The 576,716-nt window shown below is 38.3% G+C and overlaps 1 long non-coding RNA gene across 1 annotated transcript; it reads left to right on the top strand.

Annotated features, from left to right (window-relative positions):
• The first annotated feature begins 477,549 nt into the window (after nucleotides 1-477,549).
• LOC139046576 (uncharacterized) lies at nucleotides 477,550-479,523 on the top strand. The gene is made up of 3 exons (XR_011506727.1): nucleotides 477,550-477,690; nucleotides 478,617-478,702; nucleotides 479,384-479,523. It is a non-coding gene; the product is annotated as an uncharacterized lncRNA (long non-coding RNA).
• Nucleotides 479,524-576,716: the final 97,193 nt, after the last annotated feature.

Here is a 576,716-nt window from a genome sequence, read left to right as displayed (position 1 = left end):
CAACCAAGTAGCACTGCACAGCTTGATTACTCACCCTTAGTCAACAGACTTGCCTCTGTATGGCCGTTGTGTGTGTGTGTGTGTGTGTGTGTGTGTGTGTGTGTTTTTTTTCCCCTTCCAGAAATAAAACCCACAAAGTGTGAAGATTGTCCACCACTGACAATATTCCAAAGAAAGGCTTAGGAAATGATTCAAAAGAAGAATGCCAAATATGGAAATGCTTTTGAGTAATGGCAGCATCATGGGGATGACACTGTCATGAAGCCATAGTGGGAATGTGCAGGCAGCTGACAGGCCAGGTCTGCTGGGATAGGATGGGGATTTTTCTCCAAAAACTTAGGGAGACTAGAGCAGCAGAGGGGTGTGGGCCCCATTGCCTCTTAAGCCAGTACCCAGCAATCTGGCACGGCCAGACATCAGACCCCAGTGCAGGGGTGCTAGGGGAGGGACCCCAACATTGGACGGCATGATTGAGGATGCCCCAGTCCCTCTACTGGTGTGAATAGGGCACTGAAGCTCAGGACTTGTAGTGGCAGAAACTGTGGTTTGAGCTGCTAGTTCAGCCCTTGACCCTGACTGATGCCTAAAGCACTGGTCCATGCTGACTTCCAGGGGGCTCGCTAAGAGGCTATTCTGCAGGGAGTCGGTATCCAACCTTCCCCCCTCCTTAGCTCTGTCCTAAGTGATTACTTTGAAGGCGACGGCATGGGCTTATCTAGTAACTAGATTGAGCGGTAAGTCCTGGATCTAACTATGCACAGAACTCTGACCTTGGAGAAGTCACTTTACCAGCCTGAGCTGCAGTTCTATACTCTGTAATACCACCAACCCAGTCCTAGAATTCTTTCCTTTTGCAATGTCAAACTCTCTGTGACTAAGTACCTAAGGACTCTTCATACCATCGCTCATTATTTCAGAAACTCATGTGAGGGGAGAAAAAGCCTTAGCTTTAGTACAGCACCTCATATATCATTTACCTAAATGATAAATACCCAGAACATGTAAGATCAACCTAATAAAACCAGAGCACATTTTACTGTTGTGCATTGTGGTAGCAATTTTAAATTTCATAGGAGCTTGCTTTCATTTTATTTTTTTAAATAAATTCCTATCTCATAATCCCTTTAGGTTATCAAATAGTCAAAAAAAAGTATTCATAAAAGCTCCTGGTGGGCCTAAATGAGTTACAGGCACATCTTACATGTGTATACTCTGGTCAGACGAGCTTTCTTCTCAGCGTTTCAATTTTAATAAGTCTTTTATGGAGCTCGCTTTGTATGCGGCAACTTTCTCCACACGTCATGTGGATTAGGATTTCTTTTTTGAAATATGCCTGGATTGCACACCCTGACATGCTTATAAACTAAATGCAGAAATGGCACTGCAGAAATAATTATTTCACGCACAGCATCCGCAACTTATTTCCACTGTTTGACCTCGCACACATTGTTCTCATTTCCACTCTTCACAAGACATTTGTTCTTTTCACTGTTCTCTACTTTAAGTAGATGAGGTTCATCTGGTTTGTTGATGTTACGAGATCTGGAATTCCCGTGTGAATGGCTCTGAAATCATATGGGAGCACTTTACACCGTGTCTTTGCCTGATGCGGCACTACCTTGTATCGTCTAGAATGAGTTAACATGATATTAAATTACTCCTTTTTATGTCATTCACATTTTTTATTCTTTGAGGACTTTTGTCTTCCTATTTGTGAAGGATGCAACTATGACACTGAAAGAGGAAACCTTGTAGCATTTATTTGGAGCTTGACCTTTATATCAAACTATGTAGATCAGTGTATTGACTTCAGGTTTGGGAGAAGGGATGCTGAAAAGCGGAGTCAGAGGACGTTCCGTTATTTCGTTTGATCCATCTAGTCAGGTTCCTTTTAAACCTGTTGATCTACTTTACCTCTCAGAAAATGGCCTGAGCCTTGCCAAACAGTGTCAACTGACTTTTCTAGAACATTAACTCTGCCTAAGATAATGTGGGTCAGGGATTCTTTATGTGAAAACAAGCAGATTATCTTGGTTAAGCTCTTATTTTAACTAATTACAACCTAGTAAAGTTAAAGATCACCACAACTTCATCCAAGAGCCAAATTATTAAAACTGCCCTCGTTTTACTTTTCTTATTAAAAATCTCAGTGTTCAGTAAAATATGCAAAGGCTGGAGCACTGGTTCTCAGACCCAAGTGTGAGCAATCCCGTGGAGAGCTGGTGACCAGGCTGCGTGTCCTGCCCCCAGGGTCTGATTCTAGGGGGCGGGGCCGGAACTTGGCAAGTCTAAGGAGTTCCCAGGTGAGGCCATGCTGCTGGTCTGGAGCTCACGCTGGAAAACCACTGAGGTGGACTGAAGGGGAGAAAGGGAAAACTGAAGGGCAGGCTAATCCTAGCTCTATGTGAATAGAAGTAAAAATGATAATATAACTTAAAATAAGACTTAAGATTCAAAAACGCCAGAAGCTGGGTTCAAATCTAAATCAGAATGCGAGGATACAGTTCTAAAAAAACTACAAGCACTTGAGCGTAGACTCTCCCTGTTATTTCCTTTCCCATAATCACTCGTACTCACAGACCCTGGTCAGAATCCTCCAGGACCAGAGATTCTGAGAGTTGGAAATGACTGTGGAGCAAAACATTTTAGCAAGCCTAACTGGAGGGCAAATGAGTGTCTTCCGGGGAAGGAACATGGGCTAGGATCCAGCACGCAAGGCTTTGAGCCTCTACTCTGCACTTAATTTCTGAAATCTTTAAATTAGAGGACACAGTAAGACACTCCCAGCTTCCTTTGGAAAGGAAGGAAATATACTTGTCCTTTGTTCAGCTGTGATATCAACACCTAACGAAGCCAAGGCTAGATAAGCAAAATGACCATCTGATGGAAGCTACAGGGCTACTGAGCCTGCAGAACAGAGCTCTAAACCAGAATAAATTCATATCCATATCTAGAGGAAAGTGTTTCTGCTAGACAACTGGTGAGTCTGATGGACTCAGAGTCTCAAATGCTTATGTCGATAGCACCCCTCCAGAGAAGAGAGGTATACTGGCTGAGAAACTTTCAAGTGTCCTTTTCCACTGGTAAGTGTCCCAGGGGCAATGCTGATGGAAGCGGCCTTAGCCAAGAAGCCTCCAGCATTGTGATCCTAATGGAAGAGGTCATCTCTTCTTGCAAGTGCACATCTTGATGCATCTTCGCCTGATACCATTAAAATGCCCAATTCTTCTAACCCTGTGGTTCTGAGTCTGTGCTCACAGCAACATTCTAATCAGGATCTGGCTTTCCCTGGGTAGGTCTGCCAACTTCAAGTATTTTGGTTTCTGCAGCAGTAAGTTCTCATAGTTAATGAGTAAGCTGGCTTATTATAGTGAGCTGAGCACACAGCTCTACCCGGTCCGAGTGCAGTCAATCTCCTTGGTACTTCAGTGAGGAGCTCCTGACTATGACTTGATTTGTCCTATAGCTTAACCTTAGGGACCAAATGTGCTGGTCATGCTGAGTCTGTGTGGCAGTTTTATTTCTCTGAAATTATTAAATTGGCATTCTTGCTTTATACTTTAGTCTAATGAGCTTGGAAAATGTGCTTCTGCTCCTGAGTAGCTGCTTGTAAAGCCAAGGGCCAAACCTCAGACCGTGGTAAGTCCTCCGAGCCCTTAATGCCATGTGTGGGGCCCTTGGGAGCCAGACCACTGGGCTTGGTCCTCGGTGGCACTAACTAGACATGACTGCGTGGTAAGAATCAGCATTTAGTTGTCTACATATACTAGCTGTTGTTAGAGTACAAATTACTCCACTCTCTTGGAAGTCTCACATAATAGGTCTGATGTCTGTTCTGACTTGGAATTTAATAAACTTCGTAATCTAATGCAGGTTTTGGTTAAAAACCTCAAGGGAGAAAATGCCCATAATTAAGACATTACAGATTTCTGCCTCCATGTGACTTACACTTACTGACCGTTTGCACTGGAGTTTACTGCCATTGTCCCCTCATCCACAAAAGCATTTCCTTTGCCTTTAGCAGTTCCTACATCTCCATTTGTTTTGTCTCCATTTCTTCTCCCCTCCTTCATGAGGATGTGACCTGTTCAGTCACACAGGGCCCCCCTCTCAGAGAGCCCTAAGCTTCGCTTAATGCTCTGCCATCACTTTCCTGAAATGCTTAGTATTTCTTGCATGAGGGGCTGCACTGGGCCCTATAAACGGCCACCTATGTGCTGATGACTTCAAACTCTGTATCTTGACTCCAAAAGTCACCCTTAACTTCCAGATGTCATCTATATAACCTAAAGGCCATCACCATCAGGATGGTAACATTTCATAACTGAAACCACTATCTTCCTTTCTTGAGCTCAAGAAGGCATTTCCCAGCTCAAATGAAGGAGCTCTCACGTATTCAGAATTCAAACCGGAAACCTTGAGTGTTCCCTCACTCCTTCCTTTCCAGCCCGGCAGTTAGTCACTAAGTCAGATAACCCATCCTCCTAGCAAACCCTTATTTATGGCCTGTCTTCCCTTCCTGCTGTCCATGTATAACATTTCCCTGTGTCTGTGTCCTCCTCAGTAGTTGCCTGTCCCAGGTGTTCTGTTCCTCCCACCCACATCACCCTACTGACTTCTCAAAAAGGCATCTCTGGCAACATCCCTCTCCTGTTTAAAATGCATCAAGATAAAGTCCCTATGCTGTTCATGGCACACAAAAATGTCCATTTGTAATCGTTGCCTCTAATTATAGCTTAATCCTTTCACACAGTGCGCTCAGCTTGAGCTATACCAAACTGGTGGTACATTTTCTAACACTTCCAAAGTTTCCATGCTCCTGTGGTGGTTGGCCTTTGCAAGCGCTGCTCCTACGGCCTGGGATGTCTACTGCCTTTCAACTGCATAGTGTTAGACATTTTTATCAAGATGAAGCCTAGATATGGCTTTCTAACCATCTGACCTCTCCTAGGGGGTCAGAGATGTGTCTCTCAGCCTGGGCTGTCCACCTTCAAGATTTCATTAGGGCCTGATCTCATTGAACTAAATCTTGTCTTCCTCCCTAGGAGGTGACATCCTTTAAAGCAGACAGTTCGAGTCATTCAGCTTATCAAGTGCCATTATGTCATAGGTGCTTGAGAGCTATTTGTGGACTGAAGGAAGAACCTGTGGCTACAGCAGTGGTTGTCTGCCATTATACTGGGAGCAGCTTGTACAGTGGGGGAGCCAACTGCACCTTGAACACCGGCTCTTCCACTTTGTAACTGATCTTGGACTCAGTGCATTGCTCTGTGCCTAAGCATTCTCTTCTGTAAAATGGGTACAACAGCAATATCCACATCGAGGGGTTGTTGTGAGGATTAAACAAAATCAGACAGGTGAATGCTTAGAATGATATCTAGGACTTAGCTAATATTTATGGTGTGTTTACTATCATTATGACTTGTAGACATTCCCACGGAGAGATTACAGTCATTTAATTCAATAAGTATCTGTGGGAAAATGTTGTGTGTAATACTAGATACAAAGGAAGACACTGAATAAATCTTATACTCTGTTCCTGTTCTCAGGAACGTTGGGTTTTTTTCCATAATCGAATGGCACCATTTGAGAATGGCAATTCATGAATTCACTCCTTCCCTCATCTATTCCACAAATACCTGTTGAGCACACAGTATATGACAGAAACTGGTTTAGGTGCTGGGTAGAGAGCCGGGCATCAGCCCAAAAGGGTCCATGCTGTTGTGGGCAGAGGCTTATATTCTAGTGGAGAGAAAGCATGGTTTTATTAAAATGAGCAGTAACTCCAATAAGAAAAAGGGGTGAAAAAGCAAATGCTGGAGGATTCACACTCGTTCTGGTCCTGGAATGGTGAGCCTGTTGTGGGCAAGGAGCCCCTCTGAGAGGCTGCTTGCTCCCTGGGGGCAGACACAATGTCTTACATTTCTGGGTGCCCCACTGCAATGTCCAGACTGTCCTCGTACTCCAAAGAGAAGGATGAATTTAAAAGTATTGCAAATGAGGCAGGAAGAAAGGAGAGCAAGATGAGCAAAAACTCAGAAACGGTCATGGGCTTGGTGTGTGTTTCTAACTTCAGCCCTGTCATCACAGAGAATCTAGATCTCCACAAAGTGGGAGGGCACTTGGTCCCTTTTCCTGCCTGAGTCTCTAGGACCTAAAACTCTATCTGGAACCAGTAGCCATTAGAATTACAATTTGTTGACTGAATGAACGGAAGAAGGAGCTTTGAAAGTTAGTTTGAAGAATTTGGAGTGTTTCCTTAGTCAGTGCCATTAAGACGTCTTGAATAGCAGAGGGACAGAACAGATGCAGGATTTTAATTAGACCAACCCCGAGGAGGTGTAAAGAATGGATTCACAGGGAGAGACCGGGGCAGGAAGACCAATGGTGTGGAAACTGACGGTAATTCTAGTAGGAGCAGAGGGCTAGGATGGGGGTAGATGCAGGGGAATGATGGGGAAAGGTGGATAAAAGACATATTTTAAATGCAAATGCCTGTGGTCTGATTACACCAGACCAAGAAAACCAAGTTTAAAAGAGCAGCAAGGCTGGAGACAGGCAGCGTCAAGGTGTGTGCTGAGGGAAAGGCCGTGGAACTGTCGTGGTGAAAGATGGGAGGCAGGTCTCCACTACTGATGACACCCGCACTGCTTGATGGTTCTGTTGGAGGCCATGAGCTGGGGTGATGCCATGTGCCTGGCCTGGTGTGTGCGGCGGGGCTGTGCTGGTGGATTGAGATGGTGCCCTTGTCTCTTGGTCATGGTCAGTGCTCTGATTGGAGGTATGCAGGTCCTACTGGGGCGAATACTTCTACCGTTATCCCCACCTGTACCCGTGTCCTAACTTTCCCTCAGCTGTTTGCTCAAGGAGCACAGGTCACTTTCTCCACTCTTTGTTCTGAAAAGAAACTAATAACATGTCTGTACTAATACGTGCCAAATATATCTGTCTTGTCCAGTACTGACGTGTGGGGATAGTTGGAAAAGGAGAAAAGAATGGCACATTGAAGATAGACTACTATAAAGCCGTTTGGATACAGGATGGCTTGAAAGAACAAACCAACCAGCATATGAAAGGCGTGGAGTTTTGATTTTCTTCACTGGGAGAAGGATCAGGGTCTGGCTGCAGTAGAACGGCAGTGAATGGGAGTGGGTGTTTTATGTACTCATGTTGTGGGCTGAATGTTTGTCTCCCCCAGCCCTCCCAAATCTATGTCGAAGCCCTAACCACCAATGGGGTGGTATTTGGAGATGAGACCTTGGCCAGGTAATTAGGGTTAGATGAAGTCTTGAGGGTGGGGCCCTCATGATGGGATTAGTGGCCTTTCAAGAAGAGGAGGGAATAGAGGAAAGACCATGGGAGGATGTAGGGAGAAGCCGGCTGTTACAAGCCAGGAAGGGAGTCCTCACTATAACCCAACCATGCTGGTTCCCTGGTCTCAGACTTCCAGCCTCTAGAACTCGGAGAAAGAAAACTTTTGTTTAAGTTGCTCAATCTGAGTGACCGTGCTATTTTGTTAGGCGGGCTGAGTAGACTAAGACACATGTCATCAGTAAGAGTTATACAAGCTAATGATACTAATCTGCCTAAAGGAAATCATATTCTAAAAGTAGACACTGGTACAGTGCCCAGTATGTACACACATTTGACATCCTCTTGAAAGTATGTGAAAATTTTCTACTGAATTATCCCAAATGGCGGAGGAGGTTGTGTATGCATTTATCCATTCAACAACTATCTGGTGCCCTCTGAGTGAGGTAACATGCCAGGCCTTGGGGATACATCATGGGCAAAACAAACCTTGTCAAACTTATAGACAAATGAGCAGAGGTCATAGCCCAAAGGAGCGTGATGTTTCTTTGAAGTATGAGCTTCCTTTTATAAATTCACAAATATAAAGTACATCTGTGCTTGCTTTAAAACAAGCATCATGTATACTTGGAGTGACTCTCAGTCCACAAACTCAACTTACGCAAAAAAGAAAGAACACTTGATTTTCTGTAAACTAATTTTAGGGCCTCTTGTTGCGTGGCTGGCAGGATCTCTTGACCTCAGTGTCTGATTTCCCCTCCCACCTTTCTAGACCCATATCAAGGGAATTTGAGGAGGGTCGGGTGGGGGACCATGTATGAATCGATTTCTGCCATCTATCCTGAGGGTGATTGTGCCCCCATGCCAGATCCAGCTGACTTTGGGGCTCCTGTGTCATACACCTGGTGCACAGGCATCTTCCCCAGGCTGCCCTTGGTGTCCTCTCCCTGGAACCATCTCGAGTGGTTTGCCCCCTGGGCTCTCACCAGCTCCACCCTTCTGCCTCTGACAAGCATCCAGGATCCATAAAGCTCTGTCTTACCAGCCTCCTCCTAGCCACCCTGGAGAATCTCTAATCTCAAGAAAATCTTTCTTCATGCCTTGTTGCAAGGAGATTTTTGCCTCCATTGATTGTTAGGCATTTTTGGAAACAAAATGCTTGGTTTTTGCTAGACTTTGACCTTGTGTAGCCCTTGAAAAAATAGACTCAGTCCACAATACAGAGTTGGTGAGAAGAAAAGAGATCTCTAATATACAGGGAGAAAACAAAATACAAGTTAATGTCTTATTTAAAAAAATCCCAGGGCCGGCCCCGTGGCTGAGTGGTTAAGTCCATGTGCTCTGCTTCCGTGGCCCAGGGTTTCACCAGTTCGGATCCTGGGGGTGGACATGGCACCGCTCATCAGGCCACTTTGAGGTGGCGTCCCACACAGCCAGAGGCACTCACAACCAGAATATACAACTATGTACTGGGAGGCTTTGGGGAGAAGAATAAAAAAAGAGAGAGAGATTGGCAACAGCTCAGGTGCCAATCTTTAAAAAAAGAAAAAAAAAAAATCCCAACACAGGCCAGCCGGTGGCTGAGTGGTTAAAGTTCCATGTGCTCTGCTTTGGCAGCCTGGGTGGGTTTGGATCCCAGGTGTGGGCCTACTCCACTCATCAGCCATGCTGTGGAGACTTCCCACATACAAAATAGAGGAAGATTAGCACAGATGTTAGCTCAGGGCTAATCTTCTTCAAGCAAAAAAAGGAAGATTGGTAACGGATGTTAGCTTAGGGCTAATCTTCCACACCAAAAAAAAAAAAAAAAAAATCCCCAAACAAATGTTTTTCTCCTAATATCTTCCAGAAAGCTGTATCATGTTATCATGTTTAGCTTGTGACTTTGATCTCTCTCATGTACAAATAATTCAGTTTTTCACACTGAAATATTTACTGACCACCTCTTATGTGCCAGGGACTGTTCTAGTCATTCTGAATACTGTGGTAGAAAAGCCCACATCCCACAAGGTTTATAGTCTGGAGCTGAGCGATGGACTGAATGAGGACAGGCTGGTTGAGGTGATCTCAGTTCTAATGTCATCACCTGGTGACTTGAACTTTCAAGCTTCTCTGAGGTTGAGCAGAAAGCCAAGCACAGTCTACTCGGCTGATATTTTTCAGCCAGTTAATGAGATTTTGAGTAGTACAAGGATTAGTTGGTCACCCAACATTAGTAACAAAATTAAATCTGAAGAGGGGTCAGGCCATAGACCGCTTAAAAAAGAAAAACACATTTTTGGTTAGTTATTAGAAAATTTCTGTGAAATAACAGGAAAATATTTGAGTCCCAGAGAATTGTCTGTTTTCCTTTTTTCCCCCCCCACCCTGGGGGCCACCTACTTCAGTTTTCATTTTGCAGTGTTTGTTAAGCAGTTAGGTTATGCATTGCTAATGCACCAAACATAGCTTTAAATAAAACAACAAGGAATGTCTGAAAGGCACTGAATACAAAAATAAAATATTCTTCATGTGCCCTTTGCGTAGATGTGCTTGGCCACCGAGGGAAACGGACTTTAAAATTAGATCTGCTTAGAAACTCAAAGAAATAAAGTTCTTTCTCTCCTGAAATGGAGAAGTAAAAATCTAGGCCATGCTAAGCTGGCATGGAGTGGGGGGCGGGGAGGACAGGAGGTAACGAGTGTGACAGGCAGTTGGTCATGGCAACAGCAGAGGAATCCCCACCCCAGGGTGTGTGTGGTTCACAAATAAAAGTGCTGCCCTGGAGTCTTCAAGGGGGAAAGTCTGGCCTTTTATCTTCTGCGAGTTCCCCAGGCACTGGGGAGGCCAAACAAAAGACTGGCTTTTTTCTGTGCTTACCCAGTCTCGCTAGAAAGGGCACTTTCTTCAAATCTCTTTCGCTTCCTGCCTACCCCTCCCACCCCGCCCCCATGCTGTTAGTCTATGTGCCCCCCTCTCCCTGGCGCCCAGCGCATCACGCAGGGCCTCCATTAGCGCATCCCTTCGGACAGCCTCAGCTTCTGGATTACGGTTACTCGTCCATTTTACGTCAGTCTCTAAGCTTTAACGAGGAATTTGCTGGTGGGCTGGCAGGACCCTCCTCCATACCCTGCTGTGACCCCACCAGGGACGGGGTTGGGAGGTGGGGCATGTGGGACTCATTTACTCTGATGGGTTCCCATTTTTGCCTTTTCTGTGGAAGGGAACACACCGTTTAGAAAGAGAAGCACAGAGATGGGGTTAAAAAAGAACACAAAGATAAGATCCCTAAAAACTGAGGTGGAACGTCTAATCTAACTCCTGTCTAAGGATATTGAGGTCCTTGGACTTTGTCACCACTGCTGGGTGATCCTCCTTAAGTGCCCAGTTTGCTTTTGATAAGCTTCAAGTGCATTGTCCTGTTTGAAGGATATCATCAATTTTTAAAAAAAACCCTGAACTTTGGTTCCTTAATCCTAAGATGTGCCCAGCGCCCCATTTTATCTGGGGGCAGGGCTGCTGAGAGCGAGCTACCCCGGCCTCTGCCCTCCCGCCCTGCCCGCTCCTCCGCGTTCCGGCTGCCTCAGCATGCAGAGCATGTTTCCTTGTCACAGACTGCTGGAATGCAAAATGATGAAAATTAATGCTATTATTAAAGGATTTTTCAATTAAATGTGCAGTTTAGAGCCAGATGCTGCTTTCTTAAAGAAAGAGAAGTTTAAGTAAAAAAATCTGACAGATATTCGTTCCATCTAGCGTGGCAGAATTTATAGTAGATTACAGTCTTTGATTTCTGTGGGCTTCGGCTGTCAGGTCCACTTGCAAATGGGCTGTGGGAAAGAGTTGCACTTTTGTAATTTGAAAGCATATGGGACATATGGTAAATATTACACCCGTAACTGCGCCGATGTTTTGCTTCCTTTAAGGCCCTTTCTTCTTTGCCTCCGGTGGGTTATTTGCACAAACCCATCACCTTCCTACTTCTATGTTCCCTTGGAGTACAATTTGCTTTATTCTGGGGCTTTAGAGTCCCAGTGCAAAATCTGGAAATTAAGTGTTGCTTTTTCTCCACATGTGACAACGTGATATTCTACCATCTCTGCTCCTCTCTTGAGCTAAGGTTCATCCTGATTTTCATCTTTGCGTGCAAAGATATAGGCTGTTTTTTTTCTATTTTTATTTTCTGGTATTTTGTTGAATTCTGCATATAACATGCAATAAAAACACTTCAAATCCAATACCATATTTAAAAAATGGATCAAGTAAAACTATCACATAATTAACTCACTGATATTTACTTCACAGAAGGGATAGCCTGTTTCAAAAGTGAGTTTGGATGCCATGTTTTTCCTGGGGCCACCCTCTCCACTTACATCTTACTCTAGGCAAAAAAAAAAACAAAAAACAAAAGACACACGTCTGACGACTTTAGAAACTATACCTATAGTTAACATATTTTAAAGTGCACAATACTGTATTGTTAAGAGGTTAGATCTCATGTTAAGTGTTCTTACCACAAAGCATATAACAACAAAACTCACAGAAGAACGCAAGGGAACTTTGGAGGTGATAGGTATGTTTAGTACCTTGATTGTGTTGATGGTATCACAGGTGTGTGCACATGTCCAAACTCATCGAGGTATATATATTAAATGTGTGCAATTTTTTGTTTATCAACTATACCTCAATAAAACTTAAAAACTATATTATTATATGGAAAATGATAAAGGTTATTATAGAGTGCAAAGTTCTTTGGGAACACAGAGGAATGAGACATCATATCTGATTAGAATGATCAAGAAAAATTGTTGAAGACACACTTAGGATAAGCTTATTAGGAATGTTGTAAGAGGCAAAGGTGGATAATTTGATCCCTGCTGGAAAAGGCCACCAGATGAATTTGTTTGTAGGCTGCTATGTGGCATCTCCCATTGTGAGATGGCCTGCTGGATTCGAAAGCTGGAATGGTCAAGAGTGGACCAAGATGGGCTGGTGACTGCCTTGAGTATAAACTCATCAGCTTATAAGTCACCAATAAATAATGCAAGGGGCATAGCACGGTGGCTGGCCGTTTCTCCAGATCCTCTAGTTGACTCTTGATCAGCTTTGAGTACCACTGGAACTAAAGATTACCCCAGTTAGGAGAACTCTCCATGCCCCCTGACTTCAAGCCCAGGGCTGTCCACCAATATGACACTTCAGGCCATCACCACCTTTCATTGAGATTACTCTAGCAGTGGGCTAATCTTGTTGCCCATCTCATCCAGTCCTTTTTCTTCATTGAAGTCAGGATGATTTTCCTAAAACGACAAATCTACTCATGTGACTTCCTGACTTAAAATACTTCAGAGGCTCCCCATTGCCTCTAAGAAAATATCTAAGCTCTGACACGAGATGCTCATGATCAGATTCCTGCCTGTTTTCCCATCTCATCCCTTCTCCTCCCCCCTTTTACGTGGATGCAGCTACCTTGAAACTTCCCTTCTCTTTCCGCTCGTCTCAACCTCCTCTCATGGCTGAGCTTTCAGACAGACCCACTCCTTCCCCTCCATCTCTCTCCTACTCTGATTCTCCTGGGACTCCTGGAGACCACGTCCTGCAAGAGGACTTCCCTAACGTGGCAGCCTGGCCCAGAAGCCTGCCTTATGTGATCTCCTAGCAATTACTGTGCTTTTAAAATAATTGTCTTCTCCCTACTAGACAATAAACTTTGTGAAAATAGGAGTTAACTTGTCTTCCTCAACCTTGTATTCCTAGAACCAAGTATCATGTCAATACAAAGCAAAATTTCTATGAACACCTTTGAACGAATGATTAAATGAAAGAACGAATGAATAAGGGAAACTGGAAATGTCTCCCCCTTGAGGTTCTACAATCGACAAAGACTGAGGAACAAAATTTACAAACAGCAAGAGTCTAGCTGATTTTCAAGCTTTCGCTAGATAGAGTGTAATAACTAGTTTTTTAAATAGAATTTTTACTTTGTAATTTGCTGATGAGATTATAACTAAATTGTTTCAAAGAATATTTTAAAATGGTTTTTGTTACGACTCCTTTTAAGTATATCCCTCAGATTCGAAAGGCTAGCCTAAAGAAGGGCAAATGCTTTAAGTACCATTCTAATTTTTAGCTCTAAAATATTTTTTGCCTGCATTTAGAGATCATTTAATTAAGGTAAATATTAACTAATTAGAACTAATAACTAATATTAACTACTCATAAGGAGTTCATAAAATTCTTCAGAAACTGAACTAGCATACTAGTTAAAAAATGTTATGTTTTGTAATAAGATATTTAAAAGAAAATATGTTTCCTGATTTTTCTAGAATTCTGGGAGAATGGTGAGATATGCCTGTCCTGATATTTCAGGAGATCTCTAAATCGTGCTAACTGCTAATTTCTCAGTCATCTTGTCAGTTTTAAGCAGCTTTAGGAATTTTGTTTGTGTTTATAGTTGGAATAACTGTAAACGTCCCCCTAGCGCAAGGATTCTTAACTGAGATTCAGTGACCTCTTAGGTGTCCTGTCAACAGGTTTGAAAGGGAGGGGAGTGTCTGCGAACTTTCTGAAATTGTATAGAGATGTTTGTATTTACTTCTGTGCTTTGCCGGGGGGAGGGTCTTTAAGTTTCATGAGGTTTTCAAGGGACTCTGAGATGTTGCAGGTGCTGGAATGGCTGCGTTCTGAAATTTGCCCAATTTATCGTAAAACATCTGACCACAAAACAAATATGCGACCAGGAAATAGGTACTGTAAAAGTGACTAAGCCTGCAAAGAAAAGTGCAGAAAGCACAGGTTTTATTGCTTCAAATAGTTACAGGTACAATAAGGACAGGTGAATCTGGATTGGCAGAATTACAGGTTAGGATTTTTAACAGTTTCTCAATCAGATTCTTAAGGACCTTATCTCGTGAAAAACACTTTGGCGGTAGTGCGAGTGACAAAAACATAAGAAAGAAATAGACCTGCTTTAGATTCACATAGACTTCAGTTCAAAATGCCATGGGGCATTGAGTATTCATGGAGGAAAGATTGATTCCAACTAGGAGATTTGAAGGGCTTCTGGAAAAGCTGGTTTGAGCTAGTTCTCCAATAGATAAACTGAGGGAGAAGGAGGAAAGGAGAAAATCCTTGCAGACAAAGAAAATAGCTTGATAAAGGGTGAAAGGAGAAGAGCCAGGGTCTGTTTGGGGACAGGGAGTAGAGCATTATGGCAAACATAGGTGGTACTGGGGCGTGGAGGATAATGGACAACAATACTCGAAAGATAGGTAAAGGCCAAATAAATATTTGAATGCTGGGCTGGGCATTTGTACTTTACTCCCTACCTGGTGGGAAGTCGTCGGAACTTTGTGAGCATAGAGTAACACGATCACATTCTGGTTTAGGAACATGGCTTTAGAAAGCAGTGTGTCTGACAGATTGGGAAAGGAAAACCCTGAAGAAATCTATGATACAGAAGACCGTGATGAAAAAGTCCAGATGGGACAAGATGAAGAGCCCATGAGAGTGTATCAATGGAGTCGAAGGGGGAGGGGCATAATTCCATCAGGGGATTTGCCAGGATTTCATGTATGATTGGATGTGGTTGTGAAATGAAGGGATACATCAAAGATACTTCAATTTCCTGAGTAATTAATGATGCCATTAACCAAGGAGTAGAATAGAGTTAAACAATTCTTTTTTTTGGAGGAGAGGCAGCTGTGTTCTATTTTGAAGCATGTTTTTAGGATTCATTTGGAAAAGTCTAGTCCACACCTCGAAATGTGAACGTGGAAAGATGAGGACATGAGACATGAACAGAGATGTCATTTGCAAACTGGTAATAGTTGAGTCATACAACAAAAATTTTAATAAGGGAAGACTGACAAAAGAAGAGGGCCAGGACAGAGGGTGTTAAATGTCGCAGAGGTTTGCCTGGATGAGAATGGAATGGTGGCCAGCGTGTTGTGAGTTTGGGAAGGCATTGGCTTGTTTTACCAAAAGAGTTCCAGTAGTATTGAGACCAAAATACTCATTTCATAGAGTGTAGGGATAATGGGGGAGTGAGTAAAGAGAGGTAATGAGCATGGATAAGTCCTTAAAAACACTAAAACGCAAGAAAATGTTTGGTGAAAGGAAGAAGAACAATGACATAAGGACCAATGGGATTCTGTGCGTGTTTGTGCAGGGTTAAGTTAAAGGAACGGTGAACTTGTTTGCAGAGTGACGGAAGACAGCAGAAGAGAAATTGGAGACATGGGGCATGAGATGGAATAATTGATGAAGCGAAGTGCTATAGCAATATGCAAGCACTCTGAGAAGAATGGATACAAATAGATGATGAGTATAGCAGAAGAGACTGTGAGCTATGAAATGGGAATGACTTCAAAAGTCCAGGGCATAAGATTCCTTATATGGCTCTGTGCCTCCAGAGCAAGAAACTCTGGCTGAACTTGACAACAAGCATCTTCATTGTAAAATTTGAACAAGCTATTGTTTTGCAAGTGTTACCACGTCAAACTTTTCTCAGTGCAAAGAGAAATTATGTCAAGTTGGTTCTCATTGAGGTAGGTCATCTGCTTTACAAGCAAACACGCCTTTAGCATTTGTGTTTTGGTGACTGGACCCAAAGCATCCTACAGATTTAAAAAGTTATTTTAAATATGAAATATTTATTCACACTCAAGGTCAAAGTCTGTCATGGCTTTTATGAGTGAAGCATGAATCAAAGCCTATACTCAAAGACCCCCTGTTAGAAAAATGAAACTTCTGGAAACATTGTGTTGGTTCCATAAACAAATTCCATTGGATTTAATGTAACAGTCTCCCAGATTGGATTTGCGTCCCCATTGTGGACACTGATTTACTCCTAGACAAAAAAGAAGGCAGCCCCTATGCCCTGGTGGCAATATAGTCTGGCTGTCCTCCCTAAAGTCTACGCATGAAGAGATGTCTAGGAATAAAATGAAATTTTTAATTTGTACAACTTGATTTATCCTGCAAAGATATATTAAGCTCTTATTACAAAAAAAACATACAGTGCTAAGTGCTATGGGGTCTACAAAAATGGAACTAATGATACTGCAACGTGAACTACCATTTTTTGAGATCTAACCATCTATGAGGCATGGTCTTAGATATTTATCCTTTCACTAACTTAATATCGTATCACTGTATTGCAGATGAGAAAACTAAAGCTCCAGAAGTAAAGTAGTTTCTTCAAGGTCACACGGAGCTGCTAAGGTGTGGAAGAGGGATTTCTGTGCTGGAGTCTTTTGGTATTAGCTTACAAAAACAGATTTTTAAATTTCCAACAATTTTGTGGCTGATCAGTAAGCATAGCCATTATTAAAATTTAAATGATATAAACTTAAACTTACATAAGTTATATTTTGAAAACAAAAGTATTCAAAATTTACCACTTCCTAATTATTTTACTGCATTTTACTATTCTCTCTGCTTTTGAAGTTATGTCTATTTTATCTGTGTAATGAAAATACTGCATAATGGTGCACTTTTGTTTGTCTCTCTCCAACTCTACACTCAGGGATAGCCTGTTGGCTGCTTGAAATTGGTGATGATGGGAGTATTTACACCACAGAAACTGGCAAACACTACAAATCTGGGCTCTTTTCTTCCCCCGTGAAGAGCTAGTTGTTAAGCATTTACTAGCATACCGCTGGATTTGCACATGGTCTGCTGAATACCAGGTCTATACTTGTCTAGTGGGGGAGCAGTAAGATTTTGTACACTGGTAACCACACCCCTTAACTCTGTGCATAACGTGCTGCATAAAGCGTTAGGAAACTTCAGATTAGGGAGGGGTCTGAACAGCAGGACAAGCTCGGAGAAAGGTTGATGGAGGAGGTAGCAATTTCTTTTGGCCTTCAAAGAGAGGTCCAGTTGAGACACATGAAGCTGTGTGAAAGGAAGTAGTGTAGCAAGAAGAACAGGAGTGACAGAAAGAGGAGGATAAACAGGCATGTGAGGGAGGTAGCAAGTCTGGTTGGTTGGGGGAAGCATGAGGCATATGAGGGCAGAAGTGGGGGAGAAGGTGGGTTCGAGCCATATGATGGAAGGCTCCGTGATAGACTAAGGATGTTGCGTCTTTCCGTCAGGTGTTTGAAGGGATTTGATGGGGAGTGACAAATCAGAGCAGTACTGGGAGACTGAAACGTAGGGATGACGCTTAGGAGTTGATTCTGGTGTTTTAGAAGAAATCTAAGGAGGTTTTGAGATCATTGGTTGGTTGGCAACCAGGAGGCAATGGGAGCCTCATATAAGAGGATCTGGGGACTGTTGAGATGTGAAGAATCAGAGAATGAAGTTGCAGATGACTCCAAAATTGGAGTCTGGGAAACTTAAATCAGAACCTGCAAACCTCTTGTAGAAACATTTCCTCAAACAGCTCAGTGCCTGCCTTTAGGAGCTGGGAGCTGTCCCTCACAGCAGTCCCAGGAAACGCGGCCTTCTTAGGTCACAGCTGCTCCTTATTCTATCGAAGGAAAGGACAGTTTATTAGGTGCCCTCCAAATATTTGGCTCTGAATCCGATGCTTTCAAACTAGGGTGACTAGTCAGGAACTGGTGACCAATATTCCTGCTGTTTGATGTTTTTGTCTGTCTTGATTTGGTGTATTTTTCTCGTTGGGGCATCATAACTTCTTTTTATCCCCCCATCTCACAGTTTACTTCTTTGTTTTATTAATATTTGTATATATATATATACCAAAAAGCAACATTCTGAGAAAATGTCCATTTCAGTTTAGTGATGCGGTAGAAAAATAAGCCATTTTATACTGATTTTCACATACTACACATCAGATCATGTGCCTGAAGTCTACCAGCTTACGCTTAGTATAACCTAATCTCAGGTGTTAATTTTTTCCTCCTCTTGAGCTTGGATTTGGAATCATAGATCTCATTTTATCACAACTCTGCAACTTTCTTGTTCTGATATGTTGGACAAAAAACAGTTTCAGTTCTCTGAAAGAGTGCACTTACCTGAAAAATGATGATAGTCAAAATTCCTACTTCCTAGTATTTTTAGAATATCAGTAGGAATTTTATATATATACTCAAAAGTTTTCTGTGTCTTTTAATGTGCTATTTAAAAGTATTGGAAATTGTGAATGTCATTGCAGAAAAGCAATATTGTTGAAATGTATTTCTGAATTTTGATAATATGTGAAAGAATGTGAGAGATTCATTGAGGTGGGCTTTCAATATATTCATCACATAGTCTCAATCCTGCATTTTGAACTGTTCTTGTGAGGGTTCTCTGGGCTGAAAAGCACTTGCTTTACCACGGGCAATGGCATGTGTATCTGAATGCTACTTTGCATTTATTGTTTTTATAGAAAATCTGAATTAGAAAAGATCATGCTGTCCCTTCTGCCTTGACTTCTGGGGAGTCCTCTGCACACATGGTGAGGAAGCACGATGCAGGGAGGGATATCAGCTTTCCCATTCAAAGGTCAGCTGTCCTGGAAGAGCATGCGCAGCCCACCTCTGCTAGCCACTCCCTCCAGAAGCCTGCGGAGCACATGGCATTTTGACACAAGCTGGGATTAATTTAGGATCAAAGTTGTCCGCCCATCTGCCTCTTTCCAATGATTCAGTATGGTTTATAGCACTTTGTCGGTTCATTGTGAAGTTTGGTTCAAAATCTTACCCCTATTTGGGAGCATTTTGGTTCTTAGGTTAAAGTAACTCTGGAGTCAGATCTGTTTGTCCTCTTGCCTTGTAAAGCCAGAGGGGCTTTCAATCTCTGTGTCCTTTATAACAAAGACATGTTTGGGGAGATGCTGCACGCCTTTGCTGATAGCATCTGTTCTACAGACATTGACTGACGCCCCTCCTGCCTGCCAGCGTAATAGATGTTACTTTAATTACTATGGTTAAATTATTTTTCAAAATCAAGTGATTCAGCTACTTTAAGATTTGAAGTCCTCTTTTATGATGGATTTTCCCTTTCCTTTCTGAAATATGCTTTCTGAAATAGGACTGATGTCTTTGTTATTTCTCTTATTGTTAAGCTGTGTTTAAACTGCTAATATATTTTCTTGAGGCAAGCAATTGCCAAGCAACTGAAAGTATAAAGGGAAATTTGTACTATGCAAATGAGGGACTTAATGCATTAATTAGATGGATTGGAACATTGTATTTCCATGTGTTTCGTGCCTTAATTCTCCAACCGCTGGGAGGGGAAGGCTCTGTTGGAGTTCCAAGTGAATTTTGGAAACCAGAACGACAGAGTTTTGAAAAGCTGTGTGGTCATGGTAGGAGCCAAATGAAGTAGGAAAGAGTGATGAATTCTCTTGAAACTGCGTTGTTATGTTATAATGAGACGGTATTGCAGAGTTCTAAGTGCTATTTGGTAGACGTGGTCTCTAATGAATGAAAACTGTATTTTCACTTTCCACAGCGGTAGCATGAACCAGCAAACCCCTTTCCTCCTTTCTCTGTCAGAGGGAAGCCCAGAATCAAAAGAATTTAATCAGAGCTGGCATCCTGAATCTGGCACTCTTCCTTCTGGATAGCAAAGACAACAACCAGTGACAGCTCCCAAAGTGTCTCCTGTAACACAGCCAAACCTTGGTCAGGACAAGATGGAGCCAATGCTTCTTCGTCTAACACGGTGTGGGCAAGTTGGGTGGGGGAGAGTTTCCCCTCAATGGCAAGGCTGAACTCGTGTTAACGGGAGACAGATCTTCCTCCGTGCTGATTTTTTTCACTCATTCATTCACTATTTACTCAAAAGGTTTATCAAGCACCTATGTTACTTGCTGAGGGATAAATTGGACAGCTAAACAGACAGAGCCCTAATCTTCTGCGGTTTAGTCTAACGCTAAATAATATCACTGTTGAATGTATTGTCCCAAACTGTAAAAGTTGCTTCCAAGGAGAGGAATGCAATTCTATAAAGATATATTTCCAAGGAAACTGGCAGGAGGGCCAAGGAAGGGTTCTCTGAGAAAGTAATCAGAACAGAAGAGGGCTAAAGGGTGAGTTCCTGTTCACAGGTGACAAGGTTAAGCGTCTGGGGTAGATGGTGCCAGTGAGGTCATGACAAAGGCATCGGCAAAGCATTTTTGAAAAACTGACTGAAGATCAATGGTGCTGGGTTGAGAGAGCAAGGGGCAGGTGCGGGGCTGGAGGGTGCAAGGGCCAGACCATCAGTGTCCTGTAGACCATGTCAAGGACTTGGGTCCTCATCCAGAAAGCAATGGAAGATACGTGTATTCTACGTAGGGGTGATGCTGTAAGTTGTGAGACTGAGCTCTTGTCTACAGGGAAGAGCAATACTCCTTTTTGAAGGTGTGCTAACATGTTTATAGGCATGCCATCTATATATAATTTGTTTGGTTAAGCAGATTAGTTGGAATTGGGTTTCTGTCACATGAACACCTGTGGGTCTAGCTGTATATCTGGTCACCAAACTAGGAAGCTTGGAGTCCCCTTTGACTCCTCATCCTCTCATACTCACTGTGTCACTAAGTTGAACACCACCACCTGCAAAATATACTACAAATCCTCCTCCCTTTTTATTACCACTCTTCCTTCCTATTTGATTTTGTCATCTTTGGTGAACCCTTACTTCAATCTATCCTCTATTAGACAATGCTTGTTTTCTTTAAATGTTATAATAATTTCCTACAGTCATCTTGACACGGATCGCATGAAGAGACCCATTTGATGTGGTGACTGTGGTGTGGGGACAGGTTGAGAATCAAATGACAAAGCTCCTTCCATTTATTAGGATCACTTTCACCAGACACCCTGATGTCACCCTGAGATCTACCTGTCCTTGATTCTTGTGACATCCCTGACCGTCCCCATCCATCCTCTCCCACCCTGTATCTCATCCTAATCCTTAGCTCAACCCTTGCTTCATCCCGCGAAATGGATCTTATTTGCTCTCTTTTCTCCATAAAACTCATTGTCTCATAGACAGTGCCTTCTCGTAACCTAACAGGATAAATGTCAAACTTCTAAATGCAGCTTTAAGGATCTCTATCGCCTGTTGGCATCACTGATTCTCAGATCCCTCTCCTCCTCATTTATACTCTTACGTTATAACTTATCCAAGTCAGCCCATTTTGCTAGACCTCTATGCCTTTTTCTCTCCTCTTGTTTCCTTTGACTAGAAAGTTGTCTTCAGGCATCGTCGCCTGGTGAAATCCTCCTCTCCCTTTTATGACTCATCCAAATACAGTGATTCCTGATGTAATAAGATAGAATTATTTCCAGAAATCCTATCTGTTTCTACGGAAGCCCCTTCCATTGTCTGCCTGTGGCATTGTCACAGTTGTGACACTTGTCAGTTGTGTGTGCATCTCTCTCTCCTCTAGTAGACACTGAATGTCTATGGAGCAGGGACCTTGCTCCTCCATCTTTGGATGTCCCCAGTACACTGTAATTGTGAAGCGTTTCTTTGAAAGTTTTGTTTTATTTCAAGAAAAATTCAAGACCACTGCCTATAAGAATTTTAGCAAAATAACGAACATTTTACAACTAGACAAAAAGCTCTCCTGTACTATGGTCAAGTTAATTTTGTGCAGGTTACTACCATAATATGCCTCTGAGAAAATGCTATTCCTTCCCCCCAAATGAGGAAAGTGCCAAGTGGGTGTACCATACTATTCTAGGAAAACGCTCTGCCGTTTTTGTTCGTATGAAGCCTGGCAGGCTGTCTCCCTCTTAATTTGTTAATTTTTCTTTCTGTTTTTCCACTGTTTGTACAGTTTCCTCCAGGCTATGGAATATAGTAAAGAGGAAAAATATTGTATGAAAATATCAATTAAAAACCTCTTATTCTGATGTGCTATTTACATTATTTACAATGGATTTTTGTGCAGAAAAATAATATTAGCATAATTCGCGTCTGTATACATCATCTTTTGAAAAACACATGAATTAAAGGTGTTGTCCGGATGTGCTTAATTCTTTTCGGTTTAGAAAGAGACTTTGCCGAGGATGGTATTGTATGACTGTTTGTATTGTAATGTAATAAACTTTTGTGGAATCGCTAGCACAGTATTAAATCAGCACATATGGCAAGTCAATCACGTTGAGTAGCCCAATGCTATTTGTTTTCAGAGCAATGACATCATAAGTCATAAGGAGATGCTTCTGTTCTCCTAGCGTTTCCCAGGCCATCACATCCACAGCATCCTATGGTTGGCTATCACAGGGGCTGTTGACACCATGTGAGTTACATAACACAATTTCCTTGCTCTTGCTTCTCCAAACCTACACACCCCTAAGTCATACCTTGTGAGCCCAGATTGTGATTATGTTAACATATTTCATATGATTTACACTTTTAATTTTCAGTTATGATCTATCAGATTTTTTCTTTTTATGCTGAGGAAGATTCACCCTGAGCTAACATCTGTTGCCAATCTTCCTCTTTTTTTTGCCTAAGGAATATTAACCCTGAGCTAACATCTCTGCCCATCTTTCTCTACTTTGTATGTGAGCCACCACAGCATGGCTGATGAGTGGTATATGTCCGTGCCTGGGATCTGAACCCACGAACCCAGGCTGCTGAAGTGGAGTGCACTGAACTCAACTGCTGTGCCATGGAGCTGGCCCCTATCTATCAGAATTTTTAGTGTGGGAGATGAATAAGTATTTGAATGATTTATAATGTTTTCGAAGCTAGTCAATAATCATAAACAGATCAACTATTTTAGTCAACTATAACCATTTTCAGTGTAAGCATTCAAATGTTACACATCTCTTGGATTGTCTTAATTTTTTTAGGTAGTTGTGAAGTATTCTAGTAGAATGATGAAATACAACTTTGGCACTAGGATGCATGGCAGTATAATATGAATATTGAAATTATAGCCATAAGTGACATAAAATGTCCCTCAACTCATACCTTTTGTAATCATCATGATAGCCTAGTAACCTACGACATTTCAGTTGGGATGAGGGCCCACTGCCCTTTGAAATTGCTCTACCACATAGCACACACTATGTCTTTCATCTAAGTGTCCATTTGATCAAGGACATTGCTCATTCATACATAAAAGAAAAAATTCACTTGCCTCAAACAAAGTTGGAAAAAAACCTCTTATGCTCTTCTTGGAAATAGCTAGATTTATGGAATTAAAAAGCAGGATTGAGAATTAAGATGTCAGAGATTTGATATTGGGAATCTATGTCCTTTTTTTCTTGTTGCAATATCAATACATTTTATCTGACATTGGTGTATCTTGTTCTGCGTTGCAAGTTCAATAATGAACACTATGCTTTATTTCTCCAAATTTGCCATTACTGTTTTGAAACAATGCCAGAACTGATCTATTCAGTGAATGAGTGACTAGGTAAACTACTCTTTGTTTCTAGGTTAAAAAGAAAAAATATTTTCTAACATTTTTATTGGATTATGTTATGGTCATATAGACAGATTTTGAAGACCGGGTTTGTGGGTTTTTGATACAGAGAAAGGAATGAAGAGTAGAAACACATATTTACATCATCTTTGTCATGTTTCATTCTACCTGGATTAATATGCCCTTCAAAATAGGGAAGAATTTAGCTCATTATATTCCTGATTGGCTAATCTGGCTACAATTGGTTTGTTGGTTTACTGATTCCAATGGAAATGATTTGTAATATTTTGTTGATTGAATGTGTGCTGGTCCCTCCAGTGGTGTGATGTTTTTCTTTGCAAAATTTTAAACCCTTAAAGTCTGATTTAATCAAATTTAGAAAACATTATTCGGGAAGATTCTTAAGAATTGAGAAGAGCAATTGGGAAGTGTATAAATTGTTTTTTTTTTAGAATTAATATACTGACCTGATTAGATCATGTGAAGGTGAATTTCTTCATGAATAGAAGCAACTGTTATTTTGCTCAGAAGCAAAAGCAAGGGGTTACACTGTATATTTGAAATTATCTGCATTAAAAGAGTGATGATTAAAAATGCAGCTTCTTGGACCCTACCTGGCCCTTAACATGATAATCTTGGGGTTAGGGCTTTGGAATCTGTATTTTAATTAAGTTTCCCAAGAGACAATTATATTTTAATTAGGAAACCAGTAGTTTAACAGTAACTTACAAAGTCAGAGCTAGATATCAAAATAGTCCCAGAAGGGGTGTTCCTAGTTGAAGGGTAACCCAAATGTCTGCTGAATTAACAGCTTCCACCTAACTTAGTTTTCCTTTTTCAGTAACTCTTGGTTATTTCTGGAAGTCCCAAAAAGTATCTTTAGGTAGATGTCCGCAGACAGTCTGGCAGGCGCAGCAGTCCCCCTGAGGCAGCCACCCTATCGTCCTGCCTCTCCGGCTCCCTCTCCCTGGCTGGGTTTATGACCTGCCCCACCTCTGGGAGGAGACTCACTCCACCCCCAACCATGGCAATTCCAGTGTTCAAGGTAAGGAGCAGTGCTGTCCCAGACTCCTCATTCTCAGGGTGCTCATTTCCAGGACTAGGCCCAAGTGCAGTCTCTCCTCAATGTCTCTGAGCAAACTTACAGCCTTGGTCATATTACTGCTGCTGGCTCAAAGTCCTATTGTTGCCCTAGCAGCTGGGTCAGTTTGTGACCTCACCCTCCCAACCGCAGGGGGCTTGACCCTGGGCTGCAGGGCAGAGCATGGAGGAGAAATGATTCTAGTGTCTCCATTCTATCGCCCCCTTCTTAAATTCTACCTTCACCAAAACCTCATCAACACTCACAGGTTAAAAAAAGGCTCTTTTTTGCATATGACTGTGTGTGTGTATATTTTGTTACAATTAGATTTCAATCAGTGTCTTAAAAAGAGCAGCAAGCAATTTTCATACCTTGAAATTAAGGGTAAGTTTTTCAATCATGAAGGCCAGTAAGGGGTCTGGTGCCTTCTGACATAATGTATTAAAAAGTAGCATGGATTGTTTGAGAGTAATATCACTCAACAGTATCAGTCAAAAGAGTAAATGTGTGTGATACAGTGAAGGGAACTTGAATGTGTAAAACTGAGACCAAGAGGAAGTTGCCAAAGGTCCTTCATATAAAATCTGTTAAATATTTACCAACTGTGCCTCCCCCCCACAAAACGAGCCCTGAATTGTAGCATTTTCCAATTTCTGTTGTATAAATATTCTCATCATGGTCGATTTAAACTACTAACTTGACTTCAATTGGCTTGCAAAACTGCTAAATATTTAATAATCAGCCCTTGCTAGCTGGTAGGAGCACACCAGTGTGTTTGGAGAAAGGGAAATAACAGAAGTGATGGAGGTAAATGTCCACATGTAACATTCCAGCTACAGGGACCATTGGCCTCTTTCCAAAGGCAGTGTGGGGAGGAAGTGGGGGACTTCCCCGGGAAGTCTGGTTAGAGCAGCGGGCTCGATGGGGCAGCACTGCCTCCTGGAGGATTTCTCTTCTAGAGAAATTTGGGGGGTCAATTTTTGTCACAATGAACTGGGGGCCCATGATTATTGGACAGAGGCCAAGGATATTAGATATCCTGTGAAGCTCAGGGCCCTATTGCACAACAAAAAACTGTCCTGAGCTTTGTACAAATTTCTAATGTCTTACTAGATAATCTTTCAGGTTAAAAAAAAAAAAATACTGCTTAAAATTATCTGAGCCTAGAACTTAAACCTATTTTGTGTCTTTTATTTTTGATTGGCTATAATATAAATAGTGGATTTTTCTAGGAATGTGATTCTTGTGTCAATTGAGATATATTTGCATTTTTTGGTTCAAAACCTTACCAAGAGCCATTCACCATCCCAGTCAGGGCTAGCAGCAGCACTCATGGTCTAACGTTACACACCTGGATCAGTCGGGATTGGTAAGTGTTGCAGCCGCCGTGTTTCTATGTAGAGTGCAAACACTATAGGAATTTTTAAGGGTAGTACACGTGCCAGCGTGGTGTATTGTGAATTTTATTTCAGGATGGGAAAAGAGGCATTATGCAGTATAGTAGAACTTATACTAGGGATGTTACAGGCCGCTTTCAAAATGTGCCTGAGTTAGTGCTTGAGCTAGTCATCCTGAAATCAACTCAAAGGCCAAGCAGATCCAGGCAGCCCAGCAGATCTATGGGAAAACTGTGCTCTGTTCCAAGTCTAAGAGCAAAAGGTAACCAGAGCTTAGGTTATAGCCTAAGCTCTCACATTGCTTAAATGGGATGTGACATACAAACTTAGGCAAAACATATTTCATATCACTAGAAAGAGCCATGATCACTACTCATCTTAGTGATACATTAAGACAAAAGATGGGAATAAAATGAATATGTGCATGCAATTACACGAATATTACGTAAAATTACCATAACATTAGGAAAAGTAAGAAAAAATTCAATTTGTCCATGCAGGGTTATATAATTTGTGCACGTATGTATGTGTGTGTGTAAATATGAGTCTGTGAGCTCCTTCAGACTAAGGCCCAGGAGTATTTTACTTGTGTTCTTAGCAGTTAATAAGTTACCGGGCACACAGTAGGAGCTCTGTTTCACACATTCATGCATGTTTGAATCACGCTATAATTGCTGAAAATACTATTTGAATGCAGCAGAGGGTCTAAGTAGCTGATGCTCTACTGAATAACGAGCATAACTACTATAAGGTGGTATTTCTTAAGTTTTAACGTGCATATAAATCTTGTTAAAATATAAGTCTGAGATGAGGCCAGAGGTTTTGTGTTTTTACCAAGTTCCCAGGTGGTCCCATGGCCCACTCTTTGATTGGCAAGGTTCAGCATTTCCTGCTGAGCATCTCACTTGCTCTGAACCTATGGGTCAGGGCTAGTACTCCCAGGAGGAAAAAAATTATGGTAAATAAAGAATTTCTTATATTTCTGATTATATAATACTTCTTATTATGTGAATATATTCCAGTTTATCCATTGTGTGGTTGAAAAACATTTGGGTTGTTTCCACTTTTTGTTCTTTGATGTCACAACCAACCATAAAGTTTAGTGTACTTGTCTCCTAACACATATGTGCTGAGGTTTCTGTAGGTTATACATACACGTGTGAGAAAACTTGCTGGGTTGTAGGATAAACAAGTATTAAAAATTAATGTCAAATTGAGTTTCAAAGCAGTTGCACTCAATTCTACTTCCGCCAACACTGTACCAGTATTTCCATTGGTCCATACACTCCAAAATTTAATATTCTCAAATTTCATAATTTTTGCCATCTAAGGGGTGTGTAAAAAGTATTTTGTTGTTGTCTTAATTTACATTTTAATGGCTATTAAGAATCTTCACTTTTGGGCTGTTTGCGTGGCTGGCTGGCTGTTCATGACCATCGCTGTAGGACTTCCATAGGATTGTCTTTTAGAGATATTTTGGATTCTCTTATATGTTACAGAAACTAATACTTTTTTGTTATATGTATTGAAAATATCATCTCTCAGTTTATTTTATGTCTTCCATATTCTTGTGCTAATGTACAGAATTCAATTTTATTAGAGGCTTATTTTAACGGGAATGCTTCAAAATGTTTAGGAATTACATTTACTGTAGGTTTTTAGAGGTGCCTTACCTCATTCAGAGATCTCTCTTCTCGTTTGGTAACATTTTTGTAGCAAAAATCGATGTTTTCCTATCGAAAACATTTTCTACATCTATTAAGATGCATGTGGATTTTTGCTGTGATCTTTTAATGTGGTGAATTATATTTATAAATTTTCCTTATTTAAACCTCCCTCCTTTGCTTTCCTGTTATATACCCAACTTGTTTGTCTTTTTTTTTTTTTTCAATTTCATGGCTCACTTTGGTTCGCTAATACATTATTAGGAATTTTTCTTCTAAGCTCTTGAGTGAGATTGCTCTGAGCTTCTCCTGCCATACTCTGTCCTGTCTGCTTTGGGATCAAGGTTATACAAGCTTCAGCATACAAGTTGGAGAGGGAATCCTTTTTACTATCTGGAAGAATTTATCTAAAAGTGGAATAATATGGAAAGTCCTATAAAACCATTTGGGCCAGATGTTTCTCTTGTGGAAAGATTTTAAACTACTTATGAAAGCTTTTTGTAAAATAAGAACTCTTTAGGCTTTCTATCTCTCCTTAAATCCATTTTGAAAAATTATATTTTTCCAATAAACTTGTGCATTTAGTCTATTTTCTAATTTACTGATATAGATTTGTTGTTAATGTTCTCTTATTATCCAGTTAGTCTCCTCTTTGTGAGTATGCCTCCCTTTCAGACATGGTATGGAGCATTTCTACTTTCTTCATGTTACCGTTCTCACCAGAAGATTGTCTGCTTTATCAGTTTTCTTGAAAAGCCAGCTTCTTGGTTTTGTCAATTCTCTGTATTGCATATTCTTTCTATTTTATTAATTTCTGCATTATCTCCTTTTAAAAAAATCTGTTTAGGTTGGTTCTGTTATACTGTTTTTAACTTGTTAGTTAAGATATATATCCTGTAATTTCTTTTTTCTTTTTCTTTTTGTGAGCAAGACTGGCCCTGAGCTAATATCTGTTGCCAATCTTCCTCTTTTTGCTTGAGGAAGATTGTCACTGAGCTAACATCCATACCAATCTTCCCCCATTTTATGTGGGATGCCACCACAGCATAGCTTGACAAGCAGTGTTATGTCCGCCCCTGGGATCTGAACCTGCAAACCCTGGGCTGCCAAAGCAGACTACGTGATCTTAACCACTACTCCACAGGGCCAGCGCCAATGATTTCTTTTCTGTTGTAATAATTTAAGGATCTAATTTTCCTTGAAATGCTATTTTGCTGAAACTGACAAGGGTTAAAATCTATCTTCGTTGTTGGTTTTAAGCATTTTTTCATTTCCGTTGTTTCTTTTTAATCAATTATTTAGAAGTGTCTCAGATTTTTCAAACATGGGGATTTTTAAGTTACCTATTTGTTATTTTTAACTTATTTTTCTTTGGGATATAAATCCTTTGAAATTTTTGACTTTATTGTGAACTAGTGTGTGACAATTAAAAAATAATTCCATGTATGCTTGAGAAAAATGCATATCGTCTCTGTGCAAAGTTCTAGGCAAATTCATTGCAACAAGCTTTTAATTTACCTTTTACAAGTTTTGTGTGTCTTTACTAATCTTTTTGTCATCTTGACCTATCAATAATTGAGATATCCCACTATGGTGAATTTGCCAATATGTATCTCTCTATAGTTCTCAGTTTTTCCCACATATTTTTTATAAAGCTGTTTCTACGCATGATGTCTTTACTGAACTCTGAAGGCATGGGGCATAACTGTCACCTCCTTGTCCCCCAGGGTGGCAGCTGCTGAATGAACAGATGAATGAATAAATGTTCTGGGAAGGCTGAACGGATTTATTAATCTGACTTTTTGTGCAAAATGGAATACCACAGTCACAAGGGATAATCTGAAAGACTGTACAGGAATGGATTATGCTTGACAAAGCTTTCCATTAACTATCACTTCACAATAGGCCAAAGATCTTGTAACGTTAGTGAAGGACCTTCCATCAAATCATGTTTACTATCATCATGGGTTAGGGTTTCAGATGAAAGCAGTGGGAGTTCTAGAATTTGGAGTCATGCCTGTTAGTTAAGTGAAAGGCATTTCACACATTTGCTTTCATCAGTTTATTCATGCTGATAGGTGCTTTTAGAGGGAATTCACAGCTCGTGAAAGGCTCTGAATAAAAAGATCCAGTGAACAAAGTCTTCTGTTTGTCTATAGAATGTTCCTTAGGATGAATATCGGCAGCCCCACAAACTTCTCCTCTGTGTTTAAACATGTAAACGGAGGAAGAGTAACTAAGATTATTTTCTGTGTAACTTGAGTTCATTAGATTAAATCAGTATTGGGGCCCATACAGAGCTTCAAGGCACATATTGAAGACTTAGGCTCATTTTATAGGGGAAGTTAATTATTCTTAAAATCATTTGAAGTATGTTTAAAATTTTCAGAGATACAATTCTAACTCTGATCCAGTTTAAAACTCATTGTAATTCCAAACATGGCCCTGTTTGGGAGTTTCAAATCAGTAACATAACTGCTTAAGAAATGAAAACTTGACCCTACACTTATCATCCTTTTCTTAGCAAATATGTGTGAATAATCTTACATACTCGGTATAAGGAGGCTGTGTTTCAGAATTCCTCTCATTTCACACTCACTGTTCAGCAGTCACTACCCTATTGATTTGCTGTTAGACGCCTCTTTCAACACCCATGAGTCCACAGGGCTATTCTTTATTCTTGCCTTGAAGGAAGAGTTATTTAAGATAGGAACATAAAACTTACTCAATAAAGGTGTTAGATTTATGCATATTCTTTTTTGAACAAGAAGCAACAAGTAGTAAAACGGAGCTGAAAACTATTTCTCTATCGGTTGTCCTCTCTCACCCTGGAAAAGATACCTATCAGGGTCCTAGAATTTTGTTTTTTCTTTTCTGAATTTTCATACTGCGGTCTAAAAAGAGTGAAAGAATTGCTAAGGTTGTAGTTGTTGAAAATGCTGGTGTATTTGTATATTCTGATCCTCTTCCTTCAAAGAGAACTCAAGGCTTCTATGGATTCGGAGTTTCTGTTGATGGAACATAGACCAGTTTGGTTACAACTTCATGAATTATGAGAGTTTCTTGATAATAAATGATAATAACTAATCATAATAAATCACAGGTTTCTGGCTTTAACATATTTTAAATCTTTTATTGTCTGAAAAGCAGAATAGTTAGAAAGGCTACCACTTCACAGAGAAATGGAAACAATATGTTTCATGTAGCTTGGTTTTATTCTTGGATAGGTAGTAATCAAACATTTAAAAATATTTGAATATCAGAATATCTACTGTATACAAATACTTAGTTATTTAAAAAAGATATATATTCTAAAATACTATAGAATTATAAAAAAACATTTTCTTAAAAATTTTAAGTTGGAGTTAACTTCACAATAAATTTGTATTATAATACTATCCTAATTATTTATATCCCTTTTTTTCTTGGAAATATCAAGTGCTTTTTCATGTGTTACCTTATCCTTTCCAAACAAAATTTTTAGAAGATTTTGGAGGTATTTCACATAAAATTATGAAATAATTGAAACAAGCCCAGTATACATATTATTTCACTTAACCTTAACTTGCTTTAATCACTTTAAAGCCTATAGTTTTATGACCAGGACATATTCAAAATTACAACCTAGACAAAACTAAATCTATTTGAACTGATGAAGACTTTTATCAAGTTTTAATTTATCACCTTTTCCTTTCTTATGCTCTAACTTTTCTTCTACTTCTCATCTGTAGAAATGGTCATCTTTCTAATTCCATTCCTCCACTTACTTGGATTAAAATGATTGCTGTTTCCTTGGTCCTATCTTATTTCTGATGTGTTTGCTATTGCAGCTGGGCCGTGGGCCGTGAACTCCCAGGGCAGTCATTGGCTAACTTTTCATCTTTCTGTTCCTTCCTACCCCATGTTGACATGGCACTCTCTCTCCATATGTAAGACCACCTTTGCATTCATACCATCATCACACTTTTCCCTTCAGTCTTTGATCTTCCAATTTCCTCTCTTAATTGCTTTCAGAAGTCTCTTGCCACTAACCATTTTTGATGAAGTGTTTTTGAGTCTCTTCCCACACCCTGTGTTAGAAACTGTCCTGTATTTTGCTCTCAGAAGATTATAAGCAGATTTTTAAGTTCAAGAATGTTAACTTTATGCATTTATTCATGAACATCAAGCTTCACATTATGTTTTAACTTTCACCTTAATATTTTATATTCAATTTTTAAATTTCTTTCTACGTTTTAAATACACATTTCCTTTACTATCTAGGAAGTCTTCCATTTACAGTGACATATCTTGGTATAAGTTTAAACATAGTCTTGTGTATTTAAAACTCTTGCCTCAACATCATTTTTCATTTTTGTTAATATTGAGATATTAAATCATCTCTCTACAGACAGATTCATAGCGATCATTCCTAATTCTTCCTCCTTGCTTCTTCGTGGCCGCTTTGGAGGTGGATTGAGTTGGGCAACATGGAGGACTGTGAGTACCCTGAGGGCAGGGTAGCTGCCCTGATGCGGAGGTGCACATAGGTGGCACAGCGTCCAGCTCATAGTAAGTATTCAATGATTAAATTAATCGACAGAAGCATGGCGGTAATATAAAGCCAGCAGTGCCTCCACGTCTCTGCATACTGTATTTGACTTCTTACTTAATGCTGTAAAAAATATATATGGATTTGAGTAGTATGTTTTTAAACAAGAGAGCCAGAGTAAATAAAAGAGATTATATCCCAAGAGGGTATATAACCCTAATCCTAACCCTAACCATAACCCTAACCCTAACGGGCAGGAATTTTGATTCCCACTTATGACAAAGAGGAATATGGGGAAGCAGACTAGACCAATGCCTTTTAAGGGTCATACAATTGGGGGCAAGGCAGGCTGTACTGTGGGGGGTAATTTGTTGATAAATTAATTTGTCCGTCTCGTATTTTTCTCTCTGTGGCACACCTTGCACAAGCCCTTCTTCTCACACCATCCCTCAAGACTATAAGGTAACCAGGTTCCTTTTGAGGATTTAGGTTTTGTTCTTGCCTTGGATATTTATAGACCTCAAAGCAAACACTGCTTAAATACAACAGTTTCTATCTTTTGTAACAGCTTAAATTTATTAAAGTGAGGATGTTAGGGAATAATGCTTTTGAGGACCAGTAGAGGAGCAATGTTCCCCTCAGACTGCGAGGGATGAAAAAGTAGGGGGTCCTAGGTACAGTGTAGGGGGAAGCAAGGCCCTGTATATGGGGTAAGAGATGGATGCATCTAGCAAGCTAGCCCCTGGACAATCTCCCAGGCTTCCCAAAGACTTCCAATGCCTCAGCCCACGGCTTGGAGGTAGCAGAGCTGCCAGACGTAAAGGACCAGGCAGACTGAGACACTTGATGATAACAAGGACGGGTTGGTAACCTTTTTCTAAACTGGTCTCCAGGTATCTGGTCATGCATAGAACTCCGGGATCTTAGCAAATCCCTGAGAGGAATCCCAGGAGTAATGAGCGTTGAGTGTCCTGCCAGTGAGCTCAGATGGGGAGGTTAGAGTCAGGTACAAGTTTATCAAAGAAAAACAACGACAAAGAAATGGGATTTTTCTTGTAGGGGGATAATTTATTGCTAAATTATACCTTCTACATAAGCATCATACCTGCTCTATTAATGGCTGCATTTCCTGCCTCACCAAAGTTTCATTAGAATCACACAAAAAAGTCAGGATCTATTGGCATATTTATAAAAATACTCAGCCCTAAGATTTCTCTTCCTAATGAAGAATTTAGGTTGTGGCTATGCCAATGTATTGTCTTCCTCGGTGCAAACATGAGGTATAGCATATTCTGAAAGGAAAGAGCTTTGCTAAGTCGACATTCTCCGGGAGAGAACGCACTAGTTCTGTGGACCAGCATCACTTGGTTTTTGTTAGGTGAGGTGGACCTGTTCCAAGCAATCATTTTTAATATACAAAAGTCTTCTAAACTTGGGGCTTTGCTAAAACAACAAAAGGGTTAGTAGACGATGCACCCATCCTATAGGATGGGAACCCTACACATTTTAGCATCTGTGTCCTTAAGCATAACTATGTGGTCGACTTAGGGCTGCTGCTGCTGCGTGCTGCAGTTGTGTGGCTGAGCCTGATCTGTCTCTAGGGATTGCTGAGCCCTCTGGCCAGCTGTTGCTCAGAGAACTAGCTCCTCTCTTTCTCAGATTATCTCCTCTGTTTGTGATCTGCTCCGTCATTCAAGGTTGCCCACTCTTTTCTTAGCGTTAAGACTTTTAGTGATAATTTCAAGAAAGTTATCTTAGTTCACTCAAGTTCAATTCTTTGTTACAGAGTCATCATTAACTTTATTTTAAAGTAACTTGCTTTCTTCCAGGATGCTCAGACTAATACTTCTCAGGAGGCTGCCCGTGTTCCAGACACCTCATCTGTCCTTCTTGTGATGGGAGAGGCAGTAAAAATTAAGAGCTTCTTCCAGGTTGAGTTTGACAGTGTGAAGATTCCTTCCTCAGAAAGAAATCGTGTCTCTGCAACACTTTCTGTGTGTCCTTGCAACATAACCTGTCTGATATTTAGTCATATTATTTTGTTTTATTTAGTCTTACAAGTATCTCATTTGACCCTGCCTTCCGAATTCTTTAGGACTAAAAAATCACATCAAGAAATCAACCAGTTATGAAGTAGAAAAAGCAATAAAGCAAATAAATCAAATTGTATATGGGATTACCATAAGAACATAGATTTATTGATATTTGTCAATAATGTCCTACAACAAACAATTTAGGTACACTTGGTCAAGGTTTTCATATTCTGTAGTTGTCACTTTTATTACTCTCTAAAACAAGCAATACTCATTTCTCTCTCTCTCTCTCTCTGGCTTCTAACAGTTCACATCCGACTCCTGGACCAGGTAGAATGTTGCAAATCTCCTTTGCAGATGTAATCATTTGCAACTACTTATTCACGGACAAGTAAATAGGAACTTTATTCTAAGGTACAAGATTCGTAATGGTTTTCATTCCCAGGCGCAATCTAATACAGGCCAGAAAAGAACTGCTTATGTTCACTCAGAATTCCCTCCGGGAGAGAAACACTGCAACCAGTAAGAATGTTCTAATTTAGCCACACCCAGGGAATAGAACAACCAGCCAGGAGTGGTGGAGGGAAGAGGATGTATTAGGAAGCTTTTAGGCTTACTTATCTGCACGGCACCACAATTCCGGAGAACCAGAGAGCAAACAGTTTTATAAATGCTTGGTTTACGGTTCCTGTGCACCAGTGGGTCTCACTTCTGCCTTCTCAAAGATGGATCCTGACCTAGATCAGTGGGGATTCTACTAGTTTGTTTGCAACTTCTACCCTACATTGTATAAAGGGCTTAAAGGTGTAAGCCATTTCAACTGCTCTTCACTTTCTAGCAAAAGTTAAAAAGTTTGTGATTCTCACTCACCCCTCATCGCCACATGCGTTCACCTGATAGTGCTTGTTGCCTAGAAAATGTTTGCAGCCAGACGTACAATAAACACAGCACTTAAAGGATTTTTCAGGTTCATGTCTTAAGAAAGAAAATCAGATTATTTCTATTTTTTTTTCTTACAGCAGTTTCCACTGAAGTCACTGAATATTAATCAGTAATTGAAAGTTAAAAAATGTCATACATGTTTTCTCTTTGTAGCTGGGTTATGACACATTCTCCTTCTTTTTCCCACTGTGAATCATTTGTATGATGATTGAATGTGTTCATTCAAATCTTACAAAAATCTTTGCTGAGAGCTACCAAACTAGTCAACCTGTAAATATCTTCACATGATTGATACATAAAGACAGTCTCTAATCAATAAATGGCTACATTCTAAAACTTTTCCGGAAAGTCCTTTAGAAAGTGTTTTCCTTTAGACGTTATGTACATGGTGGTTGTGTTCATAGATGGTCCCTCTGATTCTGAAGACCTTCATGCTCCTGAATTGTCTTAACAGCACTATCAGGTAGTATCAGCTGTCGCAAGGCTTCCAAGGGAAGATGATCTGGCAGTCTGACGTGAGCCCCCAGCACAACTCTGCTCCAGCTGCCTCCATGCTAACGGGTCCATGGGCTCCTCCGCCTCTTACCTTCTCTGAGTGGGGATACGGAGGTGTCTCCAGTTCCAGAAATCATTCATGCTGGTTTCGAAGCAGGGACTTCAGCATGATGGGGTTGCGGATGTGGGCCGAGGCTTTCAAGAGATCTTAGGACGAAGAAATGGGAGAGGAAGAGCCTAATTTGTACTTTTATAAACCCTCAAAGCAAGCAGTGAACTTTTTGGATTTCTCAGCCAGAATTTTAATGATCCCATTTCTCACCCTGCCCACCCCACCCCAAATCCAAGGCCCATGCGCTTTATTGTTGACTATCAACAGCTGCTGATCCTGACCTATCCATGCTGATCTATGTCAGGACAGAACACTGTTCAGAGGGTCTGCTCCTCCCTTCCTGTCCCCAGTGCCAGTATGTGGTCCCTGTGAAATTTCTAAGAGTTTTTGTTTTTTCTTTATTTTCAACCCAACTCCCATGATGCACTCATATGAGGGAAAACGGGTCCTGCCCGGGTTTGCTTCCTCTCCCCATGAGTGATAACAGTGCACTGATGTGTGAGAGCCAATTCCCTTGGGTTTCTTGTTTGTCTGCGTATCTTTTGAGAAAGATACTGACTGCCTGTTGTTCTGAACTATCTTTTCAAGGATGTTCATATAAGGAACAGTTTTAGAAGATACAATTGGTGTCTCCCTCGGAGCAAAGGATCGGTGTGTTTGCTGCCCAGTATGATAAAGGTCGTGTCTCCCTGCAGCATACCTACTACCTGTTATAGAAGATCCAGGGTCCCTGAGCTCAGAGTCCTCTCCTGTTACCACATCCCACTGTCTGGGCAGGCATCACCTGGCCCTCTTTACACTTGCTGTGGGTATTGGGGTTTGGGGAGCCAGCACATGCCAATTCTCTGGTCACAGCAATTGCTGTGAATAACAGACTAACCTCCTTCTCCAACCTAGGAATCCTTAGACCTTGAAAATGTTGCAGACTAACTCGTTAGTGTAAAAGCTCAGTGTACCCTTTGTAATTTTTGACCATGTGTTTCCTAAGGGGACTGTGCTGGGTTGTTGAAATGGTAATGGATGAGGCATGGGGACAGGAGGGAGAGCAAGAGGAAGGACACGGTCTTCTGTCATCATCACTTGTCCTCTACTGCAGACCTTGCTCTGGACCAACATGGAGTAATGTGAGAAACAGGGACAAAGATGGAGAGGAGAGAGAGAAGGTCCTAGGGAGTGTGGCCGGGAAGGACAAATGTGAGAGGGAAGGAAGTCCAAAGCGGCTGCAGAAGGGCTAGGCGGGCAGTCTGCTAGGCTGACCCTAATGTGACCACCTGCCTGGGCCACTTGCTCTCTTCTAGTAAGATCTTCTATTTATAAGGAATACCTGTGTACTGTGTCAGTTGTCTTCAACTGCATATCATGTGTAGAATCTGAATAAGGGCTTCCTTTCAGAATAGGGGTGTTGGGGAAATGACTTAACTGAGCATTTTTAAAACATATTAGCCCTGGACTCCATGGCGCCTTGCTTATAACATGTAGCGTTAAATTTGGCTTTTTGTTCTTGAAACTGGTAGTTGTCTGTGTGCCCAGAGTCAGAGCAAGGCCTTGGTCAGGGCCCATGCTTAGACAACAATGAATTCTTGGGAGCTGACTCTTGCAGGTTTTCCCAAGTTCAGGAGCATAAGTTACTTTTTCCAAATATGACAATCCATTTACTGTTCCCCTTGTCTCTCTAAGCCAAGGAGAAGGATTTTCTTTTGTTTATATCCGAGGAGGAAATTCTAAACTTTTCCTTTCTTCTTCTCTCTATATAAATATATTTCTTGATTCTAATATTTGTGTAAAGAAAGCAAAGGAAGCTGATTCGGAAATAGACATAATCCAGGCATTTAAAAATATTCGGAATGTTTTTTCCCCTACTTTAAACAGGAAAATGTCACAGTTTTTACTAGGTGCCTAAACTAAGAATAAAATACTTGGAAAAGCAGTAGCAGCACCATTTTTAGATGGCTAATGTGCATAGCTTGGGGGCAAATAGTTTGCTTTTTATATTCTATTTACTTCAGGTAAAGCAACCAGCTACATTTACTCGTTTTTCTTGCTTTGTTCTTAAATTCTCTCAAGTCATGAGCTTTTGACTCCATAATAGTTTTTGAGTGTGATGATAAATAGAAGCTCTATTTACCTCTGTGGTTTTGCATGAGGGTGGCAGTTCCTGAAGAATCCTGTCACCTCTGTCAGCACGGAATTTTTGTTTCCAATTATAACTATTCTCTAAATAATTTGAAAGAACAATAATTAGATCTGGGTTTATTTTTTACTTGCTGTGTGTGGTCGTCTTATCCTGTAGTCTTCTAATTTAATCAAGCTAAGTTATTTCTAAGCTCCTAATTTGTACTTTTTCTGTACTGAAATGCTGACATTTTATTGACCTGATTCTGTAACTTTTGCCATCACAGTCTTATCTACCTTAGACTTTGTTTCTTTTTGTCCTGTCATTTTCCCTGCACAGCTGGTTCTGTCTCCAGACCACCCATCTGGATTTAAGGATTCAGATTTTCTGTTCCATGCCACAGTCTAGGAAATTGGAATGAATATTTAATTGATAGGGCACATGATATTAAGTTTGCCTCATTAATTGATCAACTCAAATATACTGAAATGAACCCTAGGATGACCTCCCATGCCCTCCAAGCATCATTTGATGTTTGATTATTTTACACCTGTCAGCAGGAGTCAACATGGGAAGAATTTCTGAGTCTGTCAGCTGATTGGGCCCAATTTGTGAAAAATGTACACCTCAAGGCAGTGTGGCATTGAAGCAATAGTGGAACCACATATGAAACTACACATTTGAGTGTGGGTGGAATTATCTGTGATCCTGCCTGGGTTGAAGTGTATCAGTTTAGACTTTCAAATGGTTCCATTTCAGACTTGCTTGCTGGTAGATATGGAAACAGTAAAGCATTATTTTTTTGTGTCTGTCAAATAGGAACTATGATATCCATTTTACTCAGTGAGTGGCTATCAAAAATACAAATAAAGAATACTGTAAACAAAGCTTCCAAATAAAGTTGGTAAATTTCAATCAAAATTCACGAAAGCAATATTTAACAGCTTTATCGATATTACAATTCACACATCATACCATTCACCATTGAAAGTATAAAATTCAGTCAGGACATTTACAAATATATGCAATCATCACCACTATCTAATTTTAGATCATTTTTATTGCACCAAAAACAAACTCCGTAGCCATCAGCAATCATTCTCTAATCCTCTGCCCCAACTCTTTGCCAACCGTGAATCTAATTTCTGTCTCTGTTCCAGACATTGCATATAAATGGAATCATTCAATATGTGATCTCTTGTAACTAGCTTCTTTCTCTTACTATAATATTTTCAAGGTTCATCCATGTTGAATATTTTTATTGCTATGTGACATAGCATTGTTAGAGATATACCACAATTTGTTTATCCAGTTGCCTACTGACGGACATTTGGATTGGTTTCAGTTTTTGGCTGTTACAAAGAAAGCCACTGCAAACATAAATGTTCACTTCTCGTATGGACAAATACATCCATTTCTCTTACGTAAATACCTAGGAGTTAAATGGCTAAATTATATGGTTGGTGCACAGTTACCTATTTAAGAAACTGTGATCCTATCGTACTTACAGATCTCACCCACACTCAAGGAGGGGGGACTCTGTGGGGCATACACGCTAGGGGACAGGAAGCTTAGCGACCATCTTGGAATTCTGTCTAACACAGTCAAGATATATCACTCTTTTAAAATATTTTGGTGGATTCTACTTGATAAAATTTTGTTTAAAATTTAGGCATCTATGCTCATGAGGTATGTTGGTCTATAGTTTGCTTGCAACATTTTTATCTTTTTGTCATCGGAATTATTTGGAAAGTATTAATTCACTCCCTTTCAATTTTTTTTAAACATTGTCTATAAAAGTAGAATTATTTTCTTCTTAAAACTTTGGTAGAATTCACTACCTGGATCTTTGTGGGAAGATTTTTTATTACATTTAGTTTTTTAAATACATACAGGATTCTTCAATTGCCTATGTGGGTGTGTGATAGAGTGTGAGTGAGAGAGTGAGCAATCAGGTGTGTTCACATGCTTTGGTAGTTTGTGTCTTTCAAGTGTTTGTTGAATTTACTGGCATAAATTTGTACATAATATTCCCTCATCAGATTAATATATGTAGAAGCTTAGTGATAGCCTTTCTCTTCCATATTGATATTGGTATTTTGTCTCTTCTTTTTTTTTTTCCTGATCAGTTTGGCTAGTGGTTTGTCAGCTTGATTGATCTTTCTCAAATAAATAGTTTGTAGTTTCATTGATTAATTCTATTGGTTTTCAGTTTTTTATTTTGCTAATTTCCACTTTGATCTTTATTTTCACTGCTTACTTTGAGTACTACTTCTTTTGCTCTTCTAGTTTTTTATTTTTTATTTATTTTTTATTGCAGTAACATTGAATAACATTATATAGCTTTCATATGTACATCATAATATATTTCGAATTCTGTGTTGATTATATCATGTTCACCAACTAAAAACTAATTATAGTCTATCACCTCACATATGAGCCTAATCACCCCTTTTGCCCTCCCCCCTCTCCCCTTCCCCTTTGGTAACCACCAATCCAATCTCCTTTGCTATGTGTGTGTTTGTCATTGTTTTTATCTTCTACTTATAAGTGAGACCATATGGTATTTGACTTTCTCCCTCTGACTTATTTCACTTAGCAGAATACCCTCAAGGTCCATCTGTGTTGTCACAAATGGCCAGATTTCATCATTTCTTATGGCTGGGTAGTATTCCACTGTGTATATACACCACATCTCTTTATCCATTCATCCCTTGATAAGCATGTAGGTTGCCTCCAAGTCTTGTGAATAATGCTGCAATGAACATACAGGTGCATGTATCATTATGCCTTTGTGTTTTCAAGTTCTTTGGATAAATACCCAGCAGTGGAATAGCTGGATCATATGGTAGATCTATTCTTAATTTTCTGAGGATACTCCATACCGCTTTCCATAGTGGCTGCACCAGTTTGCACTCCCACCAGCAGTGTATGAGGGTTCCCTTCTCTCCACATCTTCTCCAACATTTGTTATTTCCTGTCTTGTTAATTATAGCCATTCTGACCGGAGTGAGGTGATATCTCATTGTAGTTTTGATTTGCATTTCCCTGATAGTTAATGATGTTGAGCATCATTTCATATGCCTGTTGGCCATCCGTATATCTTCTTTGGAGAAATCTCTGTTCAGATCTTTTGCCCATTTTTTTAATTGGGTTGTTAGTTTTTTTGTTGTTGAGATGAATGAGTTCTTTGTATATTTTGGATATTAACCCCTTATCTGATGTCTGATTTGCAAATATCTTCCCCCAATTGCTAGGTTGTCTTTTCGTTTTGTTGATGGTTTCCTTTGTTGTGCAGAAGCTTTTTATTTATTTGTTTTTTATTTTATTTTATTTTATTTGTTGAGGAAGGTTAGCACTGAGCTAACATCTGCTGCCAATCCTCCTCTCTTTGCTGAGGAAGACTGGCCCTGAGCTAACATCTGTGCCCATCTTCCTCTACTTTATATGTGGGATGCCTGCCACAGCATGGCTTGCCAAGCGGTGCCATGTACGCACCTGGGATCCAAACCGGGGAACTCTGGACCGCTTAAGTGGAACGTGTGAACTTAACCACCGTGCCACCAGGCCGGCCCCTAGAAGCTTTTTAGTTTGATGTAGTCTGATTTGTTCATTTTTTCTTTTGTTTCCCTTTCCCGGTCAGACTTGGTACTTGAAAATATGCTGCTAAGACCAATGTCAAAGAGCGTACTGCCTATGTTTTCTTCTAGAAGTTTCATGGTTTTGGGTCTTACATTCAAGTCTTTAATCCGTTTTGAGTTGATTTTTGTGCATGGTGTAACGTAATGGTCCACTTTCATTCTTTTGCATGTGGCTGTCCAGTTTTCCCAGCACCATTTATTGAAGAGACTCTCCTTTCTCCATTGTATGCTCTTGGCTCCCTTGTCAAGTATTAGCTGTCCATAAATGTGTGGGTTTATTTCTGGGCTCTCAATTCTGTTCCATTGATCTGCGTGTCTGGTTTTGTGCCAGTATCATGCTGTTTTGGTTACTATAGCTTTGTGGTATATTTTGAAATCAGGGAATGTGATACCTCCAGCTTTGTTCTTTTTTCTCAGGAATCCTTTGGCTATTCGGGGTCTTTTGTTGTTCCATATAAATTTTAGGATTCTTTGTTCTATTTCTCTGAAAAATGTTGTTGGAACTTTGCTAGGGATTGCATTGAATCTATAGATTGCTTTAGGAAGTATGGACATTTTAATGATGTTAATTCTTCCAATCCAAGAGCATGGAATATCTTTCTATTTCTTTGTGTCGTCTTCAGTTTCTTTCAACAATGTTTTATAGTTTTCGGTGTACAGATCTTTCACCTCTTTGGTTAAGTTTATTCCTAGGTAGTTTAGTCTTTTTGTTGCATTGTAAATGGGATTGTATTCTTAATTTCTCTTTCTGCTACTTCATTGTTAGTGTATAGAAGTGCAACCAATTTTCGTATGTTGATTTTGTATCCTGCAACTTGACTGTATTCATTTATTATTTCTAAAAGTTTTTTAGTGGATTCTTTAGGGTTTTCTATATATAAAATCATCTGATCTGCAAAGAGTGACAGTTTCACTTCCTCTTTTCCAATACGGATCCCTTTTATTTCTGATTGCTCTGGCTAGGACTTCCAATACTATGTTAAATAAGAGTGGTGAAAGTGGGCACCCTTGTCTGGTTCCTGTTCTTAGAGGGAAAGTTTTCAGTTTTTCTCCATTGAGAATCGTATTTGCTGTGGGTTTGTCATAGATGGCCTTTATTATGTTGAGGTATTTTCCTTCTTTACCCATTTTATTTAGAGTTTTTATCATAAATGTATGCTATATCTTGTCAAATGCTTTCTCTGCTTCTATTGAGATGATCATGTGATTTTTATTCTTCATTTTGTTAATGTGGTGGATCACCTTGATAGATTTGCGGATGTTGAACCATCCCTACATCCCTGGAATGAAACCCACTTGATCATTATGTATGATCTTTTTAATGTATTGTTGTATTTGATTTGCTGGTATTTTGTTGAGGATTTTTGCATCAACGTTCATCAGTGATATTTGCCTGTAATTTTCTTTTTTTGTGTTGTCCTTGTCTGGTTTTGCTATCAGGATAATGTTTGCTTCGTAGAATGAGTTAGGAAGCCTCCCCTCCTCTTCAATTTTTTGGAAGAGTTTGAGAAGGATAGGTATTAAGTATTCTTTGAATGTTCGGTGAAATTCACCACGGGAGCCATCTGGCCCTGGACTTTTATTTTTTGGGAGGTTTTTGATTGCTGCTTTGATCTCCTTACTGGTGATTGGTCTATTCAAATTCTATACTCCTTCTTGGTCCAGTTTTGGAAGGTTGTATGTTTCTAAGAATTTATCCATTTCTTCTACATTATCAAATTTGTTGGCATATACCTTTTCATAGTATTCTCTTATTATCTTTTGTATTTTTGAGGTGTCCATTGTAATTTCTCCTCCTTCAGTTCTGATTTTATTTACTTGAGCCTTCTCTCTTTTTTTCTTGGGGAGTCTAGCTATGGGTTTGTCGATTTTGTTTACCTTTTCAAAGAACCAGCTCTTGGTTTCATTAAATTTTTCACTTGTTTTTTATTCTCTATTTCATTTATTTCTGCTCTGATTTTTATTATTTCCTTCCTTCTGCTGATTTTTGGCTTTATTCTTCTTTTTCCAGCACCTTTAGATGCACTGTTAGATTGTTTATTTGGGATTTTTCTTCTTTGTTGAGGTAGGCCTGAATTGCTATCAACTTCTCTCTTAGAACCACTTTTGCTGTATCCCACAGATTTTGGCATGTTGTATTTTCATTTTCATTTGTCTCCAGGAAGTTTTTGATTTCTCCTTTGATTTCTTTGGTTGACCCAATCGTTGTTCAGTAGCATTTTGTTTAATCCTCCACATTTTGGTGGCTTTTCTGGTTCTCTTCCTGTAGTTGATTTCTAGTTTCATAACTTTGTGGTCAGGAAAGATGCATGGTATTATTTCGATCTTCCTAAATTTATTGAGACTTGTTTTGTGGCCTAATATGTGATTAATCCTGGAGAACGTTCCATGTGCATTTGAAAAGAATGTGTATTCTGTGGTTTTTGGATGGAATGTTCTATATATATATCCACTAAGTCCATCTAGTCAAATGTGTCATTTAAGGCCAGTGTTTCCTTATTGATCTTCTGTTTGGATGATCTATCCATTGGTGTAAGTGGAGTCTTAAAGTCCCCTACTGTTATTGTGTTACTGTCTATTTCTCCTTTTATATCTGTTAATAATTACTTTATATATTTAGGTGCTCCTATGTTGGGTGCATAGATATTTGCAAGTGTTATGTCTTCTTGTTGGATTGTTCCCTTTATCATTATGTAGTGCCCATCTTTGTCTCTTGTTACAGTTTTTGTTTTAAAGTCTATTTTGTCTGATATAAGTATTGATACCCTGGCTTTCTTTTCTTTGCCATTTGCATGGAATATCTTTTTCCATCCTTTCACTTTCAGTTTGGAAGTGTCTTTAGGTCTGAAGTGTGTCTCTTGTATGCAGCCTATGTATGGGTCTTGTTTTTTAATCCAATTGACCACCCTATGCCTTTTGATTGGAGCATTTAGTCCATTGGCATTTAAAGTAGCTATTGATAAACATGTACTTATTGCCATTTTATTACTTTTTTTTTCTGGATCTTTTCATAGTTCTTCTCTATTCCTTTCTTTTTCTCTTGCTTTCTTCCCTTGTGGTTTGATGGCTTTCTTTAGTAATATGTTTGATTTCTTTTGTCTTACTTATTTGCTTACTTATTATAGGTTTCTGATTTGTGATTGGCATGAGGATCCTATATAATATTCTATGCATATAGCATCCATATTGAATTAGTAGACTCTTTAGCTTGACCTCTTTCTAAAAACTCTACTTTTTCACTCCCCTCCTCCCACATTTTATGTTTTTGAAATCATATCTAATCTCTTGTTTTTTGTGTGTCTATCCATTACCCTCTTATCATTGAAGTAGATAATTGTAGTACTTTTGTCTTTTAACCTTCATATTATCTTCACAGGTGGTTGATCTGCTATCTTTACTATATTTTTACCTTTACCGGTGATTTTATTGCCTGGTTTTTTTGTGGGGTTTTTTTTTTGAGGAAGATTAGCCCTGAGCTAACCACTGCCAATCCTCCTCTTTTTGCTGAGGAAGACTGGCCCTGAGCTGACATCCATGCCTATCTTCCTCTATTTTATACATGGGATGCCTACTACAGCATGGCTTTTGCCAAGCAGTGCCATGTGCACACCCGGCATCCGAACCAGCGAACCCTGGGCCGCTGAGAAGTGGAATGTGTACACTTAACCCCTGTTCCACTGGGCTGGCCCTGGGTTTTTTTCTTTTTTGATAATCTTTTTATTCCTGTTTGTGGTCTTCACTTTCCTACTTAAATAAGTCCCTTCAGCATTTCTTGTAGAACTGGTTTCTGGGTGATAAACTCCTTTTATTTTTGCTTGTCTGGGAAGCTCTTTATGTCTCCTTCCATTCTGAATGACAACCTTGATGGATAGAGTATTCTTGGCTGTAGGTTTTTTCCTTTTAGCACTTTAAATATGTCATGCCATTCTCTTCTCGCCTGTAGGGTTTTGGCTGAGAAGTCAGCCAAGAGGCTTATGGGCTTTCCTTTGTATGTCACTTTTTGCCTTTCTCTTGCTGCTTTTAGGATCCTCTCTTTCTCTTTAATTTTGGACATTTTAATTATAACGTGTCTTGGTGTGGGCTTCTTTGGGCTTATCTTGCTTGGACCTCTCTATACTTCCCGTACTTGGATGTTTGTTTCCTTACTTAAGTTAGGAAAATTTTCAGCTATTATTTCTTCAAATAAATTTTCTGCCCCTCTGTCTTCCTCTTCTCCTTCTGGGACACCTATAATATGAATGTTAGTGTGCTTGATATTGTCCCAGAGTTCCCTTAGACTGTTCTCATTCTGTCTAATTCTTTGTTCTTTTTTCTGTTCTGCTTGGGTGATTTCCTCTAGTCTTTCGTCTAGCTCGCTGATCTGTTCTTCTGCTTCCTCTACTCTGCTATTGAGTCCCTCTAGTGAATTTTTCATTTCCAGTATTGTATTCTTCATTTCTGATTTGTTCTCTTTTTTTTCCTTAAAGATTGGCACCTCAGCTAACAACTGTTGCCAGTCTTTTTTGTTTTTTTCTTCTTTTTTTCCCCATTTCCCCCCAGTACATAGTTGTATATTTCAGTTGTGGATCCTTCTAGTTGTGCTATGTGGGATGCCGCCTCAGCATGGCCTAATGAGCAGTGCCACATCTACGCATAGGATCCGAACCGGCTAAAGCCTGCGCTGCCCAAGCAGAGCGCGCGAACTTAACCACTCGGCCACGGGGCCAGCCACTGATTGGTTCTTTTTCATATTTTCCAGTTCTTTGTTGATGAGCTCACTATGATCATACAGTCTTCTCCCCACAATTTTGAGCATCCTTCTGAGTTTTTGTTTGAATACGTTGTCGGGTAGGTTGCTTATTTCTGTTTCACTTAGTCTTTTTTCTGGGGTTTTGTCCTGTTCCCTTGCTTGGAATGTATTCCTTTGTCTCCTCATTATACCTCTTTCTCGTGCTTATATCTAGGTATTAGGTGAGTCGGCTATGCCTCCTGATTTTGGAGAAGTGGCCTTATGTAAGAGATGCCTTTTGAGGCCCAGCAGTGTGCTTCCCTCTCATCACCAGTCTAATGATCTGGGAATGACCGCTTTGTGGGCTACTTGCGTCTGTCTGCTGTGTCAGGGTTGCTCTTAATGCAGGTACCCAGGGAGTCTAGTCTTTCCTTCCCTGACCAGCTGTTTGTAAATCTGATTTGGGGAGCCTCAGCATCATTGGATACAAAGTCTATCAGCACACTCCTATTGCTGTTTTCCTGTTAATTGGGTAGGTACCCAGTGTAGCTGGTTCCTAGGCTCAGGGGCTTGCAGTTGCTAGAGGCCTCAGGCCTGCAAGGCTGTTGTCACTTCTCTTAGGAGTGCAGCTGAGTGGGGCTGGCTCTAGGCATGGGAGCACTCAATTGTTTCAGGCTTTGGAAGCTGGGGCTGATCCTTTTTATGGCTATTTGTGAAGCACAGGTTTTCTACCACTGATAAGCCTCACCCCCCAAGGACCACACACACTGTCAACACAGTCTTGGTCTGTGCACACTTCCCAACCCCCTGGAGAATACCCTGGTGTCCCTCCACAGAGGCCCCCAACTCTCCACCAATGCCCCCCACAGTTCATCTGGTCCTCACACAGGCCCTGCCCCACAGAGGCAGACACGCTTGTCTGCCTGTAGAGGATCAAGGAACCCAGTCAGTGCAGACTGACAAGTGGCCTGAGGGCTTGCTGTTGGGTGTGGACGGTCCCTAGGGTAGGCTGCCTGCTCTGGCTGAACTGGATTAAATCTGTGCTCTGGGCGGTGTGGCAGACCCCTGGGCTAACAGACCAGGGGAAGAACCTCAATGGTGTCCATCTGCGGGGGTCTATATCAGCATGTTCGGATCAGGGCACAACAGTGGCCACCACCAATGTCTCAGTCTCCAGAGAGGTCCCTTCTCTCACTGACATGCACCCAAAGCCCACCAGGTGAGTCTCTTCACCAAATGACTGTTAGCCTTCTCTCTGGTGATTTTAGGTTGCTGAAACAGGTGAGTTTGTGCGTGGGCCCTTTAAGACCTGGCTCTTTTCAGCTTTCCTCTGATAGCTTTTCTTGGGGTGTCCCTGCTGCAGTTAATAGCTGGCGAAGCCAGATAGTAAGATTCCCATCTCAGTTGGGCTGAGTCCAAAGGATGCTTATAGCAGTATCGGCCCTGCTCCGGACCTCACGCCTCCAGAGAGGGCTGCGTACCTTAGGGTGGCTCCTGCCTGGCCAGCTGAGAAACTTGGCTGTTCCTGAAAGTGGCTTTTTTTCTTTCCAGCAGGAATTTCTGCCTCTTCCGCCTTGGTCAGGACTGTCCCTTGTTGTAGGGGTTCTTTTTACCCAGTTTTCAGTTTTCTATCCAGGGTAATTTTTCCAAAATAGTTGTAACCTGGTTGTGTTCATGGAAGGAGATGAGTTCAGAGTCTGCCTATGTTACCATCTTGATGAGATCTCCCGTGCTCTTCTAGTTTTTTATATTTTTAATTAATTTACTTTAATTTTTAAAAAAATTTTTTTGAGGAAGATTAGCCTTGAGCTAACTACTGCCAGTCCTCCTCTTTTCGATGAGGAAGCCTGGCCCTGAGCTAACATCCGTGCCCGTCTTCCTCTACTTTATATGTGGGACACCTCCCACAGCATGGCTTGCCAAGCGGTGCCATGTCCGCACCCAGGATCTGAACCGGCGAACTCCGGACCACTGAGAAGTGGAACGTGCGCACTTGACCGCTGCGCCACTGGGCCAGCCCCTCTTCTAGTTTTTTGAAATGAACCCTTAGATTTTTGATTGGAGACTGTCCCCCTTTTCTTATAAAGATATTTTTGTTATAAATTTTTTCCTAAGTAAATCTGTGGCATCTTACAGATTCTGATATGTTTTATTTTAATTTTCCTTCAGTTCAAAGTATTTTCTAATTTTGCTTTTTATATCTTCTTTAACTCATGGATTATTTAGGAGTGTGTTAGTTTCCAAATATTTAGAGATTCTCTAAACATCTATTAATTTTTTTAATTCCATTGTGCTCAGAGAAAATATCTGTTTATGACTTGTCTTTTTAAGTGTGTTGTGACATGTTTTATAGTCCAGAAAGTTGATCTATCTTGGGAAATGTTCTATGTGCACTTGAAAAAGAAATGTGTGTTTGACTGTTGTTGGGAGGAATGCTCTAAAAATGTCAATTAGGTCATGTTGACTGATAATATGATGTAAATCTTTGATATCCTTTATGTATACTTGTTCTATCCATTATTGAGAGAAAGGTGTTAAAATCTTTCATTGTAATTAAGGATTTATCTATTTCTCAATGCAGTTCTGGGAGTTTTGCTTTATGTATTTTGAAGTTCTATTATTGTGTGCATAGACATTTAGGATTTGATTATGATGTGCCCTGGTGGTGTTTTCTGCAAGTTTCTTTGCTTAGGGTTAGTTGGGTTTCCTAGATATGCAGATTGATAGTTTTCATCAAATTTAGAAAAATTATAGCCATTATTTGTTCAAACATTTTTGTTTTTTTGTCTTTCATCTCTCCCAATCTTCTCTCTTTGAGGGACTCCAAAAATGTGTATATTAGGCCACCTGAAATTGTTCCACAGCTCACTGATGCTCTTTTTATGTTGTTGGATTATCCTTTATCTCATTAATTTTAGATAGTTTTTATTGTATGCTTAAGCCCACAAATCTTTTCTTCTGCAATATCCAATCAGCTATTAATTCTATCCAATGTTTTGGGTAATTTTTTAAATTTCAGGCATTACCATTTTATTCTCTAGAAGTTTGGATTGGATCTTCTAAAAATATTTTCCATGTCTTCATTCACTTTTAAACATGTGTAATGTATTTACTTATAATATATGCTTTAATGCTCTTCTTTGCTAATTCTAACATCAAAGTCAATTCTGGAGCATTTTTGGCTTGATCTTATCTTCTCATTATGGGTCATTCTTCCTGTTTCTTTGCTTTTATGGTAATTTGTTTGGATGGCAGACGTGAATTTTATCTTACTGGGTGATTAAAGTTGTTTTTAAGATTTGTTAGGCAGGTCCAGAACAATGCTTAGTTTAAAGCTAATTATTCCCCGTTACTGAGCAATGCCCCTCTGTGTCTTTTACTCAGTGACTGCAAATCTTGAGGTTTACCAGTCTGCCTGGTGGGAAGAAGCACTATTCCCGGTCCTATGTCTGTGCTGAGCACTGTTATTAGTAATCATCTCTAGTGGTTCCTTCCTCACTCTCAGGTAGTTTCCTTACCTGCATGTGCTGATCAAGCCAATAAGCTAAAACAATTGTAGAACTTACCTTATTCATTTCCTGACTCTCAGGGATCATTGTTCTTTGTGAATTGATGTCCAGTGTCTTGCCAATTATTCTTTCCTATATTTTTTCTTTTTTTTTGCTTCAGATGGGAGGGTGAATCACATTTATGTTACTTCATCATAGCTGGAAGTGGGAGCACCCCCTTAAAATGCTAAATTTTATAAATTGTTTGGCTTTACCAGAGTTTATTAAGCTAATTCCCTTTTCCTAGATCTATATGTTCTGATTTTTATTTGTGTACAAATGTGACTATAGGACAGTCTAAAAGTGTGACAATTGAATCAAAGGGTAAGGGCATCCATGATTTTGATATTTTTAGATTTCCCTCCATAGATAGCTATTGTACTATTTTTGCACTCCCTTTAGCAATGTTTGAGAATGAATACCTTTTATAGGTCTGAGGATATATACAAAAAGGAAGAAAGCTTCAGTGTTTAATGAATATTTCATCAGATTTTATTCATAACTCACTCTCCTGACAGTTTTGTGGCACAGCAACAAAATATCACAAGGCTAAGTCTGTTTATAGAGTCGATGAACAGCTCTCTTCTCCTACGGCTAAGAATTAGGCTGACTACAATATTTCATTTTCCTATTTTTTATGTCAATTTTTTTAGAAGCAATTGGATGCTATATTTTATTTGAAAAAGACATAATTCTTTCTGTGAGAATCAATTTCCACTTTCTCTGTTTGAAAGTTCAGTTTATTTGATCCCTTCTGAGAATAGATAGTTCAGACATAACACCCCTTCCAAGAATCTATGGAGAATCTAAAAGTTTGCCACATAAAGTGCAAAGTCTCCTCCTGTAATCATATGCCCGTCTGTACTACATAACCTTATCTTTGGTTATTGTCTAATCCATGCTTTGTGTATGGTTCACATTGTAGGGTAGTGTGGAGGTGTGGTAGAAAAAAGCAAGTGCTTTAAAGTTGAGACTCGAGCAGTACGTGTTCTCCGGATAAACTATTTACATATCCAAATTCAAATCTTCATTTACTTTATCCTTTATATTTGAATTACCTTTCTCTCTTCTCATAATTCTATCCAGTGAACTCAAATCCTGTTAGTGGCATTGACTACTCAACAGTAGGTAATGAGAGGTGGATATTCAAGCTGGATATTTAGATGTTCATGCAAAAGAGTGGGGAAAGGTTATATTTGCTTGCTGTTTCCTGAGACCTGAGTGGCCACTCTTTTAAACTTGTACTTTCCGTAGACTGTTTAAGTTTCCTGATGGTTCTGTTGGTTGTGGCCAATCTATTCTGTATCAGAGGTCATCTGTTGGTAGGTTCCCTCTATCGCTCTCCCAAAAACATGATAAAGTTACATCATTGTGAATGGAAAAACAAGCAAGAGAGTTGATTAAGAACAGTTTTAAGATTGTTTACCCATCTCTGTGTGGGCTGGAATGGAAATACTCAGACACAAAAATAATTAACAACTCAAATCAGCAGTCATGCATCGCTAACAATGGGAATGTGTTCTGAGAAATGTGTCATTAGGCGATTTCGTTGTGCAAACATCATAGAGTGTAGCTACACAAACCTAGATGGTATAGCCTACTACACACCTAGGTTTTATGGTACTAATCTTATGGAATCACTGCTGTATATATCGTCTATCATTGGCTGAAATGTCCTTATGTGGCACATAACTCTATAGTTAAATTTTTTTCCCTTTAAATGATTCACTTCTTGGAGAAAATAATTACTTCTTCTTTGTTTCAATTGCCTTTTCAAGTTATGATTTTAACCCAAAATATAAATTTAAATAGTATACACAAGAATTCCTTTTCTGGATATTGTAAGCTTGGAAATACCTTTGGGGCAAATTACTGGGAAATCAGCAAAACTTTCCTCTTTGTGACAATAAAGATTAGAATTCTCCAAGTAGTTGAGTAAGAATAAGAATCAGGTTCAGTGATGACATAAAAATAGCAAGAACATTATAGGGAATTGCTTAGAGGTGATTATAGAATGCCTGCATCTCAAGGGAACATTGCATGATTTGTCATTGCTGGGAGGATAAAGGAACTAATCTAAAGCCACTTAAAATTGTATTTATATAACTAAGATGAATAAATATGTAGGTGAGTTGTTTTGTGTATACATATAGGTATAACTGGTCTGGTTGCCCATTATCCAATCATTATATCAGAAAAATATTTATCTTAATAAGGTCAAGGCCATTTTTCATGTCACCCATAATGATTCTATCAGGAATTAGATATCCCAATTTCTTTTTGTTGTGTTAGCCTGAAAATGTATGTGTATTTTTAATCTGACTTTTGTGTTCTAATTTAGAAGATGCCTCTCAAATATTATCATCAACAGCTACACTGAAAACAATGATTTACAATCTATTTGCTTGATCAGTGACCACAACCTGGAGACTAACGATGATTAGCTATTTGTCATACCCTGCACACTGTGTACTGACAACATCTGAGTAGAGCTTAAAATGAATCAGTCGATTTTGTTGGTCACAAACTGACGTGTAAGTCACAACACTAGGCACAGTAGTGGAGACAAAGAAATATGTCCATGATCTCCCAGAACATCTTCTTTGGTTTAAGAAGACAAAGTTACCTGAACAAGCATGACTAGATGCAAGTAACAACACAGTGGACCGCAGACCATGATGGCAGCGGTAAATCCAGGGAAATATGAGTTCAGAGACTCTGAAATCACCTTGGAGTAGTGGAAGGGGATGCAGGGAGCATCCCAACGGAGCTGTGAGCTGGGCTTTGAAGGACAGCAAACAATTAACCTGAGAAAGGCATTCCACCTACGGAAAGAGTGAGAGTCTGGCTATGCAGAGACTGACCCGTGTGTGGAGAGTAAGCCAGGAGTCAAGTTTGCCCAACATTGAGCTTTAGAAAATACATGGTGAGTAGATGGTGAGAGACAAAGTTTTGGGGTGGGGGCTGGATGTGGAGGTCCTCAGATGCAAGGATGCAGGGCTTGAACTTAAATTCCTCTGTGATGAATTAGGACAGATAAAGTGCAAATTGTCAAATTCCTAATGCTTCAGCAATCTTTATCAAGCACTCCTTTCCTTCTACTCATAAAGGCAAAGGGGCAAGAAAGGATTAGAGGAATGTTTCCAGATTGGAAGTCAAGATCTCTGGACTCTAGCATCACACCTTTAAGATGGTTATTTGCAGGGATGGCCCTGTGGCGCAGTGGTTAAGTGCACACATTCTGCTTTGGCAGCCCGGGGTTCACTGGTCTGGATCCCAGGTGTGGACATGGCATCTCTTGACAGGCCACACTGTGGCAGGTGTCCCACATACAAAGTAGAGGAAGATGGGCACAGATGTTAGCAAAAAGAGGAGGACTGGCAGCAGTTAGCTCAGGGCTAATCTTCCTCAAAAATAAAAAAATAAAAAGATAAAAAAAGAAGATGGTTATTTGACATCTGCCAGTGTCTGTGGAAGCTATGATGGGTTACTCCAGGGCCTGTTGGGTAAAGAATTTCTCTCCCTTTTCCTCACCAATTCCATGTGCACCTTGGAGGGTTCGGAATCATCTGGCAATTGGGGTTGCAGGGGGTGGGGATGGGAGAGGGTGACCCTGGCTGGGAATCAGGCCCAGCTAGGGCAGGGCAAGCGAGCCTCAGCCCAAGTGAAGTCTGAAGTCCTGATGATTCTGAGGGAGGAGAGACGTTAATGAAGGGAAGCAGAGTTCCTGTGACTGGGACGGATAGAGTTGTTACCTGCAAGTGACAGGAAATTCCGGGAGAAGGCCGGAGATTCTATCTTAAAGGAGGAGAGAGAGAAAAGGACGGACAAGTGGGGTTTCAGGGGGTGGCTGCCTGGAGTGATAAAGTTTCTCAGTCTATTTTGTGAGGCCTGGTCTTCTGGAATACTAGTTTTACCTCTTAAAAAAAATACTGATTATCCAAATCATGAGTCCACACACTCTTTCTGTAAAGGGTCAGATAGGAAGCATCTTAAGCTTTGTTGGCCCAGGGCAAAATCAAGGATTTGATGTAAATACTTATATAATGTGAAAGGAAACATATTTGCATGAACTTTTAATTGATGACATTCAAAAGACAATAATTGAATACCATATCTTGTAGTACAGATCTACTTATGAGAAGAATGGAGTTCTTTTTTTGAGGGGGATACCACTTTTCTGAATTGGACTTAGTGTTCCCTCGCATCAAATGGGCAGCAAATGCTCACCTGGATAAACTGTTCTGTTTGCGGCTGTGAGGAGAGAAGCAGGAGGAGGGCCAGAGTTTGCTGAACCTGATGTGAAAAAGTTGACTTTGCTTTATCGCATTGACAGGAATGGAGTCAATAGAATGCAGTGGTATTGCTGGCGGAAAGTGAATTAAATTTGAAGGCAGGTTGGGGTAATAGGATAATGCCTATTCTCGCGAAAAGAAGAGCAAAGGAGGGCTTTTTCCCTCTTCAGTGTGATTCCATGAAAATCACGTATCAGAAAAACTAGAAGTATCCCTTGATAGGAAAGTAAATTTTTATTTCACCCTCAGCAATTGTTTAGCAATTGATCTGCTTTTTTGGTGCACCCTTTCACGATTACTAAGGTCCAAGAAAATGCAAATATTAGTCAATTCCACTGACCTTCCTGGTGCTTGGAAGGACATGAAACTAGCTGTCTAAACGCTAGAGTTCTTAATGAGAGAACTACTACTGACTTCTAAGTCACAAATTGTGTGTGTGTTGGGGAGGGACTGAGAGCATAGAGAAGTGAAGGAAGCAGCAGTAGAAAGAAAGAGTGTGAATAACAGCCGCACGATACAGTGGGATAGGGAATGCTGGGGTAGGGGCCATTGGGAACTTCAGACCATTCTGCACCTCACATTTAGCAGCTGTATAAATGTACACAAAGCAAGAATATTAATATGGGAAGAATATTAGTGCATTTATCATGAGTAATTGCAATTGAATTGGCCAGAGTTGTGGATTAACAATCCAAATCACTGAGGCCTATAAAAGTCACCATTACAACTATTCACCTTGATACTTTTGGCTGCAGGTATCTTGCAAATTTATGTTCAGTATTCAGATCCCCTGTTATTCTTTTCTAACTTTCTTTTAAATCAGTAGTGTCAGTATACATCTCTTTAAGAATAAAAGCAATAAATGAATGAAACCTCCAAAAATGATGGTGGAAACAAACTCACTGTAGGTGACGAAACACTATTTTAAATCGAAATTTCCTACCCGTATGGTCAGGATCAGAAAGTACTACTGTTACGTGTTTTCACTTTATTTCTGTTAGTGTTTAACACTGTTGCGTCTGAAGTCACCCTGTCATCCTTAAATCTTCAGCAAATATTTATTGGGCACTTGATTAGTCTGTAATCATACCAGGCGCTGGGAGATTTCTGTAGCTTTTTGAAAAGTAATTCTTCATTCTACAATATTTCACTCTTGACAACATTTGTTATTATTTTTAGGTATAGACATACCAAATTACATTTTCATAAACATACCAACTGGAAGTAATTACATTCATCCTTCTTAAAAGATGAGAATTCCTCTATTTTCACCTGTATTGCCTTCAACTCAATGAATTGATCTTTCTAACTGTACTCATCCCTCACGCAGCACACTTAAAACGTCTCATTTCTTTCCTTTTGTCGATGTCTTTTTATTCTCTGGTTTGCCAGTTTTGACTTTTTGGTTTTAAACTTTAGGTGGCATTAAGGAAAACAATGTATATCATAGATTTTGAGAATTTTTAGGAAGCCAAAAATCATTGAATTCCTACTTCCCAGCCAATGGAGAAACTTTCTGCACCAGACCCTTAACACGTTGAGTGACAGGAGGTCCATAAGGAAACGTTTTCCATTGTTATGGATTTCACTTTGTTAGAAAGGTAGAGGGAGGGAGAGAGGGACCGGCTGACTTACAGATGAATCAGTTGATTCTTTGAAATCTAGAATAAGCTTCGAATTTTAAGTGTGTATGCTCTAGATCTAGGTATTTGAATATCACGGCAAATGCACCTATTTATATCATTACTCATTTATGTTCTTTAAATCATGAGATAAACATTCTGATCACTGGTATCCTTCTAAAGTTAAAAAGAAAAGTTTAGTAACTTAAAGCGCTAATCATCCAGCACAAGGTTCCCAAATTTTGCTGCATTATAGAATCACTTGGACCCTCTCAAAAATCCCACACCCGGGTCACAAGCAATATTAATTAAATAAGAATGTCTAGGGACGAGAGTCAGCCATCAGTGACTTTTTTTTCTAATAGACTTTTTTTTTTTTTTTAGAGCAGTTTTACATTCACAGCAAAATTGAGCAGAAAGTACAGAGTTCTCATATACTCCTGCACAGCCTCCCTACCAACCTGCCCCTCCAGAGCGGTACATTTGTTACAATAGATGAACCTACAGTGACACATTATTATCCTCCAGAGTCCCTGGGCCATTTGAATGTGCAGCAGAGTTGAGAACCACTGATCCAGCAATGGGATGTAAACAGCCAATGGTACACTGGTTTGCACCTGGGAAGTTATACTTGAATTTTGCAGGTCAAGTTTGTACTGATCAATCCAGAGTCTGTCTGAGTAGATAGTGGTCACGTCATACCACTGTCGTTCCAGAACCATGATCATCTTGTGGGAACATACTCCTTACATGGACCTTCACCTGTTTCGGATGTGAATGGACTTTGTGTGCGTTCAGGCACCCTACTTTAACCGGCAATGTTTATGTGCAGACTGCCACCAATATTTTGAGTTATTTAAATTTATTTCATCTTTCCAAAAATAATCTTTAATTTCACTGTAAAAGTGTAAAAAGTGGAAGCAGGATAATAAGACAGCAGGTGAGGATTCCATTACGTTAACCAGCCCCTGTAAGATGCCCATCATTCTTGCGAGAACTGACGACTGGAAGATGCCCTCCTCACTGAGTCTTCTGTGGACAGGTGTGCTAGTCCGTTCAGGTTGCTACAACAGAATACCATGGATTGGGTGGCTTGTAAACAGAAATTTATCTAACAGTTCTGGAGAGTGGAAGTCCGAGATCAAGGCTCTGGTAGATTCAATGTCTGGTGAGAGCTGCTTCCTGGTTCTTAGACAACCGTCTTCTCGCTGTGTCATTACATAGTAGAAGCAGAGGTGAGAGAGCCCTGGGATCCCTTTCATAAGAGCACTAATCCCATTTATGAGGTTCCAACCTCATGACCTAATAATCACCTTCCAAAGCCCCCACCTCCTAATTTGTCACCTTAGGGCTGAGCATTCCAACGTAAGAATTTTGAGGGGCCACAGATGTTCAGGTCATAACAACAGGTCTGCTTTCTCTCTAAGGGTAGGAGATAGCTTTGTATGGTTTCACCAGACTAGTGAAATTAAGCAGCTGGAATTTTATTCCGCTTTTCCCATAATTCCAGTCTTCCTGGCACAAGTTGGAACGTCCTGAACTTTTCCTGAAATGAACAGTCTGGCAATATCAATATATTAAAATTACTTCATGGAGAAGCACAATACACAGGAGTGACTGAACCATTTCTGAATTGATAACAAGAAGAGAACTTTAATTTTACTAATATCTTTTATGTGTATTGGAAGATGGATATATGAAACAATATAATGCTCTTCCATCAAGAAAATTATAGGCTTGCCTTTAGGCTGAGATTACACCTGACTTCACTGATAATAAGAGTACTTCAGCTCATTTTATCTACCTATTTATCTGTAGAAAGAAGCTTAATATTGACCCTGTTTTTCAAAACACTTGTATAGACAAGTTAATCCTTTTATTCTGTTTTATCAGACAATAGTGTATATTGTTATCTATGTACTCAAATGTTTCTGCTAATGTTATTTCTTATATATGATATTTCTGTTAATAGGATTTGAATATGAGCAATGGTTTATATTAAGTTATTTTATTACTTTGCTATCACTCATAACCCCTATTCATCCAGCCATCCAGCCAATCTTCCTTTCTCCCATTCTTCCAAGAACATACTGAACACCTTTTGTTCACCAGGCACTGTATCAGTTACTGAGGCTTTAGAGAGGAGTGGGGCACTCCACCGCCTCAAGTTGCGCACAATCTGATCCTGGGCCAGACAAGCGAGGCACTACAGCTTGCACGGGCTTTATAAAAGATGACAATCTAGCCATAGGCGACTTGGAATGATGCACACATTTTAGCCACAGGAGTGAACTCATGGATGTTCTTCACTGAGTGCTTACTTGCTCTCAGGAAGGATTCTCTGTTGACAATGTGAAGGACCACTTGTAAGCATGTGTGGTGGAAAGAGATAAAGCAGATGTCACTGTTTCAATCAAAATAAGAAAACATAAGGCTTGAAATACCCCCACGGTGAGAGGAAGGGATGCACATAGAAAAATTAAGGAGATGGAATTAAAGAACCTGTTGAATGGGTAGAGGGAAGTGGGTAAAAAGAAGGAAGGAGCAGGCAATGGCTGGTAAATTGTGGTGCCTCAGCTGACAGAGGTGACAACTATTGCCATGACAATATTTTGAGTCCTTAACTTTCTTACTTTGATTAAAGCAATGGCTTCTGCTCTGATCTATTTCTTCCACACCTGCTTACAATTGATTTAGTGCTTGCTGTATGCCAGGCACTGCTCTACATGAACCAGCTCATTTGATCATTAGCATAGCCTTTTGAGTAGGCTTTTCTTTCCATTTTCAAAAGGAGGAAACTGAGGCACAATGAGGTGAAGTAAGTTCCTCACAGTCAGGCACTGTTCAAACCCAGCAGAGCAGACCCAACAACCATGTTGCATGTTGTTCTCTGCCTAGTGCCGGGAGCGCCATCCATGAAGATGACAGCGCGAACAGTGCCCTCTGGAGCTGAGCCAAGTGCAGCTTTGTCCAGAGACTGTACATATTAAGTGAATCAATTAAAAATTGGGAAGTCAGTACAACTTTCCTAAACCTAAGAAATCTTCTATCTCTATCTTTTGAAAATAAAATAAATCTTTTTTTCCACAAGAATTAGAAATAACATCTTATTCCTCTAGAACATGCACTCCACGACATCCAGGTCTGCCTCTTTTAGTCACAGCTGTGTCCTAAGCTTAGAACCGTGCCTGGCATAAAGTATATGGTGTATAGTATATGTATACTCTATACTCAATCAATATTTGTTGGCTAAATTGACATTGCAAAGATCTACACAGTTGTTCATTCATTCATTCCACAACATTTTATTGAACACCCACTGTCTTAGTCGGCTCAGCCTGCTGTAAGAAAATGCCATCAACTGGGAGACTTAAACAACAGACATTTATCTCTCACAGTTCTGGAGGCTAAAAGTTCAAGATGAGGGTGCCAGCATGGTCAGGGTCTGGTAAGAACCCTCTTCCTGGCTTGCACATGGCTATTTTCTTACTGTGTCCACATGGCAGGGGGTGGGGAGGGTGGTAGGGAGACAGACATTCAGTTCTCTAGTCTCTTCTTAGAAGGGCGCTCATCCCATCATGAGGCCCCTACCCTTACGTCCTCTTCTAAAACTAGTTACTTGTCTAAGGCCTTAGCTCTTCATATCATCACATCGAGGGTTACAGCTTCAACATAGGAATTTCGGGGGGACACAATCATTCGGTCCATGATACCCACTGTGTGCCAAGAGCTGTGCTCCTGCTGTGAGAACAGGTGAACAAAACTAGTATGGTTCCTGTCACCATTGCGCTCACAAATAGAAGTAGGGACGCCAGAACAACATCCCTGTGGTAACTTTTCTTTGGCATATTTCTGTCTCTGCTGATCAACAAAGATTTCATTTTCCTGTTAAACATGTGTCACCAATTTAATGAAAAAGTTCTATTCATAAAATCCTTTGTATATAGTAGTATGTATTTTAGGATTAAATGGAATTTAACTCCATGTTTATGCACATATCTAATGTGAAGTGGGTATTATAACAGGGTGGATAAGATAAATGAAGACAGAAAAAATTATTCACAGTACTCTTGAAAACATCAAAATGCAATCTCTCGTTCACATTTGTTATCATGTTTTCTTTTCTCTTTTATGCCCTTTCTTTAACTCCTCAGTCTTTTCTCCAAGGAGATAAGCTTTAGTTTCTTTACATCTTTATGGTTGCTGTATAAACAAAGATTTGAGATTTCCTCCAATTATATCCCCTTCTGAATCAGATATATACAAATGTATCAATAGAAAGGTAGATTATAAATATAAATATTCATATATACACATATCCACGTGTGTTCCTCTTCATTTTGTTTGTCTGGAATTGATGGCTATATTTCAGCTGTGGTATCAACTTTTCTCCTCTACGTTCTTGTTGTTAATGAATGCCCTCCTTACCCATGCTTTCTTAGAGTAGCAATGTTGGAGAGCAGTTACATTATTTACATGATGAAAAGAAATCACATTAATGACATGGCTCATTAATATTTTCTTTTCTTTCTTGGTAATGTGTTATGACTCCAAAGGAGTTCATAGCCAAGAGTGGCCATGGACGCCTAGGGTGCGTCTCAGGGTATCTGTGGGACCTCTGAACACTTAAGCAAGATTAAGATAGGTGCTTTGTTTTCTCAAGATCGGATCATAGACTCAGTCAGAACTTTGAAGTGTTCCTGGCCCACAGAATACTAAGAATCACTGAGCTACAGTCATTTAGTTCTGGAGATGACATCTGGGAGGTGGCAAATATTTCCCTCTTCTTTATCTATTTACCATTGTTTGTGCTTTTTATCAGCCTCCCCACATCCATTTTGGAGTAAGGTAGAATATGAGTACACAGCGACCCTTGTGAATATTTTAATTAGTAGCTTGCAGTTGTTCTTCTGAACATTCAAGTTTCTTTTAACAAGGATGGTGGAAAACTCCGTTTCTGCATAGACGCTCATGGGCCTGTTAGTTTGTGCTTAACAGTTTGGTTAACCTCTTATGCCTCAGATTTGTTACCTGTAAAATAGGAATAATCATATCATCCTCATGTATTTGTCCAGAAAATTAAGGAGCATACATGAAAGCACTGTTGTCTTAATGAAGTCTCCTTTGTATTTATTTTTTCTAATTTTTTGCCTTGAGAACTGTGTGCTAGACACTCTTCCAAGTCCCTTACAGGTTTTCAGGTATTAAGTACTCATAACAACCTATGTGGAAGGTATGATTATCATCATCATCACCATTCCTAATTTTTAAGAGGGGAAATTGAAGCACAAGCAAGCTAAGTGACTTGAGGGAGGTCCCACACCTGTGTGGAAGGAGCTACGATTTGAACCTTCCTGTCTGTAGAGCTCATGGCTTTTCTTGACTACAGTGCTCTCCTATGCTACTTCCCACCAGCTGGAAAAAAAAAAAATCAGAAAGGGGACCTGTGAAAAAAGAGTGAGATTGTTTTTCTATGCTCTGTTCCCTCATTCCTAGATTGATAGGAGAATCATTATTCTAGAGCCGGTGGTCCCACAGCTGTTGGCAATTCAGCTTCCCTATAACCCTCTAGAAGTGTCAGAAAGCAGCTGTTGGAGAGGCTGAGCTTCCAGCAGCTGCCGAGTGAGCAGGGAATACCTCACTGCACGCGACAGGATGACCTGGTATCGGCAAGGTGACAAAGGCTAGTCCTGTGTAGCAGGCCGGGGCTGACAAGGGGGAGAGGGCAAGACAATCTCCCCCCATTTGTGATTTCTTTCCAGGGGAAAGTTTTGGAAGCAATAACTGATTCTAAAACATGGGAGAGTGTTAAGGCATCTTGGTGTTTATAAAAATCACACCCAGAAGCACATGTGCTCTCTTCAAATGGGGATTGAGTTCAAAGCTGGTGATTAATGAATGTCCTAGAAGCTATGTATGTATAACAGTCATGTAAACTCTATAAGGGTGAACAAAACAGTCATTAATTTGAAGATACATTTTCTTTCTCAGTCAAACTTTCCAATGTTCCTTAAACAAGTTGTTTATGTAAAACTTATTTATAGCGGATTTTTACCCTCACTCAGTAATCATTGAAGAGAGATATATATAAACAGGAAATGTCTCCCTTTAATTCCAGCTAACACCTTTGTTATTTATACCAGCATGCATAAGTCTCTTTTTATGACATAACATCTGTTGCTGGAAGAATGGTCTTGTTGGCAGAAATGAGTAATATATTTTGAACCAAGCAAAAGAAGAGATCAATCCTGGAAGAGAAAAATAATCTTGTTCCATACGTTGAATATAATTCAGACAAAACTTACATACTTGCACACAAATTGACACAGCAATTTCAAGTTCTTCCTAAATCGCTAATGGCTGGCAACATAAGCCGAGAATTTGGGCTGTGTGTACACTCCTGTAGACAATCCTATGAGCTCTTAGGGCCTCTATGGTTTATCCCATTCTTGATAAAGCCATCCCTATTTGTAAGAAGTTTGTATTTATAACATTATACTCACCCTTAACCATTCTATTTTTCAAAATTGTCAACATTAGCCATTAAATTATAATTTAATTTTTAAAATAAACATCTTCAAAATTACTTATTGAATACACACAGTTTTTGAGTAGAATTTATATATTTTGTTAGCTGTATTTTTTTCCCCAAATGAAGCAAATTGATATAAATGTGGCTGTGAGTGAAAGTCCCAGCTTATCCAAAAAAGTCTTCTTTTTTTGTATTAGGTTTACAATTTTTTTTTAAGATCAGCACCTGAGCTAACATCCGTTGCCAATCTTCCTTTTTCTTCTTCTTCTTCTTCTTCTTCTCCTCCTCCTCCCCCTCCCCAAAGACCCCCAGTACATAGTTGTATATTCTAGTTGTAGGTCCTACTGATTGTGCTATGTGGGCTGCTGCCTCAGCATGGCCTGATGAGTGGTGCTAGGTCCGCGCATAGGATCCGAACCAGCAAAACCCTGGGCGGCCGATGCAGAGTGGGTGAACTTAACTACTGAGCCACAAGGCGGCCCTAGATTTACAATGTTTTAAATACACCTAATACAGTCATGCACCACTAATGACGTTTCAGTCAATGAGAGACTGCCTATATGATGCTGGTCCCATAAGATTAGTACCATATAGCCTTAGTGTGTAAGCACAGGCTATACCATCTAGATTGTATAAGTACATTCTATGATGTTCTCACAAAGATGAAATAACCTAATGATGCATTTCTCAGAATGTATACCCATCGTTAAATGACTCATGACTGTATAGATACACTGTCAAAAATTTGGAAAATACATATAGAAGCAAAAAGAGAAAAATCAAATTTGCTTATACTCTACTTCTTGGAACTTCCTTTGACATCAGCAATCCAGAATAGAGGTGTTGTATTTGAGAGGAATGAAAGCTGCATAAATTACTTGGAGTAAATTTTTATTTTAGTTCATTCATGAGCCCAAGATTTACAGCTTCAGGTGAAAAACAAAGTATAAATATCTGAAAACAGGGAAGCAGTATGCGTCTTCTAAGTCATCATTTTATAGCTCATATTTTACTCGTCACTTCTGTAACATTTCTACTTGAGATTCATAAATCCCATGAAGATTGCAAGAACATCTATAATTCCAAATGGGAGGCTAACTCATCTGAACAATGTAGTTGTTTAGAATGATTTCAATAGTTTTGGCAAAGCATACTGGGAAGAATTACTTGTGTTAATTTTCTTACAGTAGTTCTATTTTGAAAAGAAAACAGCAAGTTTATTGCTGATGCTAGAAGAACCAGGGTTATCCCAAGGGGGTAAAGGGAAGAATGAAACATGTTTGATTTGTTTTCAGATTCTCAATATTAGAGAAATGTTAAAATAGTTTCTCAAATGATGAAAGATAATTCTACTTGATTCCACATTGATACAGAAAATGTGTCCTTCAGGCTAAAATTGCAATAATGCTTTAAATCCCCATTCTATTTGAAGATTTTTTTTTCAATCTGGAAAGCAAAGTTATGTGTTTGGGTCCATTGTGGATTAATGGGAGACACCCAGTTCCCAGCGCTGAGTACTCCCTGTGCTCCACTGATGGTGGTCCAGGTGCCAGTGCCTTCATATTGGTGGTTCTTGCATCTTGGACTCCTATTTCCTCTCCAAAGGCTCCAAGAATCCCATTCCACTTTTAGAGGTAGGTGCTCCACAAGATTCAGTCCTTAGACTTTTGCTTTTGCCATCTACGGGTCCTCCTTCACGTCTCATCCAGTCTGGGGCTGCATCGATATCAGCAGATTGATGGTTACCAAATTTGCATCTCTGGCTTTTCTCTCTTCCCTTGCCCTTCACTTCCTTATTTCCACCTGTGTGTTGAATGTCTTCTCAGAGGTGTCCTGAAATCACTACAAATGCATCATGTAGTAAGAGGATTCCTTTTTTTTTTTTTTTTGAGGGTAATTAGCCCTGAGATAACATCTGCTGCCAATCCTCCTCTTTTTGCTGAGGAAGGTTGGCCCTGAGTTAACATCTGAGCCCATCTTCCTCTACTTCATACGTGGGGCTGCCAGAGGGGAACATGTGAACTTAACCACTGTGCCACGGGGTAGGCCCCTAGGATTCTTTTTTTTCTTCACCCAAAACCTATTTTTACCTGAGGATGATACCATTTGATTTACCCAAAACTCAACATCTTGGAGGATGATTAGAATTGTTCTGCTTTATGGTGATAAATGTTTAATAACCAGTTTCCTCAACAGTAACAACAATCCCTGATATGTAGCATGTGCTGATTAGCTTGGAGTAAATATGTCACCAGCCTGGTTTAAGCCACCGATGAGAATCATTGCTGTAGAGTTGTGAAGAGATGTGCACAACTGGCTCTGGTGATCTGGTATGAGCTAGTGACAGCACACCACAGGCTATGCTGAAATTAATCCTGGTCAACTGGGAAGAACTTGTGTGGACAATCAATAAATGTTAGTTGACTAAATAAGTGACTCAATGAGAAAGTGTAGAAATAGTTAATATAAGTTTTGTTTCCCTCCAGAGAACATAATCCTGCATAGAGCATAGTCTTTTTGAATTCGATGGGAGTGAGATAGTGAGCTTTAAATTCAGCAATGCAGTTCAAAAAGAAGCTGACGAACTTGTGTAGAAGTTGGAGAAATACAGGCTGGATAACCAAACAGTTAGTGTGGATGGATAGCTCATCAAATCGAAGCTTAAAGAGTGTTGATTGATAGAGCACTGTTAGTCTGGCTGGAGGTCTCTAGAGGCATGCCACCAGGCTCAGTCTTTGATCCTCTCAAAATATATGCTATAATTATAAATTTTGTCATTACCTGAAGCACAGAGGAGCACTTATTACAGAGGATGACAAATGCAGGATTCAAAGAAATCTTGACAAAATAATAAATCACCATTAACAATGACACAAAAAAAAAACACAACAGCAGTGTCAGAGTCTGTGTTTAGGTTAAAAAAATCATTTACAAAAATGTGTGACCAAGCTTGACAATATTTGAGAAAGAAAGATGTGCATGTTTTGGCTGGTTGCAAACTCAACACAAGGCAATGGAGAATATGATTACTAAACTAGCTAAAGCGTCCTTGGGTGATTTTAATAGAAAGGCAGCATAGAGCAAGATGCAGCAGCAACCCTGTGCCTGGCCAGTCTAGGAGGTTTGGAGAGTAAATGTGCAAACTAGGGAGTCCGGCGGGTTCTACATCCTTCCATGCCCATTACCTCACAGCCCAGGGACCTTCCCCAGGGGGTCCTGAACTTCACGACATCTCCACAGTATTTGTCTACCCTGTACAGTGTAGACAGTATTTGTCTACACTGTTCTATTTACCTGTAACTTCTCCTCATTCTCCCCAAGTAAAATTCATCTGTTTTAACGATTGCTCCTTTTTTTAAATGTCAAAGTAAGAAATATTTGTCTTCTACTCTACTTCTTCAAAGATGGCTATAGTCTTATTTAGCACTTAACTTTTTCTTTCAGCCTTGCTTTTTAGTTAATTGTCTTTCCTGTCATGTAAACATTGACTGAATGCTAACTTTATGCCAGGCACCATGCTGCATCCTGTCACATACTTGATTTCTGCTCTAGAAGTCAGTACTTTGAGGACAGAGATCCTGCCTCATCATCTCTGTTGGTCTTTCAGTGACTAGTGGAGTGCTCAGGAAAGAGAAATGAGTTACCTTGAATGAACATGAAATAAATTAGATAAACTTTGAACTTAAAGTCATAATGGAATCACCACCAAGAATCGAGCTTTTGGGTTGTTTCAGTTCCAGTGACGACCACCTGGTATGGATTGTGATCTTGACCTTGGATTCTCACAGACGTGTGTATGCACATTCACACGTGGGCCAGGCACTGTGCTAGACTGTGAAAGATTCAAAAGGTTATGTTCAAAACTACTTCTTCTAGAGATCCATCTTTAAATTGTCAGACCTTGACAAAATGGTGATGATTGCCTTCAAATTGTTCTTAGTGAGACAATCCATTTTAAGTTATGTATTTGCACGGCAGTTTGTTCTCCAGGGTTCCTAAGGACTCGAAGTACCCAATAACAAACCACAACTGTATTTTTTATGACTTCTAGTGGTAAAATCAGTTGAGAATCCTCAGTCTTGCCAGGAGTCTCCCTCTACTTTTCTAGTTATGTCTAAAGAAATCCTAGCTTGGGTGAAGAGAGTATGTTCTCAAGGACCTCTTAGGGTTTAACTCCAGGCACCCCAGGAAATCGGGAAGCCCAGGGGATTGTTCCAAGATAATTTGGTCCACCAGTCTTTAAGCCCAGCATGAACAAACATGTTACCAAGAGCTGAATTCATACACATTTTCTCAGTCTGTTCTAGTGAAGTGAACATGCACAAGAAAAGAGGGAGGAAAAGAGATATCCTTAACAAAAATGTTGAATTTATTTACTTTTTGTTACTTATGAGGTCTCCATAAGGGATGTTATAAAATAATAATGTTAATAGTATTTCATTCACATAGTGCTGACCTGTTTACTTGGGAACTGATGGCTACTAATTTTAAGGTTGTGAGATTAAATATTTTAATACGACTTAGTGAACAATAAATGAGTACCTTATTAAATATAAATACTGCACAGCAGAACCTGGATTAATAGCAATGCCTAGGCTTCTTTTTGCCTGGAGAGTTAAATGCTCCTTGTTTCTTAAGTCATGTTAGATAGACTGGCATCTCTCCACAGCACGGTGGTAAGTGTATGCCAACATTGGATGGATACATCATTCTTTCGACTCTGGAATCCAACATGTCTTTACCCACATTATCTCTGTAATATTCATTGTGCTGCTGATAGGAAGACGTCAGATGGGATTTCTGCTAATTTAGCGTCTGAGAAGTTGAGTCACAAAGCTGTTCAATGACTTGTCTAAGGCTATGACCCAAATCAGTGGGAAAGCAGCGAATAGACTTTAAAGTCGGTGCTAACCCTTCTTTGCAGGAAGCTATAATTTCTATTACTTTGTAGTGTTATGTTCACTATAAAAATGACTAGGGAACATTTTCCCTCTTTGCAGCCTCCATTTCTCTTGCTGATGGCAGCTGTAACTCTTGGTGCTTATCTCGGAACAGAATTTAGCTCGGGGTATTTATAGAATTTGCCTTTGAGGGTATCTCCCATCCCCCGCCGCTTGCTCATGTACTTTGACTAATAATATTTGAAATGGGGGGAAAATTATACTGGGGAAGAATGAGGAAGATTGAGGGACTATATCATTCTTAGTGCACAAAAAGGCAAGCTGAAATGAGGAAAAAGAAGAATGGAACTTTGATTGTTAATAGACGCTTAAAGACTCTGAGATCATTGTTAAATGGAATTTCGGTTTGCACGTGCAATATCATCTTTAAGATTCATTCAAATGAAATGTGTGAGTGTGTGTGTGTGTATGTCTGTGTGTATGCACACAAGATACATGTGTGCATTGGTTTCTGTGACTATCTCCATGGCTTTTTCTCAGTTTTTGGAATATCTTAATAAATCAAGCTGCTCTGTCGCTTTATAATATAAGCCAAACCATAAAGGTAAACGTGTTCAACTTCAGTTTATTTTTTATATTGAGGTGAAACATAAAAAATAATTAACCTAAAGTTAATTTGAAGGGCATAATTACAATTTTAGACAATGAATGGGTATTTATAAAACCCATAAGCACTCTTTCATAAGAAGCACACAATTAGACATTTGAGAAATATACTTCTCTTTAACTAGAATGAAGAATTCGCAAGTTTCCACTACGAGCCAATCTTCCATGACTTAAAATGGAAAATATTCTAGCAAGTTGGTGTTCTATTCTAGCATGCTGGTAATGTTCTGGTATTCTAGCAAGCTGAAAGTATAAATTTTGAGAGAATAGTGAGAAAAATCAGTCTTTGTAAGCACACAGGCCATATGACTTCAGTTTTTAAACAATGAGGTATGTGGAAGTACTGGTAGCATTATTTATAATCTAGTTTTGTAAATTCTTGTGAAGAAACCCATTGTATCCAATATTACTAATTAGTAAATCCTACACTTTGAAGGGCGAGTGATATTCCTGACTTGCTTTTTTTGACTGTAGTTTCTCAAATTTAATTCTCCATGCTTGCTCTTTTTGGTATAGGGCATTATTTATATTGAGGGGTGCATATGGATGTGGTGTCATTATATTTGCAACTTAAATACAAAATTGCTCAGCCATCCTTTTTATTTTCCACCACCGCACTGAGGGGGTGTGCAATGCTCTATATTTTCTGACTTCTTAAGTATAAACAGTGACTGTTGGTCTTTGAGTTTGTTTGGAATTGAATGCAAGTTGGTTGTGGTAATGGCAACTCTAATTGTGTAATTTTTCATAAATAAAAATCCTTGTAGCAAGTGTAAGTAGTTTGCAGTATATTACAATCACAGGGTTCCACAATAAAGTGCTAATTGTAACTTGGCTTTAAATGTTACATTTTGCATGCAGATTGGCCTGCAGGGAGTTGTTATTTGGTGTACCCTTGGTAAGAACACTAACGTTAGTTTGTAATTTGTTTGAAGTGGCATACCATTATTACTAATGTGTTAGATGTACTTCATAGAAACTCATGGAAGAGGAAAATATTTTATTGTACTATGAAGGAAAACAAAGAGACTGATCAGATTGAGAACCCATGCATTTCATACAGATAGAAGAGAATGGGAATCTGTAGCACATTATATTATTAAAATATCCATTTACCCCAAATTATGTGTTTCATACAGTTATAGAAAAGGTTGTTTCTACTATAACTATATTCTGATGCTTTTTTTTTTATCCCTTCTTATATGTAATTAATCTGAAAAATACAAACAGGTAAAACTACCTTCTTATTGGCTCAGGTGGGCAGCAGAAATCTGAACAGCAGTAAGTTTCATTTAGAGGTGTCTTATGGGTAGATGTCTGGGTAAGTTGTTTGAAGTGTGTATTTGCATGAGGTGTTAGGTTGGAAATGTGACAACTGGATACTTCCTATTATTCGATTTATTACAAGTAATGCTGGTGCAGCAGTGTATGGAGAGTAGTGTAGACGAAGAAGTAGTGATCCACATCTGTCTCTGTGCTCCAAGCTGACCGTTATTCAGTGTTAAGTTTCTGAATTTAAGTTAAAGAGATCACATTATTCCTTGACGACTGTTACGTGCCCTGACTGTAAAAATGTAAAAAACAAGACAAAGAAAAAGTAATAATTGACCGAAGTAGTCCAGTGCATTTCCTAAAATGTGTCTGAAAGAGCAGAGGATAGAGTTTCCTCCTCCCAACCTAGTGGGTCTAGTGGGTAAAAGTGAATTGGGTCAAGGCTGTTGGGCATCAAAGCAGAATCACAATGTCTTATTTTGACTGAACTTGGAACACCACCACTGATAAGATGTCCACTTTGCTGAAATTAAATTTCTGCTGGACGTTTTGAAGTGTTCACATCGTAGGTTAATAGATCCAGATATTATGTAAATTATGAAACACCTTGCAAATACTAGTCAATGAGAAATGAGCCCATTCAAAGTGGTTTCACTGGCTTTGTTTTATTGTATTTTTATACAAAATGTAGTATTTATTCTGCTACTGTTTGAGTCGTTGATTCATAGTATTTGTGATGACTTTTTTGATATTACCATTATTTCTAAAAGTTTATTTTCAGAGAACTGGAAGAATGATAAAACAAAATCTTGTCTTCCTAAGCATGCTTATCTTTTACTTTGCTAACACATTTCTATGTTCCACAGAACCGCATGGCCAGGCAAGCATGTCCAGTCTTGTGTACGTCACAATCTCACTTGGGAGAAGCGCGGGCTGTGGGATGCTCTTAGCCAACAGTCCGGAGGCAAGGGAGTTCAAGAGGGTAATTGATTTCAAGAATAAATCAGCAAGTTCACACTGGGGCTGGAAAACAAAGCCTCCCTCAGCATTTTAATAGATAGGCAATCATTAATTTTACCCCAAATTACAAGCATGCTTATAATGTTTCAACAGCTGTTGATTAATTGTTGAACAGTAATAATGGGAGGATGAGAGAATCTTGTTGACGGAAAGTTCATGAGGGTCAGCAAATTTATGTGTAACACAGCTGTCCCTTCTAACCTCCAGTGAAACCGTCAGACCACAGCTCTGCCTTGAACTTGCTCTTATGGGTTATAGGATGCATTTCTTTCTTTCTCTCTCTCTCTCTCGTTTTTTTTTAATGAATTGGGCTGACTTATCATTATAGCTGTTCCATGTTTTTTATGTGAATGCACTTTGCAATTTTAATATTCCAAGAGGGTTCAAAGAGTAGAGAATGGTGGTGAATCTATGCTCCTTATGCAAAAAGTATGAGGTCACGGAGATCTGTCTATGGTCTTGCTCCCATATTTAAAGAGGGTACATGGGTGTGCTACTTGCCTGGATGACATTTTTTAAGCCTTTACCCTCTTTGAGCCTTGCTTTACTATCTGTAAAAATGAATGAGAATTCTTACCTTGCCATGATGCTGCAGTAATCAAAGAACAAAATGTGTATGATTTCTGAGTACAGAGACTGGTCCATTAAAGATATGCAATAAATATCCCTCTCGCCTTCCTTTTCTTGGCCTTTCCAAATGAATGTAAGATTAAAGAGATTGGTTTCAATTGCTGAAAAGAAGTTAAACAACAGGTACCTTCTATTTCTCAGTTATATTACTTCCTTATCTGCATGTCATTCTGATCTTATGGCAAATGGAACTAACTGCAAGTATTGTATGGCAGAGTCCAGAAATATGTTTCATTGATGTTTCTACAAGCATCTGTGTACATGAGTTTAGGACATAGGAATTTTTTTCATACAATAAGGCTAAACCTGCATTTAACACCTCTTGTTTATAATAAAAATAAGGACAAATCATCCTGGGAAGAATATTTTTAAAAAATTGTCATAGCTATGTCAACAACAGCACCTAGTGGAATTACCTTTTAGGACTATTTCAAACGGATAACAGAGCAGGTGAAAAGCAACATGTGACACATAGGTAAATCTGAACTTTAAGTCACCAGGACAAAAACTGATTCTTTATCATAATCACAGCTACAGCTGTGTAGACAAAGAGGCAGTGCAGGTTCTCCTCAGCCGATGTGATTCCTATGTGACATAATCACAGGGGAGTGAGTCTCTCTGCCTCTCAGGGCCGAGTTCGTAAGATGGTGTGGAAAACACCTGAGCAAGGAGGCTCGTGAGTGCTGCTGTAGCGGCTCGATCAGAAAAGAAAAACTTTCTGCTTACCTCAAGTGTTAATACACTCACTTTTTTTCATTTTGGGGGTTGAGTCAGTCGTTAGGAGATTACGCCAGTAAACAAGTAGTTGCGTTTTAAATAGGAAAGATGGAAATGGAGGTTCTCAATTTATCCAGAATATGGTAGCAATGAAGGGAACTGATGTCCAAATCTTCAAGGATACTGGACGTCAGCACTGACTAAGGCAGGCCAGCTGTTTGTAAAGCGGAGGCTGTGTCTAAGCAAACATTGCCTTGCTTGACTATCCAGAGAGAGATGACTTATGCCGCATGGTTTCAATGAAAATCTCTCTCTAACTGCAGGAATGGCCTCCTCATTAGAGTCTAACCAGAGCCTTGTGGAGTGGTTTGGACTCCTTTTATATATGTTTTTAAATTTTGTCTTTTTTTTTAAAATATAAGTCTGAGGCATTATCTCTAATTTGCTCATAGAGTGATTTGATCAGGCCTCTGGTACAGCACCGAACACATTTTACCTGGAATGAGAGCACGCATATGACAGCACTGTGTGGCTTCTACAGCACAGCACTAACCTAGCCGGCATTAACTTATATCATTACTGATGGGCCTGCATACTGCTTCCTGGATTTTAAATTAGTTAAGGGCAGGGATTGTGATTTTTGCCTTGAACTTACACTCAGTAAAGACACTGAGTGAGCATCTGACACTCATATGTATGTCTTAGGAGCATGAATGAGGGAGACCACAGGAGAGGGAACTCGTCTGACCCTTCTTGTCAGCACTTGGGATTTGCATCCTGCCTTTTCTCTTCTTTTCCTCTTCAAAGCAGTAGGGGACTCCTCCTGCCCTCAGTCCTGCTTACTTTGGACCCAGCTCTTCTCCCTTTACTACAGGCTGTACAGAATGAAATTGGGCAGGTGACGTTTCAGGCACTACCTTGGTTGAAACTAATCAACTAAGGGTTTCTACTTGCAACTTCAGTTTTGTCTCCAGAATCAATTGTTACCCAGTTGCCTTAGGGCAGGGAAAGTCTAGTATTTGCACCTGTTCCCCAAGGCGGGGTATCTTGCCTACTTGGATTGGCTTGTTGGGTTACCTCTATGCTCAACCAAATGCTGGCTATCAACTGGAAAAGCTCCGGGTCTCCATTGGTAAAGAAAACAGACACAGCCTCTATCTTCCTATTGCTAAGTGTGGAGGAGCCAAATGTTTATAAGTAACTTCACAGACAAATAGGAAAATGTAAGTTATCATAAAGTTTAGGAAAGGAGAGGATGTCAAGAAAAGAAGATAACAACACGTGGGTAAGCTAGCTTAAATTGGAGGATCAGGGAGGGCCTTGCTGAGAAATGACATTTCCATGGAGACCTGCATCTTCAGTTAGAGTTAGCTGAAGGAGCAGGAGAGGGGTATGCCCTTCCAGGCAAAGTGGACAACATTTGTGAAGGGTCTGGACCACAAGCTCTTGATTGTTAGAGCTTAACCTCTTTGATAGCTACAGACCCAAAACTGCAGTGAAGACGGCTAACATATGATTAGTTTATAGGACCAGGCTAGGGGAAAATCCTGCAGGTCCTAATTGTATGCAAGACATCTTATGTGGAAGTCTGAAAGGCAAGTCATAGATGGGGTTTGATACTGAGATTGACATGATCCACAGCATCTTTTTAAAAGATTAGTAAATTGCTGTGAAAAGAATAGGTTAGTGGCGATCAAGGGGAGTGGCTGGTATTCCAGTGCAGAGGTTATATAGTTACTGGCAAAAGTGGGATAAGAGAAGGAATGGAAACAGATGGACAAAACAGAGATATATTCTTCAGTTGAAGTGAACAGCACTGTGTGTTAGGTTGAGCGTAGGGTAGAAGGGAAAAGAAGTATCAAGTTAGCCCTTTGGGTTCCCAGTGTGAGCAGTCACATGTAAAGAAGTATATTAAAAAGAGAAAGATGAAGATTGGGAGGTTGTGGACCCAGAGAATGGTTTCAGATGTGTTAAGATTGAGATAACCATAAGTATCCTAAGCGAAATGTCAAGTAGGCCCAAAAAATGATTCTAGCCTGGATAATATTTAAAATGTTATTTTAAAAAAATCATTTGAAATTCCATTGTCCTAAAATAACCATGTTTTTAGCACTCATTATTCTAAATATGTTTAGCCATACATAATTTTACTTAAGTGGTAACATTAAGTTCCTGATTATCTTGTAACTTCATTATCTATTAACAATTTGAGAGTTTAAACAAATATTTCATATATTTTAAATAAATATATATTATATAACCTATTTTAATATACTTCTTTCTATTAAACCGTTTGCTATCAGGTAAATAAATACTATTCCATTTTACAATTTTGATTTATTGCATGTTAGAGCTAAACTTTTTTTTATCTATTGGCCATTTGCATTTCTATTTTTGTAATAGAATGGTTTCTTAAAAATGATTTCTTTTTTTTCCTATGGAATTTTTTTCTTCTTACTGGTTTATAAGAGCTCTTTGTATATTAGAAAATTGCCAATATTTTTTTCTGGGTTAATTTACTTTGAGATTGTTTTGGTACAAAATTTTCAAAAATTATATTTTCAACTCTGTCAATATTTTATTGATGGTTTGACACGTTTATTCTTGTGTGTTAGTATTTGTGCACAGCCAGCATTTAAACTGATATAGGTTGTTTCTATACTTCTTGCAGCAGTGATTTATAACTGAGCTATTACACTGTTAAGCACCAGTTCTTTAAATGGAACTGGCTCTCTGTCGTGGCATCCCAAGTGTGATGACGGTTGGGACACAAAGAATATAAGAGAGAGAAGTTGGAGGCTCACCATGATTAGCATTGGAAGACTTTCTCTACTAACTTGAGGCAGGAGCAGGGTAGGGTAGGGATTTTAGATTTTTGTTTAGAAGGGTAGTTTCACTGCAAAGTTGACTGTGCCAAATATTAATGAGGGCAGGGAGCATTATCTGCCCATTGACCAACTGCTGATAAATTAACCAGCTTTCCTGTTTTAAATACATTTATTTGGTGATGAGATTTAGTTGGGCACTGCTAAAGGTATGTGGTGTTTTAACAGAGGACCAGGAAATTCTTAGCTTGGTGACGTATCTTAAAAGTACCTCAACATTTCTTAAGGACGTAGAGCACCCGTACCAGTAAACTTGTTGGTATTGCCTCTAGTCTCAGCTTCTCTCCTGGATTATTCTATAGATGTGTGGGAGAGAAACTTGTTGGACAGCATCATTTAACTTTGCCCTACATTGCATGCTGATTGAAGTTTATGAGACATTTAGGAAAGTCACAGCTGCTGGAGAAACCTCCGTTTATGGTCGGTTGATATTAATGTCATTATTAATAAGAAACATTTAAAAGCCAGGCGTTGTTCTAGGCACTTTACATGAATTATCTCATTTAGTCACCATTTCTCAGATAAGGAAACTGAAACTGGAAAAGTGGGGCAATCTTGGTTCAAATCACCTAGCTAAGTGGCAGAATGAAGCTTCTAAATAAGCGATTTTTTCTGACACCCCAACTCTACATTCTTTGGCACTATTGAAAGCATTCTGAAATGCGCGCAATCTTTGAAACCGTAGCTATCTTTTAGAAACCTGGGAGACATGGTCAAAAGAGTGAAATATACTGCATTATCTATACTCACTAAGGATTTGTAGCAGCTGCAGTACGAAATAAAAGCTAGTCTCAGCACCAGAAAATTCACCAGAAACTTGACAATATTTTCTGACTGTTAGAATTTTTGGCTACAAAATAGGAAATATTTCTCTAAAGCATAGCACTTGAGAAAACTTGACATGCCATGAGAAAACTGGCAAAACAACAGTCACCCAGATTATCCAAAGTGAGGTGAGAATAGCTGATGTTGACGTGCAGAGCCCTTGGAAGTTTATAATAATCACAAAACTCAACTACTATGTGGTGACTCAGGGAAGTGCATCCAAAATTACAATTTTCTGGATGAATCCCTTTTTTTTGGTGAAAGTAATGTCTCTCTCTTCCCCCAGATCAGGAAGGGTAAATGGATGTCCCAAGAATATATCAAGCGACAGAGAAAGACAGGTGTCAACTTTTAGTGCTTTCTGGTTAACCCCCTTGAAAGTATGTATTGATTCTGTGTTGCTTTGAGGTCTGGCAGACTGTCAGACCAGTTGCTGTTTAATTTAGCCATCTCAGTAAAAATTATATGGGGGATGATGTCATCCTTTCTTCATCTTACCATAGAATGTTTTAAGAATTTATGTCTATGTCCATGTTTGTAGAATATACTTGTTTGTTTAATGTTTAATGCTGTCTGACCTATGTCCACTTAACTTGACATAAATAAAAGTAACAAAACTAGCAATTTATAAAATTACTCTTACCTATCTTTTCTGTTCTTCATATTTCTTAACTTTGCAATAACACATAGACATCTGTATATACTTCCAATCCAGAATCATTACATCTTATAGAAGATGGATAGCCGTGTTTCAGTAGGAATTATAAGAGATTTCCAGATCTTCTGGAATCCATTATTTTCTTAGAAGTAAATCTGACAATTGAACATTGAAGCTAAATTGAACTTGTTTTTCTTTTTTTATGGTAGAACTTAAAACTTAGATGAGTGTTAATTTTCAGATTTAGTGCTTTAAAAAAATCTCCACATAAACACTGATTGCTTTGTATCATTTTTGACCACATGTCCATGTGCATTTCCATAATAAAAACACTAGAAAAGACAAGCTATACAGGCATGAATTATAAAAATGTAAATATCTTAAAACAACTTACAGCTTCTTTTGGCAGTTCTGTTGAAGCCAAATCAAATGCTTCAGAAAATGTCAAATTGGAGAATTTGCACATACCAGTTTTCATTGGAGGTTATCATCTCAGCACTGCCGGTTTAGATAAAACCTGTGCTTGGATAGACCCAATCGCCTGCCAAAATGGGAGAAGTGGACTCAGTCCTTGAAAAGGAGTAAACAGCGTCCACAAACCACTGTATCAGTTAATATCCCAGTGGACAGTCACCGAGGAGCACAAAGACGTCTTGATGTGTTTGTCCCAGAGAGAACCTCTCAAGTCAGAATCCTATTTGCTAGAGTCAGCTAAGAAGCAACACCCCTGGCTGTTTTCTGACAGTAACGGAAGACTTGAGCATTCATAGCTGTCTGTTAATTTCTTTAACTCTGACTTCCATTCTTAACTCCACTTTAAGTCCACGTTCACGGACTACTATTATTTGAACTCTTTAGTTAAATGTCGTTTGTTGAGTCCAGAATTTTGCCCTAAACTTCAAAACCTAACATTAAAGTGAAAATTGTGATGGTACAGAAAATTTTTTTTCTTATGATATAATTCAAAATGGGATAAAGAAAAGATAGCAAAAATTCTGTTTTTATTTATTCTGGTCCCTTTCATGACTTGCTTTTCTTCCTAGTCATGACTTGCAACCGGAGAGCGAGCTAAGGTAGCTCCCACCATTACTTTTATAGATACTTAATGATTTTTAGAGCACTTTTAGGTTTACAGCAAAATCGAGAGGAATTTTGGCTATATGTCCATGTGCATTTCCATAATAAAAACACTAGAAAGAGATATCCTCCTTGTTTTCATCATTTTTCATCCTTTCCTTTGCTCATCGTTTAATCCCCAAAGTTAGACAACCCTCAGGTGAGAGGTTCATACGAGCACAGCTCTGGGGAATTCTCCCATCAACCGCAACTGGGAGTGAGATGAGGAGAGAGGCAAAGTGCTCCCTATCTCATTGTGGGGAGGGGGGCAGTGGATACAAACTTTATTGATTCTTTGATGTATCTGAGTTTGAAGTTTGAATGGAACAACGAGTGCATTTATAAATCAGTTCTGTGTGTTTTCCACAGGAAGCACAAAGCATTTCATGTCTAGCACACTAGACATACTCATCCAGGAATTTGTCTTTTTTTAATTCCTACCCATATATTTCAAACTCAAACTTCCAAGACATCAGAATGTCATATGAATAATCGATGTCAATGCTGCTTTCCAAGAAATCCTTCTTTATTTAATGTTTGATCCCTGTTTCAGACTTTTCTTCCCATCTGGCAGTTGTCACTTAGGCAGATGGCCACCAGCTGGGAGGGCAGCCTGTGCATCTCCCCCCAGGATCCATGGGGCTCGGTAGACCTGATGTGGAAGTGTCTCGCATCACTCCATTAGGCGGTAGGCAAGCTCAGATACTGCCTTGTCAACCTGTCACCACCTGAAGACTCCCAGAGGGACCTCATTTATGAATCTGGGATCTTATGTTGCGTTTTCCTGATGTCATGGTATCCCATGTTGGCTTCATATAAGAGAATGTACCTAATATACTGACATAGTCCAACTCTCCCAATTAGGATAGAACACATGAAAGCAGTAAGTTACATGAAGGAAAAACAGAGAGAGAAAAATGAGATGAGTCTTTAAAGAAATATATCCTGACTGAAGTCCAGACATAGTTTGATGTTTATTCCATCCTAATAAATATGTCCATATTATTATGGTCACTTTGTCCCAAAACTATTCAAACAAGATTTTTAAAGTAATCTTAATTCTTAATCTATGAGTGATGTTTGTAATATATATATATATATATGATGCTACTAGGCTTCTGAAAGAAATTACTGCTTTTTTCAAAGACCGTCTTGTTCTTCTGGATTCTTACTGCCCAGGTCACACTTGAAAATTACTCTTCATTAATTTCATCATTGCAGCTGCTCTTGGAGAATCCTGTTACTGTGCTCACCTCGGTCCCTGAGCCTCTGGGTCAGCCAGAAAAGATGTGGTTCTTCAGAAGAAAGTTGTTTTGTTTTGTTTCTTAATAAACACCTGCCCTTGTTTTTCTTTTCCTTTTTATTATAGATGAAGACTCAGGGACAACGCAGAAGGTAGAATAAAATTAAAGTGCAGGGTTGGTCAATGTGAGTATATTTGTGTGTTTTGTTGTATATACCTGCACACATCTACAACAGGCAGAGGCACACATAAACACACACAGCTATTGTGCTGGTATTTTTCTAAATTCAGATCAAATCATGTGTATGCTTTTTCCCATTTAAAATGCAGTGAGCATATTATGTCTTAAAAACCCTTATGTTTTTTAAGAGCTGCATACTTTCAAATTTATGGCTAGACCATACTTATTTAAATATTCTTTCACTGTTAGACATCTAAGTTGTTTCTGATTTTTAAAATTATAAATAGCATTTCAAAATAAAACATATTGAACCATTATATTTTGAGCATATGTTCGAAATTTTAATTCCTAGAAGTGGAATTTCTGGGCCTAAGGATGTATATAATTGTGAGACTTTACAAATTTTATCCTGTCGAATTTCGCAGGAAGGGAAAATCTACCAACAATGAAGGAGAGTGCTTGAGAACATTCTATTTTTGGTTGCCCTCTGTGATGCTGGCCTGTCTGCCCTTTGTTTATCTCTAGACCTTGGCCCTGCCACAGCTTTGAAGCTCTGTCTCAGGCTATCCTTGGGATTTTTCTTTGTTTTGGGACTCATAGATTGCAGCAATTCAAGGTCAGCTCATCACATGTGAGCCTTCTGGGAACATTACTGCTCTCTGTTGTCTGCACACATAGAGGCCAGAATTTGATAAGAACAGTCTCACAGATGGTAGAATGCTCATCTTAAAACCAATCCAGTTTTTCACTATTTTTGTTCACAGTCAATGAGGCTGATTTAAGATGTACTTTGACCTTTCTCAACCACGATTTCCTTGCCAATGCAACCAAGATGAATATTTCACAGTAATATGTGTGTCTCCTCCCTAACATGTGGCACAATGTAACTTTAGATTTATTGAGTTAATATTTGAGTAAGGTCTGTCATGCAAATCATATGTTCCATAACTGAGGAATGTCTCGTTTTATTTCCCATTCTACTGCCCAGCACCCAACACAATGCCCGGCACTCAGTCACTGCCAGTTTAATAAATGAATGAACGGATCGATGATTCCCTGCCGTGTAAGAATCAGATGTATGAATGTGTTTGAAGGCACTTTAAAAAATATAAAGTACATATGACTGCCCTTGCCCAAGGCGGTGGTCCTCAAATGTTTGGTTTGTGTGCATCAAGTTAACTTAGAGTTTGATGACAATGCCAATTCCTGATGCACTCCCAGAGATTCTGGTTCTGATGTGAATGAGCCCTTACAAGAAGGTTTGAAATCTCCTGTTTTAAGGGCTCCCAATCTGAAATCTATGTTCTTGTTCCATTGCTGTGTATTGTATTTAGTGTGGCAATCCCCAGGCACACCTCTGAAATTTTCTGAGATGAAATCAGGACGTGCAAGATGAAAATAATTAAACCCACTTACAGATGAAGAAACTGAGGCTCAGGACAATAAGCAGCTTGCCTGAAGTCTTACAGAAATTAGGGTCACAACTAGGACATACGTCCAAGTCTTACAGATTCCAAAGCCCATACTCTTCTGACTTTGATAGGCTATTTCACCCTTTTTTTGTTGATTAGAAATAACTAGTTAAGAAATATCAAATATCAGAAAGTCTTAATGTTAGTCATTCAATTATTGGGTTAAAGTATAAAACAGAGCTTTTCGACAAATGAGTTAATTCATGAAATCATTAGACAAATGCTCATTGAGTATTTATTGCTACAGGTCTCAGAGACATTCCCTACAAGCTTAATATTACACAGGCACAGTTTTTGTCTTCCAGTTTCTAAAAAAGCAGAAAGGCTTTTTTAAGTCCGAATGTTCCACATTTTTGTTTCTTGTTCTATTTTGGGATAGTGTCTATGCTTCAAAGCCTTTCATTATAAAATTCACTTATTGTTTCTCATTCATTTGTTGTTAGTGCTGTTCGAGTTGATTCCAACTCCTAGTGACCCTGTGTACAGCAGAGCAGAACCCTGCCATTTTTGCTCCATCCTCTCATCTTCTGGTGCTGTATCAGACAATGCTCCACTGGTATACATAGGGTTTTCATGGACAAGTTTTTCAGAAGTGAGTGGGCAGGTCCTTCTTCCTCATGTCTTAGTCTGGAAACTCTGCTGAAACCTTTCTACCATGGGTGACCCTGTTGGTATCTGAAGTACTGGTGAGTATAGCTCTCAGCATCACAGCAACACATAGCCACCCACAGCCACCACAGTATGACAACTGACAGACAGAGGGTGTGGTTCTGTGAGCGGAAAATCAACCTGGGCCATGGTGGTGAGAGTGCTGGATCTTAACCACTAGACTACATGTGGCATTCAAGAAGCATTTATTGATCATCCACTCTCTGTCATGTCATGCTGGGGATTCAAATATGAATAAAAAATGTCTCCTATTTTCCATGACCTCAAGCTTTTCGATCACTGAGTATGCATCCTTGGTCAAGAAAATGTTCCCATTAGTCAGGATGAGAAACACAGGACTGTAAATAGATGTGGAGGGGTAGTGGAAGGGAAGATGTTGATGATGTTGGTTTTAGAACTGTTGAGGTTGAAGTTCTTAGGGGACTCCAGGGGGATATTCCCAGCATCAATTGGACACACAGGGTCTGAGACTAGAAAGAGAACTTGGCTGGAGATAAAGAGTTAGGAGTCACTGTGTTTGGGGCAGTGTAGATGAGATTCCTCCGTGGAGCCTGTATAGGTGCCCTAAGAAAAGAGTTGAACCAAAGACAAAGCCCTAGGGAATCATTCACCTGTAAAGACGAAGCTGAGGAAAGGACACAAAGGACCGAGGCGAAGTGGTCTGAAAGACTTTACAGAGTGGTATCTGAAGGGTTCCAAGAAAGCAGATGTTGAGAGATGAATGGAGGTCAGAATGGGGAGAGGGCGAGCACAGACTTTTCTTTAAGAATCCTTGGCTGTGAAAGCAATTAATGAGATAGGCTGACACGTGGACAGCGACCTTGTGCAGGCTTGCATAGGGTAGGGTGATATGTGAGCTCAGTCCGGAGCTCATAAATGTATGACTCATTCTGAAAAATGATCGTTTGTTATTTGTATATGTTATTGTTTTAGAAGCAAAGTCACCAGAAAGCAATAATTTTGGATTTCTCCTTCCAGATCTTTTGATAATGTTTTTAGGTACAAAACTGGGAGAGTTTTCCAGATGTCTAAAAAGCATATTTCCTAGTCTGCTTGCATCCTGTGGTACATCTGCCTAAACACTTGATGCGATCTTCTCTTGTTTTATTGTGAAGGTGAATTGTTCGACATTGTATAGTATATAAACCAATTTCAACCACAATGGAGATGGTATCTTAGCATCAAGGTAAACTTGACAGAACAACCTTGTTTACCAGCTTTTTAGATGCAATTGGCATAGAAATCTTGAAGTTCTCTTTATGTCTCTTACACGTGGGTAGGCAGCATATCTCCTGCATCATACTATCAGTGAAAACTGTATTTCAAACATTCATATACAACATTTAGAGAATCTAAGAGGATTTTGGCCAGTGTCTCTCCAGTGATCCAAAGCTTAAGTCCTGTGACTTTCACACTAGTAATAACTTACTTGAAAGTTGGAATGAACATCGTATACTGCAGGTCTTTGTTATTTGTATATATAGTTTTGTAATTTGAATAGGGATGCATAAGTGAAGTGTTGAAGATTTATTTGATTAAAAAACAAAAGTGATTCACATATTTTGTGTAATAAAGAAGGAATAAATAAATAAATGACATTCACATACTCTGGAAAGGAAAAACAATCTGTAGATATTTTTGAATCTCTTGGTAGATCAAGAAGTGACAATCTACCTAGATATGTTGACTCTTAGGTTCTTGGATACTAAAAATGTGTAGGAAAGGATTATTGTATTGTTTGTTAGAAAAAAACTCTTCCTTTGATAAATGTTGTTTGATTAGCTACATTAGGTTAAATGTAGATGCCACCAAGATGTCAAGCCTGAGTCCCACTTGGCCACTATCTACGTATGTTCCTTGGGACCTCAACACCTGGTTCTCCACTCCATTCATGCTTAAGAAGCTTTGATTGAAGTTTAATTAAAAATGGAGACATTTTTACTTGATTTAATTTGTGCTTTCACAAAGCTTAGAACTGTTGCCATTTTAAGAGTTTTTCTAGGGCTTATTTTTTACTGTATTTGGGAACTTACCAATCTTTATTTTTACTTACCTATTTTGCTTAGGTTTTAATTTTCTTAGCTGGCTTATAGTTGTATCAGTAAGTGTTTGATATGCAGATTTGTTTGTTGTTGCCATCTGTTTCTGTGAAAGCTATGTGAGTGCTAAGTAGTTGCCTGAATGATGTTCAGGTCTGCATGGGGGGTAATTTTGGAAATCAGAATCCTACAAAGACAAAGTCTCTATTACTTGAGACGAAGATCATATACAAATTGGCTTATTTAGCATTTTATTATGATCCCACCACAAGAGTGCCATCTGTATCCGTAAGACTTCTGAGGATATTGTATCTTTTCAAGATTAATTGTTAATAAGCATTTCTTCTGTTACTAAATTATCTTTTCAACATATCTAGAATATTACCGAATTAAGATTATAGCTCAGCAAAATTTATTTAGAAATGCTAATTAATATCTTTGTTTTCTCCTTTAGATTATTTTAACACTCTTAGGCTACATGTACAAAATTACAGCAAAATTAGACATAACCAAATATTTCAATGGGCTCAATTTCCAAGACTTCAAGTTGGGTGGGAACTAGTGTCATCTTGACTTCATCAGATCTGGTCACTTGGAGAGAGCAAAGGAAATAAATGAATCTTTCAATCCAGTCTCATTTTGCCTCATTCAGATATCCCCAGCCCTGCTTCTGGCTTCATTTGTTCTAGAATGTTCTTGGAAGAGTATGACAAAATCCAATCCAATGCCAAATCCTTTCCAGCTCAGTTTTAACCACCCCTCGGTCTCCAGGACATTTTCACGTGTTTTGGAAATCTTGAGAGAGTGCCTCCTACTGAGTGCTTTTTCTCTTTAACTTGTCTTAGAGTTCATTGTTTAAAGGCCTCTCATCTATTTATTTTAAGCTGCTTGAATGCAAACTCTAAGTAATTTCAATGTCTTCTTTGTTGTGTTTTTCAAAATTCTGTATTTTTATCCCATGAAAAAACTAAAACAAGCAGCTATTGCTTATATAAAGTTTTATGAAGCAAGCTTCCTAATCAGAAGCTCAAACAGAACTCCTCAGATCTCTCCACTTCCTTTTTTCACTTAGCAATATATCATAGACTTCCTTCTAGGTCAGTATATATAGAGCCAACTCATTATTTTTAACGTTCAAGCTTTTTATCTATTTGCTTGATGAATATCAGATATTTTTCTAGATTTGTTGTAGTTCTTACTGTTATCATTTTTCTACCAGAAAAAAATACTTCAATAAATATACATATATCTTATGTTTATTTCCGTAGGCTAGCTCACAAAAGGGCAACCACCAAGTCAAAGGCTATATTTATTTTTAATTTAAAAAGATATTTCCAGAATATTTTTCAAAAAAGATGTAGCCATTCATTTATCTATCAGAAAAATGTGAGATAGCCATTTCCCTTTGTCAGAACTAGATGTTATTTTTTATTTAAATTTTGATCCACGTGTGCTTAGAACAGAGTTGTGCATAGTGAGTGCTCAAATCTTTGTTGACTAAGTACTTAAGTATTTTGAAGGTACATTTTCCTTTTAGTCTTTTAATTCACACTAATTTTCCTTTATTCATATATAGATTCATAGTTTTTGTTCATAATATAAATTCATAACTATGAGCTTGAATCAAATTTAGATCAAATTATGTTAGTATTTATTTGCATATTTGAATATGAACATCTTCGTTTTTCTGTTTCTTAGCCCTACCTCATGAATGCCACCATTACTACTGATTTTACTACCATAATTACTAATAACAATGCTTTGTGTTCATAGGACATCTTTGCTATTGTTACTTTTATTGACAAAATGCTACATCAGAAGGGTTGTCTGCTTATGGTGATTCTGGATTCTTAACGGTGGGTACTTTCTGACTTTTTCTCCTGTGATGCACTGTATGGTTCTGCATTTCCCCGACACTGCATAGCCTGTAGCTCCTTTGCAAGCCTCCTTGCTGGGAAAAAAATGCACGAGTCCCTTTCACCATTACTTTTGGAGGATCCAATAATTTATGGTCTGTATACATGACAGAAATATTAATCAAAGTACTGAAACTTTTAATACTGATGTGTGTCTTGTGTTTATATATGTTGTCAAACACATTCTTTTTTTAAAAATTTCAATCCTTACAATAGCCCTATGATATTGGCATGATGATATCCTTTCTTTAACTTCGCTGATGTAGAGACTGATGTTCCTGAAGAGGGCTGAAGTGGTTTTTTTAAGGACTCACAGGCAGTAAATATAAGAACTAAGATTTATAGCAGGATTTCTTGATTCTTAGTCAAATGGTCTGTGACACTGGCTCTCAGGATCCTAAGTGCACACAAGATCCTTTAAGTATTTCAGTGTAAACAAGACTTAATTAAACAAGCCATTTGTGTCTGTATTGACCATGTGCTGTGTTTACTGTCGTTTTAGTGAAATTTGTCTTTGATTAATATAATGGAAAATGAATTAATTCTAAATACAATTTTTCTTGGGAGGAAAATTAAAAACCTTTTAAACCATGAAGTTCCTGGAATAATAAAGGAACTCCTTAATTGTTAAAATGTTAGGGATTGTTCCTCTAAGGTTGATCAAACTTTAGTTTGGAAATAAACATCACTTTAAGATCAACCCTGGGGGACTTTATGCTAAATGGAATAAGCCAGACACAGAAGGACGAATACTACATTATACCAGTTAGATGAGGAATCTAAAATAATCTACTCCAGGACCCGCCTGGTTGGGTAGCGGTTAAATTCACATGCCTTGCTTCAGCGGCCCAGGGTTTGCTGGCGCGGACCTAGCACCACTTATCAAACCATGCTGTGGCAGGCGTCCTACATATAAGGTGGAGGAAGATGGTCATGGATGTTAGCTCAGGGCCAATCTTCCTCAGCAAAAAGAGGAGGATTGGCGGTGGATGTTAGCTCAGGGCTAATCTTCCTCAAAAAATAAATAAATAAATCCATAGAAGCAGAGCTTGGAATGGCGTTTGCCAGGGGCCAGGGGAGAGAGAAATGGAGAGGTGTTAGTCAAAGGGTGTAAAGTTTCAGTCCTGCAGGATGAAAATCTTCGAGATCTGTTGTGTGGACTCGTTCCTATTTTTGACAATACTGTACTGTGTACTTAAACATTTGCTATGGGGATATATCTTAAATGTTCTTATCATCATCATCACCATAAAATAGAGCACAAGGAGGATTCTGAAGGAGCTATGTTTATGATGTAGATTGTGGTGATGGTTTCACAGGTGTATACTTGTCTCCAAACTCACCAAGTTGTGCACTTTAAATATGCACAGCTTTTTGTCAGTCATACCTTGAACTGGTTAAAAAAAAAGGAAAAGAAAAAAACCAACCATAGAAAATATTGCTGAGGCTGGCCTCATGGCCGAGTGGTTAAGTTTGTATGCTCTGCTTCGGCTTCGGCGGCCCAGGGTTTCACTGGTTCGGATCCTGGGTGTGGACATGGCACCGCTCATCAGCCCACACTGAGGCAGCGTCCCACATAGCACAACCAGAGGCACTCACAACTAGGATACACAACTACGTACTGGGGGGCTTTGGGGAGAAGGAGAAAAAAGAAGATTGGCAACAGATGTTAGCTCAGGTGCCAATCTTTAAAAAAAAAATATATTGCTGACTAAAGAAAAAAAATCTTGAGGCTGGCCTGATGGCCAAGTGGTTAGGTCGGCATGCTCTGCTTCAGTGGCCTGGGGTTCTCTGGTTCCAATCCTGGGCGTGAACCTACACATTGCTCATCAAGCCATGCTGTGGTGGCATTTCACGTAAAAGAACTAGAATGACTTACAGCTAAGATATACAACTATGTACTTGCGCCTTGGGGAGAAGAAAGAAAAACAAGAGGAAGATTGGCAACAGATGTTAGCTCAGGGCCACTTCCTCACAATAAAACCCCCAAAACTTACTTGTAAGATTTTCAGTTCTATTCCTAGTCCCTGCTAGTTTTCTTGGTAGCATTTGTATATACTATCTGCATTTTTAGAGAGGTATGCATCTAGGTTCAAATATCACTGATTATACATGTTTGTGGTGGGTAAGGCACAATACAGATGTATTCTTGTGTTTCCTAAATTCTTTGAGACCAACCATAGTGTTGATTCCTTCTTCAATACGTTATCAATTTCCCGTATCAGGTGGTTGGCAAACTCTCTGTTCTGCTTGGGAGTAGATCTTAAATACAGGAGACATTGTGCAATCTTGAGGTTTGTTTGTTAGAGCTCTGTGTGCTGTTTCCTTGAACCCATTTAATGAGATGAAAGAACAGGGAAACATCTATCATTTTATTATTTACCTCAGTTATATCTACCCCAATAATACTTCTCCATGTGCAATTTTACAGGTCCTGAAATTGATGCTTAACTGTCTTTCCTCTTTCAACACTGACGACAGCAAATCCTGTGTCTTTTTTGCATCGCTCTGAGTCTATTTTGTCTAGTCTCTAGTTGGCTTTGGTTTTGAATAAGCATTTGCTCCATTTTTTTTGCTGTTGATGCTAACACCAATTTATTAAAGGGTGAGATAACATATGTTCATTTTGGAAATACCAGTTCCATTTTGTTAATTTTAAATTCTAGTATTTTGCGAAGCGGTTTATTTACTCCTAACAGGCAGTAATTTGTTTCCTTCCCATTTTTTTCCTCGTCTTATTGTTTTCATTTTCAAAGAACTTCATCACCTTTAAGTTTATTTTGTTGAAAGAATATATTTTTATTATATTCATTGCAAAGAAAAAGTGGAAAAGATAGGTAGCAGAATTTTCTGTATTTACGCATAGCTGAAGAAACGATTTTTGAAACCTAACGTACCTAAGGGTCAAGAATTGCAATTTAATAAAAGGAGACTGAAAATACGCAACAAACAGAATCATAAACCAAGATACACCTGCATAGGCACTAAAAAGAAGATACACAAAATGTCCCAATTTGGAAACCAGATCAAAATTATGAAAGAGTCATTCTTGGTATTTAGTATATATGATATAAATATCTGAATAAATCAATTAAAATTATGGATTTCCAATGGGTCTGCAGAACTGAAATAACACTTAAAATTGGCTTTTTCAAGAATGCTCCCTTAAGATGATAGCTACATCATTTTCAAGATAACCCTTGAAGGTGAATGCTAAGAGTAAATATCAATTAATGGCCCTTGGTTAGTGTAACTGTTTCTCTTTTACAGTTTGACTTTTAGTGACTTACAAATCAGACGTAGGAGAGGGACAAATCAATAATAAAACACTAATAATTATGGACTAAGGAAGTCAATGTTAACACAGAATTCTGAATACTTATGTATTCCGCTAAGATTGTTGATGGATGTAGTGATGTTGCATCTTCCAAAATCCTTAATTTTTTTAGAAATATCCAAATGTTAGGCAGAAATGAGGAATGTGGCTCTAAATTAATAAGTATGGATGCAGTTCTAAACTGATAAACATAGGTGTTGAAAAGGAGAAACTACAAAATTTTCAGGTCAAACTACTCAGTGATTAGAAACTAACTTAAAAGCCATTCTACATTAGTCACTACAACTTACAGTCTATGGTTTTATTAAGGCAAACCAGAATAAATGTTTCTATCTCACATAGCATTTCATATTTCTAGAACTTGCATGACCTACACTAAATTGCCTTTTTTTGAGATTCATTTTTACTTTTGCAAGTGATGTTACTTGGTCAATGTTGGGCACTGACTTTCATAATAAAAGTACCTATCACAAGATTTTATTTTTTGAAAGCACATTTGTGAACACTTTTTCCTCACTCCTAGTCATTGCCTGATCTTGCACAACAGTTATTTTTCATTTTTATTCTTTCTAGAAAAATAGTAAAATAGTTCTTACATTAAAGCCTTTTACTTTGAGCATCTGAAACAGAGCATCGATCAGCTGAGCCCAGATAAATTCATAGTGCCAGAAGCAACAATAGAACTTAGAAGGGAAAGTCTAGGGACTGGCCTGGTAGTGTAGTGGTTAAGTTCGCACGTTCCATTTCAGTGGCCCAGGGTTCACTAGTTTGGATCCCAGGGGCAGATCTACACACCGCTTGTCAAGCCATGCTGTGGCACACATCCCACATATAAAGTAGAGGAAGATGGGCTGGATGTTAGCTCAGGGCCAATCTTCCTCAGCAAAAAAAAAAAAAAAAAAAAGGATTGGTGGCAGATGTTAGCTTAGGGCTAATCTTCCTTGAAAAGAAAAGAAAAAAAAGAAAAGAAAGTCTGCTAAGCCCAGTTAATCAGCTACATACAGTGACTGAGGATGCTGGAGCACTTGAAGAACGGAAGGACTCCTATAGAATGGTGTTCCACTCCTCAGTCCTGATCCAGCATTACTGAATTGTTATCAGAAGTCACAAAAATATTAAATTGTGTCAATTGTGTGCTCTGGTGTGACAGTAGCAAAAGAATTCCAAGGTAAGAGATTACATTATGATACAGACTCCATTTCCTACTTTTAGAGGGAGTATTTCTGATAATTTGCTGAAAAAGGAAGATGTGTCTATCTTATCTTAGGTGTATGGTGAGTTGACATTTGTTAATGTGTCAATAAAAACAAATATGTATGTAGACACACACTCTCACATATTCCCTTTTTCCACTTAGAAAAGTTGAGAAGGAAAACAAAAGTAGTGACCAGCGTGTGCATGTGTGCACACACATACACGCAGAGTGATCATGTTACCAAAGGGAAACAATTGCACGAGTCTAGTTTCTCTCTCTGATGCATGATCTTTTGCTTGGTAACAAGCCAGTTAAAGGATCGGCCTGAGTGTGCGAGTGTCAGTGGACGCCTTCTGATAGGGAGGATGGGGGCTATTGCAGGAATATGTGCCTATTGACTCTTACAGAGACAACCCACGATTTATTTTTTCCCAATTGAATCCAACCAATATTACATGATATGCCAGTCTCTGCACAAGACAACACAGAGTATGCAAAAATGAAAACCTTTATGTTCACAATTCACTGTAACACAGAATTTTAAGTTTTGTAATAGAGAACCAAACACACATACATATGGTCTTATGAAGCAGGGAGATGCACATCCCTATTTGAGAGACTAGGTTATAAAAGCCATCACATAGGCAATGGCATGTGAGTTGGGTCTATCTGGTGGAGATGGAAGAAAGGGCAGTTCAGGCCAGGGACAGTGTGGGGTAGAGGTGAGAAAGTAGAGGGCTCTATGGGGAAGGGCAGAGAGACTCCAGTATTAAGGAAAGGGTCCAAGGCAGCGCAGTAGGTGACATAGCTGGAGAGCTGGTGTTGGTTCTGGGAGGCCCATGCTCAGGGTTTTGACTGTTGTGAATGTAAGCAATAATCTTCAAGGATTTTGATCAAGAGAATAACAATAGGAGTCAAAGCTGTGCAACAGGAAGACTAATCTCATTTCAACACAAAGGATGAAGAGGACGTAAATGGGACCAGAGCCTTGAAGCCACCAATGATTAGTCGTTGTAAGCCAAGCAGTTACTGAGCACCAGTTGGATCTGAGGACTAAACAGGATCAATAATGTTGGGAAGTGTGTCAGTTTCCTAGGGCTTTCATAGCACAGTGCAAACTGGATGGCTTCAAATAGCAGAGGGTTATTCTCTCAGAATTTTGCAGTGTCGGCAGGACCGTGTTCCCTACAAAGCCTCTAGGGGAGGATCCTTCCTACGTCTTCCAGCTCTGAGAGTCCCAGGTGTTCCTTGACCTGAGGCAACATAACTCCAGTTTCCGCCTTTGTTGTCAAATGGTTATCTTCTCCGCTGTGTCTGTCTTCTGTCTCTCCTCCTCCTCTTATAAAAGCACGAGTCATATTGCATTAGAGCCCACTCTAATGGCCTCCTCTTAACTTGGTTACACGTGCAATGTCCTGTTTGCAAATAAGTCATATTCACAGGTATAAGAGATTAGAACTTCAACATATCGCTGTGGGGGACACAATGCAACCCATCACAGGAATGGATGGTGGAACCTAATGGGAACGGCAGGACCAATGCGGAACTGATCTAAGATGCAGAGTGGAGGAGAGAGAAGGCATATGATCCTTCCAGACGGGGAGGGGAAGGAAATATGAAACCCGAAGTGTCGGGCATTTGGGAGGGATAGAGAAGGAAAACTGGGTGACCTCAGCCACGTGACTTCAATATCAGTGAAGTTTTGATCGCATTTGTGAGCTGACCTAAGCCAATTCAGTCCTTCAACAATGGTCAGGGACCCCTAGCAACTGACTGATAGGTAGGGGCTATGCGTATTCTCAACTTACAACCTGACTGACTGTACCACAACCTCATTAAGTGTTTATATCTTTTTATAGCACAGATAGTTGCGATTAAAGCAACTATCAGACTGAAATCCTCCCAAAGGGAAAACCTCACTAGCAAGCAGGAAGAAACCATGTCACAGAGATGTTTATAAGCATGAGGCATCACCACTCTATCTTACGCATTCTGATGGGCACTTTATGTGAAAGGTTAACTCAGAGATGGATGCAATGGCAATCTGACAGAGGAGTGGCCACATTTCTAGTCAGGTCAGGAAACAGAGTCCTCCTTTGTAGTTGGGATGGGGGTTGGGGGAGGAGAGAGGATAGATGAGGTGAGTGGGGGCAGGGAACAGAAGATGGGAGAGGGGTTGGGAGGTAGAAATAAGGCAAAACAGAGCTCTAGCATGAGCCTACATAAAGCTGTCATGTTGCTGCATTGCTGGCTTCCTATATCTTACACCTCATCATGCAAGGACAGTGGGCTCTAGGAAATCTTTCATGGATATTATTTATTTCACCAGTAAAAAATTATTTCTGGCATAATTCATACAGATAAGCCTATGCAATTTAGATAATGGTATTTAAAGTATTTGCTGTAGTTACTATATAGATTATGGATTGCTGATTAATGTTTCAAATACTTGCAAAGCAACCCAAATAGAGCAAAATTAACTTATATACATATTGACACAACACTGTTTATACTGAAATATTTTAAAGTTATTGCCAAATAGACAATATACATCCTTTTGAAAATAATCTCACAAGCAGTTTGGTCTGTGGCTTTTCAAGTAAAGATAGAGATCAAGACTACAGAAGAGCAGAGAGTCTCTGAGGCACTGAGTGTAAGAAGAGGGCTGACGACAGGCACTGGCGGGAACTTACCTTCAGAGAATAAGTTGTAGGAAGAGAAGCAGTGAGGAGGCTGGGAGAGGACAGTTAGGGCAGTAGATGGAAACACTGCGAGTGAAGGAGGAGTAGGTTTTAGGAACCTCAAGCATCGCGGAGAAGTGAGATGCCTGAGGACTGGGAAGTGGACTTCAGAGCTGATGAGGAGAACGATGCTCATGACCTTCAAGAGAGAATGTGCTATAAAGATGAGAGAGTCGCACAGTCTGAGGAACGTATGTGGGTGGATGGCAGTGAAGGGGGGGGTCTGTGGTGGGCAGACAGCATGCAGAGGGCAGGGTTTGTAGGGCAAGGAAAGGCTTTCATTTGTCATTTTTGTCCTGTTTAGTAAGTGGGCTTTTGCTAGACAAGAGAGTTAGCTGGACTGACATAACAATGTGGGCTCATAGTAAAAGAAGCATGGTTTTTGAGGGGAGGTCTGAGGCTGAGGTCAGGTAAGAAAGCCTGTTTGGACGTTATGAATATCATTCACTTCTTTGGGTTTCAAAACAATCTGAATTCAAGAGGCAATTGACTACGATGTTGACTGTAATGAAAACTAACAAACATTTATATGTAGCCATATATTCTTCTTTCCTTTTTGTGAACCACACAATTGTTTTAAAATATTACATATTTCTCAATAAGTACTAATTAAATTCAATTTTCTCCTGAGAGATCTTATTTTAATTGAATTATTGCCATGCAATACTATGTTAGTTTCAGGTGTACAACATAGTAACTCGATATTTTTATACATTACAAAATAATCATCACAATAAGTCGAGCCACTATCTGTCACCACACCAAATTGTTGCAATATTATCAACTGTATTCTCCATGCTACACACCACATCCCCGTGACCCATTTATTTTATAACCAGAAGGTTGTACCTCTTAACCTCCTTGACCTATTTTTGCCTGTACCCAACCCCTTCCCCTCTGGTGACTACCAGTTTTTTCTCTGAATCTATGAGTCTGTTTCTGGTTTGTTTTGTCGGTTCATTTGTTTGTTTTTTAGATTCCATGTATAAGTGAAACCATATGATATTTGTTTCTATTTCACTTAGCATAGTACTCTCTAGTCACAAATGGCAAGATTTCATTCTTTTTTATGGCTATGTAATATTCCATTGTGTATGCATATCATGCCTTCTTTATCCATTCATCTATGGATGCACATTTAGGTTGTTTCCATGTCTTGGCTATTGTAAATAATGCAATGACCATGGGAGCACATATGTCCTTTCAAAGTGTTATCATTTTCTTCAGATACATGTCCAGAAGTGGAATTGTTGGATCATATGGTAGTTCTATTTTTAATTTTTTGAGGAACCTCCCTACTGTTTTCCATAGTGACTGCACAAATTTATGTTCCTACCAACAGTGCATAAAGGTTCCCTTTTCTCCACATCCTTTGCAAGACATTATTTGTTGTCTTTTTGATGATAACCATTCTGATAGGTGTGAAGTGATATCTCATTATGGTTTTGATTTGCATTTCCCTGATGATTTGTGATATTGAATGTCTTTTCATGTGTCTGGCCATTTGTATGTCATCTTTGGAAAAATGTCTATTCGTGTCCTCTGTCCATTTTTTTTTTTTTTTTTGAGGAAGTCTGCCACCAATCCTCCTCTTTTTGTTGAGAAAGAGTGGCTCTGAGCTAATATCTGTGCTGATCTTCCTCTATTTTATATGTGGGATGCCTTCCACAGCATGGCTTGGTAAGTGGTGTGTAGGTCCCTGCCTGGGATCTGAACCAGCCAACCCCAAGCTACTGAAGCACAGGGTGCAAACTTAACCACTATGCCACCGGGCCGGCCCCTCTGTCCGTTTTTTAATTGAATTGTTTGGTTTTTTTGATATTGAGTTGTATGAGTTCTTTACATATTTTGAATATCGACCCCTCATTAAATATATCATTTGTATGTATCTTCTCCCATTCAGCAGATTGCCTTTTCATTTTGTTGTTGCTTTCCTTTGCTATGCAAAAGCTTTTTAGTTTGATGTAGTACCATTTGTTCATTTTTGTTTTTGTTCCTTTGCCTGACAAGACAGATCCAAAAAAATATTGCTAAGACTGATGTCAAAGAGCTGACTGCCCATGTTTTCTTCCTGGAGTTTTACGGTTTCAGGTCTTATACTTAAGTCTTTAATTCATTTTTTATTTATTTTTGTATGATACAAGAAAATGATCCAGTTTCATTCTTTTGCATTTGGCTTCTAGTTTCCCCACCACCATTTATTGAAGAGACTGTCTCTTCCCCATGGTATGTTCTTGCCTCCTTTATTGCAGCATAATTGACCAAATAAGCATGGGTTTATTTCTGGGCTCTCTACTCTGTTCCATTGACCTGTGCATCTGTTTTTGTACCAGGGCCGTACTGTTTTGATTACTGTAGCTTCGCGGTGCAGTTTGACATCAGGGAGCATGATGTCTCCAGCTCTGTTCTTCTTTCTCAAGATTTCTTTGGCTATTCAGAGTCTTCTGTGATTCCACACAAGTTTTAGGATTATTTGTTCTAGTTCTGTGAAAAATTCCATTGGTATTTTGATAGGGATTGCATTGAATCTGTAGATTGCTTTGAGTAATATGAACATTTTAACAATATTAATTTTTCCAGTCCATGAACATGTTATAGTTTTCCGTTTATTTGTGTTGTCTTCAGTTTCTTTCATCACTGTCTTACAGTTTTCAGAGTATAGGTCTTTCACCTCCTTGGCTAAATTTATTCCTAGATATTTTATTCTTTTGATTCAATTGTAATTTGGATTGTTTTCTTCATTTTTCTTTGTAAAACTTTGTTATTGTACAGAAATGCAACATGTTTCTGTATATTAATTTTGTACCCTGCAACTTTACTGAATTCATTTATTAGTTCTAATAGTTTTTTGATGGAGTTTTTAGGGTTTTCTATATAGAATCACGTCATCTGCAAATCCTCTTGAGAAATCTTGAGTCTGTTTCCTCTTTCAATCTGGTTCTTAAAATTTTTGAAGAAGTGGAAAACTGATTTAACACGGTAATAAGCAAGATATACGAGTAGTCTTCAGGAAATGTATTCTTTGTTTCCTTGGGAGTAGGAGTGGTGTGTATTATTCTGGAATACCAAAGCCCAGTTCTTAACCATACTTATAAATGTAGTCAAAAATATTTATTAGGCAGCTAAAATGTATGAAATAAGGTGATGAGTGTCGTTGATGGGCAAAAGAATGTGTATGGCATTTTACCCGAGATATGAGATGATGTATTATATTTTCTTTACCAGGATTGTTGAGATCAATGGTATTTCATGGTTTTTTAGAGACTACCTCAGGAAAAAACATATATACTATACTCAATAATTCTATAATACATGAGTAATAGCATTTTTGTGTAATTATATCTGTTTGCATATTCTTTGTATTTATATACAATTCTAACACATAATTCCCTATGCCTAATCTTATAGTGTCATGTGTTTGCTCCATGATGTAGATTTTTTATTTGTGAAACATATTGTTGCTTGTAGAGGTAAATTGACTTTTAATTGTAAATGTTTTCTCTTTTTTGATTGCTAATATCCATTTGTACATACTTTGCACATTTATTAGGTCTTAGATCTGGGCTGAACAAACAATAACAGGTTAAAGAGCTATCAGTTCCAAACAACTTCCCTGGAATTATTCTTTCAAATTTCAATGCTATTAAAGAACAAAACCAACCTTATGATTGTTAATAATAATGATTTATGTCTGCAAAGAACTTCACAGTTTACTGGCCATTTCCTCAAGACATTTGACCTTTAGAATATCTATGTGAAAAGGAAATCTACATCAAATAAACACAACAAGGATTTTGTTGACCTTATTTTAGCAATAAGGAGACATGGTCCCCAGGGGTTCAGTGCTACTAAGATCAGTGTTCTACCTGAGTCCTTGCTGCTTATGCTGTGTACTTGGGAAATCTGTTTTTTGTCTCCCACCAAAATATGTGTCATCCATTTTGTGGGGTAGTCTTCTTTTTGTCTAAATGGTAAGGTACTTTTCTTTGATATGTGATTGATTTAAACTATCACCATAATGGTAATTATTATTCTATTAGTGCTTCCATAGTATATTTGTTCACATCTTGATTTTGGTACTTTTTCATGGTTAATTCTCTTAGTTTCTTAGGTCTGCCCTAACAAAGTACCACAAACTGGATGGCTTCATGCCAGAGAAACATATTTTCTCACTGTTCTGGAGGCCAGGAGTCGGAAATCAAGGAGTCAGCAGGGCCCTGCTCTCATTGAAGGGTTAGTGGAGCATCCTTCTTTGCCTCTTCCCAGCTCCTGGTGGTTGCTATCAATCTCGGTGTTCTTTGGCTTGTAGACACATTACTCCAATGACATGACGTTCTCCCTGTGTCTCTTCACACCGTCTTCCCTCTTTTTGAGTCTCTGTGTCAAATTTTCCTTTTTTTGTAAGAATACCAGTTGTGGGATTAGAGTCCACCCTACTGCAGTGTGAGCTCATCTTAATTTGATTATATCTGCAAAGACCTTATTTTCCAAATAAAGTCACATTCTGAGGTTCAGGGTGCATTTTTGAGAGACATTATTTAAATTTCATTAGCATTAACATTAAAATTCTTTTGGTATTTCAGTAATTGAATTTTCATCAAAGGGACTGTTGGTAGATAGTCTTATGGGGTCCAGTAGTGACCAGGAGCACATTAAAGCTACAGGGATTATGAGAATTATTATTACTAACTCAATCACAGTCCTCTAAAGGTGATGTCCTTCTTCCACTAGATCTCCTTTAATCAAAGTCTGCAGTATATTTGGAAATTGTGAGTTTGTCATATGTCTGGTCCTAAATTATCTGCTCAGTAGGTGCTGCTTCTTGCCTCCTGCTCCTCCCAGCTACTCTTAATTCTGCCATGGGCCACCTCTCGCTTTATTTCCAGTCGTAACTGGTCCCTGCCCAATACAACTGGACTAGTCAACCTCAGGGACATTCTGCTTTCTCTGGCCTGGGTCAGCAGAGGAGTGAACCTGGGTTAGATTATATTCTCTTAATCACATTTCCTAGACTTTTTTACTTGTCCACAATGTTCAGACCCTCTGGAACGATTGTCCCAACATGAGATCCTCTTCTCTCTTTAGGGAAAATTGAATTCTTCTCACAGGGATTGGTCTTTTTTAAGAAACCAAGGACCTAAGGACCCATTTCTTATAGTCCACTTCTCAGACTTTGACGGGATTAACACCACAAAGCAGGAGGGTGAGTTACCTTAGGATTTCAGCAGGCTACTCTACAGGGAGCCAGCTACTCCAACCTCTTAATTCTCCCTGAGGAGGCAATTTAGCCTAGATGCATATTTAGAATAAAATTATTTTTTGAAGAGAATATTATCAGCACCAACCCTTTGTCCAAAGAGAATAGAGTTTATAATATCATGGAGACCTGAGTCCCTATCTTTATTTTTCCTCTGTTTTCCAGAATGTTCCTCTGGACCAATGTAGAAAGAAATGGGTCCAGTTACTAAGCTGTTCACTCTATGATGGCAATAAATAGACCTCATAAAAGGTTTAAAATTATGTAATTTTCAATTATAGTGGTCTGCTTTGTCCGGATTGCACTCCTTGGCAAGTTGTTCTCACTCTACTCTCTCTCAACGAAGGAAAGCAACAGAAACGTTATGGTCATCCAAATATATAACCATCTATGGGTTGAGGGTGGAGCTAGTTGAGTTTTTTTCAAGTTGCATGGGTATTCGTCTTGGACTGGGATAGTCAATGACTACAACCGGAGCTGGCTGCCTTTCTGAGGTAACTAGATCTATTTGCACTGCAGTGAAAGCTCCCTCTAGTGCATGGCCGATTGATGGTAGGTCAGTGGCATCATTTTTATGAAGGCATCAATAATAGAATGTAATTGGAGAACATCAAAACAAATGGCCATCTGTAGTGGGCTCCATTCACTGAGTTCTGGAAGTTAACGATGCCTTATTGAAGGAGAATTGCATGAAGCTCTGTGGCATATGCCTGGTGGTGTTACATAATTTCATAGTCCACAAATCATAATGATTCAATTTTCTCAAAGGTGTATTCATCCATCTATGTCTGGTGCTGATTTCTCACTACTGTGTACTAATTTGGAGATTCTATAATTGTTTACCTGGGCCAGAAAATGATCAAGAGGGGAAAGATAAAACAAAGTGGAGGATTCAATCTTCCTCCTTTTTCCAGTTTTATTGAAAAATAATTGACATAACAGCACCATATAAGTTTAAGGCATGCAGCATGATGGTTTGACTTACATGTATTGTGAAATAATGATCACAATAGGTTTAGCTAACATCCATCATTTCACATAGATACAATATGAAGAAACCAAAGAAGAAGAAGAAAAAAAAAAATTCTCCTTGTGATGAGAACTCTTAGGATTTACTCTTAATGACTTTTCTATATCTCATACGGCAGTATTAACTATAGTCATCATGCTGTACATTGCATCCCTAGTACTTATTTATAACCTGAAGTTTGTACCTTTCGCCCACCTTCCCCCAATTCCCCCTCCTCCGACCCTCTGCCTTCAGCAACCACAAGCCTGATCTCTTTTTCTATGAAGTTGGTTTTTTTGGGATTCCACATATAGGTGAGATCATATGGTATTTGTCTTTCTCTGTCTGACTTATTTCATTTAGCATAATGCCTTCAGGGTCCATCTATGTTGTCACAAATGGTTAAGATTTCCTCACTTTTTATGGCTGAATAATATTTCATTGCATATATATACCACAACTTCTTTATCCATTCATCCATCGATGGACACCTAAGTTGTTTCTATGTCTTAACTACTGTAAATAATCAAGCAATCTTCTAAATAAATTTATAATGAAATTTACTCTTTGAAAATCTGGGTGCAGATTTGCTTTTTAAAATAGACTTCCTCTCTGCATCTTTAATCAGTGATTCATTCACAGACAGGTGACAGATATTGGTAAGCATCCACACTTCACCAGGCTCTGTGCTAGGTATTGTGTTGGATACAAAGCTGAATTTTTAAAAATCTTGTGATCCAGGACTTTATAGTCTAATTGAACAGATGAGTCATACAACCTCTCAAATCACATAAATCCTAGTAAGTGTCACTGTACAGATGTTGAAATTAATTGAAATTATAATTTAGTCCAGAGTACTTATGAACTGTAATAAGGACAGGGAAAAATACTATGGGTGTCCAGAGGAAAAAGAGAAACATAACTCTTGAAAGATTTGCCTATATTGTGAATTGTAGATTTCCCCTCCCCACCTCCTCTACACTCGTCTCTCCTCCACTCTTCCCCCCCCCCCCCGCATTGCTAACTATATTTATTGGTCTTTCTCTAACTCCTTCTTTATCATAATCTCTATTTATTCCATTCTTCTTGAAATGTTCACTTCTCCTTATTTTTTTTTTTGAGGAAATTTAGCCCTGAGCTAACTACTGCTAATCCTCCTCTTTTTGCTGAGGAAGACTGGCCCTGAGCTAACATCCATGCCCATCTTCCTCTACTTTATACGTGGGACGCCTACCACAGCATGGCTTTTACCAAGCAGTGCCATGTCTGCACCCGGGATCTGAACGAAAAGCCAGGCCACCGAGAAGTGGACTGTGCACGCTTAACCACTGCGCCACTGGGCCGGTCCCTCACTTCTCCTTATTTAAATGATAAAATATTCTCTGTTTGCATTCTACCTCTCTGTCCATTGCTTTAGTTTCCTTTTATTTATTTATCTTTTTGGTGAGGAAGACTGGCCATGCGCTAACATGTGTTGCCAACATTCCTCTTTTTGCTTGAGGAAGATTGTCCCTAAGCTGACATCTCTGCCAATCTTCCTCTAGTTTGTAGGTCGGATGCCGCCCACAGCATGGCTTTGTGAGTGGCGTAGGTCCATGCCCAGGATCCAAACCCTGGGCCACAGAAGCAGAGTGTGTGAACTTAACCACTAGGCCACCAGGCCAGCCCTTTTACTCTCCTTTTTGATGTCTCCTTTCTTTTGACAATTATGGTTCCCAGAGTTTTGTCAAAGGTTCTTATTTCTTCTGATATCACACATGCTTAAAAGGCTACCTGCTGTATGACTTCCTTCATATGACGTTCTGGAAAAGCAGAACTGTAGGAAGAGGAAACAAATCAGCGTTCATCAACAGCTGAGGCTGGAGAGAAGGGTGAACTAGAGAGGGATGTGAGGGAACTTTCTGGGGCGATGGAACTGTTCTGTATCTTAATGGCGGAGATGGCTACACTACTGTGTACTTGTTAAAATTCTTATGACTGTACACCTACAAAGGATGGATTTTGCTGAATCTGCACTTTACCTGAATAAACCTGAGTTTCACTCCAAGTCCCGACTTTCCTTTGAGCGGGAAGACTTAAGCAATTTTTCTTCCCTTTTCCCACCATCCTCCTTCGTTTAAGCATTTAGTAGCTTCTGACTAAAAGCGGAAAATTATTTCAAGATTATAGACCACGGAATTATAATAACCCAAGCATATGCTGTGTGCAGGGGTTTCTAACTTGCTACCCCAAATGGAAATGGCTAGAATAAGATGCACCTTTCCAATGCCTCTAGCGCGGGTATTTAGGTATCTGTCGCAGGATCAAAGTGGAGTCTACAGAATTACATTTGTACTGTCTGGCATTTTAGAATGACTAAGATAATAAAAAGTTAGCTGGCTTTTTTCAGTCATAAAAAATAAGTGAGTTCTCATGCCGGGCTAACTCACAGCTAAAGGATTAGAACAGTACTTTTTCTGAGCAGTGGTGCTAAGGGAGAAGGGCTGTCGCTCACAGGGGGAGCTGAGTGCTTATAAACAAACCCCCATGCCTTGTGCCTTTGCAGGAAGCCAGTAAAAGAGAGAGACAGTGCTTCTCAGTTCCTTTCATGTGATCTGGATATATGCTTGCAGATAGGGGGATTTTCAAAACAATTATCAATGCTCAATTCCATATTATGAACTTTGTATGTTAAGCCATGGAAATCTTGTTCTCTCTCCCAAGGAGAACTTTCTCACTTCTAAGAGGCATCATAGAGCCCTTGAATGAGCTTTGGATTAGAATTCCAAAGACACGTGTTCCCATCCTAGCTCTGCCCTGGAACTGGCTCTGTGATACGGGGAAGGAGGTGGGGAGGGAATCTCTGCCTCAGTTTGGTTTTTTGTTTGGTCTGTAAATGAGCAGGAAGTTGAACAATATGCATTCTGAGGGTGTCTCCTTAAACTGAAATACATTTTTCAGAGCCGTTCTGTATCCTATTATGTATGAATTTTCATGACCACGGCTTCCCTCCTCAAATCTCCTACTTTTGAATGTTCAGCCTTTTCTGCCAGAATGGCCTATGTTTATCCCTAATGCATTCCTGGGCACTGAATTTAGTGTCATTTCCTGACCTTCCATGGCTCTTACCACCTGGGCAACTGCCATGTGTTGCAATTAAAAGAAGTCAAATGCACTAACAAGCTCTGGGGGTTTCCAAAGCTTGCATTCAGCTCTTCTCAAACAGTGTGCTTCAGCACCTTGACACGTTCACCTTCAGAATTAATCAAGATTTCAGAATTTAGAACACTGGCTTTAAAGGGTAAAAATGCTTTCTAGTTCAACATAAAATTGTATATATTTTCTGAATCAGGGTGTCATTTACCTGTAGAAGTTTCAGCCATCAGGACACCTTTTAGGCAAGAGCAATTGGTTTCTCGGTGAATCTGTGGGGAATGCTAAAGAACCAGAAAAGAATTAGAAAACTCACATCTAGAGCTCTGAAATCATTACATCTTGAAACAATTATAATTATGGAAATAGCAAATTTGAGGAAATGTGAGGTTATTTATCTCCCATTCAATTTCTCGTCAGAAGGAATTTTTTGGGTAAGAGTGTTTGATACCTGCCTCCACAGTGAATGCTGTGGAGTAAGAATGCCTTGTACGTGGGATTCTGCTCTGGAAAGACATGAGAATGGAAATGACTTCTCAGTCTTGCTGCCCTACTGCTGTTCACCTAAATTATTCCAGATATTCCAGTTTCTTTCCCAACTCTAAATGTCCTCAGAGAGGAGATTCTATGTTCTTGCTAGTCGCAGAGACAATTTCTCCTTTGTCAGGAGGTTCCTGGTAAACTGAATATCTCCTGCTTCTGTTTCATCCTACTTCTTCTTGCTCAGTCGTGAGTGGGAGTACAGAAGCGAAGGGAAAGTTCACTGTTCTTTCAATAGTGATCCCACACACAATAAAGCAATCTTGGGAAAATGAATACTTATGCGGCAACTTGGGAAATTCGAGCTTAGAAGCAGAGTGATTAAAAGAAAAAGAGGAAACGGAAAAAAATAGAAGACAGTTTCAGAATTAATGACTGCATTATCATTTAACACTTTAGAATAGGAATATTACTAGTAGAAGTTTGTCTAAGGGATATGGGCTTAGGATATGCACCTATTAGGATGTTGGCAAGACACACGGGAAATATAAAATAGTTGGAATATGACAAATAGAGAAAATTGGCTTGGTAGTATGTTGGAAGAAATAAAGTATTGGGAGGAAACGAAGCAAGTCAGAGAACTGTATACTTATGAACCATAAATGCAATGAGATGGTTGACGTGACTTAAATACGAAGAAATCCACGGCAGGGATGGGAAAGGCCAGGACTTTGGCAGGAGTGCTGCACGTGGACTTATTAAACAAAATTCCTTCTTGTCAAGTTGGAGTACGTTTCTATCATTTTGAAGGAATTTGGATATGGCTGTGATGAATGTCACATCCTCTTTATTAAAACCATGAAATAGAAACCACACAATGCAAAAGGCTGTGGAGTAATTATTTTTTGCATCATTAACTTCTCCATAATTAGAACCTGCCCCCCTTTCACGTCTCTTAAGCCAATTATGTATTACACAGTAGGTGATGGCTAAGCAACAGTAGGAGAATTGGCAGGACTACAAGGCTTTTCTTATCTTTTCTTTTTACTATAGCCAACTATTCATTTACAAGGTGGGTCTAGATCCATGGTGCAACGCTCTTGGGATAACTCATGTTATATGAATAATCTTTTCCTTATATTTCCATTAATCCTTTCATTCATTTAACAAGTATTTACTTGATGTCAAATATGTTTTAGGCTCTGCTCTAGCCAGAGACAAATCTTAAGTGCCTTTGTCTGATATTTTCAAACTATCAATTCTTTTAAACATTTATGAAAAAGTCATAATATGAAGCCTCTTGAATTTCCATGGCATAAAACTGATTTATTCAGATGTCAATCCATTGTCAACTCATTCATTTAGTAAATATTCACTGAATTTACTGAATATGTCTTAGAAGCCAGAAACTGGTTTGGTGGTAGAAACTCAGCAGGGAGCAGAACAGAAGTTTCCTGCACTCGTGGTGGTGGTTGTGCTGGCATATATGATTGAGGTTCTAACAAGAGACAAGGTTGAAAGTGTTGGCTTAACACATGTATATGAACAAGAAAGGATTCAGTTGAGTGGCTATGGTGGTGATTTTGATTTTCTTTAGTCTGTATGCTTTGTAATTCAATGACTTGTCTCAATAAACCTGTGCCCAGGCAAACATTCTCTGTGTTCTGTGGAACAGCTCAGACTCTTAGAGTGGGATATTTGTTTAAAAAAATATGGCAGATTAGGTCTATTGACTAGAAGTAGGCTCATGTTTCTCAGTCTCCTTATGGAAAGAGATTTTAAATCATCTCATGGTCTATTCTGTGTGTCTCTTTCCAAGCTATCATTGTCTTCTGTCATTGTGAGACATTTACTATTAGACATTTATATTGTAATCTGTATTAGATATAGGAACATTCAACGTTCTTTCCTCTGGCCCAGAATTGGAAGAATATTTGGGCTCTGAGGGTAAAACTGTCCAGAGCTTATCATTCAAACATCTTAATGAACTTTCAATCATACTTAATGCCTGGCAAGATCATGGCTTTGATCATCAGATATGTTTTAAAATCTTTCCTCTTGTTAGTGGTACATTCTTAGACAAGCCTCAGTTTCTATATTGGCAATAGGAATACTTATATCTACTTTGCAAGGTTCTTGTGAGAGATAAATAGGAACAACTATGCGAAGCAACTAGTCCAGGCTGTTTACCTTTCGCCATCAAGCTATGATGAATTTACGAACACATAACGAAAGAAAACACATTTGCTTTTTTAAGGGAAAAAAATGTTTACCTTCATGCAGAATGAGCCAAACCAGTCTTTTTTTTCTTTGATGGGCATAAAGTTAAATGTTTACACTTAAATTTGGTGGAAAGTATGGTGAAAAACCAGTTTGCTGGAATGCAAGTTTTCTGGGAGTAGGTGCAGCCATAGTTTATTGACTTCCTCTGTCAAATAATACAGCGCCATGTAACTCCAAGGCTCAGAGTGAAGAGAATTATTAATTTGTGACATCCTCATAATGAAGAATATTGCTTTTATTTTATTGTTATTGAGTGTGTGAGATTAACCTCTAACCTGAGAGAATTTATACTAGCTAACTGATGCAGAGCCTGTATTTGTGTTTGAGTCAGTGCATAAAGATACATAAATCACTTTCATTTATGTCTTAAGGCAGGATGAAAACGGCCACACAGAGAGGATTAAGATGAAGGATGAAAAAAAAATCCTTTAACATCTTGGCTGCTCCTTCTCTCACCAGTTAGATCCATTTCTCTTTAAACATCTGGGGGAGGATAGAAGTTGTCAACACTCATCTATTGTTGGGAAGTAGCCTCACATTAACATCTAGGTGGGTTTCGAGAAAACAAAGAGGTCTTCCTTCAGAAATGAACCCAAAATATTGCTTCTGCCTGGGTCTATGCTGGCCCTTTAAACTTGATTAGCAAAATGAACACTTTATTGGACCAGCAGTGCCAATGTCCGGCGCGTTTTACAAGGAACACATTCAGCATCTGGTTCTCGGCTGACCACACTGTAAATCAGACAAAAGATGCAGCGCATTTAAGAGCCCAGTAAAATGTTCTTTTTTTTTTAATGGGAAAAGAAGAATGCCAAGGAGAAATTTCCACATCCTGCCATGATGCTTAATGGGTCAAAATTCCAAATTGGATGTTTTTCCTTGCCTTGCTTGAAGCAACTCAATAAATATGTATGTTTCAGTTACAAACAATGGTTTATTAGCCTTTTGGGGTCTTCCTTTCCCAGTCCCGGCAGCACAACTTTGTGGTCAAAGTATCATTAAAGAACTCTGCCCTTTTTTTTCATTTTTAATGTATGTGGGTTGCTTGTAAGATGCTATACAGTTGTGCATGACCAAGAAAATACCAGAACTACACTAGAACAGCAGGAAATTAACAATGCAGGAGATAATCATGCTTGGTTATAGATAATGCATTCCGTGCTTAAAATAGCAGTTTGCCATCCATGTGTCATTTCACACCAGATGATTGGAAGAGCACAGGACATGTTTTTTAATATTAGAAGGGTACATATAAAAATCTGTTAATAGCAATGCACCAAAAAAGGAAAAATATCTATCATTTAGGATAAGTGAGTGTTTGTCAAATTGCCTTCATCTATATCAAGCTCAAGGTTATTTTTATGTATTCAGTAAGTAAAAATATTCTGTTCAATGAAACATGAAATCAAATTGTGATATTAAACTTTTCCAAAATTTTTGGTGGAGAATTTTGAGTCCAGGGCCCAGTGTGAACACGTTAATTGAGGATTCTAGGACAAATTTCATCTTTGGTTACATTATTATTTCATTTTTAATTCAGAGAAAAGTCATTGTCACACCAGTGATAGAGTACAAGACAGCACCTGAGGGTACTTATTATAAGACTGCTCCCACGCAAAAGTTCAGATGTCCTGCCCGCTGTAGACTTAGAAGAAAATTAAGCTCCCTAACCTTCAATGTGTTAAAATAGCATCTGAGTGAAAACAAAAGGTTGTGAAAACCCAGCATTACTCTTTGGGCTCTCTACATCAAACTGTGGATAATGCAGAAGTGTTTGTGGGGTGACACATTAAATTCAAGTTCTTTACCTCATGGTCTAGAAAAGTGGTGCTTGCATGACTTTTGACAACACCTGGAAGTATTTTTATCACAACTGGAGGTTGCGGGGGTGGGGGGGGGGTGCTGCTGCTGACTGGTATCTAACAAGTAGCAATCAGGAATGCTGCTAAACATCCTACAATGCACAACGAAGAATTACCTCAACAAAAAACTACCAGTTGGTCCCTGGGATGACTAGTTGTGTCAACTTGGCCAGACCGTAGAACACAATTATTTAATCAAATACTACTTGACGTGTTGCTATGAAGGTATTTCGTAGATGTGGTTAACGTTTACAATCAGTTGACTTTAAGAAAAGCAGACTACCCTCCATCATGTGGGTGGGCCTCATCAAGTCAGCTGAACACCTTCTGAGCAAGAACTGAGGTTCCCCAGAGTAGGAAACTTAGGGGGATTACTGAGATACATATATATATATATATATATATATATACTTAGCTCCTATTTGTTCTCCGGAGGACCCTGTTGTGGACTGAATGTGTCCCCCTAAATTCCTATGTTGAAGCCTATATCCCCAATGTAATGGTATTAAGAGGTAGGGCCTTTGGGAGGTAATTAGGTCATGAGGATGGCGCTCTCCTGAATGAGATGAAAGCCTTTCTAAGAAGAGACATGAAAGAAGAGGTCTTTCTCTGCTAAGTTGAGGACACAGCAAGAAGACAAGCCTCTGCAAACCAGGAAGCAGGCCCTCAGCGAGAACAAAGCTGCTGGCACCTTGATCTTGGACTTCCAGCCTCGAGAGCTGTGAGAAACAAAGATTTGTTGCTGAAGCCCCCCAGTCTATGGTACTTGGTTATAGCAGCCCGGCTGACGAAGGCAGTCCCTGACACAGTCGAAGTGTCAATAGTGCCTAGGCTAAGAAACTCTGCTCTAGGAACAAAAATATGCCTTCAGGCTGCAAGAACACTACAGAGCCCTGGTCAGCTTTTGTCCTTCTGCATCAGGCCACGTGTGCTAGGAGTCTCCAGAACCTTCTGTGAACTACACAGGGACTGTCTTCTTCCTACTTGTTGCAGCTGTTTTCTATGCTCTGCTTAAAGATTGAGGAACCTCTCAGAATCTGGCTGTCCATGGGCAAAGCCCTTGACTCAGTGCCCACCTCTATGAGGGCACGAATGCTGCTCCTCACCCCTGCTGTGAGCATGTTCTCTCTTCTGTGGGAAAGAAAACTGAGGACAAGCTCAAATCAAATCTTTCCTCTTTTCTTCTTCTCCCTTTAGTGTTATGATTCCTGTTCTCCAAACCCCTGTGCAACTTGTTTACGTTGCCCTCTGTAGTACCCTAATGTTGCTATCGCATTTTGCCTTATGTATCATCCCCGAGATAAGGTGGTCCAGCTCTTCATCCTTAGTCTGGCCTTTAACATCCTCCACTGATTCTTGGAAAGAAAAACCCATAATTCCCACACACACACAACTTACATACAAAGTCAGAAAATATGGGGACATTAAGCTGTGAACTTTAAATTGATGGTTGAGGATGCTGCATAAAAAGCTTAGAGACTAGTGGGATGATTTTTAAACCTTTGAGATTTTCCTTGAGTCATGATTAAAAAGAGGAACCGACTCGGCTCAGATGAATGCGAATAAATGCTTCTTTGTGCACTGATTCTCCTAACTTCTCCCATTGTCTAGGGGGAATCTGAGAGCAAGGAGGACAGGATAAGAGGATCAAACATTTGTAGTGTTTCTTTCATGGTGATCCATGTTCCCCTCCGTCTTTCTGCCAGAGGCGCAGTCCTGACAGCTGCCTGTCTCGCTTTGCACCGAGCCCTCAGTGAATCAAAGCTGACTGTCAAAGGGCCTTCTTGGGGGTTAAAGGCAATTGGCCTTTTCTAGCTCAGTGGCCCACTTGGAAACAGAAATGTAATTCCCCCTCAGGCTACCTCCAGCTGCCAAAGTGAGTAGAAAGCATTGAACTGGCCAGCAATGGGTGTGGCCCACAGTCTGGGACCAGGTTCCTGCTAGAACCTGCCAGGGCTGGTACCGGGAGAGCATCTGAGCTGCCGCAGAGGACACGGGCACCCGGCTGGCATGGCCCTCTGCCAGGGAGCATGTTGGGCTCCATCCTCTGTGGGCCGCTGGCTCGCCTTCCACAAGGCACTGAATCTTCCATGAAAAGCTTTTTTCATGTTTTTCCCCTTCCCTGGGTGTCATCCAATTATCACTCCCACACACTTCTTGCAGCTGTACTTTATGGATGACAAACATTTTTGCTTTATTGTTCTGGGAAAGCTACAAACATGAAAAACAGCCGATAATTTATCAGGAGCTTTGAATACAAAATATGCAGCGAGGACCCGAGTGACTCAGGAGGCACCAGGCAACAGCACGGGAGCTTGTGTCCTTGAGGTAATATGAGGGTTTAGTGAAAGGGCAAAAGTGAAGTACTGAGTTTTCATTTTCTCACGCTGCTCCAAAAAAGCTTCATGCAAGTAACGGATAGTTGACAATTATTCACTGTGCTTGGGGCCCGCAAATATAGCGGGCCAAAGAGCTGGGTGGGAGCCGGTAGCAGACTGCTCCACTTCCAGGGTGACCAACTGTCCGGTGTGCTCAAGGCTGAGGGGTGTGCCAGGGTGCGAGGCTTCCAGTACTGAAAATGGGGCAGTCCTTGGTTAACCAGGATAGCTGGTGACCCTATAACCAATCCCCTTGAGTGGAGTGGGGAGAGGTTTATATGCTGGTTTGGATTACATCAAAGTTTCTAAACAAGGTAGCTTTAGGATAAACAGATCTTGCAGAATGCCTCCATGAGGTCCTTGGGATATCACTAATAATTTTTACAAAGCTCGATCACTTGAACTGTCACAGCTTGCTCCCAAGTTCAGAATCTGCATCACATAGCCGAATGTTTGCATAGGGCTTGGAAAAACCTAGAGAAGAAAACCCTGCGCGTTTGAGTTCTGGGGGGGAGAGGAAAAAAATCACTTGCAAGGGATGTAAGCATGTGTTAATTGGTGGTGATGTTTGCATTTGGTTACCATTCCTCCCACGTCCGGCAGAAGAAAACACAACAGGCAAGCACAGAGCGACAAGTGCAGACGGGGGAGAGAAGTGGTCAGAACATATTGTTTTGCTTTTGAAAGAAAAATCATCAACATGCATGGGAAAGGAGCAGAGGGGCAGCGGGAGGGTAATTTAGTTAAAGGTGGAATAATATTAGCCTGACTGCCCAGCTATGCGTCCTTTTTGGAAACAGAACATGACACAGCTGTTCCAGGGCCCAAGCAAGAGATTAACAAGGCAGAAGTCACACTAGCACGTGTGCCTTGCATTACAGTTTGCAAGTACTTTCACCTACTTGATCCTCACTGGTCCTCACAAAATATCCTGAGAAATGGGCAATGCCAAGATAGTAACCTCGTTCGCAGGAATGGGCACCCAAGCTGGGCCAGGGTGAGTGACCCATGTGGGATCACACAGTCAGTTCACTGTGAGAAGCGGAACTGAGGCCCTGCTGTTCTGGACTCTACCATAAGAGAAGTCTTTCTGACTTTCTAAAGGTGGTCGGGGAATACAAAGCCATGGAAAATCCATAGGATTTGAACCTTCTTGACATGTGGCTCTATCTTCCCAAGTTAAGGTGTACAGATAAGAAAAAGGGCAGTTTCAAATAGGAGAAAGAACCATAGCTTAAAAGTGAAGGCAAGTCCTGCCAGCCCTTGCTGGGTGACCTGGAGCAATTTCTTTGCTTGAAAAATATTCATGATGATAACTTTGGAAAGGTGGTTGTGAGGATTAAATAAGATGATGTGGGTAAATTGCTAAACTCAGCACTCCAAGAATGGTTAACCATTACTATTCTTACTGTGATTAGTAATGATCATATGACAGACAAAGCTAAGCGTGGACAAGCTAGTTTAAAAGGACTGCCGTGGTACCCAGAAGCGCCCTGGATCCCCTGCTGGTGACTGTGGCATTCTCAGGCGCTTATCCCATTAACGCGCAACATTCCTGCCCAGCCTGAGCAGTCGCCTCTGAGAAGAAAGAATCCAACTTTTCTGTGTGGCCTCTAATTTACCCGGTAACGAAACATCACACACTTTGAAAGCAGAAAGTCAGAACAGCAGGGCCAATAGGTGAAAGTGACAAGTGACAGTGACACTAATACTCCTGAAAGTCATTGTGACATTCAGATGAGCCCTGTAATGAAAATGGTTCTGTCAGATGAGATACAGAGTTAGCAGTTAGCCACAGGATAGAATTAAATTCAGAGTCACTCATCAGCTATGAAAAATGTTACCTGTCGACTCTATTCTGTGTTGAATCTGAATGTGGGTGGCAGTAACCTCACATTGGTTCCTTCATAAAGGATCTATTTTAGGTGAATTAACACTAAAGATCTCTTTGTTTGCTTTTAATTTTATTCAGCCCTGACACCACTCTAATGGGCAATCAGGATTACTTTTAAGAAAGTAGTCTTTGAATATATTTATTTACCTTAGCTATCTTGTTTCCTTCAAAGGCTTGTAAAATCCTAGAAGGTGACTCAGAAGGTTAACTGGCTGATCTGCTTCCTTCAAGAAAGATGGTTGGCTCTGCCATTATGAATAATTCTCCAAATTTCTAAAGGGATTTATAATTTGTAAGGTATATTTTTGCAAACATCTCAGGAAGCTCAATTGTATACAGCATTTTGCATTATGAAATCTATTTACATAATGCACACTTTCAAGACTTCTACCCAATAAAAAATAAAATCCAATGTTAATTAACTTGACGGGCAAATCTTTTTCCAGTGTGTACCTATATCAAGTATCTTTTAAATATCTTACAATTTTATTTGTCAATTATACCCTATAAAACTGGAAACACATAAAGAATATCCAGACACAAGAAATTAATAACATTTGAAATGTAGACGCCGTTAACTCGTATTTTCACCCTTTACCTTTATCTCATTCCTCCTCTTATTCTTTTCATAAAACGCTCTGCCCTCCTGCCCAGATGAGTTTGGTTCTTTGTGCCAACATAGAGGTGTGTGCTTCAGAGCTTCTGCTCTCACGGCGGCTTTATCCCTGCAATCTGACCCTTGGTTTTGATTTCTTTCACTTTTTTTTTTTAAGTTGGACTTGCTGTTGCTTCTCTTGAAAATCACAGTGTCTCCGCACTTTCCTTGACATGTTGTTTGCCAAGTGACTTGAAGGCTCTCACAATCTGACACATTATGGATTCTTTATTCACTGTGACCATTAAAAGACTGGCTCTGGATAGGTCTAGTTGGAATCCAGGCTCCTGGAAATTAGCGACTTTTTGCAAATGACCCAATTGATCTCATCTGCAGCATGATAAATTGATTGCATCAAGGACTCATTCTTCACCCCACCCTCCATCCACACCCTTGGGAAGGTAACCTTGCCATGTCCACCCACTCCAACTCATGTCACTTTCTTTGACCAATGAGACACTAGCAGAAACTTGAAAAAGCACCTACACGTTTCTACTTTTAGACTTGCCCTCTGCCATTGTCACAAGGAAGACACGCCTGAGGTAGTCTGCTAAAGGATGAAATGTGTGGACCCCATCTGAGTTGCTCCAGATCCTGGTGAGGCCATTCTAGAACAGCTGTCAGCTAGCCCACCAGCAGACACAGAGGACTAGCTTACTTGCATTTGTTCACGTACAACTGAACAGGTGCAGCTCAGGTGTGTATGGCCCGGGTGGATGAGCTGAACCTCGCCCAGTCCTTAGCACGGAATTGTTGTTCTACACCACTGAGATTTTGTGAATGTTTGTATTCAGTGTTCTTGCTGCAATAGATAGCAGAATCACTCATGTTCCTCATTTTAAAATAGGTAGAATATTTGCAACTCTCTCAAAAGTTATTGTGAAGATTAAATGATATAACGCACGTAAGGCACTTTGGGCCTACCGCAGAGTACATGCCCAGTAAGTGTTAGTTATTACCATTCAGAACCCAGGGCTGCCAGGACTCCTTCCATTCTTGATTTTGCCACCTTCTTGTTTTGTATAGATTCCTTCCTCTGAACTTATATTTCCTTCTGTTAGCAAGCAAATTATTTTGTTAAGGATGCCACATTTTATTTATGCCTTAACTTCAATTATTTATTTTTTGCATCCTCTTAAAGATGATTAGGATAAATTTTTATCCCATCTTCAATTATTATAATGGGTATAGACTTCCTTTTATATTCTGCGTAACTTACTACTTTCCTTTATAGCTCTTGATCTTCTCCAATCTGTTTGTTCCTTTCCATGCTATTTTAAGTTTTTCTTTCACTTGTTACATCTTTGCTTTTATTTCAATTTTAACATCCTTTCCACTTGGGCATGTGGAATTTGAAGGTTGCTCTTCTATTTCCTCCTTCCAACTTGGGATTAGAACGCAAAATGTAAGCATAAAATGATCTCCATTGATTGTACCTGAGCCCCCTTTCTCCAATGGCAAATGAACCTCTGGTAGTCAGGCTGTGGCAATTTTAAGAACCAGGACTAGAACTCAAACACAAAGCCATTGCTACACAAGAGGATCAGCTCCCATGAAGCCCACTTCTCTTCTTCCCTGGAACAGGCACATAGTCATCTCAGGACGATATCTATGGATAAAGAAATGTCTGAACAGGTATGTGACCTAACACATTGGCTTTTCTGGTGTGCCCTAACAACTCCCTTGAGTCATAAGATAGATGCAGGGAGCCAAGTTGGGTGAGGCCTTAAGTAGAAACCCTAACAGGATGCAAAGTAATACCTGTTGGCAATGCAGGAAATAGAGGCTAAGGCCGACTTTCCAGTCTTCTTAGTAGGGGGCTATTCTTTTATGGTATCTGTGGGCATTCATTAGTTAAAGCCTACATGGAAACTTATTTTCATGATAAGTCCAACATAGAAATAGAGTGACATTATTTCCTGAATGTCCTGTTGACAAGCAAAATATATAATGCAGTTGAGAAGTTTTAAAATATAAAACTGACAAATGGCGATAAACTGGAAAATTGACTCATTCAGATTCTCTCTCCTCTCAGTGATGTCATATTCAGGTCTTACAAAACAGATTTTCCTCGTTGGAGGCAATTTATTCATTGACTTCTTACTTTCCTAATTGATAACTAAAATAGACTGATTTTCTGGTTTGGATTTATGTATTTATTCAGTAGGTCATTCAGCAAAATAGTTTTCATTAACTTCCTCCATTATTAGGCAATATTCTAGGCATCAGGAATGCAAAGTTCTATAAAACACAGGGCATTTTCTCTATCTGCATATCATGCAGTAGTTGGGTCAGGCCTGTAAAAAGTAAGCAGAGCAACCTATTATAGGATCCAGGATTGAAACGTGCACAGTGTGCAGTGGGTGTCCAAAGAAGGGAGGGATTCATTGTGTGAGGGCAAGGGCTTTCCCTACAAGGTGGTGACAAATGAACAGATGTTGCAGGTGGATATGGTTGGGCAAAGGCATTCCTGGCAGAAGAGGAAGTATGAGCACAGATATGGAACACATGGAGGGAGAAGCCTGGCGTGACAGCTGGAACTGGAAACTCACCGACGTGTCACAAGAGCATGGTTGGAGGAAGGACTGCCAAGAAAAACTAGGGTAGCCAGAACACAGAGCATTTTATGTGCCACACAAAGGAGTTTACAGTGTTCCTCTAGTCAATGGGGGCCATTCTAATGTAGGTACAGCATGATCAGACTTATGGTTGGAAAGGTTATGTTGGTAGCAGACAGTGCATGGACTGGAGAGGGATGGAGTCAGAAAGCCAGGTGAGAGACCAATTAAGAGAAGAATGGTGAGGAACTGACCTAAGGTAGTAGGCAAGTTCACTTTTATTACTCGTTTAGATGAATAAGAACTTCTAAAATGTATACGGTGGTTCTAGGTGCTGTATGGTGTGTGAAGAATATGACTAAATCTCTGCCATCAATAAGGTTGCACTCTGGCAGGGAAGATAATAGTAATCCCACAAATATGACATCAGGGAATGATGTGCAAGCAACATAAGAGAGGGAGTATGAACAGTTAAAGGGATTCAGAGGGGAGAGTGAACACATTCTGTTGGGTCAACCATAAAATGATTTGTGAGCGGTGTTGGATTTTAGATTGGCCCTGAAAGAGGAGTAAGCTTTTTTAAAGGGGAAATTGTGGAAGAGGGCTCACCAACTGAGGTAACAGCATGAGTAAAAGGCATTGGGCCATATGCACAGACCAGTTTTGATAAGCAATAAGTAACCATGTTGATACTTGCAAAGGAGATGTGTGAAACGAGGCTGGGAAGGGAGGTGGTGCCATATGGTGGAGGCCCTGAAACGCAAGGGTGAACAATTTATACTTAGTTGGATGTATGATAGGGAGGTGCTGAAGGTTCCAATAACAGAAGAGCCACAGTATAAGCTGCCTTTGAGGAAGCTTTATCCAGTGTCATTGGATAGGATGGATTAAAGATAGGGAGGATATAAGAAAGCTTTTTAAATTAGTGTGAGGGAATGGAGGCCGGAGTCAGAGGCAGAGGAATTGAAAATGAGAGACTCAGGGATTGAAGTCAACGCTGTGTGTCTTAGGAACTTGCTGGGTGTGGAGGATTGGGGGTGGGGGCTGAAGCAGACATGGATGGTATTGCGGTTTATAGCTTGAATGACTGAGGAAAAATTAGACCCTCTAATAGAAATTAGGAAGTGAAGAGATTTTGGGGGGAAGACTATGAATGTAATTTAGGTTAAATGAAATTTTAGGGGCTGGCAGGACATCCAGTCACAATTCAGTGTTCTTAAGTGGGGCAATTTTATACACACACACACACACACGGGATATTTTGGAATGTCTGTGAACATTTTAATTGTCACAACTGGGGGCAGGAAGTGTTACTGGCATCCAGTGGGTAGACATCCTTTAATGCATAGGCAACCCCTGCGACAAATCATTATGTAGTCGAAAAAGTCATTAGAGCTGAGGCTGAGAAAGTCTGAACTAGATGATTCTAGCAGAAAAATAGGAATGATGTTCAACAAAGAATAGTTTTTGGAAGTCACTAATTCAAAAAAATATATAAATTATTTTGAATGTAGACCCAGGAATTATCTACATAGAAGTAGTAATTGAAGCCAGATAGAAGCGTTTGACTTTACAGGAAGTTTTACCCCTGGAAACTCCACCTCTGGAGGTGGGAGTCAAGAAAGAAGCCCAGGGAGCAGACAGATGAACACATCAAAGACACCTGAGAGCGGCAGACTACTGTGGTCCTGCAGGAGGCAGTGCAGAGTGTCAGGAGAGGCAACAGGATGGAGTAGAAAGAACAGACTTGGATCCACGAGTCAGGCAGAACTAGTTCTGTTGTAGCCGCCTAATGGCTGCACCATCTTAGACAAGTGACCGAACCTCTCTCTGCCTCAGCTTCCCCATATAAAAATAGCAATAAGAATACTCACCTTGTAGGGTTGTGAAGATTAGAACTCATTTATGTATGGTTCCAGCAGACCACTTGTCACATAGTAGATACTCAATAAATGATAGTTTCAAAGAAGGAAAAAATAAAGGCAGCTGGCAAGTAGACTGCAGAAGTGTTGAAGAAAATAGACGATTAAAATAGCACTGGGGGATTTGGAAAGTGTATGGTTGACAAAGTTTAGGTACTAACTACATTAAGAAACCTTAAGATTGATGGGATCTAATCAACACTCATGAATATCTTTGAAAGCACAGATTTCCAGGCCATAGCATCTCCAGGATTTTGTATTTTGAGATGCTTGCATGCACAATTCTGATGCTCAACCAAAGTCAACTGGAGCATTTTGCCAAATGCTGGGGCTGACATGTCAAAGAATAAGACAAGCTCTGTGCCCAGAGTTGCAATAGGAGAGACACAGATGCAATCAAGAAGTTATAATTCAAAACGACCCTATTGTAAAAATCTCGGTGCAAAGGAATAGACAAGTCTAGAAAGACTAACTCCTGGAAATCCTCCCAGAGCTGACAGAAGGAAGTCTTGAAGGATGAATAGGAGTTCACTTGTATAAGAAGGAACAGAACAGATTTGGCAGAAGGAACAGTATTTGCAAAGATGTGAAGACCAAGAGGTGCAGTTTCAACAAAGCAGCAGGAAAGTTAGGAAGTGAGTCGGTGCGATGCAAATAGAAATGCTGCAAGGCTTAGAAACAGCATGCACATGAAGTACTGAAAGATGGTGGCAGGGGACAGAGTAGAGGAAAATGAGATTAATGAGAGCAGTTCCATGTATTTTCATGTTAATCACTTATTTTATGGGATTTAATATTTTAACTAAGGATTGAAAAAGTAATCCATGCACATGGTTAAAAAATTAAAACATCACAAAAGAGTGAATGATAAAATCAACCATCTTCCTTAATCCGCATCACTTGAGGAAACTCCTAACAGTTTCCAAATAGAAATTTACCATGAATGTACAGGCATTCCTTTCAACACATCTGTCTGTTCATCTGTCCATCCATTCATCTGTCTTTCTGTTCTTTTTCTCTGGAGAACCCTAATACACTATTTCTCTATCATCTTTATCTATCTAATCCTTAAAAAAATGCTCATAGGAGCATGCTATACTCATTGCTTTCTACTCCTACCTTACTCTCAACTATATAAGCATGCTTCATGTGGCTATCCAATGGCATGTGTCCCTGAGTGACGGTGTTTCATGCATGTGTGAGAGTATGTCCGTGGTACAACTTTCTAATAGCAGAGTTGCTGGGACAAAGGTATGAGCAGCATATTACATTTTGATAGGAACTGCTAAATTGCTCTCCAAAAATTTTATACCAGTTTACAAAGCTGGCAGCAGTGTATGAGAGGGTTTGTTTTCCTACACTTTTGACACCATTTATCGTTAGGTGGAAAATAGAATCTTATTGTTTTTGAAACTTGCATTTCTTTAGCTACATGTGAAAATTAGAATTCAAAATCAACAGTTTATTTTGTTTGAGTTAACGCAAACTCGTGTCCGTTTATTACATGGTCTGCCAAAATTTTTGCAGTGCTTTGATGATACCATGAGCCCCAGTGCTAACGCAAATTTGGATAAAATGCAACAGAAAATCGCCTTCCAGTCCTTGGGTCCTTGACCTTCAGAGCTGCTGGCTCTGCAGCCTCCATCAGTCACTTGATTAACCTTTGGTAACATGACTTTGCATTTGATGTGATTGCCATTTTGGAACCCACTTAAAGCATTATGGCAGTAATTTATTGTTTAAAATTAAGCATCAAAATTAAGGGTAGAATTTTTTTAAGTAGCTGTAAAATTTTAATGAATATTATTGATTTATGTTTTTAAGCAAGCACAGCATTTACTGTTGCATCGCAAATAAATATCATATAGGAATAAATGCAACAACAGGATTGAAAGCTGTTAAATGAAAATTTTTTATAAAAGAAAATATAAAACCTCTTTAACAGCCATTAGTGGTGGCTTAAGTACATGGAAAGACACTCATTATCTATATAGGTTGGATAGGCTTAGTGTTTTAAAAATGTTACATTTCCCAAATTGAGTTATAAGTTCAATGTAATCCAATGAAAATCCAAATAGGTTTTTGATAGAACTTGACAAGCTAAATCTAAAATTTGCATAAAACTGCAAAAAGCAAAGAATAGCTAAGACATGCAAATAAATAGAAGAACCAAGTGGGAGCACTCAATCCAACAAATATCATGAATTATTATAAAACTATAGTGATAAAGATAATGAAGGATAGGGACAGGGATATATAAATAGGTCCATGAAAAAAACATGTACACAAGCCGTGCTGCAGAAGTAGAAGAAGACTATGTTTTTAATAAATGGTGATGAGAAAATTGGGTATTCATATGAAGAAAAATTGAATTAACACTTATCTCACAACATAGCTGAGATCAATTCTAACTGAATGAAAAGCATAGTATAATAAAACTGTAAAACTTTCAGAATATAATGTAGAGGCACATTTTTATAGTCTCAAAGCAGGAGATGAATTTCTTAATCTCCTTAATCACTAAGGAACAGGTTGATAAAAAGTGACTACATCAAAGTTAAGATCTTCTGTTCTGGGGCCGGCCCGGTGGCACAGCGGTTAAGTTCGCACGTTCTGCTTCGGTGGCCCGGGGTTCGCTGGTTTGTATTCCAGGTGCGGACATGGCACCACTTGGTAAGCTATGCTGTGGTAGGCATCCCACATATAAAGTAGAGGAAGATGGGCTTGGATGTCAGCTCAGGGCCAGTCTTCCTTGGGAAAAAGAGGAGGATTGGCAGCAGTTAGCTCAGGGCTAATCTTCCTCAAAAAAAAAAAAAAATAATAATAATATCTTCTGTTCATCAAAATAAATAATATGATAATGAAAAGATTAACTGTGTAATGAGAGATGATTATCTATATCAATATCCATGTCCAAATCTACATCGATATTTACATATCCAAGAAAATTTAGTGCATAGAATTCGCAAATCACACCTACAAACCAATGAAAAACAGATAACAGAAAAATAGGTAAAAAACCAAACTGGCACCTCATAGAAAAGGGAATCTAATTGGCCATTAAACATATAATCACTGCTAAATTTCATTCTTAATCAGAGAAATACACATTAAGACCACAATGAAATATTGACCCACAAGAATGGCTAAAATGAAATGACAGAAAATATCAAGTGCTGACCAGGTGGCAGATTAATAGGGACTCTCTTGAGTTACCTACTGGACAGAGGAATGTGTATTTGTTTTTTATTGCTGACGTAACAAATTACAGTATTCCCCCCTTATCTATGTGGATTAAGTTCCAAGACCTCCAGTGGAGGCCTGAAACCTCAGATAGCACCGTACCCTAAGCATACGATGTTTTTTCCTAAAAATATACACCTATGATAAAGTTTAATTTATAAGTTGGGCACAGTAAGAGGTTAACAAAAATAAGCAATAATAAAGCAAAGATAACACTTACTGTACTAAAAATTATGTGAATGTGGTCTCCCTTTCTCAAAATACCTTGTTGCACTGTACTCACCCTTCTTGTGATGGTGTGAGATGATAAAGTGCCTGCATGAGGAGGTGAAGCAAGGTGAACCATGTAGGCATTGTGACGTAGTGTTAGGCTACTAGTATTAACCTTCTGGTGATACGTAAGGGGGAAGATCATGGCTTCCAGACGGTGGTGGGCCAGGGCTGACTCAAACCCGAACCGTGGAAATGGAAACCGTAGATAAGGGGGACTACCGTACCACAAATGTAGTCACTTAAAAACAACACAAATGTATTCTCTTCGGTTTTGGAGGCCAAAAGTCCAGAAGCAGTTTCACTGGGCTAAGGTCAAGGTGTCGGCAGTGCTGGTCCCTTCTGGAGACTCTAGGGTTGACTTATTATTCTTATGTCCTCTATTTACATTTTAGATTAATAATTTTACTCCTATTAATAAAAATGTATTTAGACTCAAGAGAGTGGCAGGAGAAACTAAGCAGGCTATTGAATTCATCAAAGTGGAGAATACTATCTGGATACAGTTATGTAGGAATACGGGGAGGGGTTTTATGATTTGTAGGTTATAAGGATACAACAGTGACAGCTCTATTTAGGTTACAGTAAAAGTCACGCAGAGGGATGTGAAGGAAGCCACAATTCAAGGACATCACAAGAAAGCCAGCATCAGTAATTTCCACCAGTGTAATTGGTGAGAGAGATACATTCTGGGAATGAGTGATGCTCCACAAATGAAGAGATGTCATTAAAAAGACAGAGACTAGTTTTTTAGAGTGTGGCCTGGATGAGTTAAGATAGCTGAGTTCCTGGTGGTTGGCCAGGCAACACAATCATAAATCACCACACGAGGGTTCCAAATGCTTTTGGCTGGAGAAGATGATGCTGCCCGACCCCCTGACGTTGCCACTTAATTACGCTGTGAGTAAGCTCCTTGGTTTTCCTTAGGCAGCTGACTTCAGAGTGACAGGCAGGGATCTCATAAAATGGTTACCCCTAAACCTCTGCCGCGCATCCATTGGGACGTTAGAATAGCCACACTGACTGTGGGCATTCTGGCTACTCCTGTTTTTTGAACTAAGAAGGTGTGTGACTGCCAAGGTGGCAGAGTAAAAGGGCGTGTGACACACCTACAGAGGTGATGTGACTCAACTACTAATTCTGGAGCAGAGTGAAGTCAAGCAAATAGCCAGGTAGGGAAACAACAAATGTATTGTTTTCGTTGAGCCTTCTTTAAGGGGTTACTGATCTCATGTTCAAACTCCCTGCAGAAAAGTCGGAGACTTTTGCTCAAATATTCTGAAATTCCCATTCAAGTGCAAATAATACTCTACACCATTATCAGGAATGGATGTGTTTTGGCTCTGAAGTCTTCTTGTGTCAAAGCCAAGGAATCTACAATGAGAGAAGTATTGCATAAGAGAAAGGAGTCAGAAACATCCCTGTTTAGAAATCTACCTGAGACCTGGTGACAAATTGTAACAAGAGTGTAGCAAGCCAATGATCAACAGGGCACTAAAAATGTATTCAGAGAAATTATTTTTCTTTGCCAAGATTGCTATATTGTTGACAAGATTAATATATTGTTGCACATATTTAATAATCAATCAGTATTGGAAGCCTCATTTCTTCATAGTCCTACCACAGGTACTTAAAATACTCAAAGCTTTGGGGATAGCCAAAAACAAACATAAAGATATTTCAACAGCCATCTACCTGACTAGGTTGTAGAAATACAGGCAAACCCAAATTCTACAAAGCGGAGAATTGTAGTCATCCACAGATTAAAAATGCATTGGCAAGCAAAGCTCAGTTGCTAAAAGAGGACAATATCTCAATACTTGATGTGAATAAAATATGTCAATGTAGGCAGAGCCAGGCTTTAATGCCAGTGTATTACTGATAACTGATGGCTGGCTGGTTTATTGAATCTCCCATCTTTGGCGCATGGAAGTCCTCTCTTGCTCTTTGCTTTGAGTTTCCATATTGGAACTATTTATATTGATTTTTCAACTGAGGACTCAAAACGAATCTGTGTTTATCTTTTAAAAGCCTTTAGTATTGAACTTAAAGTTGACTACGTACGTATGGGTATTCTTTCAATCGGTGTGTGTGTGTGTGCGTCATGTCCCATAAAAGATGAATAGATGGTGCTTAGCCTCCAGTTTGGTATGCATGCAGTGTCTTTTTTTTTTTTTCCCAATGAATTCTGGACTAATGACCATTCCTTGTGTGACAGTTTCCATTGGTCTGTAGACTGCTACCTGTCTAGACACTTATCCTGTGCAGCAAGTTTAATCTGATGAATAAGAAATAGGCAAATTCCTACATAATGTGACTTGAGAGGCTAACAGGCAACAGTCCCTGCTCCTGAAATGAGGCCATCCTCCATAACAACCACCAATAATCACATCTTAGTGAGCATATTCTATGTGCCAATCATTACAAGTGTCCATTTGGGGACCTGAAAAATGCATTTCTATGCAAATTCCAGGCTTCCCATCTTCATGCATATCAATTGCCTCAGAGAGTAGGTCCCAGGCTTCCTGTTTTATCTACTTGCTCATTTGCGAAATATTTGGGCTGGTTTTCCTCCTGTGGGTTGGCCAACAGGAAAAATAACTGCCCCAAATAGCATTTACTCAAATGAGAGGAGGTTTACTGCTTGCTACAAGAGGTACAGAGTGGTAGATATCAGACATGGGTGCATCCCACAGGCTCACCCTGGGCCCTCTCTCTCCTGGCTCTCTCTAGCAGTCCTCAGTTCAGCATCCAGCTGAGCTGCTGGTCCAGGAAACGTCTGTCCTGCTGGTGGATTGATGTGCAGATTGAGTCCCTGTCCTTGGCCACTCTCTCGCATTTCTTTGTTCAGAGGCAGAGTGTAGTTTGCAGTTTCTACAGAAATAGCACCTGCAATCCACACTGCTCATATGTGGCAGAGCCAACACTCCACCCTGGAAATGTTGACTTCAGAGCCCAGGTTTCCTCTATTGTACAACTCTGCCTTCCATTATTCCCCTGAGGCCTTAAGAGGACTTTGGTTTTCAGTAGTTTTTCATTGTGAAAATCTTGATTCAAAGGAAATCTCAGGTAGAAGTCTAATATGTAAAAGAAATAAAATCAGTGCCTTTTTGGTTGGGTCTCAAATTCCTGAGGCCTGGCCCTCTAGGTGTTTGTATTTTCTCCCCCTGGGAGGTTTCGGGGTAGGAAGCTCTCCGAGGGTGGTTGTGTACGGTGTGTGGTACACGCCTCTAGTGGGTGCAGTTGACGTCATGGGAGTGGGAACTGCTATCTGGAAAACCCCATTGATTGTACAGCAGAGGGCCTGCGTCATTCTTCTGAGTACAGATCCCAAATTATTCTTATTCTGCAAATGTCTCTCCTTAGCCTTCATCACAAATGCCTTGACTGTAGTCTAACCTTCAGCAGTTTAGCAGAAAGGAGATGGGTCCTAGGAGTTCAAGGGGGTGAGAAGTGGGACAGATAATTGGAGACTGGGGTGGTGTGGGGCGCTGGGTCTGTCTGGTATTAGAGAAAAAAAAAACAACCGGGGAAGCTTCTCAAATGAGCTTTCTCCCCTTCAAATTTCCCCAAAGCAATCCTGTTGCCTGAGCCTGGGCTGGGTGAGGAGCAGCTTGCCATTCTCTTGCCTCTTATAATCACAATGCTAGAACGTCACCAGACTAGAGAAGGAGCAGGCAAAACTGCAGCTCCCGAAGGCCCAGGTGCAGTCAGGAAGGGACTATAAACATTTCAAAGTTTCTTTAATAATTCTATGATTATGCTACTTTCATAAACTGAGAATTTTGTGAAGTCCTAAAACAAACAACAAATAATTTTTTTCTCTCCTTCATAACTCCCCAAATGAAAAAGAAATTCTTAGAGAAATAAATCTATTTTACCATCAGTTTCTTCCTTTTTCCACTATTTTTTGACCTTCTTTATCTTTTGGTTCACGAGACTTATGCTTGTTGTCTAATAACTCCAAGAATTCCTAGATCGTCTTATACAACAGACTGTATTAAGATGATGTCTTGGTCAGTAATCTTTGGTGTGTACAGTTTTAATTAAAGAAGCAAAACTCTTGGTCAGGATCCCTGTCACATCAATTGTCTCGTACACACATGAGTTGTACTGAGTGACATAAATTTTACGATCTCAAATTTTTTAGTTTTTGATATATTCACAGAACTTCAGTCCATTGAACAAATGATGTTGAACTTATTTAAATATTTGATTCTTCTTTTTTAAAAGAAATCTGAAGCTAGTCTGAATCCCTAGAATTCATTCTGGATTTTCTTCAAACCTTTCAGGATTTAATAGCACAATTTGTATTTCATGCCAGCCCACCCAAGGTGTTAGCAGAGATGGAATCCCTGATATAGAGCAGTTTTTCAAAACCTGTTATAGTATCCTTTTCTATTAGGCTCTATAAATATTTCAGTGTATGTCCAAACAGAACACCAGTTGAGTAAAAACCATTGGTTTGACCTAAAGTGATATTATTTCTTATGAAATAGCATTTAATGTGAAAAATGTGTGATAAATGCAGTTAATACTTCAAATACCTTTTATATGACAGCCAAGCAAAATCTAATTCAAGTTTATAATAAAAGCTTAAAATACCATCTATTTTATTATGATCAGTTTGGTACAGTATGTGTCAGTGACATATCTATATGGAACTGTTCTCTAAGCCAATTGTATTTTACTGCTGAATATTATATAGTTTGAAAAGCAATAGAGTGGGAATGAAATATTTAAAAAGATGTGGAATAGGTATGAATGTTCTTATTTGACTGGAAGTCTTAGATGCTGCTTTTTATAAAGATTTGCTTTTTTATAGTATTAATAAGTTACTATAAAGGCAGAATGGTTAATAAAGTTTTCTAATTCATACTGCTAGAATTGAGAACTTGGTTTTTGCAAAAATGCCAGTGACATTTTTGTTGGACTGGGATATAAGATGACCAGGGGGTTAATGGTACACGGCGTTGGGAAAGGCCCCCATGTGTGTCCTCTAATTTGCCATATGCAGGAGCTCTATCTTTCCACAAACTCCCTTCCAGATGTTTCATTGTCAGCCTTTAGGATGACTCTGTCTTCTGTTCATACAAATTCCCCTGGTGTGAATTAGCATTGAATCATGTCTTAGTTAATTTTGTCCTAATGTGGGTGAACTTTACCACCTCCTCTTGCTCTTGAGTCACAGAATGAGAAATGGGAGGGAGGAAGGAATGAGCAGCCTCACTCTGCCCACTTAAGAAACCTGAGTAGCCAAACACCAGCGTGAGATCTCAGGGTAACTGGAAAGGGGAATGAAGATGGGGACACCAGAGTATGGCATCCCAACTCTACCAACTGAACGGGATTTTGAACGAATTCTCCTGATTTAATATTTCCTTCTAGAACTGTCCCTGAAACTGTGGTTGCATATTCCCAAGACATCTAAGCATATTGTGCTACCTAAAAACAAAAGCACGGCATATCTCATATGCCAAATTTTATACTTTAAAATCTGATATTTGAGAGTTTTTTTTCAAAACATAACACAAACAAAAACTCAACAGCGAACACAGAGAAACAAAAGAAAGAAATTGCAAAGCATCAAAGGAATTTGGTTTTGTTAACATAGAAGCAGGAAAAAAAGGGACAGAAAACATCTTAGTAAATTTTTACTCTACCTAATTTAGTTCTTGTAAATAACATTTTTCCCTCTGAAAGGGCAGGATGCAATGAAGGTTTCTCAACTCTTTCTTTTGTTCCGGGGATTTATTGCCATGAGGATTTCTCCTCTCTTCTGATTTAATGTCTGGGTGATGGCATCCCCGATGGAGAAGGAATCCCTTGACAAGCCCAGGCGGCCCTGGCCCCTGGAGGGCTTCCAATAGCAGAGTCGAGCAAATGCAGGGAGGAAGTCCGTGAGGCTTGGAAGCGTTCTTTCTATCTCTCTGTGCTTCTCTGCACACTCAGAGTTATTCTGATAAAGCCACTCTGATGTCTCATGAACTCGGTTTGCTAAGCTGCTGAAACTAAGGGAGAGAGACTTGATGAGAGATGAAATGGCCTGGATGTTGGCTGAGAACATTGGGGGTGGGAGCAATCTGGAGCGGCGAGCTGTGGGATTATGTAAGTAGAGACAGGCAGCCTTCCACACAGTGATTATGGGGCTGCTCTTTCAGGTGAGTAAACTATGTGGGCGTAAATTCCAGGCTGCTTTCAGATGGCAGAAACAACATTTTCAGGTTCCTGCTGTTTCCTTTGATTCATTTCTACTGTGGGACTCAGACGTATGAAACGGTATGAAAAGTGCCCATTTTACTCTGTTCTGGGATTACATCCTACAGGATGAGAGCCCAGCAAGTTTTGTCCAGGCACTGTGGGTGCTTGCAAAAATCCAGCCATGCTGTGCAATAACTGCTCTTAAGTTAGGAAGGCTTTTGATAAAATCCAACCTTCCAGGAACTGTGAGATAGATTGGGCTATGTGGAACAACCCTGCAGAGAGTCCCTGCCTGTTTACCCAAAGTGAGATGCTGATCGGAGTGACTTCAGGATCCTACATCATTAATGGAGCCTTCCTCGGCTTCTCCTGCCTTTTTATACTCTTCCAAAGACTCCCTCTGCCCTAGTGACGCCGGCTTCAGGCCTGCTAGAATTATCCTTGACTTTGGGTCTTTGCTCGTATATGAAATTTATTCCTCCCTTCGAGGGTTTTATTTATTTTACTATTTAGCTGTTTCCTAGGATTAAGGTGGTCATTTACTTTACAGCAAGCTGTGAAACTTTTTATTATTTTAATCAACGCATTAAACTCATACAGACATCTAAGCTTTACAAATCGCTAATTAGAAATGAATTCCTAAAATTTTTCTCAAAACCATCTGAAGTGATGGTAGTCTGCTAACCCTAACACAATGGGTTCTCTGTCTATGCAGAGAATTGTGCACAGCGATTTGGACACTTCCTGAAGTTTCCTCCCTGCGGTGGAGGACCAATAGATGCCTCAGTGTTAATACATATAAGTTCTCAGGAAAGTTTGACAGTCAAGACAGAGCTGGACATGCCTGGATCCTTCCACATGAGCAAACATGAAGAGATACGTGAGAGGACTGTCAGCCTTGCTCCTCCACCTCGCTTCTCAGACCCCTGCTGAATTGTCCTCGTTAATGCACTAGAGGGACAGAGAGGAATAGACTGCTTCCCACTCTCTGGGACCTCATTCTGACCACCAGTTTCCAGCTGAGAGGGATGGATAGACTCAGCCGGAAGTGTTCGTGTTTCCTTTGTGTTGGAATTCACGAAGCGACTACCCACATCTGTTCTCAGTAACCCAGGGCTCCTCAACCTTAGGGCTGACCCTCAGGGAAGATCAGGATGAAGATTTGCTTTTTAGCCAACTGTCAGACCAATGAACTTGGAAAATGATCCAGGACACACAATGAATTGGAAACACAAATAATGTGTGGAAAAATGTATTCATATGAATCCTGACATTTCAAGCCACTTATCTGAAACGTCTGATGTACACGATTTGTTGAAGACTTTTTAATGGCAGCAGGTGGTCATTGGCTAAAATACCAATCCACCAAATGGCATGTGATCAGTGAAATACAGATTCGTCTTCTCTTTATTTCATCTTGTGACTCTTCTTGCCCATTGTCTGCTCTAGGAGAAAGGAAGAAGATTTTAAGCATCCTTCCAAAGCAGACTCGTTCAGGGTTCCTCCATAACCTTCCCTCAAAGCTGGATAAAATAACTATCATTAGGCAAAGACTGGCTTCTTGAATGTTTTAGAATCCAGCTTGATTTTCATTACACGCAAACACACGCACACTGCTATTGTACCCTGTTCACATTGCCTCTGCTGGTTTTCATGAATGAGCTTATCCATTTCACTTGCTCTGATTATTTTCAAGGCTAATGATCTCTTTACAAAAACAAATGCAAACAAATGAGACCGTGAGCCTGGGACATTATTTCATTTTATGATATTACACATTTGTGACTTCGAGGAGGAGAGAAGTTGTAACATTCAGCAGGTAAGTTGTAATGTTCCTATATGAAGTAGCAAACACTTGGTGTGTTTGTTTATTCCCAGGCTTCTTCATCACTTCTTTCTGTTTGATAGGGATATTGATATGTTTCTCTTTTCCTTGGAATCTAAGTGGTGCCCCGTGGACAAGCACCATCCTTCTTTAGAATTTTTCCTGGTACTATGTGTACACTAGTGTGAGGGATCAGATTTGGCCACCCCAAAATATGTCTCTTTGGCCTGATTGTTATTAAGAACAAAAGACTCTGAAAGAAATTTTGACTTCCCCCTCAACTGCCTAAAAGAATTTAAAATAGAAGGGCCTCTTCCAGGAGGAGCTAATACCATAAGATAAGTGTAATGTCATGTAAAACCTTGTCTCTCAGGTCACACTGTCTGTAGTTGGCCTATTTACATTTCCATCTCAATGTAAATTGCTTTCCACTCCCTTGAAGTCCCAAATCACTTTGTCTTTAGCTGAAGACATCCTCCTTTGCCTTTAGCTGAAGACAGTATTTAAGACGAGAGCCTCCACCATTTTGGGGAATTACTCAGTTTTCCTGAGCGTCTCCCATGTACACATTTATATAGCTTTGTTTGACTTTCTCCTGTGATTCTGTCTCATGTGAACTTAATTCCTAGCCCAGCCAGAAGGAAGCAGAGAGTAGAGGATATGTCTTCCTCCCCTACACTAGGGATGAATAAATACAGAGAAGTGTTGCTTTTCTGTGCTAAGAAGACTGTCCCGTGGAAGAGATGTGAAAAGTCCCTCCTTTGGCCCAACTCCCTTTGCCCAAGGTTTATGCCCAGACAGGTGGAAGTTGATGGCTAGTGCTGCACCCCTGATTCTGTTCTGGAACCATCACTTAAAGGACATTTCATCTGCAGTAGCTGTGTAAATATTGTTACCGGGAGCTTGGGGTTCTTACCATGGATAGAGGGGTTTCTCTCTACCCTCTCCTCTCCTCTCCTTGCCTTCCCTGTTCCCTTTCACTTTCTTGCCTTCTCTTTTATTGTCAAATTCACACATAAAACTTATATGGTGTTCAAATGGCATAGAGACCTTCTCTGCCCCCAAATGCCCTGATCCATTTTCCCAAAGTAGGGAGAAAATGCTGATCCTCCTAAGTATTCTTCTGTGTCTTAACCTGTTTCTCAAATAAATATATTGACACATGTCCTAACATTAACTGGCTATAATCTTTGAGGATATTTCTGTCTTAGTCCATTTAGGCAGCTATGACAGAATAACCACAGACTGGGTGTCTTAGAAACAACAGAAGTTTATTTCTCGCAGTTCTGGAAGCTGGAAGCCCAAGATCAAGGCACTGGAAGATTCTGTGTCTAGTGAAGACTTGTCCTGGTTCATAGATAGCCCTCTTCTTACTGTGTCCTCACCTGGTAGAAGGGATGAGGGAGCTTGTTGGCGTCTCTTTATAAAGGCATTAATCCCATTCATGAAAGCTCCACCCTCATAACCTAAGTGCTTCCCAAAGGTCCCGCCTCCTAACACCATCACCTTGAGGAGGAGGTTTCAATATGAATTTTCAGTCTATAGCAGTTGCTATCTGTACAATATAGTGACTAAGAGCTGGGGTATTTATCCTGCTGTCTTCACCACTTACTAGCTGTGCGACCCTAGGCAAGTAAGTTAACCTCTTTGTGCCTCGGTTCCCATGGCTGTGGAATTGGGGATAATTATAGTATCTATCTATGTGTATGTTTTGAAGTTTAAATGAGATTCATAGGAAGCATTTTGGATGTGCCTGTTGCATAGCAAACACTCAGTGTATGACAGCAAGAGTAGTTATTTTTATTTGACCTTAATTATTAACTTTCCTAATTCTTCTCTTCCATTGAGTAGGCATCAGAATACAAATGTAATGTAAATATACTGCAGTTTTTCTTATTTTGAGAAAACATGATATATCCATTATGGATAGGAGGAGCTATACTGCTAGCCTACATTTTAAGAAGTGGCACAGTTCTAGGTGGAATCTCTTCTCTCTGGGTACCACCTTCACTTGCTTCTGTTCAAGAAGTATGGTCAGAAAAGAGAAGGATGGGCAGCCATGGGGGACCAGCAGTGTCTACATCCCATTTGCCATAGTGGAAAGAATGCTAAGAGTTTGAGTACATGGCTTTACTCTGTGGTCTTGGTAAAAATAACTTCCCCTCAGTTTTCCACATCTAAAAAATGGAGATAATACCTTAATCACCCAATTTTCCAAGGTTATTTTGAAGAAGAAATGTGTTGGTCTATTTGAGTGATCTACAGAGACTAGACACATGTTAGTCATGATGGTTCTTTTTCTGTGTTTCTGGTTAAGCCCCAGGGAGTGCTTATGAGATTCCAGAAAGTGGAAAGAAATGTTTTACCCCTTCAAATCCAGGAAGGCATTTTGCTAAGTTTCTGTATGCTAAGAAAAGTAGAAATACATTCAGGTTTCTACTCCTTTTTTTTTTTTTTAATCTGGGACATCAATCCACCGTAGGGAAAGTTGCTGTCCCAATTAAGAAATTTATTCATACATGTATTTATGTAAAATACATGCATAAAACAAAAACTTTGATGTCTTTCTCAGAATTTCAAAACATCCTCACAAATTCTTGTTATGCTTAAAATGTATCTTCTCAGTTCTAATTTCTCTTTACTTTTTCTACTTAATGGCAATTTGTTCTGAGCACTTAGCAAGCACTTTGATGTGTCTGCTTCCCATGTCAAATGTGAGGCTATGAGCTCCTGCCTTCGTCAAGCGCAGCCCGAGTGTCTGAGTAGGGGACAGACCCCAGTGACTCCCTGTAACGCTCCTTGGTTTTGTGAGCAACTTCAGAGCAGGACCCATCTTACATCAGTGTCCAGCATTATCCTTGGCTCTTTATAGGCAGTTAGTAAAGATGTGTTTGCTGAACTGACTCACTGAATCCATCCACGACGTGATGCTACTAGCAAAGCAGTGAGCGTGCCAGCGAGGCGACGGTGGGGATGAGCAGTGACAGCAACGTTCAATGCCAGGCAAAGTTCTTTCTGCTGCTCGATGATACCTTCACCGCAGAGTTCCCATCAATTAGCTAATGCCCCTGTTCTAGAATGACTCTGACTCTCCTCTTAGCCACTGATCCATCCACTTTTCAACTGAGACTAAATCGCACACAGTAAGTCCATCGGAAGGATGATTAAAAACAAGATTAGAAAAATCTAACAATTAACAATCTCCTAACGTACCTCTAGGCTTCCTGCCTAATTTCATCCTGCTTTTCCGGATTTCTTTTGGATTTTAGGAATATAGAAGAAAAAGATATTTTCCAGGCAGACTTAACTAGCATTCCACAAATGGGTAATGGAATGAGCCTTCATGTTGACACCTGTAAAAATCTCACTTGAATGTTTCCACATTTATGTTTTATACAGTAAAGCTTTTTAGCCGCGGGGAGATAGTCAGAGCTGATCTGTCTGGAGGCAGTGATGTGACTACTTTCACTGCACAGAAAACTTTCTTAGTCTAATTTTTAGGGACAGCTAAAACCAGCAGCTGAGGACCACACGGATATTGATTTCAGTTACGGACATTGTGGATTAAATAATTCTATGGCAATAGGTGTTGCAAAGTCACTTTTCTTAGGGAGCTTTCCTTTTGGATGTTTTGCTCTTGGAAATATCAAACATCTGCCCAGGGCAAATAGCTAAATAGCTGCAATTTTCTAGCTCGTTCCTATTTTTGGCACTCCATGCCGGAGGCATTTGAACACCCATGTTGGAGGCTGGATTCTCATGGAGACTTGGGAGCCTAGGAGAGTCAAGCTGTTTTAGATCAATTGCTCCCCGTGCTTAAAGGGCTAGTAAAAACAGGTTATAATGTTTACATGACTTTTTATGGGTCAGAGTTTATTACAGTTCTATTCTGTGGCCTACAGCAGAGGAACATTTTACAAGATTTTGCTGAATTTGACAGTTCTGTTTCAGTGTATCTGGTAAGGGAAGTGTTTTGTTTTTTTTAATTCTTCCTTTCATTCCTTATTTTGCTATTTTATTTTTTTCCCTTTCAAAAAGGGTCAGCTCCCTAATTTTGAACAAGCTTTCTCTTACTTGGAAGGCTATCAATCAAGTTAGACCAGGATTTTATGGATGCTTCAGACAAACCTTCCAACTTCAGATGGTTTCTGGTCTTCCTTTGGTACATACTATTCATACAGTCATTCATTCATATATATTTCACCGAAAGACTTCGGAACCTGCATAACTAGGGGAGATTTTTCTCTTCTCCTCATTGGTCAGCAGAGGTGGGTAGGCCCGAGCCCCAGCTGTGGAGGTTGGCATTCCTGCGTTTGCATCACTGTCCCACCATTCGATTGGTTATTTCTTGAGCAGATTTCCTAACCTTTCTGAGCGAAGGTTTAATGATGCTGACCATTATAAGGGTTAGATCATTATAAGTGTTAAAAAATTAAATTGTCCGTGAGTTATACACATGGGAATGGTCATTTTATTCATTATTTCATGAATCAACAATTACTGAATACCTACTATGTGTTGGACACTGTTCTGGGTCTTAAAAATAAAGCAAGTGAGCGAGAGTCATAGTTTCTGTTCTCAAGTTCTACAGAGAGACAGACAATACACAAACATATGCAAGCCTAGGTAAAGCACTATGAAGAAAATGAGGAGTGAGGCAGGGAGTGACAGTTTGTGTGCTATTTCAGTAGACTGGTCAAGAAAAGCCCTATGCTGAGGTGACAATTGAAGAGAGGCCCAAATTTAGTGGCTGGTTAAGCCTTGAAGCTCTCTGAGGCAGGACATTCCAGGTAGAGGGACAGGAAGTGCAAAGGCCCAGGGGCAGAAGATGTTGTGACGGTGGAAGTCAGTGTGCTGGAGCCCAGTGGTCTAGGGAGGCAGGTGGGAGATGACACCAGAGCCAGATCAAGGAGGGCCTTATAAGCCATTGTAAAGACCTGACATTTAATCTGAGAGAAACAGGGAGCCATTGGAGAGTTTGAACAAAGGCAAGACATAATCTGGTTAACATACTGAATGGATCCTTTTGACTTCTGTTTAGAGAATAGATTGGAAGGGGAAAAGAGAAGAAGCTGGCTAAAACACTGTTCCATATACAGGTGGGGGCATTGCAAACACCAACAGACTAGCTCTCTGGAAGTTAATTTCATTCTTTTAACGAGTATCTGACTTTTATTACTATATGGCTTAGTTTCTAATCTTGAGATCATATTAATTTTATTCTTCACCTTTTTCATGTTATCAGCTTTGTTTTAAATGTTCCAAAATGTAGAACTTCCCCTTATATGTTGCTCTTAGCCTCTTGTTTCCGAAGACTTTGATATCAGTGTATTTCTTCCATACATGTTATGATTTTAAGAATCAAACAATGTAGTCAAGTGTGGTTGCAATGGAGTGGCATGGTAAATCAGATGGAGGGGTATATTTAGCTTGTCCGAGGGTGGTAACCTGGACCTGCCTCAATCACAGCTCAAATCCAACCACCTCCAGCCTACCAAGAAGTGGGTCGACAGTGGCGCGGAGCTCCTCGACGGACGGTGGTTCATGGTCTGTCTGCGGATCAAATTCGTCACTAGAGTCTTTTACAAACAGAGAGTCCAGAGCATCATCACAGGCTTAACCATGCAGTTCTAATGCTGATCTGGCCATTCAGACAGGGTAAAGAACCTTGTGGTATTTTCAGAAAAGAATGAGATGTCCTGTACATTGTTGTGGGAAGAAAGGGGGTATTTTCATGCCAAGGACACTATGGACTATTTTATGTGTCTCTATTCATCCATCCTTAAAACTTAATGCCTAAAATAACTATTTTCATCTTATGAATCATATAGAACCATAGTCTTCAGAGCTGTCCTTACTTGAAGGCAAAGTCGAGAGAGAGCTATCTGTGGGGTGTGACATGAAGGGGGCGGAGATTGCAATCCACTCTGCCAATCATGCCTGAAATTCCACCCCAAGAGATGAATGTTTTACACATTTGACCCCTATAAAAATGCAAGCAGTGCTGGGAGGGATAATAAATCATTAATACCATTTTATGAGTTTATCAGATCCCTCCTTTTGACATTGTAGTTGGGAGAATGCAAAGAGTGCATACCTAGTGTTGGATGCAGCAGAGAAATGAATGGCACTAGAGATTGGAGGTGTTTCACCAGGATCTGAACAGAGGCTTCACTATCAGGCCAATGAAAGTCTAAAGTTCAAAACCTCTTTTGCCATACACCTGTGTCCAGAAAGCTAGCGGTAGCAGCTAAAAGTGTGCTAACACCCAAATCATTGTTCTGGAGTTCCCACTTATGCAGGGGTGATTAAAATCATTTATTTGATTGGCTTCAGAGAGGCAGTCAGGGAGCAAGGTTTATACTTCCAAGTTACTTTAATTCAGCTGTTTGAAATAGCAGGCCACCACATCTGTTAAAAAATATATATATGTTCTCCTGAATTTTTATGAGTTGGACTCATCACATCTCTGCGCTGGCTTAGAAAAATAGTAAAAGTTAGAATATATAACTGGTTTCCATCCCCAAGAGTGGGTACACGTATCATATTATGTGATCCTTGGAAAAAGTCCCTTCCTCTGCAAATCTAGCCACACTTGGATGTTTTCTTATGCTCAAATTGACTCTCTCTGCCAACTATTGGCCTCACTCTCACAGTACAGGTGGCCAAATCAAAATCAGGAATGAACACATGGCACAGATTCTTTTTTACCTTATCATATGTAGGACAAATATTAAAAGATAGCCTTTGTGCATTTGCTTTCTATACAAGCCACATGCATATACCAAGCAATGTATTCTTTCTTTGAGTATATAGGACATGCTTAAAACTTCTGTTGGGATTTTACATAGAATATTAGTTTTTCTTGGAACTTTTTGACAATGGCACGTTTTTGGAGAAATTCGCAGACCCACATAATTCAAAGTTGGCTGTCACACCTGCAGTTGTCCAGATAAAAACAAATGATCTGAGAGTCCCAATGTGAATATAGTGGAATGAGGGCATAGAAATGAAGAAGGCTACTTTGCAAGTAAATTACCTTGTCCATCTTGTCTTTGTGTCCTCCTCTGGTTAGAGCCCACTGCTCGCAAGCTGCTCAGTAAATGAGTGTTAAATGAGTGCTAAATGAATCAACAAAATAGAGTGTGCTGGCGGAAAGGGACCAGGATGGTGTGTGGCCTGGAAGTGATATCATCTAATAACTATTGAAAAAAGGAGGATATTTCTTAAACACAGTCGCTGTCTTGATAGTTTTGAAAGCATTTCGTGGAAGTATACCACAATGTACTTTCTCTAGGGATATAGGACTGGAGGCAAAGTTCCACCAGTTTTCTAGCATGTAAGGACGGCGTTGACAACTGTTTGAATTGTATGAGAAATGTAAAGGTTGTTAGCTTCTTACCATTAAAAATATACCACAAGAGGTTGGATGATTATTCGTCAGCTTTTGGGAATCACAGTCTCTAACCTCAGAGAGGGATTGGTAATGATTGTTAGAATCCACTTCAGGGGCCAGCCCAGTGGCGCAGTGGTTAAGTGTGCATGTTCCGCTTTGGTGGCCTGGGGTTCGGCTGTTCAGGTCCCAGGTGCGGACATGGCACCACTTGGCAAGCCATGCTGTGGTAGGCATCCCACATATAAAGTAGAGGAAGATGGGCACAGATGTTAGCTCAGGGCCAGTCTTCCTCAGCAAAAATAGGAGGATTGGCGGCAGTTGGTTTAGGGCTAATCTTCCTCAAAAAAAAAAAAAAAATCCACTTCAATTCTATTATGACATGACTTATTTGAACCCATATGTATTAGTACCTCATTTCCTTCCCATATGGCTAAGAGTTTCTATTCAATATATTTTCATCCTTCACATAATGCTCTTAATCACAGTGGTTATGATGTTTTGGTATCATTTGATATATGCTCATTAAATAATGATTCTAATTTTCCTATTTGGTTTGTGGAATCTCATAATTTTAAGGTCATGCTTTGTAAAACACTTAATGTTCTGGTGTGGGAAGTACGAGTGAAGTCTGAGGCGCACCAAAGTGCCCTGAGTTTTATGTGAAAGTATCAGTAGGTTTCCTATTTGTCACAGATGTACTGGATCAATTAAGGCACTAGATATGTTTTTATTTCAATTGATTGAGTATTTCTGACAAAAAGACAAACATTGAAGAATCAATTTCTTCCTTGATAAAAAACAATATTTAATTTATAATTGCTTGTTAGAGCTAAACAAAATGATGTCACTATACGAAATGCAAAATACAACCAACCTTTAATTCAATAAACAAATGCATAAAAATTAATAAGATGTTATCTTTCAAGAGTTTTAGATTCTGGTTGGAGGAAGATGACATTCATACAGAAATTTACTATGGCACAAGATAGAAAACGTTAAGTGACAAAAGGAGTACCATTACATTGCCATTTCAGTTCAGAAAAGACAGTCACTCAAGATTGGAAGGTTAATATAAAGGGTGGCATTTGTACAGGGCCCATGGGTGAGGAGAATTTGGGAATCTACAGATGATGAGGACACGCAATGAAGTAGCTACAGCAGCGGAGCCAACACATGAAGCAGGAGAGCAGAATGTCAGAAGCTATGGCTTTGAATACCTTAAGGGATGGCATGGGAAATACTCTCCAAGGTTAGATTACAGAAGATGGGAGAAGCCATAGCTTCTAGTGAACTTGGGCTTTGATTGTTAGCACATGGGTCACCAGTGGATACTTCTGAGCAGGTAAGTGGACAGAAATTTTATCCTTTGAAGATAAACAGGAAGTGCTGGGTAGAATTGTTTAGAAAAGGAAAGAATGGAGTTAGTGAGAGTCTAGGAAAATACTCTTATAGTTGAGACAAGATAACATGAACTAGAGGACTGAAACAAAAAGTTGCATGGAAACACGGAGAAGATGGATAGGAGAAATACTGTGGAATCAGAATTAAAGTTGGCCGGATGTTTAACCTGGGCTTAGGAAGAAATTAAGTTAAGAATTTAGGAGAGAAAAGCAGACCGGGAGGGGAACGTGGCAAGCTCTGCTGTGAGCCTGCTGAGGGTGGTGTTTGGATGAGACGCCAGGCTTAAGTGGGAGTAGGCAGTTGGAAATTTAGGACTAACTTTTGGAGAGTGATCTGTGCATCAGTAGAAATAAATATGGGAATTATCCACACAGAAGTCTCAGTTTATATTACAAAAGAAAGAGGTTATCAAGGAAAGGAACATATAATGTTTATTTTTTGAATTATTTAAGCTCTTCAAAACACAAACAATCCTATTTTTAAAAGTGTATTTACTTCTTTAAAAGAATGAGATCGAATGTCTTTCCATCTCTTTATGTCATCATCCATTTCTTTCAGAAAAGCTGTGTAATTTTCATTGTATTTCACTTCCTTAGTTAAATTCACCCCGAGGTATTTTATTCTTTTTGTTGCAATTGTGAATGGTATTGTGTTCTTGAGTTCTTTTTCTGTTAGTTCGTTATGAAAGTATAGAAATGCTACTGATTTATGTAAATTGATTTTGTGCCCTGCAACTTTGCTGTAGTTGTTGATTACTTCTAAAAGTTTTCCAATGGATTCTTTGGGGTTTTCTATATATAAGATCATGTCGTCTGCAAACAGCGAGAGTTTCACTTCTTCCCTCCTTATTTGGATTCCTTTTATTCCTTTTTCTTGCCTGATTGCTCTGGCCAGGACCTCCAGTACTATGTTAAATAAGAGTGGTGATAGAGGGTATCCTTGTCTTGTTCCTGTTCTCAGGGGGATGGCGCTCAGTTTTTGCCTATTGAGTATAATGTTGGCTGGTGGGTTTGAGACCTAAAGCTGAGACCTGAAACCATAAGGCTTCTAGAAGAAAATGTAGGCAGTACACTCTTTGATGTCAGTATTAAAAGGATCTTTTCAGACACCATGTCTTCTCAGACAAGGGAAACAATAGAAAGAATAAACATATGGGACTTCATCAGACTAAGAGCTTCTTCAAGGCAAGGGAAAACAGGATTGAAATAAAAAAACAACCCACTAACTGGGAAAAACTATTTGCAAGTAATACATCCGACAAAGGCTTAATATCCATAATATATAAAGAACTCACACAACTCAACAACAAAAAATTAAACAACCCGATCACAAAATTGGCAGGAGACATGAACAAACATTTCTCCAAAGAAGATATGTGGATGGCCAATAGGCACATGAAAAGATGTTCATCATCCCTGATCATCAGGGAAATGCAAATCAAAACTACACTAAGGTATCACCTTACACCCATTAGAATGACAAAAATAAATAATAACAAATGTTAGAGAGGTTGTGGAGAAAAAGGAACCCTCATACACTGCTGGTGGGAGTGCAAACTGGTGCAGCCACTATGGAAAACAGTATAGAGATACCTCAAAAAATTAAAAATAGAACTACCATGCGATCCAGCTATTCCACTACTAGGTATCTATCCAAAGAGCTTGCAGTCAGCAATTCCAAAAGTCCCACGCACCCCAATGTTCATTGCAGCATTATTTACAATAGCCAAGACATGGAAGCAACTTAAGTGCCCATCAACAAATGATTGGATAAAGAAGATGTGGTATATATATACAATGGAATACTACTCAGCCGTAAAATAGAACAAAATCATCCCATTTGCAACAACATGGATGGACCTTGAGGGAATTACATTAAGTGAAATAAGCCAGACAGAGAAGGACAATCTCTGTATGACTCCACTCATATGAAGAATTTAAAGATGTGGACAAAGAGAACAGATTAGTGGCTACCAGGGGAAAAGGGGGGTGGGGGGTGGGCACAAAGGGTGAAGGGTTGCACCTACAATACAACTGACAGTCAATAATGTACACCTGAAATTTCACAAGATTGTAACCTATCATTAACTCAACAAAAAATTTAAATAAAAAGAGGTGGACCCAGTGATTGGAACACATTGTTTTTTGGCAGCATTCTTCAAAGAGTGAATTATTTCTAAAAGAAAGATTTTATATATTAACCCTTGACTTTATTTCATGTCTACTTTAGCAATGAAATAAATGTTAAGCAGGGTCTTTAAGAAAATATTTATGCTATTTAATATCATTCTGAAAAACTTACAATATTTTGCAGACAAAAACAGATAAACTTTTTTAATAAACCACAATATACATAATATTTTATTGGGATTCAGGAAGCTTGCCTTTTTAACTGCATGTGATCATCGATTCTCTCTTCAGTCTTCTCCTAGGAACAATTTGCTGAAGGGAAATGCTGATTTGTGCTCAGCCCTCTGTAGCTGCGAGGGGCCAAAAATTCATTGGTCTTTCCAACAATGGTAATTGCCATTTGCTGCATTTAATTTTCATTGCCTAGATCTGTAGTTATTAATCTCTTTTCTCACTTCTCATTGATATAATGGAAAGCAGGAAGATAATTCATTCATATAATCTATGTGTCTTATGCACCCCAAAACAGAATGATTTCACAAAAGTGAGTTGTCAAGCAGTGGATCACAAACACTGTGTTACGTGGAAGAACAGTGAATCGCTCTATCCCTTTTTGGACAACTGTATATTTTCAACACTTTTTCTGCACAGTATCACCTCAAAGGGCTACTCTAATTAGTCAAAGAATCTTTCCTGCCGGGTGTGACATTTTCGCAGACATGATGTCACCTTCCAAAATTTCTTGGCTCACTAAAGGAAATATGAAACATGTTGACGTTATGCTGAAGATTAATTGGGTTCTAATTTTTAATTTTGGAAATCTTCTTGGTCCTTTTGAGTGACAGCTAAGATCAAACTTGTGACTATATTGGAATAAATTACCTAAGGGAATACTATCCTCAGGGAATTTACAATCTTAATAGAGATGTCATACAAGCATGAGATGGCGAGTAGACTGCACATGGCCGACAGTCTGAGCTTTGTGTCGGGTTTCACTAGAAGAAGAGATTAAACTAAATTTAGACAAAACTAAATTATTCCAGTATCATAGATTCTAGGCTATTGCTATTGAATTTTTAAGACTATCTCAAGTTTCTGGAAAGCTTTTGAAAATATCTGGCTTTGTGACTTATTGTTATTTTTTTTAAATTTTAAGGATTTTTTTTTACCTTAGTCCAAAATAGGATGGTAGGAATTTTCTATTTTTAAATACATTATTCACTATGGATTAATCCATTAAATACTAATGCACATGTTTTGAAATTAAACTACACAACTTTAAATAGATTTTAGTTTTATCACATCTAAGTTAAGTTCACAAAATATGTATGAATCAATTTCTTAGTTTGGAATTAGTTGTTATTAGATAGTACTTAATACTCCCTTAGCAGCAGAAATATAGTGTTGTTTTGTCCATCGGAAGTAAAATAGAGCCTGCTTTAATAAAACGTTTCACTCTCACGTTTGTTGCAAAACATAATGATATGTTAATATTGAAAGCATATCTCAACCTAATTATAACAATAACTTTTAAGAGTTGAAATAAATTTACTCTTAGGTATAGTACTAAGCGTATCTAAAAATATTAGAACAAACTGTTACCAAAACAAAAAGTGCAATGGTTTTAAGAAGAGGAGTGGCGTTTTGAGGAGGTCAAGAGAGTGGGGTCCAATGTTTGGAAGTTCTAGAAAAGATCCTATTTGGAACTCCAGGAAGGTCAATGTCAAAGAAATCTCACGAATTAGGAGGCCTGAAATCATGCTGGATACTGAAATCAAGGCCATAGACTGGCAACCGCAGCCTAGAAGAGGTGCAGAATCGGGTTCCAGGGGGTGGCCTGCGTATCAGGCTGGGGAACATGTTGCAACCTGGCCAAGGAGCAGAGTGGAAGCTTTGTGGTCTAGGGCCTCTGAGCGCCCCTCTTGTCTAAGTTCCCAGACACCGGGATGGGTCTGAGTCTAGAATGAGCGTCAAGAGAAGCCCACAAATGGCAAAAGAAAGAATACGAATACCAGTATCCAGGAAGATTTTAAAACCAACCAGACCAGAGATAGAAAATCAAAGTGCCTGAAAGGTAATGAAGCAAATAACTGCCCAGGACAAGCAGGTGTAAGGAAACAGGAATTGAACTGCTTCTGCTGTGAGCAAGAATAACGCCTGCTTTTGGAACCATAGCACAGGCACTCAGATGTCCCTGAGGAGAAGATGGGGTCCAGAGACCAGTGCGGCCATACCATGGAGGACCTTGTAAGATGTGGTAAGGGGTTCGGATTTCATCCTATGCTTACTGAAAAGACTTTGGAGGCTTAAGCAGATGGGGCACAATCTGGTTTGTAGTTTGAAAGGATGACTATGGCTTTCAGGCACAGAGTGGAAGGGAAGGAGTCAAGAGTGGAATTGTCTAGGCCAATTAGTAGGCCATGACCACCACGGCAGACACAAGATGATAGTTGGAGTAGGTTGTCGCCTTGTCTGGGAAAAGAGGAGACACCAGATCCAGATGTATCTTGGAGGCGGGGTCAGTAGGACTTGCTGAAGGAGGATGTGGAGGTTGAGGGAGAGAAAGAAGTCGTCCATGACTTCCAGTTTCTGCTTTGAGTAACTGGACAGATGCTGAAGGTGCACCTCATTTACAGGTTCTGCAATTTCGTGACTGCTTTAGATCACCTGCATTTATCTGATCAAACAACCTTTCTGTTACTGTATTTCTGTGAAAACCTCAAGTAACCATCGCTCAGCTAATACCACCCTTTCTTCTTACCACCCAACATGTGTTGCCTCAGTGAGAACCTAGACATATCTTTAAATAATCCTTGTTAGGGAATGTGTAGACATCTTGTCCCAGTGTCCTAAGTTTCTGTTGAATATTTTTACATGTTTAGTTCAAAGTGTACTTTATTTTAACAGTGAAGAAAGATGGTATATGATTTGAAAGTGTTAAAAATAGTGGGCCTTTTTGAAAGTCCAGGTGCGTGTGTGTTCAGGGCAGTGTTAAGAGACAACCACGCTGATATCTGAGTATGTGCCTGCGTTCAAAAACAAATTGGGAATGTCTTGAAGAAAAGTTGAGAGTCAGCAATGAAGAAATCTGACTCCGGAATATAAACTGTGTAATAAGAATGGTGATGGAAGAGTGCGTGGACTGAAAAGCCATTGTGTGGGGGCACAGACGAAGATTCCTGTGCTGCCCTTGCAGTGCAGACTTTGAGTCAGGAGCAAAACTAGCTTTCCACTCCACTCTGCCATTTATTAGCCCCGTGGCCTTAGGAAAATCATTCATCTTTCTGAGCTTCAATTTCCTTATTTGTAAAAGGTGAATGATAATACCAGTTTGCAGGATTGCTATGACATTTAGAAGTACTCAATTTGAAGTGCCTAACACATTTGTTTTGCTAAAGGTAATTTATTTTTATTGAAATCTTTAATAAGATTATTCATTCACATATTGTTTTATTTGCTGACCTGTTGGAGGATCCCTAGCAGCTATTATGGACCAGGCTAATTGCTGGGCATATAGGGTGAATGGAAATATTCCTACCTTGGCCTAAAATCATGTAACAAATTCTAAACTGATATGTACCAAGTGCTATTGGAACTAAAATTTAAAAAATTAAAACACAACTTGGGAAAATATCAGAAAGCATGGGAAGTTCATTTGAGCCTTACTCATAGTAGAGAAAGTTGGAGAAAGGTGAGTTGTAAAGGAGGGCAGGATATGAACAAAACGAAGATATGAACTTAGCATTTGTTTAGGAGTTGATGAGTAGTTTAGTGTGGGTAAAATGTAGGGTGTATGTGTGTTGGAAAGAAGTGGTGGTAGATAAAACCTAAAAGGGAGTAGGGAATTGGGACTTGATATGATAAGGAGATGCAGAGAAGTATCATTAAGTTTTTAAACTAATTTTCAAACACTTAGCATACACATATGCACCTTCATACACAAAATCTCGGCATTTGCTACTTTAAATGCCTGGGATATATTTCCACCTGCTCTTTGGTCTGGTATATATCTCTTTTTAAACAGCTTTAATGAGGCACACTTGACATACAATAAACACATATTTAAGGTGTACAATATGGTGAAGTTTGGCATGTGTATAAACCCATGGAAACATCATCATGACCAAAACAGAGCACCTGGCCATTGTCCCCAAAAGTTTCCCCAGGGTCCTTTGTAATGTCGCCCTCTCTTTCTTTTAGTTCCTTTCCCCAGGCGGCCACAGCTCTGCTTTTTGTCACTATAGATTAGTTTGTATTTTCTAGAGTTTTCTATTAATGGAATTCTGCAGCATGTATCCTTCCTTGTAGACTTCTGTCACTCAGCACAAATACTTTGAGGTCCTCCCAGGTTGCTGCATTTCTTCATTGTTAATTCTCTCTCAGTGCTGAGTGCTGTTCCATGGTAGGAGTGCACCACAATTATTTATCCACTTTCCTGCTGGCAGACATTTGACTTGTTTCCAGTTTGGGGGAAACCGTTACTTCCACCAACTTCCATTAACTGCGTCTCAGGCACATAGTCACTTCATATCTCAGAAAAGAAGGGACCCTGTCTTCAAGCTAGTTTCCCCCAAAATAGGATGAAGAGGATTTGGCAGGCAGTTATCACATTGTCAACTCTGGGGAGCTGAGCTGGGCTTGGCCTGTTTGATCCCCCAATTACGTCAAGTTTCTTGTGACACGTGACATGAGGCATGGCATGGTAGGCATTTGTGGCCAGGACTGCATCAGAACAGGCTTTGGAAGGTGTTTGATCCTGTCTTGTACAACACTGGGCGAGGACCTCTTCACATTAGGAGTCCACAAACATTCCTTCCTCAAGGCAATTCCTGCTAGATATGCAAGGCGAATTCTGAATTAAAATCATTTTATACTGTCTTTTCTCAAGCCTTGTTGCATTTTTATGATGTGTTAAAAGTAAATTCAGACTTAATCGACATGTAAATCTCCTTTTAATTTAACATCCACCAGCAAGACTGTGCAGACGATGAGCACGACCTAGAACGGCGGGTCCCCTGCCTCCGTGTTACTCTAGGACACATTATTCAGACATGACAGTCATATCAACCGCAAAATAAGAATGCTCTTGAAGGCCTTTTTAAAAATTAAAACTTCAAGATAATGTTCAAAACCTAAAAGTTTCTTTTAGGAATGTATTGTCAAAAACACATAACCCAATATAGTAAAATAGTTTATTTATGAAAAATTATCATATCTCAGTTATTTTATAGTAAAATCCTCACCAAAGTAATATTAAAATGTATTCATATTTTCAGCTTTTACAAGTTAAACGTACATTCTTGGTTCACTTCCACCTTCCTACCCTCCAATAATAACAGCCGGCACTCAGAGATGTGGTATCAATACCACATAATGTTAGAATGGAAAAAAGAAGCAGGAAGGTGTTTGAATGGTAGGCTCGGAAACAGGGCAGTATAGTGGAAATCAAAACAAAAACTCCTTTAAAATGTCTAAGTAGCTCCAAATCCTTTCTCAAGAAAGTGAGGTATTAATTTTTGCCTTGTTCATTTCGCATAATTCAATGAACTACTTCAAGTAAACGGGTAAAATTAAAAATCATTTCTAGTATTCCATTTAGTGGAGTAAGAGCAATGATGAGTCTTTTCCATTAAGTTCCAGGGGTGCGGTGAATATATTAACTTGCCGTCGCCACCACTGCGGATCAGCATGAGGCAGTACCAATGAGAATGGAGTTGTTTATCCACCCTATCCTAATTGGCCCCCTTAGGCTGTTGCCAACAGAACTGGCTTTCTGATTCTAATGAATAATGAAGGTCCTCTGTATCTCACGCCAGTATGTGAATGGAGGCCCAGCTTGGTCCTGGCCGGAACAAACAGTAGCGTTATTTAATCATGGTTGAGCATCCTCATAGAGCACTACCCTGAAATTAACTCTGCAATGACAACTTATTCCTAACTACTCAGTGTCATGAATATTGACAAATGTTGATTATTATATCAAAATATTCATAAAAGTGACTTTAAAAAGTTACTCAAGGCTTCGTATTTAGCATATTTTATTCAGTAAATGGAAGACAAATAATTGCATAAATATAATGTAAAAAGGGTCCTCAAATGTAGATTTTGGTTTTTGCTAGAAGTGTGGAGAGAGTAGTTGTAAAAGCTCCCTCTGTGTTCTTTCTCCCAATACCCCCCACACTCTATAGTTCAGGAGGCATCTCTGAAGATTTAGCCTGGGGCTCAAATTCCCTGCCATGTTGTGGCGTGAAGGAGAGCTTGGTGACTTGGAAGGATGCTCCTGAAAATCGAATATCCAATAGCTTACATTCTATCTCATCAGTGCCTTTACGCCTCAGCTAATTCATTTGATAGTCAGCTTAGGAACTCTCACAATATAGTGGAGCCAAAGCCCTAGCCACATAAATGTTTGACTTCCTTCACTTCAAATATCTTTTCTCTCCTCTCTCTTTTAGCTAAGTATTTCCATACTAAAATCTAGGTTTTATCATCCCCTGTAACTGTTGGAAACCTTGAACTTTCTAACCATGGTTCTCATCTCTCTACTTGGTCATTTCCCTTCTTCTCTAAACTTGTTCTTCAATTTCAAGATTCCCAGTCTGTTGACCCACTCCTCTTCCCCCCATCCACCATTCTGCCTGGTTATCTGCCTGACTTTTTTACAGTTCCCATTGCCCTTTGATGTCTTAGAAAATAACTTCGATTGCACACTCATTAGAACATTCAATTTCTTCATCTGCTTTATATTATCTAACTTTTAAAAATCAGTATTAAAATCAACCCAAATATTCTCTCCCAGTCTTGTGTCTGGTTGAAAAAAATCATTTAGTGGAGACTGTTGAGCCCATTACAAGTATCCTTACTTGCAAAGCAAGTTATAGCAGCTACACACCTACTGGAATGGCTAAAATTTGCAAAAGATTGACAACACCAAATGTTGGTGAGGATCTGAGCGCTGGGGTATAAACAGGTACAACAACTTTTAAAAACTTTTTGGCAGTTTCTTAAAAAGTTAAACACTCACCTGCTGTATGATCCAGCAATTGCACTTCTAGATGTTGAAAAGAATGAAAATACTGTATGAGAATAAGAAGATTTGCACACAAATGTTCACAGCAACGTTATTCATAGTAGTCAAAAATTAGAAACAAGCCAAGGTAGTGGATAAACAAGTGGTGGTCTGAGAATACACTAGAGTACAGCCTTGCACTGAGAAGGAAAAATGACACACAGCTCAACGGGTAAATCTCAAACCCGTTATGTTGGCCAAAGAAAGTCAACATAAAAGAGTATGTACTGCATGATTTCATCTATATGAAGTTCTACAATAAGTTAAACCAAATTATGGTAAAAACATAGTAGAATAGTGGTTTCCTCTGTGAGGGAGCAGAGGAAAGTGCAGGAGGGAAATTTCTGGGATGATAGAAATTTCTTTGACTTGATTGGGATATTATCACATGAAAAATGTGTTTGCCAAAACTCTGCAAGCTGTATATCTAAGGTCTGCACAGTTGATGGTAAGCTTTTTCAATAAAAATTTAGTTAAAGAATTTTAAAATGGCCCTACCTTTTTCTAAGTTTAATCCATTGCCAGGGACTTTCCATTTGTCCAATCACGTCTGCTCCTACAGTGTTGCCTATCTGGCCCATCCTTCGGCTGCTCCTCTCCTTCTGTCTATAGATGTACAGAAACATGTTCTTTAGAGTTATTATCACTTGACCTTGCCATCTTCGCAAAACACTTTTTGTATTCACATTTCTGTAAATGTTTTGAAATAATATCAATTCTCCTACTTCCAAACTTCTAGTCATACTCCAACCTACTATAGTCTAGGTATTGCTCCCAATAGTCTATAAATCTGCTCTCAGTTCTATTACTAAGAATCTCCTAATTTGTGCATTTCCATTCTCTTCCCTTTTGACCCTTAAGCTATTTGATTCCCTTGACTGCCATCTTCTGTAAATCCTTATCTTGTCTTTTTGATATTATAATCCCTCAGTTTCTTTTCCATCTCAAATGCATTTACTCTGGATCTTTTCTCCATCATTTAAATGCTAATTCAGTGTTTCCCCCAGATTCTGCCTTGGTCCTTTTCTCTGCCTATCTTAAACACTCTCATAGAACAAAACAGCACTTTGATGTCATTAACTACCAAATATCTAGCTTAATGAGTAAACTTTTGCTGAGATCCACATTGCAAGTTTTCAAGGCACAGTTATTTCCAGTGGTGCCTCATACATCTCAAAATCAAAACCCAATTCCTTCCATTATCAACCTAGAGAATCTCTTCCATCTGTACTATTCACTTTCTTGCCAATGGCCTCAGCAGTTACTGACGATGTACAAAACAAAAACACAAAACCAAGAGAACTACTTTAGCTAACTTTGACTCTTCTTTCACTTCACTGAACTCCCTAACACCCATCCGATCAATTATTTTTAATACTATCAAGAAAATATCATCATGACACATTTATCGTCCTCCATCCTTGATTCTGCTTGGTTCAGTCCCTTGTCATCTCTTGCCTAAGCTCCAGTAAGTGCTTCCCAGTTCTCTCTTTCTCTGTTCTTTTTCCTGCTCAGGATATATTCTGTATTACCACCAGAGCAATCTTCTCTCTAAATTATAGTCACACATCACTTAACAACAGGGATATGTCCTGAGAAATGTGTCTTTAGGAGATTTCATTGTTGTGTGGCCATCATAGAGTGCACTGAAGGGGAACAAAATTTGCCACCCTAAAATGTGTCTCTTTAACATGAGAATTATTTTAGGCTGATTATTTTTGAGAAACAAAAGGCTCAGGAAGTGTTTCTTGTTACCTCCCCCTTAACTGCCTAAAAGAATTCAAAGAAAAAAACCTGTCTCAGGAGGCAAGCTATCACCTTAGCATAAGATGAACTAGGTGGTAGACTGGAAGGAACCTAGAAAGCCTGTTTGTTGGGCTCCCCTCTGTGTTCTTCTGTTTCTGTGTGGCCAAACACTTGTTTTCTAAATGTTTGCTCCTCTTCACTTACGTATGAATTGCCTTCCTTCCCTTTGAAGTCCATGATTTTCCCCACCCCCAACATCTTCTTTTGTCTCTAGCTGAAGATGATATTTAAAGTGAGGGCCTTGGCCATTTTGATGAGTTACTCAGTTTTCCTGGGTTTCTCCTTTGTATACGTGTTATTAAACTTTTGTGTATTTTTCTCCTGTTGATCTGTCTCATGTCAGTTTAATTCTTATACTAGCCAGAAGAACCTAGAAGGGTAGAGGAAAATTTCTTTCTCCTTTACAATACTTACACAAACCTATACGGTATGGCCTATTACACACCTAGGCTATATGGTACTAATCTTATGGAATCACCATCGTACATGCGGTCCATTGTCAACTAAAACATTGTTATACAGCACATAACTGCAAATCTTGTCCTGATGATTTCCTACCAACATCTTTTAATGGTTATTCATTCACTACCTAATAAAGACCCATTTACTTAGCATGTCAAATAAGGATTTCATAATCTGTCCCCTAAAATACATGGGAAAAGCATTGTTTATTGCCTACTTCAACCTCTCCCTCTTCTCCCCCCTTCTTCTTTGTCTACAGAATCCAATTTTATGAGATGTCTGGAAGAGATCCCTTTATCTCTCTGGTTCAGAGTTGGGCATGTGTTCCTCTTCTGCTGGGTAAAGCATTTGGGAAAATCTCCTGGGAGCTTCTGGCAGAGCTTTTCCTCTCTATCCAGAGCCATGTCTTCTTTCATTTTGGCTTTTGAATACAATGGCTTGAGGACACAGTGTTTAAAGTTCCTGCAACCATATTGCAGCCACAAGGGAAAGGCAAAGGCCAAGGGAATAACTGAGATGCCAACTCAAAACCATAATGTAGCTAAATGATATTAGCAACATGCCAACTCTAATACAGCTAATTTTATGTGAGAAAAAATACCCACTGGTTTTTAAACTCCCATTAGTCAAATAAATGGCTTCCTGAATGACTCACTGTCTTCACAGAGGTCTCTCCGATCATCCCCTCCCTCATATCCCTTGATTAAATCTCACCAAAGTTTTCACTGTGTCTGGGGCACAGTGCTGCTCAATTTCTGTTCCACATTCACACCTTTTTATCTCTTAGCCTGGAATGCCCTTCTCTGCCATATGGCCTCCTACCATCCTAGAACATCCTAGAAGCCTCAACTAAGGCTTCCTCCATGAAACCTTTTCCCAGAGTTAGCCCTGATTTTCTCCATGTTTCCATAACCCTTGATACATATCTTGATTATTACCTTCATCCCTTTTTATTGTCATTAATTATTTATGTGCTTACATACCCTCTAGAAACTGAGCACATATCAGCAGGGGCCATTGATTATTCTCTTCTCTCTATAATTGGAATAGAGCTCAGTAAATATTTGTGGAATGAAACAGAAAAGGAAGAATAGTGAATAAAACCCATTCACTCTCTCTCTCTCCCTCCCTCTCTCTCTCTCTCTCTCTCGATATATATATACATATATATATGCATGCATTTTTCTGCCAAACTATTCCTTTGATTTTGAGAAGTGTGACTGGGTGCTTTTTATCTGGCTGAACAATAAATATGTTTTTGGTCACAATGGTTGGTTTGATGGTCTCATACAACTTCATACTTTACCATGACTATTATTCAATTCCATTTTTAGTTTCATTAAAATTTTAAAAGCACTTATTTCATGTGTATAAATTTGGCACATATTGTCATTTACTTTGTGTTTGATTTTCAGATGAAAAAAACCATTGATGCTATATGCCAAGCACACTTCCTGGTCTGGCTGAACAAAACAAAATTCTTTGCTTTGGTTGATTTTATATTATAGTAAAGAATATATCTGACACACACGTAGCTGCAATGAACTAAATGCATGTATATAGGGTGGTCATATCACAATGTGTTTGTAATCTTTTTCTTTGATATATTCTATGACAGACATTTACCCTCAAGATACAAAATTATAAAATGGCTATTTAGCATATAGAACAACAAATAATTCTAAAAATAAAGACTTTGTTCTATAAAACATACCAAGATTTCATGGAAGATCAAAAGATTTTTAAAAATCACATGTTACAAGAATTAAGATATTGGCTAAGAAGAAAAATCACCTGCTCTTACATCTGCTGGAGAGGAAAACAGCAAAACTGAGAAGGCGCTGGAAGGATTCCCTTTCTCTAGTCACTGTCAAAAAATTACTGTGATTTTATTAGGTAAATAATTCCTGAAAGCTATAACATATTTCTTGAGCATATTGTGGGAAAAATGCATGGCGCATGAGACACAGTGGTTTTTTAATAAGTCATAGTTTTCTTCCCACATTCTTTCCACACAACATACTTTTTACCATTTTTCTACTTTTGTTTATAACATGAATCTCCTGTTCCAATTCCCTCCCCACTAAGTATATCTCCTTGTCAGTCATATCTACTTTCAAAGAACTACTCTTTCTTCCAGAAAACAATGAAATTCCAAATCACTGGTGAAATCCCATATTCGTTATAGCAGGAAATGCTATTTTCTTCTACCAAACAATTATAGCACTAACTATTAGTTTGCATTCATACACATCCCTCTGGGTTGGAGATGACCACTCTCTTCCATCACATAAAGCTCTTGCTAATATCTTCTTCTGGAAGAACTCACCTGATTCAAAAATAAAAGATCAAGATAAAAGCGATTTATGCAAAGATACTCCGAGAAAATAAACCACATACTTGTATAACACAGATCTCAAAGAAGAGCTGAAAGAAATCATCGCAAGACAACAGAAGGAAATAAAACATAAGTTGGCAGTGTTCACAAAATATATTGAATAGCAAAATAAATAGGAATGGAGATCACATTGGAGGCTGCAAATCAGAGGAGTGATATTGCTGGAAACTCAGTAAAGAATGAGGACAAGATCAAGAAAATAACATTAACAGCAAACACATAATGTTTATATGTCCCTGGAACAATTGTAAATATTTTACATATATTATCTTATTTAATACTCAGTGTAACCCTATGAAGTAGGTAGGGACACATGCACAGGGATGAAACAAAAGTCATTGAATAACTTACCAAAGTTAAAAACTAAGGTTTCAATTCAGGTAGCCTGGATTCAGAGTGTACACTCAATTTTTATGCTGCTCTCCAGAAGAAAAAATATATATTGAACAAATATTTATGAATAATGTTAGGTATAAAAGAAAACATTATGTAGTCAAGAAAGATACAGCATATGCATAATTAGTTATTTCCAAAGAAAAAAGGAAAAAATAGTGGATAAAACATTTATAGATGTTATTCAAGAAAACTTTCCCAAAATAAAAGATAACTTGACTTTACATTGAAAGCATACCTATGTATGAGAAAACAATTGAAATATGCTGGAGTATGAGATAAGTCCCCGTAAATTCATGTGCATTAACATCCTCAGGGATGAAGATGGAAAATTGAGTCATCTACAAAGAAGAAAACTCAGGCTGACTGAAAAGTTCTCTACCACAATATTTGGTAATGAAAGTTACTAAAACTTTGCCTATAATGTCTTCATGAAAATAAAGACTCAAGAATTTTCTACTAAGTCAACCTCTCTTTTAAGTAGAAAGGCAGCAGAAAAGTATTTTTGGATGTAGACACAAATACAGGAATATATTTCCCATGCGTGACATATTTTCCATGAGTAGATACTAGTGGATAAATTTTAACCAAAAAATATGTAGAGAAATTGGCAAAAGATGTGGACCAAGCCTGTGGACTGGATGCCACATCACATACTTTCGTATAAATTTGTCCTTAAACGTTTGTCTACAATTTCCATATTGTACTTGTTTAGCAAGCATTATTGTTGCTTTCCCCCAGAATCGGTTGTCCCCTCCTTTTGGGCAGAAGGAAGCATTGTATATACATGCTGCAATCAGATTAGTCCGTGTGACTTGCTTTGTTCAATGTATCGGGAGTGGAAGTGAAATCTGCCACTTCTAAGGAACAGCCAGTGCTGACAATTGTCCTCCTATTTCCGCTAGTGTGGGGAGAGCACGTGCTCCTGATGTTGGAAACTTGAATAATCTGGGACACTGAGTGAGAACAACATGGAACGGAGTTCCTAACCAGCCCAAGGGGTACGGGTGATGTGAGCAGGTATATGATTGTGCGGTTTTAAGTCAGGGAGGTCTTAGGGCTGTTGGCTAGAAATTGTTTCAGTCAGAGTGTCCGTAACTAAGCCTGCTCAGAAAATATGACATGCACGAAACAAAATGAATGCAGAGTCTTACATTATAGATTTCTGCCCCAATCCTTTATTCTTTTACAGTCATCTCACTTCACACTTAAAAACTTCTATTTTCTTTGCATTTTTGTAATCATTTTAATAGACTCTTTCCAATGCATTGAACTTAGCTTTTGTAGAAACATATCTCTTTCCTTTTATACTAATATCCAATTAGTTTATATTATGCTTACTTAAATTACATAATTAGAGTAACAAATGTAATTTGCATTAGTAACAAAAACAACTAACTCTTTGCAGACAGACAGTGGAATGGAAGGTGGGACACAGCAGAGAAAAGCCAGTGATTGGCAAGTTACCAACAGGTAGCTGGTGGATGTTCATGTGATATGTAAGGGAAAGGGACGTTAGTTAAATGAAAGTTGGTTACGAAAGTTTCTGTTACAAATATTCACTCAATATAGTACTCTGTAGCCATTTTAAAATTATAGATATATTTTTGTGTACATCTACTACATATATATGCATAAATTTATACATATGTATTGTGTGTGTGTGTGCGTGCATGTAAGAATGTCTAATCTGTTGATAGTTATCTTTCACACTGGCATTAAGCAATTGGGGAAAGAAAACGTATATACCTTTTGCTTTAAAAAACATTCACTTATTCCAAAATATTATTTTTATAACATAGAATTTCAAAAATAACTATTTTTAACAAAACAGTCATAGAAAATGCTAGTCAATATCAGATTGCATAGCGCCATTGATCTAGAATCTCAAGTAGCTGTCAGAATGATGCTTTTTTGTTTTTGTTAAAGATTGAGACAGTTCTTTTGCTATGCTATAAGACTGTGGAACATGTTCTAGTCATAGGAGATGTTTAATGAGTGCATATTGATTGCTCTTTATTGAAAAACTAATATCATTGATTGAAGGAGAGTTCAACAGAGTAGAAAGAAGGAAAAGAGCTTTCAGGACAACCCGGATTCTTTTGTTTTTTTTTTTTTTTTTTTTAAAGATTTTATTTTTTCCTTTTTCTCCCCAAAGCCCCCCGGTACATAGTTGTGTATTCTTCGTTGTGGGTTCCTCTAGTTGTGGCATGTGGGACGCTGCCTCAGCGTGGTCTGACGAGCAGTGCCATGTCCGCGCCCAGGATTCGAACCGACGAAACACTGGGCCGCCTGCAGCGGAGCGCGCGAACTTAACCACTCGGCCACGGGGCCAGCCCCCGGATTCTTTTGTTTTTAATAAAAGTGCATTGTTATTTGTTTTTCACTGCCTGTCACGTCATTTGTCAAGCTTGTTTTCTACTTGCCTAGTGCTGTGGCTAACCCCTGAGCTGGAAATGAGCAGCCCCGGAGCCCAGCGGAGGCCAGCTCTTTCCCTTCCAAGAGACAGTTGAACTAGATGGTGTGCAGCAACCTTCTTTAGTGAGAAAACCCACAGCTGAATTCAAATCAACTCACATTTATTCTCTGCCTGAGTCCTCTCTGGATTGCTCGAAGAAAAACTTTGCTGTATTTATTTTGCTTAAAATTGCAGAGACAATTTTACATTTTGTTATCTGCTCTCTTTCCAAGTGTGGACGCTGACTTTGAGTGTGTTGAGTTAGAGACCTACGTTCTATCCTTTCTCAAATCTTCTCTCTCTCCGTTTGTTCTTTTTATTCCAAACCCTGCCAGTTTCACTGCAAAATTTTTTTAACTCTCAGTTAACTACAGCTCATATTTCTCTAGTTCTTATCAAATTGAATACATTTAGGACAGGGTTTTATTTACTCTGAAAATGATTTGGAAATCATTCTCTTATTGTTGTATTATTATGTGTTTTTCCTGAAACTTGATTTCTGACTCTCAACACATTTTTTTGTGAAATGTTTTATACAGAACTAATTACTGTCAATAACAAATTGCTAATCCTGCATCACTCACTCACTGGGTACTTAAGCAAGAAGGTTTTATGTTCACCAAAAATAAATGCATCAAATCCACCTTTTCTCATTTGGACAGATTAAAAAATTAATGATCATAAATATCTGTTAAAGTAAAAAACCTCATTCAAAATAAATTCTTTGTGCAAAGGCTTGTTGTGTGTACGTTGGGTCAGGTTGTATAAGAGACTGAATCCTTTCCTCAGGGCCTCTGTAGTAGCCAAGATGGGTTTCTTCATTTATCAATATTTGAATCTGACATTTGGAGGCTGAGCGTTATGGAGAAATACCCCTGACCTAGTTTTCACATCCCTCCTGCATCATTAAACCAAGATTTGAAAAGAAAAGTAGAAAAAGAAAAAAACAGGAAAAAAATTCAGTAATTGGTATTAAATTAAGTTTTACCTGGTGGACTTAGAAGGATGGTTTCAACAGGTAAAGATTAGAGAACGCATATAATTCTCTTCCTCCTTTTTTAAATTGTTTAAACTTTACAATTTGCAAAAACATTTCAGGTATTTTTATTTAATTTATTTGTATTTTTACCAAATTGGAGGAGGGACTTCTAATTTTTGTATGTTAATAAAACATGAAGAGCTACATGGGGATGGATCTTTTTTCCCCAACTCCATCTTTTATGATTTTTCTATGTTATGGTTTCTATGATCAACATTCTTGTGCAGTTGATGAGATATCATAAACTCTTTGTGGGAGTTAGAATGCCTGTGTTCCGGGGCTATCTCTAGATGCATATACAGTATAAAATTAGACCAGTTATTTTTCCTTTCTAAAGTTCAGGTTTTTAATTTGAAAAACTGGAATCATAACTCTTAGATTTTGGGGGTTTTTTTAAGGAGAAAAGAATATACACAAACACATAATATTAGATGCGTAATATTATACATATTATGGATGCATAGTATTAAACACAAAGGCTAGATTATGGTTTTAAAGATAAAATATTTACAGTTCTAAAGTTACAATAGACCTTGAAAAAAGGATCTTTGCTGCAAGATCATCCTTTCTTTCAAGACAGCCACAGAGCTGGCTCCCCTTCACAGTGCACTAGCTGTGCGTAGCAATTTATCCCTTGGCCTTATTCCGAGACTGGGGTAGGCAGAATAATGCCCCTACCCTCCCCGCAAAATGCCCAAGCTCTGATCCCTGGAGCCTAGAATATATTACATTACATGGCAAAAGAGACTTTCCAGATGTAATCAAGATGATGGACCTTAAAGTAGGTAAACGATCCTGGATTTCTCAGGTGGGTTCAATATAACTGTGTGAGCCTTTAAAAGAAGGCAACTCTCTTTAGCTGGAAGCAGAAGGTTGCAATTACAGGGGAAGTCGTGGAGACTCCACCGTGAGCAGGATCCGAGGTGCCTTGCTGGCTCTGAGATTACTGGCCACAAGTAAGGACCAGGGAAAGGCCTCTAGGAGCTAAGAGTAGGTGCAGCCGACAGCCAACAAGGATGCAGAAACCTCAGTCCTACAACCTCAAGGACCTGCACTCTGATTGACATGGAAGGAGAGTCTTCTCCAGAGCCTTCAGATAGGAGCCAAGCAGGCCAACACCTGGACTTTAGGCTTGTGAGACCCCAGCAGAGAAACCAGCCAGGTGGAACACCTGACCTAAGATCTACAAGATAACACGTTTGTGTTGCTTTAAGCCCCTAAACTGTGGTGACTGGTTATGGCAGTGACAGAAAACTAATAGAGAGAGAAGGCTGACTTCCCCAGGATTAACCAGTAAGGCCCTTCCTACTCTAGTATCTGGGGACTCCAAACAATCAAGCAGCTACCCTACCCCCAACCAACAGACAGTAAGCAAGCAACCTAAAAAATCGCTGTTTGTAGAGCACACATTTAATACAATTAAAACCTTTAGAGAAACATTGCTCTGTCTGCAGAGTGGAGTCCACGTGACTAATACGCAAAATTTGGGATGATTGCAGGGAACGAAAGTCCTCCTTTTCACAGCTTAGGACTGTTCTAAATGCAGCTGCAGCTTAAACTCCGGAGAGATTTCAAAGCAGCCTCTTACTGGCTGAATCAATCTTCACAGTATCCCTGCGTTTTTGTAAATGATGTATTGGGCTTCTCCACAGGGCCAGATGTTGATGTGGACTTTTATTTGTTGGACAGGAGATTATAGAGAACTCAATATAAAAGTGTCCACTCTGGATTTCATTAGGGAACAAATGAGCTATGGCCAGTCCTGGGGTTTAAGCAGGGACCCAGGCTCCAAGCACAGCTGTTTCCTTCTCTTTTTCAAGTCAGAAAAAAACAGTGCTGCTCGAAATTGACCAGGTCCCCTGTCTACCCCCTACTGGTCTTCAGGCTGCCCTTTGATTTCGACTGGTCCCCAGCTGTCCCCACATCCTGCTTACCTCAGCCCTTACCTGCCTGCCTCATGGCCCACCTCACTGAGGGCGGATTAAGACCAAGAGAGAGGGTGTAGCTCGTTGCCCACTTCAATCGTAGTTAATGTATCTTTGTTTCCTTCTTGTAAGACCCCAAAACTCCAGTTATAGAGTTGGTTAAATTTATGAAAACATTTTATGCACCTGATTTGGCAACTTGTTTTCCTGTCCCCCAGAGCAGATTCAGTCAAACTTTCATTCATAGAGTTGTCCGAAGCGAAAGGCCTCTTCCTTTGTATTCCTACCTCACTGCCGCTCACTGCTCTGCTCTGGTAACATGCAAAGTGTACTATATGCAAAGAAGCACTTTCGTTTTACAGATTCTAAATTTATTGCCTTTTAAATTTTGTAGCATTTCTTTTGCTCAGAGTATTATGCATAGTTTCACTTTTGGCAGTTTGAATGTCTACCAGGACACACATCCAAAAATCCAGTCCTGGTGGTAATCAATAAACAGCAAGAGCCTTTTGCCAGAGTCGTTGGTCTTTGCATTTTATTCTTTCTCAGCAACATATTCCTAAGGAAAGACAGAGTGAGTGAAGACCTTTAACTAATGCAAGGCCTGTGGGTGTTAGTGTCAGACCATTCACATCTCTGCTAAAAACTTTTATTTTTAATCAAAGCTTTCAAAACTTTTTCTTTTCTACGTAGATCAATACCTTCCTACAAGGAGTGGGTATCCACTTCTGATAGTTACATTAAAAGTTTCTAAGGAGTCATTTAGTCATTGATACCACAGTTCCACAGCCAAACAGAATGTATTTAACTGTAATTGGCTGCACCAAATCATGAATTTTATGTTCCCAAAGTCCTCCAAGAGTTTTACTAGAATCTTTCTTTCTTACACCATTCCTTTACCCACTTACCTCTTATCTTGAAATCTAGTATAGGGCTTCTCAAATCTTAGCTTGCATGTGGATCCCTCAGGGAGGATGTCCAGATTCAGACTCTGATTTTGTAGATCGAGGGTAAGGCCTGACTGTCTGTATCCCTAATGCTCTCCAGGAGAGTCCTACATCTCTGTTCTGGGCTACACTTTGAGAAACAAGGCTCTAGGATGTGTGTTTGAAGCATTGAGTGTAGACGGAGGACAATCTGGTTCCACTCACAGGAGGGCGACCTTGGGTGAGTTATTTACCTTTTCTCCGTCTTATTTACTTATATGTAATATTACCTATCTAAAAATTCTGCAGTTAGGACAACACAAAATAATGTATATAAAGCACCTATCAGCATGCCTGGCCCATAGGAAACACTCAAAAATGGGCAGTTTTTATTATTTCTATCTCTCACTCACCTACTACTGTACAGGCGAATTTTTTATCCATTTACTCAAAAGAGCAGCGAGTCAGGAAACAGCATCCAGGGCCTGTGAGGGGGCATTCCTATAACAGCGAGGGGAACCCGGGCAGCATCTGCTGACTGGATAGTGCTGTGGAAGGCAGAGTCTAGGCACACTTCCTCGCCTACAGGGAGGTGACCAGGGCTGGTGGGGTCATTAGGAAAGGTGGCATGAATAAATAAATGTCCAGTCCTGACAATAGTGATGAGAGGGGCCTGCATCCAGAGACACCTGTGTTCTAGATGGCAGTTTATGGGCAAGTGCATTCTAGGGTGGACGTCACATGTGAGGCCACCCAGAGACAGATCAGACTGCTCCAGTGCTGCTGCTTCCAACAGCAGCTTTCTGGAGGCACTGCTGCTGACCCACGGATGCATCACCCAGCATCCCACATCTGTCTGGCTCTCCATTATTTATTACATGTTTGCATACTTTTTCTCTTGCTTCATCCTTACACCTCCCTTGTGAAAGAAGAGGCACTGTTTCAATTTCATAAGGACATGCAGATTTGGAGCAGCACAGAAACCTTCAGTAACTGGCACAGCTGGCCACTGGCAGAGCTTCCGTCTCCAAGCCCACGGTGCTCCCATGCCCTCTCCCTGGGAGAACTGGAAACGCTTCAGAAATACAATTGGACCTATTCACAGTGGATTAGATGGCAGTGGAAAATTCCTCTCTAAGACTTTGTCTATAGGAAGCAAGTTCATGTGCTCCAACTTTTTTCTATCTACTTTTTTTAAAGGGGAGAAAAAAATGCAAGAAGGAAAATGAGCTGAATGTCAGTGAATATTATGGGCAAAGTGGTGATGACAGTGAGTACTAACCACTGCAGCAGTTTGAAATCCCTGGATTGTCTAAGTATGCAAAGAACTATTTATTCATATATATATTTAATGTAAGAGGGAAGAGAGGAATGGATAGCAAGGAAAAGAACAAAGAGCAAAGGGACAGTCTGAGGTATCATAATGCACATTTCTATCTCTTCTTCTTGCCTTTTCTTCCTGTACTTACCAAATTTTTTCTTATCATTGCCTCATAAAGAGAATTTTCGAGTTGGAAAGTGGTTCAGAGATCATCTGTGTACATTGACTCATTTGCGTGTGCGTAAGTGAATAGCAGAGGTGGAGTAGTCTGATGAAGGCGCCAGGAGAACCCTGTCTCCTCATTCTCCATCCACCTCTCTCCACTACATGAAGCCACTCTTCTCCTGCCTTTCCTTTCATTCTCAAGGGCAGGATTAAACCCCAAGCCCAGCACAAGCCAGCCAAGTATCTATTTAATGCTGTCAGTAGTGGAATGTGTTAGCTATTGTTTTTGCTTCTTGTCTGTTGCACAAGATTTCTCCACCCGTTTCTCTTGATAATTAACATTGACTGCAGGAAGGGACATGCTGCTCTGCCTGGACCAATTACAGGATTTCACTTTTTTCGTATTGGGTTGAGGATGAATTATGTGACCCAAACTAGCCACTTAGACTCTTTCACTGAGATTGATATAAGCAAAATGGGAGGCTATGAGCAGCAAAAGTGAAGAAGCTGGATATGAAGGGACAGAGTGTGCTGGAGGCAGAGCAGCAATATGGAGGTGCTGTTTGTGTCTACAGGTTCAGAACAGCTGGAGACCATCTTCTCCTCTTAGGTAGAGAGGCCACTGGCCACTTTAGTTATTTGAGTTGCATGTCAGTCACTTGCAACTAACAATCCTAACTGATATGCTATTCTATTGCCCAGTGGCATTTGAGACACCCATCAAGCTCCCTGATTTTCAAGAGTCTTTGTCAAAGGCTCCAAGGTCCTTTTTAAAGTCCAAGCTGCATTCAAAGTCTTCTCACTAAACACAAAGTCTTCTCACTAAACATACCCACACTTGACTACACACATCATCTCTCATTGTGCACATAACCATCATGTTTTACTCTGTCAAACATGTCTTCCTGCTCAACCAGCACCATCTGCAGTAGCAGGCTCCGGATTATTTGCATAAGTACATTTTTAACGGGCAAAAATAGAACCCAGGAGGAATAGCAAATTTGGGTGGCCAAAAAAAGTGGGAAAGGATTTGGAATATAGGATGTGTTGAGAAGACCATCTTTTCCCAGGTGCCCTAGGTAGAGATGCCCTGTGGAGAATTCAAACAATGGCACCTGTGGAGGGGAGAGGAAGTTTGTTGAGAGAGGAGGGAGTCACCAAAAACAAGAGATCTGCAAGTAAACTTTACTCTCTTCTTTATTTGCCTGGAAGCCATTCTGATTTACTCTCATTCTCATTTTAGGCAAGTAGATTTCCTTATGTCTTTATATTTGTTTGGATCTCAAATTATCTGAGTATCATTTTACTCACTCTGAGCATAGACAGGCAGGCAAGTCATATTCATCGTGCCCAGGTAAGATTTGTCTATAGGTGGCACTTCATTTTTATAAAATGTACCCAAAACACCATGAGCCATGTTATTCCTGTACAATCTTTTCTTGTATGCAATGTCTTGAAAGCTTGAGCTCATGTAAGTAACAGGAAAAAACCCACTGTATTTTATTATGGAAAATGCTAACTTCATTGTTCCAAAAGATTATTTTCTCTGTTTGACTGTGGTGACTCCAGATGGCTCCATCGAAGGTTTCAATCTATGTTGTTTGAAGGACAAGAATACACTTTTGTTAATATGCATAATTCACTACTGTCTTGAGCTAGAGACATTGGTTTTTGTCCTGTAAAATGGGTATTATATATCATTTGAAATGTGCTAAATTCTTTAGTTTAAAATATTAATTTGACTGTCATTAAAAATATGTCTTTTGGTTGAGTCATTTTGTATCTTTATGAGGTTAATTAATATTGCATAATGGATTTATCCATGTGAAATTTCTGTTTTTCATTAAGACCGAACTTTCAAGGAAAAAGGACATATGATCATTGAGAACTAATTTAGTGAAATAGAGAACAGCTTGAGGAGAAAGTTTTAATAATTAGAATTATTTTTTCTAAGCCAGATGAAAAGACAAGGTATTCGCTTAATAGCCTCACAGACACACGTACATACACTCACTGGAACTCTCTCTCTCACACACACACACACACTTACACACCTTAGCCAAGGAAATGGAGTTATCTAAATTTTTTTTCTCATTAGTCATGTGCTCCTTTTCCATTCACCATATTTATTTGCTCTCTTTCCCTCCTTAAACATGCAATTTTCTGCTAAAATGGACAATCGCTAAAGAATGTGTACAAACAGGAGAATTAAATGGATGCATTGTTTCTAGGGCCATTTAAGCTAGGTGACGGAGTTGAGTGTAGCTCAAAATCCTCTTCGAGTTGGCATTACTTCTTAAATGGAAAAGTGAAAGTGTGAAAAGTAGTATGAGTTATCCACTCTTTCAAATACAGCAAAAGAAAAAAAGTCACTTTGGCTTGCTCCTTCCTTTGTGTGCAAAGGAAAAGTGTTTTCTGGAATATTCCTGAGCTTTCTTGAAACAGACTTCTGAGAAGGGAGAGGCAGGCCTAGAGAGGCTGTGTGTGTGGGCAGGAGGGAGGCAGAGAGGAAAGGGATAAGAGAATGGCCCCTAGGAGATGGCTCTGGGGAGAGGTGGAGGGTGAGTTTGTGGAGTGTGGGGGGTCAGTGCGTAAAACTGTCTGGCGCAGCCTCAGGATGTCTGAGAACTGAAGAGAGGAGTGTTTTGAAGCATTGCAGCGGCCTGTGAATGGATCTTTTTAATGCTTTTCAAGAAACTAAAGGAATGATTCAATTTTTAAAATTGCTTTTGGTTGTCAGACTCTTTCTTTGAAATTGACTCTGTGTGACAAAGGCCTTGGCTTGTATTTGGATATTTTACTTTTATGTGCATTTTTTGCTTTTATTCTAGTGCTTCTGATTCTTCTTCTTATGGAAAACAAATGGAGATCATTTTACAGCTTTTAAAAATATTACATTTTAAAGTTTATTAGACATATCTGTATTGCCTTTTCTATTACTCCAGTTTTCAAAGAAGGGTCCTCCCTTCTTGCAACTGTGAATCTCTCTATGGGCTCTTTTCCCTCAGCTGGAGAACACACGGGGACTTCCTTTATCATCATGTGCAGGCCCCAGCTTAGGACGGCTCTTGCATGCAAGGTGCTTCAGGAAAGCGTGTATCTACGGAGGATGCCCGGCGCTGGCATTGAAACGCAGTCTAGGAAACTCCCTGGAAAGCTGGCAGCTGGTCAGCCATCTGCTTCCAAGATTACCCTACCTCACTTCCTCCATTACTGAGCACTGCTTCCTCCGAGGCGACCATGAAGGCCTCCTCTGCAGTCCTTTCTCCTCACTCACTGCCTCTGCAGCCTCACCATCCTCACTGGTTGAACTCTGACAATATACTGTCTGTTCCCAAGACTATCCTGAAATTGCTTTTGAAAGTCCTAGACACATTCCTCAGTTCTCATAGTCTTTTAAGCTGACCTGTGTGACACTCCCGACAGCACAGTCTTCCCGGAACCTTTGTTTTGCATTTCACTTCTCTTCCTCTTCTGTTTCTCAAACTGGGGTGGTTGGTTCCTAAGATTTTGCCCTCTGTCCCTGCTGTGCTACTCCTCCTACGCACACTGGGCCCCTCTCCCACCACGGGCCCATGGACACGGCTACTGCGTTTGTGCCTCTGGTTGTGAAGTAATTAATTTCTCAGGTCACTCTTTCATACACTCATTCATTCAAATGCCTTATTGAAAGCCTTCTCTGTGTCAGGCATTGGGATGCACACTGGACATACAGAGAGGAAGGATGCATCGTACTTGGAAATAAACAATTAGCATAAAAAGTGTCAAATTATGTATCCCTTCAGTCAGCTTGGCTTCTTTTATTTTAGTGTACCTGTGTTTTCTCTCCTTATTACCATTTTAAGAGATAATGCTCTTTATTTCTTAATATACTTCTTGCAATTTTAAGGCATGACTGATTTGAAGGTGGCATGGCCTTAATTGTGATCAATTGTAGCAGTGAATATTCATATCCTGTTACTAGGTTTAACTTACATTCTTGTGTTTTTATTCAATAACAAGGAAGAATTCACCTGTTTTATGATTGTTTAAATAATATAAATCATAAGCTTAGACTCCTGAAAAAATTCTCTCAAGTTAGACATCAAGTAAATAAACAATGACTCAGCATCATGAGCACATATGCCCAGTAGTTTATTAATTTTATCAGTAAATTTCCTGTCATTACTTTCATTTACTACACTGTGCTTTCTTCTATCAAAATTCTGACACTCAGCCTCACATGAGTCATTTTGTGATTAAAAAATTAGTAAATGGTTAATCATATCCTGTTAGCATCAAATACTTTATTCAGTGGAGGAAATCAAAAGCTCCATGTGGTTGAGCTTCTCATCCATATTACTCAAATTTGCCATTGGGCAGCCAGTTTTGAAAAGAGTCCTGATTTACCACAATGTGCTGTTTAAAATGCAAAATTTCTTTATTCTTCCTCCAATATGTCAATACAAGAAACTAGAGATAATCTGATCCAGCATGTTAAAGGTATGTCATTCAGACCCATATACTGCAGTAAAGTCTGACTCCTAGTAGATTACGATGATTCTCACCGTTTCTCTCATGCACAAGACGACAGGCTTTTCCACACCTCCCAACGCTATCTTGATTTTTTTGGACACGAAATTGAAAAAATCTGAGGTTAAACTAAAATTTCGTAGAAAATTATAACTGTTTGATTCCTACAAAAGAAAATGTTTTCCTTGATATAGACGTTATTTTGAAATTATAAATTACCGTGTATTTCAAAGAAAATGCTTAGGTAGCATAAAAATCACAATATTCAAAATTAGATTTTGCAATAATTTTACAACAAGAAATAAGCACAGGAATTTATTTTTGGACTCTGTGGATGTTACTGTACAATCTTTAAGGCAAAATTCCTTATCTCCAGTACAAAAATGTAGAGAATTTCTAAGAACAATGAAGAAGTATTCTCATGCATTGTGAAACATCACAGGGCAATTTTTCCCACTAGATTCATAGAGTGAGTTCTCTTTGGATAACAAAATGATGATTTGTCACTGAGGCACCTGCCATGGTGGTTGATCGTTGTAAGCTTTTCTGGCTATTTAGGAACCAAGCCTTCTCAAAATTCTATTTTTCTTTTTAATCAAAGATCACATCAGAATTTCAAAAGAAATATTGAGCACCTGTTCATGTCCACCTCTCCGTGCCCTGAAGTCTGTCCCATTCCACTGCTACCTGATTCAGAGGTTAAGTATCAGCAAGCCCATTTACCCCTTAGAGATATAGCCACTCCCTCCACCACCATTTTCACCTTCATATTTGATTTTTTCCCCTCAACTTATTCCTTAACCTCTCATGGTGCGGAGCAGAGGGCGTTTTTCTTTTTTAATGGGGACCTCCTCTGAAACCTCAACAATATTCACTTTCATTTATTTTTTAATTGATGGCTTCCCATAAAAGTTCATTTGAAGAAATTCTTCTTCTTGAAAATGGTTTAAAAGCCATATCATGCTGATATCTGAGAAGTGGAAGAAGCATTTCATTTCGGAGCTTAAGAGAATTTAGAGACCACTGAAATCCAATAATTGCAACACCCTTAGAACAGTTGAGGAAACCGAGGCCAGATGCGTTAATGAAATTGACTGAGTTAACGGGTTTGGAACAGCTGAGTTGAGAACTCATTCAGTTGTTATTTCATTCTACCATTTGCTCCTCACAGTCATTCCTCAGTGATATTCTGTAGCTTTCATCATAGTGCTCTCTCTCTCATTATTTACGTATTTATTTATATTCTGAGATTATGGATATGGGAAACACCAGTGGTATTTTCTCTTTTCTCCAAGATATTCTCAATAGTCTTATTGGTGTTCATCTGTTCAACAACCATTGAATGAACATTTTCTGTCCTGGGCATCTTGGTAGGTCCTGGGGAGTGTGGGGTCATTACTACATTTGCTGCCTTTTGGAATCTTATGTATCTGAACTGAAAAATCACTCAAGATATGCAAAGATAATCCCATCCTACCCTATGTTGGTCTGTATTTGGTGCTGCTTTCCCAGAGAATGCTCAGCTCGAGAAATGAGGCGGAGTGTGGCTCCGTGTGGAGAAGCAGGTCTGCATAGACGTGGGAGGAGAAGAACCGGATTTTCTCCTTAAACATTAGCAAGTTTCAAGATGCCAAGAACACTCTTATTCACACTTATTACATCCCACTCCTCTGTTTAAGGATGGAAGGACTGTATCTGGGAATTATGCTGCTACTCCTGAGTTGATGAGCTAATAAGACCTATAAACCTTAGTTCATAAAGCATCTATATAGGCTTAAATTATGAGATTTAGAATAATTAAGTAGCTGGTCTCTGTGTGAAAATGATTTCCTAAGATGCTCATGATTTCCAACTCTGTCTGCTTGCTTCACCAGTATAGGAGAGGTGAGTAGGAGAAAAAAGATGGCTGAAGGGGTGGTAATGGCAGAAACTTTTAGGATGTTCATGAAGGGTCAAGTTTCACAATACTTCTTGAGGAAAGATGGGGTGCCCTTGCTGCTTGTGCAACACGAATGTTCATTTGATGTTGTTGGATGGACAATCACCAATAAGCTTATTGATAGTACTTTGGAGAAACGAGAAAATACTGATATATGTTTCGTCATATCCATAGTCTCAGAAAATAAATAAGTAAATAATAAAAGAGTGACAATGTTGTGATGAATAAAACAGAACATCACTGAGGAACGACTATAAGAACCAAATGGTAGAATGAAATAAGGACTGAACTAGTTGTCAACTTAGCTGTTCCAGTCTCGTTAACTCAGTCTTTGTGCCAAGCTGAGCATCAGCTCTGTGCTGAGGTCCTCTCCTAGAAACATCAGAACCCAGAGAACCTCAAGCTCAGTCCAGGGCTGCCACACTTAGCTTCCTAAGGGGAAACTGAGGAAAGCTCATCACTCTAAGGGAAAAGCGAGGAAGGCTCCTCACAGGAAGTAGCATTTGACCTAGATCTTAAAGAAAGTGAAAGATGAGTGTTGAAAGAGTATCTTTTTATCAACTTGTGCATTATTTGATGACTTTGTCAACTTTTTTTTTAAGATTTTTAAAAAAATTTTTTCCTTTTTCTCCCCAAAGCCCCCCGGTACATAGTTGTACATTTTTAGTTGTGGGTCCTTCTAGTTGTGGCATGTGGGACGCCACCTCAGTGTGGCTTGATGAGCAGTGCCATGTCTGCACCCAGGATTTGAACCGACAAAACACTGGGCTGCCTGCAGCAGAGCGCGCAAACTTAACCACTCGGCCACAGGGCCGGCCCCTTTATTAACTTTTATTGTACTGTAAAGTGCTGGTGGTGGGAACCAGATTGCAATAGTTTGAGGAGAAAGAGAAAAAGGAGGCAGAACCATCGTCTACTCCCTGAAGAAGTCACATCCTTTTGTGGGCACTCAGGGTGCTCCGTCCATGGACCTCCATCCACAGCACTGACAGTTGCAGGGTTGTGCATTAGACTGGGGCAATGTACACCGTTTGCCTTTCAGTGCATGCTCAGGGCTTTAGCAGGAGGTCTGGTGCATAGTATGTGCCCACTAAATGGGCCCTTAATAAAGAAATTGGGGGAGGCCACAAGGGGTAAAGGGACACGTGTATGGTGATGGATGGCAGCTAGACTTTTGGTGGTGAACACCATGCAGTCTACACAGAAGTTGAAATATAATCATGTACACCTGAAATTTATATAATGTTATAAACCAATGTGACCTCAATAAAGAAAATGAAATGAAATGAAAAAAAAAATCAAAACCCTTGCTCATGTTTCTGGCAGACCAAGCTAGATAAATTTTCAAAAATAAGCAAAGCTAATAAATTCCAACTTCCTGCATAGGAGGCTCCTCTACTTTTCATCTTTTGCTTATTTTCGGATTCCCAGGTTTCTGTATTGTACAGAAAGCTTTACTTTGGTATACTTAATTTTATTTGAATATGAACTTTACGCAATTTTACCCTTGAGGCATTTTAGATCTTATTACTATTGGATAATCTCAGACTGAATTCTGTTAGAGGGATTTTAAGCATCTGTCAATGGGACTTGAAGGTATACGCGTGAGGGGTTTGAAGCTTAAACTTGTTTGGGTTTGGGATATGACCTACATAGGCGAGGCCATTGCCCCTAACAGGTCTAGCTTTCCCAGTGAGTATAGTCTTTAATCCCTACATGGCCCTAATCACACCTCTCCCTGAATTGGTCCACAACACTCACCTCTCTCTGTTGGCTTCCCACTGGAGCTTGCCAGTGGACTCTGTTCCCGATCGCTCTGTATTTGCTATTGACTCTGACTAACCCTGTCTTCACTTTATCAAACCCTTCTTATTATATTTCCATCTTTGATTTAAAAAAAAAAAATAAGAAACTGCCTGTTTGGGAGACCAAAACAGTTAAGCTAAGCTTAGCTTGAATTTTTTTGATCTATCTTAAGTTTATCCACATTGCATTAAATTCCCAGAAACTAGCAATGTTTACATTATTCAGAATTTTCATAAAACCTCTGCTCCTGGTTAGGGTTTTTCCTCCCCAAGATACATTTAATTTCACCCTAGTTTTTTGCTCTACTTGTCCTGTTTGATGTTATCTGCAGGAATCTCACGGGGTTTGGGGCTGTCGGGGTTGGTTCGCTGCCAAGGGTAAACTGCATGTTCTCTAGCTAGCTTCCTGGTAAGTAAGTGAAAATGTGACTTTTGAGTCAAAATGAAAAACAGGATAACATCCCTCCTCACAGCTTCACCTTCATGCAATTCCCCACGAACACGGTGTATGCCCATGTGAGCATTTCCACTTCAAGGCAGAGGCAACGTCTGTGGACACTTTCATGCTGAGTCAGCGAGAGGTCCCTGTGAAAAACAAAGCTCTTACCTAGAAAATGTAATGCAAAAATAAGCTACGATATGCAGGAAAAGCCTGAAATGCATTTCCGATACGGTTTTGTTAGAACTATAAGCCTGTTTCCTCATTTGCAAAGGCACAGAAAGAGAGATTGTTGAGTGTAGAGGTGGCACAAAAAGTGAGGATTACAGAAATAAAAACTGCAGCTGGAGCTTAAAAGGCTCGGGATTTCTCTGACCTGACCTCTGCATTTGTGTATTGCTCTGTAAACTGTGGCAGGCGCGGTCTTAGCCACAGCAGCATGGCATTCAGTTTCTTTGATTGGGGTATTTAATTGAGGGTGGGCTGTGGAGTAGGCTGTGAGGTGTGTTTTTCTATGCCTGGAGTTTATTTCAGTTGGGGCTCATGTTATCTGAAATGCCCCCTGCACATCAAAGCGTGTGTCAAGGCCTAATTCTTAGTGTGGCTGCTGTGGGGGAATGTGATTATCAGAGACAATGCAGTTTACTAAACAGCCACCTAGGGACTATCCACGTAACTGAAAATATAGATAAGACCTTTTCAATTTTTTAATATCCTTGCAAAGCAGCCAGTAGAGGAGAATCTAACAACCAACAAATATGCCTTGCATGCAAAAAGTTTGCCTGAGGAGAAATAATTTGAAAATAGCAGCAATTAGTTGTGCCTATAAATCAATAAATTGACAAGTGTTTCTAGAACCCCTCACATGTCCTTCCAACTATGCTACTATGGGAGTGTCATAAAAACTACAGACATCGCCTCAGTCCCCAGGGAGTTTACGATCAAATTTGAGATGAAACCTGCATGATACAGGCGGGTGCATCAGCATGGGCAAAATTCTGTGGCTCGTTTACTAAATGTTCTAGCATTTCAAAAGAAAGAGAGAACAAGTGAATAATGTATTTTATTATTGCAAAGCACTTTTATTTCAACATATTTCATATCAGCAACTAGTATATAACAAGGAGCCAGGTGAGATGACATAAAGTTAACGTATGTCAACTGCTTCTCTATTTTCTCAAGGTAAGACATGCATCCCTCTTTTGGAAAGCTTCCAGAGAACTGTCCTTAGTTAGCCCAACATCCTTGCTTTGGGATAACCAGGCCTTTGGCTTGACATAGCCACACACTTCTCCTTATTGTGCCAAATGCAAAGGCCGTTGGGGTGGAGGCGAGTGAGGAGAAAGAATTAATTTTTATAAGGAGCCCTTAGAAGAGGACCACTTTTTAGCATAGACCTAGGCGGCCCTAACCAAAGTCTGCAGACAGGAAAGGATTCAATTTCCAGGAAGGAGCTCCGAGGAGGAAGTCAGACTCAGACTCAGATAATGACCCCCTTTAGGCATAACTTAGGACTTAAGTATTGTGGGGAAGAATTGGCTTTTGCAGAGCCTGACACTGATGCTGGAAGCCGTTTGAGGACCCAGTCATTCTTGCTGTGTGTAGTTTGGGGAACAGAGGCTGGGCCTGTGTGTGTGGACTAAGAGAACAATGGACTTGACAGTCATATTTGCTTTCCTTCTCGAAGGCTTGTCAAGGGTGGTAAAAAATGTCTTATGTGTATTTTCAGTGGTAGTGTGGTTCCCTGAGGAGTGTTGGTTAATGTCCCTTGCCTCTTGATATTCATTTACTCTCAGAAGATCCCTCTGAAGAATTAGGCATTTATACACGCATTTGTCTGTGCAACAGATTTCCAATAACATGAGCCCCAATTCAAATAAACACCAACCTTTAAAAAACACACTTCACAGCCTACTCTAGAGTTCCCTCAGTCAAATTGCTATAGCAGAGGAACCCAAACCCCACAGCTTCCATCATAACCACAAAGCATGCTGCCTGGTTTTCAGTGCAATTTGGGTAACCCAAATCTCCAAGGTCATTAAAATCTGGGCATCTTCTAACCCTTAATTGCATTTTTTATCTAATATACTTGCTTTTTGTGTTATCTCCACAACTCCAAATGTGAAGCTCCCCTCTGGCTTATGGTGAGTTCTGGACCAGCGGGGGCATCTCAAATCAGGACACTAAGAGCCATGGGACTGTTTAGTGCTGGTTCAACAGCAATGTCAAGTGGAAGCAATCAAAGCAACAATGATGGTGGACAGATCTGACTTTCCAATTCTCTCTCTTTGGCTAGTGTTTGGAAGCAGCACCGACCACTTTGGAACTAAGTCACTCTCTTGAGTACTTGAGTTTGAAAGGCTATATCAAGGAGAGATTGGACTTCTTGTTAATAAGGGCGTTGAGATAGTAATTAGTTGAGAGGGGAAAAAGAAGAGTTGTAGCCATATATGTTCATCAAGCTGCTGAAGAGGGTCATGCTTGCTACATATGATGGTGCAACCTGAGCCTCACAATGAGATTTTTGATAATAGATGAGGAAGCTGAAGTTCAAAAATGGTTCTCATTTACTTAGTTTCACATGACTAGATGGTAATCGAGCAAAGGCTGAGAACAGAATCAGAATTCCTTCTTTGACTTCCAGCCTAGGGCACTTTCCAATCCTATAAGAAGGCTCTGTTGAGGTGGTCCAGACATCAATATCATTCATCAGAATATGAGGGATTGAGTACATAGGCGCATGTGTGTGTGTGTGTGTTGTGTGTGTGTACACATATATGAAATCATTCAATCAAAAATTTCTTTTTTTAAATATAAAAAATGAAGTCCAGAAGAGTAGAAATGAATTTGGCATGTTTGCTGGGCTCTATGGGTCCTAGTCCTAACTAGGTCAACCTTAGATAGTGTACTTAGATAAGTAATGTAAATTTTCAGGTCTTAATTTATAACTAAATAAATGAGTGCAATTATACAACCTCTGTGTCCCTTTCTGCTAAATTACGGAATCTCTTAATTTCTGTAGCTTTTAGGACTCCACCACTACCTTGTTATTGGAAAGTGAACTGAGCTGAATTTGTTGAAATGATACATGGAAGACTTTGAAATTCAGACAAAGACTTTGAGCAGAGCAATGATAAAAAGGAGGATTTTAACTAGAAGATTAATCTGGTAAGAATATGCTCCGATAAATGGCTATATCTGAATCATCACATATTGCATAAAGCAAAAGCTATTTTAGGAAGTGAACTTTAAAGTTAGTTATAAAGATTGGAAATCTGGTGCTTCAGGAATTTATATAGTTTCAACTTCTACAAAAACCCGGAGTTTGGACTGGTGAGATTAATTACAAGGAAAGTCCTTATTACCCAACAGACTGGACTAAGGTGAAGACGAAATGTATGGTGAGAAATACTCAGAGTTGAATGAAGAATCACTGAAATGACGTTAAAGGGAAAAATCAGAAATTTAGATCAGTGGAAGGAGCCAGGGAATGATCTTGCAGAGCTGGGTCAAGGAAAGAGGAAAATTATGTTAATAGGATGTTGGAGGTATTGGGCACCAAGTGCAGATGGCCGGAGAATCATAAAGAATGTGGATTTCAAGGCAGAGCCCAATGGCAGGCCAAGAGAAAACGGAGTTGAGTTAGATTTCAGTTACCTATTTCATGTATATTCTACAGGACAGCCTAGCATCTTAGTCCTAAGCTCTAAAAATGAGTCGTGGTAGTATTCTGAGGCTGACACCCTCCTTCTGCCACACGCACACAAGGAACGGAAGTAGTATTTTCAAAGACCATTAACAATTTCATCTTCACCTTGGTTGTGAGGTGGTTACAGCATCTGGGAAACATGATGGATCCCACAAAAAACACTTATAATAATAAAAATCATTACTGTATTTATTCTCTATAATCCCTGTCTCATATGTCTCTTCTCTTAACTTTGAAAAGAGAAACAGGACTGTTGATTCTCTTCCTCCTATCCGCTTTAAATGGTGGTCAACTTCTTTGAGTCTTTGTAATACAGGACTGATTCAAAGAGAGGAAGAATGATCTAGAAGGCTTCCTAATTGGTGAGTCACTAAGTCCCAAGCTTTCTCCTTATCAAAGATAGTAATACTATCAGTCTCAATGTCTGCTTTGTAAAAAAAAGTGCATAAAATAATGATTTGGAGTTTTTTCTTTTCTTTTAAAGTAGCCTATTTGAGAATCTCTGTTCCCTGGATGGTGTGTGGTGGCGGCCAGATGAGTATCATAATGAATCAAACACACAGCTGAATGCTGATAACACATACTAGTTGATAATCCTCGTTCTATGTATCTTATTGTTTAAAAACATTGATGGCCAAATACAATAAGTATTGAAATGTACAAAAATTGATACTAATTCTGCAAATTTGCCTCAAGATGAATTGATTAACAGGTCAATGATTTGTACTCATCCAATCCAAATTCTTATAGAGCATCTCAGGGTCTCTCCAGCTCTTCAAAAACAAATGTTGAAAAGGGAAAAAAGAGTGATGATTATATCCAAATCGTCTTTCCATTTGGTGAGAATAAAGACTTTCCATGTCCTTAATGTACTATTTTTAGAAAAGAGCTTATAAAGAGCAGCTTGAAAACTTCATCCCCTAATTTAGAAACAACACATAGAAACTATAAAAATATACCCATTTTTTTTTTCAGAAAAAGCCTTACAAGCATCAGTTTATGAAAACATATTTGATGTTATAATTATAGTTAAACTCAAGTGTATTATTTAAAATGCATGCATGTGCATGCATTCAGTATTCCAACCAAAAATGATACAATATGTAATTTTGTATTTACTTGATGAAAAACACATTTTTTATATAATTATTTAACAGTAAATGGAAGCATGTGTAGGCTTATTGGACGGAAAAAGATGAAATTTGTCTTTAAATGTTGTGAATATTACTAGATGGTACTTAAATGTTGTAGTATAATATTGAATAATTTACTGACCTATTTTCAAGTTAATACTGTGTGTTTTGTCACATACTATATCAAAGTTGTGAAATTATCTTTTTTTAGTTACTAAAGATGGTTAAAAGATCATTCTGTTAAAGGTTCAAGAGTAAACCTTTCACAGATCAAAATAAATTTGTGGAATTCAGATGAAAACAACTCTTGAGACATGGTAAAATAAATAAATATAAGAAGATAGAGCTTCCAATGAATAATAATGTTTGCTATGTAGTACCTAGACTTTGGTTAATGGAGTAAAAAGCTAGATAAATTGAATTGAAATTGCTACTACAGAAACCTCCCAGGAAACCAGAAGTAACTTATTTACAAAGATGCATAGGGGGATAAGTCTAAATTGTTTGCTCTTCTTAATTTGGGAGGGATTTGGCTCAGGAAAATTGCCCACCCCCAAGTAATCTGCAGAAGTCTTTCCTCCGTGGACTTATACCACACAGTCTTTCAATGAATTCCAACCAATGTGCTTGAGCTTGCGCTAAATGCCGAGCATGGTGCTGGTGTAGTGGAGAATAACATGATAAAAAACAAAAACATTCCCTGTCCTCAGAGAGTCTAGGTTCTACCATGAATTGATGCCCCTTATCCATATCAAAGGCAGAATGATTTTCATTCATTCATCCCACAAACACTCGGGACCGTCATGGCCTGGTCATTGTGCTTGGCACAGCTATGGAAGTGAAGGTAAGGTAAGGACAATAGTAATGGTAACAGAACTGCAGGGGCTCCTACCCTTTGTCTAGTCCTCGCTGCATGTCAGGCCTGGTGCTAAGTGCCTTACGTACCTACATCCATTACTTCATTTCATCCTATGAGGCAAGTGTTTGTAGCATCCCCATCTTTGAGATGAGGAAACCAAACAATACAGTCCCTGTTTTCACAAAATATTTAGCCCAGTGGTTAAGCCAGAAAATCAATAATAATTAATAATAGGATGTGAAACATAGAGTGGGATGAGAGTTATCTCAGGAGCATGTCATGTAGGCCATATAAAGATTCTGTCAAAATATCATAGGCCTACCAAAGGAGGGTGACACATTTAAATTATTAGTTTATTTATGACTGAAACACATATTTTTGGCATATCAAAAGACTAAAAATATATTTCTAATGATCAATTCTAAGGGCTTTAGTCTATCATATTGGGAGGGATTTGTGTTTTAATTCAAGAAAAACTTTTTACCCAACAAAATATGAGCATTGGTCTAAGTGTCAATGACTTCAGGCAGTAGAAACCAGAATCTCATTTTCTTTTTAATAGATACAATCACAAGAAGAAGAAAATGCATGTAATAAAAGATTCCACATGAAATGGTTTCAGTGATTTATCTTGGTAACCCATCACCTAGAGACACTGGATATTACAATGAGGTAGGATATTACAGAACCTAATGCCATGCTCGGTGCAGAGCAGACACTCAGCTGGGACTTGTGCTGTTACCTGCATTAGTCAGCTTGGGCCACCGTAAGAGAAGACCGCAGGCTGCAGGCCTTAAACAACAGAATTCATTCTCTCACAATTCCAGAGCTGGATGTCTGAGATCAAGGTGTCAGTAGGGTTGGTTTCTCCTGAGGTCTGTCTCCTAGGCTTGCAGAAGGCCACCTTTTCGTCTCTGTGTCTTCATGTGGCTTTTTCTCTGTGCTCGTGCATCTCCAGTGTCTTTGTGTCCAAATTTCTTTTACTTGTGAGGACACCAGTCAGACTGGATTAGGGCCCCACCCTTATAACCTCGCTTAACCTACGTCCATAAGGCTCTATCTCCCAGTATAGTCCCACTGGACCTAGGGCTTCAGGGTATGAATTTTGGGGGCACAATTCAGTCCATAACATCACCCCCTTTCCTGCTCAATAGTTAGCTTTCCCTGGTTGATTTTGTAGCTTCCTTTAGAGGCTGAGGCTTCATCCAGTCATTCTTTTATTCATTCTATAGTGGAACATTGTCTCCTGTATGCCAGACAATGTGCTAGGCTCAGGGAAACACAGCTGTACAGAGCCCACCTTACCTCTGGAAACCCACAGGACAGAGGGAAGAGCTCACCGAGGCCACCTGGACAGCCTAGAGGAGCAGCAAAAGCTGGGGGAGCCCAGGCCAACGCTGGGTCCTGGGGATGGGAATGAGCCAGGTCATAGATGGTGTGCCGGAGGCAGGCGCACAACCTGAGAGCCTCCTGCTAGGGCGAGTGTGGCACGGTGTGATCCTGGAACTGCCGGCTTGGCATCGGTGGAGGGACCATGGAGTGATGGGGAGAGGTGACCCTGAAGAGGTAATAGTGGCTGCCATCACTGTGCTCCTTTCAGGCCATTTTGAGATGTCCACTACTGAAGTGATTTTCAGGGAGAACCCTTTGGAAACTGACTTTTACGAATGGTTTTGACTAACATAAAGCAAGGAATCTGATGTAGAGAGTGAAGCAGAGGAAGTTATCACATGAAAGGAAAGGAAAAAGGGTAATAGGACTTGTTAGGAGTTACAGATGGTGAACAGGTGGTTACTGTTGCCTTCTTCTCCCTGTGCGTTGAGGAACATCATTGGACTACAGTCACCGAAAGTGCAGTTGCCTTCCCAGAAAGAGACCAGAGTAAGAGATGCCTGCTTCCACGGTCCCATCGTGGTGTGCTCAGGATTCCTTCTAGATAATACTGCAACATTGCTTTCTTTGTACCCCTGGATTAAGCAGATGCTCACTTGTGAAAAAGTATTTTAGACAGGAAATTGTATGAGAGAAGTAGTTTTTAAGATGTCTTTACATAAAATCCCCACAGAGAAAACTGAAGAGACTGCCTTGGGAAAGCATGATGATCAAAACTAAACAAGACAGAAGCGTGCTTTGTGGCGCGTGCACCCCTGGAGTATTTCTCTGAGATCTGCTCTGGGCCCCAACAGGGATTTCCTGAGCCATCTGCACCCTGCTGTGGGAGGGCCGAGGCCAAGACCAAGTCTACACTGTCCTAAGCCTTTTGAGGAGAGGCAGGATATCGAGGCATCACATTGTGACTGATTTGAACAAGACATAATACACTTTCATAACATGCAGTATTACCCTTTCTGAAACTGGATACAGTATAATTTAGAAATTTCAATACCCACATTGTTTTGTCCATTTTATAGCTAAAGACATGAAAACCATAGCTCGCAAGTAACCAATTTAGAGATTTTAACAACTAAAAAGAGAATAGACATTTTCAACACCATACAAAGATTTATGGTCCTTACTGATTACTCAGATAAGAAAATGCTCTCAAATATGAAAACTGGGTAATTTAGAATTCATTCTTTTCAATGCCTCAGGCCGTATTTTCAAGGTTCCCATCAGAAACATATACCTGTTCCTTTTGTATTCTCTAAAAATTACAGAGCTACGGATTGAGAAAATCAAGTGCTTATTTTCGCTATTTCTGTCATTTGATCCTGTCTGAGAATGAATAATTGATTTCTAATAATATTTTAGCAAAAATCAACGATTATATACACTATTAAGTTTTTTATTATAATGAACATAGAAGTTATTTAAAAATCAATAAAGAAATAAAACTTGCCTCGAAAATTAGTTTTGCTTTAAGCTTGATTGATGAATGAAAACCCTGCCTCGTTGTAAAATTTGAAAATATTAAAATGCTATTTTCTTTCTCAAATTGATTGAAAGCGTGAGCTGAAGAGTTACAGCAACAGAAAACAGTACTCATGACTTTTATAGAAACACAGCACCTGAAACTGTGGATTATGTTTTTGATTATTAACTTGTGCTTTTGCTTTTGTGGGGACCTGGAATTGGCCACCCCAAGATATGTCTCTTTGGCATGAGGATTATTTGAGGCTGATTGCTTTTGATAAACTGGGACGGGGAAGGAGGCTCTGAGGAGTGGAACTTGCCCTTTGTTAGGACACGTTTACATTGGTAAGGTAAATCTCTATCTGTAAAAGGTGCCTCCCTCTCTGTACCAGGAAGAAGAAAGGAGATGACCTTCTCTCTAGAAACTCTTAATCAATACCAAAGGCAAGGACTTAAATCTGCATTTTATCGTGCTAGTCTGGTAACCTCCTGTAACTGACTTCCCTCCCCCTCCCAACGTTGGCATCTCCTTAAACATTAAGCATCTTTCTTTAGGCTGGGAACCGATTGCGGCACTCATCTGTGACCCCCCCCCCCCCCCCCCAGCCTGAGGCAACACACCTGCCACCCCGCAGCGTTCACTGGGACAGCAGACCTATCTGTCGTTTCCATCGAGTTCTGTGCTGACAGAGCAGCCTCGTGACTATTGTAAAAGGGACATTTCAATCACATGTGAAACACCCTGTTTGGGGGTACATAACCACTCTGTGCACCCCACTTCTTCGGTGCCCTTTCTTCCTTCGGGAAGAAAGGCCCCAGGCCATGGTTCCTCATAAAGCTTTGTTTAATTTTCTCTTGCTATTCTGTCTCATGTGAATTTAATTCGTTCTCCAGCCAGACGAACCCCCATTTGGGAAGAGGAAATGTCTTCCTCCCCCACACTTTCATCTATAATAAGGTTAAAAAGAATATAATTGTGTATTCTGTTGGTCTAAATGAGGGTTTCTGAACCTTGGTGTTATTGACATTTTGACCCAGGTAATTCTTTGTTGTGGGGGGCTGTGCTGTGCATTGTAGGATGTTTAGCAGCATCTCTGGTCTCTACTCACTGGATGCTAGTAGCACCCCCTTCCCAGTTTTGACAACCAACAGTGTCTCCAGACATTTGCCAAGTGTCCCCTGGGAAGGGGAAGCAAAATCGCCCTGGGTTGAGAACCACTGCTCTGAGTGGGAAAATAATTACATTTAGATAACCAGTACCTTCCCATCATTCTTTCTAAACATTAAAAACTCAAAGCTGTAGCATAGACAAAAATTGCATCTCAATTGGCCAAGAGCACCACAATGTATAGACTCATTTGCCTGAAGATCTAGTTGTATCGCTTCAGGCTCCCTTTCCCAGGCCCAGAACTTTCTCTCTCTGTCAGTACAAAACAATACAGACAGAGCCACAACTTGTTGTTCCAGATCTTATTAATCCCTGAGCTGTTTAAATTTAAAGCTACTTTCTGACATAAAAATCCTTTGTAAGGCTGTGCTCCCTGAATTTCCTCTGACACTTCAGAGTGACATTCAGATACTTGGATTGAAGGAACTCCCATGTTCTTATTTAATCTTGTTATTTGTTTCACAGGCATTTTCCCCCTCTTACTTGGGATGTTGTTTCCTACAAATTATTCTGTCATTGTTCTGCCAAAAGCATCACCCAAAAGGGATTTTCCTGGCAAACCAATATCAAGACATAGACAAGATTATCATAATTTGAGAGTTGGCATCTTCACTGCCTCAGGGGGTCTTTGTGTTAAATCTCTTTGTTTTTTTGAGTGAAACCAGCATGGAGTGGAGGTGAGAAATGCGTTAGTCATTGGGATCCCCATAAAGTGCTGGCCTGTGGGTGTGTCACACCAAGTTATGCGTCTGAAGGTGGATTTAAAGCAAATATTGGCGTCTCAGGCTTAGACAAATTTAGTTTAGGTAGCTTTACATGTTGGTGAGAAAGCAGTGCACTGAGTAATTCAAAAATAGTTCAGAAAAAAGATGCATTCAAGGAAAAAAAGAAAAGCCATGCAAGAAAGACAATATCAGTCCAGGGATATGCCATTCAAAACATAGAAATAATACAATCATCTCCTATGAGGAAATGAAATTCACTTCACAAGTTCAGGTGAACTAAATACAAGAAAGTGAGTTATCACTCACTCCCTGGAGGAATTGAAGAATGGTGCCTGACAAAATTTTTTCAGAATTTGACATTTTGGCCAACAAAGAAATTCAGGTGCCTTTTTAAATTAAAAGGAAGAGAGAACTGTAGGCACCTGAGTGTTTGCTACATGAGAAGACCATGGAAAATAGGAAATAAAGAACATTTCCCTGCTGAAAACCGATCTGCAAAGAACAAGGCTGTCTATGTAAGGAGATTAATGTAGGGGCTCAGAGCATGGAGAAAAGCTATGGAAGATCCCCAAAGATCTGTCAGAGTTACTTAAAAAAACATCGTGGATCACAGAAGTCTGCAGTGTGTGATGGAACAGGAAAACAAGACACACACAAAATCCTCTTCCAAGACCTGATCACTCCACTACTGTGCATGTCATATCCATGCTCTTAACTGTGTAGTAGTCACTGCATAGCAGAATCCTGAAGACGTAGAAAATGAGATTACACCTATTCCAGAATGCCAAGAATAGTGCCAAGTTGCCTACACCCCTACAACCTACTAAAGACAAAATGATCCCCAATAATGGCTCAGGAATCAAGCTTTAGTGGTTGTACAAAATAAATGTACAAAGAAAAAAATTGTACTTGCTGATGCATGAGAGCTGTGATGGTGTGTGTACATGCACACATGTGTGAGTGTGTCTGTGGGGAGAAGGCTGGAGATGGTGAAGTTAACTGGTAATGTTAAGCTTTAGATGGTACAACAAACCCAGATTAGACTGAAAGTTTTCAATGAGTGACTAAGAAAACATGAAAGAGTTATATTGATGAATAGAACTCACAATTTCTCTCAACAGTAGCAATTTGCAGTTTTCCTTCTAAATGAGAAAGAAAGAAAAAAAGACAGCTTTTATTAGCTGGGAGAAATAATTATCGTACTTCAAGCAATTCTAATACGGTACTGAAAAACAGTATTAAAAGAGGGTGTGACAAACAACTTAGATGAACTCTTCCCTCTGTGGCACAATGCCAGGGACGTGGGCGCTGCAGTCTTTGTTACAGTGAAGTATAATGAGTTCCGCTAACTTATTCCAGGTCAAAATGGAGACAGGGAGAACATGGCCTTGACTGCTTCTTGTGCCCTACTCATTTGTGGGAGAATGATTATATTGCAGCTACAACGATGACAAAATGTGTTGGGGGGAGTTTTATCAGAGATGAATAAATCTCACTTTGGATTGCCTAGCTGATATTTTTCACTATTGAATTTGAATCTGGCTGTTTTTAGGGCAACAGAACTTTAGCAGTCCAAACAAGGGGCTTCTAGGCATAAACGGGGTCTCTACCCAAACACTGACAGCGACCAATGGCTCACTTACCTCAGGGTATGGAAAAGTGGGGAACACAGTTGGTCTTGGGTCATTCTCCTGACACCTTTTAAATAGGGCTGAGTCTAGTGACAACAAAGGACAACTGCTAGGAGTGACCACAGAGTTACTCAGTGATAAACAATAATGGCAAACTTATGGATGCAATTTTCTCCTGTTTTATTATCCTAGAGGTGGGGACAGAATTACTTACAGTTCCCTACTTCGAAAAAAATTGTGTCTGGAAAGATTAAACAAGAAGTCGTCCATTTGATGCTTTCTCTAGTTAATGCTCTACACAAGTCACAGGCGAGGCTTGGCATTCCCCAAGGAGCGCTAAAAAAGGCAGTGCTTAGAGGATTCCTGCTCTCCTTGAAAAGAAAAAATGTCTATGTCAAATGAATTGGAAAAATAATACCAAGACATGACTTGGAGTGTTTTGCATGACTCTTAGCATGGTCTTTTAGAAGAAATTATAGGTGAAGCCTACATTCCTACATATGAACACCTACAGCTGGCCTTCCTCCCAGTTGCTCCAGACAGGTCCCCACCCTCCTCGCACCCCTTGGCATTCACTAAAACCTGGAAAACATTTCAGCAGGTGCACCCTCGATGACCTGGCTGCATAGGGTCATCATCCCTCTCCAGGGGCCAAAGCAAGAGGGCATCTTGACCTCTTGGCAGGATTTCATAGGTTTACCTCCCCTTTTGGGAATGATTTCTTTTTCGTACCTTCTGTGACAAGTCTCCTTGATTTTCCTCCTATCTCTCCGAAATTCCCTCCTTCACTTCATTTGCTGTCTCATTTTCCACTGCTCATACCGTCAATATCCATATTGCCTGGCAGCTCATCTTAGTTTTCTTCTCTCATCGCTTTACCCATGTTCCTGAGTGAAGCTCATTCACACCTATGGCTTCAACTGTCATGCATGTGGGTGACTTTCTGGTCTGGGTCTCTATGGTCTCTTTATTTGAATGTCCTGAGGGCACCTCCAGCTTGGCGTCTCCGCAACTGAACTCATCCTCTGCATTTCCACATCTGCTGCTGCTTTTCTGAGACTCGTATTTCCTGCAGAAACCTCAGCCACGCTGGATATTCTCCTCTTACTCTTCCGTTTCAGCTAACCACTCTCTTTAGGTCCTGTGGGCCTAACGTTTTAGTGTCCATTGGATTTATCGGTTCCTCTCCACTCCTACTTATTTTTCCCTAGGTCCTCATCACTTCTTGTATTGATGACTGCAATATTCCCTTCTTAACATTTCTAAGACTTTCTTCCTAATCCCTCCCTAATTAAAAAGAAATTCCAGAGAGATAACTTGAGATATAACTAGAGACTATCTGAAGTGATCCCCAGTAAAAGTAAAAATATTTGTTCAATATTCAGTCTTAAAAACCTATGTGCATTATGCATTCTTTTCTATGCTATACATTCTAGCGATGTTAGACATAGTGTTGTAAACTACACATCCCTGAGTAAACCTGAACACTCTGTGAAGATGCTCCAGATGGTCCCAAGGGTTTGTTACTCTCAGCCCACTAATGACAAGCCTTGATCAGAAACAAAGTCCAACAGATTTTCCTGCCTGAACTCTCTTCTCCCATCATTTTGTTCATATTTCTGCTACGGAGGTTTTCAAAAACGCAGATCTGGGCCAGCCCAGGGGTGTAGTGGTTAAGTTTATATGCTCCACTTCAGCAGCCTCAGGTTCACAGGTTCAGATCCCGGGCACGGATCCATACACCACGTATCAAGCCATGCTGTGGCAGTGTCCCACATACAAAATAGAGGAAGACTGGAACAGATGTTAGCTCAGGGCTAATCTCCTCACCAAGGAAAAAAAGTGCAGATCTGATCTTTATTAAATATTTCTGATTGGAAGCATTAATGGCTTCCAATAGTTCTCAAAACATGCTCTGATTCCCTAGCTCTTCCTAGCCTAACATTTCCACCATTCTATCACATTCCTCATTCACTTAGGCTTACTGAAGAACTTTTGTTTTTCTGTATCATACAACTTCAGGCCTCATGCCTATGTTGTTCTCTCAACGTGGACTATTTTGTTCCCCCAATTCTTTTCCCTTCTAATTTCTGCTCATCATTCAGTATTATCTAAAGTGTCACTCCCACAGAAACTTCTCTATTATTCTTTATGGATGGAATATTTGCATTTTACTTGTTTGATTAAACTTGTTCTGTCCCTGTTTTACTGTAAGCTTATTGGGTCTTAAGGAGCCACATTTTATTAGATTTTCTATTGGAGTTTTCGAAAGATAATGGATGCTCAATATATATTTTTCAAAGAAAGAAGAAAGGAAAGAAGGAGAAAGAGAGAGAAAGGGAGGGAGACAGTGAGGAAGAGAGAAATCTCGATCATTTGCCTCTTCTTTCCCAGGCCCAGTCATCCATCTCACCTGCAGTTAGAAGGCATGTCTGCCCTTGAAATTAATTAGCTAATTAATTTACACAATGCTTTACTGAACACTTATCTTAAGCCAGGCATTGTGCTTTGTGATAAAGATAAATAAGATACTCTGTGCTCAGAAGTGGCTCACCACCTCCTTCCAGTGTGATGTCGGGCAAATTAATAACCTCCTCTGTGTCTCAGTCCCTTATCTTTAAATAGGGGATAATAATAATATCTTCCAAAGAGGGTTGTCACAAGGATTAAGCACAAGTAAATGCTTATTGACATGTCTCAGGACAAGTGCCCCCCAAATAATTCTCTCCCTCTCTCAACTCTGTATCAGTCTTTTATTCCAGACTTCCAGACTTGTGAGAGTATGCAAAGGAGCTGGGGGTGGGGAGGAGGTTAGAGAAATCCATGTCCTCCCTTGCAACGGCTCCTAGTGTGTTTCAAAAGCCAGCCTCACCTGGATATAAATCCCTCTCTGCCACTCGCTGTGAATGAGATTTGGGACAAGTTACTTAAGATTTCTATGTTTAAGTTTACTTGCCTGTAATATGGGGACAATAATAATATTTATCTCACTGGGTTTTTCAGAAAATTAATAAGTTAGTACTGGCATTAACGTTAACAAGAGTATAGGGACACTGTGAGCACGTAATAAGACTTAGCTGTTATCACCCATCTAACTTGCTTCCTGTCTTCTCACCCGATTTGCCTCACTTTTTTTTTTTTTTTAACCATCTTTCCCTTTTTTTTCATTCTGATCCTTGTGGCAGCAGCCCTACCCCTTCTCCTGGGTCACTGTTTTGCATTTTCAGTGTCAATTTATGAGTCCATTTATTTAATTTATTTCTCTAAATTGTGTCATGGGGGTCATAATGAAGAAGCACTGTGAAGAGAACTGAATTTTATTGGTTGTTATTATTACCTGTGACTCATTCAATGGTTAGTAGCTGCGATGTATGTGGTCATCATTATAACACTTCTACAGTAAAACTTCTGGATCAAAGAGCTTTTCTCCAAAGGCAGGGTCTCAGCCTGTCCCTTTCTTTTGGAGATCTGGAGGCCATGTTAGAAGTGCTGTGTGCTAAGTGGTATAATAGAGGGATTATGAGGCATGGCGTTGGGGCAGAGGACAGAGAGAGCAACTGCCTATGAGGTCAGGGAGGCTCCAAAGAGGAAGTGACCTTTGCCCTGGGCCTCCATTAGAACCTGTTGGAAAAGCATTTACAATGCTGATTCGTGTTGATAAAATTAAAGGAATAGGAAAAAGCAGAGAACTCCCAGGCTGAGTCAGATGTTGATCACTTGTGCTTATGAAGAAATCCAGAGAACTTGTGTCAAAGGTTCACTGGCGATGACTCAAATGGGTGTGATTCCAGAAAAAGATAATCTCATTAGATCAGCAGTTCCCAGACTCTTAGAATGCAAGGATGCCTTTTTAAGGCCTTTTTTCCCCTAGAATTTTCCATATAACAGGAAGTACCCTTTTAGAATTGACTGACTAAATATATGGTGAAGAACAAGAATTACCATAAATTTAATATCAATTATATGTAGTTTTCCATTTTGTTCAGTGAAAATTCGCATTTTGGTAAGCATAACTTTGAAGAGTAGTAGTACCGATATGTGCCAAGCTTATGATGTTTTTTCGATCCATATGGATTCTTGGACCTCTTGCAATAGCTTCAAAGACCCCTGCAGTCCCTCTCCTACACTTCAGGATCCATTGTTCTAGATTTTAATTAGACAGTTTCCATCAGGGATTTGTTAAAGAAATTTACAAGCTACAAGAATTTTAGTACTATTTTAGTAGTATGAAACATTACTAATTTTACAGGCAATTTACTTATTTGTTTTACAATTTACGGAAATGACTATGACCAATTAGCTGGTAACTAGAATTAGAATGATAACTAATTTGATAAATTAGAATTAGAAACAGGCATCATTTGCAATTGTTTCAAGAGCTATCAGTGCTATTTGTCCCCACTAATGGTTATGGTTCTATAAATCAAGAGCAAATCCCCTGCCATCTTCTGAATTTTCTTGTCTCCTGCAACAAGGTAAGCACAGATGGTAGATGACACGTGAGGCGAATTGCTCGGTGGGTCAGCTGCCTGAGTGATCTGTTAGGTGTGGGGATGTACAAATCAAACAGTACATTTCCGGAATGTCTGAAAATGTGGGCCACATGTGGCCAATGAGATATTTTTGAAAGCTGACTGCTGGATATGCTGATCTAGCCAAAAAATCAAGGTCTGTGGGTGGGGTTGGAGGTGGGACAGAGAAAGATTTTACAACTTAGAGAAATTGACCACTCTCAGAGGAAAGTTACATTCAAGCCTTAAACTGTGCCTGTGGGTCCTGTGCTTTGTTCTGCTCATCTCTGCACCTCCTGGGCCGCCCAGGAAGTTGGCTAGCCACTCAGCCTGATCAAGCCCAGCTCTCCAGAAGCAGGGCTGAAGCAGAAATGAATCATTGTCAGGGAGTGTCTCAGGGAACGGGGTGAAAGGGCAGTGTGACAATGCGGATCCTTGCATTTCTTATCAGTCTAGGCTCACCAGTGGTGAAATATGATGGGAAGAACATGTGTCCTGCTGTCATCGAGAGTGAGTTCATGATCAACTTTTATGATTTATTAGCTTTGTGATCTGGGGCTATTACAGTGTGTTTCTGAGCTTCCATTTCCTCATCTATAAAATACACCTAGCCAGCACTTGTGGTCTAGCGGTTATGATTAGGTGCCCTCACAGCCTGGCCTGGGTTGTTTCCAGGTCAGGGAACCAAACCATCTGTCTGTGGGTTGTCATACTGTGGCAGCTGCATCTTGCTGTGATGCTGAAAGCTATGCCACCTGTATCAGGGTCCCCCACGGTGGACAGGTTTCAGCGGAGCTTCCAGCCTAGACAGACTACCCACTTCTGAAAAAGCTGGCCATGAAAACCATATGAATAGCCCTGGAGCATTGTCTGGTAGACGCTCAAATGTGAGAGGATGGTGCAGAAAGACATCGCAGGGTTCCGCTCCTCTGCTGTACGTAGAGTCTCTAGGAGTTGCAATGGACTTGGACAGCACTAACAACAACAAAAAGTAGACTCATTGCCTCTTCATAGGATTGTGTGTGGGTTAGACATGATCATGTATACCAAGTGACAGCGAGTGCCACCTGGAGCTGGATTCGAAAGAGTCGAAAACTGTTAGTACTTTCTTCTGAAGCTTTCTGAGTCGTTTGCATGTTACTGCGCAGTTATTTCCATCTGAACCACTCTTAGGCTTCCCTGGGTGGTGAAGGACTGCAGAGAAACCAGAGATCTGCCAAGGGAAGGCTGCGTCCACCCTGACCTCCCTCTGGGCTCAGCTGCTCTAAAATCCCTCAGACGGTGCGCGTATTCCTAATGCAAAGTCATCCTCCAGTCCTAGATGTGGGCCTCTCATCTTCCCTGAATTCCCTCCTTTGAAATAACCTCCACCTTTTTCACACCATCACCCAGTATATGCTGAGGAGTGGCGAATCCGAAAATGTTAACTTCGTTGACAGGTTCAAGGGGGGAGTGTCACTAAAAGACTGTGAACTCCATGGGCTCTGCCCACAGGCCACAGACAGCTTTCAGCGTGATGGTTAAGCAAGGGTCTGGGGCAAGACTTCTTGGATTGGATTTTAGCTCCACTGCCTGCTAGATGTGTGACCTTGTGCAAAGAACTTGTGCAAACAACTTAATCCTTCTTTGCCTGGGCTCCCTCATCTGAAAAAAGAGGATAATTATACTATCAACTTCATAGAGTTTTCATAAGAATCAAATGAAATCATAGATATAAAGGGCTTGGAACAGAGCTCAATTAACGTAAGGTGTTGGTATTATCAATGGAATTGGTATGGTTTAAGAGCTCTTGTCATCTACTGAAGAGTCAAGCTACAGCTGCTCTAAAAGAGTGGTATCGTGTGGGAAGTTACCTCCATGCCTTGGGAACCTTGAAGTCCCATGCTAGGAAAGTGATCCTAGGGCTCACAGAACAGAAAAACTCAGACCAGCCTAAAATGCTCAGGGACTATGGTTTATTAACCAGTTTAAAATACACAGCTAGAAGCAAGGGGAAAGAGATGGGGCAAATTAACAGGGTCGGGCACAAACAGGGCGGAAGGGCCGTGCGATGCTCACATGAGCCATCTCTATCTGTCACCTCAGTCATTCCTACAGACGAGGTGAGTGAGATCTGAGCAAGGTGCCCTGGGTCAATGATATATACCTGTTCTCTTGGAGAGACACAGGGACAAATGAGCCTAGACAATGGCTGTAGATTGCCAATCAGCCTGCTGAACAGCCATGGGATTTATCAGAATTTCTAGGATAGAAGACTCTGGAGCCAGAATGGGTGTCTCCAATGGGTGCCTGAGTCAAGACCTCACAAATATTGAGAGCTTGTTTATATTAAGTGTGTCCTGAATATGTAAGACTTCTTGCATATTTCGTGTATCCTGTCTTATCCATATTTAGAGTGTCTTGAATATTTAGCACTCTGATGGCTTCTGTTTATTTGGTGCCTTCTGTTTATTTAGGTATTTCTTGATCCTGTCTTCCTTTCTCTCTGTTTAATACCCACTATTCTATTCATTCACTATCTAACAAGTGTACGGGTATCATCTGTCCCATTTGTTTTCTTTTTTCAATAGCAGAAAGTTATTAAACAACACGAAAAACGAATATATGGATCTTACCTATGGGGTGACAGGCTTGAGGAAATATTTAAAATGCATGATTTTCAGCCTAGACAAATGACCTCTGAGTAGATTTGGGGGTCACTCAAAGAGGTCCTGAAATTGGAGTTATCTTACTAGGGACCCGTCCAACAGTCTCCATGAAGCCCAGCACATGAAGGCTCTCTCTGAAAGTTTGCCAAATTAGTGAATCCCTTACCTTCGCAAGCGTGAGTGAATTATCCTAAATGGTGTTGCTATAGCTCTTGGTGATTTCAGCCAGCCTGGTTTCATTTCACATCTCCTGTAATTTTCACAACAATGCTGTGAGGCAGGTAGGACAGGATTTGCCATGCCTAGTTGACAGATGGAGAACTGAAGTCCTGAAATGCAACTGGCTTGAAGTTACATATAGCCAGTCCCAGACGGAACAGATTCCAGAACTGAGATTTTCTGATTCTCAGTGTTCTTGGGCCGTGAGTCCTCCTTCTCTCTTGCTGTACGACCCCAGCCATGTAGCAGGAGCTGTGCCATCCTCCACTGGACCAGTACGATCTCCTGACTTCCAGTATGTAAACCGTGAACAACTGACTGTGAGATTAGTACAGTTATGAGACTCAAGTAAAGATGAAACAGCCTGTTCTGTGCATTGCGTGATTATTTCACTAATTTAAAAATATGTCTACTTTATTGCTTCCTTATCACTGGTCTATAAAAATGTCCTGGAACATGTGCAACACAGAAGTTTCTCTCTTAACAAGAGTGGCCTATGTTTATATTCCTAGAGGTTTGAAAAATAGGTTTATCAACTGTAAGGCACTTAGACACACAGTCACTTTTTTCAGCTTGCTATTTGGAGGGTTCTGCAGAAACCTGAGACATGATGGCCAGATGGGTGCCAGCCATATATAAGCCAATAAGCCTTCCAGAATCCTCCACTGCTTAGATATTTTGGACAATAGAAGCACTTGGCTGTTCACAGAGCCAGATTCACTCTATGTAGCCCTGCGAGGGGACTCATTCACACAGGATGTAAATTTGGCCATCAGCACCCCAGGAGGCAAGTGAATTAAACAATACTAGCCCATAAAAAAATCCCCCCTAAAATAATGATGACGTTATTCCTGAAGAATGAGTTTGTGATCTTTGTGCCTCAGAGAAGCTAGGGGGAAAACAAAAGATAGGAGGGTTTAACCAGGTATTTTCTGTCCCTCGTAGGGTAATGCTTCAAGAAATTGACCGGTATGAGTCACTGGAGCCGACTGGCATACAGATGACCCCCTCCAGCTCGCGCTGGGCTGCCGCTGACTGTCTCTATTCAGACTGGCTTCTATGGTGGAGCCTTGGGATTTGTTTTTCCCCCTTAAATCGCCAGCTGTGGTCATTGACTACAGTTGTGAGGAGGCTGCTCTGAATTTAGTTTGGATTTCTCTAATTTTAGATGCATTAAAGAGCCCCAGGAAGGGATTTGTAATGGGTTACAACATTCTTTCATTTTTTGGCCAGTGAGTGTCACACAGCTGTGTGTATGTGTTTACACATCTGTGCGTGTGTACATGTATGGGAAAGATAAAAAGAGGAGGAGAGAGAAAAGGAACATAGCGAAAGCAAAGGAGTCGTTATCTGCCGCTTTGTTTTTTTTTTTTTTTTTAAAGATTTTATTTTTCCCCTTTTTCTCCCCAAAGCCCCCTGGTACATAGTTGTGTATTCTTCGTTGTGGGTTCTTCTAGTTGTGGCATGTGGGACGCTGCCTCAGCGTGGTCTGATGAGCAGTGCCATGTCCGCGCCCAGGATTCGAACTAACGAAACACTGGGCCGCCTGCTGCAGAGCGCGCGAACTTAACCACTCCGCCACGGGGCCAGCCCCTGCTGCTTTGAGTTCTTATAGAAGCTATAATAACTTCAGTGTTTTTTAATAAAATGAACAGTGCAATTTCAAATGAAAATGTGCTCATAATATAATAATTGCATGCGGACATACAGAATTTTTTCTCTAAAAAATTCACTGTCATTTAGAATACATATTCAACAAATTATAATGTATTAATAACAAGACGGGAAGATGGCAGAAAACCTTTCTTCAGAGAATTCTGTGTAATTTGGAATTACAGTGAATGATCTAGTTTTCAGATCTTTGAGAATTTTCAAAAGCAGTAATAAATCTTTTGTCTAGCAACATAAAAATGTGATTAACCCCATGGTGGGAATACTGGGGTCAGAGATTCTTACTTTCATTTATGACACTGAGAAAAGGAAATATTAAATAGAATTCCTTTCAAAATGTATTACATCATCATAGACATTTGAATCACTAGATTACCTCTGTGTGTATATATATGTATATATATATATATATATATGTATATCCATATATACAAATAGTAGGAGCCTATATCTTTAATCATTATGTTCCAAGACTTCCTAAAAACGTTCTCAATTTTCCTAACGACTCTACTTGCAGTCCACTTACAGTTAGCAACCCTAGATCGCTTCCATCTGAGGCCCTGAAAAATAGCCCAATGCTTTCTACTATTTGCAAATTTTTTCATTCAGAGTCTGCACTAATATTTGAATTTGTTTTGTGCTCAACTAACATCGAAAGTATTCTTTCTTCTAGAGCATTCCAAATATAATTTTATCACTTGAGCTCTATAAGGAACTTGCACAAAGCTATGTCAGTGAGCACTATGTATGTATACATTTAAAAATCCAATTTTCATTTTGCTTAAAATAATAATTAGCCACCATTTATCAGGTGCCAGGAGCTCTGCTAACCATTTTCAAACATCCTTTTAGTAAATTCTTACAAAATCCTTGTATAATAGGTATTATTATATTTATTTTTATTGATAACTAAGTGAAGCATAGGGAATTTGTTAAGTAATTTGCAGGAGAGATCAAAGCTAGTAAGTTACAGAGCAGAAATTCTAAAAGAATTATCTTATATTGTCTCTTTTGGAAATATATATTCTTTTATTTATTCAAACTGTTTTAATTTAAGAGAAAAATGGTATAAATATTCAAGGATAGTTAACAACAGTATGCATGTCTGTTTCCTGTAGATGTCCTGCACTATGTAATTACCAATAAGCTTTTATTGGTACCATACCATAGAACATATATGGGAATTAGTTCCTTTTATTTTGTAAGATTTTTATCCCTAATTTTAGAGTCAACATAAACCCTGTTTAATGTTAGTTCAATACTTTTAAGAGTTGAGGCTCATTTTTAATTTTCTCTTTGGGAAAAGTATAATATAATGTGATAGCCTGGTTATGATGCCCGCCATGTTGATTGGGGTAGATGGATTCAAATGACCCTTAGAATTAGTCAAAATTTCTTCTCTGATTAAAAAAAAGTTTCCTTGTATTTTGGACACATAAAAAGTCATATATGCCTTATCATTTTTCGAAGTCTTGAGTTAGGAAAACAGGTGTGCTTATCACATCTTCTCTGCATAGCGAATAAAGGAGTGAAATTTGTTAGTGAATCAGATATGTGTATGTATAAAGATTGTTAAGGCAGGTAAGAAGTTTAGAGGGAATTCCTTCCCACTGTCAGGTAAACTGGGCAGTGGGAACGTAGGCTGAGACTTCTCTGATTGCTTCCAGCTAGACCAAAAGATCTTAAGGTAAAGCCTTTCCTGAAAATATTGAAGGCAAATATTGACCTATTTTCATCTATTGGAAAGTTATCATCACATGAGTGTAGGCATATTTTTCCATGGAAGCCATCTTAATTGACTTCTTTGATTATGAAGTAATACTCTCTATGCCACTAAATTAGCAGGCAGAGATCAGTTTAGGGCGACCCAAGTTCATTCATAATTTGTCATCTCTTTCAGTGGCATCTTGAAACTACCACAAATTGCTCAGATGATTTTGTTTCTTTTCAACTGAAGTAGAATCATTGAACACTTTGGGCTTTTATTTTTACTCTTTTCCCCTATCTGATTGACTGGGTGCTACTTGGGCTGTGTAGTATGAAATTGTCAATCATTTTTGCCAAGATGTGTGTAGATAATGATACTTTGTCTCTGAAGGGTTCAGAGCTCTGTGTGTCTTCTGTCAGACTTTCCCTGTGCCTCTATGCAGAGAACTGAGCAAAGTTAATGAGTTTTTCCAGGTAGATATACTGCAAGAAGTGAATGAGGACTAAAAGTAATAAATATTAACAAGGATTCATTAAAAAACGCTTTTCAAATAAATGCTACATACTTTCCTTTATCCAAATAACAGCATTATCACTAATGAAAGTTAGTTGGCCCCATGTTGGCCATTCAATTCTTAACTCAAGATGTAGTATATACCAATATTTCATCTGTAAGATGAATGGCAGTGTGTCTCTATCATCTTTTTAAACCTATATATTCTATTTATTTAAAAGCCACCAGGGTTGCTTCTCAAATTATACATATTACATTATAGGGGATATTTATTAAGTCAAAAGGCAATTGAAACAGTTGATCTAATACTTTTTCTTTCTTTCTACTATCAGAATTCCAGGTAATCTCCAATCCACTGCCTTTTCCTCCACCAGTGAACCTTACAAGCAAGTCGCAGACATGATTTACAAACATCTTGGACACCAGTGTATCTGCTTCATCTCCAAGTTCTAGAGCACTGCTTGCTTTATGTGCTTCTTCCCATTCTAGCTATTCTAAAGACTTTCTTTTGAAGTCAGGTCTGGTCCTTCTGCCAGCTTAACTGATCAGTGGTGACTGAGGGTTGTTTTTGTTTTGTTTTGAGTGGTGGTTGGTTAGAAGTTCTTGTCCTCTTGGAATTTCCATTAGTCTACTTAAGCACCGCAAATAAACATGATCTTGCTAAAAACACTAAGGTAATGGAGATTCAGGAGAAGTCACTTAACTGCCACTCTCCTCTTCCCACCCCTAAGATTATTTCTGCCCCTAAGTTGCTTCTAGATAGAAATTTGGCAAGCATACTAAATTAGAACATCTCTTTTCAAAGAACATTGTGATGTGTTGCCATGCTTTCTGACCTTGGATCCTTAGTATCAAATTAGTTCCTAAATTATCATATTTCTTATCTATTTTCTCCAGCTAGACTCTTGCCCTAGTGATTTTGCATCCCTAATGGAATCCTTATCCAGCCAGCATCTTAAACTAAGCATTGCCTTGGCTAGCTGCTTTGAATTGTGCGCGTGTGTGAATGTTTTTAAACTAAGAAGTGAGAATGTTGTTAAAAGAAACCATTAACGTTTCATCTGGAGGAAAACTATGGAATAAATTAGATCATACTCTTATTTTTGTCTTGTTCTTTGAAAAGGTTTTGATGAAGCTTTCATAGAGACACAGATGTATAGTAATGAAGGAGAAACTAACCTCATGCAAGGCTGGAATTGGTGTTATGGATACCAGGAAGCCTGTTGCCTATCTTATATAGCTCCTCAAATCAACTAACTAGCTGAAGTGTCATTTTTGAACATGACTTCCTTTGGCCTACATTGTCTCATGAGGATAAAGAACAGTAAGTACTTAAGATTTTATTAGTCACATACATCTTAGTATGAATTTTTTAAGAGAGTGGAATCAATGAAGAAGCCAGCACCCCAAAGATATATGCATTTCTCATTGTCAGTGGACACTGCTGGAGAAGACTGGGCTTGATCCATATTGGAGATACCCCATAAGGTAGCAAGAGGCTTCTGTTTGGCTCACCTGTTGTGGGAACTAGGGAGGGGGTGAAAGAGGTAACAAGAGACTGATCTCTCATTTTAAGAAAATGTGCATTGTAGAGGTTCCCACAGAACTTCCTGCAGAAAATGCATCTGAGCATTTTGACTCCTGCTACGAAGACATTATTGACAGCAATGAACATTAGAGAAGTACAAACAGAGAGAACAAGACCTTTGTCCAGGGAATGAAGAAGAAGTTTGTCTGTTTCTCTCTCCCTCCTCCCCACTCCCTGGCTGGAGATGCTAAAACAGTTAGAGGGAGGAGAGAGGACCCAACTCCTCCTGCTCGACCCCGTAGGTCCTACAGATTTTATTCTTACTTGTTTCTGGGAAGGGGAGGAAAAGTGCTTTAAATCAAATACAAGACTGTCTAATACAAGAAAAAGGACCAAGTGTTAAAGACTAAAATAAAACTATTCAAATAACTCAAAGTGGCTAAAAGTATATACTTTGGCCTGAAGGCACAAAGGGAAGCAGCTACCTTGGGAAAGAGAGTCCCAAAGTAGAAGGGGACATTTATTGGAATAGTAAAACCATTTCATTATGCTGATGAACTGAGACTTCTTACATATTGCAGTTACATTACTTTTTGTGTTATTGAGCACTGACCTGGCTCATCTTGGGTGCTATAGAAGACAGCTTATGGCTATGAATCACACTTTTGAAATGAATTGTAAATTCTTTATAATGTATGTTTATTCTTTGACATATGGCACCAGCTATTCTAGCACATCTGTCTTGGTTTAGCCATGGTTTAAAAATATATTGAAGGGCTGGCCCTGTGGCCTAGCTGTTAAGTTCAGCATACTCTGCTTCAGTGGCTCGGGTTTGTGGGTTCAGATCCCAGGCACGGACCTACACCACTCATTAGCCATGCTGCAGCAGTGACCCACATACAAAAAGCAGATGAAGATTGGCACAGATGTTAGCTCAGGGCTAATCTTCCTCAAGCGAAAAAAAAAAAGAGGGAGATTGGCAATGGATGTTGGCTCAGTGCTAATCTTCCTCAACAACAACAACAACAACAACAACAACAAAATATCCAAAATGATTCCATTCACACAAAAATGAAAATGACAGAAGCAAGCTTACGGTCAGTTTATCATCAAATGTGATTTGAGATGTTGAAAGAATGAAAGTGGAGCTGCTTATGCTACTGTAGAGATAGGAGCCTGAATGAGATATAGCAAATTGGCTTCAAAGCTTAGGATATGGAATAAAGACTAGAAGCTTGTTGAATAGGGCTAGCATTGTGTTTTGAAGTCTAAGTTCTGCTGGTCAGTTGTCAGCAGACAGAAGAGCTTGCCATCCTAACTTGACCCAACTAGTTCATCTAAGACATATCAAAGGAAGATTGCATATTTGAATAGCCCCTCCCTGAGTAGTAACATATTAGTTATACATAAATATTAGCTGCAAATTAGTTGTTATATATTTCCCATAGAGAGATCCTGCAGTCCATAGATACAGTTAAATAGGCAGTTAAAAAGATGGCTAATAAAGATTGATATTAAGTGAAAAGGTATGATTTAGTATTAAAATTATTTTAGATTTAGCTCCATTAATTTTAAAGTTAACACTATATACTAAATTTATGCTGAAAGGAAAAGGTGATTCAACTCTAATTTTTATCTAGAAGTTTTAATTTGTAACTGATTTCCCATAGCAGTTGTATAATTTTTTTACAAGCAAAAAACCAATAAACAATATAAATATCACGTTGATATTTATTAGTCTAATTAGTTGCATTTCCAAAATCCATTTAACATTTAAGATTAAAAATTCCATGATCCTCTAAGGAAGAAATATCATCACCTATCATGAAATTAAGCAGAGCTTACAAAATTACATAGTTTTGTATTTTATGCTTTAATATGTCTAATGCATATTAGCTATAAAATGGATTTGCATATAAGTGATTTTTAGAGCCTATATCTTGTAACTTAAGAAATAACCATTATGGCTTTCATGGAGAACATCTAAACTTATTGTTTTTATATCTAATCATGATGAGGTGTACCAGATCATTAAAACTCCTCATATGCCCCCCCACTGTCTATATCTAGATGCAAACATGCCATTTGACTGGAGTGTGGGGTCCGGCTATCTCCACAGGCCTCCACAGAAGGTCACTCTGACCTGCTGCACATTTTTATGTAAGAACTGCTTTTAACAATAAGCCACTAGTGTACTTGTTTCTAGACTGACTTGAGTTTTTGGCACAATATGAAAAGCATTTGGAAAGTGTAAGTAAAAGCCTTCCGTTTCAGAAGAAATAATGGCCCCATTTGCCATGGAAACCGGAGGACTTTATGAAAATGCACTCAACTGTTTTCTGAAGTGAGCCTAAAATTATTCTAAAAATAAGTTGTATTCCTGGCATCTACTAGCCAATGCACAAAGATTTCATCTCATATGTTTTCCCTGTTAGAGAAAAAAGCCATACCATTTGAATATTTCATTTTTCCTACTGTTCAGAAAGTGTAGGGATATATATGTTACACACAGTAGGGAATCAATAGAATTTTTAATTACATTAAACTAAATGTCTTTTGAAAGGCTTGAGATAATAATTTGACTCCTGCCTCTGAATGTAGACCATAATTAAGGAGACTAAATATAGGATTTGTCCTCAAAGTTAGAATGACTCATATTTAAACTTTTTTTTTCCTTTTTGTACAGATTGTTTTTATTTATGTCATGGGAAACAAACAAAATAGTATGCTTAAACGATTGTGAAAAATTTAGCAAAGCAATGTGAGTGGCTGAAACAAAGGCCTACGGTCTCTGACTAGAAGTCCGTGTTATAGAGCCCATCATTGTATCCAGACACTTTAGTTGTTTACGTGGGCACAGGAGCAGCGAAGGGGTGAAGCCACGTTCCCACTCAGTTGTGGGTACCCAGGACCTTTGAAGGGACATCTGTTGCTTAATTCAAGTCTCAAGAGGCCCCGTGCTAGGAGGCAAAGTGTTATTTGTTACCTAGAAGGCCCAGCTGACAGTCTGAAAGTATGAAAGAGCAGAGGAAATAAAATCCTCAAATGGGATGCGCCAAGAGACAAATACGGTCCAGACAGGCAAGATTCACATTTACATCCACGTATCCTCATCAACCTGAGAATCTATTCATAAAGTCCCAGAATCACATTGGACAGATTAGGTCATTGGTTAACAGAAACATTCATTAAATCAGTTTTCACTCAATAAACATGTATTGAGTGCCTGTGTGTTCCAGGCACCCTGTTGGCAGCTAGGATAAAGCAATGACTGATCCCAGCCCTCAAATATTTATTGTTCTGTGGTGGTAAAGATGCCTAAGAACTCCACAGATGCTATTGTAAGAAGGAGAGAAAACTGCTTTCCTAAACCTACTTGAGAGGTGACCAAGGAATTTACAGGGGAGACACTGGCAGAAATTTGGCTCACTGGCTCCATTGCCCATAATTCAGGGGGCCATAAATATATAATTTATCATCCACAGCAGGATTCTTAGAGAGTGAACCAGGGCCCCAGGCATGAACAGGACTCTTTGGGGGATCAGCATAAATAATCAATCTCTATATATACCTGATGCATGTTTTGGGGACCAACTAAACAGTTTATTTTCCGTATAATTTACCATCGTTTAATTGGTAGGATTCTAAAGGACCTTTATTTTACAATTTGCAGATAAATAAATTACTAAAATAGCATGCTGTTAAGAGCCTGGTGGTAAAAACTTGTTGACCCAACTCCAGATGCTGGTAGCAGAGATTCAGCCTGACAGGCAAGCCTGTGTTTCAGGAATAGGACTCTGTCTTAGTCAACATCTTTATGACCAGTTACATGAAGTTATGGCGGACCTGCTTGTCATATGTGCAAATAACCCAGTGTAGGGAGGGCTAATGAATACCCTGGCTCCAAAAAGTTCTTAATAAGCGGGAACAATGGGACAGGTTCTTTTTTTAAAAGTTGGTCCATTGTGCAAGATAATGTAGATGTAAGATTGTGCACTTAAATTTCAACAAACAAACAAAATCTACTGCGAAAATATGACAAGGAAGAAATGTGGCTTAGCAGCAGTATTTGTCAGAGAACAAATACGTCTTAGCTATTAATGCGAACTCTCGGGTGGTAGCATAAAGCTTTGGAAGAGATTTTATAGAAGGGATTCATGCCTTAGCTGGAAAATTGGCAGGAATGTAGCTTCCAATCCTGAGAGTCTATATTCTGGAACTATGAGAGCAGACACTGTAGCTTATTCACATTGGTCCCCTAGCTATAGAAGGCACCTAGACTGTATTTGCTGAATGAACCAATAGATGCATTATGAACTCTGAGAGCTTAAATGACGGAGTGGACAGATTTTGTACAAGTCCCCATCATCTTTCACTTGTGACCCATCTGCCTCCTTCCCTGAGATCTTCACATCCCGTCCACACTCTCCTGCCCTGTTCTCATTGCCCTCCTTTGTAAATACAGTTACAACATTGAATATCAGCCTATGTAACCAAGAAGCACTAATAATTTTGTGAAGGCAGTTCTTGTAAATCAGTAGCAAAATATTTTTTCTTCCTATGTCCAAGAATTATTTATATAACAGTTATGAAACATTTCTAGAAGATAATCAGCAACCTCACCTCACAGCTAGTGAATAGACTGGTTTGAACAAGGTTTTCCTAAAATATCTTGTTATCCACACCCATATTTACTTTTGTTTCTCCTGGAGGCAGAATGTTGCTCCCAGATACAGGCTGAGTGTTTGTGTTGAATTTGTACACGTCCAGGAGAAGAAACGGCGTTTATGCTTTCTAATCTATCCCATCCCCTCATGAAATTGAGAGTCCCTGTTTTATCTCTTTTTGCCCATCCTAAATCCTCTTTCAATTAGCCAGTTGGTTGAGGATAATGTGGATGACTAGGGCATGAATTACCTTGACTGCCCAGTTCCGCTGCTTAAATCTGCAGGGTAATTACCAAATGGTCATTGCATTTTACACTATGCCCAGCTGGACCTGGCCTAACAGAGGTAAACTTCTTTTTTTCATGATTATTTAAAGATAGAGTGTCAAAAACCTATTTATCAAAGTGTTGTAAAATTCTTACACATATATTTATTAAAAACTGGAAGCACTATTTTATGTATAAATTATAAATTATATATTATTATAGTCTATTTCAGAAATAGAACTCATGTTATAGGCATTTTTAATGAAATGGTTTAATTTAATCTGTTTAAACTATTTCTTGATAAAATAGTTTGCAGTAAATTCTGCTGCAAAGTAAACTTCTGCCAGTCAGCTCTATTGTGCCCAAGATCACCGTTACTCAATTTGAACTGCTTTATTTTTTAATTTTAAAATGTTTTAGGTAGACATTGTTTTGAAGAAATGTTTCAATTTCATTATTGCTTAGACAACCCTGTTTAAAAAGCCACATATTTTTTAAACAATTTCAAACTCTCCCAACTTTACAACCAGGGTAAATATACGTGTGTACGGTTGTCATTGCTGGATGTTGCAGTCTGCTTTCTATGCAGTTCTGCCACAGAATAGCCACTCATTCGGCAACAGTGTGTTTAGAGAAAGGAGAGAGCAGTCCATGAAGCTGAGCTCTGCAATATCTCGATCTTGCTTGGATCTTGCTTGTGAACGGCAACTCATCTCCCCATTTGCTGGAAGAACAAATTTGGACACTGGCTTTGGCAACCTAATGCGCATGCTTACTTCTGAAACAAAAGAGTTTGTTGTTTGTTCAAGGACAAGTAAACTTACTGGGCATGGATGACATGTTAATAATGGGAAATTTAGCTTGATGCTGATCATTTCTCAGTATTTTTGATCTTTGGAGCTTGGAAATGCATACTGCCACTTCTTCTTTTGAATCTATAGGACCAGTATCCCTCAAGTAACAGACATTTGCATTTGTAATTTTGGTAAATTAAGACTCTTCTAGAAATTAAAGTAGAGACAGGCATTTCCATGTAGGTTTGCAGTGGCTACGTGACCACCAGGTGGGGATATGATAGAAGGAATTCAAGTGCAGTACACAGTAGGTGCTCAAAAATTACTTGCAAAAGTTGTTTAATGTGCTAATTTCCTGCTTTTTTTCTGATAGATCTTATTTTTTATCACTCTCCCTTGAAAAATACCACAAACATAAACAAATACATGAGTAGAATAACTTCTACCTTCAGAGGAAACAGAAACACCCATTTACCATAGTTCAGCGGGCGCTAGCCAACCAAGCTACACATCACAAATATACAAATTTAAGTTCTCAAAGGGTTTAGAGCAAAGGATCTAATGATGAATTTCCTTTGAAGACTAGACATCTAATAGTTTAAAACACTTTATTAGATGGTCTGCTGTGTGACTTTGGGCAAATTACCTAATCTCTTTGGGTGTTATTTCCTCATCTTAAAATGGGGCAAATGATAGGACCCAATGCATAAGATTATTGTGAGGACTAAAGGAGTTAATATAAGTAAGGTGCTTTGAACAGTGGCAAATAACAGGCATTGTATACGTACCTATTATCAATATTAATATTTGTTAAAATATATAGATTTCAAATGTTTTCTGTTACCACTGTCTCTACCAGAGCAGCATGGATTATGGTTCTAAAGAGCAATCTGAACTGTGAGAAAATAGCTCAATTTTAATGAATCATGTGATATTTAAAGAGACCTCGATTATGCAATAGCATCATGAATTTACTTTTCCCAATTCGAAGATGTTATGGCCAAGTGATCACCCCTGAAATGTCAAAACCTGTGTAAGAAGCTTGATGGTCATCTTTCTAAATGTATTCTTTATTTCACTGACTTGATACTGTGGTACATATTTTTATGGATGGCGGTTATTTTGTAAACGTCAAGTGTTTTATCAGAATGTTCCAACGCTGGCATGAATTGGAAGAGCTCTTTGCTCCTCCACAAGGTGGCCAGTGATGCTGTGATGTTAGAGCTGCTGTCTCCTCCTTCTTCCTCTTCCTCTTCGTCTCCCTCCCATCCCCTCCTTCTTCTCCCCTTCGGACTAACACTGCCTAAGAGTGGCATTACATTTCCTGATTTTTTTCCCAGTATATACCAGAGAATTGAAGGACCTTTCATATGACGCTGCGTAGTTAAGTTTTAAAATAAGTAATGTTAGTTTTATCCACAATTCTAAGGCAATGGCCCCTTCTGGAGGACGTGAAGGAACTCCATTTCTCTGCTTTGAAGAGGATATACTCAATGACTGTTATTTCTACCAGTTTACACTTTTCCCAGTTCTCTTTTGAGGACTTATGAGTTCACGGCTTTGTTTGGGATTGTAGACATTTGCGAATACATTTATTGCTAGCTACGTGGAAGAAAGATCTTCTGGGATTTTTTTTTTTTAATGCAAGTGTAAAAGAAAAAATAAACAGTTCACAAAATATGATCATCAAAATTGGAAGCTAATATTGTCCCTTTACGCCAGCAAAATTATGCCTGCTGTGGACAGTTTGTTCCAATGAACACTTATTTATTTAACAGAGACTTCCTTGGAGGATCTGCCAAAATTTCCTGGGTGTTAAGGTTCAGGCAGCACAGTGAAGCAGTTAAATGGGAGAAAAAAGACAGCAAACTCTGGAGCGATAAATCACAACTAGGTGGACTAGGACCCTGGAGGGCAACCAAGACTGAAGAAGAGATTAAAGGGAAAATCTAGCATTTTCTATCGAAGTTATGTATTGTCAAGAAATTAAAAGGCTACTTCCAAGAAACTTCTTTTCTAAATAGCTTTCAAAATCCAAGCTTAATTCAGTAATTTGTTTCCCTTTTGTCAACTTCTGGCTTTAGCAAAGATACATAGCTACATGGTGTTCCATTAAATGCTTCTTTTGCACGAACAAAATTGGGAAATAATTCTCAGTCGTTCTTTTGTCAATGGGACTTTTCAAAGACGTGCTGGGTATAATCATCTTGTAATTTCTGATCACAGGTCATTGGAGCCTCAACTCGGGGTTTGTAAGGTGAACCCTAATTATTTTAATCTAAGCAGTTAATTCCTGGGGAGGTAGGTGGTTTCAGCTTGCCGAGGGACAAAGTTCATGCTTTGGCCTAAGACTCATAGAGGTTTGGCACAGTTTGGAGGTTGGCAAGTGAGGTTCAGAAGAGGGGTGAGTTGAGTCAGAACCCGTAAATGCTGCCTTAACCCCTGGAGGGCTGAGGGTCAAAGAGAAAACCATTCCTTGGCATAAAACTGCTAAATCTCTAGACTCTAAACTCCTTTAGAACTGCTGATAATGGTGATTTATAACTAGGCAACTGGGTTATAAGGAAAACAATTTTTAAAGCTTTCATAAAGGCAAGTGATATAAATGTTGGTGTTAGAAAATAATTTTAGGGAAATATTCTCTATCTGAAATAGCAAAAATCATCCAGCTGCTCAACTTCTTCTACTTCACATTAATTTAAACCTGTGAACCCTAAATTGTCCTAATTAAAGTCTGTCATTAACTCTTAAATCTCAACTTGGCATAAAGACTCTGGCATAAAGTCACATTACATATTTTCACCCAGCCATAAATTATCAAATTACTTCATGAGATGTTTCTTATGAAAAACAGGATAAGCTAAGGCAATAGAATACGTGATGTGTATGATTTTTGGTAAGTTTATTATGCAATTGCAAAGGGCAATTTGTGCCTTTTATTTTTTAATTGGGAAAGAAAGTAAACCATTTCTGTAGCTTCTCGGTGCAGAAAGGATCCGAGAACCTCTGCAACTGTCAGAGGAGGAGGCATCGGACATACACACAGGGAGGGATCCTTGCGGCTGTGAAAATACTGTAGCTGCACCAAGTGGCACACATGTAAGGGCCCATCTCCCCCTTACTTCAGGCTTTATACTAACTTTCTTAACTTGTACAACTGTCCTCAGCATTTTTATTGATAAACATGTATTGAATATCTCCATGCACAAGGTCCCTTGAGAAACACAAAGATAACCAAGTTGCATTACATTGCCCGAGTGGCGTACAGTCTAGTTGAGGAGAAAAGACATAAATACATGAAAATAGATCGAAAACAATATAGGATGCACATGTCTAGTTCAGACAAAAAGGACAGTGAGTATTGTTAGTGTGGGAAGGCAGTCTCAGGCATGTGGTCTTTCAACCCCCACTCAGCCGTGCAAGAATGGGCCTTGAGCCTGGAGCACTTCTTTAGCAAGAGATAAGGAACCCTCACAGTCTAGGCTGGGCTTATCACCTCATGAGGGAATATCTTTCTCAGTTTTGGACTCACTGTGGACTCCTTTGTTCTGCTTAAGTGCATGTGTCAATGCCCCTCAGGCATGTCCCCAGCTTGCTGTGTGTCAGACCCGAGGGGGAGGGGTCTGGGTGCTTCCACTGCAGCAGGAAGTGGGAGATGTGGTCTACTGTACAGTGGATCCACTGGCCCCGGGGAGACCACCACATCGCAAAGGGTTCCATGCCGTACACTCTTTCTCCTCTGCTGTAAGTAAACGCTGGGCCACTTGAGCCTGGTGTGCCTGCTGTCTGTTCTCGGAGACCTCAAATCCTGCACTGGTCTCTTCTGTGGGTGGCACTTACCTGCCTTTTAACCTTGGCTACACTGGTTAGTTACATTCTGTCCTGTCATACAGCCACACCACCTCATGAGCAGTGGAACAATTAGAGTTGAGTAGTGGAAGGGATAGCATTCAGTGTCAATGGTCTAGAGAGATTCATTGAGGAAATAGACTTTGAGCTGGACATTGACAATGGGTTGGATTTTGATAAATAAAGACTCAGCAGCCCTTCCAGTCACATGTTTGGCATATGGAAATATATAGAGAGTGAAAATCAAAGGGTGTGCTGAGGGGCTGGAACGAAGGCTTGTCTGACTGGAGGGGAGAATTTATGCAGCAAAACAGTGGGTTGAAAGGTTGGAAAAGTAAATCAGAGCTGAGATGATGATGGCACAGTCCCCTTGAAATTGATCCCTAGCTAGGTCAGTAAATTACAATTCAGAAAATGTATCAAGGAATCATTTTCAGAAGACAGATGCCCAATTACCATATAAGAATTTCAGCTGGAGTGTAAGTTTGGACTGAGGAGGCTCCCCAAGATGGATGCTGATGCACTCTAGTGATACTGAAAATACTTACTGCAGGTACAGTAAGGGCCCTGGCCCATCAGAGTAGGGGCAAATCAGAAGAATTTCAGTCCTGCCACAGACCTGAGGAAGGCAGTGGAGGTCCACTTAGGACTTTTGAGCTGTGGAGAGATGCAATTAATGTAAATCTGAGAAAAACTGATAAACCACAGTGGAAAGATGAAAAGGAATAAGGCATGCAATCCAGTTTGGATGTATTCAGAGACTGACTTATAGTTGGAGCAGCTGGAATATAAATGAAGGGAGACACATGAATAGATTTGGAAGATGCATTAGTGTAAGAGAGTTGGGGAAGATAAAGTTCTTTCTGAAGACTGGCATCTATTTACAGGGAAAACTGAGAATACCCTTAACAGAAACAGAAATAGCAATTCTGTTGTAGGTATGTTCAGATAAAGAAAGAAGAGTTATGGAAGGATTAAGATATAGAGTCAGACAGCCCTGGATTTGAATCTTGGCTCAGGGCTCAGCCTCTTCTAACAGTCGTCCTTGGACATGTCACTGGATCAATTCAATTTTTTCATTTGTAAAACATAAATACAACAGTATGTCTTCCAAAGTGTTACAAGATTGTATTAGTCAGGGTTCTCCATGTAACATATGTAACACAACACTACATATATATATATAAATGCTACATATATACATATATACATGTGTATATACATACATGTATGTATAAATATCTATGTAGTTCCAATCTGAGTTCAAGGGCCTGAGACCCAGGAGAGCTGATGGTGTAAGTTCCAGTCCAAAAGCCATCACGCTTAGGACCCAAGAAGAGCCAATGTTTCTGCTCAAGTCTGAAGGCAGGAAAAGACCAATGTCCCAGCTCAAGGCTGCCAGGGAGGAGGAAATTCCCTTTTACTAGGGAGAAGTTCAGCCTTTTTGTTCTATTCAGTCTTCAACTGATTGGATGAGGCCCACTCACGTTGGAGAGGCCAACCTGCTCTACTCAGTCTACTGATTCAATGTTAATCTCATCCAGAAACACCCCCACAGAAACACCCAGAATATTGTTTGACACATACCTGGGCACCCCATAGAACGGTCAAGGTGACACATAAATTAGCCGTCACGGAGGCCAAGTAGTATAATGGATGTAAAAGGATCAGTGAATTGTGCTGCATATGTAGTGTGTTACCTAATTGAATGCTCTGTAAAGATCTCTTATTGACAAAGATGATCATATAGCTGTGAGACAAAGATCCTGAAATATCCAACAGGTTTGGGTTTAGGGTTTGAGAGTTTGAGACGTTCTATCACACTAAGATGTTAGATTCATAAAATTAGAATAAAGTTATTTTAAAAAATGAGTATAAAATCGTGTTGTGGAATAAGAAAAGAAAGCACAGAATGAAAAAGTGAATGGACATTTATTGAAGTTTCAAGAATGCAGGGAAGGTCAACAGCGCCATGAAAGAATGCAGAATGAGGCAACGGCTTATATTTGGAAATAAGCCATCACTGGTGACCTTTGAGAGTTCAATTTCAGCTGACTTAGAGAGTGATTCTGAAATGCTTCCAAGATCAAGAGGCAGTCAAATATCAAGGTATATTCTACTAATCACCATTCTTAGTCGAGAAACTTACCATGGATATTGTATTAATTTCCACGGACTGGGTGGCTTACACAATGGAAATTTATCATCTCACAATTCTGGAGGCCAGTAGGCGGAGATTAAGGTGTCAGCAGAGTTGGTTGTTTCTGAGAGCTGTGAGGGAGAAGCTGTTTCAGCCTCTCCCTCAGCTTCTTCTGGTGGTTTTCTGGCTATCTTGGGGCTTCCTTGTGGATGTTGTGCTTCCTGTGTCTTCATGTCATCTTCCCTGAGTACATGTCACTTTCTCTTCATATGGCGTTCTTTTTCTAAGCCCATCAGTCATGTTGGATTAAGGCCCATCCTACTCCACTATAACCTCATGTTAACTGGTTACATCTGGAACCACCCTATTTCTAAAAAGTTCACATTCTGAGATACTGGAGATTAGGACTTTAACATTTGAATTTTGTGGGGGGACACAATTTGAGCCCATAACAGATATGATGCTTATTTTCAAATATTTGAAATGTTCTTTAGGACTAAGCTGATTTTTTGTGTGTTAGTGCAAAAGGCAGAAATGGGAGAGAAGGAAAGAGGGAGAGAGAGAGGGGGGTGAGAGAGAGAAAAGAGAGAATTTCAGCCAAGCAAATATTCCTGGTGCAGAAGGAAACACTTTTGCAATCATTAGAGAAATCCAATGATGGACTAGGCTCCCTCACAGTCTAGACTATCGAGAGCAGTGGTTCTCAAGGGGACACTCTTGCCCTCCCATGAGACATGAGACAAAGTCTGGAGACATTTTTGATTGTCACAATTCAGAGAGGGAATTTCTATTGGCATCTGGTAGACAGAGGTCAAGGGTGCTGCTAATCTTCGTACAATGTAGTGAACAGCCCCACATAACAAAGAACGAGCCAGGTCAAGTTGTCAATAGTGCCACAGTTGAGAAACCCTGCTTTACAGGACATTTAGAAAGGGATCTTGTAGAAGACATTCCTACTCCAGTAGGGAGTTTAAGGCAAACAATCCTAAAATATCTTCTGTAATGTGAAGATTCTGTGATGTTGGAGATATTTGTTTGGAGATAGTCATTTCTCTGGAATTGTTTCTTTTCCTTAGACCATGACATTGTGGTTGTGATCACCAATGCTGTGAGAAATTATAATCTACAACTCACTCATTTCACCATCACCTTAGTCATCTTGATAACTGATTCCTGTCTCTGGTTGAGTTTATCATCTATTCATTCATCCAATGGGTGAATAAACTATATATCAGGCCGTGTTCTAAGTCCTTGAGATACAGATGGGAATAAAACAGACAAAAACCTTTGCCCTCATGCAGCTTAAATTCTAGTGGTGGGAGTTAACAGTGAATGAATAAGTAGACTATATAGCAAGTCAGGGGATGATAAGCGCTAAGGAGAAAAGTCAATCTGGGAAGAGGGATTGAAGTGTCAGGGATGGGGATTAAATGTGATGTTTTAAATAGGGTGGTGAAGGATGGTACCATTGATAAGGGGACATATGAGCAGAGACCTGGAAAGGAACTAAGGGAGTGAGTCATATCTGTGGGAAAAGTAATTTGCCTATTGCAACAAATTCTAAATGAAAGACAGTTCTATGCCATATCCTATGTATGTAACATATAGTCATGTGCTGCATAATGATATTTCAGTCAATGACAGACCTCATATATGATGGTAGTCCCATAAATTTAGTACCATATAGCCTAAGTGTGTACTAGGCTATACCATCTAGGTTTGTGTAAGTACTATAGGGGAGGAAGAAATTTTCCTCTATTCTTCTAGGTTCTTCTGACTGGTCTAAGACATGAGACAGACTAAAGGCGAAAAACAAACAAAAGTTTAGTAACATGTATACACAGGAGAAACCCAGGAAAACTGAGTAACTCACCAAAATGGTGAAAGTCCTCACCGTAAATACCATCCTCAGCTAAAGACAAAAGAAGATGTTGGGGGAGGGGAGAGTCAGGGACTTCAAATGGAAGGAAGGCAATTCACAGGTAAGTGAAAAGGAGCAGATGTTTGGAAAACAAGTGTTTGTTTGGCCACACACAAACAGAAGAACGCAGAGGGGAGCCCAGAAAACAGGCTTTTCTATGTTCCTCTCTGTCTACCACCTTGTTCATGTCATGCTAAGGTGATAGCTCGCTTCCTGAGACAGGCTTTTTTTTTCTTTTTTTTAAGATTGGCACTTGAGCTAACATCTGTTGCCAATTTTCTTTATTTTTTCTTCTCCTCCCCAAAGCCTGCAAGTCCATAGCTGTATATTCTAGTTGTAGGTCCTTCTAGTTGTGCTGTGTGGGTCGCCACCTCAGCATGGCTTGATGAGTGGTGCCATGTCCATGCCCAGGATCCGAACAGGCAAAACCCTGGGCCTTCAAAGCAGATTGTGCAAACTCAGCCACAGGGCTGGGCCCCAGGTTTTTTAATATTTGAATTCTCTTAGGTAGTTAAAGAGGAGGTAACAAGAAAAACTTTCTGAATCACTTGTTTCTTAAAAATAATCAGCCCTGAATAATCTTCATGTTAAAGAGACATATTTTGCTGTGGCAAATTTTGTTCCACTTCAGTACACTCCATGAAGTTTGCACAACAATGAAATCACCTAAGGATGCTTTTTTCGGAATGTATCCCCGATGTTAAGCCCATATGACAGTATAGACACAAAGCCATAACGTATGGAAGATAGCCTTCATAAATGCTATGAAGATTCTGGAGAGGTCTTATAAGGTTGTTTCTTCTTCAACATTCCAAAATGTTCTTAAATTGCTTTTGGGTTTCAAAATTCCAATATGAACAGACTTTCTGTGTTTCAAAGGAGAACACATTTCTGGTCCACAGTGGAGAGTCTTTCCTTCATGTCTTTCTTCATTACCAAGTTATGCTGATTAAATCATTACAGACTCTGTGATGCTCGTTTGTAAGCCTCTTGCAAACAGGCCTAAGCCTTTTTTTTTTTTTTATTTTAAAGATGTTATTTTTTCCTTTTCTCCCCAAAGCCCCTCCGGTATATAGTTGTATATTCTTCGTTGTGGGTCCTTCTACCTGTGGCATGTGGGACGCTGCCTCAGTGTGGTTTGATGAGCAGTGCCATGTCCACGCCCAGGATTCGAACCAACGAAACACTGGGCCGCCGGCCGCGGAGCACACGAACTTAACCCCTCGGCCACGCGGCCAGCCCCGGCCTAAGCCTTTTTTAACTCACAGGTTCACGTTCCAAAAATCTCTAATGAATGAAGAAAGAAATTGTTGTCATAATAAAAGATTCTTCTTTTCATTTTTTTATTAAGATTATGATAGTTAACAACCATGTGAAATTTCAGTTGTACATTATTGTTAGTCATGTTGTAGGTACACCACTTCACCCTTTGTGCCCTCCCCCGACTCCCCCTTTCCCCTGGTAACCACTGATCAGTTCTCTTTGTCTATATGTTAACTACCACCTATGAGTGGAGTCATACAGAGTTCGTCTTTCTCTGTCTGGCTTATTTCACTCAACATAATACCCTCAAGGACCATCCATGTTGTTGTGAATGGGATGACTTTGTCCTTTTTATGGCTGAGTAGTATTCCATAATATATATATACCACACCTTCTTTATCCAATCATCAGTTGCTGGGCACTTAGGTTGGCTCCACGTCTTGGCTATTGTGAATAATGCTGCGATGAACATAGGGGTGCATGGGACTTTTGGAATTGCTGATTTCAGGTTCTTAGGATAGATACCCAGTAGTGGGATGGCTGGATCATAAGGTATTTCTATTTTTAACTTTTTAAGAAATCTCCATACTGTTTTCCATAGTGGCTGCACCAGTTTGCATTCCCACCAACAGTGTATGAGGGTTCCTTTTCTCTACAGCCTCTCCAACATTTGTCACTCTTGGTTTTGGATATTTTTGCCATTCTAACAGGTGTAAGGTGATATCTTAGTGTAGTTTTGATTTGCATTTCCCTGATGATTAGTGATGATGAACATCTTTTCATGTGTCTATTAGCCATCCATATATCTTCTTTGGAGAAATGTCTGTTCATGTCCCCTGCCCATTTATTGATCGGGTTGTTTGAATTTTTTCTTGTTGAGTCTTTTAATTTTTTTATTACAAAAAATTGTATTCATACATAGGAGTAGAGAGGGTGACATAATAAATCCAGTCCCTATTTTCAACGATTCTTAAAGTTTTTGGCAGATTTTCAAGTAATTTATAAGAATGTGATCCGTGGAACAATGAACGGCTATCACCCATTTCTGTACTTTTTTAGAAGTGAAAATTAATAAACATAAGAAAAGTTTCCTCTTAGTCATGGGAGGCTGAAATGATTGCTGGGAGCCCTGTATTTAGAGTCATTTTTCTCCCCAACAAAGTCCAGATAGTACTGGAATGGGTCTGGGTGTCATCTAAAGAGAATACGTTAGCTTGTGGTTCTTTCATAGACAATCGGCTCATAAACATCATCTAAAGAAAAGTGTGAGCCTGACTCCCTCTGTTTCTTATCTTGGTCTGACTTCCTTTGGTAACATTTTTTCCCACTCCAGCTTTCCATGAGTGGATGTTGTGACTTGGTTTTATTTCGGTATAATTATCAGAGTGAGGGAGGAGGGAGAAAGAACCGACAGTGTGATGTTTTCAAGTGCCCTGTGCTCCCTAAGGAAGCCCCATTCCCTTGTAAGGACATCTTTGTTGTCACCCCTATAGAACTACAGAGGATTTCTCTCTCTAAGGGTTTATGGCAGCCTGACCTCTCCCTTGCAGGTCACAGAATCAGAAATTTCAGAAAGAAATGGTGCCTCAGAAGTAATACGTGCTTTGCAGGTAAAACAAATATAATCACTGTAAAACTTGTATCTGGGCAAATAGAGAGTCTTAAGCAAAATAGGAGCTATTCTTGTTGTTATTCAATAGCTGCAAAATAAAAGAAATGTAAAGAGAATAGACATAATTCTAAAAGAAACTTTTTTTAAACCAATATGCAAGAATGTCTGGTGTGAGTTTTGGTGGTTATACATGAAACTCAATTCAGGAATTCAATTTCCAGACTTTCCACCATAAGCATCAATAACTCACATAATAATGGACTCAACTATTAGTAATAAAATGTTTGAAGTACATCTTCTCCCACTTTATGGAGGCACTGACCTTTGCCGGAGTGGGACGGCTTTAAACAGTTTGCCCCGTCCCTCCCTCAGACTCAATGTTATGGACAAGTACGCACAATTTAACGTATCCTCCATCTAGAGTCCATTCTCTACTCCACCAACACAGTATTCAATTTCCTAGTAATGCATAGAAACCATTTTATTCTGCATGGCTGGAAGTTGCTATTTTATGTTTGGAAATGTATTATGTGTCAAGAAGAGTGTGAATAACTAATATCTGTGTTACTGGCCAACTGGTATGCAGCTGCTCTCAAATCTGAGCAAATATCATGAGCGTTGGGATTGATTTCTCAAAAACAGAGCTAAATCCAAAATTAACACCTCAGTGGCTGTAAAACGAAGCCCTCGGTGCTATTCATCTCCTCAGTGTTTTCCTTCTAACTAGACTTTCCATTGCAAGAAAATTGGCAGGTAGCAAATAACAGCAATGGGCATTCAAATAACAGACCGCTATTTGTCCTGATTTAGAAGCAAGATCACATCTATATCAGTTTGAGAAAAAGGTTTCAGATAGTTTAGAATTAAATGAGAGAAATTCTAGGAGACATGCTGAACAGGAAGATAGTGTTCTGGTAATGAAAGTGTAAATCCAGTTATTCCATGGAAAATGCATAGAATTTTGGAGATACAGGGAACCTCAGAGGTTTACTGGTCCAAAGACCCTATATTACGGGTCACGTGATTGAAGTCCAGAGATGTTAAATGCCTTGCCAAAGTGAAGCTAGATGGCTCAACAGGACCGCAAACCAGGCTCCTGAAACTGATGTTTTTTACTCTATCATTTTTCTTCCCCCTTTTTTTCTGTGCTAGATGGTGACAAAATGAGTAACTCACATCTAGAAAAGGCTCCAATCTGAGAAAATTTTCCTTCCCAACTAGGAAACTTCTATTTAACTGAGTTTGGAAGAGCAATTTTGCTCTTGCTTTGTGTGCGTGCGTGCGTGCGTGCGTGTGTAACACCCTTATTGAGATGTAATTCTCATTCCATACAATTCACCCATTTTAAGTGTAAAATTCAGTGTTTTTAGTATATTCACTAATGATAAGCCACCATCACCACAATCGATTTCGAACGTTTTTATTCCTAAACACATCAGCGATTATTCTCCATTTCTCTCCACCTCCACAGCCCTAGGTGACAACTAATCTACTTTCTGTCTCTACAGAATATTCTGTATATTTCATATAAATGGAATCGTATACTATGTGCTATTTTGTGACTGGCTTCTTTCATTTAACAATGTTTTCAAGGTTCATCTACATTGTAGTATGTGACTGTGCCTTCCTTTTAATCGCTGAATATATTCATTATATGGCCATGCCATATCTTATTATCTTCTCATCAGTTCCTGGACCTTTGGGTTTTTTCCTGTCTTTTGGCTGCTATGAATAATGCTTATATGAAAATTCATGTATGAGGCTTTGTGTGGACATAGATTTTCGTTACTCTTGGGTATATAACTAGAAGCAAAATTGATGGTTCCAACTCTATGTTTAACATTTCGAGGAACTGCTAGCCTGTTCTCCAAAGGAACTGCACCATTTTACATTGCTAACAGCAATGTTTGAGGGTTTCAATGTTTCCACATCCTCATCGACACTTGTTGTTATCTGTCCATTTTATTATAGCCAACATAGTTGTTGGAGGAGGTCATTGAGAAGACGTGACTGCCGGTTGACCCTTGAGCTGGACCCAGGCAATCAGAGGCTCCTCACCCCTCCCCTGCCGTTGGAATGTATATTCCACCCACCATTCCCATACTGAGAGCTGTTTCAAGGATGCAGCCTTGAGACAGTGAGGTGTTGGTCTCCATCAGGACTGAATATGTGATTGAGCCCCCTTCAGGCCTGTATATAAATCTTTAAGATTATGGCAGGTGGGTGTGGGGAACTACTCATCTTGCAGCCACTCAGACAGCCTCGTATATAAGTTCCCTTGCTTATTAAACCTGTCACCTATCAATCTGGAGTGGTCTTCCTCTTTCTTTGTTCCCTCCTTTCCCTTCGTGTATGGGGGCCAGTTTGCAAACCAACAGTAGTGGATGGGAAGTGGTATCTTAGTGTGCTTTTAACTTGCATTTCTCTAGTTACTAATGATATTGATCATCTTTTCATGCATTTATTGATAATTTGCATATCTTTTCTGGAGAAATGTCTATTCAGATTTTTCTGCCCACTTTTTAAATGGGCTATCTTTTTATTACTAGTTGAAAGTTGCATATTCAAGACACAAGTCCCTTATCAGATATATGATTTGCCAATACTGTCTTTGCACTTTCTAGATGGTGTTCTTTCGCCTAAAAAGGTTTTAATTTTGGTGAAGTTAATTTATCTCCATTTTCTTTTGTTAGTTATGCTTTTGGCGTCATTTTTAAGAAAATTTGTCTAACCCAAGGTCATGAAGATTTACTCCTATATTTTCTTCTAAGAATTTACAATTTTAGCTCTTACATCTCTGCCCCTTATGTATTTTGTGTTAATTTTTGTGTATACTGTGAGGAAGGGATCTACATTCATTCTTTTGCATGAGACTATCCAGTTGTCTCATCACCATTTGTTGAAAACGCTATTCTTTTCTTGTTGAATTTTCTTGGCACCTTTGTCAAAAATCTGTTGTCTATCAATGTAATGATTTACTTCTGGATTTTGAATTCTATTTCATTGATATATTTGTGTCTATCCCTATGCCAGTACCACAGTGTCTTGATTACTATAGCTTTGTAGTAACTTCCGAAATTGAGAAGTGTGAGTCTTCTGACTTTGTTCTTTTTCAAGATAGTTTTGACTATTGTGGAACCCTTGCATTTTCATATTAACCATAGGATCAGCTTGTCAATTTCTGTGAAAATGTGAGTTGGGATTTTAATAAGGATTCTGTTGAATTGGTAGGTCAATTTGAGCAATATTGCCATTTTAACAATAAAGTCTTCTGACTCATGAGCACTGAGATGTCTTTCCATTTATTTAGTTCTATAATTTCTTTCAGTGTTTAGTAATTTTCAAAGTATAAACTTTACGCTTCTTTTGTTAACTTTTTTCCTAAATATTTTATTCTACTGGATAAATTTTGGATGCTATTGTAAATGAAATTGTTTTCTTAATCCTATTTTTGGATTGCTCACTGCTAATGTATAGAAAAACAATTGATTTTTTTAAACACTTTCCTTAAGATTTTCTGTATAAAAGATCATGTCACCTGCAAACAGGGATAGTTTTAGTTCTTCCTTTCCAGTCTGGATGCTTTCATTTGGCTTCCTTGTCTAATTGCCCAGGCTGGAACCTCCAACAGGATGTTGAATGGCAGTGGTAAGGGCAGATATCCTTGTCTCGATCCTGAGTGTAAGGTAGAAAGTATTCAGTCTTTCACCATAAAGTGTGATGGTGGCTGTGGGTTGTTCATAGACACACTTTATCTGGTTGAGAAAATTGTCTTCTATTCCTAGCTTATTGAGTGTTTTTATTATTAAAGAGCATTGGATTTTCTCAAATGCTTTTTCTGCCTCTAGTGAGATGCCCTTGTGGTTTTTATTTGTTATTCTATTGATAAGGAGTATGAGGTTAATTGATTTTCACATGTTATACCAACCTTGCGTTCCTGAGATAAATTCCACTTGGCCATGATTCTCTTTCATTCTTGATTTTAATGATTTGTTTTTTGCCCTCTCTCTCTTTCTCTCTCTAATTCTAGCTAAAGGTTTATAGAATATGTTGATGTTTTTATTAAAAAAACAACTTTTGCTTTTTTGGATTTTATTGATTTCTATTCTCTATTTCACTAATTTCTGCTCCAGTCTTTATTATTTCCTTTCTTCTGCTTGGTTTAGGTTTAGTGCTCTCTTCTTCTCAGGGTCATGGTTACATTATTGATTTGAGATCTTTGTTCTTTTAAATATAGATGTTTAAAACTATAAGATTTCCTCTAAAAATTATTCAGCTGTATCCTAGAAGTTTTGATATGTTAGGTCTTCATTTTCACTAATCTCAAAGTATTTTCTAATTTGTGATTTATTCTTTTCTTCTTTGACCTATTGGTTATTTAAGAGTACGTTTGATTTCCACATTTTGAAAATTTTCCAATTTACTTTCATTATTGATTTCTAATTTCATTCCATTGTGATAAAAAAATGTACTTTGTATGATTTCAATCCTTTGAAATTTATGTGGTTTTTATATGGATTGGATATGTTCTATCCTGGAGAATGTTTCATGTGCACTTGAGAAGATACATATGCATGATTTGAAATAAGTTTTTATACAATGAAATGATGGAATGCATAGATCTTAAGTATACAATGTGATTAATTTTGATAAATATGGATGCTTAAGTAAGCACCATCTGAATCAAGATGTGTCGTTAACCCTGAAAGTTCCCTTGTGCTTTCTTCTGGGACAAATGCACCACAAGTAGGTTGCCATCGTTCTGGTTTCTATTACCATATTGTAGTTTTGCTTTTTATGTACATTAAATACATGGGCTCATAACACATGAACTCAGAAATTTGGCCTTTTTATCACTCCACCTAATGTTTTTGAGATGCATCCATATTGGTGTCTGAACCATTATTTTATTTCTTTTTATTCTTGAAAAGGTTTCCACTGTATAAACATACCACAGTTTGCTTATCTATTCTCTTGTTGACTGGCTTTAGTTTTTGCTATTATGAATAGAGCTGACATAAACATACTCGTATATATCTTTTATATACACATATTTTTATTCCTCTAGGATAAATGTAAAGACTTGCTGAATCAGAGTGTAGGTGTGTCTTTAAGGAACTGCCAAATATTCTTCTGAAGTCTTTGTACTATTTTACACTCCCACAAGGAAATGTATGAGAGTCCCATTTGCTCCACATTCTCACAACTTTAATGTGTTCATGTGTTTTTCAATTTAATTTTAGCCATTCTAGTAGGTGAGAAATGGTATCTCATTGTGGATTTAATGTGAATTTTCCAGATGACTAATAATGTTGAGTACTTTATATGCTTTTTAGACATATATCTTCTTTTTTGAAACATCTGTTCAAGTCTTTTATCTATTTTTTATTGAGTCATTTGTCTTTTTGCTATTGATTTGTACTTATTTTTATATTTGGAAGCAAATGCTGTGTAAGATATGTGTATATACGTATATATTAAATGTATGTTCTGTATCTCTGTGCTTGCTTTTATATTTTCCTAATGTGTTCTATTGATAAACAGAGACGTTTGCTTTATTTGGATGAAGTCCAATGTATCAAAAACTTTCTGTTATGTTTAAAACTCTTTGTGTCTTCATTAATAAAATATTACTTATGCCAAAGATATGCACATATTTTACTATGTTTTCTTCTTAAAGCTTTATACATTTACTTTTTACCTTTAAGTCAATGACCTATTTCAAATTATTTTTTGCATTGATGTTAGGTAGAGGTCGAGATCCATTTATTAACATACATTTATTTGGTTGGTCTAGGGAAATATTTCTCCCTGTTGAATATTCTTGGTGCCTTTGTTGAAAATCAATTGAACGTGTTTTCATATTTCTTCTGTGTCTATTCTTTTCTATTGATCTATTTCTCTATCCATGCAAAAATACCATACTCTTTGGATTACTTTAACTTTATTGTGAGTTTTAAAATCAATCTTATTTTTGAGTTCTCCAACTTTGTCCTTCTTTGTCAAGATTTGTTTGGACTGATATAGATCTCGTGTCTTTCCTCATATTTTGTAATAAACTTGTCCTTTTCTTTAAAAGAAAAAAATTCTGCCAGTGGGCATTTTGATTGGAATTACATTGACTTTATTGCTCTATCTGGAGAGAATTGACATTTATTAATACCGAGTCTTCAATCCACAAACATAGGGTATTTCTCCATTTATTTAAATTTTCTGTTTCTTCATTTGTTAATTGTGATAGGTTTTCTCCTTCAAGGAATCTGTCCTTTTCAGCTAAGTTGTCACATTTAATGGCCTGAAGTTAGTCATAATATTCCCATATTATCCTTGTAATGTCTGTAGATTTGTCATCGTTTTCCACTTATATTCCTGATATTGTTATTCATGTTTTCTTTCTCCTTTTTGCTTCATCAATCTTGACAAGAATGTCTCAATTTTTAAAACCTTTTTATTGAACTGACATTCAGGTTTGTTCATTTTCTCTTTTGTTTTCACTTGACCCTCCAAATTCTTTGCCCCTTCAGGAGGGAGGCAAGATTAGGGGCTCTCTAAATTTCAGGGTAGAAGCTCTACTTGTCTGGGTCTAAGAGTGGTATTCTTTGTTCCCTTTGATACCACTGGAAAGATTCTCATCATTATCTACTTCAGCAATATCCATGTGGCCAACTGTATTATTGTTAAAAAACTTAGTACCTCATCAGGAGATGGTTATATTTCTTTGTCCCACTGACTAAAGCTTGGTCCTGTGACTTGCTTTGGCCAATGGAACGCATGTACAAATTTGGCAGAAGCTTTAAATGCTATGAATTACCACACCTCTTTCCTCTTTCTAAGATAGGCAATGTCCTGATAGAACCCATTCCATCAACTTTGGTCCTGAAGTGAAGATGAGGGGGAGTAGAGGCCCCAGGTGAACAAAAATAGTGAGCTAGAGTAAGAGAGGACAGACCACCAACGGATCAAACAAACAAGCAACAACAATAAAAACCTTTCTTGTTACTTTGGGATTGTTTCACAGCATAATGTAACCTATTCCAACTAGTCAGAGTCTGTTAATGCCCACAAATTTTGGGTTTTACACAGAAATGAGGTGATGGGTCTTCTCACCAACTCTGTGCTATGCTTCACTTCTGAGAGTGGAACTATTTGGTCTCTGAGACCTGACTCTCCCCTGAGAATGGCCCCTAGAGTTGTTGGCTCTCAGCCCTCAACTCACTGGGGCTTAAATCCAATCCAAGAGGCTAGCTGGAGGATTTATAATAGGCAGTGAGAAATTTTTGTCCTTATCCACCTGCTAAAGTGAACACTTAGGGTTGGAAAGAATGTTACTTCTCTGGGATAATTTAGCTTTGGGTTGAAACCAAGCCTAGAAAGTTAATCTGAAAAAGATCTCTTTGTGGAAAAGTTATGAATAAGTGAAAAAAGCAGAGTGTGATATGATGTGCTTTCATGAATTCCTTTGTGTTTTCCTGAAAACATTGTAATAAGAAGGGAAATACAAAATTAACAGTTTTTCCAGATAAGCAGCTTCATTTGTAAAAGGTAGAGCACATATTTACTCTAAGGACAGGTTAGTGACTATCTCTCCAATGAACCACCTAGTTTCAAATATACACTATATTAAAATAAGAATTGAGACTATGGATTTCCCATTCACATTTTTTTTAGGCAGGAGCTATCCTGCTTTTTTTTTTCTTAAATAAAGAGGAGTATGCAAAAAAATATAGTTTGTGGGAAAAAAAGTTTCAATGTTTGCTCCTCTAAATTCAACAAAGGAAAATGTATTCCTTTAAATAATGTCACTGCTTTCCAACATGGCTCTCTGTGGGGGTCTTTTACTGTTGGTCAGTGTAAACTATAAATCTAGACACAGTCCAGTCATTCAACCTTTAGTATTCCTTTTACATTTATCACAGTTGTATTTTATCATAGTTTTTCATTGTATTATTTTATCAGTTTTTCCAAAATTTTCTATATCTTCGCTTCTAAAATGTCCATGATTCACGAAAACCATTATTATTAAAATATATGATAAATAATAACATATTTATTGTTTATAATAAACCTCTATTATATCTTTTTAAGCTAATTTTATTCTTTAATTTTTTTTCACAGAATCTGAGAGAACAGAGTGCTACGTAGGGACAGCGTAATTCCTCTTGTTTCACTTACAGTTTAAAAATCATAAGATTTGGAAATACTTTTTCTTGTCTTGACACTACTTCAATTATAACTCTCACAATTTGATGAAAATACAGTACTCATTTCTAAGTTATCAATGTCCAAGAGTATCGTATGCTTTAGATTGTTTTTAAATCAACAAGGTGCGTTTAAAAAATCATGTAAATCAAACACATCTGGTTATATTTTCTTCAATTTCTCCAAGATAATTTACCTTTGGATTCAGACCAACTCTTGAAATTTAATCTGAAAAAGGATTGTTTTGTGTAAAGGTTATGAATAAGAGAAAAGAGCAGAATGTGCTATGCTTTCACGTACGCCATGGTATCCCCTGCAAACACTACAATAAAGCAAATGATGAAAGGAAATGTGGAGTGCTCCCATGTCCTCACCGTAATGCTAGTGAACGAAACAGGAAACGTGATGGCGTGTGACTACATACCTATACACAGTTTTGAGTATTGAAATGTGACATCACTTGCCAACGGGGATTCCCTTTGTTAATGATTGTAAATCTGTTTCTAGCCATATTTAGCCTTTAAGAAAAAAAAAAAGCCTATTTCTGTAATGTGCTCTTCAAGGTAAATTGCCTTTGGAGTAGACGAAAATATGTTTTTTTTTCTATTGTTAAATCAGTGGCATTGGTTTTAGATACTTCAGGCACCAGGGACACACCTATAATCAGTTTTGTTTTTTCTGGACAAAAGGTAATCTTGAGCAATTGCTAATATTATTATAAAGTAATAAAGGAGGTAATTCTCATTTAAATACAAACCTTAAACATCACCAATCTGTTTACTTTTATTGATTCAGATTATCATAATTAATCCAATCAATTTGTGTGAATTGCCTATTCTATAGCAGGAAAATTGGGAAAAGGTGTCCAATTGCTTGGGTGTGGTCCCCTCAGTAACAAAACATGGACAACGCATAGACCCCTCAGTTTTCATCTGAAGGGATTCCAAGGGATCCAATACCCCAGTGAAGATCAGATGTTTGGCTTCCTTAAATGCAGCTTTCAGGAAATGCATTCAGGTGGATTCCAGAAGTGCACAGGGCATTTGCACAGCCTTTAATATTCACCACATGATCATGCCCATGTCTTACAGTTAAATATTATGAATTTGTCAATTGCTTAAGGCTAGAGCACATAGTTTGAGGAAGGAGAAAACATAACTCTTGTCTAGTGGAAACACTAGGCAGTGCAAGGGCCAGAAGCTTCCAAAGATTGTATAGAGAGAAGTTGTATCATCACTTTAGAAATGAAAGACAATCACTCTATGACTCAGAGCTAGTACTCAGGAAACCTTCCATGGTTTTCTTCTCCCTTTTCTTTGCTCTTGATGTTTAATAATGATAGTTTTGAAAATGCCAGCCTGTCTTGAAACCCTAAGGGATTTTTTGGTCCTATTTTTATTTCTTCTTGGTCCAATTTTAGAAAAACATTTTAAAGGGGCAGAGGCATTTCACAATGAGAAATAGATGTCCAGTGTTAGCAGAAGTAACCGCAATGAGAGAAAGAAGACAAAGAAGGAACCCACAGAAACAGACACCAGGGGCTGCTTAAGATACCTCTTGCCACCCTAAGAGTTCCATGCCAGCTCTTCTCTGCTAAGCCCTTGACCTTTTTCATTTTACAAATGAATGTCATCCTTTTCAAAGTTATGGAAAATAGTTAAGTCGGACCTATTGGGCTCGAGCAATCAAGTAAATGACTAGAAGAGACAGTGTGATATTTACTGAGGTCAATTTTCAAGAAAAGAAAAACCAATTTCAATTTAGGATATCATCTTATGTCACTGTGTCATTAAGTTCCCAAGAAAGATGCAAAGTGGACTTTTTTCCCCAGTCATAGACATGATTGTTGATTTGGGTGATTTGTCTTCAGAATGATGTCTTTGCTGTGTCTTGTCTCCTGGCTTCTCAGGTCACTTTGCTATGGTAGTTTCTTTCAGATCTGCCTTTCTAGACGATCCCCCCTGTTTCGGTTCACCTACTTCTTTTACTCCAGGAAAAATGTGTTAGTCCTATTTGCCATTTCCTTTCTGCTAAGAGACTGTCATTTCATCCAAATAAGTTTCGAATTTTAAAAGAGATACTTTATGTGTTCACCCAGATTGGGCAATATGGCAGAGGCAGTATGGAAAATTCTTTTTGATCAGAGTGACAATGATCTAGTGAAGCAGAGTCTGGTTCAGTGCCTATACTGGCTGTCATTTTCCTGATTATCTACTAAGTTTTTGCTTGGATGAAGCCTGTCTGAAGTGCGACCAGTGTGCTGAATTCCTTCTTCTTTGAAATTCCTTCAAACTTTCAAGACATTTTGAAATCTTTATGCATTCTAATTGTCCATGTTCAGATTTATCTTCTAAGAGGAATTGGGTATAACCCACTTAAATTGAAGGTCTGTTTTAGAATATGTATCAAATTCTCACTCTCCACAAATAGGACATAAACCTAACACTCTGGAGTGTTCCATGTGCCAATTCTCAAAATTTGACCTAAGATCCTTGCAGCCAGAGTTGGTTTATGTCATTTGGGATGAGATAAGCTGTGGCTGGGGTTTGAGTAAAGGCACCATTTCATATCAATCCACTATATTTGTTTGAGAATGTCCATTAGTCAATTTTTTTCCCTCTTCAGTGGGCAAATTCAGAATGTATGGTTAACTTTACAGCCCTGGTAGGTGCTCACTTTTCTTATAAGAGAGTCACTTTCTATAGGGCCCATTTAATTATCTGTAATCTTTAATTAAGCTTGTATGGTTCTAAAATTTTTAAAGCATACAGGTTAAGGTATTAGGGAGCTTCTTGGTGACTGATATTATGTTTGTTCTTTTAAACAAAGTGTATGAATACTTGACATTTTAAAAACCTACCTTTGACTCATTGTTTAAGGAATATCGACAAAGGATGACTCTAAAGTATAAGCCTTACAATGGCAGAGAAGGCATGTCCCCAGCCCACAGTGCGGGAACTAACACTGTAGATTTTCAGTAAACCCTTGTGGGACAAAAGCCTGAGGGGAAGAGAGATATGCATCCAGGGTCCGATATGTCTTTATTTCGGAAGTTGATTCTGTTGACTTGGTTGGATGCATAGACTCATATTTGCTTCTTCATCATTGTTGCATGTGTGCCTTTGATATTGCACTTCTGCTAGGAAGGTTTACCCACCCAGCGACTAGTAAGGAATAGATCTTCAGTTAAGGGCACAAAATAACTCTTAGAACCAGCAACAAATTCTACACTTTATTTGAGGTAGAACATCCCTTTGAGAAAACAAGATCAGGAAACTGATAATTTATCTTAAGTGTAAGTGTCCCTGGTAGAATTGAGTTTAATACACTTGTGCCTTGATTCTCAGGATAAAGACTTCAATGAGAGGCAGTGCCCTGAGCCAAGTTATCTTGCTAGTTACTGCTGAAGTAATCCCTGAGGAAACCAAGATCCAGCCTGTATCGAGTGGTGTAAAGGATGATGTCAACACCTTGAATTAAACCTTGAATATACATGTGTATGGTCCACCATAGAGAAAGTGTTGTTTAAGTGGACATGTAATATTATGTTTTCTTAGCCATACAGGTGAAAATAAATAGTCAAAAATCACCCCATTCTTAGACTAATGGCATTTCAGGGTATGCACATGCTTCTAGCTTGTATTAATTCTGTTTTCTTTTCATACATGTGTGTAAGGTAACTGGCAGTGGATTTTTTCATTTGTGCTAGTTTCTTTGGAGAAAAACTGACATATAGGAGTAAAGGATTATGATTTCTGAACTATGGAGAAACTTTTTTATGTAAAATTGTGGAGAAATAAATTTCAATGTAATTCAAAAGCAAACTTTTAGATTTTTTAAATAAGATAGCGTTTATGTGGAAAACCATGGTGCACCTTTCAGTGTTTTTGTGTACAAGATCTAGGAAGGCATATGACGGGGAGTGTTTCTCTTGGCTCAAAGGTGGTATCTAAATAGCTTCAGCGCCAAGAATAATTCTCAGAAATGTGAGCATTAGTCACTGAGTTTAGAAATCCATATATGGTAAAATTCACTTAAAAGAGACATATGTTTTATGAGTTATCCAAATCAAGTGCTAAAAAGACAACCTGGCTGAAATTTTATACTTTCCTTTGTTCTTTCTTTCTGTTTCTTTCTTTTTTCATTCACTTGAAAGTTGTTAAAGCAATAACTTATCTCTTTCAACATAATTTTCTCTTGTAGAAATATCCCTATTTGACCACCTATTCTTTCTAATTAACTAAATTTTCTAGTACTTTCTGTTTACAAGTTTTCAATTTATGTAAGATTCTCTGTTCAATTTAAGGCCCAAAGTTACAGTTAAGGCCCAAATAACAAGTGCTAATTAACAAATGTCCTTCAGTTACCAAGACTAACAGAGAATCTGATGGAAAGTGGGAATCAGTTTTTCTTCCTGACTCTGTATGGATATTGCAGTATTTATTACAGAAATACAGCTTTTTGCCAGCCACACACATGGAAATCTACAAATATTTGGAAAACTTGAGTGATTGCCATATGATACTTGGTTCTCTTTTCAGTTGTGCTCCTCTTTCACTATATAATTTGTGACTTAATTTGTAATTTAATTGGTCAATTTGAGCACCCATGAACCGGGAATTCTATGATCTGGAGTCCTTAGAGGGATGCATAGGGCTTAAATCTTCCCTATAATTAGTCAAGAAGAATATTTATCAGTACTCAGGAAGTGACTACAGAAGGGATATAACCAACCTATAGAATAGAACTGAAAAATTCCTCAGTGCACAAGGCCTGGGTAGGCTGACTAAGCTGTAGCATCACCCTGGCTTCCAGCAGACCTAGCACTGGGGTCTTGATGGGTTGACTAGGAGTGGATATCAAGGTATTTAGGAGAGAGGAGCCATAGAGATGAACCTGAGCCAAGCCTTTGAGAGATCATTGGGAGTCAAAACCTGGAGAGATCACATTCAAACACCAAATTTAAAAATAAACAATAGACTTAAGAATCAGAAGAGAAAAAAGTTAAAAAAGAAGAAGATGGGGAACAAATAAGCAAGACCTTAAGAAATTGATATGAATTGCTTACTGGGGAGGGGAAAGTTGGAGCAAGAGCTAGCCCTCATTTCTTGTAAATGTATGGAATGCAGCATGTTGGGTTGGTATAGAGCACCATTTCTCAATCTTAGTTGCATTCTGCAGGGACCTAGGGAGATTAAAAAATGCCTTAGATCCACTCTCAGAGATTCTGGCTTAATTAGTCCCGGATGTAACCTGGATATTGGGATTTGTGAAATTCCCCGGGTGACGCCAATATGCCAACAGGACTGAGAAGCATATCCTTGCATATAGGGTTGAAGGTAAGCCATAGCAACAGCAACAGGGGAACTAGAAAGGAACTGGAAATCAGTGTTTTAGCATGACTTGCCCCAAGGAGTCTTCAAGAGCCACAAGCTGAGATGGGGCTTTTGGTGAGACTTCCACTCACTTTTGTATAACTCGCTTACAATGAAACTCACACAAAAAACAGTAGTCGTGAAGCAGTGAAGGTTTAACCAATGAGCTGCTGCACCCAGGTGGTATGTTTAATGGTGTGACATGAGAAGTATCATGCCTCATGATTCATCCCCCTGGGAAAATCTATTTTCAGTCTGATGCCCCTAGGAGAAGCTGCTCTTCCTGCCAAAAGGGTTATAATGTTTGTCTCATTATTGTAACCTAATTGTAACCTATGTGGAACATAATTCATGTGGCATAGGATTTCCAGATACAATACAGGAGGCCCACTTGAATTTGAAATTCTGATAAATAAAGAACAATTTTTAAAATGTAAGTATATCTCTTGCAATATTTGAGACATATTTATACTAAAATATTATTAGTTCTTTATCAGAACTTTAAATTTATCTGAGCACCCAGTTTTGTTTTTGTTTTCCTAAGTCTGACATTCCAATGTGGGAAGAATCTATAGCCAGATGAGTGAGCGACATTCAGAGATAACACTGAGAGATAGATACACGTTCTTTACAAAAAAAAAAAAGAAATTCCTGGGACAATCATTAAAGGGTTGTAGGTCATGTTCAATAATCCAAACTCAAAACAACTGTCAACACCATAGTTAAGTTCTCAAGCTCATTAGGGATTTTTGCCATTTCTTATAAGACAACTTACAAAACGAGGTAGCCATCTAGGGCCAACCTTGTGTAAGACAAAGACCAGCGTGGAGCCCACACACAAGGATCTGCAGACCCTGTAGAACTTCATCAGAAGGGAGTAAGCAAAATTGAAGGTGATAAAACTCAGCATAGCAGTAGCCCCCATAGTAGGAAACTGATTGGTAAATGGGCATGAGAGAAACTTTCGGAGTGAAGGAATTATTCTATATCTCGACTGGGGCGTGGGTTACAAGGATGTATGCATTTGTCAAAACTTATTAAAATGTTAATTTAAGATTTGTGCATTTCACAACACATAAATTATTCTTTAATTATCAAACAAATTTAACAATTTGGAGGACCCTAAGAGAGAAAATTGATAGATTACATTTAAAATGGAGAACATTTCTAATGAAGTACCAACAGGTTTGTGATAGTCGCCATTGACATGGATCACTTTGACAAAGACATAAGGATATGTTAGTCAAATTTCTTCATGAAATTAAGCTGAGAGAAATAGTATGCACATTAGTAACTCAAGATCCAAAAAGATCTTGAAAATGAAGAAATGAATTGAATTCTGCCCCTTGAAATTTGCTTGAAAGAAAATGAAGGTTGCAAACTTGATGGCAAGAAAAGTGCTATTTCATAAGTATGGGTGTTCACAGTAACCCTTAGGAATTTTAGTTTGAAAAATACATTTCTTATAATCAACAGTGTGATAAAATCATGAGTGAAGCTACTGTGGTCTTACATTCAGATGTTTCAAGAGGCTCAATAAATAAGACCCCCCTCCCTGCCTGAGCTCCTAAGAACTGGGATGGATGGAGGAGCAGGTAGGTGGAGATGCATAGCCCCTTTGTGCTGGGTCAAGGCTAGTTATAGGATTGCCTTGGGTGTGTGGTTACAGTGGGTTTCTGATCCTGAACTCCAGGATCACAGACTTACCCACACAATTCCAGGAAGTTCTGCAGAACTGCTGGCCTCTTATTTGAGGGCAACACCTTTACCACGAAGTCTAACGTGACAGAGAGCAGAGTGCTCCATGCTGTGGGCAGCTGGCCTCATGAGGAGAAAGGCAGAGTGAAGATGCCCATTCTCCTCCCAAACTCCCAGTCTGATAAGACGCTCCTGCACCCAAGTATGATGGACGATTGGAGGCAGAGAGAGAAACCAGAAGGGGTATGCAAGTAGCGCTCCTCCACTCTGAAGCATGTATCAGGATTAGGGAGCGTTTCCACTTAACACTGAGCTGTATTAATGATCAAATATCTATTAAAAACAGCAGATATGTAATATATTAGATCTTGATACTACTAGTACTTCCCGCAATCTACTAAATAAAACAGCTCTTGACATTGTTTATTTAAAATTTCTGAAAGCATTTAATTAAAATACTTGTAAATATGTAGACCTACCCTTTAAATTGAAGAATACCTGATAATGGAAAATATAGAGAAATTTAAGATTTTGAAGTGATAAAATTTTGACGTAAATCTCTGTCGCATGTAATTATGCTTAATTTGAAAAGTGATTTAAAACGCAGGATACAGCTTACAGTGGAAAAATACAATCCATTTGATAAGGAAAGAAACATTAAAATATGAAGAACAACCCACTGTTAGTGAGATGGCAGCTGCGTAGCATCAGGCTTCAGACCAAAATGAAGGTCTGTGGAAGAGTATTGCTTCTGGTCATCTTTATGATGATGGAACTTTGTGGTGTATATTTCACATTAGTTACACTAGTTGCATCACTTCCTCCTAGAAGAGAGCCTTCTACCCCAATTAGAATGATGCCTTCAACAACCTCTCTGGACACCTATAGAAAATGAAAACAGTAAGACTTTAGCTGGCATGCTGTAATAATAAATATACTGTTTTCAAAGATATCTATCTGACAGTGAGGTTAAGAAGTAATAAATAAAATCAGCGAACACTAACAAAAGGAAATCACTAACATGGCTAAATGTATATTGATATTTCACACACATACACACACACACACAGGAACAGCAGAAAATTATTACCTATGAAGACGATGATACACAGTTACTTTTTACTACATTTTATCTTATCATGTACTTGAGGAAGGCTGAACATAGCTCTTATCTTCAGATAGATAAAAATCTGAGACAGAAAAGAAAGCTGCCAATGAACTCATTCCTTGCAATCATTTTCTAGACTCAGGAAGGTGATAGGAACATTTAACCAGAGAGAGCTTTCCTGTAACTTGCCTTTTGCCTCTTCTCCCCCGCCTCCTGACACGGATGTGGGGCTCCTGCACAACAGTGCTGTTCTGTCTTGGGAGCCCCTGGGAATTCAGTAGACAGGGGTAACTTCACCTGGGGTTCTATTTGGATGGTATTTAATTGGGGTATTTACTTACTGTATTCACTTTTCCGGTATTTAGTCCCTATTTCTCAGTTACATTTCCTCATCACAGTGCTTGATTTAGCTACTGGGGGAAAAGGCAACCTGAGGCTCTAGTAGGGCCTAATAAATGGGATCAACCTGCACAGCATCATTAGAAAATACCGACAAAGCCACCAAAACTTCACAAAGAAACCTGCATTGCATTCCCTGTAGAAGAGCCATCCACGCAGGCATTTACACAATTAGGAATATATTTTTCTCAGTTATGTATGTTCTGAAAATTCACAGCATGTGAAAATAGTGGTATAAACCTACTAGATAAATTGTACATTTAGGAAAATTGACAGGTGTGGGGGAAAATTAGCAGTTTTGTATATTGGGGAGAATGTCTGAAATAAATCTTCAATCATGTCTTCAGTCTGTTTTTTAATTTTTTTGGTGAGACACAAGTTTGAGTTGTTTACGCATAATGTTATATTGCTTCAAAAAAGACAGAACAAAGCAGCAACTAGCTCAGGCTTGATAAAATGGCTGTAATTTGGCTTAATTTGAAAGCATATGGTGAATAATTGTTTTTACATTTATCAAGAAAAACATTATGATCTATTAATTTTTTTAGTCAGCAGAGAGTATTATCAATATTAGGCCTGAATGTAAATGGGTATTTTTAGAAATTAATAAAGAGTGGAGGAAATTGTAATATTCTAAAATTCTCTTCAAGTTTTTGAGAAACTAATGTCATGTCATCTTGTAATGATAACAATATGAACTCCTAACAGCCATTAGACCTAAGAGAATGCGAAAGAAAATTCATTATGGAGTTTTCTTTAAGGTATTTTTAAATCAATTTGATATTTGACAAATATTTGGGAAAACTAAAATTTTAAAATACCATTCTTCTTAGCAAATGTGGAAGGGTTAAGTATTTTATGATAAATTGTGTGATGTTGTCTTAGGGCACTATTGAAAATACTTTAAAATAATTTAAATAATAAGGAAATGATGTTATTACTTCAAATATTTCCCAATGTTGGCGCTATTAAGGTTTTGGGCAGATAATTACGTTTTGTGGGAACTGTCCTCTGTATTAGAGGATGTGTAGCTGCATTTTTGGTGTCTACCTAATATATGCCAGTAGCAGCCAATAGTCTCCACACATTGCCAAATGCCCCCAATAGGGCAGAATCACTTTGGTTTGAGAACCGCTGCTTGAAATGAAAAAGAAAAAACATTTCTTTCTATGTATGACAAGTTTTCAAAGAAAGGAGACAAAAAGGAAACAGGAGAAAATCACAGATCTCTTAGTGGTGAAATTAGAAATGTTTATGTATTTAAAAAGTATTTTCTATTGTTTATTTATTAAATTTTCTATTTTGGTTATTGTTTAATTTTATAATAAAATTATCTCAAAAAACAAACATGTGTTCCAAATCTAACAACTTGTAATTTAACAATCAATTTAAACTGGAAGACTCATTTTTTTCTCTTATGAAATTGACCAACTACTTTTGTTTTGTGCAGAATAACCTAAACTCTTGTAGCAGCTTGTAATAATCAAAGACATTTTTAAAAGTTATTCCTCCTCATTTATTAATTTTCAGGATGCCAATATCATCTTAAAGTATTCACATATTCATACCATAGGAACATGACTGTGCATTTAAATGATGTTATTCTTGTTTCCTTTCAATCCTGTGACTCATTTTATCCTTAGAGAGCACCAGGAATAATTGGTCTGACTTATTTACTCCATCAGGTTTGTAAAACCTTTTCCAGACAGTTATTACATCTCTTCTTTGCTTATGCTTTCCAGACTAAACTTGGCTAAATTTTTCAACATAATGCATTATTCTAGACTTTTATCAGTTCAAATTTTCTTGAGCTCTGTTGTATTAGCTCATGTTTCAATTACACATTATGTAAGAATGAAAACTTTCATGTACAATGGAAATTGTGGAGTAATTTCATCTTCAATATAATAGCTAATATTCTAGTAAGTAGTATTGTTTTCTTAAGGTAAACATACTTCTTTACATAAGCAATTTTTATCCTATTTACTTAATTTTTTATTAATATTCCTTTACCTGTAATTAAAGATCTAATTATTATTCTTGTGGGAACAATTTATACTCTTCTTCTGTTAATGATCTTCATTCTTTCCTTTTTTTAAGCCCCTAGAGATAACGCTACAGTTAATTTTTTCCTACAGTAACTTTGGAATTCTCCTTATTCCATAATCATAAATGTATAGTTTAATGATCTTTCCCACCTACTATCATTAGAAATGCTAACTGTATGCAGATTTTTGCCTACATATGTAGTCTGTTTTCTCACTAGTAAACCCTTTTAATTACCTCTGTTCATGTTTCCTCCTTCAAATAATCATTTGTTTAGCTGTAATACCATTAACACACATATTTTCTGAAGTTCCTGAACAAAATGCCATGCAGAAATGTCTGTGGTAATTCACAGAAATGAAAAATCGTAAGATTTGTGTTATGTTGTTTCTGTATCATTATTCAAAGAATTACATTTGACATATAAAAATTTTCCCCTCAAAATAGAGAAAAAAGTGGTTATTTCAAGTGTGTATGTGTTATAGAGTATAAAGCATGCAGTTATGTGGGATTTTGTCAAACCTTGACTCAGGATTGGCCAAACTGTGAAGTTACTCTTACTTATATGTCATCCACTGTCTGCATTTTTTTCACTCTTTATTTGTGAGCTCCCATTTTATTCTTCGGTATCTTATATATCTTCTTCAAAGTAAAAAAACAACAATGTAAATCTTCAAGACTTTTATTACTACTTCTGATAAATGTTTAACTATTTGAATTCTTTGCACCGATGTCATAAATTTGTTCATTTATCATTCCACAGACACTTACTGAGCACAGACCATGCCCTACATGCAAAGAGGTACCGTAATGGCCAAACTGTAGTTTCAGATTGGAATCTGTTTGATTTTTCTCAATTTGAAGAAAGTTTCTTCTTGCTCATTCTGTCTGGTGACCTCACCTTTTCCTCATTAACTGAGATTATACTAAATATTCTGTTATTAGAAGTTTTAATGCAGCCTAAAGTAAAGCTTCATTCCACCTATAATTTTCTCTAGTTTCCCGAAACATAGCAGTTAGTCATTATCTAATGTACACTATTTATAACATTTTTTTCCTCATTACCATTTTCACCCCAGCAATGAAATCACTTAACCATTATATGAATAATTCTAAGTCAGTTAAACTGAGAATAACTAGGAATTTGAGGAGAAAATGAATTTAAATTTCCCTATTTTCCTCTCAATTTGAATTCAGAAAAGGAAAGGAGTGAGAGCATCAGTACTTAGAAGTATCTGAATAAGTTCACATGCCCGAGAAAGATTGAAAAAAAATGGGAAATACTTTTTGTTTGCAAATTCCTTTTAGTTAAAAGAAACCCTGCACATATTTAATACATGCAAATTATTATAGATTATATAATGACATATGCTACTATGCCAATTATACATGCACTTGAAAAATCACAATCAGAAACTATAAAAAGATGAATTTTTAAGAATATAAATAGAAATTTTACATTTTTTCCCCACACCCCTATGATGGTTTTACAGCTCCTAATTCCAGAGCGGATGGACTATGCTTTTGGAAACAACTGTAGACTCTATTTTGTGCCTGCATAAAATGCTAGTGCATCTACTCCACTGCAGAATCCCGTAGAAACGACTGCATAAATCAATGGTGAAATTGCATCATATGAGAAAAAAATTTAGCCAAATAAGTTCAAGGAAGAGTTAAATACTTTAATATTGAGATTTTTCCTTAGAAGACACTACATGATTTCAACTTAAAGATCAATGAGAAAGCCCTCCTGATAAAAAGGTTTGCTACCACCTTATGTCATGAAGAATGCCATTTTATCTAAAACTCCCAGCAAACAGCAGGCACCTAGAAAAGGACGTATACACATGTGGGCACACACACACACACACACACACCTCTGAGAATTTTAATTAGAATCCAAGTCATCACACCATAAGAGATATACTAATCCTTTGAGCAAGGTGTTAATTGTTAATCTCATTTTTCCTGTCTGGTAGCCTGTATAACACTCTGTTTATAATAGGCTTCCTGTGGTAAAAGAATGGGCTACTAAACCTCAGTACATGTTTTTCAGTAATCATTTTAGTGGCCATGGGTCCTTATAATAGTGGCTAATCTCCATAACATCATCATTAGTGGATGAGGGTAACTGAAATTATAGAGACCCTTTGCTCTAATTATAGACTCTGAATTGCAGATCCATTCTTTAATCAACTGTAAATGCATTGTAAAGGGAATTGTAAGTTCTTTCCAGGGAGCAATATGCATTCAAGCTAGCAGACTAGAACCGAGCAATGTAATGTGTTTGGGGGATAATAACTGAGTATGCTCCTCATAGAGCCTGCATTACAATATGGCTGCTCACTAGAGAGACTGTCACAGTAAGTCATATGTTTCTAGTTTTCCAGCATCATTACAAAGGTGTGGCATTAGTATTTTACTTGTCCAGAATCCTCAATAGTAAGCAAGTCAATTGTCTTCTCAAATGTCTACTTTTTGCATTTTTTTGTTTATTTTCTGATGTTCTTAAGAGCCTAAAGAGAGAAAATATCCTCTCAAAATTCAGAAGCCCATAGACTCCATTCAATCCCACGTGTTTTGTTGTTACACAGATGAATTTGCATTTGCTTTAACTTCTAATATGCAAAGCCTAAAACAGATGTGCTTCTTTAGACCCACAAAATTTTATCATTTAACATCGAAAGTAAGAGATAAATTTTTAGTCTATTTGAGTCACAGGCAAAAGTTTGATTTTAGTTAAATGTTGGACAATTTATGATGATTCCAAAAAATCTTGTTAAGTGGCTTAAGAGAATTGTAGCTATAAATGGGGATTTTCCAGTGACTGCTACCTTTATTGTCTCATTAGCGGGATAAAAAAATAAAACTCTATGTTTTTTTTGTCAGAATGTGAGCAAGTCTTCTAAGTCAGATTTCATTGGCAGAGGCTACAAATGCAAAAAGGAAAAGGAGCAGAAGTGTTAGGGGCCCACTGGTAAACTCTCAAGTATTTACATTCATTTTCAGCGTTCAGTGTCTCCCCATATGAACACTATTCAGCTCCTCCTAAACAGTGTTTTGTTTTTTTTCTTTGTGAGGTGATCTGAAGCCTTACCTGAAGGAACCTAAGGAGAAACCAACACTTTTTTAATGTCGAGATTGACCTAATTGTTCAAATAACCCAGAATGTTCAAATAACCAATAATTTGTCTGGCGATCCTTATTTTCCTTAACTAGGTTCCTTATCTCCTTTCCTTTCTCCCAAAACCATCTTTCACCTGTGAAAGTAAGAAAATGGTCATCATTTAATCTCAGACCCTTTAATCTCATTCTTCCCTTGTGTTATAGTTGGTTCCTAATAATTTGGGAAGGAAAATACAACTTATGTGTAAGTATATAATATTCACTGCTAGCACGCTTCAATAATTCACTTATCGTGTGTTAATGAAAAATCCAACCAAGCCTTTTACATTTTGATTTTTAAATAATTATTTTTCTTGTATATTGTAACAATTTTGTTTTTTAAGCTTTTAGGTTTGAGACGTTTTAGGTTGTTGATTCAAATAAATAATTAGAAATAAAAAGTCTCCATTTTCCAGGTAAGTCCAATACAACAAAGAATAATGGCACTCAATATTAATAAAATCTTGTGTTTAGCTTTTAGTGTTAAAGTAGAATAATATCCTGCTAGTTTCCCGGAAAACTGGGGGATTCATTTATTACCAAGCCGTTCTTCTCTTTGCTTTAATATTACTATGCTTTCTGCAACAATTTTCCTGTATTTGAATTATTACCGAAAGCTACAAAGGTTAACATTAAATATATTAACTTTTTAATGTTATTCAGCTTTTTCAGCCATTAGTCTTCCTTAGACATCTGCCATTATTTACATAATTATTTCGTCAATCTAGCCACAGCTTTTACCTTCAGAGTGTAATACAATGAGTATTCATATTTCATTCTGCCCAAGAAAGGCAAGGAGCTAGAGGAATGGCATAAATGGTGTTCATTCATAAGGCTGACCTGAAGCAGATCTGAGCTTGGTGGGGAACTGACTTCAAATCTACAGGAGAGAACGGGAGGCGAGAAGCAGAGAGCGCCAAGTCGGCAGGTAGTGAATGTATGTTTGTTGTGAGTGGGTTTTTGGAAAACCTATGTTGTGGTAGCTATGAGATTTTAAATTTTTAAGTGAATCCAGTCCTCATAACATAAGCAATGATTCTGCCATTCACTAGTGCACCTTATTTTTAACTCGAGGATCTTCCGTAGGAATCCTGCTTCTAGCCTTAGATTTAATCTTTGCTAGCCCGGATCTCCCTCTGTGGTTCTTGTTCACTCTTGCTTAGTAAATATGCCTGGTTCTATTGAGCTTTAGCGAGGCAGCTAATATCCAGTTGGTGCCTTCTTGACATCATTAAATCACTTTCTGTGTTTCTGGTTATTATCCGCTGAGATTTATGTGCTCATTGTGCACAGCCAAAGGGCCACTGTGACAATGCCCGGAGTTATCTCACCCTCCCTAAGTAACAATCTTGAAAAGGCAGATTTAGAGAGGATTTTTAAAGCTTAGTTTCACTCTTTCATTTCTCATAGAAGTACCACAATAACAAAGGATTCTATTTAAGTTTCAGACCCCACTGCCAATAGAAACTACTAAAACATGATGGAGTGTCTTATTCCTGTCTGATTTCTAGTCTAAAATTTCCAACAGCAGATTCCAAAATGACACCTGACCAAAGTATGAACAAACACATTGGAGTCCAGGTTTTTCTTTTTCACATAGTTTTAAATATTTCATTTTCGTTTTTAACTCACCTTCAGCAGAAGAACAAAATTATGGAAAACAGTATAATCAGTCAGGAAAAAAAATGTGCCTTCTTTAAGCCAGAATTCCAATCATTGTGATTCCTGTCACCACTCACATATGCTCATCTTTCTTCTCTGAAGAATTTTGTTCTGAATATTTGAAGCTTTGGAGAGATGTTTCTGTGACTCATTTTTAAGTTGGTAACATTTATATCTACCAAAGTAAGGAAGCTAAACTTTCCTTTTTTTCCTAATCCATGTAGGAATGTTATTTATTTAAAATTTTTTTTTCACAATTAAGAAATATCTCCCCTATATGAAATGGAGAAAGAGTGTAAGTTGATGAACTGATTGTATTGCTTGTCATTACTATTCCATTACTGCTCTATTATTTACATTAAATCTAGAGAATAATATTTAGTTTAAAGTGAGAATCAAGAGGATTTATTGCAATGATCTTTTTAAACACATGGTTAAACTCCACATCCCTTCATCTCCTGTCCATTTGGCCTCAACAATCTTTGTTTTACAACTTTTCCCTTAAGACTGTCCCTGCCCCTACTTCCATGGCTATTTACCCTCCTCAAACTTATTCCTTCATGTACTTTCTTTGAACTCATTCCAACCGCTTCTCATGTCTCATGAACTAATTGGAAAAATCAAAAATCCCTTGGTAAGAGCAGAATAAAGAATAACATGTCCAAAAGAGAAGTTATCCATAATACAAATATTACCCAACTTGAAAAACAACACTTCAAGTTCTTTCTAAAGTATGTAAGTAGATGTTATCTTATGGAATCCTGGTAATAATTCTGTGGAATATTTAGGTGTGTGGGTTATTTTCCACTTGTCTTCTGCCCAGTCCATTCTCTGTTGTTTTTCCCCTGCCTGCTGTGTCTCCGCTAGACTTTCTTGCGGCTGACTTCCCAGGCTTGGTCTTCAGGATGCAATAGGAAGAGGTCCCAGCTGGATCTGCAGAGACCAGGCTTAGCTGCCACATACAATGGTAATGCGTACTTGGATTCGTGTTTATGAGGTATCTGAAGGAAGGAGAGTTTCACCTCTTTTGTCTTTCTGCTTTTGATAGAGGAAAAAAAAGTGTCTTGTAGGATGATATTCCTGGCCTCTTCGATCCAGCTGGTGGTGTCCCTCCTTTTAGCCAATGGCTGCCTCTGAGTTACTGCCCACCTCCCAGTAACGCCCCGTGGAAACAAAAACCCTTCACCCCATTCCCACTCTCAGTAAAGGATGTTCTTGAAATCTCTGATATTGAAGGACCTATCTAGAACCAGTTATGCTTTGTACAGTTTTTATTCATACATTCATTTATATCAGAAACACTCATTTTGCAACATCTACAAGATGCCAGGCACTTGCTGAGTGTTAGAGGTACTAAAGTGAACAAGAAAGATGTGGTTGGGAAAGAGATTCTGATGGCCACAGGGTAGGCAACCCCATAAACTGTCAATAATTTGCTGTGTAAATAATGACAAGGGGACTGAAGGAACAGATTTTGGGAAAATAACTGTGTGTATCAAATCCTTTCCTCTTGCTGTTCTCAGTCAAAGAAGAGAGTTTGACATCTTAAATGAGAATTGTGTCATCAAAAGGCTTTGATTTAAAGCTCTAGCGCACTCATTTAAAGGACAATTATTCATTGGTATACATTTGAGAAACACCTCAAACCATACACCCTTTGAAAATGAGGACAAGATTTTTTTTTTAACAATTATATTTGGAAGAGAAATTGCATAAAAGAGTTTTTACATTCTAGGATGAAACAATTGTCTTCTTTGTAAACTAATGTATGTGGCTTTAGTCTTCATTTGTGAGCATAGATAATGTGACTATCTTCAAAACGGTAATGTGTTTCACACATTGGTTTTGTGCATTTTACTCAATTAGAGCTTTGGTAAGATGTACAGCGTAGCCATGTTTGCTATATCATCAGCATTCACATTACTGCAAGCACTTTTGATTGCAAAGTAATTAAAATTCATTTTGCCCATGTATTGAAATTAATTAATGAATATTAATATAGGCAATATGTTTCTGGCAGTGCCTTATAAGATAGTATTTACTGACTTGTTAGGACTGAATCCTACACCCTCCAGTGCCAGCTGCTAACACTATGCTGAAAGAATTGTGAACAGTTTATAGTTACCTTTAGAGATTTGGCACATTTCATGATGATTGCAATTTTGAACTTAAGTTGTATGTTCTCTTTGGTTCTTTTGCCTTAAATCTATTTTCAAACACTCATTACTCCTGTAAAAGTGTCCTAACGATTTTAGATGTGCATGTGTGTGGGAGATCAGATACTTGGGGGTGCACACACAGCCAAACCTCTGCTGCCTTGCTCAGGAGGCCCTAGTGAGGCCTGTCCCAACAAGACTTGCTTTTCGGTCTCTTGGAAGTACCTTCCTTAGTGAAATACCCCTGTATTCACATCTTCAATATTCAGAATTGCAAGTAGCTGTTCATCTTAATCTTAACTCTGATGATATAGCAACTGCCTTTATTTACCTTGTATTCTAAGCATGTCTTTCAAATTCAAACAATAGATTGTCCACCTCACTACAGGGAGATTTTAGAAAAAGCAAGAGTGATTTGGTCAAGTATATGAGTTGGACAGACTGGTCTGTGACTCCTTCCATTCACCTGACACTTCTCCCATCCTTGGTCATAAAGGTATTAGAGGTGACGTGGGCAGACATCACATAGAGAGGAAGAGCCATATGGAAGAAGTGAGCATTGGCTTTGCCTGCGATCAAGTTTTTTGCTGAAATGAGACTGGTAAATTGTTATCTTTCCCGATGTCGATCAGTTATTCTTCAAATTCATTGGGAGGTATTGCGGTTTGCACTTTTTACTTTCAACAAATTCAGGAACCACTGAAACTCATCATTTAGAAGATTTCTTTTAACAGGTTAGAAAAAATTTACATATTCAATGTTTTGAAGTACACAGAAATGAACACTTTATAAGTGACACTGTCTCCAGCAAAATAACCATGTGGTTGGTTACATCCCCATACATATATCAAAGATCTTCTTCAAAAGTCTATCCACATGGCAAGTTTCTTTCAAAAAACGAACATTATTGGAAAGTCATCAGTACTTCTAAGGAGCAGATGAAGTTCGTGGCTTCTATCTAAAGTAAAAGGGGGTCAGCTTTGCTATCTGCTTCACTATTTTCTTATCATTAAATAAGTAGTACTACTAACACAAACACCTGTGTTAGTAGTACCACTTTTGATCTGGAGGCTGCAGTTTCTTGCTTTTTTGAGGGATTATTGTTAAAGCACTGTGTAATTTGTAAGGGTTAATTTGTTAAGACTAGATCTTATGATCTCTGAAACTGACTAGTGAACATGGATAGAGCAAGGCCACCTGAATCAATCCACATTTTAGATAACGCTTATTTTTTCTTTTATAGATTAAAAAGCATGAGTAAATGTTTTGATATTTTGTTGCCTCACTCTGATGGATCCAATGCCTACACTCAGGGATGCATATACCCCACAGTAGGGACCACAAGAGCACATCAAGGAGGCTACAATTTGGCAGGAGCAGTGATGGGAATAAAGGTGTCCAGGGTTCAAATCCCGTGCTTGGAAGTTTGCTTCAGTCCACATACAATGTGGCCCCAGGTTCCTTCACAGACTTTAGCATTTGAGCCATTTCTTGGCCAGTCTGTTGGTACTGGAAGCCCAAGTCAGAACTTTACAGTATGGCTTCAACATTTTTGAAATGAATTCTCCAATTTTCAAATATTCATATTCAAATGCAAGGAAGGAGATAGTGTGTCACATATTACTGTGGTTGTTGGGGATCAAAACTGTCCTGATGGAACTGAAACCAAGTGGGCCTTGTTATTTTTAAAGCTCCTTGCAATGTTCCTTCAATGCATAGAAATGCCAGTTTTGAGCTTTTGCAATTTTGCAATCAAACCATGAAACAACATATAAATTCCTTTTTGGATTGTTCATTTGGACAATTCATTTTGGATTATCCTTGAGTGCTTCTGCATTCTCTCCACTAATACAAACGCTTCATGTAAATGTTGACATATCTGATTAATTTCAATTGAAAAACAAAGCTCCTTCATCCATATTAACTTGAATTAGGACTTCATCATTTTTTTTTTAATCAATGAACAGAACTCACATATTATTCTACGTGGAGGAAGCAACTGTCTGATTAAAAAGAAAAGACTAAATAATCATTTGATTGTAGCTCAGGTTTAATGTTAAGTCTCAGCTGTGCTAATACAACTGACATTGACAAGCAGCTGGGATGATAATTGGGCTAAAAGTATTTCTCCTAACCCCCTTACTAATGACAGGTTGGCAAGAGATGGTAACATTAGCACAGTTAACTTTTCTACAAATGACAATATACCAGGGCAATCAACTGGTATTAACCATCAAAGCTTCCTGGCTTTAGAATGTAAACACCTTTGTCTGTATTGGAAATATTTCTTGCATATGAATAGATAAAATTAAAATAGTATTTTAAAATGCCAATGTTTAGAGCCATAAAAATTTAACATTCTGGACTCAGTAAAGTGGAGGCAAGGCTTTTGTCCCTAATGATGTTGACATGTTCTTAAGTACATTATTTTCTACTTTAAACTCTCAGGGTTTAATAACCCTAAAACAGACCCGTTGACTGTCCTCATTTCAGAGGCATCTCTATTTGATCTCCTTTCCACAAAAGTACCGAAACATTTTTGAATAGGGGGTGATTGAGTGCTAAGCATGAAAAGACAGGAAGACAAAAATAAGATCTCATTCTCCTTATGCCTCCTCTACTTTTCTTCCCTTTCATTTTTCACATCTTCTTCCGCTCCCACGGCAGCCCCTTCTTATTTCTCTATGAGGGCACTTACGCTTCATAATTCAGTTGTTTTCACGTCTCTTTCTGGGTTGTAAAGGAGCAGAGATTGGAAGAACTCACTGATCCTGGAGTGCTTTGAAGCTGGGTTTGAACTTGCTGACTCCAAGGACAGAGGTAGAGAAGGGAGCACAGAAAGAGTGCTGGGAGAGGAGGGCGCTGCCACTGTACCAGCCTCAGATTCTTCATGTGTCAACAGGCGGTAACAAGACTTCCCTCCCAGATTTGTTGCAAGGATTAAATGAAATGACTTTTAGAAGCGTTCTGTTACTTGTAACTCCTGAGGAAATATAAGGCACTCTGGGAGCCTGGCAGGCAGGATATAAATGGAAATGGGATATGTGGGCTTGCTTTTCCTCCTCTGCGGAGCTGATGAATACTAACTTGCGAGGAAATAAGAAAGAAAAAACCAATTTCATGACTTAAAAAATTTTTTTGTTCATCATTTCTAAACACAGTTCAGGGAATACTGCAAACACAATTTTGGACTGTTAATAAAACATCGTATCCAGATCCCACCATGGCCAGCCCTGGAAGACCATATTGGGAGAATTTTAATAAATTCTCACTGCCACACTTAGGAGGAGTATTAACCTACTAGTATTCATATTAGTACTAGTACTATTAAGTACTAGTGTTCACAGATTTTCCTTGAATGCTTCCGCATTTGAGGTGACAGATGGATGACAATTCTCAAAAACCATGTCACCCAAAGAACAAGTCAAGGGATGTGAGGTTTCCCTGCAGAAGACAGATGACTGTCTCACAAAGAAGGCGTGGTTAGGGATGGGGGGCAGTGAGCTAAGACCGGTTCGGACATCTTTAAATCACCAAAAAAACTCAGAAGAAGATTTTGTGGCATGTGAAAATTATATAAAACTCAAATCTCAGTGTCCATTAATAAAATGTATTGGAATACATACAGCCACGCCCATTTGTTTCTGTATTTTCTGTGACTGCCTTCATGCTACAACAGGAGAGTTGGGTGCTTATGGCAGAGACTGTAGGTCCTGCAAAGCTGGAGATATTTACTATGTAGCCCTTTGCAGAAAAAGTTTGTTGATCCATTTTAGAGGATTCCAGGTTGAGGACTTTTGATGTATGAGCATTAGGAGGAGACAGTATTTCGGCCTCCAGGACTTCATCACTAGCGAGCGGCCTGCCCAGGAGCATGGATACCTGCATCATGGGGCTGTCTCTTTGGGGTGTTGGAGAAGTACTGGTGGACCTAAACATTAGGGCAAGTAGACTCTTAGCAAGATAGAGAGTCTTAAAATTTAAAAATCGTGGTATTACAAAGCATGGAACAGATATTTGGACCTTCAGTTTATTCCAGGAGAACTTATGATTAGCAGACAGAATTACTCCTCTCCTGGACACATGGAGCTTTTCAGTTGAGTTCCTTAGAAATGGCATTTCCTCAATGGGGAATGTCCCTCTGCGTGTCCCCTGTCACTGGCCTTCCTGTAGTGGAGACGCACAATGATGGGCTTTAGGAGAGCTCAGTGTGGGGCACATCTGTGTTCCCCCTCTCACTGCCTATACACAAATAATGTCACCTTTCCATACCTCTACCTTCTCATCTGTAACACGGGAGGACTGAGGGAACCCAGGTGTGCGTGGTGGGCCTATAATACGACAGCTCTACAGGGCATCGAGTTGCTTCCTCCACCGTGTTTCCATATGTCGTGTTCTCATCTCTCCTCCTTCACTTGAATAGTTTTGTTGTCATTTTGCTTGTGTGCAAGATAGTCCCTTCCCATAAACACAGAACTCTTAGAAATCAGGGACCTTGTCTTATGCTTTTACCCTCCTCCAGAACACAGCACACCACCGACTGCAAAGTGGGCACGCCATACATGGTGTTCGTTTGTTTTTATGAAGACATAGATTGGCTTTAATTAGTATATGTAGAGGGTTAGACTTTTTTCCTTAGAGAATGTCAATTACATGCAAAAGTTACATAGCTTATCTCATGCAGAATAAAACTGATTAATTCATAATTCAACAGCCTAAAAATTTACTTTAAGATTGTGCAAAATACAACATAATTTCCAACCCAGCTGAAAAAAATCATTGTATTTGACATGGTTGCGAAAATGCATAAAATTGATATTATTAGGCTTGAAAATTGGTCAAATATTCTACGGTAGCACTGTCCAATAGAATCATAATATAAGCCATACATGTAATTTAAATTTTTCTAGTAGCCACATTAAAAATACATAAACTGGAAAAATTAATTTTAATAATATATTTTGTATAACTCAATACATCCAAAATAAAATTTTAATATGTAATCAATATAAAACTATTAATGATATATTTTACGTTCTATTTTTACACTAGCTCCACAAAATCCCACATGTATTTTACGTGCACAATGCGTCTCAATTTGGAGGAGCTCCATTTGAGCTATTTGTGTCCAGTGGCTACTAGCAGCATAAATGCTACTATAGCATTTATGACACCCTGAGACGGCATGACTACAAATTAATCAAAATGCTTCACTCACCAGCTGGAATTTAGCAGAGAAAACTCCCTTCCAGACCATCATTATTTGAAGATAATTCTGGTAACCACGTAACTCTACCTGTCTAGAAGCGTGACTAAAGAACCCTGCTATTTGAACCAAAGCACTGTATGTGTCGATATCATCGTCCCTTGTAACCAGCCACTGGTGGAGTTGCTTGAAGACCTGTCCGCGCCTGGCCCTACGTCTTCCGCGGGCGAGCACCTGAGGAGTTTGCGCAGACGGACTCCTTGCTGGGGAAGCTGCGCCGGGGTCGCTTGCGCCTGGGTTACTGTCGTTTCCTGGACGCTGCTGGCTGTGCCGTATTAGATGAAGCTGTGCTTGGGCATGTTCCTGTTCGTGATGAATGTGTCCCGTGCAAGTCCCAATTTGCGCCGTTTGGCATCCGTGCGGACAGGCAGTGAGCTTCTGGCTCACCTGAACTGAATCGTATGGTCACGGCTCAATTTCATTGCCTCAGGTAGACACAGCCAGAAGACATACTTTTCGACGTAGACATATTAATGCTTATACTTTTAAATGCAAGCCAAGTTAAAAGCAGTAACAAGAAGTGGGTCCTTGTTTTTGCTGAAAAAAAAAAAAAACCCACGAGATATCAGTGATCTAATTTACCTGTTTATTCGCAAACACCTTATTAGTTATCAATAATGGGATTTTTGTTGGTCGTTTTGTTTTTCTTTGAAAACCATAGCCGCAAAACGTATGCAGCTGTTATTTACATACATATTCCAAAAATAAGTAATGGAAGCTTTTATATATTCTATTATGCAGACTTTGAAAACCCATTTTGTTCCTGATAGCTGTTTGGAAGGTTTTTATGGGCCGACAGCCAAACCTAAACCTAGCTTTCTGGGAAAGGAAAGGAAGGATGCAAAAGGCCCCTTGCAGCTCCAGCCGGCTGCCATTCTCTGACTCGAAGATAAACCTTTGCAATGTGATGACTTCCTAACGTCTGAAGTGCGAGTAGCTTTAGAACACCATAAACGGAAAATACCCAGCTGCAGTTTATTACAGTCAGGTCAATTAAATATGTTCAGAGTATCATCATCTTGTTTATATCTATCATGGATCATTGGAGATGAAAAAAACGTCTTTGTGGTCTCAGCTCCCGTTTCCCCCTTTCAGATAAAGAGCCTTAGAGACCCGTAAATAATTGTGGGGATACATTTCAGCAGCAGCTTCTCCACACAGGCAAGCGATTACATTTAAATTGGTTAATATTCTATTGTTAATGGTCTGCCTTTTATGTAGTGAGACGTTCAGGAAAAGGATTGGATCACTACATAAATAGCACGGCTCTCTGTCTTGGCTCTGTCCTGTGAAGCTCCTGCCAACGACGATTGGAGACGTCGTGTTTGTTCAATAGGTAAAAAAAGCTTTTGCTTGTCACAAACGGTGTCTCATTTATTTATCTAGATCCCTTTCCTTCTGTTTCGCTGTATCCTGTTCTAAAAATACAAGCATATGGACTCTGACAGCGCTGGTTTCTGCCCTGTCAGTATTCTGTTTATGTCACTTGTTTCCTTTAAGGAAAATTACCTGCCTTCAGTCTGACATCTCTTGAGACTACTTTTACAATCAAAATATAGTATTTAGATGGTCAAGTGATTAAACAGATAGGCCAGAATAATAGCTACAGGCTTTAGAATTTCACGCATTTTTCCTGTGCTTCAGGAGAAGTGTTTTGAGGCAGGAATTTGAAAACAAGTCCAAGTATGGATGCAGAATAATTTGAAAGAAATGGGTAATTCAGATTTCAAAAGGCTTCAAAATTTTAACCCACTAGTTTTCAATTCTGAATTGCTACCTATAAAAACTGGCCTTGTCAACATGAGGAGAAGTCCTTGAGGTGGGCCTGACACTGTGGTTTTATCTTTGTTCTATTAACTTCCTTATTTCAGACTTCTCTTGCCTAAAGGTGGATGTCAGAACTGCAAATCCCTACTGAGACACCTGAACCTAGTTGTTTTTTTTTTTGTTTTGTTTTAGGGCAAATGCCAACTCAAGGCAGTTATCGTTAATGCCACATGATGACAATTTTTCCATTTCCACTTTAGTTCATGTCTCTATTCCAAACTTCATTTGCTTCCTCCATTCCCCAAACTTATGCAAAAATATTTCCATTTAAGTCCTTAATACACATCCTCTAATTCCTTTCATTGGCTGAGATAAAACTAAGTGGGAAGGCAAAATACAAAACAAAACAAAACAAATGGAATTTCAAGACGGTAGGCAGACAACATCGTTCCAAGCAGAAGCAGCTCCCCGCAAGCCACATTAGGATGTTTCCAGGCGCTGCTGTTCAGATTGCCAGTGAATCCTTCGGTGACAGTGCTCCTACTAGATGCCGGCTTGAAGTCTGCCAGCCGCTATATGGAACAGACCCGAGGAGCGCAGGGTGCTGCAGTAGAGGGAAGGCTTGCCCACAGGTGAACACAGCCTTGGGTCTTAGTCCTCCTTGCGTCTGGGTAACCTTGTGCATGACATTTTAATTATCCATGCCTCTGTCCAATTGGGAAAATCATATTTGACCTACCTCCCTTGCAGAGTTATTGAGAGGATCCAATCAGCAAGGGAATACGAGATGCTGTGTGCACAGTAAAGAGCTATTGTAATGAAACTGCTCACCTGTGGACATTAGCCTGGGTATGTGTTTTGAGACGGATGGTTTCCTATTTTTGTCAGTGTCACCTTCCATCCTTTCCTTCCAGAAACTTCTATTGCCCTCTCTTGATCAAAGGACACCCCTTGCAACAGGCCATGAGTCAATTCTTTTTGTAAACCTTGTTGCAGGATAAAGGAGTCTGGGGAAACACCAATCCTCATCCACAGCACCATGAGGAATTCAGTGGCAGAGACCAGGTCAGTGTTCGAAATATGGTTGGCACATAATTAAAAAAATGCGCTGAAGGTGAGTCAATGCATAGGTTGTGTACATCTCAGTATTTTACGTATAGTTATCCCTTACTTCAAGTTAACTTGTTTTATAGAATTTCAATAATAATAAGGACTCAAATTGATTTGATTTTGGAAATCTGAAGCTTTGAAATGAAATATTCAAGACTGTACTTCTTGGGAAATTCAGATTTCATATTTCCAACTATTCTTGTCTCAAATTGTGTTTACTAGGTACTAGCTATTTACCTTCAATTATAGAATCAACTGTTTGTGCCATGGATATAGATTAATTATAGTCAACATTTTCATTTTTGTACTTATTTTAGATGCAGAGAACACTTTCTTCCATTAAATCAACTAGATCATTTAAATTTTTAAAAAGTCTGTCATTCAACCAATATTTGCTGTGAGTATACTCAGCATCAAGCACTGTGCTAGATTTTTTCTTTTTTTCTGAGGAAGACTAGCACTGAGCTAACATCTGTGCCAGTCATCCTCCGTTTAGCGTGCAAGTTCCTGCCACAACATGGCCCCCGATTAGAGGTGCAGGTCTATGCCTGGGAATAGAACCCAGGTTGCTGAAGCAGAGCGTGCCGAACTTAATCACTAGGCCATGGGGCCAGCCCCACTGTGCTAGGTTTTGAGAAAAAAATAGTAAGAAAGACCTAGTCCTTGATTTTCAACATTCTAAGATCTGAAAAGTAGACAAATATGCAATAAGTTATTATAAAACACTACTGGTTCCACGAAAGAGTTATTAATAGATACTGGAAGAGCCCTGTGGAGACAGTACTCTGTCTGCTGTGAATGGTGGATGGAGAGCTGTGAGAGTGGAGGCAGCTCTGTGGTGACTCTGAAAGAAAAGTAAGAGTTTGTCGTTTATGAAAGAGACGGAAGTTTAGATTGAGGGAATGGTATTGAAGCAATGTAATAATATGATAGAAATATGTGCTTTGGGAAGATCATTTTCTTGTAGCAGGTAGGGAGTATTGAAGGGGAGGAAACTGGTGGGGAAAAAAAGACTAGTTAGGTAGGAGATAATTAGGAAAGTCTAGGTGAGTATTATGAGGTCAAATATAAGAGACTGGCAAAGTACATGAAGAGGAGGGCCATAATCCAGATGCTTCAGAGCATGAATTAACAAGAGTGGACAACAAATAGGATTTGTCTGTTCGTTGTAAGGAGGGGAGGGCAATTCACGTGGTAGTGAAGTAAAGCGAAGTGTGTAGTGATACTAATGGATAAATAATAATGCTGTTTTCTGAAAGACAGAGCTCAGGATGAAAAGCAAGTTCCAAGAGAAGATGAGTTTTCTATGATCTTGCTATGCAGAGACTGGTCCTCAAACAAGCAGCATTGACCCACGTTGGGTTGGGCCCCACCCCAGACCTACCAAATCAGAATCTGCGTTTGATGAGATCCCTAAATGAGTCCCATGTGCATTAAAGTGTGATCAGAGAGCACGCTCTACAAGATGGGCTGAGTTTGAGATTTCTGTGAGTTGTAAAAGAATGGCTAAAAAATCAAATTCTTAGAAGTAAGGGAATATGAGGCCTGAGTGTGATTGGCCCAGTAGTTCAAGACATCAAAATATTATTTTTAAATGAAATTGTCTGCAAATTCAGGCCAATTGAGATCTTAGGCTTAAAAGTTTGAACACTAACAAATGTATAAACTTTGTTTTAAAAGGAGATGCCTGAATTAATGAGTCAATGTGGGAAACTTGGCCTTCTCATAATACGCATACTGTAGGTGCTCATGGAGTAATTAGAAAGTGATAAGCTCTGCAATATTCTCTGAATACAAAGTTTTAATTTTGTGGTACTGTGTTGAAAACACTTAATTGCTGAGCTATGATTTTGGCTTGAGGAAGTTGTATTTCTGAAACATTATTTAGAATCATAACTTTTATACTTGGAGTCAAAATTGCCGTGGGCGAATTTTCTGATTGTCATCTTTTTGGTATTGCGTCTGTCCAGTCTTTAGTTACAATAACATACAATGTAAAGCTATGACAAAATCACAAAAGCTGTTTTAAATTAACAATTGTACTTCACCTTTTTGGCGAAGTTTGATTTTATCAAGCCTTTTTCCCCTGTTCTATCCAATTCCATCAGCATTGCCAACCCTGGAACTGAATCCCTTTATTAAACTAAACCAGGCAAAGCCAGTCAGGGCCAGTCGCATGCCAACTGGTTACAATCGATGATTCTAATGATGAAATCTAACCCAGTGTTAAAGTCAGACCCAAACAAACAAACAAACAAATTCCTCCAGATTGGATGCCACATGGGCTCACTTGAGACACTGGATACTCAGGATGGATTTTCTAATGGATGGAATCAGATTGAGTGTGAGCATTACTTCCAAGAACCATGTAATTTCTGTGCTCTGAAAATAATTGTAAAATATGCTCCAAGATCTTTAGACTCTCCCAGATTCCTGAGCTTGACCTCTTTACAGTAGTTAATTATATTTATTGTAATGATGTGATTTTTGGAATTCTACTTGCTCTTGACGCTTGTGGTTTTGATCCAGGCAAAAGTCTATGACCACAGTAACCACATTAGCCTGGCTCATAACCCCCATATTTTACAAAGTAATTCAGCACTATCCCCTCTCCCTAAAAAGCCTTCAAGATGATAATCTATTTTTTAAATATGTAATATTTGAAAGCACTTTGCAGTCTCTCTAGATTAACAGAAATGGGAAACATTTTCCTTTCTGAAAATATATGATGTAGGCTAGGGATTGAGTTTAGATCTATGCAGTTATGTTACTGCAGAATAAATTGACTATCGCTTAAATTGAAGATATATATATATACATACAATTCATATAAATATATATCTATAATACAGATTTGTATTATGTATATTTTTAAGATATAGATTTCCTGAAAATTTTACTGAACTTTAAATGTTGTAACACTACTAAATAAATGAATATAAATATTTAGTATTCTGTTTGTTTGAGAATGTTTCTGGCTCAAACTATTTTGCCTATTTTGTCACGCTGTTAAGCTAAAATAGATATCTTTTGAAAGTGAATTAAAATGCAATCTACCTGAACCAAGACTTTGTTCCTTGGGGCCTAACTGCTCCTCACTTGGATGTCAGGGGGTGGCAGAAAACACAAGAAGACGAGCAGTTTAAAATTCGTGTTTACGGAATTGGAAAGTCATATGCTTAACAGGTACAGTCTTTCTCCTCCATAGACAACTCTCAGCAATTGGTCTGTTTAGCCTGGCCACGAGAGCATTCGTGCATAAGGTGAGAGCATCTTACGCACTGGTACGAGTCTTGGCCTGCGCCACTGAGGAGCCATGGCTTTGAGTCATGGCTGTATAACTGGGTGTCTTGCAAAGAGTTTAAAAAATTCACAAAACCCAACCCTGATAGGATTTGGCCATCGTACTTTTTACTTGCCTCATAATATTTATAAATGTAATATCCCCTTTGCTTCCTACTCAATTTGAAATGCATCCTAATTAACACACAAATATAAAGATGGCCCAATAATAGCAGAATCAAAGATTTAGACTTGCTGTGGGCCATATACCAATTTTTGCAAGTACTACAAGCAATATTCTGTCACCTTTTTTGTGTCACCAGGTTGTCTCCTGAGCCGTAGTCAGTGAATTGCACTTAAATATTTCGGTTATGTTAGATTTAGCTAACATATGTATCTACAACTGTAACTGTGTCTAGAAATAATGCCTTATTAAGACAATTAACAAAAATAGAATTTATTAATATTTTTCGTACATTACAAGATCTTTCAGATTCTTATCTTCAGTTTGAATCGCTCTCCCGATTCCAGACCCATTTGTCTAGCTGCTTTTCTGAGTTGTGTTCTCAAATGTCTCACGAGCGTCTTGGACTTGTCATGTGTGAGCTTCCTCCTGACTGTCTCCCCGCACCTACTGCTCCCGTCTCCCCATTCTGAGTTTATGGCTTTATAGTCTGCCCAGCTGCTCAGCCAGAAACCTAGGAATCATCTTCGACTGCTCTCCGTCCTTCACCTGCACATCTAATGCCCAACCCATTGTCAAATCCTGTTGTTTCTTTCTCCAGGATGTACGTCAAGTCCACCTGATTGTCCATGGCTGCCTCCACCGAAGCCCTTTCTTCTCGACCACCACAGTGGCCTCTTTCTCCACTGCTGCTCTTGCTTCCAACCAAATTCATTTCTTCACTGCATCTAGAAACCATTTAAAAATGTAAACTGTCGCATTTCTCCTTTATATGAGGGCTCTGTATTCACTTAGAATAAAATCCTAATTGCTCACTGCAGTCTACAAGGTTGGAGGCAAGACCTGTCTCACCCACGTAAACTCATGCCACTCTCCAACTTGCTCACCAACTTCTGCCATGGTGGCCTCCTGTTGTGGGTTGAATTGTGCCCTCCCTCAAAAAAAATAGGTTGAAGTCCCAACTCTTGACACCTGTGAATGTAACTTTATTTAAGTATAGTGATGGTGTAGATGTCATCAAGTTAAGAAGAGATCATTAATGTGAGCCCTAACCCTATATGCCTGAAGTCCTTATAAGAGGAGAAGATGTCTGTGTAATGACACAGACACATAGAGGGAACACCACGTGATGACAGAAGCAGAGATGGGAGTGATGCGGCTGCAAGCCAAGGAGCACCAAGGAGCAAAAGCCACCATCAAAAGCCAGAAAGAGGCAAGGAGGGATTCGGCCCAGAGTCTCAGGGAGGCTGGCCCTGCCCACACCTTGATTTCAGACTTCTGGCTTCCAGAAGAGTGAAAGAATAAATTTCTGTTGTTTTAAGCTGCCAGGTTAGCGGTACTTTAATCCATCAGCCCTGAGAAACAAATCCACTTCCTTTCTGTTTTCCAAATACGTAAGGTCCTTTTCTGTCCCACAGCTTCCGTCTGAATGATTCCCACTGCCTAGAATATTCTTTTGCATTCTTGTTTTCCAAACTTGAATCCAGTCTTTCTGGTCTTTGCTTAAATGTTGCTTCCTGAAACATGCCCTCTCTGGCTACTCAGCATGAGTTGTTGCCGTTGTTTGTCTTCTCCTGGCACTCTCCCTTCACTTAGGAAACACCTGAACTCTCTACCACTGCCAGATGATAGGGGCCTCTCAGGAGCTGGCTCCCTGCCCACCCCACCTCTCAGACCTAGCTTTTGGCCATATCCTTAGGCCACATTACCGTCAGACACACCAAGCCATTGTTGCTTTAGGGTCTTTTCACTGACTCTGCAAGGTTTCCTTCTACTAACCACTGAGTGCAAGCTCCAACACCACCTTACAGAGACTGTTCCAGACCTCCCCAATCCATGACTCTTAGGCTCCATCATACTGCCCTGTTTTATTTTTCCGAATAGCCTCTAAACTATGTTTATTTGGTTTTCATCAGTCTCCTCCCCACTCCGTGCACACTCATGTGTAAGAGGCTTAAGAACATCTATAATTTAAAATAACTGTCTAGAATAGTGACAGGTATGTAGTAAGTATTCAATAAATAACTGTTCAAGAGACGAGTGAATGAATGAGTGACTACCAGTGATGTCCTCCTGGATTCCTTTAAGTCTCATGTACAATGGCCAGTGGGTATTTTTTGAAATGCTGAAAATGAATTATCAAAGCATTTTCCTTTTCTTGAAGTAACTTTGAAAGTGAAAAAGCCAACTAAAAAAATCAGTTGCTTCCACAATGAGTTGTTGTAACACAATCCCCAGCATAAAATGATAAATCAAGGAATTTGCATTCCGACATTACCCTTTAGCAAGGGCAGCGTCCTGTTTTGTCAATCAAGAGTTCTCCTGTCTCTGCTGACTGATGAGTGTCTGGAGTGAATAGAGTAATTACCGACGCCTGGGGTCTCTGAACTGCGTTTGCTTAGGTAGGTGCTTCCTGGGTTTGTTTTTGCCAGAAACGTAATGGTAAGAAAAGGCTGTCTCCTGCTAATTATGGATTTCTCTCATTTTAGTACAAACTTAAAATCCCTGAATATTTTGACAAGTGGGATTCCTGAATTTCCAAGTTTCAGAGTTCAGTTTGGATCAAATAGAAGGAGAAATATGAGGTCGTGGATTGCCTTAGCTGAATTGTCACATGCATAAAACATGCCTGTAACACAGTAATGCTGGGGTTTGTGTGAGTCCTCATGTCTTAACACACTGGCACTGAAAGCATGAAATACGATAAAGAAAGGAAACAAATCGAGTGCAGTATTTTATTCTTAGTTGGCAGGGTATGTCTATGTCAGTGAGCGTGTTCTACCCAGGATTTCATTTTCTGCTCAAATGTGTTATGGGGTATTTAGCAGTATATTTACAAGTATTGTGAAGAAAACACTAAAATCCCATAAATATTCAGAAGTGTTAAGACAAAGCTTGTATATATATTGTGTGTGTGTATATATATATAGATGGATTCATAGGCCCTAGCTAAAAAGCCAGCCTTCCGCCCGGCTCAACTGAAGCTCTATCTCCTTGGAATCTTAGGTCAGCTGCAATCTAACTCCCGATTGTGGGCCGAGCTTTTATTTGTCTCTCTATCAACATCCTGCAGTTTTAAGAGGATCTCAAACAGGCTGTGCAGATGCAGTTCAGGAAGAGAAAACTGACTTTGGCCTCACTGAGTGTGTTTTTAACATGTACGAGCCATAATGTGTTTAATAGAATGTGGGATGTTTACTGTGCAGCATTTCTCCGTTGTTGCGGACATTCCTTGGAGAGGCATTTTATATCGATTCTGTAAGGGGCAGATGGAATTTCTGTGAGTGCAGATTGTTACTGCCATCCCCTCTGCCAGGTGTGGGAAAACAGGGCTGCACATAGGAGGCCTCAGAAAGGGAGCTTTATAGACTGGTCGAGATCAAGGATGATAGCATTCGCCAAAGTGAATCTCCGAGCATTAACAGGGCCATTTGTGCTTAGGGATGAGGCTCTGTCAAGAGAGGGGTTGCCTGTGTGTTGTGTCTTTCTTCAGAGGACTAGTAACTCATTTCAAATGCGAGACTCTGCTCTGGGACAACTGAGAAAGCGCCATGAGGTGGTGTGCTTTTTTCTGGAGCTTGCTGTGTCCCAGCTACCAGAAGTTGACATGGAACTTCAAAAGGAAGACAAAACACAGTATACCTGTGAATAAAAACCCAGTAAGGACATACGTGCTTCATTATTGGGTGCCTTAGGACCAAATAGGATCTAGGCTTTTACCACCTCTTCTTATGCTTTCCCCCCACCCCTCTCTCTCTCTCTCTGTATATATGTATATTTTTTTTTTCTTGTGGAAGTGGAACAAGAGAAAAAAAATAGACTGAGGAGAACAGAAAGTATTAGGGATGTGGCCCCTTGCCTGAACTGTCATCCTCTCACCTACTCCCTTTTCCATGTCTTTTTTCCTTGAAGTTGTCAGCTCAGGTTTGAATGCTGCCTTCATAAGTCTGTCTTCCTAGGAAGTGTAATTGATAATTTATAACCTTTTATTCTTAGTGTGATTGTTCAGAGGGATGATATTTTTCAGACATATTTAAAGCTACTATTTTTTCTGGAGTACTAAAAGAAAATAAGATTCGATTGATCTTACCATTTCAAATAGCTCTAAATCAAATTCAGGATAATTTTGCTATTCAAAGGTGAAGTGATTTGGACAAAACTTTAGCCAATAGATTTCTAGGCAGAGAGTTTTTCTAAGAAAATTCCTGGATCCCAGCAATGTTGCAGACCTGGCCCCAGGACTTTTGCCTACAATAAGTCTAGGGAACCTCTCTCCTGAGGATAGCAATAACAGTTCTTTGCAAGGAATCAGGGCACATTGCGTGCTTATGTTGAGATATCATTTTCATTAGTTCATTTTGTCCCTGACTTGGCTGGGGAAATTTAACATGTTGCATGGATGAATTATGGCTATCTAGTGGTACTCTCATGTAGCACTCACAGAGATGTTGGAAGGATTACAGAGGCTTGGCCACAATAGAAATCCACATCCCTATGATAATAATTTTTAAAAATTGGATAATTAGCCCACTTCTGATTCCAACTCTAGGGCTCTACTGTCTTCTCCTGGCACAGTGCAGGGTGAGTGGAATCAGAAGCTGGCCTTGCACTGTGCTTGCGCTTCAGAAAAGCACCTTGTTTGTGCTCTGGGGCTGCTAATTTATGAGGTCACCCAGCTCCTCTGTGGCAGCACCTCCAAAAAGGGGCTGCTTTGTAACTAGAGGCTTTTGCCCCCCTCATGCTTGTGTCCTGAGACACATCCATCGCCTCACCCAGGTTTCTGTTTTTCTCCTGGGGTGTTCTCTAACACACGCTTTCGTCAAACAGAAAACAGAAACAGGACCTACTATATCCATCATGGAGGTCTTAAGAGATGGTAGCATGTTCTCATTTGCTAGAAATCTAAGGCCACTGGAAGGGAGTCACATTGTCTTTTAAATGACAGGAAAACTTTTTTTTTCCCTTCAGGATTACATTTGTCCCACATGAAAATTCTATTCTTAGTCCCCAGTGCAATCCATTCATTATTTTATAGACCCCAAGTCTAGTAAGTATTAGCAAACCACATCACATAATGTTGGCTGGGCTGCGTTTTGCATGTGGGTCTTTGATTTGTCTGACAGCTGTGGAAGAACCCACGGCAGACAAAGCTCTGGGGAGCCCACATGTGTGAGTACAAAGGGAGCATGTGAAGGTGGGGATTAGCTTACATGCGAGTTTTTTCTCCCTTTCTGCTAGAAAAATATATCTTAATTGGGGAGGAAGCACAGTCCACTTAGCAAATGCTCTTCGGGGGGACAAGAGGCCCAGTTTGGGCCCCTGTTCTGCCGTTGCTCATCACTGTCATCTTTGGCAAGTCCCTGAACTTCTCCGAATCTCAGTTACATCCTCTCCAGAGTCTAGAGGTTTCAAGTGTGAGAATTAATACTGGGTATTTTAATGTGTCTACAAAGTGATGCCGGAGAATTATAAGACATTCTTTGAGAGAATGAGATCATCCTTTTTGGTCCATTTGGAGGGATCGGCTGGTTCAGATCTGGGCATGCCGTGGCTGTCAACTTGCATCCTTACTAATAACATCCGAGCAAATGGCATATGGAGAAAGAAGGGCAGCGAGGTCACAGCTACTGAGCCCCTACTAAGGACTGCCTGTTTCCTGGCTCATTAGGTCCTTAAGACAGTTTTCACAGTTGATGTTCTCGTTATTTTTAGGGAGGAGAAAAGCGAGGCCCCAATAAGCTTAATACTTGCCCACACCTCACAGAGCTGATAGAGCCAGTGGATCTGAATCCAGATTCTCCATCTCTGCCCACTGCCACAGCTGCCAGCCTGGTTGCCTGCCTCTTACTTCAATGGATTACCCAGCAAAAACGAGTTGCTTTAACCAAACAAGGCAAAACAGTATGGAAAAACCAAGGTATCCTTTCCCAGGAGGCCTGGTGGCCAGAAAATTTTGATCTAGGCAAAGAGATCCTCTGGCTTCTTGATTCTTCCCTTTGGCTCTCTGAGGGTCAAGTTATTTTCTGTTTGTGGGGAGTGTGTTTGATCATTTGAGAATGTGCTTTTCTGCACGCCTTGAAAGGGAAAGTCACTGTCGTGATGTGCAAACAAGAGCCTCATTCCAGTGTCCAGCTTCCTCCAGAATGACCTTGATCATGTCTCCTTTGAGCAGAAGCATCAAAATACACCAGGAAAGGCCTAGGGAGAGGGCAGCATTTTCTTTTAAACGATCTAGCTGGATCATTTTGGTTAATGCTTCCTGAGCACCAACAGCACAAATTCATTGATTCTTCAACATAATCCAATACCATCCTTTTTTTTTTTTTTTTTTTAAATTCTAGCACATGCTAGTGAGAGGCTAATCTGGAATCAGAAATTTGCTCTGATAAGTATCCATAACAGAGCAGTTAAAGGTGACTATTACCTGGAAGGAAGGAGTGAGTCACAAAAACATCTTGAAAATGATCAATACATGGATTTCATTAATGAAAGTTCTGGCTGTCCTCAGAGGCCAATCAGCGCCCCACCCAGGGGCGCATCAAGTTCTCTAAATTTTGACAATTTTTCCACAGTTGAAAGATGTTGAGAAAAGAGCCACGAGTGGCTTGCCTTCACTGAAAAGCTTGCCTTACTCATAACAGAATGTGAATTACCCCACTCCTAGTTAAGCCAGTAACAGCACCATGTAAAATTAGTAGCATTTTAGAAATTAACAAATTAACTATGCACTGTTCCTTGTTTTTAACTATGAGCAATCTCATTGTAATTCAAAGGATCTCAGATAATTAGATTTAATAGAATCTGGTGAATACTCAGTAGCTTTCTAATTCATTGTATTTGGTAGCAATTTTGTGGGCAATTACATGTATTGCGGTTTTGGATGCCTGAAAACCCAAGTATGTGTTTGGTATTGGAGCAGAATTAACATAAAGTGATTAAGTGGTATGAACAAATATGCAAATAGATGATAAATCATTGACTGGGAAAGATATTGATGGAAGGAAAGAAAACCACGCAAATAAGAAGAAAGGCAAGGTGATTCAGGAAGGTGGAAAGGAGAGATTAAAGAAGGTTAAGCTACATGATAACAATTCTGCTTAATTCCCTGAGGGCTATCTCTTCTCAGTGTGGAGTCAAAGGAGTGAGAATAAGTTTAAATTGTGAATTGGAAAAAATGAGAAGGCACTCTCTTTTCCTTTATTAATGGCGAGGTTTGCTAATGAGACTATCTACCTCTCTAGGTTTTTCTGGCTGTTCCACGCACCATCTACTGCATTCAGGTCAATAGTTTTCATGCTTTTTCAGTCAAGAAGGGACATCCTCCCACTTGGCATAACAGGAAAACTGTCAGAATGGACCAGAAGGGAGATATTAGTTTTGATGAGAAACTAATGAGGGCATATCTCTTTTTCATCAAACACCAACAGGAAATGACTGATGTGTCTCAGGTATCAACGCTGCCCAGCACCAGCTTGTGGAACACACATCTGAGACTGTATTTTGAAAATCACTCACCTAGGATACGGTGTAAGTGGGCCCGCATCTAGGTTATTATTAAACATTTCATACCCTTTTTCTTCCTTATAATCAGTTCTCTCCATCCGGTAAGTGTTTAGGTTTTTAATACACATTTCCCAGATTTCAATTATAGCACACCACTGTGACAAATTTTCCCATATCTTCCTTTAAACCTGTATTATTTCCACTTAATATTTTTCTTCAATTCGATTTGCTTTTTAAAGTACATTTCTTTAATAGGAAACTGCTATAATTGAAAACTCAGTATCGTGCTTCATTACTACAAGAAAATCTTTAGCATAAGGACAATGCAAGTGATGATATTAAATTTTAAAATAAGACCAATAAACAAGAGGACACAGGGAATAGCCAATCTAATGAATTTTCCATCAGGTATGTTCCTGGGGAATCGCCTGGGTAGGAGAATAGTGGGGGGCTGTGGAAAGAGAGGGTGCTGTGTGAGGCAGGGTCTGCAGAGAGCACTTTAGGTGGAAAAAGTTGGAGCCTCTCGCAACTCTGAGGAGTTGAAAGAGCTTTACCACCAGCTGCCCATATTAAACTTCTTGCCCAGAATTTTTCTAGTACTGACATTATAGCCAACAGTGGAATAAAAAAGCTATTTAAAGGGATGAATATGGGAAAACCTCACACAGTCGAAAAACCAAAACCAAGACCAAAAATTATTACCACCAAAACCCATTTTTTAAAAAGCCCTAAAGTTTTATTTCTCAAAGTTTTACTCTGAAAGCTGTTGAAAAATAGTTCACTGTTTTTTACTAAAGTAAACACAGCATTTTCTGCATGGGTGCTGTAACATCTGTGAAATTGAGGTTGGATTGTGCCAGTTACAGGTGAGTGTGAAGAACATTTAAGTATTAAAGTCATTGTAGGAAGTTTGTACACTGCCTGTTACAGTCTCTTTCCCACGTCCCGGGAACCCCTGAATGGACGGGGATACGGGTTTGGATGCTCCGTCACTTTTTAATCAGTCTTCTTCCTTCCGACGCTTGCATGCCAAGCACATTCTATGCAGCTCTTCCTCATGCAGTGAACTCTGTGATCAAAGCCCTGACCTCTCGCCTTGGAGGGCAGAGGATGTTATTTTACCAGCCTGTTTGAAACTGAGCTCCCTTCAGTGGTTGCATCCCTGGAGAAATATAAGAATGCGGCAGAGACTCAAAATCACAGGATTAAGCGCATACGTGAGTTAGCTCGGAAAATGGTATGGGCGCCCTGGGAATGAAAGTGTGCTTCCACCTCGTCTCTGTTTGTAGCAAATACTTGGATATCAAATCTGGGTGGATGGGGGAGGGAATTTAACACACTTCTATTAAAAAAGTGTCTCAGAAAGACTATTTTTGGTGTCCTAAGAAGGGGAAATGTTTACTCCATTTTGTTGACTTAGCATGTACAAAATCAATGAAGTGGAACTTTTGCTTAAGGGGGGGTCCTATCTCCCAATAGGCGATAGGCTTACTGCACCAGGCCCCGGGGAAACCAGAAGGTGAGGGAGAGCATCCCTATCCATGAAGAAGACATCTGAGAACAAGTAATGCGACACCTTCCCAGGCCCCCGACTCTGAACCCCAAGACTGCTGGGCTGCAGGCCCCACCTGTAGGGAGGCAAGGAGGCTCACCCCGGCTTCTTGTCCTTTCCTTGGGAAGCGTGGCCAGTAACAGTCACTTGGCTTGGCCAAGCTTGTTACCAGCACTGCTCCGAGCCCACAAACCTCTTAATAACTCAATTCCTAACCTCACTTCCACTTTATGCCTCCCTTTGCACAGCAGTACTGTCTTGTTTCTCTATGCTGGAGCATCGTTCTTGAGAGCCACCCTGGACCCCATTACTTGGACACTGACTTCCTCTTGTTTGTCTCCTCTTTGTCCTCTTTGCAATTAGAGGTCAACATTACACCACATCCTGGGGAGGAGACCCCTTCACCTGTGGCAGGACCCCCCATCCCGTGCTGATTATCTGTCCCTGGCTGGCTCTGTCACCATCATTCCTGTCAAATCGCACACTGCCTACTGGAACTGGTTTTTATGACGGAATGCTTGGTTGGCCCATCCCAGACTACAAGACAGGTTTCTCTTTGGCAGCCCCTGCAAGTCTGCCCTAACCACCATTCACAGAGCTCCAAGTCCCCCTTTGACAAAACAGCCTGGTCAATCTAGTGATACTTGATAGATTTTCATAATTTTTAAGTTAATTCTTTTTCTCACAATTATAAGAGAGAGAACATTGTATTTATCAGACACATTTTGTGAATACATTTATTTATTCTGTCTTAATTGGGAAACTACTCTGACAAAGCTTCTTGGGACAGAAGCTAGCTCTCGAGCTTGGGGAGATAACTAGAACCAAGACTCCCGAAGAAAGGAGAAGCTAAGTTGCAGACCAGGGAGCCAACCTGCCTGAGTTCTAGTTTACGCCTGCCACCTTGCCTGCTGAACAGCCTTAGGTAAGTTATGTTACCTCTCTGTGTCTCAGTTTTCCAGTTTCTCAAATTATCTCATAAACCGTTCACAAAAAAGATAAATACTGTATGATTCCACTTATAAGAGATATCTAAAATAGTCAAATTCATAGAAACAGAAAGCAAAATGGTGGTCACCACGGACTGTGGGGAGAGAGAAATAAAGGGTTGTTCTCTAGTGGGGGTAGAGCTCGAGTTTTACAAGATGACAAAGTTCTGGAGGTCGGTTACACACCAATGTGAATATATGTAGCACTAATGAACTGTAGAGTGAAACATGCTTAAGACGGTGCATTTCACGCTATGTGCATTTTGCCACAATTTAGAAGTCTAGGGGCCAGCCTGGTGGTGCAGCGGTTAAGTTTGCATGTTCCACTTTGGCGGCCTGGGATTTACCGGTTCTGATCCTGGGTGTGGACGTGGCACCACTTGGCACACCATGCTGTGGTAGGCGTCCCATGTATAAATTGGAGGAAGATGGGGATGGATGTTAGCTCAGGGCCAGTCTTCCTCAGCAAAAAGTGGAGGATTGGCAGCAGTTAGCTCAGGGCTAATCTTCCTCAAAAAGAAAAAATCTAGAACATATAAAGACAACTGATCCTTCTTGATTAGGATCAAAATGTGATTGTTTTTCACCTACTTTACTGAAATAAAAATGTTGCATCAATGAAAACAAATAAGGACAAGTATACCAATCACACAGGATAAGAAAACAAATGGAGTAACACAGTGTCTGTGTTCTTCTTGACTCAATAAAAATGCCTGATCACAGTTATCTTTGTCCCTCCATAGTGCTTAGTTTTAATTTTCCCTTTTCTTGATATTTTTAAAAATCGAATCCTTAAAAGCATATGTCGATCTTTGTTGTTATGATTTTGTCCAAGGGAGGAACATGCAACAGCGCTTCAGTTCCTACATGTGGGTGGTGGAACCCGGACCATACTTAGCTGCTAAAAATAAGACTGAGGGAAACATGCGATTTGTGCTTTAAAAGCCCACGTGCAAAGCTCTCTCGCTGAATGGCCTTAAGTGAGGCCACATAGAACTTTTCAGATGGGACGGACGGAGACAAGGCAGCTGAACAAGAATGTTTCAACAAACTATAAATCTTATCTTAATTGGAAAGTTAAAGTACTTGAAGCACGAGAAAAGTGACAGAAAAAGAAGTCAAACTAATATGATCAAGCTGAAATCCGCTCTGGTCACCAGCGAAGACACTTAGCCTTTTCAAGGGAAATGCTTCTGGATAATGTTTCCTGGAAACCAGATGGGAAGTTAGATCAGCTATTTTCGCTCCAAAATAACTTGTGTTTTTGTCATTATAATGTAACATTTACAGAAAATCAACAATATGCTGGCCTTCTGTTAGGCATGGCCCTGTGTGAAATACTATTATTCAGTGCGAGACAGTGTTGATCACAGAAGAAGCCCAGGTCTTGGCCACATTAAAGGTCAGGGACAGAAATTAGGCCAGGAAGGGGCATGGGAGAAGAAAATTGTGTATTGAAGCCAAGTGAGCCACACAACTTATTTAAAACTACAGTCATAAATTATAAGAAAAATGATAGCAAAATCTGAACAGGTTTCAACAACAATTCATTAATGTAACAACTTCTGGCATGCACATGTTCCACGGAAGTGAATTTCCAGATAGCTGAGGCTTTCCCAATGCCAAATCCATTTTCAACCTAACACTTTGCTGGATCTGGCCAAGAATGTTTGCGTTCTTCTCTTACTTTCCTGAAAGAGATGATTGATCATATTTTGGTCCTTAATTGACAATTCAGAGGAAACGTTTTCAGTATTTATTATAATTATAGTGAGCTTATTATGTATCATCCAAGCAGGACACTTTGGAGAGTCAAAGGGGCACTTTTGGTAACATTACCAGGACTCAGGTGTCACTGGGCTCTGTCCCAGGAATATGGGGGCTGTGCTCACTCTAGAATTCTATGCTGACATAAAGTTTTGCGCCTGCAATTTTGTTTTCAGCATCTTCTGCCTTTGAGAAGTGGGCAGGCACTTTGCTGGCATCTAACAGGCCTCATGGGCCAAATTTCCTCTAGTCTTCTGCTTCAAATGGTGGATATTCAAATGGGAAATCAGATTGCCAAGCCAGTTTAACATACATCTTAAATAAGGATGATATATCTCAGAGTCAGGGCCGAAGAGTAGTATAAATGACCTTATTATGGAAAATGTGTCAAGTATTTCTGCTCAGGATTAGAGTCCAGGGAAGGGAATGCAGGTCTCAGGTTAAGTAGGGGCGGGTGTTTGGTAAAATGTATGTTGATGAAATCAGGTGAAAAATCAGGTAGCTTTCAATCTATAAAGTATGTTTTGTTTCACTAGGGTCGATCTCGTTCTTCATGATTTACCATGAGAAGAAAGGAAGCTGTTGGGGGTGTCTCTCTTGGAACGTGTCAGTGGCCACAGGAATGGGTACTGGTTGGCAGTAGGTCTCCGCCAATGTTTGCACAGTCTCGCCACAGTGTGCTGTCTGAGTAAGTGGGAATGACGGTGTAGCAGCAGCTGCCAAGATGGGCATGGTGCTTACAAGATACCAGACGTTCTCCTAAACACGCGAGGGACACCAACACATGTGCTGCAATATTTTATATGGAATAGTGTGATTTTAAAACCCAGATTATGTTAATTAATTCTAATAATATTATAAATAATGCTGTAGTGAACACTGGTCCCAAGCAGGAGGGATTTGATAGATGAAAGCCCTGCATCCCAGTGGAATCCCGAGGTAGTCGGAAAGCCTGGAAGTAGAACACTCTGGAAGCAATAGGGCATCCCCTTTTCAAGAAGTGCCTGTCCCTGGTGGGAATGTCAGGATTCAAATATCCCAGGTAAATCTTGTCTCTGTCATCAACATTTCAGGAACAAAGATACAAAAATTCAACCCCTTAAGATGTTTATCATCAATTATTTTGACTTTACTACCACTATCTGTAGGTTATTAAGATAGGCACTTAATCATCCCTATGATCATGTGCTAGACAGGTGTTGGCAAGAGCCAGCTGGCCTTGCACCTGCTCTTTAAAAGCAAGATGGGAGTAAATGAACTTGGCAGACTGTGTACTCATCTTTCCATTACTTTACATTACAGAAAGACATTTACTTTATGTTTATATGAGAAATGGTTCTGTGATTTCAATTCTCTTTCTCTTCTTAAAAAATCTGACTTTAGTAATTCATGTCTAGGTTACCATATATAGAGAGACTAGCAATTTTGCCACTCAGTGAACAATTATTTTTTAAGAAAATTGGATGGGTTGGTATAAAATTCTTCCCAGAACCCAAGGCTAAGATGTCTTTAGGTAAATAACACGTAGTATATTATATCGCACTATGTTCAACTCCTATTTCTCGGTTAAACCTACCACAGCACAAGGAGAAGTCAAATGTAGTGTGCCTTTTGCACAGTAGAGCCCAGGTAATTCTGGCAGTTAATCAGTCACCCAAGATAAGTGGGTACTTAATTAATATAATCCTTGTCCACTTGGAGTTTTCAATCCAAACAGACATTAAAACAGAGTTAGCTGCATAGGGGAATGTGCGAACTTCAGGATGACTGTACATCTTGCAGTCAAGGTCGCGGAATGAACAAACAAACCGTGATTTCTAGCAAAGAGAGTAGTTATCATTGGGGTTTTGCAATGGGGGAATTCTCCCACTCCCCAGCATGAGTCATCTCTTCTTGGGAAGCGGCCAGGGAGTTGCCGTCTGAGCTCTTGGTGGGAAGGCGTTCCTGGGGCGGAAGAGATGGACCTTCCTGGGTCCTTCAAAGCAGAAGGGAGTGCACTTTATAACCATGGGAAACAGGGACGTTCTGAGAGTTAGATGTGGCGCTGGGACGGGGAGAAGTTGGAGGAGGGAGTGGCGAAGATGGCAGTCAGAGCATGAGGTGGGAGGGGCAGGGTTTGGTGACGCTTCTCGTCAGCTTAGTGGTACTTCTGGGTGGTAATATGCACTTCGCCCAGATCCTGATCTCTTGTTGCAACATCAGCCTTACTACTTAAACTGGACTCAACCGTATATACAGATTCTTATGGTACAGTCTTTTATTGATTTGAGAGATTAGGGTAAAACTGTGTCATCTCTCAAATAAAGCATGGTGTGTAGAGGTGAGGAATAGAAAATAAAGAGAAAACTACGAAACTTCTAATCCGCAGGGTCTGTGCACCAGATTGAGGGAAATAGGAATTAAATGAGTGACACTTCATTCTTTATTTCTCTTTTCATAATTCAGTCATCCATTCACTCACCTTAATACATGTTTACTAGCTGTTCTATGCCAGGAGATCTGGACAGTTTCCAGTAAGACTGAGAAGGTTGGAATCTTCTGGTAGGGGATAAATACACAAAAATCAATAATTATGATGTGATACGGTAAACATCACAGGAGATGGAGTGAAGGGTTTTGAAGGCAGAAGGTAGAATTATTCGTTGCATCTGTGGACTAGAGGAAGGCCTTCTGGAGATGACATTTGACGTGGGCGTAGAAGGGTGAGTAGGAGTTTGCCAGCTGTAGGGAGAGGACAGTCTAGAGTTAAAACTCCTGGTGCTCCCAACAGACAGCCAAGGTTGACTCTGGCCCCCGCTTCTTACTAATCCTGTGACCTTTCAGAATCTACTTAATCTTCTGTCTCCATGTTTTCGTTTGTGGGAAAAGGAGATAATAATAGCAGGTACTCCAGAGGATTATTGTCTAAGTGAAGAAAGACAATAAGTCAAGGATTGAGCAGAGTGTCTGATAAACAACATACAACAATATCATCAAAAAGGAATCCCAGGCACAGAACTTGGCTTGTACAAAGGCGAGTGCATGGAAGGTCATGGGGTGTTTGAGAAACACTAGGGCTCTGCTCCAATAAGGGGCTGAGGTGGAAGCAGAGACTGAGCTGGAACAGCACTTGGAGACGGGTATGAAGTTGTAGCTCAGAACCTCAGGCTGGGATGCAATATGAATTGACTGGCTGGGGAGAAGCTGGAGGCAGACATGATTGCAAATGACCATTAGCAAGCCCATCCTGGAGCAGTGTTGAGGGTGGGATTAGACAGTAAAGAACCCGGTGGGCCAGGTGTACAGGCCTGGACTATCTGACAATCCAGAGCTGGAATCATGGGAGTGGCAGGGAGAAGAAGCAAGTTTCTGGAGCCATGCCTAAATTAAAACCGAGAAGACTGGGTGACATCTGAATGTGGGGTGAAAAGAAGAAAACTTTGGGTGACTGATGTTTCTAGCCTGTGTGATGGGGTAGCTGATAGCATCAGTAACAGACAGAAAATGCAGAATTTGGAAAAGAAAATAATGGAGGAGGAATAAGAAGGTGTTTTTTGGGGGAGACAGAGAGAGTCAATAAGCTTGTGCTGCCATCTGCCATCTGGACATCCAAAAAGGGACATCCAGAGGGCAGTTAGACATACGGACTAGAGATTTGGGTCATTACCACACAGATGGTGGTTAAAGCTGGGCAGGCTGCTGGGAGATGGGTGAAGTCTCGGAGGAGTAAACATAGAGTGGGACCCCTTGAGGACACCAGGGTTGCATGGTCTGCTCATCTCCTCTAAGCTTTCGGAATCAGCAGCACTTTACTCATACTGAACTCTAAGCTTATCCTAATGTTTGTGTCTTCTGACCTTTAACTTGCCCCTCCCTTCAAGCCCTCAGCTGGGATATTCTGACTTAGATTTCCCCAAGGTCACAGTGTGTATTTAAAGCTAGTCATGCTGCTGTCAGACCCTCGGGGCGATCAGCTGATCTGGTACAGCCTAACCCTCAGGATCCTAAGCCTCCCTGGGTGAGGAGGTGGAGGGTGACGAGGAGGCAAGCACCTGCCAAGGAGAGTTAGAAATATGAGAAAAGAGCCACAGAGGAGACGTTTTGGCAATTAAGATGAGTTGAATAGAGCTTCATTTTATGAATAAATATTCATCTTGCTTCTTTAAGATCCGACTTGAAGCCACAAATTTTGCATCTCTTTTTTATTACTTGGGATGAGAAAAAAGTAAGAAACTTTTCACCTTTCTAAAAGGTATGAGTCAGAAACCAGTAGTAAATCTCAAGGCATCCTTTGAGCTAATAGTGGGCTACCTTGTTACTGCATTTTAGGGCCTGAGTTTTCTTGTGAGCAGGATCAGAGCCACAAGAGCTCTCCCACTGGCTTGTATTAAATGATGTGACCTATGAAAACCATCACAGAGCCCGGAACACAGTCAGCACACCACACATATGCATTTCCTTCCTTCTTCTCATCTTTCCCATGTCCTTTAAGTATCGTTGAAATATTATAGGATCTAAAGTTTCCACCGATCTCGTAACTCGGTCTGAAATACTCACAGCCCCTAAAACATATAGTGGAGGCTGTGGTATTGCCTGTTTGCAAGATCATGTCTGTGACACTGGGAGATTCATCAGGCAGCTCACGGCAGAGTTTGGGTCTCCTGAGGACTCCAGTGTCCCTGTGACCAGAGGTCTCTGGGGGCATGTAGCATATGAGGATGCGTGATATCTTGGTTTATGTAGTTGTTTGTTCACTGGAGATCCTTTGACTTTTTAAACTCTCTTATTCTTATATTTGACTTATAAAATGTTAACAATACTGTGAGAACTACCATTAAATGAGTATTTAATGTAGTTCTACATGGACACTTTGCACAAGCGATGTTATTTAGTCTTTGTAAGAAGCTTATGAGATAAGTAATGTTATCCACCATCCACATTTACAGAGGGGAAAATGCAGATTTTGAGACAGTGTAAAGTAGCTACTTCAAGGGCTCTCAGTTCAAAAGTAGCAGGGACAAGAAGGAAGGCCAGGGCTTGCCTCCTAGACTGGTGCTCCTGTCCCTCCCTGCCGGCTGGTCCTGACACAAGAGTGGGGAGGCATCTCTTTGGTGCATAAAGAACTCTGAGAAACTGAATAGATAAAACTTGATTCCCAATTTATTTCCGTAATTTCGTTGCAGTGGCCTCATTCCTGGGTGAACATGGTCCTTCTCTTATACAGTGGACGCTATACCAGCCAGTTACTCCGACTTCTCGTTTCAGCGTTGCTGCCATTGATGTGCTGTTTTGAGAGAGCGCCCCATTTTTCCAGGATGGTGTTTTTCCTCTTCTCTGTAGCTTAAGATCATTGAGAAAGGGACACTGACAGTTCTTCAAATTAGATTTGATGCTTATCTACTCCGCAGAGTTCCTGCAAAGCTTAAATGAGCTTATGCGGGTTAGGTGCCCTTTCAATTGCAAAACATCACACAAGTGGAAAAATAAGATGATTTTGATTGCTGAGAGTATGTCATATGTCAGCACTTTCCATGTTACCCAAAGTAGATCAATAAGATAGTAATAATGATAGCTAACAGTTGTTGAGTGCTAACAATGTACGCTGTCCTAGGCTAAGGACTTTACATGGGTGATTTCAGATATTAAACAAACCTACAAGATCAGTAGGATAAAAATCTCAGTGTCATAGATGGGAAACTGGGCTCTGGGTGCCTAAGAAATTTGACACAATCATCTGGACATGAACCCTGGAGGTCTGGCTCAGGATGAATTTTTAGGGTCTGTCCATCTTTTAGTTCTATACCTTGTTTGTTAGGTGGTTTGTTTACTTAATAAACAGAAGCAAAACTTTGTAAAACAGATTTTGAGGATTGCGTCTTCTAACGTGGTATTTCATGTTTCCGGCTTCATTCTATGATGGTCAGTGTTTTTGATGAATTCACATATATATTTGTTCTAAGGGCAGTAGATTCCTCTTCTTGTCTTCTTGTGAACAGACGTCCACCTCCCCGCCTATTGCGTCTGAGGCATAAACGGATGGTCAGCAATAGATGCCAATACCTCCTGACAGGTCGAGAGCTCTCAGACAGGTAATCGCCTTGGAGTGGAAAGTATATCTGAAATAGATCACTGGAAATGGGAAAGAAATGTAACAGTAGGCAGAAGTCTGGATTCGATTAGCGTGGTGCTATGGACCCAGTTTCTGGACAGATTAAATGCAATTAATACCATGTTTCCTGGACAACCACAGTCTTCGTACCAGGAGTCTGCTGGAGCACGATCCACTGACTGCTCTTTTATGGCAGGTTTGATGGATAAGATCACATTTTATCTGTAAATTTATACTCTGCTTTTGATATTTAATTATAACGATTTCTTCCATGTTTTAAACACACACCCGGTACAGCAGGTTTAAAAATTACAAAATAATAAACTTTAAAAAAAATTTTCTAGTGTCAGAAGAGGTGCTTCTGACCCTTTCAAATTTGTACAGCTAAGATTTTGGGCCCAAGTCCAGAGACACAATCAGGGCCAGTTGTTGCCTCCCATGCTTTGGCAGCAGATGTCCTCTGGGCAAGCTCAGCAGAAGAGTACAGCTTCTGCATCTTTGAGGCTTCAAAGCCTTTGTGAATCCCTGGTTAGCTACCAACCATCAGGGCATTTTTCTCTGAAGCCGAAAGCCCCGCCATTCTCTACCCTAGTAAGGAAGAAAACTCATTGTCTCCACATCCATAGTTTTTATAAGGAGGTAGGTCTCAGATTATACTTCACGTTCAATAGATGCTGCACAGGCGAATAAGGTCCAGACAGTTTTTTTAATCTCAACGTAACAAAAATCAGCCTTTTGCAAGTTTCCTGGTAGGAGACCATCCTGCGAGGATGCCCATGTGCATGTGTACGTAGTGGAGGAGTGGGCGTTGTTGAAAGTGTCTGGCACAGACATCACATGCCGTGTAGTGTTATAGGTTCCCGACTGCGAACCCCGGATTCCAACTGCTCTATCTCTGCTGCAAAATTTCCAAGCTACCTCACCAACCAGTTGTCATGGTATCTTGATGTTTAAAATGATGCTAAACTAATTTTTTCATCTTAGCAGATCTTAGATGTGAATTAAATTTCATATGAATTTACATTTTAGTCTTAACCCAGAAATTACTGGACCTTTTGGGGGTAGGGTGCCTTTATGTTTATGAGTGGTTTTCGTGAGTTACCTATGGGACTGCGTGATTCCCAGGAGTTGTCCTTTTCTCTCCTGCTGACCCATCAGAGGTCGTAGGCACACCTAGAAATCGGTCCTACTGATATGCAGAGAGGGCCACACAAGCCCCAGGAGGTCAGCCTGGGAAACTGGTCTTCATTAAGGACCTATTACATGTGAGGCACTGTGCCAGGAGGCAGGCACCCTAGATTAGTTCCCACAATTTAGCTTCAATCTGCTCCATTTTAAAAGGAAAAAGGAGGCTGAGAGAGAGGAGTTAACTAAGGAAACTGCAGTCAAAAGGTAGCAAAGCTGTGGTGCAAGTTTTTATCAGCTTGTTCTTCCATGTTATGCCTCCTGCTTCTCGGCCTCCATTCTTACTGCTGGTGCCCTGTCTGTTGCTCACTCCCTCTTCTCTGGGTTGTTTAGATATTGTGTAAGGATCTTCAGTCACGTGTCCCTCAGAACTCTCTCTCCCCAGTGTCTGCCTGCCTTCCTGACCTTGCATATGTTGGCTGCGCCTCTGTCCCCACTCACCTCCCTGGGTCTGATCCTTGCCTCTCCAGTCCTGTGGTACTGCCCACTTTCCCCCCGGCCTGGCTTGAACTTCTAGGATACTGTATCTGGCCTGCTGTGTGGAGGCTTAACCTACCTAGTTTGTGAACAAATGGTATTCCACTGAAAAATTGTATGTGTTTGGGTGCATATGAGCCTGTGTGTGTGTGTGTCTGAAAGAGAGAGAGGAAAGAGTGTAACATCACACAGGGACAGACTCTTTACCTATGAACTTTCCCGTGAACTTGAGAGTGCTGTCATTTGGCCTCCTAGACATCCAAGTAAACATTGGGCTCTCTGAGCTTCCCATCTTATACCCACTCTATGTGACACATGTATCTAGCGACCTCTGCCCAGTCTTATGGTTGCTCTCATGAGCTAAACTGGGCCAATATTGCCATTGGACCTGGGCAAAGGCTGAGCCTCAGGTAGAAGGTAAGTATTGCTGACAATGGGGGGAGCTGAGGAGGGCAGAGCCCACTCTGATGCTCAAGCCTCCAGGCAGGTCCCAGACCTGGACCCCTACCAGCCTTCCCTCTTCAAATGCTGCTCAAACCTAGCCTGACAAAATCACCAAGAGCTCATGGTTTCTGATACTCCTCATTTTTCGCTCCACTTATTGGCATTGTTTATCAACGATATGTCTGGGACAAGTTAGAGTCGAAGAAGGATCTTCATGTGCTTTTCACACGCCGATGCATCCAGGATCATCTTGAACTGCTGCAGGCATTCTCCAGCCGTCAGTGTGAACAGATGCTGTGATCAGAATTCTTGAAACGATTGCTCCAGGAGTGCTCCTTTGAATGATCTCATTCATAGTGATGAAGGCTATAAATCCTGAGGAATGTCAGACAATCAAATTCCTAACCTGACTGGGACTAGGGGAACTAACTGCTGTTTTCGGGCAGGGCCTGAAGTTCACAGAAAATCAGCCCTGCGGCTTTTGTTTTTTATTTGCATGACTTAACGCAGAGCCAACCCACTGTGCCTAGTGAGGTTCAGAATAAGGTCTAAATAATCGTTGCAATCTTAGGCTGCCGGCTTGCTGGTAACACCCTGCTAATTCCAGTTTGAGTCAACACCAGAAGCAGAATTATCATAATGCCTGAGGGAAGGTTTGTAGATTTTAGGGAATATGGAGAAGGAAGAGTATTGGGAGGGGATTCTGAAAGGGTTTGTGATACAAGTCAATTTTCCAGAAAGAGAAAGAGACTAATGGACAAGGGAGACAGAAGAAAAGAGAGACACAGAGAGATGAAAACCTGAATCCTGCCACCTTCAGAGCCATCTGAAGCTCACGCACGAACGTCCCTCTCTCCATGGAGCCAGAGCTAGCTGCATGTCCCCTGGTGCTGACACTGAGTGGCAAGTGTCATGTGCATGAGTGCTGTCATCTGTTTGTCTTGTCTCAGCCCCAGATCAATTCCTAATTGCCTTAAGTTCAGGAATCATGGGAAACTATATTGTCTCCCTGTGGTGCAAAAACCTTAAGACTTCACATATGCCATTTATGTACAATAGTGAATTTTATAACTAATTATTCAGAAAAACAGTATTCTGTGTCAACACAAAATGAAAAATAAGTTAATTTCCTTGAACAGTAAATAAAAAATGCCTCAGCACATCCATAGACCTTCCTTTTTTGTCTCTTGCCCTGTGAGATACCGATGACACTGACAAATTACTTATGGCCCTAAGTGAAATGAGCAGATTTTTAGCTCTATTTTTGCAAAATTGGCTGTAGTTTTTAGGTGTTATATTTTCAAACCCCACGATCAGGTCTTATATGTTTCTGCTGTAATTCTCCATCGTTCTATTGTATTCTCAAAAGGTTTCCATTTTCACCCCAACAAAAAACATTCTGAATGGTGTGGAGAAATGGAAGTTTAAATTCAATCCAATTGAATTACTTCATATGATTCTATTGTTAAACACTTGTGCTAAAGATTCTGTGATTCTGTACAACAGAACTTTGTTTAGCACATACTATGGTAAGTCATTGATTGCACCAGCCAGTTCCACAGGAATAGGAAAGCAGTGGAGCTGCTGTGTGGACATAAGAGTGCATGAACTCATCTAAACACATGGTGAGGAGGGAGTTAACTACAGATCAAGGCAGGGCCTGGTGATGTAGCCAAGACAGGCTGTCAACTCAGAGGAGGAAATGTCTTTGGGATGGACTGTCACCTGTTGTCACAGTGCAGCTAATGTTTATCTATCACCTGCCGTGGACCAGGCTCTTCACTGAGTATTAGCTCATTAATAGCTCCGTGCAGTTCATTTCATTTCTGTCTTCATTTTACAGATAAGAAAACTGAGGCCCAGAGACTTTTTAAAAACCTGCCAGTATAGCGGCGAGCTGAGCCACACCTCTGGTCTGGCCTGCGCTCGGCAAAATGTCAGTCTCCTCCCCCTCTGCTACCTGCACTATATAGTGGTGGCTTTGTGACAAGGTGACTTGTGTAATAAGCACTTGAGAAGTTACACATTTATCCTCTGGTTTCTGTTCTATCTTTAAGCTGATTGTATTTTTTGGAAGGTATCTAGTTGTTCTAACAACCCTAAGATATAGTCAGTCTTGACGATTTGTTACAGCAACTCCACTCTATTTGTCTGGGGCAATCTAGGTCATCTGGATGTCTAGCAATAACATTTATTTCACTGTTTTTCTTTGCTGATTTTCCATTTTGTTTAATACAGAACTTGAGAATTGAGGCAATTTTTCAGTAACAATTCAGACCAAGGAAATTTTATTAAAGTATTTAGATAATTTAAATGTTATTCAACTCTTTAGCTTATTTATTTATTTATTTTTGGTGAGGAAGATTGGCCCTGAGCTAACATCTGTTGCCAATCTTCCTCTTTTTCTTTTCTCCGAAAGTCCCCCAGTACATAGTTGAACTTCCTAGTTGTAGGTTCTTGTAGTTCTTCTGTGTGGGATGCCACCCCAGCATGGCTGCATGAGTGGTGCTAGGTTTGCACCTGGGATCTGAACTGGCGAACCACAGGCCACTGAAACAGAGCATGCGAACTTAACCACTGGGCCACGAGGCTGGCCCCCTAGCTAATTTAAATGTTATGAAAATATCTAGACAGCTTAAATTTTATTAAAAATATCTAGATAATCAAGACAACATATTTCTGTATGGGACTAAAGTGTCCACATTTTACTTCACAAGTGAAGCAGTGTTGTGTTTTCTCAAATAGTGGGGGAGTTTCGGGTGTCTGAATCACATGGGGTACTGGTCTGAGCTCTGGCCCTAACTCACTGAAGTCACCGCGGATACTCTGCTAATCCTGACGGAAGCACACTGAGACTCACCTTGAGTATTGTTGTGAGGGGGAGGTAAGATGATGGACATGAAAGGGCTGGAGGACGGTCAAGGACTACCCAAGCATCAGTCCCCATCATCCAGCTCACCGAACAGTGTTGGTGGTATGTGCTTCATGCTGTCCCCCTTCTAAATCACAGCCACTGAGTAACACGTCCCTGATGGATGCTCGTCACGCTGCCTGAGTGGGCTGATGGCCCTGCACCTCTAATGAAGCAGATACTTGTGTCTGCCAGCCCTTTTGTGCACATTGCATTCAGCATCTGGATTTCTGGTAACATGCCAATTTTAATAAAGTTGTCTTGTTGTTTTCTAAATACCTTTGGACACCTAAGGGCATAATGACTGAGCTAGGGTGTATGATAATGATAAAATGTGGCACAGGCTGGATGGGCTGCAGCTTGAGTCAAGTTTGACGGGAGCTGATGAGATTTCTTGATATATAATCTACTTTTTTTGCTCCTTTTAGAAAAGACAGAGCGATGGGACACTGCGGGCCTTTTGGCATTAACTCACAAGAATTACACGTCTATGAGACAACATTAATTTGTATTGCATGAGTCACATTGAATAAAAACAAGTTGGTATTCAAGAATCAAGCATTCCCAGTTAATTACTCGCTGTTGTAAATGTTGGGGTGGATCATCAGTTAGTCACACACGGTTTTTGTTCCCAGAATGAAGCAGGTGTGCCCCTCTGGTTCACCGTATAGATTTTCATGCCTGAGTTGGCCTCGTCTGCTTCTGCTGCTTTCTGCACCCTCTTCATTAAGCTCTGTCTAAATACTTCACTGTCCAAGTGTGTTATTATAAAGCAAGACTATCCTCAAGTATTTCAAACCTGATTTAGTTAGCATCTCTGTATGTCATGGCTTGAAAAGAACCTAATCCAATTCCCTTTATTTTACAGACATGGAAGGAGAGATGCTGGGAGGCTCAGGAAGTCACCCAGGTCAGAGCTTGTGATAAGTGAACAAGGTTGCCCCTTAATGCGGAAGCTCGGGGCATTGCGTCCAAAAGAAAATAACACATTTATGCCTCTTATTTGCATACTACAAACCCAAGTTTATAAGAAGAGAAGATCCAATTTTTGAGGGAGATAATTTTGGTGATATTTGTCGAATAATTAATATATACGTAAATGGAAATCTTACCAAATATCATTCAAATTCATGTCCAAAATTCTTCAGAAATTTATCTCAAAATTTTAGAAGTCATTCAAAAATACCCTCTTATTTATCTTTAAAAACAATCGGTATATTAAAATTACTCAAAGATGTCTTGATGCCACTCCTAACAGTAAAATAATTTAGCATTATGTCATTTTCAGAGTGGCTAATTCTTCTGCTTTACAGACATTACTAAAAGCATATTTTTAAGATGGACAACTGAAACAAAAGGCACAACCAGTTATAGAGTTGATCAAGAGAAAAATATCGAAGACTTGGATCATTTAATTTCTAATGTATAGTTGGATATTTATTCCTATGGAAAGACATTTTTGGTACCAGTGATTCTGAGCTGCAGTTTGGGTACCATATGGCGTCATCAAATATTTCAACGAAAAGTCATCATCAAAGTAATTTGTTAAATGAGATTTAGTTTAATTCTATTTTACCCTCTGAACTGATGGGAGGAATGGCCGGCAGTGGCATTTCCTCCAGACCAGCAGAACACAGCGGCACTCTCAGTCCCAAATAGGCTGCGTTATTTCTTATTCAAAAAAATTATTTTTAAAATGCATTTTGAAAATACTTGATCAGTGCCAAAAACATCACTCAAAATGTCAAGTGATCAACTTTCAAGCAAGCCACATTAATTTTATATTACATTAATAAAGAGGACAGCCTGCGGAAGCTACAACTCAGAGAGCAGACTGTCATGGGTTGAATTGTGTCCCCCAAAAGGATAAGTCCTAATGCCCAGTACCCAGGAATATGACCTTATTTGGAAATAGGATCTCTTCAGATATAATCAAGTTAAGATTAGTGTGGGCCCTAATCCAATATGATTGGTGTCCTTGTAAGAAAACGAGAAGAGACACAGACACACAGGGAGAAAGCCAGGTGATGTCAGGGGCAGAGACTGGAGTGATGTAGTTACAAGCCAAGGAATGCCAAGGAATGCCAGCCACCACCAGCAGCTAGGAAGAGGCAAAGAAAGATTCTACCCAGAGTGTCAGAGGGAGCACCGCTCCACTGACATCTTGATTTCAAATTTCTATCCTCCAGAATTGTGAGAGAATACATTTCTGTTGATTTAATCCACCCAGTTTTTGGTCATTTGTTACAGCAGCCCTAGGAAACTAATAGAGATTTTGATTGATTGTTTTTTATATACAAAATGTGGTAGCCACTTCAGCATGCACAGAAAAAAAATTACATAAACTTGTAACAGTAGCAACATAATTGAGAATTCACTTGAAGCTCTTCTATCTCAGTAGAATTCGTAATATTATATTCAAATTATTGAATGTTTCTCTTTTTTGAAATTGTTAGCTTTTTTCTCTGTCAATAAACTTCAAATTAATTCTGAACTTCAAATATTCAACATTTCAGATTTGAAATTTCTACCATTCACCATGAGACTCCTAAAAAGGGTCATCTGTCTCTATTCAGTATTTTATGCATTAAACACCTAATATATCTGGTTTACAGGATGGTTGTTTCTTCCATAGCTATTTGCTAATGTGGATATCCTAGTTTCTCACTGAATCAATTTATTTATTTACTTTATCTTTATTTTTCTGAGGAAGATTCATCCTGAGCTAACATCTGTGCCAATCATCCTCCATTTTTTTGTATGTGAGATGCCTCCACAGCATGGCTGGTGAGTGGAGAAAGTCCATGCCTGGAATCTGAACCTGTGAACCTGGGGGGCCAAAGTGGAGTGTGCAGAAGTTTAGCCACTCAGCCAGGGGGCCAGGCCCCTCCCTGAATCAATTTAAAGAGAACTGTGACATCAGCATTACATATTGTTATGGGTTGAATTTGTCCCCCAAAGAGACACATTGAAGCAGTGAGCCCCCAGTACTTCAGAATGTGATCTTATTTGGAAATAGGGTCTTTGCACTTATAATCAAGATAAAATGAGACCATTAAGGTGAGCTCTAATCCAAAGTGACTTGTGTCCTTATAAGAAGAGGAGACAGAGACACTCCCAGGAGAAACACCATGTGACTGTGGAGGCAGAGAGAGATTGGAGTGACACAGCTGCAAGCCAAGGAGCACCAAGGATTGCTGGCAACCACCAGAAGCTAAAAGAAAGACATGGAAGAGTCTCCCTAGAGCCTTCAGAGAACACAGTTCTGTCAAAGCCTTGATTTCAGACTGCTAGCCTTTAGAGTGATGAGAGAATATATCTCTGTTGTCTTAAGGCGTCCAGTTTCTGGTGCTTTGAATGGCAGCCCTAGAAAACTAATACACATATGAATTATAGGAAGTCTGACTGTAACTGTTTTATTTAAAAAAAAGAAGAAATAAATTGTGAAAGCCCTTAACCTTTCTATTTCCAAAAGCACAATCTTAAACGTTAATTTTCTAAGAGATATGGAAAATGCCATTTTCAAGTGGTTAGTTCACAGAAAGTTGAACAATAATCATTGACTAATCTATGCAGTCCAACTGTGAAGAGTGCTAAGTTTTAGAATCTTATGAGTCACAGATAGAAAACACGGTTATATAAATCATTAGTCCTGTATGTGCATGCAGAAAAGTAACCAAAATATTCAGTCATTTTCTGCTCGTTGTCTCAAAAAGACACTTTGAACAATATAATTTAGATGGAACAGTTATTAACATGGAAACAAAATTATTTTTTCCAAAACAACTCAATATTATTCTTAAAGAAGGACATTAAATTTAAATGACTTGTGCCATTGATTATGTTTCCATATTACTGAAGTTTGCTACAGGCTATGTCTTACCAACAGAGTAAACTTTTCCTCCTAGAGAGCTCTGTGTTGTAGCATGTAGCCAACATCTTGACATGCCTTCTTACTCTCTACAGTCTGCCTTTTTGGTTCAAGGTGTGGATTACTTGTCATTTGAATAGTCCATCTGAAGAGACCCAAAGGATTCTGAATTTAGGATATCTTTTGAGCAATTAGACTCTTCCCATCCATTAAAAATAATTGTGACTATGCCTAGTGCTCCCTTTAGGTTGTGAGTTCCATTGAAGAAAATGAATGGGACGTTCATTTTTATCTCTAGCACTTAGGACCGCACTGGGTACATGGTTGCTGGTGAGATCAAAGTAAGATCAAATGAATGTCTCCATTTTAATATCTACGGGTAAAGGAAGGGATGTTGGGAAATTTTTAAAAGGCTACTTTTTCTTCTTTTATTTCTACTTTCCTTCTTTCCCTCCCTAATTTCCCTACTTTCTCTTTCAATCACAGTTGCCACAATATTTGCCAAACCCTGAGGATTAGCATTGTTGACTGAATTTTGGTCTATTGATATTTAAAAAAAGAATTTGTTTAAGGGTACTTTCTCAATTCTGCACAGAAAATTTGATCATCATTTGTATATTAAAAAGTAGCAGCAATTTGTGTCAGCAAGTTTGGATAGAGTTATTAAGGATTCCTAAATTTGTCATTTGCATGGAATGTAGCAAAGTGGAGAAGTCTGTATCTATTTTATAAAAGAATTCGGGAAGATGTTGGGTAATACAAAACACTCAATAATGATATTTTACCATTGTTTTATCAATAAAAAATACTTATTATTTTACTGTTAACTTGTATTTATTGGAGTTTTTTCTTATGTGTAAGGATGTGTTATCAAAAAAATAAGCAAACAGGCACGTGAGAATCACATTTTGTGCGCAAAGTGTAGGCACAAATTGCCTTTCTTTGTCAGAAGAAGAGGTGATTGATTAGATTTATTTCTAGTTTTCCCAAAAAGGATTCATATCCTGGTTTTGCTATATCAAATGTGGGAAGATTACCTTATATACAATCGTCCCTCAGTTTCCACGTGGGACTGGTTTTCAAGACGTCCCACAGATACCAAAATCTGTGGGTGTTCAAGTCTCTTACGTAAATGGTGTAGTGTCAGCATATGACCTACACACACCCTCCCGTAGACTTTAAATCACCTCTAGATTGCTGCCAATACCTAATACGATGTAAATGCTACGTAAATACGTGTTATACTGTATTCTTTAGGGAATAATGACAAGAAAAAAAGTGTGAATGTATTCAGTACAGACGCAACCATGGTAGACCTTTTGATAGGTGATTGGTTAAACCCATGGATGTGGAACCCACAGATAAGCAGGGACAGCTGTATATATATATATACTGAAATATATATCTACTGAAATTTAGGGTGACAGTGGCTGGGCTCTTCACTTGTACTTAATAAATATTTGTTGTATACATGAATAAGGAAGTGAAAAAAATTTACAAAAAATGTAAGCCACTCTCAACGTTTGCTATGTAACTGTTCATGCTAATCCAATATTTGCAATAGTTCTGACAACTCATGCCAACCCACGCATGTGTCCCAAAACTATAGGTGAGAAATTTCCCTTGGTCAGTTTGCCTTCTTTTATGACAAATGCCTGGAATTTGCTTGCAGAGACAAAGAAAGCTGGAAACAGAGAAAGAATGTGAGATGGGGAGAAGAAGTTGGGAATTACGTGTCTTGCCCCTACAGATTATGCTTAAGAACTGGTAGAATTCTGGCCGTGTTTCAAAGTAATGGCACAAATGTAATGTTCTTTGCCTGAGAGAACTCATTTTCCAGTATCAGAGAGAAGAATGAATAAGCAAAGTGTTGCTTTGTGTTTTGTCTAGTGTTCTAAGAAAGACCATCATTGAGTATCCTGGGGACCCAGGAGGGTCTAATGTGCAGTGACACAAGTAGCAACCAGAACAGGGATCAAGGTGAGAACTTAACTTGTGAAGAGGATTGCCAAGTTTAGCAAATAAAAATACAAGATGCTCAGTTAAATTTGAATGTGATATAAGCAAAAATATAACTTTTTAGTATAAGTATGTCCCAAACATTGTATGAGACATACTTAACCTACAAAATAATTCGTTGTTTATCTGAAATAAATTTCCCTGGCATCCTTTATCTTTGATTTTTGGGTATTTTTGAGGAAGCTCAGCCCTGAGCTAACATCTGTGCCCATCTTCCTCCACTTTATATGTGGGATGCCTGCCACAGCATAGCTTGATGAGTGGTGCGTAGGTCGATGCCTGGGATCTGAACCAGCAAACCCCAGGCTACGGAAGTGGAGCACACAAACTTAGCTGCTACACTGCCGGGCTAGCCCCACTGGCATCTGGTATTTTATCTAGCAACCTTACTTATGGGTAAACTAGAGGCAAGTTAAATTGATTAATAGGATTTATAATTATTTGCATATCTAATTTATACTTTGAGGTCCTCACCTTTAACCTTTAAGAATCTTTTTCTTTTTTTCTGGTTACTGTGTGTGGTCTTATAGCAAGTATCTGGTACAAGTTTGCAGAAATACGGAGGGAGGGCTGTCTTAACTATATTCTCAATTGAGAAGTAAGGCTTACTTAAGATATTTAAAATAATACTAAAACTTTTCCTCAGCCAAAAGCAAAAGATCCGATTTACCAAGATATTATTATATATCATCACTTAAATGAAGCATTGGGGAGAGTTACAACTGAGTGAATTCTAAATCCTTTTCCAGCCCAGAGAATGAATTACTGAAATTAAAAAGCAGTTGGAGGTACCATTTCTTACTCACTTTTAAGAATATTGCCCAAATGCCTCTTAGAATACACCTAGTTTCATAATTTTACCTCTGAAGTTTTATATTGCCTCGTGTTTCACTAAGCCTTCTTTTATAGATGGAATAATTAAGTAGTTAACAATGGTTAAGTGACTTGCCTGAGATCACACCTTGAGTCACTGACTGAGCAAAGAACAGAACTCTCAGCTTTGAGTCTTCAATTCCTGCCTCACTCCTAGGGCTCGGCTGTCTGGCTTAACCCAGCTTTAAAATGCATATCCCTGACTACGGAAGACATTAGCGTCATCCGTGATTGAGGAGACACAAAGAGCCTAGGCCCTGAATGCTATATGCAGCGTGTAAATCAGTCAGGAATTTAAACATAGTACTTACACGTGCCAAAATGCACCGAGAACTCAGTTGTCCTAGAAAGATACAAATTCACCTTTCCATGAGATAGCACACCAATAGCCAAAAGGTAAAGAAAAGGGAACTGGCATTTCTGTAACACTCTACTGGTAGATAAATGTTTACTTGGAAAATTGACCTTTTTAGTACCCACTTGCCGATGAGCTCTGAAGATAAACTCTAAGTTGGACGGGCTAATACGAATGAACTTTAAGAGTAAACACATACTTTTATGTAGTTTCCAGTGTTCATGCTAGGTCAATTCATTTCCCTCACTCCACTTATGGGGGAAATACGTGTGACAATATTAAATGACACAAATCCTAACACTTCTTTTTTAAATGTATGTGCCTTCATTTTCTTCCTCAGGAAATAAGTTGCACAATACTGCCAATAATTACTTTTAAATAATTTTAAAAGAACAATTTCTGGCATTTTATTCTTCACAGGTTTCTTCAATATATAATGTTAGCCTTTTTTTTTTCTGTAGTAAAAAGGTTACCACTCTTCTAAAATGTACTTCTTTCTTTCCTGGCTTTCAAAAAGCATCCATTCCAGGCCACGGGGCTAGATCACCTCTTTATTTTCCTCTTCTCTCAGTGGGATCATTCGTTTTGGGGAAACAACAAACCCCTCTTTTAAAGGCCTCCCTCTGGCTCCGTCTCCTGAGATCATACACAAGAACTTTATACCAGTACGTCCATAGTAGGCCAGGCACGCAAAGGGGCATGCATGTGCTAGTGTGAATTATAAGAAGGAAAAAAACCCCACTATGGTATAGTCCTTTCCTGAGTACTATATGGATTTTTCTCTGCATTTCACTTGGCTTTTCTAATACTGTGAAAAAGTGAATAAAATGTTTAGCATCAGAAAAGAAAAAAAATGTCTAATAGTTGTTGCCAAAATATGAACTGATGGGAATCTGCAGTTAGCTGAAGCAATGCCAACCCAGATGAAATCACTGTGGGTCTGTGCTTCTCCAAGATTCTCAGTGATGGCAGGTAACAGATTCCTGCCCACAGACACGAGCTTTAATCAGCTGGACAGCCCAGGTCCCCTTAATTCTCTTTCCCTTACCGGAGCTGATGAGGTTGAGACTCCAGCCCCATGTGGACATTGTCCCCCAAGCAGGAGAACGATGGTACAAGCAATGGCATCAGCCAAGGTGAAGTCAGCCATGTCTGGAAGCAGTAGCGTCTACTCCCAGTCAGGACAGGAGAAAGTATTCTAGCAAAGGGAAACCGGTCTTTGCTGATCTTTGTGTCCTATATTCACAGGGAATCAGTTGTGCTGGTCAGTGCTGCAAACACAGACCATCTGGGCCCTTAGGAACCTTTCTTATGCCCTTGAGAACTCATGGTTTATTGTTTCTCCTCAGGACTTGGTAGGAAAGCAGGTGGTTTAGGCACGTGGGGGCACTTTAATCTCAGGGTCACCTGGAGAACGATGTCTGCGACTTCCCCTCCTTTTTCCTGACCACGGAGGTTGGACTTCTCCTCCAGGCTTTGAGAGGGCCACTGTCATGTGGTCACTTCTGCTGGATGCCTACTTTGGGACATTCCCAAGTCGTGTTCTCTCTTGCTCTATCATGGAACCTTGTTGTTTCTACTTGGCGCTTTCATCTCCGAGAAAGCTGGAGAAGCCTTTTGATCTCCATAAATGAGAAAATAAGAATGCCATTATCCTACTCCCCAAGGGAAGATATATGTACATCTGTGTATATGGATACACACACTAACGCACAGGCGAAGTTCATGTCCTTGGTAGAACTTAGTGAACAAGTGCAGGAGAGCTGTTTGAATCTCCTATTTCTTTTCTGGATACACAGCTAGACTATGTGTCCTCAGGTGGCCAAGAAACCGAGTTCTGAGTAGCAAAATGAGAGCAGAAGTAACATAAAGCGCTTCTAGGACTGGCCCATTAAACATTGCTGCATGATCCTCTAGGGCCCTCTCCCCATATTGCTGGCTGTGTATGGTGCCCAGAGTGACCTAGAAAAATACCCTGTCGAAGATGGTAGAGTTTCTGTCAAAATGGGGCCCTTATGAAGGAAAGCCACCTAACAATGTGACTTTGCATGTTAAGAAATAACTTTCTATTTTGGGAAGTCTGACAATATCAAGGTTTATTTATTATAGCAACTAATGTAATTTTAACTAATACAGATCATAATTAATTATTTTTTTGTCTGACTTCTTTCACATAGAAATTTATCATGAGGGGCTGGCCCAGTGGTGCAGTGGTTAAGTTCACACATTCCACTTTGGTGGCCCAGGGTTCGCCAGTTCAGATCTCAGGTGTGGACCTATGCTTCGATTTTCAAGCCATGCTGTGGCAGGTGTCTCACACATAAAGTAGAGGAAGATGGGCACAGATGTTAGCTCAGGGCCAGTCTTCCTCAGCAAAAAAGAGGAAGATTGGCAGCACATGTTAGCTCAGGGCTAATCTTCCAAAAAAAAATTTTATCATGAGTAGTTTTCCATATCACAACTTTTTTTTCATTGTTAAAAGTAATCAGTGTTTGCATAATATCCCACTGTATGGATACTGCATATTTAATTAAACTACTGCCGTTGATCAACTTTTCACCACTGTATCTATTTGTTGAAACCTATTTGTACACATCTCTGATCATTTCTGTAGGAAATATTCTTAGATTTGGAATTATTGCCGAAGGTTTGATACATTATGTAGCTTTAATATGTTTTTTTCCTTATTTGACTTCAGAAAAGTTATGCCTATTTACACTCTTATGAATAGTATTCAGTAATACTAATTGGTGTTTTTATTCCTTATGGGGGTTCATTGGCTGAATTCCAAGGATTGGAATCACTAAACCACTACCTAAATCAGCATTGATTTCTCATACAACTGATAACATTTGAAGTGTTATACATAGATAAAAGGACTTCAGGGTCCTTCAAGTTCATTCAGTGGTAGAATTCACGCATAACTTAGAGTATAATACCTCCTCTGAAGGAAAATAGGAATTAAATAGCTGTTCTTAAATTGGAGGTTATATGCTATGACTAGATTTAACACAGCTCTTTCTTCTCCTTCCTAACTCTGTCCCACTCCCATCACTGCCACTCTACTTCTCATCCTCCAGGTAGGTGGTGATCAGACTTTATTATACTGGAAAGTACCATATTTTCTCTATTGTATCTCACTGATTTTAAGTTAACTAATTTTTTTTACTAAGAAAAGAAGTTTATGTCCTACAATTATCATTACCTGTGCTAAGTATTAAAATATGTTGAGTAGCAATAGGATGCTTTGAGACATCATCTTCTAAGTCAGATGGTACATTTTCTATCTGAGACTCTAAACCTTTCTGCTTTATCATAACAAAGAGACTTGTGTACAGATCTTCCTCAACTTATGATAGGGTTACTTCCCGATAAATCCATCATATGTTGAAAATATCCTGAGTCAAAAATAGATTTAATACTCCTAACCTACCAAACATCATATGTTAGCCTGACCTACCTTAAACACGCTCAGAACACTTACATTAGCCTACTGTTAGGCAAAATCGTCTAAGACAAAGCCTATTTTATAATAAAGTATTGAATATCTCATATAATTTATTGAATGTTGTACTGAAAGTGAAAAACAGGATGGTTGTGTGGGTACAGAGTGGTTGTAAGTGTATCAGTTGTTTACCGTTGTGATCGTGTGGCTCACTGGGAGCTGTGGCTCGCTGCCACTGTCCAGCACCACAAGAGAGTATTGTACTGTAATCCGCTAGGAAAAAGAATAAAATTCAAAATACGGCTTCTACTGTATGTGTATTGCTTCTGAACATCGTAAATTTGAAAAATCATAAGTTGAACCATCGTAAGTTGACAACTGTCTGTGTTAAAATTTTGACTTTTACCTGTTCAACTGAACTACGAGTACTGATGGAGAAAAAATAAAGTTGTCTTTCCTTTTTTATTCAATGAATTAGATACCTTATTTTTCTCAATGGGAAGCAAAAATAATAGGAATACAGGATAAGAAAACATAAGAAAAGAAGAGAATAATAGGAATATAATAATAACAATAACAAAAAGAAAAAAATAAGAGACGCCCAGTGAGATATTTTTTATTTTTTCCCTTTAAAAAATGGGTTTCTTTCAGATTACATAACAGAATAAATAATATAACAACTTTTCTTTCTCATATTTTTAATAATTGTGTGCCCAACCAAACTAGGAAGAAAATCAATAGAATCTATAAGATCCTTAAGCATTTGATAGTCATTTGTGTTGAACTTTTTATGTTAAAATTTAGAAATGTGATGCTAAATGTTCAGTTTGTTATATTAATATTTAAATGAGTCAAGAGGTTCTGGTTTTTGCAAGTTTCATAGAGTATCTTTTAATCTTGGTGAAGTCTGCCAAATAATTCTCCATGCTTCCTTAAGAACCAATTCACACATTGTGTTTTTATTCAAAAAGCCTTTATATTGCAGTTAAGACTTGGGATCGATTTTGCCCAGAGCTACGTGTCAAAGATCAACTCTTTTATTAGTCTGATATGAATAAGGGTTATAATTGTGATCCAATGTGATTGATTTATGTGTGTGACTTTCGTTAATTTATAATAGTCTTATTATCTCTTTGGATTTCATGTAACATGTTCAGTATAATTTTGAAATATAAGAGGAGTCTGTTGAAAGATGACAGAAAGAAAATTATGTTCTTTCCTCAACCACATCTATACCTATTGGAGTTCTGAAAAACAGCAAGTCTGTCCTGGGCAGCGAATAATGCAAACCATAGACTCCAGCATTTGCTCAACCAAAGTCGTATACAAAAATTACCCACCCAAGTCTGGTTTGGTTGCTGAACTGCAAGACCAGATTTATTTCAAGATGTGAAAACTAAAATACATAAATTATAAAACTAAAAATGCTTACATTCAAGCATTAGCGTTTCATTAGCTTATATTACATTAAACTGAAAATAGCAGAATCAAATTGTAGAGAATAAGAAAAGGAAATAATCAGAACTGAAAACTTTTGCTTTGTAAAGCTCCTACAATCATTCGAAGCTTCTCTCAAAGCTTCCTAGGAGCCAGAGTAAACACAGAAAATCAGAGGTTTTATGGCTCCCTTTTCTCATAAAAGGAAGTATATTAATTAGTCAGGAGAGACAACTTTTTGTCTAATCTGAGTTTTCCCACATCTTTAATAAGGAATATTGAATGTCATGGTGAAGAACTGTCTTCAAAAGCAGTTTTACAAAAAAATAAAAAATAAATGCAGTGGTGTTCCACCTATGGCTATATTTTATAGCAACCTTTTGGAAAAGCTGCTAGCAGACATTGTTTGGCTTCCTGAAGGCACGAAGATATTTTATCTGCCAAACTGTCAGCACCGAAAAGTGATTGGCATCCTTAAGTGCCAGCGAAGTGTAGCCTCTATGCTGTAACCACTGATAGGAACACGGGCTCTGAATCTGACCACCTGCGTTAAACCCCCAGCTCTGCTCACCAGGAGCTGTGTGGCTGAGAGCAAGGTTCTAATTGACATCTTTGTATGAGGAGTAAATTGTTTAGGGCACGTCTGATGCATAATAAGTGCATCAAGACAAGTTAGTCATTATTTTTATTTATTAGTATTATTATCAATATGTCCTTTCAAAACCAAAGATGTTCTATGTATTCAAAGGTATTCTTGTAAGGAAGAATTTGTGACTAGGTAAACAGTGCTGCCTCTTGTTTCTTACCCACATTTGGCAATCATAACACGTTTTAAAGAATCATGTTCTGTTGCATCAAAGACATTGTGAAAAAGGTTTTAACTAGGAAAGCAACATTCATAATACGTGTCACCTCTCATGTTCCTTTTCCAATGGAATGTAAAAAATACATAAAAGGAGGGGCGGGCCCGGTGGTGCAGCAGTTAAGTTCACACGTTCCACTTCTCGGTGGCCCAGGGTTCGCCGGTTCGGATCCCGAGTGCAGACACGGCACCGCTTGGCAAAAGCCATGCTGTGGTAGGCGTCCCATGTATAGAAAGAGGAAGACAGGCATGGATATTAGCGCAGGGCCAGTCTTCCTCAGCAAAAAGAGGAAGATTGGCAGTAGTTAGCTCAGGGCTAATCTTCCTCAATTAAATAGATAAATAAATAAATAAAAGGAAAAGAAGCTGTATTTAACTACACAATGGTGTACTTTCTAAAGAGCAAAATACAATATTCACGGTGGTAGGCAGTGGTGAGGAATAAAGACCTCTTTATAAAGAGCATGGGTCATTGGGTCACAAGCTAAGAGGTCAAATGACCATAGTGAAGTCTGGGACAATACCGTGCCACCTCTCTCATTCCTATTTGCCCAGAGGTACCCATTGGGTTAGGCTCATCACTTAGTTTGTGGAAATTCTGGGGCTAGGACAAAGTTCTTCTGCCTTCCCTCACTCACATGCCCAGAACCAGCCTAGAGTCCACTTGCCCAAGACGTACACGATGATCTTCAGCAAAATGCTCAGCTTCTTTGGACATCAGCTAACTCACCTGCATCTGTGATTAGAAGACCTGCTCGGTCTGCCTCACAGGTGTGCTGTGTTGATCACGAGAGAGCCACCATAATGACAGTGGATTAACATTGTGATGGAACAACAGGACACAGTAGGGACTTTGCTCACCCACTTAGGTTAGTTATTAGCTGAGTGAGTTTATTCATTTAAGTCCTCTGAGAATGAGCTTTATTCTTTGTGACATGCTGATATAAGTATCCATCCCACAGAATTATGCTGTTATGTTCACCGGTTCTTTCAGCATATATTTATTGAATGCCTATTATGGGCCAGGTACTAATTTATATACTTAAATAATGATATAATATATTTGAAGTTGAAATGGAGGAAGACAGTATCATCATCATCATCACAGAAGCTAATTTTTTTTCTGGAACTATGATATGTGTCTCACTTTGCCTCTATTCTCACATGGATTATCTCATTTCATCCTCACATTTCCATCCATATCACAGTGCTAATAACACCATTTTACAGATGGAGAACTCAAGACTCAGAGAGCTTAAGTAACTTGCATTTTTTCACATAAAACCAGTTTGCCTTGGTAATTATGAACTATTGCCTTGGTTATTATTAAACACTGTCCCTCACATATACCATTTACTCTAAAGGTTTTGGGGACTTCCAGAGGCCAATGAGTTTAGACAACAACAAGCATAGGACATGGACCTCGCTCCTGTTTTATATAATTATGTGAACAGATAGGAGAGGCTAATGATTTTTAATCCCAGGTGCGTTAAACAAGATTAAAGATGCTGACAAAGACAAAAGATCTGTGCTGAAGATTTTATGTCTCATCACCTGTAACCCAAGTCATTCAGTCTCTTCGTCTCATCATCATTCTTCCAGTCTGAACTGTGGATTGCGTGTTTGTATGGAAAGGTGTGTGCACTACTGTCTGATTTTCCCAACGATGTCACAGAGTCCTAATCCCAGCTCCCCAAAAACTTTTGGTTTTCTCTTTATAGGGCCCCAGAATTGACTGCAGGCTTCAGGTTTGCAGCTTTATAGCTGTTTCAGGGCCTGCAACTTAATTAACTGTTGATGGATCATCTGGGCTGTTCAGAGTTTTACATGGCATTTTCTCCAACTCACCTTGGAATCTTACATTTAGACATATTTGTCTACTTATGAACAGGTTCTTGGGTAAACAGAAAGATTTATGAGTGAGCCATTATACAATTCTAGGAAAAAAATAGCCACATTTGATTAGTTTTAGTTTAGAATTGAGGAATCTAAAAATGTATAAGTTAGCATATCTTGGGATTATTCTGTTTTTTACATAATCTTTCTACACAAATTTTGGAGCACAAGACTGCATTCACTTCCTCTCACTTCATATTGCTTTGTGATTCAGCCTCCTTTTTTAATTCTGTTCAAGTTCAAGTTCTGGCAATTGAATTAAAAAAGATATGGGGACATGTTGCAAAGACGTTAACTACATTTTGAATATTACAAAAAAGATGTTTATGGAAAACATATTGTTTCATATATATTTTCCCTAAATTGGTTGAACGATGTATCCCGTTTACCCACCAATGGTTTTTCATAACATAAGTCACATCCAAAGACGGCCTGCTGTTGCCAGCACTGTGTGGAAGATGTACGTAATGCATTTCCCTATGAATAAGTCTTCAGTCTGTTAACATAGTGAGCTAGTAATTGAGAGTGAACTATCTCAAACGGGCACACATATAACAAATTAAAAACAAATCTATACACACATTATGTGCTCCATATTACTTTAAGATATATCGTGGGTCATATTTGTTTGTATGAGTGGGCTTAAGAAATCGTAAACAAGAAATAATATAAATCTTTATTTTTCCTGTGCAAAGGCTCTTGGATATACTACTGTATAAGCAATTTGTTTCTCAGTTTCTGGAGCCAATAAGTTTAGGAAATTCTTCCTAATAAAAATAGACCATGACATTTGTTTTTTTCTTTTTGGAGAAAGAAAATATAAATTCAATCTGTAAATGTAAATAGCTAATTTAGAATTGCTCAAACGTATTTGAATAGGCATTGAAAGAAAGATTTTAAAGACTGAAGCAATGCCACAAGAACAAGATCATAAATATGTATAAAATTAAAATTAAAAGTTCTATATTATTTTTGTCACTTTTTTCAAAACAGCAGTAGATACTCTTTCTCTTACTTTCTCTAGTATTATATTATATAACTTTGAAAACCATTGAGAATATAAGTATTGTTATTGCAACAACCCGCATGGTAATGTACAAGCACTTTCTTAACCATAATGCATCAATCTGAACAAGCTCCATGTGAGGTAAACAAAAGGATAATTGAAAAAAGTACTATAGGATGGCAAAGATGATGGCAATGATGACAATGGTGATGATGATAAAACTAACAACAAAAATAATACGATATTGTTCAAAAAGAATCTGGTGCTTAGGAAATTGCTGTGTGACCCTAAAGAAAGCTATTATCTAAAAAAAAATTTTTAAAGATGAAAGCAGTATTTTTCTTCCTTTCTAAGTCTATTTAGCATACTTCAACTTTGACCTGACAGAACTTGTAGGTTTTTATAAGTAGTTAGCCAATCAGCCACAGTGCTGACAAACGATGATGGGAGTTTTGATCAGCATTATTAAAGGGCAAGTCACCTCCCTTGCTGCTTTGCAGATCTTTAGGTTCCGTTAAACTCTGTCTGATCATACACACATGCCTACTCCCTAGACCTTTTATTTAGTATTGTCAGTGGTTTCTCCAAACAAGTTTTCATCAATTTTCCCTAAGCTGTCTCTAAACTTCTTGTAACTTTAAAAGCATAACTAAATATAATCTTGGAATTCTGAATTTTACATTACAGAAAAGACATCTTAAACTGTAATTCTAAGATAGGAATATACTTAAGCAACAATGCACTATCTTCTTGTAGTGAACATGGGGAGAATATTTTTAAGTGGTATTGCCAAATGCCAGAAGTTTTTGGTCATTCTTTTCTTACCAAATGACTTTCAGAAAATAAACTTAAAATAATGGGAAATATTCAAATAGTAGGGAGGTTTTCTTTTCTTGGTTTTCTTCTTTCTTAATAAAACACCTCTTTTTTTATTATTTTGTTTTTTTTATTTACTTAAATTGTTGGGGAGCGAGGAATTGAAAGAACGTTAGACACATTGGAAAAGGAAATTTAAGAATTTAAGTTCTCTGGAATGAGCAGTAAAGGGCAGGATACAGGACAGTGTTATCATCAAGGACTTCCTTTTGAGGGTCAATCAGACCCGGATTTGAATTCTGGTTCTTCTGCTTATTAGCTGGATGCCCTAGGGTAATTGAATTAACTTCCAAGTTTGTTGATACTTAAATGATAGTAAGTATAGTAAATTATCCCACAGAGATGTTACAAGATTCTTTATTTCACTGGGATTGGATATCTTTGATTATCCGTTATGTATTTCATAAACTGTCTAATGTACTTGGTAGTACATCATGACTCAAGATGGCAAATAGAGGGAGATTTCTTTGTGGAATGTATGACAGGGCTGGTGGGAAAATTACCAAAGCAATGACCTGGTCCAATTCAGTTACTTCTCAATGTACCTGAAAGGAGAGAATCAAAAGACCCTAAGGGGCCATTAACTTCAGGTTGATTCGTGGAGAAAGTGGCAATGGTGGAGAATTAATCTCTTAATGTTCCAGATAGGACTGTTGTCGTATCTCGTTAATTTCCCTGTTGTTGAAAACAATATCTGTGGTTACTTGTGAAGCTCCCTGTGTTAACAGAAGAAAGCTCAAAATGTGGGAGAATGATAGTGGTCAGAATCCAAACTCTAGGAGGAACACAGTCCAGCTCATTCCCTAAAAGAAGCATTTTAATGAGTTGAAGCCAAGAACACTAATGGTTATAGAGCTAAGAAATGAGAACGGAAAAGTAGGAATGGAGAAAAATCAAAAGCTTTTTATTTACATAGAAGGCCAACTCTTATTCTTCTTTTTGGGTCAAATCCTCTTGGATCTTCCTTTTGGATTGCATTGTGCTGCTCTTTTCTTTCTCAGAAGTCTACATGTATAATGAGCTAAAAGGATGAGGGTTTCCTCCCCTTGAGAGTCAGTACTACTATTTTTCACATCCTTTTCCAGAAGGATAAGTGAATATCGAGGGAACAGGCAGAGGAATGGAGGTTTGGGGCTGAATACTCTTTTTGCACCTACTTTAATCTATTGGAGTCTGAAGTTTTGACAGTATAACAGTGCTCCTTCAGCTGAGCTGGCAATATGTGACATAGTATGCCAGTGTCCTCAAAGCCACATGATCAACATGCTACATCTTCCTGGAAGATTTGGAAGTGAGAAAAATGAATATGGACACATTATGGCAGAATATTTGAAATTCACATACATTTTTAGGCTAAGAACAAGGCTTCAAGAAGATGTTATATGTGCAGTGTGATGCATTAGGCCCTGACTCTGGCTGGTGGTGATGGTGGTGATGTGGGGGTGGCCATGGAGGGGAGATGAGGGAAACACTTGAAAGTCAATGTCCTGTATTAATAAATAGTGGGTATTTGTCTATTGTGTGCCCTTTAAACTATTTCTATTGGGAACCCAAGGCAGTCTCATTGCCAAGACAGAAACAGAAATATTCGTTCTTGTTCCCGTCATCACGACTAGAAATTACGTAAGTAGTGATATTTTGTAAAATATAAATCACAGAATAAATAGTAACTTCTTTTAATGCTTAATTTAAAGAGTTTTCACATTCTGGATTGATTGATTATCTTTGTTAAAGAGAACACTCCTAAATCAAATATTTCTTTTATAAGACCTGTGAAGGTATATATATAAGTATGTGTGTTTGTATAACTAGAATCCTTTTCTAAGAAAATTAGTTCTTTCTTCTCTGTAGTTCATTCTCAGATAGAGTTACAGCACATTAATGGATGTTCAGAACTAATAAATAATGGAATTACAGTGTTTATAACAGATTACTATCCACATGGTAGACACACAACTATTTGGCTTTTTTTGTTTGTTTTCATCTACTGATACTTCTCCATGAAACTTTTAATGAAACTTGTGGAAATGAAAGTTAGCAGAACTTCATTTGACAAACAGATGCCTGAATTGCACTTCTTTACTCTTACAATTTTTGTAATGCCTTAACTGTTTACACATGCATAAGGTACAGGAAATTCTCAAAAGGTTAAGAATTTGTTTAGGCTGATCTAATTGGTTTATTGGCTTAGCTACAAGGGCTTTTGAAAAGCACATGTGGAACATCTTAATGATAACTATTTTATTTTAAGTCTCCAGGAAAAGGGAGGCAGTAGTAAGTGAATTTGACTAGCGCCTCTCTAAGCTAAACCAAACGTACCGAAATGTACAAATGTTGTCATCCTTTAAGAATATTGTGTTTGTGAAGGATGGATATGCATCTCCCATGAATAAGATCTCCATGTAGGCTCTTCTGACCTCTTTTATCACATTAATTGCCACCTAAGGACTCCTGAGTCTCTTTTGCTCTTCTACCTTCCTCAATTAGTCACACAAATCTTTTCTAAAACGCTGTTTCTATCATGTCAGGCCTTAGCCCTAGAGCTTACATGAGGCCCTGTTCCCCACAGTTTCAAGACTAAACAACTCTGCCTATATTTATAATGTGTAAATCATTTGTCTTTATATATTGATTAATTATGTTCCTATTTGTAGTTCTATGGTTAAAGGCAGTGTCTTTATTTTCTTTTTACTTTAGGTACGACCACAGGCCCCACTTAAAATAGTTATTAATGCATATAAAAATGACAGGTTGTGATCTTCCCTAATAAATGTCAGATCTGTATATTTACATAGAACTGTACGATTCAATCATAAATTTCTTGTAACTAACAAATTTTAATGAACCATAATGAGCATGACTTCAAACAAAGCAATGAGCATAACTGCTAATGAAAGTGTAAGGCTTAGCCCAATAAGTGAATTTGCAGAACACGCTTACCTGATAACAGGTGTGGTCTTTAGCTTTCTATGTATTCACTATAATATTTCATTTTATTGATATGTATGTAGAACGCCTTATTAGAAACACTTGCCAAAATATTTCACTTCTCAGAGGCTGCACGATGTTTTTAAGTTGTTAATATTTACAATGTAAATTAGAGAAGCATAAAAATAAAATATGGACATGCTTTTAGTCTTCTAAAATTAATTTTTTTCTTTAGTTCTTGAGGTTAGCATCCTCGTACTTGTACCATTTTCTTTTCAATTATTTTATTGAGGTCATAATGGTGTATAACATTGTGTAATTTCAGGTGTATGTTATTATTTATCTGTTTCTGTATGCAGTGCACCGTGCTCACCACCAATAGTCTATTTTTTATCTGTCACCATACATAAGTGTCCCTTTACTCTTTTCGCCCACCCTGCCACTCGCTTCCCCTCTGGTAACCACTAATCTCTTCTCTTTATCCATGTGTTTGTTTATCTTCCACATACGAGTGATACAATGTGGTGTTTGTCTTTTTCTGTCTGGCTAATTTCACTTAACATCATACCTCAAGGTCTATCCATGTTGTTGAAAATGGGATAATTTTGTGTTTTTTATGGCTGAGTAGTATTCCATTGTACATATATATCATATTCTTTACCTATTCATCAGTTGATGGGCACTTGGATTACTTCTATGTCTTGGCTATTGTAATTAACGCTGCAATGAACATAGAGGTGCATAAATCTCTTTTTTGAATTGTTGCTTTCAAGTTCTTTGGATAAATACCCAGTTTCGGGATAGCTGGATTGTATGATATTTCTATTTTTAATTTTTTGAGAAATCTCCATACTGTTTTCCATAGCGGCTGCACCTGTTTGCGCTCCCACCAGCAGTGTATGAGCTTTCCCTTTTCTCCACATCCTCTCCAACACCTGTTATTTTTTGTCTTGGTAATTATAGCTATTCTTACAGGTGTAAGATGATACCTCATTGTAGTTTTTATTTGCATTTCCCTAATAACTAGTGATATTGCACATCTTTTCACTTGCCTATTGGTCGTCTGTATATCTTCTTTGGAGAAATGTCTGCCCATTTTTTGATCCAGTTGTTTGTCTTTCTGTTATTGAGTTGTATGAGTTCTTTATATGTTTTGGAAATTAACTCCTTTTTGGATATATGATTTGCAAATATTTTCTCCCAGTTGGTGGGTTGTCTTTTCATTTGTTCATGGTTTCCTTTGCTTTGCAGAAGCTTTTAGTCTGATGTAGTCCCATTTGTTTATTCTTTCTTTTGTGTCCCTTGCCTGAGTAGACATGACATTTGCGAAGATGCTGCTTAGACCAATGTCAAAGAGTGTACTGCCTATGTTTTTTCCTAGGAGTTTTATGGTGGTCAGGTCTTACATTCAAGTTTTTAATCCACTTTGAGTTAATTTTTGTGTATGGTATAAGATAATGGTCTACTTTCATTCTTTTGCATGTGGCCATCCAGTTTTCACTTATTGACTAGACTTTCCTCTTTCCATTGTATTTTCTTGGCTCCTTTGTCAAAGATGAGCTGTCCACAGATGTGTAGTTTTATTTCTGTCCTTTCAATTGTGTTCCATTGATCAGTATGGCTGTTTTTGCACCAGTACCATGCTGTTTTGATTACTATAGCTTTGTAGTATATTTTGAAGTCAGGGATTGTGATCCCTCCAGCTTTGTTTTTTCTTTTCCCCCTCAGGATTGCTTTGCTATTCAGGGTCTTTAATTGTTCCATCTAAATTTTAGGATTCTTTGTTCTATTTCCATGAAGTATGTCATTGGGATTCTGATTGGGATTGCATTGAATCTGTAGATTGCTTTAGGTAACATGGGCATTTTAACTATGTTTGTGCTTCTAATCCCTGAGTATGGAATATCTTTCCATTTCTTTACCTCATCTTTGATTTCACCATACAATGTCTTTTGGTTTTCACTGCACAATCTTTCACCTCCTTGATTAAATTTATTCCCACATATTTTTTTTGAAGAAGAAGAAGAAGATTAGCCCTCAGCTAACTACTGCCAGTCCTCCTCTTTTTTGCTGAGGAAGCCTGGCCCTGAGCTAACATCCGTGCCCATCTTCCTCTACTTTATATGTGGGCTGCCTGCCACAGCATGGCGTGCCAAGTGGTGCCATGTCCGCACCTGGGATCCAAACCAGCGAACCCCGGGCCGCCGAGAAGCGGAATGTGCAAACTTAACCACTGCGCCACCGGGCCGGCCCCTATTCCTACATATTTTATTGTTTATGTTGCAATGTTGTTGTATGTTGTATGTTGTAAGTGGGACTGCATCCTTGACTTCTCTTCCTGTCAGTTCATTATTAGCATATAGAAATGCAACTCACTTTTGTTAAGTTGATTTTGTACCCTGCAACTTAGCTGTAGTTGCTGATTATTTCTAATAGTTTTCTCATGGATCCTTTAGGGTTTTCTATAAACAGAATCATGTCAACCACAAAGAGCAAGAGTTTCACTTCTTCCTTTCCAATTTGGATAAATTTTATTTCTTTTTCTTGCCTAACTGGTCTGGCCGAAACCTCCAGTACTATGTTGAAAAGGAGTAGCAAGAGTGAGCACCCTTGTCTTGTTCCTGTTTTCAGAGGGATGGCTTTCAGTTTTTCACTGTTAAGTATGATGCTGGCTGTAGATCTGTCACATACGGCCTTTATTATGTTGAGGTACTTTCCTTCTATACTCATTTTATTGAGAGTTTTTATCATAAATGGATGTTTGATTTTGGCAAATGCTTTCTCTGCATTTATTGAGACAATTATGTGATTTTTATACCTTCTTTTGTTAATGTGGTATATCACATTGACTGATTTGTGGATGTTGAATGATCCCTGCATACCTGGTATAAATCCCACTTGATCATGGTATATGATCCTTTTACTATATTGCTGTATTCAGTTTGCCAATATTTTGTTGAAGATTTTTGCATCTATGTTCATCAGCAATATTGGCCTGTAATTTTCCTTCTTTGTGTTGTCCTTGTTTGGTTTTGGTATCAGAATGATGTTGGCCTCTTGTAATGAGTGAGGAAGTATTCTGTGTTCTTCAATTTTTTGGAATAGTTTGAGAACAATAGCTATTAAATCCTCTCTGAATGTTTGGTAAAATTCTCCAGAGAAGCCATCTGGTCCTGGACTTTTGTTCTTTGGGAGGTTTTTGATTACTGTTTCAATCTCTTTACTTGTGATTGGTCCTTTCAGGTTCTCTATTTCTTCTTGATTCAGTTTTGGGAGGTTGTATGAGTCTAAGAATTTATCCATTTCTTCTGGGTTATCCAAATAGTGAACATATAGTTTTTCATTGCATTCTCTTATAATCCTTTGTATTTCTGTGGTATCCATTGTGATTTACAATCTTTCATTTCTAACTTTATTTGAAATTTCTCTCTTTTTTTCTTAGTGAGTCTGGCTAAGGGTTTTTCAATCTTGTTTATCTTCTCAAAGAACTAACTCTCAGTTTCATGGATCCTTTCTACTGTTTCTGTGGTCTCTATTCCACTTATTGCTGCTCTGATTTTTGTTATTTTCCTCCTTCTGCTGACTTTGGGCCTTGTTTGTTCTTCTTTTTCTAGTTCTGTTAGGGGTAGTTTAAGATTACTTATTTGATATTTTTCTTGATTGTTGAGGTGGGCCTGTGTTGCTATAAATTTCCCTCTTAGAAGCACTTTGGCTGCAGCCCATAAGAGTCGATATGTTGTATTTTCATTTTCATTTGTCTCCAGGTATTTTGTGATTTCTCTTTTGATTTATGCATTGATCCAATGGTTATTAATTAGCATGTTGTTTAGTCTCTACATATTTGTAACTTTCCTAGCTTTTCTCTTGTAGTTGATTTCCAGTTTCATAGCAGTGTGGTCAGAAAAGATGCTTGACATAATATCAATCTTTTTAAATTTATTGAGGCTTGCCTTGTTTCTCATCATATGGTCTACCTTTGAGAATGATCCATGTGTACTTGAGAAGAATGAGTATTCTGCTGTTTTTGGCTGGAATCTTCTATACATATATATCTATTAAATCCATCTGATCTAGTGTTTCATTTAAATCCACTATTTACTTGTTGACTTTTTCTCTGGATGATCTATCCACTGGATTAAGTGGGGTGATGAGAGCCCCTACTATTATTATATTGCTGTTAATTTCTCCCTTTAGGTCTGTTAATAATTGCTTAATATATTTTGATGCTCCTGTGTTAGGTGAGTGTATATTCATAAATGTTATGTCCTCTTGGTGGAATGTCCCTTTTATCATTAGATACTGCCCCTCTTTGTCTCACATCGTCTTTTTTATCTTGAAGTCTGCTTTGTCTGATATAAATATGGCAACATCTGCTTCCTTTTGTTTGTCATTCACTTTTGCTTGCCATCCCTTCACACTGAGCCTATGTTTGTCTTTAGAGCAGAGATGTGTTTCCACGAGGCAGCATATTGTTGGGTCTTGTTTCTTAATTCATCCTGCTGCTCTGTGTTTTTTGATTGGGGAATTCAATCCGTTTACATTTAGAGTGATTATTGATGTATGAGGGCTTAATACTGCCATTCTATCTCTTATTTTCCAGTTGTTCTATGTTTCCATTGTTTCTCTTCCTTTGTATTCCTGACTGCTATTTCATTTTGTGGTTTTCTGTGATTATTTCCTCAGTTTTCTCTTTATTTATTAATTGTGCCTCTTCTCTGATTCTTTGTTTAGTGGTTAACATGAGGTTTGTATGAAAGATCTTATAGATGAGATAGTCTCCTTTCTTATAGCTTCTTATCTCCATTACCCTAAGCAGGTTTCATCCCTCTCCTCTTCCCCTTCTTTTTTTTGCTATTGTTTTTGTTTTTGTTTTTTTTGAGGAAGATTAGCCCTGAGCTAACTGCTGCCAATCCTCCTCTTTTTTATGAGGAAGGCTGGCCCTGAGCTAACATCTGTGCCCAACCTCCTCCACTTTATATGTGGGACGTCTACCACAGCATGGCGGGCTAAGCAGGGCCATGTCCACACCTGGGATCCAAACCAGTGAACCCAGGGCTGCCAAAGTGGAATGTGCGCACTTAACCGCTGCGCAAGAGGGCCGGCCCCCTCCTCTTCCCCTTCTGAGTTATTGTTCTCACAAATTATTCTGTTTTGTGTGGTGAGGTTGTGACTAAATTAAAGTGTTTTAAATATTTTTGATGCTCTCCTTCCCTTTATCTTTTATGTTATAATTAAGTCTTTGCTAACTTGTTCTGATAGAGAACTGCAACTTTCTGATTTTGTCTGTCTATCCATCTCCTTGCTCAAAGCTTTGTAAGCCTTTGCCTTTTTGTTTCAGGTATGAGGGCTTCTGTTATCAATTCTTCAAGAGAGGTCTAGTGGCAATGGATTTCCTTAGCTTTTGTTTATCTTGGAAAACTGTCATTTCTCCATCGTATCTGAAGGATAGTTTCACTTGATAGAGTATTCCTGCTGAAAGATTTTATCTTTCAGTATCCTGAATATATCATTCCATCCTCTCCTAGCCTGTAAAGTTTCTGCTGAGAAATCCGTTGGAAGCCTCATAGGATCCCCTTTGTAGATTATTTTCTTCTGCCTTGCTGCCCTTAATATTTTTTGTTTGTCATTGACTTGCAAGTTTTACTACTGTGTGCTTTGGAGAAGGTATTTTTGCATTGATGTAATTAGGAGTTCTATTGATTTCATGTTCTTGTACATCTAGTTTCTTCCCCAGGTTTGGGAAGTTCTCAGCTATTGTTTCTTTGAACAAACTCTCTGCTCCTTTCTCTCTCTCTTCTCCCTCTGGAACCTATAATATTTATTTTGCTTTTCCTAATTGAGTTGGATATTTCTTGAAGAATTTCTCCCTTTTTTTCAAGTCTTAGTTCTCTCTCCTCCACCATTTGAAGCATTTCTATATGTCTATCTTCTAAATCACTAATTCTGTCCTCCATAAAGTCAGAACTATTTTTTAAGGATTCTAGATTATATTTTATTTCATTAATTGTGTTATTCATATCCAGAATTTCTGTTTGGTGGGATTTTTTATAGTTTCAATCTCTTTGGTGAAACATTCCTTCTGCTCATTAATTTCATTCCTTGGCTCATTGAATTGTCTTTCTGAGTTTTCTTGTAACTCTTTGAGCTTCTTTATGACAAGTATTTTGAATTCCCTGTCATTTAGATTGCAAATTTCTTTAACTTCAGAATTGGTTTCTGGAGCTTTGTCATTTTCCTTCTGCTCTGAAGGTTACTGTGGTTTTTCATGGTACTCGACAAACTGAATCTTTGCTGCTGCATTTGTGGTAGCATCAGGTCATAGATTCCACCTGCCACAACTGAGAGGAAGTAGGAGCCGTGTTTCTGATCCTGCCCTGTCTGTGTGGGTACAGCTGCTTTGCATTTGCATGGATGGCCACAGCTGCTTGGTGGGTCACTCTCATGGGGGTGGTGCCTCTGTGCCTCTGTACTCAGTGGGTGGGTTGCACAGGGGCAGGCTGGCACTGGGCTCACTGGTGAGCCACTGTGCTTGGTGGGCAGGGCACCTTTGTGGGGCTGAGCCACAGCCTCTTGGTGGGGAGCATTCCCACTAGCAATGGGTATGAGGCAAGGTGGGCACTGCTATAGGCCTGGATAGTGATCCCATGCAGGCTGTGCTGTTCCTGTCTCCTCTTAGAGTCATGCTGGGGGCAGGGTGTGCTTACCAATCTCCACTGCTTTCTGGGGATCTGGTTCATCCACCTTCAGATGTATAGCTGTATGCATCTCTCAGGCATCCTGTTGTGCCATGTAAGTATCCTCTGTTGGTCAATGAATGTCCATTTAGTTGTAATTCAGAGGGAGAGTGGCAAAGGGAACAGCTCACTCTGCCATGTGACTGACGTCACTCACTTATACCATTGTCTTATTCTTTATTCCAGGGAAGGGCTAAAGGAATGAACATAAAAGAGTTATTCAGATCAGTAGATACATTAAGTTAAATAAAATCATGTATTTCTCATTTCTATAGTAATAGTAGCTTAGCATGAATTTTATGTACTAAGTTCTTTAAAACAAAAACCAAATACATTAAAAATTAGGAAATGCAAATTGGAGATGGGACTTTCCTCATAGCTCCTGTTGCTCGAAAAAAATTACACCTAAGTTGGAAAATAATTATAGTTTGGTGCATTCAATTACCACCATCATAACAGAGGTAGACATATGCAACTGTGAGATGAAATATTTATTCAATAACTTTAAAAATACTTTAAAAATCCATTAGTGACTCAGCTAAGATGTCCGCAAATGCACATACGTAAACAGGTTTTCAGCGTGTATAAGGCAATGCATTATTTAACATTTTTGAAAGTTCAGTGTTCATGCTAAGTTCTGTAGGTGTTAACAGTTTACTTGATATTTTTAGATCAATTGGCCAATGCATATGCTCTTCATGGCTCTATCACAGAGAAAAATTTTTCCTAAAAATTTAAACACAAGTGTATTTAGTTGTTTACCATTTGTGGAGTATATATATAGTTTTTAAAATATGCACACTGGAGAGTAGAAAATATGATGTATTTTTTTCAATATTGGAAATATTTGAAGACAGAGCAGAAAGCATAGCAAATAAAACCAAATGCACTCTCACTATTATATAACCTTGATAAGACTAAAGACTTTTCAATTTTGTTTATAACTATATCCCTAGCAACTGAAAAAGGGTCTGGCATACAGTGGGTGCTTAATAGGTATTTGTTGAAGAAAAGAAAGGCATGACATCCTCCTCTTTATAAAATAGTAAGAGCCTGATACACTGTTCTTAGTGCTGGCACCTGATTACCCCTTCTCCAGGGACCCATAGAGCTTAGCAAAAGCACGTATTTCAGAATATAATATGCCCAAGTTGAATTCTTGTACAAATGTTTATACTAGCTGTATGACTGTGGGCAAGATACTTAAATTTATTAGGCCCAAGTTACCTCATTTATAAAATCAAGATAATGCACTTACTCTGAGGACATTGAGTTAAATGAGTAACACATATAAATTGCCTAGAATAGTGTCTGGCATAGTATAAACACTCAATAAATTTTGCTATCATTCTTTTACTTTCAGAAGCAGCGTGGGTGCCTCATTGTGATGTCATACCCAGGGCTATTATCCTTGCTTCTATCTAGGTACCTCCAAGCCATTCTTCTCTGCTTTGATCTGGCCTGTGACAACTGTGGCATGTGATCTAATGAACTAACACCCAATTAAAGTATTAGTAACAGACAATGGATTGACACTCGAAGGACTATTTGTTATTTTTAAAGGGAATTCTCAAAGATTTAAAAGTCTCACCACAATAGAACAAGGTACAATGATAACCTTTTAGATACAGCATTGAGACAATAAGCAAGATAATTTTAACTAGAGCATGACCTTACAAATGACACAATATCATTTGATATAAGTACCTCTGCCCTATATGACCTGTGATTAGAATAAACATCCTCAAATTTTTTAGTATGTAAAGCTAATTTTTTTCTCACAAACTTTGACAATGAACTTGAGATGTGTAAGTATCTGAGCAGATGAAAAGGTGGATTCAAGGAACAGTACTGGAAGCCTTCTCTCTCCCTGGAATCTCAAGTACCTCATATTAAAAAGGAAAGCAAGCAAGAAAATGTGTAACTATGATACATAATTTTGAAAGTTCTAATTTTCGCTTTGAGAGTAGCTGGTAGATTATGGCTAGTGGTGGGGAAACCTGGTAATATAAGAATGTGACTTTTCTCTGGATCTACTCTCTTGTCACTAAATACCAGATGCTCTGTGGAGCAGGTCAGGGATTTCCAAGGGATGGTGGAAGAGATACGTGGGAGTCCAGTTGGAAGAGATGAAAAATTGCCTTTCAAAGATGGCAACTACATCAATTCACGGATTGTTCCCTTGTAGAGGAATTTTGGAATCTGTGTGTTGTAAATCTTTGCTAATGACCAACTATGCCTACACAAAAGATATTTTAATAATGATGAAATTCAAATAATAAGACCTTCTGTTTCCCAGAGTTATTCTGAGTATCAGTTAAGCTAATTAAATTAAATAACACTGACCAGAGTCTCCATCCCAGTCTGTCTCAATCTTGAAAGCATTATATGATTCAGTTTCAAGTTCTATTATGCAAGAATGGATTTATGTGAAGAATCCTAATTTGCTACACGCAGTTAGAGAAGGCCTAGACAAGTATCTTGGCACTTCAGTGAATCTCCTCTTCCTAGGGAATGTGAGATGTCTGGAGGGAAGGTAAAAGGAACTTATGTTAGTACAGTCACGTGTCAACAGGAATACACTCTGAGAAATGCATTGTTAGGCAATTTCGTTGTTGTGTGAACATCATAGAGTGTACTTACACAAACCTAGATGGTATAGCTTACTTCACACCTAGACTATATGTTACTAATCTTATGAGACCACCATTGTATATGCCGTCCATCATTGAAGACAATGTCATTATATGGTGCATGACTATAGTGTGACAATGGTCAACAGCTCACCAAAATTACCAACTGTCTGCACCATTCAGTAATTAAATACATGTGGACTGCCCACATTGCCTGAGATGCTCCAGAAAGCCATGAGAACACAAAGATGAACAAGAAAACAGCGCTTCCTTCAAGAAAGACACATTGTTTAGAAACAATCAGCTATTAAATAAAAGTGTTATAAGAGGTATAAAAAGGGAATATGCAGAACTCTTTCTGAGAACCTAGCAGAGAATATCAGCTTTTGCCCAGGAAAAGGAATAGGATCAAGAGATGCTTCAAGGTTTCAAAAAGGATAAGAAAGGGGGCCTGCCATGTGGCCAAGTGTTAAGTTTGGCACATTCCACTTCTGCAGCTTGGGTTTGTGGGTTTGGATCTTGGGTGCAGACCAACAGCACCCATCAGCCACGCTGTAGTGGTGACCACATATAAAGAGGAGGAAGATTGGCACAGATGTTAGCTCAGAGCTAATCTTCCTCAGCAAGAAAAAAAAAAAAGGATGAGTAAGTATTTTCACAAAGACTAAGAAATAAGAAGTTTACAGGGGTTTGGTCTGTTCAGGAAGGTTCCTGTAAGATAGTATTGTTATAGTGTAGGATATATTAGGGGAAAATGGTGAAGGATTGGGCTGGAAAGATGGCCAAGCCTCAGACATTTGAAGATCTTATGTGCCAAGCTAAGGAGTTAGCCTTATAGTATTCTAAATCATGAAGAGCATTAAAGAATTTTGAGCAGAGGAAAAACATCATTGGGCTGGGATTTTATAAAGAGCACCCTTAGTGATGTGAAAAACACTATGGATAAGCAAGACAAGAGGCAGGGAAAAAAGTTGAAGTTCATTGCATCAATTTAGTCTAGAAGTGATGGAGTCTGGGTCAAGCAGTGGGAGTTAATATGGACAAAGGCCACTGGGCATTATAGTCTCTTGGGTCGTAAATGATGTGTCCAGTTAAACTGAAGATTTTATTAAAGCAGGAAGGGGAGAAGGAACAATGGGGCAGGCAAGTAGCATTCTCTGCCACTGTCAACAAGAGCTAGTCAATGGCACTGAACAATTTCCATCAACTCCTCCCACAGTTCTGGCCTCTCTTAAGCTGATGGTCTGGCCCAATGTGACAACATTTACATTGGAGTGCTACACATCAGTAAGTCCAATGTTTTTAAACTTGGGGTTTGAAAGTTTGTCTTGGCAGATTTCCCTGGGTTTGGGTTTGGTTTGTTTGGCTAGAAAGTGGCATATTCAGACAGGCTTAAATCCCAACTGTAGCAAACACAATCTTAGGCTTTTCGGGTTCCATAGTTCAACACACCAGTGATCCTAGGTAGACAGCCCTGGATTACACATTTGACGTGCTGGCAAGATGTGGGAGTTAGGTCATGAACACAGCCTCGCTGTCTGCCCGGTGGAGGGGTAGGAAGAAATCTGCGTCTGGAGTCTTGAAACTTGAGGCAGACCTGACTTTGCCAATTGTTCATTTTTATCTGCTCGGGTAAAATATGTCAAATTTAAGTTTTTAGATAAACTGCAAAATAGTTCAATTTTAGACAAACTTCCTATAAATAATCACCTACATTTCCTTCTCATTTCTATCTTGCAAGTTAGAAAACTTTCATAGGCAAAGCGTATTTCTATTTTGTGCCTATCTCCTCTGTTTATCTTCTTGTCTTGAGTAAAACACCCTTGTTGACCATTGAAAATATACTTGCTGGGTATTTATATGTATATGACATTACTGGCTTAAATAAAACTATTACTGGCATTTGATAATTTAATGAATCTTTAGTTTTCCTGGAACTGTGCACATTGATGTTGTAAAGGAAATGATTATAAATGTTTCATTAAAAGAAAATCCGGTAATCAAATATAATCTAAAATTAAGAGAAGTGCATATGGCTTAGTGTACTGGAGGTACCTAATGTCTTTCAGCAGAAAGTGATCGATTATAAAAGGAATAACCAACAGTTGTCACCCCTACAACTCTGTGGTCCACGGATGTCTAGGTCTGATACATGGATGCTAATACCTAAGCTCGTCTGGTCTCTGAGCTTGTAGAGCTCTTTCCAAAGCTTAGAAGAAGCTAGGTCATCTCATTTCACTGAGTTGTGAGGAGTAAATAAAACAATGTATATACGAGCTCATTGGATGTCTAAAGTAAAACACAAATGTGTATTATTATTTTTCTCATCAGAGGAGAAAGATTTTTCCATTAGTTAGAAAGGCTCTAAACAGGCTTCAGGAAACTGTTTCTTGAAACCTAGTTGGTCATATACACATAGAATTTGGAGTTTTGACTCACAGATGATACAAATGGGTAACCTTGCTTCAATTGCGCAAGGAAAGACATCCATCTCACTAAGGGACTGGAAAATGGCACTATAAAACATACATGCAGACGGATCTAGTGAGAATTATTAAACTTACAATGGACATGGAAAATTACCCATTGCAGCATAAGATAGCTGCTTTAAAAATTGGCACAGAGGATATTGATCCAGCCAAGAATGGAAAGAAAAAATACATGGGAGCTGCATATATATGTTTTCATCCCTTGTGGCAGAGGAAAAGACAAAAGGAAAAGATTAGTATTTTATGTATAAAGTAACCCTAGATTACAAACTTGATTTACTCACAGAACAGTGTTTGTGTTAGGATGATTTAATCATGCTTTTAAGGCTAGAAGGTATGGTATCCATTTGATAGGCGAGTTAAAATCTGTATACAAACTGAAACTGTTAAATTGTTATAATCAACCCTCTGAAAAGATACCAAGTTATTTTTTACCCCAAAGTTCTTCACATTCCTAGGAGGTACAATTCGAGTTATTTTAATTTTTATTTTAGTTTTATTATTTTATTAATTTTATGTTTTGCTACTTCTCCCCAAAGCCCCCAGTTCATAGTTGTGTATTTTTAGTTATGGGTCCTTTCCGGTTGTGGCATGTGGGATGCCACCTCAGCATGGCTTGATGAGCGGCACCATGTCTGCACCCAGGATTCGAACCACCAAAACCCTGGGCCACCGAAGCAGAGTGCACGAACTCAACCACTCGACCATGGGGCCAGCCCCATAATTCGAGCTTTAATGTTGCATTTTTCTCTAGTAGTAACAGGTTTTTTTGAAAAATGTCTCAGAAAATAAGCTGATGTCTTTATAAACATTATCTCATTTTATTCAACCAAAGAAATACTTAAAGTAGGTATTATTTTCCTCCTCGGTTTACAGGATCAATTGAGTTTTAGACAGATACATACTATCTTTTGGTCACACAGACAATATATGCAGATCCAAAACTGAACACAGGTCTGTCTCATAGCAAACCCTCTGCTCTTAGGAAAGTTATAACACTGAGGCTAATGGGTTGTTATCCTCTCAAAGAGGGGCTTTCAAGCTATCTGTGGAGAAGAACTAAGTTTTGTTTTTATTTTTTTTAATTTTAATTTTTATAGCAGTAACATTGGATTATAACATTCTCACCACTCAAAGGCTAATTATAATCCATCACCACACATGTGTGCCTAATCACCCTTTTCACTGTCCTCCTTTCCCCTTCCCTTCTGATAACCACCAATCCAATCTCTGTTGCTATGTTTGTTTGTTGTTGTTGTTGTTTTTATAATTTTTTTTTTAAAGATTTTATTTTTTCCTTTTTCTCCCCAAAGCCCCCCAGTACATAGTTGTATATTTCTCATTGTGGGTTCTTCTAGTTGTGGTATGTGGGACGCTGCCTCAGCGTGGTTTGATGAGCAGTGCCATGTCCGCGCCCAGGATTCGAACCAACGAAACACTGGAACGCCTGCAGCGGAGCGCGCGAACTTAACCACTCGGCCACGGGGCCAGCCCCCATGTTTGTTGTTGTTTTTATCTTCTACTTATGAGTGAGATCATACGGTATTTGACTTCCTCCATCTGACCTATTTCACTTAGTATAATACTCTCAAGTTCCATCCACGTTGTCACAAATGGCCAGATTTCATCATTTCTTATGACTGAGTAGTATTCCATTATGTATATATACCGCATCTTTATCCATTTGTCGCTTGATGGGCATCTAGTTTGCTTCCAAGTCTTGGCTATTGTGAATAATGCTGTGATGAACATAGGGGTGCATGTATCTTTATGCATTTGTCTTTTCAGGTTCTTTGGATAAATACCCAGCAGTGGAATAGCTAGATCATAGGGTAGATTTATTCTTAGTTTTCTGAGGATACTCCAGACTGTTTTCCATACTGGGTGTAGCAGTTTACACTCTCACCAGCATTGTACAAGGGTGCCCTTCTCCCCACACCCTCTCCAACACTTATTGTTTCCTGTCTTATTAATTGTAGCCCCTCTGACTGGAGTGAGGTGATATCTCCTTGTAGTTTTGATTTACATTTCCCTGATAGTTAATGATGTTGAACATGTTTTTATATACCTGTTGGCTATCCGTATATCTTCTTGGAGAAATCTCTGTTCAGATCTTTTGCCCATTTTTTAATTGGGTTGTTGGTTTATTTGTTGTTGAGACATATGAGTTCTTTGTATATTTTGGATTTTAACCCCTTATTTGATATATGGGATGCAAATATCTTCTCCTAATTGTTAGGTTGTCTTTTTGTTTTGTTGATGGCTTCCTTTGATGTGCAGACTCTTTTTAGTTTGATGTAGTCCCCTTCGTTTACTTTTTCTTTTGTTTCCCTTGCCCAGTCAAACACGGTGCTTGAAAATATGTTATTCCACAACTAGAAGGTCCTGCAGCTAAGATATACAGCTATGTGCCGGGGAGATTTGGGGAGATAGACCAGAAAAAAAAAAATAAAAAGATTGGCAACAGTTGTTAGCTCAGGTGCCAATCTTTGAAAAAAAAAAAAAAACCCAGAAAATATGTTGCTAAGACCTATGTCAAAGAGTGTGCTGCCTAGGTTTTCTTCTACAAGTTTCATGGTTTCAGGTCTTACATTCAAGTCTTTAATCCCTTTTGAGTTAATTTTTGTGCATGGTGTAAGATAATGGTTTACTTTGAGTCTTTAACATGTGGCTGTCCATTTTTCCCAACACCATTTATTGAAGAGACTCTCCTTTCTCCATTGCATGCTCTTGGCTCCATTGTTGAATATTAGCTGTCCATATACGTGTGGGTTTATTTCTGGTCTCTTGATTCTGTTCCATTGATCTGTGTGTCTATTTTTGTGCCAGTACCATGCTGCTTTGGTTACTATGGCTTTGTAGTATATTTTGAAATCTGGGAGTGTGATACCTCCAGCTTTGTTCTTTTTCCTCAGGATTCCTTTGGCTAATTGGGGTGTTTTGTTGTTCCATATAAATTTTAGGATTCTTTGTTCTATTTCTGTGAAAAATGTTGTTGGAACTTTGATAGGGACTGCACTGAATCTATAGATTGCTTTGTGAAGTATGGTCATTTTAACTCTTAATTCTTCTGATCCAAGAACACGGAATATCTTTCCATTTCTTTGTGTCTTCTTTCATTTTTTTCAACAATGTTTTATAGTTTTTGTATACAGATCTTTGACCTCTTTGGTTATGTTTATCCCTAGGTATTTTATTTTTTTTGTTGCAGCTGTAAATGGGATTGTATTCTTAATTTCTATTTCTGCTACTTCATTGTGAATGTATAGAAACACAATTGATTGTTGTATGTTCATTTTGCATCCTGAGACTTAACTGTATTCATTTATTATTTCTAAAAGATTTTTAGTGGATTCTTTAGGGTTTTCTATGTATAAAATCATGTAGTTCTCAAAGAGTGACAGTTTCACTTCTTCTTTTCAGATTTGGATCCCTCTTATTTCTTTTTCTAGCCTGATTGCTCTGGCTAGGACTTCCATTACTATGTTAAATAAGAATGGTGAAAGTGGGCATCCTTGTCTGATTCCTGTTCTTAGAGAGGTAGCTTTCAGTTTTTCTCCATTGAGAATGATATTTGCTGTGGGTTTGTCATAGATGGCCTTTATTACATTGAGGTATTTTCCTTCTATACTCATTTTATTTAGAGTTTTTATCATAAGTGGATGCTGTATCTTGTCAAATGTTTTCTCCACATCTATTGAGATGATCATGTGATTTTTATTCCTCATTTTGTTAATGTGGGGTATCAACGTTGATTGATCTGCAGATGTTGAACCATCTCTGCATCCCTGGAATGAAACCCACTTGATACTGATGTATGATCTTTTTAATGTATTGTTGTATTCAACTTGCTAGTATTTTGTTGAGGATTTTTGCATTGATGTTCATCAGTGACATTTGCCTGTAATTTTCTTTTTTTGTGTTGTCCTTGTCTGGTTTTGGTATCAGGATGTTGACTTCATAGAATGGGTTATGAAGTCTCCCCTCCTCTTCAATTTTTTTGGAACAGTTTGAGAAGGATAGGTATTAACTCTTCTTTGAGTGTTCGGTAGAATTCACCAGAGAAGCCATCTGGTCCTGGACTTTTATCTTTTCAGGAGTTGCTGATTATGGTTATGATCTCCATACTGGTGATTGGTCTATTCAAATTCTCTACTTCTTATTGACCCAGTTTTGGAAGGTTGTATGGTTCTAAGAATTTATCCATTTCTTCTAGATTATCCAATTTGTTGGCATATAGCTTTTCATAGTATTCTCTTATAATCTTTTGTGTTTCTGAGGTGTCTGTTGTAATTTCTCCTCTTTCATTTCTGATTTTATTTATTTGAGGCTTCTCTTTTTCTTCTTGGTGAGTCTAGCTAAAAGTTTGTCAATTTTGTTTATGTTCTCAAAGAACCAGCATGTGGTTTCATTATTTTTTTCTACTATATTTTCGTCTCTGTTTTGTTTACTTCTGCTCTGATTTTTATTATTTCCTTCCTTCTGCTGATTTTGGGTTTTCTTTGTTCTTCTTTTTCCAGTTCCTTTAGGTGCAGTGTTAGATTGTTTATTTGGGATTTTTCTTGTTTGTTGAGATAGGCCTTAATTGCTATAAACTTTCCTCTTAGAACTGCTTTTGCTGTATCCCATAGATTTTGGCATGTCATATTTTCATTTTCATTTGTCTCCAGGTACTTTTTGCTTTCTCCTTTGATTTCTTTATTGACCCAATCATTGTTCAGTAGCATTTTGTTTAATCTCCACATTTCTGAGTCTTTTCTGATTTTCTTCCTGTAGTTAATTTCTAGTTTCATATCTCTGTGGTCAGAAAAGATGCTTGGTATTATTTCGATCTTCTTAAATTTATTGAAACTTGTTTTGTGGCCTAATAAGTGACCAATCCTGGAGAACGTTCCATGTACATTTGAAAAGAATGTGTATTCTGTGGTTTTTGGATGGAATGTTCTATATAGATCTGCTAAGTCCATCTGATCTAATGTGTCATTTAAGGCCAATGTTTCCTTATTTATCTTCTGTTTGGATGATCTATCCGTTGGTGTAAGTGGAGTGTTAGAGTCCCTTACTATTATTGTGTCACAGTCTATTTCTCCTTTTATGTCTGTTAATAATTGCTTTATATATTTAGATGCTTCTAGGTTGGGTGCATATATATTTACAAATGTTATATCCTCTTGTTGGATTCTTCCCTTTATCATTATGTACTGCCCTTCTTTGTCTCTTGTTACAGGTTTGTTTTAAAGTCCATTTTGTCTAAGTATTGCCACCCCCACTTTCTTTTCTTTGCCATTTGCATGGAGTATCTTTTTGCATCCTTTCACTTTCAGTTTGTGAGTGTCTTTAGTTCTGAAGTGTGTCTCTTGTATGCAGCATATATATGGGTCTTGTTTTTTTATCCAATTGGCCACTCTATGTCTTTTGATTGGAGTATTCAGTCCATTGGTATTTAGAGTAGCTATTGATAAAAATGTATTTATTGCCATTTTGTTACTTTTCTTTTTTGGGTGTTCTAGTACTTCTTCTCTGTTTCTTTCTTCTTCTCTTGCTCTCTTCCCTTGTGGTTTGATGGCTTTCTTTGGTAATATGCTTGATTTCTTTCCTCTTATTTCTTTACTTATTATAGGTTTCTGGTTTGTGAGTACCACAAGGTTTCTATATAATATTCCACATATATAGCAATCTATATTGAGTTGATTGTCTCTTTAGCTTGACCTCTTTCTAAAAGTTCTACTCTTTACTCCCCTGCTCCAACATTTTGCATTTTTGAAATCATATCTAATTTCTTGTTTTGTGTGCATCTATCCATTACCCTCTTATCAATGTAATAGGTAATTTTAGTGCTTTTATCTTTTAACTTATATGTCATCTTCATAGGTGGTTGATCTGCTACCTTTACAATATTTTTGCCTTTACCAGTGATTTTATTGCCTGGTTGGTTTTTTGTTGTTGTTGTTGTTGTTGATAATTTTATTATCTCCATTTGTGGTCTTCTCTTTCCCACTTGAATAAGTCTCTTCAGCATTTCTTGTAGAACTAGTTTCTTGGTGATAAACTCCTTTAATTTTTGCTTTTCTGGGAAACTCTTTATCTCCCCTTCCATTCTGAATGATAACCTTGCTGGATAGAGTATTCTTGGCTGTAGGTTTTTTTTCCTTTTAGCACTTTAAATATGTCTTAGCACTGTCTTCTAGCCTGTAGGGTTTCAGCTGAGAAGTCCTCCAAGAACCTTATAGACTTTCCTTTGTATGTCACTTGTTGCCTTTCTCTCACCGCTTTTAGGATTCTCTCTTTATCTTTAACTTTGGACATTTTAATCATAATGTGTCTTGATGTGGGCCTCTTGGTGTTCATCTTGTTTGCTGCTCTCTGTGCTTCCTGTACCTGGATTTCTGTTTCCTTCCTTAGGTTAAGAAAGTTTTCAGCTATTATTTCTTCAAATAGACTCTCCGCCCCTTTGTCATTCTCTTCTACTTCTGGGACTCCTTTAATAAGAATGTTAGTGCACTTGATATTGTCCTAGAGTTCCCTTAGACTGCTCTCATTCTGTCTAATTCTTTTTTCTTTTATCTGTTCAGCTTGGGTGATTTCCTCTAGTCTATTGTTCAGCACGCTGATCCATTCTTCTGTATCATCTACTCTGCTATTGAGTCCCTCTAGTGAATTTTTCATTTCCAGTATTGTATTCTTTGTTTCTGATTGGTTCTTTTTTATATTTTCCAATTCTTTGTTGATGCTCTCACTGTGCTCATCCAGTCTTCTGCCAATATCAGTGAGCATCCTTATGAGTTTTTCTTTGAACTCTTTGTCAGGTAAATTGCTTATTTCTGCTTCATTTAGTTCTTTTTCTGGGGTTTTGTCCTGTTCCCTTGCTTGGAATGTATTCCTTTGCCTCCTCATTATGCCTCTTTCTCTGTGCTTATATCTATGTATTAGGTGAGTCAGCCATGTCTACTGTGTTGGAGAAGTGGCCTTATGTATGAGATGCCTTTTGTGGCCCAGCAGAGTGCTTCCTTCTTATCACCAGTCCAAATGATCCGGGAGTGACCCCTGTTTGGGGTACTTGTGTCCTTCTGCTGTGGCAGGGTTGCTCTTACTGCAGGTACCCAGGCAGTGTAGTCTCTCCTTCCCTGGCTGGCTGGTTGTAAATTGGGTTTGAGGAACCCCAGCACTGTCGGCTGAAAGTTCTAATAGCACACTCCTGTGGTAGTTTTCCTGTTAATTGAGTAGGTACCCAGTGTAGCTTTTTGATAGGTTCAGGGGCTTACAGTTACTGTAGGCCTTAGGCCTTCAAGGCTGTCATCAGCTCTCTTAGCATTGCAGCTGAGTGGGGCTGGCTCCAGGCATGGGAGCACCCAATCATTTCAGGCTTTGGAAAGTGGAGCCAATCCTCTTTGTGGCTGATTGTGAAGCATAGGTCTTCTGCCACTGATAAGCCCCACCCCCCACAGGTCCAGACACACTGTCAACACAGCCCTGGTCCATGCACACTTCCAGAGCCCCAGGATCATACCCAGTTGCTCCACTGCAGAGGCCCCAACCTCTCCACCAATGCCCCCCACAGTTCACCTGGTTCTCACACAGGCCCTGCCCCACACAGGTGGACACACTCAGCTGCCTTTAGAGGATCAAGGCACCCAGTCTATGCAGGCTGACAAGTAGCCTGAGGGCTTGCTGTTAGGTGGGGCTGATCTCTAGGGTGGGCTGCCTACCCTGGCTGAACTGGGTTAAATTAAATCTGTGCTGTAGTGAGTATGGCAGGCCCTGGGGCTATCAGGCCAGGGTAAGAACTTCAGTGACCTCTGCCTGCATCTGTGTCAGCACACCCGTACTAGGTCACAACAATGGCTGCCACCAAAGTCTCAGTCTCTGGAGAGGTCTCACCTCTCACTGAGATGCACCCAGAGCATACCAGGTAAGTCTATTTTCACCAAAGGACTGTGCAGCTGTCTTTTTGGTGATTTTAGGTTGCTTTCTGAGACAGGTGAATTTTTGCATGGACCCTTTAAAAGCCAGGTTTTTTCAGCTTTCCTCTGATAGCTTTTTTAGGGGGTATTCCATGTTGCAGTTAATAGCCAGCAAAGCCAGATAGTAGGACACTCGTCTCAGTTGTGCTAAGTCTGAAGGGTGCTTATAGTGGTAATGTGCCCCCGCTAAGGTCCCCCACTTCTCCAGAGAGGGCTGTGTATCTTAGGGTGGCTCCCGCCTGGCCAGCTGACAAACTCCACTGCTCCTGAAGGTGGCTTTCTTTCTCTCCAGAAGGAATTACTTCCTCTTTTGCCTTAGTCAAGAATGTCCCTTGTTGTGGGGGTTCTTTTTATCCAGTTTTCACTTTTCTCTCCAGGGTAATTTTTCCAATAATAGTTGTAAGCTGGTTGTGTTTGTGGGAGGAGGTGAGTTCAGAGTCTGCCTACACCACCATCTTGATGAGATCTCTTGTTTTCATTGTTTAAATTTCCAGCCCATGGAGGACTCATATTTTTATAAAATGCAATCTAATATCACAGCAATGTCAAATTGTTATAAAAGTTTCTAAATACTTCACTCTCTACACTTACCTCATTGAAATTCTCTCATAAACTATTCACAAACTGGTGCCAATTTCCTTTCAGTAGCATGAACTTAAATTCCAATTTGGAAGTTCTTAGATCTCACTTTCTAGAAGCTTCTGGTGTTATTGAATTCAAGTGGCAGAAAAAGTTTCCTCCAGAAATGTGATTATTTTCATCCTTTGCAATAAATGATATAAAAGGTCTAATATAATTTGAGAGCACCAGGAAGTTTTATCATGATTCCAACAATAGTCCTGCCAAAAAAATTCTGTCAGTTATGTTAACTTTAGAGATCGTGTACTGTAAAACAAGATAGTTTATAAAAAAAATTCCAGTTTTACTTAGATACGTTTTTCATCATTATCCAAAATTTTATGGAGTGGTTTTAGGGGTTATAGTATTATTTGCAATGAGAATAAGAATCCAGTGTTTTATGTTGTAGTTCTATTTCTTTCTTGATCCTTAGAGTTCACTTTTTCGTTAGATAAATTGAGCAAACTTTACAGTTTGATACAGATTCCTCTTTATGTGTCATGGATAGTGAGAGTACTGGGCATCTCTTTAGACATACCTACTAATATTTCTAATATCTGCTAATATTTCCAGCAAGTCTAAATTTCAACAAATACAGATTACACTTTCTGGGTTTCTATTCTGAACTGGATAAATATTAGAAAACAGAAATTGTGTTGTTCTCTTTTTTTTTTTAAAAGATTGGCACCTGAGCTAACATCTGTTGCCAATTTTTTTCTTCTTCTTCTTCTCCCCAAAGCTCCCCAGTACATAGTTGTACATTCTAGTTGTAGGTTCTTCTGGTTGTGCTATGTGGGATGCTGCCTCAGCATGGCCTGATGAGCGATGCCATGTCTGCACTCAGGATCCAAACCAGTGAAACCTTGGGCTACGGAAGTTGAGTGTGCGAACTTAACCACTTGACCATGGGGCCGGCCCCTGTGTTGTTCTCTTTAACAAAATATATTGCCTAAGAGGCTATTACTTATCTAACCACATCAGAGAGGGCAATCTTATATGACCTCAGGCAACATGTAGGGAATTTCAATGAATGCAGACTTCTAGGTGTAAAACAGAGCCTGGTGGAGACTTGGCTGACTGGACAGCACCTGCCAGCTACGAAGGCATTCGCATTCAACATTGTAAAGCTTTCTGTGAGGAAAACAAAATGGATGTCTAGGCAGATTTGGCTAATGGCACTTCTATTTTCATCCTCTGTGTACATCAGCAGCATGAATTTTCAAAGCTTTAAAATGCAATAAAATCTAATTCTAAACCTTTCAGTTTCATCCAATATAAAAATACTTTTAATTTTCTGATTTACAAGCTACTTCTAAGAGTGTGCCCCACACAAAATCCTCCCAGTTTTGAGAGTCATACTGATGACAGGGGAGGAACAGTAAAATAAGTAGCAGAACATGAAAGACATTTCAGACTAGTTGCAAAGGCAGCGCCAGGCAGCCCCTGGGCCAGCCAGGCCAGTATGTGGGTCTTGCGTGGGACTGAAGTGGTGGAGGAGAGCTGAGGAGGGGGTTGACCAGGGAAGCTGGACCCCGGTTGAAGTGCTCCTACTCACGGTTAAGACTTAATGAATTCTTACTATGTGCCAAGGACTGCACTGGGCACTTTCCATGAGTATCTTGTTTATTACTTTCAACAACTTCTTGAATCAGTTAGTCTCAATTTCTCAGGAGATGAGATGTTTCACTAAGGATGTTTAAGCATATTTAGATTCTTTTTTCTACATCTTATTTGACATATTTGCATGCATAATTCATAACTTCTTATAGCAGATATTGACAATGGAAGACATTTTATGTGTTTTCAATGTTCCTATTTACCTAGGTAATGACTTACTTTGTGTCTGCCCCTCCAGGAGCTTTGCTATCCTCCAGGGCAGGAGAACACCCCCATTCTCTTTGGAGCCCATGAGCATGTAAGCTTTGTGAGGGCAGGAGTTTTCCCGCCTAGTTCATTGGTGTATTCTCATGTTTAGAGCAGCACCTTCCTCATAGTAGGATCTCAATAAATTTTTCCAAACGAGTAAGTGAGTGAATGAATTGTTCCCATTTTACAGGTGAGGGCCAGAAAGATTTAGTCATCAGATTAGGGTTATGAGACTCCTACAGGCTGAATAAAAACCATTGCTCTTAACAATCATCTTAGTCTCTGTGCAACGAGGAACCACTAATCAAAATAATTACTTGTGCAAATGTGGACTCAGTAGACGATCCTGGCAGCAGTGAGTAGAATAGATGGCCACATGAGGGGTCCAGGGTATGGTGGGCACTGGGCCCAGGACTGAGCCACTGTAGTAAATTAAGTGGGAGGATTAGAGAGGCAATCTCTGGGACAAATTGACAGTGGGAGATAAGAGAAAGGTAGTCAGAGATGACTTTAAATTTTCTGGGATTGGAGATTAATCTTCATGGGAGTGTCCAGCAATTTCTTCCTCGTTCCTGACCAAAGACTTGTCTCCTATTTGACTGTATTATCCTCTATAGCAGGAATTCCAACTAAGAAAGGAACAAAAGAAGGTCATCTTTGCCTAAGCAACCTTCCAATTTAGTCAAGCCTGGGAATTCCAGGATTTGCCAGAGCTCCATCCTCCTTGTGTCCAGTTTGAGGTACTGGCTAGAAAAGAGAAGACAAGTGAATGGTCCCTCTTAGGATTGTGCCAAACAGCAAACCTGACTCACATTTCAGTCCAGCTCTGATAGTAAATACAGGGCTGGCCGTCAGAGAAGTTTGTTCCTACCACCCACATCCACTCCACCTCTGACCAACTCTGAGGGTTGGTCTGTATGTTCTTGGAGCTTGCCTATTCAGTTTGTGCTAAAGTATACCATCTTTTGTTTATTAGCACTTGTTTTAGTGCTGTTCTCTTGTCATGCATGTTGGATATAGGTTTTAATTTTGAGTAGATCACGAACAATTAAAAAGACTATATCTTTTATCCATATGCATATATGTTTTGGATCTCTTATGATTTGTAGTGCAGCCATCATATGCTGTATGTGTTGAAATAATGTTTATACAGGAGTAACAGCTTCTCAACTGAATAAACTCCTCCCTTCCAGCGATGATAGATAAAAGGTAGATAGACAGATAGATTCATGATACATAGGGAGATGAATAGATAGACGATATAGCCTGGTCTGATCATTCCCAGTGAATAATCCATATCTGGTGGACAATTATCCACCTTTGTGGAGGTGAATTGTCTATTTTTAAGGCAGTAGGGTATCTCTGCCAATAAAAGAAGGTTACCTTATTCTCGTTTCTTGAATAACAAATTTGTCTCCTGAATGTGGGCAATTTATTTCCAGGGACTAGTTAACTCAGTTGGAATATCAGACATGCAGTAAACATCTATTAATTGATGTAGGGCCCTAGCCCAGGTATGGTTTCAACTTTCTCAGAGCCTACATTCTGAAAAGTACTTGAACCTTTTTGAAATTCACTGGAGAATGTAATAAAAAATAATAAATACTCAGGAGTCAGACTACTAGTGTAACAGGACTCTCAGAGGACTTCAGAAAATCTTCCTCTCTCTCTCTAACAATTTTCTGTTGCAAAAGTTCTGATTTAAAGTCACAGGATCAGGACTATACGCTACACTGGAAGACAATCCATAACAAACCTTAATGCCAGATGCAGCCTTTATCACAAAAGCCTTATGGTGAGACTGAATGGTAGGGGAATTTATTTTAGAGATAATATAAGCTTGAAAGCATGATTGTTTGCTAAAAACATTGTAATTCTAAGCTCAGTGATTCTTTATGCTAATTAATGATTTCAAGATTATTTATTAGGGCATTTCAAGTTCACAGAAAGTTTTAAAAGCACAGAAACTGTTTACTACACTGTCATCTCAAAAGCAATAGAAATGAAAGCAAAAGGAAATGCTTCAACCACCTTCATTAAGAAGTTTATTGAACTGCTCATTTCACCAGCAGGATATAAGCAGAGAGAACAGCCCTTAGAAATAAATATTAAAAGCTCATCTCCATAGACCTATAGGAGAGAACAGAGAGCTAACAACCTTTGATATAGCTTGGGAGACTATTCCTTAGCTGGAAATGCACCAAAGAAAACCTTTCCAAGAGAGAAATCTTTTCCTGAGAAAGAAACGGAAATTTTCTAAAAGCCTATTAAAACACTCAGTGTGAAATAATAGAAAAAATTAAAGGATGCATCATAAAATAATACAGCCTACGAAATCAGCAGGTTATAGCAGAAAAGGAAAAATACCACCTCAGTCATGTTAATAAAATGAGAAGTGAAATTAAACACTATAAATAAGATTTCTTACAGTCTTTAAAAAGAAAATGGTTCAAAGGGAATCATTTGCTGAGGCTTAACTGTTTCAAATAATTCCTCTTGCAATGAAATGCTATCATTCTGCAGCTCAGGTTGGCCTGGGGTCTCAACACCTGGGTGCCAAGCCGTGGCATGGTGGAAAGAACAGGGCTTTGCAAGCAAATGAAAGCAGGTTCAAGTCTTGATCCTGTTTCGTCTTATAGAGCCTTAGACTGTTACATAGTCTCCGTGGCCTCGGATTTGTCATCTGTAAGTTGGGTGATGCCCATTTTGGCTGGTGGTTGAGAGCGTGGGTTTAGAATGGGGCAAACCTGAGGTGGAATCTGCCATTACAACCTAAGGGTGAGCAAGCCACCCTCTGGAGAGGCCTATTTCCTAATGTGTGAGAAGGATACTAGCATGCACCCTTCACGTTTGCCAGGACTGAGTAAGCTAACTGGAAGTGTTTGGTTTAGCACCGGTACAGGTTTCCCCTGCTATCCGAAAGTTTGCTTCATGTCACTTCGCTTTTAGGAAAGAGCCCCATTAGCACCTGTTTTCACTAACTGAAAGAAATCCAAAGAGGATTTTCACTTTTATGAAAAAAGGAGAAAAGCTAAAATAACGTTCAGCATTTGTTTTGCAGCAAGCCATTATAGAGGCAAAGCAGTCAAGCATACTGTTGTATTTCAAGGCTTCCACATCAGCCACATCAGACAAGGAAGCTCGGCCTTTGACATGGAGGCAGGCAGACGTAGAAGAAGGTGTAGACGTGAGTGCCCTGCTGCCCTGATGCATTCAGATGACAATGAGACGTTAACAGATGGCCCTCTTCCCCTCTCTTCTACACTCCAGTCTCCTGACTTCCCACCACCCCAACCTCTGACGACTCAGCCTAACAGCCCATCAACACCACCACCACCTCCCCGCCTTCCAGTGCGCTCGCTGTCTTCTCGATTCTGGTGAATGAAACTACACTGTACAGACATTATTTCTACTTTATATAGGCTGTGTATTTGGCATATCATCCCTGCTTTTACTATATGGTAGTGTTATTTTAGGTTTAACATGTTATTTTGTATGATTTGTTAGGTTATTTTTGGGGTCTGGAAATATTCAAAAAATTTTCCCATATAAGTTAGTAATAGTTACTTGTTCACTTTATGCCATTTTGGTTTATGAAAGGTTTCATAGGAATTCTCTACTCTCAGATAGAGGGGGAAATGGGTACCTAGTAAGTGCTCAATAAACCAGGGCCAATCTGATGTTGGTGATGGTGGTAGGGAATATTAAGTGATAGACTTCATACAAAGCTCTTGAAATCTGGGTAAAGAGGAATTCTCTTCTGATGTCCTAGACATAAGGCCCTTAATGATAAGGGCCAGCAGTTATTATAGTGCCCATCACATATGGATATTTAGTTAGTATCTGCTAAATGAATGACTGATTGAATATGCACACACACCTTACAATTGTGTAGTGTCTTGTAGTGTATGATCATTCTTGTGTATATTAGCTCATTTGAAAAGCACAGCAACCCCGTAAGGTAGATATCACTGGCATAATTTTCTTCATTTTTCAAAAATGGTTAGGATTCAGAAAAATTAGCTTGTACTGGTAAGTGACACAGCTAGTTAGTGACTCCAGTGCTGCTGTCACTTAATTAGGTGTACTTTCTATGATCACACTCTGATATCTGGGAAGTTCTAGAATGTTGTACAGAGAAGTTGATGTTCACACATAAGAAGCAGGCTTTTCATTGGGAATACGTCAAAACTCCCCCAGAATGATAGTTCTGGGAAACATGCAGCATTGACAGAGGAGATCACAGAGTCTCACAGGCCTCAGTCAGCTTCGAGGAACATCTCCTCCAAAGAGGCACACAGAATCAAGCGTGATGCTCCTCGCTTGGCAGGAAACCTGAGTCTTATGATACTAGGAGAGAACAAAAACACAGTGGACCTGGATGTCCCTTTAATTAAAGTTCAGGACCCAGTTTTAGACCCAGCTTCTAAAGCTGTAAATATTATGAGGCCAAAAACAGACTGGAACAGAGCAGAAAGCAGATGAGACGCAGAAATGCTTCTATTTACTGAAATGGAACAGTAAAGAGGAGAGGACTCCGGGACAAGGATGTTCCCTCTTCTCCTCCGTCTGCCTCCTCTTCTTGTTAACTTTGTTCTTTTCACGTTAAGTCGATTTGCAGAATCCTGGCTCCTGATTCCCCACTTCCCTTCCTGTCTTAAGCTCCATGGATTAACGTAACTGGTGGTCAGATTTGAATAACCAGCCATCACAGGTGGCTCTTGCTTGTAAACAGAAAGCTAAGGTGGTTTTATTGTTTATATGGAAGTCGCTGAGCAGATCAGCGGGTGGATTAACTAGAAACCTCTTCTTCCTGGGAAAGGTCAGACCCGTGCAAATAGGAAGTGTTCCTTGTAAGCTTGTTTCCACTGCCTGACAAACACCCCTCCACCTGCCCTCCTGTCTCCCAGGATACAGGTCATCATTCCCATCTGATTAAAATTAATAGTTATGTTATTATGACAGCCTCTCTGATATTCTTAAAGTGGAAACATTCCAGGTAGGGAACACCAGAGCCACATGATCTGGGACTCAGAGACATATATGAGAAAAGTCTTCAAATTAATTGAGAATGAGGCAATTATTGCCCTAAATAAATGATATGGTTTAAAGCAAGGGGAGCATTTTGCAGTTTCCTTGCGATCCGTTCTTAGAATAGGTAGTAAAATTATCCTGCAAGTGGAGATGACAGGAACCTGAGGAAGGGAACAGAAAAATTAGGCATATCTTTCACACTCGAGCAGTAATTCAGTTGCCTTTGTAGTGTGATAGAAGGAAGGTGGGCTGGACTGAGATTCAGGCCTTGGTTAAAATGGGCTTTCTTCTTGCGATCCGCTCTACGGCTTTGGAGGGCTAATTCAACCTCTCCTGCTTCCTGATAGGACGTTATTTGTGCTCATAATGCATGTTCAATAAATGGAAGCTCTCCGCCCACTAGAAACACTCCTGTCTGATCAGTCATTCCTCATGACAGCATCAGTATTTTGCACTGCAGAACGAGACGAGTCCAGACTATTTGTTTCATCTGATTTTCCATTCCCAGTGTATGTGCCTGTGCAGTCAGCAGGGGATGTGGATATGTTAGGGCTTTTTGTCACTCTCAGCAGGTTAGTCATGAACTGTGATGAACTGAACTCAAGGAATCTCCTATGCTCAGTTGTGCTACTGTCCTATAGGACCCACCCTATCATCAGTGTAGACAGAGATAACTTAGGAAACTTAATTCATCATTTTAGCTGTGTACCTCGATCCAATGAACTGGCTAATTGCCTAGTGTGAGAAGGCATGAAGATAATGAAGACAGTTATACTAATGAAAGCCTGCAATACTGAGTTAATAACAGCCATATTAGTAATGCCAAGTGTAAATAGTAAACATTAGTGAGGAATGATGAGCACAATGCGTGGTACAATAACAATAAAATAAAGCATATTTTTATGGCAACAAATCAATTAGGAAGAAAAGGAAAAATTCACCTGTAAATGAACGAACGGTATGTATGAAAACCAGAGAGAGTATGTGAAAGCCAGAGCCCTCAGCTCCCGGAGCGAGCCTGCAGCTTGGAGGAAGGCAGAATTCCGCAGAGGCTGTGCACAGGGCTGCCCAGACTGCCCGCGCGCCCGAGGATGGCAAGACATGGGTGAAGCAAACACGCTGGGATCAAAGGATGCCCGCTGAGGACATAAGGAGCCCTTTTGTCAGTGTCCGCCTTCCTGGGGCTGGGCAGTATAAACAAAGACAGTGGCCTTCACAAAAGCAGTACTATCCACCAGGACTTCGCAGCCCCTGAGTAAAAGCGACTTCTGGAATCGAAACTTCTCAGGTGTATTACATCAAAACTACCACTAAAATGCCTTCTCACTTGTCTTTCTTTCATAGCAGGCTGCTCTGAAAAGGAAACTATGAACTCCGTGTGCAAAAGGGCTGTCTGGGTGAGTGCAGAAGAAAATCAAAATCCAGGTCTAGTAGTCATTTACCTGAAAACTTGTGTCGGGACTCTCCCTCCTTAAATCCTCGAATTGCGAAGGGATTCAGTTAGCGACGCAAGAGGTGATGCCAGCATTCCTGCCCCTGGTTCAGGAGAGGGTGGGGCTTGTCCTTAGGTCCCTAGGCGCCTCAGAGCCCCAATTAATACCTGAGTGTGGAGGCCCACCTCGCTCAGAGGGGAGCCGAGCAGAGAGAAGGTGTGCCGCCTTCCCTCTGGGACTCACTGTGTTCAGCTTGTCAGCTCCATTCCCTCTCACCCTGGCCCGTGCAGCTACATAAGTACGTTTTTCTACCTGTGGTACCTGTGCAGCTTTTCTTGACTCCTCCAACTTTCTGGAAAAGCGTTTTTGAATCTTCTAATCTCCAGAGCCAGGATTCTCAAGCTTTAACACATTGTTAAAAATATCAATTCCTTAGATTTATGGTTTCAACAATTTTGATTCAGTGACACAGCATGTGGCTCAGGAACCTGCGTTTTCATAAACATTTCAAGTGACGGTGGTGCAGGCGTCTGCGGACCACACTTATAAACAAAATTGCTCTGTGGTGCTTGCCATAGCTTGCTTCTCCAGCCTATCCACGCTAGCGTATCTGATTTTTCCAGCTTTGTGTTGTCTCCCAGAACCTGCACTATCAACTATCGGCTTTCTGACAAGCTTCTCTAACTCGATTGTGCTTCTGGTTCTCGTCACACCTGAGGAATGAAGCTGTCCGATACTCCAGAATAAAGTTCTGTATTTTCCTTCGTGTTGTATAGATAAGACAGAGAATGGGATAAATTGGAAAGTAATCGGATTTTTGTTGTTCTTTTCTCTTCCTGTCTTCCATCCTCATTCATAGAAGCAATAGTATCTGAAATTATCTACCAAAATACTTAAAGTAGTTCAGGAGGATGAGAGATATCTAGAGAATACAAGCGAGCTGAGGAGAGCAAGAGTGAGGGGAGAAATTCTAATATATTTTTGGAAATAGTGGATGGAGGCCAATTGCCCTGAATTAATGCTTTCATCAGTTCACAACTAGATCAATAGACTGGGTCTCAGCTTTCCCTTCCTGGAGCCAACTTTGACTTCTAACTCTCCCTTAAAGTTTTCATGAGCTGCTATCAAAGAAAGGAACATTCATTTTGTTTAGTTCATTTACTTTCCTCTTTCCTACTGCCTGCATGAGGAGGTGACTCCTGTGTCCTGCTGGCTGGGATGGAAAGGCAAGCAGGCTCTCCCTGGAACACCGGGAGCCTGTCTGGGGACGTAAGGCCTGTTTTCATAAGATCAGGACTGTTTAAATATTAACTCACACTCATTTGACTTACCTAGCCCAAATATTTATATCTTTTATTGATTGCAAAGACTAATAAATAATTGTGGGTAATAATTTTATCACAAAAATTTGCTATACATTTTTTTGATTTAGTAACTTAGTAATATTCTCAATCATTGAATAATGCTTAATTAATATACGATAAATTTACTATACTCACTTATTTTAAACTAATTATCCTTTTCACCAACACAGCTAGAAATTAAGCCATTTAGACTGCGGGACCCTTGTTGAGAAATCTTCTCTTTGTTCAAGTTTGTATAGCCCTGATGCGCTTCTTAGTGGCTTCATGCTGCCTTCTGGGCACAGGTGTCTGAAACTGCATGAGATTACAAGGCATTATTCTTCATCTATATCCTTACTCTCCTGAAACTCCAAATTAAGACAGTTCTTTGCTATTCCTTATTCTTTGCCCAACTACTAACTGCCAGTGAAGGTAGACCACGATAATTCTGAATGTTACTTACTTATAAAACTGTAATAGAATCACTGATATTTCTCTTAGGTCTGTCTTTGTTTTTATGGAGAGCTCAAAAAGACCAAGAATGCTTCAAACCAAAGAAGTTGTCTCTCAAAAGATGAGATTTTGGAAATTATTCAAAGCCAGGTTTGTGGCAAACTTCAAGTTATACCATGAAGTCATCCACATTGCTTGCTTGTGTGCAGAGTTCCAGGTACAATATTAGCATATATGAAAATTAGGGTAAGATTAGCCTATATAGGAATAAATGTACCAATGTCAATTAAATATGCACTTGGAGTAATTTTTTGGCTCAATCATTATCTCCATTTTTCTTTTAGCTACTTCAGAAAGAATATTTTCTGTTTCCTTTTAAAAATATCGCTGGTATCAGTGGGAAAAATCTAGAGTGATCTGTGTGGTAATGGATTAGAGTTGAAGACATTATCAATGTGAACTCATATTTAGCTTAATATAGTTCACTTGGCTACAGATGTAAATATTTATAGATGCGTGTACATATACAGCTTAGTATACGCACATATATTTCCTTGCTCTGTCAGCCGAGAGGGACTAGAAGTAATGACACTCCAGTACAATGAGCACACCTATCACCCAGATCTGAGACTCTAACACCATTCTCTAATGAAAGGAGCCAGGGCTCCTTGGAGCAATGGCTGATTCTAGGATTTGGGCAGGAAAATATAAGATGATCCTAGAGCATCTTGAAATGTCAAGAGGTCCAGAGGTGCTCAACGGAAAAAAAAACACACCCACGCTGATGAGGGCATGTCAAAAGGACATACGAGCAAACTAGAAGAGCCAAATGGCAAAAGCTGGAATAATTTGATCAACAAAATAACTGCAATAGTATTAGATTATAACCCAAAGTATAAAATAAATGTCCATGAGTCCACAGATACAATAAACGATTGAGTAAATCAATAAATGTGGAAGATGAGACAAATCTCCCATGCAGAAAAATTACAAATAATTTGTATAGATGCCTCCTCAAGAGGGTGGAGCATAGCCCCTCACTCCTTAAGTGGGGGCTGCCCATAGTGACTTCCTTCCAAAGACTGCATGACGGAAAGAGGTTTAAAAAAGAGTAACTTTAGAGTCAAGAAACCAAATACACCCAGTCCAAGCCAGGTGATCAAGGTCAATATCACAGTAGTGAGTTATGCACCCTTGATATGAAGTGATAAAAATCGCATGCTACCTCTGTCTTCTTCTTCCCCAAAACAGGTAACCTCAGTCTAATTATGAAAAAAATCAGACAAATCCCAATTGAGGGAAATTCTACAAAATATTTGACCAGTGCACATCAAAACAGTTGAGGTCCTAAAGAATAAGAAAAGTCTGAGAAACTGCCACAGTCAAGAGGAATCTAAGGAGACTTGATGACTAAATGTAACATGGTGCCCGGGATGGGATGCTAGAACAGTAAAAGGATATTAGGTAAAAACTAAGGAAATCAGAACAACATATGGGCTTTAGTTGAAAATAATGCAATGATATTTGTTAAGAACTGTAATAAATGTATCATACTAATGTAACATGTTAATAGGAGAAAGTGTGGATAAGTGGTTTATCTCTGTTCTAGCTTCTCTATTTCTCTGTAAATCTAAAACTATTATAAAAAATGAAATTTATTTAAAAATGGCAAAAATATTCTTTAAAATTTCACAATGGCAAAAAGAATAGCATTTTAGCATATTCTATCTAAACCATAAATAGGAAACTTGAACTCTCATTCAACCATAGTTTTCAATTTTCAAAAATTTCAAGAAAAACTTTTCAATGTGATATATTTTCTTTTCGCCTCGTTACTATGTTGGTAGGGCTCCAGTAGGGAAGAATTAGACTACCACCACAGTGTAAAATTTACTTACACACACTGTTTCCTCAAAATATATGTTCTGAAGATTTTTTTTTCTATTTGACACTTCCCTTTATCTTTGCTCCCTTAATTCTTTTGTTATAAACTTTTTAAAGACAAATTTAAATCTCTCAACAGTACACGTAATAATTTAAGCTTCACCATTAGATGTGGATTGAAATTTTTTCTACTAGTTACACAGAGATAATTTGAGCGACACAAATTCTGTTAGCTCATCTAGGAGGGAAGGCATGATGAGCTCCATAAGCCAGAAGGTTTGAAATCGATCAGAACAATGTGAAACTTTAATCTTGCTACATTAGACTAGTTTACTAAAACTCACTTTGCGTAGGCAGTAGAGACATTGCTTTTAAGAGAGACAAATAAAAATGCTTTTAATAAGCTAAACTTATTACACATATTTAATTATCTACTCTACGGTGTACATTTTTATGTTAGAAATGTTTTTCTATTAAAAAGTACAAAATAAGATTGAATTGTTTTAAACGTAGAGTTAAGAAAACATAAGAATCTATGTTTAGAAAAAAAGTTGTATTTTGCTATAAAATGTTCAGAATTGAAGTGTTTGGTTTTGGGTTTTGTTTGGTTTTAAAGATTTTATTTTTTCCTTTTTCTCCCCAAAGCCCCCCGGTACATAGTTGTATATTCTTCATTGTGGGTCCCTCCAGCCGTGGCACATGGCACGCCGCCCCAGCATGGTCCGACGAGCAGCACCATGTCCGTGCCCAGGACTCAAACCAATGAAACACTGGGCCACTTGCAGCGGAACGCGCGAACCCAACCACTCAGCCACAGGGCCAGCCCCTGGTTTTGTTTTTTTTAATGTACTAGAAGTTAGACAGGAGATTATGACTATTTGCTGATTACTCCTAGATTCAAATATCTAATCTTAAATTCTGACTTAATTGCCCAAAGGCACTTCTACTTAGATATCTCATTATCTCTTCCAACTAAGGGTTTTTGAAGAAGATTGCATGCAATCCAACTTGCCTTCCTATTTCTGTAAAGAGCACCATTCTTCTCGTGTAATTCATGATTTCTTTCTCCCATTTTGAAGGTGATATGTTCATCAGTGATGTACTGACATCTGATTTTGTGTTGCATACTTTTTGAGCCCCCTTCTATCCTTCTCGAGTTGGGTCACCTTTTAAAGTCTTGGGCCACAGTACCCTGGAATCATAACTAATCTGGGGACTCGGGGCTTTTCAAATGCGTTTTGGTGCTAGATAACTTACCTATGTACCAAATCATAGTTCTCTAAATATTCTGTTAATTTCTGCAATGCTTTTCTCCTGGTCTTCTGGCCATACATTTCTCTCCTCCGTTCAATGTCTTTGCTCTTCAATACCTTCCTTATCTTCTGCATCATCCATCTATCCCTTTATGCTAGATTATTTCCTTCAGCATAATAAATTGCTTAAGTATCTCCTATTTTATAAAACTGTGCTCATACACTATATTCTTCTTGCATGACTGTCCCATGTCTTTACTCACCATTCACTACACAATTTCTCAAGAGATTTGTTAAGCCTCATTGTCTCTATTCCTTCCTTCCCATTCACATTCCCAATTCAATTCACTTCTGTGGTATTTCTTTCATTACCACTTCAGTGAAACTGATCTTGCTAAATTCATTAGTGACTTCTATTTGCCAAGTTCAAGTGAATACTTCTATACCCAATTTTTAAATTATTTAAGCCACATTTCACCCATTGACCAATTCTTTCTTCTTGTATCTTTGCTTGACCTGCATTTTTTCTCCTTATTTCACTAGTACACCCTAATTTTACTTTAGAGGATCACCCAAACAGGACCACTCTTGGATCCTGGCATGAAGTTCACTACCCTGGGCTCTGTTATTTAAAAAAAAGATGAGCATCTCTGTTCACTTGGGATCCAGTGCTCAGCAATGACCCAGGGGGACCTGTAACCCCAACATCCACTCTGATGACTAATACAATTCAGGCTTCCTGGAAACTCTTTCCCGTGTCTTTTGGCCTGCATCCTTAAAACAAAAAATGACCGTGTCTAAATGTCATGAAGGTCTGTAGGTTATGCTACTGCTGGTGTAGAAGTAGACACAGCTTCAGAATGTGGACAATGTGCTATCATTTCCCAGTAGTGCTAGATGCTTATTTTCTCATTTCTCTTTGTATTCCAATACATGGTTCTAGAAGCATACACTCCTTAGCGTGGTATTGTTTGTGTGAATGTGTATTTGCATGAGACAATTAAGAAACATTTGTAATTTTCAACAATCCTTATTACTCAATTTTTGATGCATATAGGTCTATATTTTTCAAGTGTGAGGTGTGATACTAAATTCTCATACTGGCAGATAGATTTTGAATTCTAGAATTGTAAGTACTTTTGTTTTGATCAACATTACTTGATAAGATTTAATTATTTTTAAAGTGGACAAAGTTTAATTTTACTTAAATGTTTTAATATATTTGGGTATTAATTATAATTTACATTTTACCTTTTATGCTTTGAAGATAATTTTCACTACCTTCAAAGAAAGATGACATTTAAAAATATTAAAAAATTATCTTAATTCTTCCAATTTTACATATACTGTAATTTACAATTTTGATGAAAATGTATATTGAAGTTTATATGATTAGAATAGTTACACTTAAAAAATTTTCATTTGTCAATAAATATCAAATTATGTGAAATCATGATCACAATGACTTAATTAATAATTTTTTGAAGTGAAAACAAGAAAAATGATTTATATGAATAACTATATAGTAATGTATAAATTGCATGTGTCTCACTATCATTATTTATCCAAATATGCTCATAATAATTTCGTTCAGTCATCTTTCATGTCTTGCCAAATTTCAGTTAAATAAAATCATATTTTTACACATACTTCTCCACATGAGTATACGTTTTTCCAGGTAGGAGAAAATAATACATTGCAATTAAAGCTTTGTTAGCTAGATCTATAACTTTTAGCTCTTTAATCACGTAGTTTGTGGGTCTCCAGTTCTACTCTTGCTCTGGAATAGTAAGTCCTTGAGTATATAACTTTTAGACAGAATAACACAATAACCGAAAATACTTAAATTTGCTCAATTCCAGCAGACAAGCTGATAAGACCATTACCTAGATCACCTACATTTTCAAAATTTTCTTCAGCCTTTTTCAGTTCTATGCCCTTCAAAATATTTTCCCCATTAATTTGTCTCCATGAGGTTATCCTAATCTGTTTTATGTTGCTTGAAATCAAAGAACCTGAAGTGGTACATCTCTTTTGCCTTCAGTAATGCTAACTGCTCTTGGATTTTCTTTTCTTTTTTTGGTGAGGAAGATTGGCCCAGAGCTAGCATCTGTTGCCAGTCCTCCTCTTTTTTGCTTGAGGAAGATATGCCCTAAGCTAACATCTGTGCCACTCTTCCTATATTTTGTTTGTGGATCACTGCCACAGCGTGGCTTTGGTGAGTGGTGTGGGTCCAAACCTGTGGACCTTGTGCTGCCAAAGCAGAGCAAGCCAAACCTAACCAGTATGCCACTGGGCTGGCCCCCTGGATTTTCTTTTACACCTCACTGGACTCTCTTCCTCATTGTTTTTTGCTAGCCCTCCACTGAGAGTTATATTAGGCTTGATTCTGGGCCCTGTTCTCTAGTTACATTCTCATTTATGAATCTTTTTCTAGTAACATGACTTTAGATGCCGTCCAGCACTGACAGCTCCTACATTTACAACTGCATTCTGGACCTCTCTTCTGGGCTCCAGACTCACCGTAAGTGCTTAATAACTATTTGCTGAATGGACACGGCAGTCGTGGTGGACACTGGAGAGAATGAGGGGGTTGTTAGTGGTAAAGTAGTGGCTGAAGCGACTGACTGTAAGATCTAGATACTGGTTGTTAACGTGCAAATACTGTATACCAGATGCTAAATGAATGCCATATCAAGACAAAGGTTGTAGGCAGAGAGAATAAGCAGAGCCCGTTGAAATGGTGATACGGGGAATAAAGATACCTTGCATGTACAGAACAGGTAGGTATGAAGTAGGAAGCTGTGGCCCAAGAAGAGAATTTCAGACTTTAAAATATCCAAGCACTTTTAGGGAAAGATAAAGAACTAAACTTGTATATGAGGGTGGGTTAGAGAAATGAAGTGGGTATAAATGAGGTAGCAGCGAAGGATGACAAGAATTTTTTTAAGCTAGATGTGTTGGAGGACATCTTCCCAGAGAAGATGCTTTGGAAGATGGTAAATTTTGTAGTGAGTGCCTCAGTGCATGTAGGGCTGTGGTCTGAAAGTCCACAAGGTGACAGGAGTCACTACTAGGGAGAACTGTGTCTGGCAATGCAGAGTAAGGACAATAGCTAATGTCCCTACTTCTTGAGCTCAGCCTGGGGACCAGAAGAGGAGGAAAATGAGCACAGTACTTAAATGAAGGGAGGGAGGCAGGAGGAGAGGGAGAGAGGGGACGGAAGCTCCTAAATGATGCTAAAAGAAACAGAGGGTCTCTAAATTAAAAGTAACATAAGCTACTTAACAAATCAGTCTCAAGATGCACAACAACTCAAATGCAATAGGAATTTAATTCTGTCCAGTGTCCAGCCTGAACAGCTCCAGTTCCATGGTAGCGGCTTGTTTCCACATAATTCTCTAAGGAATCGGGCTGATACGGAGTCTTCCGTCATCAACTTCTAAGACACCAGTGGTCGTTCCATCCAAACGGCTAGTGAAGAAGGAACATGGGCCATCAACACTGGAAAGTACTCATGGCTGGAGGTGTCACACATTACTTCTGCTGACATTCTATTGGCTACAACTCAATCTCCTCGCCACAACTGACTGCGGAGGAACTTGAAACAGAAAGCCTTGCTGTGTGTCCCGTAGCAGAAGGAAGCTTTGATTTGGATGAGCAAAGAGCAGCGTCTGTCACAATGAGGATATTTTTATCCTCTGAAGTTCACTAAATTAAATAAAAATTTGGTTAACATATAGGGTTTTTTTCTGTCTTAACGCTTTAAAATATCCAGATGTTTAACAGTTAATATCTGGATGACTCAAAATTTTTGTTTCACTAACATGAGGGTGCTGTACAGCTCCATCCTCAATTTGCATATTTCTGTTATTCTCTCCAACTGGAAATCTGATTCTCAACTCCATTTGACTAAAATAACTTCCTATAAAACAGATCTAGGAATTCCCACAAGTACAGCTCAGTCAGAACTTTTATTTAGTCTCTTGAAAATGGAAAACCACTTGGAAAATAAAAATTTCAACATGAAAGACTGTGCATAGAGATTATAATGAAAACAAACATGTAAAACAACAAAAAACACATCAGACTTCATGGAAAATCCTGGAGGAACTTGCACAGTTTGGTCGTTGTCATCACTGGCCATTGCTCTTAAGACACTTGCGAGCTTCTCTATTGTCCGTGTTGTCTAAGAGCAACAGCGTAGTAGCGAGTTGCATTAACTATAAGACTGTCTGACTTCCCAAGCATCACGAGAGGTGATTGACAGATTTCTTGGCATTCTCACGTCTTGCTGACCTCCTACCTCTCTGCTTTCCCATCTCTGCTTTTGATTCTCTGTTTCCTTGCTCCCTACACAAAGGCAACTTTCTTTTCCTATCCTCTTGCTTTCAGCAGTCCTAGCTCCTTCCTTTTCCTCAACTATTTTCTCCATTAGATGTTTCCTCTAGTGCTTTATTTCTGATCTGCCATCTTAGATGTCCTTCCATCACCTAAAACTAAAAATGTTCAATATCATGCTGTTAACCACTAGCCAATACCTCTCCTTCATTAACTGTACTCATGTACCCCTAGTTTTTGAAATCTGAGTTGTTTTTGACAAGTCTGTTTCTCCATAATTAATCTCCAGTCAAATCCAATGTTGTTAATTCCACCTTTGTGATATCTATCTCTCATATTTACCTTTACTTCCTTATTAACCTCTGCATGGACAAGTGCTACAAACTCTCAGTTAATATTCTAATCTCTAGATATCACTCGCATCTGTCGTTCACATTTTTTGCACAATTAACCTAAGTCATAGAATCATATGTCATCCTCATGTTTAACAACCTATAGTAGCATCTCATTATTCTGATGGCATGAAACTCCAATCATTTTAACACAGCACACAAATTCCACTAAAATTTTGCCCAAAAGTTTATGTCTTAAGGTATGGCTTAACTTTTATCTAATTTTGTGTCTTCTGCTTTATTCTCGAACTATTATTAAACTTTGACATCTATCTTTTTTTTCTTGACTAAGATTAACCCTGAGCTAACTACTGCCAATCCTCCTCTTTTTGCTGAGGAAGATTGGCCCTGAGCTAACATCCATGCCCATCTTCCTCTACTTTATATGTGGGATGCCTACCACAGTATGGCTTGCCAAGCAGTGCCATGTCCACACCCGGGATCTGAACCTGTGAACCCCGGCCGCCTAAGCGGAAAGTGCACACTTACCCGCTGCGCCACCAGGTCGGTCTGACATCTATCCTTAAGGAACTTTATTGTGTTCAAACTTATACTCTGTGTGGAGTAGATATATTTAAAACAGGTATAGTATTTTCAGGGCAAAAACTTGGGTATGCAACTTTTCATAAGCTCATCTTTTCAAGCTCATCTTTATTTAGAGCTTCTCATTTCCCTCAATGGCAGAAATTTTATGTACTTAGTTAGAGATTGTCTCAATATAATTCCCCTTCCTCCCTAAGAAGGATCTCTAATTCTAGAGGGCTTTTTTTTTTTTTTTTTATAATAGCACTATAAATGGGTGAATGTCTGGTCTGGTCCACACTGCCATCCTCATAAATGGCATTGTCCTGTCCAGCCTTTGCGAGCACCCACTTAGATTACTTTGATCTTATAAGCAATCTGGCCTATGGACACATGGGCATTTGCGAGCATCTCTCTCGTGCTAATCCTGTGGTGTATCCAAGCGTGCTACCCCACTCCCTGCTAACGTGCACGTCACTCCTGAGGACGTGAGAAACATTGCTGCTTCCCAGGTGTTCTCTGGGACATCAGTGAATTTGGGGGGGGGGCCATTGCAGGCACCCAGTGCCTTGACATCACGCTCGGCACCCTTGGCATCCATGCCATGGTTTTTCAGAGAGCTCTGCAAGACAGCTGCTTTCATTTCCACGTAGTCAGTGGGACAAGGTTATTTTCTACTTTCACAGTTCTGAACATATCTAGATTCTGATACTTCTTCCCTTGATGCAGTTTCTGGTGATGGGCAGGAGATGGAGAACAGGAGGGGAGCTTGACTCAGAGACTCAAAGAGCCTGTCAGAGTCCCAGTGGTCTCTTCACAACCTCTTCTCCGCTCCGCAGCCCAGAGGAAGCAAACGGATTCCAATTTCATTGGGCCTTTTTCTATATCTATAGCAATTACATACGCATTATCTGAGAGTCCTTTCATATTAACAGGCCATGCTTTTGAAATCTTTCTTTCAAATGGTGCCTGAAATAAACCTTCTTCTTGTTGTATCATTCTATCCCTGAACTAGTAGCCTTGTAAAGCCCAAGCTGTTAGGTAAAACGGATTGGAGGAGCAGAGGAGAGACAAAAAAAGTATTGTCAGTGAAAAACACCCAGTTAACATTTCCAAATAACCTAGTTGAAGGAAAGGATGTAATAGATATAGACCCAGATATGTAGATATAAATATATAATCTCTGTGATCCTCAGAGATCCTGCCATGAGACCCTACAGATTTGAGAAATAGGTTGAATTAATGAAAAGTATAAAGTGTGTCTTTGTACATATAATGGAATTTTTAACCAAGTTGGTTCAAACAATCATAAAATTAAGTTTATTGAGTAGTTGCTTGTATTCTATTCTGTTTGATAAGTAAAGCAGCCACTAAAATATTATGTTCCCAACACTGGTAGGAATTTGTCATGTAATTTGTTTTGTTCACTTGTAACTGTTCACAACCTATCAGCAGGTGCTGACATTTCTATAGCTTAGGTATAAAATGAAAGCTTTCAAAGTACTATTTTTCTCAGGGCCAGATATTAAAGTCTTAAATGGTCAATTCTAAGGATACTTGAATATTGCTTACTGTTTTACAAATACTTTATATAACATGTAAAAAATGACATTTATTAGCTTCTTGGTTATTTTTCTTTACGATTGCAAGCAATGCAGCCCAGGAAGGGAAGAAAGGGACTGCATTTGAAATTTAAAAGCCTACAAATAGTTAACTGGAAAAAAAATGGCCAGCAAGAAGGAGAATGAGAGAAACAAAATAATGAAATTAAACTTTGATGGAGTGAGAGGTGTAAAGTGCGTTCAGAAAATAAAGACTCACATCTCCTCTTTATTGGCTATTTTATCTTAGAGGTCTAAAAGCACCATTTTAAAATCAGGAAAAAAATCAAAAGATTTGTGACTGTAATCTTAGAAGAGATTGAAATTTCTGATAAGGATATTTGATTTTTTAGTAGTCAGCATTAGGAATAAATTAAAATTTTTGTAAAAATAAGTGACATAATAAATATTGTTTTTTATTCTATTATATCCATTCACTGGGTAGATGATTACTGAGCATCTAGTATGATCCTGACTCAATGAAAAATCCTGAACCAATCTTAAAATGACGTAGTGGAAGAATGATAGCATTAGGGTCAAATTACTAAGTCCTTAGAATCTTCTGTTTTATCATTTGTAAAAAGAGATGACGAGGAGGGTGATAAAAAACTGGCTCATTCATGAACCTGATACATAAAACATCAAGTTAATGCATATAAAAGTGCTTTGTAAACTGCTAATCGAAATATATGTAACAAATGCAATATATTTCACATTTCAGCCTAAGATGTTTTTACTTCCATTTCAAATTTTGAAAATTCCCAGAGAGGGAAATACATATGCAGTATGTTAATGTGAATTATTATTTAACTCAGGTTTTACCATTTCCACCCACCAAGTTCATTGAAGTCCTTTTCACCTCCTTTATTTCTGAAGTCTCTGATGCTATGTGATATCTATCTACATTGAGTTGAACTGCACTTAGAAAATTATTTCTCTGTGCAACTCCAAGAAAGCTTGGCATCACGTGAGGCAGGTATTACTGTAAGGCATTGTGACTCAAAAGAGAAAGCTGCTCATTATGTCAATTACATTTATGGGAAGCAGGGGAACCCAGTTTCCCATCCCTCTTGTGAATTCTTTCAGCAAATTAAATTATGGGCATGCAGACTTCTTTAATTAATGGAGTGCATTGCAATTTGGAATTGTATCATCTGTGCACAGAGAAATCATCATGTCACCATCTCAGAGATGTTTTCTATTGGCCTTTCATCGTGGATGGCTATCCATAGCCCTGAATTTTTGAGAGAAGAGAATATCGCTATTGTCGCCTTTATATAAAACATCAACAACCTCTGAGTCTAGCATCACGCATTGTGCTTAGATGGTCAATAAATACATTTGATTAGAAGAAAATAGTCCATAAAGATTACAGGGCATGCTCATAGTACAAAAACGCTTTTATATAGGAGTGACTCTGGAGGAACCTGTTGCTTCTCACACGGCTATGTTGTATGATTGAAGCTGGTTGGATTAACAAAAATAATATGAACAACTCTGAAATATTTCTGTTGCTAAGTGTATAAAAATTGAATTTAGTGAATAATTATTGAGTTTATATTTGTTTTCTGTTTTTTGGGTTTTTTTTTTTTTTTTGCTGAGGAAGATTCACCCTGAGCTAACATCTCTGCCAATTTTTGTCTATTTTGTATGTGGGTCACCACTAGAGCATGGCCACCAACGAGTGGTGTAGGTCTGTGCTTGGGTACCAACCCCAGGCCAGTGAAGCAAAGTGCACTGAACTTAACCGCTAGGCCACGGGGCTGGCCTGAGTTTATACTTTATGCAAAGCACTGTCTTAGACATCTTGGTTTCTAAAGCTGAGAAGACTTAAACTTGGCAACTCACAGTTAACTGAGAGACACTGAAATGTAAACATAAATTCCTGCAAACCTAGGCGATCAGTACCTTAACAGAGACGCCTCGGAAATACGGATACAAAAGCAATTGTATCCAGCAGAGGAAGTGGTGGACTAGTGGAGACAAGGGCCTGGAAAACTGTATCGTGCAAATAATATTCCAGCTAAGAGAACAAATTAAACTAAGCCACGGAGGTATAAAAAAAGTGAATTCCATTTCTTTTTTTTTTTTTAAAGATTGGCACCTGAGCTAACAACTGTGGCCAATCTTCTTTTTTTATTTTTTTCTGCTTTTTCTCCCCAAGTCCCCCCAGTACATAGTTGTATATTTTAGTTGTGGGTCCTTCTACTTGTGGCGTGTGGGATGCCGCCTCAGCGTAGCCTGACGAGTGGTGCCATGTCCGTGCCCAGGATCCGAACCAGCGAAACCCTGGGTCGCCGAAGCGGAGCACAAACTTAACCACTCAGCCATGGGGCCGGCCCATGAATCCCATTTCTGATAAAACTGAGCAGTCTAGTTTGGGCTATGACTAGAAATGGGCTTCAAAGGGACCCTGGAATAGTCTGAAGGCTATGCCTAGGAATTCAAATATTTGTAAGTGCCACAAACATCCATTAAGATTTGTTAAGAAGAATGACAAGAGGGGCCAGCCCGGTGGCACAGTGGTTAAGTTCGCACATTTCCCTTCTCGGCGGCCCGGGGTTTGCCGGTTTGGATCCCAGGTGCAGACATGGCACCGCTTGGCAAGCCATGCTCTGGTAGGCGTCCTACATATAAAGTAGAGGAAGATAGGCAGGGATGTTAGCTCAGGACCAGCCTTTCTCAGCAAAAAGAGCAGGATTGGCAGCAGATGTTAGCTCAGGGCTAATCTTCCTCAAGCAAAAAGAGGAGGACTGGCGGTAGTTAGCTCAGGGCTAATCTTCCTAAAAAAAAAAAAAAAAAGAAGAGTGACAAGATCATACCTGTTTTTATAAAAATCAGTCATCTCACTTGAATGGAGAATAGGAGGAAGAATACTCTGGAGGATAGTGGATAAGCTCGGGAGTTACCTGAAGTGTCCTGGCAAGGGATGAGGGAAGCCTGGACAAAGGCAGTACAGAGCAGTTGTGCGCACCTGTTGTTTGTTGCTGGCATCCATTTATTGTCCTTGGTAGCAAGACCCCTCTGGTCTTTTGACAGGCCACCTCTTCCTCCATGATCACCTGTGTGTTGAAAAAGTAGCCTCTGTCCCTTCTCCAAGTGGAGGAACAGGTGATCAAGGACAAGCCAATTTACACATTGTCTTTATCAAGACGCTATCAAGGCATCAGGAGCAGACATATACAATGAGAATGAATCTCAGGCATACTAGAAACTGAGACAAAGATGTTTATACTTCCTACCAGGTGCACAAGAGGATGTATGCAAGACTGGAAATTGCTGGCTGACCTACTGGGATCAGGAGACGCACTAGCCTGAGACCCAAGGCAGAGACACTGAACGAACTAATCTTTCAGGTAAAGGAATACATTAGGAACGTGAAAGTAAATGTCCTGAAGTCCAGACCCAGTGTGAATCATTTGCATATTGGTAGTTGACTCTATTGGTTATGAGCGATGTTGACTGGGAAGCCTGGTACATGTTGAGAGAAGACAGGGTGCCCAGAGAAAAACTCCTGGAGAATGGTGGCCTTGAGGCAGCAGGCTAAGGGTGAGGAACGGATTATAGAGCATCTCCTCTTCTAATTTGTGCTTTTCTGGAATTGTGTATTTTTAAAATTTAGCACATTATATTTGTAATGAAAATAAGTATTTTTTCTAAGTAAGTTAAGAAAGAATGGTGGGTGAAAAAGTAGTGTCCTGGTTGAGGGTTACATGGGAGATGAGGACATGGAGAACACCGGGGTGGAGTGATCACTTTCCAAGCATAATTTGCTGCGGCTGAGGGCAGTGGTAGGAAAAAATGTTGAGGAAGTGAAAACTAGGAAGAGATCACTTCCAGAAAAGGAAGTTTTTATGAATGGCAGTATTTTAGTTGTCTTTTGAAGGATAAATAGGCTTTTTACATTAATAGATGTGGGTAGAGGAAAGTGAAGGGAATTTTTCAGTTCTAAATTTGCTTGCTAATTACCAGACTCCATTCTGAAAAACTCCTGATTGGCCGTCAGTGGTTCATATCCTTGTGGAGCTTTATCTTCATCAGTGTAGAGAGGGGAAGCCACTTCAGACTCCAGCCTTGTAAACATGTATAGGCTTTATAAAAACATTACTTGGGTGGATTCAATTATAAGTCAGCAGCTGTTAACTACAGGATGCTAGCACTGTCGGTTAGATAATCTGGAACTTTGGCTTTCATATTAAAGGCAATTAGATATCGCCCTTTGATCCTGTAATAACCCAAGTCTAAAAATTTATCCTAAGACCATAATTATACATTTTCTAGAAGGATGTTCATTCCAGGCCTGTTTATAACAGGAGAAACATATGCGGAGAAATCCATGAATGGCATCAATAGGGAGGATTAAATGAATTATGATACAGCAATATGATGGAATTTACATGAGTACATAGAAGTAATGTAGAAAAACTCTGAAAACGTTAAGGATGTTTAAGACATACTGTTCTGTATTCTAAAGTCACCCAATGGACAAATACACACTTATATACAGGCCTTCCTCAGAGATATTGCAGGTTTTGTTCCAGACCACCGCAACAAAGCAAATATCACAATAAAGTGAGTCACATAAATATTTTGGTTTCCCAATGTATACAAAAGTTATGTTTACACTATGCTGTAGTCTATTAAGTGTGCAATAGTGTTATGTCTAAAAAACAATGTACATATCTTAATTAAAGAATATTTTATTGCTAAAAAATACTAATCACCATTGGAGCCTTCAGCGAGTCTTAATCTTTTTGCTGGTGAAAGTATTGCAAAAAATGCAATATCTACAAAGTGTGATAAAGTGAAGCTCAATAAAGCGAGGTATGCCTACATATCTGCGTTTTTATTTAAGAGTTTTAAAGAATCTGGAGTTATACAGCCAAATGTTGACATTTTTGTTATTTCTGGCTGGGTGAGTAATGAGTGCTATTCTTTCTCTTTGCTTATCTATATTTTCCAATTCTTCTATAATGGACATATGAAACCTTGATTGTAATAATGTAAATTGTGTTTCATAAATCTGTTTTAAACAAAACAATAAAACCTTAACCAATGGTGCTATCTTTTCTGACTGTGAAATAGTCAGAAAAATAGAGCAGTTAAGAGACTGCCACTCCATGCCACCAGGCTGGTACAATGTTGAAACAGTATCACGTGTTTAATGAAGACTTGTCATTCCTTTGGATGCCCAGTGTCTCAGAGCTCTAGTTTTGAATCTGCCATGCTACAAAAAAACGAAAAAGGAAAAAAGGAAAAAAAGAGAAAGAGTAGATACTTGCTCTCCAACATATTCCTAGGTCCAGTGAAGCCAGGGGATCTGAGTGCATCCATGTGAGCGTCCTCACTTGAGTCTGCCTATGTAATTGCAAGCAGAGACATCTTAGAATTCATTCCACTGGAGTTGGCAGCATCCACGGTCCGGAGATAGCAGTGTGGTCGTCTAGGTCTTGCAGTAACTTCACGTTACCTCAGCTGTCCCTGTGCATGACCTTAATTTTGCTATGGTAAACATCTTTCTGGATGGTTACTGAAATGGGTGATGGTTACTGACGGGTCCTGAAATCTGGTTGTCCAGGTTTCCTGTTGATTCTGTGAGTTACCTGTATGGCTCCGATTAATTTTTTTCTGTTTCTGTTAGCCAAGTTTGTTTCTTTTGTTCCAAACGTAGCCCTGATTGACAAAGGGTTGGACCTATGTCACCAGAATGTCAGGCTTGTGTATTCAGATTTCTTGGGAATAACTAGACATAATTTCAGAGCATAATTTCAGAACGAGAAACTGTAGATGAATTTTTGTGACATAGCTCAGATTGGAAATGAATGAAAGTTAGATTTCTGAAAAATTGGAGCTACAGAGTACCATATTTATTGTTATTTTGGATCTGACTATGCCCAGAAAATCATCTGCTCTGAAGAAATTGTGTTACAATCTTAGACTAATAAAGTCTTTGTGTGTGTGTGTGTGTGAGGAAGATTGTCCCGGAGCTAACATCTGTGCCAATCTTCTGCTTTATATGTGGGATGCCACCACAGCATGGTTTAATGAGCAGTATATAGGTCCATGGCTGGAATCTGAACCTGTGAACCCCAGGCCACTGAAGCAGAGCACGTGAACTTAACCACTACGCCACCAGGCCAGCCCCTAATAAAGCGTCTTATAAAACAAAGTACACTTGCAGCATTAGTTTTAACCTATCCTATCTGAAATTAGTTAATGTGCCTTTTTAAATCACACAATTTTTAAAGCACTCTCCCTTGCTTGAATTTATTTCCCATGTATTAACAAACATTTTTTGATTTGGCATCCTTTTTATATTTCTTCAGAAATTTTACCATTTCAAAATCTCAGTTACTTCCCAAGGACATCTGGATGAAGCCAATTATTGTGTCTTTCTCATTCAATACATGAGTGAGCGTCCATAAAGAATGGCATCTGCTATTTCATTAATTGCACCAATATCTGGGAGAATATGAAACAATTTTACATTGTTATAACTAGTGTAACTCAAATAGAAATCTGGAGTCGTCTTTTCCCATCATCCTCTTCTGGTTGCCCAGTTATAGTCCAAAGTTTCTGAAGAAAAAACTTTAATATGATTGTTACTGATAGTACTTTTCATAAAAATAATCATCTCACTCTTCTACTTTCTGTTTACTTTTTTCTTCAAATGCCAACTACCACCATTTGGCAGACAGAATATTCTCACTTAGAAGATGGATTTTCTCAAAGTTCAACAGATTTTTCTGAGAAGAGAAGAATGATGAGTTGGAAGTTATGATAAAAATTGTAACAGAACATAAATATAAAATGATTTTCTGAAGATAATGATTAAACTAGTTTCTCTTGATTGCTTATCTTCAGCCATAGATGTTTAGGCTACAAATAAGTAACTAAAAGTTAAAATAATTTCTTTTGATGAAAGGCTATTTCCTGAAAGCTGGCAAGTAAATAGGAGAGAAAGTTTTGGGTAAATCTTAGCCTTTACTCTTTACCTGGGGCTTCTACAGGAGACGATGTCAGTGCTGGTTTCAGATCACACTAAGTACTCTGTTACCTGAAAGTGATAAACTTACAATTGCATTGCACACACATTGTGCACTTCTGCAGAGGTTCTTACGGCTGCAGAGGTGAGTAAGGTGGAGGTGGAAGGAAAAGGTTCAGCTTCAAACTGGCATCAAAACTGTAGTTTCATAAAACATTTCATTTGTTTTCTCCTTTTCAAATAAAATTTGAAAATAACTGCCTTAAAAGTTAGTATAAAATTCTTTAAAAGAAAAAGTAGGGGCCGGCGTAGTGCTTAAGTTCTCGGGCTCTGGTTCAGCGAACCCGGGTTCACAGATTTGGATCCTGGGCACAGACCTAGCACTGCTTCTCAGGCCATGCTGTGGCAGCCATCCCACACAAAAAGAGGAAGATTGGCACAGTTGTTAGCTCAGCAACGATCTCCCTCAAGCAAAAGAGAAGAAGATTGGAAACAGATGTTAGCTCAGGACCAATCTTCCTCAAAAAAAAAAGAAAAGTAAAAGAAAAAAATGAAAACTAAATTTAATCTTGAAGAAGTGAAATATTTGCTCTGTCATATTTAGGGAGTGCTGTGACTCAGCGTCAACTAGAGGATGATAGGGTCTTAGGGCAATAAAGTCAAACCACAAAACAAGGTTTCTGAAGGATAACGTTGCAGGCAAATATAGTATTTAGCCTGCCCAATTCACTCTAAATTAGAGCTCATTACTCCTCCTGATACATTTGATTGCTCTCAGATTCTCAGTAAATGTACCACGAGGGGAGCAGTGCGATTAATTTTGATCAGCAACCGAAGCTTCCTCAGGAAAAAATTCTGAGAGACTTCTCTCATCTATGGGGATGAGGAAAGAGGTGGGAGAGGAGAGCACTCCGAAGCTGCTGACCTTGAAAGAGCTCAGAAAGAGGGCAGGAGAAGCAAGCAAACAACAAAGCAACAAACCAACCAACACAACCTAACGCTAGAAGGCATCACTCTGAATGCTAAAGGGATACAGTAGTCACTTCCCTCTTTTTCCTGGAGTTTCCTGCTTTTTTGTTCATGCAAACAGGGCACAGACCTCCTCCACCCCAAGAATATGAACAAGCTACTTCAAAGACATTTACCTGTTTTCCAAATTGTAGGCTGCTCCAGCCAGGTAGCTCTGTTGTAGATCACTTTCTGTCGCCACAATCTAAGAGAAGCCGAGGAGAGCTATGGAAAGGTGTGTTTTTTAGAAGCAGCAGTAGACTCATGAGTGCTGACATTCATCTGTCTCCAACACATACACATATGATCAGTATACAGAACCTCCACAGTATACATATATGAAATCAAAAACGCCTGGATCTTCCTTTAGCTTTTCCGTGTTAGCGGTGGTACCTCACATCTCCTCAGGCTATTTATGCTGAATTTAGCACAGAGGACATGCAAAGGCATAACTAAGTTTTGATCCTGTGAGAAAATTTGGAGGAATAATTATAAACTCTTGCAAATGTAATTACTATGTGGCTACGTGGCCATAGGACATGTTCCTGTCCTTATGGAATTACAACCCATAGAAATTACGTTTTATGATAGTTAGACTATTTTAAGTCTTAAATAGATATTCTCTGCTTTTACCTTTTTTTTCCCCCATTCATTTAACCAAAGTTATCCTCAAACCCAGGAAAAATTTTCTGAAGACTCAGAGGTTCCTGCAGACTTGGGCTGTCTCCCACCTGGGCACCAGCCTACCAAGGTTGGCTGTAGGCAAACACCCTGCTCACACCAGTGTCCACAGGTGGCCCCGCTGGTGGCCCCAGATCTCCCTCACAGGAACCTTGGGCTTAGTCTTTTATTGGACCTTAGGAATGCGGATCCTTACTCAATTCTTTGCTTGAGAAACTAATGTCTAAAATGTATATTTTGGGTTTCCTTCTGGTCTTGTCCTTGAACACCCTCTGGTCTTCCATTGAAGGTTTCCCCAGCACCAGCGAATTCTGCCTCCAAGCTTTTATGCTATTTTGTTTCCTTTCTAAATCTACACATTCTCAAACATTCCCTCAGTTCTTTGCAGGCCTGCCATCTAGCTATCTGAAACACCATCTCCTCATCACTGATCACACACAGCTTTACCTCAGGACACGTGTGCATTGTTTTAGCACCCTAAAGGAACCCATTTCAAACTTTCTTCTCCTAATTATGGCTAATGATGCTTGTTTCCTTCTATGACTTTGGGGATACACTATTTTTCCCATGCTCTCCACTCAGGAAAACATTCCTTCTGTTCACAAGTTTTGTTGTTGTTGCTGAGGCTATTAACTTGTAGCTCAGAGCTGCAGGGAAATTCCTGCCTGAGTCCATTCGATTACTGAAACAAGCCGACTCTATAATCAGTTTCATTCTTTAGCCACTATTTCCCATTATATGACCTTAGAACCTCTGTTCCCTCTGAAGATCACCCCTCAAGTCACTGAGACCGGTGTATGTAATGAAAACGGAGAAGGGCAAATAGCTGAGCCGCCATCAGGACTCTTTGTATCCCTGTTGTCTTCACAAAGCCATGAACAAGGCCGCTTATGACACTGACACATATGTTACTATCTACTTGGCATCATGAAGTAGTAAATCAAACATGTCACATATATTTATTAAAACAGCTTTACTTGTCCCCACTGTGTCCCACAATGTACAAACACGTTTTTGAGTATTTGCCTTGGGGAGACAAGAATGAGCAAATATAAAATAATAAAATATTATAATCTTGAATAGAATATAAATACTTATGAAATAATGTAGAAAAAACTAAAATTGCAATCAAATTTAAGGGATAAGGAAATCTTAGAAGACTGAAGGAAGCTCAAGCAAAGCTTTATGGAAAAGGTAAAAAATGAACCTAAGTGTTTTTTGTAAATTTCTCGATTTCTTATATTTGGTAGAGAGATTGCTATGATAGATGTAAATCTTAGTTTTGTGTTTTTCCTAGAGTTGCATTAATCCGCTTGCACAGCCTCATTAATGTCATCCCAAGGCGGCTGTCCTCCGTGATTCAAAGATAGCCAACTTTACAAAAGCACTGGGGAAAGTAGGAATATCATGGACGAGTGGGCCCTGCGATTCTCTCTTGAGAAATTTCCACTGATATTCCGGAGGGCTTGGCTCTTCAGTAGTAAGGCATGTGAGAATCCTCTGGGGACTTGTTAAGCTGGAGATGCACAACATCACTACAAATATTCTGATTTATTATGTCTTGGGTGAGGCATGGAAGGCAGCACTTTTAACAAGTTTCCCAGGTGATGCTGATGCAGGGCATCCATGGGTTGCTTGGAAAAACACTATCTTAATATAGCCAAAGTTCTAATCACAAAGTTTATTCATAGTTTGTAAAGTGATTTATTAGTATTCTAGATATTCACGTCTGGCAAGTAATTTTCTTGTCATTATTATACTTAACTGTGCATGTCCACCCTACTTAGGACACTTATTCTGGTTCCCTTAAATAGAGGAATTGAGCAATATTCTCTGAGTATGTTCTGGTAAACACCAGTAAACACTGGTGCCAGAGAATTTGGGAAGTGCTCTGAGAAGAAAGGAGTTCTGTCTTTATACATGATTGGCAAATAGTGGGTTAAGCAAAGTGAAACTGGCTCCTTGCCTGTAGGTCGCCTCAGAATATGAATAAGAACATGCTTGTAGATTATTAGGAATCTCCAGTAGGAGGTTATTATATGTAGTACTCCCAAAATATGTTTGGTCATAGAAAAGCATGTTTTGAAAGACATCCTACAGAAAAAAGTGAGAAAATAAGCTCAGGAAATGCTGCAATAGAATGAAGTTCAGACATGGAAGGCACTGTTGATGTCTCTCCTTTTCCCTCTGCTATGCTGCATCCCTTTATTAAAAAAAGAGCTAGCACTATGGTAAGAAGGTTGCCAAGAACCCTGCTGGTGGCAGGAATACATGTGAAAGACTAGACAATAACTAATTTAGGCTTTAAGGGAAGCCACGGACAAAGATAAATGAGTGAGTGTGACTGTGTTCCAATCAAACCAGACCACAGGATGCACATGGTCTGGGCGCCACACTGCACTGAGCCCTGGTCTAGAGGAGGATAGCCAATATCCTGAGAAGCCTGCTTTCTTTTACTTCTTCTCCATAGTGTTTACCTCCTCCCTAGAAAAATGAAAATAGGCATAAGCTCATTTTACCTTCAGATATTTATTACAAACATGTTTGAAGACAATTCATTTATTTATTCATTACCCAACAATTTATTGAGCATCTACTGTGTGCTGGGCATACTGACCTTTTCTCCCACTTGATTCTGGCTAATATTTCCTAATAAAGTAAGAACTTGATCCCACGTTATTTAGCGTCTGGAGTCTCAGTATGGGATGACGATGGGTGTTTTTAAAGCAGGTTTGTATTAGGGATCTTAGCAGCTGCTACTCTGTCTCCTCTTCTTCAGTTTGTAGTTGGTTCTCAGTTCTTTGTAACTTGAACATATGAAACAGATTATTTTGAAACTAAGTGGAGAGCTTTACACTTGTCAGTGGTCCCTTCCTTTTGTTTAGTTTGGGTCAATAATTTTGGGAATTTCCCCATAATTACCTACCTGTACTATCTCACTCAGATTTTAAGAAGAAAGTATCTGATACTTCCTAATATTCTTTATGACACCTTATAGACGACTTAGCCCATACTAGATCTACAAGAACTATTTGTTGAATGGAGTAATGTTATACTTTTCAATTTCTTGGGATAATTTTGAATTTAGGGTCTTTTAAGCAAAATGTGATCTATAGGCTACTTTGATAAGCCTAATACTTGTTCTCATTTCTAAAGTGTGTATTTATTCCCACATTTTTTTTTTATCTGGTTCACTTTGCAAAGGATATGGGGGGAAAAGAAGGCTGTGAAATGTTCTCTTGGCAGATCAAGGATAATCATAAGTAATACACTGATTTTTTTTCATTGAATCTCTACTAAAGCATATAAAATTCATTTACGATCATTAAATGATACTCAGGGAGAAATGAGAACTGAAAAGGTAAAAATGGGGCATATTAAGGTAAAAAAAGTAATGATTCAGAAGATATGGAAAAGTTGATTCTATTTCAGTATAGAGAATTTCTATGCCTCTATCTTAAAATCCTTGTCATGGATGTGTCCTTATATGATAAAGATTGAATTTTGTTTTCTGTAGAGTTGATTACTTGGACAAGAAATTTGTTTTCTGAAAATAAAGTGAAATCTATTTAAACCTTCATGAAGGTAGGGGTCAATCTCTGCATCCTGCTTCAGTAAGATTTATGTCTATATGCACACACGTATATACATACAGTTTACAATGAATTGTTAAGAGGGAAATTTATAAAAGAACCGAAGTGATCTTTGTTGTTAAAGAAAAATACAAAGATTGTGGATCAAATTCTGTTACTAGAGCACACTCATAAACACTTCTGGGCTCAGGTTCTCTCATTATTTTTCTCTTAGAAGGTGGCTGTCAAGTTAGTCTTCCACAAATCTCACTTGAGGTTAGGTTTAAGCAGGATTTATTCTTTGTAAAGTGAACATTTTTGATGGGTTTAAAAAAGCCTTAATTTCCTTTTTAGATTTCCACCAGTAATTTGGCAGAAATAACACATTCTTCTCATAATTATATTTATATCTCTGTATTTCCTAAGTGGTATTTATTATATTTCCTTCTCAGGAGGGAATTTTTTTTTTCCTTAAAATTATTCAAACAATAGGTCAAAAGCTAGGAACAATTAAAAGGGCACACTCAGTGGAATTTCCTACAACAACGTTTCATTTCTCACGAGTTCCTTACTGCATTTACACAAGAAGATGGAAGCAGAGCAGAGCCGTTTCCTGTGGCTTCCTGTTACCATCTTACTTTAGAATTAAGGATAATTGCACTATAGTTCACAATAACATCTTGAATAGAGCTCAATGTGGACATAAGTGTTTTCAAACCAATTTTAAAATAAAGTTTATAATAGTTCTTTCACTTTTCTAAAATGTGCGTATTCTCAAAATGGTTTCAAATTTGAGTGTCTACTAATATGTGACTTGTCCCACTCGGGGGCGCTGGGGAGTAGGTGCTCTGATCCACACTTAGATGTAACAGATGCAGTACAAACTTCAGAAGGCAATTTGGCCAATTCATCAAAGCATAAAACGTGCATACCTTTTTACCCTCCAATTCCACCTCTAGGAATTTCTCTTACTGAAACATAAACACAAATGGCAGAGAGGTATGTCTAAGGATGGCCATTAAAGCATTTCATAGCAAAGACTGGAAATGGGCTAATTCTTCATCAGTAGCTGAAGGGTCAAATAAATGACGGTGTATCCAAACAACGGACAGGTAGGCAGGTTTGTAAACAAGCAAGATATGGGAAGGTAGTCCCAATAGCACATTAGGTGGAAAAAAGCAATTTAACGAAAAAATGTATGGACTACAAACTCAAAATGCTCCAGAGGCCAGCCAGGTAACATCAGGCCAGGTGTGGCCTAGAACAGTGACCCTGAGCACACGAGAGCTGTGTGAACTGAACACAGCATTCTCCCAGCACCTGCTGCTTGTTGCTAAGCAGAAATCAATGCTCCATTTTGTCAGGATATTTAGATTTTTCAAGAGATGGTGGACTAGATTCAGAGGCTAATGTATACTTTCGTGCGTGTGTTTAATGCTTTCATTTCATTTAATAGCTTTTAAAATACAGTGTTAGCCAAGTAAAACAGGTGTATAGGCAAATCTTGGCCCAGCCATGATGTTACCCCTGTCGTCTAGACACTGAAATATTTAGGAAGTTATACATTGAATCATGACAACGATAAATTCTGCAAAGTAGGTTTGGAAATGAGTTGATGGAATGGCATTGTACTTTATACATTTCTATATTGTTCTATCCTGTTTCATAGTATGTTTACTATACATTTTCAGTACTCGTGTTAGGGAAAAAATAAAAGCCACCTGTTGAGTTCCATGGTTTAAGGGAAAACCAATTTTGAGAATACACTTTCCCTATCTCTGTGACTTGGGCAATTTTCTCCAAATTTCTAGAACTCAATTTCTTCATCTGTAAAAAGAGGATAAAATGGCTTGCCTTACATCTTGGTAAGAATTACATAAGATGATATTTACAAATGCCCCATATGTAGGTCTTGCTTTACCAGTGTTCATTTCTTCCCTATGTCTGTCAAACCCACCATCATTTGGGAGACACAAAGAAGCAATTGAAATATGAAGACAACTATTCTAAATCAAGATTTGTAAAATGTGCAACTGACAACAAATACCAAAATATGTCTAATTTCAAGAAGGATTTATTTACATTAATGATTAAATAGTTCCATAATTATTTTCTTAGCATAACTAAGGATTTCGGGGGTATCACTAAGTTTTTCATTTGCTCTTTCATTAACTCACTTTGGTGATCCTTGACTTTTTTGGTAAATCTTCAGACTTTACGAGGACACCTCTACTTTTAATACAGAGTAAAAAGTAATGTAGTATATAAAATTCAAAACGTTTAAAACTTCAGTCATGACCTTTGTCACTTTTTAAAAAAATTTTTCCTCATTAAAGAATCTGGTCCCCTTAAACATTTTAACATTTCAGTGAACTATCAAAATCAAAAAGGAAAAATTGGAAGTCTTTTGGGATAACAGAGAAAAAGTAATTTTGAATAGACATTCAAATTAAGGACTGCATAGAATTCATTTCACAAGAAAAACGAAGAGAACTCCTTACACTCACCACCACTTTCCTAATATTGCTTTAACACAGAAAAATCTCCCTGCAAATTTTACTTCCTAAAACATCACCAATACCCACTTCAAGGGAAAAAACAGCATGACTATCGCTCCTTGAAAGAAATCCAGGACAAATTTAGAGAGAGAGAGGAATAACTTCACACACAGAGCCTCAAAAACAAAAACAAACAAAGAAAAAGCCTGAATGCAATTAATCAACCAGGTATTTTATAAACACTCAGTGAAATTCTAATGCGGAGATGTTAAATTAGTGCATATGTTATATTACAGGCTATATCAGTATACCTGGACTAGATGATCTATACTTTTCCAAACACAAAACGCCAGCTGTTCATTCACACTTACTATATTTTTGTGAAGCTGTAGAAAACAGTGCAGAGTTTCTCTAGTCCCTCCAAGGAGCATCTCAGTCCTCCAGGTCGGTCTCCTGCTGAAGAAACGGCCGCGTGGCCTGCCTTGTGGTCCTCCCAGGCTCTCTGCTCATGGCCAGGTCTGCCCTTTGGAGCCAGTGCCACCATTTCTGGACCTCACTGCTGTCTCTGCTGCAGAAGTTCCCCTATGCTGTGTTACGCTCCCTCAAAGCCTCGTCTTCAGCAGTCCTGCTTTATGTCCTAGGAAAGAGAGCAAGGCTTTGAAACCAGAGCATGCTGGCATTAGATCCCAGACCCTCCTCTTACTGGGTATGTGGTCTAAAGAGGCAAGGCCCTTAAACACCCTGATGGCCAGTGGCCTGGTCTAAAAACTTGGTGTAATAATTCCCACCTTGCACAGCTGTTGTAAGGGTCAGAAAAAACACGCATACAAAGTCCCTCATACACAGTAGCTTCTCGATATAAAGTGGGTATTGTCATGACTGTGGTTGCTATGTTATTATAAGACTAGTTTAAACCACATTCAATCCCCCCATTGGAAGAATATTGTCATTTAAAATACTATATTAATGTATTTTAAAATGCCAGCTGCTTAGTATTTAGGGCCCAGTAGAGCTATTAATATACAGAGAATGGTAGAGGTTCTTTATGCTCAGACACTAGTTTGAAGGAGTCCAAAGAGACTGCAGTCGAAGAGGAAAAACAGGCAGAGGAAAGTACTGTGAGCTCTTTCCACCATCTTAAAAATGACAAAAATAATAGCTAACATGCAGTAAGCATTTTGCACCAGGCATGGCTCTAACTGCTTTGTGACATTATTTAATCATACTAGAAATCCTATATTGTGGTTTCTATTATTACATCCATTTTACAGATGAAAAAACTGAGGCATCAAGAAATTTATTTATTCATGTGTGATGGGGAAAAAGAAGAGTAAAGTCCTTAATCTCAGGAAACTTATCTGGACATAAAGACAACAAACCCATAGACAACAACAACAGAATCAACAACTATATGTGTGTGTGTGTGTGTGTGTGTGTGTGTGTGTGTGTGTAATGTCTGGAGAAGATAAGCACAAGGAAGAAAAGAAAGCAGAATGAGGGCTCAGAGAGTGCTGAGGGCTCTCCCAGGGCTAGGTTGGCCGTGAACGCCTGCCGTCTGCTAAGGTGAAACTCGAGTGAAAGTCAGAGTTATTTGAGGCGACAAGTGAGCTGATCCCTGGAGGAGGAGCAATGTAGCACAGGGAAGGGCGAGTGCAAGCATCTGGAAGTACAAGAGTTTGAAGAGAGCAAGGAGTTCACGCGACGGGAGCAGAGTCAGGCAGAGGTAGCAGCAAAGACAGATGAGATCTGAAAGGAGAGCAGGAGCCCCATCAGCCAGAGCCTTGCGTTCAGGGAAGAGTTGGGAGTTCCATTTTGAGGGAGATGGCAAGCCAGTGAAGAGTTTTGAGCAGAACAGAGACTCAACCCAACTTTAAAACGATAACTAGTTTTGTATGATACTACAGTGGTGAATACATGACATTATGCATTTGTTCAAACCCACAGAATGTACCACACCAAGAGTGAACCCGAATGTAACTATGGTTTTGGGTGATGATGTGTCAGTGTTGGTTCATTGACTGTAACAAATGTCCCACTCTGGTCGGGGATGTTGATGGGGGGACACTGTGTTTGTGAACACGGGCAGTCACTATACGGGAAATCTTTGTATTTTCTGCTTAATTATATGGTGAATCTAAATCTGCTCTAAAAAATAGTCTATTAAAAAGATAAATAACTGGCAGCCTTGTGGACATGAAACCATAGGAGGAGAAGATAGAAGCAGAAAGACAAGTTGGGAAATTATAGCAGTTGTTCAGGTGGGAAATCATGGTGCCTTTTATCAGAAAGCGGGTGTGGAGGTTTTAAGAAGTATTAGATTGTGGATCTATTTGAAGATAGAGCCGATGATGTATCTTTTCCATAGGTTGAATGAGTTGTGTAAAAGGAAGTGAGGTGTCAAGAATGATTTCAAGCTTTTTGGCTTAAGCATCTGGAAGAACTGAGATGCCATTTACCAAGAGGGGAAATTTTGGGGGAGGATCAGTTTTGGGGAGTAAGATGCAGTGGTTAGTTTTGAACATAAGTTTGAGGTATGACACACTGGAGAAGTTAAGAAAATTCCCCAAGGCCACATAGATGTGTAAGCAGCAGAGTGAGGATTAAGACCTGATCATGTGCGCAGAGTCTGTCTCCTCCTGCAAGGTCCATGCCTCAGTCACCTTTCAGCAGTGCTTGGTATAAGTTTTCATATATAAGAGGTACAAAATAAATGTTGAGTGGGTGGGAGGAAAAGACTCCCTGGGCCAACTACTGTGTTGGTCTCGTTTATTACTCTTTCTCCAACACTTAACATAATGTCTGGACTGTATTCACAGAAATAAAAAGATATTAAAGATGATTCTTTAAGTTGCAGATTTTTTTTAAACACTGAAATAGAAATCCCTTAGACATGAAAAAGTTGTGCAAGTTGCTGGAGACAAATATAGTAAGTTTTCATTAATAATGGAGAATCTAGATAGGTAACATGCTTTTTTGATTAACCTAGAAATCTGAGAATATGCTTCTTATCAGAGAGAATTAAAACTTTAGTCCAAGACAAAGTAAATAAAAATTGTGCACATTTTGACAAGAAGTTAAAGTTAGGGATGAGTTGTAAAGATTTAATAACTTGTTATAGAAAAAAAGAGTTTATAAGAAAAAAAATTCTAAGAAATAAATCCATGCAACAAATTATATGATAAATTCTAGAACTGAGAAAAGATTTTTCAATCAAGATAATGAAAACTTACTCTTTTATTATATAGAGAGAAAATACAAATAAATAAACAAAAAAATATTGGGTAAACATAAAATGCCAATCAACAGGCTGAAAACAAACAATTGTCTAATGCAGCCTTCAGCACAGAGACCCTGAGTGAGTCTCGCAGCCAACTTCCCATGGTCTAGACAAAATGATTCCAAATCTCTCTGGACAAAATCAGAACACTTCAAGACTCAATTGCTGGAACATGAGACAGGAGACTGAAATCCAGAAAACGAAGAACAAGAAACTTGGTTCTGCTGGGCACTAGACGAGGCCTCTGGAAGATAACGTAGGTAAGAAATCATTTTCTACACCGTGCATTTACAACAAGTGTTTATGTTATATGAAAGGGCAAAATTCAATCCACCATTAAGGGCAAAAATCGCCATAACTCAAAAAAAATGTAATTGATAAATCATTACTTAAAAAGTTTATTCACTATTAATCAAACAAAAACAAAGTAGAATATCCATTCATTCATTCATTCCTTAAAATCATGTTTTTGAATGTCTTCTACGTAACGCACTGAGAATATAGCAGTAAACAAATAGGCAAAAATCTCTGCCTTCATAAAGCCTGTATTCTCAGAGAGGATGAAGACATTATACAAAATAAACATATATCATTTGATGTTAGACATCATGAAGTTCAAAAGAGAGAACAGAAGCTGGGAGGTGCACAGGGAGGGACCACTGTGGACAGCAGGAGTAGCAATTCTGAGTGAGACACAAAGAGAAGGTCTCTCCGAGAAGGGACACATGAGCAAAAAGCTGAAATCCTGTTTTATTGCATAACATTTGTGGAAAGTGCAACAAACACTGGGCTTTGACTCTGAGTGTGCTGGAGTCCACACCCCACCGGGTACTGGGCTAGAGTTTCCTCATTTGCAGGTTAGAAGGAGTGGGAATACCAAGTCCTGGACCGTTGTGAGGATTAAGTGAGATAACAAGGAAAAGTGATTTATGGGGTCTCACAGGCAGCAGGCATGCATGTTTAGTTTCCATTATTTTTGTTAGTCACCTGCTGCAGACAGATTTTTCTTGGATGCTAATGTTTAATGCTGATAAGGATAGGACAGTATATCTTGGTAGGAATAGGGCGCAATCGATACAGTTAAGGGGAAAGTTGTGTTAGTCAGGCTGCCTTCAGGTTCATGCAACTGAAATCCCCAGAGACAATACAGAACTTCATAAACACCTGACAGGGAATCCGGAGTTAGGGTAGCCATTGGGGCTGGTTTATTTAGAGTTTCAATGATGCACCAAGGATGGGGGTTTTCTCCATTGCTCCTCTTTGCCATCTGTAGTGTTGTCTTTTTCTGCAGGCTTGGAGCATGACAGTGACCTTGTATCCAAGCATGACACCATCTAGAACAATGCTCCCCAACAGGGCAGCCATCAGACACATTTGGCTGCTAACATTTAAATTAATCAAGACAAATAGCATTCAAAGTTCAATCTATATATTGCTGATAGGATAAGAGAATTATGATTATTTTGAAAAATCTTCTTTCCTGTTTTTTCCTATTTTTTCTCATTTGTGGTATTTTTCCAAAGAAAGAACTATTAAAAAAATGCACATCCACACACATATGCATGTATTAGATATAGCTAGCAGCTATATACATATTTATTTTTTATATACATAAAATTGAAATGTTTTCTCAGCTAATATAATGCAGAAGAACTATTTTTAATTATATGTGGAGAAAGACTACTGCATACTTAATATGATTACAACTGCAAAAGTACAGGTATAGAATAAGATTGGAAAGGAATATATAGAAATTTTGACAGTGATACTTTTGGGAGCAGTAAAATTATAGGTGAAAAATGCTCCTGCCTTTCCAGATTTTATCATATATATATATTATTTTTACATTGGAAGTTTAAAAAAAATTTAAGAGGGAACAAGTGAGGAAGAAACAAATGCATATTTTAGGAACACCATGGCTTACAATTTCAGGCTCATATGCGACTATTTCACAACAGCCTCATGTCAATTCTTCTAGTGTGAAAAGAAAATCGAGGAAGGGCGTTACTCCCTTAAATGTTGAACATATATTGTCAATTCTTTTTTTAAACATTTTCACATGTTATAAAAACATTGGATAGATCATTTCATAACTAAAGACTTAATACTTTACAAAACTTAATTACCCTTATTCAATAGTTTTGCGTGTCAGCAAGTTACGATTTACATATAGATCTGAGCTGTTCAAACCCATCTCCATAGAAGCCTGGGGCTTGCCAGGAAGTGCCGCTGGGTCAGTCTGGCCAGTTGGAGAGAGAAAGGGAGGGCTTTGAGCCTCTGACCACTGCCTTTACTCAGACCAGCTGTACATTCAGCTTCTGTCTTTTACGGTGAATTGTTATATAAATTTTTATTTAAGGAAAAAATCACGTCTCAAAAATACAAGAAATCACTGCTTTAAATGGTGGAAAGACTGCTCAATAACGGCATTTTTGTCTTGCAGGAGAGCAGTGGCGAGACATATTGGGGACAACCCCGTATTTCCCTATATTCAGAGCTGTACTCAACCTTCTCTGCGTGCAAGCTAAGCCTTCCTCTTTTAGTTACCGGACACCCCAGCTACTGTCACCAGGTAACTCGTGCCTTAAAGCCCACTGCTGAAAATGCCAGTGAAGAGTCTGCACCTGCCCGGGGGGTCTTCAATGAACACCTGTGGTGTAGGTGCACCATATTGCAAACCTTGTAGGATAAGCAAAGGAAGCATAAGCCATGACTCCTGCAGGGAAATAGTTTACACTTGAGTCAGAGTAAGGGTGGAGAATAAAGGGTAGTATAAAATTAAGGGCTAATTTGTATTGGTTGAGGTGTTTTCAACGCATGAAATAGATCTCCAAATCTAAATAACAAAGAACTTTATAAATATCTAACAAAGAATCAGAATCAGGGTAGCCATCAGGGCTGGTTTATTTAGAAGATCAACGATGCACCAAGGACGTGGGTTTTTTTCCGTTGCTCCTTTTGCCATCTACAGTGTTGTCTTCTTTCGCAGGCTTGTAGTATGGCAGTGACCTTACAATCCAGACAAGACATCATCTAAAACTACTCTCTTCAATATGGTAGCCACTAGCCACATGTGGCTATTTAAAATAATCAATCAAAACCAAACAAAATTCAAAGCTCAGTTCCTCAGTGGCACTAGCACATTTGAAAGCTCAAGAGCCACATGTGGCTAGGAGTGATTATATTGGACAGCACAGATAAAGAACATTTATGTCTTTCCAGGGAGTTCTATTGGATAGCATAGAATTTAGCAAAAATGATAATGATCTTCCTATGGTTCTTTCTTAAGAGCCAGGAAATTTTCCTAGAAGCCTCCAAGAATATCTATCTTTAAAGTTCTTTGACCAGAATTGATTCTCACGCTTTTTTGGAACAAAACCCTGACAACGAAATCGAATTACTGTTGGACCCGTCAAAAAACCAGGGATGTAGGTTGGAGACAGTATCCCCCGTTCTTGACGTTGCTCTTCAGAGAAAAGTCTCAAGAAACAGGCATTGGTGGTCTCCTAGGATGAATTCTACACACCTTGCAGCTGACGAGTGCGTCCGAGTCGCTGCGGCCTTAGACCTTGCAAATCTTCAGCTTGGGCCCCAGGTCCCGTGTCAGAAGCTCGGCCTCCAGGAGGGCCCAGATTTGCGGGCCGCGCACGCGCGATTCACGCCCTGGTTCTTGGGCCGCTGCACAGCCTTGGTGGCCGAGCCTTTTGTCCCGCAACCGGCTGGGCTCCGGGGAGAGGCCGCTGCCCCGTGCCTGTGAGGTGGGGTTGGAGGCAGTCACGAGCATCGGAGCCTGCTCCTTATGACGAGCCGAAGCACCAACTGTGTCTCATGTCGGGACTCGCCTCGCATCCCTCCCCAGATCCCGCGAGATCCGGCTTCCTCTGGGAAGAGTGGACTGGAACCGGAGCGCCTCAGACCTGGATCTCGGCCATTTTCTGAGCCGCTGGTGATGCTCAAGGGCATCCTAGCCCATCGTAGCCCATCCTCTCCCTGCCGCTCCATCAGGACCCGCACTTACTACCCCCACGCATCTGAAGCACAGAGCGCACCCTGCAGGCTCCAGCCACACCCTGTTTGTCTTCTTGGGAAGCCCCACAGTCCACCCCGCGGACCAGGACCATGTCCAGGCTTTAGCCCCTCGGCGCCCCCGTGCTGTTCTAAGGAATTCCGCTGCGGAGGTTTAGAACAGCTTTATCAAGAAAGTTTGATTTGAGCTGTTTGAGGTTAAAAAAAGGGGGGGGGGGAGTTAGATCTCTGGAGAGTCAATGGAAAGATATTTTAAGCATACTTTCTACAGTTTTTAAGAGCTATCACCACAGCTACTGTGGTTTTCATATTAGGAATAAAAATGACTGAATTTGAAGAAGACAAGACAGAGGCATAAATGAATTCTTACTGAAGAGACTGGCATTTTAGATTGGAAGTTCTGTTGAAGATAACATGGCTTATCCATGGAGTGTCTAGAAAGAAGGTCGTACACATATTTTACATGTGAGTATGTTTGAAAACTGACGATAACAGTAAACGTTGGACTCATCCTTTTCAGCAGTGATTTTTCAACCTAACGTTCCTATCAGAATCTCGCTGTAGAGCTTCTTAAAGGTAAACATACTAAGGTGGGTACCAACCAAGTCATGAATATTTTTATAAAATATTACAGAGAGTTCTATTGCTACATCACTATCTCCAAATAGGCCTGTTGCTTAAAAGGAAAAAGGAAAAATTCCCTTTGCTTTCCATAGTCTTCAGAGTCGAGGGAAGTTCCTTGGAATTGCACAGGGGCCTCCGGGATCGCCCCGCCTGCCTCCCCAGTCTTGTCTCTTGCTACTTCTCTTTCGACTCTCTCCAGCCAAACTGTAACATATGCAGCTTCTGGAATACAAGTGCTCCCGACCCTCTTTGCCGAACTCATTACTGTGCCTTTTTAAGACTTTCTCTAGGCATAACATCCTCTGGGAAGTTGTGGTCGTTGACATCACTGTTATTCAATATCCAGTTCTCCTGCTTGCAGAAGGACTTTCCTTTGTTAGGTTGTTGAATTCAGGCACCACCAGACCGTATGACATACTCTGACCAAGGAAATGTGTGTGGGAGTGATGTATGTCATTTCCCAGCACAAGCATAAAGAAGCACTGTGTGTTTTTGAGACACTGTGTGTTTCTTGTTTCCTGTGCCAGAGTTACTGGCTGAATTCCAGATAGTGGCTTTTCCACCAACCCCTACTGTCTGGATCTTGGAGTGAGGCTGATGACCACATGGGACATTGATGGACCTTAGTATGAGCAAGAAGTGTACTGTTTTAAACCACTGTCGTTGGGGTTTCTTTGTTACTGCAGTATAACGTAGTCCATCCTGACAGATACAAAAGTATTCCAAGACTTTCCTAGTCTAGGTTTGGTCTCATATTGAATATCAAATTTTACTGTTGTCTTAAACCAGGGATCAACAAACCTTGTCTGTAAAGGGCTGGATAGTAAATATTTCAGGCTTTGTGGGCCATGCAGACTCTGTTGCAACTACTCAGCTCTGTGTAGGCAAAAGCAGCCATAGACAAAATGTAAAGGAATACGTGTGGCTGTGTTCCGGTAACACGTTTTTTTATTTTTTCCCCTCTCTCTATATAAATAGGCGCTGGGCTGGATTTGGTCCTCTGGCTGTAGTTTGCTGACCCCTATTTTAATTCGTGAGACAGAAATCAATAGCAAAAGTTCTTTGGTTTGTGTTTTAAGGCTCAATGAAAATTTCTTTCTCATGTCTGTATCTTGTTATACATATTCCACGTGAATTTTTGGCTATGGTTTTCAGTAAGAAAATCAAGACAGATTTAAATCCAAGAATATAAACAGTTGTTAAATCATGCATGGGGTTTGGAGGAGGGTATTCTAAAAGTTAATTCCTCATAACCAATAAAATAAGTAGCATATATAAGTATGATTTGCAAAGATAAACACAGTATATTAATTATTTTACCCACCACACCTCTAAATAATTGATACTAAGAAGAGCCATATGAAATTGCTGTTCTATGGAAAATTATTGGCAATATCATATGATGCAACCTATTGCTAATAATTATACACTAGAATTTTTTTTATTACAATTTCTATATGCAAAAACCTAGAGTAACATCAGCTTCCAAAGAGAGAGGTAAATTGGTTCACGACTAACCCAGCTCGTGTGTAGGTGTGTACGTGATTTTACCGTATCCGTGAACTTCAGTGCAGGTCAATATCCTAAAGTCTCTAAGAGAATTCAAGCTGGTTCTTCTATTTGAAAACCAAGCACACTCCTTGTGCTCAGTTTCTCCAGCTCTTTTTTCCCTTTGGTTTTGTTTTCATAGGAATGTGTATTTGTGGAAGAACTTTGCAGATATGAGGCAGTCAGAAGCTTTCATCATTTAATGAGAGTGATGAAAGAACCATCACAAGAGGTTACCAGTGTTACAAAGTAGGTGGAAACAGGGTGCGTTCATGCACTCTCTGCAAACTTTTCAGCCAAAGGGACCATTTCCTTTTTAGTTATTTCTGAAAATAAAAATTAAAAAAATGGTGAGGCGTGGTCTTCATCATATAAAATTGCAAATCATGATATAATATAATACATCTCATCTTTTTTGTGGGGCAGAATGTTTATACCATGTTACTTTACCAAGATATGTATAGATTTTATGAGAGTGACTAATTCTCCAAAATTATATTTTTAGTTTTCTTCTCTGTATCCACAGCTCTAGGAAATGTAAGACTGAAAAAATTGAGGCCTGTTGGTGGACTTCCATCTGTTGCTAGTGGTTTCATTATAAAAACGTGTGTATCTCTAGAGGAAATTTTTTAGAAGTCATTTCAGCTCCATGTCAATCGATAGCTTTACAAGTTACCTGTCATAGTTTATTTTATATGCGATATACTCTTTCAGGAAAAAAAAAAATCCCTTGAAGCAATCTGACAAAAACCATGCTAGGATATTATATGTATGAGAAGATTCAAAGAAAACAAGCCTATGCACTGAAGCTAATGAATTATCTATGGGTCCAAGTTCAGATTTCCTAAGTTTATTTAAGAAGATGAATATATTCAGAGAAATAAATGCTGTTACTATTTCTTTGTCTGCTAACCAATGCTATTACCAATAGATTTTATTTTATAAGATATACACGTTACTTTACCTAAGATAGCTCAGAAAATATTAACAGTTAGAAATAATGTAAAGTCCAGAAAATATATTGATGCTGTCAGTCTTTATTTATTATGCTGTGCCGTAAAGTCTAGACAGAATAATAGTGCATTCTTTGTAGAGGCATGCATTTCAGAAATCGTTGAATTTGTTGTAATGCCAATCTCTGGGTCTCATTCATGAATTTTTTACAGTTGGTTTTACATTCCATCTATAGAAAAAAAATAATTAGCAGGACTTTTACCCCTTCCAATTCAACTAGAGCTTTGCTTTTAGTATTAATGAGTAACCTTTAATTTGCCCGTGGAGCTGTCTTCGTTTTTCTCCCTTGCCTATTCCACGCGTTCCAGTTTATCATGCAAACGTTAACAATCTCAAATATATCCCTTGTAAGAACATTTCATAGCGATACAACTTCTGTCATTATAAAAACATTCGTTTTTAAAATTCTAATTCATTGCAGATCCTCATCTAACTGCTGAATAAAAATAGTACCTCTAACCCTAAAGTTTTATTGTCCATTAGCTTAAATTTAACTTTTTTTTTTCACCTAAAAGCCATAACTAAAAAACCTAAGTGTAAGGAAAAACAGAACTCACTCGTGACAAATTTGAAAGGACCAACTGACAGAGAATGAGGAATCTATTAAATCTTCAAAGATCTGGTTTTATGCAGCCACGACCTCCTTTGCTCTAGGCAACCCAGAATATTCGGCATCAATCATGCATTCGTTCCTCTTACCCTTGCTTCCTCTCTCGTGCCTCCTGAAATGCAGCATGACGTTTGTTATCGCCATCCCTGCAACTGATTCAATACACGCTACCGCTCAACACAAGAATCTCTATTTAAATTATAGACTCTTCAATGGTTTAAACATGGTTTTTTCCTTCTTGCCTTTCTCATGGTCTGGTCCACAGGAAATTGATTTTTACCTGACAGCCATCCATTTATAAAAAGGTGCTTTGTACAAACTTCTTTATCTTCTTTGCTGATGGTCTTATTTTCTCTGTGCTCTATTTGTCTGCCCTGATATTTTTCTGCATGATAAGAAGGTTATCTGCCAAACAGCAATAGACTTAGTTCCAGTCTTGGCAGCCACTCTGTTTTAGATGATCTTCTTTATCACGTTAACTTTCCCAGAGAAAAGACATGCTATATATACGTTAAATGGGATTATTTTAAAATGTGCTTATTCAAATATACAATCAGAACTTTAGCTTTCCTTCTCTGGGCGTAGGAATAACTGCATTTATAAAGAGAAGCCCTCTGTTTTTTTGATAATGTATGCTCGCAAGGCAGGCTGGCTGCTTGGAATCCTGTCTCCCTAGCCACTAACATTTGACTTTGGGCAGGATACTTAATTTCTGTGTCCTTACTACTTCCCATCCACAAAATGGAGAGATAAATATTACCTTCTTCATAATATTTTTGTGAGGATTAAGTGAGTTAATCTTATAAAACTCTTAGTTTGGTGCCTGGCTTGTAGAATACACTTCATTAGTTGTTATCTTTGTATCAATGACTTTGTCTCAGTACCCTAAAAGTATCATTTGATATTTATTCAGTCTTGGATGTTTTGCCTATGTGACTAATGGAATGGCATTTTCATTGTATTAACCATTATTTAGGATAGAACTGACTCAATTATCCAGCTATGCTATTATAGAAGTTGAATGACACCCAAGAAAAGTCTGAGCAGTGTTATTCAATAAAGCTGAAGAAACATATCATCCTCTATAGTCCGTTTAAGCAACCAAGGGACTAAACAATCATGCCCTTTTCGGAGCTGTTTTCCTGGTCTGGAATATTGTACAGTACAATTGGTACAACCATGTGTGGGGGCTCTGACTCTTCTCTATAAAGTTAGGAATGTAAAGTAATGTAAAGCTACTTTAATTTTGTGTGTGTGTTATAACAGTATTTTGACAAGAATTGAAAAAGTTACTTTTATTCCATTAGGCTTTCACTTACAGAAATGGGAAAATAAACATTCATAGATCCCATTGAATGTTAGAAAACATTAATATTAGAAAGATTTGCAGTAGCAAAGGAAGCAGTTTTGTAGGTACTGTGGGTTGCATCATGTTTTGGGACCTCAGACTCTAAAAAGGAGCTTAGTAATATGTTAATGCCAGGAACAAGGGAACTGCCAGTGACTTCTCTCTTTCCTTCCACCACCTCACTCTGCTGCATTTCCACTGCTGTTCACTCAGCCCTGTTCACTTCATGCACTAAGAATCTCTTCAGTCCATCCCGGTTGGTTCCTCTAAAGGATGAGTCATCACCATCTTGAGCTTGGACAACTGCAATAGTCTCCCTGCTGGTGTACAGATTTATTATTCTCACCAGTAACTGTACCAGAGACATCTTTTAAAGTCTGTAATTGGAACATGACCCTCCGTAGGTCTTAAGCCTTGAATGGCTCCCCATTGCCCACCCAATGAAGTCTCCAATTCTAAGCTCAGCTGCAAGGCCCTGCATGACCCAGCCCTACCCGCCCCCCCCCCCCCCACTAGCCTCATCCTGGGTGCCTTCTTCTTGCTCTATCTACTCAGCAACATTAGTCTTTAAGTCCTGGGATATAGCATACCCTCCACAAGATTGACTAGTTAACTCCTTCCTGCCTTCAAATCTCAGCATAATCCTCATTCACTGCTGCTGGCCTTTCCTCCATTCATCAGCCCTCCCCTCACATGCCTGCTACTTGGCATCATGCAAATCTGTGCTTCCCCTTTTGGAATGATCGCCCCACATGTGACTGCTAGTTCCCGTTCTCCCCATTGGAATTTGAGCCCAGAGTTGAGAGCAGGTATCATCCTTGTCTTACGGCAGACACTAGCCCCAGATTCAGCAGAAGATATGACACATAATTTTTAATGGTCATTGAATGAATAAATAAATAAATTTAGAAAAGACCTGGGTAATTTCCTAACACCCAATTATGGTATTATAAAATGGCATGTGGAACTAGTTTAACTTTGGGTCTGAATAATTCTGAACCTACTCAATGAAGTGAAATTTTAAAAAATGTTCAGTGAAGTTATTTGACCATTGGAGAAATTGTGGAACTGTGGAAAACGTTGTCACCACAGCTGGAATGCTGAGTTGAAATACTGTCTGTGCCACTTGGAGGTGTCCTTAGGCTAATTATTGACCTCTCTCTTTTGCCTTCATTTCCTCATTTGTCAGATGGTTACAGGGATACATTGGTAAAAAATATATAAACCAGTTGGAATGGTGCTTCCTAATAAGCATAATAAGCCTAATTTGCAGACATAGTCATCTAAAAGGAAACTCTCTCCGTTTGTCCTCCCTTAAAGTGGGATGAGTCTCTAACTTTTCCTTTTACAAGCTAAATTATTGTCACGTAGAACTGTAAAATTGTGCAGAGAGAAGAATATGGAAAAAAACCAAAATAACCCTGTGACCTTTTCTCTACCTAAGTAGCCAGATTAATCTGGACATTTTAGATGTTGGTGTCTGTGTCCATGCGGCTCAGGTGTCCTCTAGCCGAGTCAGCTGGACTAGAGGAATTTACCTGGGTTTCGTCAGCCAGGGTTTCCACGCATCATGGGTTGTTTCTTCTCTCTCCTCTCTTGACTCACTGAGCTGAGTGGAGAGAGGCCTCATGTGCCTCCAGTTTGCACGTGGCAGGAGATTTCCCATCAGGACAGCAGTGGGCGACCAGTTGAAGAGAGAAACCACACATTTTGTTAGAACAGATGCTTGAAAAGCTGCCAGTATCTGAGCAGACGTCTTTCCTTTTGTCCTAACAAAAATGTCTATGTAGACCTCTTTTCATACATTTGGTGATAAATTTCTATTCTCTCACATTAAGAGCTCAAAATAATTTTTCTTGGGAAGGTGACAGAAGCTTAACAAAAATCACGTTGAGTTATGTTTTCTGGCTTTTCTAAAGAACATGCCTTCATCAGGTCCTTAGATAGGTTTCAAAATATTAATCAAAAGGAATCATTAGTTCTTCCTCTTTCACCCACCGCAGACCGCTCTGTAGACGATTTAATCCATTGGTGTGCTACCAGAGGGAGGACACGTTTTCCAAGGTAAATTTGCTCTTGAGAAATAATCAGGTTGCTTTGGATAAATTTTGAAGACTATATTTCAAAGTAGCAGCATTTAAAGTACAAAACTGTAATTGGCTATTTCTGTCAAACTGCAAAAAGACCCAGTCCCTGCCAGTCATCAATTTTAGATATATAGCGATTCAAAAACTTTTCATCTTGTTAAATTAACTGTGTATTAGCACATTTTGGTCAATGAGTTTATTTTTCTTTTTATGCTCAAAGATGCATTAAGTAAGAGAGAAAAGCTTTTAAACAGACTTAATTAACAGCCAGAAATGACGTGATTTATTTTTGTGAATTGTACATCTGGCTGTGCTTCTTCCTGTGCCATATTTTGAATACATTAAAAATATTTTTTACATTATGGTGTTCTATAAAATTATTCCCAACAGCTCCAGGGAATATAGCTGTTATATCCTTAGGAAGATAAAATGATCCTCGGTCCTCTGGGAGTTTGATATTGAAAAGGTTTATAAGCTGTAGAGAATAGGGGCTAAAACCATTTCTCTTTATTTTCTTTTGTGTTTCTAATTAGACATCATAAAAATGCAGAGAAGAGCAAACACAGGAAGTAATAAAAGTAAACATGTATATCTTCGTTGTACTTCAAATGTATATTAACCCATTTTGCCTTCAGAGTAAATGCGCTTGGAGGACCACTAAATGTATATATGTATGTATGTATGTATATATATATATGGTTTTTGTTAAGGTCCTGTCAACTTTCCGAGAAAAATTATTTTGTGCTCTTAATGTGGTAGTATAGAAATTTATCACAAACATGTATGAAAATAGGTGTGCACAGACATTTTTGTTAGGGAGAAATGTGTGACATTGTATATATTTATTATATATATTGTTACATATGTATGAACAAGCACACTGGAGCTATAAATAGATATGTACTTTTAGGTTTAGTCTATTAGAGCCTAATAAAAGGCTTGCTACTTCCCTGGATTACTGCTACACACATTTTAAAGCCAGACAAAATAGATTTACTAGTGATGACATTTTAAAATAGGAACATTTGGATGATCTGGAAAAGTGAACCAATTCTGAGACTCAGCTATTCCCATGGTAACACCAGGGTTCAGCAGTCTTTCCTTGAAGGTAATCATTGGGTGCTCTCAAGTAAAGCATAGATGATTTAGTTCTGCTCTTCTCAGGATGTTAAATGGAACCTATTAGTAAATTGAAAAATGAGAAGACTTAGATATAATGTCCTGAGAAGTTTCACTATCCTTGAAAACAGATACCGTTAATGGTTTATCCAGCCTAAATCTCCCCATCAACGAGTCAACTTGCTTCAAGCAAAGTGGGGGCTCAACCCTCCTCTCCCCAATTTCTGGGAGAGTATACTGTAGCCTCCCCCCAAAATGAAGGAGGCTAATTGATTCCTTTATCCAATTTTACAAATTGTTTCTTGTTTATAACTTTTACTAATAAAAGGAAATATATTCCCCCACTCCCCCACCAGAATATTCCTGCATCAGGAGGGTAAGGGATAAGCATAGATGTTTTTCTTGGAGGGGGACAGCAGAGAGACAAAAAATGGAACACAACAAAACTAGGATGCTTTGACGAGGTTTCCAGGACATTTTAGTGAGCAAGGATCATCACAACAAATGCTCTGTTTTCAACTTAGGAATTTGGACATTTTGCTTAAGGAGGATAAAGTAAACTCAATCTCTCCCCCTGTTTTTTAAGGTTAACTTTAAATTTTCTGTAACAACATAAAAATGAGTATAATCTACCGACATCAAAGATAAAACCTGTTGATGGCGGTGGAAAGGAAGAGTGCCTTTAAAAACAAAATGTACGTATAGACTGCTCTCGATTGTGGAATTTCCAGCAAACTTTATCAAATAAGAGGGTATGAGTAATTCTGTAGCTTTTTGTCTACAGCTTTTGGAGGAATAACCATAGCCCCAGTGGCTCTGGGATGTAAGCACAACCACAGCTTTGAGTTCTACCTGTGTATTATCTATGGAGTCACCTTTATTTCTGAATGATTCACTGCCATCCTGTTCACAAGCAAATGTGCTGAGCACACTGTCATGGGCCAGAAATAGAGACAATGCGGCACAAATCTCCATAGGATCTATAGGGGATTGAGAAGAGAGTTGGAAATGGGGTTACAGAGTTTATACATACACTCTTAGATTAGCATTTATATTTAGCATTTGAGAGAGTTCAATTTGTCAATCTCAATTCTACAGACATTTGTTGAGAAATCACTAAGTATAAGGCAGTTACAAAAAAGCAGATGATTTCTCTATCCCTATCTTGAGGGAAAGATGGTCATTCCATATGTAAATATGCAAATAGTTTGTTAATTGTAATTGTAAGAAGGGTTTAAAAATAAAAGCTGTGATGGGAGCAAAGAATACTGTTAGTTTTGGGAGTCAGAGAAGGAAAAATAATTTTTTTCTGATCTCTCTTAACTTGGTGAAACACAGTTATCTAAATCTTAACTGGAAATAAAATAGGGCCTTGTTATTATTTACTTTCATATTATCACACTGATGATTTAAAAGCAACGAAGATTGGTTTCTACTCTGGGGCCCCTCAACCATTTCTATCTTGTAACCTCAAAGAATGGAAGGGGACCTTGCCACTGACCTTGTATAGAACACTCTGGATGTGCTAGCAGTGGCCTGACTTAGTCTTTATTCCTTTATCTTATGCATTATTAATAATCCTACATATGTAGTGCTTTAATTTTATAAAGCAACTTTACATACATTAGCTTATTAAATGCTGTATGAGTTTCCTATTACTGCGTAACAAATTACCAGAAACTTAATGGCTTAAAACATGCACGTGAATTACCTCATGGTTTCTGTGAGTAGAGAGTCCAGGCATGACTTAGCTGGATCCTATGCTTATTTAATCAAGGTGTTGGCTGGGTTGTGAGGGTCATCTGCAGGGTCAGTGAAGGAAGAATCCACTTTCAATCTAATTCAATTTATTGGCAGAATTTATTTGCTTGAACCGCATGACTGAGGGCCTCAGACTTTTACTGGTTGTTGGTTGGAAGCTGCACTCAAGTCCTAGAGGCAGCCCACAGTTCCTTGTGGTGTGGGCATTCCCGACATGACTGCAAGCTTCATCAAGCCAGCCAAATTAACCTACCTCCAATCTGTTAGGATGGAAGTCTTATGTAATGTAGCATAAAACCTAAACGTGGGAGTGACAGCCCATGACCTTTTCCATATTCTATTGGTTAGGAGCAGGTCAAAGGTCCTGCTTGTCTGCAAGGGGAAAGGATTATAAACAGCATAAACGTGAAGAATACTGTAGAGTCTCTCCACCATGATGCTCGCTATTCCATTTTACAGAAGTGTCTAGAATAGTGGCTTACCAGAAAACAAGCCTGAATTTAAATGCTGGTCTCCAGGACTCTCTCCACTAGACCTTACCTCCTATGTAGGGCATAGAAGATGACTTTGGATAATGACTCACTGAAAATAGTTAATGTCCTCTCAAATTCCTGAACAGCTTTTCACACCCCAGAATTCTTCTAAATGTAGATTATTGAAGTTGCGGTATCAATACACTGGGAGCACTCTGCTTTTTTATTTCAGTTTTCTTTGTACTATAATGAATTTGATTATGTATCTGGCAAAGTTCTCTGATAGAATTATAGCCAATAAGCTGGAACTCAATGTGGCCTAAGACCAGAACATTTTTTGTTATTGGGCTGTGGAGTTGATTCTAACCCCTGGTGACCCTATGTACAGCAGAGTGGAACCCTGCCTGGTCTTTCTGCACCATCCTCTCACCTTCTGGTGCTGTATCAGACAATACTCCACTGCTATTCATAAGGTTTTCATGGCAATCTTTTTTCGAAGTGAGTGGCCAAATCCTTCTTCCTAGTCTGTGTTAATCTGGAAGCTCTGCTAAAACCTGTTCACCATGGGTGACCCTGCTGGTATTTTAAATACCAGTGGCATAGCTCTCAGCATCACCCCAACATGCAGCTGTCACACTGTGACAACTGACAGATGGTGTAGTTCCCTGACCAGGAAACAAACCTAGGCCATGGCAGTGAGAGCACCAAATCTTAACCACTAGACTACCACAGACCAAAAGATGCTAGTAGAAAAAGAGTGGAAAGGGGAGTTGACCATCTAGTGCATAAGTTTTCAAACTTTGGGGCTGTCAACAGCTTGTTACAAATGAAATTGTTGGTAGCATCCCAATACATAAAATAAATAAATATACATTACCTTGTTTATTCCTTCACTTACCAAATATATTGAGGACCAAATTTATGACAGGAACTCTTTTGGGAAACTAGCCCTGAAAAGGACAATCCAAGTCACTGGTATTCAGAATGTTTATATTCTACTGGGGAGATAGGGAAAAAATTCATACAAAGGGTGTGTAAATGTGTGTGTGTGTGATTTTAGGAGGTGTTAATTGATAAGAAGAAAATAAAAGAAGATAGATAGAGAGTTCCTTGGGAGAGGGTGATGGCTTATTAAAAAACTGACCAAGGAGTGCTTCTCTAAAGAAACAACATTTGATCAGAGAGCTCAGTGAAGTGTTCTCAATGAAATGTGTTCCAAGGGGAGGCATTGGAATAGATTACCAACCTGATGCATAAGGAGCAGAGGGAAGTAGAAGAGCTGGTGTAAACAACTCTTGAAAAGTGTTCGCAGCTTGCGGAAAGGGCAATGGTTTGTGTCCAGGGGAAGTTTTGTTTGTTGTTATTGTTGTTTTATGATGAAAGGTATTATAGTGTATTTGTGAGTATACAAAAATGATTTCAAGGGGCTGCCGGGTGGTGTAGTGGTTAAGTTGGCATGCTGCATGCACTTTGGTGGCCTGGGGTTCAGTGGATCAGATCCCAGGTGCAGACATATGCACCACTTATCGTGCCATGCTGTGGCAAGCATTGCACATATAAAGTGGAGGAAGATGGGCATGGATGTTAGCTCAAGGCTAATCTTCCTCAAAAAAAAAAAAAAAAGATTCCAAAAAGAAGAAATACTTAATGAAATAGCAGAGTGAGTGAAAACTTCAAATACAAAGGCCATGAAAAGGTGTCATTCACTCTATTGAGTGATGATAGTGAGATCCACATTTCATGGAGTATCAGGTAGAAAGACAGGCAGTTCACCTATTTTAGGAACAAGGGTAGACTATGTATATAGTTCAAACACAAGTAGATAAGTAGGTTGGTTTTGGTGAAGGGGAAATGACCTGAATCTATCTGAATGCTAACACTCTGAGTGAAATAAGAGACTAAGTCATCAGCTGAACGTGAGAAGGAAGAAAAGGTGGAAACTGGAGAAAAGAGAAAAAGTGGCGAGATAGTTCTTTAGTGAGTAGAAAACCAAATTGAGGGTAGGATTCTTGGGCAGAGCCAAGGCACACTTTTATTTTTCTGATGAGAGATCTCAGTGATCCATCAGTCAAGAATTTTTCTGTAGCCATATTTACCTGCTCTGGTCTAACCAGGTTGGTGTTTGGCCAGACTAGCTCACCAGAGGGAGAAGAGACAAAGAAACTATGGGTGTATGCAAGGGAGAGATTTATGTGAGAAATTAGCATTTGTCAAGTTTGGGAACATCAAAAACAAGGTAGGGACAGTGGATTGGATGTACCAAAAGAGTTGAGAACTTGTAGGGTGGGCATTGTAGGCTAGATGAGTTGCACTGAGATCAGTGAGGAACCCACCTGATCTGGTCATCTTCCCTCCCCACTTCCCTGTTCACCCTGAATGAGGCTATGAAAAACTCTTATGACTGACTCTAAGGTTGAGGCTATATGAAGTCAGTGAGTTTGGTGATAGCAATAGTAAAGTAGAACACTCTGGACCGAAAATAAGGGGATACATTGTCTGTAGAGAATTTTAAAACAGTTATAGAAGCATTGCAAATCTGTTTTTGAAATGACAGTGATAAAATATTCAGAAAAAAGTTAGCTTATATCAAGGGAATACTGTATTCACCTCTCTGTCCTTAATTCACCATTCAAAACACATGCTAGAGACTACTGGTCCAAGGCCAACTAGACCAGTTACTCTCCAGCAGAAACGTGTGATGATCCTGAGATCACTACACAGATCCGATGAAACCTTCTTACTGCCATGATGTCCAGGACACACACAAGATGTCAAACTAGGTAAAAGGAGAAGTGAAATTTGCACATCTAAGCATAGAACTGAGGAACTAATTAGCCCTGAGAATGAATCTTTGAAGAAAAAGTATGTTGCTACATCGTTGGATGTATGAGTCTGCAATTCCAAAGAAAAGTCAGGTATTAAATACAAAAGGTATTAAAAGCTACAAGACTGAATGGAGTTAGCATAAGGGTCAGTGTACATAAAAAAGAGAAGAGGTCCAAAGATGTAACCTTTGGTGTCCCCACATTATAAGTATGAAGATATGAATGGGAAAGGAAACTGAGAAGGATCAGCCAGTGAGGTGGCAGAGAACAAGGGCAGTGTAGAATTTTGGGGACCACAGTGAAGAATGTGTTTGAAGGAGAAAGAAGTGAAGTAAGTATTCTTGTTTCTCATTGCTACCTATAGACCATTCCTTGTCCATAAAAATATGTATCCGTGTCCAATTCTTTTGACAGCACAGAATAATGAGACCTAAATATTGATCTTAGGTTTTAGTAATGTAGAGATTGTTGAGAACATTCATAGCAATAGATTTGATCACAGAGTGGAGGTGAATTTGATTAGAATGAATCTAGAGAAAAATGGGAGGGAAAATCAAGTACAAAGAACTCTTTTGAGGCATTCTGCTGCTTGGAGGGTGAGAACATGAGCTAGAGAGAGAGGTGGGGTAAGATTTTTTAAGAGAAAAGAAACAATAGCATGTTTATACTCTGAGAGGAATGACTTAATAGTGAAGGAAAACCATATTGATGCAGAGGAAAAAGGAGAGAGTTACTTGAGCAATGTCCTTGAATGTCAAAGAAGACAGAATCTAGTGCACGATGAGGGGTGAGCCTCAGAGTGGAGCCTCGCCAGGCCACCACAGTAAAAGGAGAGAAGGTGGAATGTACAGACTCATTTTCAGTAGTTGTGGGAACCTGTAGAAGTACCTTCTGACTGCTTCTATTTTCTAACTGAAATAAGAAAAAAGGAAACTGGCACAGAGTGAGGATGGAGAAGGAGGTGTTGGAAGTTTGAGGAAAGAGGAAAAGGTATGAAAGAGAAATGTGAGAGAGAAGAAGAGTGAAAGTGCTGGAAGATACTGGATGGTTGTGGTTGTCAGGCAGCATTAAGGGCCCATTTCAAGTTAGTGATCGTGATCGTAAATTGGGACTTGTCAGTGTGGATGTTTGTATTTCTTCAGTCACGGTTAGTTCCATAAGTGTTGGTACAAGTGTAGACGTGGAGGAGAGAGAAAGTGGATAAAATCCAGACCAGAATGTGGTTTGACAAGCATCTACAATGGAGAGAGAGCAGAATGGATGTTGAGAATACATAGAAGGCAGTGATTATATCCATTGGCCATGGAAGTTATTCTGGAATAAAAAGGGGAGTGATGTGGAGAGGGAGAGAGTAAAAATTTAGTAGAATTAGTGAGTTGTAGGTTCCTGTAAGATCAAAGGATTGTGGGAACCAGCATTCTAGTAGGTGGTGTTTGAAGAAAAGGATGCTTGATCTGGTCTTGACCAGATCTAGGAAATGGCTGTGGGATGATTAATGAGTTACATGAGGACAAGCTTACTAGTGGAAAGTATTCCCAAGAACTGAGAAGCCAGGCTATTTGAAGTATCATCTACACAAGTAATAAAATCAGTAAGAATAATGGCAAGAGGGACAGGGACCTGATAGTTGGTAAATGACAGCAATAAGAAGTAGGAGGAAGAATCTAGCATAATATTCCAAGCTGGTCTTGCAGGGAGGGGAAATCCTCTGCAAGTGGGGCTGAGGAGTGAGGAGATCATGTGTCTCTCTCCAGGCTCAGGAGTGTGCCTGGGGGCAAAACAGCCAACACTGAGAGGGCTGCAGGGAAAGCAGGCCCCGCACTTCTGTTCTCACTGCTAAGTGCTCCATCCCCTCTGTAATCACCAGTTCAAAGTCCGGAAAGATAAAATGTGAAAGGCATTCTGCATTTTTTTAGGATAAAATATATCATATTACGATTCTGTTGCTCTATCCAATCAATTAGTGTTTGGCTGACATAAAGTTACCTGGCTTAACAATACTTCTGTGAAAGGCAGTATGTGAAACTGTTGTTCTGCCCTCTTTCCTCCTCTCTTTGTCCTCTTGATGGGACTTTGTGTGCAAAAATGTTTACTTTGGCTAACCTTTGAGTAGTAGCTAGGCCCAGGCGAGGCTGTGACTCCAATGCTTTCCAAAATGCTAAAATTGTTATGGAGCATAAGGATATCACATTTCATTTGACTTCTTTGTTGAATAGTGAACCATACTTAGAATCTAAATAACTAGGACCAAAAGTCAACTGCAATTGTTTTTTCATAGTACTCTCTTAACAAAAAGAGATAAGTATTACTCCACCCAACACATACAAACACACACACACACGTACACATAATACCACACGTGGACACACTCATATAAAATATTTAAAGAAAGAAAACAAATCAAAGCAAACCGGGACCATTTAATTAAATGATTTTGAATCTACTCAAGCGAATGAATCTTGAAATCCGGAATGCAAGTTCAGAAACTCAATCTTCAAAGAGAAATTAAAGTCTAATTGCTAAATTTTAGTTGTTTAAGCAGGAAATTGGAACAAACTGAGCAAACTGAAACAAATAATTAAGGTAGAAACAAACAAAAAAGTTGACTTTTATTAAACCATAGTCCCCCAAACATTCTATTTCTTTAGTGTTGTTGTGTTTTGGTGCAGGATGATGCATAAAAAAATAAACACAGAAACTAAACTGTGACAAGTTTTAATGAAGGATATTGCCTTGAATGCTGTCACCCTTTCTCCTCGTGTATTTGAAATTCTTTGCAGAATTGCAACTTGAATTGGGAAATGGAATACTTGTCTTGGTCTAGACAAGTAGGAAAAAAGTGAATATTTACTCAGTATTCTTCGACTGACAAAGGAAACATGTCATGAAAGGTCGAGAGTTTGTGTATATGGTGAAGATGGAAACTTAGAGCTGATGAAATGGAAGCCAAACAGGTTTGCAGCTCTGCTCCTAACCTAGTGCATTCTTCCCTACGTGTAGGCTGCATTGAATGTGAACTTTGGGCCCTCTTCCAGCGAGAAGTGAATCAGGAAGCAGCATCTGTTTTCCTTTATGCTTATCTCGCACCTATCCTTTGCTCTTCTTAATTGTAGCTCAGTAGTAAACCTAGTGAACACAACCACAAACCCAGATATGACTTGTGTTGTTTCCCTGATCTCACTTGCAAAGCAAATTAAATATATATGCATCCTTTTGCATATACTAATAGGGTTTGAAAATTTTGCTGGCAGCTACCTGCTGATTGCTTCAGGTGCCCTTGAAAAGTATGATGGTGGCGGGGTAACTGCAGGAGAGCATTTCCCCGCCGCATGGCTCTGAACAATGACATTTTCTCTATGGAATGAGGTTGCAGAATAAGTGTCAAGACTCTTTCTCTCTTATGGCAGATGGAAATTGGATCTTAGTTTTCTTCTTTAGACCTTATTTTCTGTCTAATAAAATTGGCATATAAACACATTGAAACACTTGATACCATTCATTTACATTCTTTTTTATGGCTCTACCTTACAGAATCTCACTAATACTCCCACCCAGTTGTGATTAGGCACTCTTCCTCTGCTGATACGTGATAACAATCTTTTCACTGTATTTGATTTATGAACAGGGAATTTTTGTCCTATGTTTATGCTATTGAATTCTATGTTAGACCATAAGCAATAATAACTGGGGTTGCTTCTTTTTAGTTAACTCTTATAATCGTTTATTGGAACTATGTAATGGTTACACATAATAAATTAAAGAGCCTATAACATTTTTTGGGTATAAAACAATAAGGTCACTCCACTATTTCAACATACATGTGAACTTTTCAGCCTACTCAGTTCCATTGAAATGTTAATAATGGCCTTTTCTTATAATAGCTTTTCTTACATTTTTCCTTTTGTCTTTCATCCAAACAAACCAAGATCCAGACATCGTGGTATTTTCAGACAACACTGAAAGAGTTTCCCAGCAAAATTGCATGCAGTAAAATTCTCTTTGCAATAGAAAGTATTTAAGCTCTCAGAGAAAATCTCACAGTGCTTAACTCTAATATAAGCAAAGAAAAAAAATCTTGATATTTTATTATCAGTTAAAACAACTTATATCAACAGAAAAGAATCCCTTTTCCCACCTTTGTCTTCCAATTCATCATAAAGGACCAAAAAAGAAGTCAAAATACTGAAGCTAGTCCCTGCAGGAAGACGTTGTTTTATTGGGTTATTTTCCAAAGAGTCCTGTAAGTATGTGATCCTAAAAGTCTACGACATGTCTATTAATCAGAATGGGCATTCCTGAAGTTAACTTCAAATTTGCTAATAAATAGATGCTTATTTGTCAACAATTTCAAATTCCTGGGTCATTAAATGTATTTCATATTCTTAAAAGAGAACAAGTAAACAGTGTTTCTTCATAAGTTACCTTATGTTTTTGGTGACGTGAATATTTTAGAGGACGAAAGAAAGATGATGAAGAGAGATTTTTTTTGATGAAACATTGTTCCACCAGTGCCAACAGGCTATGATTTCTTTTTCATGTTTATTTATTTGGCAAAAGATGCCAATTTAATTGTTGCCAATTTTTTTCCGTAAAGAGCCACAAGATAAAGTAATTCTTTACTTTTCCCTTTTGCTAATGGCATCCCTTGGGTCCTTAGCAAGGTAGTGAAACAGATTTCAAAGACACCTGTCATTATTCTGCTGCTGCTATCCTTAAAATGAAATAATCTTCAAAGCTGAAAATATTTTTATCCAAATGAGATGAAGGTTCATTATCTAATAGAGGGAGTAGTAAATATTTAACTACAAGAAAATTTTTATGGTTGGAAACTATGTTGTCATCTATATAATAGACTATTTAATCAGGAATGAAAAAAATTACCACCCATATAAGAGAGACCTTTTCAAAAGATAATGGTGCAAGATGGATTAACAGGGAGTGGATTTACTCTTTCACTGCAAACAATAAGAAATTGAACAAAATATTTAAAACACTGCTTTGCAAGACACTTTACATCAGGAAACAAAAGATGGTGATCCCTGAGACATCAAAAGTAAACAGTGACTGCCACAATTTCCCTTGCTTACAACTTTAGCAGAGTTTCCAGTTCATGGCACATGGAGGAGGAAGCAAGCCAGAATCCAGTGGAATCCTTGGGTTGAGAGAAAGGAGACGGAGGTAGCTAGACTTCTCAGGACAGTGTTCTGGAAAAGGGAAAATCAAAAGAGACAGACAACTCTTGAGATTTCCTGAGAGTCTTCCATGGTATTTAGCTAAGTTCTGATCAGCACTTGCATGTGAGGAAACTATCAACGGCAAGAGAAAGAATAATCTAAAAAGATTAGAAATAAAGTGTCTGACACTCACATAGAGAAAGAAATAATGCTTATGGCCATGAGCTAGAGTAGAAAATCTCATAAGTTACTGGGTATTAAACAGAGTAATTAGAAAGGTCTTACCTCATTGTGGTAAATAGTTTATCCTGGAATGAGCACTTCTTCAGATCCGCTTAACAAACCATAAAGGCAAGACTCAAAATGTTTTAAGGTGTCTCCAAGTAATTTAACAGAATTTTAGAACAAATGACAAGAATATTTATAAGAATATGAAATATGTAATATGAACTTTAAGAAACACTCACAATGTCTGGCATCTAATTAAAAATTGCCAGATGCATAGAAAAGCAGATAAATATGACCCATAATAAAATCTATCAATTGAAACTTAACCAAACCTGACAAACATGTTAGAATTAATAGTCAAGGACATTACAGTAATTATTGAAACTGTATTCCATATGCTAAGAAATTCGATAGAAATATGGAAGATATAAAAAACACCCAAATTAAATTTCTAGAGATGAAAAGTACAATGACTGAGGTCAAAAATTTACTAGAAAGAATTAACAGCAGATTAGCCATTGCAGAAAAGAAAAATGAACCTGAAGATGTAGCAATAGAAGCCATCCAAAATTAAATGAAGAAATGAAGGATAATTTTAAAAAATGAAAAGACCAGTGAATTATGGGACCACTGTAAGTGGCTTAATATGTGTGCAACTGGAGTTCCTGAAGGAGAGGAAAATGGAGAGGTGAGGCAGAAAAAAATTTTTCGTAAAATAATGGTCAAAACTTTTCCAAATTGGATGAATCCTATAAATCCATAGATCCAAGAAGTTCAAGAATTCCAAGCAAAAGAAAATATCAAAGCATATCATAATAAATTTGCTAAAAATAGTGACAAAGGAAAAATTTCAAGTGAAGTCAGAGAAGAAAGACAGAATACATAGAGAAACTAAGATATGAATGACAGTGGATTTATCACTGGGAGCAATGCGAGTGAAAAGAGTTTGTAATGACTCTTTAATGTAGTGAAAGAAAAACACCAGTCAAATTAGAATTCTGTATCCAGTGGAATCTTTTTCAAAAATGAGAGCAAAATAAAGACCTTTTCAGATATACAAAACATTAAAGAATTCATCACCAGCAGGCCCACACTACAATGAATATTAAGAGAAGTCTTCAGGTAGAAGAAAAATTAAATCAGATGAAAATCTGGATCTACACAAAAGTATTAACACTAGAAATAATAAACATCTGGTGGCATTAGCACAAAGTTTTGGAGAAGAGGAAGGTACATCCACTATTATAAGCTCTTACACTATAGATAAAGTAATATATTATCACCTGCAAGTAGACTTTGATGATTTAATGTTGTGTATTATGAACCTAATATAGCCAACTGAATTCATATATCAAAGTGTTTTATCTTTTAAACCAACAAATGAGACAAAATGTAACCATAAAAAATTATATACAATTAATATAAAAGAAGGCAAAAAAGTAGTCAAAGGTAACAAAACACACAAGACAAAGAGAAAATGAGGAGTCAGATAAAAGAGTTAAACAAAAGCATATGAATAACACCATTAAATGTAAATGGTCTAAATACTCTTACTAAAAGGAAAAGATTCTCAGATAAGCAAGACCCAACTGCATCCTGCCTAAAAGATATGACTTCTATCTATTAAGACAAAAAGAGACTAAAAATAGAAGAATTGAAGATATACTACAATAACCTTAATAAGAATAAATCTGAAGTGGCATAATAATATCAGAAGAAAGTAGATTTCAACAGACAGAATATAGCCAGGGATAAATAAATTTATTTCCTAATGATAAGGGCTGAATTAATCAAAAATACATATTTTGGGGCCGTCCCCGTGGCCGAGTGGTTAAGTTTGTGTGCTCCGCTGCAGGCGGCCCAGTGTTTCATTGGTTCGAATCCTGGGCATGGACATGGCACTGCTCATCAAACCACGCTGAGGCAGCATCCCACATACAACAATTAGAAGGACCCACAACGAAGAATATACAGCTATGTACTGGGGGGCTTTGGGGAGAAAAAGGAAAAAAATAAAATCTTTAAAAAAAAAATACATAATATTTTAACTGCTTATGCACCCAATAGCCGAGCTTCAAAATACAGCAAGTAAGGAGTGACATCAACATGATGGTGGAGGAAGCTCCACGCCCTCCTTCCCCCACAGCAACACTGAGTTAATGATATATGTTGATACATATGTTGATATATATATACACATATGTATATACACAACATTGAAATATATATATCAATGATATATACAGAATAGCTCTGTGAGAACTCTAGAGACCAGTTAAGAAGCTATGGGAAACAAAAGCAAAAATAGACAAATGGGAGTACACTGGATTTAAAAACTTTTGTGCATCAAAGGACACAATCAACAGAGTGAAAAGGCAACCTATGGAATGGAAGAAAATATTTGCAAATTATATATCTAATAAGGAGTCAATCCAGAATATATATATCCAGAATATATAAAGACTTCCTGTAACTCAATGATAAAAACACAAATAACCTAACTTAGGAAGTGAACAAAGCACTTAAATGGACATTTCTCCAAAGAAAATGTACTAATGACCAACAAGCCTATGAAAAAGATATTCAGCATCATCAGAGAAATGCAAATCAAAACCACAATGGGATATCACTTCACACACATTAGGATGACTTCTATAAAAAATAAACTACAATAACAATAAAAAATAGAAAATAACAAGTGTTTGCAAGGATATGGAGAAATTGGAACCCTTGAACACTATTGATGGGTTTTTAAAATGGTGCAACTGCTGTGGAAAACAATATGGAAGTTTTTCAAAAAATTAAAAATAGAACTACCATATGATCCAGCAATCCCACTTCTGGACATATATAGAAAATAATTGTAAGTAAGGTCTTAAAGAGATATTTGCACACCCATGTTCATAGGAGGAAGCACTATTCACAATAGGCAAGAGGTGGCAGCAACCCGAATGTCTATTGACAGATGAATAGATAAACAAAATGTGGTATACACGTACAGTGGAATATTATTCATCCTTAAAAAGGAGGAAAATTTTCTCACATGCTACAACATGGGTGAACCTTGAGGACATCCTGCTAAGTGAAATAAGCCAGTCACAAAACGACAAATACTGTATGATTCCACTTATATGAGGTATCTAAAGTAGTCAAATTCATAGAAATAGAAAGTAGAAAGATGGTTATCAAGTGCTGGGGGGAGGTGGGAGGGGGTTTTTGTTTAATGGCATATAGAGTTCGAATGTGGCAAGATGAAAAAGCTCTGGAGATCTGTTTCACAACAATGTGAATGTACTCAACACTGTTGAACTGGACACTTATAAACAACGTTAAGAAGGGAAATTTTATCTCATGTGTTTTTTACCACAATAAAAAAATTATAAAATCTTACTGAACTAAGAGAAGAACTAGACAATTTCACAAATATATTTTGATATTTTAATATCTCCCTCAATAATTGATAAAAGAAATAGGAAATCAGTGAGGATATAGAAAACCTGAACTCTATCAATCAAATTAGCTTAATTGATACTTACAGAACACCTCTCTCAACACCTGCAGAATTCACATTATTCTTAAGTTCACATGTAACATTTACAATGATAAACCATATTCAGAACAATAAAACAAGTCCTAATACACTTAATATAGTTCATATCATACAAGATATGTTCTCTGATGAATATAAAGTTAAACTAGGAATAAATAACAAGAAGATCTCTGGAAATTCCCCAATTATTTGGAAAGAAAATAATGTACTTCTAAATAATCCATGTGTCAAATGAGAAACCAAAAAGAAAATGAGAGAAGATTTTGAAGTGAATGACAATGTAATGTATCAGAGTAAGTGAGATGCTGCTAAAGCAGTACTTCAGGTGGAATGTGCAGTACCCAATGTCTACATTAGAAAAAGGAAAGACCTCGAATTAGTGATTTCACTTTCCAACTTAAGAAACTAGAAGAAAAAAATGCAAATTAATCACAAAATAAATTGAAGAAAGAAAATAATGAAAATCAGAATGGTAGCCAATAAAATGGAAAACAAAAGATCAGTAGAGAAAACAATAAGGTAAAGCTGCTCCTTCGAGAAGATCAATAAAATTGCTAGCTCTCTAGCCAAAGTGATCTTGAAAAAAATCAGTAGAACCAAATTACCACAAAATGGAAAAAGTGACATCATTACAGATACCATAGATTCTCATAGATAATAAAGGAATATTGTGAACAACCGAAGGACAAAAATTTGACAAGTTAGAAAAAAATGAAAAAATTCCTTGAAAAACACAAACTACCAATATTCACTCAAAGAGAAGTTCTTTATAGTGTAGTTAAAAAACTTCCCACAAAGAAAAATTCCAGTTCAGTTGGCTTCACTTATGATTTCTACCACATATTTATAGGAAAAATTCTGTGCAAACTTTTCTGTTCATTTTGTTCAAACTTTTCAGAAAACTCAAAAGAGGGAAACACTTCCCAACACATTCTATGAGACCAGCTTTACCTTGATACCATAACCAAAAAACAATATTGCCAGAAAAGAAAACAAGAATAATCTTATTTAAAAGCAAAGATGCAAAAGTTCGAAAAAATTTCAACAAATCAAACCCACCAGTATGCAAAACAGATAGTATATAATGAACAAGAGGCATTTACCCTAAGAATTAACGTTCACCTTAACATTTGAAAATTAACTAATATGATTTTTTATATTAATCAATTGAATATATTCCTGATAAATACTCTTAGCAAATTAGAATAAAAAATGTATCAATCTGATAAATAACATCAAAAACAACCCTACAGTTACCATCATACTCAGTGGTGAAAGACTGACTATTTTCCTACTAAAATGAGGAACAAAACAGGGATCCACTTTCACCACTTCTACTCACTCTTTTTAAAGGAGTTCCTAGTCAGTAAAACCTAGAAAGAAAAAGAACAAGATGATCAAGACTGGAAAAGAAGTGTAACTGTCTTTATTCATCAAAATTCCAGGCTTTCTTGGGGGTAGAAATTGATAACATTCTAAAATAAGTACAGAAACACAAACCATCTAAAATAGTCAAAATAAATTGAATAAAGAAGAACAATATTAGAGAACTAATGCTCTCTGAATGTAAGATTTACCATAATGCTATAGTAACGACTATGGTGATACATTGACATGAAATAGGTAAATAGATCAAGGGAACAGAATAGACGTTCCAGAGATAGACCCATATTACACATGATTTTTACGAAGTTTCACAGACAATTGAGTGAATAAAGGAAAATCTTTTAAACAAATAATATTGGAATAATTAGATATCCATATGTAAAAAAAAAAAATCTATGATCAATATTTTGCCCCATATAAAACATTAACTCAAAATTTATCAAAAATGTAAATGTAAAGTCAAAACCTATAAAACTCCTAGAAAAAAATGCTTTGTGATTTTGGGTTGGATATAGATGTCTTCAATACTACACCAAAAGCATGTACAAAAAAGGAATCAATTGGTAAATTGGAATTTATCAAAATCAAAACTTCTGCTTTTCAAAAGATACTGCTAAGTGAAAGAAAAGACGAGCCACATATTGGGAGAAAATAGTTTATAAATCTGAGAACTAGTAGCCCAAATAACTAAAGAACTCTCAAAATTCAAAAATAAACCCAATTAAAAATGGGCAAGTAATTTGAACAGACACATCACCAAAGATATATGGGCAGCAATAAGCATATTAAAAGATGTTCAGAATGATAGGCATAATGTGATACACCTATGCACCTATTTGAATAGGCACATTTCAAAACATGAACCACAGCAATTTTGGTCCAGGATATGGAGGAAACTGGAACTCTCACATACCTCTGGTCTGAATATAAATCATGGAGTTACTTTAGGAAACAATTTGACAATTGCTTAAAATTCTAGGTTTTCCCTGCAGGAAATGACAGCATATGTCCATACAAAGAGTTGTACAGCAGTTTTATTTGTTAATAACTCAAATCTGGAAACAACACAAGTATTCATCAACAGATGAATAGATACACAAACTGTGGCATATCTATGCAATGAGACAGTCCAATAAAAAAATGAATGGACTATTGATATAGGCAACAATGTGGATGAATCTCAAAATAATCATTCTGAATGAAAGAAGCCAGACAGAAAAAGAATACGCTCTGATTCCCTTTACATAAAATTCTAGGAAATGAGAACCTAAGATAAAGTGACAGAAAACAGATCACTTGTTGCTTTGAGATGGAAGAGTTAGTTTCAGGAAGGTACAGAAGGGAGGGTTTACAATGGAAACTTTTAGGGGTGATGAAAACGTTTATTATCATGTTTGGAATGATCATTTTAAGGGATTAAACATATGCCAAATTTACTAAATGGTACACTTTAAACATGTGACATTTATTATATATCAAATTATTCCTCAATAAAGCAATTAACTAAAAATAATTTTAAGTAGTTTTACGGCAATACTTGGGACTGTGGTCTCATAAACAATTACTAGAATTATGGCTTAAAAATATAATTTAGCATGTGATAGGATGAAAGGAGAAAATGTTAATTGCTGCAAAATATGTTCCAATGTGGAATTCATAATTCTTTCTACACAGCCACAACTTCAGGTTTATTAATAGAATATTTGGTTTAAGAGTAATAATGAAATACTCTTTTAAAGACTTTTATTCATTCAATTACTGATGCACGCATCAAATATTTACGTGTTTGCTCTCTGAAAGGATGTATGTGAAGACATTATGTATTATGTTTGAAAACAAAATCAGACATAAATTCTGTCTTCATGCCCTCAGATAGAAAAGAGGCCACAAGATAAGGATGATTAATTAAATTATTTAAAATAATTAAGTTAAATGATGTTTGTAAAATATATAATACAGAGCTTGATATATAGCACATACTTAATATTAGTAGCACATCATTAATAAAGAAAAGAAACAGTGATAAGTCATATGAAAAGGATAAATAAAATATTATGGGAATTTAAAGACAGAAGAGATTTTAAGCTCTTTCTTTCTCTCCTTCCGTGTGTGTGTGTGTGTGTGTGTGTGTGTGTGTATACAGGGGTATGTTTGGAGGAAATGTGAGTGTCCAGAATGCTCCATGAATTGGATAACTTTGAGAGCTGATTGAGGGCTGCCCTGTGCCATAAGGCTTCAGGTCATATGAAAACACAGCTGGATAAATAGATGGAAAGAAGAGGAAAAAATGTTTAATAAGTCTGAATTCCATATTTTTCTTTAAATATTCTTGACTTCTCCTTCCTCTTCAATGTAGCCTTTGTTAATAAAGAGAATGAATTGAAATTAAATAAACTGCCAGTTTTATGGCATATACCAAACAATGGAGTTTGGAAGTTAACTATATCAGGAGATAGTCACCTGCTCTTTAAAAAAAAAGGAAAACAAATACAGACATCACAGAGGTTCTCCGCCCAGGGTTTTCTCCTGGCCTCCACACCTTCTTCCTTTCCTCGGTGTACTCCTTCCTTCTCCCACCTTGCTGCCACCATCCATGGTGAGGCCCATTCAGCACAATTTCTAGCTATAAACTGTAAATAAAGGGAGAAACTCACATTACTCTGGGAGTTTGGATTAGGTTTAAGGTTATATTTTTTACTAGTAAATACTTAAATACCTGCCACTGTGTACGAAGCAGTGTTCTAGGTACTGGATGGATGGGAAATGCCGAAATACTGTATGATACTCCCAATAAAAGGGGACTGCAACATACAAATATTGATGGTGGAGATAACAGACCTACGCACTTCAAAGAAGTAAAATCCAGGAGGAGAGGAAAGAAGTGCTCAGTATAGCAGGGTCTTCTCTCAGGGTTCTGCAACTTGTGGCTTCCATAATCCCTTTTGCATCTCACTTTCTAGATGTATACATCTGTATGGCACTATGAGGTACTTGAGAGATGTTCCATGCTTCTCCTTTTTAGAACCCTTTTTTAAATGATTCAATATTTGAAAATGGTAACAAGTGTTAAAAAATGACTGCGTATGTTAAATGATGTGGGTGGGCACTGTTAACACATAGGGTGGTCCAGTTGATAGAAAATCCCTTCCATTTCATGAGACATGGATGAAGGTCATGAGAGATGGCCGAACTGAAGTACCATCTGAACTCCCTGCCCCTGACTTCCTCACTTATTCCTTTTGAGGTGAAAACAAGATGTCCAGATCACATTCCCTCTCTCATTGGCTCATTCCATCATTTTCTTTTAAGTTAAATTTTCCTGTGTTCTTGAAATCACTTCATTGGTCTTCAATTTTATGATGCTGTCTTTGGCCAAATATACACAGTCAAAGCATACTGAGGAGAAAAGCAAACAAAGCTGTGTTACATTTCTTTCAAATTCATTCATGGGTTCACCAGAGTGGTATTTCATAGACTTTAATAGTATCATATTGCTTTCCCAATTAAAAGGATCCAGTCACTATCCGTTACAAAGCCTGAGTCCTTACTATGGCTCGTCACATCCTTACCTCTGCTTTTCTGGCCTTCTTTCGCAGAGCCATCACTGTAGCATTCACTATAGCCATACTGCATTCCTAACGCTTCCAGAGATGTATGAGAGTCACCTGCGCCTTTGCTCTTGCAGATGCCTCACCCCAGCATGCTTTTACCCCAGCATGCTTTTACCTCCTTTGTCATTCTACTCATTCTTCAGGACCTGTCCTTGTAGTGTCAGCAAATCCAGAGTACTTCTCCTCTCTCTCCAGGGTGAACCAAACACCCCTGTGGGTTCCGTTTTCCCAGTGTACCTACTCACAAAGCAACCCCTTATCCTGGCATCTGTGCCTGGCACATAGCAGGCACTCAATAAGTATTTATTGGACTGAAGTAAAATAAGTACTGTTCTAGATAGTCAAGTACAAGGTATAGTTTTTGAAACCTAAATAATTTAGTGTGATCATCTGCATCATAAATTGTGGTAAAAATCCATTCTGAAAAGGCTGAAGAAAAGATATCTTGTGGTGTGCAGTTCAAATAGGCACCATCAAATAAAAAGGCAATATTCTAAGTATTTTCAAAAAATTCTTCTGGCTTACTAGGGAGGCAAGTCTTCTTTCAAAGACCTCGATGGAAAAGGGTTTACTTCCAGATGCTTGGAGAATGCCGTCTCAAGAATGGGGCAACATGTCATCTATAAAAAGACAGCATAATACTGTGATGTTGAAATGCGTACCAGTATTAGACTGCCTGAGTGCTAACCGTGTGCCCTTAGTTGAGTTATTTAGTCTTGTTTTTCCCCAATGTCTTAAATTGTGATAAAATACAATAAACTTAAAAGTTACTGTCTTAATAAGTTTTAAGTGTACAGTTTAGTGACATTAAGTACATTCATATCATTATGCAACCATTACCACCATCCATTTCCAGAACTCTTTTCAACTTGTGAAAATGAGTCTCTCTACGGTTACAGTTGTAGACTCTAACCTCTATAGTTATTAAACAATAACTGCCCATTCCCCATCCTCCCAGCCCCTGGAAACCACCACTCTACCCTCTGTCTCCGTGATTTTGATAACTCTAAGTACCTCATAGGAGTGTAATTATACAGTATTAGTCTTGTTTTAGTGGGCTTATTTCACTTAGCAGAATGTCCCCCAGGTTCATCCATGTTGTAGCATATGTCAGAATTTCCTTCCTTTTTAAGGCTGAATAATATTCCATTATATGCGTATATCACATTTTGCTTATGCATTCATCCATCAGTGCACACTTGGGTGGCTTGTACATTATAGCTGTTGTGAATAATGCTGCTATAAACATGGATGTACAAATAACCTAGTGTCTTTAAACCTCAGATTCCACACTGTAAAGCAAGAGGAATAATGCATAAAACATTAAGATTGGATGAATGGATTAATTGAAATGATTTATATAGAGGAATTAATACAGCTCTGGCACATTGTATAATTTTAAAATATTATTTTCATGTTATTTTTATGAAAGTGTTGACTCTGCACAATTTAACAGCCCCTTTCTCAGCCCCCCTGGAAGCTGAATATTAAGTGTCACGTAGACAAATCCAGTATCAACAGTGTATAGTGAGAGGCAACTGTGAGGCCATAGCTACAGGGTCACTCAATGAAATATGTTTTTTTACCTTAATTCTTAGAGTTGTGTTTGCATTTTATCCTGTAGGGTGATAATAGGCCATGTGTTGGAGAGGTCTGGAAAATTATGACTCCCCATAGCTAGCCCTTTATAGGTCTGATCATTTGAGCGCTTGACATCATCTATCTTTCCACTTGTCTGTCCCTCCAATAATAAAATATGGGATTAAAGTGGCTCTTATCTGTAGTAGGAGAGTGCCTATATTTTATATGTCAGTTCTTTCAAAGGGGAAACTCCTTCAGAGCTTCAGAAAAGATCATTGAACAGTAAAAGGAGTGTACAGGAAGAAGATTTCTGAGTAGTACCTGTTAGGATTGCAATTTTACTGCTTTAAAGTAATTATAATTTTCATCGCAGGATCTATTAAAAGGCCTTTTACCTGACGGCAATTTTCTTGTAGTCACAGGTCATTGTTAGAAGGAAGGGAAGAAAGGAAGACATGAAGGAGAAATGGGCCTGTTTACCAAGTGTGTCTTCACAGACAAAGGGAGACAAGAAGTGCTGAGTACCTTAATGCCTACTGAGTATAAGCCACTTAAAAGGCATCAGAATTCTGCTCTAGCTTCTCAAAAGCCTACTTTTTCAAAGTGTGAGGACTGAACAGGATTTCACTTCACACTCATATTTCTTTATTAAATAATTTTATTTCAAATCCAACCTTAAATTTCATTAACACTCTGGGATATATGTAACTGCTTTTTTATCATCATTTATGTCATCAAGAACGAGAGATATATTTCTTTTTATTCTTATGTTTTAAAAACAATAACTACAATTATTGAGTACTTCTAAATGCCAGATAGCACAAGACACTTAATTTTATATATATCATTAATAAATGTCCTCATGACAAACATCAGAATACACATAGATGTTCCCATTTATACATGGAAAGAGAGATTTGAAATTATGCGACTTTTCCAAATTTCCTCCAATATCTATGTAAGAGGTAAGGTTAACTGCAGATCTATCTTACTTCAAAGCCTGTGTTTCTCCCCGCCACACCACACTGCATCTTTATGGACGTGGAAATTCCCTACACTTCTTAAACAAATCAAACATCTAAACTGTACTTTTAAAGAACTTAGATTCTAGATCCATCATAGACCAAATGACCAAACAGAGTCAGAGATATTTGTATGTTTATTTTGGTCTGAAAAAACTCTAAGTTTTCCTAGAGCCTTGTGTCTTCAATGAGTATAGACTGGAGGCTGCCTGAATGGTGATGTCATAAAGTGAGCTAGGAAGCAAGGAGTAGGAACAAGTTTGATAGTAAATGACATGTTTAACTTCTGAGATATAAAAGAGGAGAAACGCTTCCCTGCGACATTCAAGTAGCTGGTCCTTCCCATCTAGTTATGAAGTTTTGTGTCTTAATGTCATAGGATAAGTTACACTTGAAGAAATGCTTTATCAGCAGCAAATGTTTCTAATATTAGGAGAGTGCCATAGTTTCTGAAATTTTGTCAAGTATCATTTTAACTAACAAATTCACCCTCTTTCCATGTGTTTATCCAAAAGGAAATTTATTGCACAAAATAAATATAGAACAGCTTCATTTGTAGTCATTAATGTTTGATAGGCATTACTTTAATCCATGAATAATCTAACATATCATTTTAGCCATTTGTTTGAGCTCTCTCACTTGTGATTTTTTCTTTTCTTTTTATTTTTTTGAGGAAGATTAGCCCTGAGCTAACATCTGCTGCCAATCCTCCTCTTTTTGCTGAGGAAGAGTGGCTCTGAGCTAACATCCGTGCCCATCTTCCTCTACTTTATATGTGGGACACCTACCATAGCATGGCTTGCCAAGTGGTGTCATGTCTACACCCGGGATCCCTGGCTGCCAAAGTGGAACGAATGTGCGCATTGAAGTGCTGCGCCACTGGGCTGGCCCCCCGTTTGTGATTTCTTTTAAATGACACTTCCAGAAAGAGCAAACCTTTCCCTCATCACTATGGATATACTAATACTGACATAGCTAAAGCTAGGTTGCAGATTGAGGGGTAAAAGACTACGTAGGTATAGTGTGTAACCTGGATAAACAGCCTCTCAATTACCTAGAATTAGCTGTAAAAATCTGTTGTTGGCTCCAGTTATGAGAACTAAGATTTGTATTAGACCAAACATTCTTAATTTGCTTAGCAAGTTGTATATATTTGATGGAGTGATTTTTAAAAGGGACTCTAGAATTTCAGTTGAAAATGTTTTTTTGAAGTAACTCAATATGGACTAGTGAAGCCAGAATAAACCACAACATGAAAATCTGGAAAACAGTCTCCAATTTACATTTTCTGCATATGACCTACTTTAACGAAGAAATAAAAATCATCAAGTTAGCTTTTATCTAATGGTCTAATACTTGGTTGTGGAAAGTGTTGCTGATGACAAAGGAAACATTACCTCATGCTGGTGGCAGGGAGCCTTACAGGAACCTAGATGACCCAGAGCTGAGCAGCTGGTAACCGAAACCCATCTCATCGATGTTAACTGTAGTCCATCTTCCCGATTCACTGGAGAAAACACAGCCACACTTAGCTTACAGTGTCTGGTGTCAGAAGGACCACACTCTTGGCTCCCGTCTCTTTAGGACTGTGGAGAGAAAGCCAAGGCATACATCCCGTATGCCCACCCTGTCAGCTGTGGGACAGAAGGAGATGAACAATGCTGAAAATTATGAGTCATTGCTTTCAAGTATTCAATGGCAAAATAGGACAAAGGATTTATATATGTATATAATTATATGAAAAGAAGAAAAAGAAGCCAAAATTATGCCTCCCTTATTTCAGTTTTGAATGTGTGGAGATCAGAAAGAAAAATCTGTTCATTTCACCTGTTAAAACTTTTGGTAAAGACAAGTAAGAAACAATCTCTATTAGTAGGTCATTATAAAGACTAATTTACTCCGAAAAGGAAAGCAACTCAAGATACAGTGTAAACAAACCGCCAAAAAGCACTACTATAAGTAAGATTCAAGAAGGACAAAGATAAAGGAGGATAGGAAATATCAAAGAAGAAATAAAACAGAATTCTTCAGAGCTTAAAAATACAGTCACATCAAAAAGAGTTCACTGGGGCCAGCCTGGTGGTGCAGTGGTCAAGTTCGCACGTTCCTCTTCTCAGGGGCCTGGGGTTCTTCAGTTCGGATCTTGGGTGCGCGCATGGCACCACTTGGCACGCTATGCTGTGGTAGGCGTCCCACGTATAAAGTAGAAGAAGATGAACACGGATGTTAGCTCAGGACCAGGCTTCCTCAGCAAAAAAGAGGAGGACACGCAGTAGTTAGCCCAGGGCTAATCTTCCTCAAAAAAAAAAAAAAAAAAGTTCACTGAAGACCTAGCACAATGAATGTAAAGACTCATACTTGGAAACAACATTTGAAATCATAGAAAATACCCACAAAAGAAACACCTAGTCATCTACTAAAAAATCAGTATTACATCAAAATTCTTCCTGGAAGAGAAGGGCACCTCTATGGCATTCTTCCCCCAAATCCATAACCCCAGTCTAATGATAAGAAAATATTAGCCAAGGCAAAATTGAGGTATATTTTATAAAGTACCTGACCAGTACTCCACAAAAATGTGAAAACCCAGGCTCCATGGCCCCGAGTGCTTAAGTTTGTGCTCCGTTTCGGCGGCCCAGGGTTTGGCTGGTTCTGATCCTGGGCGCCAACATGGCACCGCTCATCAGGCCACACTGAGGCAGCATCCGCATAGCACAACCAGAAGCGCTCACAACTACAGCATCCAATTATGTACTGGGGGGGCTTTGGGGAGAATTAAAAAAAAAAGAAGGAAAAGAAAAGAAAAAGAAGATTGACAACAGATGTTAGCTCAGGTGCCAATTTTTAAGAAAAACAAATGCCAAGACCATGGAAAACCAGGGAAGACTGAGGAGAGAAAGTGTCTCAGACTGCAGGAGACAAAGGAGACGTGGAGACCAAGGGCATGTGGCATTACTGCATGGCGTCCTAGAACAGGACAAAGGACACCAGGGAGCAATTAGCAAAATCCAAAATAAAGTCTGTATTTTAGTTAATAGTGTTGTACCAACATTAATTTCTTAGTTGTGACAAATGGAACACCATTATGTAATGTGATAATATTGGAAAAGTTGGGGGAAAGGTTATACAGGAATGCTTTGTACTATTTTTGAAACTATTTTGCAATATTATTTCAACTTAAAATTTTAAAAATTCTTATCAGAAATACTGGATTCTCAAAGACAATAGAGGAATGCCTTCGAAATTCTGGAGAGAAATTGATTTTCAGTCTATAGGAACTGTATCAATCCAGTGTGAGGATCAAGTCATAACATTTTCACAATATGAAAAAATTCTGGAAATTTGCTTTCAACAACATTTTCTTATATAATTACTTTAGAATGTGCTATAGCAAAACAGAGGCACAAACTAAGAAAAAATGTGATATGGAATGTGGAGAAAAGTAGAAGCAATTTAGGAAAATAGTAAAGGGAAATCCACAATAATAGCAGTAAAAGAATCAGTCTATGCTTTATATATTTTAGTATATATATAGTTAAAGTATATAGTCCATCCTATATATATATATATATATATATATGTATATATGAATCAGTCTATAATTGAAGTAGAAGTTAAATGCCCCCGGGAATGAGGCCTCTAAAAAAACATTAAAGAAATAAAAATATCCTTATAAAATATCTGATTAGACAGAGATGTTGGACAAATCACTGATATGATAAAAGGCTCTGGTGTAAAAACAGAAAGAAAGGAAGGAAAGAAGGAAAAAAATGAGAGGAAATTAGAAATTCCAGGAAACCGAAAAGGTGGTATGAAAATGAAAATGCTGTATAATTATTTCCTGCTTGGCTCTTTAAAGAACAATATTCACGTAGCCACTACACTGTAATCACTGTCATTGATTTTAAGTAAGCTGGCATTTAAAGGGGCATTAAAGCATCAGTGCTCTGAGGAGGGAAGCACCAGATGCTAAGAGACCACATAGGAGTGGCGCTAAACCTAGACTTTAGGGACCAAGACAGACTGTCCACGGGAAGTCATGTCTAAGCTGAAACCTGAAGACTGACTAGTCTGAAAGAAGGACACGGCAATGGAGAAGATTTGAATCAGAAGAACATTTGAGAAGGTCCACAAGTAAAAGAAAGCATGCTATGTTCAAGGTAGTGAAAGAAATTGCGATTAATGGGAGTAAAAAGTCTAGGTGTGGGGAGATATTGGGTAAGTGATAGGAAATAAGGCTTGAGAGGAAAGGCTATATCGTGGAGTAATATGTATTTTTAAAGTGTTGAACTTAGTCTAAGACTAATAACAAAGTTGTTTAAGCAGGAGAGCCACAATTATGATATTACTTTTAGAAAGATGGCTTTGATTGCAGTGTGGAGAATGACTGGAACTGAGAAAGAATTAAGTCAGAGAGGAGAATAATTACTACAACAAGAAACAGTTTGGGCTACATTAGAATAGGACCAGTAAGAAAGTGGAGAAGTAAATGGATGTAAAGGACCTTTAGCGGGAAGCATAGGTAAGATTTAGCGGTGACGTCAATGTGGGGAACCAGGAAGAGGGAGGAGTCAAGAAGGGTACCCAGTTTCAGACTTGAGTCACTTTGTAGATAGAGGTGCCAATCACTCCATTCAGGCAAAGTTGGTCTTGGGGAGGTTGGATGGAAAAGCTAGTGACTCCGCTTGTCAATATCTAAAATATCCAAGATGAGATGTAGATTAGGCAGTGGACTTATGATTTCAAGCTCAAACTAAATCCATGGGCTGGACGTATTCTTGTGTAGTATATGATAATGACTAGTGATTAAAGTCATGGCAATGAATATTATATCAGTGTTCTTTTGAGAATTGCATCCTCCCACAGCTACCTGATGTCTTTTTTTAATGGGATAAAACAAACAGTAATTTGGAAATTTCTGTAGAGAAGTCAGCTACAAATATTCATCTTTTCTCTTTCATTCACAAACCATGTATTAATCATCTACTAAGGTGTTTGGAAAAACTTAGGTGCATAATTCAAGGTGCCCACATATACAAACTGGTAGGGAGGACCCACAAATCTCAACCCAAAAGCCTCATTGTAATACAAGGAAGTAGATTCCCCAATATAGGAATTCACTGTGCTGTGGGGGAACATGAAGAAACACAGGTAAGGCAAATCTAGGCAGAAATATTCAAGTTGATTGTCATTTCATACTGAGCCAGATTTGCCAAGTATAAACTATATTCTGTTACAGATTTAGATGCGTTTCGAGTGGGTCTTCTCTGCAGTCACACCTACACTGAGGTTGTATCTAACCTGCTAGCACAGAACATTTGGTTTACAAGAATGTGTAGACTGCCAACAGGAAATGTGATAATCCTTAGGAGCATCTCGTTCATTAGTTGATGTACTGCCTAGAAGTTGCATGAGTTGGGGTGGTGGAGGCATATGAACTGGAGAGCCTGGGGTGGAAGTTGGGGAGGAACAGCCTTCTGTGAAACACATTCGCTTATCTGTCTTTGGATGAAATAAGCTTTGGGCAGTACTCCTTAAATTTGAATATCTTATCTCTTTGGACATAAGGATATATTTATTTGACTATATCGTATATAATCTTCTAGGATGTTATTAACCTGAAGTTATTGCCAGTATCATATATTTATTGAATAATGGTATATTCTGATATTGTACTCTAAATTAAATAACTAATGAACTTCCTTTAATTTACTACCAATTAATTACAAGACAACTTTTATTCAAGGGGTTTTAGATATGGAAGAGGCCAGTAAAGGAAAGAGCAGGATGAAATGTAAGAACATGTAAGTCCATCTGGATATGAGAGTTAGGTAATGCCGGTGATTAACGTGATGAGAGCAGAATGAAGTCAGCTCAGGAGGCAATTTGTTAAAAAGAGAACCTGATAGGAGAGAAAGGAGCTGCTTGAGCAGGCAGGTCAGAGGATTCAGAGGAAGGTGTATGAGAGAAATTGAGGAAAAGGGAGGACTGGCGTCAGTGGGTGTGGGAATGAAACTAGGAAGATGAAGAATGGACTGATTTGTAAATACAGTGAATTTCAAATTATACTGTGGTAAGAGAAAAAAGTTAAAATCATTAAAATATGTTGGTGACTCCTGAATTATATTCATGCCTAGTAATTTGGCATAAGGAATAATGGAGGATGCTCTAGGTTTTGTGTCTGTTTCAGGGAAAGAGTTATGGAGATAATGAAATAAAAATGATGAACAGATATAGATGAAGAGGCTGGTTTTCTTCTTTACAGGAAGAAACTGTGAAAGTCTAAGAGACAAGGTTTGAGTTGTTAAAACAAATTAAGTCTATAGTAATGAATCATTTTCATACAGAAGAATATGAAATTATCTCCCAACAAAAAAAAGTTCTTAAAAAATAACATGCATAAAGAGATATACTATAATAGAGACACTACTATGTTTATTTCCAGTGGGACAAGTTTCAACCACACAGAATCAGAACAACCTCAGCTGAGGGCAAGCTTGGTTCAGGTAAGAGAGAATTTAGATTGGAAGCAGGAGGATGTAGGAGGCATTGATAAGGTAGGATTGAAGAAGACTGGTGGTCTTTGGAAGGCAAAGTGGTTTTGGCTCAAGAATTGTGTAATAACGTAAATGTGGAATTATAGATTATGATAGATAATACGATTATCTATCATATCTATAGATAATTATAGATAAGTGTGGAATTATAGCTAATCAGTTATGAAGGGGTAGCCATAGGAATGAAGAGAAATGGGTCAACACAAATCATTTTTTAAAGAAAAAGCATGAACAAGTTTGGATGAAATTATGAAAAAAAAAAAAAAAAGCAGATAAAGAATGATGACTCCAAAATGTACTACAAGAGCAATGACTCTATACCATAGACAGAGATGGATTATTTTAAAGGGAGCCAGTTTTTGGAGAAAGGTGATTAGTTCAAGTTTGAACACATTGGGATTGAGGTGACAATCAATCATCCAAAGGGATTTCCCTTTGGACAGTTAGCAGATGGGGCAGGAACACCAGGTATAAAAAAGTAAAGTCATAGGTACCTTTACTGAATAAATTAGATACATAGAGTAAAATGTGGGGACTCCCACATTTGGGGATAGAAAGACTAATGGAGTCATTAAGGGAAATTTGAAAGGAGTGAGACAAGATGAACCGGGAAATTTGAGATCCATGGAGGCCAAAGTAGGTGAGATTTGTAGGAGGCAGATATAATTCAGCCATAGGCACTTTCACAGACGTTCAGGATGGTGAGGGCCAAGAGGAAGCCATGGCTTGGTGCTCAGTTGCACATTATTCACCTAGAAGCAATAGAAGGAGATAATAAATTGGAGCAACAGAAACCAAGATATCTGGGGGCTCAAAGGGAAGCAGCAGGTAAGGCTTGTCCTTCTGAGAAGGAATACTTGGAAGAGATTTCTCTACATTTCTATTTTAGGACAGAAGTCTTTGAGGACATACTAGCAAGAAAGATGGATTTTTTAAAAAGATGATTAAATTAAGTGATTGACATCTTTGGCAAAGAAAGATTTAGCTTTAGAAGACAAAAAGTTTCAACAGCAATGTTTAGCCCCCAATTGCAATGTGTGGCATGAAATGTTTGTCAAATTCCTGCTGAAATTTTGAAGAGACATTCCAACTTATGGCTTTTTCTTTTTTTTCTGCAATAGCTTGTGTCCACAGTATTCTTAGAGCTAAAAAGTATGTCACTGGAATAATATGGATGATTTTATTGTTGAATACTTGGAAAAGAATTGGTGAGATCATCATGAGTGGCACCATTAGGAAAGATTTAAATTTAATTCATAGTTTTCAAAGTAGGAATGAGTGAGTCCCTCCTATAAAGTAGGTGTAGAGGAGTCTTGCAAGTATCAACAAATAAAAATGAAGAGGAAAAGTGGTTTTTAAGTTATTCACTTTAACTCCCGATATTTCTTATGTACATTAAAGGAAGGATAGAAAATTACATTCCCCAGCATATGCTAAAGTGAATCCAGTTCAAACTCCAGAGCTGCCCAAGAACAAACATCGAAAATTTGCCAGGAGAGTTTCCTGTGTCCATCTGAACTCTCTGCCTTCCCTCTTTCTCTCTCCCTCTCCTTTCTTTCTTTTCTCTGTTGTGTTCTCCAGACTCCCCCAGGTCTAGGGACTTAGCTCCTTGAGGTTGCCTCAGAGACTATCTATCCATAAGATAATGCGTCCTTTCTCAGAGGAAGAGAAGGAAGGTATTTGGAGAAAGGACCGTGAACCTCAGCTCTTTGCTTATTTCTGGCTTCTGGTTGCTGGTCCCCAGCCAGGGGCACAGTAGGGACACTTAGGGATTCCTTCAGAAAACCGGAGCATATGTATGCTCCAGTCCAGAGAGAAAACCGTCATCCAACACAAGCTGTTCAATGTGACTTCCCTGTCCTAGTTACAGCAAAATCTTGTTTCAAATTACAAATAGTGCATTGCAGTGCTCTTACCAGTTTGGTGGGTTTTATTTATGGCTCAGAAAGTTGCTGAACAGTGTGAATGGCTATTAGGTAGAAAAGAGAAAAAGGACCTACTGAGGAACTCTGAAAAGATTTTAGAGAGATTCCATTGTACTTTGACTCTTCCTTTGGAAAAAACAAAGGAGTTATGGTCTTTTGCTCCTGCCGGGGTGGCTCCTGGTAAGTCAGAATTTATCCATATCCCTTCTCATCATAACTCATTGCATTTAGGACCAATGGGCACAGCGTTTATCATGCTTTTACTCGAGCACTATGCTATTTTCTTTTTTTTCATTGAAGTGGCTTTTAAACCTACAGTGTTCTATCATTATATATTTGTTAAGGAAACTCTAATGTGATTGAAAAGGCCACCACAAACCCACTGGGAAACAGATTAACAAACTGTTTGTTTCCAACACATGTGGATATCTCCTGAAATGACATTTCTTCCATAGAATTAAATGCTTCTCTGATGTCTTGGAAAGGTCATTTCCCCTCAAATGGGTGAAGTAGTTATATGTATATTGTATAAAAAATAAATAAATACAACAAAAAAGCATAAGAAATCTAACAACTTAGAACATTCTGTCTTTATTCTGTATGCTCACAGAGTAACCACAGGATTTTGTGGTAATAAGAAAACACTTAATTGAGTGTCTTCTATGTACAAGACAGTTTTTAGAACCCTGTGATATTGTCCAGATTTTATTAAACACCATCTTTTTCCTATTCAGTGCCAAATCCTAAGGATTTTTCAAGCCACTCTGGTGTTCCATGAGATCTGATCCCCATTAATGCGTCATATATACATATGCTATGTAAACATGTTTGTGGGCATACACTGACACACATCTTGCATTTGTAATATTTTTTACCCAGTTGCCTCATAAAAGATTAAAATGGAAGATTAGACTCCATTCAGAATTTCACAATTCCTCAAAAGTAAATCAGTTCTCGTCATTTGAAGAACAATATTTCAGAACTATGAGGTGGGATAAAAGATGATTTGAGATTCATACCGTTGTATACCTACTCTTGAAAAAAACAGAAGCAATTTACACATCTGCAAATCATAGGAAATTTGCATGATTTGGGTACATGAAGCCATTTTAGCACACAAATTCCTTCCTTTCATCTCTAAAGCCTGTCGAAAGGATACAAACATGTTTTTTGCAGATGATGTGGATTATTGACTGGCATAAATAGCAACTCACAGTAATGCTTCAGAAATGTGCTTTTTATTGAGCGAAGATGGCATCCAGAAAAAAATATGTAGGAAAAGTCATATTTTATGAGAGCTGAAGATGTGGAATTGGATATACTATTTTGTGTGTGTGCTACAATTGACATTAAAATTTTAGGATGATCTTTCTTGTCCACTTGGTTGGGACATTTCTTCTCAAAGATGATAAAGGTAATTAAATCATTAATAACTAAGAAAACCTGGGGATTGTTCACTAGATCTACATAATCTGTATTAACTGAGATGGCCTGAAAGGTAAATATGGATTATTACCTACTAAGTGAAACTATTAGAAGTTTATTTTATTTTTAAATATCATGCAGTGTATTCTAAAATGAATTCAATCAGATTTTCTGTTAAAGGACGAGGTTAGTCAAGGATATTGTAAACACTTTCCCTAAGGGTGGAGTTTTTGAACCATAATTCAAACAATCCAAGAACCATAAGCTATAAACTGATGTGAAAAGTGCATAAACCAGAAGACAACTTAGTGTTCATTTGGTTCAATAATTCTTTTACATATGGAAACTGAGCCCCCCAAAATTCCAGTGGGTAGTGAAAGCTCACATATCATGGTTGTGATGGGGCCATGACTAAATCATATAGTTGTAATTCTTTTGACCCACCATCTACTGGTCTTACTTAGATGGTCTTAGACATTATACTATCTCTTTAAGATGATACAATAAAACTTTGAATATTGACACTCTGTAATACTCAGGTTCTTGGTCTTGAGAGGTATTGACTTCAGGAAGCATCTCAGACATAAAGATTATAGTCTTGGGTGCAGCAACTGGGAATAAATGGTTCAGCTTATGTAAATGCAGGAAAGTCTGATGTGATCAAAAATTGTTTTTTGCCATTTCAATTTATCAAACCTAGTCTAATTGGCTCTGTGAATGACAGGGAATTTAGAAATGCCAAATCTGTTATTGTTTGTTGCCTCTTGGTTAACTACAGTGAGTCAAACTATTGGACTGTAAAGCTTCGTGAAGAGGTGCGGATGGTTTTATCATCTTACCCCAGGACTTGCATAGTACCTTGTGCATAATGACCTCTATCATGTTCATGTTCTCTCTCATACACACACACACACATATGCATCACACATATGTATACGTATATATACACACATATACATAATGAAAAATAGTTGAATGTATGTATAAATAATTAAATGGATAAAGTATTTAGATATGCCTGAGGGCTACAGTAAAAGGATATGCACAGACTTGTCAAAAAGCCCTGGAATTGGGTAAAATTATTTGAAATAAAATTCAAGATCTCCTACAAGCCAATAATTTCACTCCAAGGTATTTATACAGCAGAAATATATAAATATGTGTACCACAAGACATGTACAAAATCTTCATGGTAGCATTATTTGGAATAGTCCTATCAGGAAACAATGCACATGTCCATCAATGAAAGAATGGATGAATTGTAGTGTATCTATAGAATGGGATTCTATAAGACAATAAAAATGAATGAAATACTGCTGTACTCAACAACATGGGTGAAACTCAAAGCTTCTTTAGTGGATGAAGCCAGAAAGAAAAGCTTGCGTTCTATATTGGAACACTTATTTAAAACTCAACAGTAAGCTTAACTATAGTATGATGATAGAAATCAGATAGTGTTTACCTTTCAGGGTTATGTAACTGAGAAGGGGCCCAAAGGAAACTTCTAGGGATGATGATGGTGATATATTATTTCCTGATCTGATTCTAGCTACACTGATGGGTTTACTTTGAAAAATTTATCAAGCTGATTGTGTACTTTCTGTGCATTTACATAAAAAATTCAAGGTCATCCACTTCGTGGTTGTGTCACCTTGGACAAGCTACCTTCCTTCTCTGTGCTTTAATATCCTCATCTAGAAAATGGGGTAAATAATGCTTACCTGGGAGAGTTGACATGCGGATTAGATCAGCAAGGGGAATATGTGTGAAGTCACCTGGAATGATGCCTGGAGCACGTGTTCAGTATGTGATTGGGGAAACAGTTGATTTCACAAAAAACAGGACATTGGGGGAAGAACTGCGATTACCGAACAGTCTTTTTAGGCCCACCTGGGGTTTGTGGATAGTGATTATCACTAAAACACCTTCATATGGCCTGAAACAGCGATGAAGTAGTGTCAAATGAACAAGCAGTTAGCAGCTATGTTTCTAAAGGTCTCTGAGATCTATTGATTGATATTTTAAATCTGATTCATTCAGCCATTCATTCATTCAATCTAAGCATCGTTGAGGGTCCACTGTGTAGTGTGCAGTGCACTGAGGGTTGGGATTACCAAGATCAACAAGAACTAGTTCCTGCCACTAAAAAATATGTGAAGTCCTATAAGTGGGAACACAGAGAGTGAGACAGAAAATGTACTATAGCAAGATATATAAAAGAGTAGTTACAATAATCTCAGAAACTATGGAGCACTAAATGAGATACTTAACTGGTTTAGGGGTGTGTAGGAAAGAATCCGTGTGCTGAGATCTTTTTGTCAAGACTGATTGATTGATAATTGTTGTGTAACACAAATAACATAAAATTTACCATCTTAATAATTTTTATGTGTACAGGTCAGTAGCGTTAACTATATTCATATTGTTGTGCAACAGATCTCCAGACCTTTTTCATCTCGCAAAACTGAAACTCTGTCCCCATTGAGCAGTAACTTCCCTTTTTCCCCTCTGCTCAGCCCCTGACAACTGCGATTCTGCTTTCTATTGCTATGAGTTTGATTACTTTATATATCTCAATAACTGGAATCAAGATTTGTGTTTTATGTTTTAATTAAGAGGAATGCCAGGATTCCTCGCTTCACATCAACTCATATTCGTAATTACTCTGATATTTATAGTGTTCAAGGGTTGGTTTACAAAAATGTTAGATAAATCTAAGGATTCTTGTGCTCTCTTGGATTTGTGGGGGAAATCTGGATTATTGGCTAATGTTTCCACGTGAATCCAGGAGGATGGCTGTGGCCTCCCCCACCTGTCGTCTTGATGGCTTTTTCAGAAACCCAGTGTGCCACGTAGATGCCCCACAAGATCGATTCATTTCTGATGTGGGGAGGATTACACCAGAAGGAAGCATTCAGTGGACTACTCCAGCTCCTTTGCTCCCACAGCATCTCTTTGCTGCTCTTTCTGGATCTCACAACTGGGAACAATGGCAGTTAACAATTTTAGCAGCAGAAGCTTCTTTTACCTAAAGCAAAAGTTACACACATTATCACACAGTTTAAAACATATAAAAATAGGATCTTGTTAGTATTTTTATAAATTCAAATTTATAAAATTGACTTATTTTACAGTCAATCAGTATAAATAGAGATTAATGCCAGTAATTTTTAATGTGCTGAAATTTGGTTTGTAACTAATTTGGGAGGTACATGATGTATTTAATTATATTTTTAAGAATATTGCTTATACATAAAAATATTGAATAAAAATTTGAAGATACCTAACGAGTAGTTGTGAAAAGAGTAGTTGTGAATGTTGAGAAATGACAGACACATTTTAAGGGAAGAGTAGGAGTTTACATAAAGAATGAGTCAATGCAGCTAAAGGAGAAAGAAAGAACTGAGTGGGCACAGAGAACTGTAAATGGCTATTAAGTCATTGGTGAAGCTAGGTTTCTATCTTGAGAAACTGGCTGGATAGTGGCATCACCAACTGAGAAAATAATAATAATAATAATAACAGGGGAAATCCACTTGTGGGAGAATAAAAAGTTTAGTTTGTGCATGTATAGGCTGAAGTGCATATGGGAAATCTAGGTGGGGATTTTTGGTAGGCAGTTGCGTAAGTGAGCTCGAAATTTGTTACAGATATTAAGCCTAAAACTGATTCTCAACATGACTGCACGTTAGAGAACTTTAAAAAATTACCAAAGCCCAGGCCCAACTTCAGACCAATTAAATCAAATTTTTTGTGGGTGTGGCCTGGACATAGTTTTATTTCTTTATATTTTAGTTAAAAAAAAAAAAAAAAACCTTTGTAGGTGATTATAAGGTGCAGCCAGCTTTGATCTTCAGTTAATGCTATAAATTCACATGCATGTTGGTTGTAGTTGAAATCATAGGAATGGATCAGATCACCCAGGAAGGATGTGGTACAACTTCATGTCTTCCATTTGCACTTCAGATCTGCCCTCTCCCCGAGAACATTGACCTGAGTGGACTGTATCCGTGGGCTCTCCTGCCCTCTGTCTTTTGCTGAGTCCATCAGTGGGAGACATCGAGAGAAAAATCAGGAGATAAAACCATATTTATTTCCTGAGCTCCCTCCACACTGGGTCAGTGCATCACCAAAGGTTGAGCTTAACTCTGTTAAAGCACAGCTCCAGTTGATGGACCTCTAATTCCTTGAGCTCCCTCAGGCCTAGGGATGATGAGGTCTCCTGTTGTTGCTAGCCCCACAGTTCTCAAGTATTCTGTGTTGATTTCCCTCAACACTGCCTACCTCTTTGTAAATAGTACCTTTATTGAACTCTCCTCATTAATTAGAAAGCCGTAGAAGTGTGCCGTCTGTTTCTTGCCAAGCCCCTGGTTGATAAGGTAGCCTAAGAAAAGTTGTGGGCTGAGGATGGAATCTAGGAGAATGATGGCCTTCAAAGGACGAGTAAAAGAAGATTCAGGAAAGAGAGGAACAGCGAGAGCCCAGAGTAATGAGGAAAACCCGGGAAGTTCACGGTGATAGAATCAGAGGGACTAGAGAGTTTAAATGTAGTGACAGGAAAGCATCCATCATATTGGAAAGGCCATGAAAGGCTTCTCCCTGGGAAGTTTTGTGATGCGTAGACAGCAAAAACCAGATGACAGGGAACCAGGAAATGAATGCAGGTGAAGAAGTGAGGACTAGATACTTGACAAATTTGATGAGAAGAGGAAGAAAGAGTTTGGAATGTATTAAAGAGAAAACGTAGAGTTAATCAACTTATTGATATTGTAGGACATTTTTCATAAAAACTAACTATGTTCTATCTCCAGTGGTTGTGACAGAATACTAATAATATCATCAAGAGACTGTGCAGGTGTGAGTGCGGTATACATAATATGTTCTCTTGAGGCTTAGATTTTTGTAAGCCACTCAAGGAAGAACACCAAAGAATTAAGTCTTGATTTAAAAATGAGCAAAGACATAAACATACAAAATGCAGCAGATGTGTAAATTAAATCCATCCTATCCTAGCTATTCAGAAATCATTCCTGGATTAAGTCAAGTCGTCAGAGACCTGCATATCTGGACATCATTTAATCTCCTCTCTGTTTTCTTTTCCAAAAAATGTTTTTCTAAGTAGGACTTTGCAATGATATTGCCTTCTCTGGAAGGGTATTTTAAGAAACCACCATAAGAAGATTTTTTTAAAGATAGTCATTAGATCACACCATGTCTTCCTTAGGAGAGTAAATCTGAAAATTATTTTCTTTAGTATTTATAGCAGGCCTCTTTCATTTCGCATCCGCTGGCTTACTTTTTACCCAGGGACTGTGCTTTTGGTAACTGCTTGTGTTTTTCAGTTCCCTTCTACTGACAAAGGTTTATAGTTGACCTTGAAGCTCCTTGGGGGGAAAGTCAATGACTTCACAAACAGATTTTGTGGATTAACTTTGCTCCTGGCTTCTTACTTTTTAAACTTCACTTCACATTACTCCTGTTCCTGAACATATTTTATTTTGATTCTTTATCCATAAAGCAAACTATTTTTTCTATTTTTAGGAAAATGCTAAATTTAAAGGCATAAATAAACAAAATAAGACTATGAAAGGGCATGAAAACTGTAAAGTACTGGATGCTCATTATTTGGTTTTGTGTTTTGGAGCCGTGTGCTGTTTCTCCCCTACCTGTTTTTCCCATGATTACTTTCCAATCCACCACAATTCAAGTCACACCTGAAGCTGCATTTGAACAGCACCAAGTGAAGTGGAGAACTGGCAATTTCCTTGATTTAATTTCATCAATCAAAACAATCAATCTTGAGAATTCTGTCTACTAATTTAACTTTGTCTACATTGATGAAATTAACTGACCCAATGCCCAATCTCTCCCCCTCCTTTCTCCCTTTGCTTTAGAGAATTCCAGAAGAAAGAAAGAAGGAAGAAAGGAAGGAAGGAAGGAAGGAGGGGAGAAAAAATTAACTTTTCTGTTCCGCTTATACATATCTTGTACGATCTGGGCAAAAAAGGAACGTAGAGTCATCTGAAACTTTGCTAAATTTTTTTTACCATGGACTATGGACATATGCTATTTACCTGAACTGTCACCATAATATGGCCCAGAGGTTAAGAGTATAGACTCTGGGATTAGAAGTAAGGGGGTCCTACTCCAGAGCCTGTGTGTGTGCACGTGAGTGTGTGTGCATTGAGTGTGTATGTGTGCGAGTGTAGGATCCATGGATTCTTCACAACACTTTGCTCTTAGTGAAAGAACATATATTAAGTCATACAACATGGATCCCATTCATCCAGTTTGAAGAGAGATACAGCTAGTGTTAAGGTAAGCATGCGAGGTTGTCTGAGATGGACAGGGCCAAAAGGCTGGCAAGTCATGGAATGTGGTCATCAGCTATAGGCGTATATTGGTTCATCACTATCAGGAAAGATGCTGTCAGTGAAAGATTTTGAAACGGAAAAAAAGAAAAGAGAAAAAAAGAAAAAGCAGCTTCCTGTCTATTAGAGGACAAACTTTCAAGTTATCTGTTTTAATAGTTTTTTGGAACTAGGTGTAACTCCCTAAGTTGCAGCAACTGTTAAAGCGACACCTGTCTATAGACATGGAAATGAATTCTGTCTCTAGAAGGGACAACTGATTCTTGGACACCTCTCTCGCCCACACATACACCTCCACGGAGAATGTCAGTTTTGCATCTATCTGTAAATTCGTTTCAGCATTTCTGATTTACCTATGTAGGGAGTAGGAAAAGTAATTTTCCCTTTACGTTTCTAAGTTCTTGGCTGAGAGCCTACCGTGTAGTAAAAGACAGATTAACAGAAGAAAAACCAAAAGAGGTGTAATAACATGAATACCTCCTGTATACACAGGAGATACCCAGGAAAACTGAGTTACTCTCTGAAATGGCCCAAGCCATCACCTTAAATACCGTCTTTAGCTAAAGATAAAGTAAAGATGTGAGGATGAGAGTGGGGGAAGCAGTTAATGGGAGGTGACCAGGAAAAGCACAGTAAACAGGGGCAAGGTTGTATACAGATGTAACTTGTTGCCTTCTCCATTGGTAAGAGTTTCTAGAGATTTAACCATCCTCTTCCTGCTGCAGAGAGGGAGAACCCTTCCATGGAGATTTTCCTTATAAATGTAAATGTCTCTAATAAAAGGGAAATTAGTACTCTGTTTTCAGAGATTCTCCCATGTCTGCAGCCTCTCAAAAATAACCAGCCCCAAATAATCCTTATGCCAAAGAGGCATATTTTGGGGAGGCAAATTCTACTCCCCTTCACCTATAAGTGTGTATTTGGTATTTTGAATTTCACTTTGAACTGTTTGTAACATCTTACTAATCCCCCCATGAATTAAAGAGTTAAATAAAACATTTGGTAATTTCTTTTGATATTTATATGTTTCATAATTATTAAATGTTCTCATAATCTTACCGTTATAAAAAAAATTATTATTTTTTTTCCTGCTTTTTCTCCCCAAATCCCCCCAGTACATAGTTATCTATTTTTAGCTGTGGGTCCTTCTAGTTGTGGCATGTGGGATGCTGCCTCAGCATGGCCTGATGAGCGGTACCATGTCCACGCCAAGGATCTGAACCAGTGAAACACTTGGCCCCAGAAGCGGAGCGCGCAAACTTAACCACTCAGCCACGGGGCTGGCCCCTAAAAAAGTTATTTTTAACACCAGTACATTTCCTTTTTAATAGGGCTCTTCTTTATACTTCTTAAATACTACCTTTTAGGGGGATTTAATGGCATTACAACTGAGATTTATTTTAATAATTTATGCATATAAATGTTCTTTAAGAGCAACTTATCGTGAAGAATAAATGGACTCAATTACATGTATATACACACACACACACACACACACACATATATATATACAATAAAATGATGCCTCAAAAATATAGCATTCCACAACTCAATATATCGTCTTTCCATCATTTGTATTTTATAAACTGTGATATTAAGGAAACTTTAAAAACTGAAGACAAGCTGACTAGTGGCTCATAATGCTAAGGAGAGCATTCTTAAGGGAGAGAAAACCTGGGCAGGAGAGTGTGGCTAGATGAAAGCAGAGCTTCAATGAAATAATTAATTTTTACTTTACAAGTGTCATCATGCAAAGACTAGGCTTCCTTGGGTAATTGTTGGAGATTTCCTTGAGGAATGGCCGTCTTATTTTAATCAAATGATATACAGTACATTTTAAACTGAAATATATTTCTATTTATGCCTGAGATTATAGGAACATTATGGTATAAGAATTCATGTAATGTCATCCCAGCATCCATATTCAACCAAACTAAAAGGATGCAGAAACATGCATTATTTATTCTGTTGTTTGAGTGCCTGATTAAGGTATCCCACAGACTCATCAACAAGTCAGACAAAGGTTTAGCACCAATCTTATTGTTGGTCTCTCTGGTTTTTGTTTGTTCTTATAATATTAACAGATAATTTCTATAATGTTGATCCAATCAGATTCAAGGTCTAAATAACAAGGCTTGGAAATTTTGACAGCACTGCGGGCTTCCCATAATACGGTTATTGCTATTTTAACTGAATTAGTTGCTTTTAGCTTAAAAAAGGCAAGTGATTTTACATAAAAACCTGGATTTCCAGCCTTTCTTTCAAAATTGTAAAATTTTCCAACACTTGTCCATGTCCTCCCATGGTAACACCATACGCAGTCTGTCTTTCTAAGGTGAGGCATGTTCTCCCCACTTCCCTGCTCCCTGTGGCCTCCTGGACTCTCAGATTGACCATATGGATTTCCAATTATTGTTGAATTGTGCTGCTGTTTTTCTTATAGTTGAGAGAATAGTGAAAGATTTCTTGTATGCACGTCTTTGTCAAAAGTGAAAAAATGAAAAATAGACCAAGACCATTGGTGAGAATATATGGAAAAGATGCATGATGCAAAATTTTGTGAACCAAAATTGAAGTTCCAATAGAATTGATTTTGAATCTAATAAAATGAATGATGCTACAGTGAAATGCTTCAAAACACGTTGGTAATGAAGAGTCTATAGCTCTGCTGTTCTCTTGATATGGACCCTTCCTGGATCCTAGGGCCGTCGAGTTTGCAATTCCCGGTGGAGGACAACACTCCTGGTTCTCTGTGCTTAAGACTTCTTCTATTAGTTTAATTTCATTTGCAGTTTTAACTGATCATTACTTTACCTTCAACAGGTTAAAGTTTGACTGAAAATAACCTTGAAATCACCTGGAGATTAGGATTAATGTTCCAACTTTAGGACCTAATAGTTTATTTGGCTTTGAACAAGTTACTCAACTTCCTGGGACCTCTCTTTTTTCTTCTGTAATCTGAGAATAGTCATGTCATCTCCCCTTACCTTTTAGGATTCTTATGGGAGTCAAGGATACCTGTAGAAGTCCCTTGAAAAGGATACAAAACACAAAATGTCATTGGTTTATACATGTATTCTCTGATCTTTTATTTCCATTTCACTACTGCAGTATCATTGTCTCTTCATTAAGACAAAACTTCTTCAAAAAGCTCTTGTGTGGTTTCTTCCAATACCAACCAATTCTCTCATACCACCTGAGTGTCCAACAATTTAATTCAGCTCTGAGACTGACAGCCCAGAGTCAGAAAAGATCCCACAGAACAAAGGCTCAGTCCCACAAGACTGACAGGTACATCTTTAGATGCCAGATGTGAAAGGAGTGCCCGGGCTACCCACACTTCTGCCTGGCCAACTACAGATTTAAGGTTCCCATGCTGCCCCTTCAAGTTTGACAGTTTGCTAGAAGGACTCATAGAACTCAGGAAAAGACTCTACTTAAACATCGTCGGTTTATTAGAAAGAATACAAGTCAGAAACAGCCAAATGGAAGAGATGCATAGGACAGGCATTGGGAGGAGGGAGGGACTACGAGGTTCCATGCCCTCTCTGGGTGTGCCGCCTTCCTGACACGTCAATGTGTTCACCAAACCAGAAGCTTTCTGAATCTTTTTGTTCAAGAGTTTTCATAACCCAATTTCAAGGCCCACTCCCCTCTCCAGAGGGTAGGGTTAAAAGTTCCTACCCTTGAATCACTTGCTTTGTCTTTCTGGCGACCAGCCCCCATCCTGAAGCTACCTAGCCCCCACTAAGTACCTCATTACCATAAACTCAGGTGTGGTAGAAAGGGGCTTGTTATGAATAACAGAAGATACTTCTGTCTCTCAGGAAATTCCAGGGGTTTTAGGAGCTCTGCGCTAGGAAGTGGGGACAAAGACCAAATGCATTTTTATTATACTACAGCTGTCAGTACTTTTTTCGAACGTTTTCTTTTACGCACTCCTCAGCGGCAGTCTGCTTTTGCCCCTTCACTCCACTAGAACAGTTCTTCTGCATGTTTCTGTCCTTATCCTACTTTGCCGCTCAGGAGCATTTGGAGTGGTTAACCCTTCATCATTTTTGAAAGCACTCCCTCTCTTTGGAGACATCAATACCACAATTTCCTTGTTTTTCTTCTGCAGTTCTGGTTAGCCCTGATTTGTCTCCTTGGAGACATGTTAATGAGGGAAGAAGTAAGATGTTACAGCTCGTTCCAATGAGAATTTGACACACAGAGATATATATTCTCCAGGGGACATGATGCATTTGGATCACTATGAACAGTAATTACTTGCACGCCTCTGGAAGGAAACATTTGCATTACTATTAATTTCTTACAACTTAAGTTGTATCTCTACAGAATTGTAAAACAACCAAAGAATTACCCTCCTATAGAATTGGACAATCACCCGGAGGTTCTCCTGGACTACCACCCAGCATTTCACTGAAAAGACACCCAGTAATTTCTGCTGCCCATTTCCTGACAATTTCCACACCTATAAGAAAGTCAATCTCTAAAGATAATTCTTGATCACAAAAAAGGTAATTTTCGTTAAATTTGACCTGATTAATTTACATAGGAGCAGCAGAATTTAAATTAGCCATATGGGCATCCTCAAGTTTGCTTTGTAGCAATGAGTTATTAAGCTACTACTAAGACCAGAGAATAAAGTTATGTCTGGGAATTTCCATAAGGAATCTTGAATTGGGCTTTTGAAAGCCTCTATTATGTGCTATTCGAAGGCCAGGAAGCCAAGCCTAAGATACTCTCCACCAGACTTAATCCACATGTCCTACACACTTGGATGAATTCCTCAAATTGGCTAAGGTATGTGATATGCCAAGAAGTGACCCTTGTTACCACCTGAGGTTGAAACCCTATAAACCAGGTTATCTGGATGCTTTTCCTGGAAACCTTTGAGGCTTTGGCTCCATACATAAAGTCAACCTTAGTTCGTAGTAGTGGGCTTATCAGGCCTGATTAAATGAGCATCATTTTCAAATATGGCACTCTAAGTAATGTCTTGGCTGCACAATCAATTTGTCCAATTATATCCTCATAAAAAGGAAGACAGATTCTTAGAGAACCTATGCAAATATCTACACAGTATTTCCATAACATATTAGGAGACTTAGTAAAGTTTCTGACTTTTGGGGAGGCAGTGAGAATCAGACACCTTTTTAAAATGTTTCATTTCGTCTTCAAAAGCAGAGTTTACCAAATTGAGGATTAAATTTGCTTTAAAAGAAAGAGAAAGTCTTTGTTATATATCTTTTAGAACATTAAAAAAACATTAATAGTCAAAAAAACTTGCATTTCTCTTATCAATTCATACCTGTGCAATTAATTCTTGTTCTGTGGGGTCCCCCTTTTGCGAAGGAGTCTACATCCGGATCATCGAGTGTCCTGGAACGCCTGACTCTGTTTACTGCTACTGTCTGAAAACTGTTAAGCAGTGTTATCTCAGAAGCCTGTACACAAGAGGCCATTCTAGAAGTATCAATACTTAAAAGTCTCTGGTACAGATCTTTCCACAAGGCTCGAAGACTGTCTTTCTTTACTGAGGACATAAACTCTGGTGTGAGTCTTATATCAAAGTCTTCTGATAAGCATCAGTATAAAAAGAAAGTAGATATAGATGGCAAAAAGTGAATGGTGTGGGTGATTTATTATAATAACCAATAATATCATAATGGAAGAGAGGAGAATTCTCCATTGGGGTGCACTACATAACTATTTCATAAGGGTTTGGTAATATTTCCACTGAGCTAAGAAAATATCATGGATAGCCAGAGTATTGGCAAATCTCCAGGGCCTTCCCATAAATTGTGTAATTTCTGAAATATTTATGTTAATTCTTATAGACTGAATTGTGTTTCCCTAAAATTCATATGTTGAAGGCCTAACCTCCACTGTGACTGTTTTTGGAGATAGGGCCTATAAGGAGGTTATTAAGGTTAAATGAGATAATAAGGCTGGGGGCTTAATGTACTATGACTGGTGTCCCTATAAGAAGAGGGATACACACGAGGGATGTGCGTGCATACGCAAAAAGGCCTTGTGAGGACACAGTGAGAAGGCAGCCATTTATAAGCCAAGGAGAAAGGTCTCACCAGAAACCAAACCCATCGGCGCCTTGATCTAGAACTTCCAGCCTCCAGAACTACGAGAAAATACATGTGTGCTGTTTAAGCCACCCAGTCTGTAGTATTTTGTTGTGGCTGCCCAAGCAGAGTAACCCAATAATAGTTTCCTGTTCAAACTATCTAGAAATGACTGAGCATCTCTTCTGATTTAACAACTCTTCCCATGCAGCTCTTACTACGGTGCTGAGGTGAGTTAAGAAATATGGAGCATGTCAAACAAACCTAATTATTTCTAATATCTTTCCTTTTATAAGGTGAAAGAACAAATCTTTGTGATATCTCAGGGATACTTTGGGAAATATCAAAAATGGTTTTAGGTGTAGAAGATATACAACATCTTATTGTATTTTCTCTTAATTTAGCATACAATCTTAGAAAGGCAAAATCTAAAGAATTGTTAGAGGAGATTAGAGTATTTGTTTAAGATAAGATTGTGGGTACCTGAGAAATAGCACTTGGTTAAGTAATTAATCAAAATGACAATAAAACATTTTAATGTAAACATAGAAGGTAATACAATTATAAAGAATCTTAGCTCTTTCATCAGTTAAAAAGCATTCTTATTTTTTAATGATCAAAGATATATAAAAGTCAACACAGAAAGTTATTCAAGTATGACACAGACTCTCTATTATCTTCGTAAATTACACAAAAGATAAAAAGTGACTTTTCACATTGTAGGCAAGTCATGAATCAGTAAACCAAGGGAATAAGCACATCAAAACTATGTGAAATTTGCTAAAATTTAAAACATTTTAGTTTCATTTCAGACTCAGGTATTATAAACAAAGACATACAAAATTCATTTTCTAAGTTTTCTCCTTCACTATACTCTTTCATATTCTGGAAAAATCTCTAGCTTTACTTGAAAGCAAAACTACTTGTTTTCCTTGGAAGACAAAAACATATGCACTTGTATCTCTCACTGTATTATTCCTAGTATAGTCTCAATCACCCATATGATTATAACCATTTCACACAGAAAACTGGGTTTGGGGGTGGATATTTGAGAACCGACATCATACACTATTATTTAGCATATTAGCAAAGGTCATGGACATATAGTATACCTTTCTACAACCCCATATATCCTTGCACACCTACTTAAAATGGCAAAAGTGAATATACTCATTAACATGACCCAAAGATAGAGCCTTCTGTATAGCATATAAAAATAATAAGCAAAAGTATGTAAACTTAAATTTATGTTTAGTAGTTAAGGCTTCCCTGTTCTATCTTAATTAGAAATTATTTTGATTTCTGTGGATTTTGAGTATTTAAGTCAATTTAATATTAGCCAAGATCTTAAGTTAACCTAAAGAAGTTGTAAATTAAGTTCAAGCTGACACTCTACAACACATGATTACTGTGTATATAAATAGTGTATCACAGTAATGATTCCATTTAATTAAATGAAAATTTTTCATCTATTAAGCATGTAAAAGTTAATGTTAGTTTTTATTATCAATAGACCAATATAAATTTAGAAATTCCAGTTGAACTATTATTATCATGAGAAAAAAACCAAAATGGAATAAATTGTAGGTTTGAATTATACTTAACATTGATAGATCAGAGAAAAGATCTAGATTGTTTTTTTAAAAAAACAAAATTTATTAAATTAGTCTAATTTGCCAAAGATTTATTCAATTACATGAACGTAGAATCTTAAAATGTTTCTTAATTAGAACATTTAAAAAAATCTAAAGTAGAAGGAGTTCATTTCCCTAATTTTCTTTGAATTTTGGGAATAGTGGATGTATTGAGTACTATAAACTAATTGGAACAGAACTTTTTTAACTTAAGGAGAAAGGAATGTATTTCATACTCACGAAAAGAGGACAAGTTCTTTCTTTTGTGTGTGTGTGAGGAAAATTGGCCCTGAGCTAACATCTGTTGCTAATCTTCCTCTATTTTGCATATGGGATTCTGCCTCAGCATGGCTTGATGAGTGGTGTGTCCGTCTGCACCTGGGATCTGAACCTGTGGACCCTGGGCTGCTGAAGCAGAGCGTGCAAAACTTAAACACTATGGGACTGGGCCAGCCCCACAAGTCCTTTCTTAATCACAGACATTAGAGAGCTCATAGTTTCAGTTCAAACATTTCAGCCACAGGTCAAAAATATACACAAAGATACAAAAGTTAATTGGTTCAGATCTCAGAAAGCTCTTCTATTTCCCAATGTGTATGAAATCCTTAGTAGATTTGAGCTCACAAACAGAAAAATAAATAATAGGACTAATAAAGCAAGTTATCTGTCATTTTTCACTAGATAAAGAATAGATCTACAGAGATATTGTCAGATCATAAAACCAAATACCTACTTGTTTCCTCCAACGAAGAATACGTTATCAGCCATTGTTAGCCAGACACAGAACAAAATACAAAGTCAACAGGAAAAATGAGAGCAATAGAGTCAACAGAGTTAAATTGCTGTTGCCCTTTGTGATTCACTCTGGGAGACAGGGAGAAGTCTGCATGGTTTAAGCGGCACATGAGGTGTCTTTCGCCAGCAGCACCGTCCAACAGGCTTTGGTGAGCTGCTCAGCTGAGCATTTTGATATATGACTTACCTCTAAACCTGTTAATACGTAATTTTCAAAAAGATAAAATCACAATTTTTCAGAAAAATATAAAATAAACATGTCAAAAATTTTTACTTAACTCATCAATTAATGAGGGAACCAGTAAAATGTTAAAATCAGTTCTCAAAGATTTATATTTTCGACTCACAACTCTCCACTGACCCAAGCTCTATCAACAATTGCTTATTTGACATTCCATCTTAAATACCTCTCAAATTCTACTGTATCCAAAAGGGAATTCATGATTTTCCTTTCAAACCTCCTCCATTCTTCTTCCACTATTCCCTGCTTCTGGCAATGGTTCCACCTTCTGCAGACTTATTTATCTCAGAAATCTAATACTAATACTGAATATTTTCTCTCCTTATACTTTCACCTGTCACCATATCCATTGTATCACCAAGCTCTGTTTATTTTACTTTCTAAATATTTCTCACTTCTGTCTTCTTCTCTGTTAACCACCTTCGCCAATACTATCACGCCACCGTCACCATTTCACCCAGACCACATCGCATAGACTGCAGCATTAGCCTCATTCTGCTCACTGCTTCCACTACTGTAAGCATCCTCTTATCTGTCCAAATTATTCCATATATCAACCAGAGTGTTATTTGCCAAATGCAAATCTGATCATTTATCCCACTACCAGAAGCTTTTAATGATTTCCCATTGTTCTTAGGATAAAGAGCCAAATCCTACACTAGGCCTACAAGGCTCTCTTGTTCTGCCGCTGCTTACCCTACTCTCCTTCTCTTCACTATCATCGTGAACCCTCATGCTGTGGTTCAAACTACGCTAATTTCTTTACATGTCTCTTAGTGTCTTCCCACCATGGAATCTTGGAGGTGCAATTTTCTTTCCTTCAATTTTTTTTTCTAACTCTCCCACTTTTCTTGGTTTCTATCTATAATCATCTAAGTTTATCTCATTTCTTACTTTGTCAGTGCTCTTTTCCTTGACTACAAGGTAATGCAAGAGACTACCCTCCTCCCATAACACTTAGAAGCCATTGTAATCTTACCTTGACTTTTGTGATTATTTGAATTTTTTTCTCTAGCATTTCACTGTAAGTTTCAGGAGGACAGAGCCATGTCTATTTCTATTTATCATTATATTTCTAGAGCACGGTGTGTGGTTGGCACACTTTGGGCAGTGAATATATATTTAATGAGTGAATGGAAGAATAAATTGCTATTATGTAATATATTTCCAAGCCAGATTTTATCTTCTACTAAACCAGAAAAGTTATTACTTCCAAATTTGATGTATATCTGTTATGATGTGATCTGACTCCAATAAAAATTCACTAAGCAATATGAGGCTTAATGTGTGACATCACAAAAAGACCAGAGGTAGAGAAGTTGCAGCCATTTAGCCTCTGAATCAGAGGAGATGGAGTCACAAATGAAAGTTCATCATTGGCCAGCTGTGTGAGCACAGTTCTCTATTTACAGATTAGTAAAATATCTTTTAAACTCCGTCTTCTAACTAAGAATATGGGGGTGGTAATATCACCTTGCATACAGAGGTTCTTTGAGAAGTACTGAATGAATGCACTCGAATAATTCTTTGAGTACTGTTCAGGCACTTCGATACTACCTAGTATTCCAGTTTCCTTCACTGTCTTGGATGTTACTCATTTGGGCCTATATAAGGTTAACCATTTAAATGACATCATTGACTTTTACTATCACCTTACCTGTATCAGTTAGGACTAGGTTCACCTGCTGGTAACAGAAAATGTTACTGTGGTCACTTAGACACAGAGTGTTTATTTACCTTGTGCAACAACACGTTCAGAGAGAGACAGCAGAGGTCAATGACAGCAGGAAACCAGACCCCTTGTAGCTTCCTGCAATGGCTATAGCACCTCCGGGCAGGGAAACCAAGACAGAGGAAGTGGCCTCCGTAGACCTTGGCTTTTGTGAGGAGGAGGGAGAGTCAAGTCTTTAGCCTTCACGGTCCCTGTGACAGAGACAGGCAAGGTGGTCCGGAAGGAAGGGAAGTTGGGTCCATCAGCTCAGAGTGTCTACCACACACATCCTGGGCACAGCGATTTGTTCTATCCAAGAGGTGCTGTCGTGCCAGCCATTCGGTCAGGTCTGTCACTAGCTCCTCATCTCTGTGACAAGTGGGAAGCTCACTTTGCCTTAATTGTTGCTAACATCCCATTGCAAATCACCATCTTGAAAAGTTTTGTGAAATGAGCATTATTTCCTTTTGGTTCAGGGTCAGACCTTCAGAATGATTGAGACACATACTTGAGGACAAATACCCATTAAGACCTGATGTGAAGCTAGCATTGTCAAGGAAAAGAAATACTTCTCATTTATGAGCTGCATAGGCAACCCTTCATTTATTTTTCTGAATTCTGAAACAGCAATTTGAAAAGAGAGAGAAAAATATTTTCTTTTCTGAAGACTGCCAAGAATAAAGGCTATTCTCATTTGTTAAACTAAGAAGAGGTAATAAGTTGAAATAAGTATACTCTGACCTTATTCTCCAGCACAAATGCCTCTAGAAAAGCACTTTTAAAGTGAAGGGAAGTTGAGTTATTTTTGCAGTCATTGCCTTTTTGTAGGCCCTAGTTACCTTTAAGTTGTGTTGATGATAGAACTTATTAGTTCCAAGGACAACTTTTGAAATCTAATGCTGAATGCTTAGGGGTCTCTTCTGTCTTACAGCATTCTTGCTTTGGAATGGTTTTATGGATTTAAAGCATTCTGGGGTTGCAGATCCTTTTCATGCCATCAGACGTGTGGCTATATGAAGATCGCCACATACTCTTTTCATAGAGAAATGTAGACCAATGTCATTTAGTACCTGCAGTGTTACGTGGACCGAGAGCTCCCACTTTCCTCTCTTTCCCTGCCCCACTGCTCTATCATCTGAAGCCACGATGCTCCATCCAAAAATTACTACATTGTTTTCTTTCTTGTAATGATATAATGTGAAGAACAGACTCTATAAACTTCTGAATAACTGGGATAACAAAGTCCAAAATATTTATTAGGAAGCTGAATTGTCACATTTGACTCAATATGTTGGTACAAATAAACCAGAATAATTTGGTCAATGTAGTGGCTCCTTTATGCCTCAATATTTCTTATAAACTCTAACTGAATATCTCTATCTCTGTAAGAGTAGAATACTGAGGAAATAGTACTAAAAATAATCCCATTCTTTTGCTCCTTTTTCTTAATGATTTCCCTTTTCACAATTATAACACTTTCTGACTTTGTATTTTTATTTTGACTTTATACAAATAAATATTTAAGTTTAGAGTAGTTTCATACTTATAGAAAAATCACAAAAAGAGTACAGAGAGCTCTCACACTGCAACCCAACTTCCCCTATTATTAATATCTTACATTCGTATGGAACATTTATTATAATTACACATTATTTTTAACTAAAGTCCAAAATCTATTCAGATTTCCTTAAATTTTCACTTAATATCTTTGTTTTCTGTTCCAGGATTCCACCCAGGATGCTACAGAGCTTTCAATTGTCTTGTGTCTTTAGTCTCCTCTTGGCCATGACAGTTTCTGAGACTTCTCTTGTTTTTGACAACCTTGACAGTTTTGAGAAGTGTTGATCAGGTATTTTGTAGAAAGTTTCTTTATGGAAATTTTTCTCTCTTTTTTTTTTTTCATTATTAGACTGATCTTAGGAGTTTTGGGAGGACAATCTTAGAGGCAAAGTACCATTTGCATTGCATCATATCACAGGTGCATACTATCAACATGGCTTACGACTACTGTTAGCTGATCTCCTGATTGAGGTACTGTTTATCATGTGTTTCCATCATTACTGTTTTCCCTTTACATTCTGTACTTTTTGGAAGGAAGTCACTATGAGCCCCCATGCTTAAGGAATGGAGTTATGTTCTGTAACCTTGAGAACAAAGTATCAATAAAAACTATTTGGAATTCATCTGAATGAGGGGTTTAGCTATTCACCCCAATTTATTTACTTATTCAATCATTTACTTATATGAATATGGATTCATGGATATTTATTTCAAACTTTGGGCTATAATCCAATCTTACTTTATTTTTGCTCAAATTGTTCCAGCTTTGGCCATTTGGCACTTTCATATGGCTGCTGTGTCTTTTTGACATTATTGTGGAGTTTGGGGTGCACTTCTTTACTTCATGACTCTGCAAGATACTCCAGGCTCATCTTGTATATTATCAAACCCAACTCTAGAGTTAGCCTTTTCTCTAGGGTTGTGACAAATGCATAGTATCATAAATCCACAATGACAGTATCATACAAAATAGTTTCACAGCACTCCCCCAAATTCTCTGTGCTTCATCTATTCAACTCTCCCCTCTCCCGGAAATCCCTGGAAACCATTGATCTGTTATTGACTCTATACTTTTGTTCTTTCCATAGTTTCATAAAAGTGAAATAATAATAGATAGCCTTTTCAGACAGACTCCTTTCACTTAATAATATTGAAGATTCATGCATATCTTTGTATGTGTTGACACTTCATTCCTTTTTTATAATATTGAATAATATTCTGTTGCATGAATGTGCCACTGTTTATTTATCCATTTACCTGTTAAAGGACATCTCAATTATTTGCAGTTTTGAGTGAATATGAATAAAGCTGTTGTAAGTGTTTGTTTGCATGGACATAAGTTTTCAAAGAAGTTGGTTAAATACCTAGCAGTATGATTACTGGATTGTATGGTAAGACTATCTTTTGCTTTATAAGAAATAGCCAAACTGTTTTCCAAAGCAGGTGTACCATTTTGAATTCTCATCAGCAATGAATGAGTGTTTCTGTTACACCACATCATTGCCAGCAATTACTATTGTCAGGTTTCTTTCTTTTTTTAGACATTTAATAGATATGTAATGATACCTCATTTTACATTGCATTTCTCCATGACAAATGATGTTGGATATTTTTTTTGTTTTGAGGAAGACTTGCCCTGAGCTAACATCCATGCCTATCTTCCTCTACTTTATTTGTGGGATGCCTGCCACAGCATGGCTTGCCAAGAAGTGCCATGTCCGCACCTGGGATCTGAACTGGTGAACACCAGGTCCCTGAAGCAGAACATGCAAGCTAAACTGCTGGGTCACCAGGCCAACCCCATGGATATTTTTTATATGCCTATTTGCAACCTGTATATCTTCTTTGGTGAGATGTCTGTTCAGATCTTATGCCTATGTTTTAAGTGTGTTGTTTCTTTTTTTTCCTTTGGTGAATTATGAAAGTTCTGTGTATATTTTATATATAACTCTTTTATTAGATATGTGCTTTGCAAATATTTTCTCCCAGTCTGTGTCTTGTCTTTTTATTCTTCTAAAAATGTCTTTTGCAGAGTGATGTTTTTAATAAAGTCCAACACATCTATTTTTCTGTCTATAATTTTTTTAACTTTTTTTCTTCCAATTTGTTTTTTTGTGTGTGTATGAGGAAGATTGTCCCTGAGCTAATATCTGTTGCCAATCTTCCTCTACTTTGTATGTGGGATGCCACTACAGCATGGCTTGACAAGTGGTGTGTAGGTCAGTGCCCAGGATCCAAACCCACAAACCTGGGCTGCTGAAGCTGAGTGTGTGAACTTAACGACTATGCCACTGGGCCAGCCTCATTGTCTATATATTTTATAGTTTGCATTTTACATATATTTGTGGGCCTTTTTTTTTTTTTTGAGGAAGATTACCCCTGAGCTAACATCTACTGCCAGTCCTCCTCTCTTTGCTGAGGAAGACTGGCCTTGAGCTAACATCCATGCCTATCCTCCTCTACTTTATTTGTGGGACACCCACCACAGCATGGCTTGACAAGTGGTGCACAGGTGTGCCCAGGGATCCGAACCAGTGAACCCTGGGCCACTGAAGTGGAAAGTGCAAACTTAACTGCTGTGCCACCAGGCTGGCCAGTTGGGAGCCATTTGGAGTTAATTTTTGTGTAAGGTATAAGGTCTAAGTGTTTTTCTTTTTGCATATGGATGTCTAATTAATCCAGTATCATTTGTTGAAAAAACTATTCTTTCTTCTCTGAATAATTCTTACCCATTTGCCAAAGATCAGGTGACTATATTTGTCTGGATTGATATAGATTCTCTATTTTGTTCCATTGATCTAAGCATTTGTAAGTTGACCAATACCATGCTGTCTTGATTATAGTAGTTTTATAGTAAATCTTGAAATCCGATATTGTGAGCCCTTTGACATTCTTCTTCCTTCTCCTGTTCTTCTTTCTCTTCTTCTTCAGTATTGTATTGCTTATTTTAGGTCTTTTCCTATTCATATAAACTTTAGAATCACTTTGTTGATATCTACAAAATAGATTGCCAGGATTTTTTATTGGGATCACATTGAATCTATAGATCAAGTTGGAAAGGATTGACATCTTAAAAATATTGAGTCCTCTATCCATGAACATGGGCTATCTCTCCACTTACTTAGATCTTTGATTTCTTTCTCTTTCATCAATGTTTTATAGTTTTTCACATTCAAATTGTGTAGATATTTTGTTAGATTTATATCTAATTATTTCATTAATTGTATGCTGTAGTAAATGGTGAGGTTTATTTAATTTCAAGTTTCAAATATTCATCTCTCATAAATAGAAAATCAATGGAATTCTTAATATTGATCTTATGTCATGAAATCTTGCTATACTCGCTCATTACTCCAGGCAAAGAGATCTCAGCTCTGTCTGTCTAAATAAGGTGGTGTTTTACCCTTGAAACTCAGTTCTCTGAAGTGTCCAAGAAAATTCATTGATTTTTCAGTTTTTCTAGATTTTTCTTGTTATAAGAACAGGAATGAGTAAGCCCAAGCTTTCCACATGTCAGAACACAAACCAGAAGTTCTCACATCCTGATTTTTAAAATTTTCTATTCTCTTGTTTTCATACTCATATATGTTTTATTAATGTTTATCCTTGAAGTTAGAATTGTTCACCTCTATTTAATGTAAAATCCACAAAGGAAGGTAATTACCAAATACAAATAATAGTTATTACAGTTCTAAAGACAATTGTGAATGTACCTAATGAAAAAATGGATGTCAATAATTTGCAGGCTGTTTTTCATTTAAAAAATTATAGACATTCCCCTTTTACTTTTTTTAATGAAGCCCAGTATGAAGTCCTTTGAACACCAGGTAAACATTTCTTGTCAACCTCTGAGCTATTCTTGCTTTTAGAGTGGAAACACGGCTGGGGACCAATGGAAGATATATTTGAGAAAAAAAGGAGTCAGTTGTTTGGCCACATTTGACTGAGGACATGCAGGCATGCACATATATGTATGATAAATAACCTGTGTTACATCCACACAATGAAATATTATTCAGTGCTAAAAAGAAATAAGCCATCAAGCTATAAGAAAGACAGAGAAACCTTAAATGCACATCACTGAGTAAAAGAAAACAATCTGAAAAGGCTACATACTGTATGAATCCAACTATATGACACTCTGGAAAAGGCAAAACTATGGAGACAGTAAAAAGATCAGTGGTTGCCAAGAGTTTGGAGGGAGGGAGGGATGAATAGGTGGAGCTTAGGGGATATTTAGGGCAGTGAACTATTCTGTTTGATACTATCATGGTAGATACCTGTCATTATACATTTGTCAAAAACCATAGAATGCACAACACAAAGAATGAGCCTTAACATAAGCTATGGACTTTGGATTATAATGCTGTGTCAGTGTTGGTTCACTGATTGTAACCAATGCTCCACTCTGGATCAGTATGTTGATGGTGCAAAGGCTGTGTGTGTGTCGGGAGGAAGTAATGGGAACTCTGTATTTTCCACATAGTTCTGCTGTGAATCTAAAACTTCTCTCAAAAATACTCTATTGAAAAATAAATAAAGATAAAGTGATTAGTACCTTAGCTGAGCTTGCATAAAGAGGACAAAGAGCAGCACTGGGAGAGTGGGACAGTGGCAGGCTGCTACTCATCCTGCCATTGGTATTTCTCTTCCATTTGCCCTGAAATGTCAAGTTCTGTTGAAAAGAATAGTCCATTTGCCTGCGAGAAGCATTACTAAAACATATATTTCCACATAAAATCTGTTCTAAGTGACACATTCTATGGCACAGTAAGAATGACTGACTTCAAGAGAGATCCTTAAAACCTTCAAGCCGTGCACCATTCTCCCCCTAGAGTTGCATTAAGACTGTTCTGGACATTTTGCTGCCTTTGCATCCATTTTAGCACTTAGGTGAGAAAGAGCAGTGAAATATGTGCATGTGGGGCAAGAATGAGTGTGTGTGTCTGGAGGGCTGTGTTGAAATAAAGCAATATAACTTAGTGATTTAAGAACTGTAACAAAATTTGCTATATACCCTTTATAATTTTCATGTGTGCATGATACACCCTGTTGTATTCATGGCTACTTTATTCAATCCTATTCATTTTATTTTTATACCTACAAAGAAATCATATGGTCAAAAACATAAAATATAAAATCTAATAATTCTGTAGCAATAGAGTAGCTAAATAGAGCCACTCTAATTTAGTTACTTCTTCTAATGTGATCAGACTATTACAGTTATAAATCCTATGAGGGACAAAGTTTTTCTTCTTTATATGGTATATAAATAAAGCATATCTTAAGACATTGCCATGATTTATTCCATGAATATTTCATGAATTCCCTTGTGTAAGAGAATTTCTCTTCCTCTTCTCCCTATTAACCACGAAATGTTTTGTCATGCTGGAGCCTGTGCTCTGAAGCAGTGATGGAGAACATCTGCACAATAGCAAATGCCTCCTATTACTGAGAGCGATGATGACAAAGTGACTTTTATATCTGGATTATTCATGATCACAGCAAAATAATGGACTGGCTTATAGTTTGTCAAGGAGAAGTCAACTGTGTTATAGTAACAAGAACTCTGCGTCTGGGCTAAGAGAATCTGGGTTTAAATCCAGCCTTTGTTATTTGTTAGTAGCTGTATTATCTATTCCTGCATAAACAATTATTCCAAAACTTAGTGCCTTATAACAACATCAAATATTTGTCATCTCCTTGGTCCCATGGATCGGGAAGTTGGGAATGGTTCAGTCGAGTGATTCTGGTTTGGAATCTTTCATGAGGTTCCGGCGGAGCTGTCCGCCAGAGCTGCGGTCATCTGAAGGTGTGACTGGGTGAGAGCATTTTCCCAAAGATCTCATTCACAAAGTTGTTGGTAGGAGGAATCCTTTCCTCACTGGCAGCTTGACTATCCTCACACCTGGAAGCTGGCTTCCAGAATGAGCGATCCAAGAAAGAGAGAGCAGGAAAGACATCATGGTACCTTTATGACCTAGTCTTACAAGTCAAACATCATTATTTTTGCATGTTCCATCCACTAGAAGCACAGCACTAAGTTGAGCTCACACGCCAGGGCAGGAGGATTAGGCTCCGTCATTTGAAGTGAGGAGCAACCAAGAACGTATGCGCATACTTTAACACCAGCACAGGAGCTGCATGATCTCCAATAATTTAACCTCTTCGAATATGTTTCTTTCACAAATGAAGATAACAATATCTGCCTCAGAGAATGATTGAGGCTGTTAAATAAGATGACGCACGTGGCATATTTTGTAAAACGTCAACTGCAGCACCAATGTCAGCATAAGATAACAGTATCATTGCACTGTCACTGCTGTGTTATCGTGGACTTGATATATGTTAAGGACAACTGGGTCAGTGACCTCCAAGTTGGGCAGATGGCGGTGCCATGCAAACTCTTCTAGAGAAATAGGCAAATCCTGACGGTCAAAGTACACAACACACATAGATTGCTGTAACCATAGAGAACAATCATTTTATAATAAGAAATGTTAATTTCCAAAGAATGAAGGACAGTTAAAAACTAGGAATTATTCATCTTATTTTTTCAGTGGCTTGATCAAATGGGAGTTGTTTTCCCCACATGACAAGAAGTTGGAGACAGGCTGGCAGTGCGAGGCAGACGCAGCAGCTGCAGGTCTGCAAGCCGCCCGGGACTGTTTCTGCACAGGCATCCTTGGCTTGTCCTTGCTGCCTTATCCCTCATTCACCTGCTGCAGGGAGCCCACATTCCAGGCAGATGGAAGAAGGACAAAGGACAAATGTGTGTCCTGAAGATGCCTTGGGTTTTTTTTTTCTTTAACTTTTTATTTAGAAATGAATTTAGGCTTACAGAAAAGTTGTAAGAATAGTAGACATTTCCCATATACCCCTTTCCCAGCTTCACTTGATGTTAACATCATCTGTAATGATAGTATGTTTACTAAAGTCAGGAAATAAGCATTTACTATGAACTGAGTAAATAATTGCTATTAGTAACACTATAACTAATTGCTATTACTTTTAACTCAAGGTACTATTATTAATAATATGGTATTAATATAAAATAATAAATGACAATATAGGATATATAGCATCAAATATAGTAATATAGGATATTCATGAGATTATTATTACTATTTTTGGTTAATAATAGTACTAACTAATTTACTGACGTTATTAAAATTTTTCTGGTTTGACCATTAATGTCCTTTTTCTGGTTCTAGTTTTTGCAGTGTATTTATTCCTCATGAATCCTCCAATTTCTCCAGTCTGTGCCACTTTGCTGTTTCCTTGTCTTTTGTAACGTGGAAATTTTGAGGAGCACTGGTCAGTTATTTTGCAGAATGCCTCTCGATTTGGATTTGTCTGATGTTTTCACATGATTAGATTGAGGTTATGCATTTTTGAGGCTTTGCAAACATGCTTCAGACATGATATAGTGCTTCTGTCATCACACAGTATTGGGGATACATGAGATGTAAACTTGAATTACTTGGTTTTTATGGTGTCTGCTGGGTTTACATCTCATGTATCCCCAATACCATGTGATGAGAAAAGCACAATTATTTGTTTGGTTTTTGTTTTTGCTGAGGAAGATTAGCCCTGAACTAACATTTGTGCCAGTCTTCCTCCACTTTATATGTGGGCTGCCGCCACAGCATGGCTCATGAGTGGTGTAGGTCCATGCCCGGGATCCAAACCCACAAACCCCGGCTGCCAAGACTGAGTGCACTGAACTTAAACACTGTGCCATGGGACAGCCCCCAAAGCACAACTACTTTTAACTTTGTAGTTTATAAGTATCTTCTGGGGAGATATTTTGAGGCTGTGGAAGTATCCTGGTTTTCATCATATATTTGGCCACTAATTCTCGCATCAATAGATGGCATTGGCCTGCAACAACTATTTCTGTAGAGTTGGTTAATTTGATCACTTCTGTAGGTGCATATACATGAATCATTGAGAAACTACAGAAATTAAATTCATAACTTAATATTGAAATTAAAATGTCTAGTTGGCAAATTAGAAAAAAAAAGTTGGGGCAATTTGGTTTTATCAAGGAAACCAAAGAATTGAGTAGTTTGAATTTCTAGTCATAAGGACAGAATTCTTGGATCTTCTTGTCAATGTGAAAACAACCAAATATATCTACAACGGGAAGAACTAGCTGTACTTGCAAAATCCAAAGAAGATACCGAAACAATGTAGCTCAATTCTCTTCTCAGGCCCATAGCAAAGCAATAGCAGAATTGTTATCAGCACGCAGTTTCCAACAGCAAAGAGATGGTAGGAGGAAGAGGGGCTGTTTGTAATGGCTGAGCTGTGCTGAATGTGTTCTGCTTTTTGTTTTCACAAGGAGAGGAGAAGCCTGTGATGCTTTGTTCATTCTATATCACCATCACATTCTTTAAGTCAGATGATTAGGGCTTTCATTACTTCTTGGCAGGTGAATTTAAGTAGAGAAAAGGGGTTTGCAAATGAAGACTATGTGGCAGCCGTCAGACAAAGCCAGGAATCCACTCTGGGACTCCAAGACAGAGTTTCAGGGTTGGCTTCTGTGCAGAAGTTCGTCAGCGTTTGAGAAACAACTGAGCAGCATCAACAGAGTGTTTACACAATGCAATCTGCGAGTCAAAAGTGTGTGTGTCGCAGAGGCCTGGTGGCATTAGTTTTACATGGATTAACACTACAGCTACTTCCTAAAATAGAAAAGATGTGACACAAGTGTGATCCCAGACATTTTTCTTGTATAAACGGTAAATCAGACATTTCTGTTTTTCTTTGGACTAGTGAAGGCCTGTCTATCAGTGAGCCTGGTGAGGCCAAATGAGTGGCTTCTGAATCAATCAGAGAATCCAGTACTGCCCTTAGACTTCAGGACAGAGGGATCTACACTGGACCCCATACTGCAGAGTGCCCTGCTCTGACCTTCCTGTGGGGCCGGCTCCTACACGATGCTCCTGGAAGTCCCTGCTCACACAGTCTGGAGCTCAACTGCAAGAGAAGGAAGACCTCTTGTGTGGATTCCTCTTCTTGAGGTCAGACCCCACTGTCACCAGTATGTGCCTCCAAGGGGATAAGGATGTCACTTGATCATGGGGCCAAGCTACATATACGTGATCACAGGGCACCACAAAGTGTGGGAGGAGCTCGGTGGGAGGAGCAGAGAGTCCCCTGCAGGAGGGGGGTGTGTGCCTGCAGAGGCGGGGAGTACAGGAGGCTGCCCTGTCCACACCACCATGTTCCAGGTGGGAAACGGAGAAACCCACCAAGCCGAAATTCAAGTTATACCAAAAGATGTATTTATGAGGATCAGAGAATAGGATACAACTTAATCAACAGACTGTTTCCTTGTTTTCTTAATAATGTATTTTTTGTGTGGAAAAATAGACGTAAAATATAAATACATATAAAATATACCAAACTTAACCAGCTTAATAATTTTTAAGTGTCCCATTTAGTGGCATTAAGTACTTCTGCGATGTTGCACAACCATCACCACTATCTATTTCCAGAACTTTTTCATCATCCCAAATAAAAATCTTACACCCATTAAACACTGATTTCCCACCTCTTCTATTCCCAGTTCCTGATAACCTCTATTCTTTATGTCTTTAAGAATTTTCCTATTCCAGGTCCCTCACATAAGTGGAATCACACAATAGTTTTCCTCTTGTGTCTGCCTTCTTTCGCTTAGCACAGTGTTTTCAAAGTTCATCCACACTGTAGCGTATTGGAACTTCATTCCTTTTTTGGGTTCCAAGGGAATAATATTCCATTATATGTATTTACCACATTTTTTTAAATTCACTCATCCATCCATGGACACTTGGGTTACTTCCACCTTTTGGCGATTGTAAACAATGCTGCTGTGCACATTGGGGTTCAAATATCTGTTTGAGCCTCTGCTTTTAATTGTTTTGGGTTTATACTTAGCAGTGGAATTGCTGGATCGTATGGTAATTCATGTTGGACGTTTTGGGAACTACCAAACTGTTGTTTCCTTGGTTTTACCTTACACTACTTGCACGTATGGTATGTGGACCTCTGTTGTAGGCCTGGGTCCTGCAAATATTAAGGACAAGTCTTTATGCGTCTGTAGATAGAGAATGTCTCTCCATTCTTATCAGTTTTGTTCCTTTACTTTTTCCTCCTTTGCTTCCTCTATTACATAAATGAGAAATCTGGGTTTCCATCAATGTTCAAGCTTGGAAATTTTTGTGTCATATTAAAAAAATATATATTCCAAGGCAAGCTGTTTTGTGATATTTCAGATCTGGCTGAAACCAGGAAGTAATAGGAATATAAAAAGATAACTTGATCTTCTGGGGGTTTCTGCACTGAGGTAGCTTGGATAAAAATTAAGCCTTTAAAATTTTTTGAGGTTCTTATATCAATGCCACTGATTTTTAAAAAATATTTTATTTCTAGCTTCTTTGGAAAGTAAAGAACTTAGTTCCCCTCGAAGGCTTTGTAGAAATTCTTTGTCTTAAATAATATAGCTTAAAAAAAATGAGTCTTTTAAAACTGTGAAGGATGTCAGAAAGAAATGTGAAGAACGAAGAAAAGCAGAAATTAAAGGCAAGTGTAGCAGCTACACTCCCCGTGAGACCCAATTCAAACCGGGTCCAGGCAGAGCCTTTCAAATCTTTTGAAGCTCATACAGTATTCTGATCCCTAACAACCTATATTCTTGAAAAATTAACCGGAAAACTAGCATGAGCTAAATGTCTTTATGTTTGAATTAGAGAACAGGGACAGGGCTTGCTGCCTTCGGGGAAGGCTTTTAATCAGAACGTCTCTTCATCCTGGCTTTTGACCCTTCCTAAGACTCAATTGTTTTTTCACACTGGTCTTGAAAGAGCCTGTGGCTCTAAGAAAAGAAGGATAGATATCTTCATCTTGCTTAGCATGGTTTGTGTCAAGATTTTGCCCTTGTAAAAGCACCTAAGTGTGCTGGTGACAGACAGAGCAATGATGATTCGAAAGTAGCTTCTGCTCTTCTTAAACTTTTATTTCAAAACAACTGGAAGCATATGCCATCACCGCTCTGAAAAACTCTGCCTTTAAATTCACGAGCAATTCTTTGGAAATTGTATTTTCTGATAAAAGCACATATTTCTCCAACTAGTTTCCTTCCTTCTTTCTGGTAATGACGCCATGCGTTTTGTACTCCCAGATAACCTTTCTGCCCTCCTCACAGATCTGAGAATGTCGAGTGGTATTTCCCAAAGACTATACCCATGTAGCAGGAAACTAGCCTGTTTCTCACGTAGTGAAAGCCATAGTGACAAGCCTTCAGGAATTCTGCACAACATCCTCGGCTGAGCGTTCCAGCCAGGAGGCTGCCCACCTCTCCCACTCCGGTGATTCTATCTTACTCTTTTCCTGATGTCCTGTAGCAGCCTTTATATGTACATATGATTAATCCATTAGTAAATCTTTTATTCTCACTCGACTTTAAGGATCTTGAGGGTAGGACAGTAATCAATTTAAACATTTGAAGCTGTTTTGTTTCTGAAGTTCTTCCATCTCTTGGCATTCAATGTGTTTTTATTGGAAACTCCATAAGAGAACATGTGGGCCGTGGAAAGGAGGGCTTTGGAGACATGGATACAGGCGTTCCAATTTTAGCCACTCCCTAACTCTGGGAACTAGGGCAGTTATGTATTGAATTTATCACATATCTTTCCAGTGGATCTATTTTAGAAATAATCATTGAAACAAAAACTAATATCAATAATTGTCCAAGACACTGAATATAGCTTTCATTTAAGTGTGATGCCTGTGGAATTGCCAGAACTGCGAAATGGGGAAATTTCAGAGATACGCATGCCTGGAGGCAGAAATTATACATTACATATCAGACATGGTTGTCAATTAGTCTGAAAAAATTTGCAAGCGAAGGGAACATTTATTGTTTTCAAATATAGCACACGTTTCAGGAAACTGTTCTGTTCTCAATCTTAAGCTTTATGTCCCATATATTTTTATATTAATTTTTTTAATTCAATGATATCTGAATAAGCATTTGTTAATCTCCTACTATGTGCCAGGAACTTGTTTCCTTATACATATACATGTATATATATGTATCTCTGCATACACACGTGAACACACACATCCTCTCCTCTTACTCATTGTATGGGACTAAGTAGAATTTTGAAGTCTGAGATGCCTCACAATAATCTACCTAAATTTCTCAAAACTATCTTTATGTGCAAGTACTGTTGAGAATTAGAATAATTTAAGGATCATTTAGGCATCCTGAAAATTTTGACTCCGTTCTGATGGAAGAAGCCATTGGCCTTGGATAATTTGCAAAGAGATTTTCTTCTTTTCCACATTCCAGTATCCCATGTTTTATGCAGCTAATGCATTAGGAATTGCAGCTCTGATCCTTACAGAAAAGTGACATGCATTTTACTTCATATTCACCTTTCTTGCCTCAGTGACACCACTGCTCCTTTCTCTTACCTTTACTGGCCCGTACTTGGTCTTCCCCAAGTTCCTTCCATCTCCTCCATGGCTTTCTAATTCCTAACCTGCCACTGAAGCTTATAGTCTTGCTGTGTGTATGAATGACCTTTCATTCCTATTTTGACCACATTATTTGACAAATTTTAAAAGTCAACTCTCTTTGCTCTAGACTTTACTTTTTCTTCAATTTCCTTTTTTTCTATTAAACTTTAGTAAAAATGGCTACATTTAACATTGTGAATATTCATTTTACTGATATTTTTCTTACATAGTCCTCCTTGAACTAATCCGTGGGTGGTTAGCTTCAAAATGAATTGTAATATGATAGTTTCAACACTATTCCTGACATTATGCCAAATATTAAGTATAATCATGAGCAGAGTGCAAGCCCAAAATCATGTAAGTTCGTGATCTGGAATGTTATCAAAGTGTTTATACTTAATAAGTGATTTCTTTGACACCATTTTCTCAAATACACACGTGTAGCCATGCATGTTCTGTACATGGTAGCACAGGCTAAAACAAATAGAGACTTTTCAGATATTGTAAAGACTAAATATGTAAAATACATTATTGACCTGGTTTGTTAGTGAACCCATGATTAATAAGATGGTTGAAAAGACCAATTGTGAGGGCCACAGCCAATTGAAGCATGTTGTCGCAGGCAGGAGCTCATCAGAGGAAAAGGAACAGCTAAGAACTGCAGATATGCTAAGACCCCAGCCTGTCCATTATTTAAATCACTAAGGCAAAGTAGATGTGGAGTCTGAGATGTCTGCTGATGGTCTCACCTCTCTTTCCCTTGGGCAGATTGACCTGTCTCCATAGTGGTGTAAATCAAGGGATTTTCTGAGATTAACTTCTGAACAAGATGAGTTTTCTAGGAAGATGCAAATCAATCATTAGTATTTTACTTAAATAAATCCCAAAATACTGTATACTGTGATTTTACCACTATGCCCTTCTGGGGTACATGCCACCAGATTTTTTCAGTAGTTCTAAAAGTTATGTCTTATTGGACAATATCCAAATCAGACCACATGCTTGCATGGTAGCTTTTCCATATATGTAAACATATATCTAAATTCACATTTATATCTATATCTGGCTAAAAGAGAAGATCTACACGTTGATAAATATAGATAAAGGCAAACACTAATGTTTGGTGGTTTCTGTTATGATACTATTAGGAGTTAAACGAAATATGTATAAAACACAAAATATTTTTGTTAAGATATTGAGCCTGCCTCGGGAGAACATTTTGGTCCTTAGAAGGATCTCTGGGAAGAGAAACAATTCTTTTTTGTCAGGGACTATGTATTTAGGTACAGATCATTAACATTGCTTTGTTTAATATTTATTCAGTGAATGCCTAACTATGCATGCAATTAAAATTCATAATTATAATATAGGATACTCTTGCTTTACTTAAATTTTTATTATAAATGTGGCTAGAATTGGATATATTTCATGTAGTTTTCAGGCTCAGGGAACATCTGTTATAGAACGTTTTCCCTGTAGAAGGCATTTATAAACGTCCTACCTTATCTCTACTTATCCTCGGTTATTAAGTGATGTGATAATTATAAAATTTAAACCGTTGTAATTTACATTTTTGCTGCTCTAAGTTTTGGGGAAATTATAGTTTAAAATGTTTATAATTATTATATACTTCATATAAATAGTAAATAGCATCATGTGTGCTTTTAGAATGAGACAATAGAATTTCTCCAATACCTGGAAGGTAACAGGCTCTGCTTCTTCGGGTACATTATTTCAGATGAGGATTAATAAACAAGTAGCGTTAACATGTTTGTCATCTGATACATATCACATACCATGTGCCTCTTTGATGCTGCCATCTTTATTAACAGTATGTACTAAGTTATACTGTGGTAACAGATGACCTCAATTCTTAATAACTTATAATAAAGGTTTATTTCTTACTTATGTTACGTGTTCATCACCAGTTGGCTTCAGCTCTGCCTCCCATATCACCTTCACTCCAGGACTCCAGTGGACTGAACATCTTCTATGTAGAAGACTGCTGAGAATCAAAGAGAAAAAGAGCGTGGTGAATACATCTGTGCTCTCTCTGGAAAGTTCTCTTTGGAAGGGACACATTGCTTCTGCTCACTTTTCATTGGCCAAAACAGGTGACATGCTAAGCCTGATGTTAATGATGTCAGACCAGTAAATATTTGCAAACAATACTGTGATTTACCAACATGCCATAGAACGATGTTAGAGTCAAATATAGCTCAATTACTGATTCTTATTATTTCTTATACTTGTTTTGTTTTTATACTTTTCCAGAATCTAAACTAAAAAACAGAAACCAAAAAACCAACGTAGAAGACAGATTGTTTTCTCATATTCAGAATCAATGTCTTTAATTTCACTTATTTTAATCAGAGTGTAAAAAATCAGATAGCTCGGGTTTTAATGGACTAGCAATTTTTGCCTATTTATCGTCTATAATTGTTTATGTTGATCACACTGTCTAGAAGGAAAAAGCCTCTTCAGACCCACCTGCACGCATACACATACATGCACACTTTGGCAACATTAGAGAAGTTACTGTGTCGTAAAAATTTCCCTTAGCAAGTTATGTTTCAATATGCTGGTAGGAAAAAACCATTGAACTGCCACAATTCTGCTGACAGCTTCTTTGAGACCTCTCATCACATTCTGGTCATGGCCATGCAGAGTCATTAGCTCAGTAAGTATGTGCGTAGTGGTGACTCTCCCAGGAGAGGAAAAGAATAAACCTATCGTACTGATTACGGTTGCTTAAAATGCCTTGACAATTTAGTAATTTTGGACTTTTTCGGGAGAAAGATTTTGTTGATACTGGTTGGCCTCCCTAAGACTCTTCAGCTAAGATGTCAGAAAACAATTTTTATTTACCAATATATCAGAATTTAACTGAGAATTATCCTACTATTGAATGTCCAAGATACATTTACGCTATAGCTATAAATATAGGAGTTATTTATTTATTTTAAGCAACTCTAGTTCAAGTACTTTTTCCTCCAGCAGTCTCATTTTAGTATGTCTAACATTTTTTTACCAACTTTTTCATGAAATCATACTTAAATATACAGTTGTAATAAAAAATTGTTTAAATTGAAGTATATTTAATGGTTATAGTTTTACAGCTATAACATGATAGCTTTATTCCATCATTTCCAGAGTCATCAATTCCTTTGTCACAAGATGAGAATTTATTTTCCCATTTTAAAAATCTCTGATAACCAAAACACAAAGGCTTATCATTATATGGTTGTATGTGATGTGGTTTCCTCTGTTTAATGTATCAGATACAGCATCTTATTTCCAGTTGAAGATAATTATTTTTTAAAGCAACCAAAGAACAAGAAATAGGGATGCACTGACACAAACAGACAGTAGCAAATTCAGAATGCATAGTGGAGTGTTCAAATTAAAGCAAGTGTTTCCATGCCCAATTACCTAATTTGTAATTGCAACTATTCATTGCACTTGATTCTTCTCTTCAACTTCTTCCTTTCCCTCCTCCAACTCCTCCCTCCTAGTTTCTGTATGACAGCTTAGCAATAAACCCAGAATGTTTAGCTATTTCCTCCCCAATTCACCCGCTTCCAAGGCCCATGTTCAAGATTACAAGCTATAAAGATGCTCTCAATATGAAACTAGAATTTTTGTAGGCTCATATATCTCCTTGAAGGTTTTAGATGTGAATAACTGTGTCAACCGCAGGCAAAACAATAATTTCTGTGCTCAGAGACAGGTGAAATACAGATAGTATAGGTGTGTGTTTCCCTGTGTGTGAGAGAGACAGAGAGACAGACATTTACAAAGGCAGAGGCACAGGAAGCACGCTGGTGCTAGGGTTTATAAGACGTTATGGAGCAAGAAGGCATAAAGAATAAACACTAAATACAGGGAGAGTGATGGGGAGAAATAATAAATCCTTGCTTATGGGTGAATATTTATAAGAAGTCCTAAAATCTGAATGATCACATTAAAGATATATTCAAACACTTTTTTTTAAGTATATGCAACTGCTGTGGAATGTGGGAGTGTTGCAAATTAAGATTGTTTTCAGTGTGCAAACTGGGGAGTACTCAAGTGTACATTGGTCTGTTTATTGTGTCCCATGGGGCCTTTAGGCTTTGTTGCCTCTTCTTTCATCTTTTTTATTTCTGTTCCTCAGACTCAATAATTCCCATCGTTCTATCCTCAAGTTCACAGGTTCTTTAGTCTACCTGCTCCTATGTTTCTTTGAGTCCCTCTAGTGAACGGCTCATTTCGGTTACTTCACTTTTCAGCTGCACAACATCTTTTGGGTTTCTTTTTCGGTTTTCTCTTTATTGGTATTTCTGTTTTGTTCATTCATCATTTTGTTGACTTTCTCCACATCTTCCTTTAGTTTTTTGAGCATCTTTAAGGCAATCTGTTTTTTAAGTTTGTCTATTAGATCCACCATCAGGTCTTTTTCAGAGACAGTTTCTGTTGGCTAATTTTTTTCCTTTGAACGGGCTATACTTTCCTGTTTCTTTGCATGCCTTGTGAAGTTTTGATGAACAGTAGACGTTTGAATCTAATAATGTGGTAACTCTAGAAATCATATGCTCCCCTTGCCACAGGGTTTGCTGCTTTGGCTTTTAGTTTTGTTTTTCTATTGTTGTTTGCTATCTTTGTGCTGAATATCAGCCTGAGGTGTAAACTTAAGATTCTTCTGAGGTTTTTCCTGAGTCTGTGCCTCCCCATGGACAGGCATGGTGAATCTCTAATTTCCCCATATACACAGTTGCTTTTGAATGTCCTAGTTTTCAATGTCTGGCTCCCAAAAAGCGAAAAAAGAGGAAATTGAAGGAGAGAAAAAATACATCAGTCCTTTAAATTGCCTGGAAGTCATTTCAGCAGAGTTGGGGGGTTGGGGGGGGCCTTTCAACAATGGAGGGAGGTGCAATGACAATGGCGGCTGCCTCTTTGTCTGCACTTCTGTGATGGCAAGCTGCAGTCAGTGATCCAATCACAGACCCCTAATATTTGGTGGACAGGGTCCTTTTTGCCCACGTTGGCTTCTGCAAGCTGTGTGCAAGCTGTTCTAGGCACGTGTGCACAGCTGCCTGCCATGGAGCTGAGGGGTGGAGGATGGGTAGCTGCTACTGTGCTAAGAGCTTGTATTGACTGAAATTAAAAACACTTGACTGTCCAAGCCTTCCTCTGGATGTTGCAAGTCTTCAACAGCTTCCAGAGTTCCAAAATAGTTATATCAGATAGATTCTGCCCGTGCAATCGCTGTCTCTGTGGGAAGAGAGACAGATTTCTGATACTTCCTACTCCACATCTTCCCAAAATCCTCTCTCCCCAAACTTTTTACATCATGATATGTGGAGTTGTAGGCCAATAATCTATATTTAAACAATTTATCTGGATGACTCTTTGGCTACTTTAAGTTTGCAAGCCAGGGATAGCTATTCAAGCACTCTCTATCCTCAGCGTAAAATGAAGGCAGCATGAAAACATTTGGCTCTGAGTGTAGTTTCTACATAATTTATTTTCCAAACCAGAACAAAATTGAGAGTAAAAGGAGACGTTATTAATAATTCTTCTATAATAATAGCTATGTAGTGGGACTATCTAAGACCGTTAGATAAAAGCATGCTCTGGGAAATTTAAGAGATGTTGCTAATATATTTTGTCCAATTTTTGCATCAAAATCTTGACTTCCACTGTGAAGTGATGTCCACACAGTTCAAGTATTCATATGTAACAATCCAAAGGCATTTCTTTTTAAGAATTTTATGCAGATCACAAAAGAATAACTTTAAACACATTGAATCCAGATTGTCATGAGTTACAAATATTTACTATTTTATTTTTATATAGTCAATGTATATAATATATAGTAGGCTTCTTATACTAACTTCCAATTCTTCTTCCTCACTGGACTCGTGAAGTCTCTTAGCCAGGGCATAGTGTCTGCTTACATATCCGAGTGCCATCAGTTCTCTGAGTCAGTTACTGCTCTTGTCCCATGCCATTATGTATGGACCAATCTCTTCCTTGTGTTAGAATCAATATTATTATTTTCAGAAAGTCTTGTTTTTTCCACTGGCAAATGCCCAAATAAAACTTTAAAATCAAATCTTTACAATTCTGTTGCCAACTTTGCTTCTTTTAATAAAGTACAATTACTAAGGGACAATTGTGTAGTGGGATGAGTGCACGTGCATGTGTGTGTGTGAAAACTGGCATTTTAAATGCTTTTTGGAGAAGAGCAACCAATCTGGATTGAATTGAAAACTAAAGTGGCTTTCCATTTGGAAAGAATTTACATGTTATAGCAATTCTTGTATAAGAACATTAAGCATCTCACCCTGAATGAAGCACCTCAGGGGGCATCATGACGGCTATAACGTTTATGGAAGAAATATTCACCCTTGGAAAACTTGGGTACTGCAAGAACTTAGAAAAGGAATGACAACGAATATCCACGATGCCTCTGCAGGGGAAATACACTTACGTTCCTGGGTCACTGGAGTCTTGTTATGGATTGAATTATCCAAACAACACAAACAGTCAGAGATAAGCATAATCAGAGCTTTGTGAAATGTGACTGATCTATTTGAACTCAGCTTATGTATACAATATACAGCATATATACGATATACCCCAAATAGATTTGATATCAAATCAATGTTGTAGCTATCAGCCTTGAAATTACCTAAACTTTGATGTTCTATTTTTCCCGGACTAATGGGAACGGCACATAGGTGCATTCTTGCCCAAAATTTATTTATTTATTTTCTTTTGTTTTACTTTTGAGGAAGATTGGCCATGAGCTAACATCTGTGCCCATCTTCCTCTACTTTATATGTGGGACTCTTGCCTTAGTGTGGCTTGATGAGCGGTGCGTAGCTCCGCACCCAGGATCTAAACTGAGGAACGCCAGGCCACCAAAGTGCAACATGCAAACTTAACCAGTGCACCACTGGACGGGCCAACAAAAATTTATTTTTGAGTGCGGGGTCTGCTATAGCCTTTCTTATTTTTAACCCAGGCCTGGTGCATCCTCTCTATTTCCTTTACTAGATGGGCTGAAGACTCCCTTGTGATTCTTCAAGCTGCATCTGTGAGTGGCTGCTGTCCAATGTCCCACATAGAGGTTCAGCATCATGAGGATGAAGATGGTCCTGAATAAGCACCCAGGGTCACTTCACCAAAAGTTGGTGAACTCTTGCCTTCTGTGGAAGAGGAAGTAAATTCGGGTACTGCAAGTTTCTTTATTGCCATATGCCTTGGACGTGTGTTCTTCACACTGTGACATTTTGAAATTGCCTTTCTTGCTTTGTAAAAATTTATTAACGGATATAAAAACTTTTGTATTTTGGCTAAGTGCCAAAACTTCATTTGCTTGCTCCTGCTTTGATGAGCTACTTATGTTGCGTTTGACAGATAGTAGAAAAGAGATTGCATTGAACAATATAAGAAGACTTACTTGCACTAGCATGAAAGAAAAATAAAAGTATGTCTGACAACAGACAGGACCTGCATGAACATTACAAAATTCTGGCTGCCGTCCAGAACACATGCTTTATCAATATGATGTCACTGATGTGGATATTTTACTTACTTTCCATTTTGTTATGTTTGCTTTGTTTAAATGTAGCTTTTGACCATTTCTCCATAATTTTAACAAAATATATGCATTTTAAGAAAACACGCTTAACTGCAAAAAAATTCTAAAACTGCCACGATGCATTTTAAAGCACATGTTAGCCCTGAAAACCCCAAGTTTTTATACTGGTATCTTGAGAGGCAGTAAGGCAATCTGGGGTCGACTGCAAAGTGATCCCTACTGTCCGTGTGCTCTTGGGCTGGTCATTTAACCTCTGAGTTCTAATTTCCCTCTTAGCTCTAAGACCTGCTGTTTCTTAAAGCTGTCACTGAACAGAAAGTGAAGCTTAGCATTTTCAGATCTGATGGAGAGATTGTTTCTATGCAATGCAGTCATGACTGAAAATGAATGAGCACAGCTTCAAACAGTTCTTTTACAGAAACTTAGCCTTTGGGTTTAGGGCTACGTATAATGAAAAGGAATTTGGATAATGAAGATGAACTCAATCTTATAAAAAATGTCCTTGAGCCATTCAAAGGTATCAAAGTTCCAAGTATATAAAACATCTCTTTAATCCTTGTGATGAGGAAGAGCACTAAGAACCCAGTGAGTGGCTGAGCAGTGATGCCAAGTGTGAGGCTAGATTCTAGGAAGATAAGCATTGTGATGCAAACTCTGAAAAGTACTCAGGCTTATTTATCGATATCATTCTGTATTCTGTACATAAGTAAATATATTTTTAAAATTTTCTTCCAATGATCGCCCATGTATGACTATAACTTTAGAAAGAATAACTCTTGCTCTTTGCTTTTTTTTTCAACTGAATCAAATTTCATTGGTGGAGTAAGAGTTTTAAAATATAACGGAAGCAAGTGATATTAATTTAGAGGGTTTACTGAAAATTAGGGAAGTGTAGATAATACAAACTAATGATATCAAGGTGATTCTTTTCTGTATTAGTATTAGAGCTTTTATGACTGAATGAGGCTGAGCATTCACTAATATAAAGGACCCAAAGGAGTAAAAAAATACAGTAAGCCTAGGACATAGCAATGCACCAATTTGATTTTTTTTTATAGCGGAACCATCATTAAGAGATTATTGCACAAAGTTGCATTTCTTTTTATTTTGATATGCATGCAATCTCACAAAGAGTAGAAAGAAAGATAAAAATAGAACAAAGAAGGAAGGCAGAAAAGAAGGAAGGAAAGAAAGAAAGAGAGAGAGAGAAAGAAAGAGAAAGAAAGAAAGAGAAAGAAAGAAGGAAAGAAAGATGGAAGAAAGAATGTTTCATCAGAGAGATTGTTTGATGATTACGCATCACGAAGAAGTTATTCTTATATTGAGCTTGACCTTGACCTGTAGCTCTTGACATTGAGCTCTTGAAAGTATGTCTCTTTTCTTGGCCGATATTCTCAAGGGTAGAAACTCAACATCTACTGTAAGGACACGCAGACATACAGGTGAACATCGTATGTTTATTTTCATAAAGTCAGTAAGTGATGAAGCTCTTTTCTGCAAGCATCATTGCTTAGAGGTTTTATTTGAAATTCTGTTCACATTCACATGTGTGCATTAAACTTGCACAACAATGTATGCATTAAACTAGCTCAAATCATGTCCACATTCATCAGTGTTTCACCATAGCTCTTTTCTTCCCAAGGTGCATGATGCGAGAGAAAAGAAAAGTTAACAGTGTGAAACTCAGAGGGAGTCTTTGTCAGGACCCAGATAATTTTTTTAAATCCACATTCCTTTCACTTTCTTAGCTTCAGTAATCCTTGAAGAGAACAGAGTCAAAGCTTGTATTTTAATTAGGACTTTTCAGTGCTTATGGCCTTGAGGGGCAAAAGTGAAAAAGACATTCTACGCATGTATGTGAAAGAAGAGAGGGCCAAGGTTACTTTCTTTGTGAATAGAACTTATATTGTCTGAGAGTAAGTGACAAACTTGAGATTAGATTTGTAATATGGAACCAAATGAACCAACAAGAAAGCATAATATTTCAAATTAAGGATATTAGTTCAAAGCCTCATGTAAAGGACCCAGCACATAGTAAAAGAGAATGTATAAGGGAGGAAAAGCCCCAGAAATGACATTTCTTAACTACTTGAAACATTTGCACAAAGACTTGTCATGTGCTATCACTTAAATGTTAGTCAAGTCTGGGATATAAGCAAGCGTTTTTCATTTTTAAGAGTGTTGGCAAAGCAGGAAAGCTTGTCAATAAACGAAGCAACGGGCCTTCTAAAAGTCTTGCCTTAAAACTGCAATTATAATTTTCCCATCACCATGCTATGAATTATTAAAAGGATATTGGCATTTTGTTATATATTTTAATTATCTTTAAATCATTTCTCATTCTCAGAGTGGAAATACTACTATACTAATTTAAGCTTTTGTTAAGCAAATTTCCAACCTAGGCTAAGTTTTTAAATCAATGCTCATTTCAGTTAGGGGCACTTTAATGTTTTCTTTCTTTTTTTGAAATCAATGTCCACATGATTCCTTATAGATGAAAGCATTCTATTCCTGAAATTTTAATTTCACCTAAATTCTTTTAGTGTGTTCATGGATATGTATTTCAACTTGAACTATGTATATAGATATAGATATGTAGTTGTATCTTCATATAGACACCTGCACATTGAGAAAAATGAATCCATCCCCAGAAACCTATAGAAATATATTCCATATATGTAAAGTATATTAAAACTGCCAGACCACAAAAGATATCCTATATTTATGGAACTATTTATGTTTCTGGGTCTGCCAAATGTCCACATCTTATTGCTGCTATTTGTTTAACAAGACTAAAAGGAAATTTAAAGCATTTAGAGCATCCTCTTTAGAATCCATTTGGAATGCTGTAAAAGACGTGAAAATATTGATCTTGGACTCCTGCATAGGTTCGAGGGACTTTAAACTTGTGGTGGTGTATTCTCCATGGAGTCTATGACTGTACTTTAAGTTTGCTGTCCTGTAGGAGGCAATACAATAGCTCTTGTACCAACACCATTTCTATCAGGTTTTGCAAGCACTGTGTCAACGTGATTCTTCACTAAACTACTGAAGGGATTACCGAAGTTGGTGAAATTTTTTAAGTATATGTTTTGAGACACCACCCCCACCCCAACTAAAGAAAAAACTACAATAATATATAGAATATAAAGAGAAAATGTAAATAATCAAAAGTAGAACGAGCATGTCAATGAACCAGAAATGAGGAAGAAAGGGTAAGGATCAATAGAGCTAACACCACAGGAGTGCTGGCCCAGGGTCTGGAAGAGGCATAAGCAGTCTAGAAGAGACAAGCATGTGCTTGTCTCCTCTTGGGTACTAGGATCCTAAGTCCACATTCAAGGTGAGTAACCAGGGACAATTTCACTGCTTAAAATAATAAAGTGGACTTGGGCTACCCAACCTCAGAAATGATGCTGAAAAAAAGATGCTGCTGCTGACCATTGCTTGGGCCTAAGTCTTAGGGAGTGAGGTTTATGTAGGCAAGATGAGGAAGTTGACAAGGTATATAGACAGGATGGGGCCATGTTGCCTATTGGATGTCCTATGGGATCTGAACTCTCCCAATAGCACAGTGAAAAGGTTGGCTCCACTCTAAGACACAGTTCTGGACTAGAGACCTCAGGGAAGGCAGGGTGGAGGCAAAAATAAAACTGTAAGACACATGTCCAATGAGAAAGAGTAAGATTGTGGGGAAAGGAGAAAGAAGATTTGTATAAGGATAAATTAATTAATGAATTAATATCCAGATTAAATAAATGTAATAGAACAATATAAAAAGTTCTAAATGTGTAAAGAATCCTCAAAAAAAAATAAAGACATAATATCTGTCTTAGTTTCCTGCTGCTGTTATAGTAAATCACCATAAACTTAGTGGCTTAACACAAGTTCTTTATCCTCCATCAGTAAGTTAGAAGTCCAACACGGCTCTCTCTGGGCTAAAATCATGGTTCCTTTCCTTCTGGAGGCTCTGGGGGAGAACTTGTTTCCTTTTATTCTCCATCTTCTAGAGGCCACCCAGATTCCTTGGCTCCTGGTTCCTCCCTCTATCTTCAAAGAGCAACATTTCAACTCTGCTGTGTCATCACATCCACTCTTTGTCTCACATTCCTGCCTCCCTCTTATAAGGATTCTTGCAGTTACATTGGGCCCTCCTAGATAACCTACGATAGGCTTCCCAACTCAACATTCTCAAATTTATCCCACCTGCAAAGTCTCCCTTGCTGTACAAGGTAACATATTTACAGGGTCCGGGAACTAGGGAGTGCACATCAATAGACCATGGAGGCAAGGGGAGACTATTGACTTGTCTACCACAGCATCCATAAAAAGAACAAAAAAGATTATGAAATAAACATATGCAGAAATAAATCTGTGGCTACAAGAAAAATAAAGTAGACATATTAGAAATGAAAGCTGTATCATGGTTACAAAAAAATACTTAATAGACAGTTTCCAGACTGGGCACAGTCAGGAAAGAATTTGCCCAGAATGTAGCATGGAGAATATGTTAAGGCTTATACTAAGGAATTATGTGGACATGTGTGTGCGCACACACATACTGTATATAAAAGAGAAATACAGAAGTATGGAGGATAGATAGAGAGACTCCAACATATACCCAAAATGAAGAGGAGAAAGAGAATAAAAAGGAAGCAATATTTGGAAAAAAAGTGTGGAATTTTCCACAGTAGAAGAAAAACATGAGCCTTCAGATCGAATATGCATGCCCAGTATTAAGAAAAATAAATGAAAATAAATCCACGTGAAGGCACAACGTAATAAAATTGCAGAACATCAAAATACATACACTGAAAAACTACAAGAGAGAAACACATTAACCATAAAGAAATACCAGTTAGATTTCTCTTCTGCACTCTAATTTAAAAAAATAAATAAAAACAATTGAGAAATAGTTTCAAAATAGGCTAAAAAAATGATTGGCAAAGAACTTGATTTCTTTAGCCTGAAAGTACTATTGAAGACCCTGTATTTCCTCATTGAATTAAAACACTTGGGAAGTTTTTAAGAAGATAACAATAGAGAGGTTTCCTTTGGATCAGAACCAAAGGACTTTGTATGTTCTACTGGCTATCTAGATGTTCATTATGCATCCAAGTGAGTGTCTCTTATGAATATGGTAGATATATTAAACTATCAAGTAGGTTTTCACTTAGGAGCCAACTCAAATCATCTACTAGTGATAACTCGGGGCCTTGGGTTTGGAAAGATTTTCATGCAGAATCACAAGGCAAAATCTAATGGAGTCTGGAGTTAATTATAGATAGCTGTCATCAACCAACTGGAAAGGAAGGAATGGCCACAGGGGTCTTGTACATTTGTGGTCTGTGCAGAAGTTTCTGATAAATGTTTAACAATGGGCTCTCATGGTTGATTGAAAAGGCCTGATTCACAGCATTTGCCAATTTCCCTGGTGTAAATATTCCTATGATGGCTGATAAAAAGTTACGCACATGACATCGTTCAATTCTGAGCACAACTGATTGTCCCTAGCTGGTATGAGCTGGCTCTAGCACATCCCTGAACTGGTGACTTAATTCTAACACTCCATATCTAAAGTAGTTACTTATTGGTCACCCACAGATTATCCTAGGCGAGCAAAGAATGGAGATGAGAAGAGTCTGAATTTAGGTGGCATAATATATAAGAATGAGTTTAAAAGAAGATAATGGAAGTGGTTAATGGTTTGTATAATTGAGAATATTAAGTGTGGTTGAAGAAATTCATATGCTTTATCCTGGAGAGGAGGCAGCTGAACTGTGATTTAATGATCTTTGTGTTTTCCATAAACACAGACACACTCTGTTTTTTGACAGTATAGTTTCCCTTGCTTTCCAGCCCTAAGGATCAAACCCAGGTAAACATAGTCTGAAACATTCCCCGTTCCTACCCAGTGATTGTGCATTGCTTTATTTGATTTGGGAAATTTTTTTTTTTCAAAAGAATGCTTTTTTGGATTGGTTGTCAGTTGATCCAGTTTTTACACTTTAAATCCTGCTAGTCCTTTACAGTATATAGAGGATTAGGCAGCAAAGATAAGTAAGGTCCGAGGAGGAAATTTTTGAGGCCAAATAGTTCAACAGAATTTGGAAATATGGGAAGGCAAGACCTATATTAGCCAGCCACCCTAGCTAGAAACTTCATTCCTTACTGACTCTTCCTGCTCCTGATGTGAAATTCATCACGCTGCTGTATGAATTCTATCTCCAGAGGTTCTCTTGACGTTTCCCCTAGCCATTCCTCTCAAGTCACTGGCCCAGTTCAGTTATTCTCTATGATAATGCATTCTGTTCTCTTTTCAATTGAAATAAGCAGGTAGAGAATTGTTAGCCAGATGCATAAAAATTTGGCCACCAACCTGACAGTTTTCCCTCTAAGTAACATTCTGTCTTCAACTGTGCCCCTGGGGGTGGGAGCGGGCAGCGTTTTAAGTCAGTTCATGTTAGACGCGCAAGGTTGAATATCTTCTGCACATGTTTCTGTTGGTCTAATCTGAAAATTATACTATTTTCAAGAGGTTGCCAAATATGATTGGCATTGAAATTATTGTGTTACAGTGTTCTTAGGTTTAATTGCTCTCAGTCCTTTGTCTAAAATGCAGATATTATTTTCTATGAAAAAAATCAAAATTTATGTAAAAATTCTCAATTCTTCCATAAAATTATTTCTTATTTAAATATTGAAAATAACTTAGACTCGTTAAACATTTACGGAAATCCCTGTGATAAAAATGAGATTTATAGTTCACAGACCGGGGTGAACAGACAACCATCTGTTCAACTTAAAACATTTTGTCTCAAATAAGAAAGTTCACAAGTGGTGATGGATTAGGTAACTGCATTAATTATTTATTAATTTACTATTAATCCACCTCTTTTTAAAGGCACTGCTTTGTGTGAAGCATATGTGTGAGGGATATACTGAGAAAGAAAACTAACATTCGGTGATCGAACATGTGTGAGGCACTTTATAGTACTACATTTACACAAATATTTAGAACAGATGTTACCTCTCCCTTTCAGATGAGGAAACTGAAGTTTGAATTAACAATTTAGTTACAGGACTTAAGTGCGTCACGGAATTCCAGTGTGGAGTTACAACAATCTGAATCCAGTTCTTACTGGCTTCAAAATCTTTACTCTTCCTCTAACGCCCTGTAGCTTATTGCAGGGAAGTATAGCTTGATACAGAACATAGACCTTGCTTTCAAAATTTTTAGTAAAGATGGAGAATAGAGTCAAAGCCAATTACTAATGTTGCTTAAAAACAATGCCTTTGAATTAAAATATGATTAAAAGTAAGTGTATAGTAATGCAAATAATATGTTTAGAGTTCAAAGGAGAGGGAGACATCCTTTGTAAACTAAGGACTTTGAGGGATTTCATTTTATTCACTTCGTAGGATGAAATAACCAGTACCCCATCCATCCTTCTACCCATCATTTCATCCAGTCTTCAGACATCAATAACTAATAACTTCCTTAAAAAATTAAGAAAGAAGATGAATTTATTCAGATTTCTATACAGATAGAGAAATTCTGAGACTAAAATATGAATAGTTATAATTTTCTTAGCTCTCCTTTCCAAATGTATGCAAATCATACATTTGTAAGACATGTACTAATAAATATAATGCAATTTATGAAGAAAGGCATTTTTTAAGGATAGTTTAGATTTACTACATACACACACAACCAGAAGGAAAAAATTGCTTTAAAATATTAACTTGAAATAAGAGAGGAATTGCATCAGTTGAACAAGAAAAGGCTCAGTTATGTTGAAATAAAAAACACCACCCAGTCTCAGAGACTTCATACAACAAGAAATGATTCTAGTTTACACACTATCCACTTTGGGTTCTGGAGACATACCCACGGAGGTGATTGTCTTCTATATATCAGCTTCTGGATACTTCAATCTGTGGTACCTCCATTCTAACACAATGCGTTAGGGTTCAGGGAGAGGGAAGCTGGAAAGTCCAGAATTGGCTCCGAGACAGACGCCTTCTTTCAGAGATGACACACATTACTTCCACTGACCTACTATTGGCCAGAACACATTACACAGTCATGCCTAAGCCTACCCTCAGGAAGACAAGGAAGCGGAATTCACCCATCTGTCCAGGAAATAGAGGAGAGCCCCAAATATTGATGAGTACTAGCAATGTCTACCATGCCAAAAAGTCTGGAATAATTGTTAATATTTAAGACCCAAAGACATATTTACCAAGAAGAAAACTATTAAAGTCACAAAAGTTATTTACCAGGAGAATAAACATAAACCTGGATGTGAAATTCTGAGTAGCATTAATTTTTCATCTTCTCTGAAGTTAATTTTACTACATTTCTGAAGCCAAACACTCTCTCTGAGTTAGTGCTTAAAGTGTTTCTTGGAGAACAGGAAAAGAAATGTAATATCACACACAGATGTATATGTCTGTTTGTATATATATGCATATATATACCTATATGTATTATATATATGCTAGTACATCCAGTTATCTACTATTGCTATACCAGTGCATATTTATTATAGTTTCGTCTCTAACTCTTAGTGAGAATTTTTTTAAATCAATTGTTAATATCATATATTTTTTATAAGTACCAAATTCTCTTAGTTTTTTCTTGGAAATAAATGTAAAATAGAAAGATCTTTACTGTTGACAATTGTGCCCTCAAGTGTTAACATTATTCACAAGTGTTTAAGGGAATAATTAGCTTATTCCATTCTATCATATTTGTACTATAATTATAACATGACCTTTGTTCTATTTATAGATACAAGGCATATATTCTAACAGGATTTTTTTGTGAAGAAACACTTGATAATAGCCTAATTCCCTAACAGTATTATACAACAGATCATAAATGACCTTACCTTGGAGAAAAAATTAAATGAAAGACATCTGCATTAGAGATCAATTTCCTGATGTTCAGTTTAAATTCATCACGCTGAGCTATCCAAGGACACCTTTCTTGTCCTATCATTTGATGGAAATGATTTCCATGTGTTTTGTGATTCAACTCCATTCTGCCTTAGATAATGCAATGACATGAAACATTTCGACTCTTCAATTGACTGGCTGACTATGCCTTGTAAAAATTGCTTTTTATTGTCAGAGTACCCTAAATTGTAAATAAGGAGTAGAAAATAAATTTGGGGCAAGAATGGGAGCACTCACATTTCAGAGTGATTTCACATTTCAATATTATTTGCAAATATGATATCAAATATTAGTGGCTTTATTTCATTTTTGTATTAGAGGGATTCTAAAAATGACACGACAAACTTAACTCTGAATTTCTCTGGCTTTGTCAATTTAATACAGCTCTTTGCTGTGTAGTTTTGAACATTGCCGTGCTTCTGACTTTTAAACCAGAAACAGGTGGTTAAAGACATACATACAACTCAGACTACTTGAATGTAGCTTTGCATGTAATATTTTGGTAATGCCTATATATCATGTTTGCAATTCTCCAGAAGCATCTTATTGTCCCTTTACTAGTCCCATTAAATAGTACACTAATAGGAAATTGATTAAAGCTGAATACTAATAAAATCTTGATTCCCTAACCAATCCTCTCTTCAAGGACAATATTTTCAGTTTTGCTATTAATTTGATGTCAGTCACATCCAGGTTCCCTGAGCAGCTGTTTGCAGGATACTTTGAGATTCATCTTTCCTAGACACATCTCAGTTTGAACTGGAATAATTAATGCATGATCTGAAATTGTGGACCTTGAAAGTTACTCTCAATAATGGGATTCAAATGCTGCCCTGTTTGATCTGCATTAACTCTTTCAGGCTCCAGAATGCTGACTGGATCTTCAGAAGTCACCGAAGAGTGTTCTGTTGCCATCAAAGTGTACATTTCAGTCTTGTGGATGTGATTTACCTTGAAAATTCCACTGCACACACTTTGAGTTACCACCTAAATCCCCACAGATTTTCTAAGACCAGTTCAGTCTCAGTTCCAAGACTTATATGTAAAATCGAGATAATTTTAAAAGTAATATTGTCAAAAATAATATGATGAGTTGAAGATACATAGTCAGGCACAGCTTCTGCGTGCTCTCACATTTAGAGGGTGGGTCCAACATTGGCATCATTAATGAAATCTTAACTCTTCCCTGCTGTTCATTTTTTGATATTTATCACCAGCCTGAAGCTGGTGAGGGTTCCAATAAAGCCCTCAGCCTCACCTGAGGGGAAATTTCTATCTCCTTTGGATCTCCGTAACCCCTCCCCACTCTGCACTTTGTATAATAAGTGACTTTCCTCTCTGTTTAAAACAAAGACTAGAGGAGAGAAGAAGTAGAAGGCTTTTTGCAAGATCAAATATATCAATGTAGTTATGTTGGAGGGCCAAGATGAAAAAAGGGCAAAAAGATTCAAGGCAAGAAGGGTAGGCCACTCTAAGACCTATTAGTGTTGGGGTTTTAATCAGACTTTTTCCCCTTTTTTGAATTTGGAACCTATGGAGAAAGACTGATGGTTCGTTACTGATAAAGCTGAATCGGAGACTGCAGCTTACGGCTGTGATCATATAATTGGGTTTCCCTAATTTTCGCCTTGAATGAAACATATAACTAAATTGGCAGGCTTCTTTTCTAAAGGCTATAAAATGCTGTCCTTTGCAAGTTTATGGCATTGAGCAGCAGAGAATGTGGATATCCAATGGAAAGGATGGCTCCAAAAAAAGAGTGAAACCCAGATGCAACTGAGTCAAGTACGCGCTATTTCATATTTCAACAGAAGTAAACTCTTACCATGGAAGTTGTGAGTCTGGGGCAAGAGGCTGTGCTTCCCCTAGAATGCAAGTTCTGTTCACTCTGGTGGGATATGAGAAGTGTTGGGCCAGCTGCACTCCCCACGCACTAACACACCGTAGTGGGCTCCCAGGGTGGTTTCTGATGTACTAACTTAAGTTTGGTCATAATGTACTGCTATTTGTCTGTTTTCTACTTTGCTGATTTCCACAATTATTATTGCCTTCCTTTTACTTATTTAGGGATTAATTTGTGCTTTTTTTCCCTCTTTTTGATAGAAGTATAGATAATTGATTTTAGACTTTTATTATTATCTAATTTAGGCATTTAAAGATACAAATTTCCCTCTTATGGCTGTTTTCGCTGCATCTTTCGAACTTCATCCCTCAGATTTTGATATGGTTTATTTTCCTTGTCATTCAACATAGAATAGACATATTTTCTAATTTCCTTTGTGATTTCTACTTTCACAGAGTTATTTAAAATTATGTTGCTTACTTCCTAAATACTTGGGAATTTTTTTGATTTCTAATACAATACTATTACTGTCTGAAAACACACTCTATGATTTCAATCCTTTTAAATTTATCACAACTTGCTTTGTGGCTGAGATTGTGATCTACCAGGGGGAATGCTCTATATGCATAGAACAAATAATGTGTCTTCTGCAGTTGTGGGGTATCATACTCTATTTGTGTCAACTAGACTAATGGGGCTGATACTGTTGTTCAAACCTTCTAGATCCTCACTAATATTTTTTAATCTAGTTGTTTTTAATCTAATTGTTTTATTAAATACTGAGAGGGCATGGTTAATTTAAGACCATGATTGTAGATTTTTCTGTCTCCTCCTTTAGTGCTTTCAGTTGTTGATTTATGTATTTTGAAACTTTGTTATTATATTTACCATATATTTAATTATTTTTTTTGTTTTAATGATGCTCTTTTATTTATCCAGATATTTACCCATTCTGTGACTTTTCCATCTCTCCCAAACGGTATTTTTCTCTTGAGCCTAAAGAAAGTTCTTTAGCATTTCTTGTAGAACACATCAGCCCTAGACGAATTCAGCCTTTTTTTGGATGGATACATATATATAAAATAAATTTAGTGGTTATTTTTAAGTTTGTCCTGGTGGTTTACTTTCTCAGGACATATCATTTGATTTTGACAATTTCTGCTTTTTTTTGTGCTGTCTCAAAAATTTAAAGATGTTCTGTAGTTACTGGTTCCCATTGTTTGAGATGAGAAGTTAGACACTCCTCTTCTGTTTGTAATGTGTCTTTTTTTTCTCTAGCTCCTTTTAAGATATTCTATTAACATTTAGTTCTCATCATCAATTTGATTATGACTTTCCTAGTTGTCGTTATATTTGAATTTATTTGCTGAGTTTCTTGGATATGTGAGCTGTTATATTTCAACTGTTCTGGAAAATTGTTAGCCGTGGTCTCTTCAAACATTTTTTTCTGCTCCATTATCTGTCCTCTCTTTTCTGGACCCTAACAAATATGTTCGCCTGCATGATATTTTCAACAGATCTCATATGCTCTTTATTTTCTTTCTTTTCTTTCTTTCTTTCTTTCTTTTGTTTTTTTAAACTCTTGTTTTTTTGTTGTATTTCACTGTGGATAATTTCTATTGCTCTATCTTCAAGTTCACTGATTCTTTCCTCTTGTATGTCCAGTCTGTTGATAGACATCATATTAATTCTTCATCTCAATATTGTACTTTTATTTCTTTTATTTACACTTGGTTTGTTCATTGTGTTCATCATATCTCTACAGAAATTTCCCATTTTTTCACACAAATTTTCTAGAAATCAATTGTGTTAAAGGATTTAACATATCTATCATATTTATTCTAAATCTCCTGTCTAATAATCTCAACGTCTACATTATATTTGGGTCTATTTCTAATTATCTTTCTTCTCTTGAGCATATATCATATTTTTATTCATATATGTTTCAGTTTCCCTATATCCTGCACATATCTTGTAATTTTATTCTAGGATGAATATTGTGAACAAAAGGACAGTATAGATGAGAAGTAATAGTATTTATCTCTAGGAAAGGGCATATCCCTTCTTATTTTGGCCACGTTGGGGGATGCTTAATCCATGTGATATACATTTAATATGTATCTGGGCTTTATTTTAGTTTTCATTTTCAGTTCATTACTGGCTTCAGATTTAGCAAGACTTGAGATCTAAGCACCAGGGAGAGTCGAGATTTTTTTTTGTGCTTTATAACACAACTGCTAGTTTTCTGAATTGAGTGTCATCTCTCTCTGCCTTATTGCCTTGTTTCAGATTTTGAGGCTTCTGATGAGTTTTCTTTGTTCACCCGTTCCACATTCAACTTTTTACAATTCAGGAGATCTCTCTGCCCTGCTGCTCTGTTCTGAGCCTTCAGAGGGCCAAGTGCATGCAGTGAACTCCTGGGAAATCTTGGAGGTACTTTTCACTGCCCAAATCCCAGTTTGGGGCAGCAGCCTTACACTTGGTGAAGACTCAGAGTTGCTCAGAGGGATTTCTCATAATTCTGTTGACCTGCTCCCAGCCTCAAGTGGGCTCCAAAACCCTCAGTGAGTTTTCTTTTTCAGATCTCCTAAATTGTCCCCAAACTTGGATGTATTACTTGCATGAGCTCAATGAAGGCCCTGTTTGGAAAGAAAGGTGGGTGGGTGCAGATCTTACCTTGTCTAGGCTCTAAACCACCATGCCAAACATTATAAGCTTTTAAAATTTTGTTGAAAATTCAGCCTGTCTCTTCAGGCCCCCTTCCCTGGTGAATTCCTCCTCTTCCTGTCACTTCACTAAAGTGGATGGCAGCAGTCAGTCCTTCTCTTATAGGAAATACATCACTTCCCATATTTTAGTTCATTTAGATTTTTTTTCCTGCTACTTGAGCTCTTCCATAGGTTTTTAAAAACTACATTTGGTTTTTTGTTTGTTTTTAGATTATCTCTCTTCTTCTCATTTTTAGATCTCTTATGGCCTTCCAATTCCTAACTGGAAGTGAAAGCTACATGTTTTTATTTATTACGTGGTCCACTTGCTGTTTAGAGGAGTTACATATGAATTCAATGTGGAAAAGGACAGGAGAAAAATATTAATGACAGACGTCATTCTGTCTTAAGAATTGCTTTGCCTTTGACATCTCAGCTGTTTTGTTCATTCAATCTTATTGTACCTTGGTACCTTCTCATTATGTGAGTGCTTTGTCTTCCAGGAGTGTCATCCACATAAATAAGCTTCTGGAAAAGGTTTATCTGATATCTCAAGACATGTCTGAATCCCAGTTTAAGATCCAACTAGGAATCTCCATTCCTTACTCCTTGCATACTTCCCCTCCCACGCAATGGATTTAAGAAAATGTCTTGGGGGGCCTGCCTCATGGCCAAATGATTAAGTTCACATGCTCTGCTTCGGTGGCCAAGGGTTTCACTGGTTAGTATCCTGGGCACCGACCTAGCTCCACTCATCAAGCCATGTGGAGACTGCATCCCATATTGCAGAACTAGAATATACAATTATGTAATGGGGGGCTTTGTGGAGAAGAAGAAAGAAAAAAATATTGGCAACAGATGTTAGCTCAGGTGCGAATCTTAAAAAAAAAAGAAAGAAAATGTCTTAACAGGTTCGTAGATCAATCTACCTAGTTATTAGGGAATTTATATTGGGATGATTTTCCAAATCTTATTTGATTTTGTCCAGAAGGATAATTATTGGTTAGGTTAGGATGTTTCGTGGAGAGTACAGGCAAACTCATGACTGATGAAATAAAGAAAGGCTCAAAGAAAAGAGTAATATAAGTAGACATCCAAAATGAGCAGAGGCCAAGATAATGACTAGTGTTCAGATAGAACGGGCATGATCAATAGTAACTATTTGGGCAAGATCTGTAGAATGATAGGAGAACCCAAACTGGAAACCGTTGAGTGAAATTTAGTGATAGCCATCTGTAGATAGATAGTGCTCTATAAATTAGCGATAGAAATAGACATAGAGAAATGTTAACAAATATGTATATCTCCAACGTAGAAATCCCTTAGGATTTCCAACCAGCTATGGTAACCCTTCTCTTTCATATTAAAATGAGATAAAACAGCTGCCTCCATTCTAACACCATGTACTGCAAGAAGCTAGGGTCTCTTCCCAAATCCTCACTGCCACACCTGCCACCAAGATATCTGCCAATGGTTCATGTTCTCATATCTGCCTGATCTCTTGCAATTGCTTTCTTTGTTATATTGTCTGTGCTCAGCCTCCCCCTCAGAGAATATCTCACTAGCTTTCTATTTCTGAGCAACCCTCCCTCTTTCCTTCTAGCCACACCAGTCCTCCAACAAATCCATTTACTGTATCCAGGCTTTACACAGACTGCCTATCCACCATAAATGAGTATGTTTGTAAGTCTGTTTTTTCTAACAAAAGAGAAGCTCTGTTTCCAAAAAGAATCTAACCTTCCTTTTAAATTGATCAATTTAAGCTACTGCCAGCTTTTTAAAATAGCTGTCCTTTCTCTTGTCTTACTAATTACTAATACAATAAAATAGTCGCTGTTCTAAATGCTATATGTTTATTACATATTTAATCCTCCCAAATACTATTTAAAAGAGATACTTCTACTTTTATTCCATGCTTAAAGATAAGCAAAAAGAGATCTGAAAAGGCAAATAACTTGCCCAAGTTCACATGTCTAATAAGAGTCAGGACTCAGACGTAAAGAGTCAGACTCAGGAACCTGAATTCTTGACCACTTTCCTATGTCACCTTGTAACCAGCAATAAATTGTAAAGCAGGCAGTGGGGTACTGTGCTCCTTGAGAAATGGCAAAATATGTATTTCACTCAGTATTTAATATCTTATGTTTTCCCATAAACATTGGCTATTTCAAATGCCAGAGACAGTATTCTAGACTATAACAAGTTTGTGTTTTCAACAATGTGACAATTTTAAAATTTCTCAAAGTTTAATCAAAGATAAAAATGTTCCTCCAAAAAAAATTGCACCCTCTAGTATTGAAACTCCCACATGGTCTGTTTTCAGGAAACAATCAAAATGATACAAGAACAGCCAAATATAAAATTATTATTTTACCAAAGAATTTGGTGATGAAATTAAATCCATTAATTTCTAAATAATTGGTTTTTCTGCTTCATGGGGAAATATTAGATGAGTCAATTTGCATGCGAGTATATTTAAAACAAATATCCATTCTGATTTGATCTGTGATGACTAGATTGTATAATTGCCAGCATTTTTTCAAATAACTAGATGAATGCACAATGCTTCTTATATTTTTTTAGGTAGATATTTAAAACTATCTGTATCAGTTAGGAGATTTCAGCTACACAGAAAAGGAAAGCTGATTTATAGTGTTTTAAACAAATAAGGGTCTATTTTTTTCCTGTATGTAGGCAGATTTTGGCATTGGATTAGTGTTGATGAGGTCAAAACCAAGATATCTTATTTTCTTATCCTTTTCCATAGGTCTGAAATGCAATGGTTGCTGTTGCTTTGGACTTCGTGCCAATTCAAAACAAGAAAAAAAGGACAGGAGAAAGGGTAATAGGTTCTGCTTCATCAGAAAAGCAAAAAGTCTTCTTAGAAACCCTCTTGACAGTCATCCATTTATATCCCATTTAGACCTTGTTGGCAGAACCTGGGTTATTTAGTCATGCCCAAGTGAAGAGGTTTGCAAAGTGGGAACAGAAGCATCATCTTTGGTTGAGCCAGTTGTGTTCCATTTGCTGAGTAGAGGGATTGAACTGAACAGATGACACATAGTTATTGTCACTTTACCTAAGTGCTCCTCTGAATTGAATAACCTGATTCTAGAACTTAACTATGAAAAGTTATTTGATATTGACTAATCATACTAGTAATTCAATTCAAAATATTTGTTGCTAATTAAAGGGATAAATATCAGTTTAGCATCTATAACAATCTTTCTTCTACAGGTGATGATAATATTGACAATTCTATCTTTGTAAGTCTTCTGTTAATTTTATTGTTGTATTTTTATCAATTTATGAAAAAGTAAGAGTCCATTTATTTGCCAACCACAAATAGAAGTATCAGGTTGTAGTAAAATCATCAGTGCTCTTTTCTTGGTCCACCCCTACCCCGACCCTGCCATGCATATTCAGGAATGGGAGTAGTGTTGACATTCATGGAACTTAGAGCAAATACCAATGCCAATCACCTCTAAAATGTAAACAGGTTTCAAATTTATGTGGATTTTAGACAATCTGTTTTCTTTGGCTTGTGTAAAAATTACCAAATAGCATATTGCATTAAGAACATAGTGTTCTTTAATCAAGATCACATTACAATCTTATAGAAATACCACATAATTATATAGATGGAATAATAAAGTTTATAAGCATATTCTTTAGACAAAATATCCAAAGACACCAATGTTTTCTTTATTAAAAAGTTATTTTCCAGTTCACTGAATAAATGTAAATATTAAGAATTTGGTTTTATTAAGTAAGATTTAACTCTAAGTTTTTAATTCTGTATGCAAAGCGTAGAAAAAATGGCAACTACTTCTTAGTATGATGGTTTGAAAAGTCTGGCATAATTTAAAAGGAAGTTTCCATCTGGCTGGTACAGTAAGCAAATGGAATTAGAAGAGATTTGGTCTCTGTTTCTTGACGTGAATCATAATGATTAATATGAATTCTCTAGTTTGTTTTTATTACTGCTTTCAATTTTTTTTGGTATATCTGCACATAGAGGGTGACATTTCTATCACAGTTCAACTTAACAAATAAAATAGAAAAATACGTGTATTTTGGACGCACAGCTGCTGCCTACTCAACAGCCTCCCTTTTCCTTCTTGGCACCCTCTTCTGTGTAACCATGAGTTTATGGAAGATGGCGTTATCCCCAGCCCAGGGGTAAATCCCCAATACCCGAAGCCAGTCCAGGTGATCTCAGTGAACTACAGAAGGCACACATCTAGTTCTAACGAGAGGTGCAGGAACCTTGCTGGAGGACTTCTAAGAAAAGGTTCCTTCTGGTAAATAGAAGGTCAGGGGAGGGAGCAGTCCCTTTTCTTCTGCCAGGCAGAGTCACGTGTGCATGGGATGGGCAGAAGTGCTGGAGCCCATTGAGAGATGAGGAGAGCCAACTTCTGCAGAGGGCAGAGTGAGAACACGCAGCCCCTGAACTACCCTACCTAGAGAGTCTTACGGACAAGATAGGACGCATTTTCTTCGTTGCTAAATTGTTTTCTATTATTTATAGCTCAGTGCATCCTAACCAATACAATTGGCCATATTTAAATATTCTGAGACTTATGTCCATTCAAGTGAAATTTAAGTTTCTGTTATCCAGTGATTACAGTGTCTCAAGCAATACTCTGCGTGTGTGTGTGTGTGTGTGTTATATTCTTAAGAAATACTTCGAAGAATTTTGATCTGGATTCTAGTGATAACTTTACATCTTGATTATTTGACATATTTTAGGATTTAACATCACAATTAATTCATATATATATATATACGAATATTTTGTCCATATGGACATAGGTCCATACTTTGTCCATAAGGTATAAATGTTAAATTACATAGTTCTTTTGGTATTTTGTAATAGATGTTTTTTGAGTTGTTAAACATAAAGAAAAATAATATTGCAAATAATCAGCTCCCTACAGGATTTATAGATATTCTTGATTATTTGATTATTGTCATGTTGTTTCATACCTCATAATAACAAATTATTAATAGTTTTTACCAATTACTCTTTTTTTGCAGAGGGCTGTTAAAGCATTCTCTACCAATATATTAGTACACTTTCTGGATAGTAGACTCTTGTTTGTTTGTTAGTGCTGTGGAGTCGATCCCAACTCCTAGTGCCCCTGTGTCCCGCAGAACAGAACCCTGCCTGGTCTTTTCACGCCATCCTCTCACCTTCCAGCGCTCTATCAGACAACACTTCCTTGCTGTTCATTGGGTTTTCATGGCCAATTTTTTCAAAAGTGGGTGGCCAGGTCCTTCTTCCTAGGCTGTCTTAGTCTGGAAACTCTGCTTAAACCTGTCCACCATGGGTGACCCTGCTGATTTTTGCAATACTGGTAATGCAGCTTTCAGCATCCCAGTGGCACAGACCCGGAGCAGGGATAGTGCCAAATCATAACCACTAGACCACCAGGGCTGGCTAACTGACTCTTATTTTCAAATATTTCTAAAATAAGATTTCTGTAAACCTCAAACAAAAGGACTTTTTAAAAATGTTAATTGATATAATTTTACCTAATGTGTAAGATTAGGAGAGTAGTGACTTTAATATAACATTTTAATGTCTAAGTTTATACATCTGAAATTAATAAAATTAGTGCAATTCATAACACATGGTCAGTCTTATGCTACGCAGAGTCATAGAAATATAAGAGCACATTAAAGTCATGTCTAGTGGATCCTAGCTGCCCCCATATACTCTTGGATAACTTTTAACAAATGCAAAATAATGAGGAGCGTCAACCCAGGGATCTGTGGATCTAGTTAAAACACCACGTTCCCTGGGGATTCGTATGAAGAATTCATAAAGCTGTTACTTGTCTTAAAGAAAGGTTAGACTAATGTTGAGAAAAACAACAAGAGAAAAGAAATACAAGTGCTCTCTCCTCTCTTATTAAAGGATTCTCCTCAACGTTGAGTGGAGAGCTACTCGGAAAAGTGAACTGGCTGGATTTTCTGATTTCTTTTGTGCTTGGTTTTGACATATTCTTGGTGTCAGGAAATTCTCCCCTCAAAGCTTCAATCGCTCATGTTCAAATTTAAACACATTTCCTCCTCTGTAATCAGTGAGGAGAGAGAGCAGCTGGTCACCATCTTCTACATGCTAAACCTTCATTTCTTTTCTTCAGAATAAATGATCCTACATCATAGACTCATAAAATTAGAAGGAACCTTGAAGTTATCCCATCCTTCCTCTGCCTTTAGACAAGACTACCCTTTAACCATTCCAAACAGATGAGCAAATCCATACTATTTTTAAAAGAGATCAAGAGAATCTAATCAAAAGCCTCCAACAGTCACACATTCCTCTGATGAAAAACCCTCACTTTCAGGAAATCATCATCATTATCATCAAATAGCATTTTCTAAACACCCACATGTGCAAAATATGTTTGTATATTCAGACCCTAAAGAGGGCCCAAGAGGCCCAGAAGAAAGAGTTGAAGAAACTGCGAAGGTGGATAATCCACACTAGGCTCTGTTCGAGGCACTGCAAGAATCTAGCTTACAACCATAAACAGACATGCACCAAACGCAACAAAGACAAATCGTTCTTAAGAGGCGTTCCAGAAACTCCGAAGAATTTTCATTTTTTATTTAGGAAAATTGCTTTGTAATTAAAGAACATATGCATCTACTTTTCTTCTATTTAAATATTAGGACGTAGTAACTACTGTCAAATTCATGTTTAATAATCTAAGAATGAGGAACATAAAATGCAACGTATTCAATCTGAAACGAGTCTGCATTGACTTAAAGTCAGTATTTGCAACACACAAAATATTGAATCAATTGTCTCTATTACAAAGTGGAGGGGAAAAAGCTGTCTCTGAAAACTTTCAGCTCTCTTCTTCCCCATTTCTGGCTCCTCCTTCATGCTCCTGGAGAGTCACAGCTCAAAGGTTGCAGAGAGGCCCAGGACTCCCCACTGGAGGCTGGAATGTCTCTATGTCCTTCTCTTTCTCTTCTAGTCAAGGAATTTCCATTCTCTGAGAGTTACTGATTTCTGCTAAGTTTTAATTGAATAGAGCAGTTTATTTGGTGATAAGCCTTTTCTTAATTGAGAAACACTTGTGTAAAGGAAAAATTGTTGACTCATATTTGCTGTGGAATAGGCTGGCTGTTGAGGTGGGATGATTTTTAACCAAGTGGCCCCCCACGTTTGTCTCCATCTCACCTTTAAGCATTCTGCCAGAGAATGAGCACACCAACTGGAATCACACATCATTCATAGTCTCCTTCCTCACCTTTGTGGGATTCTCACCTATATCCCATTGCTCACCTGTGGGAGAAGCTTCATGTGACTGTGAAAGGAATCACAGGACTCAGAGTTCAGAAACTGGCAAAGCACCTACAGATCCTTGAAGGGACCCTGACAGGATGGGCATTGCACCCCAGCAGGCTTCAAAATATATGCCGTATAAGCCCAAGGGGTTGTTTTGATTACAGTTGCTATTCAATTTTGATTTGGGCCCATAAAGCTGAACAGCCAATCCAGTCTATGATGGCATAATTTCTCTACCATGGGTAGCAAGTACTGTGTAGCAAGACTTTACCAGAAACATAAAATACATTTATACAACATACAGTAACATTAACATATAGCTCTTTTTATTTTATTTTATAATATATATTGCCCATTCTATTCCCTAAACTTATTCAAGGCTTAAAATTTTCACTACCAGTCAATAAAATGCCTAAAACTTTTAGGGAAATGGTAGAATGGTAAACTTCTCTAATAATATTATTGAATGTCATTTATATTTGAAAGCAAAGAAAATAGTACTGTGCTTTCATATGTTATCACAATTAAATCTCATAATTGTACTTCTAGGCAAGAACATTTATTTTCATCTTTTTTCTGATAAAGAAATTAAACCTAAGAGAGGATTCTTTTATGACAAACTTAATTCATATACAGGTATCCTGATCCTGAAGTGTGTCTCTGTATACTCATAATTAATTTGGTCTAAGAATCAACTAAACTAAATAAATGCTAGGTTTCCAGAATTCATTAAAAAAACCCCTGATGGTTCACTATTTATTGCTTATTTCCCAATATGTAGGACAGAAGTTTTCATTTTAAGATAAAATCAGTATACTTTCTGTATCTGATCTTGTGTTACCACAAAAGTCCACCCGTTAGCAATTGTCCTTAAATTCTTCACCATGGCATTGAAGTGTTTCCCACCGTTCATCTGTTCTCTTTATCAGTCTCGGTCCCTCTCTTCACTCTTTACCAGATGTACTTGTCCGTGGCCATCATTTTAGTAGTGTGTGAAGTCCTCTGTCACTATATGTCACTATTACTTCTCTCTGTTCCATAGACTGAGTTTTGATCCCTTTGATTGCAATTCCCTGACAGCACCCACATATTATGAATACAGCTTTCAGTGCTTTGCGTAGAAGCAGGAATCTTCACTTGTTCAGCTGGACCAGAGCCTCAGGGCTGGCATCACTCGTGTTATCAATATCAAAAGTCGTGGGTACAGGAGGCAAGGGAACCGCGCCTGCTCCATGACTGAGCCCCGCTACAGACGGTCACTGTTTCAGACGGCAGAGAGGTGCTCTGACCTTTTTCTTTCTTTTGTTCCATAGGCAGAAATTGTAGACCTATAATAAAACCAAATTGCAACTTCTTTTTAACCTATTTAGGCTTCAGAAGTTTACATACATGTATGTATCTTTGAAGAAATTTACCTAAAAAGCAATTTTGTGACAGGACATTTGCAAAAGGAATTCATTTTTCTTTGCATAGAGAAATAGTTTATTTCCATATCTGAATGCACCATAATTATTGTTCTTAACTACCAGCATTAACCTTCATGAGAAGGAAAAATCATTACATCGCAGAGATATGGGACTTAAGACCCATTTGAAGTTTTCAAAAGGATATCCTTTAATGTAATACCATTATGTTAGAACAGTAGAATATTTATCCTAGATATTTTTATTTATCAACATTATAGACTATTATCGACCTTTGTTTAGATCAGGATTTAGTACCACAAAGAACATTGGGCAATTCAGAGTTAATTCACTTCAGATTCTGTAATTCATGATTAGGCAATTTGGAAAAAAACTATGGGAGATATAAAATATTCTCTTCTGAAAGAACTAGTAGTTCATGGGTACAATTGTCCCAGTGCATTCTGTAATCTGTGGAAATATAGGGAGTTCTCATCTTTGGATATAAATGAGTTGAGTGAATTCAATTATCTATATTATCATTCAGTTCGTATACCAGTTTTACCTGTAAACAAAAGCAGTGGATATGCTCTTTAAAACAGTTTCACAAATTAAAAACTTTAACCAAACTTGTATCTTCTCTTTAAATAAATGTAGCTAAGCAAGTGACGTAATTTTAATCCTCATGTATTTTTCTACTTTGTCCCATCATGGTAATGATCATAAATGGCTCCTAAAGTATAAATATAAGGAGAATACTAGGTCAGGTCTGGTGGCCCCCACAGTTGACGGTAAATGGTGTTAAGAAATTCCCTCACTCAATGCCAATCAAATTAATCAGCATGCTCCTTTTACAGGTCTGCAGAGCTGGAAGCCACAGTCACTCCCGTTTCATTGTTATGTAGATTTTCTCTGGTCCTCAATCCACAGCTGGGGCTGAAACCATCCTTGGATCAAATTGGCTAATTGGATTCTTTTATATGTAATTCTGAAAATGGAGCCCTCTGATCTTCGTAGACACTTCTCCAATATTTGTGGTCGGCCAGTATAAGTAACACAAAAAATCTGCGGTCAGTCAGTATAATCTTTTGCAAGGAGCATATGCTGTTGTGTACTTAGACCAACAAAATCATATCTGGACAACTGATAGTCCCCCTCGGAAGTGTCTCAGGTTTTACAACATTTCACTGCCTTAGTCCACTCAGATCACTTCAGCCATGGCCTGAAAAGCCTCTCTTGTTCCTTTGCTCTCACCTCTTTCTTAAAAAAACTGGATTTGAGCAAGCTACATTTAATTAATCAAATCCACGAGGCAGTCAAGACATTGTTTCTCTTGCAATGAAAAGGAAAATAGTGATATCACAAGCGGATGAAAATGACGTATGTAACTCTGTTTCTCTGAGTGGGCTCGGGCACGTGTTCAGTCTTGAATTTTCTCGTTTGCAGAAGCTTGCCAAGTCAGCTAGCAGACATTTAACAGAACATATTGTTGTGAAGCTACATCAAACACTATTCTGATTCTTGACAGTTTACTCTATACAATTGCACATACCTGGCCTTCACCATAGGGTAAACTGAAACCCACTGAAGAAGAATAAAAACAATTATTACAATCCTTCAGGATTTCAAAAATCAATGATCCTGCAGAAGGAGACTAGGCCATTTATCATTACTCTGTCTCTTTGCTGTCCAGGAAAAGAATTGCCCTCAAATCTCGGCTGATATCAGTAGCTTTAGAATTTACAAAGCACTTTTTCACTCCATATTTCAATTAATTTTCACAATGTCATTCTGGGGTCAGTATTAACCTTGCATATTATAATTGTTCCATCTGAAAGCTGAGAAATTGAGGGTCAAAGAATGTATGTCATTTTCCCAAGGTTACACAGTTGATAAGTGATGATTCTAGGATTCTATCGCCAAAAGATTGAGAGTTAAATCTATGGCTTTTCCATCCCATTGCAATGTGTGTCTTGCTAATGACATCTAACTATGAACTGGAGGATAATCTTTATCTAAATTGCCGCATTCCGAAAATATCCACAATGTTCCCAACAGCAATTGGTTAATACTATTTTATTTGAGTAAAATGTATACATTTGTTTCCTCACTAGAAAAAAATACACACTCCTGGGTCAACACTTTCCCAATAATCATGTAGTTTAAACAATAATATTATTCCAGACTATTTGAGATTATGTAAAATTATTGAGATGAGGTAAGTATACATTAGGGTTTCTCCATGTTGCCACTGTTGACTTTTGGGTTTAATAATTCTCTGTTGTAGAGCCTGTCTTGTTTAGGATTGGGGGCATTCCTGCCCTCTGCTTACTAGATGCCAATAGCACTGCCAGTTACAACAACCCCAAGTACCTTGAGACATTGCCAAATCACCCCCAGCTGAGAATCACTGGTTTATCTTAACTTAACTGCCAGGACATGTGATATCTCCGAATATTACATTAGACAATTGGAAAGATTTGCCATAAATTAGCAGAGCCATTAATCTTTTCAGAATAGAGTTGCAGTGGATATATTGGTATGCTGCATAATTTTTCAATCTAATTCTATCTGTGGAGAAGACCCAAACTGACACTATTCCAGGCATCTCTTCTTTTGCCTCCTCTTATCCGAAGTGGAGATCTTCTTCAGCTTATCTGGTTTCCTCCCAGTATATCTCTGCTAGAAGACATCTGTCCCTCACATTTTTGCACATCTTGCAGGTTAGGAAGTGACTGCCCTGTTGTTCTGGACTATCTTCTCCAGGAAGTTGAGTTAGTAAACAGCTTTAGAAAAGAGAAATCACATTTCCTGTGGAGCAAAAGGTAGACGTGCTTTCTCTGCATTATAAAAATTCAGGTTCCCTGAACTCAGGTTCCTCTCCCATAAAGCAACCCCTTGTGAGCACTAGTTCCATCTGATCCTCTTCGTGTTTTCCTGTGAGAGTTTGTCTGGGGAACTAGTGTAAAATGTTGGTACTGTAGCTACTGCTATTGCTGAGAGAAATAAACTGTCCTTTATCTCTGACCCAAGAGTCTCATTGTCTCCTACCAGCATCCACGTAACTGTGGCAGCCTAAATTTATATTTTGCAAGTAAGGCAAAATCTCCAACCCTTCCCCTTCACATTTCTTGACAATCTATCCTTTGAAGTGGATGCACAATTAAAGGCTGTTTATTCCTCAAAATGTTTACTTCTGCATATATCTCTTCAGTATATCCTTATTGATTGTATCACATGAAGTTTCTTTTTGCACCTATTGAATGGGCATTCTTAAGGATGTCATCCACTATATCACATCCATTTTCCTCTTTCTATAAGCATATTGTCATTATAAAGGAGAAGCTGTTCTTGCCTTAACAACAGTTCAGTTTCCTTTCATCTTCTGGACCTCACAAAAGTTAGGATTTACTACGTTTTCATCTTTGCTACATCTTTTAGGAAATGAAGGCTTCCTTTTGCAGTCAACCTCTAGCAGCTGCATAGTATCGTTTGGTAATAATGTTTGGTGTTAATCTTACCACTGATTTATTATTTTTCTACTTTTAAATAATTGGACATCTGGGGAAATAGAACTAAAAAAATATGCCAACTTCTTAAAAGGCTCACATAGCAAGTCACCTTGGAACAGATTTTTATTATTAATGGGGGAACAAAAGAATCACTTGAGCGGTCTCCCGTATATGTCTGTCCTGCATTGAGGAGAACACAAGAGCTTTTGTCTCTTTCCCTGAGGTTCTGGGTGAGGAGATAACTCATTTGCACAGAGATTCTGGGGGTGTTCTGGGAGGAAAATGATTGCGATCCTATCACAAAGTTTGGGAAAGTGGTGGAATGGACTGGAGTAGCACTTGGCAAAGTATTCCGACAGCACAACCCAGGAGCATCAGGAGAACACAACAACATCCCCCTGGCAGCAGCAGAAGCCACTGTTGTAGCAGGCAGGGATAAAAAATTCCGCTTCCTTCGCTCTCTCTCTCTTCAGGATGAATGAGTACCTTGAAACGAGTTGACCCTGGCGTTCTTGGGCTTTGTGGGTTTTTGTTTGTTTAGTTAGTTGATTGACTGTTTGAGGGAAAATGGTAATAACATCAGGTCGGGGAAATAAATTGATCAAAATTTGTTAAAAGATAATAAAATAAAAGGAATACAACCATGAAGAGTGTTATGCTGACTACTTTTTAAATTTTCACCCTATTCTGTCAGCTCTTTGTCTTATTCTTTCAAGTGCATTTTGAAAGCTACATCAGGCTTTTATAGATCAGGCTGGTTTATTAATTAAATGCATCTCCTATTTACTAATAGTTATTAATTGATTCTTATACATTTGGAATGACATTAAGGATTTTGGTAGGCAAATCTGGCCACTGCAGGAAGATATATTATTATCTCTATTCTAAAGGAGGAATGTTATCATTTATGACTGCATTGTTGCCTGACTGAGGTATCTGGGAAAAAAAGGCATAATTGCAACGATGGTTATCTTTTCAGAATGGATTCTTCTGTAGAAGGACATCCATGGGCCATAATCTCAGAGTTGGACATTACTTCTAAAACACAATGTAAAAAAATTGTCAATATTGGCAGTTGTGAATGATTGCCGGTGATATAGAACAACTAAATAAAATAAAGAATGAAAAATGACCCCCTTTAACTGGTACTTCTGGGAAATTCAAGTAGGTGTCTGAAGTCACTGAAGGACTTGGGCAAGTTACCAGACGGTATAATCTATATCTCTTTCATTTCTGTAAGCCTGAAATATATGATATTTTAAATGCTTTCTTTATGTATTACATTAAATCAGGAAATAGTCTCTTGGCTTTCTGTTTGAGGTGGCAATGCAAAAAGCCTTCTGGTTTGAGTGCAATGATGTTGATCACCATACATCTATGACACTCAGATACAAGATTCTGAGGAATATACAGATAAAGGGTCGTTGAAGAGAATGTAATGTTTTTTTGAAAAACTTCGAAATTTCTTTAGATTTTCACTAATTATTTTTCTGTATCACCTACCTATTTTATCAGCCCTAAGCTGATGAATACTCATAATGAATTTTCAGTAATAGAAAACTTACGCTAGTTTTAAATAAGCTTCATAAATCAACTTGCATAAATGACAACACAAATAGTAAAAACAAAACAAAACAAAGCAAAACTAAAAAGAGGTCTTAGTGTTTGGATCTGACCCAAAATGACCATTAAAGTTGTAAATTTTCCCATTAAATTGATAACAATGTAAGCCATTCTCTATATCAATGGAAGTGCTGACATAATTCTGAGTAATAACGTCTCTTCCAAGTGGCTTTGATATGTTGATTCTAGCTTTTATGAGCCATAGCGTATTTTTGATTTTGAGGAACGTGTTGATAGATGGTGTTGAATTGGAGGGCCACCCAAATCTAAAAGGAATCTCTGCTGCTTCTAGCTGTTACCACACTTTTTTATTTAGTAGATTTTGCTCGCCTAAAACAGGGAACTTTCTCAGTAGATGTACAATCTGAGTGACTTCTCTTTTTCCAGCTACACTAATGGTCATAGTGCTGCTCCCCACAGTTTTGTCCAATGCCTTTGATGACCATTCAAAGCTGGAGTTCAATACATAACTGAGAACACTAGGGACAGAGCATTTTTGCCTTGGTACAAATTAAGCTGGTGAGTGAGCTCCACTCTCTATGAAAAAAGTGCAGAGGACTTTTGGTGAAATAATTTGGATATCCGTCAGCCACTTCTTTCTCAGAAATTTATGTGAAATCACCAAGCAAATTGAAAGTTTTCAGTAAAATGTTTTTCTCCCCTTTTTCTTTCAGTTTGGATACATTGTCTCTTTATTTTTTTGCTCTCCTGTTCTTTATCTGTAAAATGGAAAGAGGGATAGCCATACACCATCCCAACATTTGTATTTTGAAAAATTTCAAATCTAAGGAAAAGTTGCAAAAAAAGCTCAATGAATACCCACGAACACCTTCCACTTAAATTCATCAGTTGTGAATTTTTCCGCATCTGCTTTTGTTTTTCTCTCTCAGTATCTGTATCTCTCTGTTTATCTGTGTAACACACACAGGCAGAGCTGCATATATTTCCTAAACACTTTAAATGTTCATTGTAGAAATCATGACAATTTTCTAAATACGTCAATATTAATCCCCTGGGGACACGCACTTAGGTAACCAAAGTACTGTTAATCACATATAAGAAAATCAGAAATAATTTATTAATATCATCTAAGATACAAATTTTCTCATACTGTAATTTCCTCATTTTTTTGGGGGGGGGATCCAGGATGAAAATCTTAAGTTTATACCCTGGTATTTTTGTTTGTTTCATTTTGATTTGTTTTTCTCTCTCTTTAGTCTCTTTCAATAGAGAATTGCTTTTTATCCGTCTGTGTGGTGGCTTGGTTTGGTTTGGTTTCCACAAGACTGACTTTGTGAAGAGCCTAAAAAACTGTCTTTCAAATGTCGTGCGTTTTGGATTTGTCTCATTGTGTCCTTATTTTTAGAGTCAATAAAACACTTTAATAAGAATACTGCCTAAGCGATACTGTGTACTTAGAGCATCATAATAGGAGGCACATAATTTCATATTGCCTCCCAGATGATGAGATTGTTAAATTTGATTGGTTTCTCCAAGTTTGATAACTTCATTATAATGGTGACTGTCAAGGGGTCTCCATTGTCAAAGTATCTTTTCTTTTTTTGGCGAAAAATAAGTGAACTGTTGTCTTGTGGCAATGTGAAATGTCCTTTTTCACAAAAACTTTCCCCCAGTGTTTTTTAGCATGAAATGTTGGTCCTTGACGAAACCAGTTATTATCGTGGATTGCAAAATGGTGATATTTCTAGTTTTGTAATACCCTTCATATTTATTAACTGGCATTCTTCTGTAAAAATCACGTTTCTCTTTAAAAAAATCTATTCTTTATCCTCTTAAGTTATATACTTTAAGTGTTTAAGTATTTTAAGCATCTTGAAAATTTTAAAGAGATATACTAAAGTAGAATATTTTTTCTTTTTTTCTTTCTTCCTCTCCCCAAAGCCCCCAAGTACATAGTTTTATATTCTAGTTGTAGGTCCTTCTAGTTCAGCTATGTGAGATACCTCCTCAGCATAGCCTGATGAATGGTCTTTGGCCACTCTTTGGGCCACAGAAGCAGAGCACGGAACTTAACCTCTCAGCCACAGGGCCGGCCCCCTAGAATATTTTCTATAATTTCTATGGACATAATGTTCTGCTAAACATAGATAAAAATGCATATTACATTAAATCATAAAACGTTTTTCAATTTATAAAAATACCATTTTTCTTTTTTTCCTTTCAAAGTAAGTTTTGTTAAAAATAGAAAGAAGTGAAATCTACTGTACCTTGAATTTCAATTTTCTGTTCACACTAAGAAATGCGTGTCTACAGAAATGGATTGTTCATTCATTTAGCCAGCCTTTCCTGAGGACCTGTTATCAAGGTACACCATTAACTGTAAACTTGACATAAAGTGCATTTTTGCCTCCACTCATGAAATAGAAATTTTAAAAAGCTATAAAACATATATCATATATATACATTGATAAATGTATTTAAATCATAAATGTTTTATGATTCATGACACCTGATTTTATATATATGTATATATGTATGATTTCCCCCAAACAATCATATGGGCTGAAGGTCAATAGATACACAATTCTCCTGCTTGCAGGTGACCATGTCACTTGTATTTATTATAATAAATTTTTTATTCATGGAATTTACATGAAGTCTTAGCATCAGAAACTCCCATGGAGATCCAGATGATGGAAGATAGTACATAATACGCTTAAAAAGCTAATTTTTATTTTTGAAGATTGATCATTTCCATGGGAAATGTTTCCTTACCTGAAAGTCCTTAACTCACAAAATGTAAAGGTAATCATACCCATTCTGCAGTCTACTATTCTCTTTCCACTAGACTAACATAACAGAATTTCCTTGAAATATCATTGTCAATATAGGAAATAAAACATCACGTCCTTATTCAATTATCTTGTTAACTTACTTTTGCTTAATATTTTGGCATCTCTTGGTGAATTTCTTGAATGAATAACAATAACTTACAGAGCCCTCTCTAATAAAGGATAATTATAGCATATGTAATAATAAAGATATGTACTTCGGAGACTTTTACAGGCACTTTACAAATACTTGTTTTGTAAAATACTATCAAATGTAGCAGATGGAGAAAGCACAAATTGTGAAGTGAGAGACAAATGGACTTAACTTCCACTCCACAATTTATTAGCTCTACGATTTGGTCAAGGTCCTCAATTTCTCTGAAATTGTTCTTCTCATCTATAAGGGGAGGGGGTGGGTAATGCTTAACAAATATTTTGATAGGCTGTTAAAAGCTAGAAATGATATGTGTAAAGAGCCTGACACATAGTAGGTGTATTAATCAGGGTTCTCCAGAGAAACAAAACCAACAAGATGCGTAGGGGTGACAAGTCTGAAATTTGCAGAGCAGATGGGCAGGCTGTACAGCCAGGGAAGAATTGATGTTGCAACTTAGTCCAAAGGCAGTCTGGAGGCACAAATCCTTTTTCCTTGGGAGATGTCAATCTTTTTCTCTTGAGGTCTTCAACTGATTGGAAAAGGTCCATCTAGTTATGGAGGATAATCTGCTTCCCACAGAGTCTACTGATTTAAATGTTAATCTCATCTTAAAAATGCCTTCAGGGGTCTGGCCCGGTGGCACAGCAGTTAAGTGTGCACTTCCCTCTTATGCAGCCCAGGGTTCGCTGGTTCGGATCCCAGGTGCGGACATGGCACTGCTTAGCAAAAGCCATGCTGTGGTAGGTAGGCGTCCCCAAATAAAGTAGAGGAAGATGGGCACGGATGTTAGCTCAGGGCCAGTCTTCTTCAGCAATAAGCAGAGGATTGGCAGCAGATGTTAGCTCAGGGCTAATCTTCCTCAGAAAAAAAAAAAAAAAGCCTTCAAATTCCTGAGTACTGTGGTCTAACCAAATTCACACATAAAATTATTCATCATAGTACATCTGCACTGAAAGATACCTACATTTATTAAATGACCAAAGAATTGAATTTACAGGATCTGAGGTGTGGCTGGAGGGCCTCAGTCCCCTGCATTCTCTATTTCTTTCTGGCAGTTGCTTGGATAGTGTCTCCCACTCTCTTACTTGCTTTCTTGTTTCTTTGATGACGTCATATGAATGGCACTGCTTAGGCCAAGGGAGCTACTGGCTCCCAGTGTCCAAAGCCAACACACTGATGTAGCAAGTGACTCCTGATCCCATACACAGGAGGATAAAACACCTCTCTTCCATGCTTTGTGTCCTACTTTGTCATCTGTGTGCTTTTTATTTACCAGAGACTCATAAAAACCTATAACAAAAATAGTCAATTCAACTTCTAACTTGGTCTTTCTCTCAATTGGTGCTCAGAACAGTCCCTCAAAGCAAGGAGAGCATCGTTTCACCAGCTACCACCATTACTGTCCTCTCTTCCCAGGTGCCTCCAACTCCTTTCTCAATGTTCAAACAATCCTCCCCTCTCCCACCGAAAGACGAGGATACAGAAAAGTTCTTCCCGGGGATCCATCAGTGTGTGCAAATAACTTTAGAGATGTTCCCCAACCAAACTCAAATTCTAGTTGAGCTCAGTTGATGCACTCTTAAAAATAACGATTCCACTTATTTATTTTACAAATGCCATGTAAACTGAGATGTAAGTACTTGTATTATAATTTACTTGAAAGACCTGATTTGGAGGTGCAAAGCAAATTGGACTGAACATCTATGCCCTTAAATTACAGAATCCACATTTCCTCCAAACTTTATCCCACTCCACTAAGGAAAACAGCTGAGGATCTTTTTTTTTTTTTTTTTATCAAATGTTTTTATTATCATGTTCAAAGCTTTTGCTCAAGTTGGCATTGTAAGAAACCCTTCCTATTTTCTTTCATGTTTTTCTTGATGAGCCTGAATCAGTAATTCTGGCTGGTATTACAAGCTCCTGTTTTTGGGTACATTCATTTATCATGGAGTGAGTCACTTTGCTGTTTTTGTTTCCACTTTATTCTGAAAGTCACCGACAGAAACATTATAAGAATGCAGGGTTGCAGCAAATAAATTCTTATGCGGGGTCTGCACTGTGTCTCCACAGCCAATCTATCCTATAGGACATCATCTTTGAACAATAGAAGGTAATGGCTAGGGATAAATGTATGGGCTCAGATAAAACAATTTCCCACCACTCTGAATATTCACCCCACCTCGCAATTAATCTGTAGCCAAATATTCTAACATAAAATTATTTTTAATAGCCTCTGTCCTGGTAACCCAGTAGGGAAGTATTTGTAGCTGGTCATTCCTTGTGTTTTGTTTATTTGCTCTACTATTTCGTTAATTTTAAATTCTAAGCTTCTGGATATTTTGTTTATAAAAACAATTCTCAATTTTATACTTTTTTATATGCTTTCTTAACCATAGTTTTAATAAGAGAAAAAAGAAGCCACAAAATATTTTTGTATGAAAAGAGAATCTTTTTATAGTATTATATTAAAAGCATAATAAAATGAAAATTATTAGTATACCAAATGTAAATTGATCAATGAAATTTATTCATCTGAATATATTTATACAACTAAACCAATAGGAAACAGAATTTAGATGTCATTTCTGCCTCAAGTTCCTTGATTTTGGATGATAATGGAGGATCTGTTATCGGGAAGGGCTAAAGCTCTTCCTAGGAAAACAAAGGAGCCAGTCCAAAGGTTTCAGGGAGCAGCATCACTCTTCTGACTCACATTTTTCTTGGAAATCTCACATAGAAACAAAAGCATAAAAAGGGAGCTTTCCTATTTAAAGTGTGGGAAGAGGGTCCCAGGTTCCAGATCCCAACTTTCAGCCTCCTTCCAAATGCTGAGACACCACCGATCCTGCAGTGCTGGCTCCCAGGAGGTCAGATTGCCAACCCTGCATGAGAACCAACCAGGTGTTTAATCATGAATAGAAACGTGTATAGAAAACGATTTACCCCCTGCTCTCTCCACCATTACCTACCGGAAGTGCTGCAGGGTGAGCTCTCAATCAGTCCCTTCAAGTCTTTGGAAGCTTCTCCGGAGATTCTCCTGCGGGTGCTTTCTAGCCCATGCCTGGAGGAGAACTGGCTACTGGAAAATAGCGAACTGAGCTGAGCTTGTTGGAGCCCTGTGCTGGGATTCCCAACACGGTCTTCCTGTTGGGAGGGAGGACTGCTTTTTCTCTCTTTGTCGGCATTAAAAAAAACCCAAGTGTCAATGATCAAGTCTACATTCCTTCCCACTTTGGCTATTCTCCTGCACTTCACGAATACTCAGATGCCTAATAACAAAATTGAAGACTCTTCCCTCAAAATTGTTGACTTTTACTTTGTAAGTCTGGCAGAAGTGAAAATGTATACTTTTAATTCTGAAGGCTGACTTTGTGTATCCATAGGGAATAGTGTACTTTATCCTATTTTCTCACTCTGTGTATTTGAATAAGGATCATTTAATCCCTCACGTCAATAGAAATCACTCAGAGATTGCTTGCTGAAAAGTTTATAGGCATAATACATCTTCAAAAGAGTGATACGATTTTTATTTTTGTGAAATAAGACAAAGGGATTCATAAAAACATATCTGTCTAATAATGAACCACAATGATTACTAAAAATGATTAACAATGATTAATCATTAATAAAATGATTAATATAATGATTAATGATTAATTAAAAATGTTGACTTTCTCATCACTGGCAATATGTAATGACCCAGTAGCCATGGGTTAGTGATAACAATGAGGAGATTGCTATATTAAGTGGGAACCTAAGCAAGATGACCTTCAAGGTCATTGCTAAATTAATAATTGTATAAAACAATAAACACACACCTAGTTTCTTTATCCAAAGGATACAGAGCAACAGGTTTACTTACCTGGAGGCAAAATTTTTGATAATCTTTGTATAGTATTTTGTTGAAAATTTAATATATTAACCCTGATTATGGCAGTTGGCAAACTAAATTCAAGTCTGTATTATGGAATGTCATGAACTAAATAAACAGGCTAAATAAACACTGAATAACTAATAACACTAAATAAGCACTGTGAAACAGCTGCAAAAAGGCAGTGTCGAATTTTGTTGATTTTGTATAAGATCAAAATGCTGTAGAATAATCCTCATGGTGGTTTATAAGTTTTGTTACACACACACAGAATGAAAACAAAACAAAACTTTCACCAGTAATATTTAAAAAAAAAATCAGTTTGCAAAAATCTAAATATTTGACACTAATTTAAATTTACAAATTTCTTAGTGTACTTTATGTTTAGTAAGATAACATAATATTGATTTTAACAGAGAGACACTCCATTTCTCCCTGATGTAAATATATTTAAACAATAATGTATCTATTTAGAATCCTTTATGATGAATGAGTCTGGTGCCCCCTGTCTGGAGTCTCCCTGATTTGGGGTATGGCGCTTTGGGAACTGCATCAGCTCTTGTAGGCGCTCGAGGACCTACTTAGTGAATTAAGTGGTCCCTAATAAATGAAAAGAACTCATGTGACTTCCAATGAAGCTAACTTATAATTGGGAACTATGAGAACCATTTAAATCAGAATTATTGTCTTTGAATGAATTAGCATAGAACTCATAGTTTAAGATCTCCTAATAACATACAATTTTTATATTTTCCAATTTGGTTGTATTTTAATTTAAATATTTTTCCCAAAATATTTTTGAACACAGTCATTTGATTCTTTGAAAAGATTAAACTAAAATATGCAGAAGTCCCTTTAGCAATATATTTTTAAACTGGAATCATAATTAGTCATAAGGGGAAAATCATTTTAGTGGAAAATAAAATTCAAAAAAGCTAAACATTAACCGCTGAGGTTTCTTTTTGCTCTTTGCAAATTCTTTCTACGTGATATCATTCTCTATATTCTTTTTGAATGCGTATTTCCACAGTAATTACATTTTTGCCTAATATAAAATCCTAGGCAATTAGATGCAGAAGTGTAGTAAAGCAACATTAAAGTCGCCAATTTAAACACAGGGAAGCACAACAGGCCAGGAGTTAAAGTCCTGACAGCTGTGTTAACTAGCACACTGGGCAATGCCTACTAGGTAGACGACACACAGGGCTGTTTTCACAGTCACTGAGGAGCTCTAAGTGAAACAGAGTTGAACTTACCTCTGGTGGAAAAATAGCATAATTCCCAGATAAATTTCTGACTATCTTCACCGGAAATACTTTGCCAAAATGATGAAAAAATGTAAATGTCCTCAGCAAGATTATCTCAGACAACTAGTTCATGATGCTGCGTTAAGACATTCTTAGGCATGCAAACTTGACAGTGACATTTGATGATAGCCATTTTTGGGCCTAGAGATGATTGCTTTTTTTCGCTTTTATAAGTTAAATGTGTAAATTATTAACAAAAGAAATTTAACATATAAACAAATTGGTAAATTACTAAACAAACAGAACTATCCACTCATATTACTCCTGGCTGCTGCCTGCTCAAACCACCCGGCAGAGTCTGGAAGAAGCTAAATACGGGTATACTTGCCAATGTGATATTTTCCTAAACAAAGATCCTGATGTTTGTTTTTCACTTTCAAACTCTGAGTAGCAAGATAAACACAAATAACCAGGTATATCTGAATTTGAATGCTGACTTGCAGTTGGATACTGTAGGGCAAATTGTTTCTGATTCTCAGTTTCCTCATCTATAAAATTGAAATAATAAATTCTACATTATCATGTTCTGGTGGAGAGTAAAGAGGATAATATAAAGTATTTTGAATACATAAGGCCTGATAGAGGAAATACAACAATTCCAAAATGAGATGGTCATTATCATCGTTATTTTTATTAAGCCAACAAATTGGCAGGGATTTTTTGAAATATGGTGTTCTGAGAATTCTGTTTAAGAATGTGCATACAGGAGCTGGGCCCGTGGCCAAGTGGTTAAGTTTGCATGCTCTGCTTCAGTGGCCCAGGGTTTCGCCCGTTCGGATCCTTGGCGAGGACATGGCACCGCTCATTAGGCCATGCTGAGGTGGCGTCCCACATGCCACAACTACAAGGACCTACAACTAAAATATACCACTATGTACTGGGGGCTTTGAGGAGAAGGAGCAGAAAAAAAGAAAAAAGACAATCAGCAACAGTTGTTAGCTCAGGTGTTAATCTTTATAAAAAAATGAATATGCATATAGCAACTGCGTAAGTGGACATTAGAGATTTTGTAACACGGTCTGGAAATTAGGTCTATGCAAAGCTTTCCTACCCCATTCCTAGTCTCCAGTTTTCTTTTCTTCCATAGATATGAATTATCCCCGTTCCCAGCTTTGTCTCTCAAGTTTACTCAAAAAATACCTATTGAGAGTATCTACTATGTTCCACTTACTGGAGGATAAAGTAGTGAAGAAACTAAACATAATTCCTGATCAATGATGTTTATAACAGAATGGGTATAATGGTAGACATTCTTGGCTTATGTATTTGTTTTATCCACTTAAGGGAGTGTAAAGGAGATACATGAGAGAGAGAAAAATATTATTCCTTTCTCTACTAATTATAATAAAATTTTAGAGGTATGGGAGTGATGGAACAGAAAATGGAGGAATTATAATAAAAATCAGAAAGATATCAAAATCCAAACTAAAACTATCCAAATTTAATTGAGAAAATAATCAGAAGGATAGAATTCATGTTTACTTCCATTGCCCTATCAAATCAACCATTTTTATTTTCCATGCTCTCTTTCTGTCTCTGACAGGCACGATTAGGCATTTTGGGTGGCTGGGTTGGAACACGGACATTGTTAGTCCAGACTTATCTCCCTTTTCCCTCCACACACCACCTGTCAATCTGTTTCTCTTTATTTATATTTTCAGAAGTTTTTGTGTTATGACAGTGGAAGAATGGGAAGAGTTTAGAGTAGAAAGTCTTGAAGGAACTGCTAGGCTGAAACTGAAGGAAAGCTGAAACTGGTATTGCCATGGTGGTAGTCCCCTATTCAGAAAAATCTAAATTTCTGCAATGAGTGACTTATTGGGACAAAGGGACAAAAAATTAAAGTCAAAAGCCCTCAAGAGTTGGAGGCCCTATAGAAAATCTCACCCAAATTAAGCAGAAAACTTAGGGCTCTCCTCCCAGGTAAGTCTGAATCAGAAGTGAACTAGGAACTTGCAACTCAGATACACATTGCCTGGGTAGTCCAGAGACACCCAAACTATGAACTTGTTTAAGGTGGTCTCCAGTTGGTAATGCCCCCAACCTGAGTGTGACAGAGGCAAAGTCAATTAATCTCTGGAGCAAGGCACCTTCATTGGAGTCTTCACATTTTCAAATCAGTTTCTAAACATGATGTGCAGTTGACCAAGTACAGGTGGAGAATTCTCTGTGAATGGGAACCAACAAAAACAGCCCACAAAGTCTGTAAATACTGGAATTATCAGACACAGACTAGAAAACAACGTTTACTATATTTAAAGGGGAAAAGGTAAGTATATGCAAGGAAATAGGCAACTCTATGAGTGACCTAAAAAATTTGAAAAAGATCAAAGGGAACTTATATAAATGAAATATGAGTAACTAAAACGAAAAAGTCAATAGGTGAAATAGGTACATTAGAAATAGATGAAGATAAAATTAGTGAGTTAGAAGAGGTCAGAAGAAATTACATAGACTACAGCAGAGAAATTAAGAGACATGGGAGGCAGAGTGAGATGTTATAATGCATGTTGGATCAGAGTCCTTGAAGGAAAAGACAGAATGGGTTAAGATAATATTTGAGGAAGTAATCACTGAGAATTTTTAAGAAGTGATGAAAGATACCAATACTCAGATTCAAGAATTGCGATGAATTCCAAGTATATAAATGCAAAGAAATTTAGATATAGACATATCAGGGTGAAACTGCAGAATACCAAAATTGAGTGAAAAATTTAAATGTAACTAGAAAAAATAAAGAGATTAAAAGAAATTAATTTGAAAGGAAAAAATTTAAATAAGTAATTAATTTTTCAACAGCAGTAATATAAGCTAAAAGTGGAATGATATCTCCATGAGCTGAATAAAATAACTGTGAACTCTAGAATGCTATACTAAGTGGAAATTTCTTTCAAGTATTAGAACAAAAACTAGACACCATTCAGCAGAAAAGCAGTGAAAGGATTTGTTACTAGTAGGACCTCCTTAAAAATAATTTCATGCTATGAACTTCAAGCAGACTGTAAGTTAGCCCTGGTGGTAGGTCTGAGATGGAAGCAGAAAAAACCAAAAAACATTGGGTAAATATGCAGATAAATCTAAATAGGCTTTTATTGTAAAATCAAACTTATTTCATGGAGTAAGTAATGGACCAAATGTAGGGTTAAAACATTTTCTGCTACAGCATATTATTCAAATGAGAGGTAGAAATAAGAGAAAAGTGTTGTGATGCCATTATATTATTCAGGAGGAATATAGAGATATCAATTCATTACATACTTAGATAAATTAAGTATATGTGGTAAAATTTCTAAATATAGAATAGACAGACAGCATGGAATTTCCAAACAAGCTGAGGAAATATTCTTGAACGAGACCATATTATTCAATCAGAGAGGCAAGACTGGGACAAGAGGAGACTGTCATGAGCAGGCTGGAATCCCAGAAGCATGAGCTGAAATAAAGCTTGATATCCACAGGTAGGAAACCAGGAAGGAAAGAGAAAAGTAGAAAAGAAGTAACTGCAGGCCCAGCTGCTACTTGGAGTATCTGATCCTCAGGAAAGACTTGGTGTTTCTTCTTCCCTCTTTTTTTTTTTTTTTTCTGGTGAGGATGATTCACCCTGAGCTAACGTCCATTGCCAATCTTTCTCTTTCTTTTGCTTGAGGAAGATTAGCCCTGAGCCAACATCTGTGCCATCTTCCCCTATTTTTTACGTGTGGGAAGCCTCCACAGCAAGGCTGATGAGTGGAGAAGGTCTGCACCCAGGATCCAAACCTGCAAACCTGGGACAACAAAGTGGAGGGCGTGGAACTTTAACCACTCGGCCACAGGGCCGGCCAGCAAGACTTGGTGTTTCTTCTTAAAGAGTTTCTACCTAATTAAGTCAGCCTGAGGAAGGGTACTATTCCATTTGATCCACTCAAAATCAACTGATTTGGGACTTCAGTCCTATCTGCAAATACCTCCACAGCAGCACCTAGATTAGCATTTGATCGAATAACCAGGGGGTGTGTGCTGCTCCCTCCTTGCCCCAATTCTCCCCATGAGTCTCCCTGGGGGAATCTCCACCCTGACTGGAAATGTACGAAAATGGAATTCTGGGTACTGGAATTCAGCTGAATCAACTTGGCGCGTAACAAATGCATCATAACATCCATTTTAAGAAATTATAAATAAGAGCGAAATCAATGAAAAGACTCAGAAAGAAGCAATACTAGACATAAAAGCAAAATTCAATTAAATTGAAAACAAAAAGTGAAAAGATCGATAAAACAAAAGATTGGTTCTTTGAAAAGACTTAGAAAATTGGCAAAAGAAGGGAGAGTTAGAATAAAGAGAGAGAAGAGTGAGAGATGCACAAATATTTGTAAGGAGTTGGGACATAAATGTTACACACTCTGAAAAGAAAATAGAGAATTTCATAAAAACCTTATGCCAACAAACATGAAAATTTAAAGTGATGAATTCCTAAATGTATTTTACTCAAGATATATTGGAAAACCGTACATTGGTGTCAAAAATTGAATTGGTAGTCAAAAATCTTCTGTGAAAAAAGAATCATTCGCTTATGGCTTCTAGGAAAACGTACACAAAAGCATTCTATATATATAGTTTCCATTTCACACACACACTAATAAATACAGAACTAACCTCACTCATGAGGCTAGCATAACCTGGTTCCAACTTTTAAGGAGACAATGGAAGAAAGGAAAATTACATGCTAGTCCTAGTCATAACCTCGTATGCAAAAATTATAAAGCAAAAATTAGTAAATCAAATCAATCATACATCGTAAAAAGGATTATATGCCTTATCGACTTTGGTTTATCCCAGGAATGCAATGTAACTGTAACATTATAAATTTAATCAACGTAGTTCACCACATTAACATAGTAAAGATGGAAATTACACTTGCTTTAGCAAATGCAGAAAAAAATTCTATAAAATTTACTATCCACTTATGATTTTTTAAAAGCCTTTCAACAAACAAAAAATAGAAGAGAATTTCTATTCTGTAGATGGAGAATATCTACCAAAAAAGTCTTCAGCAAGCATCATAACTGCAAAACAGTGAAAGCTTTCTTTGAGTTCAAGCAAAGGGGAGGTGTCTGCTTTCCCCACTCATATTCAGTGTTGTAATGTGCTAGCTAGTGTAATAAGGTGAGAAAAAGAAAAGGTGTAAGGTATGGGAAGAAAGAAAGAAAATTGTCCTTCTTCACAAAGGACATAGTTGTGTTGGTAGAAAATGCAAATGGATCTGTATCCATTTTTTAAGAATAAACAAAGATTTTCTCAAAGAAGTTAAAAGAAAAGAAAAAAGGAGAGTAAGTCCCCCCCCAAACTGTGGCAAATACAGAAACAGTAATGAGTGAAGCAGCCTTATTAGATGTCATTGCATTTTATAAGGCTATAATAAGTAAAACAACGAGGTTCAAGTGCATGCATGAAAAAATGAAGAGATCCACATAAAAAATCCAGATATGTACTCAAATACATAGAGTAATTTGTTACAAGCTAAATGTGGCTTTTCATACAGTAGGAAAAATGATTATTTAACAAATGGTAAAAGGAAAACTGTGTAGCCTCTGAAAAGAAAATGAACATTGAATTCTACTTCATACCTTATATCTAATACGTTATACATTCCTTGAAATCAAAGTATCAATATAAACAAAAGTTCTAGAGGAAAACATGGGAGTTGCTGTTTTTGTTTTCTTTTTAATGATCACACAATGAGGAAAGCCATTCTGAGTACAAGATAAAACACAAAAATCATAAGAGGAGGGGCCAGCCCCGTGGCCGAGTGGTTAAGTTTGTGCACTCCACTGTGGCAGCCCAAGGTTTCACTGGTTGGGATCCTGGGCGTGGACATGGCACCGCTCGTCAGGCCATGCTGAGGTGGCATCCCACATGCCACAACTAGAAGGACCCACAACTAAAATATACAACTATGTACTGGGGGGATTTGGGGAGAAAAAGCAGAAAGGAAAAAAACAAGATTGGCCACAATTGTTAGCTCAGGTGTCAATCTTTAAAAAAAAAAAATCATAAGAGGAAAGGTTGATATATATGACTGCACAAAATTAAAAGTGTCCATAGTGAAAAAAATATGAAATCTTAAAACAAGGTGACAAACTTGGACTATTTGAGACATATGTTAAACAAATTCCTAATTTCCTTAATACTTTGATAAATTAAAGTGATTCTAAAAATATAGTAAAAGGAAAACAATTCATTAGAATCATAGGCAAAGGATATGAACAAAAAGTTTCCAGAAAAATATTTTAAATATGCGAAAGCGTCCTCAAGCTTGCTCACCTCGAGAGAGGTGAGCAAATCGAGACAGCAGTGTTCACCTAGAAGACGGGCAAAAAGTGAAGTTTCTAGTGATACACCTGTGCCAAGGATGTGGGAAAACAGCCCCTCACACCTGAGTACAAATATTCTTGATCTCTCTGCAGGACTAATGGACGTTATCCTTCAGAATGTAAAACGTATGTACTCTTTACCTACTGATTCGACTATTGAGTACGTAGTCTACAAATACACCCCCACCTGTGTGAAAGTGAACAGAAGCAGGAATAATTACTGCAACCTTATTTGTATTACTAAAAGAACAGAAATAGCCTCATGTAAATACAGGTGACTGGATGGTAATAATGACACATCTGTTCAATGAAATATTAGGCATCCCTTAAAAAGAATAAGGTAGCGCTTATATATCCATATGGAGTTATCTTCCAGATATCATTTTAGTGCACACATTGCATTTGTGTGGGAAAAATGTGTGTGTATGCATGTACACACAGACGTATGTGTAAAATTTCGTGATCATCTCTGGAGAGATACTCAGGAAAACAATTGTCCATATGAAGAGAAAACAGGTGCTCAGGAATAGCTGCCAAGAGAGAGAATTGATACCTTTTCTAGCCCCTTGCGCCCTTTAAATCTGGCCTCACATGTATTAGTATTCACAAAATAAATACAATTTTTAAAAATTGGTATGATACTATTTTTTCAGTTGAAAAGATAAAGTAAAAATACCTCCATAGTTATAAACTACACATATTGGAGAGTATTGCAAAGAAGTATCCCCATCTTAAAGGTGATCACATTAACGTTCTGAGAACTTAATTACCTTCTCCAGGCCATCGAAATATTGATCAAGGGAGTGAGAATTTAAATCCAGATCTTTCTACAAAATCCAGCCTTTTAGTTATGTTATTTAATACATCCATATTCTACTTTTTAAAAATTCTATACATTTGGGGCTCTATGAAAAGTGGCAATAACAGAATCCAACAGAGAAAAATTGCATATAATTGTTTGAATAAAACTTGACATGAATTCCCCGAACTAAACACAGTGCCTGGTACATGGTATATGCTCAGTAAATATTGGTTGAATGAATAAGTGAATAAAAGAATGAAAGAATGAGTGAACGAATGATGCATGTTGACTTTGAAGGTTTTTGGCGTGTACGACAACAGTAAACTCACTTCAGAATGATTTGTATGTGGTTGAATGGGAACACTCTCTGATATAGCAGTATGTTTTTCAAATGAACTGAAACTTGACACATATTGTATTTATTTTATGTAAATTCCCCAAATAAAAAGAAATCTTTTTCTCTCATTGTCCATGTAAATTAGGGGAATTCATCCATCTCAAATTACAGAGTAATTTTTAACTGTATTAGATGGTGTATTTATAGACACAGACATCAAGGAACAAGATGAATTACTTGAGCTTTTTTATACAGATCTTATTTTGAAATTGTCAACGATTTTTACTGTGAAGGTGTGGCAATGTGACATTACCTTTAGAGAGCTTCAAAGCAGCAAAAGCGTGTCACAGATCCAAACGCGGCTCTGAGTGCCAAGAACATAGCTAATATACATGGGAATTGTTCCAAAAAACCCATATGGCGATGTGAGTTGAACATCTTTTACAGCGGCAATTCCATTCTAACCCAAGTTCTTTCCTTTAAATAGCACCTCTTTTATTTCCTGTAGTCAAGCTGGCTGTATGATCCCTATGCTCGCCAAAGCCCGTGTCTGGGATGTGCATCTCCAGGAACCACAGTGCTAAACCTTTCTTTTCACTAGCCTGCTCTGCCAAAATCCATCTTGACACACCTTAAATTATATTAGATCAAAGGCTGAAAATTATATGCCATCAAAAGTAGAAAGATAAAAAGTTTATCTACAGCATTAGGGGTGTGCGATGTTTTTAAAGCACTTGATGTTTGAGTGAAACCTTATTAAATGTCTCTGCAGTGCAGCCTGGCTTACTTCCTTGGAATATTTGATGGATATATTGTAATAGGCTGGTGGCAAATTCGAAGTGGCATATTCAGTACGTGTTCAGGATGTTTATGCGTTCCCTGATTCTTGTGGTACTCAGTCTAATTGGAAATAAGGTTTACGTGGTGAGAGCGTTGGAGCAATGACATGCAATCCTATAAAACTGAGTTCTGCCTCTGGCACACCATTGCCTTTAATGGATTTCTACATATTTGGATGGTTTTATAATTTCTCCTTAAAAAGTAAACCTGTAAACGTCAGGAAGAATATTTTTTCTCCTAATGGAGTGTGCATGCCAAGTTGACTTTGTTGCAACGTCTGTAGGTGGGCTGCAGTAAAGACTAGGGAAATTGAAAGAATTTTCTGAAATATGTTCCTTTTCTTGAAGGATTATTTTCTTAAATAAATTGTAAACAAGGCAATCTGTATCCAGGTTTCAAATTGATAAGCAGATAATGCTATCATCAAGCATATTGTGTTAAAGGGTCTTTGATGGAAGTCACTAAAATGCACAGTCTGAATAATTCAGTACTCACCCTCAAATACGCATTAAGATAAGAAATTAACAGTTTTTGCTGTTGCCGATATCAAAAATTTTCTGGTGGAACTAAACTATTATATGCCCTTGGTATTTTTGCAACCTTAATTTTTTTCCAATTATTATGTAGATTTAAAAACATGTTAACCTTTGGGAATATTTTGTATATCCATGTGCTACTTAGAAAATACATTTTATACTCAACAATCATAAAATAGTTTTTACTGCATGGTTTCATAGCAGGTAAGTAAAATTGTAATCATTTGTTTCAACATAATTGGATTAAGTTTCAAGAGATAAGTAATTTCAGCATGAAATTCTCTGAAAAATTCACTTGAAAATAATTTTCATTAGCTTACACTCGAAGCAGAGAAAATTGAAGTCACTTTGCTTTATCATTTGTTTCTGAAAACATTCATGAGTTTACCTAGAATTTCTTAGGAGGATAAACGTTCTCAAAGTTCTTTTGGAAGCATATATTTAATGGGGAAATCAGTTTTTCATATTGTCATTTTAAAATTCAATATCTAATTTGGATACTAATATGAAAAACTTATTAATTCATTCACTTTAAAAATGGGGTTAACCCCAAATATATTTTAAGTCCTGTATTATTCATAGGAGATTAAAGAAAATAAAGATGCCATGGCTCAGCTTCATTGAGTACAAACAGCATTGACAACCTATTCCACGAGGCTTGTTATATTGCTTAAAAGAAATAAGATCCATATAGAACTGAACGTAACAAACTTTTAAAAATAGACACTATCACCATATATTTACTGAGTCCCTACATTATGATGCTGTCTACGTTACACTGTTAAGACTGCTACCTATTGCTAAAATGCTTGTAATCATGTGATGACAAGAGACACACAATGAAGTAATTTCAGCACCTGGTGATGAATGCTCTGAGGTGTGTGGATAAAGTGCTATAGGAACAGGAGAGAGAGCTACAAATAGCTAAACAAAGCTTCAGGGAAAATAGGACTTTTGAATTGGGGTCTTGAAATTCTTTCTAAGCAAAGAAATAGCTTGAGCAAAGGCTTGGAAGTTTATTAGAGTTTGACATATTTTGATTTGGAAAAGGGAAGAAATTTGGTGTGGTTGGAGTCTAAGTGTTTTGGGAGAGAATGGCCAAGGATAAGCACAGAGCGTGGTTAGTAGCAGACCGTGAAGGTTTTCCACCTGTATGCCAAAAATCTAGGCTTTCCTTTTGAGCTGAAGGGAGGGTGGGGGCAGCCAACATTAGTTAGAGAAGTGACAAATTCCATTTGGATTTATAAATATATTCTGCTGATAGTGAAAGAGTTGATTGCAACAGGGAGAGGTAAGAAGACGTCAATTTCAGCTGGCTTTATGAAAGATGACTTGAGATCTTGAAATTGGAGATAAAGGGCAAGAGAGCATGGGCAGGATTTTTTGGCCAACTGGACATCAGTGAACATACACAAAGAAAAGTTAGGAGTAACAATCTTGGCAATGACATCATTAGCCAAAATTTGGAAATGTCATTTTGATAGAATAGATCAAATGCAATTGACGGTATGAAAATTCAATGAAAGAACCATAATTTCTGAAAACTAAGATTTTTAAATACCAAAGATAAAAGCTGAAAGTCATTGTAACCTTGGTTCTCCCTACAAAAACTGGCTTAAACAATAAGAAAAATCCACAAGTGCATTTTGAAACTATTTAACACACTCTCGGCTCAATATAAATGATTTATCCAGCAGTTAATTTTTTCTTGGACAGCACAGCAAGGGGTGGTCATGCCTGAAGGGACAAAGGGTTGGACAGGGATGAAAACTAAAGCCAATGAAAGGCTAGGGACAGAAACTACTGAGTGGGCAGGAACACTGAGAGCAGAAGGGTGGGAGGATGGGAAGTGCAGCCAAGGCTGTTTCCTGGTTGTCACTAGTTGTAAATACCAAGACAGGAAGGCTCTCAAAGCCATAGCCCAGAGGGGCCACTTGATTGGCACTAGAGAAGTACCAGCAAGATAATGGGGGCCATGTGAGGGAAATAATGTAAGTATGCCTGTAAATCTACAGCTGCTATCATAGAAACAACTCTCAACAACAGCCAGCTGATGGTGGGTGGGAGCTGGTGTCTTCCTGTGAAGGTACTCCACCTAATTATCTTGCTGCAGATAGTGCCCTAGTGCATTCTCATTGCCTGGTAAGTCTTCGACTTGCCTTGCCAAGGGTGTGATCCAAAATAGGATGGGATGATATGAAGAGGGTGGTGCTTCAATAACCTACAGGGTTTGCCTCCTGAAGATCTCCCTGGTATTTGGACTGCAGGACTGTGAAGGGGCCTCTCACCAGTGAATTACAGCTACAGGGCAGAGATCTACCCCCACAGAGAGACTTCAGGAAACTGCATTCTGGATTTTGTCCTGGGCAGAGGAGAAACAGTATAGCATTACAGAATCATGGATAACTTTTTCTTTAAGCCTAGCTGTACTTCTAATTTCTTTGCTTATTTATTAAGAGTGAGAACTACCTTTCCCACCGGGTTAGGTCTTACTTTACAATTCTTAAATGTGTTAAAGCTATTTGTGGGTCTCCTCTGAACTATCATCAGGTTCTCTCTGTGCCTCTGACGTTATGGAGATGGTCTTCTGGAAGTAGTCAGTCTGTGATGTCAACCCAATTAAAAAGCAAAAACAAACAACTAGACCAGACTTTTCACACTCTGAAACACCAACTCTCGTCTTTGACCTTTTAGTGACTAAGACTTATTTAAATTAAAAATTATTTATTTGCTGTTAAATAAATTATTGGCCAAATAATTTGGCTCTGTAATGCAGTATGGTCATTACCCTGTGCAGTTAACCCTGTGTTTCTCCGGAGTCCTGTGCTTTGATTTTATGACTTCCAAGATGTTTATGTAATTGATTTTTTTCATATCTTCCAGTTACTTGAGTCCAAGCAGACTGATCCACAAAAATCACATTCAAGGAATTCTGAAGAGTAAGACCCTGATTCCTGGTATCAGTCGCCCTTGAAAACCAACCTCAGTATTACAGAGCTGCCGGTGAAATAAATGATCTTTAAAGGACTTTACAGCAAGTTATAGAAAATTCAATTTATGACTCACCCTAGTATTGAGAAACTTCCTTAGAGTCACTCCCTAAGATTGGAATACCTTTCTCCCACAGTTAATATAAACAAATTTCTTACTCTCCAATCCTCTCATCTTTGGCCTAGTATTTTAGTCTACATAGATATACTATATTGTTATTTAGATATCCCTATTTCATGATTTCTATTAAGATTATTTTCTTGACTTGTGATTAACTCATTTGCAGTGATTTACAAGCATTTTTAGTTATATGGTTATGTGTTTTATTCTGGATTTGGTGTTTCTGTATTGGAAACGTGATAAAGGACCAATATTTAGAGTTTAAAGAACAGAGTTTGAGTTCAATTATCACAATAACTGGTGAACTAGATATCTATTGATGGTTAACAAACTATCCCCCAAACACAGTGGTTTTAAACAACAATCATTGTATCATATTCCTTAATTTTGTAGGTCAGGAATTGGGCGAGACTCAGCTGGGTGCCTTTTCTATCTGTGTGTGTTTATGGAGAGGCTGCTCAGAGACATATAGCTGGTGGATAGGCTTTCTGGAGGGTGTAAGATGGCTTTCTTACATGTCTGGACCTTGACAGGGATGCTAGAAGTTTGGGCTCATCTGGGACTGGTAACCACCACACCCACATGTGGCTTTTCCAGCATGGCAGTATCAGGTTAATGGTATTTCTACATGCCAGCTCAGGAGAGCCAGTGAGTGTTTCCAAGACAGTAGATGCAAACCTGCTTATGACTAGTCCTGGAAGCCCCAGAAAGTTACTTCTGGTGGATTCCATTGGACACGCAAGTCATTAAGGTCAGTTAGATACACATCTCAGTGGGAGGACTAGAAAGAATTGTTGTCATCTCTATTCTAACACACCTTGGCAATTTTTGACTGGTGTGATTTTTTTCCTGTTCTCATTTTCATGATTTCTTGAATGAGAGTGAAATAGCAAATGTCAACCTCATGAGTTGTTATGAGGATTGAATAAACTTCATGAAATTACTTAAATTGTTATTCACATTCCTTATTAATTTGTTCCTTGAAATTAATTTTGTTTCTGGTCCCATTTTTAATTATTCGTTATTCTGAATTTGGATCCCATCCTCAAGTTGGCACCATTTTACCCCTTATGAATACTTGTATTATGTCTCAAATTCAATTAAATCCTTTTTGATGCTGTCTGTACTGAGCATGGTCTATAGGATCCCCTGGTGGGTCTTAGAGTTCTAATTATGTCTGCCCACAAATTAGGCTTCAGTCTCCACCTCCTCTTAAAAATATGTCATTTCTCTTATATAGGGATTGGTTAATGGCCTTTATGCGTACTGTTTTCTCTGGAAGAAAATCTCTTCTTTCAGATATCAAGTCTCTCTCTCTCTCTCCTTTGCTCAGTTCTCTGTTCAAAAATCATTTATCCAAGAGGCCTTTCTTGAGTGCCCTGTCCTAAATAGCATTGGGCCTCTATGCTCTGTTGGATTACTACCTATCCTTTTACCCTGCATTATGCTTTGCTTCAAAGCACTTTCACCCCCTGACACAATATGAATGTGTTTATTTATTCTATATTTTTGCTAACTGAATGGAAGCTTCATGACAACAAGAACATGTTTCTGCATCTCTGAATCCCCAGGACATAGAACAGAGCCTGGCACAGAGTAAGTGTTTAATAAGCGACATAGATAAATGATTGAAAAAGATTTGGGAGATGAAGGTCAAACACAAGAAACTGATACAATTGCTAAAAAATCACTTTATATAGGTCAATAGGTATTAAATTATTGCTTATAAAATTTAATTTCATTGGATATGGTATATTTCTGATATAAATTTAGGTGTGTCTGTATGAATGTAACTGAACAGCAGATTGTAATCAAGATGTTCTTCTCACTCTCTTTTTCTCTCACTTTCACTCTTTATTGTATTAGCCATCTCTGCCCCCACACCAGAGATTAAATGCTTTGGTTTGGGACATGAGCACAGACATACCCTCAAAATGGTTGGTTTAGTGGTTGATTGCCCATCTGAGCCATGAAGTTAATGGACTGTTGAAGATGTAGGGTAATCAGTATTTGGCTAATGATGGTTTCACAGAAAGCAACGGTATTCAGAGTGATCTGGCCAGGACCAACTCTGGAGTGACCCCATTTGGGTTGGCCAATCCACATGCCAGGTAGAGCTGTTAATATGCTCTAGCCAAGAGCTAAGCAGGCACTTCTGAGAACTTGGCGGTGCCGGGGGGGGGTGGAAACATTTGTCTGACCAGTTTTACCACCTTAGTATGGGTTTGTTTGGATATACAGTAAGCAAAACAGAAAAAAAAAAGAACTCGTGCATTTAATCAAGACATATTGATGGTTAGTCGTTTTTAATAACAGCCACATCAACAATTCTCCTTTTTTGTTTTCGAATTGGTTTTTGGTTGTCTTGTAAACAGAGGCCCTCAGCAATAAATTAAAATTAATGATACTTAACCACATGTTCGTCGTTATGCTGAGGTCTTTGAGTGTTTCTCCCCATAGTTAGTAGACATTTCAGCCACATGTACGATAAGGAACTACAGGATTTCCGAATCTTTTTTTAGCGAAAAGGAGCAACAGAATTTTAAAGCAGAAGCGTGAAATGTGAGTGATTGCAAGTCTCACTGAAGTGGCAAATAACATGCTCCATGTGAGTATCTGAGATTTGTTTTCTTGTGCGCTTTTGATCTCAGAACACCTAACAGAGCTGGGGCGGAAGCATTTTGCTAACTTGTTGCATCAGTGCTAAAGATGAAAGAAAACAGTCCTCATCTTCACCGTGGTGCTGATTGTCCCATACATAGGAAACTATCCAGTTAACCTTGCCTGTTGTCATACCGAGAGTTTTATTAAAAATAAACAGTGCGTGTCAGGGTAGAAAAATGTGGGATTTCTGCTTAGATGCCCACAACTCTTTCAAATACTTCATTAAAATGTGCAGGAAGACTCCTTCAGTGCTGTGAGCAAAAATATTGTTATGGAAACTGAGGTCTGTTATCATAGCTTCATTGACTTGCAGTGATTACTTAATACATGAGTTTACGTTTGAAAATATCCAACATGATAATATGAATTTACACCCACCGTCCTATTTCTTTTATTTTGACAAATATGGAAGATGCTGTTTTGTTTTGACACTTGGAGGAGATGTTCTTTTTATTAAAAAAAGAACAGTAATGAGCTTTTAGTTATCGATCTTACTAGATTTCCCTATCATAAGGAAATCTGATACTGATGAATCTACTATGTTCACAGTAAGTAATCTTAGGTGTGTGCATAATTTCCAACAGAAGTTTTTATATTTCAAGGGTTTTGTATTTGATCTTACCAGGATTTGTCATAAGACACCTTGTGTAGCTCTTGTCCAGACACAAAGTATATCCTGGGAGCCAGAGGAGGAGCCTGACCATAGCGTGAGGAGGCAATGCTGTTCCACCACCTACATGACACCCTCTTCAGCAGAAGACCAGCGCGCTTGCCAAGTGCATCTGAACAAGGCACCATTCCTCTCTCAGCATGATTAGAGCTAGTCTTCCTCCCAGGAAGGCTTATAAGGATAAATTCAGAAGGAAATCGGAAGAGCACGAGGTGTCCCGCAGAGAGCCCTAGGCTGGATATCCAGAAGTCAGATCTACTTGCAAATAGGTGGCACTAGGGGTGTCATTTCATATCTCCAGGAGCTGCTTTTCCAGGAGCAAAATGAGAAGGCTGTTTAGAAGTGCTGGAAAGACCCTCCCAGCATTGAAGTGCTTATGATTCCATGGATTTGGTGATTATAATTTCACTTTCCTGCCTATTAGGGACACACCTGTGTCTACGCTGCAGGGTAGATAGGGCGCCTGCTCCCCCCTCATCATGATCCATTATCTGCGAAGCAAGAAATAAACCCATTCAAAGTGCTGCACTGCGAAGTTGATAGTATTTTCTGATCATTTCTACTCTTTAAGAGGACATATAACATTCTGGGTTAAAAAAACAAAAGGAAAAATACAGCTCCTCTAGTCAGACTACTAGGGCTTAAAATGTAGCTCCTTTCCTTATGTGCAGTATAACCTCATCCAAATTGGTAACTTCTCTGTGCTTCAGTTTTCTCATCTGCAAAACAGGGACAATAATAGTATGTACCTCTTAGGATTATGGGCATTGAGTTAAAATATTTAACATAGGAAGGAATCAGTAACATTAGTTATTTCTATTTTCTTGAACAAATTAGAAACTAGTATGAAAGTAAGTTATTGGGAAGGAGGACCCTGAGATGACTCTGGAGCTGATCACAATGATTAGTCAATCATTAAGTCATAAGAGAGAAACTATTTTATTAGTGACTGTATTAGTCATCTCGAGCTGCCACAACAGACTACCACACACTGGGTGAGTTAAACAACAGAAGTTAATTTTCTCAGTTCTGGAGGCTGGAAGTCTAGGATCAAAGTACCCCCAGCGTTGGTTTCTGGTGCCGCCTCTCTTCTTGGCTTGCACACAGTTGCCTTCTCGCTATGTCCTCACACAGCCTTTCATCTGTGCATGCGGAGAGGGAGCGAGGGATCTCTCATATCTCATCTTTTACTTATAAGGACACCAGTTCTATCACATTAGGGCCCCATGCTGGTGACCTAATTTAACCTTAATTACCTCCCTATAGGCTCTCTTTCCAAATACAGTCACATTGGGGTTAGGGCCTCAACAGATGAATTTGGGGGGACACAATCCAGTCCATAACAGTGATATTTCAGTAAATAAAAAAATTAGTAAACACCTCTGTCTTTTTTTTTTACCTTAACATAGTTTTCACCGAATGTGAAAAGATGGGTAGTGTCTTCATTTTAATTGAAAGCAGAGTTATATTGGAATAAGGAATGATCAATATGGGGGTTTCCACATATTTCTTCTTGAACTGATAATGTCTTGGCATAAGACAGCAGTTTCCATATTATTCCATAATAATTTGTCTAGAAGTTGACTAATATTTTTGGTTTTCCTTTCTCAGATATGTTAGTTTCAATAAAATGTTTTTATTGTTATCGGATAATACTCAATGAAGATAAACTAGAAAGCATAGATACACAGAGAAACATGAATAAGAACGAAATCCTGTCTTAGTCCCAGCACCCAGAGGTAACATGGGGTTATGTCCCAGCACCCAGAGGTAACATGGGGTTATGTCCCAGCACCCAGAGGTAACATGGGGTTATGTAGTGTTTTCCTTTATGGTAAATTGGGAGGTGGGAGGTTATGGTCTATTAACTGAGGTCAGAATCTTAATAAATATGTAAGCTGTTGGGACAATGCATGCGATGAGCTTTTAGACACATCGAGTGTGATATATAATCAAGACACTTAAGACATGTCTAGAGAGTTTTGGACTTCTGGACAGGCAGATCCTGACTTACAGACAGATATGTGTGAGCCATCTGTATACATGTAGTAACTGAAGCCAAGCATGCAGGTGTAGTTGGTAGAGAGTATACATGTGAGAATAAGAGAGGCCGACTTATCCGTCAGGACTTTAGGCACAGTGCTTGGGGCCCACTGTATTTTTAGGGCCCATGAAAATATCTTCGTTTACAGTCATGCATTGCTTAATGACAGGGATATATTCTGAGAAATGTGTCGTTAGGCAATTTCACTGTTGTGCGAACATCATAGAGTGTACTTACACAAACCTAGATGGTATAGCCTACCACACAGCTAGGCTATCTGGTACTAATCTTACGAGACCACCTTTGTATATGCAGTCCGTTGTTGGCTGTTGACCTAAACGTCATTATACAGCACAGGATTGTATTTTAAAATCAAAAGGAAAATGATAAAATTTCAGGGTCAAAGAAAAAGTTTTAATTTTATTCCTACATTAGAATAAAATGACATTTTCAGGGGCCATAGGAATCTGTTAAATTTTGCCTAAAACAGAAAAAAATAAATTTTTATGTGTCTAAAAACTGATTTTTAATATTGATAGTATTATGATGGTAAGGTCCAATGAAGGCAAAAGTTCCTAAGGCCCAGGAAAGTTATAATGTGACCATTGCTTGACATAAACCTGAAAATAGCAGTCTTGAAAAGATCTGGGAAGAAATAAAAACCTACACAAATTTTTAAAATGTCTCAGGGGTCTAGCACAGTCCACATTCTCTTATCCTCTCAGCTCCCAAGGACTAGTCATGACATTTTTCCACAGATCTCTCTGGTCCCAAAAGGCAACATGGAGGAGGACCCTCTGCTCTGAGATTGTTATTTTCCTGTTATATCTCAATTACATATATAAAGTTCTTTCTTTCATGTCAGCCTAAATGGTTTTCAGCGTTATTAATTTTAATGTTTAATAAATCAGTTGCCGTGGCAACAGTCATATCACAGATGTTTTGTTAAAGGCTCTCTAAAGCACACACCTCTGTCAATATGTTATTTTGAACATTTCAAAGGATAAATACTTGAAAAAGGCAACACATCTCTCAGGTTTCAAGCTCACAATTTGCATTACTAATTAGTCACTCTTTTCAAAGAATAGAAAAGAAAAGTACAGTGTTTAAGAGAAGGTTGATGAGTTCACTTCAAGAACTTAATTCAGTAAAAGGTCAAAATAAAGCTTCTCACTCTTGAAAATGAAGCGTAAGGTCAAGAAATAAAAAAAGTTATAATCATGGAATATATATGTTTTTATAAATATTAATTACTTATTAACCATAAGTGCTACAAATGATTATCCAAAGTTTTAAATCTCTGGGCATTTTTCTCCGGTGAGTGGACTGATTGCTACCTCATATTTAGAGCACTAACTCCGGGCATATATGGGTCACTGACTGGAAATGACACAGTCTTGAGTTGCTGTCTTTCTTTGCCGCTGTCTCTTATCTGATCTTGAAGTTAAGGCATCGAAACTATCTCAAAACCTTGACTATTTTTTCCAAAATTAAAATGGTAATATTTAATAGCCACATATTTTGATGACTATTTAAATGTCTTTGACTCTGCTTTCCTTTTCTGTTTTTTTATTAAGGGTTTTTAAATTTCCTTTCTTATTAAAGGAAAGTAATCAACATGTGAAGTTGACTAAAAGTCACTTAAGAAGCCAGAAAAACAATTCGTCTGCTTCTTTGCAAAAACCATAAGGAGAAAATCAGGGGTGGCAAGGTCTGTGCTGATCTCTAAATAAGGCATCCCGTACTCGAGAGCCTGTCAGTGAACCACCTCTCGCCTTCGCTTCCTCATTTGTAGAGTGGGCAAGGATTCCTGGTTTGTATCACCAGGTCCAAGTTTGGACAAATGACTCTGGGTCATTCTATGGAGGAGCTCCAGGCCTTCCCTTTCTGAGATGTGATATGGGCATGGGCTACAATTAGAGGTGGTTTTTATGATCTGTGTGGCAAGTGAGTTTTTAATGAGTTCACGTGCTAGGGGACAGAGGAAGAGGCTGATGTTTCTTGGAAGGGCTTATGCACAGTTATGAGAGTTAAACCTGGTTTCTCCTCTTTCCCTATGCCGTAGAGCTGGGACAAGCCATCTCTTATGTCTCTCGAGAGTCAGAACCTTTGGCTCCTTCTAAATACCAGCATGACCTATGCTAACACCGGATGAATACTTTTCCACAACAGAAACTCCACATCCATCTGTGTAAGGATGCATGACAAATTTCATTTAGAGCAACAGTCTAAGAGTCATATTCAAATGTGAAGCAAGAGTGAACACAAAGCTTTTATTTGTTCTTTAAGAAAAAATTATTTCTTTGTGAGTTTAAGTCATCAACCAGGCTGCAGGAGGAAAATAATTTTAGTCTGGCCTTCTTTTGGTCTCTTCAGGGCTATGCGGAAGTAGGCTGTTAAGATCGCCCTGAAAGATTACAGATCTGCTCATTAATTTTAAATCTTGGGCTATTGCATTTGGATAGCATGAACAAAGGATTTTAAAGTAAAAATTAAAAAATATGGCTCCCCTACCATCTCTGAGACCCCTCAGGCTATGCAAAAATACAATACACACAACCTTGCACTATTTACCTGGGAGCATGTTACGGTCTATTAAGTCAGCCCTTCTGGGTTAACAGTGAGTTAATGGGTTGCTTTCCAGCCAATAATGGTAGAAAAGGAAAAATCAAAATGGGAAAAAAGTTTCTTTCTCTTCTTTTAAAATTTTATGTTTTGCGGTTGGGTCAGTTTTTTGGCTGACCAGCTGGTGCATAGGTCATGACGGTGATTTGCTTCTACAGCATGGCCCATGTGACATCGCTGACCAGCTTCAAGGTCTGCATTCTCCCACTGACTCCTCCTTGGGATGAGAGGTATATGTCTGCAAGTGAGGAGCAGGGATAACAGCTATGGTTTGCGCTACGGAACACAATAAAGCTGAGTGACCCACTTCAGGATAAGAAACCTGTGGTCCTGTCTTGCATGATGCTCTTTTGTTTTATTTCCTCACTCTAAATTTCTCGGTGAAGTGTACAAACCCCACCCCTAGTTTTTTTTCTGTTTCCTAACTTCATAAAATTTAAAAAGCAGTTTAAAATATACTCTTCAAAGAGGCAGTACTCTCAGTTTGAATATTTTGGGAAGAAAAATTACGTTTTCTTTAGGTTGATTTTAGAAAATGTACTTTACTATTTTAAAAATAGACACAAAATAGCATATTTTCTTTTATTTTGGAAATCTGAGCCCTTGGCTTCAGAAAATAAGGGAAGAATTCTTCTGTTTTTCATCACTTACAGTGATATTATCCATATTGTTGTACATATTTTTGTTCTTTATCAAATATACCATATAATTCCTGTGTGTATATTCCAAATTGCTAACAAGAACATGTTTTTCCAGTTTGACTTAACTGTCGCTATAATTATTGTTAAATAATTGTCTCCCCAAAAACGTTTGTTTAGGCAAAAAATTTCTGCATATTTGGAAATCTACTAAAAGGTTTTATTAAAGCTGTTCACTCAAAATAGACAAATCTGCCATGTTGAGTAGTAGTTTAAAACCAAATAAATGGTTTTGATATTATGTAGAGAGAAAAAATCTCCTGTCATGGATATTATCAATATAGCCACCAACATAAGAGGATGAGGGAGTTGTTAGCTGTTATTCTGGAAACCCTCAGGAAGGTCTATGGCTGCTGAAAAACGGGAAAGTCTCCATATTGACCCTTGAAAGTGAGTTGTCCTTCAGACCACCTAGGACCCATATTTTGGGAACGTATCCCATATGTCAGAACATGCTATGCTGCTATTTTAGACTGACGAGCGCTTAGTTTAAGTGTATGATGTCATTTCTCTTTTCGCCTGCATTTCTCCGCTTCCTGGAAGGCTTCCTGAAATCATTCAACTTTATCCTCCTTTTTTATCCAAATGGCCAGTCATTCAGTTCTTGAATAACCACGTTCTATCTAGAGTTTACCTTATCCTTCTGCCACAACTTCTCTTAAGTCATCAGGAATAATTTTATAACGAGACTCAGCAGCTGTCTCTCCTGTTGTAATTCTCACCCTCTCTGAAGTAGTCCGTCTTCATTTGTTGAATGTATTTAGATTTTCCGCGTTTTCAATCTGTGTTTGAGCACTCACTCATTCTCCCTTTTTTTCCGGCTCCTGCAGCACCTCCCATCAGTATCCCTTTTGGAATGAATAGTTCATTCCAAATCTCTCTCTCTTTTTTCAATACATGTAGAAGAAATGGAGTGTAATTAGTTATAAATGTTTACGTATAAGTCAGTTATTTAATCTCCTAACACTATCTCGTATGCCTGTTATTAAATCCAACTCATTCCTGACATCGTTTATTTGTCATATGAACTATTAAGGACAGAAGAGAAATGAAGGTAATCCAAAACCACAGAACCTGATTCCCATACTCCCAACACAGAAGTAGCCTGTGGGCTTTAGGCATCAGTTGACTCATTTCTAGAGCTCAAGTTCACAGGCACCAATACAACAAGCCCCTTAGGTAGAGTCTGCATCTCTGTTTTGTACTGCGTGTTGAGGAGTGCACTTGTACCTCTGCCTTTGGTACGAAGGAGCATGTTAATTGTCAACCAGCAACAAGGCACAGGAGCACTGCATGAGAGGATGTGCTCTCTCTGAGTCATGCTGCTTTCAAGTGAAATGGCAGTGATTTAAATCTGCATGGCAAACTTGCCTGAGCTAAAATTTGACCAGAACCCTAGGGTTAATAGCTTTGCTCTTTGAGAGAGCTCTAAGCTATTTTCATTCCAGATCACTTTTACATTTACTTACTGCCTATCACTGAAGCCCCAAGGTGCTTTACGGACAAGAAGCTGGTATTTACTTACTCAAGTTAATGTATCTTCCCATTGCTTTCTAGCCTTTGTATGTTATCAGGTAACAAGAAAAAAATATATACATATGTAAATGGCCATTTTAGTTTCTAAAATAGAAAGAATGAGGGGATATAACCCAAAGCCTAGAATTCTTGAAAAAGATAATTACAATAGTAGTTCCATTTAAAATCTCACGAGAATACTTCTGTGTCTATTATTCCACTATTTTAATCCACTATTATTCCACTTAAAATAAAATAAAATAAAATCAGGAGAAACCAACCAGTGAGTAATAGCAATGTGTGCTGGGTGTGCAAGTCACTTAGGGACCACATGCACATGATAAATTAATTGAGGCCAAGAGATGTGAGCTTCTAACTTTTTAGAAGCCTTGATCAATAGCAATTATGGAGTGTGTCAATGACTGTGAGTCACTTAGGATGCTCTCTGTTACAAGTGAGAGAAAACCCAACTCAACTTTGCCCAAGCAAAACACAATACTTTATTGGCTTGTATAACTAAAAGTTCAGGAGTAGATCTTCAAGTGGGGCTAATTTAAGGGCTCAAGATCATCACCAGAATATGGTTGATCTCCTTTTACATTTATTTGTTAATTTTCACCTGTGTGAGCTCTATTTTTAGGCTCCAGCACCTACCTATGAGGAGTGCTGCTTTCCCAGTGTCCCTAACTAAAACCCCAGAATGCAGTCATAGAGTCCCTGATAAGCCTACTTTGTGAAGGTGCCCCCCTCAGAACCAATCGTGGTGGCCAGAGACATGCAACGTGATGATTCTCAGACTAGATCATGTCTCCAAGTCTATGAGAATGATGTCCTCTAGAGTCTTGAAGTTCACAGCTGCCTCCATCTCCTGAGGCTGGGCTGTAGTCAGCCTGACGTAAGCAGGAAGATGGTGCTTACCCCAAGCAGTATACAGGTTTTCTCTTGCCCTGAGAAGATTACTGCTGGGGCCAGAAAAACATCAGCATTCATTATAGACAATACTTAATGAAATATACTGCTACCTTCTAGCTCAGTTGGGCCTCAATTGGTTGCCATTCCTACTTCATAGAAATTAAAACAGTGACACATTCTTTGAGCACTAACTATAAACTGGGTCCTGTGTTAAGTAATTTATTGAGGTTTTTCTGATTTATTTCTCATAGCAATCCTGTGAGGTAATTGTAATTATTATTCCTTTTTAGAGCTGAGGAAACTGAAATACAAAAAATTTAAGTAATGTGCACAAGGTCACATAACTAGTGAAGGGAAAAATAAGTTTGAACACAAGTCTGTCTGACTCCAGAGCCTGCATCTGTGCTTATAAAGAAGAAATAGAGAAAGTTGGTTGAAAACATGGATTCAAATCTAATTTCCACCACTAAGTAGCTATACTTTTTTAAATCCTCCACCTAGGTTTTGGATATTTTCCCTTATAGCTAATGTCTAAACACTTAAAATTATGTTCCTGGCATGGCAGGCACCTTCAGAAACTTGTGATTAAAATTCATCATTAGTACTCTAATTTCTATCAGTCTCTTTTTGCAAGGAAGGCATGTTAATTACTGTAGGGAGTTTTATTTAAGTAAACCAACCTCCACTTCCAGCTCTCTCCCTGGAATCCTTTTTCCTTTTCTCTAGTTTAGCTTGGCTCATTTGCGCCAGGCTTCTTTAATGCCGTATCTTCAGTGCCTAACATACTGCCTGGTACTGAATACAACTATGTTCTGACTGTTCCACATCTCCCCTTGGTCAGGCCCAACTCTCCCAGCTATAGTAGTAGAGTTAAGGACAAAGATCCCGGCAGGTCTAGACTCAGGCCTCTTCAAGGCACCAAGAGAGTGAGAGTCTGCCTTTTCCTAGTGCCTGGTTCCTTCCAGTTAGTGATTTCAACATGTGCAACTGGAGAGACAATTTGAAAATGCAGTCACATGATTAAATATTACCTACACTGACTTGATCAGATTCAGAGGGAGAAACAAAAGCTCAGCACCATCCAAACACAATGGCTCACGCTCATGCCTTTGTCCACAGCACAACTTCTCCTAAATTCTTTGCTGACCTTTGAAGGTGGAGCTAACTAACTCTGTGTAGATCTGTCTCAAATCGCTATCCACCTCATTTGCATGTAGTTGTCATATCATTGGGGTGGTGAAAGTCCCCACTTTAGCTTCAGTTGGATACTCTGCTCTAATTGCTCATGATTTAACTGAATTCTTAGCTCACTTCACTTTTGTGGTCTAAGATATTCTATTTATGCTAAGATTCCTTCATACCATACTCTTCCAATATAATATATTTCTTCTCTGATTCATTGATAATGCCTGTTGAACAGATTATGTTTGTTGACTGATTGAAAAGCAAATTAAAGAATCAAGTGACTATATGCAAGAGGAACATAAAAAATAAACAGGATTAGGACAATGACTTGAGACTCTGTTTATTAAGCAAGTGATTATTGGGCATTTTGTATGCAGTAGTAGATAACTAATATACCATCAAAACATGGTAGTGGACAAGGTATAAACAGCCTCTTCCTTCATGTTCTTGGTTCAACCATATGATATTACTGATATTCTACAGTTTTTGATCTGCATAAATGTCATTTTTATTTGTTTCAGCTCATAATACGGGGTACTGATATCTAAACAGACGAGTGCAAAATGGAGTGACTCAGGAAGAGGTAATCACATTGAATGATTCATAAACAATATTTTAAGGTCCTGAGTGGCTCCCTAACTAAAGCTTAATTTAATTTAATCGGGCTCAGTTTCATAAGGAAGCAGGAAAGAAGGCAAGAGTCATAGCAGGGAGTGGTATCAAAACTATAAAGTCTAGGTATAAAAATGCATTTGCTAGTATATGGTTAAATCTGTAATGTCAATACTAAATTTGACATAGAACTTAGTGAAAGTGCAGCATCTCTCTCCTGTCAGTTTTAAGAAAATAAAGAATTTATTTATTAACTTTAATGCAAGGGGTTCTGAAGCAATTTAGCACACAGGTAATTGAAAATAAACATATTGCCTATTACTATTTCCAATATTTGACTTTTTGTCCAATCTAAATTTGGCAATGCAATGCTGACACATCTGACAATAAAGGAGAGTTGCTTTTGCTGCTTTGTTTTAGTTTTTCACAAACAAGTTTCTATGTGGACCTGAATCTTTACAAGGTGAAGTCTATTCGGTCGCAGGTAGGAAATATGTTTGACCTGAAGCAAACCGAGTTTTCAGAAGTACACCATTTTACATTACTGCCCAACTGCTTAATAAAACAGCTTTTGCCTAGTCAAGCCATAGTTCCTTTTCTAGAAGATGAGAATATTCTTCTAGAATTACCTCTGAAGAACAAGTTGGGGAAAAGCAAACAAGAAAATTATCCTTCTAGACTAAAAAGGGAAGGAAATATATAATCCACTTTGAATTGTCTCATAAATAAACGCATATTTTTCTATCTCATTTAATAACTATAAAGTCATCTGATAAGGTCATCCTTCCTTCATCTTTCCTTGTCATCTCTTTAAATGATAATAATTCTAGGATTATTGCTGCTTCATCGTTCAGTGAAAGTAAATTCATGAAGTCAATAATTATTCACAAATAATTTTTCTACATAATTCTCATACTTTTTCATACCCTTTGTTTCTAATTTATATTTACATCAAAAATTTATAAAGTTACTAATTTAGAAATAATTAACTGCGACTTTTTATTTTAGGGAACATAAACGAGGATGCACTTTTCCACAGAGCCTTTCCCACATTCTTTTAACAACCAAATAATTCCCAATTTTCTGGTGTGTAAATTCAATGTGATCAGTACAAATAAACAAACTGACAAGATTTGGGCAGTTGAAACCCATTGTTTTACAACGTCTTTGTTTAAAATCTCTCATAATTCATCCTCAGAAATGGCCTTCCTAGTAATTAGTTACCTTTAATGTCTTCATTTTCATTTAAATGTTCAATGATCAGGATAATTAGAATTAATTTGGCATTGTCATTTTATGGAAATCGAGCTTCTGCCACTTATCATGAGCATCCTGCAGGCAGTGTTAGCAGAGAAATATGTGACTCCTTCACTTCACACACTGGGTTATAGTCTTTGGTTAAAGTGGTAACAGTAGGACCTGGCCTGATTCCAGTTTAAATTCATGCCATTTTTGATAAAGGATTGTGGGCAGTCAAGCTGGGAGCCTTGCCTGTTGTCGATGGCATTCCGTGTGTAACTCAGTTCTCCCTGACTAACACAGGAAACTTTTCTGTCTCCATTTATCTGGGAATTTTACAGCCTGAGACTGATCCCACAGCTAGAACAAAGGAACCCTCTCTGAATTAAGGTGGAACAAATGCCAATCCTAACCTTTTAAAAGACTTTGGATGGAATTCAGGAGAGCAAAGTTCAAGAAGCTTAGTACCAGAAAACCTATGAAGAAGAGAGTGTACCAGTGAATTTTCAAACTGCAAGAGACTTTTTGCATTAGTTGGTCTAGGGTTCTTCAGCCACAAAAAAAGATAAATTTTTATTGTCATCCACATTCATTCCCTGCCACATAATGCTAGAGTTTTTCCGTCATTTTTCCATCGTCCTCTCCCTCACTCCTAGGAAATATTTAGATAAGGTAAGTGATTTACTTGAGCACAAATCTCGGGTGAGAAATAATGAACAAATGATCTAGATTTGTCAAATACATTATTATTTAAGGCTGCACTGTGAAACGGCACCAGAATTAGAACCTGTTCTTCTGTGAAGCCAACTCTTTCCCTACCGCACTTTAAACTTGATCTTTATTCTATATCTTCTCAGGAAGGAATATTATATTACCCATATCTATACAACTGTAAATTATGATCAATAATAAGATACTTTACAATTATATAGGAAAAGAAATGCTTGTGCTCAATAACTCCAATTGCTATGAGTTTGGAGAAATAAGATAAAAGGCCAAAATGCACTAGCTTAAAAAAACCTTTTATTTTGCCTATGATTTTGTGGGCCAGGAAGCGAGGAAGGGCTTGGCTGGGCAGAGCTGGAGTTTCTCTTGTGGGTACAGTCAGACATCGGCTGGGATTGCAATCATGCAAACTAGACTGGACATCCAAGGTGGGTTGTTCACGTGGCTGGCAGTTAATGCTGGCTGTTGGCAGGGAGCTCAGCTGGGATGCCTTTGTAGCGTGACAGTCTGAGGGTACTAGAACATCTTATAGTACTTGGCATACCCTAGAAGTAGTGACCCAAGGAAATCCAAGGTGGAAGCCATATGGCCTATTTTTAAGCAGTTTTGGAAGTTATAAAGTATGATTTCTGTTGCATTCTATTGGTTAAAAGACAGTTACTAAAGTTGGTCCAGTTTCAAGGGGAGGGTATAAATCTCATCGATCCATGGGAGGTGGATCAAAGAATTTGTGGATATGTTTTAAAAGTGTCATAGAGTGGAAAAAGCTGAGAGGCTCTGTATTCAAGAGGAAAAAGACCTTGAAATTCCCAAGGGACATGGCTGGTGATGATGATTTAGTGCAAAGCAAGTGAATTAGAGAGGCTAGGATGACACTGGAGAAGCCCAGTGAGAAAAACCTTTGGTAATGAGCAGTGTGTGCTGCAGCCTGCCCGCACTGGCTTGCAAGAGCCAATCATCCACATGTTTTCTCAATTTCAACTCTGAGTTCACTGGTGTCGCACTGATAGCTTGAAAATGGCCACAGTGGGATATTTATGCTACAAAGAAGGCCTTTTCCCCCACCAGAGACCCAGTTGCTAGACGTTTACTGGCACACTGCTGGTAATGGGCCAACCTAGGAGCTACTTTTGGGAGAAGTATACTGTCTCACAGCAATTTTATGTGAGCTATGGGATAGAAAACACCTCTCCTGTGAAATCTTCAGTAGAATTTGCAAGGTTCACTATTGCTTTCGGATCACTGACCTCTTTTGGGGTAACCCAAAGCGGTTCTGAATTTGAGTCAGCACTGGCTGTTGCAGATTAACACTTATTGAAGCCCAAGAAATCATGAGAAGTTTTGATAATTAGCAGAAATCACAGGGAGGCTCCAAATATCAAATTGAGAGTTTGAGTTAGGTTTAAGTCTCCAGAGCAGGAGCAAAGCCCTGCTCAACCGCGACCTCGGTTGTACGACTGTGTCTTAATTGCTTGTTTACTGTACAATTTTACACACATTATCATGTTTTAGATGGATTATTAATAAATGAGGGGCCGGCTCCGTGGCCGAGCGGTTAAGTTCTCGCGCTCCTCTGTGGCGGCCCAGGGTTGGGATCCTGGGCGCGGACATGGACATGGCACCGCTCGTCAGGCTACGTTGAGGCGGCGTCCGGCATCCCACAACTAGAAGGACCTGCAACTAACGTATACAACTATGTACGGGGGGCGGGGGGTTTGGGAAGATAAAGCAGGAAAAAAAAAAAGAAGAAGAAGAAGAAGAAGATTGGCAACCGTTGTTAGCTCAGGTGCCAATCTTTAAAAAAATAAAAATAAATGAAAATATTTAAATATTTTGTTTGGAATTGGAGAAATCACTTAATTTCTCTGATCTTCAGATTCCTCATCTCTAGAAATTAGCTAAAAGGATCTTTCCATAGTGTTGTTTCAGTAGGTACTGTGAGATCAAAAAAAGAAAAAAGAGATCAATATTAGCCGTGAATTTAGCGAATGTTGCCCAGTGTGGACGGTCACGTTCAGGTTTATAACGAGCTGGTGCTGATGGAAAATAAGCCATGATTAGCCACACACAGATGCTGCGGGGATGGGGGGGAAAGGTTACTCACGAAGGTCTACGCTCAGTATGAAAAAAAGGCAAGAGCCATAGTCTTGGGTTTTGGAAGAAAGTAGCTTTCACTAATGCCCCGCTTCTGCCTCAGCTCTGTTGCTCCTTGCCTCAAGATTTGTTCTCTCCGATTCAACCCAAGCCCGGAAAGATATCAAGGTGGCCTGTGAGATGGGGTAAGAAGTTATTTTTCATTTGTACAATAAAATTAAGGTTTTTACCTGAGTGTGGACGTGAGTAGAAATGGGATGTTTTGATAGCATCCCTCAAAGCAGTCCATTAGGGAACGTTTTAGAATATAAAGAAAATTCTCTTAGAACTAAATAGATTTCATTTTATGTCATGTATAGGCCGGAATAAAATTGTGAATGAGTTCAGAATTGACATTGTAAATGAAAAATGTTTATTCCTAGTCAATTTGAGTGTGGGTCTTCATTAGAGTTCATTTGAAATCAAGTTTTGGTAGAATTTGTCGATATTAAAAATAAATACCAAGAAAAAACATTTGTTTAAGTATTCCGATGTTTTATTTTTTTTGTAACAATGACAATTTGACTTTTTTCCCACATTTTTTAAGTTTGAAGTAAAGAAGCTTTATGACTATTTTCAGAGGGGAAACGAGCTTATTTATCATTGGCAACAGCTTATTTGTCGTGTTTTTTACTGTCATAAAATAATACAGTTTTTGAAAATACAGACATGTATGAAGAAAGAAAAAAAAATCACACATCTCCCACCATCAAACAACGACAGCTAATATTTTCTCATACACCCTAGATTTAGTCAAATAGATGAGTAAATGGATGAGTAGAAAAACTGATAGATTGATAGACATATAGAATATAAGTGTATAGAGGATGACAGAGTCAGGTTGTGCTGATAATTCTGTATATATGATTTTGTATTCTTTTCAACTCCAAATTAGAGAGATATATTTTCATGTTACACAAATTTTATAATTATTACTTTCAGTGAATTATATAGTCCCATGAAAATTTTACCATAATTGACTTGACTGTTTGTTCCTGCATTATTGTACATTTAGCTTTAATTTCAAAAATTTATCTGACATAATTATGTTGCAATAAAAATTTGGAGGTATTTAGGATTATTTTTTAGGATAGATTACCACTTGTGGAATTTTTCAGTGAAAAGGCATTCAAGAATTTTAAATGAACTTAATATAGTACTGCTTTATTTTTAACTATGCATTTATGGATAAGTTATTTTACTTTTCTAAGCCTACATATCACTGTAAGTATAAGAAGAATCATAATGTCTGCCTTGAAGATTGATTGAAATGATATATCAATTAATTTAAGTCAATATATTGATAATGCCAAAATAATTGATTACAGTTATTTATCTTCATTATTGTTATCATTATCCTGGATCTTGAAGCAACATCACCAAAGTGGTTAAAAAATGTTTGGATAAATCTAGATTCATGGAAGCAATGGGTGAAAACGCCTTCCCCAGCACTACCAAGATACTGTTTTCTAGATCACAACTAGAAAGCACTGGCTATATTTCCTTTTCAAAATCTTTTCTATCCCTTTCACTTTGTGCCAGAGTTATAGATGAGATTTCAATTTTTTATAGTATTCCTAGACTTCATAACTATCAAAATTCAGTGCAAACGATCATTCCTTCTCACCTAGGACCTTTAGCTTGTGCTGAGCTCTGAGAAGGAAAACTCTAGAACAAAACTGCTTGAAAAAATTCTCACATACCGGGTAGTCACAGGTAAGGCCAACTTCACCATTAGTTGATTCGCCAGTTCAATAATGTCTGCAAGATCCCATCATTTCATTTCATCTTCAGTGTTGACTGCATCTTCAGGCTGGTAGGAAGATGACTGCGGCAATTTAAGGCATCACATTTAGTAACAAGAACCAAAGGCAGGAGCACAGCTGTGACAGAGGAAAGATGGCCGCAAATTTCCATCACCTCTGGGGTCTGACTTGATCAAGGCTCAAGATTTTCTCTGTCCTCTTCAGCTTCTCTCAATCTACCTGTTTCTTTTCCTCCAGACGTGTTTGCTACAGCAGAATCTCATTACGAATAAATGACCACAGTACTTCCTGGAAGACTCATCTCCCTTCACACTCTATCCCATAATTTCCCTCTTCATCTTTAGACAAATTGACAAAACAATTCTCTAGACTTCCTTTGTTCACTTCTTCACCATTCATCCCATTCTTATCCCCAATAGGAATCACTTATATCCCAATAATTTCATTAAAAATGCACAAGAAAATGTTATTAGTGTGCTTTCTCATTATTACATTCATTGACAATTTCTGTTGCTTATTTTATGGGCCTGCTCTTCTGCATTTGACCACACTTTTTAAACTGTCTTCTCCTTTCTGCTCTCTTAAAATCTCTATTCCCCTTGGATTTCTGACTGTTCTTTTCCAATTTTTAAAAAAGATTTTTTCTGTTTTTGGTTATCCATTCTCTAAACATCTTGTAAATGCTAGATTTTCCTGAAGTTTCATCATGGTCCTTCCTTCTTTTCTCCCCTTCAGAGATCTCATTTGCTCCCATGTCTTAAACTGCTATTTGCAAAATGAAAACTGCTGTGTGTCTATGTCCAGTGACTCTCTTTTCCTTCCGATGGAATCCTACTTAAAACTGCTTGCTATGCTATCTCTGCCTCCATGTCGTCCCACTGGTATTTCAAATTCTACGTCCCCACATTGAACTAATCCTTTTTCCCCTTGATCCCCCTTCCCCTTCTCCTGCATCCTCTGTCTCAGCATACTGGCCTTGCCCTTAACTTAACCCATGCGCTTCCTTAGGCTTGGAATGAGCTCTGCTCTCTTAAACACACCAAGCCCTACCTCGTTGTAGTGTACTCATCGCTTAAAATGTTGCTTAGATGTGACCTCCTCTGAGTTCTGATGTAACTGAGATGGAGTGGGGGTGGTTGGCATGAATGTTTTCAAAAGACTCTCCAGATCATTTCAGAATCCCTTTACTCTCCCATCAACACATGCCTTTCAACAGCCAACTTTCTTGCTAGAAATCATTGCTTTTGGCTTTTCTTTTCTCTACCCAATAAGTTGTATTGAATGAATGAATTAATGAATGAAGAAATAAGGGAAAGAGCAAGCAAATTGCATGACTCATTTTTTCTATGAACTGTGTTTTATTATTGATAGCAGTCTTATAATATAGTTAAGGAATTTAAAAGAAATAAAATTCTGCTTATTACTATAAAGGGCAAGCACAAAGTCATTATGTTTACACACTCAACAAGTGTGTATGAATTAATTAAAAAAGAGAATTTCTTATTTTAGATAATTATGAAAGCTCCAGTTTGTTTTAAAAGGGAAGGAACAATTGAGAATAATAAACCTTTGTTCTACTCTTGATAATAGTGAGGAAGGAGTTTTAAAAGTAGTGAGTTGGTTTCAGGCTGAAATTAGAGAATTACCTACTGGAAAAATATCTTGCAGGTATCCTACAAAAACCATCTACTGTGAGATAAACAAAGTCTAAAGATCAATGACTCCATTTTCCTACACAAAGAAAGGAGACTTAGAGATGAATTACCTTAGATTCTGACTCAGAAACCACCATTGTGTAAAGTGTATGAAGGCGTACTTTTTCCACAAATAAAATATTTGGGTCATTGCCCTAATGGGGAAGTAATTGTTTATAGTAACTGGTTGAAACAAGTTATTTTCCTTGCATAAAATATCTTCATATCTCTAAAATTTCCACAGGACAAAATGAAAATTAAACTAAATAAACACTAAGGTTACTTGCAAATTATGAAACTCTACGAATTTGAAAATATTTATCAAGCCCTTATGCACAATGGTCAAAGCACCTATCTTTCAGTATAATGTGCTGTTTATGCCTTCTAGCATTCTGAGCAAACATATAAAATCCCTGAGGGATTTTCACTATCACTAACAAAGAAGTTAATGAAACCTACCACAAATAGCATCACACAATTCTTTCAAATTAGCTCCAATTTCTTAAAATCAATTATGCAGTCTTCACCAGGATATAAAGTTAAGTTGCTGCACTTTAATAAAAAAGATGAGTTCTATTTTAAAATTACATTGAAGTATATACGTCAGGCTTTAAAAAGTTGAGTTCAATGTTCCATTCATTACTATGTTTAGCTTATAAAGGTACTCAGTAAATGTTAATATCAGATAAATAATGAATGGATGAAATATATATACATGTATACATTTTTGTTTCCTACCTACCTAACCAATTTTAACAGGTCGGTGAGTTTGTGAATACCAGCTTTTGAGTACCAGCTTTCACTCTTCTTCATACTGAGCTTACTTAATTGGGCTATGTAAGTTTTGTATATATTATTGTATATATGTAAACATTTTTATATAAATTTTGTACAAGTTGAAAGAAAATTTTATTGAGAGAATTCTTTGTCTCAAAACAGAATCCATTTAAACTGGAAAAAACATGAATGTTTATTGCTTTTTAATGAAAGACTCAAGAATAAACTGGACAAGTTCTTTCTCTAGTTGGGAAGTGCCAGAAAACTGCTTTCTATGAAAAAATAAGAGGTTAACATTGGCAACAAGGTTGGCAGCCGATGCTGCTTCAGGTACCAATGAAACAGTCAATAGACATGTGGAGCCTGAGCTCTGGTAAAAATAAAAACATTTAAATCCAGACTTTAGTCATTTCCGCCCCCTGATTTATATTTTCTTGGTCATTTGCAGGCGAGCCGATGGGCGAAGTGGAAGAGATGGCACATGTACGGCTGTGGCTGATTGTACACAATCAGAGTGATTATGTGGAAATCAATCAGAATTTTCTCCTTAGAACGTACTTGTGCTGACATAATGAGTGACATTTGAGCTAAGTTTTATTCACCGTCTTATCTTCTCCTTTCACAGAGATCTTTTATCTCCCTTAATGTTACTCTGTCCCTCTTGTTTTTCTGAACCTCCTTAAAAATAGGGGACAATTCCACACATCTTATTTTGAGTCTTAAAGTTATTTACTAATGTATCCAGAAAATAATGCAATCTTATATATTAGGTTTTTTTAAAAAATAATATATAATAGAAAAACAGGAGTTAGGTACCACCAGTTCTTTTAGACATTGGTTGGTAAAATGTGATGAAATAAGAGACGTATTGCTAGAATTCACCTGTGAAAGAAACTCTCAGTCAACTACAGTTTTCTTAAAATTATTTTGCAGTTTGGAGGACATTTTTAAACTCCAGTTTCAATGTTGTGACTTGTAGTAGGAAGAATTCTAGGAAGACCCCAATGATCCAGACCTCTCCATTTAACCTCTTAAGTGTGGGTGGGACTTATAATTTGCTTCTAGCAATAGAATATGACAAAGGTGATGGAATGTGATGAGTTATATGCAAAGGTAAAGAAATTTTGCAGAAGTAATTAAACTTCCTAGTCGGTTGACTTTAAGTTGAACAAAAGGGAGGTTTTCCTCGCTAGGTCTGACCTCATCAGGTAAGTCTTGGAAAGAGGTCAGAGACCATTAAAGTGTGAGAGATAGGAAGCAGCAGAGGCTCTCTCTTCTGCTGGCCCTGAAGAAGCAGCTTGTTATGCATTCTAAAGCTGAAAGGAATGAATTGTGCCAATCACTGAGAGGCAAGCTCATCATCACAGCCCTGGCTAATACCTTGATTTTGGCCTATGAGGTGAAATCTGAACAGAGGATTCAGCCTGGACTTGTGGCTCATGGAATCTTAAACAGCAAATGCATGTTGTTGAAAGCTGCTAAGACTGTGACAATTTGTTAACAAAATAGAGAATTAATGCATTACTTTTTAAAATTTCTTATTTTTAGGGATGAACAACTTCATTCGTTCATACATTCATACACAAGTTAACTCCATCTGGATATGCTACCTGCCCATTAGCTACTTGGTAGCCTTCTCTGTTATTAGATCTCCTGTCATGGTATTGCAGTGCCTATGTTCAAGTAACCCTTATTTTACTTAATAATGTCCCCAAAGCACAAGAGTAGTGATGCCAGTGATTCAGATATGCCAAAGAGAATCTGTAAAGTGCTTTCTTTAAGTGAAAAGGTGAAAGTTCTTGACTTGATAAAGAAAAAGAAAATCAAATACTGAGGTTGCTAAGATCTACCGTAACTTTTATTACAGTAGATCATTATAATTGTTCTATTCTATTATTAGTTATTGTTGTTAATCGTTTACCATGCCTAACTTATGAATTAAACATTATCATAGGTATGTATGTATAGGAAAAAACAGTAGACATAGAATTCAGTACTATCCGCAGTTTCAGGCATCCACTAGGGGTCTTGGAAGTTATCCTCTCTGGGAAAGGGAGATGTACAGCATTTGCTTTAGGAGGCCTTTGGCCACCGTGTAAGCACTTTGACTACCCTGAGGCTACCATGTTGTGAGGAAGCCCAAACAAGCTCATGTGGAGAGGCCCTGAGACTACATCAAGATACAGAGATGCCCCACCAGGTGCACCTGCTCTAGCATTGCTCGCTTCTGCCCGCCATACCTGGTTTCAGCCACCATTGAAATGCCATCACGTGAAAGATTGTGAGCTGGAGCCACCAAGCCAAGAACCTCTTCCTAGTTCTGGATCCACACAAACCCTGAGATATGAGCAAGTTATTATTTGTTTTAAACCACTAAGTTTTGGGAGTGATTATCTATGTAGCAATAGATAACCTGAAAAGGGCTGTTCTTGCTCACATTGAAAATTTTTGAGTGCTTAACAATATAAGTATGTAGCTTGCTTGCCTACAGTGGTGTCTGGATCACAGCTGCAGTGGTTATTTAAAAGATCCATCACTGGCTGAAGCCTGTTGCTTACTATGACACCTAGATGAACTAACATGTGTTGGCCTTGACACAATGCTAGACACATTGAAGACAGCCAAGAAATATTTGTTCCTTTCTATCTTTAGCTTATCTTAAACCACCAACTGGTTTATTCTCTTTTCGATTAACTTTGTACATAAACGAAGAAAAGCAAAATATCACAGGGTATATTTGAAGGCATAAAAATTCTTAGATGCAAAGGTCAAGTGACTATTAAGTATGCTGTTATTTCCTCCACATGGCACTAAGCATATTTTATATCTCAAAAAGTTAAGTTTTTCACAAAGAAGAACTTTTTACTGAAATATCTCAATTTCTAGGGAGAGAAAATTATTATTTGCTGTTTTTGAAGGCTATAATCTCTTTAGACATTATTTTTATATTGATTGACTCATAACAAAATGATTAAAAATATAGTCTCACTTATCTATATATAATTTTATATAATTTTAACTTCCATAATCAAAGATACTGGATATATTACAAAATGTCAATTTATAGTCAAACTTTATATTTGGAAGGAATTTAGACTTTATATGCTCTCAATTCATTGTTTTATACGTCATTGAGGAAATTGAAGTCCAAGATAGTAACTGAACAAAAGCCTTACATCTAGTCTGCAGTAGAACTCAAAATTTCCAGCACATTTCTCTTTTCACATGGTGGCTGTCTATTTTGACTTTCTGTTTAGATATCTAGACACTATCTCTGACTCCTTTCACTAATGTGTTGAACTCTTTCTACTAACCTGCTCTTGATTTTTCTGTTGCACAATCAATTTGTACCCTGAACGTATGAGTCCTAAATTTATGAGCTGCTTGGCCAAGTAATCTAAGTTGCTTAGCCTGAGTATCCCTTTTTAAGGCCAAAGTAAGTTATTTTGTATTTGGCTTGTGGTTTTTCAAAGCCAAGAAAGAGAAGAAGCCAATCTTGAATCAATGAGAATTCCAGTGGACATAGAAAATCTTTATAATCAAAACCCATTGGCTAATGAATGAGCAAACTTAGGCAGTTGACTATATTAAATATCTTGTTACAAAAAGTGTAAGGAAAAACAATACAGGGAGGAACCATGAGGCATCTAACTTATAGTAAAGATTTAAAGAAATAAGTAATATAAGGAAATCCAAGTCAAAAAATAGGTTATGGAATTCTAATAAATGTAAATATGAATAAAGTATTTTGTCAATATTCAAATAGATTTGATAAAACTCTATTTAAATTCAACAAGTTGCCCACTTTTGCCTAGCGTTTGACTATGTGTAATACGTCAAGCACTGTGATGAATGCTGGAAATGGAGATGCAAGGAACATACAACTCTTACCCTGAGAGAGGGATTCACAGTTTAGCCCTGGAGGTATGGAAGCATCTCGGTGTCAGACTGTCCTCTTCTCAAACATTCGCACTCCTCTTCCTCACCAATATCTGCCTCTATCTTTGTCCTAACTTTGGTGTACTATTTATGATTCCTTCTTCATGTACCTGCCACAACTATTTTAGGTAGTAAGGAGTATCTAAAACTTAATCTAAGGAAAACGGTATCATCGACAGCAAACCTTCCCCAGCTGTATCTATTTAGTATTCGCTTTGGCTAATATTATTGAACTTCTTTGAGACATTGGGAACTATAAAAATTACAAGAAACTACTTGTAAAAATCATTTTATAAACTATTAAGTGCTACCTGGATATATTATTTTTGTGCAGCTGTTCTTTCCTTGGAGCCTGTAAGTTTTCTTTGAATGTTACAAATAGAATTTTAAGCTATTTTTTATTAAATTAATGTAACAGGGAAAATTATGCCTCAAAAAACAAAAAGAAAATTAATTTAGTTTTTCTCTCTTTCAAGAAAACCATGTGATACACATTGAATCATCTTTATGCAAAGTTTTTTGTGATATTAGTCTTAAGTCACAAATTTAATGAACATTTTAGGGTTTAAAATTTGCTTTTCCCTTCAATGTGGTGTGAGAGTGATTTCTCTAAATAAAAGTAAACAGTGAGACGTTTTCATCAAACATTTCAGAGAATATACACTATTCTAGAAATTACAGTGTCAAAATGACCACTGGGTGGAGGTTTTGGTGAATATCCAATAATTCTTATCAATAATTGATCTAATACCACAGGTAACTTATTGTTTCTCCAAACAAATGACTTTCTTACACTTTTTGGTGAAGATAAGACTTGCTTTGCATTTTTTTTTCATAATTTTGCAACCCAAATCATACTAACACTGAAAACACTTCACCACCCATTTGTGTGCCCCTAAATTTGTTACCGTGTGGATTCCTCTTGCGGTATGGCTGGGCCCTTCGGCTGGTTACGTTCCATTTCTATCCTACTGAGGTTAGCCAAAGTTCACTTGCCTTGTCAGTTAAGTTTCTAAACCAGATGAATTATATTTTCTATAATTGAGCTAACCACAGTTAATTGCCTAATAGACTATGCCTCCACTAACTGAAAAAAGGATTAATTGCTTGGAAAAGAATGCATTATATATTTCAGTCACATCTACACAATCATGCCAGAACAAAGTGACAAATAAAGGCATTTCAGTGGTGACCAGAGCCAATGGCAACAGCAGAGACAATGCTTAAATTAGATGTGTGCTAAAATCTTTTAACTTTTTGTGGGTGTTTTCTGGGTATGGATGTAAGGAAAACGGGTTATAAATTGAACTTATTGAAACTGAATGAATTATGCATTTTTATTTTTTCCTTTCATTAAATAAGAAAACAAGTTTGGGTGATCTTTGGCAAAGGTTTATGCACAATTTAAGAAAATGGCATTTGTAAAAGAAGGCTAGATTTTTTTAAATTGTAAGACTTTACTACTAATGATTTAGTCTTTCATTTGAGAAATTTATTTCCTAATCAAGGTATAATACCAAGTCTAGTATTTTTCTAAATTTACTCTGAAAACCTGAGATGCACATAATATAATTCAATATTTGCTACAGTCATTTTTTACTAGACTTTTTTCCCCTTACATGAAGAGGTGCCAATACCTTATTTTACTAAGCCATGATAATAACGCCAATGAATTCCAAATATCATTACTTAAATATAAGTGGGAAAGGAAAAGACCAAAAACACTGAGTATATCATCTCTCCCTGCTACACTTTAATGAATTTGCTACAATAAATGGAAAGTTGAAAAATGTAATAAAAGCTTAGGTAATCCATTTAAATATAATTGATAATCAGGTCAATCTCAGAAAATCTTGAGTTGGCTGTACTCTAAAATGAATATAAGCTTTCCAATGCCCAGAAGCCATTTCAACTGTTAAATATTTAGTCAAACATTTTCTATAGCCTACAACCGTAAATGAAGAATTCAAAACCCGATGCTTTAGAAAAGGCTAGAAAAACTGAAATATACTGGCTATTCTAAAGAACTTTGAGATATTTGATAAACCAGTAAAGCACAATAAGTATTTTCATGAATAGGATCCTATTCATAATTCTAAATGAAAGAAACTGCTTATAAGGAAGAATAGTATAAGAAAAAACTGTCAAGAAAATAAACCTTGTTTGTCACCTCCAAGGTCTTGCCTTCTTTTTCTCATTGTCCCACCTCTCGATCTTCCTCTTCCTGCTTCCCCATCAATCGTAGATAAACTTAAATTGATATTGGTTACTTAGGTATTTCTGACTTGTATTAAAAGTTTAACAAGAAAAAAAAATGTTATTGGTTAAAAGAAGGCTTAAAATTTACCTGTGGATTCTAATTCCACATATTCCTCACTCTGTTTCTTTAGGATCAATGGTTAAGAGTTTTCTGAACTTGGAAATTTTAGTGCTTCTGTAATATTTTTTTCTCTTAGCTTACCATGCTTGTAGATATAGTCTAGGCAAAATGACCTACAACTACAAGGTATCTGAAGGGAGAGTCAAGAGTGACTCCAAGTCTTTTAAGAAGAACAACTGGAAATATGGACTTGCTGTTGTACTTTGCCATTCTGATAGCTTGCTCCATCACATACGTTTATCTTGTCCAAAACTCTCTAGCCGCACTTCCCTCTAGGGCCTTGGCACCTTGCTAATCCCTCCGCCTGGATGTGGTTGCCCAAGATAACTTCATCAATTCTCTCTCATCTCCTTCGAGTCCTTGCTCAAATGTCACCTTCTCAGTAAAACTTGTCTTGCCACCCTATTTTAAATTTCTCCTCCACAAATACACATCTGGTCTACCTTCCGTGATTTTTCTCCATAACACTATCCTAATCTAACATACATATTTTGCTTGATTATTTTGTTTATTACCCATCTTCCCCAGTAGAATGACAGCTCTATGAAAGCAGGAGTATCTGTCTATTTTGTTTCTATTGACAGAGCCTGAAAAGTACTTGGCATACAGTAGATGCTCAATAAATATTGATTAAATGCATGAATCAATGCAGGGAATTAGCCAAGCTGTGGACTTTACGCTGGTCTCTGAGAAGATTTGCAGGCAAGAAGAAAGATTCCTTTATGGAAAATTTTACCAGACAAAGCAAAAAGTGCTGTCATGGTGTATCATGATGAAGAGTTGTTTATCATAACTTGGGTCATGATAAAGGCTTAAGCATAAGAAACATTAAGACAGAAGTCCTAGTATCAGATCTCCAGTGAACAGACAAATTACCATGAGCCTCTTGGCATGACTCAGTTTCACTAACTGGGAGATTGGTTGGCCACACCTCAAATTGAGCTCGCTCACTGAGGGGCACTCCTCAATAGCACAGTTTAGAAGGATGAAAGCAAAATGACGATGACTCTGTTTTGCTCCCTTCTATTGAGATTTCTCTCCCATCCTTCATTCTGTTGCCATAACCTTCTTTGCTGCCCACTGCTCACTGGATAATGTCCAACCACACAACATGATGTACAAGATCATCAAGATCTGGTTCCAGCTTCTGTTGTTTTTCTTCACTCTCCCCTAAATCTCCAGTGATTCTGAACTGCTATGGTTCTCCAGACCAAGCACGCTTCCGCCAACCCCACAACTAAACGCTTTTACTTTTCTATTCTGCCTTCTCCTGCCTCGTTTCCTTGTGAATGCTGATCCAATATTTAATAACCAGTTCAAGTATTTCTTCTTTTGCAAAATCCCTGGTAAACTCCCCACCTTCCCTGAAGAATGGACTGCTCTCTCGTTAATTCCCCATTTGCTTTTATAGTTATAAAATATTTTTATTACAATCACTGGTTCACATGGCTGGTTCTTGCTTAGGCTGTGATAAGTCTGAAAGCAAGAAGAATGTTTTATTTTCTTTGTATAAGCTGAACTTGTGACATAATAACAGCCCACAAAGTTTAATGGATAACTAGTATTAACGAATCAAAATGATCAAAACTGCTAAAGCTCCTTTTAAAGAGTTGGAATTAAGGCATCAGCCATCTAGTGGTAAATTTCCTAGGAAACTGAGCATTTTCTGATGCTTGAAATCATATTTAAAAAACTCATCTCCTTTTCTACTTATGTTTGCTAGGATAAAAGCTAACTGGGAAGATTTCCCAGAGGAAAGAAGATAGCCAGCATTTTGGAGAAGGTGAAAAATGTTTTCCTAGAACAAGTAGAGGTGGCATGCAGGGCCAAGAAATGGGATGTGTGATAAAGTGGATATAAGTGTTGGTGAAATATATGAGATAGACAGCCATGGGCTTTAAGAGACTGAAGGTGCAACTGGTAGGGAGAGGCTGGTTGTTGAAGTATTTAAAACTTACAATCAAAGCTCTCCTAGTATGATGCAATGCTGGTGATTACTAATTGAGGCTGCATTTGCTCAAGGTGATTGTATAATTACACCCAAATTGAAATTCCTGATTCAGTCTAGTCATCATGCCCTAGCCGACAACACGGAAAGATAAAGGAGACGGAGGCACCACAGAACGTTTTACACTCTATGGATGTTGCAAGCTTAGCTTTTCACTTGATTCAGGCCATAACTGTTAGCCTGAATCCTCAAAACACAATCCATTTTTGGAACTGGATTAATGAAGACATTTATTTCAAAAAGAATTGTTTGTTCATTCTCATCTGAGATAGAGTTTTCCACACCTTCCTGACGGCTCGTCAATGGGAAGGCGTTCATCTCTGCTTTATCTATTGCATATCTTCTAGCTAAATATGAATCAAGTGCGGAGTAGAATGAAACACATTTAGGGTTGATTAATGTAAAAATACTCTTTCATGTGCTGTAAAATGCAAGGTAACTACAAATTTTCAAATTCAATATCTTAGCTCTTCCAAATATCATATTATTCATATTTGCTGAAGGACTCTTTTCTAAGTTTCTACTTTGGAACATACAGCTCAGTGGGAAGATATGTGTTTATCTGAATAAACTGGCTATAGTCCCAAATGAATATTTGTACAAATCTATTCTCAGCATTGATATTAATTTATTAGACAATTAGAATATGGCAAATGAAGTGTAGGTTGTAACTTGCCTCATATAATTTTTTGTTTCCACTCACACCTCTTCCCTCCGTACACAAAATTCCTCACGTCTGTAGGGATATCTTAGTACATATTTATGCAGATGACTTTTTTATTTATGGAAGGGGATCGCTTGTTCCCTCAGGTGGTTGTAAAGCTGCAATTTCCCTTTGACATGATACAAATTGGTTTAGAGAAAACAAATTATTCTAACGTCTTCAGAAACTGAAATGATGCTTTTGGAGCATAGTAAAAAGATAAATAAATCTAGGAGATGACAATTTTTTTCTTTTCAGCGCTAGATGGGTTTGTCGTGGATCATGCCTCTGAATTTAGGTCACTGATTTTTATCCAGAGATGATTTTTGACTTGGATAAAGAAAAGGAAACCAAGAGCTACTATAAAACAGGAATTAGTTTACAATATTCTGAAATGCGTATCTACACAGACCATGAAATAAAAATACTTCGCTCTAGAAAAAGTTGTCTTTTTGATGCTGCTCTGAAAGGCAGACCAAAAATAAAATTTTTAGGAGTGAATAGTTTTTTTGATTTAGTCTTCTTCCTAGCCTAGTGTCCTATAAAAAGAGAATATTGGAGCATGGAAGAAAACACTGTTTAGGACCTTATTTCATATTTTTAAGTAAAATTTTATTGAACGTTAACATGTATACAGAAAAGTACACATATTGTAAACCATAAAAGTTCAACAGATTTTAAGTGAGCATAACCATATAACCAGCATGCCAATAAAAATGAAACATTAATAGGATATTACCAGATCCCAGAAGGCCTTCTTGTGCCCCATCCCAGAGAGAATTACTAGCCTGCCTTCTAACGCCATAGATTAGTTTTGCCCATCTTCTGAATGGAAACTCTTTCAAGTAAATATCAATTCCATTTTAGAACATCTTGCATGTGAGTGAGTTTGCATCCCCCAGTTATCAATTATTAGCAAAGAGCTATCAAGATAGAATCACAGGAAAATCAAATGCTTCAAGTCAGTTTTAACATGAGGACACTCTATGATTATTGAAAGTACCCTGGAAGTTCATTCATAATGCCACTCAGTTTATGCTTTGAGGGCAGCTAAATCAGTGATTTCATAATTTTTTCCTGCACTGTTTTGGTTCAACATTAGATTTAACAGAGTAAAAACTTAAACCACTCCATAGTCCACTAACACGTAATAAAGAAAAACGGAATATAGAGATGGGCGACGTGTTTTAAAGACTAGAAAAGAGAGAAACAATATTTAAGAATTATATGTGGTTACAGAACATTGTATAACAACATATTGAAAGAGATTCTTTCAGTCAATTCAGACACATGATGTTTACTTTTAACAATTAGTATTCTATTCTCCATAATCAAGTCCCCTGGCTTAAATTGCTTAATGAGTTCTTATTGGAAAGTGACTATTTCAGGAAAGTGTAATGGCCTTTAATCACTTCGCTAAGCTATTAGTTAGAAAGGTTGTCGGGAAATGTTTTTACTTTTGATATTAAATTAATTCAACTTCCAATTGAATGAAACAAGATGTTTGTCAATAGATAACCTCTTATGTCTTCATCCTTCTTTATGCTGTTTCTCTCTCTTCTTCATAGTGCATTATTGATGAATTTGAATAATTTCTGATTTTTCACTTGGTTAGAAGGACCTGAAAAGGAAAATAACTTCTCACTAAGCAACTACTGAGTTCTTACAGTAGATGCTATACTCACATTATCTCAATTAATTTACTTAAAAAATCATTGGGGCAAATATTAGGCCCATTTTACAATGGGAAAATTGGTGTTTAGGAAAGATATGCAATTTCTTCAGTATCATACAAGCATAACTGCTGAACAGGGAATTGAAACACTAAGGCATTTGACTCTAAATCTCTACTGAAAGATGCTTTTACCTAATATTTATGGCTAAGTATTAGATATATTATATCGTTTGATTAACTTTTATCTCTTCCAAAACAAAACGCAGTTTTAGTGTCTCCAGAGTGTAAACAGTAAATGCTCCCCAGGTTTAGGTCCTGGTATCTTCGATTATCCTCACAAGAGAATCAGCACAGGGTGTTTCAGTGCTCTCAAAGTGTAGTAATTGGACCAGCAGCAACAGCAACAACTGTGAGCTTCTTAGAAACACAAATTCATGAGCTCCACCTTGAATCTCTTAATTTCTGAGCAGGAGACCCAGAAAACTAGGTTTTAACAAGCTTTTGAGACGATTCATATACATGTTCAACTTTGAGAACCACTGACATATTTTTTAAACGCATGAATTATAGAGTCAGACTGTGTATGTCTATATCCTGATTCTGCAAAATATTAGTAATTTAGTTCATCTCTCTGAGTCTCAGTTTCTTCATTTATGAAATGTAAATTACAATAGTACCTCTATTATAGAGGTTTTTTGGGGTTTATGTAACACATAGAAAAGTGCCAGGCTCATAGTGAGAACTGTAAGTGACATAAATGTAAATATTTTGATAATACAAGTTAAAATAATTGGTATTAAAATATTCACTAAATAACAATATTTTTAAATAATTTATTTTAATAATGAAGTCTAATAAATATTGAGCTAGGAATAGGAATATTGAATAGGAATAAACATTCTTTTTGTAATCTGTCTCATCATTTAAAAAAATATATGAAACAGAAAAGGAAAGCTGATAGAAAGGTTATAAATACGATACAGTAAATTACACTGTTTTATGAAGATGATTTTATACAGAATTCAAAGTAGATGCAATTAGTGCTACAAATTAGACATTGCAAATGATGATTTAATAAACACATGATTTAACAGACAAATCAAAGAAGAGAAAAAGTTTCAGATGAATTTATCTCTCCATGTGGATTTAACCTTGAGATAAGCAATTCTCAAGAGAAAGTCTGAGATGTTGTTCTTCATTCTGAAAAGTAGGACAGCGTAGAAGCTGAGAACAATAATTGTAGAAGCAAGAGTTATCAATGAAGACAATTATTGAAGCCATGCGTATGCATTTAAATGTACGAGAATAACATTTAATGTTATTTGCTTTTCATGTACAATGCCAATTTTAATGAGTGATGCTGTGTGGTTGCATCTGGGGGGAATAATCACAATATTTGCCATGGCAAATTGGCATTGCAGATGATGCAAAAGATCTTAGCAAAGAGCAACAGATGGTGTGTAAATGCCAAAGCCATAACCATAACCTTTTTGGGGGTATATTTAAGTATCTTCATGTACACAGCATGAAGCGAGGACATCAGCTGAGAAAAACTTTCATTCTTCTAGTCCATATGCACCAGTTAATCACACATCATTAAACAGCAAGTGTGTATGTTGAAGCATGATATGTGGAGAAATGAATGGCGAAATTCAACAGACACAAATTTATTTCTCTTTATCAATTCAAAAGGAAATATAAAATAAAATGGCAACGCAATTTTTAACAACATTATACAGATAAAAAGTACTTTCCCATGCACTTTCTTCAACAATTCTCACAATGGTACAAGGAATGGATATTGCTGTTTCCCCGATTTAATTGCTAAGGAAACAAAATGTTTGAGAATTTCAATGACAAGACCACGGTTATACAGCTCTTAAGTGAGCCAGGTGGAAACGGGATACCTCCGTGGTTTTGTTCTTCTTATTGTGCCAAACCTTCTTTTAATTATTTGATTAGAATTTATATCCTAATAAAGACAAACTGGAGGGTATCTGCAATTAAGTTCAGAAATACCTGTTTTGCAATTATATCAGAAAAACAGACAGGTCTAAATCCACACTACAGAGAGAAATGATCTCATCCTTATTCTCATTTTTTTCTGGTCAAAAAGCTACTTCTCTGTTTATGGGTAGGTTCATGTTTTGGAAAGAGATAATCCTATTCTAATCACAAAAAAGAGTTAAAGCTTCCTGCCTTGAGAAGAGAGAGCACACGTGGGACTCAGCACGAGGACAGGACAAGCCTGGGGTGTTGCTCATAGCAGCACTGGTGCTGTTGAACATCATGTCTCCTTGGCAAGCAACCGCTACGGGATATAGACTCTCAACCCTTGGGAGATGGGTGAAACCTCATGTTGGAACATCCTCACCCTGCTTTGGAAAGCATGGACTCCATGCAGGTAACTAGACCTTTTAGGAATCTGAAAGCCAACGCCCCTTCTCTTGGTGTCTTTCTCTTTGTATTTCTCTGAGGCCTGCATTTTTATGTCCCTGTCCCTAAGGCCTTGATTTAGGCACCTGAAGCATCCTGCAGGCCAGCCTGATGCTGCCTCTGACCTCCTGGTGCCGTTTGGTTTTGTTTGGTTACATCTCCTTGGGGAGACTGTTATGGTTGATGGGAGTGCTATGGACTGAATGTTTAGTCCCCCCAAAATCCATATGCTGAAGCTCTCATTCCCAATACAGTGGTATTAGGAGATGGGGCCTTTAGGACGTGATTAGCTTTAGATGAGGTCATGAAGGTGGAGCCCTTATGAATGGGATTAATGTTCTCACAGGAAGAGACCTGAGAAATGATCTTTCTCTCTTTCCACCACATGAAGATGTAGCAAAAGGTGTCCATCTGGGAACCAGAGAGGGTTCTCACTAGGAACCAAGCATACCAACCCCTTGATCTTGGACTTTCCTCCAGGACTATGAAAAATAATTTTTTGTTTCTTATGCCACCCAGTCCATGGCATTTTTATAGTAGCCCAAACTGACTAAGACAGGGAGAGAAAACACTGTAGTGCCGGGAACCTTCTACTACCAAGCAAGCTTCCCTCATATCATGTTGCAGATAATGAGAAAAGAGGAGTAGAGATGAGGTGCAAGAAACCCTAGATCTTTTAAATTGAAAAATGATAACATGATCCACTTATATGAATGCAGCTTGTTCCACTCTACTCAGGCCGAATTACTGAACTTCTCTAAAGAACTGCAGCCTGACAGGACAGAGTGTCCTTAACCTTCTTTAAGACAAACCCTGCGGACAGGCAGGGGAGAGATGTTCCTAAGTGAGACGCCATGGGGATTTCAGGGCCGAGTGCTACCACCATCAGCACCACTCCTTCACACTGATGTCAGTCATTGGACCTGTCCTCTAACATTTCAAATCAAAGAATTCAGACATTTTCTTCTAAGAATTTTTTCAGGTCGAATGTTATGCTTTCTGAGGTCTACAAAAATTTTCTTCATTAAATTTAGTTTCGTGTGGTCTCAATTTTTACAGTAACAGCTTTGAGTTAACACATTCTTGCCAAAGAACAAATTAACCTAGTTTGATCACAAAGTTTGGTTATTCTTAATTCCGATGCTAAGGGAATCCAATGCTTTTTCTTATTAGTGATCAATTAATCCTGTTGATTGTGAGGAGTAGTCTAGGAGGAATTTTAAGAAAGTTTTAATCAGATTTCACTTTGTACGCAACTTAGTTGGTATCTTAATAGCTGTATTGTAAATTCAATGTGTGTCCTGGACTCTTATAATGATCAGATTGCAATATTAAAGAAACGGCAACGTCTAAAGTTAAACCCAGATCTTTGCAACTCTAAAGCCCACGTTCTTAGCTACTGCCTTCCTACGCTGATTTGCCAACGTGAATTCTGGGAATTCTGAAAAGAGTTGTCATTTGTTACATCAGTTTGAAACATTCACATTATGAGTTTCTGGAATTACATGTTCTTTTGTGTAGGCAGAGAGAGTAAATCATGGAGCTTAGAGTCAAACATATTTGTATTGAATTCCTACTTGTGCTGCTTACAGGTGTGAACCTGGAGTATAACTCAGTAATCCCAACTGTGAAGGGTGTGCAAACAAGCTCATCGCAGACAAGTGCTGGAAAATTAGATAACAGACAGTACCTGAAACTTTCAGCCCAATGCCTACACCAAGAGCTGATAAAAACTGATTTTCATTTTTTTCTTATTATGTTTATACTTATGCAGAAAGGTAAAGTCTTCTAGTTGTTTCCACCGAAAACAAAACAGAAGATGAAAAGTACACACATGTTGCTCTTGCTCAGTCTGGTCTAACTCAGGTTATACTGATGTTGTCCATTTGTGTGGAACCACAACCACAACTGGTCTACATGGAGTTAGTCCTGTTCCCTTGATTCCAGAGTCCCTTCCCCACTGTCTAATTTCTTTAAGTTATAGCACAATTCTTCCAGTAGACTGTAATAAAAACTTTGAAATGATATTTTGCTGTTTTTTCTTCTGCCTTATTGTTTTCCATTTTAGTGCCAAGTCTTTATTTTAAGCAGAATGTCTCTTTTAATCCCACCCCTCCAAAATCTATTCACTGACTTTCCTGCCTCTTCGTCCGTCAACACACAGTTCAAATAACACTTCCTTCACCGTTCTTTCCTTTAACAAGCAATTTTTTAGCATCAACACTGTTATCTTTTGTTGGCATCTAGCAATATGCAGATTCCCAAAGGATTCACACTCTGTGAGTCTTCCTGCGTCCCAACCCCTGGTTGTCCTCCTAACTCCTTCTCAATAACCTTCAATTTCACACCTCTCTGCCACCCAGTCTCCTGGCCACACCTGGTACCTTGTTAACACCTGGAAGTTCTCCATCTCTGAACTATGAAAGATCAATATCTGCAACCAGTAAATCACATCATGTGTTTCTCAGTTTTTTTATTGCCCAATGCCCTTATGCAACTTCAAACTTTGTTTTTTTCTTCTTGCTACTTCTTTTTTCTTTATTCAGCCGGCCCCACAATTTGATCCATTTCCTCACAGCATTCTTAGGAACATTCCTTCCCCCTCCTGCAAAGCAGCTCCTTTCTTCCTCAGCCACACAGTTGTAAATCTCTTGACAAATACACAATGTAGTTTCAGGGTTCCTAGGCCCACGCTGTTAAAGAGAGCTGAATAATAGAAAGCAACCATGCAGATTGGGGAGCACAAGATACCCAGATTTCCATCTCCAGCTGGCCTCTCATGGTTCTGCCTTAGCTATGGAATACAAACCAATATCCTTAGTGTTGTTCTAATTTGTGCTTATTTCTCCAGACTTTTCTGCTACAGTTTTTCTCCACACATTCTGTTTTCTAGCCATCCCCTAGACAAGTCATTTTGTCTCTGCATCCTCTGCCTGCCTGCAACTCCCTTCTCCACTTTGTTCACCTGCCAGACTTTTTCTCGTGCTTCAGCACTCAATCGAACATCCTCTGTGCGATCTTAAGCTTTTCTCTTTGACTGTGGTAGAGAGCCTCTCTCTGGGCTCTAATACTTTCAAGTGCATATCAAAATTTAGAGCATGGCTGCATGGTCTGGGAATACATAGGTTTCAGAGTACTAAGCATTAGAGATCTAGGCGTGGTAGGTATTCAGTAAGTTGGCGGATATTTTGAGGGCGTTGTAAGAGATAGAGATGGAATAGCTCCAGTGTTTTGAAATGCAAGTCTTGTGAACTAAAATGAACTTCGTAAATGCAAATTCAAATTCAAGTCCGTAGGCAGATAATACACATTTGTTTACTTACCTTCACAAATCTTTATTGAGTTTTAAATAAATTCTTGAAAAACAGCAAGCATGTGGGAGTTAAGATGGAAGTAGGAAGCCACATCTGAAGTGTGTGAGAGACTGAAGCAGAGGAAGTGAGGTCTGATCTTCTAAGTGGGGCCCCGGAGAGATGTGGGGTTCCTAGCCCCAGGGAAGCAGACAGAATTGGGTGAATTGTTGAAGGGAAACGATTGAAAAGTTGTGCCCATCAGTCTAGTCAATATGTCCATCTCCGAAGAGAGCAACTTGGAGTTGAGAGCCAGTCCAGTCCTAGAGAGTTGTTGGTGCTAGTGACCAAGTGAACAGTCTGAAGAGAGTCCGGCTGCCAGTGCATCTGTTGGACCCCAAAGTAAAATTCTCCTTGCTTTTGATCAGTTGGTAGAGGAAGGGGACAGTTCGTCAGCCTGCTGTACGTGTGACCTGACTTAGGTTCATTGTGTTCGTTCCAATTATTAGGTCATTTTTACACATGTTGTCAGCCTCCTGTCTGCAGTGGTAGGTGAGACCTAGTGGCCTCTTTTCTTATAGTCTTAGACCTCATTCTGCTCTACATGCAGACATGGATTATCAAGCAGGGACAAAATCAATTGTACTATAGTTAATGCAGTTGTCATCTCTGCTTTTTATGTTTTGTAATTGCACATGGTATAAAATGTTTACTCAAGCTAGAGGACAACAGATTCCAAGAACACAATTTAGCTAAATATGTGCTCAGATAATTGTACCCAAATCATTGAATCAGCAGCTAGATACAAAGCCATTGAGAATCCAACCTTGGGGACCATCACCAATTGTTCAGGTTCCTGAACTTGCTGGGTCCTTATAACATGTTCCTGAAATGGGAAAGTGTGTATGCAATATTTCCAGGCAATCCACATAGTTTGAACATTAGCATTTAATTAGCTAAAATACATTCCAGTTTATTAATTATGTTATTAAACCAAACCTCATCAGAGATGAAAATAGATGGCATGTTTTTGCCACTTCTGGTTCCAGGCTTCTGATTAGAAGAATTCCCTGGGATGTGTGTTCCTGATCTGATCAACTAGGACCCCAGAGTACATCTTAAAATTAATATTTAGTTGAAAATTATGAAATTTACTTTTTTAGGTGAAAGAATGTCAAATAGTGGCAGGTCATATGGTTCATACTTACATATATGTTGCCTATAATGAAGTTTTGGATGTAAGTCTAAAACAACATAAGAGACTCTATCAGCTCCACTGTTCCGGTTATTTATCGCTGAATAACAATTAACATCAACACGTACAACTTAAAACAGCAATCATTTTATCATAGCTCAAGATTTTGTGATTCAGAATTTTGAGAGATATCCCCTCATTATGTGGTAACTGAGGACATTATGTTTTATTCAGCTGACAAGTGAAGTCCTTTGTGTAAGGGAGGAAGACATTTCCTCTACCCACTGTGTGTCCTTCTGGCCAGACAATGAATTAAATTCACATGAGACAGAATAACAGAAGAAAATTAAACAAAGCTTTATAGCATGTATACATGGGAGAGACACTGAAAAACTGAGCAACTCTCCAAAATGGCAGAGATTCTCATCTTGAATGCCCTCCTCAGCTAAAGGCAGAGGAGGATGTTGGGGTAGGGAGAGTCAGTTATGGGAGATTACCAGAAAAGCACAGTAAACAAGAGTAGGGTTATTATGCAGATTTAAGTCCTTGACTTCTGCATTGACGACAGTTTCTAGAGATAAAGTCATCCCTCCTTCCTGGTACAGAGTGGGAGACACCTTTACAGATGGAGATTTCCTTTGCAAATGTAAATGTCTCTTAACAAAGGGTAAGTGAATTCTACTTTTCAGAGTTTCTGTCATGTCTGCAGTTTTTTAAAAGTAACCAGCCCAAAATAATCCTCATGCCGTAGAGACGTATCTTAGGGTGGCCAATGCCAGTCCCCCACATTTGTAAGGTTCAGTTTAGCTGCTTGCACACATCTGGCACCTGTAAGAATGGCTAGAATGCTGTGCTCAGAGGCACTGTTGACCAGTGTCCATGAGTGGCTTGTCCAGTATGGAGATCTAAAAGAGGTCAGACTTGACTTCCAGCATGGCAGCCAAGGATTCTGAGAGTTCTTCAAAAGAGAGAAAGTAGAAGTTGCCATTTCCTCAAGGCCTGGGCACAGAAACTGGCACAGCTTTACCTCTACCATATTCTGTCTGCCAAACCCTGGCACGAAGTTTGCTCATATCAATGGAAGCGACAATGGTGGACTCATCTTCCTCTCACACTCTGCTGCAAATGTATCAATCTTCACGTTCCATCTCTCTTCCAAGGGCTTGTCTTTCCTTAGGTTTCATGCTATTTTCTTTCCCTGAAATCTTAGCTTTCTGAGATATCAAGAATGAATATGATTTTATAGTATGTCTAACTTTTTCTTACTATTAGCTTGCTACTAACTTACTTTCAAATTCTGCATCCTAGGTGAAAGTAGAACTCCCTGGCTTTAGAATTCACATCAGCAATTCTGGACCCTAGACTTACTGAGGAACGGTGTCTGCAAAATGCTTAGAGAAAATGATTGTGAACCTAAAATTCTAGGAATTCCTTATTTAGCCAAATTATCATTCTAAAAATATCAGAACAAGAAATGACAGTTTTAGATTTACAAGAACTAAGTAAATTCTCTTTACATAATTTCTGAAGAGAAGTTTGAGAATGTACCTCAGCAAAACAAGGGGGTAAAAACAAAATGGAAATATATGGGGACCCAAGAAATAGTGGCTGTAACCCAGGAGATAGGAAGTTTCAGAATAACTTTCAGGAAACCCAGAAGTCAGTTGGTTCAGATTAGAATAATTGATCATATATTAAGAGGAATATCTGAAACAAAGCAAACAAAATATAGCAGGACTTAGAGGGTGATTAGGGTCATTTTATTTTTTGATCTGAGTTTTTAATGTTGAAAATAACTTGGCTAAAAAATGGCACATTAAGTGTACTTCTATTGTTATTACATACCACTTTTTACACTACCCTACACTTTATGGACTTGTTTTATCTTCCCAACCAGACAGCAAGTTACCTATTCATCTTCTTATTAATGTTAACTTAGTATAAAGTCTCTTTTGATGGTAAAGAAATGTAGCCAATATTTTGACTAAGCATATGATTTTATTGGCATGCTCTTTTAGGAAATAAGATACACAGTTAAAATTGGTACAAGTCGTATACTGCAAATTAAAATTTTTTTCTCCCCTATCCAAAAATTGGATTTTCAAGCATGTATTTTAATTTTATGATCATTAAAAATATTGGAAATGTTTTTTAACTGAATGTGAATTAAGGCTTTGATATTAGAATGCTGTTCGTTTGCCAATAGCAGTCTAAAACAGTAGAAATATATTTGTTGATGAAAATAATCCATAACCAATCTATAAATGAAAATTTTGGTTAGTTTATTCTGAGGCAAAATGCAAGGACCATGGCCTGGGGCATTCCTTCTCCAAGGAAGGAAGGGCACCAAAAAAGTAGGCTGTACAGAGTGGTTATATACCCTCAAAGAGGATGTTTCACATATGATTGAAATGTCCCTTTTACAATAGTCCCAAGACTGCTCAGTCAGCATAGCAATTGATGGACACAGCACGCAGTAGGTCTGCTGTCTCAGTGGACACAGCAGGGTGTTGAGTCTGTTGTCTCCAGATGAGTGGTCACAGATGAGCACAGCAACCAGTTCCTAGTCTAGGGAGAGAAGGTTATCCTTAAGTAAATGTTAAAGTAGGGGAAGCTGCACCTTTATCTTAAGGGCCTTTTTCTTGTCTTTGGGACACAGGAAATGTTCAAAGCAGATATACAATGCATGTTCAATGGCCATGTCAGGCCCTTAAGGAAAAACAAAGTCATGCTGAATTTGCTTTTCACCAAATGGCTTCCTCATATACTCCAATCTATCCTATTGCTTGCCATTTATATGTCATATTTAATTTAGTAAGATACGCAACACGACTCATCAGAATATGTATGTTGTTTAAAGTCATTCTGATCGCTAGCCAAAATATAACCAAATTTAAAATTATCCTATAGATCTAAACAGTGAATAAACTAGACCGAATTAGCGTAATTACAATCAACATTAATGAGGGCAGGTGGATAACTGTGTGGCTCCAGTACAGATACTCTGAGAGGACACAGCAGCGTATAAGTAGTATTACGATTGAGGATGCGTAAACTGAACCAAATCTTTAGAGAAGATCACCCAAAGCCAAAATGAAGAACACTTATTTTTAAAATTTCTTCAAATGTGTCAATGCCATGAAAGACAAATAAAAGGCTGAGGACTCATTTCAAGTTTAAGGGAGATTCAAAGAGACATTATAACCAATGCAATATGTGATGAAATATGTGGTATAAAGGATGTTATTGGATCAATTTGCAAATTGGATCAATTTGGACTATGGATAGTAGATCAAAGTGTTCTATCAATGTTACATTTCCTGAAATGATAACAATACTGACCTCAAGAAACAGAGTGTCCTTGTTCTTACGACATTTACTACACTAGAGCGTTAAGAAGGATAGGGGCATTCTATCAGCAATGTGCTTTCAAATGCTGAGTGTGTGAGAGTAGAAAGACACACATACACACACACAGCACATGGAAATGCTGAAACAATCTGGGAAAAGGGTTTATGGGAGCTCTTTGTACTATTCTTGCAATTTTTCTGTGAGCTTGAAATTATCTCCAAGTAAAAGTTTAAAAATGTTACCTCAGGGAAGTTTGGCATCACACTATTTTAGGTCAATACTCATTTCCACATCTCCCTTTATTTATTGAAATATGCATGAGCACGCTGGCTTCTCACTCAGAGCTTCACCTCCCTACCTTAATTATGTACTTAGTAGGGGTAATCATGGGTGCCCGGTTTAAGTGATCTTGAGAAATGCACAATTCTAAGTACTAAACAGTTGCCTTTTAAAATGTTACATTTCATCAAGTCACACTGATTTGTGATGGCTTTGAACTATTCATAGTCCTTTAGAAAACTTAAAACAAAACACACTTCTGAGTTCATACATAGTTAAACTAAGGAAACTAAGAAGATTTATGTCTTGGAGATTTATTTTATCACACAAGTCACTAGATTTCAGAAAATAATTATAAAATTGACAGAAATGATCATTATAAGTTTTATACAGATTTTTAGAGAAGATGTCTATAGAAAGGATTGAAAACAATAAAATGTTATTGGCTTGGAATTTGTGTACAATCTGCCCCTTAAATGCTGACTCTTTTCCAAACACCTGAGCACAAGGCATCCAAATTAACAAAATAGTGCTTTCCTGGCTAGAGGAGAAGTCTTTCTCTCTTGCTTCCCCTCCCCTCTTACTTACTTCTGAGGTCTCAATACCGACAGAAGACTAAAATTCATCTGCACTCCACTTAATATGTGTAACCAGCTGTGAATTTATTTTTTGATGCTGCCACATGAAAAAAGTTTTTTCTTTCCTGAGCTATAGGTGTTAATTGGTATCTTTGTATCTTGCTAATTAAGTTCTAGCAACACCTTTTCCCTCTTCCTCGTTTGCATTTAATGAGCTCCCTTGTTGTATTAATTTGTTAGATAATTAGATAAAACAAAAAAGTTGAGTTTCTTTAGGAATGGCTTTGGAAAGTACACCTTAAATATTCAAGGACTTATAAAAATGTATACATTACAAGAAAAAAAAATCAGCTCAGGAAGAAATGTATTTACTGTTACCCTACAGACTCATACCGACACTTTTAATAATGTGATCATTAAGGTGTATATAAGAAAAGAAAAGATTGAGTCAAAAGCCCAGGCAATAGCAATTATTTTGGTGTAAGCAAAACAGAATAACATATGGTCCAACATGATGTGCATACCAGAAACCTTTGCAATATTTAGGCACAACAAACAAATTATCATTTAAGCAATGTGCCCTCTGGACTCTAATTACCATTTTTATTTGCATGTTCATTTTTTTTTTAAATTCTTTTTAAGCCATTGGCCAGGCATTATTATCATTTTTTGCTATGTTTGAGGATGCCAGAATTTACAAAGAAGGGAAAAATCATTGACATACATTGAAAGTGATCATTGTTTAATATTACAATACTTTCAGTTCCTCAGCAGTCAGGGAATTTGGAAATCATTCTGAGTGAGAACATCCAGATGTTACTGATTCCATTCTCCTGCTCCTACTCAAACTGCCTCACACTGATAGCTTTCTAACTTGTCCAATATCTACAGAAAAGTCAATGACATCTATTGCTATATTTTCGTCTTTGGTTGAGCAATGGATTCCATTGGACTGACGTATTCTAGCTGACATTCAGCATCAAAAATCCACATCTCTTAAAATATCTGTCAATTCTTAAGGTGGACCAAACATCCAAAGATCAAAATATTGTTACATCAAAATATGGGTGTTAAGACTATACAGATAGGCATAAGTCCAATCAACATTGAAATTGTATTTAGTGAGCAACAAAAGATACTTTAAAACCGAAAGTCTTCATAATATGCAATCCTTCAGGTATTCTTCAATAGATATAATGACAGAAATGTCTACCTTTTCTGCCCAGTTTTGATAATACAGAGCATCCCAGCTGGGATTAGCACATCTTAATAAAGAGCCTTAAAAAGTGAAATAACTAATCCCCCAGGAGAGGATCCTGCCAATGCCTCCTAAAGGAGTCGTACTAATATTTCCAGGCTGTCCACATTATACCAATACTTTGCTTATGATAGAAACAGGTTTGTAGAGAGGTGGTGGGCTTGAAAGCAAGATCAGTTTATCTCTGCTTGATCTTTTGGTGAAATTCATTGGAGTAAAAACTCTTTCCAGGGTCCTTTGTAGCTCAGGAATTAGAAAAGAGAGTTATTCTCCCCTGTATTCTAGAAGAACCAAAATTGAGTAATTGACAAAGCACCTTAAACTTCCATTGCTATTGCTTTTGCTCTGCCCCAAATGCTAACTTAAATCCCTCATGACTGTTAGAAGTATAAAGGGAACAGAAGACCCAGAGAGGCAGTTGGAGACAGAGATAGCAGAGCTGTGAGAAGATTGTTTGCAGAAAATATTCTTCCCATGTGTGGACTTGGCCTTTGAAGCAAAGAATTACAACAGGAAATTAGGAATAGGCTGGCGCAACCTCATAAACAAGTACAAAATTGTGTCAGCACACCAAAATATTTCACTAGACTGCCCTTCCCCTAGGAGGTTCACAGGTGGTATAATAAATGAAATCAGCAATCCTTCCTACATGTCTAGCATATATGATTATTTTGGCTCAGTCGACCATTAGTTATTTGTAAGCTGGGGCATAAATACAGACACTAGTTGAATATTTATGTACAGCTCCAGAATCCACCTTCATTAATTTGTCTACATATGGGGACTATGGCTATGGAGGGAAAGGAAACTATTTACTCTGGGAGCTCTTAATGTGATGCCTTAAACGTGAATGTGCTGTTGGTGCGGGGGTCCTGGAGCTCTTGGTAGATGCTGAGTCTCTATGGACTGTTCTATCATTTTCTCTCTTCCTACAAATGAAAATAAAACTGAAAATCTCCCTTTAACATTTTGCAAATTGTGATGCTGCCAGACTCATCCTATAAGAAATTCCCTAAGTTTTTATCCAGACATAATATTTTTTTTATTAGATCACTTGTAGCGAGTCTCTCCTCAGAGCTCAACTAAACGTGATACTAAATGTCCTTTTGCCTTTGTAGAAGAATAACAATCTGAGATTTTGTTTTCCACTGGACAATAAAATTAAGCAGTTATTGAATTTATACTGTCATTAGAGAGCCATTGTTACTGTTCTTTTAACAAAAGAAAATACTCAAAGAATAAACAAACATAAAAATTAACACAGAGAAGAATCTCATTTATGTGCAAGTTTTTCTGGATACTAGGTTTGGAATGTATTCATAGAAAATGGCCTCAACGTCAAAGATTCAATGCTATAGGAAAAAGCTGTCATCAAAAGCACTCTGATTTTCGACTTTCTTTTCATTGATTGGATAAAGTCTGCAGACTCCATTCTCCTTTTGTATAAAGAATAATTATAGTGATTTGTCAGAGTAAAGTACTTGAAAAGCATTTTGTAGAGGATCTTCTTAAGATTTTCTTCCACTCTGAATCTTTCACAGTATGTATCAGTCCTGAGATATTTTTCCCAGGCTTAGATTAGTTTTCTAAATCACTCAGTTTTCTTTGAGCCAAAGTGATGCAGCAGCTGAATTATATAACGAATTTTGCTTTTATTCTCTTGAGTCTCCCAGGAAGGGACACTAAGATTTTATAGTATTTAAGGCTGAAGAAATGAAGTGGTGTCTCAAACTACCACCTCACAAAGAGGTAAATTCAGAATCAGAACATAATATATCTGACCAAGACCTCAGAATTGATTCAATCCAGTAGATTTGCCAACAGAGGTGTATTCTAGAATTACCTGGAGAGTTGCCTTAAAGATTCCTTGGCTCCGTTCTTGAACTTCTAGGTATTATAAACACCAGTGAATCTCCACTAATCTAGTATGATCCATTAATTTTAAGAAGAGGCTACTTTTTCAGTTTGAGTCATTTATCCAAAGTTAAATGTCCTTTAATGGTAGGGAGGGATCTGCTTTTTGAATGCCTAATCCAGTACTTTTTAAAATGTGCTAAGAGGAACTGACATGAAATATGGTTCTTATTGGTTTCCTGCATAAGGTTAGTCAAATAAGATATTTAGGATATTTAGCAAAATAGGATATTTTCTAAAGTTATAGACTATTTAAATATCCTTAAAATTACAAAATATTTATTATATTTCTGTCTTCCATAGTAATGTTATTAAAATGAAATGAGGCGGTATATCAAGCACTTACTGTAATTACCGGGGAATCTTAGGCTTCTAGGATATCCATCTCATATTTGGTAGAAGAAATAGTAATACTTTTTACATATGATTTTCATTTATAAGATGAAAGGTTAGCTTTTACTAGTCTCATTACGCAAAATCGAGGAATAATAGAGAAAAATGAATAGTTTGAAAACATTTATTTGGAACATATTAGTGAACTCTTAAAAAAATTTTCAGTTGTGTGTGTGAGAGACAGAAAGGCAGACTTCGCTGAAATGCAAAATGGTCTTGGAAAATTTCATGGAATAAAAATAAAGTGGCAGTTTGTCACTTTTCCAGATGGGATAGTATTGCTGTAGCTCAGATCATGAAGGTTGACATTGAACCCTTCCAAAGGAAAAACATCATGTCAATCCAGCCCGAAGTTAACTCCAGAATGCAGGATCAATGATGGGTGCTGTGATTAGCTTCTTGAAAGAAAGAGATATTGGGGATCACAATAAGGGTGTGTCTTGATTACAAAGTTCCCAATATGAGACTATTCTGAAACAAATATGAGGGTTATATAAGTTGTGGCAACTGCGTGATAAGCTAGATATCCATGTTAGCTAGAAATATTTTTGGCTACAAGTAGCAAATATGCCAAGAGAGTGTGATTTAGACAAGTTATGTGTTTATTTTTCTCCTGGAAGAATGAATCTGAAGTTAAGAATTCCAGGGCTGGTTTCTCAATCTGTTTTCTTTCACCTTTTGATGTTCCTCTATTATAGGGGCTTGAAAGTAACATAATTAAATGCCCTATTGCCCAGCCCTTAGCACTAGAGGCATCATCACATCATTACAGCTTTACGATGATTGGATCCACGTAATATGTAATATGGCTTGGAGAAAAAAAATTGTGAAGGAAAGGAGATGACCTTCGAAAACATTGATATTGTAGTTTAAGGTAATAAGAGACAAAACTAGATAATGGCCGACAGAATGAAGAAGGCCTCTCAAACCAGGCAATTTGAAACAGCTAAATACTTCTTTCTGCTTTTTTTGAAAATTATTAATTAGTTATAAGGGGATAGTCAGTCTACGAAATGTAACCCAGAACTTATAGCTTTGAGTCTTTATCAAATATTGCCACAATAATGCTGCATAATCATCTATCCCAAAATTTCGTGAGTTAAAACCAGAAACATTTGTTCTCAAGCTCTTCATTCTGTAGTTGACTGAGTTTTGGCTACTCTTGACTTGGCTCAGCTGGGTGGGTGGATCTGCTTCAGGCTGCAAGATGGCTGAGCTTGGCTCATCACGTCTCATTCTGAAGCACAGACTGAAGTGATGGGAGCAAATCAATTCACAGTATGCTCTTCTAATGCAGTGACAGAAGCTCAGGGCAAGCTGACGACGTGAGCACACTTGAGTAAGTCGAAAGAGGAGGATTGGCGAAGTACACGCACCCATGATGTAGCCATGGCAAGGCTGCTGACGCGTAATGATATCACAATGGAGCATTGGAAACTCCATGTTATTCACATAAAATGATTAAATACAAAGGCCTACTTAAAACCTAAGCTATCTGTCTTAAATGAGAATGTATGCAAGAATGGAAAAGAAAATTGCTTTGATGATTAGGAGTGTTTTCCAGGTAGAAGAGAATAAAGAAACAACCACCCCAAGCTGGACCAATGTCTCCCAGGACAGGCTGGAGAGTGAGGATTCTACTAACCAGGGGAGAACAGAGGGAACTGAGATGGGTTCAGTAGCCTGGCTCCTCTTGGTTGAGGACTTTGCTGATCTCCAATGGAAATACAATCATAATTATCACAAAAGCCACATATTCTGAATTAATTGTGATTTGATATATAATCGGTTCTTAACTTTTCTTTGTTTATCTAGCATTTTGTTTAGATCTTAACACTTATCTGCATGTATCATAAGGCCTTTTTGTCTGTGTGAGAGGAAGATTGGCCTTGAGCTAACATCTGTGCCAATCTTCCTCTGTTTTATATGGGAGGCCGCCACAGCATGGCTTGACCAGTGGTGCTAGGTCTGCGCCCAGGATCTGAACCTGTGAACCCCAGGCCGTCATAAGGCTTTTTTTAATGACATTTTTTCTCACTAACTTAGAAAGAGTAGTGTTGTTGTTCTTATATACAGTAAATATTTAGTATCAATATTTAGTTTACTGTTAGTATCTTCAGAGGTACTAAAGCTAAAAGATTCTCTTCATGTTTTGCCACCATGTCTGAATTGACACAAAGGTATTTCCTGGTATTTTTCTTGTCCTCTGTCTGACAAAGAATTCCACTCACTGATGGCGCTGGACTACAAGAAATTTAGAAAATGATTTACTTTTATAAAGATGACATGAATCTTAAGCTAGAGTTTCCTATATTGTAAATTAGGGAATTTAAGTTACATGAAATTATATAAAATTGTAATTTTTTCTTAATATCATCGTTTTTCTAACATTCAGATATTTCCCCCACTTTTTAGACTCTTGAATTCTATTACATTGTTTTCAATTCATGAACTACTTTTTAAACGTTGCATTCTTTTTTTTTTTTTTAATTTTATTTTTTTTTTCCTTTTTCTTCCCAAAGCCCCCTGGTACATAGTTGTATATTCTTCGTTGTGGGTCCTTCTAGTTGTGGCATGTGGGACGCTGCCTCAGTGTGGCTTGATGAGCAGTGCCATGTCCGCGCCCAGAATTCGAACCAACGAAACACTGGGCCGCCTACAGCGGAGCGTGCGAACTTAACCACTCGGCCACAGGGCCAGCCCCAAAACGTTGCATTCTTATATCTATTTCCTTGTCAGGGAAACTGAGCCTTTATTTACAGTGTGTGGATGCTCTAGCAGCTGGTTCAAAGAATGATTCAGTAATAATAATCACATCTGTTATATGATTTAAAGGTGAGGCACTGAATCACTGAAGAGTTAAGTCACTTCATTTGTCCAATCTAGTTTCTAAAGTTTGTATCAGAGTGTCTTACGTTTCAAAGGGACAGCAAAGAGAATCTACTGTAACCTCCCGTTAAAATCGGGACTTTCCTCACCTGCATTCCTGAATGAGCTGAAGGATAAAGCTCTAGTGATATTCTCCTTAAATATACTGATTAGAAAGAAGTCTGAGTGACATGTGTAAGGAACAATGTTAAATGTGAAAAAGGATGTGACTCGGATGGGAAAAGAAAGTCACGTCAATTGAAAGTATAAAATTTCGTGGAGGACATCTACCAGAGCAAAAGTAGCTCTCAGAATGAAGAGTAAAGTAAATGTAATTACCTAAAACACATCACAAAATAAAACCAATGGAATGGCTGATGCTAAGAATGGAAGGGGAATTAAGCCCAGATAATTTCTATTAATTATGTAGAAAACTTGATAATAATCATTTATCACTTGAGCAGCATGCTCAGTTAAATAATTCTACTTTAAAAAATTCAGTGACTTTCGCAGAAAAGGACATAGGGTGTATACGGAAGCCGTAAAACTTTTATTATCAAAGTGACGTTACTATGAGAAATTACCAGGAAGGATTTATTCAATTGTTCATAGAAAGTGTAGATATCCCAGGGAATTGACTTCTTGAACTTCTGGGTTTTTGTTGGTTTTACTGTTTACGATTCTAAATCGGGGAAAAATGATTTATTATTCACTTATTTTTTTCTGAGATGTCAATATGAAACTATCTTAAACAATAAGTAAATTTTGTTCTGATTTATGCAACTACAATGCTTGGTAAAGAGAAAATGACCTTAAAAATGGAATTAGATTTTGTTGACATGGTCTGGTCATCTTACTAAGATATTTGCCTTTTTCTGCATTCATGATAACCACTCTTACTCTGATTATTTTCATATTGCTGTGTTCCTGCCAGTAGAACACTTAAATAAAGAGAAACAGAGATTTCAGGGGAAATGTAATATTCTGTAGTTTTTTAGTGCAAATTTCCTCTTCAGTCAGTGCGTGCTCAGCTGGAAGAAATAATTTGTCAAATATTCTTCCCCACCAAATAGTGGTGATATCCCTTAAAAGAATTTTGCACTAAAAACATCCATTAGTTTTGTGCTGACAGCACAAGTCAATCCCAAAGTCATTGGACCCTGAATCACTCTGAGGAGTACAGTCGGAAGGAACAAGACAAATTTATTTTTGCAATATCATCCATCAGTCTAATAGCAAAGCAGGTGCTTCAGTTTTAATGAGGGTAGTTTCCGTCCAGCTATCTGCTTTTTTCTCTTTGATGTTGGTTTTGTAGCAAGGCTGGCTCTCCTCATGTATCTAAAATGGGGGCTACCACCTTCTAAAGGCATGTGCTTCTTCACTGGCATCCACCGGGAGAGAGTGAATATATTTTCCTCAGTATCTTTGATTGGGAAAATTAGTGATTGGACAGTTTCTGATTGAACAGTTTAGGTCACTTGCACACCCTTGAACCAATCACTGTGGCCAAGGAAAAACAATATGCTAATTGGTTCACCTAGGATCCTATGATTGGAGATAGTTCTGCTTAGACACAAAGATCTCAAGTGGGGTGGATTGGCTCCCTGAAAGAAATTAACCTAATGCTGCTACAAGACAGGGAGATGCATACTGAGATGCAAACAATAAAAACATCATAATTATAAATCAGCTCTGCTGGCTCCAGGTACCCTCCTTTTTTGTTTCACTGTGTCAGAAAATCTAATTCACAGCTCTCTCAATAAATACATTTCCTTTTGATGAAAGCTACTGGCAACATAACCAACAAAGTAGCTATGCCCAAGTTGTCCTCTGTTGAACCTTTAGCCATATTCATTTCTAAAGCTAGAGTTAACATTCTCTCTATTTCTTTGCCTCCCCACATGTCAAATATTTCTTGAGCTCCGAGCATGCCTTAGGAAATATGGACACGAACAGATTTGTAGAATGTAGTTCCCATGCAGCATTAATAGCCTCACTAACTCTTGAAGGATGAATGGGGATCATCCATCCAGACAGTGGGAGATGAAGTGGGAGTAAAGAGCAATTCAACCAAGAAGAATACAACAGCATGATATTTTTCAAAGAACTGCAAGTTGCTCCATTGCTTGACCTGAATATGAGGGGACAAGATGAGGCAACGGTTGGTAGGAACTAGATCTTGATGGGTCTTATATTACCCAAGTAAAGGCTGGAGATATATTTTATCAGGAGTGGAGCACCACTAAAAAGAATTTTCATAGGAAACCAGCATTATTGTTTTCATCCATATAGAATTCATTTTGGCAACTGTGTGGCACATCACCCAGGAATAGAAAGAACATCAGTGAGGCAGTATGGAGGCTATTTTCAAATTCCAAATGACGAAGTCCAAACCAAGGAGGCAGAAGTAGGTTTGGTGAGCTACAAACAGATTCAGATGCTCTTTAAGAAACAGATTCTATAGGACTTGGGAGAGAATTAAATATAGTGGATGAGAAAATGAGAAGTAGGAGAGCATCATCTCATTTTCATGTTTAGTATCTCGATGTACAGTAGGAAAGCGCGTTAATAAAATCAGACTGTACTTGAGGGAAAAGGCTTGGCAAAGGACTGAGTCTCATTTAAAATATGTTAAATTTGAGGTGTGTGAGGCATTTATGTGGGGAGGTCTAAGAGGCAGCTTAATATGTTTGTTTGGAGCCCTGTAGAAGAAGAGGGTGTGACATATCTGCTTGAGGGTCATCAGCATATTTGTAGCAGTCAAAACGATGAGAATGAATGAGATCACCATAGCAGGGTGTTTTGAATAAGTAAGCGAATAGAAGACATTTGGATAGTGCTCAATATTTAAGGAATGAATTAAAGATAAGGAGTTAGTCAAGGAGCTGGAGAATAAAAGGTCAGGAAAACAGAAGAGAAATCAGGAGAGCAGTATCTGGTGGAAACCAAGGGAAAAGTGTATTTGAGGATAAGAAAGTGGTCAGTGGAAGAATATACTGACCAGACACCAAGAAGATAAGCAACTGTGTATTTGTGAGATGCTGCCAAGGCCATTTCTAGATTGCATACAACAGCTTAACATCTGAAATCAAAACTTCTTTTGAAAGTAGCACTCTTACCTGAGCATTTTCTTTTTCATTTTTTTTTTAAAGATGATTTATTGATTCTTAGAATCACGCAATATTGCAACTGGAATTTCTTCAGAGACCTCCAAGTTTCATCCCTGATTTTCACATATCAAAATTCTGAGGTGCAGAGTATGTCAGAACCTACTCAAGGTTGTAGAGTTGACTGGCAACTGTGTCAGGACTAGAATTCCATTATTTTGACTTCAGTTCATCTCCAGAATCTGTAATAACTTACCCTGCAAACATAAATGATGTTTTTATTTTTTAAAGCAGATAAACATTTTTACATCAAGTCCTCCATCTTTTGATCTCTTCATTCTTATCAGTTATCAGTTCTTCCAGACAGCCCTCTTTTTTCTTCACAGCCTGGCTATCATGAATACCAATCACTTCTCTCCTGTCAACACAATTGATTCCATCACCTTTTGTCCTTCACTTCTACCTGACCCTGAAACCTACAGGAATAATCCGATGTCTCTCCTTTTGGTTTCCACACCTATGTTTCTGAACACAATGCTGCAGTTATGTAAATTGATTCTAATCCTATTTCTTGCCATCTAAATCCTTGAGTCCACAGTGCTGTGAAGAAAATATTTTCCCAAACTTGATAAGAGTTTGCTATGATTTTCCTATGTGGTTATACCTTCTCTAATTTTTTAAGTCCATTCCTAAACTCTCCTTTCCTGAGATTCAGAATGCACATCACCTGCTAACTCACAGTGATAGTAAACACTGTGGGCTAGAAACACTCTTGACTGTGTTCCTGTCACTTACAAACATGCCTAGAATCATCCAATTTATATCCTCTCTTTCCTTCCATTTTATCTCATTTTACACCATTCAAAGTTGATCCATGTTAATGTCTCACACTGCTTTAGGAATCTTGCTTCATCAGCCTTTGCCCTTCCTTTCTAGATCACCAACATCTCACACTCTGCTTGGTCTTTTCCTGGAGTCAGTAACTATAAGTTTTATTTTTTTTTAAATGTAAATTTCTACAATTTTACGTTAGCTCTGAGTTATCACTCTTCCCTTTTTCTATTCTTTCTTTCTCACCTTCTCCTACTTCTTCTTTTTCTTCATTTTGTTTTTCTTCTGAAAGGCAACACTTCATTCTCATTGTCCCAACTTTCTCCTTTCCAAATCTCTCCTCAATTTACTGAAATCCACTTCAAAGACAGCCATTTTCCTTGTTAAGTCCAAGTTGGTATACGATCACAGATGCTCACTTGGCAAAGTAACTTTGATCTGCAACTATCAGATAAGACTTTGACAGTAGTGAGATCAGTCAAAATCAATGGTTGTTAACTCTGCACATTAAAATTATCTGGAGTTAAAAATATTTACTGATGTTCAAGCCCCACATGACCAATTAAACGATAATCTCTCTTGGGTGGAGTCCAAGAATTAGTGTTTTTAGAAATCTCTCCATTCCATTCTCATGTGCAGTAAAAGTGGAAAGCTTATGATCCAAACATTGACACAGAATAAAGTCAGGAGAAAAACCATAAGCGTTCCCAAGCAGAGAACTACATGAAGTTCAATAAATGACACCAAAGAGAAAAGGGGAGAGAGAACTTAAAGAGACTGAATTGTGCATGAAAATGCACTGGTAATAAAGTTTGGAAGTAAGAATGAGGAGAAAAGACCAAGTAACGTTTTCTTTTGGCTCAAAAATGAGGGGAATCTACAGGAAGAAAAATGTTCTCGAAGAAGAACCAAATTTCAGTCAATGTGGAGTGGTAGGGATCGTTTTATAAAGTTTAAAAATGTAAAACAGTTCCTTCACATTGGAACAGATTCTAGAGGTCACAAATAAAAATAGTGAATGGGAGCTAGTCTGTAATGAAAAGATGATCACAAAAGAGAAACATAGGCATGTATAGTGATCAAAGTCTCAGAGACCAGAAGGTGATGCGTAGGGACAGTACAGTTTTGACCTTCATATTTCTCTTCACTGGCACCCACTGTGTCCTATATTCTAATCCAGATGTTACTCTATTATAGAAGCTGAAAGACATTTAAATTCCCTCTTCCATCATGGAAAAGGACAGATCGCCAAGGAGGAACTGGGAATTGTATGGAGAACTCCAGATAACACGGTAGGGAGAGCAGTAAAGGCCACGAGTAGTTGCCTGTGCAAATCTTGTCATCAGTCATCAGAAACAAACCTCCACAAAATAATTTTGACAAACACCTGTTACAAAAAGATAGAATTTAGGTAATTATATAAGTATGAACTAAGAATTTCCAACATAACATTGCTGATACTTTCAATCTGTGTGTGTGTGTAGATGAGTTTATGACAAGAACGGGCGATTCAAAAGGTACAGTACCAGCAGAACCTGGAAAGGGAATTTAGAATGCTCCTGAACAGAACTTTTCTTGCTCATATCTGCCAAAGTGTTTTTCCAGAGTTCTTGGTAAGATATCACGGAAAGTTGTGTTCATAACTCCACCAGATAGTGTTCACCATGAACATATATAGATTGGACCTAAATAATTGTAACAGTTAGTATGTGCAGAGTCTATACATCAGATATTGTGCTAAGGGCTTTATAAGGAATTGTTAAATTAGTATTATAATAATATATCTAAAACTTTCATTTCATAGTAGGATAATTCACCCTATTTAATGTCTTTATAATTTTTGTATAATCCTGAATTAAAGAACCTTTTGAGATGTCATTAATGATGCCTGGTTTCACTAAGTATCATTACTATCTGAGCCTCTCAGTCGAAAGGCTTATGTTCATAATTAGCTAAGACTTGTTAGTAACATTGCTTTCCGACTGTTGCTTTAACAACATTTATTTTGGGACGAGATGTGCTATATATGACAGTTGTGTTTTGGGAACTGATTGAGGGTGACAGGAATTAATTGACTACAAGCTTTCAAATAGAATTTTTATGTTAGAGATTAAGAAATTGAAATTGTGAGACACCACAGTGTATACTAATGCCATGTGTTGGTGGAGTATCACCTCTTATGGAAATTTTCCAGCAGGTTTAATGAAAGAGTTAGGTTTTTGAGCTATATCTTAATAGATCAGAAATTTTCAATGCGAGTAACATGGGAAAAGAGATCTTAGGTGAAGTATAAGAATTAAAAAATATTTAGGAGAGTTCCAGTAGCCTGGCTTTGTTGGAATAGAGCTTTCACAGAGGCAAGAGTGAATGTTAAAGTCAGAAAGTGGTTGAATAATGAATTGCAGTGTCTCTAATATAAGACCGAGCAATTTGAGCTTTGCAGGCAACGGGGACTTCTCAAAGACCCTGAGAAGTGACTCAGCAGAAGCAAAGTGGTATTTCAGCACTGAAACACTCTCAGTACCAGCCTGAAGGGTGCATGAAGGATGCAGGGAAGGTCCCAGTCAGCTCTTGCAGGTGTCTTCGCCTTGTGTACTAGTTTAGCGTGCTGGCATGCGGCTGACCGTGAGGCAGCTCGAGAGGCCTGACTGGACACTTCTGAGCAAGTCCATGAGGGAGTGAAGGAGCATAAAAGAAAGCCAAAGGTGACTCCCAAGATTTTTATTCAGAATAAGTGACAGAGACCTGAGGCCGTTAAAAGAAGAAGAAGAAAGGTCACACTTAGTGTAACTAAATTCTCCTATGCAGAAAAATAATAGTTTTGGTAGTTTATCAAGTACTAAATATATTAAGAGACTTCTCTGAGCTTTCTGAAATCTTCCATTCCTGCTCTTATTGATTTTACTGCTTGGGAAGACGACATGAACCAACACAGAACTTCACTGTATTATATGTGTGATGTGACCCATTTTTCAAATAGCTGATACAAAACTTTAATAAATGGCTTCAGATGAGGAGGACTCAACATCTAGATTTTACTATTTAAAGGCATGCATTAGTGTAGCTTCTCAGCTCATTTGAATATTTTTTCACTTTTTCTCATGCTCATTATATCACAACTACATTCCTGCTATTTCGTATAACTCAACCTCAGTTTCGAACATCATGATTTAAATACTCATAAAATGTCACTAAAGAAACCTTGAAGCTGTAGGTAATGCAATGATCAGTGTCCTCCAACTCAAGATAATATATGAATAGTTGTCTGCCCACTAAATTCCTCTTAGGAGTTTAAAACTCAGTGCAAATTTTTAAAATGAAGTAAAATATAGCTGCTGCTTGATCTACATTGGTTACTAACCATCTGTATTGTAAATGCTGATAAATTATAAATTGCACCTATGAAACGTGCTGAATTAACATTGGAAACAGTTTGGGAGTCTCCTCTCACTCTGGCTCACTCTGCCAGGCAGCCGCAGATGCTTTTGTGAATTGCCTTTGTGCGGACCTGGAATTGACCACCCCAAGATACGTCTCTTTGGCGTGATGATTATTTGAGGCTGGTTACTTTGTAGACAGGAAAGCAACTGAAAAGTAGAATTTATTTACCCTTTGTAAGAGATATTTACATTGTAAAGGAACTCTCCATCTGTAAAGATATCTCCCTCTGTACCAGGAAGAAGCGGAGATGACCTTGTCTCTAGAAACTCTTAATCAATGGGGAAGGCAAGGACTTAAATCTGCATTTGTTTATTGTGCTTGTCTGGTGACCTCCTGTAACTGACTACCCTCCCCCTCCAACACTGGCATTTCTTTAAGGATTAAGCATCTTTTCTTAGGCTAGGAACTGATTGATGTGTTCACCTGTGACCACCCAGCTCAAGACAATAGACTTGCCTCCTGCTACGCCCTCCAAGATAGCAGACCCACTACCTGCTGTGTCCATCAAGCACTGTGCCGACAGGGCAATCTTGTGACTATTGTGGGAGGGACATTTCAATCATATGTGAAACACCCTGTTTGGGGGTATATAACCACTCTGTGCACCCCACTTCTTTGGTGCCCTTTCTTCCTTCGGGAAGAAAGGCCCCGAGTCATGGTCCTCATAAAGCTTTGTTTAATTTTCTCTTGCTATTCTGTCTCATGGGAATTTAATTCCTTCTCCGGCCAGATGAACCCACATTCGGTAGAGGAAATGTCTTCCTCCCCACACCTTCTTTACCTGCACTTCTGCTCATCAAATAACTCTCTATAATACTCAGTTTTTGTGTCTTCTATTTTCAATATAGGGCTAAAGTTGTCAGGAGATTGGTTAATTTTTATAGTTTTGATTCTCATTTGTAGCCTTCATCAACGTAAGTCAGTTTTGAACAACTTTGTGTCTTGAGGTTGTTTAACACACGTTTCTGACACGAGAGAGTCTGAAATCTGACACATTCCCACTAGCCCAAATCTGACAGAATGAAACACAACACATACACACATAACTGGAGGGTCAAAGGATGAAAAGTGAACATTTTTAGCCATCTTGGCCTACCAAGCCTCTAACAAGGTACGAATCTGAGCTTTCCTCTTTGGAAGCCAGTATTAATTAAGGAAACACCAGCTGCTTTAACATATTAAGTGCCATATTCTCAGTGAATTAACGTAATAAAATTTATTTCTTGTTCATGTCAAATGGTCAAGTATCCTTCAGGAGCTTAGAATTCCATAATATCTCTGTTCTTTTATATAAGCTCTATAAGATCTCCATTGCATTACTTGATATATATTTCTGGGTGTCTCCTTAATGCCAGAATTAAAATAAGGGAAAGTTTAAGCGATATAGGGAGGTACTGGAATCATCTTCAAATAAGAGATGTATCCATCAGTTTGCACAGATTATCCTCAAATCTCAGTGGCTTATAACAATAAATGCTTCTTTCCCATTCATGGGATATGTTGACTACTGATCCACTAAGACTTTGATCCTTGTGTCTTCTTTACTCTTGGATCCAGGTTGAAACAGCCCGCCTATTTTAGACACTGGAGTTCTGGAAAAATATAGGAGAAACAAAAGAACCACTTGATGAGTCTTGAAGGAATGTACATCATTGCTGCTAACATTTCCTTGTCCAAAGCAAGTGACATGGTCAAGCCTGATGTCATCAGAGTAAGAACTGTGGGCTTCCTACAGGACAAGGGAGCAAATACATTGAATCCATCATACAACCAACTGCAATGGATTCAACTAAATAAGATATTTTTTAAATCTCTGTTACTTAAACATACATGACTCTATGCAATGGAGGGGCTTTTTTTGTATTATTTGTAATTTTAATATATAAAAACATTTAACAAGAGTTTGTCTTAGTCTCACAATAAAATTTTACTTTGTTCTCTTAGTTATTATGGAAATCTCAGCAGTCTTGCAATGATCTTTATTTTTCTGGAACTCTTGAATAATGGTAGTGAAGTCTATTTCAGATCTACAACTTTCAGAGTTTTGAAGTCAGGGAGGAAAAATATAACAAAATAAATACAACCTTTATCTAAAATCAAAGAAATTTGGGGAGAAACTCAAGCACATTTTATTTAGTGCTTTTATTGATTATGGTGTTTTGGGGACATGAAATGTGTGACATGGGTGTTTGTTTCCTCATTAAAGATTCACACTGTCAATACCTTCCAGACGGCATTCTCAGAGATGGTAATTTCTGAGCCTGGTGTCATGCCCCCCGTACTAATCACTTTGAAGAGGATATCTCAACCCTTTCTTCACCAAGAAAACAAGAAATTTTCAACTTCCCACCTGCCCTCTCACAAATCATCCTTTCTCCATACTGTTAATATTGATTCTATAGCAATCCATCTACCCCTGTCTTCGAAGGGTCATTGTGTTAGTAGTTTAACCATCTCTCTCATTTATCTGCAGCTTCTCCCTTCTCCTATGATCATGTCAATGACATCCCCATCCTGAAAGCAGGAACAAAAACTTCTCTTGAAGCTCTGCATCAGTAAATACTTCTGGCTCTGAGGACCATATGGTTCCTATCGCCCTACTCAGCTGTCCCATCATGGAGAAAACAGCCACGACAACATACAAATGAATGTGCATGGCTACTTCCAATACAACTTCATTCACAGGAACAGGTGGCCCTGTGGGCCCTTGTTTGTTGACTCCTCCTCCCTGTTCTTCCAGTTTCTCTACTAAACCACTTCTTTTATCTTTCTTTTTTGGTGAACCTTCTTGGAAAAAGATTGTAATTCTCATGGTTTCCAGGTTCTCACCTGTTTCCAGCTTCTGAACTCTGCACCCCGACCTCCACACCCAGTTTTCTGAAGGTTTCCTGACAAGAGTGACTTTCTTATTGAGTAAACATGGAGTACCCTTCAGTCTGGCCTTGGCCATTTTTAACTTCTCCTCTTTGGATTCTGTGAAACTGCATACTCTTGGTTTTCCTCTACTTTGTGATGTTTCTTCTCAGTATCTCTGTGGTAAAGAATTAACTGTAGGTGACTAAAAACAACCAACAGTGACTAAAACAAACAAACAAACAGGATTATTTTTTCACCAGTCTTGAAATCTGGAATTGAGAAGTTCAGGGCTGGGGCAGCTACTTGACAATGCTGTCAGAGATCTAGGTAATTTCCGTCTTTCTGCTCCAACCTCTTTATCATTTTGCTTTTGTTCTGATGTTTGTTACCCTGTGGCAATTCTGCAGGATTGATATGCTATGGACAGTCCTCCTGTCTATATCCAAGACAGAAAGGAAGAGACAAAACAGTAAAAGCTTCCTCTGTTCCCCTTAACTGGGAAAGAAAAAGTCTTCCTAAGAATGATTGCAGTAGATTCTCCTTAGATGTCACTGGCTTCAGTTATGACAGGCCTGATATGACAGGCCTGAACTTTGACACTTGTAGGTGAAAGCGAAGTTGAGAAGATTATTATTTTTAGCCAAGTGTATTGCCTCTTTTTTCACTAGGAAATTTGTTTTTCATTAGGAAGAAAGAGTTGAATGGATATTGGTTAAACAATTAACATTGTCTACCACCGTGACCTTTGCATGATATTTTTTCCTCTGATAACTCCACAAGTATTGGTGTTCCAGAAATTTGTCCTTTGACCTCTCATGCTGCTAAATCCGCATGCTATTCCTGGGCAGTCTCATATACTATTGTGGATTTAAGCATAATAAACATGCTCCTGATGTTCAAATATTTTTGGCTAAGATTTTAGTATCCTATGTGTGCCTTCCAAGGAGGTTCTCCTTCTGACTTGCCTACATGGTTTTCAAACAGAAGATATTCTAAATGGAATGCCTCCTCTTTAACCTGCTATTCCTCATGTATCCCCATCTGGGTTGTAACACTGTAAAACCAATCAACCATGAAACTCAGCTTTCACCCCCTTCAACTCCTACACTGCCAAGTCCCATTTATGCAGTCTCTTGATCTTCCTTGAGGTTATTAGCTCCTTTTCATACCTACTGTCATTCTCATGACCAGTTTCTTGGTTAAGACTTATATCATTTCTCACTCTGTCAATTGAGGAATAAGTTCTTACTGTTTTGTCTTGCTTCCTATTAATACTGCCATCAGAATAATCCTTCTAAAGTACAAATCATCTCCTAGTTTAAAGCTCAGCACAGCTTGTCATAAGTAACAGCAAGTAACCCAGTCCATCCCTACATTTTCTTATCTACTCCACTGTGCTACTGATATTTCCAAATCCTTCTCTCTTTCCAGACCCATTCTTACAACTTGATTTGGTCTCCTGGACATATTTACCTGATGTCCACTAGACATTTCAAACTTCAAAACTGAACTCGTTACCTGTAAACAGCTTCCGAGTCTACAGTTGGCCCTGAATTCTCTGTTTTAGTAGAAGATTCACCAACCATTCAGTTTCTCACAGAAGCTTCATAGTAGTCATCTTTGATTTTTCCCTTGCGTCACCACCAAACACCCCCTTCATTTCTAACAAGACACAAAGTGCTATTGATTCAGTGCTCTTAATACATTTTAAATGCACTCACTGCTCTTTATCCTGACTGCCACAACCCTCTTTCAGGTCATTTGCCTAGAATATAATCAACGTGTTTCAACTTTTTCCATCGTTCTTTTTTAAATCTATTCTAGAGGTTTTCACTTTCTACAATGGAACTAACATCATGTCATTCACTTGGTTAATTAATTTAATATCTTCCCCTTGCCCTCCAAGTGAAGTCTAAATTTCTTATCATAACTTACAAAGTTCTGCCCGACCTGGCCCCACAACTCCCATCACAGATAATGCTCCAAATTCTCCCCATCTCAAATCCCCCCACATCAGCATACTCACTGGATGCTCAGTATATTCACTGCCATGGTCATAGTTTCCACTCTTCACTGTAATTGCCAGATTACTTGTCTGAATCCCACACTTCTCCATGAAATTGTGAGCCCATGATCTGTATCATGACCTCCACTGTTTTTCCCATGCCTACCTCTGTGTTCAGCAATTATGCTCTTTCTAACAGTGGATGGTCCAGCAGAATGCCACCTGTGCTCAGTTTTCTAGTCTCATCCCCCATCTTCACAGGTTGCTCACTGATATTTTCTTTTCCCAAAGAGGATATTTGCTTTGTGGTTTCAGGTCTTTGCTTATTGTGTTCTCTTTGTCTGTAAATCTGTTTTCTGGACTGCTTGGAGAATTGTCACTTTTCAAAATAGAAGACATCTGCCATGTCTGAGTAAGAGCTTTAAGGGCTGTTATATGGTTTTGCTATCACACTTTTCCCTTTTGCCCCAAGAAACATATGTTTTAAATAAAGGCTGCACTTTCAATCTGGATTCTAGAGTGAAAAGGCATGAGGAGCAAAACCATAGCCAACCCACAGCAGAAATGCAAAATCAATGAGAAATAAATGATTGTTTCAGGCCTCTGAGATTTGGAGGTTATTTCGTAGTGTATCCTAACCTAGGGAAAACTGACAAAAACAGACGATGATATTTGCATAATTAAATTAAACCTCCATCTAGTCTCCTAGCCTTCTATCAATGCAGGCTAGCAGGAAATGTTAGCATATTTCCACAGAAAGAAAGAAAAAGAAGAGAAAGCTGTATCACTATGCTCTCCTTAGATACTGAGTGAGTTATGAGCCTGATTCCTTCCTGTGTGATTCCTATTAGCTTCAATATTGCAGAAGTCTCTTCAACTAAAATAAAAGTAAAAAATGAAAGCCACTCTAAATCCTACTCATCATTCCATTTACCGTGTGCCTATTGTTTATCAACTGTTTATAAGGAGCTGTACCAAAAGAGTTTTCATCTCTCCGTTTGCATTGTGTCAGCTCCCACGGACTCCTCAACCTTCTTCACTTGTGTTTCCACCCTGGCTGTGGACTGAAATGGTTTTTAATGTGCTTAGTGACATACATGTCCATAAAGCAATGGACACTTTTTTGGTCCTCAGTTCACTATAAGACCCATTGACATTTAACTTTTCAGACCATCCAGCCTTTTGTAAAATATTACTAACTTTCGCTTCACTGGCCACTATTTCATCTTTCTCTCTGCCTCTGTTCCGGATTGGTCTCTACCCTTAAATGTTGTTCCTTCACAAATTAATATTTCACTAAATGAATATGTAACATTTTTACTTGGAGTTCTCAAGATATATCTCCAAGACAAATCTCACGATTTTTCCCCCATGGATGGAAATCTCTCCCTATGAATTAGTTTTCAGTTGGAGAACTTCATATAGTCATAGACAAGGTGCTCTTTTGTGTCTGACTTCTTTCACTCAGCGTAATGTTTTTGAGAATCATCTATGTTGTGTCAGTTGTTTGCTCTTGTTTGTTGTTGATTAACAGTTCGTTGTATGAACATACCCATTCTAGGCTATACTTGATAAAATTCTATAAAAATTCATGCACAATTTTTTTTGTGGACACATTTTCATTTCTCTTGGAGAAATATGTAGCAGTAGAATTTTGGGGTCATGCAGTATGTATATATTTAACTACATTAGAAAATGCAAAACTTTCTCTAAGTGGCTGTTGTCACAGTCTGAGATTTTACCCTACTCACACCTAGTAAGTTAGCCTATTAATGTTTTGTGGATGTAGGCAGAATACAGGAGACTTCTGGGTTAGAGGAAAATGACTTTATCATCTATGGTACATCAAGCCACATGAACATCATGTTTGTATTGCTTTCTCTTATCCCCAAGTCCCACAGGGGTGACACAGAGGACCAAGATAAATGCCTGGACATTACTGAAGAAGAACAGTTATTTGGGAAACTTTCCATTTTAGGGTAAACAGTAAGAAAGCTTGCACTTTGTCCTGCCTGAAAACAGTTCACCATCCCTCAAAGTTCCTTTTGCAAATATAATCATAAGAAATGGTCTGGATAAAGAAAGCGGTGAGGCCTCGCATTCTTGGCGTACCCAGAAAATGTGTAGCAGTAGGAGAAACCCAAGGATGACTCTCTCCCAACAGTTGTATAATTTTATACTTCCATGAGCAATGTAAGAAAACTCTTTTTTTTTTTTTTCCTGAGGGAGATTAGCCCAGAGCTAACATCCATGCCAGTCTTCCTCTATTTCATATGTGGGTTGCTGCCACAGCATGGCTGACAAGTCCTGTAGGTCCATGCCCAGGATCTGAACCCTCAGCCCAAGGCCACCGAAGCAGAGCGTGCCAAACTTAACTGCTAGGCCACAGGGCTGGCCCCCAAGGAAACTCTTTAATTTGAGTCATTCTAGTAGGTGAGTACTGATTTGAATTTCCTTGATGAATAATGATGTTGAACATCTTTTTATGTACTTTTTGGCCATTCATATCTCTTCTTCTGCAATGTGTCTTTTCAAAAATTATTTTTTAACTTTTTTAAATTGGGATTTTGTCTTTTTATTTTTGAGTTATAAGTATTCTTTACATATTGTGGACATATGTCTTTTATCAGATATACACATTGCAAATATTTTTCTCTCAGTCTGTGCCTTCTCTTTTCATATTTCAGTGGTCTCTTTTGAAGAACAGGATTTTCATCTGGATGAAATGCAATGTTTTATCCTTTAAGCTTAGTGCTTTTGTGTACTATCTAAGAAACGTTTGCCTGGACCAAGGGTCTGAATTTTTTTCCTGCATTTTCTTCCAGAAGTTTTATGATATGGTTTTGACATTTTTATCTATGCTTAATTTTGAGTATTTTTTGTGTGGTATGAGGTAGGACTGGAGTTCATACTTTCTGTATGGATATCCAGTTGTTCTGCCACTATTTATGAAAAAGACTGCTCTGGGGGCAGGCCCAGTGGTGCAGCAGTTAAGATCACACATTCCACTTCGATGGCCCTGGGTTTGCCAGTTCAGATCCCGGGTGTGGACATAGGCACCACTTCGCAAGCTATGCTGTGGTAGGCGTCCCACATATAATAAAGTGGAGGAAGATGGGAACAGATGTTAGCTCAGGGCCAGTTTTCCTCAGAGAGTAAGAGCAAAAGAGGAGGCTTGGCAGCAGATGTTAGCTCAGGGTTAATCTTCCTCAAAAAAATAAAAAAATAAAAAGACTGCTCTGTTCCTGCTCTTTCTCCATTGAGTTACCTTTGTCCATTCCCCCAGTGAGTTCTGATTTTATCAAAAATTAAATACCAAGGATCATCTGGTCTCTGTTACCTAAAAGCTGCATTCAGGCTGCTCAGCTTCCTCGGGTCATGCGTCCTCTATAAAATAGCGACAGTGTCACCTGCCCTTTGGAGGAAGCGTGAGGATTCAATGCGACCATCCACGTGAAGAATTTAATGTTGGGCAGGGATGGTTTGCTAAATAAATGTCAAGTATTGTCAGTATGAGGATCAACTGAGGAAAGGTAAAAGCATGCACCACATCAAAGGGGCCAGTACAGGCCAGATTCCTCCTTTCTTTCCCTTCCATGGCACTTTGAACGTGAGGAAACGGGTCTCCGCGCAAGCGCCCACCATCACGGGCTACTTATACAAATTCAAGTCTCGTCATGACTCGGGCTGTAGCTGTTTTACAAAATGTAAAAATTACTGAGATAATAGTTATTTACCAAACAATTTTGCTTATAGAAATTTTAAATTCTGTCATCAAAAGACCCACGAGTCTCTCAGTTTTGAAGAATTTAGCATCCCATTTTTTTTCCCATATTAGAAAAAAGGCTGTAATTTGACTACAGAATAAACCATTGACTATATGGTTCAAAAAATGCGAGATTATATTTTAAAGAGTTATTCAGTCCACGGTGCCACAAAGATACACCAAAGGCACAGTTTTATCAAAGATGCTAAGGAAAAAAGCGAGGTGGGCGGTTTAACCAAGCCAAATACCAAATGTGAGTTTTCATACAAAGAACCTTGTCTAAGCAATTTCATTTGAAAATGCACATTCATTTAACTGAATTTAAATCAAACCACGATTTTTTTCCCCCTAGGAATAATATAGAGTGTGGAAATGCTTTCCTATGCAGGAAGGTTTTTGATTCATTTTGCTGAGCTTTAGGAAATGTAGCTTAGCGGTTACCTATGGCGTGAACAAATTCAGCAGTCTGCCACGTACGGCAATCGTGATGCCGCTACATCCGAGTGCATTGGCTGCCGTTTAGCCAATTACACCCCTATCGTCAATGTACAGCACTTAGAGCAGGCTGGCAGTTCACAAAAGCGCAACAGACATCACACAGTCTGCGTATGAGTCTAGCCACTTCCTGATACGCTTGAAGAAAGGATCACTCCCTCAGACTCACCTGGAATGCAAAGGGACAGGGCAGGCTGTCCCCTGGCTTCCCTTGCCATTTCCTCTCCTACAGCCCCACTGGAATTCCTGCTGATGACTATCTAATGCAAATTGCCCCACACCTTTCCCTTGGAGACTAAGGGGGAAGCTGACCAATGCTTTAACACACCTCACCCTTACTTCGGTGGGTGGTAAAATTACTCTGATTTTGTCTGAGAATGGAAGCCCCCAAAGCCTCAGAAAAACATCTGGATGTAATCCCTCTCCTTCCAAAGACATCCTAGAATGGGACAGCTACATCTCATGCCCCATGTAAGTGGGTCGTCTAGGTGCTGGGCTCTCTGTCATCATCCCAGTTAGTGATACACGGAGTTGGTGGGGTCCAGACACATACCCAAGTCAACTGTCTGACAAGAGGCCTTCATTTGGGGTTTTCTTGCCAAATATTTTTGTTGGAGCTTCAGCCTGTTGCTTGTCCACACGTTTCGTTTCTAGATGGAATCACTGAAAGGACCAGACTCTCTCTGATTCTTTTAGGATGTGGCAACATCAAGAGAGATGACACAGTCCATAGGCTTGAGGAGGTTATAACCTGTGATGGGAAGACAGGAATAAAAAAAGAAGTTTTAGTTGTTATGAGAGTGATACATAAAATATAGTGACAGGGAAACGGAAGGAATAAAACGCTATCATAAGTTGGTGTGAAGACATTTTCTCAGAGGAGGTGACCTGAGTCTAAGAAACAAGAAAATGATCTGGGAGACAACAAAGAGAAGGGCATTCTGGGAGATAGAAGGAACAGAAACTGTTAACAAAGGCAGGGAATCGTGGATGTCTGGATACTAGGAAACAGGGAACAATGGGGTAGGACGTGGGATGTAGGTAAGTGATGACATGAGCCAGCTCAGGCTGCCATAACACAAGACCATAGATTGGGTGGTCTTAACACAGACATTCATTTTCTCACAGTTCTGGAGACTGGAATTTCCAGATCAAGGTTCAGGAGGATTCGATTTTTGGTGAGGGTTCTCTTCCTGGGTTGCAAAAGGCCACCTTTTCCCTACGTCTCCACATGGCTTTTCCTCTGTATGTGTGCTCACAGGAAGAGAGAGAGAGAGAGCTTTCTGATGTGTCTTCTTAGAAGGACACTAATACTATAGGATGAGGGTCCCACACTTATGACCTCATTTAACCTTAGTTACTTCCCTAGAGGCCCTATTTCCAAGTATCCAAGTACAGACACACTAGACATATGGCGAGTGGTAAACTTGGAAGGTTAGTAAGGTAGGAAATGGGTTGAAATGGCTGCTCTTATATGCCATGCTAAGTGGTTTGAAACTTACCCAGCATGATAGGCATAATTTTGATCGCTATGACCTTTACCTTCTGGTGTCACATTCATGGTTGTGGTATGTGCATAGCAGATGGTGCTTTGCAGGTGTAACTAATCTTACTAATAAACTTACCTTAAAATAGACATGATCCTGGATACTGCAGATGGGCCCAATGCTATTTCAGGAGCCTTTAAAAGCAGATGTGAAGTGCAGAGAGATAAAGGAGAAGAGAAATCCAGAGATATCTGAAGTGTGGGAGGACTCGACATGCCATTGATGGCTTGGAAAATGGAGGGGGCCACAGGTAAAGGAATCCAGGTGGCTTCTAAAAGCTGATAACGACCCAGGGCCAACAGCCAGAGAGGATACAGGATCTTCAGTCATACCGTCACAGTTCTACATTCTGCCAACAATCTTAATGATCTTGAAAGCAGATTGTTCCCAGAGTTTCCCAATGAGAGCCCAGCATGTTGATGCCTTGATTTCAGTCTCATGAGACTCTGAGCAGAAGGCCCAATCTAGCCCACCCAGACTTCTGAACTACAGAATTGTGAGATAATAAATGGGGGTTATTTTAAGCCATTTAGTGTGTTATTTAATTTTTTATGCAGCAATAGAAAACTAACACACCTCTAAATGAGTAAGATTAATTACACAGATTACTCAGTCTGTAAAGGGAGAGTTACTGAAAGCTCTAGACAAGGCAATGGTACGATCAGTTTCACGTTTTCAAAGGTTGCCTTTGTTGTCAATATGGAGAACAAATTGGACCAAGGAAGGTGATGTCATGATAGAGACAGAACACCTCTGCCATGACGCACGTGAGAGGTGACAGTCCCAGAGGTATCAAGGAGGTAGCACCAACCTGATTGCACACTGATTAACCATGAAGGACAGTAAGAGAGAAGGATGGGTCAAGTGCTCCTATGTGGGCAACCAGGAGGATGAGTGACATTCAGAGAAGAGTAGATAGCTGCTTGTCAGTAAAGGAGACAACCTCAGGGTAGTCATATTGGGCTTGAAGTGTCTGCGAGACCACAGATTGGTTGTGCTTGATGGACAGGCCAATATGTAGGGCTTGAACTTGGGGAATGATGAAGGCTGGAGATATACATTTGGCTGTAATCCTGAGAAAAGTGATTGTTGAAGTTACTAATTGATAATAAAGTAGTAGATAATGTAAAACGTTTAGAGTGCAAAGAGAAGAGGGTTAGAGGAAGTGCCCCGGGAAACATCCACAGTTAAGGGGCGGAGGGAGGACGAGCAGCTGCGAGACCAACCAGAATAAGCAAAAAAGCAAATGAGGGATTGCAGTGTCAGGGAAAGAAAGAAAGCAATTTTAGCAATGTTTGATTCTGGAAAGTTGTAAAGCAACATGTGAAATAAGAAGAACTTATAGAATTTGACGGCAAGATCTTTGATAATTGTTTCTCAGTTACTGTCAGTAGAGACAGAAGATAAAAATTTGCAATGATATTTAAAAGAATGACCCGGAGGAGAGTGGCTGATAGAGTCTTTGCAGATGATGATGATGATGATGGACTATGATCAACTATGATTACTATTATTTAGAGGAGAGGAAGTAAAAGAAAGGGAAGAAAATAATTTATTAAGAAGAGTGAGATATAGTTTTGTTTATATGCTGAGGAGAAGCCAGGTGAGGAGGAGTGGTTATAGCTAAAGCAGAAAAAAGGAGCAAAGTTTTGAGTGGGAGGTGATAGTGGGGTGAGAGAGAAGCTCAGGAGCATACGTGGGGATGGTTGGTGTGGCAGAGTGGCCGTAAATTGATTTCCATTTCTCTTTGGACTCTCTCTCCCCAAGCTAGACTCCTTTCTCACAGCTCGAGTCAGTTAAATGTGGTCATGTGACTGAGTTCCAGCCATGAAGATGACATGGCATTTTAGGGCAAAAGCTTTTATGAAGTGGGTGTGCCCCATGCTCTCCCCTCTGCCTGCTGGATGCAAAAGCCACAGCCATAGAGATGAGCCATACAACAGAAGGAAACCAAGTCTCTTCATATTGTTGGAATGCTATTTGAGCTGAAACACACTTCTGTTGCTTTACAGCCTTCATTCATATCTTAGTCTGTTTATTTCTGCCGTCTAGGCCTCCATACGCATTACATGTATGAAAAGAGCTGGGGCTAGAGGAAAGGAGAAGAGAAATCACATATATTTGTAAATTTGTTAGTGGGAACCAGGAAGGTGAGATGGATTTCAATTTTCTTAATGAAGTGGATGGAAATAGTATCTTCTGACCCCATGGAGTGGAGGTCTGGAGGTGGGGTGTAGGGTACACTCAACTCAGAGGGGCTTTGGTGGAACAAGAATTGTGAGGCTTGGCAGGGAAGCAGGCTCGAGATAGGATTGCACACTGGGTTCAAATTTCCAAGCCAGTGCTGACTGTTTAGCAAAACTCAGACACTAAAAATTTGTAGTGACTCCACGTCTCAATATTGTTTGTACGGGGAATGCATGCTATGAGTGTGGGAAGCTAGAATAAACAGATTTTCTTAAGGATTTTTGTTTATGGGATTAGTACATAGCTTCAGCCACCAAGCCTGTGTTCTTCTTTCTAAGAAAACCTATGCCAAGGTTGTATACTTCAAGGAAGCTTATCCTGAGTCACTTTTTAATAGTTACCTTGGATATATGCAGGTCTGTCCATAACCTCACAGTGACAGTTGTCATCTCCAAAAAGGAAAGCTCGTGTGGGATAGACATGAGCTCATAATAAAGGACTCGATCCAGGCCAGGATCTTTTCCTGTCTCCAATTGCATTTATCAGTCAGAAAGTAATATTAATTATACAGATTATTCAGTCTATAAATGTTTGTCAACCATCAGTGGCATGATGACCATGTTGAGGGAACTTGCTAAGTTTAATATCAGAATACTTCCATTCTTTGAGTTTGGAGAGGCAGCATTTTTAAAGATATAAACACTGAAACCCATGAAGAATGGGTTCAGTATGATGGAATCCATACAGAATTTGTTCAAAATGCCCATAATGAAAGCAATTAGGATATTCTAAGTTACAATCAATCACATAAACTCATTAAAAAACCCAAGTACTCCACCATTTAAAAATCTGTGAAATTGATAAAATGGAACTCTAGCACTTATTTGTTAGGAATTATGCAGTGTGCTTCATTATCACACACCAGATTATTCTCGCTATAGTACTGTTTCTGTTAAAACCTGCATATGCCAATTATCCAGGATACTTCCAGAACATTTTGAAGGTGGTACATAAATTATTTCCAAATCTGTGTTAAATTGCAAGTCCACAATTTAGTTAGGTATATTGGGGAGTAGAAACAATAGATTGTTTTATTTTAATAACAAACTTCAAGCAGGCGAGAGGCATTGTGTAAACAAAGGTTAAACTTTGTGAAGCATTTGTTCATTTGCAAGATTTCATTACATTTCTCTAAATTTTAATTCTCTCATCAAGTCTTATTGTTTCTGGCAATATGGGAAACTCCATACTCTAACTGATTGTTCCACTAAAAAAAGGCCTAATGTCATGGAAAATATGTGTTTTATAAATGAATCAATGCCCGAGAAGGAAAGAATTTTCATTTGAAAACTAAGTAGAGAAAGAAACTAGAAAAGGAAGTAAAATTCTAAAACATGCTTGACCTTGAGGAAATTTGCCAAAAATGTTGTTTCAAATTGGCTTGCACAGCCTCTCAGAATGCAAGAAATAGGAGAGAACCTTCAGGGCCCGACAAGGTGGAATTCTATTCAGGAAAGGACCCTTAATAAGTTGGAACCATCACGAGGCTAAATCTTTAGTGTAACTGTGCATTGAAACTAAAGTCAACCCATTTGTCCAGGTGACACAAAGTACACATGCTGTCCTTAAACTTGGTATTGCATGGAAAGTAAACACGTGAACACACACGTATGTACACACACACACACCTCCCAGAAATCCTAGAGAGTCAAGACAAAGAAAAGCTGGACCTCACCTTCACACTCTCTGCATGATAAAAAGTAAAATAAAAATAGCATAAAGAGCCAGCCTCGACAGCCTAGTGGTTAAAGTTCTGTGAGTTCTGCTCCTGCAGCCTGGGTTCCATTCCCGGGTGAAGAACCACACCACTTGTCTGTCAGTTGCCATGCTGTGGCCACTGCTCACATAGAAGAACTAGAAGGATTTACAACTAGGATATACAACTATGTACTTGGGCTTTGGGAAGGGGAAAATAAGAAGAGGAAGATTGACAACAGATATTAGCTCAGGGTGAATCTTTAAAAACAAAATAAAACAAAACAAAAAATATAAGACAAAAACCCAGAGTTTATTTTAAAGTTAATTTAGTACAGCAAAAGCAATATGAATCCTCTTCAGAGTATTTCACCTTCATTCCTGAACTCAAAGAATTCATTCAGAGAAAATGAGCACTCATAGTCAAAGTTCACTAAAGAAAGAAGAATCATGAGTGAGAACTTGCAAAAACAAGGGACATTGAAAATAAAGCCACTAAAAAAAAAAAAGAAATTACTGCAATCACACAGAGAATACAAATATATATAAAAATGCATATAATATGTTTTAAAAAACAAAAGACAAGTTTGAAAATATATCACGGAAAAAGAAAAAATGAGGAATAAACACGCTTATTTTAAAAAGAACCAAGTGGAACACCTAGCTGTAAGAGAACAGATGGAATTGGGTGTGACAGCAGATAAGGCACAGCTGAGAGGCTTAGTGAAGAAATTTTCTAGAATGCAGCACAAACAATGAAATGAGAAATATGAAGGAGAACCTAACATACATAGAAGAAGGGGTGTAAAGGGTTAATCTGCCTCTCACTAGAGTTCCAAAAGCAGAAGAGAGATAAATATTATACAGATTATATCTGAGAACTGGTGAATGACAATAATCAATATATTCAAGAAAACCTATGAATCTTAAGCAGGATAGTTAAAGAAAAATTCACATCTTGACACATTATAGTAAAATTGCAGAACAGCAAAGAAAGAGAATATCTTAAAAATAATTGGTGAGGAAAGACAGGTTGATGTCAAGAGAGTGGCAATTATCCTGTTAACTTGAAAAGAGGTTTCCAGAACAGGCTTCCTGACCTTACGCTCAATATCCATGTGGAGAGTATGGAGGAAGAGTGCCATCTCTCCTCGGAGAGATTGTAGATGTGCCACAAGCCCCTACCCTTTTCCCCTCCCCATCAAAGAACTCGATGTGTGTCCCTGGACCTAAGGGACATGGAAGTATTGGAATTACTCTGGAAAGTAAAAAGACCAAAGTAGTAAAGACCCCTCCCCATGGTTGGGGTCTCAAGGAGCCCCAAGTGTTTCCTGGAGAATTCAGCATGAAACTTCCCATTGTTTTCAGAGGAATCACACAGTTTACAAGGGGGCAAGTCAATAAGATCATCAATGCCTCATAACACCTCCCAATTCAGTCCTGCAGGAGCCACAGTCTTGTTGGGGTGTTGGGGAAAGGGACAGAAGCCTCAGACTTAAAAATAGGAAAGTTTACTGCTTGCCCACTGGATTGACCAAATGTGGGAAGAGAATTTTAAACACATACTGGTGTTATGATTCTTACAGAGTTCAAAGAATTGTAATTAACAAAATAAGGTGATGCTTGGTAATAAAAGTAACTAGAGGACTTTTCATTACTGAGAGTGAGCAGCTAAGTTGTGGGATCCACTATGTATTTCATTCAGTAACAGAGACTTGCCCCTCAAAGGCAGGCGCAGAAAGGGAGTCAGTGCAAGGAAGTGAGTAAGTTGATTTCTGATTGTATCTTTGCTCATTTATCAAGGTAAATAAATATTAAGAAAATTATTAATTTAATATCGAGTAGTTAAACCAACATTCAAGGAGTTTATTAGATGATAGTTTTGGAAATAGAGTTTTAATTATCCAGTTATTATATTGAATGCCTTCTAGCTTTACTATTCTAAAAAGAATGCTTTCATGTAAACTAAATAAAAATAATTCAGTTCCAACCACTTGGCCAACTAAACACACTCTGTAGCTTGGGGGGAGGAGGGTAGGAAATGGAGAAATTAAAAGCAAGGGCTTCTCACCGAGGTATGTCAAATCCTATTAGGCCAGGTAATTTCCTTGGCTGGAAATGGGACAGGGCTCCTATTGTCATGTCTGCTTTGGCTGAAATCTTTTATATATCCTCCGTGTCTGTTTCATTTGCAGGTAATTCTATTCCTGTTTCCACATTTGCTGTGCTGCATCATTTTTGTCCTAAGACAAAGACACTACGATGTGCATAGTAAATATTCAAAATTCCTACAATGGTGTTTTAGCTATTTCTACACTTAATGTTTCTAGTTATTGTTGATAGCATCTCAGTAAGCTTTCAAAAATGTATTCCTCCCCCATAGAGAAGGGTGTTCCTTTGAAATTTGATTGCCTACAAAGCTTGACATGAGGTTTATTTTCCTTGTGAAATAAGCCATTTGACCTGGAATGCATACACATCCAGCGGAAACTTGAAGGAAATAAGTCAACGTTGGCTTATGTTTAAATATCACACATTTCTGTTCTAATGCCGGTAGGTTAGATGTAAGGTTCAGTGATTAAACACATTATTAGTGATACTTTGCACAGATAGTGCACTTACAGTTCACAAGAGAAAGTCACACAAGTCATCTCATGGGTTTACCACAATTATCCTGGCTCAACAGATATGAGCATGCCAGCATCAGAGTTGGAAAGAGAGACACATGCTGGTTAAAGGATTCGGCCTGGATCATTCAGTCTGTGAGAACACCTGCTCAAAAATATTATACTTAAGGAATATTCAAAATGGGCATGGCACACGGAGGTCATTGAGACCATCCTCCCAAGGGATGCGGGACACCTCCCAAATGCATTTCCATCAAATGGTTAAGGGGTCCCTTTGTTCATCTCCTTTGGGCTCCAGGAGCTTGATTGTTGAAGTGTCATCATCCAACATCTAGTTGAGGGCTTTTCCTACTACACCGCATAGTGTCCCTTACTTTCGTTTGCTTGTTTCCTTGCTATTTTTTGTTTTTTAAAAATTGCCTGGATCACAATATAACTCTTAAAATTTTGCTGTTTTATACTTAAAAGCCCCCAGAAAATGAATAATGACGTGGTTGGTAGGAAAATCTTGCTAGCAAAACCCAAAAGGTTAATAACTGAGAAAATAAGGCACTCAAAACAGAAGGTCACATGGCTGGAAGTTCGAGAAGAGTAGACCAAGTAGATATGGATATATTCTGCGTTGATCAGAAATATAAGAAGACATTTAGGCTAGAGTTCTTGAAAGAATTCAAAGGAAAAGTAAAAATACTGCCTTGTAAGTTAGAAAGGTAAAGCTCAGTTATAAACTTAACAGGTAAGGGACAAGCAGTACAGTGTCAGCATAAAAAATTACAAGCACGATTGTTTTGTGTTGTTCACCTGCGTCTGTTGAGTCAAATAATTTGTCCAAAAGCTTTGCCTCACTCATTCATCAAAATGGCAGCACCTTCTGGGTGAAATCAGAGAGGTTCTGCCTTCTTATGGAAGAGTCTAAGGGAGATGATTGTAGACCAAGGGACAGGGCAAAGGCTATATTAGTTGAACAACTAATTGGATTTAGGGGAGTGGTTCCACTCCTCAAAACTTCTGCTACTTTTGGGTTCCTTTTGTGTTTGTGGAAGTTTCATGAAGCAACATTTTCATCTATGATTAGCCATACAGAGTTCGGGTGTGGGTTCAGGGTTGGATAAAATGTCCCTCAAGTCTGCTTCAGCTGTGAAATTCTATGAGATTTTTTGAGCACTTTTATCTTAAAAAGAACTGCTGTTGAAATTCTATTTTAAAGCACTTGATTTTTGCTTTCTCGTATAAAAGAATAATGTGCTATACATTAAAATTTGTAATATCATTATTGTGGAAACAAAAGATAAAAAATTAACAATAACTCCTTTCCTTTCAATTTCTAAGAATCTTGACTCGGCTTATGCTTACTTTTTATATTACCTTTATTGTTTTATTTCCTACGAAGAGAGTAATCCAAGTTATCTATTAATATGTCTATTTTTTTATCTTAAAAACCTGTGGATTGTTGGAAAAGGAGTACTTTTAATTTTCCACTTAATAAATAATAAGCTTAGTAATTCTAAAATCTCAAATAGTATATTGTTACAGCACTAGAGAAAAGGGTAAAGGTAGAAAAACTTCTTTTTACCAAAACAATTGTGGGAAGTTTTATCGTGCTCCAATTATTCTTCTGTCGTGCATTGTTCCCTCAGAGACATAGTGGCCACAACCATTTCATTTTCTGACTTATTAAGCGGTCTGAGGGTGAAGCAAGTTTCAGTTCCAGGTTATGGTTGTAATTACTAACTGCAAAAATCCCTATTGCCTTTCATTAAGCAGTTATAATATTTAATTGGGACTCCAGGGTGTCTGCCCACTGCACAGGACCACGCATAATTATCTGTACACAGAAAGGAACACTGAGGATGCTTTTCACAATGAAACATTATCAAAAAATTACATTTTTAGTTTGAGTTTTGACTTTAATCTTCTCTGTGATTAAATACACATCTCTGCATTTTTCTGCAAACAAGGACATTAAGCTAAATAAAAGAATTATAAAGTGCAGAAGAAAAAAACCTTTGCGCTGTAACATAAATGAATAAATCTAGGCTGCATTAACCAACTACACTGTGTCTTTCTGTTCTAACGGCCGTGTGAGGAAGACGAGCAGGTGGCCCGGTGGTCACACACTGCCAGCTTAGCTCGAGGTGGCCCAGTGGTCACACACTGCCCGCTTAGCTCGTCTGTGTCGGCTCCTTGGTGAGCTTGAGGGTGTTTGGATCAGAGAATAAAATGTCTGGGTGGCCTTTGCCCCAGCCTTTCGCTCCCACCACTTTGCTTCTGGCAGAGTACTTATCTCTTTGACCACTGGGAAACTACTAAAAAGAGAGAAACTTGAAAGGAATTGGAACATTCTGTGCAAATCTCTTTGAAAGCTGCCACCTTCCAGGTTAGCTTTTAAGTTAAGTCCAAGATGTTACAAAGCTGCAAATAAAGGAAAACTTGCACCCTGAATCATCATTTGCTAATAGTTCCCTTGTGGGAAATGGAAATCTGGAATTCTAGGGAAAAAATGGGATGATGGTGTTCAAACTTAATCATGTGATTCCTATATATGTCCTTGTAAACTATGAAAGCAAGCCACAGGAAACTCCTGAAATTATTGCGGCAGAAAGAAAATGATCCCCCTCGGAATCTAAGGCAAGTGAAATTATTGTTATAGTTTAAGAATTTTCCTCCACTTTATATTTGGAAAGTGCTTTATAAAATTTATATTATGTATTCTCAGCCTGCCTGAGAGATATGAAGAAGGTAAACATTTTTATTGTTTTACTTGTTATTTATCTTTATAAACAGCGTTCTTGCTTTGTTGTAATTACAAACATCTATTTCCACAGGGATGGAAAGATTCCGCTCTGCTGCCTCAGGCAGGGGCAACTGTCAATACAAAATAGGGCCTGGCTGAGCCACTTTAGCTCTTTAGTCAACACATTCAGTTTTAAGAAAAAAAATCAATTGATATTTGAGGTGTAAATTCAGATCTTTATCAAATACTTAAGAATTGTAATTGTGGGAGCTTACTATGGGAAACAAGAAAAAGGTATGTAACTAAAGTTTCAGAATTTACACGTCTCACTGGGAGCTACTCTTGCAGGCGTAACTCTGCATAAGTGTACACAGTTTGCAAATAATCCCAGCTAACATTCAATAACCTCTAACCACGGGTCAGGGATTGTGTCTGACCCAGCATATGAAGAGGAACTACAGAGACCGAACGGCCGCACAGGTGGGAGCCTGCTGGGGATGCAGAAATTTCCTTCCTCTGATTCATTGAAATACAGTGCTTTAATTTGACTCGTACATATGCTCCAGGACATCAAGATACAGGTTAAAAGCTCTTCTCTCTCCCCTGTACAGTTTGTTAGGCAACAATTTTAGTGCTATGTAAGTGGATTCTTAATCACAAACATTAAAAACCATCTCTGGCCAATTTTAGTGGAAAAGGATTTTATTGAAAGGATATTGGGTTTCACAAATCTCTAGGAAGGCCAGAGAAACAGATTCTGCACGTGACAGAGAGACAGAAGACCAGGGGCAAAAACCAGCCAAAATGCAAACTTCAGGACAATGAGGGTACCAGTTCAGCTACTGATGATCCTCAGCTGGTGTTCCAGCCTGGAAACTGCCCTCTTTGAGGAGTCTTGGTTGCCCTGCTTCCCAGCACTGCTAGCTTGGTGGCAGAGCCTAGGGTGCATGCAACGGCTGTAACTGGGGCATCCATAGTAGGAGGAAGGGGGTTCCAATGCAGGGATGTTCAGTGTATATTTTCCTCCCATCAGTGAAGATGGTGAGGGGAGGGTTGTAGGTTTTCTTAACTTATATGCCAAATATATGCATGGGCTCAGGTGAAAGAAAAATGTGTCGCAGCTGAGAGCTAAAGAAGTTCTTTGATCACCCATGCCAAAGGAAATGATTTCTCAGGAAAAGAAGTGAGCTTGGTCCATGAGATCTATCCTCCAGTCTTTCCATCTTCCTAGAGATGTAAGTTGTTACTGGTTTCTGATATGTCTTTTTTCAGAGGCCATTACTCATACTGTATTTTATGATGTATGTCTGATGCATCATTCAAACATTGTTCAGCCGTGTTAACTGAGTCTCCAGAGGCAGGTCTCCTGAGAGTTGTCAATTGAGTTTATTCTCCAACTGAGTCAAATTTCAGAGAGGCATTATTGAAATGAAAAATTTCCAAGAGAGGGATTTTTTTTTATTGTAGTAAGAACATTTAACATGAGATTTAACCTCTAATGAATTTTTAAGTGCACAGTACAGTATTGTTATCTGTAGGGACAATGTTGTTCAGCAGATGTCTAGAACATATTCATCTTGCATAACTAAAACTTTATACTGATGAAAAGCGACTCCTAGTTTCTCCCTCCTCCCAGCCCTTGTGGCAGTATGGATGAACCTGGAGGACATTTTGCTAAGTGAGATAAGACAGTCATGGAAGGACAGATCCTGCATAATTCCCCTTATATGCCTTATCTAAAAGAGTCAAGCCCGTAGAAAGAGACAATGAGATTTTTATTTGTAAAGAATCTCCCCTTCTTTTCAAGAAAAACTTTTTGAGAGAGATTTGCTTTAGTTGGTCACAATTATAAGCCACTGAGAACTCCCCAATATAGCATATCATTGAAGTCATAGTGTGTGCATAAGTGTTGGATTGACGCTACGAAAATATGAGCGGTGAGATGCTATATGAAAAAGAGGAAGTATGACAGTGAAGTCATTGCAACATTTTTAAAAAAAGCTTTACCCTGGGTGAGATCCTTGGACCAACCTATTTCAACTTTGAAAGATATTTTAATATATAAAAATGTTTAATACAAGAAAAATAAACACATTGCATTGTGCTACTCTCCACAAGATTAAGAATTTAGCATATCTAGTTAAGTATTATAAAATTAATTCTTACCATCTATATCTAAATTTAAAGTTAATTTAGGAACTTTCTGGAAATGTGACCTATTTCTATCTTTTAAATTAGTATGTTTATGTCTATTTTAAACAGAATGATTGCCTGTCACTTGGCAGTTTTAATATAAGACATTCAAATGCTCTGCAATTATCAAGTAAAAGTTTATACTAAAATACTAGCAATCTGCTTAATCTTTCAACAAATGTTATTATTTATGATGAACAAAAGTTAATCACAAAAACTTAGATTTAATGCTATTTCTTCACAATTATGGATGAGAAATAACCGAAAATGCAACCTTTATTTATTTTGGAACAGTAGTTTTGAAGCAGAGTAATCCTAGGAATATATTTAGCAACAAGAAGAAACCAATTTCAATAGCATGCTGATTTCATTCTGTTTGAGTATAAATAATAGAAATAACAATGGCAATGTATTATTATGTAGAACTCTTTAATTTTCAGACTTAGTATATCTCTTTTTTCCTCCCTACTATTCCTATGAATTATTCAGGGACGGTATTACTTTCACTTTATAAATGGGATGATTGAGAACTCAACAAATTATGTAATTTATCTCAGGACAGAGGGCTGATTAGCGGTAGAGGTATTACCAAAAACCTCAAGATTACTTGGGATATTCCTTTTCAATTCTGAGAAGTTTGGGAATTTACACCCCTCACTGGGATCCACTGTTGAGGATGTAGGTCTCAGGCTTTCATGGAGAGTTTATCCTGATTATAGAGATCTCTTGTTAAAAGAGGTTTTAATAAAATAATTTTAAGCTATTTCCAGGTAGTCCCTTCCTGCTCAGGGCTCCCAGAGTCACACGTGATGAGAACACGAAACCAAAGGAGAGTCCTTGCCCTCCTCCTGCTCTGGGTCTCTTTACCTTAAAGGAAACCTAATTACTCACTAAGTGTGGAATCATTGGAGTGGGGAAGGCAAGCTGGGGTCACATTAGGTCCAGTGCTAAACAGAACTAGGTGATTATTACAATTCCATTTTGAAGGCCAACAGTTTTCAATTTATGTCAAGGAACACTTACAGAACAGCCACTATGTGCCAGTAACTATCTTAGACACGTTGTGTGCTTAAATATCTAAACCAGAGCTTTCCAGACTTCTTGGTATCATGGTGCAGATAGAAGGTGATAAGGTTGGCACAGTACACATGGATTAGTTGATGGATTGAGGGGGCCAGTGGAGGATGAAGGATCAGGATTTCTGTACCAGCTGCACCAGCAACCAGCCAGAGGGCTGTGCTCCAAGTCTATGCCCTTGACGCTCAAAAGTGTGGTCTGCCAATGAGCAGTAGCAGCACATGGGAGGCTGTCAGAAATACACAATCTCAGCCCCACCCGAGACCTGATGAATCGAAATCTGTACTTTAACAAAATCCTGCATGATCCTTCTGCACATTGATGTTTTAGAAACACTGTTTTAATCAGTCGTGTTCAAATTGTGCTCCCGGGACTCGGGCTCTAGTGAATTACTGGGAGATTCCAAAATGTACCCAAGTGTGAGAAGCAGTGGGGAGATTTTAAAAATACTGATGCCTGGTCCCATCCACAGAGATTCTGTTTTGAGTGGTTCGAGGTGTTTTTAAATCACCCCAGGAGTGTCTTATGAGTGGCAATGTTTGGGAACCAACACTCTAAGCAAAGCTGGGAGCAAGCTGTTAGTCCCCTTTTACAGGTGTGAAAACTGAGAGGCAGAGACACAAAAAAGACTAAGGAGACTCAATTTGTGGATGGTAGAGTCGGGCTTAGAGTTCAGACCCCAAATTCACTTATTCTATCTAAAAAGTGGTCTGTGCTATTATTTTCTTCAGCTTTCCGAGCATTTCAATAAAATTAGTATTAATTAAATATGTGTTTTCCAGGAGATGTCTCAATGGAGAAAAAAAGAGAATCTATTGCTGGCTAGTATAATAGAGCTACAGTCCCTCAATAAAAATGTTGAAAGAAAACAAAAACAAAAATATTTTATATAGCAATTCTTGTTATGGTTGTTCTAAAGACATTAAAATAATTCTAGTCTTTGTTTCATCACTTTTAATTTAAGACGACTACATTAAAAATTTTGTTCTAGTCATCCATGTATGTACATTTAATGTTAGATTATCTCTTGCCTTTCTCATAAATGATCTGTATAAATTATGTAAAAATCAATCCTAAAGATCTGAACCCAGCCTTTCAAAGGCCATTTATCTATTTTAAACAAATTTTTTAAAACTAATTTCTAAAAGTCCAATTTCACATGCGAACCAAATTAGAGAGGTTAATTAGGAGAAGAACTCTGAGCTGTATTCATCATTAGAACTCGGGTGTTATTTCAAGTGCATCCCCCTTTTTAATCTCAGCAGCAGAACCAATTTCACAGGTCAAACCAGCCAGCTGGACAGTCAGTGAATGGATACTGACAGCAAAGACCCAAGGAGTGGCAAAATGAGAGACTCAGCTCTTTGAAGCACAGGAACAGAATATTTGGAATTAAAAAGACATAGATTTAAATCTCATCCCAGTGGGAAACCTTGGGCAGATTGCCTAATCTTTCTGAATGTTTGCTCCCCATTTACTAAGTAAGGAAAACAATATGCACTTAATCAAATAGTTAGCAGGATATGGAACGTTATATATAAAGACCTTGGCATGTTTTTCCTGATCCTCAATGTTCTTAGGGCCAATATTATGACAATACAAAGACTTGGTGTCAAGAATTAAGATTTGCTTAGCAGCTCTGGTGCTCCAGACACTCTCCCTGGTGTTCATTTACCCCAACTTTTTGAGGTTCCTTGAGGCCAGGATGAGTTCTGGAGTCAAATTCAGGTCTATCTGTGTATAAGGACTTTTGCCAGCATCAGGATTTCCTACTTTTGCTCTACTGCTTCTTTCAAGGCTAAGTCGTGTATGAGCCACAGCAACTCATAGGAAAAATCATTCACTGAAGGTTTGGGTTCTAGGAGCTGTGCTGGGCACTAGGACACAAAATGAGAACAGATCACCATTGAAAAAGAGTTTTTAGCCTGGAAAGTGTATCAGTCAGGGCTCTCCAGAGGAACAGAATCAGTAAGATAGAGAGGAAGGCAGGCAGAGATTTATTTATGGAATTGGCTCACATGATGGGTGGGTACTAGCAAGTCCAAAATCCACAAGACATGCCAACTAGTTGGAAGCTCAGGCAGGATTTCTGGGGAACCGTCTTAAGGTAGAATTCCTTCTTTGCCAGGAAATTTCAGTTTTTGCTCTTAGGGTCATCAACTGATTGGCTGAGGCCCATGCACATAATTGAGGGGATTTGCCTTTATGTAAAGTCAGCTGACGTCAATTATTCGTTGCATCTACAAAATACCTTCACAGAAGCATCTACACTACTGTTTGGCCAAACTGGGCACCATGGCCTAGTTATGTTCACGTAAAATTTACCATTACAGAGGTGAAGTTATGTAAGTTGTCGTGTAATTTTATTTGATAAAGGCTTAAATCAAGGTCTATGTTTGTCTTTTCTTCTGAGTTCATAGTCATCTTTCTTCTTAATTCCTAGAGTACTCCAAGTCAATTGGTAATCCAGCATCTGGTAAACGCTTGGCATATTTTCCATTTGTTTTACATTTGTAACATTTTGTTAGGAAAGGTATCTCAAAGGATATTTAAAAAGAAAATTGTCAGGTGACAAAAATCTTGGAGTAAGTGGTTCATCCAGAGTGACTAAAGCTCAGCAAATATATTGCATTTTCAGAAATATCTTCTTTATGTTGGTTCTTTATTTTATTTTTTATCTGTACTCTCTAAAGAGCCACCTTCTTTCCTTTCTAATGCACCATGTCCCCACGAAGCAGTTATTATTACTAATTCAGTGGGATAAGGATTCTGCTAACTGGCAAGTAGGCCCAATCTACTTGGTATTTCATTTAATGAAGAGCCATTTCAACTGGTTGAGTGAATTGACAAAATAATGAGTTTCCTTACTGCACTTGGTGGCAGTGAAACCTCAGCAGCTCTTCTCGAGTTAGAGGGTGCACTGGAGTCACTGGGACATTTCCTGGGCTTCTTTCCTTGAGTCCCTAATCAGCAAATTTGGGGTGAGGTCCCAGAATTCCCATTTCTCACAAGTTCTCAGATGATGCTGATGCTGCTGATTCAGGGACCACACGTTGAAAACTGCTATTTTAATGCTTAAATGTGGTAGCAGGGATCAGATTGCCTGGAGCTTTAAAATCCCAGTCCCACCACTCTATAGCTGTTTCACATTGACCAAGTTACGTGACTTCTCTATGGCTCAATGTCTTTGTCTATACAATGGGGTAAATAACAGTGGCCCTATTATAAGATTATTGTGGTAATAATAGGTAAACAAGTCATATCACAATGCCTGACACTTGGTATAATCAATAAATTCTAGCCATTGTTCCCACAGATGTCTCTCTGGTTTTGTAGGTAAAAGAAATATTGTAAATTCTCTAGCGTTTTAGTCGCCCTTGCTCTCCACTTGTGATTAGCCAGTTTCCATCTAACAGCAGTTTATCCTGTGCTCTCCCTGTCTTGGGCTGGCTTAACCACACTGAAGGCCCAGAGTGCTCTTTTCGGGCTTCTCATATAGGTGTGAAGGGGAAAAATCAAGAATTTATGAAAAACTACAAAATTCGAATCTCCTTACATTTTTTAATTGGAACACTTATTTATATCCCAGAGGCACATATGGATGAATACAGTGTTTTTTCTCAGTTAATGTTATTTATTTTAATCTTTGCTTTCTTATTATAGCCTTGTTGTTTTTCTTTCAAATACCCCTTGGAGTGCTTCTCCAGAATTGTACAAATAATGAATTGCTCATAAATATTTGCTCTTGGATTGATTTTTTTTTCTTTAAAACATTAAATGTAAAAAATACTATTAGTTATATTTACTACTTAGAGTTATTTTCATCAAACAATTTAAACTCATTCTTATGTACAAATAGAAGGAGTTATATTTACTGCTTGGGTTTATTTTCATCATACACTTAATTTAAAATCATTCTTAGTTCATAAGTTAGATATAAGAACTTTTTTTTGTACTTTTTATGTCCTCCATTTGCCTTAAACTTCCTTAAACAAAACAAGACCCTAGGCAACATTTCTGCCTGGAAAACGAGAAGCCAGATTTGTTCCACCAGTTTCATGCAATTTAATTTGGGTTCCTTATCCGAGATAGGGTAGAATATAAACATTCTTTTAAAGAGATCACTTTGGAAAATTCACCTAAACAAGTCAAAATCAATGGTTTTCTTACAGAAAGAACCCTGGGGAAAGAATTAGCAGGAATTACACGAGAGGTACGTCTGCTACTAGTTTTTTATGCTTGATTGCTTGTCAGTTGGCAGAAATCAATGGTTCTCTTTACACCACAGAGAAGCTGAGAAATGGGGGCAAACTACAAGTTATCAGTACTTGGAATGTGGATTAAACATTTTCACTGCTGTCTCTCCAACATGTGCCCTGAAAGTACCACTTGGCTCAGAATTACAAAGGACTGCATTTAGCAAAGCCTTAATTTAAAATAGACACAGGTGACAGCTCTATTATTTTTGCATGTTCTGATGCACCCACAGCTGTTTTTATTTATCTCAGCTGTGTATGCTTGTATTTGTTGTAATTATTAGTCTCGGAAGTAGTTAAAGATAAATATCTCAAATGCCTATCAAGGTTAAATTAAATTAAAGAAATCACACTTTTCACCCTTATACCCTTTGGCCCTGCTTCTCTGCGGGAAATTACAACAACTTAAAATTTTGAGCCTCATTTCATCTCCTCTCATCAGAAGTGCTTTGCAAAGTAGTCCTAGGCTCCTGATCTATTCCACCTCAGCTCCCTACTGGCATTTTCTCCTCTGCATTTAACACAGCAAAAACAGTTTCTTTCAAAGTTTCTTACATACACATAAAATAATTTTAAATTAATTTTGATTCCCTGGAGCATGAGAAATTATTATGTGCAAAAGAATGATGACATGAGCCATTTTAGCTCTTCTTCTGATTTCTTCTTGGCAGTTTTGGGTTGCAGGCCAAACTCTGGTTTTTGGTTTGTTGATATGTCACCTGCGGCTCATTCGCTGTATTTAACACGTTGCAAAATCATGGGACAGTGGTTTCACCATTGGTTATGGAAGAGTCAACATGGAGGAAATCAGTGAGGGTCTGGGAAATTTGGAAGAGAGGAAAGGAGAAATAATAAAATGAGAAGACAGACTAAGAAGCTGGAATAGCACTATTTTTTAAAGGGAACATGATTTGCAAGATACACAGAAGATTGCACATGAAAATTTAAGGAAGATACAAATTTTTTTTTGTCTCCTCAATTCATATAAATGTTTCTTTCAGAAAAAATAACAAATCTGTTTGCAGCAGTGGTCCTGGGTTGGTTTGCTTTCAGGTGGGAAGACAGTGTTTTACCTGTTTTTTTTTTTTTTTTAATTTGAAACAAGACCCGATATGCAACTTTGTAGAAGAGTTGGCTGGCTTATCAATCAGAATAATGGCCTTTGCAACCATGGTGACAACAGTAACTTTTCCTCCTCTTGAGGTCTGAGTGAGTTCATTAATGACAAGGCGACCTGAAAAGAAAAATTGCATAGCAACTAATCCAACAATAGTTGAGAGAATTGCACAACTTCTCAAGAATGAAGGAGAGAAAATATCAGTCAACATACTTATAAAATGAAGAAATATTGAATAAGTAAGCAGGTAATAAATGATGGAAATTTACGTGTTTCTGCCTGATAAAGACCATGGAAACAAATAAACATTAATTTTAGCAAAGGAGAGTCATGGAATACTAGATTTCTTTTTTATTGATTATCCTATTTATTTTAAAAGTATTTTCTATTACTTTGATTTATCACTTTAAACATAGATACTTACTCTCCAGATATATTTCTGAAGTGGATATCTGATTATGACTATTGAAGAACTCAGGGTAAATGGAACTGCTAACAGCTAAGTCCTTTCGAGGAAGATAATTAGATTGATTTTGTCTGGCTTACCGTCATGGTTACTGTTGACTGACTTGCTTTTTCCTAAGTCGTCTTTTTGGTCTTTTTCCCCATTCATTTTAAGAGTCCCTCTTCAGAGGGACGTTATTTTCCTCAGTACAAAGGTCTTTGCCTGACTTTCACACTCCTCTAATAAGTGATGTTCAACCCTAGGCCTGGTACATGCACTTCACTGTGGAAATCAGCCTTTGTGATAAACCCTTGGAGGTGAGATATATTTCTGGATTTGGATCTGAAGGGAGTGTGATCATTCACTCAGCCACTAATTTCTTGCCACCAGCTCATTAGTTAAAAGTATAATATTTTAATTCTTTCATTTGTAAATTTTGGTGGTGGGCACATGACAGGTGATAATAGAGATTCTTAGCTGCAATGCTTATTGAAATATTTGAAGATACACTTTAACACATTTTAATAATCATTGAGGGTGCCCCTTAATAACACTAAATCTTTTCAAGGAAAGCTTTTGAAATTATACGATAGTCAAAACAAGGTATTATTTTTCATCCATCTTATTATAAAGGCTGCCCAATGTTTTCAAACAAGTACTAACTTTTGATTTTAATTCAAGGCAAATATTTTAAGACAATAAATAGAGTAATCTATATGTTGAATTCTGTCCCTTTATGAATGACTAAGGGAATGTACTAAAGTTTCTTTGGTCCTATAAGCCTTTATCTTTCCTTCTCTCCACCCCCGACCCTCACCCTCTCTTTAGCAAAGCATTGACTTCGACCTGGGAAGAGAAACATAAATTTTATTATTTCTTTTGCATCTACTCCTGCTTCCCACCAAAAGATATGTTTCAGCGTAAATTACCAAGCCCACTCGTTTCTTAATCGTGTAGCCACTGCAACTCTTCTCAGTGACATAACCAATCACACAGTGTTGATGGGCTTTCAAATTATGTCCAGTAACTCATAGTCGTTTCCTTCTCATATCACCCTTAAGTTGATCTTGTTTGTGAAAAAAATAGTTTTTAGTCTGATTTGTGGGGAATTATTGACAGTAAGGTTATTTAATACATTGTACAGACCTTCCTTCTGCCAAAATGAAATGTTTGTAAAACGTTTTTTGACCAAATCCTTTATAGTAAGGATCACAATCTGACAGAGAAGTATCTCCTTTGCAAGGCTTAGAGCCTCCAGATAGATACAAATAAGATAAGAAAAAGAAGACACATGTTAAATCATGGAACAGCAAAGGGGATACTTTATGGAAATAAACTCACAAGATAATCATTTGAATTTGACAAGGTGATAATTAAAGTCCCCAGATAGATTTCTTCCACATCTGCATGCCTTTCAGTAAAGTTGGTTAGCATATTAAGTACTGCTGGAGAATACTAAAAAATATTCATGGGATGTAAAACTGCAAATCATTATTCATTTCAATTTGTATAATAAGTGTAACAAAATGCAATGCATGCAATATTACACAAGAGGTACTAAACTCTATTATAGACATTTTTAGAGCACAAGCAGGACCCTTAGATGACAATTTTTTTCTTGAAATATTCAAGACATTTAAGTATGAATGACTACTTTTCACAGTTTGAAAGAAATTTTGTGTATCTTCAATGTTCTTTAGGGATAATAACTTCTTATTTTGAATAACTAGACTAATTTTTTAATATATGTTTGCATAAATGCACACAAACATACACCCACATATATACATCTGCATGTAAATAGGTAATTGAAGCAACCTTTATATTTGACTTTGTTATATTTTTCCTCTAGAGGAAGCTCTCAATTTTTTGACCAAAAGAAGAGGGCACAGATGTGTGAGTGAAAAAAATCAGTAGCCACCACAAGTTCTAATTTCAAATAGTGATCCAATATATTAACTCTCTTCTTCATGACTGAGTTCGATTGTAAATACATTTTAACCTAGACATTTATATGAAAAACCATTTTTAATATGATGATACTAAGACATTGTCTGAAATTTTGAGGAAGAACTGTTAGTGTGCCCACACGGCATGGGTAGTAGATGTCACACCTGATAATTTCTTTGAACTTGGGTGATCTATACAAAGAATATTTTCTGTCACACGGAATTTAAAAATAAGAAATGAATCGCTATGCGGAGAGATGTGTTACCATTTCTCAACTATGAGAAAGCATTCAGAGTACCATGAAGAGAGACTTTCTGAAATACATCATCACTTACATTGATTATATTTTATATACATAAAATGTTATTCTCATGGCTTTGGATAAAATTACCAGTTTCAAATATGCCAGGGAATATTACAATGGATAATGCAGGGAGCCTTTGGTTCCCCGTCAATGGGTGATCAACTATAAAACCTGATGTTCTCCACTGAGAAGCTCAGCTAGAGCAGGAGGTAAAAGAGACATGGTTACAAAAATGAGGATCATTTGAATGACCAACTTTAATCTGAAATTATGTTAGAATGGAAAAAAAAACATTTTTGGAAAAGTTTTGACAATTCCACTCAAGGAAATGTAAGTTCTACTTGAAGAAACTTAGTAAAAAGGAGAGAGAGAGCAATCAGAAACAAGAGTACGGGGGAAGAAGTGAAGATGGTTGAAGGATACATTTGTTCAATGTGGACATTTTGACATACAAGAAAGAACAGAGATTTAAAGTATAATGTCACAATTTTGAAGTATCTGCTCTTGCAGATTAAGCAGAATCTCTAGGCGCCCTAAACAATGTGAGTTATATGGGCATTTATGTAGAGATGTGAGATCACACAGAGCTGATGCTGCCTCTGGAAGGAAGAGGAACGAGGCACATTGTCTGCAGGTGACTAGAAAATTCTTGTCAGCCTCCTAGACTCCTCGTGCTGTTTAGGGTTCTGGCACATGGAAATGCACTCTGTTTATCCCGTTGGTGAATTAATGGGAAACAGCCTCTTTGCTTCTGTGTTTTGCAGTTCATACTCTATGTCTTTTCATTATTTTTATGCAATTTTATTTTTTCACAAGGCCAGGCATGACTAATTGTTGATTTCCACTGAATTACCACCATCATCCACTGGCCAACTCCTCAGAGTAGCCAACCCACTCAGGTTTCCCTAGCAGACGGGAAAGGAAAAATCAAAATTCACCCATTGTAGAAAATCATGTGTCCCTTCCTATCATTGGCGTGGCTGTCAGATACTCATCTCTCTTAGAGCCCTGAGAGTGTTCTGTAGGGACACCCAGAGGAGACCAGCTGCTCTATTGTATAAATCGATATTAGTTTTGAAGGAGGTATGTTTTTGGAGAACATAAAACAAAAAATGAATTCTTTTTCCTACTTAATAACTCTTCATTTTTCCTCATCTCCATTCTCATTTCTTCTACTTAAAACATTATTTTTCCCTCAGCTGCACTCTTCTCTAACTCCAATCTGTGCTACCTTTGAAAAATAAAATAGGAAGTCATTTCTTTGCTTCAGTCCTTTTGCCGTCTCTCCTTAGTACCACTTGCAGGTTCCTTCAGAGCCCAGTCTTGCCACCAGCTAAGCCTCTCTCTGCCTCGCTCCTCCAGAGCAAAGTTTCTGGTAGATCTGATCTACACCTGGAGGAGATTTTAAGAAAAGTTCCTGTGTTTTGAAGCCAAAAACTATTTACTTATTTTCCAAGATGCATATCAGATTCTGGGAAAACACCTGTGAGTTTACTAACACAGGATGATCTCAAGATTAACTGTGTTTCAGCTTTGGTTGTTTTGTTGCGAGTGGGAAAAACAAATATAAATATAAATGCAGAGGAAATGTAAATATTTTCTCAAAATAATTTAAATTAAGTTTTGCTAAACATAATTCTTAATAATTTTATTTGTATGAAATATTCACCTTGTATGTTTCGTATTTCTTCTTTTAGCACGTTGATTTTTTTAAACCTTAAATATTATTATTCACCCCAAACTTTGTCCCCAATGCAGATGTGCATAAACACAAATCTTTCCACCCCTATCTATTTAATAAAATAAAAATAAAATTCTTATATTTTATTCCAACCTTTGGATATTTCATATTTTTCTTTTTTTTTCATTTGGCTGGTTCAAGTATCTTTTAGTGTATGATACAAACCATCTCGTTCACTGTAAATTTGACTCTGACTCATGGGGTACTGCTAAAGGATATCACAATTATCACAATGACTACCCGAGGTGTCAGGTGCCTTTGAAAGTATAAGGAAGGGCAAACACAGGAACTGGCTAATGGAAGAACCCATAAGCTGCCAAAATCATTTCTTGGTACTTTTGAACATGTTCCCAGGAAATAAACTCATCTTCAGCTTTCTATGTTTTATTTAAAGTACCTATCCATCTTATCTTTTAACAGCCTCTTCTAATCTTGGCAGAATTATTCATTCTAATGCAATCTTTCTTTGCTCTTTCACCTGTGGCTCTGTTTACGTTTTTGTGCAGGCAGTCTACCTATAAGAGTAGCTTTACTGTGGATGGGCTCATTTCCCAAGGAATTCAGAAAAGCAAAATTCATCCCTGTCACTGGAGGAGAGTCTCTGCAGTTATCAGCTATAGAGCGTTTGATACTCACCCATCTTTGCCGGCTTCCATCAGCCTATTTGCCTCTGAGGTTTCTTAAATTAGCCAGACCCTTTTGCAGCATTATTACTTGAAACGTTTTGCAACAGAAAATCCTGGCTGAGACTAGACCTCCCAAAATTTCTTGGACATATCCATGACTGGAAGTGAAGAAAGACTGCCAATTCAGCCAGCCAACAAGATGCCTCTTCCCATAGAGGTAGCTTGAATTTACCATTGCAAATTCACTGTTTCTTTGTTTTGGAGAGAAAAAAAAAAGATTTATTTGGTTGCACAAAAGGAAACAGACATTTTTCTCAGAAATGCGTCGTTTTGAAAAAATAAAAAATGAAACATACACCATGATCTTTTAAATATTGTAAAAGATGTTCTTTATTGTTAGTACAATTCCATCTTGGTGTACTATTTATTTTAGAAGGCCATCGACCCCTCTCTGGACACTACAAATAGCTTTCGGTAAGAAATCTGTCAAAGGCACTTCCACTGGTAATTTGGCCCTTACAGTATACTCAAAAACCTGAGGACAAGGGGGACAATGATGATTACTGAAGCCCCTGTGGAGGGATCTAGTCTATGAAATCTTAGAGCAGTCACGTGTGATGTCCAGTCTACTGTTGTCAACACTTCACTCCCTCCAGTAATAGGATGACCTTCCATCCCCTTACTATGACTTCGCAAAGCCTCCAGGAGCATATGTTGATTGCACTTGTCTCGGCATTGCCTTTGGTCTTGGTGTCTTGGCCTTGCTACAGCCAATGTCAATTTAGCAGACATGATGTGAGCAGAGGCTTTAAGGGAACTTCTGTGATATACCTTGGCCTCCTGTGCTTCTGCCGTTTGTCAGGAGAAGAACACACTCCATGTCACCATGGTTCCCAGAATGAGCAGACGAATGCCCCTGAGCTAGAGCTAGCCCATAGTCTAGAGTCACATCCAGTCAATCCCAGCAGCCTCTGGCCGAGCCACAGCTGAGCAGGAGGGCCCTAAGCAAAGACTGCCTGTTGGTTGTTGCAAGCCACTGAGCTTCGTGGTTGTTTATAAAGCAGCATTATGCAGTAGAAACTCTTCAAATTCAAGCTTTATACAAGGATGTCTATTCTGTGTCCTGCAAACTTCTATTAAAGTCATGCCCAGTGAAAGCCTGACTTTGGCTGTGTTGTTGAGGACAAAGAGACAGAGTCCAACATTGAGGTGATGCTGCATGATGTTAAGGGGCAGCATCTTCCCAAGGAAGCCAGAACAAAAAGAACAAAGGATGAGGGTGGGAAAGTGCTACAGGCTTCTGGATCAGATGACTTGTGGATGGGCAAGCAGCAACGACGACATATAAAATTGTGGGATATGTAAGCATTTTCTAGGGATTGTCAGAAATACTTGGGGAGAGAAACCCTATAAAAGACTAGATTTTCTGCCATAATACACAAAGGGACCTGGGCTATTGCTGTTGAGGCATTAAAGGGAAGCATGACCTACCCCTGAAGGCTGAATAAGTGTGAGACACCTGGTTTACATTTATATAAATCTTTGCACAGCACAATTCAACCTTCTAAGCACAATACAAAGTAGCATATCTAATCTATTAAGCACAGTGCCTCTTAACTCATAATATAGAGCATATAGCAATCCCACCACAGCCACTAGCATCTATTGAACTCTTTCTGTGTACTAGACTGGGCAAAAAGATTTTTCAGGTTTTGACTCATTTACAGACTTATGAGAGAAATCATTTTACTATCTCTATTTCATAACTGAGTAAATTGTGGCTTGGAAAAGTTTAACATTGAGACTAAAACCCAGCAGTAAAAATGACTGTGTAGTTTATTTCTTGCATAACATGTCTTTGCTGTTTGTTTTATCATTGCTCCCTACATCTGTGACTCCTAAAGCATTGTACTGTCTTAAAACAAGATGGAGCCTAGTATTCACAAAATCTTTATAGATACATAAAGATAAAAATTAGTATATGTTTAGAAATTACAGATGATAGGGCACCCCAGCCTTCGAGTGAGATCTACAATGAATAGATTTTGTCTGAGGACCAAGTACGCTGTCTACAAATGCATGATCCAAAGAAGACTTCCTTTATGTCTATCTACTAGATACATCATGCGCTTCTTTCGATTTTTTTCTAGGAGAAGTATTTACCAAATTCAGCCCAAGTTGAAGCAGGTTTGTGGAGTGAGATATGCAAATGTGCCACGCAAAGGCAGATTAATCATATCGTTAACAAAAGTCAATCATTAACCTTAAGATATGTTAAAAAGATGAAAATCCACAGGCTAGGTGGGTGCATAGGAATGGCATTTTATCACTTACTGACCAGACAGTTGCAACTACAATCACCTGAAAAGAAAGCTTTTTTTTTTTTAATAGCAAGTCAGCTTTGCATCTGAACAGGTATTTACAAATAAATTCTTTCCACCTTTTGGTTTACCTCATCAGATGCTGAGTTACTATTCTTTTGGAGGAAAGTGAATCATAATTCAGAGGTTTTAATTTTCTCTTTTTACTAATGGTTTTAGGACATAAACATATTTCCAGAGTAATTTACAGAAACTAATGGATAATATTTTAATCTTTAGCATTCTCCCTAAAACAATACCTTGAATTTATCAAAGTGAGAAAAGCTCAATCAATAGTATCAATCAAAAACGCCGTGTTCAATGTGCTGCGTTATAATCTGCAGCAATGGTCAAGGGGGACGTTCACTACTATTTGAGATAAATTAATATCCTTGATGTTTTCTCTATTTTAGTTCACTAACAATTCAAAACACTTCACAGGACTCTTGCATCTCCATGTTTTTTCGTTTTACTGATGAAAATATCTCACAATGTAGCATCTATGTGACCACATAACTTTCAATAATAATTTAGAGATGAAATGTTATCAAGCAAAAGTCAGCATTTTGATTACCTATTGTATCAGTTTCTATTGCTAGGTACCAAATTACCACGACACTGAATGACTTTAAACAGCATGCCTTTATCAGCTCACAGCATCCGTGGGTCAGGAGTCTGGGCGCAGCTTCACTGGGGCCCATGTGCCAGTGGGCCTCATCGGCTGCAGTCGTGATGTAGGTTGGACTGCGCTCTCATCTGGAAGTTTGACTGGGATAGAATCTGTTTCCAGACCCTTTTGGCTTTGGCAGAATTCATTTCCTTGTAGCTGTATGCCTGGCTTTTTTGCTGCCTGTGGTGGAAGGTCCCCATTAGGTCCAGATGCTGCCTACAGTCCCTAAAGGCCACCACGTTCTTTGCCATGAGAGCTTTCCAAACACAACCATTTACTTCATCAAGGCTGCAAGGAGCTCTTGTCTCAGTGGGCCAGGATGGAGTCTCCTGTAATGTAACCTAATCAGTGGAGTGACGTTCCGTTACCTTCACCATAATCCATTGGTTAGAAGCACGTCACAGCTCCTGCCCACGTTCAAGAGGAGGGGACTGTAGAAAGCTGTGAACAACAGGAGAGGGAGATGACACAAAGATGTGAACACCAAGAGTTGGGAACTATGGGGATCACCTTAGGCTCTGCCTGCCACACCTGTGCATTTGATTGTACCTTCTCAGAAAGTCTGTGGAATCTGAAATCGAATAAACATACTATAAGTCTATTCCAAAGTCTAATTCTGAGAGCAGATAAGTCAGTGGCTCACTATGACACATTGATTTTAGCAATCAGCATGTAACCTGGCTGGAATATTCCACTTGAACATTGGCTGGTTTTATCAGTTGGTAAAATTAAAACCCTTCCGTACTCAAGAAAAGGTAGACAAGTCCTCTGTTTTCATGGAATTTGCTTTCAGTTCATCACACTGCCGGGATCTCACATGTTCCAGACAAAGTGCTAATCACCACAAACTTGTGAGATGGAATTCTGGTTTCCCAAGCCTCACTTGTGACAAGGAGACCCTTTTCTAGGTAAATCTAAGCTAGATTTGCTAGATAGGAGCAAAGGTGCATAAGAACTATGAGCATTGCCTGAGAACTGTGGATACTTAATTACAGTGTCTGTAAGGCTCATAACAGAAAAAGCTAGCTTACTTGAAAGTTGAAAAAAAGAAAAAAGGCTGATCTGTTTATCTGACTTTACTCAGTAGAAAAACCCATCTGAGTTCTTTGAGGGAAAAGAAGCATTCTTAAAAAATGTTACAGACATTAAAGATTCTTTCTCCAAAAGGATTATTGGAATATTACCTAAAAGAAAAGGCCCAGCAGACCTGATTCAAACCTAATGTGAATGCTAGGTGCTTGGAAAAAATTAAAATCACTTATTAAACCTCATTTTTCAGATGAGAAACTGAAGCATTGGGTTTAAGTATCTTTCCCATGGTCGCACAGCAGAATATGTTGTAGCAGAGATTCAAATTCAGGCATGACTTCAGAGAGCATGCTGTTCAACTTGGTGTTAAACTTTATCCAATTACAAACAAATATTACTCTCTGTAACTGGAAAAATTCTATTTTTTAAAACCCAGCTCAGATAGTCCCTTCCACCAAAAAAGTCCTAGACACAGCAAGTAGATAGTCACACAGTCCTATGTGTACTGCCCACAATACCTGGGTCCTGTCACATTCTAATGCAATGTGTATATTTATGCAGCTTGTCTCTGTGAACAGTTCATTGGCTGGAGCATGACTGCATCTTAAGTGTCACGTTATTCCTCGAAAATGATGTAGTGCATCATGTATAGGAGGAAATTAATCCTGATGTTTTTTCAAGTTCTATCAAAAACAATCGAGCTATGGTATTGGAAAAGTGGCCTCAGTTTGAGAGAGGACCATCGTGGTATTTGAAACAGGCCTTGGGGGTTCCATATTGAGGACATTTTCTTCATAGTATTCTAAGGCCTGTCAACTTGGCCTGATCCTAAGCCTTTAGAGAATAAAGTTAAATGTTTTCCACTTTTCCAGTGGAGTAAGCAGGGGTTTATTGTGCTTCCTCAATCATTGTCACACTAGTAATCCCTTCTAAAATGAATTTGTTCTGGAAAGAATGGGTCAGAGGCCTCTGTGAAGGAATACAATGGTAGAATATTTTTAAATAATTGTAAAGCAAAACAGACAATTGTGTTTTCAAGGTCTTTGAAATATATATGTAAAATGTTGTGTGCCTGAGGTTGAATAAAAAGATAAATAGTTATAGTCACTACCCAGTAATGTACCAATTACAGATAGCATTGTGTGTATACGTTCTCTGTTATACAATCAGAAAGGGAAGAAAAGGGATTATAATCATTTTAATAATTTGATTTGCTTCATTCATCTTTTGAGTTCTCTTTTCATACAATTAGACACTGTGTTATTCCTTTCTGAAAAGTGGAATTCTATGAGGAAAGAATGTTTTCATGTTAATCAATGCTGACAAGAATATTATACTGAATAAAAAAAGAAGGTAGGCAGCTTGGGGGTTGGGGGTTGGGGGACAGACAAATGAAGAAGATCTGATTGAAATTATTCGTTGCTGGAAAAATATCTATTGACTTTTTATGTTTTTAGAAGTACCTCTATTAGCTTCCAAAGATACAGCTGTTTGCAGTGATTGATAAGCTCCCTGGCTTTTAAGCTTATTCACATCCATTAGTTCTGCCTTTTTCCTCTGTTAAAAATCTGAAGCTGTCAGATTGAAGTAGCATGATCAGCTAATGTTCTTGCCAGATTCAAAGTGTGTCCCCAGGGGTGGCAAAAGTGTTCTAAATCTCAAAGAAACGGCTTTTTAAATGTTGCCTGTTGACACTGGTCACTCCATTTGCTCCATCGGAAGTGTTGAAATAGATATCAGGCAATTGTAGGAACTGCATTTAACAGGAATTGATGATCAATTTCCTCGAAATATTTCATTTTTAGGCCAAACAAAAACAGATATTTGAAATTCACTCTATTTTACACAAGTCTTTTAGTTAAAGATAGTACATAGCTATATTTTCAAAACTGGTTAATCGTTTTCTAGTTTTCACTTCAAATTTGCTGATGATTATGTACTTCATTCCCTCTAGTATTTGATTATCTTGCAATCTGGCTTTTAAAATAATTTCTCCTGTAATAGTTTCAAAGTTCTGCCTTATCTCATTGAGATATATTTTGTATGAACAAAGGGGAGACATTTCAGGCGAGTAAATGATCTCTAAAATGTAAGTTCCAAAAACACTAAATATTAAAAGTCATTGCCAGTATGTGTGTTACAGGGTACAGAACTCAGAAGCTCTTCTTAGAAAAATATAGAACAAATCACATTATCCTCTGGCTCTATCAGAGTATGATTATATAAATTGCATCAGATTACAAAAACCCCCCAAGATGGCCTTAATAAGGAACAACAGCAACGAAGCCTCAAGGGGAGGGGGCTGCCCACGAGGAAGATACATGAAAACATACATAAAAGGAGCCAATCCATTTATTGATTTGTGAAATGTGGAGAGTGACTGATGAATAATTGAATAAACGTAAAACAAAGGGCATCTTCAAAGCCAGCTGGCAAAATTGTGTCATTCCCTACACTCCACTTCTTTCATGGTTTTCGTTCTTTTGCATCCCTCCCTCCATTCTCCTCTCTCCCTAATTCCCTGGCACTCCTTGCCCAGTACTCTTGAGTCTTAAAGGTCTTTAGGCTTGGATGATTAATTTTACCCTTGGAATAACCTGGAAATATAGAGCTGCAGTGGAGAGGGGAGAGAGTGAGGAAAGAGAAGGTGTGTGAAAATAGTTGATACTGAGATCGATGAAGCTGAGAGCACAGGCATAGACATGGATATACTTTGCACTACATCTTATTCGTTATATGAGTTAAATAAATGAGCACATTGTACTGGGAACATATGTCCCTCTATTGGTCAATGGAGAAACAGAGTGGAAGAAAAACAAATACACAATTTCCTCATCAGCTATTTGGAAAGTTTTCTCTGAGGAAGTGGCAACTCAGTACATGCCTAAAGAATATATAGAAGTTGCCCAGACAAAGTAGGTGAGATTTGGGGGAAAAGAGTATTCCAAGCAGAGGGAATGACATGTGAAAACTCAGAAGCAAGAAGAGCATGACCGGTTTGAGGAAGAGAAAAAAACCTCAAAGTAGAGAAGAGAGCATTTGAGATCTAAGGCTGGAGAGCTGACCAGTCAGGTACACTTACATCATATTAAGAATCTCCAACTACATCCTTAAGATAATAAAGAACCAGTAAATGTTTTAGGAAGAGCAGTAACATCTTCAGATTTGCCTTTTTATTTATTTTTTTAGTAAGGAAGATTGGCCCTGAGCTAACATCTGTTGCCAATTTTCCTCTTTTTGCTTGAGGAAGATTGTCCCTGAGCTAACATCTGTGCCAATATTCCTCCATTTTGTGTGTGGGATGTTGCCACAGCATGGCTTGATGAGCAGTGTATAGGTCTGCACCCTGGATCCGAACTTGCAAAACCCAGGCTGCAGAAGTGGAGTGCGTGAACTTAACTACTACACAACTGGGCCAGCCTCCACATTTGCCTTTTTCAAGGCTCATTCTGACTTCTGTGTGGAGAATAGCATATAAAGAGGCTAAGAATGATGCCAGGTGGCACAAGAAGATCATTTGTGTGGCCCTTCTTAAAATGAGGTGATAGGTGTGTATTCATTTCCTAGGGGTGCCATAAGCAGTTACCACAAACTGGGTGGTGTAAGAAACACTTTGTTTGGAAGAATAGAAGTCTGAAATCAAACTGCTGGCAGGGCCATACTCTCTTTGAAGGCTCTAGAAGAGAACCTGTTCGATGCTTTTCTCTTAGCTTCTAAGGTTGCTGTCAATCCTTGGCATACCATTGCCTGTAGACACATCACGCCAGTCTGTCTCCATCACCACATAGTATTTACCCATGTGTTTTCACATTATCTTCCTCTTGTTTGCTGCCTCTGTTTCTCTGCCTCTTATGAGAACACCAGCTATATTAGATTAGGGCCCACCCTAAAGACCTCATCTTAACTAGTTACATCTGCAAAGATCCTCTTCCAAAAAAGGTCACATTCATAGATATCAGGGGTTAGGACTTTAACATATCTTTTGGGGGGACACAATTTAACCCATAACAGAGGACTTTGAAAGGAAATGAGATGACATGTAGTTGAAAGGAACCGTGAAAGGATTTTTAAATATATTTATGGTGGTAGAATCAACAGGACTTGGTGACTGAGTGGGATTTGAAGGATGAGGTGGAGTTACAGTTGACTTCTAAGTTTCTGACACCAATAATAGATGATGATGCCTTTTGTTAAGTTAGGAAACTCAATAGATTAAATAAGTGGGGGGGGGGTGAGCATGGGTTCATTTTTGATGTGCCACATTTGACTCATCTGTGAAATTTTCAAGTGCACTGTATGTAGATTTGATGACAAAAAAATGCCTTTGGAATTCAAATGAGAGATCTGGGCTAGAAATATAAATGTGAGAGTCATCTGTATATAAATGATAATCAGAGCCCTGAAAGTAGATAATACTCCCCAGTAAGACAATATTTAGTTGGAAGAGAAGAAACTCTAATATCAACATTAAACATTTAAAAGGTCAAAATGAACTAACATTTCTTGCCAAGGTGGACAAATAGGGACCAGATTTACCCTGACATTTGAAATAACAAACAAACAAAAAACAGAACATTTGAAACAATGGTTTGCAAGACATGGGACATCAGGCAACCAAGGACAGTACTCTTTGAAAGACAAGAAGAAAGCAAACAAATTGAGCCCTACAATTGCTTACTTAAGATCAGGAACAAGACAAAGACGACTGCTCTCACAATTTCTATTTGACATGGGACTGAAGATTCCAGCTATAGCAGTAAGGTAAGAAAAGCCACACAGATTGGAGAGGAAGAAGCAAATTGGTTTCAGCTGCAGGCAATATAATGAGTTACATTAACAATTTAATGGAATCTATAAAACGTTACTAAAACTAATGTGATTTTAGCAAGGTTGCAGGAAGCAAACTCAATATACCAAAATCAATTATATTTTTAAACAACAGGAATAAACAGTCTTACGTTTGAAAAAAAGAATGCTTTTTATAATATGAAATACTTAGGAATAAATACGTGAAAAGTCTATATAGTTAAAATTATGAAACTGCGTAAAAATTAAAGATTACCTAAAAGATTGCAGAGAGATACATTTTTCACGGGTCAGAATACTCAATATTTTTAAGATGTCAACTTTCCTTAAATTGATCTATAGATTCCATGTAACCCCAGTAAGCTGTATGTAGAAACTGACAGGCTGAATTTGAAATTCTGTGGAAATACAAAGGATATGTTACAGTCAGAACAATTTTTTAAAAGGAAGAACAAAGCTGGGACTAAGCATAATTTTAAGAAAGGTAGGTATTGGTATTAAGATAGACAAATAGATCAATGGAACAAAATAGAGCGTCCAAAAATAGACCCATATGTATATAGAGAATTGACTTTGCACAAAGAGGTAAAGGGAATTTGGTAGGAAAGTGTCCTCTTTTCAACAAATGGTGCTGGGCCAATTGGGTATTCATTGAAAAATAAGTGAACATTGATCCACATCTGTCACTATATATAAAAATTTACTCAAGATGGATCATGGACCTAACCGTAAAACTAAACTATAAAACTTTTGAAAGAATAGGAAACTAATGTTTATGAATTTGGGTTAAATAAAGATTTCTCAAATGCAACACTAAAATCATGATCCATGTAAACAAAACAGAATTTTGACTCTTCAAAAGTCATTTTTAAGAGAATTAAGACAAGCCATAGACTATGAGAAAATATTTGCAAAGGATATATCTAATGTATGATTTGTATCTAAAATGCATAAAGAAATCTCAAAACTCAGTAATAAGACAACAACTAACTCAATAAAAATGTCAAAGCTTTAACAGACGCTTCACCAAAGACGTGAGGATGGCCAATATTCATTGAGTAATACTCAGCATTATTAGTTATCATGGAAATGCAAACCAAAGCACAATGATAGAACTATACATCTATTAAATGGTTAAAATTAAAAATACTGACCATGCCAAGTATTGGT

This window comes from Equus asinus, chromosome 11 (genome assembly GCF_041296235.1).
Source record: "Equus asinus isolate D_3611 breed Donkey chromosome 11, EquAss-T2T_v2, whole genome shotgun sequence".
In the NCBI taxonomy this organism is placed as follows: Eukaryota; Metazoa; Chordata; class Mammalia; order Perissodactyla; family Equidae; genus Equus; species Equus asinus.
This window is presented reverse-complemented; position numbering and strand designations above follow the sequence as displayed.